This window comes from Balaenoptera borealis, assembly GCF_965194805.1.
Source record: "Balaenoptera borealis genome assembly, chromosome: 2".
NCBI classification, from domain to species: domain Eukaryota; kingdom Metazoa; phylum Chordata; class Mammalia; order Artiodactyla; family Balaenopteridae; genus Balaenoptera; species Balaenoptera borealis.
In genome coordinates, this window is record NC_138867.1 from 131,830,970 (window position 1) to 132,400,758 (window position 569,789).

Here is a 569,789-nt window from a genome sequence, read left to right on the forward strand (position 1 = left end):
AAAACAAACTTACGGTTACCAAAGGGGAAAGGGGAAGGGGGGATAAATTAGGAGTATGGGATTAACAGATACAAACTACTATACATAAAACAGATAAACAACAAGGATTTACTGTATAGCACAGGGAATTATATTCAATATCTTATAATAACCTATAATAGAAAACAATCTGAAAAATATATGTATATAATTGAATTACTTTGTTATACACCTGAAACTAACACAATACTGTGAATCAACTACACTTCAATTTTAAAAAAAGAGTTAATGTAATTGGAGAGATTTATTTCAAGGACAATCACTGCATATAAACACACTACATCCCTCCCACTCAGATGCTGGATTTCCATGTTACCTTTCTTCTCTTCCTCCTCTTCCTCACAGAACTCTGCTAAGGAAAATGCTTCTTTGAGTTGCTCCAATTCAAATTTTAGAGTCTCTAATTCTTCTCCACTTAGAGAATTAAGAATAGATTTCACCTGAATTGATATAAAATAGCAAGTGGGAGTATGAGAGAAAAAGAAAAACATTCTCAAATGGAGAAGAGGCTATGGATCATATTAAAATTAAAACTATGAGTTCACAAGCTCTTCCTTAAGAACCTTAACACAAGAGGCAGGTCATCACAGAAAGGTGTGGAGAATTGTGCTTCCAAAAATAATATAAGCCAGAAATGTCTGGAAATTATTAGTGCTTAACAACAGCTTAGAAATTAGGAGGAAATGAAATAGTCTTGAATCAATTAAATGCTAACAGGTAACTGTATCCAAATTGGCAGCTTAAGCCAAAGAAACTTATAAAAAGAAAAAAAAAGAACAAGATGAAGGAAAAATAATAGATGTGCTATTAAGACCTCTTTGTTAATCTGTCCATTTTTGTTTAAATTTAGAGAAACAACACTTGACTCATTCTATTTCTAGCAATTAGTTCAAATATTAGTTTTTTTGTTTATTTTGGTATAGTATTTTCAGAGAGTCTCAAGCCTCTACCTGACATACATTTCATCTTCCAACTGCACAAAAGGAAAAGAGACTATGCAGTGTGCTTCTGCTTAAAGACTACTCCAGTTGAAATTTTTGGTTTGGAATTACCTTTATTTCACTTTCTCGGGAGAGCATCTCCAGAGCTTCTAGATGTGAAAGGCCTTGAAATTCATCAAAGAGTAGCCCATAATGAGTTTTCTTGTCTGTTTCCATGGTAACCTCATTGGCAGTCCATAGCTCTTCTTTCTCCTTTGCCTCTCGTAAAACCTGAAAGAGATCGAGGCATTACACTGCAACAAGTAACAAGAGCTGAAGGGTGAGTTTTGAAAGTTGAGGGAAGCAAACTGAGATGGGTAACACTGCCCTTTCATTCTTGGAATTGTGATTCAAATCGGATAGGCTCAGGAGCTGCAGGGAAAATATGATCACATAATTTGTTCCTAGACAGGGTAAATAACACCCCAGAAACCAGGTGTTTCTCTGACAGTGGTTTTACCATTAATCTAATAAAAACCCTGAAAGGGCTTGGCATCTTATATTGCACTGACAAGAGGCTCCTGCAGAAAGGAAAGAGGAGGAAAAAAAAAAGAACTGGGCATTTTTCTAAGCATTAGAGCTGTGCATCCCCTTACCAAAAGCAAAACAAAACAAAAAACACTGAAAAGTCCTCAAAAGGAAATAATAACAAGGTCCCAAATTACCAAAGGCAAAAATACAGATCAAAATACAAACAGGAATGCAAACAGTACCTGAGACAGTGTGGAAGTCCGGTTCATCAGACCCTTGGTTCTTTTAAATCCAGGATCCCCTTCTGCTATTACATCCATTGTCTTTTTCCCAATGAATTCTAAGGCATCCAAACCCCCACTGATAACACTCTTTCCCTAGGAAACACATGCAACCTCATTACAATAATACTGAAAAAAGACACCTGCATGTTTTGATTTCATAAAATAGTGGCTAACAATAGCAACCACTGGCAAGAACAGGGAGCAACTAAAACAATCATACAGTGCTTGTGGGAATGTAAAGCAGTATACCCACTTTGGAATATTATTTGTCAGTATCTACTATAGCTGAACATATGACTATCCTATGACCCAGCAACTCCACGCATGGTTAAATACTCAAAAAAATGTGTAGAGGTTCATCAAAAGACATACAAGAACACTCACAGCAGTACTATTATAAAAGCTAAAAGCTGGAAACTACCCCAATACTTACCAACTCTGGAATGAGTAAATGTTACATAGTCACTCGATGGAATACAACAAAGAAAATGGAATACACCACACAAACTATACCGTGGATAAATTATACAAACATAATAATGAGTGAAAGAAACTAGATACACTAGGGTACATTCTGTATGATTCTGTTCATACAGCAGGGAAAATTAATCTATGATGGCAGAACACTGGATTGTGGTTATCTTAGACGGCAAGAGGGGGAGGCACAGAAGACTGGGAGACGGCACAGGGGAGACATCTGATATACCACCCTGCTGTTGCTTAGTCTGAATGTGTTCATGTCGTGAAAATTAAAACTGAACACTTATGATTTCACTTGTCTGTATACAGATTATACTTCAATAAAAAGTTAAAATTAAAAAGTACTAGCTATCTATCCTCATGTAGGAAAGATATTAAGCTTCCTATTTAATCCTTTCAAAAATGTTTCTAATCATCTATAGTTTTATAAGTATTTATCATAAACATCTCATTTTCCCTTTGCCTAAAAGATATAATTATGACAAAAATATTTCTGTAAAGCAGAGATGTTTTTCTAGGGCCACCAAACTAAGAATTCTTAGTCCATAAAATATTATGTACATTGCCTCTCTACTACTCTTCATTTCCTGCTCCCTCTTTTACTTCTTTTAAGTTTTCAAGTTAGCTCTCACTCTACCCTAAGATCAAAGTGAATGATCTTCAGCAATTTGAACTCCCATAAGAGGAATCAGTCCCCATGACTCTTCAAGGAAAAGAAAGAGAAAGAGACAAAAACCCATTATAATCATGGAAGGAAGCAGGCCACCTTGCAATTTTTACTCACTGTGCTCTGAACAGCAGTAGAGATGGTTGAGAATACCCCAAATGGCCCACTCATTGGAGAGGAGTTTTCATTCTCTTTGGCATTTGTCTCTCCTATAGGGGGGAAGGGATGTGTAAATATGAAGAGACAGTCCATAAATAGTTTTGCTTTATTAGCATCTATATGAATTTTTAAAAATTAGACCTTATTTCCAACACACAAGGCCTTAGTACTTTTTGTTTTATTATTTTAAACCATTTGCCTATTTTAAAATAAAAGTTAAGGCAGTTTTTCATTTTCATTTCAAAAACAAAATCCAGTCTTTTGAAAAACCTACTGACATATATAACAGACTATATACTGTGTGATTCCATTCATATGATCTTCTGCACAGGTAAAACCACAGGGTCAGAAAACAGATCAGTGGTTGCCAAGAGATAAGAATAGGTGGAGGGGAGTGATTACAAAGGGGCATGAGGGGATTTTTTTTTTTGGTGCGGGGTAGGAATGAAAATATTCTTGTCTATACAAATATAAGAAATATTCTATATCTGTATAATCACAATGGACTGTGATTACACAGCATAAACAGGACGGTATGTTTGTTAAAATATGTAAAACTATATACAGTTGGCCCTCTGTTCTATGGATGCTGAACCCGTGAATACTCATTTTATATAAAGAACTTGAGCATCTGAGGATTTTGGTATCCACGGGGGGCTCCGGGAACCAATCCTCCCATGGATATCAAGGGATGATTGTATCTAAAAAGAGTGAACTTTACGTAAATTATAACTCAATAAATGTGACTTTTTAAAAATCCGGTCTACTTTAAACTTTATCCTGGAAAATTATGCTTCTTCACAGGATTCAGACATGCATTACAAAGATTTTTTTTAAATCTGTTCTATTTTATTAACACTAAAATCTCTTACAGGAGATCAACAAATAATCTATTGTAGGGAGGACTTCTGCTTCCAACTATGATGGATTATCTGGTGTCAGACTTGCCCTTCTACCATAGCATCTAGAAAACTGGACAAAATATAAGAAACAATTATCTCCAGACATTGGACTACAGACCGTACTATACTATGGTTCAGGAGAGAAGAGAAACAAACGATGAGAACTCTATGATTGGCTTGCTTTCCAGACCACAGCACAGCGAGGGGAAACCCAAGCAGAGCACGGCAGTCTTATTAAGTAGAAGAGACAGAGACTGGAATCTAGGAAAGCTGAAGCACCTGGAATTTGCAGGTCGGAGTACAAGCATACCTCATTCTATTGCACTTTATTGTGCTCTGCAGATACTGCTTTTTTTTTTTTTTTCTACAAACTGAAGGTTTGTGCAACCCTCTGCTGTCAGATAATGGTTAGTATTTTTCAGCAATTAGGTATTTTTTAATTAAGGTATGTACATTATATTTTTGACATAATGCTACTGCACACTTAATAGCCTACAATATAGTATAAATTTTTATATGCACTGGAAAACCCAAAAAAGAATTTGTGAGACTCGTTTTTTGCGATATTCACTTTATTGCAGTGGTCTGAAACTGAATCCACAATATCTCCAAGGTATGCCTGTACTGGAGAGGAGGGAGATACAGAGGTAAAGAGTTCCAACTATCTACAAAGGAGTGCCCTTGAGTCTTTGGCTGAATACTAAGCTGTTCCTGCACTGGAAAACTCCACGATACTGGGCAAAGAACTGCCATGGGGCTATAAACTAAACAATGCCCAAAGCTCATGCTAGGCTGAGAGACATCTGACTTGCAACCAATCAAGTAGAGAGACATAGTTAAACACCTGGAAATTAGGTAGAGACCTCAGAAGGGTCAGAGACTTAGTAGTTGAGCTAAACTAGCATTTAACAATAAAGGCTACTCTAGAATCACCCTCAAGAAGTTTAAAATCGAGACCAAAAGATCAATCTAAGCTACAAATATCTTAACTGCCTTCCAAACAAAACTCACACCCTTTAAAGGACTACAAAATCCACTCAGCAAGGTAACATTTCTAATGTCCAGCATCCAATCAATGAAATGAAAATGTTATCTATATGCAAGACAAAAAATTGGTCAATAGAAACAGATTCAAATGACAGAGATGATAGTCAAGGACACTAAAATATATACATAAGGAGGTGAGAAATGGAAGACAAAAAAAGAAACAAATGGAATTTCTAGAGTTGAAAATATATCTAAAATTTAAAAGTCACTGAATGGACTTAACAGTATTAGACACAGCAGAAGAAAAGATCAGTAAACCTGAAGCCACAACAAAAACTATCCAAACCGAAGCACAGAGAAAAAAGGCTTAAAAAAATGAACCATGGAATAGCACCAAAACTAACACATTAAAACATTTTTTCATGCCACAGTAGATTCAAATTCAGCTAACTCTTACTGGGCTCTTACTCAATTGTGCCAAGCACAAAGCTAGGCAATTTTTACAATCTACATTCATGGCTTTACTTATTTAATGTTTGTAACAGTCCTCTGCAATATAAAATATTATCCCATTTCATAGATAAGGAAAGTAAAGAGACACCTAAGTGGTTAAAGCCAAAGATTCCAAATCCCATTTCTCATCAGCCCCATGATGCCCTGAATATCAGACAGTCAAAAAACATCTACTGAATAAAATGAGCTTAACTATTCCATTTCAGTTTATAATTCTAGGCCTTAATGTTTCCATATACTGACCTGTTGCATATTGGACTTCAGATGAAATTTCACTGGGACTAGGGATTCCAAGGGAAGTCTCTGCCTTCTCAATAACATTTGAAATACCTTGTCCTAATAAGAAAAAATAACATTTTTATATTTGAATTTATTTGCTACTAGTCACCAAAACTGAAGAAACAAACTGAAAATTAAAACCACAGATTTTCAAATTCATTACAACCACAAGACATGTTATTTTGACCATATATAACTAATCTTTGGGAGTGTATCCTTACCAAAGGGAAAAAAAAATTGATTCATTATCACCAAAGAATAGTTTTATATTAATTCCTAAATGTCAACCTTCTAATGAAAAATGTTACCAATTCTAGTGGCAGTATAAATCAGCGCATCATTACTAATGTATCTTCAAACTATAAAGCCTTTGAGTAATCATGGAAGAAGAATGATTAACAAAGTCGTTTTGAACACAGATCCGTAGCAAAATGCACACAAAAATTAATAAAATGACTGATGACCTTACCTACTGTGGCTACTGTAGCTGAGGCTGAGGAGAGCAAAGACTTGCCCCAACTGCCCCAATAGCCCCATCCGGTCTGGGGTACATCTTTGGAAACAGTCTCCTATTTTTCCCAGTAGCCAGAAAAACAAAGGCAAAGAAAAATGGAAAAATTAGAGGAAAATAAGAGTGTATATACAAGGTAGCTAATTATTGGCCAAAAGTATGGGTGAACAAATACATATTATTTGGCTCAAGAAGTGTATTGCTTGACTGACAGATGTATGTTACCTGCAATGTAAGCATCACATAGCAAAGGCAACTACTCATAAAAGCATTTATAGAACTGAGAAAATTGTTTTATGGTTATAAAAGGAAAGAAATGGGTGCAATCCCAATTTGGTATTGATTCCATATTCCTTTTAACCCTAATACTTTTTAATCTCAGTGTTTTAATAGATACTCTACTTTGCCTGCAGCCTGTGATATCTGAACAGGGAGAACGTCTGAAGTCTCAAGGTCACTGGAAGGTTTGGACTCTGGTCTTTTCCGAGTAGAAGCTACAGGTTCTGATTTACTCTCTGACTTGGCACTTTGGTCAACTGACTCAAAATTCTTGCTTGGCTCACAGTTCTCATCTTCAAGGATGGAGGTTGCTTCAGTTATCACCTCAGTCTCAATATCATCTTTATCCGACATGATTAGATCATTGCCTGGTAAAATAAAAGTCCCCCACCCCAAAAAAGTTAATTATATAAGCTTGTTTTTGGTAAAAGTTACTTGAATAAACTTTTTGAGATTATCGAGTCACATGCAGGTGTAAGAAATAATACAGAGAGATCTAATATACCCTTCACCCAGTTTCCCCCAAGGGAACAATTTGTGTAACTATAGCATATCACAACCAGGATACTGATAGATACAATCTCCCAACATTACTCAGATTTCACCAGTTTTACATGTACTCATTTGTGTGCGTGTAATTAGTTCTATGAAATTTTATCACATGCACAGATTCATGTGATACAGAATAGGATTACCACAGTCAGGATTCAGAATAATTCAATTACCAAAGTCAGGATACAGAATAATTCAATTACAAGGATCCCTTGTGTTATCTATTTTTAGCCACGTCCCACCCTCCTCCTAACCCACAGCAACCACTGATATTACCCATCTCTATAATTTTGTCATTTCAAGATGTTATATAAATGCAATCACACAGTACGTAACCTATTGAGATTTACCTTTTTCACTCAGCATAAGTCCCTCAAGATTCATCCAAGCTGTTGTACCACTAGTTTCTCCCTTTTTATTGCTGAGTAGTGTTCCTTGGTATGGATGTATTTCAGTTGTTTCACCATTTACCTGTTGAAGGATGTCTGGGCTGTTTCCAGTTTAGGGCTATTACAAATAAAATGGCTATGAACATTTATATACAGGTTTTTATGGGAATATAAGCTTTCATTTCCCTGGAATAAATGACCAGAGTGCAATCGACAGTACTTGCTTAATTTTGTAAGAAGCTGCCATACTCTTTTCCAAAGTAGCCGTACCATTTTACATTCCCACCAGCAATGTATGAGTAATCAAGTTTCTCTTCATTCTCACCAGCATTTGGCAGTGTTATTTTTTATTTGAACCATTCTGATATAGGTGCACTATGACAGCTTAATATGGCTTTAAGCTTTAAGTTGCATTTCTCTAATGGCTAATAATATTGAACATCTTTTCATGTGTTTATTTGCCATCTGTATATCCTCTTCAGTGAAACAGCTATTTTTATCTTTTGCTCATTTTCTAATTGGATTTTTTTTTACTGTTAAGTTTTGAGAGCTCTTTTTATATTCTAGATTCAAGTCCTTTGTCAGATATGTGGTTTGTAAACATTTTATCTCAGTTTGTAGCTTACCTTTTCATCCTCTTCATAGAGTTTTTCACAGAGCAAGTTTTTAATTTCAATTTATCAACTTTTCCTTTTGTTGACATTTTTAAAAAATCTTATAACTTATTAATCATTCCTACCTCAATTTTTCAGAGAGAAGATTATGAAATTTAGGCTACCAGAATAAGATTTACATCAGACCAGCTTTTGAATAGCAATGTTAACAAATTCAATTCCTTCCAGAAGTACGGCTCTTTGACAATTAAACCCAAGATATTACTGGTGGTTTTACAAGGAGGATATGCTGGTTTCCAGGATAACCAAGTATTATCAGGGGAGAAACAAACGTGTCTCACACATACATACACACACAAACACACACCCAGACCTCGGTATGTATAAGCACACGTTTTTACCAATGTATACTAACCACAGAATTAGACCCAATCCATCAATGCCATCAAAACATTTCTAACATACTAAAAAAGAGAGACATACTAACAACTAAGGCAGCCTGGAAGTAGCACTATAACTGAGGTACACACAAAATGTTAAAAGAACAGAGAGCAAGAAAAAGTATGCTAGGATCAGGAAATAACACTCATGAACTTTAAATACTTGAAAAAAGCATAGAATAGTGATCACAGACTGGGATGTTGAGTCCCAAATCCAGCCTACAGATTTTTTTGTTTGGCCTGCACAGTGCTTAAACTTTTTTCTATACTAATTGGCAACATTTAAAAATCAGAGTTCGTTTACAAATAGAAATTTCCAACTTCCCTTGTAAAACTGAAAGATGTGGCGACACTGGGCCCACATTCGACTTGTTAATAACTAGCTCATGCCAGATATTTGCTGGGGATCTTTTAGACCGGGTAGAGTAGTGTTCTCTAGTTCCCCATAATCTCCACCCAAATGCACTTGACTCGTTTATGTTACCTGATTAGCCCCTGTAGGCATCTGAACTTGTAATACCTGCCTTAAAGGGCACTTAGGATTCTGACAGATGAAGATGCCAATGAGAGAATTCAAGGGTGTGTAAACAACACAGGGGAAATCTCAAAGGTCTGAGGTATGACAGCGTGGAATACAGACAGATACCAGGAGTAGTTAATACGGCAAAGAGAATGATGGGGAGGTGTAAGGCTAGAAAGGCAGATTTATATAACATCCTTGATCCTAGACCATATGGTATATGATATACATATGTTTCCAAAACACATAGAAAAAAACAATCTAGATACAACTATCCATAGACATAAAAACCAACTGTGAAACACTCATTCGTTTACTTGCAAACATTTTTTTTGACTACCTGTTGCATGCCAAGCTCTGGAGGCTGAGAACTAATTTAAGACACAATTTCTGCCCTACTTACTCCAGGGGCCTAATAGGAAAGGCTACACAGTTCTTGCACAAAGTTCCATCAATGTTTCGTGTAGCTGAAACATTGATGGAATATCTTTTTGCTCTCCTTATGCTCTCTCCAAGCTACAACACACGGTAATATGCATGTAACATACACATTATATACTATATATAATATGTAGTTAGGCTGACACTCTTCCAACTCTGTACTTGAGTGACTGTGGGAAGTTAGTTCACCTATCTGAGTCTCCGTTTCTTCATCTGTAAAAGGGGGAGTACTACCTACTTGCCAGGATTCCTAGAAAGACGAAATGACCCGGTGGATGTGAGGGGTTCGGAACAGAGCCTGGCCCGTAACCCGTCACGGGTAAAAGCTGCTGTTAGTACCTGGTGGTTGTCTGGAGGAAGCATTACTATTTTTACTAATATAACGATTTGTCTCGAGATGTACAATATCCGCTCTCCCTTCTTCCTAATTACAATAACAGGTGCCAAACCAGAGTTCTGGTGTAAGCCTGCGCTCCTAAGTTCTCCGACGCTGACAACGACGAGAATTCCTCACCCAAGCGGAGCGCTTCAATGACCAGAGCGCTTCCGCAGCCTCAGCGTCCACCGCGAGGCGCCCGCCGCCCAGCCCCAGGCCGCTTCCTCCCCTTCCGCGGCGACCCCGAGACCCCGCACCCGGCCCGCCTCCTCCCAAGAAGCCCCGTACCCAGCCCGCCGCCACCCTCACCGCCTCCTCAGCCGCAGAGAAGCCGCTCCCTACTGCCCCGGAAGTCCTCCTTCAGGACGGAGAAGGCCTTGCCTACCCGAGAGAACTTCCGGGCCAAGCAGCCGCTCCAGCCGGAAGAAGCTCGGCGAGGGTCTGGTGAGTGAGGGTTAGTTCGCGGTCGTTGTCGAGGGCTGGGGTGGGGCGGGGGTGGGTTACTAGCGGTGCCGAGGCGTGGATTTGAGCCGGTGGGTTGGGGTACGAGGTGAAGGACGGTGGGGTATCCGCTGCCCTTTTGCAAGCCTGGCTTGGGCTGCAGGAGTTCGGTCATCGTATATTTATGGAGCTCCACATACCTGCCAGGCACTCCTCTGGGCGTTTGGGACACACTGGTTTACGAGCGACTGTGGCTTTGCTCACAAGTAGTTGACAGCCTAGCGGAGGAGACCGACTATAAACAACAAACAAACACGATTATCTAAGACTGTAGTGAGTGCTTTAAAGAAAATTAAGCAGAATAAAGTGACGGAACGAAGCGAGGGAGTAAACCTTTTGAAGATCTGGTGAAGAGTATTAGAAGCAGAAGGAATAGCAAGTGCAAACGCCTTATTGTGGGAACAAACCGAGCCAGGTCAAGGAAGAAGAAAAAGGCTACTGTGCGTGGAGCAAAAAGAGGAAGATGAGAGCAGAGACTTAAACTGGCCAACCCTTGTAGGGGCTATGACCCAGGACAAGGATTTTGACTTTTATTTGGAAAGCAATGGAAAAGCACTGAAGGTTTCTGTGCCCAAGAGTGACATGCTGTGATTTATGACTTTAGGTTACTCCTGACCCTTCATCAGAAAGATGCACCTCTTCAGTTGCCCTTGGACAGTGGAATGCATGAAACCCAAACTGACAGCCAGAAAAGCATTAGAGACACCCTCCCTGTAGAGATGTGAAAAACTAAGTCCCAGAGAGGTGACGGCACCTGGCCTTTTAAGAACCCACGTCTTCCAACTCCATTTAATGCTTTCAGAATGACCATTTTAATGTCTCTACATAATAATTGTCACTTCCTAAAACTCTTCAGATGGTTCCTTTTGCTTTGATGGTGCTTCTCTAAATTTAGGGGCATCAGTATCACCTGGGAGCATGTTAAAAATGCCTATTCCCCAAAAAAACTAGAACACTTTAAGTATAAAATAGGTGTTTTCCTCTGATTTTCTGTTGTAATGGAAATGCATAGAATTGGGGGTTTAAGAATAGAACCTTGGTAAGCCACTTAACTGTCTTATCCTTAAAATACTGCTGATAATAATTATAATAAAAAGTGTTCAAACTTTTTGGTCTTACGATCCCTTGACACTTTTAAAACTTATTGAGAACGTCAAAGAGTTTTTGTTTGTGTGCTTGTATCTATCAATATGCCATTTTCCCCCCTCACCCCTTCCCTCACCCAAAGTTCCCTCATACCCACCCTCACCCAGCACTCCCTGACACCCTCCCTCACCCAGAGTTCCTCAATATGCCATTTTATATATCAAAACAGCTTTTCAAAAAGCTGTTAATTTATTTAAAATATGTTCATTACATGTTAACATAAATAGCATTTGTATGAAGAATATTTTACAAAAAAAAATTATTGAAAAGAATGGCATTGTTTTACATTGTTACAAGCTTGTTTTTAATATCTGGCTTAATAGAAGACAACTAGATTCTCATATCTCTTCTGCATTCACTCTCTTGTGATAGCATTCATTATGTAGCCTCTGGAAAACTGCACCATATTGTGTGAGAATGAGAGTGAAAAGAGCAAATAATTTTCTAGTATTAATACGAAAATCATTTTGAAAAAGTCTCAGGGACCCCCAGAGGCCCCTGCACCACACTTTGAGAATCGCTGAATTACAGTAAGGTTATGAAAATCAAAAGATACATGGGCTTGATTTGTAAGTCATTAAAACTACATGCACAGCAAAAATGCAGATGCCCAGGAAATCTGCGTCTTTATATTTTTTTATACATTTATTTTATTAATTTATTTTTGGCTGTGTTGGGTCTTCGTCGCTGCGCGCGGGCTTTCTATAGTTGCAGTGAGCGGGGCTACTCTTCGTTGCGGTGCGCGGACTTATTGCGGTGGCTTCTCTTGTTGTGGAGCACGGGCTCTAGGCGCGCGGGCGCCTAGTAGTTGTGGCTCGCAGGCTCTAGAGCACAGGCTCAGTAGTTGTGGTGCACGGGCTTAGTTGCTCCGAGGCACGTGAGATCCTCCCGGACCAGGGATCGAATCGGTGTCCCCTGCACTGGCAGGCGGATTCTTAACCACTGCACCACCAGGGAAGTTCCGCATCAGGCACTCTAACACCAGAGTCCATGCTGCTGACCACATAGCCATGATGACACTAACTTTGATCTTGCAAAACTGGAAGAATTGTATTGTGTGGCTATCATTCAAACTATGTATATACTGGACAGGTAGACCTGAAGGTGAGAGTGAGGAGTTCTTTTTTAGTTATACTGAGTTTGAGATACTGGGAGGGTGGGGGGCAGGGGGAGGTTCAGACTATAGAGAAAAAAAATGGGCAAGGAGATCATAAGCCTAAGCTTGTCATATCAATGTCTTTGTGTAGCTTCATAAGCAAATGCTTATGGCAAAAATGATCAAAGTCAAGGGCATAACAAATAACCATGGTTTGAAGCACAGCTTCAGCAAATACAGAAGGTGTTCCTCAGTGTGCCAGAAAATACGCTGACGTTTGAGCCAAGTGCCCAAAGGCCAGTGATGAGGTGTGTGATGGCTCTAAGATACTGTCGGGAGCATAAGGGCTATTCAGAAGCTTTTTGGAAAATGGCCCTCAAAATGATGATTTCTGCTTGCGTATTACTAACCTTTTTATGTTATCTGTAGCAGTGGTCAAGTGTAAGCACAACAGCTTTACATTTGTTCTCTGAAAGGATAGAGGAGTGCTAACAGTCTGCTCTTCATTTCCTTTTTCTCCCCTCTGCCAATTCAGAATGCCACTCTGACCATTTGTGTGCCTCATGTAGGGAGCTTCTCCATTTTTCAAGTGTAACAGTGCAGGCTGAGGAGAGTGGATGAGCTGTAAATACAGCCTTGAACGCAGTTAACTATGGAGAATGAACCGTTAACATCCCAGTATACTTGGAGCAAAAACCAGTACCATCTGGGCATCAGTGTTTTTCCTTCCTTTGAATTATCCCAGAACTATTTCTGCAAACAGCTGTTTCCTCAGCCAACTTAATATTGAGCCACAAGAATGGAAGTCAGCCACATTACTTCCTTATTTACTTCTGTTGAGAATTGGAAGAGAATGGAAATATTTCTTCTCTCAGAATTTGGCAGGAACAGCAGCAAGGCAGTCTGTTAGGGATGATAGCTTAGGCACTTTTCTTTTCTTTCTTTTTCTTTTTTAATGATATAGCCAATATCCAGAATGATTCTGGAGGGTAAAATCATCTACATTTCTGATTATTCATGATCCTAGAAAAGCTAACATTTTACTGTACCTAGAAGATGAAAAAGGAGTTAGATTAAACTTAAATATCACACTTTTCAGTTACCCTATTCATGCTGAAGAAAGGTAATAAAACATTCTACCAAGTAACTTCATCCACAAGCATAGCGTAGCCCTTTTTAACTGTTTACAGGAAGGTGGCACTTTGGTTTTCCTTTTTGAACTCTTTCTTCTTGCCCTCCAAATGTCAGCTGCTCCATTGAGAACAGCAGGCATGATATTATGCAAAGCCCCAAACTTTTAAGTGAGTTGCATTTCTAAAATTCATGAAGTCCTCCTTTCTCTTTTGTGTTCACAGCACAATTACACTTCTCTTCAGTACTTCTCTTGTATATAGTTAGCTGTTTCTGCCCCTGCCTTCCAGGTTTTGCTGAACTCAATCTTTTTTCTCCCACCTGACCGTTTCTCCATTTCCTTCATTGTTTGCACAGTCAGTCTTCATTTTTGTGGTTTTAATTTTGAATAAAAGTAGATAAAGATGTTTATTTCTTTTTTAAAAAACATCTTTATTGGAGTATAATTGCTTTACAATAGTGTGTTAGTTTCTGCTGTATAACAAAATGACTCAACTATACATATACATATATCCCCATATCTCCAAGATGTTTATTTCTTTAAAAAAAAAAAAAAAAAGTCATATTGAAGCCAGGAAGTAGAATTCTGTCAGGAGCCGGAGCAGCACGTGTGAGTCCCTCTCTCTCTTCCCCTCTGCAGCTCTTCCCACCACCAGCAGCCCCCATCTCCTGTCTCCTCTCTCTTTCCCTTCTCCACCCCTGTTGTCCTTTCTCTAACCTGATTGCCTCAGCTCCCTATAAGGCTTCTCTTCCTCAGATGGCCCTAACCCACGGTGTCTCAATCCAAATTCCAATAACAAGATTCTTCTTAGCCAGTGGGTTGACTTCCTCCTGGGCCCAAGAAGGCAGGGCTCCAAAAAGGGAAACACGGGCTAGGTAGATCACAACAAAAACTCTCTACCACAAGCTCAGGACACATTAAAAACAATGTAATATAATGGTTGGGCTCCAAGGTCAGTTTACAATTCCTGTTTGATCCATATCATTGTAAAATTTTTTTTTGCAATGAGAAAAAGAGGAGTGTGAAATTTAAAGACTGAAATTACCTAGTGGTGGTTCCCCTCCCCGCTCCATGTTTTTTAAATGGTTGCATGGTATTCCAAGTAAAAGTGTTTTATTTATCTTAAATAATGGCTTTGCTGTAAGGTGTAGATTTTAGCACCTGAAAGGACCATCAACAATAATAATATCTAGAGCTTATTCAGTGATTACTATTACCAGACTCTGTGTTTTTTATATACTGTCTCATTCAGACCTTGCAATAGTCCTATGAAAATAGATGCTATTATTTTCCCTGTTTTAAAGTTGAGGGGACTGAGGCACAGAGAGATTAAATCATTAACAGAAATCGTAAGGCTGGTTAGAGTCAGAGCCAGGATTCAAGCCCAGGAAACCTGGTTCCAGAGTCTGTACTCTGAACTTCTCTGCTACCCTGCCTTTATCAGAGGCCTGCAAGTATGATGTTCCAGGGTAAACAATCCAGAATGTAATCTGAGTAATAGTTCTGTCGTATTGGAAGTGTTCAGACAGTCTGGAGCAGGGCTGTTGTAGAGGAAATGAGGAAGTATATTAGTGCTTGCTAGTCCATGGACCCTCTGCCTCAGAATCACCCGGGGAGCTGGTTAAAAACCATGAATTCCAAGGTCCAAACCCAGAGGTTCTTATTCACAAGGTCAGTAGGTCTGGGGTGGAACCCAGTAATCTATATTTTTAACAAGTTCTCTAGGTGATTGTGATATTCAGCCTGGTTTGGAAACTCTGGACTTGGTAATCTTTTATTCCCACCATTATCTCCTAGGACAAGATGGTAAATGAAGACTTTGAGGGTTAGTGGTTGGTTCAAGGACTGCATTTAGGCATTATGCCTTTAGGATCTTTCGAGATTACAACATTGGCTCTTTTTGTCTCAGAGAATATAACAAGTGCTAGTAAATGCATGTGGGCCTGAATAATTATGATCCCTGTCGTATAACATCCTTCAATTTACAAAGATCCGTAACATACTTGATCATATTCAGACTATTCTCTATCAGTGAGTATTTACTGAACATGTGCTAGTTACGAAACATAGCATTAAAAAAATACAGTCCCTGTGCTTAAAGGGCTCATAGGTGAGATGGTGTAGACTGTCTGGCAGTACAGAGCAGCGTGTACCTGAGCCAGGTGAGTAGTGTAGTGGCGAGGGCTACAGGGGTCAGGGAATAGCCATCCTGCATCCAGGTATACTCTGGATCCACGTGGGAGGAAGAGCCAGGCCTTGAGGGGAGGCTCAGGGAAGCTGCATGAAGAAGGGATTCCATACAGCAGTAACACTGCCAGGACACTGTTGCCCCACAGCCCTGTCACGTGGAGGCTGTTCATTCCCCTGAAGCTCCTGCATCTCAGAGCAGGGAGAGTGAGTCCATTTCTTCTATTTCCAATGTCTTCTACCTTAGCTGCCTTGATCCTGGGGGGACATCAGCACCCCCATACGTGATCTGCCCCACTTTTTGAGCCTCTCAGTTCTTTGACTGCTTCACCTTGGACAGTTATCTCTTTCACGCACTTCAACCTGCCACTCCAGTTTCCAAAGTCTACCTCCAGTTTTGCTGTTGGTCGAAACTGCTCCCCTCCAGAATCAGGAATCAGACCCGTTACTCTCTGGCCACAACTTGTAGCTCTTTTTCCTGAACACCTTCTAACCAGTGACCCCTCTGCTTTTCCCCTGCCCCCTGTCCCTTTACCTAGATGGCTCTCTTGCATTCTCGATTCCCATTTATCCTCAGGTCCTATTGCACACCTTAGTTTCTCAGGGAGGCTTTCTGCGACATGGTTAGCTGTCCATGTTGGGTGCTCCTGTAGCATCCTGTACTTTCCCTTGGGTAGCATTTAGTGTATTTTGTATGTACTTAGTGTCTATGTCCTCTACCCGACTGAGCTCCATGAAGGCAGAGATAGTGTCTGTGGTAGAGTAGGTTGGCACAAAGTAGGTGCTCAGTAGACGCTGTTGAATAGATGAAAATGTATACCTCTGGTCTAAAATAGTAGGTTCTAAACGCTGTAGTAGGAAGCGGTGGGGAGGAAAGGAATGGCAGAATAAGAAATGAGGTGGTATTAGAATAAAGTGGAGTTCTGGGAGGTTTGTTTTGTTTTGTTTTTTTCAGTTTGAAAGCAGTCACTGTTTATTAACTGACCAGATTACAAAAATAATCATGGTAGATACCTTAGTTCATCCTTCAAATAAGCCTGTTGATCTGGTCTTCCCTGTTGCCAGCATCTCCACCTTCTACAAAATGGGTGGTCTTTTTCTTCATTCCACCTCGTGGAGAAGACAATTTGAAGAGCCACAGGAAGTTGTTTGCTTCTTTGAAACGTTTTCCAACAGTATAGATCTCATGAATCAGACCCTCCATGCAGATAATACCATATTCGCCGAGAGATCGAGCAATCAACACGTTATCCGTCAGGGCAATTCGCTTCTTGTTGATTTTGCCATAAACACGCTTGTAGATCAGTTCATTTACTGACTTCAGGTTTGGGTACCCCCATGCAATGTACGGTTCCACAATTCTCAGCATGTTAATTGAAGCCTTGTCGTGCTTTTAATGGCAAAGGTGCCATTGAAAATCTGACGGAGGCGAAGAACCTGCAACACCTTTCGAACCTTTGGGCTCACACCATTGATACCTCTGATCCTGATGACAAATGCCAATTTGGGTTCCGCGGGTACGTGGAAGTTGTCAGCTTTTCTTGCCATCCCAGCCATGCGAATTTCAGTTCTGTACATCTGCCGGAATTCCCTGTGATAGTGCTTAGCGTTTTCATAGATAAGCTTCCTCCTTGCCTTTCGAAGCATCTTTTGGGCAAATTTCTTCCTCAGGCACTTGATCTTAAGCTCTGCGAAATTCTTTCACTTTTTCTTAAGGGTTTCTGGCACAGCAGGAACCTCCTTTTTCTTCTCTTCTGCACTCTCCATGGTTCCAGCCAGGAAAGAGCTGTTTTGTTTTGTTTTTGTTTTCTCCACAGAGAGCAGGCCTCCAGCTCAGAGCCTTCAACAGATGGCAGTATCTCTAGAAGTTAATAATATGACTTTGTTGGCATTGTGCTTATGTGTATAGTTACTTTTATCTACAGATGTGATACAGACTTTCCTTTTAACAAAATGTATGAAAGAAAAATGAGTTTTTTAAAGAAAAGCATAAATAATAATTTGGTTCATGGATATAGCAAAAAAAAAAATCATAACAGTAGAAGAGATGAATGAAATTTGGGAAATGCCAACTTGGATGAAGCCACAGATACTCCTTATGGAAGTCCTGGGGAAAACTTGGAGCACTTTTTCAGCACACTCATTTCCTGTCACTATTGAGAGCCACGAGTCTAGAATAAAGGACAAAAATCACATCTGCCAATTGTAGTGAAAAAGTTGGGAGCTTACATATATCAAGCCCTAGCACAGTGCCTGGCTTACTTCAGTCATTTAATAAATGTTATTTCCATTGTTTCCACCCTCTACTCCCTCCTAATAGAGACCAGGATTCTCCTGCTAACATATAGTATACTCTTAAAGAGCAAGTCACAGTGAAGAGGTTAGATCAGATCACTTCTATAATCCCCTCCTATGCCGAAGTGCTTTGTTTCCTTTAGTGTCATTTTAGTGGGGTTTTGGAAAGAAATGGAAACAAGCACATGTGTTCATCTGTTATGTATAGCAAACTCTGAAGTTCTTTGTTTTACTCTAAATAGTCCATCCTTAAATTTGAAAGAGAAAATTATTGTCATCATCCAACCATCCTTTCAAGGTCTAATGAAGATTAAATGATATTTACAACTTAATGTAATTTAGACTTTGAGTAGTTTAACGGCAACAATGATCAATTGCTTTTTATGTTGTATGATCAAGCAGCTTTCACGTGAGTGAAACAGGGGAGTAAATGTCATTTCCAAAACTAATTATTTTGGGCCCTTATAAGAAATAAAGCTAGGTGTATCATCCCATATTTTATAGAGATAGAATTTGAAATATTTCTTTAAGAGTCACTGATTTTAGGGGCTTCCCTGGTGGCACAGTGGTTAAGAATCCGCCTGCCAATGCAGGGGACACGGGTTCGAGCCCCGGTCCGGGAAGATCCCACATGCTGCAGAGCAACTAAGCCCGTGCGCCACAACTACTGAGCCTGCGCTCTGGAGCCCACGAGACACAACTACTGAGCCCACGTGACACAGCTACTGAAGCCCGTGCACCGCAATGAAGAGTAGCCCCTGCTCGCTGCAACTAGAGAAAGCCCGCGTGCAGCAACGAAGACCCAACGCAGCCAAAAATAAATAAATAAAATAAATTTGTAAAAAAAGAGTCTGATTTTAAAAGAGGAATCAAATTACCAGGAAGTTCATCATAATCACATAGATTCTTAGACTGGGATATCATTTTGCTTTTATTTATGATATTTTACTCTTCTTTTAAATGGGTCTGACAATCTTCCCTGTAGTTTACATCTGTATTTCTACCAACCAGACATTTAAGGTGTCAGTTCCTCCCTTAGCTAATTTTATAGACTTTGAGCTAGAAATCTGGTGTTTTACAAACTTAAATATACCGAATTTTGTTTCTTGATATTGAAGAAATTATTAAAGGAAAATTCTTTTGTCTAACATTCTTGACCAAGAGGGAGGTTCTATAGTCTCAGAAGTCAGTAACTATTTATGTACATGTAGTAGTGCAGTTTTCTTTCTAATGTTAAAACAAAAAAACTACTTCAAGGAGCCCTGTATTATTTATATCTTATATGTCTGTGTACTTGAATTACTCAAATTTTGAGCTCCATAGTTATGATTATAATGTACCAGTTGATTTAAATTATTGATATAACAGCAGATGGTAATGGGGCAGGTTGGAATAAAAGATCATTAAGCTAAATATTTTAACCTTCATTGGCTCCCTGTTGCATGGAGTTTGTCAGAGTGAAATAGAATCACAGCAGTTCAGAACTAGAAGAGCCCTTAGAGATTGTCTCATCCAGTCCCTCATTTGACACATGAGAGAACAAGCCCAGCTATTTGCCAAGGACCTACAGCTAGTTAGTAGCAAAGCTAGTACCAGAATCTAGGTCTTTCGTTTCCCAATTCAGTGCTCTTTCTACCGATTCTGTTGGGATTTTTAGATGGCGTTCTCTCTATTTCACTCCCTAATGTTGATGCCAATTATTCTAATCAGTATCACATCTATTTATTTTTAGGACATAGAGTTTCACCCCATTGTGAGTCTTTCTTGGTTAAACTTTATATCTGGCTTTCTTTTAGGTTGGTCTCCACTCATCTCTTTTAATCTTGAAGACTTCAAAATATACCTGGATCTACCATTTTTTTTGAAATCTCCAATACCAAGCAATCAATGACCCACCGTGCTCTTGTTATAATATAGAAGCTTTTCAATTCTTCAACTCTAATCAAGATTTTCTCCCATTTTCCCATGAAGCCACATTGTTGTCTATTCACTTTAGTGGTGAGTGTTACTGTGCCAGCTGCTTTTGCTTTGGAAGATGTAGGCTTCAACCAAATGACCCCACTGGGAGCAAATCATAGTTCTTCCAATGCATCATTTCTCCCAAGTTTTGAACTCTCAGCAGATTCCCACTCAGGTGATGATGTCATCATAGCCAGAGAGGGAACTAGTGTTTCAATCGAGTGTCTTCTCACAGTCGACCACTATGAAGGCGTCTATTGGTACAACTCAAAAGGACAGCAGCTGGATAACAGAGACAGAGGTAACTATGCCAGGGTATAATTAATCAAGGTTACTCATTTCCTATTACTTCTTTCTTCTTGGTTTTAAGGCATATTCAACAAGAAATCTCTAAGATAAGGTACTACAGTAAATAGTTAAAACTTTGGAAGGCCTGGAGTATTATACCTATCAGAAAAAGCAAAATAATGGTAATTACTTAACCAGAAGAAAATAAATAGAGAATAGTTATAAATTTAAAAGATGTTCACATAATGATGGTGAGCTATTTTCTCTCCTCTTGGTGAGCTGGTTTCCTTCTTCATTCAAGGTAGACTCCATCAGGGTTGCTGCATACAGCTGTGCAGGCTACGCACTGCACAACTCCAGGGGCACCATTCACCTAGACTGTAATGTGAGTAGTACAGTGTGCTGGCCCTGTGTGAATACAGCGAGAAGGATTTGGGTTAGACTTAGAGTCATAAGTAAAAATTTTTTGCTCAGAAACGAGTTACTAAAAATGTTGGAGGAAATCCAGGATGTTTTTTAAAAATAGTTATAAAGATCTGTGCATAAAACTTTGTCCCTCAGAATCAGAAGGGCACCGAGGAGGAACTCTATAAGCCCTTTCTATTCTATACCTTAATTTACTTGAAAACAGGAGAGTTTCCCTTGTATTTTTTTTGTCTGTCAGTCTTAAAAGATCACACAAACATCATAATAATGTGACCAAGGTCTACTTTTTGACAGGTTTTTATTTGATTTTGCTGTTTATGAACCCGTAAACACATCTTAATCAGAACACTATTTCCTTTAATTAGTGTTCTGTTAGAAAGATTTTTTTTTGAAGACTACTTGTGTTAAAACACCTTAGGAAGAAATCTCCATGAACTATCAATGGCATAAAGATTAAATTCTGGGATCCTCACAAGCTACACTTTTTGGAAAAGGCCCGTTTATATTTTTTGCTAGAAAGATAGTCTAATCTCTTGGAATATAAGAATATTTGGCTATTCATATTAGAGTGGAAAACAGAAAAGGAGACAGATGGTGCTTCCTTCTAAAGTATACGCTAAACATTTTAACCTTCTACAAACTGAGTAACTGGCCACCAAGGGATTGAAGAGTTTGGATGTTAGAAAGAACAGAGCTTCTTAAGAATATAGACCTATTAAATCAGAATTTCTAGAGTGGTGCCCAGAACATGTATTTTGAACGTGATTTGGGGTTCCCTGTTTGGATCCACTGAACTAGACTCTTATCTCCTTTGGCTCTAGGGTCCTAACAAACCCATCTAAGATGTGAATTAATCAATGTGATTATTACAGACTGACTGTATAGACAAAGCTTAGGTTAGGATGAGACCAGCCAAGTGGAATGGCAGTTTTATTTTCCTATTTTGCCCTTACTTTGAAAACCACTAACATCTGTCATTGATGCTTTCAGCAGCAGCTCTGGACAATTATATTAAATTTTATGAATCTCAAGTGAGAAGTTTAAAGAGCATCTTAGTCTAGTATAAGGTTCATAAATCTTGAGCTATTATCAGCAAGTGAGCTAGAGAGTTTAGATTGTGGTTATAGTGGTTGATGAATGGAGTCTATGTAGTTCATCATACCGTGGATTCACAGGGTATCCTTTTCATAGCTCCAAGTTTATAGAACAGAAGCATATAAAATAATGACTATATTCATAACTACATGTTTTCCTCTTTTTACTTTAGTAAAAATATAACTATAGAATTTAGATAAATTTTGATGATGTTAAGAATGGGCACAATCCACAGTACTTACTAATTGATGTGCCACCCAAATAATCCCGAACCATAGAATCTCAGGGATGAAAGAGATCTGGAAGATTAGACATTGAAATGGTGCTTAACAAGCAGTCACCCAGCCTCCTCTGGGACACCACCTCTAGGCATTGGGACTCATACCTACACCGCACATTAGCCCATCTATCCCATCTTTGAATGGCTTTCATAGTTAAAGCACAGAGTACACTGAGAACTTACCACAAAGGTGAGAATTGTGCAGGCAGAGCCAAGTTGTTTTTTTTTTCCAGGTTATTAAAGGATGTTGAATCACGGTGGGTGGTCAGTGTGCTTTGTTTTTCATACTCATGTGCTTTTGTATACGCGTTCCCTGAATGAAGATACCTTCATGTATGGAAGAGAGGCAGCATGTTTTAGGTTTAAAACAAGCCTAGACATCTTAAGGGCAACTTTTTTCTCTCTCCCAAGCTGGTCATTTAGCCTCGCTTGTGAAACATATCTTTTGGCTTGTGCTTCATTTACTCTTGCCAGAAAAACAAGATATTATCATCAACCAACCTTTTCTAACAAGACAAATTAACATGTGCAAGGCATGCCAGATTAGCCAGTTAGTAATTGAACAAATGCATTAAATTGGTAGGGTTTTTTAAAAATAGTTTTTGTCTTAAATAAATAAGTTCATTATTGAAAGTAAACAGTTTAAAAGGAAGTAAAAATTACTCATAACCCGTTATATAAATAACCATTGTTTTATATTTCCGAGGCACATCCTTCTAGTTTATGAGAAAGTCTCGGTAGAGACTGTGATACAGACACACACACACACATACGTATTTCTTTTTAAGTTTAGTCATTTAGCATTATGTCGACACACCTGTCTCCCTGAAAGGCTTCTTACATCTAGTGGTGAAAAGGTAGTTATGATAATCATTCGTGTCAGGAAGATCTTGATTCCCTTTTTTAAGTTCCAGACTGTTTAAATTCTGACTCTGAACATAAAAAGTCTGCCCTTTCTTACATCTTTTAAGGAAATAGCAGAACCTAATAGAAGAGTTGACTTAAAGTACTCTCATGAAGAGGTGGAATATTGATAAGGCAGTTGGCATATTTAGTAATAGTATTCTTTATGCTGTAATTTTTTATTTCTGTTGGGTTATCAGGTGGAAAATGGTTGGTTTCTGATAACTTCCTGAATATCACCAACGTAGCCTTTGCTGACCGTGGGCTCTATACATGTTTTATCACCTCTCCGATCCGTGCCTCCTACTCGGTCACCTTGCGTGTTATCTTCACCTCGGGAGACATGAGTGTCTACTACATGGTTGTTTGCCTGATTGCCTTTACAATCACTCTCATCTTGAATGTCACACGGCTGTGCATGATGAGCAGCCATCTTCGTAAAACTGAGAAAGCCATCAATGAATTCTTCCGAACTGAAGGGGCAGAGAAACTTCAGAAGGCCTTTGAGATCGCAAAACGCATCCCCATCATCACCTCAGCCAAGACTCTGGAGCTCGCCAAAGTCACACAGTTTAAAACCATGGAGTTTGCTCGTTATATTGAAGAACTGGCAAGAAGCGTCCCTCTGCCACCCCTTATTCTAAACTGTCGGGCCTTTGTAGAGGAGATGTTTGAGGCTGTGCGAGTGGATGACCCTGATGACGTGGGAGAAAGAATTAAAGAGAGACCTGCCTTGAATGCTCAAGATGGCATCTTTGTCATTAACCCAGAGGTGGGCCGGAGTAATTCACCAGGAGGAGATTCGGATGATGGTTCCCTGAGTGAACAAGGCCAGGAGATAGCAGTTGAGGTTTCTGTCCACCTTCAGTCAGAGACCAAAAGTATTGACACAGATTCTCAAGACAGCAGTCATTTCAGCCAGCCTGATGATACAGGATCTGCTGACTTGAACTCTAACTACAAAGATGGGGCATATGAAAGCTGCCAGCTGTGAGCTACCCCAGTACCCACAAAAACGGCTCTCAGAAAAGGAACCTGTTTCATGCAGGAAATCACATTTTTACCAAAAGATAAGTAGGACTTTCCCCTTGCTAATAGTAAGCACATCAGAACATGAATCATTACCAAAATCTTTCTAAAAATTCAGTGTTTTCCCTAGCTGATCTTTCTCAGTCATTTACCGTGAGCTTGATTAAATGACACATGTTGAGATTTAAAGGGGCCTGAGACATCAGCGTAATGGGGAAAGTACCACACCCAGAATCACATGGCTTCTCTTCTGGTCATGGTTCTTCCATTGTTAGGGCTGACACTTATCTTTAGGCCTCAGTTTTCCCACTAACAAGATGAGGGATTTGCACTGTATGATTCCTAAAGTCATTTCTGGCCCTCTAACTTCTTACCTACCACCTTTAAACCAAAAGAATCTTCATCCCATTTCTGAATAAACCCTTCCCTAGACTTTGAGTCCCTTTTTATGGAAAGGACCAAGCTGAAACTTCTTTCTGTGATTTGGATTCCCACACCAATGCTAGGCATAGAGGTGTGGGTGTTTTTCAGATGTCTTGCTGGTGGAGCATACAGTTGTATATGCTAGGTTGAATGTCTCCAGTGTAGCCCATGTCTGTATTATACAGATATCAGGGAGCTAACTGCTCATTAGTAAGCTACTTTCCATGGGTAAATTGGAACTTGTGGGGGTGTATCATGTCTTTTTAACTTACTGAGGCATCATTTAGCTCGTTGAGCAGGCAGTGATTTCCCAACTGCTCTCCAAAAGTGAACAGTTCGTTCCTAAAGAATAATGTCTTCATTGTTTTTAGAATAAGAAACAATGTCAAATCATCTGTGTCTGGTAAATTAATGGATTTTGACGTTTCTGTTCATAGAATTTCTCAGGCTTTCCCTTTTTAAAAGTACTGGACTCTATGAGATGGTTCTGTGTTTGGGATCCCGTTCCAGGAGAAAACCCACAGCTGAATTCCTCTTTAGACCTCTATCAACACTCTTGCCTTCCGTGGTCTTAAATACGGTGCTAAAGGTTGCATGCCTCCTTATCTTGTTCGTCTTGTTTATATTTTATTGTTGAGGTTTTTATTTTTGTGTACTTCAGGTGTAGAATTTTGAGCTAGGGCTGCTTTTGTGGCCTTTCCAAGAAGCACTAACCTGAAATAAGATTAGATAATGGTGTGTGGTGTGTGTTACTATATTAAATATATAGATACTAATACAGATGGATATATATACACACACATACAGGTGATCTAGACATAAAGAGGGAGAAAAATTATGAGGGATGCCACCTGATTCAACTGTGTATAATAAACACTTAGGACAGTATTTCTTGCCTGGCTGAAATCTGATATAATGGAATTGTACATACTCTTCAGAATAATTTCTTCAGCTACAGTAAGCTTGGCATCATATAATTTTAAGAACTTGGCAGTGGAACTCCATGTGCTTCACGTTTCTTCATTTGGCTTCTGATTACTGAAGCATTACTTGAACAGAGGTTCCTGAGGGAAATGTTCGGGGGAGGTTTTTATCAGGATTTTAATTCAAGGTTTCAAATGGAGGAAGGCAGGAAATTCGAAGTGTGACCAGATAGAACTCCTTTCTCCTTTGTGAAGGCTTATCAGAAGTAATACATCTGCTCTGGATAGCATGAATGAATCGATGTGCAGTTTTATCGGATGGTATTACAGATAATGATAATGCTGCCTTTTCTGTCTCTCAGGCTGTTTCCATGGAAACCTCCAGAGCCAAACAAAAGCTACCCGTCATTTAGCCAAAGCTTGTCTTGGCTCATAGACCTGTATTTCTTTAAAGAACACTGTTTTCATACATTTGGGTATGAGAGCAAGGGCTCTTGAACATGCCCTAGATTATAGAACACTTTTTCCCTTCCCAGAATGTTTCTCTTGAAAATGCAAAAAATTTTAAAATCCCTTGTCTGAGGTCTGTTCCCTGAATGCCCCTCAGATCTTTAGATAGCACCTTGCAACCTGTCCCAATATAGCAGGTTTGGGGTCATTTTTAGAATGTAGCTTGTCACATTAAAGAGAATGGATTTACCCCACATGTTCTCATAACAGACATGGGCGTTTGGGACCTTAATGTAGACATATTTAATGATCAAAGTCCTGAGAAACAGGGCGTTGGAAAAATACAAGAAATATTGGGAAAAAAATAAGTTTGCACAATACTATATAACAATTAAGTATAGGCTACTCCAGTGTATCCTAGATAAATCACTTTAGAAATGTAATGGTGACTTAATTTGGTGGCCAAAGTAACTGGATTACTTTGAGTATTCCAGGTTAAGGTGCCACTGATAAGGAATTAAAGTAGGTCAGAATTTAAGTGGAGCTGATATTACTTTCTAAATCTAGTTGTTCAGAGGAAGAAAACCACACTCACTAACATTTTCTGTAGCTAATCAAATACTCTTCGTATATAATTAATACTCATGTTATCTTTTTGTAAAATCCTTAACCTTTTGAACTTAGACTCCAGTCTAACAGTCTTTTGACAATAGTGGTAGTGTAATTATCCTTCTGTCTTGCTAGATTTTATGGTTAGTGAAAATGCCTTTACTCAACAAACTATATTTGAAATAGTTGTCATCTTATTTACAAATTTTGTCTTGTATTGTGATTTAATGAACCTTACTGTCCTTATGAAATGAAATGGTGGCTTTGTGAAATAAATTTACCAAAAATAGACATGTGAACATTTTTAGAGATTCCTTACCAGCTGAAATCAGACAGACAGGCATCTTTTGAGCTGATAACGCAACTAGTTTATAGGCAGTTTGATAAGCCTGTCCTCAAAGTCACATCTGTTCTGATAGTTTAGTTCTTGAGTCTGGCCCAGTGAGCGTTTATATTTCCTACCAACTACCTTGATATAAATATCTTGGGAGTCGCTGACCTGGAATGGTTGTGAGAAGGCTCCCGGCTCCTTCACCTCACTTACCACGTATTTTAAAGTCGAAATACCCAGCTTCCCTTTTGTCCTCCAGCCACAGTGAACCCCTTGGCACAGTCCTCTCCACGCCCTGCATGTAGTTACACCCTAAATCAGACTTTGTATTCTGTGTCACAGAGCAGCATGGGAGCGTGAATGCTCGTTTTCCAGGGCCCGGCCAGTCATGGGTGCTAGCCTTGCCTCCGCACACCAGCTACGGTAGCACAAGTATATCAGATATCCTGAATCACCATTAAGAGAACACAGTCTTTTGTCACCTAGGCCAGCAATGTTAAAAGTGCTAAGCCTTATGCATAAAATCCTAGGTTCTCAACACATTTCATAAAAGTAAATGAGTTGTTTAATATGGTTCAGATGATGTTTAAATGGTTACCATGTTAATGAATACTTACGTTATAATTTTGTCCTTTTTTTAAAAAAAGTTGTACTTGAATGTAATGTATTAAATATTCAATGGAGTATATTTCATTTGTCTAAAGTCTTCTATAGAGATACATTCATTTTTATGTGTCATGGAATTTGATGTTAATGATTTTAAACAGGAGTAAATTTGAAGTCTATTTGGTTTCTACTATGGCTACCCATTTGATTTTACAAATATTTACTAAGCATCTATATGTTTTTGGTGCTATAAGCCATACTGAGATGGGTGTCCTGCCCACAGTTTACCATGAGAATGTAGTTACCAGACCATCCTCACTAGGCCTAAATACAGCAGTTTCCCACTTCTGAGGTAAAGTATTCCTAGGAAAGGGAGAGCTTGAGCAAAGCCTAGAGATAGGAAGATTTAGCACATGTTTTAGGGAATCTGTGATTAGTTTGTAAAGTTTGTGATGAGGTGTGGCATTGGGAGGAATAGCAGTGGTAGAAGCAAATGTCTGCAGTCCCATGGGTGTGAAAGCAGGCATGGAAAAGCACAGGCTCTCAGGAGACAGGCAAAGAGAACAAGTAGAGGTGCAACTCATTACTTAATTGCCACAGGCTCCTTAGAATGAACACCAACCCCTGTCTCCCTGTGGCAGAAGATCACTGGACTTGGAATCCTGACTCCACCAACTAGCCATGTAACATTGGAACTCAGCCTCTCTGGACTTAAGTAAAGTGGAGTTGATAACACCTACCTCACAAAATGTGAGGATTAAATATAGTGACATGTAAGCAAACACTGTGCAAGCTGTAACGTGCAATAGCATGAGGGGCTGGTAATCACGTAGCCATGGTGTTATCTTTGTTAGCAGCCATGTCCAGCTGATGACTGGTTGCATTTGGACTCAACTAAAACTTCCTCCAGATCTCTCCCAGTTACAACTGCATTTGGCTGCATGCCCTGGAAACCCGATTGTGGTGGCCTACCCAAATAAGAGGTTTATTTTTCTCAAATAACAAGTCCAGAGAAAGTCAGTCTGAGGCTGATGCAGGGGCCCAAGATTGGCATCAGGGGCTCCATTCAAGTCTTTTTCATCAAAGGACTTCTAGATTCCTTTCCACCCTTAGCATGTGGACTTCATCTGCATAGTTGCAAGATGTCTTAGATTCGGTTCCCCCAGGAGTCCCTGAGACAAGAAATCATGTGCAAGCAGTTTATTTGGAAGGTGAACCCAGGTGGGTAGGAGAGTAGGGAAGTGAGATGGAAAAGAAAGCCAATACAGGGTGCATTAAGGAGTGGGTTATTGCTGTGGGCAGCTGGGGTTCAGTCCCTCTGGGGACCTCAGGGCACTCTGTCTGCCCTCAGTGTCTATAGCTCATGCCTCAAAGTTGTCCCACCCGAAGGCCAAGGAGCACAGATGTTTATGCACCAACTTCCATCTGTCATGGAGGGCTGCTTCCAGGGTCACTAACTCTCTGGCACTTCTGACTGCCACATACATACACACAGGTTAAGCATGATCCTGTAGCCAGCAGAAGCCCTCTGCTAGAGTCACAGGAGCTTTCAGTAGGAAGCCTGTGATGAATATAGCAATGGTGAGTGTCAAGGGATTATGGGCAGAGCACTGACGGCACCTGCTACACAGGACAGCTGCTTCCCCTTCAGCATCATGTCTACATTCCAGGCAGGGAGACAGGTAGACAGTCAAAGGGCAAAAGACATAGCAGCTGAGTCTGTACCTTTTTATCAAGAAAGCGATAGCTTTCCAGAAGCCTCACCTGACTTCCACTATACAGCTGCCAGAACTAGGTTACATGACTACCTGCAGTAACTGTAAGAAAGCTTGGGAAGATGAAATTGTATATTTTTTCACTGGACACATTGCACCCAAGTGTTTTATTATTAAGAAAGTGAAGAATGGAAGTTGTAGGCAACTGGTAATGTGCAACAAGGTCAACTTCACTTGAATTACAGGAGCAAAATGTGGTTGTGTGGTGGATATAGTTGCAAACCATGTTCCTTGAAGATACTCACAAGTGTGGACGAAGAATGTTGTGTACCATATCAGTAAACAAAGGATGTTGCAGCCATCAAGCCATCAGCCATTACAGCCACCCTGACTGTTCACCCTGAGGGGATCCAGGATGGAGAAAAACAGGATACCGGCCTAGATAGTTAAGGTGCGCATCAAAGGAATGGTTTCGATGAGCCCAGGCTCTTACATCTTCCCATACATAGAGAAGTATTAAGTTCATTAACTTGAGATGTCTGGTTTTTCTTTCATTAACAGTAATCTTTTGCTGTTCTGACTACCTGTTTTTTGTTGCAAAAATTCATGTATATCCTGGCTACTCCCTTACCTCTTCAGAACAGTCCCTCAGAACTATCTGAAAGGCTGCCTCCCAGGCTTAAGTCCTCAGTATGTCCACCGAATAAAACATAATTCTCAACTTTCAGGTTGTGCATTTTTTTCAGTCCACACATGCATGAACAAAGCAAGAATCAGAAGCATTAAACCTTAGGTTAAATCTTCAAGCCATCACTTATATAGTCTCCAATACACGAGGCTCAAACAGCAGACAGACAAGTTATGGGATTCTGCTGGGGCAGAATTGGCTTATCTTAACCTATTTATTCATTATCAGATATGTACTGGCCACCTGCTATGAGCAAGCAATAACAAAGTTCCTAGGGGACAACAAGGTTGGCCTATTGGAGAAAGAGAAGAAATAAGCCTGTGTGGCTGTGAGGGGAGAATGTCAGAGAAGCAGGCAGGGGCCGGGAATAAGGTTAAAAGATTTCAAAGCTCTTTTTGGCTGCCCCCAGAAGTGTGTTTCTTAGAAGAAATGCTAGCAGTGCCTAATTTGGAAGAGGAGATTTACCAATCTAGGGAGGGAAGTTTGATCATTCAGTAGTACTATTCGTTTTGTCCTGAAATCATCTGCAGCTAAAAAAACAAAACAAAACTCGACTGTCCTAATTTTCTTTAAGGAATCAAACTCCTTCAGAGCCCCTTAAATTCCAGTCATGTCCTTGAGTTTTCATGTTTTCACTGGAACCTATTGATTAGGAAATATATATGTAAATATACATATGTTGCTCCATCTGCCTGGATGATCGTGGCTGCTGCCAGCGTGCTGCTTCTTCCTGACAGTTGGAAACACTCTGCTTTGCCTCCGGCTTAGCTGTGTGAGAAGGAGGACTCAAGTGTCCTAAGTGATGATAAATCAGCCTTCAGGGGGGCCTCCTCACCATAGAAGAGCCACCCCCTGGGAAAGAGTTTGTCCCTAAGCAGAAGGGAAGTTTATCAGGAGGAACTCCCTCTGAGGGGTAGTTTTGCCATGTGAATTTCATTGCTCTTTCAGAAACTACAGGCAGTTGGACCTTGCCTGAGTCTACTCTGCTCAAGTCCCTTGACCCTTTGAACACCTAAGGCTATGCCTATTCAATTTTTCAACAGATGTTTGTTGCACATAAACGAGGGACACTATCCTGAGCAAAATCAGAGGTGGTCCCTGCTCTTTGGGAACTGACAGCCTATGGGAAGACAGATCCTATTCAAAAAGTCACATGTAGGGTAGATAATTAAAAACTGAGAAGTGTGCTAGAAAATGATTCTCTGAGAGCTTGGAACAAAGGAATCCGATCTCATCAGAGGTCAGAGAAGAATCCCCTGAAGAAGTGACACTAGCAACAGCAGGCATTGCTTGAGGGCTTATTATGTTTCTGTCCTGAGCCAGGGACAGAAACATAATTGAATGCTGCTTAGAAGGAATTTATAGACCTGTTGAAAAAGTAAGATGTTCCTACAAATAAACCATCTGAAAGAGACAGTGTGGCATCAAGTGCTAAATGGATTAGCACTAGATAATAAAAGCTTAAGGAGTTAAAGATGAAAAGTGAGTGGTAGCAGAGGGTGGACAATACCTTGTGGATTGGGTGAGATTTGAGCCAGACCAGGAGGATGAATAAGCCTTGGACAGGGAAGGAAAGGTGTTAATCTGGTCATGGAACTCAGAAATCTTCAATGGTGTCCTGCTGTCTTAGCAGTAAAAAAAAAAAAATAAATCCAATTTCTTGACCCTCCATGATCTGCTCCCAGCCTATCTTCCCAAGTTTACCTTTTAAAGACCCCTCCACTCTCTTGGAAATACACTAACATTCTACCTTTTATATTATAGTTACTCCTTCCTTACAAGTTTATGAGCAACTTGAGAGATGGCATCATGTACTAGTCACCTGTATTTCTAGCCCCTTATTCCTTAGGGTAACACCTTTTGTATAGAAGAGACAGTAAATGTTTGTTTAATGGGATGGGAGGGGGGACGAAACTGTTGTGCTGTGGTATATGACCACATTGGTTAATGTGGGACTTGGGGGTGAGGGCTCGGGAGGTGTGGTTGCCCCTTTTCCAACAGCACTCTCTTCCTTGGAGACATCACTGACTTTTAAATTTAAAACTTTTAAAAAGTTTTAAATACCATCTTCACGCTGGTGACTCCAAATTGATATTTCCAGCTCTAAATACTCTCTTCCAGACCTGTGGATCTAACACCTCCCTACTTGCCATCACCACTTGGCCAGGCATCTCTAAAAGGCATCTCAAAATTAATATATCCGAAACAGAATTTTTGATTCCCTGACCTGATAACAAAAGCATACATCAGTTTCTATCTCCACCATCTTCTCTCAGTAAATGGCACCACCAGCTAGTCATTCGCTCAAGACAAAAATCAGTTTCATCCTGGATTCAATTTACCTTACTCTCAATGTCCAATAGATCAGCAAGTTCTCTTGTTTCGCTTCAAAAACCATATATCTAATCCATCCACTACTCTCTTCCTCCATTGATGTCATCCTGTTTCAAGACACCATCATCTCTTGCTTGTACTATTTGATGTTCCCCGCTATTGTCCCCAGGTGATCCATTCTTCGCAGTGCAACCAGAGTGAACTTTCAAAAGCATGTCACCTCCTGCTTATGTTCTATAGTGTCTCCCGTCACTAGAAGAAAATTCTAGAAGAAAATCCATACGCCCCACCATAGCCTATAAGACTCCCTATGAGCTGCTCCTTCCTGTGTCCACGCTCATCACCCACCACCCACCTCACTCTACCTCCCAGCCACCCTGACCTCCATGCTGTTCCTCAAACACACCAAGCTTGCTCCCACCTCAAAACCTTTGGTCTTGTTCTTCCTTCTGCCTAGAATATCTTCCCCCAGATGTTCCCTTCACTGGTTTCTTCTTGGCATTCAGATCTCAGCTAAGCTGTCACCATTTCAGAGAGGCCTCCCTGACCATACAACAGCAGGTGCCCCCAGGGTTGGGGTTAGAGTCAGGGCTAAATAACTCTAATAATAACTGTTAATTTTACCATAGTGCTTGTCACTATTTGTCTTAGTCCACTGGGGCTACTGTAACAGAATACCATCAGCTGGGTGGATTAAAAAACGGAAATTTCTCTCTCACAGTTCAAGAGGCTGGGAAGTCCAAGATCAAGGTGCCAGCAGATTTGGTATATGGTGAGAACCAGCATCCTGGCTTGCAGATGGCTGTCTTTGCTGTGTCCTCACGTGGTGGAAAAGGGTGAGAGAGCTCTCTGGGGTCTCTTTTATAAGGGCACTAATCTCATTCATGAGGGCCCACCCCCATGACCTAATCACCTCCCAAAGACCCCCACCTCCTAATACTGTAACACTGGGAATTAGATTTCAGCATATGAATTTGGGGGAACACAAATTCAGTCTATCACTCTATTAGATATTGGTTATTTATTATTTATTTACTTGTTTATTGTATTATTTCCCCCATCTACAATATCAGCTACATGAAAATAAGGACATTACTTTATTTCCTATTATATTATCAGCAACTAAACAGAGCTTGACACCTCTAAATTGACAATCACTAAATATTTGTTGCATCACTGATATAGATAGATGGGTGAATACTGGTTAACTGTGTAAACTTAAAGAAATCATTTAGCATCTTTGCCTCAATTTACCTCCTTCCCTGATGTAGATGGAAGGTAATATACTACTTATCTTTTCTGGAACACAAAGAATGTGGTTAAGATAAATGAGAAGGCTGAAGGCTTTACCACTTATTATGAGAAAAATATTGGAGTGTATGGGCAAGGAGCCATTTGAAAGTGGCGATGACAGGCTAATGGAGAAGAAATTCATTTGTTTTATTACCCGTGAACCTCCTGGGGATTGAGTAAGATGGAGGAAAATGAAATGTACCCATTTGTAATATAAAAATTCATAAATACAGCTTTTATTAATTCAAAGTAGGGTAATGCTTTGTTTTTCTGGCATCAATAGGTATTTTGCTAAGTGTTTTGTTTTTTCAGATAGTTAATGTTCCCATTGTAAGAAGATTTTTTTCAATTTGACTGTTTTAATGGAAATAGTTTTCAAATGAATTTCAGTGACACTTTCTCTGGCAGCACACTGAGCAGAGCCTTTTGTCAATAACTTGGGAATATCATTACAAGCTTACATTGCATACTTGGGTATAAAATAGTGATAAACTCTGAAATCACAGATGTGTAGACCTTTTATACTTCCTGAGATCTTTTATGTATATTGCATAGTTTGTTTGTTTTTTTCTCTTCTCTCATTTATTTAATCAATAAGTAAGACACATAGTACCTGCAGGCTGGCCACTAAGAACTCTGCCCAGAGTGATAAACAAGAGAAATGTGATTTCTGCCCTCTTGAAGCTCACAATCTGCTGGGAAAGATTACAGTGACCAAGGAAGTACAAGTGTGACAAGAATCTCAAAGGCCTACCCTGGGGCTTGGGAAACACCTCCCCAAGGAAATGGCCTTTAAGCTGATTCCTACAAATTGCTCCGGGGAAGAATGTTCCAGGCAGATGGAAAAGCATGTTCAGAGGGTGTGAATGGTGGGGCAAAGGTGCATTTGAGCAGAAAAATTAAGACCAGCAAGTCTCCTGATGATGCTGTAGTGTCAGGGGACCAGATTGCAGACCCCACCTCCCATAAGCCCAGGCTAGGAATCTGAGACTTCATTCTAAAAACAAATGAAATGCTTCTTTTAAAGAGGGGAGTAACACGATCAGCATTACCCTTCAAAATATGTGTTAGAAGAAAATAACCACTAAACCTATGCTTTCACACGTATTTTTGGTTTAAATGAAGTTAAGTGATGCCACAGTTATCAACCTTCCACAAAGTATGGAATTGACAGGTGATGCTCAGGGCCATAGGAACAGTGCAAAAATCGAGAAGAGGATGTTCAAGTTTGGGAAAGTGTGGGTTTCAGAAAGGAACCTCATTATTGGAGGCCTCTTACAGTACGGTATATGTAAGAGCCTGATTTAATTCGGTTCGACATTATCTGAAATACCCGCCATATACCCAAGAGCTTAAGGAAAAGTTTGTTCAGTGGATGAACATGCATTAGGAGCAGATGCCTGAGTTTCAGGCCTTCCTTGGCCACTACCAGGATGGACCCTGGCCTTCGGCAAGTCTCTTCCCCCATGGACCTTAGGTTCCTCTCCTGCAGAATAAGATGATGCCTGTGCAAGCCACTCCGCCTGGAATGCTGAGATGTGCATAGCTTAGCAGGCAGGAAGCTCAACGGGGGGCTCCATCACCTACTCACCAAGTGACTTTGGACAGGTTACTTAACTTCTTTGAATATCGGTTTACCTATTTGTGAATGCCCTACCTCACAGATGATTGTGAGGGCTAAAACACCTGGCACAGACAATGCAGTCAGGAAATATTAGGATCACTCTGTAATTTTACAGCTTAATATCTGCTGGCTCACATATTAGCCCACTAAAGCAGGAAAAAGAATTTGGAAATGAATGTTTCCTTCAGGAAAAAAGTGGCCCCTTATGAATTAAGAACTCATTCCACATATTTCATTTTTCTGTATCCTTTTGAGACTTAGTAACATTTTGGGAAGCATCTTGCACCACCCATCTGTCCAACATTTGTGCTCTGGAATATCTTTCCTCTAACAGCTTGGCCAAACTCTGTTTTGAATGTGTTCAGTGCCACTGTCCCTAGCCTATCTATTCCGAGCATGTTATTAACCTGAGCTTGCATGTATCAGTATAAATTCTGCTAAGAGCCAACATTTCCTTAATTTCTGAGCATCCATGCAGAAATAAGCTTGCATGGTTTCTTTGTGGTCTCCTTGTAGACCCCAAGGGTATTAATTGCAAGTCATACACCCTCCATTTTTCTTATTATTTTTAAACAACTCGGTTTTAAATGAGTTTAATATATGCACATTGTTTAAAAATATGAACAGTATAGAAAGGTTTTAGGTTAAAAAATCTTTTCTTTGCTTCCCGCCCCCTGATCCCTAGTTATGCTCCCCATATATGAACAGTGTTTTATACATTCTTCCAGAAATGTTTTCCCTCCCTTCCTCTCTTTCTATATATATTCTACATAATTATCTTTATTTTACACAAATAAGACAATAACATCCCACCTTCCTTTCTCTATGTATTTTATATCATTGTAGTTATTTTACACAAATGGGACTGTACTGTTCAGACCTTATGTCTTGGACATTTTTCCATAGGAATACCTATAGATCTGCCTCATTCTTTTGAGTGGCTTTGTGGCATCCTATTAATGGAATGTACCCTTTAACCAACCCCTGTTGTTGGACTTTTTAGATGTTTCTAATCTTTTGCTCTCACAAACAGTTTTCTAAAAAATATCTCTGGACATACTTCTGTGCACACTTGAGAAACTTTATCTGTAAGATAAGTTCTTATAAGTTTTAAAACCCAGAAGAGCATCCTCCTGTGTGTTCACCAAGCCATCAGCCTGTCTCTGCCAACGTCAGACCTCCAAAAAGAGCTCCTTCCAAGGCTGGTGGCTGCCTTATTGGACAGCACAGGTACAATCAATACCTTGAAAGATGTTATCAATCTTTACTGTGAAGACAGGTGATAATGTAGCAGAGTGCCTAACGAATATCCGAATATCTGACACACCACAGTTACCTGTAAATGGTGGCTCTTAGTCATATTGCCTTTATGCTTGTGAACAACCCGTGAGGAATTTATCTCCAAGGCCCGAAGCTAAATATAACTAGTCAATGGGTTGGTATAATATTAGCAAATTTAGGTGGCACTATTTTTATGAAACAGCCATTTATTGAAGATGAATGTCCAATGGAACAGGAAAGTCCTTCTTAGGTAGTAAAGGAAAACCTATGAGGCATTATGCTTCAATTTTAGAAATTTACTCTGGCTGGATCTCCAAGAAGCCTTGACATTTTCAACAATAAAAATCAATTCATAGCTGGTAGGTATTAATCTTAGCATTTTGGGAAAAAGAATTGCCAATTTAAACAAAGTAGTGTTGATTTTGATCTTGAGAACATGGTCAGGCATTTGGGTTCCATTCATTCATTCATTCAACAAATGTTTATTGAGCACCTGCTAGGTACAAGGCAGGGTTCTAGGTTACAGGGGATGCAGTGTAAACCAAACAGATACGGGCCCGGCAATTAAATAGCCATGTGGCGTTGGACAATCCTCTTGCCCTTCTTGGACTTTATCTTCCACATCTTTAAAAGAAGCTGGCTGAACTACATTGTCTCCAAGGATCCTCCCAGATGTATCATTCTGTGCCTCTCCTTAATGCGTTCTTTTTTTTTTTAATTATTAGCATCTTTAATTATTTATTTGTTTATTTATTTATTTTTGGCTGCGTTGGGTTTTCGTTTCTGTGCGAGGGCTTCCTCTAGTTGCGGCAAGCGGGGGCCGCTCTTCATCGCGGTGCACGGCCCTCTCACTATCGTGGCCTCTCGTTGCGGAGCACAGGCTCCAGACACGCAGGCTCAGTAATTGTGGCTCACGGGCCCAGCCGCTCCGCGGCACGTGGGATCTTCCCAGACCAGGGCTCGAACCCGCGTCCCCTGCATTAGCAGGCAGACTCTCAACCACTGCGCCACCTGGGAAGCCCGTTAATGCGTTCTTAATGGTGATCTCAATACAGTGCTGCACTAATTGCATAGCACATGGGGACACCACATAATCCTTCACAGGAGTACTGCCAAGTTTTGACCAATGGGCACTGTATTAGTTTCCTCAAGCTGCCACGACAAATTACCACAAATGTGGTGGCTTAAGACAACAGGAATTTATTCTCTCACAGTTCTGGAAACTCAAGTCTGAAATCAAGGTCATCAGGGCCATGCTCTCTCTGAAGGATCTATGGAAGAATCCTTCCTTGCTTCTTCCCAGCTTCTGGTATTGCCAGCAATCCTTAGTGTTCCTGGGCTTGTAGCTGCATCACTGCAATCTCTGCCTCAGTCATCACATGGCCTTCTCCCTGAGGGTCTGTGTCTCTGTTTTCTCTTCTTATAAGGACAACAGTCAGTGGAGTAGGGCTCGCCCTAATCCAGCATGAACTCAACTAGTTACACCTGCAAAGACTCTATTTCCAAATAAACTCACATTCCTAAGGTTCCAAGTAGACATAAACTTTGAGGGGGACACTATTCAACCCAGTACAGATACTATTTCCTTTTGCTTCTACCAAAGGTATAGACTGTTACAGCAGTGTCCACCAGCGGACACTGAGCTGGGGAGGTCACACAGCCTAGTGCAGAGGGATGCTCTATGAGGTAGAGGTAGGGAGTACATCTGAGCCATCAAGGCTGGCAACAAAGGACGGAAGCTTGTTTAATGGAACCTGTGAGACTGTGCCTTGCAGACAGGTACAACAAGACGAGCAAGGCCAGCTTGTGTGCCCAGGACGTTCCACGCAGTAAACAGCAACATCGTGTTGGGGGTGACAGTGTAAAGGGAACGATAACTGAAAGCTTTCCTCCCAGTTATAACTAGGAGACTTTATAACAGTGCTGTAGGCATGATTACTTCTAATTAATTGTTGGTTTCTTTGGTACCATTTTGAGTCATTTCTTCCCTTCTAGTTGAGCACCCAAAATGCAGGGATTTAAAAGGGTGGCCCACATGCAGGAAAGCCGACAGCTGGGCCTTGCAGAGCAAGGGTGCAAGGGTCAAGAGCTCTAGCTCTGGAGGCAATTCCAGGATGGAACCTCTGCTCTCCCCTCTTACTGGCTGTGTGTCTTTGGGAACATTAGTTCGTTTCTCAGAGCTCAGACTCCTTGGCTGTAAATTGGGGATAATAATAGAAACGTCTCATAGGATTGTGGTGAGGAGAAAATGTTATGTTGTGAGGAGAATAATTCATGTGCAACATTAAACAGTGCCAGGAGCATAAAAATGTGCTTAATGTATGTCTGTTGCTATTAAAATATCTACTAATCTTTCCGTGCGCTGGAAGAGCTTTCCCAACAAAGATAGAAACATGTTGTTACTTCTCTCATATTAAAAAAAAAGACCGGGCTTCCCTGGTGGCGCAGTGGTTGAGAATCTGCCTGCTAATGCGGGGAACGCGGGTTCGAGCCCTGGTCTGGGAAGATCCCACGTGCCACGGAGCAACTAGGCCCGTGAGCCACGGCTGCTGAGCCTGCGCGTCTGGAGCCTGTGCGCTGCAGCGGGAGGGGCCGCGGCGGTGAGGGGCCCGCGCGCCGGGATGAGGGGTGGTCCCCGCTCGCCGCAGCTGGGGAGGGCCCTAGCGCAGAAACGAAGACCCAACATAGCAATCAATCAATCAATCAATCAATCAATAAATCTTAAAAAAAAAAAAAAGACCTTTCTAGACTGTGTCTTCCTCCAACACCTTCCGTTTACAGCAAAATTTCCTAAAAGAATTGTTTGTCCTGTGTCTCCAGTTCCTCTCCTCCCATTCCACAAACAGACCTCTGCCCTTCTCCCAACCCCTCCACTGACACCGTTCTCAGTCAGTGTGGTCCCCCGTGACCTCAGTGCTGCTAATCCCGGAGGTCCATTCTCAGTCCTCACGTTACTTGCCTGGTCAGCCGTTTGTGACAGCTGAGCAGTACCTTTCTCTTGAAACACTTCACCACTTGGGCTCTCGGGACACCACTGGCTCTTGGTTCTCTTCCTACTTCCTTCTGACATTGGAGCGCCCCTAGGGCTCCCCTGAACTTCTCTTTTCCATCTACGCTCCCTCCCTAAGTAATCTCAGCCAGCCTTTGTACCTTAAACACCATCCCCGACAGCTCACACACCTAGATGTCCAGCCTGGGCATCTCCCCTGAACCTAGTCAGCATCTCCATTTGAATCTCAGATAGACATTTCAAAGTCAGCATGTTCAAAATCAGATTCCTGATCCCCCTCCACGGGGAAACCTCTTCCTCACACCGTCTGCCCCACCTTAGCAAATGGAAACCGCGTCCCTCCAGCAAATGGAAACCGCGTCCTTCCGGTTGCTCAGGGTAAAAACCTGAGAGTCATCCTGACTTTTCACTTTCTGTTACACCCTGCATCAAATCTATGAGAAAGTCTTGATAGTTCTACCTTCAGAATAGATCCAGAATCTGGATCTATTACCTCCACTGCTGCTGCTCTGGTCTAAGCCCCCTTTATTCTTCGCCTGTATTACAGCAATAGCCTCCCAACTAAGCCGTATTTTATCAGTAGCCTCCCAGCTGAGCTTCCTGCATCTTCCCTTGACCCCCTGCAGCCTATTCTCGACCCAGAAGCCAGAGGGACCTCACTCTTGGCTGCACATTAGAATCACCTGGAAAAGTCTTAGAAATTTCAATGCCCAGCCCATATCACACTAATCAAATTAGAATCTCTGGGGGTAGGACCAGAGGGCACAAGTGTGGTTTTGTTCTTTTATGTCAGATCATGTCACTCTTCTGCCCCAAAAAACTTCTAATGGCTTCCCATCTCAGAGTAAAAGTCAGAGTCCCTGAGATGGCCCAGGAGGCCTCGCATCAGTGGTTCTCACACTGCGACAGCATCTGACTCAGCCGGAGGGCTTGTTCAAACACAGCCCGCTGGAACCCATTCCCAGAGTTTCGGACTCAGTAGGTCTGGGGCGGGGCCCTATGATTTGCATTTCTCGCAAGTTCCCAGGTGACACTGATGCTGCTGGGCAGGGGGGGCCACACTTGGAGGCCCAGTACCTTGTGGGATCTGGTCCCACACCTCTCAGACAGCATCTCCTGCTGCTCTTCCCCCACTCAGTCTGTTCCAGCCAAACTGGCCACCTTGTTATTCCTAAAACGGCCAGGTGCTTTCTCACTTCAAGGCCTTTAATCCTTGATGTTGCATGTACCTGGATTCCCTCCCTCATCTCTCTCAAGTCCCTCTTAGATGTCACCATATCAGTGAGGCTTTGTACCTTATTGAAAAGGGCTATCCTCCTCCCCCTCCCTAACCCTCCTCCCTGCTTTATTTTTCATATAGTTCTTCTGAACATCCAACATACATTTACACATATATGCACGTATATTTTCTGTCTCCCACCCCCAACTCACACAAGAAAGCTTAAACCTCATGAGGGAGAGGACTTTGTTTTGTTCACTGATATGTCCAGGGTGTCTAGAACCGTGGCTGGCACGCAGTAGGTCTCAATACATCTAAACAGAAAAAAAATGCAGAAAACCCAGAGACCAGACAGGAGTGCCTTAGTTCTGTTGATAGCCACGAGGGGCCGCTGTTGCGCCGCAGAACGGACAGGAAGGCTCGCTGCTGCTCGGCCTCCCACAGCCAAGGGCTTAACGTAGACCCTGGGAGGGAGACACCTGGGTGGCCAAGCGGGCCCAGCTGGGACATGGGGACAAGTTTGTTATTGCCTCCTAAAGCTTCGTGCCCAACACCAAGCCAAGCTGCTCCTGGAGATCCGCTGCAGCCCGTATCCAGTAAGCTTTTGGAAGGCGGACTATCAGGGTGAAAGCATTTGAACAAGCCCCCAGTGGGGTTTGATGGATACCAGGTCCTGGGGAAAGGCTGAGGGGAAGGAGTGAACCTGGCCTGGTCAAGGTAGACACAGCCGAGGGGCAGAATTAGACAGAGTTGGGTAGTCACTCCAAGTTTAAATCCAGAAGCCAAATTCTCAAGAATTCCAGAGGGGAGAGGTGAGCCTAGTTTGAATGTATCCCTCCCTGGTTCTGGGATGTTCCAGGGCTCACTCTTTCCTCCTTCCTCATTAGTATAGCCATATATCTATCCAGATGTACATGCATGCATATATCTGAAGGCTCTAAGAGAATTCGTTTGCATTCTCCGTGACATAGTATATAAAAGCTCTGGGCTTAGGAGTTTAAAAAAAAAAAGCTTTAGTTTCACCTCCAGCTGTGTGACTCAAGTCTTACCTTATCTGTGTTCCCTACCTCATGGATTAGTTGTGCTGAAATATTAGTTGAAATATTGTGAAAGCTTCTTGTGAACCATCTAAACATCAAAATGTTTGTGTTTTTTTTTTGCATGGGGGTGGGGCTGCTTTCACAAATGGCACTTGAATCCAGCAGGGATTTATCAGAAGATCCCACCCAGCATAGAATCCAAGTGAGCCACAGATTTATTTGTGTGTTGGTTTGCATACAATTTAAGGACAATATTAATAATAATAATAGCTGAAAAGTATGTAGCATTTGCCTCAGGCCAGTAAACCCATTACACACTTCATCTCATTTAATCCTTACAACAAATCTAAGAGGTATGAGCTATCCTAATCCTCCAGTATACAGATAAGGAAACTAAGGCTCAGAGAGGTTAAGTAACTTGCCCTAAATGACAGGCTCATAAATGAGATTTGGACTCAGGCAGTCTGCCCCCTCCCCCTCCTACACCAGAGCCTGTTCGGTGACCTGAAGGGACAGTGAAATCATCCTGGTGGACCAGCCTTGGACCTTAGACCTGGTGTGCATCCCAGCTTTGCTACTTCTCAGCTGTATAAACTTGGGCAAATGATTTATCTGCTCTAAGCTGCTGTTTCTTCCTCTGTAAAATGAAGATAATATTTCCCTTGAAGGGTCATTGTGAGGATTAAATGGGATAACACGTAAAGCACCCAGCCAGTCCCTGTGAGACTAGATGTCCATTAAACATTACTCCGCCCCTGACTCCTCATTCAAGATGAAAAAGCAAAGCACTGAGAAGCTAAATGTCTTAGCTGACATTTTCCAGTGTGTTTTCCCAGACTTTGTGGTCAGTCCCTGGGCCATCTCCAGATAAGGTTTTCTCTTTGCTGCAGTTGGTAGTCAAGGATCTTGACTTTTCTCAGTTCCCTCTTAGCCAAGGTGGGACCCTGGCAGATAGGGCCCATCAGAAGCCTTTGCCCAGCCACCCTTCCCTCTTGCTGGCCCTTCTTTTCTGCCCTCTCCCCATAGGTTGAAAAGAAGAATAGGACAAGGAGAAGTTAAAAGCTCCCTTGGTCATCGAGAGAATTAAGGTGAGGAGAAGGGATAACGTGGAGGGGAGAGATTCGTGGTTTGGGTCATGCCTGCACTCCAGTCAAGAGCCTCTTAGCTGTAAGCCACCCACTTAGGCACAGCAAGATCCACTTAGCCACGCCATCTAGAATCGCATTTAGTATTAAAGCTGAAAGACCTCGGAGATTATTTCATTTTCAGCCAAGCTTCGTGCTTGGTAGATGAGGCATCACAGGGTGACTAACTTGCCTGGCATCTCACATTAGCAGTCTCCCCAGCCACCCATGGGCCTAGTTCCCTGGCCTCTTAACCTTTTACCACTTTGACTCCCATGACCTCGCCATTCTCTGTGGGTTCATTGCCCTGGAGCTTTGCGTGGTCAAGGCTGCAGTGATAGACTTTACCCACCTAGTGCCATCTTCTCCCCCAACACTCTTGCTCTGCTGAGCACCACTTAGTCAAAACCTTTTTTGCTGCCTCCTGGCTACCCAGGACCCCACACTAAGGTAAACTCCTTTGGCAAAATTCCATGTCCTGAAGCTTCCCCTATGCCCATTTCTCTGTCACAACTTAGCTTTCTTACATCCCAGCCAACAGTCAAATTCAAAAGGAAATCTGATATGTAATAAGTTCCACCATGTTTACGACTGATAATGAACTCAAATGGTTCTCAGGTTGTTTATTTTTAAAACTGGGCTCCTAGAGGAATGAAATGTTTACCCAAAGAGGTAAGGCCCTTAGGGTAGAATTTCAGGAATTCTGATGCAGAAAATTCTCCCCAGCATGCCTGCAGGTGTCCAGTGGAGACAGCTACAAGCACTGACCCCACGTGATACTAGCCTTGAGTTAGAGGTATGTGTGGTTTCAAGCATTAGCCTGATAATGGTCTGGTCTCTTTTCTGAATCTAAGAAATTCCCTGGTCTTCTTATCATAGCAAATCTAAAGTCATTTATCATCTCCATTTCCTTGGAACATTCTTTTAATCTATCTCTCTTTTTCACCCAGTGCCTGCCTTCAGAGAGTGAAGGGAAACGGGGGTCTGTCAGAGGAGGGTGCCAGCTGGTCTTTGACTACTTCTTGTAGCAGCTCTAGAGGCACCCCTTCCAAAAATCTCAAGCACCAAACCCCAAATGCCTTATTTCCACAGGACTTGACCTCTTTCCCAAAATGCTTCCTAAGATCAATATAAGTGTTAATTGTAACGGTTAAAATGGTGGTGCTGCCAGCTGTAGTAGATTTCCTCTCCATGTCATCATGATTCGTGGTGGTCCTGAGGGATGCGGAGAACCCAGTGGCCAGGAGCTGGGATGACCACACACCCCTGTTTCTGCCTGCTATCCTGGCGTAATTATTAATAGCGCCTTTCCCTCTCAAAAGTGTCCTGGGTTGAACGATAAACTCTATTAAGATCATGGGCTTGGGAGTGAGTTTGACCTGAATTCAAAGCCTACCCTTGCCTCTTAGTAGATGAGTGACCTTGGACAAGTTTCATAAAGTCTACGAACCTCAGTTTCCAAATCTGCAGAAAGAGGATGTTATTAGCCACCCCCCGCCCCCCACCCCACCCCCCGTTCGTAAGGTCGTTTGGCAGGACTGGCTTTGCACAGTGCCAAGCACATGCTAAGAGTGCAACCTGAGTTAGCTCTGATTCGAGAATTATAGAGCATCCATGTACATCCTCCTCATTTGCGGACTCACCGCAGAGAGGATGTAGACTCCACTGAGGAATATTTTGCACTGGAAAAACTTGCAAGCAGACAGACTAGCATTCAAATCCCAGCTGCACTATTTCTAGTTCTGTGACCCTGGGCAATTGAAACAAACTTTTTGAGCCTCACCTTACTCATCTGTGCAATGGGGATAAAAATCTCAGGGTTGTTGAAAGGAGAAAATGAGATAAAGGTATTGGAAAGCACTGTGCCCTGCGTACGAATAAATGCTGCTGCTTATTATTACATTTGGGGGAAGTGAGGCACAAGAGAGGTAGGAAGAACTGCCCACGTACACAACTAGGGTTCCCCAGTGAGAGAGGGCGCATGTCGGGCCCCGTGCACTTTCCACTCTATCTTATGGTCTCTGAGGACTATATTCTCCCTCCTCCCAAGGTTACAATCATGCCCTAAGCCATCAGCATCATTTCCAAAGCTGTATCAATCCTTCACACGCTCTCCCCTCCCTTATCATGGAGATTCGAAACAGGAAAAGGAAGCCTCATGATGACATGCAGCTGGCCCTGGGATTTCTGAATTAGAACCAAATTTCATGTTTGTGGAAGAGATGTCAGTCTGCTGGCTGTGTGACGTTGGGCAAATAACTCCACCACGCTGAGCTACAGTTTCCTCCTGTGTAAAAAAAAGTGACACCCCTTGCAGGGTGAGCAACAAACTAAAGTCATTCTGACTCCCGAACCTCTGCTTTTAACTTTGATCCTAGCTCAAGTTCAGTGGCTGTCCAGTCCCCTGGCCGTTTGGGGGACAGTTAAGATGATGGCAGGTAGTAAGAAAAAACCTACATTTCAGGTGTGTAAGGATGACTTCAAAAATTGGGATTTGGGCTATGGTATGAGATAGAATGCTACCTTGTGTGGGTAGGTATTTTATTCAAAATAGTCCAAAAACAGTTGATTAAACTGTCCGTCCCATGATAAAGTTATTTTTATTTATTTGTTTTTTTTTAAACTTTCGGTTTATTTATTTATTTATTTATGGCTGTGTTGGGTCTTCGTTTCTGTGCGAGGGCTTTCTCTAGTTGCGGCAAGTGGGGGCCACTCTTCATCACGGTGTGCGGGCCTCTCAGTATCGCGGCCTCTCTTGTTGTGGAGCACAGGCTCCAGACGCGCAGGCTCAGTAATTGTGGCTCACGGACCTAGTTGCTCCGCGGCATGTGGGATCTTCCCAGACCAGGGCTCGAACCCGTGTCCCCTGCATTGGCAGGCAGATTCTCAACCACTGCGCCACCAGGGAAACCCCTTTTTTTTTTTTAAAAACATCTTTATTGGAGTATAAGTGCTTTACGATGGTGTGTTAGTTTCTGCTTTATAACAAAGTGAATCAGCTATACATATACATATATCCCCATATGTCCTCCCTCTTGCATCTCCCTCCCACCCTCCCTACTCCAGCCCTCTAGGTGGTTACAAACGACCGAGCTGATCTCCCTGTGCTATACGGCTGCTTCCCACTAGCTATCTAGTACATTTAGTACATATTACATTTAGTACATATTACATTTAGTACATATTACACTACATATTACACTACATACATTTAGTACATATTACACTACATATTACACTACATATTACATTTAGTAGTGTATATGTGTCCTTGCCACTCTCTCACTTCGTCCCAGCTTACCCTTCTCCCTCCCTGTGTCCTCAAGTCCATTCTCTACGTCTGCATCTTTATTCCTGTCCTGCCCCTAGGTTCTTCAGAACCATTTTTTTTTTTAGATTCCATATATATGTGTTAGCATATGGTATTTGTTTTTCTCTTTCTGACTTACTTTACTCTGTATGACAGACTCTAGGTCCATCCACCTCACTACAAATAACTCAATTTTGTTTCTTTTTACGGCTGAGTAATATTCCATTGTATATATGTGCCACATCTTCTTTATCCATTCATCTGTCAATGGATACTTAGGTTGCTTCCATTGTCCTGGCTATTGTAAATCGAGCTGCAGTGAATATTGTGGTACATGACTCTTTTTGAATTATGGTTTTCTCAGGGTATATGCCCAGTAGTGGGATTGCTGGGTCGTATGGTAGTTCTATTTGTAGTTTTTTAAGGAACCTCCATACTGTTCTCCATAGTGGCTGTACCAATGTACATTCCCACCAACAGTGCAAGAGGGTTCCCTTTTCTCCACACCCTCTCCAGCATTTTTTGTTTGTAGATTTTTTGATGATAGCCATTCTGAATGGTGTGAGGTGATACCTCATTATAGTTTTGATTTGCATTTCTCCAATGATTAGTGATGTTGAGCATCCTTTCATGTTTGTTGGCAATCTGTGTATCTTCCTTGGAGAAATGTCTATTTAGGTCTTCTGCCCATTTTTGGAATGGGTTGTTTGTTGTATTTTTTTTTTTTTTAATTATTAGCACCTTTAATTATTATTTATTTATTTATTTATTTTGACTGTGTTGTGTCTTCGTTTCTGTGCGAGGGCTTCCTCTAGTTGCGGCGAGCGGGGACCACTCTTCATCGCGGTGCGTGGGCCTCTCACTATCGCGGCCTCTCTTGTTGTGCAGCACAGGCTCCAGATGCACAGGCTCAGTAGTTGTGGCACACGGGCCCAGTTGCTCCGCGGCATGTGGGATCCTCCCAGACCAGGACTTGAACCCGTGTCCTCTGCACTGGCAGGCAGACTCTCAACCACTGCACCACCAGGGAAGCCCGGTTGTTTGTTTTTTTAATATTGAGCTGCATGAGCTGCTTGTAAATCTTGGAGATTAATCCTGTGTCAGTTACTTCGTTTGCAAATATTTTCTCCCATTCTGAGGGTTGTCTTTTCGTCTTGTTTATGGTTTCCTTTGCTGTGCAAAAGCTTTTAAGTTTCATTAGGTTCCATTTGTTTATTTTTGTTTTTATTTCCACTTCTCTAGGAGCTGGGTCAAAAAGAATCTTGCTGTGATTTATGTCATAGAGCATTCTGCCTATGTTTTCCTCTAAGAGTATTATAGTGTCTGGCCTTACATTTAGGTCTTTAATCCATTTTGAGTTTATTTTTGTGTATGGTGTTAGGGAGTATTCTAAGTTCATTCTTTTACATGTAGCTGTCCAGTTTTCCCAGCACCACTTATTGAAGAGACTGTCTTTTCTCTATTGTATATTCTTGCCTCCTTTATCAAAAATAAGGTGACCATATGTGCATGGGTTTATCTCTGGGCTTTCTATCCTGTTCCATTGATCTATATTTCTGTTTTTGTGCCAGTACCATACTGTCTTGATTACTGTAGCTTTGTAGTATAGTCTGAAGTCAGGGAGCCTGATTCCTCCAGCTCTGTTTTTCTTTCTCAAGGTTGCTTTGGCTATTCGGGGTCTTTTGTGTTTCCATACAAATTGTGAAAGTTTTTGTTCTAGTTCTGTGAAAAATGCCATTGGTAGTTTGATAGGGATTGCATTGAATCTGTAGATTGCTTTGGGTAGTATAGTCATTTTCACAATGTTGATTCTTCCAATCCAAGAACATGGTATATCTCTCCATCCGTTTGTATCATCTTTATTTTCTTTCATCATTGTCTTATAGTTTTCTGCATACAGGTCTTTTTGCCTCCTTGGGTAGGTTTATTCCTAGGTATTTTATTCGTTTTGTTGCAGTGATAAATAGGAGTGTTTCTCTTTCAGATTTTTCATCTTTAGTGTATAGGAATGCAAGAGATTTCTGTGCATTAATTTTGTATCCTGCTACTTTACCAAATTCATTGATTAGCTCTAGTAGTTTTCTGGTAGCATCTTTAGGATTCTCTATGTACAGTATCACGTCATCTGCAAACAGTAGCAGCTTTACTTCTTCTTTTCCGATTTGGATTCCTTTTATTTCTTTTTCTTCTCTGATTGCTGTGGTTAAAACTTCCAAAACTATGTTGAATAATAGTGGTGAGAATGGACAACCTTGTCTTGTTCCTGATCTTAGAGGAAATGGTTTCAGTTTTTCACCATTGAGAATGATGTTGGCTGTGGGTTTGTCATATATGGCCTTTATTATGTTGAGGTAAGTTCCCTCTATGCCTACTTTCTGGAGGGTTTTTTTTGTTTGTTTTTTTTTGTTTATAATACTCAAAATGTTTAATAAATGTTCATGTGTGGGAAAAAGCAAAAAAAAAACACACACAAAAATATTACTAGGAAAAAATATAAAAGAGAACAACAAATTTGTCAACAGAGGAAGAGCACTTATTATAAAATATAATAATGGAGAACAAACATATATGAAAGTTGTGACCTGACTTTTTTTTTTTAAACATCTTTATTGAAGTATAATTGCTTTACAATGGTGTGTTAGTTTCTGCTTTATAACAAAGTGAATCAGTTATACATATACATATGTTCCCATATCCCTTCCCTCTTGCATCTCCCTCCCTCCCACCCTCCCCATCCCACCCCTCTAGGTGGTCACAAAGCACTGAGCTGATCTCCCTGTGCTATGCGGCTGCTTCCCACTAGCTATCTATTTTACATTTGGTAGTGTATATATGTCCATGACACTCTCTCACCCTGTCACATCTCACCCGTCCCCCTCCCCATATCCTCAAGTCCATTCTCTAGTAGGTCTGTGTCTTTATTCCCATCTTGCCACTAGGTTCTTCATGGCCTTTTTTTTTTTTCCTTAGATTCCATATATATGTGTTAGCATACTGTATTTGTTTTTCTCTTTCTGACTTACTTCACTCTGTATGACAGACTCTAACTCCATCCACCTCATTACAAATACCTCCATTTCATTTCTTTTTATGGCTGAGTAATATTCCATTGTATACATGTGCCACATCTTCTTTATCCATTCATCTGATGATGGACACTTAGGTTGCTTCCATGTCCTGGCTATTGTAAATAGAGCTGCAATGAACATTTTGGTACATGATTCTTTTTGAACTATGGTTTTCTCAGGGTATATGCCCAGTAGTGGGATTGCTGGGTCGTATGGTAGTTCTATTTGTAGTTTTTTAAGGAACCTCCATACTGTTCTTCATAGTGGCTGTATCAATTTACATTCCCACCAACAGTGCAAGAGTGTTCCCTTTCCTCCACACCCTCTCCAGCATTTATTGTTTCTAGATTTTTTGATGATGGCCATTCTGACCGGTGTGAGATGATATCTCATTGTAGTTTTGATTTGCATTTCTCTAATGATTAATGATGTTGAGCATTCTTTCATGTGTCTGTAGGCCATCTGTATATCTTCTTTGGAGAAATGTCTATTTAGGTCTTCTGCCCATTTTTGGATTGGGTTGTTTGTTTTTTTGTTATTGAGCTGCATGAGCTGCTTGTAAATCTTGGAGATTAATCCTTTGTCAGTTGCTTCATTTGCAAATATTTTCTCCCATTCTGATGGTTGTCTTTTGGTCTTGTTTATGGTTTCCTTTGCTGTGCAAAAGCTTTTAAGTTTCATTAGGTCCCATTTGTTTATTTGTGTTTTTATTTCCATTTCTCTAGGAGCTGGGTCAAAAAGAATCATGCTGTGATTTATGTCATAGAGTGTTCTGCCTATGTTTTCTTCTAAGAGTTTGATAGTGTCTGGCCTTACACTTAGGTCTTTAATCCATTTTGAGCTTATTTTTGTGCATGGTGTCAGGGAGTGTTCTAATTTCATACATTTACATGTATCTGTCCAATTTTCCCAGCACCACTTATTGAAGAGGCTGTCTTTTCTCCACTGTATGTTCTTGCCTCCTTTATCAAAGATAAGGTGACCGTATGTGCATGGGTTTATCTCTGGGCTTTCTATCCTGTTCCATTGATCTATATTTCTGTTTTTGTGCCAGTACCAAACTGTCTTGATTACTGTAGCTTTGTAATATAGTCTGAAGTCAGGGAGCCTGATTCCCCCAGCTCCATTTTTCGTTCTCAAGATTGCTTTGGCTATTCGGGGTCTTTTGCGTTTCCATACAAATTGTGAAATTTTTTGTTCTATTTCTGTGAAAAATGCCATTGGTAGTTTGATAGGGATTGCACTGAATCTGTAGATTGCTTTGGGTAGTATAGTCATTTTCACAATGTTGATTCTTCCAATCCAAGAACATGGTATATCTCTCCATCTATTTGTATCATCTTTAATTTCTTTCATCAGTGTCTTATAATTTTCTGCATACATGTCTTTTGTCTCCTTAGGTAGGTTTATTCCTAGATATTTTATTCTTTTTGTTGCAATGGTAAACGGGAGTGTTTTCTTAATTTCACTTTCAGATTTTTCGTCATTAGTGTATAGAAATGCAAGAGATTTCTGTGCATTAATTTTGTATCCTGCTACTTTACCAAATTCATTGATTAGCTCTAGTAGTTTTCTGGTAGCATCTTTAGGATTCTCTATGTATAGTATCATGTCATCTGCAAAAAGTGACAGCATTACTTCTTCTTTTCTGGAGGGTTTTTTATCATAAATGGGTATTGAATTTTGTTGAAAGCTATTCTGCATCTATTGAGATGATCATATAGTTTTTCTCCTTCAATTTGTTAATATGGTTTATCACATTGATTGATTGTTGTATATTGAAGAATCCTTGCACTCCTGGGATAAACCCCACTTGATCATGGTGTATGATCCTTTTAATGTGCTGTTGGATTCTGTTTGCTAGTATTTTGTTGAGGATATTTGCATCTATGTTCATCAGTGATATTGGCCTGTGGTTTTCTTTCTTTGTGACATCTTTGTCTGGTTTTGGTATCAGGGTGATGATGGCCTCGTAGAATGAGTTTGGGAGTGATCCTCCCTCTGCTATATTTTGGGAGAGTTTGAGAAAGATGTGTGTTAGCTCTTCTCTAAATGTTTGATAGACTTCACCTGTGAAGCCATCTGATCCTGGGCTTTTGTTTGTTGGAAGATTTTAAATCACAGTCTCAATTTCAGTGCTTGCGATTCATCTGTTTATATTTTCTATTTCTCCTTGGTTCAGTCTTGGAAGGTTGTGCTTTTCTAAGAATTTGTCCACTTCTTCTGGGTTGTCCATTTTATTGGCATATAGTTGCTTGTAGTAATCTCTCATGATCCTTTGTATCTCTACAGTGGTAGTTGTTACTTCTCCTTTTTCATTTCTAATTTTATTGATTTGAGTCTTCTCCCTTTTTTTCTTGATGAGTCTAGCTAATGGTTTATCAATTTTGTTTATCTTCTCAAAGAACCAGCTTTTACTTGTATTGATCTTTGCTATCATTTCTTCTTTTTCATCTATTTCTGATGATCTTTATGATTTCTTTCCTTCTGCTAACTTTGGGTGTTTTTTGTTCTTCTTTCTCTAATTGCTTTAGGTGTAAGATTAGGTTGTTTATTTAAGATGTTTCTTGTTTCTTGAGGTAGGATTGTATTGCTATAAACTTCCCTCTTAGAACTGCTTTGGCTACATCCCATAGGTTTTGGGTTGTCATATTTTCATTGTCATTTGCTTCTAGGTATTTTTTGATTTCCTCTTTGATTTCTTAAGTGATCCCTTAGTTATTTAGTAGTGTATTGTTTAGCCGCCATGTATTTGTATGTTCTACAGATGTTTTCCTGTAATTGATATCTAGTCTTATAGCATTGTGGTTGGAAAAGATACTTGATATGATTTCAATTTTCTTAAATTAACTGAGGCTTGATTTGTGACCCAAGATATGATCTATCCTGGAGAATGTTCCATAAGCACTTGAGGAGAAAGTGTATTCTGTTGTTTTTGGATGGAATGTCCTATAAATATCAATTAAGTCCATCTTGTTTAGTGTATCATTTAAAGCTTGTGTTTCCTTATTTATTTTCATTTTGGATGATCTGTCCATTGGTGAAAGTGGGGTGTTAAAGTCCCCTACTATGATTGTGTTACTGTCAATTTCCCATTTTATGGCTGTTAGCATTTGCCTTATGTATTGAGGTGCTCCTATGTTGGATGCATAATTATTTACAATTGTTATATCTTCTTCTTGGATTGATCCCTTGATCATTATGTAGTGTCCTTCTTTGTCTCTTGTAATAGTCTTTACTTTAAAGTCTGTTTTGTCTGATATGAGATTTGCTAATCCAGCTTTATTTTGATTTCCATTTGCATGGAATAAGTTGACCTGTTTTTGTTTTCCATACCTATGAGCCTCTAGCAGAACCTGTATAGCCTGATGACTACTTTTGCAAATAGAGTTCTATTGGAGCACAGCAATGCCCATTTGTTTATGTACTACCTATGGCTGCTTTTTCTCTGCTGTGCCAGAGATGAGTGGTTGCAACAGAGACCACACAGACTGTAGAGGCAAAGTATTTACTATGTAAACCTTTACAAATAAAGTTTGTAATCCTGCTAGACAGTAAATACCACTTAAGTTTTAATAATGATAATTACAGTAATACCTGCTGCTATCACGTGCTTGCTCTGTGCCAAGTATTGTTCTAAGGCTTTATATGTACTGTCTAATTTAATACTTGCAACAATCCCATGGCACACACATACTTTTATTCCCATTTTATGAGTGAGGAAACTGAGGCAGAAAGAGGTTAAGTAACTTGTTCAAGGTAAATGACAATTGGAATTCTAACCTGGGTAAAGTATTAGACCTCCTTAGAAAGTTTCACACCCATTTTCTTTCCTGATAAACTTAGTCACTCATCATATGAGAGAGAATTTTAAGTGGTCTACAGCACATTAAAAAACATCCTCTCCTGGGAATTCCCTGGCAGTCCAGTGGTTAGGACCCTGCGCTTTCATTGCCGAGGCCCCGGGTTTAATCCCTGGTCGGGGAACTAAGATCCTGCAAGCCACGGTGCGGTGCAACCAAAAAAAAAAAAAAAAAAGAGTCCTCTCCTATTTAAAAGGTATTCCCTTGTAAATTCTCTTTAACATTACGACTCTCCCTTTTAAAAGAAAGAATGAGTGGTCTCTTCACATATAGCGGTAACTTGCTAAAATTTGTATTGCTTTGTTTCATAGAATTTATTTTTATGGTTGCCTTTTATTTGTGGCAAACGATCCTTGCTTTCCCTTTGCAGCAGTTTCCTTTCAAAATTAATTTATTTAGGAATAAAAAATAGAGTCAATTCAATTACTTAAAAAACCATGTTAATAAATGTACAGATGGTGTGTAGATATGAAAAAAATCATGACTACGGCACAGAAATGAATGAGAGTGCCCAGAGCGCTGGCCCCTGTCCCAGCCAGCAGTAATTTGGTTTGTGGCCGTGGGCACACCAGCGCCCCCTCTCCACCCCCTGAGCCTCGGGTTCCTTATCTATTGAGAGAAGGAGTTGAATTAAATTATCTCTAATGTTCTACGGCATGCCAGTTTATTCTTCCTGGCCTGGAATTCACCATACCTTCACTTGAGCCAAGATTAAATTAGACTTGTTAGAGCTCCATCCTTTCAAGCGCTGTAAACACAGAGGACTCGATGGCACTCCTTACGTCTCTCCCTCTTAGAGTGAGCCCATTAATCCCCATCTAGATTCTTGCAGAAAAGGGAGAGACAACAAATGCATATGGTACAGGATTCAATTTGTGCTTCTGGCCTAGAAATTGAACTGGTCCAGGTTCGTCCAGGGCATTTACCAGGAGAAAGAGAAAGCCCTCGACATTACCTCGTTCATAGTTATTCCACCTGGGCCCAGCAGGCCTGGCCTGATGGGCTTGCTCACCCTCTGGAGGGCTCTGTGTCTCCTTACCCAGAGACAACCATGGTCACAAGCTCACAATGGCTGGAAGGAAAAGAGTAGGATTTCTATTAGGAAATACAAGATGCAGCACTTCAAATGGGCTCCAAGTCTATATGAAAAATATCCTGATCAGTAGTGGCAAGAGTGGAAAGACCCATTCTTCTTCCCTTTCAGGAGACTTAGGGGTGGAGGGGCACCCGGGATGGGCCAGGCACAATAACCTATTTACAGCGCACTGCTATACTTAGTACTTTAACACGCCCCTCCTCCCTCCCGCAACATCGGTTCTGAGAGGTAAGAGTGATCACCATTGTCATCATCATCATCATCGTTTATCATTCATTTTATTGCATTATATTGTATAGATGAAGAAATTAAGACTCAGGAAGGCTGCAGTCCCCTCTAACTTCAGTATAGTCCTAATAGGTATAGGTGTTATCACTCCCTATTTTATATTTAAGGAACTTGAGACTCAGGGTAAGTGACAGAGTCAGGTTTTGAACCCGGGTCGACTCTCTTCAAGTCTTTTCCCTGTGCTTCCTCTCATGCAGGCCTCGGGAAACTTTGAATTATGGCCTTCTAGCCCTTAGCAGGAGAGAGGGAGGGAGAGGGAGAAGCACGCAGGCTGGATTCCAGTGGAGATGATAGTAAGAGAGGGCAAGGGGGTTTCCCCCTCCGGTCACGTCTTCATAAGGGCACCGACCCCACCCAACAACACTTTTCATTTTTCATTCCTCATGTATGTCAAAAATTCCTACATGGTCAGTACAGTGCACACTTCCCCCCAGCCACTCATGCAGATTTGAAACCATCTGTCAGTCCTTCCCACTGATAGCTGACGGAGGTATCTGTGGCCAAAAGCCACAACTGTCCTTCCCACAACTGCCAGCAAGGAGCAGGATAAGAGCCATGTTGTCTATCTTGACTAAAGTTCTTTCCCACGGGCTATTACTTAAGCCCCATACACAGTCTGTGAAGCCCAAGTTATCTGAAGTGCCAGGACCTCTGTCTGCAGGGAGTCTCCATCCGTAGTGGGCACTGTCAGTGTTCCACCCAGAGTCCTCAGATCCCCTTCACCATTTCTCTGATCCCTCGGCCAGCTTCTGTGTGCTCTGCTTCTGATGAATGACACCTGCTACTTTCTGCAGAGGCCTGCCTCAGGCTGTCGGATTTGCTCTGCCCTCACTTTCAGAGAGCCAGAAGTGCCTGAGAGCCAATGACCAACTAGGGCAGGAGTCTAAAAACCCAGCTCTCTTGCCGCAAATCAGGGCCAACTCTAAGGTGTCAATTACATTCCAGAGATTCCCCCTGGGATCAGGCTCGGATTGAGCCTGAAATCACACCTTTGCCTGGCCTCTTCCTCATCATGTTTTACTGCCCACACTCCCTCACCAGTTTCTCCTTGGAGCACTCCCTTAATAAATCACATGCAAGCACACTATCATCTCAGGGTCTCCTTCTAAGAAACCTGCCCTAAGACACCATCTCTCATCCCTCATCTACCTTCTTTTCCTCCAGGCCCACAGACTATATTCCCTTGAATAAATATTCCCTCCCCATGATCATCTGCATCAGTCTCCCTTATGGAAATTTGTCTCATGAATATAAACATGGTAAATGGGAATGTCACTGTTCAAAATTATCTACTCTATCAGCATATTTCTAGGCAACAATAAACTCAACTTGGTGGTGTTCATGTCCATCGTATATATAAAGCCTTTTCAATAAGGAAATTTCACTACATATAATGGTGATCTCATCCCATTCCTTTTATAGAAAAAAAAAAAGGGAGAAATTTACTTTCTTTTTTTTTTAAGTTGAATATTCTTTTTTAAAAAAATTTTATTGGAGTATAGTTGATTTACAATGTTGTGTTAGTTTCAGGTGTAAAAGTGAGAAATTTAGAGTTGGGTTTTTTTTTGATCCATCCACTTATTAACTTGTCCATTCATTTATTAACCATTGGTAAGTGGTATGACCTTTATTTTATTTTAAAAAGTAAAAGGTTTTTTCTCCTTATTATTAAGGTAATATACATATATCCTTTATGAAAAAAATTTTAAAATTTAGAAAAGTATTATAATTCAAGCATGCTAACATCAATCAGTGCTTTTTGGTAAATTTCTACCCAATTGTTTTTTCTATGCAGATATTCTTAAATAATTGTGATAGACATTACTCACGCCCATCACCTGGTTCTCTTCTCCTTCTAAATACATGGGACAATTATACTTCCTTCCCCCCTTGATATTAGGCATGGTCATATGACTTGGTTTGGTCCATGAAATGTGAGCAGTGTATTTAAGAGCTTGTGTGCCGTTCTCCATGCCCTCTTCTGTCACTAAGGTGAACCCTGAAGCTTCAAGTTGAGAGGGTGGCTCCTCCAACATTCTGGGTACCTGCAAGATTACAGGCTCTCTGATAGCAGAGTCCCCTGCCAACCCAAAATGGGCATGTAGCATATGCAAGAAATAAACTGTTGTTTCAAGCCATTGGAACTCAGTAGATATATTAGTTTGCTAGTGCTGCTGTAACAAAGTACCACAAACTGGGTGGCTTAACACCAGAATTTACTGTCTCATAGTTCTAGAGGTTAGAGGTTCAAGTTCAAATTGTTGACGTGGCCTGGTCCCTTCTGAGGGCTGTGAAGGAGAATCTGTTTCATGCCTCTCTGCTAGATTCTGGTGGTTTACTACTGATCTTGGGCATTCCTTGGCTTATAGAAGCATCACCCTGATTACTGCCTTCATCTTCACCTGGCATCCTGCAAGTGTACATATCTGTGTCCAAATTTCTTCCTTTTAATAAGGACACCAGTCATACTTGATTAGGACCCACCATAATGACCTCATCTTAACTAATTATATATGTAATGACCCTACTTTCTAATAAGGTTACATTCTGAGTACTAGGGGGTAGGACTTTAACATATGATTTTTAGGGAGACACAATTCAACCCATAACAGTGGATGTTTGTTACAACAGTGTATCTTAGCCTAAACTGACCAATATAGAGCTCATTCTTCTCATGCTCCTTTTTTTTTTTTTGGCTGCATTGGGTCTTCGTTGCAGTGTGCAGGCTTCTCATTGCGGTGGCTTCTCTTGTTGCAGAGCACAGGCTCTAGGCACATGGGCTTCAGTAGTTAACGGTGCACAGGCTTAGTTGCTCCGTGGAATGTGGGATCTTCCCAGACCAGGGATCGAACCAGTGTCCCCTGCATTGGCACGTGGATTCTTAACCTCTGTGCCACCAGGGAAGTCCCTCATGCTGCTTTTTAACTTCCTATTTTCAATTTATGAGATTAAATAATTTTCCCAAAGTCACAAAACCAGTAAGAGGGAAAACTGGAATTCTAATACAGGTTTTTCTGATTCAATAGAGTGTAGTTTCAACTAGTCTCCAGAGGTTGATCCCTGACAGTCCAAGTGCTTTGCAGCTCAACACAGTACCTGTTATATCCCAGACATTGAGGGTCAGTACTGTTTGTCTTTGGGCTTGGCCTGTTGAGTTTCCTACATGAATCAATTTATTTGTTTATGTTACCTGTTTTCTCCCTGTGAGCATTGCTTTTGCAACCTTGCACTATGCTATAGTTCCTCTAAAATAAAGATTAAAAGTGTAACACATGACCTTCCAGGTCACCAAAAACCCTAGAGTCATTAAGACAATCTGAACCACTCTCACCCTAAGCTCCCCTTGTCCCTGACTCTCTCCTCCCATGAGCACAGACCCATGGACTAGGTCCCCATTACCCTTCTTGTACCTGTTTTCTGCCAAGCAAATTTCCCCTCAAAGGAATGAGCCAGGAATAAAAATATTTGATTGATTAAAGCAAACAGGTAGTCAGGTTAATGGCAGCTCCTCCTGTGTACGTCCTTTATAAAAGAATCACCCTATTACAAGGGACTCAATCAAATGGCAACTTTTTCTCATTCCTGATGTTCGCATCTCCCAGTGAAGAGAAAAGAAGAAACCCTACTTTATGAAGCTTATACTCAGGCAGAGAATCACAGAAACTCTTCAATCACTTATTGCTTTTTCCCTCTTGCCATTCCTATTGAGCATGATGTCTTTTTTATCCGACACCGAGAGGCTTTGTGTGTGTGCTACTCCTCATTAATTTGATCACAGAGGGCAGATCTAAGATGTGATTCAAGTAAATGAAAGGTTCTCCAGAAGCTATCCAGGTATAGGCATTCTTTTCTAAGCCCTTATCCGTGCCTTTGAATTCATTAGCTCGGAGAACACAGCACTTCCGAAGAGGCACGTAGACCACATATACACACCCCGGAGAGCCCGACTCTGCAGACTGGCACCAAGTCACCTTCTCCTAGCCCAAGTCGACGAGACACACATCGTGTTTACTCCAATTTTCTCATTAATTTTGCTGGCTGCCTGACAGCCTCTGCCTCCCCGGATCAGATTTCTGGAATTAGGCTGATCTTCGTGCTGCGACAGGCCCAACCGCCTCCTTGCAGGCAAAAAATCCCCATCCCCATTTTGGCAACTGAAGCTCTGCCAGGAAAGACCTGTCTGAAGTGGTAAATGCTGGGGAGGCTTGCCTTCGTGTGCAGGTCAAGTGATTTGCCTAACCAGAAAGAAAACCTCACCAAAACATCTCTCAGATGCCTGCCACTATGCTGCAGTGTACAGCATTGGTCCAAGATTTAGATGAGGTGTTTTAAAATGCAGCACTTACCCGGAAGGATTGCTATAATAAGCCATTAATGCTTTAGTGCAGGTGAGTTTGATCAAATTGACTTTAGCCACCTGGCAGGGTCAGGAGGGACACAGCGAGATAAATTCTAGTGAGAGAAAAGGATTCAAAAAAGGCAGCAAAGGCAGGAGGAGTAATAAGGTGCCCAGGACCCCGGGAACATCAAATGTTCATTGGGTCCATGAAATGTGAGCAGTGTATTTAAGAGCTTGTGTGCCGTTCTCCATGCTCTCTTCCGTCACTAAGGTGAACCCTGAAGCTTCAAGTTGAGATGGTGGCTCCTCCATCATTCTGGGTACCTGCAAGATTACAGGCTCTCTGATAGCAGAGTCCCCTGCCAACCCAAAATGGGCATGTAGCATATGCAAGAAATAAACTGTTGTTGTTCCACCACCAGGTGGGGGAATGAAATGAAGAGGCCAAGAGAACATAGGGAGATGGTGCAGACAATCCTTAATCACCTAACGCTCTTGGTGGGGTGGAGGGGGGGGACTTGAGATGATGTCAAACAAGCTGTGACCTTGAACGAGCCCCTGAAAAGTCTCTGACCCCATTGCAACTATCAGAAGCAGAAAATAGTGGTTTATCTACCCAAAGGCAGAGAGGCGAATGAAAAGATCCCTTTCTCCAGGAAGATTCTGTGAGTCAGAGTGAAGTCCAGTCAGTGAAGAAATCCTCTGGTTTCATCCTTCCAAGCCTTGGCATCATCGTTAGAGCCAGGTAGACTTGGTCTCAATTCTGAGCTCTGCCACTGCGCAATTCACTGGGCAACCGTGGGTGAGTCTAAATCTCTGTGGGCTTCAAGTTTCTCATCTACAAATAAATCATAAAACCTACCTCACTGGGTTGTCAGGAGGTTTCAATAGGACAATGTATGTACAATCACTTAGTAACAATGATGGGCACAAAATAAACCCTCAAGTAATAACAGCTTAGCTTCCATGTGTCATCACCATCATCACCACCACCACCACCATCATGCCACACCCACCAGTGATTGTGTGCCTCCTGGTGGGTGGAGTTCAGCAACATCATGGTGAAGGGAGTGGGTTCTGGAGTCAGATCATCCTAGTCTCAAATCTGGGCTCTAATGGGGACCAGATATCTGATCTTGGGCAAGTTATTTATTCTCAGCTTCAATTCCCTCATCTGTAAATGGGAATTATAAAATTCCCTACCCCAAAGGTGAGGATTAAGTGAGACGATACATGTAACTTGCTGAGGCTGGTGCCTGGCACACAGTCAGAGTTCAATAAATGGGAGATAGGGACCCCAAAACTCCCTTTCTCATCCTCTGCCTTTCTCTGCAGTTCCTTTTTTTTTTTTTTTTTTGGTGACAGATGTGGTTGGGTAGGGATTATGAAATCCAGTTCTATGGATGATCAGAGTAGATGCAAAAAACATTGCTTTCAACCAGAGAGACAAAGAAGACCCCCGTGAGCCAGCTCAAGGAGCCAGCTCAAATCTGGTTTCATCCAGCTCCCATAGTATTCTGGCTTTTAGGCTGCAGTACAGAAAATTAGTTCCCCTGAAGCTGTCCCCTTCAGAGTGGAACTGGGGAAGATAAAGAGTGGTGAAAGAGCTCTGAACAATGGCTAATCTTCTAATTAACACTTCAGAGAGAAGTGATAATAGGAAGCCACTCTCAGCCATAAGCCCCAGGGAACGGCAGGGTCTGATCAATGTTTTCCTGGAATCTGACTCAAAGCCACTGAGCTCCTGCCTTCCCTCCTGGAACCTTACCTTCTGTCCCTCTCTTTTATTATCCTCTCCTTTTTCTTTTTCCCGTTTTCTATCTTCCTGTCCCCTTCTAACTCTCAGAACTAGGCAACCCCCTTCCATCTCTTTCTCTCATAACTACCGTAATATGGGGTGAATGTAATCAGGTGTTTGTTCCTTCATTCTTGAGACATTTACTGAATACTTACTAAGTGCTAAGGATATAGAAAAGAATAAGATGGTCTCTTTGCCCACAAGGAGATAGACTAACAAACAATGGACAGCGCTTCCAAACAACCTCAGTTGCTTCAGCAAGTGCTTTTTCAGAAGTATAAGTGGGGTGGGTGTATATACGAAGTGCCAAATTCTGGCTGAGTGGGGCACAGAAAGCTATTCTAGAGGAGCAGGTCCTGAGCCTGAGACATGAAGACTAAGTCTAGGCTTTTTTTTTTTTAAGATTTTTTGATGTGGACCATTTTTAAGGTCTTTATTGAATTTGTTACAACATTGCTTCTGTTTTATGTTTTGGGTTTTTGGCCCCGAGCCATGTGGAACCTTAGCTCCCCAACCCGGGATTGAACCCACACACCCGGCGAAGTCTTAACCACTGGACTGCCAGGGAAGTCCCTAAGTCTAGGCTCTTAAACAGTATAATCATTCAATCAACTGCAGTTCTTGGTCTTCATTCAAACAGCTGTGACTTAGATGTGCCTTTGTCTGTCACACAGGAACCATATTCCTAAACTAACCAATTGAGTTGTTTCAGACACTTGTATAACCCTCAGTTTTTCCCTCTATATGGCAGTGACCCAGGAGGAAAAGGAACTTTCCCTCCTTCTGGGCTCCTTAATCCCAGTGAGCATAAAAGGTGAGGTGAGTGGGGAACTGACCAGGAAAGTCATTAATAAGGCTCCTCACTCATAATATCTGTAGAATGAGGGTCCTGTACTTTTAAATCTCTAAGGTTTATTCCTTGTGATTAAGGCAAGGTTTTCAAAATAACCCAATGCCTTCTCTCCCCCATCCCTCTCCAAGGCCAGAGATAGCAAGAAAGAGAAGCATGGACTTGAAAGGCAGACCTCTCCCTACCCAACCATTGATTCATCCTCACTCTCCCCAGATCAATGCTTGGAGCAATTTCTGAGTGACAGCTCACAGAGACAGCATGTTACATTTAAGCCATTTGGGTTTTGAAGCCATTTAAGTTTGTCAAAACAATGCCACCCCCTGCTGTGTCTCTGGCATAATAATAGGCTTGAGCAGGCCAAATCTTGACTCAGCTTCCCTGTGACCATTTGAACATATGGGGATAAAAGGAGAGAGAGGGAGAGAGCGGGAGGGAGTTCTTTTTTCTTTTCTTTCTTTCTTTTTTAAATTCTTAACAAATACAGGGAACTTTTTGGTCCAGTTTTCCCTCTGATTCAATGCCATGCACCAGTAAATCTGGATCTAAGAAGAGCCCAGTTTATCTTGGAGTATTAAGAATTTAGGGAAGCAAAGAAAATTCACTCCCAGGGTTTAGAGGAAGTTGAAGAATATCCATTTACCTCTATCAGGGTGGGGACCCTAAATGCCTTATTCACTGATGTATTCCACAGATTTTCCCGGTGCCTGAGGTGTGGTAGATGCTCAAAAAATATTTGTTGACGGAATCAATGTTTTTACCAACACCAGCTCTACCACCCGCCCCCCGCAATGCCATACAGGCTTTCTCCCCATTAGTCCATTCCTGGTGGTGTTGCCATTCATGCCACTGCCTTGTGTTTCTAGGGAGCTGCTCTGAATGATCCATCTTCATCTCATATCTGAGTAGTTTTCTATCTTGCAGTTGAAACCATTTGTTTGTCAACCCTATATTTGTATGGAGGGATTATTTGGGTCAGGCTTCCAATTAGTGACAGGAATGCAAAGATAAGAGACATGGGAGAGGCCCTTGAAGAGATGACAGTTTGGTAGAGGAGACAGGAATATGGACATTTAAAATCAAGGGAATGAGCCTGGGCAGGGATGAGTAAAGATGGAAACAGGAAAAAGAGGACAAATCCTCAAGGCAACCTCATCAAAGGGTTCAGAGAAATGAGAGATGTCTAGTTTGTGGGGTTTGGAAATTAAGAGTGTGGACCTGTGAAAGAACTATAAAAGGAGTGGCTTTGGAGTTGGGTACGTGTGTTGCCTAGAAACAAGCTAATTAGGACCAGGATCACTCCCCATTCACACAACCAAAGGGGCTGCACCCAAACTCAGCTCCCCACAGAACTGATGGTTTCCTTCATCTGGTAAGGAGAACTCTAACTTTCTATGGACCCCAAGTTCAAGTGCAGGGTAGCTAGTATCCCAGACTATTCCTCTAAGTGGTTGGCCCCCCAGGTTTGGACTAATGGCACAAAGTAGTCTGTGTGTTCCTCTACCAAAGCTGTTTTCTCACTTTTGCCCTATAAATGGGAGAAGAACAGGGGCCAATTTTTCCTTGCTGGAAATCACACCTTAGCTGTGGGCCCCTCAATGGCTTCTCTCTGTGGGGTATGGAAGCACTAGCTATGAAAGTTTTCTGTTTCCCCAGTAAAGCCTATTTCTTAACCCACAGCCAGTTGAACCCAAACCCTGATGCACAATAGGCAGAGACCAGGAAGAGGTTCCCTTTCCATGATATGGGCTAGGGGAACATACAGAGGTAGGCAGGAAGGGCATCCCAGAGTGAGCAGGACACAAACCAGAAGAAATGGGGAATATGGTAAAGAAGAGGGGACAGCATGTGCTGGGAGTCTTGGGAAGTAGGCCAGTAGGGTGGCTGGAACCTCTTCATGCAGGGCCTTTGTGCAGACAGCTGCTGTCTCTGCCTGCCTTCGTCCTTTTTTTCTGGTAGCAGTACATCAATATTTCTTTGGGGAAACCTGCTTCCCCATAGCATGCAGACTGGTGGGCCTGTCAGTCCCGACACACACTGGGCAGGAGAGAGCTGACCTACACCATAAGAATCTCTCAGGGATTTAAATCCATGAGCAGAATGACGCAGAGACTGAAAACCATTGCACCAACTCACCAGATGGTGTCCCCAGGGAGTGAGTTCATGTTCATTGCTGCCCTGGATCTCAGAGCTGCCTTTGCTGGCCCTGTCCAAGATCTCAGCCCTTTTTTGTTTTGTTTTGTTTTTTATTCTGTCAGCCGCACAGTCTTCCATTAGGCCCCCTTTGGGCCTGAGTTAGCTGTTAGCCTGAGTCAGTCTGGGCTTGCAAACAAAGAGCCTTAACAAACAGCCTTGAACACCAGGCTGAGGCAAAAGAACTCCAGCCCAGGACCCGAGTAGCATCAGAATCCGTGCCCTCCATCTGTACAGTGCTGGGCAGTTCCCTCACATGGTCCCCCTAAAGTGGCACAGTTGGAGCATTTTACCCACCCTAGAGACACTAAAAGTTGTGATTCAGAGATTCAGGTAGACCTCCCAGCCTACCACTGTGACTGCAGCCTCCTGTTGGGGAAGTTCAATTAGAGAGAGATGTGTTGGTGATCAGACATGGCTCTTTATCTTCCCAACGCCAAGCTGCTGGTGAAGCTTGATAAAGAAATGAAAGTTCTGGGTGAGTGTGTAAATGTATGCTGAAGTGTCCTTGGATAGTATTCCAAGAAGCTGTGCAATTTATTTGTCATTGCCATTTACAAACGTTGATCTTACTGATACAATTCAAACCTGCCACATCCTCTGGTGATCAGCGCCCCTCCCTGGAGCTCTGCCTGGCATCAGGCGTGCCCTGACTCTGCTCTGTGCCTTTCTGGGTACGGTCCTGAGGGTGGGGAGATGTCTGATGTGGTCCTGGGAGGAGGCCCTCCTGAACAAAAGCCTTCAATCCTCAGGTTCACCTGCCTAGAGACAGTGACCTGTACTTGCCTATACCCTCCCCAGATTTTACTACCCTGAGTAGAAAGAAGGAAGGAAGCAACCCAGCATCCCAGATGCCCATCAACAGACAATTGGATTAAGACGATATGGCATATATATATATATATAAAATAGAATGTTACTCAGCCGTAAAAAAGGAAATACTGCCATTTATAGCCACATGGATGGACCTAGAGAATATTATGCTTAGTGAAATAAGTCAGACAGAGAAAGACAAATACTGTATGATATCACTTCCATGTGGAATCTAAAAAATAATACAAATGAATGTATATGCAAAACAGAAACAAACTCACTTATATAGAAAACAAACTTGTGGTTACCAAAGGGGAGAGAGAAGGAGGAACGGACAAATTAAGGGTATGGGATTAACTGGTACAAACTACTATATATAAAATAGATAAGCAACAGAGATATACTATATAGCACAGGGAATTATACCCATTATCTTGTTATAAATTTTAATGGAATATGATTTGAAAAATACTGAATCACTATGCTGTACACCTAAAACTAACACAATAGTGTAAATCAACTATACTTCAATTTAAAAAAAAAGAAAAAAGGAACCACATTTGGAGTTTCAGAAGCTCAGGAAGTGTTAATTCCAAAACTCTTGAGAAAATTGAGCAGATACTGGGGCTTGATTGCTGGGGCTCTTACTCCTTGGTATTGTGCATAGTCAGCAAGAGGGGCCTTTTTCCTGACCACAGTGGTTTTTGCCATCAAGTATAGTTGTCTTGGAGCCTGCTGTCATCATACCAACCATGCATTCTGTGTGAAGCATACTGGGTAAGGAAATTAAATCCAGGTGAGGGAAGGCAACTCAGGTCTCCTGCTATTAAATATATGGTCTGATTAATGAGGAATCTTTTATCATCCTAGAATCTCAGAGCCAGAAGCAATTTTAAAGGTCATCTATTTCAAACCTTCGTCTAATCCCCTCAAATTAAAAAACATACATACATGGGTACATATATAGTGAATGCTTCCAGGCACGGTACTAAGTATTTTATATGGATTCTCTCAATAATAGACTTTGAATCCATTCAACCCTCTGTAGTAGCCACCAGTATTCTCTCCACTGTACAGACTGGGAACCTGAAGCCCCGAAGTTTCCATCTTTCACTCCAGGTCATGCAGTGAGTAGGTAGCAGAACTTCTTCAGAGATGGTGGCCTGGCAGGTCTCAGCCAAACCTTACTTGTATGTGTGTTTTTTTAATTTTCCAATATATTGTCAGTAATATAAAATAGGGAGTTTGACATTAAAAGTATCCAGATTTCCAGCTTTGCCTGAGAAGTCAGAAGAGCTGGCCACACTGAGCTGTGTGGCACATTTCCACAAGGCAAGTGTGGGCTGCAGCTGAGAAACCATCGCCCCTTCGGACACGAATCAGATCACGTTAGCAGCAGGCTTCGACTTTCCAGTGGCTCCTGATCACACTTGGAGTAAAATCCAAAGTCCTCATAATAGCCCGCGGGGCCCAGGGGCCCAGCCCCTGCCATCTGCTACACCCTCATCTTGTCTACTCCCTGTGCTCCCACACGCCGGGGTTCTCTCCAGTGCTTGGGCTTAAAAATCTCTCTCCTCAGGGTCTTTGCCCTCGCTGTTTGCTCCATTCAGAAAGCTGTTCCTTCTACTCTTACCATTTCTGACTTGTGCTGCGTCTTTAGCTTGAATGTTATTTCCCCAGGGAGGCTTTCTTGACCCCGTGCTAGGCAGAATAATGCCTACTCCCCCCACCCCACACAAGATGTCCACATCCCAATCCCTGGAACCTGTCAACACGTTACCTTACACGGCAAAAGGGACTTTGCAGGTGTGATTAAGGATCTTTTTTTTTTTTTTTTTTTTGGCCACGCTGAGTGGCTTGCAGAATCTTAGTTCCCTGACCAGGGATTGAACCTGGGCCCTCGGCAGTGAAAGCACAGGGTCCTAACCAGTGGACCACCAGGGAATTCCATGATTAAGGATCTTGAGATGGGGAGATCATCCTGGATTATTTTGGTGGGCCCACACAGAGGTTGGCCTGATTCCAGGAAAGGAATCAGGAGCCAAGGAATGTGGGTAACCTCTAGAAGCTGGCAAGGCAAGGAAACATTCTCCCCTAGCACCTCCAGAAGGAAAGCAGCCCCCAGACACCTTGACCTTAGCTCTGTGAGACTGATTTTGAACTTCACATCCATAACTGTAAGAGAATACATTTGTGTTGTTTTCAGCCACTAAGTTTGCGTTGATTTGTTATATCAGCAATAGGAAACCTGTACAACCACTTATCCTAAAATACTCCCTTCCCCCTCATTAGTTTCCAACTTAGGCCTTTGTTAGTGTCCTTCCATGAATTTATCACAACTTGAAATTACTTTGATTGTTTGCTTAGTTTTGGTGCCTTTGGCTGCTAGCCCAAAGTCCCAAGAGGACAGTGTCTAGCACATTCTAGGAGCTTGACAGATATTTACTGAAAGACTAAATTGGTTATTGAATAATTGGCCTCATTATCTATCCCAGGTGCCTTCTTCTGAACGCACTGAGGTTGAAAATGTCCCTATTTAATGGTGGAACTTAGGATCGAACTCAGCCAGGTACAAGTGTTTCTCTGAAGCATAAGAAATAATCAGAGTTTTAAGGAAATTAGGCAGCAAGCCCAATGACAAAACAGGCAATGAGCCCAATATAAATTCATTTTCTGTTTCCTACATCCTTGCTACTCTCAGCATCACCTGGGAACTTGCTAGAAATGCAGACTATCAGACCTCGCCTCAGACGTACTGAATTAGAATCTGCATTTTAACAAGATGCCCAGGAAATCCACATGCATACTAAAGATTCAGAAAAGCTGCACTACATAATTGATTGGGGGGGGGCACTTTTGTGAAGGACAGGCTACAGGTCTGTTTGCCACAGGCAGGTACAATAAGCATTAGCTACCCCATCACAGCATGAGCGAGCCCATGAGCCAACAGCCCTTTGCTGCCACATCCCATCACCTGCCCCATGTGCTGAATTCTCTGACTCTGCTGATGAAACTCTCGGTCCCCTCTCTCCACCCCCAGCCACCTGCCGAGTCTGTGGAGACAGGCAAACAGATCCTGAGTTTTTACCCACAAGCCCAATAAGAACCAGGCCTAATCAGAGGAAGAAGCCCTTCCCACCAATGGTGGCGACGGTGGCGTCTGGCTTTGTTGAATCCTGCCCTGCATTATTGTTCCAGGGAGTGAAAGAAGCTAGAAACTACTGAGGGCCTCTGGGCAGCTGGGTCTGCAGTTGGAGACAGTAAAAATATCAGTAATTGCCAAGAGTTGGGGGAGAGGAATAAATGGGTGGAGCGCAGGGGATTCTTAGGGCAGTGAAACTATCCTTTTGATGCTGTAATAGTGGGTACATGTCATTATATGTTTGTCAAAACCCATAGAATGTACAACACCAAGAGTGAACCCTGAGGTAAACTATGGACTATAGATAGTAACCATGTATCAATATTGGCTCACCAAATGTACCACACCAATGCAAGATGCTAGTAATAGGCGAAACTGTTGGGGGAGGGACAAAGATAATGGGGCATATGGGAACTCTCTATACTTTGCACTCCCATTTTTCTATAAGCCTAAAACTACTCGAAAAAATAAAGTCTATTAAAAGTAGTAATAAAAGAGGGGGGAAATGCAGACCACTCCAGTTTAGATCTGGGTTAGGCACTTAAAAACTGGGAGATCTTAGGCAGGTTGTTTAATTCTCAGCCTCAGTTTACTCAGCTGTAATATGAGGCTGTTAATACCCACCTCACAGGGCTGTTGTGAAAGACAAATTAATGCATGAAGTGCCTAGTAGAGTTCCTGGCATCACGTAGTAAGCACACAAAAAGTGTTAGGCTTGGAGATTGGGCAGTAGAGGTGTTGTTTGTTTTCTGTAAACACTCAAGAAGCCTTGGAAATTTTGTAGGCTGGGAAGCTGCTGCTCAGAATTCCCCTTCAATAGTCTTCAAATGGCAGCTCCCTACAGAATGGATTGTCATACAGAGACGTTAGAGGGAGGAAGATAAGTTAGGACATTATTCCAAAAGGACGTGGCAGTGGAGGAGGAAGAGAGGTAATGATAGTGGAGGTGTTGATCAATGGTGGACATGGAAAGGGGCTTTGGGAGGGGAACAGGGTGCCTTGTACGAAGACTGGGAGAGTGAGTGTGGAGGCAGCCCGCACTGGAATCTTCAGCTGGTGGAAGAACTGGCTGGATTCCTGAGATTGTTTACCTCTTCCTCTCTGGCTGAAGGCAGTCCTCATGTCTGACAGCCATCAAAGAATCTTACATAATCTCCTTGCTCTAAAGCAGAAAGAGGATTTTTACGCAGAAATTTACCTGCCAGTTGCACTGCTGCCTTGACATTTTAAGTGGTACCTGCCCTTCTGTATCAGACGTTTCCCGCAAATAAGAAAGTGACAGGCTTCCCTAATGGGCATTCAGCGTTCAACCCAGTGAGAACCCTGCTAGGGATGGGGAAATGTGGTGCCTGCAGAGACAACGGGAGCACCAGCAGCAAACGTATTCTGAGCAATTATCTTGGTGCCCTCCCACCCAGTCTCCCGTGCTCAGCCAAGCAAAGGCTTCAGGAGGACGGCTGAGTGGATGGGCGCCTCCTCCCCGCCTCCTGCTGAGCCACCAGAGCAAAATACAGCAGGCAAATAGAACTGCCTTGCAATCGGCACGACCAAGCTTCAGGGAACACAAATGCTGGCCTCTTAGATTTAAAAATAGATGAAAAAACGTATTGGCATCAGATTCTCATAGGAGAGAGAACCATAAGTGTCAGGGTGACCCATCTCACCGTCCCGTGATTGAATCCCCTCTGTGACTTTGTTGCCATGGACTTCCCTGGCTATGACTCAAGCTTACTTCCAATGATAGGGGGCTGACCACTGAACCAAGGCTACCTGGCCCATTGGAGGATTTAGAGCCGATCCACTAATTTACCTGGAGAATTCAAAACCCAGATGAGAAATTTTGCTTGCCCTAAGTCACCCAGTGAGCTGGAGGCTGACCTTCCTGGGTCTTCTAGAATGCAGTCTTTTTTTCCCCCCGACCAGGGATCGAACCCGTGCCCCCTACAGTGGAAGTGCCGCGTCTTAACCGCTGGACCGCCAGGGAAGTCCCCTAGAATGCAGTCTTGAGCACGTTCACTAGGCCTAACATGGTAGCTGAAAGGTGGGTTATGAGGTCAAAACTCAGCCTCTGCCCTGGGTCAAGCCATTTTTCTTTTCAAGTTCCAGTTTTCTTGACTGAAAAATCAGGGCAATAATAGTACCTAACTTACTGGGTTGTTGTAAGGATTAAATGAGAAAATTGATACTGAGTACTTGGCCCGGCATATAGCAAGTATACAGTACTAATAGCTGCTAAATATAATTAATACTGATTCTTCTTATGTTTACCTACAATCCCAGTTGAACGTTAAGGAAGTCATATTTACCATCCTGACTCTTTACTGCTCATCATTTGGTTCCATTTGGACCCCAGCATCTCAGAGAGTCAAGATGGCTGTGAACTTCCAAGAAAACATGCTGTCAGGAAACAGCCCAGGATGGCCAGGGGCGTCCCCTCTTTACCGATCTTTGCAGCCCTGCACCCCACCCCCCAACCACTCATCTCTTTGAGATTGAGAACTGTGCACAATGCATTCTGTGAGATCTCCTCTGAGATTTCCATAAGAATACCAGTTATCAACACCTCGGATAGTGTACAAGTGATTCCGCATCTCTAGATATCAGGGAGGTGTCAATTCTTTGACACGATGCCAGCGCGGCTAAGATATTTGGGAGCCAAAGGTTTTTTTCCCCCCGGAGACCAAATTCTAAGGGAAATTGTACAGACAAGGGAATAAAACAAACAAACCAAGAATAAAACCTCCCAGATATATAGCTTTCATTCTCCTCTTTGCACAGAAAGCCCACTGCTTATTAAAAGTTTGAGATGGAAAAACAAAGTTGGTAGCCATGTCAAGGAAAGTGATTGGAACAAAGTAGGCACATTTCATGGGACAGGCTGATTTGCCAGCTCCATCTCTGCGGCACTGTTACAATTACAGCTATTCTTGTGGATGCAATTCATATGGACCCATTATTCCCAAGAAGCAGAGAAGAGCAAAAATCAAAGATTTATCATCTGGCTGTGGTACGTAGAACACAGCAGGCTGCCTGCTGGGCACATGCTGGGTGGCAATCAGAAACCAGAGATCAGGGACAAATATACACTCCACTGAGCTCCTGCATCCACCCAGATGAAATGATACCATTTGCAACAAGGAAAGAAGGCTGTTGGCCTTCTGGGCAATTTCCAATCATCTGGCCAACAGAGGAGAAGCTGCTGCCTGCAGAGAGAGGGGATACTACCTTCACTCCCAGAGCTCAGAGGAAGGAGGACCATTACCAGTGTGGAGCTCCCACCCTGTGCCAGCGCTGTGCTAGACATCTTACATGTGTGGGAGAGGTACTGTTAAACCTTATTTAGCAGAGGACAAACCTGAGGCTGAGAGAGGTTCTTTAGGACTCTTTCAGTGACAGAAACCCAACTGTGACTGGCTTAAATAAAAAAGGGAAGATATTGGCTCAAGTAACTAAAAGGTCTAGGGGTAAGTTGGTCTTCAAGTTCAGCTGGATAGAGGGGCTCAAAGATGACACTGTCCATCTCCTGCCTTGGCTTTTCCTTTCCCTCTGTGTTGCCGTCACCCCAGACAGGATTTTCCTCTTGGTTGCAAGATGGAGGCCACAAACTCCTGGCTTCATTCTTCTAGTCTGGCAATGTCAACAGAGAAAGAACTTCTCTTCCTTAACAGTTCTAGTAAAAGTCCCAGAAATGACACCCACTGCACTGGTCTGTCATGGGTCACGTGCCCATCTCTAATGCAAGCCCTGTGGTCACTGTAGGTCAAGTCTCTCCGACTTGAAGTTAGTGTTCTTGACTCTGTGCAAAAATCTTTAGGAACCTCCATTCTTGCCAGGAGATGAAGTAAAGTTTTTTGGAGAAGGTAGCATTTGAGGAGTGCATCTGTCAGAAATTTGGGTCTGTAAATGACAAAGATCCCACTCATACTGGCTTAAACAGAAGTAGAGGATTTTTTTTTTTTTCTGTCTTATGTAACCAAAAAAAAAAAAAAAACCAGGGAGAGATGGAACTGCAGGCACAGGCTGATCCAGGGACCCGTGTCGGCAGGACCCACTCTCCGTCTCTTGGTCCTTCTCTTTTCTGTGGGAGCTGTGTGAGCACTCAAGGCTGACCTTCTCCTGGCTTAGCCACCCTGCTGGAAAAAGAGCATTTTTGTTTCAGGAATTGCAACAAAAATCCCAGATCTGAGTCTTATTAGACCATTTGAGCCATGTGCCCATCCTGGTGGCCAGAGATAACACTGACTGACAGTCCTGCAGTCAGAGGAGCAGGTGGACTAACTTCACCAGAAGCATGCAACGCAGAATGGAGGAAGGTGTTTATCACTATAAAAGCAGGTTGTGGGGCTTCCCTGGTGGCGCAGTGGTTGAGAGTCTGCCTGCCAATGCAGGGGACACGGGTTCGAGCCCTGGTCCGGGAGGATCCCACATGCCGCGGAGCAACTAGGCCCGTGAGCCACAACTACTGAGCCTGCGCGTCTGGAGCCTGTGCTCCGCAACGAGAGGCCTCGACGGTGAGAGGCCTGCGCACCGCGATGAAGAGTGGCCCCCGCTCGCTGCAACTGGAGAAAGCCCTCGCACAGAAACGAAGACCCAACACAGCCAAAAATAAATAAAATATATTAAAAAAAAAAAGCAGGTTGCTAGCACCAACAGAAGGGGCAAGAGATTAGACTGATCAGACCCATCGATGGCTGCATTAGCTATCTATTGTGTTCAAGAAACCACCTGAAAAGTGTTACTTAAAACAACGACTGTTTATTTAGTACAGGATTTTGTGGTTGGCAGTTTGGGCTCACTCATGCATCTGTGAACAGACACACGGTCTGCTTGGGGCTGACTGGTCTAGGGCCCTTGGTTGAGCCATCATTTCTGATTCACAAGGTCTCTCAGCTTCCAGCAGGCTAGCCCCGGCTCATTCACACAGAAGCAGAAGGTTTCCAAGAGAAACAAAAAGAGTACAAGCACTTTTCAGGCCTCTGCTTGCATCACATTTGGTAATATCCCATTGGCCAAAACTAATCACATGGCTGAACCCAGAGTCAGAATGGGAGGGCACGCAGAGTTATAGGTGAGGGGACGTGGATTCAAGGAGGGGAAGAATTTGTGGCCTTTTTTGCAGTCTGCCACTATGGCCATTTCAAACAGCATCAGAATAGTCTCTGCCACGTAATAGACACACCAGGCAAATAAACTCTTGTCTAATAAGTGACGTGATTAGGATGAGGAAAGAGCAAGGAAGGCCTTCAGGCAGAGGAAATAGCATCAGCAAAGGTCCAGAGGTAGTAAATAGGGGTTCATTTGCAGTGAGCATGTATGCTGTGGTTAAACCAGGGAATAGAGAAAGCAGTGGGACTTTTGGGCCATATCAGGGTAAGCCGCCTTGGGTGCTGCGTTTAGGGTTTGGACTCTATTCTGTATGTCTGGGGCAGTTGTTGAAGGTGTTTGAGCAGTGACATGATTCATCTAGCAAGTCCAAAGCAGGGTTTTGAAGGGTAGCTGTAGGTGGGGGACTCCTCTGGCAGACAAAATCCTGGGGAAGGGGGAGGAACAGTGACGTCCTTGAAGGCACAGAGACAGAGCAGCTGCAGCGTCTACTGTGCTCCCGTGGGCACCACGACTGAGTTTTGAGCTCATTTCGCCTTGGCATATCCCAGATAGTGAGCTTCCTCCTGCCTCCCTCAGGCTGTGAGAACTTGGAGGTGCTCTGTATCCTGAGTGCCAGACAAATACTGCTTGCTTCCCATATCACCTTGTATGCAGCAACCCCCAATATCTGGAATCAACTGCCTGTTGATCCTCCCACCCCAGACGTTTCTTAGTGGGGTTTTAGTGCACTAGAGCCTCCTTGGGAGTGAGATTTCAGCTCTAAGTTCCCAGCTACTGCTCCGTTCTGAAATCCAAACTTCCAGTCACAGCTAACTTGTTCCTGTCTTTGCCAGCCCCTCCCATGTGATGCCAGCAAATACCAAAGACCTGAGACCCAATTAAGCATGTAGTTTCTGTGCAGAACCTCCCCAAGCGCAGCCACAAGCGCAGCAGGCTTTGAAACTGGCTGTGATGGATTGTTACTATCTCCTGATTTGCCTAAACATGTGTCTCGCCTCTCAGTGCTTTGCAGTGTGGACTTTTTGTTTGTTTGCGTGTTTTAGCAAAGGAAATAAATGTTGGCCTGTGGCCAACAAAAACAAACCCACAGGCCACGTGGTTGTCTTTTGAGAAATAATAAGCCTCACGTTCCTATACCCAAACGATATCCCACAGCAATCCTCACAGCAGCGCTGCAGATTAACCACGGTATAGGCTGCGTCCACAGACCCCAGCTCACTGAGGCTGGACGTGGCTCCTGCAGCTTTCAGGGGCAGGATTCGGAAACTGCAGGCGTCTGGATTGCTGCCGTGGCTCATTCATAGCCGATTTCCACCTAATGGTGCCCTCTGGGAAGGAAGGCAAGAATCATAGCATATAGTGTAGGGCCTCGTTCTAACCACTGTGTATATTTTAACTCATTCAGTCTTCCCAAGCCCCCTTTGAAGAAGCTGAGGCACAGAGAGGCTTGAGGATCTGCTAAAATTCACACAGCTCTGATGATAACGCTTTCTTCATCATTACATATTCAGACTTAAACAAAACTGAAGCTAAAAATAAATAAGTGAATTTTTTTACTTTTAATAAAATGAGTTTATGCAAATGGAAAATTCGAATAACTTTTACTGGAAAGAGCAGGAGAAAGCTCAAGCATGACCTTTGCATTAGACCTTCAAGACCCCACCCACCTGCCTCCCCTCTCTACCACTGCAGAAGTGTAGATTCCCTACTTTGGGGACCCCCAGAGGTCACCCACACCTTTTCCTATCACATCACTTCTAAGGTAACGCTCACAACTGTTCATGTTTCTTTCTTTCTCAGAAGATGTGAGCTTATCAGCATTTAGTACAGCACCTGGCACATAGCAGATACTCAACACTTGGTTGAAGACCAAGACTTAGAAGAGTCCCTAGGTTCTAGCCAGAACTCGTAATTGCAAATGACTATGAGTAAGTCATTGCCTGGTCTGTGCCTCCATTTTTCCATAAGGAAAATTTTAGACAGCAGGTACTACTGATTAGCTTCGAGTGGTGGTAAACTCAGAGACGTTATATCTATGGAATCCTGAGCTCAGAAGCCAAAGACTGAGAAAGCATGTGTGCTAGGCTGCACGTGGGAACCAGACTGCCTGGCGCCCCCGCCCATCACTGGCTCTGCGTCTGGAAGTGAAGGCCCTCCCTCAGGGCTCATGCTGTGGGTCTGTGGCTGCCACCTGCGGCAGGGAGGTGTGATTGAGTTAGCAATGGCGCTCCCCTGAATCACTGCATCATCCAAAGGCTGCCAGGTGACAGCTGGCATCTTTGGCTGCCACAGTAGACCAGGCAGTGTGTGCTGCTCCAGGCACCCAGCTGTCTCTCTTAGGGAAGGACTGGTGAGGATTGCCTTCCTCCTGCTGGGTGTATTGGCTGGTAGCACTGGGCAGGTGGGTCGGGGGTCATCAATGACACTGCCTTAAAGACGGTCATATCCCCAACATGGGAGCTGGGGGTTAGGGTGGGTGAGGCAATCACCTGGATTCCTGACATCCTCATCTGAGGTCTTCTGCTGCCTGGTGCCTTCTGGGTAACCTCCAAACAACTGATTTTAAGTCCCAGTTCCTTCCTCTGCTACGTGGGGCATGGTATCTGATTTCTCTGAACCATGGGTTCCTCACTGGAAAAAAGGAGAGGAGGGGTGAGAGAAATAAGAATAGGTACCTGGCAAGGTTGTTATAAGATTCCGAGATAAGGGGCTTCCCTGGTGGCACATTGGTTGAGAATCTGCCTGCCAATGCAGGGGACACAGGTTCGAACCCTGGTCTGGGAAGATCCCACATGCCGCGGAGCAACTAGGCCCGTGAGCCACAACTACTGAGCCTGCGCGTCTGGAGCCTGTGCTCCGCAACAAGAGAGGCCGCGATAGTGAGAGGCCCGCACGCCGCGATGAAGAGTGGCCCCCGCTTGCCGCAACTAGAGAAAGCCCTCGCACAGAAACGAAGACCCAACACAGCCATAAATAAATAAATTAAAAAAAAAAAAAAAGATTCCAAAATAAAATATGTCACCTCCATACTCTAGCTAAACACCTGAACTCCTGGGTACCTATTCTCTTTGCAGTCACTGGCCCTGATAACCCATCTAAAAAGTGCCCTCAATCCTTCCCTGTCACTTAATCCTGTTCTGTTTTCTCTGTTGCACTTACCACAGTCTGTTTAATTAAGCCCTTATATAATTACTTGCTTGTAAAATATGTACTTTTAAATATTTGTTTAGAATATTAAGTTAATTAATTGTTAAGTTGTGTGGTCCTTCCTGCCTGGAACACAAGTCTCATGAGAGCACAAGCTTTCCCAGTCTTGGTCACTGCTATTTTCCCAGCACTTTCGGCAATGCCTGGCATATAGTGGGCATTTTAAAAATAAAATTTCAATAAATGAATGCTGAATGAATGAATTGTAACTGATTTCATAAGCTCTAAAATGCTCCTTAGAAGTTATGGATTATTATTACTATTAAGGTCAAACCGAGAGCTGCAAATGAAACAGATATCCCTGAGTTCGGGTGTTTAAGAAACAAACTAGAAGAGTGTACCAAGAAGATTCCTGGGGTACAATGCCAAGGGCACCCCAACTAAAGTGCACAGAGATTGCCCTCTCCAGAGTTATCAACATTTTCATCATGGTCACCATTTATTGAATGCTCGCTGTCTACTTGGCACTGCATTAAGAGGAGGAAAAACTATGATGGTAAGAAAAAATATTGACTTGCTCTTTATATCATCTATACGTTTGTACACACTTACACATGTGTTTGAAGTTGAGTTCCTTGGGAGTAGTGCAGACTGAACAAAGCAGTGGTATACGGAGATGTCAACAGCCAGGGTAACACGTGCATATTCTCAGTTAATCCTCAGTGTTGTAACTTCTCTGTATCAGTCAGCTATGGCCACAACCGTGGTAGTTTGTGCATAACAAACTACCCCTCAAAACCCAACGGCTTATATTAGAGAGCATTTCATGTTCTAGTTTCTGAGTCTACAGGCCAGTTTGGGAGGGGCTCAGCTTCAAGCCATAGGTAGTCTCCAGGCTGATGATGGTCTCTAGTCTGTTCCACCTGTGTCCTCATTTTCCTTAGACCAGACACTATAATGTTCATGTTCTTTCCATGGTAGGTCATAGATGCAAGAACCAAACCAAACCTTGGAAGCACATTTATGGCCTCTGCTCACACCAAGTCCTTATCATTCCATTGGCCCAAGCAAGTTATATGGCGAAGTCCAACATCCATAAGGTAAGAAAGTATATTCCTGTGCACGTGTGTGCCCTGCAAGGTCACATGGAAGACTGAGGGTGTGAAGAATCAAGAACAACAATCCCATCTACTACAGCCCGACTTTACCCCATGACGAAGCCGAGGCTTCAAACAGTTAAGCTATTTGTCTAAAGTCACAAGTGTGTGTGGGATGCATCTGGGTTTTGGATCCAGCTATGTCTGACACCAAAGCTTGTGTGTTTAATACGCTGAACTCTGCTAAATGCAAGGTGAGCTAAGCCCCGCAGGGAAGAGGGTCCTGGAGTTCAGCCTCAGAGGCTTCTCCTCCAGCCAGCACAGTGTAAGAGCCCCCAAGTTAAGCAGAGATCACCTGGCTGCTCAAGGTCATGCCATGGGTCAGTGTCAAGGAGACCCCGGAACCCTTTTTTCCTGCTCTTTGCACCATTCTCCCTGGGTAGAATCATGTGCTCTTGGCTTTAAAATATTACCTAGAGGGGTCCCTTCTCTCTGAGAAATGTTACCAGAGGCTTTCGAAGCAGGCCCAGGAGACTCAGAGGTGACAGATAGTTCCCTTTTCACTTCCTGGACATTTCTCCTAAATGTGTCTACTCGGCCAACGGTACCTGCAAAAGGAAGAGGCGAAGTTTACACCATTCGACCCCCAGCTGTTACCATGGAGCCCATCCAGACACCAGCACAGCCGGGCAACTCTGGCTGCTTTTGCAATGGAATCAAAGAGGGGGGAAATAATCAGCAGGGGAGCAAACTCTTGTTTAAATGCAAATACCTTTGAGGGGAAGCAACTGAGGGAAAAGAGATTATGAAAAACCCCAGTTAAGAACACAGAGTTGGGACGAAGGCTGATAAACCACGCCAGTCCCCCAGCGGGATTGTCCCTGCTCCATCTCCCGTCAAAGTGGGAAACTCGTTTCCAGAAGCGATTTGCCAATGGTACACATCCCAGTCACCCCTAACAAGGCTCTTAGAATGGAGCAGAGAGGACTTCCCGATGGGCAGAGAGCCTGTCAGAGCCGAGGGGTGCTGATGGGAGGGCTGAGCTGGTTTGCACTAGAATTTAAAGTGAAGGAAATGAAGGTTGAGAATTGGGGCCCGAGAGGGAGGTTTCAGAAGGCAATGTAGGTACATCTGTCAGGCTCCCCAGAGAGGAGGATGCATCAGGGCATGTGGATGGTGGGGAGGGCGTCTGAAAGCTCAATCAGAGGCAGCAATGCTTTAGAGCTTTCTAAACAGAATTATAGTAGATTTTCATTTGCTAATCTTGTTTTTATTAAAAATAAAACTATCCATTTTTAGCTTAAAATTTGCTGAAGCTCAAGGATTTAACCACAAATGAGATGATATTTTATAATTATATTGCATCAAGGATTATTTTGTCCTGTAACCTTTGAAAAAGATGCATTCCAACTAAAACTCATTTTGTAGCTGATCTCAGGGAAAGTGGGCAGAGATGGGAGGCGTGGAGTGAGGGGAACAGCTGCGACCACTCGGAATCACCCCTGCCCCGATTTGAGCCACTGTTGGACTGTGGGTGCTACGCAGGCACATGGGTAGAGGTTCTGTGCATCATCTCAAAACACAGTTATCTGTAAGCACTGCAGGAAAAGACATGGGAGAAAAGCAAGGATTGTGGCTCCAGGGCAGCTCACCATCCAGGCTGTGAGTTTCTAGAAGGATTCCTGTGACTTGGCAAAAGGGCACCAAACTAAGTGTCAAAAGACCTGAGTTAGAGTCCCGTCTTTAATATAATCAAGCCGTGCAACACTGGGCAAGTCATTTCACTTTTCTCAGCCTTGGCCTCAGTTTCCATATCTGTAAAATTGGGTGGTTGAGAGTGCTTGAGAGTGCTAAATTAGATGACCAGGGTTTCCCCCATCATTCATTGAGCGCTTAATGGTTACAAACTGAGGTTACCAACTGAAAAACTGTGGGCCACATCCTGGCGGCAGCCATGTCTTATTTGCATGTTTGAAAAAATAAATGTGAGCCAGTATTTTAAGATTAGGCAATCTCACATAAAAATCCAGATTTCTGGTTTCTCTTGAAAAAGAAAAAAATCAGATCTGGCAACACTGAGACCTACAGTGTTACAGTCAGCTGCAGTAGACTGACCCATTTGGCCTCAATCCCCACTACTCCATGTGTCCCTAATCCTAGGACCAAGCGTCATTTGCCCATTTATCAGAGAAACTATGTTTTATCTTACTGTATGATAGAAATTTGGAAAGCACTGTGTATTTAATCCTCACAATGACTCTAAGCAGCAGGCATTATCTTCACTCCCATTTTACAGATAAGGAAACTGAGACTTCTTGCTTTTCTGCCTAAATAGAACTATCCATGCTTCATGTTGATTGGCACTTGCTCAAGGCCACACAGGTAGTGATAGAGACCAGATTTGATTCCAGACTGCCTGCCTGAAAGCCCATGCTTATAACTACTTTGCTACCCTGCTGATCTACAGAAGACACCCTTAAACATGTTAACTTTATTCAGATCACAACAATGAGGTTCAGGGAGGTGGTAGCCCACCTGAGTTGCTTTTTCCACATCTCACTTGTTGCTAGAGATAACTGACCTGCACAAGGATCAAAGCCATGAATGAAAAAGACAGAGAAAATGAGAGCTGAAGGGGCCCAAGGAGATGATTCAGTCGGAGGTCTGCATTTTAAGAAGGGGAAACAGACACTTGGAAAGGTTAAGTGACTTGCTTGTGGTCACATATTGCTTAGAAATATCAATGCTAGGACTAGATTAGGAAAATGAAGTGAGGAAATTATTTAGCTTGCCAGATATATTTTAGGCTCCCAAACTCACTTAGGTTGCAAATGTGTGGATTTTCCAGTACAAATATGTTGAGAGGGAGTGAGAATTACTGGGGAGTTGCCTCCATTTTCCCCTTTGCTCTTGATAGAAATCGTCCCCAGAATCTTACCAAAGCAATAATGTAGCCTTTTGGAGACAAAGAATGTCAGAAGAACAAATGTCATCATTTACAACAATCATTTCATTTTACAGGTGAGAAAATCAAGACCCATAGGTGAGGGGACTTGTCCAAGACTGTTGGCACAGAGCTAGACAGGAACCATTCCCTGCCTCACATTCTGAGCTACATCGCTTGGTGCTGGTTCTGCCGTTAGATTCTCACCTGCTCGGCTTGAGTTTCTTCTTGGGAAGCATTTTAATGATGTTTTTCAGAGGCTCTGCACCTCATTCCTCAGGGGCTCACGATGGTCTAAGAAATGCTCACAGCTGGATTAATAAGAGAAGCAGCACCTCTGAATTCCTTCACCTCGGCAGGAGGGAAGGAAACGCAGCTGTTTCCCTCTCCGCATCCCAGATGCTCCCAGGGAGGTGAAGATGGTCCTCGCTTTCCTTTGCTTTCCCGCCTGACCAGAATTATGTGTTGGGCATCTAGATGCCTTCCCCTCAAGCAGCCTTCCCAGACTCCCCACTGGAGTCAGCCTTCCCTCCTCTGAGTCCTGTCGGCGGAGAAGCTATGGCACACTTGCAGACTAGATATTGCTGATCCCCTCAGGGATGTTAGAAGCTGCTTGAAGGCAAGGACCAAAGCTGGTTCATTTCTGTCCCCAGCTCCCAGCAGCGGTGCACCTTGCCCAGTCATAAAACTAGTTGCTGCCATTTATTCCAGGATTGCAATAGCCCAAGTTCTGGGCTAAGCACTTTACCTTAAAATGGCATATTTTATCTCAGTGAATCCTCAAAGCCACTCTGCAAGGAAGGTATTTCTATACACATTTTATGGATTAGGACACTGAAAGTCAACCAGTTCACAGACTTTATTACAGCATTAATAAATTCAAAGCTCCCCAATTATGTGTTGCTCTCCTTCCCTCTCCCTTCACCCTCTACACTCCTCCAGAGTCCTCACACTTACCCAGCTTCCTTCTGCCTCAGGGCTTCATCTGAGCAGATTCCTTTGTCTCCATTATGCCCCCATTTTCCACCCAGTGCAGCCTCTCCTAACCCTTAAACTAGTTCAAGCCCTCTTGGAATTAGCTCTCATAGCTTCCCTGACTTTTGGTTCATGGCATTTACCACAATTTGTAATTCAATATATTGTGGGATTATGCAGTTCCCCTCTGTCTCCTCCATCAGTATAAGCTCCTTGGGGACAGGCCCCATATCTGTTTTGCTTGTCATTTTGTCCCCAGTGCCTGGTTAAGTGCCTAGCATAAAGTAGGCGCCCAGTAAACATTTATTGAAGGAATGACCATCTGACTTTAAAGCATATGCCCTAATTGCCATGCAAAGTAGAAAAAGTAGATGCTCACTAATGACTGTATCAATGAGAGAAGAGATGGAGGAGATGATCAGCCACAAGGTGCCAGCTGGGAAAGATCAAATACTTGGCTAGTAGAAAATACGAAGACCCAACAGGCGGCTGGTTCACTTTCAACAAAGTAGGCTTCCTGTTTGGCAATCATGAAAATGATCTGGTCTCCCACTTTCTCTTTTCAGTAACTGCTGGGAGCCCACGACTAGAACAGCCATCAACTGCAAATGAAGGGACAGCTCAGCTCATGTCAGAACGGAGTCTTTAAGGGCGGCTCTATCACTTCCTCCAAGCACTTCACACCCAGCCTCCTGGAAGGGCTGCTCCATCAGCCCAGCCCCTGAAATCACGTGGGTGATCTTTTTCTTTTTTTTTTTTTCCAAATTGGGTTCTCAAACTTTCACTTAAAGGAAGATGACGGGTGGGAGTGTATGACCTGAAGTGACAGGAAGATCAATAGCAGGCTTTCAAAGTCATTCTGGATGAAAGGCCCAGGGGTCACATGATAGAAAGGAAGGAGAAGGGAGGGACAGTGGGGGATCCGCTGCAGGCCTCCCAGGTCTTCTCAGAAGGTGTGCTCCCTTTGCCCTGGGGGTGGGAAGAAATCGGCACACACGGATGAAAGGGGTGGCTGGATAGAGCCCCAAGCCTAAAGCTTATGTATTGAGTCCTAGAACGTGGAGGCTGGGAGGCGCCTGTGAAATGGATCACACCCTAGCCCTTCGTTTTATTCAATATATCTGCCAAAAGCCCAGAAAGTTCCCACAGTAAGTCAACCCAGGGGCCAGACCAGGACCCTGGGTTCCTGATTCCCACACCAGGGTCTTACCATTACATCAGGAGAGTCCAGTTAGCACAATAATGGCCCCCCAAATACGTCCATGTCCTAACTCCAGAACCTGTGAATATGCTACCTGACATGGCAAGACTTTGCAGATGTGATTAAGTTAGGATCTTGAGATGGGGAGATTTTCCTGGGTTATCTGGATAGGTCCAATGTAATCACAAGGGTCCTTATGAGAGGGAGGCAGGAGGGTCAGAGTAAGAGGAGATGTGATGACAGAAGCAGAGATGGACCCAGGCAGCCTCCAGAGGTTGGAAAAGGCAAGGCAAGGGATAGTCCCCCTACAGCCTCCAGAAGAACCATAGCTGCCAGCCTATTTTAGACTCCTGACCTCCAGAACTGTAAAGTAATAACTCTGTGTTGCATTAAGACACTAAGTTTGTGGTAATTTGTTATAGCTGCAATCAGAAAGTAATACATCCTGTGATAGCACTCAACCCACATGCTAATCCTGCAAATCCCCCAGAGGCAGGAAGCGTCAGGGAGTGCATCCATACTTGAGTGGCAGTATATCATAGTGATTATGAGCACACTCTGCGGAAACAAGCCCAAAGACCATCCACAGGAGAATGGATAGATACATCGTACATACTCACACACTGCAGAAAAGCATACGACAGTTCAAAAGAACAAACTTCTGAAACACGCAACGACATGGATGAAGCAATGACATTGGAGGGAAAGAAGCCAAGACACAAAAAGATTATGTACTGAATGATTCCAGTTGCATAAAATTCAAGCACAGACTGGGGACTTCCCTGGTGGTCCAGTGGTTAGGATTCTGCTCTTCCATTGCAGGGGGCGCAGGTTCGATCCCTGGTTGGGGAACTAAGATCCCACATGCTGCACGGCGCAGGCAAGAAAAAAAAATTCAAGCACAGACAAAGCAAATCTATGGTGATAAAAATCAAAAATGGTGGTTACCCTGGAGGGAGAGTATCAAAGACAAGAGTGATAAAAAGAGCCAGCTGGGACTGGAAATGTTCCTTATCATGATCTGCTTACATATGGTACACATACCTAAAAATCCACTGAGCAGTGTGCTTAGGATTCGCTCACGTTCCTGTAAGTTATACTGCAGTTTAATCTCAGCTCCATCGTTGCCTGTGTGACTTTGGGCAGGTTACCAAGCTCATCTGTGACTGCATTTCTCACCTGTGTAATGGGAATATTAACAGCTCCTGCCTCATAGAGTTGTTGTGGGTTAGTATATATAAAGTGCTTACCACTGGGCCTGACACATAGTAAGTGCTTCCTAAACCCTGGTCATTGTTCCTTGGGTGTGAATGCAGTGGTGAGCTGGAACCAGTGCCCACCTGCACATGGGAGCCGATCCTGTGCCTCACCTCCCAACTCCACAATCACACGTTATGCTGGAAGCACAGAAAAAATCAGCCATGGTGGGAGTATTTACACCCCCACTACTGGCCAAAGCGACAAGTCAGTGCCTTTTGTGTTGCCTTGTTTGGAGAGCCCACATACCGCTGTGTACATGGCTGACACCAGACCCTCTCTGGACAGTGTTTCACTTTAGGAAAGGGGGAGAGAAGATGGGGGACCTGTGGTGACGAAAGCAGGACCTGCCACCTCCTCTCCACTCCTCACTGGCCCAGGAGGCTGGAAGGCACTCAAAGAGCCAGCCTCTAGAGACTTGAGTATGGGCCTCGTGATGGCATCAGAGTCCCCCACAAATGTCTCTTTTCTCTTCTCTCACCCCTGGGCTTTAGCCACTTAACCCAGACTTTCAGACCCCATCTCCCCTTAATACGTGCCTTGTGAGAGGCCTGGCCCACCTTCCCACCCATCCCCTAGCACCAGGGACCCCTCCAGCCAACCCCTCCCCAGCCCTCAGAAAACTTGCCCAGAGTCACACTCCCTGTTCCTTCTCTGCCTGGAACCAACTGCCCTCAGATCCTCTTTGAATCAGCTCTTTCTCATCCTTAATGTCTTAGCTCAAAGGTCACCTCTTCAGAGAAGCCCTCCTTGGCCTCACTCTCTCACTCTCCATCACGCTACTCATCACTGACTGAAATTCTTGTATGTGTGACTGCCTGCCTATTTAGTGTCTGATTCCCAACTAGAATGTTAATTCCAGGATACACACTATTTTCACCATCCCTATTCTGTATATCAAGAAACTGAGGACTGCAGAAGTTAAATAATTTACCCATATGGTCACAAAGCCAAGAAGTGACAGAGTTGGGATTTGAACCCACACAAGCCGACGTGCTTCGCTGCTCTGTCATGATGGACGGCCAGAAAAGCAGGGCTGTGTAGGCAACTGGTGAGTCCAGAGAGAAGACAGGTGAGCAGGAGCCTAGGTTGGGTGTAGGGGGTGAGTAAGGGGCACAACTGCCAAGCTAAGGAGTTTGACAGTCTGGCTGGAAGTAAGTTTAATTACTTGACGTCCCAAGGCCAGTGAGTAACAAGGTGTAGAGAGCAATAAAAGGCCCAAAGGAGGCGTCGAAGCAGTGCGTGCAGAATGTGCCTTTACTCACTTATTTATAGAGGATGAGAAATTAATCAAGGGCCCGTGCTTTGAACTACCAGCACCTTCTCTTCTCCTACAGCAGCAGGTCAGCTGGTGCGATGAGCTGGCACCGGGGAAGGAAGCCAAATCCTCTGCTTTTCTCTAAGCCTCCCAGACTCCCTGCTGCAGGACCTTCGCCAAGCCAGGAAATCAGTCCTTTGGCCAGAGAAGCATTGGCTCCATGCAGGAAAGTGGGGATCAGGAGTGGGAGTGGGGGAAGCCAGCTGGGGCAGTGGAAAGAGTACCGGACAGGAGGAACTCTCAAGCCCCATAGGACCACGTCGAGCACTTAGCACAGTGCCTGACATGAGCTGAGCACTCAGGGAATGCTTGGTGGCGCTGGTGGTCCCAGGTCTCTGTGACCTTAGGCAAGTCATAGTCTTTCTGTGTTCCCCTTCTCTCATATGCAGAAGACAGCTGAAAAGAACTGCCTGCTGAGTCCTCCTCTCAGAGAAGCTGGGGGGTGCTCAGCACGGTGGTAGCAGCCTCATAAATGCTTATTGAATGACTCTAGTGTGTGTTAACCGTAAAAACCTTTAAAAAATCTAAGTTGTTATTTCAACAGCCATCTGAAAATACGGTAAGATGTCTGGGCAGGTGCTGAGGTCCCCTCACTGGGTTCACTCCGAGAGCAGCTGGGAGGGGAGACGCTGGCATGGAGTGCCGGCTCAGGCTCCCCTCTGGGGACAGTGCTATTTAGAGAATTGGCTGCAGAGCCCAACAGTGAGAGTTCAAATCCCAGCCCAGCTACCTGTTAACTGTGTGGTTTTAAGTTCCTTCCTCTCCCGGATCCTTGGTTCCCTCTTCTCAAAAACTGCAATAATAACAGTAACTGCCTTATATGATTGTTTGGAAAATCCCTTGATACAGCGGACAAGTAACTGACATATTGGGCCATTAACATGAAATGGCTTTTTTTCTTTCTGTTTCTTCCTCTAGTTGTACCCAGTCAGATCCATCATCTTACCCACTTGATGATGATCACTTCAGCAGATGCCAAACATTCTGGTCATTTAAAGCCCATTTCTTCCCTCCTCCTAGTGTGGGTTGGACCGATGGCTCAAGAAACAGGACCAGAAGTGGGCAGGGGCTTGGCCTGCTCATTCATGCCCCCTCCTCCCTGCACCTCCCTCCCTCTCTGAGTCTGGGTCTTTCCTTCCTCCTCTGACATCTAGTGTCCAAGGTGGGTAGCTGATGTGTCACCTATCTGACCTCCTGGGGGTGGGGGGAAGTGTCCCTGGCCTCCCAGAGGGTCAGCGACTTTCCACGAGGTGCTGGTGGTCTCTGCGGATGTGGTGGTCCTTGTTTTGGTGGTGCGTCTTCTTTTCTTAGGGTGGTATTGAACTTCACTTAACGGCAGCTCTGCGGACCCCGCAGAGAGCAGCAGCCTACTCTTCCTCAGCCCTGCCCGGAGTCCGTGATGGCCCCTCTCCTCTCTTGCCAGCTTCAGGCCCTGCCATGTGAAGGAAGCCTCCAGCCTCCTTCACATGGAGCTGCAGGACCCAGGCCTTTGGGTCCTTAGGCATCTACAACACACCAGCTCCCTACTCACTGTAGGGGAGGGAAAAATCTTCCTCAACCCTTTTTTTAAAAAATTTTTATTTTATTTATTTTTGGCTGTATTGGGTCTTCATTTCTGTGCAAGGGCTTTCTCTAGTTGCGGTGAGCGGGGGCCACTCTTCATCGCGGTGCACGGGCCTCTCACCGTCGCGGCCTCTCCCGTTGCAGAACACAGGCTCCAGACGCGCAGGCTCAGTAGTTGTGGCTCACGGGCCCAGTCGCTCCGCAGCATGTGGGATCTTCCCAGACCTGGGCTCGAACCCGTGTCCCCTGCATTGGCAGGCAGATTCTCAACCACTGTGCCACCAGGGAAGCCCCTCCTCAACCCTTTTAAGGTCGCTGACTGGGTCTGAAAATTAAACTGACAGCCAAATTAACAGGAGAAAAGCATACAAATATATTTAAGTAAGTTTTACATGACACGCAATCCTTCAAAAGGAAATGAAGACCTGAGGAAATGATTAAACCCGCATCTTTTCATGCTAGGTTTGATAAAGAGTGGTCATCGTGGAGGAATATGGCAGGTCGAGGAGTACGAAGCCAGTGTAGGAAACTGGAGGAAACTTAGCAAGGCCAGTGCGTTTGGATTCTTCTCCATGATCCTCTGTCTTCCGAGATGAGGGTGCCCCTTTCCTCTGGGTGCAGGCAGGCAGAGGCCAGGTCAGTGGCAAACAGCTAAATTGCCACGAGCACTCAGCACCTGGTCCATTGTAAGCTGTAGCAGCACTTCCGCGAGGGGCTGCAGCCAGCAGATGGGGGACTCGGGGCGCCCTGAGAGGAGAAGGGCTCTCACATGAGTGTCTTATGACCCATCTCAGGGGAGGGAGGATGGGGTCAGAGTGACCTTCCTGCTTCTGCTGTCTTCTCAAACTCCTTCGGCCTAAAATGTTCAGCATGCCAAGGTGCTCTCTATGGGGGTAGGTGTCCTGAACCCCCCTCATCACTCAGTTGGGCCAGGCCGCCCCAGCTGTCCTCCCTGCCTTCCTCAGCACCAGTCTCCACGTTCACGACCGCCCCCAGAATCCGGGGACCCAGGCTGAGTGCACCCACACTGGCTCACCACGTTCACGGTGGCGTAGACTCTGCCGCTCAGCAAATGTCCACCTGTGAAACTCTGTCCACCAGAGTGACCTGTCAGTCTCGCCTTCTTGCAGGACCGCCCCCATACTGCAGGAGGGATTCCCTGGGAGTCCTCCCACCCTCCACCCTTTGACTGGCCTCTGGGGTGTGTGGTACGAGGGAGGGGGAGCCGGGGGAGCTCTCGGGAACACTGCTCCCCACGAGGCCGAGGCCGAGACCGAGGCCGCAATTCTGCCTCTCTCCTTGGTTTTCAATTACAAACCAGAAGGGGAAAGAGGGGCTGGCGGGGGGTGGCTGGACTAATCTGCTGCCTTCCAGTGGGCCCTGGGGCAGGGGGAGTCTGGACACTGCTGCTGGCAGCCCTCATCAGAACAGGTAGAAAGCAGCACTTCTGGATTCTCTGCTCTGAACGCTAGGCGTCAGTTCAAGGGGAAAGGACGAGTTCCCTCATCATCCTGTTACGCGGAGAAGCGTTTACCGCAGCATATAGCAAGTGCTCACCTCAATTCCCCTGTCAGCCGCTTGACCCTCCTCTGACTGCCTTCTCCTGGGCCCCTTGTCCACACGCCCCGGCCTACCAGCTTCCTCCTGCTCCTCAAATCTGCCTCTGGGTCCTCCCACCTTCCGTCCCCTCTCCCTCTTCCCCTAGCTCACTCCTTCTCGTCATTTAGGACTCAGCTGGAGGGTGGCACCCTCAGGGAAGCCCTTCCTGACCATCCCTGCGTGAGGCACTCCCACTAGGTATTCCCATACCCGTCCTGTCCTGTTGGAATGCATTTTTCCAGAGAAAGAGAGCTTATATGAGGAATCTAAAAAGAAATGATACAAACGAGCTTATTTACAAAACAGAAACAGACTACAGACTCACAGACTTGGAGAATGAATTTATGGTTGGGGGGCGGGGCGCAGGGGGAAGGATGGGGAGAAGGGATAGTTAGAGAGTGTGGGATTGACATGTACACACCGCTATATTTAAAATGGATAACCAACAAGGACCTACTGTATAGCACAGGGAACTCTGCTCAGTATTACGTGACAACCTAAATGGGAAAAGAATCTGAAAAAGAATAGATACGTGTATATGTATAACTGAAATACTTTGTGGTACACCTGAAACTATCACAACATCGTTAATCAAGTATACTCCACTATAAGATAAAAAGGTAAAAAAAAAAAATGCATTTTTCTCACAGGCTTATTTTTCAGTTTCTGCTACTAGAATGAGGAACATGTTTATTGAGTTCTCCAAGGCCTTTACTGCTAGCACAGTGGCTGGTACAGAAAAGCTGCTCAATACCTGTTTGTTGAATGGAAAAAAAAATTAATTAGCTGTTCTTTTTTAAGGCAATTTACTGGTAAAGCTCCCATGTCCTGGGGGGTTGGGAGGCCTAAGGCCTGGACAACTTGAAGCCCTCTACTCTTCCGTTTAAAGAGGCAAGGAAACCCCTGAGCAGAGGACACAGGCTCCCCCTCGCCCTGCCTTTCTGCAACTCTCCGCCAGGGTGCTCGCTGTCAGCAGGTTTGATGAGGCCTAGGGGAGCTATGTGGAAAGAGAAAGAAAAAGAAAGAGACTCAAACCTAACTCTATGAAGCTAAAAGGTCACCAGGGCCCATTTCTCCCCTAAGGTTTGAGGCCTCCCTCCCTCCTGTCTGTGTTAATGAGGCAGTTACTAACGTTCCATCTGAGAACAACCCAGTTGGTTAAGGGCTTGGGACCAAGTCTGCGGCCATTAACCAGCTAATAGGTGAGAAAGAACGCGTGGGCCAGCACTTGGATGGCTGTCAGACACCGCTGGGCTGTGCAGCAAAGTAGATCCTCCTTTTAAATCCCTTCCTCGGTCACCCTCTGGTCATGTGACCTTTGCTAAGTCAGGGAGACTCTCAGAACCTGATCAGCCAACAGGGATTCATTCATTCCGCAAATACCTGCTGAGCACCCACTGTGTGCCAGGGCCAGAGATTTCACTCTTTCCATTTTCCAGTGGTTTTATGGAGATGAACTACGGACTCAAATGCTTCCAGGGCCTAGACAGATCATGGAAATGAAGAGGCATGGGGAGAGCTGTGATGTGCCTGCCTGGTCTAAAGGGACAGCAGATACTCAGCTCCAGCTGCTTGTTGCCATGAACTTCCATTACTTTGAGAAAATCTGAACACCTGTATTTTTATGTGAAATCTTATAATTTTTCATTGTTGGCAACTAAAACAAAATTTTTAAAATTTCCATGCAGGTCAAACACATGGGCTAGATTTGGCTTGCCAGATGCTAGCTGGTGACCCCCGGGAAAGGCTGTGAAGTAACTGATGTGATGCACCCAGCTCAGAGTCTCTTGCCTTAGCTTAGCTTTTATCGGTATACCTGTGATTTATAATACATACCCAGTTCCCAGAGAGCTCTTAGCCCGGAAGGGGAAATAGGGTACACATATGTAAACGTAGGAGCTATAGTCGAAAATGTTCATGTGAATCACAAGATATCTGTAGAGAATGGAGAGATCATTTCCCTAGAAAAGAAGACAGGCTTCCTGGAAGAGGTGGCATGGGCTGGGCTCAGGAAGACTTGTGAAACCCAGTGGTCCCCAGCCACATGATCATGCAGAGAATTTCATCAACTCCCTAATCTGAAATGTAATCAGAAATGTCACTCGATACTGTGTTTTTGACTGGGAAGACTCAGTGTCATAAAGATGACAATTCTCCCTAAAGTTAATGTATAAAAACTTGGTAGTCCCAATAAAAATATCTTCAGAATTTTCCTGCAGCTAAACAAGTTGGTTATAAAGTTCATTTGGAAGAACAACAAATAATAGTGAGAAAAATCCTGAAAAAGAAGAACAAAGAGCGGGGGCTTAACCCTACTAAATACTAAAACATGCTATGAAGCCTCTATAATTAAAATGAAACAGAACAGGAAAGTCAGAGAAAGACCCATTCATATGCAAATTTAATATGCGATAAAGACAACAGCTCAAATCAGAGGAAAAATGATAGACTTTTAAATTATATTCAGATCATTGGAGAGCCATATAGAAAAAGATAAAATTGCATCCGTTCCTCTCACACATCAGGATAAATCCCAAATGGATCAGAAATGTAAAGGTAATAAAGCAAACCATACAAGCACTAGGAGAAAACGTTGTTGAATTCTTCTGTAGTCTGGGAATGGGGAAATCATTTCTATGACTTAATAGGGAAAACATAGCTACATTGATTAGAGTCCAAAAAATTTTGGGCGCGGCAAAAGTTGTTATATGCAAAGTGAAAAGATAAACAACAAACTGGGAATGATATTTGCAACTTACATTGCAAAGGGTTTATGTATCTAATATATAAAAGAACTTCTAAAATTAGAGAAGAAAAAACCTATAAGCCTATAGAAAGATAGGCTAGAGAATTCTACCAACGGTCCACAGAGAAAGAAGCGCAAGTGGCTCTTATTTTGAAAGATGCTCAAATTTGCTCATAAGAGAAATGTAAATTAAAACTATACTGAGGTATAATTTCTCACCTGATATTCAACTGGAAAAAATAAAAGTTTGACATTCTCTGTTGGTGCATCTCTGGAGAAACAGGATCTCAAGCTTTGCTGGTGGAAATGCATATTGTACAATCCCTATGGAGGAGAATTTGACAATATCTGGAAAACTTACACATTTACCTTTGAACCAGCAGTCCCATTTCTAAAAATATAACTCAAATATACACTGGCAAAATATGAAAAGATATATACACAAGGCTATTCACTGAGAACTGCTTGTAGCGGTGAAAGATTGGAAACAACCCAAATATCCATCCAAGGAAGACTGATTAAATAAATTACAGTACACTCATACAATGACAGGGCAACCAACCAACCCGGTTTGGGACACATGGAACTTTCAGTGCTAACACCAGGAGAGTCCTAGGCAAACCGGGACACGTTAGTCACTCTTACAATTGAGAACTATGCAACTGTGATGAAGGAATGAGCAGTATCTCTTTATACTAGTATGGAGTGATCATCAGGATACATAGTTACATGAAAAAAAGCAAAATGGAGGAAAGTATCGATATGTAGAGTATACTACTACTACTTATTTAAATAAGGGGTGAATACAACACACACACACTGCTTACGTTAACAAAAGAAAGAATAGAAAATAAACCATGAATATTATTTTTAATTGTTACATAGAAGGGAATGGAGGGAGTAAGGTGGAAGGTATAGGAATACCAGCTAGACTTCTATGAATAAATCTTATTTTGTAGATTCGATTTGGAATCTTGCAAATATTCTATATAATTAGAAAATAAAATTATAAAAAGAAACTCCAAAAAATAAAAATATATGATCTCTGTTTCAGACGACAGAGTAACTGGGACTGGACCAGCCCTTCCATCATGGGAAAGCATGTACAGTAACTACTGTTTTTAGATGTTTCTCAACAGGCAGTAGAGGACTGTAATCCATAAGAGAAATTGCCCTGACTCTCTGCCTGGAGATCCTGCTCCAGACCATGCAGCACAGGGAGGTGCACTGAACGCAGAGCACAGAAGTTTTGCTTGAGATGAGGGGGCAGATATTAGAGTTCAAGGCTACTGAGGCAGTTGGAGCTGCAAGACTGGGTACCAGATAGGAGGGACTTGTGTATAGAAAGAGTTGTGAAATCTGCATAGGGTGCCCTTAAGTCACCTTAAGTCTTTAGCCAAATGTAAAGAGTAGACACACAAGACTAGATTCTGGAAAGCCTGGCAGAGAACAGCTACAGAGGAACTGTGAGCTGAATGCAGATTCCAAAAGTCACAGCTCTGGGATACATATGAGGTCTGATCATCCACGGCAGAGTGACCTGCTGAACACTCTAAACATTCAGCCGTGATACTGGAAAAACCACGCCTTACAGTGTAGGGCTATTATAGCTCCAGAGTAAAGACTACTCTAGACATACCTTAAAGAAGCTTAAAAACAAGACTTCAAATGATCGAGCTGGCCCACTAGTAAATTAAGTGCCTGCCAGAAAAAAAATTCAAAACCCTTTAAAGGAAGGCACCACCAAATCCCAGACTCAACAACGTATCATCCACAATACCTATCATACAATCAAAAATTATGGAACCTGTGAAGAAACAAGAAAAGAAAAGGAGACCATAACCAGGAAAAATAATTAATAGTAATCAAGAGAAACAGATCCAGAGGTGACACAGATATTGTAATTAGTAGACAATATCTTTAAAATGTCTATTATAAATACATTTTAAAGATTTCAAGGAAAATATAAATATAATGGGTGAACCTATAGAGGAATATCAGTAGACAAATGGAAACTATAAAAATAGAAATTCTAGAACTGATAAGTATAATATCTGAAATGAAAATTTCAGTGGGACAAGACAGAAGATTGGGCACTGCAGGAGAAAAGATCAATGCAGTTGACCATATGTGACAAGAGAATCAATTCAAAATGAAGCACAGAGAGGAAAAGGGTGTTAAAAAAAATGAACAGAGCCTCACTGACTGTTGGGATAATATCAAGCAGTCTACCACATGTGTAATTGGGATTCCAGAAGTAGAGGAGATTGAGAATGGAAAAGAAAAAATATTTGAAGATATACTGGCCAATTTGTTTTCCCCGAATTTGTTGAAAAATTCCAGTTTCCTTCAAAGAACTCAATGAACCTCAAGCAGGATAAACACAGGGAACAAATAAGCTACATTATGGTCAAATTGCTTAAACCAAAGATAAAAAGAACATCTTAAAAGTAGCCAAGGCCAAAAGACACAGTATATGGTGGAGAAAAATGGAAAACCACCCACTTTTTATTAAAAATAATGTGAGGCAGGAAAAAATCTAAAGACATATTCGAAGTGCTGAGATAAAGGGGGGAAGACCACCCTGACAATCTAGAATTTTATATCTGGGAAATAACCTTCAAAAATAAAAGCAAAATAAATTTTGCTTTTTGACATTTTCAGAACAAAAGCTGGAAGGATTTGTCATCAGAAGATCTGTACTGCAAGATATAGTAAAGTTCTTCAGGTGAAACATGAATCTAGCTGAAGAAATGGAGAGATGAAAATAGTAAGTATGTAGGGAGATATAAAAGGTTTCTCCCTCCTTGTTTCTTAATTTTTGAAAATATAATGGGTGTTTTAAAGCAAAAGCAATAATGTATTGTGGAGTTTATAACATATGTGGAAGTAAAATGTATCATAGTAACAGAAAGGATGGGTAGGGAGTAAATGGAAGTGTACTGCTGTAAATTTTTCATATTACATGTGAGTTAATACAATATTAACTCTAAGTAGACTATGATAGGTTAAGGATGCATACTGTTTCCATAAATCAACCATTAGATATAAAACAGGGAAGTCTAGCTAAAAAGCCAACAGAGGAGATAAAATAGAATACAAAAAAGAATTCAAAAGAATGCAGGAAAGAAGGCAAAAAGGAAGAAAGAACATATGAACAAATATAAAGCAAATAGCAAGATTGTAGACATAAAGCTCACCATATCAATAATTATATGACTTCACATTAAATTTAAATAGACTGAACACTCCAGTTCAAAGGCAGACATTTTCAGACTGTATAAAAAGGCAAGACCCAAGTAGAGGCTGTCGTCAAGAAATGCTCTTTAAATATAAAAGCACAGATAAGATTGAAAGTAAATAAATGTGAAAGGATATGTCATGCATTAGTCAGCATAAGAAGGCTGGGGTAGGCAAAGATTCCTTGGCTAGGACACAGAAAGTACTAACCATAAAATATTGATCAATTTATCTTCCCCAAAATCAAAAATTTGCTTACCAAAAGACATCAATTAAGAGAATGAAAATGTAAGCCACAACTAGGAAAAACTATTCACAATTACATAAGTCTGACAAAGGATTTTCATCTAGAATATATAAAGAACTCATATAACAATAACCAAGACAATTCCATTTTTTTAATGGCAAAACAATTGGACAGACACTTTCCAAAAGAAGATATACAAATGACAAATAAACAACTGAAAAAGTGCTTTATGTTATTAGTCGTTAGGGAAATGCAAATTAAAACCATAATGAGATACAAGTACAAATCCTTCAAAAAGGTAAAATTGAAAAGATGGACAACTTCAAATGTTGGCATGGATGTGTATTGCTGACAACACTGTAAAATTGGTCAACCACTTGGGAAAATGGTCTGGCAGTTTCTTATAAGGGTAAATATATACCTACCAGCAATTCCACTCTTGGGAATTTACATAAGACTGCTCAGAAAAAGACTATGTACAAGAATTTCCTGGATGCAGCTTTATTCATAATAACCAAAATGGGAAGCAGTTTAACTGTCCATCAATAGGAGCTTGGATAAACAAATGATGAGTATTCGTCAATGGAATACTATTCAGCAATACAACAGAACAAACTACTGATACACACAACATGAATGAATCTCAAAAACATTATGCTGAGTGAAAGGAGTCAAACACAAAAGAGTTCATACTACAAATCCATTTATATACAGTTCCACAGGCAAACTGATCTATGGTGAAAGATATCAGAGGGGTGGCTACTTTGGGGTGGGGTATCAGGTGGGGTAAAGGCTGATAGTGACTAGGAAAAATGCACTGTGTTTTCTTTTATTCTCCCACTCACAGTACTTCTGAAACAAGATGTGTGGGGTTTTCCCCACATGGACCAATTCTCCAACACGAGCGGGATGTCCTACAATTCAATTCATTTCTGATACTATCTACCTAGAGTTAGTATCAGATGATCCCACAAGTTAAGGGCTCAGTCCCGCAAGGCTGCCTCCACTTCAGATGCCAATTTCAAGTCCTATGTTGTCACCTGTACTTCTGACAGAATGGCTATAAATGGAGTTCCCATGACCCCTCCTTGGGCTTAATAATTTGCTAGAATGGCTCACAGAACTCAGGGAAACACTCACTTATGTTTACCAGTTTATTATAAAGGATGTAATAAAAGATGAATAGCCAAATGAAGAGATACAAAGGGTGAGATTCAGAAGCACAGGAGCTTCTGTCTCTGTGGAGTTGGGGTGTGCCACCTCCCTGGCACATGATGTGTTCATCAACCTGGAAGCTTTCTGAATCCCATACTTTTGGAATTTTTATGGAGGCTTCATCACGTAGGTGTAATCAATTATTGACTCAATTTCCAGCCCCTCTCCCCTCTCTGGAGAATGGGACCTGGGGCTGAAATTACCAAGCTTCTAATCATGACTAGTTCTTTCTGGTGACCAGCCTCCATCCAGGATCCCACCAAGAGTCACCTCATTAGAACAAAGAATGGTCCTATTATCCAGAAAATTCCAAGGGATTTAGAATCTCTGTGTCAGGAACTGGGGTCAAAGACCAAATATTAGAACAAAAGATGTTCCTAACATCCCTTTTCAGAAGGGATTTAGGAGTTCTTAATCAGAACTTGGAGGCAGAGACAAATATATATATTTATTATTTCACAAGGAGCTTTCTGGGTTGTGGGCAATCTATATCCTGATTGGGGTGTGAGTTACATGGGTATATGCATTTGTCAAAGGTCATCAAACTGTAAAACCATTTATAATGTAAAAACTTTAAGATCTGAGAATGTCACTGTGAAAATTATACCTCAAAAAACAGAAATAAAACAATTAAATGGACTTAATTATGTATGTATTTGTTGGCATAACCATACATACAGAAGTATTCCAAGTGACTTCAAAACACAATAATTTGACTGTACATCCTAAATAGTATGTACTCTAAGGACAAAAATATTTGCAAGAAAAGATCATAACTCTTTTCAGTAATCACATCACATTGGTGATGGTACTGTTGGTGGTGTTATTTTCAGACTGTATTGTGTGATAAAGAAAATGAATAGTTCAGGGATACTCTAATGCTATCACTGTCATTGTCATTGAGAAGCTGGATTCTCGTCTTAGGAGAAGGGAGATACAGATAGAAGATTTTTAAAAGTTCAGTAAAAAATTCCTAAAGTACTGAATTTAAAGAGAAAGAATTGCTATTGAACACATGACATACTTTACCCTTAAAATAATTATTAAGCCCTGTCTACTAAAAAGGCCTAAAAATAATAACCAACCAGTGTCAGTGAGCTCCCTTAATAACTATATTACTGTCTTGAAATATCATTTCCCACCAATAGGAACTAGGGGTTCTTGGAGAAGTGGCTGATTCAGGTCAGATGTAATAAAAAGAAAATGTACAAGGTGAGACTAGAACATCTTATTCTCGATAACAAAGAGACTATTGACAACTACAAGGACATGTCAAAAGGACTTCATAATCAACTTGAAGAAGATGTTCCCACTGGTCAAATATGGGATAATTTGAGCATCAGTAAGGACAATAACTGCAAAGGATTGAAACATTCAGTATGTTTAAATTCATGAATTCATTATGATATTAAAACAAAATAAGACTAGTTGAATGGCACAGAAAATGCAAGATAATCAACTTTTGAAAATTGAAAATTGGTGAAGAAAGGGAAAGAATCAAACATTTATTCTGCATTCTCTTTTCAAAATATATCACTGGAAACCTAATAATAAATGGGGAGACATTTCTCTCTCTAGAAATGTTCCACCTACTAAATGAGGAAGAATATTACTGCCTTGCAATCCCTAATGAACTAATGAATCTGGCAATGGTCAGCAACAGCTAACATCACAAGCAAGTCAATCAGACATTATGAACCTCCCAGTGGAAGAACACAGCACCACCTAGGAAACAGTTTTGCTGAAAAAAATTGAAACTGAATCTGATCAAGCCTCTAGATCTAACTACAGAGAACAGGAGAGCATGTTAAACAACACCATGAGGATGCAATCTTAAAGTTCACTTATCTGTGAGCTACTCTACAAGACAATTTGGTTTCTTCCTCAAACAAATTGCAAGGCAGAGAGTGAGTGAGTAGCAATAGATTAAAGAGGCCTAAGTGACATTTCAACCAAACCAAATATGTAGAGCTTATTTGGATCCAAATCCAAATAAACAAAAGAAAAAAAATACATTATGAGGCAATTGGAAACAGCAACACTGACTGAAAATTTAATAATATTAAGGAAATATTATTAAATTTTAGACGTGGTAAGATATTGTAGTTTTATTTTACTTTTTATTGAAGTATAGTTGATTTACAATATTGTGTTAGTTTCAGGTGTACAGCATAGTGATTCAGTATTTTTGCAAACTATATTCCATTACAATTTTATAAGATAATGGGTATAATTCCCTGTGCTATATGGTATATCTTTGTTGTTTATCTATTTTATATACAGTACTTTATATCTGTTAATCCCATACCCTAAATTTGTCCCTCCCCTCTTCCCTCTCCCCTCTGGTAACCACAAGTTTGTTTTCTGTATCTGTGAGTCTGTTTCTGTTTCGTGTATACGTTCATTTGTATTATTTTTTAGATTCCACATTTAAGTGATATAGTATTTGTCTTTCTCTGTCTGACATTTCTATTAAGCATAATATTCTCTATGTTCATCCATGTTGCTGCAAATGGCAGTATTTCATTCTTTTTTATGGCTGAGTAATATTCCATTGTTTGTATATGTGTATATAGATATATAGCTCCCATATCACATCTTCTTAATCCAATCACGTATTGATGGGCACTTGTAGTTTTTCAGAGTTCTTATTTTTAGAAATACATACTGAAATTTTTACAGATGAAATAATTGTAGGGAGTTCGAGGGATTGGGGTAATGATCAAGGAAAAACATAGGACCATACGAAGCATTAATGTGCAACAACCTTTACTGCATGATGCTTGGACAGTTGCACGAGAGGGGAAGTCCATCATAACATGAGACCATCCAGAGCTTAGGGCAGGGAGGGGGCAAAGGTACACTCAGGGGAGACGGGGATCAGAGAGGGGGTGTAGGTGTCTAGATGATGTCTGTTTGTCGCTCATCGGTGCGATGGGAGTCTCTGGGTCAGGGAACTTGGAGGGCAGCTTGGGGTCTCGTAACTACAAGGCCCCATCTTATCAATGGTCAGGAGGTGCTGGGTGAGGTTTCCAGGGTGTGCAAAGCAGTCTCTAAGTGCCTAAAAATCTGCTTGCTTGTGATGTTTTGAAAACAATTGGATGTGTAAAAATTTGGGTTTGGCTTTTAAGCTAATGGGTCTGAAGTGTCAGTGAAGAAATAAACCTAGGAATCAATACACAGAGGCCATCTTTGGCTCATTTATAACAATGTATAACAAGGTATGATTTCTGAGATTTCCTTCAAAGTAATCTGGGAGAGGGGAAGTGGCTAAGAGTAATGAAAGAAGACTGGCTATGAGTTGCTAATTGTTGAGGCTGGGTGATGAGCGCATGAGGGTTCATTAATATTCACTATACGTTTGTATAGGTTTGAAATTTTCTCGATAAAAGATTAAATTCCATGGTTTTTTGTGACCCAGGAAAGAAGGAACACATGTCTCTCTCTCAACACAATCTAGGTCTGAAAATCCTTCCCAAGAGGCTTGGTTTTCCTCTGGGGCTTGAAAGAGTTGCTTTTCTGGAGACCTCTCCTAAATTTCAGGGATCTAGAAGAGCATTTTGAGCCCCTAGTCCCTCGGCAGGGATTCAGCAGGCCACCAGGAGAGAATGAAAAGGCTGGCAACAAGCAGAGGACCAAATAGGGTGTGGGATTTAGGTAGCCAGAGGGGTGAAGGAAAGGAAGGAGGCCCAGGAAGGTGAAAGACCCCCCCCCCCAACCAAAACCAACTTTTCTTTCATTGTTCTGTTCAACCACAAACCCAGGCAAGGGCACCATAGGAAACCATTCCTTCCAAGTAATCTGGGAGTGGGGAAGTAGGTCAGAGTAATGAAACACGAATGGCCATGAGTTGCTACTTACTGAGGCTGGGTCTTGGGTACTCCAGGGTTCACTGATACTCTGTCCTTTTGTATAGATTCAATACCAGTCATCCACTTGCTGTGTGACTTTAGGCAGATTCCGTGCCCTCTCTGGGCCACCACCTCCTTATCAGTGTTCTAAGCTCATTTACAGAAGCTGCAGAAATAGCTACTCAGGGTGCAGGGCAAAGGGCTTGCTCGAGTCACACATTTTATCAGGAATGTTTTTCATTGAGCTTTGGGAAAGAGGAGAGAGCTTATGGGAGAGAAAAGGAATAGGGAGGGAAGCAGTGCAGGGGTTCACAAAAACAAACAGAGAAGTTGCCCAGTGTGTTCCCAGCTGGATAAGGAGGGAGAGATGGAGGCATGGGCATAATTTAGAGAAACACTTCAGTGCAACAATGTAATAGAAATCACCCCAGCACCTCCTGGCTCCCGGAGCCTGACTCTTGAATCATCAGTGAGTCATGATGTGGAGCCCTGGAGGCTGACACTCAGATTTGGATTTGAGCAATCAGTCCTCTGATTTGTTTTTGTCAAGACTAACAGTATCTCTGCAGATCCTCCACTTCAAAGACCTGAGGGTTTGGCAGCTGAGGGCCGGCGGCAGCTACTGCACAGAGAGGAGGAAAACAGCTGAAAGGGGTTTTTGCCCCAGGTGCCAAGGTGAACTTTGGCTTCACGGCCAAGGCTTCAGGCTGTGGATTCAAATCCTAGCTTCACTGCTTCCTTGCTGTGTAACCTTTAGCAAATTTCAGCACCTGCTCATCTGTTAAACAAGGTTACTTACAGTTCCCAACTCAGAGTGAAGCTTAAAAGAGCTAACCTACATAAAGCACTTTCTTGACGTTAACTGTTATAAAAAGGTAAACAAGCCATAGTCTCTGCTGGCAAGGAACTCATAATCTAGTAGGAAAGATCAAGCTAGGGATAGAAATGGCAATATTGGACGCATAAAGTGCTAATGTCTCAAGGGTGGGAAAGATAAAGCGTCAACGTGAATACAGAAGAGAGAAACAATCATTCTTGTGGCCAAAGACAGGACACGTTCCCCGGGGGGCAGTGATATTTTAGCTGGACTAAGGGTGGATAAAGTTTGGGCAGCAGAGGCCAGATGGCAAGAGCAAGAGAGAGAGACCAGGAGCCAGAGGAGGCCTGGCAGAGGGAGGTGCGTATGAAGAGGTCAAGAACCCCATTTGGCTGAAGAGTAAGTTTCGTGATGAGACGTGGGGGAGGTAAAGATGAGAAGGGGCTGGAACTCTGGGTTGGGCTCTTCTGGGGGCAAGGAGCAGAGAGACACACTCAAGCTCACTTTGAAAACCAGAGAGATTTTAAGGGAGAGATGCAGGAAAACCCCGGGAACTGGGGCATAGGGATTTTAAGAGTGTTGGTGTTGGGGGCTGGGGTGGGATGAATTAGGAGATTGGGATTGACGTATATACACAATTGACACTATGTATAAAATAATTAATGAAAACCTACTGTATAGCACAGGGAACTCTACTCAGTGCTCTGTGGTGACCTAAATGGGAAGGAAATCCAAAAAAGGGGGAATATATGTATACGTATAGCTGATTCACTTTGCTGTACAGTAGAAACTAACACAACGTTGTAAAGCAACTATACTCCAATACAAATTAATAATAAAAAGAGTGTTGGTGTTTTGCACAGGCTGGGTGGTAGGCTTGTTTATTCAACAAAGGATGACTCAGCATCACTGGGTCCCCAGTCTAGCTCCCTGCCCTTGTGGGCAAATAATAAGCATGGAAACAAATCAGTGAGACAACTTCACATAGTGATAACTTTTGCAAAGAAAATAAAAAGCAGTGTACTGGGACGACTGGCAGGGGCAAAGGGATAAGCATTGATTGGGCGTGGGGGTGGGGATTAGGAAGGAGATCTCTGAGCTGAAACCTGAGTGCTGGAAAAGCTAGTTAGCAAAGATCTAGGAGAACTGTGAGTGCAGAGGTTCTGAAGTGAGAGTGAATGATCTTGGACCTGCAGCAGAGGAAGCCAGAGGTAGGGCCCCATCATGGAAATGCCAGTCTTCTTAGGCTATGGTAAAGGGGTTGGAATTTATCCTAAGAGTGAAGGGAAGAGATTCAAGGGTCATAAGCAGAGGAGTGACATGATCTGTTGGGCATGATTACAAGCCAGCCCCGGCTGCTGTGTGGGGACACATTGTCACGGGAAGGCCTGGAAACAGAAAAATAAAGAGGAGGCTGCCCCAGTGTCCAGGCGTGGGAGCGTGCGTTCTGGGTCCAGAGAAGCTCTGGGGATCTTGATGGGGAACTTGTGTGTCTTCCCAAGAGGGGATCTGATAAGTAATTTATAGAGCATCCATGGTATCTTCTGCAGCCACAGCCATGGTGCAGATCTGAGTACACTGCCAGGAAAAGACATCCCTGGACATGCCGTTTGAGAGAAAAAAGCATATTGCACAACTGCACAGATATTTTATGAGCCCAACTACATAAAATTAAACACTCATTTCTGTACCAGTTTATCTACATATAAAGAGACCTCTGGGAAGATACTCACGGAATTGTTACCAGTGATTTTTCTGAGAAGCAGAGTTTTTTGTTTGTTTTTGCTTTTGCATTTTTATTACATTCTTTGAACTTTTCTGAGTTAAATTTTTTTTCAGTGAGTATGCATCATTTGTACAAAAGCCTAGTAACTTTTGTAAAAAAACAAAACAAAACAGGAGAAGGAAGGAGAGAGGGTGGAACAAAAGAAGGAAGGAAACTAAGAAAATAAAAGAAAGTCCAATCTCTCTGTGCCCCTAACCCTGCCACACATAGACACACACACACACACACACACACACAAACACACACACACACACACACACACACCCCAGGGGATGTGAAAGGCAGCCAGACCAACTCCAGATGTGACTGTCCAAGGACATCACCATAGCCCTGGAGAGTTCCTCTTGGAGAGCATGATTAATCCTGCTACAACAGGGCTCAGTGCCCAGAGCAAAGATCCTTCACTCCTTGAGAAGCCAGCTTTGAATTTCAGAGGCAGGAAGCAGAGATGGCACCTTTGAAGGCTCCCCCTGGACACACACACGCACCACATACACTTGGAAGCCGACAAGCTGCCTTTAACAACCTATAGAGAGTTGCCAGGGCATCCAGGTGTTACCGACCACAGTTCTTGGTTTTCCCCAATCAATAGAAATTGACTAGAGGCCAGACAAGAAATTCAGGCAAGGCTTTATTGGGGCCCGTGCTGCAGCAGCAGCTGGGAGCAAGAACAAACAACAGGTTCCCTTGCTTGCTCGCTCCCTGAGTGCTGCGGGCAAGCTTGTTTCTTATATGGGGTGAGGATAGGGGTGCGTCCAGGGGTCGGGCCAGAGGGTAGCTTAGGTGTTTTGCTCACCCCTTAGGTGGTGTTGTGTGCAGGGGGCGTGCTCCCGAGCTTTTGCTCCTGACACCCTGTTTTTGCTCCAGGCTCTTCAAAAGTGGCAGTTGGGTTTTTTGGTGTCTTTGTATCTTTTGGGTGCAGAATTTGCCCCAACTGCAATGCACACAGTTATTTTCAGTCCTATATAGTTTCTTTGTATTTTGTTGCTTGAGGAGAGGTGTGTGTCCATGTGCAAGCACTGCAGCACTGCAGCAAAGGGTCTCAGGTCCCAGCAAAGGGTCCGAGGTCCCAGGCCAGGCTCACAGGGGCAGGAGGGAAGTGTCTGAGTAGAAATAAACCAGAGCATGGGGTGGGCAGGACCTGCCGTCTGGAGACGCAGGCTTAGCGGGGTGAGCTTGCAAATCTCTCTTGATCCTCTCAGAAGGAAAACTCGGAGCTTACCAGGTGATGGGATGGTCAGGGCAGAAAGGAAAGGGGAGAAGGTAGAGCAGGTGTGCTGGTTCATGGAGCTTAGTGAGCGACTCCTACGTGCTACTTTTTGTCCCTTGGTATCTATGGTTACAAGCTCCTGGCCCTCCAGATGTGTTTTATTTGACCCACAGTGTTTAAAAACTTTGAATTAGTTGCCAAGTTCTAAAAATTGGGATTTTTTACATAAAGAGCTGAATTTCTGTTTTTTTCCTGGAAAATTAGGAAAATCCATCCCCTGGGCTCTCCTTCCCACAGGGGAACAATCAGGTGGAGCCGAGTGGCGGCTTCCCCTTCAGGACTATGCACTGCTCAGTGACCTCTCATCTCAATTACTTTCCTGGGCCACGTAGGCCTGTGCCTTTGCTACCCCTGATATTTATAACAGCTCCTTTACTCCTTACACAAACCTGTGATGGAGGAACTATGTGCATTTTATGGAAGCGGAAACAGGCTCAGAGAGGTTACGTGACTTGCTCAAGATCACACAGCTTTCAGTAGCAGAGCAAGGATTCAAACCTGACCTCAGAACCTATACCCTCGGCAGTGAAGCAAAGTCACAGAACGAGGAACCGAGGAACCAGTGAGTCATCTCCCAAGTTGCTGGCCATAGTCTCTTTAAGGTTCCTCTTTCCAGAAAGAACTGGTCCTCCAGCTTAGGACACAGTGAGCCCCGGGTGGTAGGCAGCAGGTCCCTTTTGAGTACAAAGGGATGTGGGCACAGCAGCAGGGAGCCAGGAGGGTTTTCTACCTGTAAAGTGGGGAAAGTGAGGGAGCCAAAGGGTTTTTAATCTGGGTTGAGACCTCCGTTGCCTGAGGTGTGGCCTGAGTGAGGGGAGTGGGCATAACCTGAGTGGGAGGGGCACTGTGTCCCCATCCCCATTTCCATACTTGAACTAGAGCAGCTTGCCGTTTTCTCTTTTCTATGTCCGGGTTCTATCTAAAACCTCCTTTAGGCAAAGGGGGATTTTGCTGCTCAAAAATAATTCGAAAAAAGTTTGACGTTTTGAGTTTGTGTCCAAAAGCCATAGATACGTATTTCATGTGTGGCTAAGAAACTATCACTGGGAACTGTCAAATGAGCCCCATGGGCCATGGCCAGCCTCTTATCTTCAGCTTTCAGGAGGGGCCTCCTGCTAGATTCACCACCCTGCCACAGCTCCTGAAATGGAACCCTCCCTCCCAGGACTCCAAGCAGGGCCCAGAATTTGTTTGTGTGGATTTGCATAAAAAGCTTCACTGAATGAGATTCACTGAGATTCACTAAAAGCAGGTGAGATTTACAGAGTCCCCCAGGGCGGTGATTTTCTCTTTGAATTTCATTTTCTCTTGAGAAGCACACACTTCACTTCTCTGGCTTTCTCCCTCCACTGGACCTGCACTCCCTTCCTGTTCCCTTATTTCGATATACCACACACTCGTAGACACAGATGCACATGCATGGCATGCACACGTATACAAACACGTGTGTACGCATGCACGCACACACGTAAGTGCTCATGCACAGGCACCCAACAAGCTTTAAGTCACCGAACAAGTGACTGTGTTTTTTCTATCACAGGCGATCCTGGAGTTTGGCCTAATGTCCGGCTGGGGTGCAGAGAAGAAGCTTCCAGCCCATTACCTGAGAAGCACCTGTCATTGGTTTGGGTATGGCAGTGTGGCTTCCAAGGAGACATTAGTGAGACCCCACCCTGTGTCACTGAGTCAGCCCTCGGGGACTAAGGCTCAGGAATCTGTACTGGAACCTCAGGAGAGTCTGAAGGCTGGCCAGCTTGGGAACCCCTGAGGAAACCCTCTCTTTCTGTTCCTAGGTTGCATCTATATTCTTGGCAAAGATCTTCAGACACAATGTCACCCAGACCTTCTCATCTGCCCTGTGCATGGTGAGCTACTCTAATAGTAAGGAGTCAGGCATCACCGCGGGATGGGGTGGAAGCTCTCAGTGGACCCTCCCAACAGCCTGTAAGCCTAACATGGAGATACCTGCCACTCAGAGACCCAGCCCTGCCAAGAAACCCAAATGGCTCTGTCCCTGGGCACTGAGGATGAAATGAATGGACTCCCCCCACCAACCTGCATGCCATTTCCTGGCTAGACCAGGCACCCTGGGGGAGCCACGTGGGGCTCCCTGCTGGTTAAGGCTGCAAGCCCACTTCTGTCTTCTGGACTGGGTCCCTCACACCCTCCTCTCCTTCTGTATCATCCCACCCTCAGTGAGCCCAGTTGGTGCACTTCTTCCTGTCTCGCCCACCTGCTCTGTCTCCCAGGTGTCTGCCCACCCCCACCCTACACAGCTCTTGGCCATGTCCACTCCCCTCCAAACCCTTCCCCCAGTAATAGTAACCAAAATGATAACCAACATTTACCAAACCCCTATTATGTCCCAGGTACTGTTATTCACTCCATTTCATTTTCACACACAAGAAACAATGGAGCACTATTGCTGCCATTTTATAGACGAGGAAACTGAGGATCAACAGGGTGAAGCAACCTACTCAAGGTCAAACAATTTGTGGTGAAAAGCCAGGCTTCATATTCAAGTCTGTCTTGTATATTTCATGCTCCTTATTGCTACCTGGCATTATATTACACACTTGACTGGGCTATTATCAATCTAGAATGTGGGCTTCATGGGGGCAGGGACTGTCTTACTCACCACCTCCTATATCAGTCTCTGCCACCTAACTGGTATTCAGTAAATATTTGTTAAGTGAATTGACGGCAAAGTCCGTGCTCTATTTTTAAAACCATTTATTAATTTTCGAAGCAGCAATGCACGTGGTTTAAAAAATCAAGAAATACAAAAAGTGAAATTTAAATCTTCTCCCTAGACACCCTGTTCCCTTTCTCCAAGCTCGCATGGCTCTTATGTATCCTTCCAGAGATATTAGAATATTCTATGCATGTGTGTGCTTGTACAAGCACGTGTGTAACATACCAGTGTGGTATCATACTATAGAAACCACTCTGCAACTTGATTTTTTTCACTTAATATGTCTTGCAAATGTTCAAATCAGCATATATCTATACACACACAAACCCCTGTGCTATTAACTGTCATGCTAAGCTTCATACCCATCATGTGGGTTCCACAAAAGTCCCCGGAAACTTTTTAAGGCTGGAGTAGTGTGATCTGGCATCATGAATGACCTAGAATTTTGGAGCAGAGGAGGGACCTCTGAGATGGTCTGGTTTAACCCCCTCATGTTACAAATGGGGAAACAGGCCCAGGGGATGGTGGTGGTGGGAACAGACATTCCCAGAGTCACGCAGGAGTTAATTGCAGATCTGGGGCAAGAACAAGGCCTCGGGAATCCTTGGCCAGGCTCCTGCTACCCTAGTCTCCTCTCTGCTTGGCAAGCTCAGAAGAAATCATAGCCAGTTCCCAGCAGAGAGAGGGCCTGATTGGGCTTTGTCAATGGTAGTGCCCTCCCAGGAAGGCTGGGGTGAGAGTGATTATGTAGGTCGCTTGGTAATCAGAAAAGAGAGCTGGAGCCCTTTAAATGCCGGCTGTTTCATTTGGTCCCAGAAGACTGGATTAGCATCCATTGTCTGCACTGAGCTAGTAGATAAAAGGCCCACACCAAAAGGGAACACCAGCCTGCAAGGCTGAGCCAAGGCACCACACTCTCGGCGCAGCCCCGCTCTGGCATCTGGGACTTCCTGAGCCCATCGGCAGCTTCCAGGAGCCTGTGCCTTTCCTCCAGTTGGCAAAAGTGTGTGTGGGGTGGGTGGAGAAATAAATCAAGAAGCACAGCTGGGGGAGCAAAAATTCAAAGAAAGGAGTCTCTGTTGGGATGAATGCCCTTATCTTCATGTGCATTTCCCAATGCCTCCCATCCCCCTCCTTCACCTTACCCTACACACACACACACACACACACACACACACACACACACACACACACACACACACACACACACTCTCTGTAAGCACCATGAGGGCAGGGACATAGCACACCTTCTTTGCTGTGATTCCCAGTGCCTACTGCAGTACCTGACATGTTAGGTGCTCAATAAATATTTGTTAAGGCAGTCAACACATGCACACACACACACACACACACACCGTGCACTCCCTCCCTCTGGATTACTGTTTAAACTGTTTCCACTCCCTCACCTGTCCTTTTCCTGCCTGTGGCTGCAGGTCCAGCCTTCTCCAGGAAACCTTCCCCTCTACTCCAGCTATAAGGGCCTCTACTTTCCCTGAAGTTCATGTAGGTTCAATGAATAAAGCAATAGCATCTTCCTGCCCCCATACCAGTCATAGTCTGATGGGTATGCATGATTTACAGGACCGATGGGGACAGGTGGTTTAAAAGCCAGACCATCACAGAAAAATCTGTGTTGAAAATATAATTGATACCGTACAGGCAATAATTAATTCTGTGTTGCCTTTTGTATAGCGGTAGGGTGGGGTAGTGGAGGGAGCCTTGTGTATATCATCACGGAGACTTGGGTTCAAATCCTGCCTCTGCCACTGGCTAGCTTCCTGATCTTGGACTAGTTGCTTAGCCTAGTGTCCAGTCCTCATCTACAAAATAAGTGTAATAAGACCCTCCTCACAGGGTTGTGAATATGAAAAGAATAAGCACTAATAAGTAACCCTGCAAGAACAGTGATTTTTGTCTGTTTTGTTCACGGATGTATCCCAGCACTTAGAACAGTGCCTGGCATGTAGTCGGCACTTGATAAACAGTTGTTGAATGAATTAGCATGCAGTAGTAATAAAGGTAGCTACAATTCATTAACCACTCACGGTGTGCCAGGCTGCATGCTAAGCAGATAATGTGTATTATCTCATTTAATCCTCACCATAGTCCTGGAGGTAGTCCCATTTTTTTTAGATGAAAAACTGAGGCTAAGCCCCAACTTCATAGCAAGTTGTCAATGAGGATTTATTCCCTTCTCTCCCTCAACACACTGTTGTTTCTCTCTTTCCTCATGTTAGCTTTGCCCCCTCATTCAACCCTCAGCTTTTCAGCAACTGCAGCCTCACTCAGTCTTTTCCCTTGAGGATCCTGGCCTTGGGCCCTCTGCTGAGGCTGCAGGGTACAGACTATGCTTATATCCAGACATAGGCATGGATGCCCATTTACCCCTGTTCCATTTTCCTCACTGGCTACAAAGCAGCTGCCTGTGCTTCAGACCTCATTCTGCACTCTCCTTCTCTGTTCAATCACTCTAGTTATTTGCTGACCTCCAGGACTTGGGCATTTTCTGCCTAGACTGAACCTCTGCCTGGAACACCCTTCCTGTCTTCTTCCCTCACAAATGACCAGATCCCTCAGGTTAAGGGTGGCATTCTCTGGGTACCCTTGTCTGACCCCTCCTGTACCATGACAGGGACACTTTTTCTGTTCCTGCGCATCCCCCCACCTCTTCCCTTTGTATAGTTATTGCCTGTTTGCCTGCCTCCCCCTACTCACCCTTATTGACTCGTAAGTTCTTTTTTTTTTTTTTTTTAAATAAATTCATTTATTTAGCTAGTTATTTGGGCTGCGTTGGGTCTTCGTTGCTGCACGTGGGCTTTCTCTAGTTGTGGTGAGGAGGGGCTACTCTTCGTTGCGGTGCACAGGCTTCTCATTGCTGTGGCTTCTCTTGTTGCAGAGCACAGGCTCTAGGTGCACGAACTTCAGTAGTTGTGGCAGATGGGCTTCAGTAGTTGTGGCTCGCGGGCTCTAGAGCACAGGCTCCGTAGTTGTGGCGCACGGGTCTAGGTGCTCCGCGGCATGTGGGATCTTCCTGGACCAGGGCTCACACCCGTGTCCCCTGCAATGGCAGGCGGATTCTTAACCACTGAACCACCAGGGAAGTCCGACTCGTAAGTTCTTATTCGAGACCAAGAATCTTTCCATCTGGCCTGTGGCTGTATCCCCAACACCTCGCATGTTATCTGGCGCAGAGTAGGGCTGACTGACACTTTGTCAGGGAATGGTCTGCTCTATTAGCTGACTTCACACTCTGCCAGGACCCACAGTTCTGCTTTTTTCTTTCCAGTCCAGTCTGCAACCCTGCCAGCAATCCCTTCTTACTGCTGAGCCAAACTTTTGGATTTGGCCCTTCCTCACCAGGCCAGGCCAGTTTCCACCAACCCCGGGAAAATTCTTCTTTACTAGTTTAGAGTTTTTCCAGGCTGTTGGGAAAAAACAGAAGTGTCTTCCTGGAAGGACTATAAAGATCATGTAGTCCAGCCTGTTGACTGTACAGAATGGAAGTGGACTGAGCAGGGGGCAGAGGGACTGCCCAAGGTCACACAGTCTATTTAGGGCAGGGACAGGAACAAAGCCGGGCCTCCCAGCTCATCATGAAAAATCCTTTCTCTACATTTAGCCTACGGCACATAGGAAGCCAAACCATGAGACTTGTTTAGATGGGATTTTACAATCATAAGAATCAGGAGTACACTTTGAATTGGGGATTTTGTACGTCATCAACATTATGTCTCCTGCTCTGTTCCTTGTTGGGAAGCAGGATAAAAAAAGCATGGGTGGGACTTCGGCGTTCTTGCTCTGGCCTCAGCCCTGCCACTGATGGGCTAGCCGTTTTCCCACTACTCTTCTTACTGAACAGTGAACCTGACTATAGCATTAGAGGAAAATAAGGCTGGAAAGAAAGGATGCAGCCCAATCAGGGAGAGTTGGGAGTGTCCGGGTGAGCAAAACTTTGTTGGGAAAGCAGTGGGGAGCCTCTGAGGGTCTTTTGATGACCTGATTGGCCACAGCTGAGCCCCTAGGGAACTCTTGGCTAATAAATTTGGGTAGAGAAGCAATCTTTTCACATGAGGTTGTAACCGTACCCACCTGCTGGGAGGCTAATGTCTCAGTATCTCTGCCTCTCAGGTAACAGCCATCTCCCCTAACGACTCTCATTTCACAAGCTCCGATTTCCTGAGGGAGAGACTTGAGCAAAGCAGAATGGTTCCCCAGGTAAGTCATTAGCGTAGTGCCTGGAATCTCCATCGAGAGCATTGATGAATAAATCTGTCCAGAGAGGCCAGTCCTGGGTAAAACTTGTCATGAGGCTCTAGGGAACTCACCCAGTTTGTGCTGTGGATCCTGGGCTTCCAGGAGGGGCAGTGAGTAGCACCAGAGAAAGGCCCCAGCAGGACCATTTCTTTACCGAGCCCTGACTGCAGGGAAAAAAATCATGGTTCCTGTAGGAGAGCTCAGTCTAAACTAGAATGTTGCAGCACCATTGATGCTTCTGCTGCCAACCTAGGTTTTTAAGAGCTGACACAGAGGAAAAAATCTTGGCATGCAGAAGACAGGCCTGCCACTAATGGGTTGCACGTCCCTGGGAAAGACTTCATTGCTCTGGGCTTCCGTTTCCCTAACAGTTGAAGGAGGCATTTGGCCCAGTTCAAACGCAAAATAACAACAAAAGGGGCTCCAGCTCCCTTTTCCAACTCAGATCTGTTCTTAGTGATTGCCAGATGTGTTGTGTTAATGACTCTGAGGTTTCATCCAGAAAGAGTACAGCTTTCTGTCAGCTTCTCCAGAAGAGGGAGTTGCCTCATATATTAGTTTCCTAGGGCTGCTGTAACAAATTACCTAAACTTTGTGGCTTAAAACAACACAAATTTATTCCCTTATAGTTGCCGGGGTCAGAAATCTGAAATCAGTTTTGGTGGGCTAACGTCAAGGAATTGGCAGGGCAGGTTCCTTCTGGAGTGTCTGAGGAGAGAACCTCTTTCCTTGCTTTTTTTTTTCGGCCGCATTGTACCGCATGCAGGATCTTAGTTCCCCGACCAGGGATCGAACCTACGCCCCCTGCAGTGGAAGCACAGAGTCTTAACCCCTGGACCACCAGGGAAGTCCCTTTCCTTGCCTTTTTCAGCTTTTAGTGTCCCACTTCTATTTCTTGGCTTGTGGCCCCTCCCTCCATCTTCAAATCACATCGCGCCAACGTGTGCTTCCATCATCACATCATCTTCTCTGCCTCTGCCTCTTATAAAGACCCCCTTGTGATCATACTGAAGGCCCACTACCCAGATAATCCAGGATAATCTCTTCATCTCAAGATCCTTAGCTTAATCACATCTGCAAAGTTCCTTTTGTTGTGTAAGGTTAACACAGTCATAGGCTCTGGGGATTAGGACATGGATATCTTTGAGGAGCCCATTAGTTAACCTGCCACACCTGACACATGGCACTCATTTGCTGTCCCTACAATCAGCCTAGAATTAGAACTGGGATGGAATAATGGAATTATTCCAAGTTAGCATGTGAGGCCTGGCGTATGGGAGCTGTACCAGAGACAGATTGCACATGGCATTTTGTGTTTCAGGAACCACGCCAGCCTCATTGACATTCCACATCCCACTGCCTTCTCCTGACACTGTATCATTTACAATGCTCCTGAAGCTAGTACAGTGACTCATTATTATTAGTTAATGAAACATCTAAGGCCTAAACCCACAGTCGGCGGCTGGGATAGAGTGAGGACAGAGCTGGACTGAAGGGAGTTCTGTAGCTGGGATGTAAACCGGAAGAGACAGAGGCCATGCTGTCCTCGTGTCTTCATTTCACAAACGTTTACTGAGCACTTAGGGTGTTCCAGCAACTATGGGTACAATAAGAATAAGGGCCACAGGGGTGGTCCTGACCCCCAAGAATTCACAGGCAAGTGAGAGAGACAGACAGGTACATGAATACACCAAGACACTAGTGAAAAATGCTCAGAAGGAGGTGGGTGTTGGGGAGCCCTGAGGACAAACTCTGCTTCAAAGAAGGAGGAGAGGCCTTCCAGCGGAGGGGGCAGTTGACCTGGGTCTTGAAGGACGACCAGACATTCTGAGGTTGGAAAAGGGAAGGGAAGGGGACTTGGGCAGAAGAAACAAATGCTAAGGGGGAGTAGTGAAAAGGCGTAGTTTTTCACTGTGCCTTGAATGACATGCAGAGATATTCTGGCAGGAGGAGAAGAGAATCTGGAAAGTTTGCCTTTAGACTGCAGTGGAAGCAAGGCGGTGACAGTTGGCTGGAAAAGGGAACTGGGCAGACCCTGTGGGGAAGTCTGGCTTTGGGGATAAAGAGCCAGACCTCACCACTGTCTGAATAAATTCGGGGGGTTGGGCCGGTGGCTGCAAGGAAAGGCCAAATGCTGACGTGGTGAAGACAGACTGGGGTTCAAACCTCAGCTCTGCCGCTTACCAGCTCTGTGACTCTGGTGAGTTTCTTAACCCCTCTGGGCCTCAGTTTGCTCATCTATAAAATGGGAAAGCTCGTCACCACCTATGAGGATGGTTGTGTGGCAAGGGCCTTGTCTCTCTTGTTTTCTGCCGTATACCTAGCATCTGGCTCATGTTTGTAAACTGAATGAATAATGTCTGGAAATAAACGCTTGGCAGGATGCCTGATGAATAATAAATGTTTAGCGAATGAGCTGATTATTAATTTTAGGGGAGAAAATTCAGTGATGATCTGGGCCAGCCCCCGTGTCTCACTGTGTGCTCTCTAATGCTCCTGATAAATGCTCATTCCCTATGGTCCTGGCAGCCTGGAACCACAGAAAAGATCCCTGAATCTGGATTGGGGGAACAGGTGGGCTTTAGTTCCAGTCGTTTTTGTTTTTTTTTTAAATTTATTTATTTTATTTATTTATTTTTGGCTGAGTTGGGCCTTCATTGCTCCGCGCGGGCTTTCTCTAGTTGTGGTGAGTGGGGGCTACTCTTCATTGTGGTGCACGGGCTTCTCATTGCGGTGGCTTCTTTTGTTGCAGAGCACGGCCTCTAGAGTGCAGGCTCAGTAGTTGTGGCTCGTGGGCTCTAGAACGCAGGCTTAGCAGTTGTCGTGCATGGGCTTAGTTGCTCCGCGGCATGTGGGATCTTCCCGGACCAGGATTCGAACCCGTGTCCCCTGCATTGGCAGGCGGATTCTTAACTACTGTGCCACCAGGGAAGCCCTAGTTCCAGTCTTGACTGTCACTCATGAACTGTGATTCTGGGGACACCCATGTCCTGGTTTATGCCCTGTGGCTTCCTCCAGGGCACACCCTAACTCAGCTCTGCCTCATCTCAGGCAAGGTCACTGAGGGCTGAGGAAGGACACCAGGCCATTTGCTTCTTGATGAGCTCCATGCCCTTTCCCTCCCTTCTCCATCAGCAGCCCAACAGAACCTCCAGATCTTTCCCTGAGTCTCACACCATAGCAAGAGCATGGTCTCTGGAACTATGTCACCACTCACAAGTTGTGTGACTGGGACAAGTCTGACCTCTCTGACCTCTGTGTATTTATCTGGACATAATAGCTACCTGGATTTGAATCCTAGTTCCACAATTCTTTAGCCATGTGAAATAAGTTTAGAAATCACTTTAGAAACCTAACATCTCTGTCCTTCAGTTTCCTCCTGGCTTCTATGTGGATTATAGCTCCCCCTCCCAGGGTTACGGTGGGGATTGGTTCCCAAAGCTGGTGTAACCACACTCCCACCTAAAGATTGGGTCCCACCTCGGGCTTTTGGACGATTCCTGCCTCAGGCAGTCCAGCTGCTGATCCCACCTCTGCTGAGTCTCTTGACTCTGGGTACCAGCATTTGGGACCTGGAGGCTGGGTTTTCCATCCATTCTAATGATGGAACCCTGTCTCCTTCCCCAGGGCTGGGAGGGTCATTCTGGAGGAAACCTGAAGACTGACACTTCCTACTTCCTCATCAAGCTGGGATGGGGATGGTGGTCCTGGCCCAGTGTCACATGCCTCACGCCAGAGACCAGCGGGCCCAGAGGGACAATTAATTTGAAAGAAAGGACTTTGGAGGGAATCCTCTTAATCTCTCTCTGTCTTTGGACTTCACTTTAATACACTATCACTAATTTTTGTGACCCCTCAAATAAGAGAAGGCAGCAGCTTTCCCTTCAAATGTCTCAGGAGACTGCTCCCTTTACAGCACCAACAAGCGCACGTGACCTAAGGAGAGGGCGTCTCCTGGGGCTGCGTGGAGGGAGACTTTTCACCTCTCAGGAATCCACCACCACAATGAGCTTTCTCTTTCTCTCTCTCTCTCTCTCTCTCTCTCTCTCTCTCTCACACACACACACACACACACACACACACACACACACACACACACGCTCATACACACTTACACACATTCATTCTGACCCCTCCACTAGCTGTGCATGACCTCGATTCTAAACCAGAATAATATCTTGGGGAAGTGTTCAGCCTCCAGGTGACCAGCCCAGGGCAGGAATCCCAGCCCTGCCGTTTCCTAACTGGGCAACCTTGGGTAAGGTCCTTAACCTTCTATGAGTTTCAGGGTCCTCATCAGTAACAGGGGAAAACAAGAGTACCTACGTGGTCAGGTTGATGGGAAGGATTCAATGAAATGAGACACGTCAATAAAGCACTGAGCACATGGTGGGTGCTCTTTAAATAGAAGTCACTGCTCTTATTGTTGTTGTGTTATTGTCATTACCTCCATGAAAAGGTAGCTCTTATGATGACAAAGTCATTGTCTGCCTTGTTTACCACTCTATCCCCATCACCTAGGACAGTGTTTGGCATATAATTGGTGCTCGGTAGATATTTGGAGAATCAGGTAATGATCATACTTCTTCTTGCAGTCACGGCTATTCTCTCCCCATGTGATTTCAAGAGCCCTTCTCTGGGCTCCCACGGCACCTGGACACAAGAATTATCACAAGAGCTTCCTGTGTGCCAGGCAACCAAGCTAAGGGCCTTATCCTACACTGATTTTCTTGCCTCTGCTCCCCTCACCTTGTGAATTCCTTGAGGAGAGAGACTAGGAGCTCTAACCCAGAACAGGTACTCAACAAGCAGTCTCTGAAAAAGTGAATAATTGAGTAGCCCATTTTACACGTGAGGAAACTGAACCTCAAAGGGTTAACACACTCACCCAGAGCTGGAGGGGAGTCCTAGTCCCCAGAAGCCCCGACCAGCGCTCTGCCGCCCACCAGCACTGATGACTCAGTGTGGACGGGTCCATCGACACCCACAGATAGTGAGCTAATTTAGCCAGAGGAGGAGAGAGCTGGGGGCCCCTGCCTCAGTTCCACAGAAACACCTGCCTGACCGAGTGGGAGGTTCTCTGTATCACCATGATGTACTTTTCATTAAAGCCAGGCTCCCTCACAGGTAGTCTTTGAAATGTCAATTTTAATTAAAACCCTAATCCTAATAAACACACCGCAGATTAATCCCAGCCAGGGCAGCTTCCTCCTGGGGGAACGTCTCACGCTTCAGTAGACAAGCTTGTCTCCACTAAGAGGGCTTGTTTGGGGACATCCAGTCCATCAGGCAGCTTCACTCAGAGAAGGGTCTTGGCCACGATCCACAACATCACTGACTCCAGGCTTCCAAAAACACAGCCCAGAGTGGAGACAGATGAATGCCAGTCCCACATCCGCGGCTGATACGGAGTTGATGCTCAGTCAAATAGAATCAGAGCACCGTCAGCGTTTGAAGGGGCTCTGGAGATCATCCGGCCCTTCTCATTTCACAGATGGGGAAACTGAGTCCTAGAGAGAGAAGTGGACAGAGTCCTGTTTGTGGCAGGAACCCTACCTCCTAGCTCCACGCCCTCCCCACTCATCACCTGGGCTTTGCCGACTGGTAGCTGTGCCAAACCTTGACCAAATCCATTTCCTTCTGAGCTTCAAGTTCCTTATCTATAAAATTGAAGGGACTAGACTAGCAGCGGTCTCAACCTTGGCTGCACATTAGAATCACCTAGGGAGGTTTTAAAAAGCCCAGTTTCTAGCTCACCTGAGACCAATTCATCAGAGCCTCTGGCACGGGACTTGGACACGAGTGGTTTATAAAACTCTTCAGGTGATTCCAATGTGCGTCCAGGATTGAGAACCAGTAGACTAGATAATCCCTGTCTCTCTTTTGCTCTAAGAGTTTATAAGTTTAGAGTTCCTCAGCCTGCAATCCTCTGTGCCTCACACACTCCCATGCTCCCTCCCCACACCTACCCCACAATCGATTTGAGCGATTCCTTCTCATACCTCAAGTCCCAGCTTAAATATGCCTTCATTAGACTGAGTGAGGGCGGTATCACCTGAGTTCTCCCTCTCTCATAGTCTGAACCGCACTTCACAGTAATTATATTTTATGGCTATCTTCCCCGTAAGCTGAGCCACAGCAGAGACTAAGTGTAGTGTACATACTCTAAGATTGTCCCTAATTATCCTCACCTCCTAAACTCACACCACCCCCTTGAGTCTGGGCAGAACCTGTGACTTGCTTCTAACCCATACAATATGGCAAAGGTGATAGGATATCAATTCTATCACATAAAGTTACATTAAACTGTCATGTCTGTCATGCTTGGAAACTCCCTCTCTTGCTGGCTTTGATGAACCAAGTGGCTATGTTGGGGAGGGCCACATGGCAGGGCACTAAGGGTGACTTCCAGCCAACAACTAGCTAGGAACTATGGCTCTTAGTCTTAGCCTGCAAGGACCTGAGCCCCGCTAACAACTACATGAGCTTGGAAATGGATTCTTTCCCAGTCACACCTTCAGATGAGATCCCAGCCCTGGCTGACATCTTGATTGCAACCTTATAGATGACCCAGGTAAGCTATGCCCGGATTCCTGACCACCAGAAACTCTGAGATCACAAATGTGTTTTATTTTAAGCTGCTAAATTGTTACATGGCAATAGAAAATGTATACACTGAGCCTATCTTGTCCAACTGCTATACCCTTTGCATCTAGCACAGTGCTTGGTACATTGTAGGTACTTACAAATGTTCGGCTAATTAAGTAATTAATCAGAATAATGGCATTAAGTCCTTTGAATCCAACATTTGCCCAACCCTTTTTCCTTTCTTCCTCCTAGTGACAAGCTAATAGCTCAAAATTCAATGTCAGTGCATCAAACAAGGGCTGTACTCTCAAACCTTTCACTCTTAGGCAGGAAAGTGGGAAGCACACACTATTATTATGATGATAACTGTGATCCAGCCTTAATGAAATCAACATGTGGTTAAATAACTGTTTGCTGAGTGTAAATCGTTATTGTTATTGATGGACCATTTCATTTACCTGATAAATGCAGTGCAGCTCTCCAGGCAAGGGAGCAATCATGGCTTTATCGATCCATAATCATTCCAAAGACACACAGGATGCCATTGGCCACTGTGGGTTGGCCTTTGGACAGCACTGGCCCTCAAGTTACAGCCACACGGGGACTCTCCCCACACAGCCCCGGCTTTTAGGCCTGCTCAGGTCAGTCACTCCAAGCAAACTGCCAGAAGGCCCAGTTCTGCCTGGGCATTTACGGCCAGTTTTTGTGGTCTGAACAGCAACAGAAACTTCCAAGAGTGAAAAAGCAAAGAGCACAGCCATTTCCCCTGCTAAGGCTACTGCCAATCTCATGCTGCTCTGGCCAGTCTCCGCAGGGCTTTGACCGGACTCTGCAGGCTCAGGTACGGCTCTGTGGGGTTATCAGACTTCCCAAGGTCACTTGGGGAATCACCGATAGAGAGTGCGACAGCATCACCAGGTGAGGCCTCACTGGCCTCTGCTTGATTTGAGTGGCTTATCAGGAACACTGCTGGCTGGCACTCTGATAAAATTCCAGTAAAGTGCATGTAACTAGGTCTTGAGAATTAGCTCAGGTACTCCATGGAGACGGCTGAAAGCACGTTGCAGGTCCCCAGGGAAAGGGTAGGGGGACTTTCTTAGAGAAGATTTTGGCTGTTGCCGGGGAGACAGTGAGTGGTCGGAGGTCCCGGGCAGAGAGGGCTGTCTGGGCCTCTTTCCTCACCCTCGCTCTGATGCGTAGTCTCTCTCTCTCTTCCTGAGTGTCGATTTCCTCACCTGCTTCTGATTATGTCTCAGGCTGGTCATTGCTCCCACCAACCACCCACCCAAAGCTCACTGCCCAAAGGCCCTGGATCCAAGTGACTTGCTCCTTCCTCCCAACGACTGGGCGTGCTGAAGGAGCCCTCCAACGCAGACAGGGCCCACTCGCAACCACGATAATAGCGTTAACAGGAGTTCTCATTTTATGACCACTTAGCATGTGTGATGTGATCGGCCCTTATGCACGTGATCTCACTTCATACTCACAACAGTCAGTGAGAACGGCTCATTCCTGTTTTACAGACGAGGAAACTGGGCTTTAAAAAGAGGTCTCAAACTTTGCTCTATGTCACACAACACACAAAGGACACTATGTGTCTCTGTATGGCTGACATCTAACTTAAAACTCCCCAATTCTCCTGTGTCCTCACCTCACCTCAATAAGGCTGGTTCCCCAAGATCAGGGTGTAGGTTCTAGAAAAGCAAAAGAATGAAGACTGAGAAGGCAATTGCCTGCTTTTATATTTAAACTGCCTTGCTGTGGTGACGCTGACAGGTACAGAAAGCAAAGAGGAAAAAGCAAGTCCTTTTGCCCTTCTCCAGGCCGGCTATCTCCTTCTCGTGCCCCCCTGTTGGCAGCTTCTAAGAGGAACTGAGCTGGTGGTGAGGAAAGTGGCTTGCAAGGTCCCAGCCTTAACATCACAAAGCAGAGATTAGAATTTTGGTTTAAAGCACGGAGACAATAGTTTAATAGTCAGCACAGATGGGATTACCAAAAGGTCAAGGTAGTGGTTACCTTAAGGAAGGAGGAAGGGAGTGTGCCTGGGAGGAACCATTCAGGGATGCAAGAGAGCCTCTTTCTAGGGTGCAGGAAATAGTTTATTTCTTAATGGGGTTGGCGGTTACATGGGTGTTTTGTTTATAACCGCCCACCATGCTTTTTATACCTATGTTCTTGTACTTTGCTGTGGGTGTGTTATTTTTCACCACTAAAAGCGCTATAGAAATTTTTTATGGATCGTTCACGGAGGAGAAGAGTGTTGCTGTAGGCTGACAGGTCAGAGCACACCTCCCTGAGGAGGGGATATTTGAGCCCAGCTTGAAAAATCAGAGGGACAGGTCATGCCCAGAGCCGTGCACAGCGTTCTAGGCAGAGGGCAATCGGGCACCCTGTATCTTATGAGTGCAAGCCTGGGGGCCGTGTGCAGGGTGGCCTGGAGGAATGTGCAGGGTGGCCTGCAGAGAAAGGGAGGCAGCAAGAAGCAGGCTGATGTGGAAATTGTGGGCAGCAAGCAGAGGTGAGCCTGGTTTTAAGGGTGACCCAGGGGCTCAGCTGCAGATGAGGCAAAGCAACCAGAGACAGAGCAGCCCCCTACCTATTGGGGAACCGAGGAGATGCACCTTGCCGCTCGGAACATACACTTCCTCAGTCCCAGCCTCCCGGAAAATATCTCTAAGTGCTGAGAGGTGATCCTGGAACAAAGAAGCCAGCAGATGGACTGGCTCCAGAGAGAGTCCCTGAGGTTTCTGAACCAATTCCAGTCTGCATCCTTGGAGCTGGCAGAGGCTTCCGGAAAGAACAGCAAGATCTGGTCTCACACTGTCTGGTTTCCCTCCTTCCTTCCTAATTTCCTTCCTCCAGCCTTTCCTTTCTTACTGATTCCTTACTCTTCCGTCCTCCCTCTCTCCCTCCCTCTCACACATTAACTAAACACACAATCAGATATACCACCCATATATATAAATATACACACCCACCTGTCTACCTCCTACACACATTATTCATATCCACTCCCCCCCGCTCTGACACACACAAACTGAAAGACACATAACATATGCAGGTTCATTCATACACATCTCAGACATATTCTTCTTACGCCTGCAGAGCACTTTATTATTATTTTTTAACATCTTTATTGAAGTATAATTGCTTTACATCGTTGTGTTAGTTTCTGCCGTATAACAAAGTAAACCAGCTATACATATACATACATCCCCATATCTGCTCCCTCTTGCGTCTCCCTCCCACCCCTCTAGGTGGTCACAAAGCACCAAGCTGATCTCCCTGTGCTATGTGACTGCTTCCCACTAACTATCTATTTTACGTTTGGTTATGTATATATGTCCATGCCACTCTCTCGCTTCGTCCCAGCTTACACTTCCCCCTCCCCATGTCCTCAAGTCCATTCTCTACGTCTGTGTCTTTATTCCTGTCCTGCCCCTAGGTTCTTCAGAACCATTTTTTTTTTTTAGATTTCATATATATGTGTTGGCATACGGTATTTGTTTTTCTCTTTCTGACTTACTTCACTCTGTATGACAGACTCTAGGTCCATCCACCTCACTACAAATAACTCAATTTCGTTTCTTTTTATGGCTGAGTAACATTCCATTGTATATATGTGCCACATCTTCTTTATCCATTCATCTGTTGATGGACACTTAGATTGCTTCCATGTCCTGGCTATTGTAAATAGTACTGCAATGAACATTGTGGTACATGACTCTTTGTTTTTTTTTTAAGTTGTTTTAAACTAGTTTATTTAGGGGTTCCATTTTCACTCCTCAATAGATTTTATGTATTTCTCATATGCTTCTTCACTCATTAGTTCATCTAGGTCTGAAGGGTTACTGAGTGTCATCTTGATCAGCCAGCCATCTTCATAACAAGATTTGTTGACAAGTCCTGGATTTTCTTCTAGAGCTCCATTAATTTCAGTTACTTGTCCTGATAGAGGAGAATAGAGTTCACTAGCAGCTTTCACACTTTCCAAAGCACCAAATTCCTCTTGTTTGTTCAATTTTGTCCCAACTTCAGGCAGACTACAGTAAACAACATCTCCCAAAGCTTCCTGTGCAAAATTGCTGATTCCCACTGTTCCAACACCGTTTTTTGTTGTTACCCATTCATGTTTGTCTGTGAATTTATGACCCGACAGCAGAGCCAGTCCGGTGTGCTGTGCTCTGATGGCGCCCACCCACAGTCCCCTGATGGTGCGCGCCCGCAGTCCCCAGGGCCGCGACGGGCAGGGCTCATTGGGCGCAGAGATGGCACGCAGGCTGCAGACTGCGTCCCGCACGCGCCGCGCCACTCGCAGAGCCATGATCGCAGGGGTGCAGAGGGTCTCCGCGCAGCATCTCCATTGTGGTACATGACTCTTTTTGAATTATGGTTTTCTCAGGGTATATGCCCAGGAGTGGGATTGCTGGGTTGTATGGTAGTTCTATTTTTAGTTTTTTAAGTAACCTCCATACTGTTCTCCATAGTGGCTGTATCAGTTTACATTCCCACCAACAGTGCAAGAGGGTTCCCTTTTCTCCATGCCCTCTCCAGCATTTATTGTTTGTAGATTTTTTGATGATGGCCATTCTGACCGGTGTAAGGTGATAGCTCATTGTAGTTTTGATTTGCATTTCTCTAATGTTAGTGATATTGGGCATCCTTTCATGTGTTTGTTGGCAATCTGTATATCTTCTTTGGAGACATGTCTATTTAGGTCTTCCGCCCATTTTTGGATTGGGTTGTTTGTTTTTTTAATATTGAGCTGCATGAGCTGCTTGTATGTTTTGGAGATTAATCCTTTGTCAGTTGCTTCGTTTGCAAATATTTTCTCCCATTCTGAGAGTTGTCTTTTCGTCTTGGTTATGGTTTCCTTTGCTATGCAAAAGCTTTTAAGTTTCATTAGGTCCCATATGTTTATTTTTGTTTTTATTTCCATTTCTCTAGGAGGTGGTTCAAAAAGGATCTTGCTGTGATTTATGTCAAAGAGTGTTCTTCCTATGTTTTCCTCTAAGAGTTTTATAGTGTCTGGCCTTACATTTAGGTCTTTAATCCATTTTGAATTTATTTATTTATTTATTTATTTTTAAATTTATTTATTTATTTATTTATATTTGGCTGTGTTGGGTCTTCGTTTCTGTGCGAGGGCTTTCTCTAGTTGCGGCGAGCGGGGGCCACTCTTCATCGCGGCCTCTCTTGTTGCGGAGCACAGGCTCCAGACGCGCAGGCTCAGTAATTGTGGCTCACGGGCCTAGTTGCTCCGCGGCATGTGGGATCCTCCCAGACCAGGGCTCGAACCCGTGTCCCCTGCATTGGCAGGCAGATTCTCAACCACTGCGCCACCAGGGGAGCCCCTGAATTTATTTTTGTGTATGGTGTTAGGGAGTGTTCTAATTTCATTCTTTTACATGTAGCTGTCCAGTTTTCCCAGCACCACTTATTGAAAAGACTGCCTTTTCTCTAAGAACATGGTATATCTCTCCATCTGTTTGTATCATCTTTAATTTCTTTCATCAGTGTCTTGTAGTTTTCTGCATACAGGTCTTTTTGTCTCCTTAGGTAGGTTTATTCCTAGGTATTTTATTCTTTTTGTTGCAGTGTTAAATGGGAGTGTTTCCTTGATTTCTCTTTCAGATTTTTCATCTTTAGCGTATAGGAATGCAAGAGATTTCTGTGCATTAATTTTGTATCCTGCTACTTCACCAAATTCATTGATTAGCTCTAGTAGTTTTCTGGTAGCATCTTTAGGATCCTCTATGTATAGTACCACGTCATCTGCAAACAGGGACAGCTTTACTTCTTCTTTTCCGATTTGGATTCCTTTTATTTCTTTTTTATCTCTGATTGCTGTGGCTAAATCTTCCAAAACTATGTGGAATAATAGTGGTGAGAGTGGGCACCCTTGTCTTGCTCCTGATCTTAGTGGAAATGGTTTCAGTTTTTCACCATTGAGAATGACGTTGGCTGTGGGTTTGTCATATATGGCCTTTATTATGTTGAGGTAAGTTCCCTCTATGCCTACTTTCTGGAGGGTTTTTATCATAAGTGGGTGTTGAATTTTGTCAAAAGCTTTTTCTGCGTCTATTGAGATGATCATATCGTTTTTATCTTTCAGTTTGTTAATATGGTGTATCACATTGATTGATTTGCATATATTGAAGAATCCTTGCATTCCTGGGATAAACCCCACTTGATCATGGTGTATGATCCTTTTAATGTGTCTGCAGAGCACTTTAAAGTTCTGCTTTCAAGTTCATCGACTCTTTGCAAGTCATAGCAGCCCCATTTTACTGGTGAAGAACTTGAGGCTCAGAGAGGTTGAAGAATGTCTTCAAGGTCAGGGAGCTGGGAAATAATAGAGTTTGGACTTGCACTCAAGTCTGCCTGACTCTGACTGTGCTTCGGCTGCACTCTGCTATCCCTGTACATGCAAACAGACACACACACACAGAGATGCACACTGCAAACACGTCCAGATACTCTCTGATTACATTCTTATCCACATGCCCAAACACAGAAAGAAAGTTCACTGACATGTTGCCAGTGGGTCTAAGGAAGGATCTGTATTTTTGGAAAATTTCTGGCTTGCTTGTAGCCAAGACTTGTAAACTGTACATAGCAGCTTCTCAGAGATATCCAGATGACTTGGTTCAATAGATTTGCTCTGACATGTAGAAAGCAAAAGGTAGAGATGAACATTTGGGTTGTGTGTTTGATTTTTGCAGCCCTTCCTGTCTTGTCTCAGATTGTCCTTCATTCTCACAATAACCCTGTAGGTAGTCGCGGAGGAAACTATTATACGTTTTTAACAGGTGGGGAAACTGGGAATCATGGTGTTCGAGAGTAACCCAGATGCCTCCAGCTCCATAATTGTCTGGGGTCCCACTTCTCTTCGATGCCCAATAACCATAGTCCAAGCTCCCTTCTACCTTGCCTTCAGGAAGTCCACTGCACATCTTCCCAAGTGATGTTATGGGTACCCAGGAGGAATGGTTAAATGTTCTAGACATCTCTCCTGGCTGTCCCATGTCACATCCTAACTTGAGCAGTTCTTTGCTCTGCTAGACATCTCTGACTGTCTCATGACCTTTGCTCTGGGTTTCTGATTTTCTCCTTTCTAAGGTAAGGACACCAACCCTCCCTTAATTCTCAAAGCACATCTCTGGGTGCTTTTTTGGCTATAAGTAACAGAACACCCAACTCAAATAGGCTTAAACAATAAAGAACACTTTATTCTGCTTTATAACCAGAAGTTCCAAAATAGGGTAGATCCAGGACAAGTTAATTAAGGACCCAGGTTCTTCCCACTTTTCCCATCTGCCATCCTCATGCATTTTGGTTTTGTTCCAAAGTGAACTATGCTTTCTCTGGGTCACACGTTGGCTGACACTATTCCAGGCATCGTTGGTAGAAACAACACTCAACAAAGAAGAGGTCTTTTCTTCCTGTATGTCTCTTTGTGTCACTGGACAGAACTTTGTCACATGAGGAAACTTTTCAGTATGACTAACACGTTCATGATTTGGATTATAATGATAGTTTCACACGTGTCTACATGTGCCAAAACTTATCAAATTAACTATGAGCAATTTATCATATGACAATTATGCCTCAGTATAGCTCTTTCAAAACTATCTACTTAAGTAATGAATCAATATTGCAAAGAACTGAATGTCTGTGTCCCCCCCCCCCCCGACACACACAATTTATATGCTGGAATCCTAATCCCAATGTGATGGTATTTAGAGGTGAGATCTTTGAGAGGTATTTAGGTCATCATGAGGGTGGAGCCCTCATGAATGGGATTAGTGCCTTTGTGAGAAGAGGCCAGACATGTAGCTAGCTCCTTCTGCCATGTAGGGATACAACAAGAAATGGGCAGATGCAACCAGAAGAGGTTCTCATCAGAACTCAAATATACTGGCACTCTGATCTCACACTCTGAGCCTCCAGAACTGTGAGAATGAATTTTGTTGTTTATAAGCCACCCATTCTATGCTATTTTGTTATGGCAACCTGAATTAAGACTTATGTTCTCCTGGTAAAAATTTAAGACATAATATATAAAGTGAAAACATCCTTTTCCACCATCCCCCAGTCCTTCTAGGTATCAGATTAGTATGTATCTTCCAGATCTTTTTCTATATATTCATAAACATAATGGTACCCATTGAATGTATATAGTATCACCTACTTCCTTGTTGTTACTGTTTTTACACAAAAGTCACATTGTATGATGATGTTGCACCTTGTTTTTTTTGAACACAGTACTTCTTGGGGGTCTTTCTCAATCAGTATTTAGAAATTCATCTCATTCTTGTTAACTTGCAAGATACAGGCCTATCACAGTTTATTCAGACATACCTCTCTGATGAACTTTAGTTTGTTCCCAACTTTTCACTATTTGAAACAATCCTACAGCAAGCATCCTTGGACCCTCCTCTTTGTGCAGAGTCCCATGACTCGGATCACAGGGCAACAGGGTTTGTACAATCTGAATTACCCTCCAAAGTGGCTGCACCCACAAGCAGTGGTTAGAGCACATATTTCCCCATACCCTCACCAACATCTGACATTATCAAAAAATTTTTTTGCCATTGGATGTATTAAAAAGATATGTCCTGGGGCTTCCCTGGTGGCGCAGTGGTTGAGAATCTGCCTGCCAATGCAGGGGACACGGGTGCAAGCCCTGGTCTGGGAGGATCCCACATGCCGTGGAGCAGCTGGGCCCGTGAGCCATGACTGCTGAGCCTGCGCATCTGGAGCCTGTGCTTCGCAGCAGGGGAGGCCCTGATGGTGAGAGGCCCGTGCACCGCAATGAAGAGTGGCCCCCGCTCGCCGCAACTGGAGAAAGCCCTTGCACAGAAACGAAGACCCAACACAGCAAAAAATAAATAAATAAATAAATTTAAAAAAAAAAAAAAGGGAAGGGAGAAAGTAAAAATTAAAAAAAAAAAAAAAAAAGAAAGATATGTCCTTGTTTTAATTTGCATTTTGGGGGGAATTTTCTCAGAAAAATAGATTCCTGAGTCCCATTCTCAAGCATCCTGATCTGAGGCTCAAGAATCTGTGTGATTTACAACCTTCCCAGGTGATGCACAGAGAGGTTTTGGAACTAGTGCCTGAGGACCAGCGATGTCACTTCCAGATCGGTTGTTCTATGATCCTCGAATTCCTGCCTTCTCCTAAGCCCATGACTTGTTTAGGCCCAGTGTCTACACCATCTCTGCCACTTATGATTCTGTTTTCTCCATGAGGGAAGATTTTTTTAAGACAGAGGAAGTCCTGGCAACTATGGCCATTTACTAAGTTGGCTCTTGGAGCCATATTTCAGATGTTACTCTGAGGAAATTCTACCCCTCAGAAAGACGGGACTAACATGTGCTAAGAATCTAATGGTTTCTAGATAAACATACTGGGTTTACTGGACACTTAACTTCCACGTGGTCATTTAAACCTCACAACAACCTTGGGAAGTATTATTGTACCCATCTTACACATGAGGGGACTAAAGTTCAGAGAGACGTAGTAATTTTCCCAAGGTCAGACAGCTACCTAGGGGCCCCTGTTCCAGCTCTGTTGGGCTCCAAATTCTGTGCTCTTTTCATTGTATCACTTGCCTGCAAACTAGTGTGTCCTAGTTCCTAACTTCTGGAGGTCTCTAGAAAAGGTACAAATATTTCATGGAACAAGTATTATTTTATCTTACTTAGCATGGTGTAGCTTATTTGATTCAATCCTAGAGAATTTGTTCCTGAAAATATGGACTGGAGGATAGATGGACTGGGGGTATGAAAGAGAATGATTACATTTTACCTCTGATCATCCCTGCTGCTTCCCTTTTCTGGAATTAATGTGGAAGAAGAAAAATAGAAAAGTGGCTTGTATCACAGAATTACAATCAAGTATTCAATTTCTTGAGCTTTTTTTCTAACTGAGAAATTTAAAAGAACAGCATATACCAAATAACCAAGTATCCACCATCTAAAAATGACAATTCAAAAAGTATTTGTCCAATTTCTTAAAAATAAAATAAGCAACATATTGCTCATCTAAAGATGATTTCATTGCCTCTCCACCTCATCCCCCAGCAACCTCAGTCAGAAATTTGGATTATCTCTGCCAAATCTATTTTACATTTTCAGCTGTAAGTATGTGTTAAACAACATGTATCAGGAACAAATAAAAAAAATTAAAAATTGAGTATATAAATGGTCTTTCACTGTAACTTTTATTCTGCTTCCTGCTTTTCTTCTCTTTATGCTATACCACTGAGAGCTCTTTAAAAGTTAAGAATCGTGTCTTATTTAATCTTTGCATCCCTGATGGCCTAGTACCTTCTGGAGGCTCAGTAAATCAGAAAGGAAAGAAGGAAGGAAGGAAGGAAGGGAGGGAAGAAGGAAAGGTGGAAGGATGGGAGGGAGGGAGGGAGGATGGATCAGTCTTTTGAGTCAGAACATCCTGTGTGGCTCCCGATTAGACGTGAGGGTAATTAAAGAGGCATTCTAAGTCCTCCATACAGTGATTTCCCTGCCCCCGAGAACAGTTCACGTCCCATTAGAGCAGGCAGCTCCTCCATCCTTTAACCTGCTCACCATCTGTTATCCCAGGAAGTCCCAGGCATGGCTTCGAGAAGTTTGGGGCCACACAGCCGCCTCATGTTCTCAGCTCCAGTGTGGTCCAACTCTCGCTGGTGGTAAATCAACCAGCCAAGGCTGAAGCCTGCATTACTCTCTGTCCCTCAAAAACATTCAGGGATTTGGGGAATTAGCTGCCAGTTCAAACACTTGTCTTCCCTCCTTTCCTTCTCCTACTCTGTCTTTGTCTCTGTCAACAATGGAGGGCTTTTCTGGATGACTGTCTCTGCCTCTCTGAGTATCTTTCTCTGTCTCTGATTCAAAATTATGCCTCTGCTTCCCTTCCTCAGCCCCTGCCTCTACCTTCCCACCCTTCCCATTTCTATCCGCTGAGTCTAGCTGCAGCCATAGATCCAGGAGTCCAGCTGGGCCATAGATCTCTCCGATACTGCTGTTCTTTCCCTCTCACTTTTAAGAATGCTTTTTATGGTGGCTTCTAGCACAAACAGCTGTTGGAACTTGTTTGAGAAAACCTCGGGGAGCAGATGCTCTGGCAGTCCATCAGATTCTTCTTTCCTCTGCAATCTGAGATGGACTGGGGAAGAAATGCATTCACTGATTAACCCATTAAACAAATATTTATTGAGCTCCTATTATATGCCAGTCACCGAGGTGGACACTGAGAATATAGCAGTAGGTAAAACAGCCCATATAGAGTTTACAGTCTAATGGGAGAGACAGATATAAATCTAAGAGCCACTTAAACATATAAATAATTTATCATAAATGGTGATCAATACTTTGAAAAACTGTCCACAGTGTTCTAATAATAGTTCATGTCTGTAGAATGTTTATTATGTAACTGCCACTACTGTAAACATTTCACATACATTTATCTTAACAAAAACATAGTCCTATTTTACATATGATGAAACTGAGAACAGTGGGGTTAAACAACTTGCTCACAGGTACACAGCTTGTGGATGGAAGGATCAAGATTTTTTTTTTTTAATTAATTAATTTATTTATTTTTGGCTGTGTTGGGTCTTCGTTTCTGTGCGAGGGCTTTCTCTAGTTGCGGCGAGCGGGGGCCACTCTTCATCGCGGTGCGCGGGCCTCTCACTGTCGCAGCCTCTCTTGTTGGGAGCACAAGCTCCAGACATGCAGGCTCAGTAGTTGTGGCTCATGGGCCTAGTTGCTCCGCGGCATGTGGGATCTTCCCAGACCAGGGCTCGAACCCGTGTCCCCTGCATCGGCAGGCAGATTCTCAACCACTGTGCCACCAGGGAAGCCCGGATCAAGATTTAAACATAACATGGGGATTGGGGAGCAAGAGGAGGAAAGTCTTCCCCAAGGCTCCGTTTCCTTCCATGTAGGAATAGAATTTTCTTTCCCAAGATCACATAGAGAGTAGGAGGCAGAAAAAAGACTGGAATCCAGCCTCCTAAATCCCAAGCTAATCAGTCCTAAGGTCAAACAGGCTGAAATGTGAAGGTTGACTCTGTTACTAAACTATTAAGCCCCATGGGACTTCCCAGAAAAATAGAGTATGGGGTTGGGTGATGGTAGGGAATGGACACTTTCCACTAAGTTGGGCTGGTAGGGGCTTGAGCCTCTAACCCTGGGATGCACTTGGGGATGGTAAGCTCCTTGAAGGAAGGACTATGTTATCTTCTCTATTGCATCTCCAGAGCTTAACACAGTGCCTTAATCATTATTTATTGAAAAAATAAGTTGAATCAAATGTGAAAAAGATAGAACAGATGGAAGCTCCATGTTTCTTCCAAGTTAGGGGTTTATAATTCAAATAACTTCATTTCTTTCCACTCTCACTAATACCAGCCAACAGTGCAGGGATATTCTGCCAGGTATCTGGGTCAGTTTCTACCCTTTCTTTTCAATCTGCATATCCAAAATATATCCTCCTGTTTCATAAAACTCCCTTATTATTTATTTTTTATTTTTTTGCTGATTTAGTTAAGAGCTGAGTTTGATCTAGAAACCTTACCTCTTAAGTCTCTTTTGATAAAACAGCCCCCAGAGCATCCATCTCTCTGAAGCCTCTTTATGAGTTTTCGAGCTGAGTAAAATGCCGACCACTTTCAGGATAATTACGTTGGAGCAGACACATTGTTCCTGGAATCTGTTTCCCAATCTGAGTAAACAGATCTTGGTCCTTTTTATGCTCTTGTAATATGCATTTCCTTCTCCATTTTTCTGTCTATCTGGATTGCTGCCTGTGGGTTATTTAATCTCTGGACCAGGGATGAGGGAAGGATTTGTTTGGGAAAACATCTTCCACAGGACATTTGTCTATGAGGGGGCCTTTGGCTGGGGGGCTGCTCTTGGCTGATGCTCGCACAGTCAACGGCTCTCTCTATCCCACAAAGAGGACAGGGAAGCCAAGAACTGCTCAGCAACCTTATGAAAGAGTGAAGAACTAAATGTACCCAGCAACTCAAGAGCCTTTAGGCTGAATCAATTAAAGCAATGCCCGCTGTCGCATCTTTCTTGTAGGTGATGTGTTGCATAAGGACAAACATGTGGGAACCACAGTAATTAAAGTGGCAGAGTCAGAACTGGAATCCACATCCCAACTCTGCCACTTAAATTAGCTGTGTGACCTGAGACATGTGACTTAAGATCTGGTGGCATCAGTTTTCTCATCTGTGTAATGGAAATAATAATAGTATTTATCTCAAATACTTATTATAAGAATAAATTCAGGGGCTTCCCTGGTGGTGCAGTGGTTAAGAATCTGCCTGCCAATGCAGGGGGCATGGGTTCGAGCCCTGGTCTGGGAAGATCCCACATGCCGCAGAGCAGCTGGGCCCGTGAGCCACAACTACTGAGCCTGCGCGTCTGGAGCCTGTGCTCCGCAACGGGAGAGGCCGCGACAGTGAGAGGCCCGCGCACCGCGATGAAGAGTGGCCCCCGGTCGCCGCAACTGGAGAAAGCCCTTGCACAGAAACGAAGACCCAACACAGCCAAAAAAAAAAAGAATAAATTCCAATAATACCTTTAGTGCCTACAGATGATGATGATGATCTGTGACATGCAAAGTATTTTCACATTTGTGCTTGCACTTGATCACATTTTCCTTGCTTTCCTAGTAGAGGACCTGCGTCAGAACCATGTTCTTCTGACCTTCAGTCTCTATGCTTTTTTATTCTGGGCCATACCAAAGGAGTTTGACTTGTTCTCTGTGACTCCCAGGACAAGGAGACAGAAGCTACAGGAAGACAGCTTGGATTCAAAATAGGGATATTTATTTTTAATGGTCAGAAGTATCAAAAAATGACTGCCTCAAAAAAGGAGTGTGTTTCCTGTCCCTGGTGGCACCCAGGCAGAGGCTGTCCAGCCACCTGAAGAGGATGTTGTAAAGAGAAGGGAAAGGTTAGACTTGGTGGCCTTCCAATTCTGAGAGTCTGAGCTTCTCATCAGAACAGGAAGTCTGTTTCTGCAGCTCTCCACCCCCATACTCCTCATTATTTTTCTGGGAAATCCCATGAGGCTTGAGAGTTTTATCTGCAGATCCAGCCCTCACGCTCTAGCCTATTTGACTTAAGAACCAGATTTCTTTGAGATTCAAGAGGCTGGGTTTTAATACTCTTTCTACCTCCTATTCTCTACATGATCTTGGGAAAGAAAGTTCTGTAGTTTGTACCTGCCCAGCATCAACTCCCATTCTCTGCTAACAGTTCCTCCACCTCCTTTGGGGACCACTCCTCTCTTACTGTCAGTCCATGTGGCTCTAGTGAGATTGTCTCATCTCCATGGTCAGCACGTGACCTAGGTCTAACCACAGGATGTTCTGGCTCCCTGGCTACAGTAATTGGTTCAGGAATGGGCATCTGATTCAAGCTGGAGTAATCCGAACCCATCCCAAGACTTTTGCTACAACTGCTGAGAAAGAGAGGCTCTTTTTCTGGAGGTTGCTAAGCTGGTAACATGCAAGTCTGGATTTTCTGGGGTCTACACAGGGGCAGAGCCTGCCTGAAAATGAAGTCAACACAAAGCAAAGCAAAGCTAAGAGGTACAAATCCTGATGACATCATTCAAATGCCTGAATCCAACAGTACCTGAAGTTAGACCTCCTTGTAGAGTTTTTCAGTTACGTTAGCCAATAAATTCAGGTCGTGTTTGGTTTTTAAATTTTTGGTTACTGAATTTGTTTGTTTATTTCTTGGGTACATTTGACTTGGATTCCTACCACATGTAACGAAGAGTTCCAACGAACACCTATCACAATGCGCTAGAGTGAGGACTTCCTGTAGAACATGAGTCTGGAGCTGCTCTCTTCTCTGTATCAAGGTATACCTAGTAAAATCCTTCGTAAAGACTGCTGATTATTTAATGTGTCACTCTGTGCAGAGAGCCATCAGGATCTTAATCAGAGCCATCGATACCTTAACCAGAGTGAAATTTGGGACCACTTCAACCACTGTCATAGTTATCTCTCAAACTCCATATGCAGAACTCTAGTCTTTACTGGCATTTCCAGGAATTGCCCCCAACCCTGCTTTTTAGTGAATTAAATGACCATTCGTCCACCAAATATTAAAAGCACCTATTATGTGCCAAGCGTTATAACAAATTGTGTTTGGAATACAATGATGTGTAAGATACTAAGAAGCTTACAGTAAAACCAGGAGGCGGCATTTACAGGGAACTTTTATAAAACCAACCCCATGTGTCTGTCGTTTTACTAATTTTTTTTTAATCTCAATTTCATATAGATTTGCTATTATGAATAGAATATTTTTTCTTTTACATTTTCTAATTGGTTATTACTAGCCCTTAACTTTTTTTTTTTTTAATTTATGTATTTATTTTTTGCTGCGTTGGCTCTTTGTTGCTGCGGGCAGGCTTTCTCTAGTTGTGGTGAGCAGAGGCTGCTCTTCTTTGTGTTGCTCTGGCTTCTCATTGTGGTGGCTTCTTTTGTTGCGGAGCACAGGCTCTAGGCGCACAGGCTTCAGTAGTTGTGGCACACGGGCTTAGTTGCTCCACGGCATGTGGGATCTTCCTGGACCAGGGCTTGAACCCATGTCCCCTGCATTGGCAGGTGGATTCTTAACCACTGCGTCACCAGGGAAGCCCCGTTTTACTAAATTTTTAAACTCATAGTAATACGTTATTAATTTCCTATTGCTGCAGTAACGAACTACCACAAACTTAGTGGTTTAAAACACACAACACAGTCCTGGATATCAGAAATCTGAAATGGTTGTCACTGGGCTAGAATCGAGGTGTCAGCAGAGCTGCGCTCCTTCTTGAGGGTCTAGAAGAGAATCTATTTCCTTGCCTTTTCCAGCTTCTAAAGACTGCCTGCATGGCCCCTTCCACCATCTTCAAAGCCAGCAGCACAGCATCTTCAAATCTCTCTCTCCCCCTCTCTGATTCTAACATTCCTGCCTTCCTCCTGGAAGGACCCTTGAAATTATATGGAGCCCACCTAGATAATCCAGGATAGTTCCCCCATGTCCGGGTCCTTAAGTTTATCACATCTGCAAAAATTCCTTTTGTCATGTAAGGTAACATATTCACAGGTTCTAGGGACTAGGATATGGACATCTTTGGGAGGCCATTATTCTGCCCACCACAAATACAAATAAGTAAGCATTATTATTACTATTCCCATTTTACAGAGAGAAAAATTAAGGTTTAGAGAGGTTAAAGTAACCCTCCTGATACCTACTAGGAGCCAGAGCCTTGATTCGTCCACAGCAGGTCTGATTTGGAGTCCACATGCGTATTCACTGTTATTCTCCCTGCCAACCCAAATGATTGTGGATTTTAAAGTCACAGAGACCTGGGCAAGTCACGTAACTATCCTGTGCCTTACTTTTGTCATCTGCAGCATGGAGCTAATAGTTTTATGTTTAGGAACAGTTGAGGTTTTGCATGTGGCACTCTTCGCTGCACTTTGACTGGCACATAGTAGGTGCCCAATATGTGGCCATCATTCCTACAACAGTTTTTTAAAGGTACCAGGGGCCTGAAGAGACAGATTCAGTGCCCTTGAATGGGGAGAGCGGCCCTGTCCCAGGAGGAAATGCTCACCTTTGGCTCAGAGGTATTATGTCTCCAAGGACACCTGCGGAGCTCAGGTTGGGGGAACACTTTCTGCTGGCTTCTAGAACACTGATGAGAAGAGAGCTAGCCAGGTTTAGATATCTGGGGAGCAAGCCTAGGGCCAGACACAGGTGGGGTGTGGGCCTCTCATTGCCAATTGGTGGCCAGATGAGCAGATAAAGGAACCTCCTGCTCTCCCACTCCCCCGACTACTCAGCTCCTTAAGAAATGGCATGTCTACCCATCTGCTCAAACAAATGACTGGCTAGGCCCCTCTTTGAGAGAATGTACTTGGGGGGTGACCACACACCCCAGTCCCCCAGAACTTGACTGCTGGGGGCCCCCTCTGCCCTTGTCCCTGGCTGAGCTGCTTTGCTGCAAGGGGCGCCTGACAACAGAAGGACAGAAGAATTCATCACTCTCCTAACTTGTCCGTTTGTCTTCGGCTCAGAGGGTCCTGACAGGGGAGTTTCCAGGGGCCGCACTGAAGCACACTTCATTTCTTGACAGAGATGCATGGCGGTGATTACACACGGCGTTAGGCACAGTCACTGCAGCTCGGCGGCTCCAAGTCCTCTCCTGAGCACAGTCTCAGACTGCCTGCACAGCCTCCCTGGTGTCCAACTCCTTTTCTAAACCACGTGTGGGGATGGAGAAGGGGGAGAGGCGGGGGGTCAGGGGGTACAAGAGGCCCGAGACAGGGCTCTCCTGCCCAGAAGTCGAGATGAGGGGTCCCTCCGTCGGCACAGTTGAGTGTGGCAGCCTGGAATGAAATTCCCGCCAGCTTCCTGTCCAAGACACAAACGCATTCCTTTCATTCTCAAGCATGAGACTCGAACCCAGATCGCCCTGGGAAAGGGAGCATTGTGACACAGTATGAAGAACTAACAGAGCACTTCCTGACATGAAAAAGAAGTGGAAAAAGAAGATGGAATCTCAGAGGTTTCCATGGCCATCAACTCCAATTCCTGTGCTGAGGTTTGAGTCCTTGCCTAACTCTGTCAGGTATTTATCTGGCATTTTCTTGCACACCTTCCTGGACGGGGGCTCACTTCTTAGGGCAGCTGATTCCATTCTTGTGCAGCGTTGACTCTTATAACAGTGCTTCAGATTGAACAGGAACCTGTCTCCCAGAGGCTGCTCTTGGTTTGGCCTTTCAGTCTACTTTCCCAATCACACTGTTTCTCCAAGAGATGCCTCTTTTCTGAGAATCATATGGGGAGCTCATTAAAATGCAGATTCCTGGACCCAGTCCTGACCTGGTGAATCAGAATCTCTGAGGCAAGAACCTAAGGATCTGCATTGATAAGAATGCCTGATCTGTAAGATGAGCATTGCGGGGCCCCTGAAATGAATTCAGGGCGGTGCCCCCACACAAAGAATGTCCAAAGGGAAAGCCAGGAACCCAGAGGACAAACTTTTTCAACTTGTCAAACTCTGCCAATGGTGGGGTTGACTGAGGAGGAAGCCACATCAAATAGGGATGGACTAACCCAGGAAATCCCAAATAACAGCTAATACTAAGTACCCACCCGCACTAAAGGCTTTGACATAATCCCTCTGTGTGTAGGCACTACAGTTACCTCCATTTAACAAGCAAGAAAACATGTTTAGAGCGGTGACTTGCCCAAGGAAATATATCTGGGAAGTGGCGGCGTTGAGGTTTGTCTGACTCTGCACCCCTGCCCACCATCTGCCAACTTGATGGGAACGCCAGATCTAAACCTCCCAGGTCCAGGCCCCTTCCTTGATCTCAATGAGCAGACAAAGTTGTTGTCATTTAAGTGTGCAACCTGCTTTCACCCTCACCTCCAGGGTGAAATCTCTCCAGGTGCTTTTGAGGGGTACGGGCCAGTCCCAAGGAAGGCAGGGCTACCTGGGGCTTCCAGATGATGATTCTGGCCCTGGGGAACAGCACAGACCCTCAGGGAACAGTTCTGCTTCCACAGGCTGCTCACCTTACCCGGTCACTCCCGCAGTCAGGCCCACCCCAAACATTTGCAGGGCCTGAGCAAGGGTATAAATGGAGGCCCACATAGCACATGTCTGAATCGTTAGACGTTAGAAATTAAGGTAACAAACTGTAAAAACAAACAAACAAACATGTTCTAACTTCCTGTCTTGACAAATATTCTTTCACTGTGGCCTGGAAGGCCAAGTTCAAATTTAGCATTTGAAGGAGCTCCTCCCTGGCACTTGGCAATGTGGGGAGAGCTGGTCCCCAGCCCTGGCTCCTGGCACGGCCTCCTTTTTCTTCCACACCTGACTCTGCCCCACACTCCGAAAGCCTCACACACATGTGAGAGGACCACAGGCTGCACATCCCAGCTCTGTCCACGTGCCCTGCAAGCAGTAGCACCTTGGCCCCCCTGGGGCTGGGTAGAGTCATTCTGGGCAGACTGCTTGGGTCACGACCCCTATCCGGCTGTCTCTGCCCCCTGAATCCATTTGCAGCAGGAGCCGATCATGGGGGCTGAGATGGGAGAGGTACCCTGCATTAGTATGCCAGTCAGCCTCTTGGGGGCTGCAGTTCCCTCTCTCAGCCTGGCACCGGGCCTGGCAGAGGGGGCTGGAAGGCAGCCCCTCCCACGGCAAATGAAGCACGGGACAAGGAAATGAAATCTTGAGCTATCACTCCAGCCTGCAAACGAGAGAGAGGGAGAGGGAAAAAGAGAATCTTATACTTCAGGCAGGGAAGGAGGTCACCTAGATCATGAGATCATGTCTGCTTCACGCCTCACCTGAAATTTGCTTATTCAATCTTCTTGTCTTTGGATTTTAAAAAGAGTGTGATGCATGTCACTTGGGGATGATATCAGCTCCAATCCTATAGGTCAGTGATCACCAACGCAGCCTCTCGACTAGCAGCAGCAGCTTCACCTGTCGTTAGACATGCCAGTTCTTGGGCCCCAGTCCGACCTACTGAATCAGAAGCTCTGGAGGGGCACCCAGCACTCTGTGCTTAACAAGCCCTGCTGATGATTCTGACGCTCACTGAAGGCTAAGAACCACTGATGCAGGCCAAGCAGAGCCATTGATTGTTTCAGAGCTGAGTAGTGATCCGTGAGAGTTGTGTTCATCAAGCCGTATTCATTCAGCAAATATTTACTGAGGGCCAAACACTGTTAGGCACTGGGGATTCAAGATACCGTCTGTGCCCTCCAGTTGCTCACAGTCAAACTCAGGAGCAGGCTAGTAAACAGATCAGTATGCTAGGATATAATAAATGCTAACACCAGACAGGTGGAGAGTGCTGTCCCGTGGAGGAGTGTCAGGTAAGTCTTCCGAGAGGCAGCTCTGCGGAAACTTGGAGAAGCAGGCATTGTCAGACACAGAACAGGGAGCAGTGAAATGTTGCTGGTGACAAAGGCTCTCTCCTTGACCAAACTTTCGTCAGGCTCCTCTTAGTCCTCTTCTCGACCAGGCCGTGACCTTGGCCCCCATCCTGTCTTTGGTCCACCCAGCCCAGTCTTAGCAAAGACTCCTGCCAAGTCACCCTTGAGATCTGATCAAATTCCTCATCCCTCACCCTTGATGTCTAAACCCTTGACCTGACTTTAGTGAGAATCCTGTTAGGCCAGTTTAGCAAGAATCCCCCTACCCTTGACGCCTCCTCTTAATAATTTTCCATCCATTGACCCCTTTGCTCTGCTCATTGTTTATAAGTTCCCAGCTGTCTGTTGTATCGTGAGTTGAGCCCTAGCTCTCTCCCCTATTGCAATACCCCTACTGCAATAGTCCTGAATACAGTCTTCCTTATCAGTTTAACAAGTGTCAGAATAAATTTTTCTTTAACACTGGACAGGGCAGCTGTTGTGCCGAGACTTAGAGGAAGGAAAGAATATGGCCCAGCCTATTTAGGCCCTTAGGCCAACAAGGAGGTAAGCCTGGGGAACAGGGCCTTGGGAGGCTCTCTGAAAGTTTGGAGTTTGTCCTGAAGGCAGTGGGAAACAGGAGGAAGTTTTAAGCAGAAGCATAGCATAATTAGGATTTCATTCTAGAAAGATCTCTCTGGCAGGCTGCTTCATGGTGAATGGATTGAGGACCCCAAGCCTGGAGGCCTGAGAGACCAGTGAGGAGACTACTGTCCCTGTATCAGAAACTCAAGCATCTGAATGTCTAATACCGTTCCCTGGTCAGTCAGCCGCAGCCAGGGCTGAGAATCACTGAAGTAGGAGGTGAAAGTGAAGAGACCAGAAGAGGGCAGGAGCAACGGAGAGGAAGGAATGTGTGTGTATTCGGGGGGTTGGGAGGATGTCCCCCAGGAGTCAGTGGGAGTCATCGGAGAGTCACTGCATTTTCAGAAGGCAAATCATGAGACTGCACAGGGGTGGTTAGTGTCTGAAAGCTTCATCCTCTTTTTTCTAGGAGCAAGAAAGATGCTGGATTTTGAGGAAGCTAAACCTCCCATAAATGAACCATTTGACTTAAGGAGTTTGATTAAGACTCATTCATTCACTCTTTCATTCATTCATTCAAGAAATGCTTACTGAGTACCTACTGTGTGCTGGGTGCTGTGCAAGGTGCTGGGGCTACAGTAGCGAGCAGAGATGGTCCCAGTCTAGTGGGTGAGGACGACTCTATACAAGTAATGACTCTAGTAAATGAAAAATCACAACTGTGCTAAGTGCTTGGAGGGAAAATACTTAAAGGATATATAATAGGGGATGTGACCCAGCTGGGGGGATCTGGAAAGCTTCCTCTAGACCGTGTCCCTTGTCCTGAGGTGCAAAAGATGAGTAAGAATTAGCTAGGCTAACAGGGAGGGTGTGCTACAGGCAGAAGGACAGCATCAAAGGCTCTACGGCAGGTGGCCTTTAGCATCACCTGTTGGGCTCTTCACAGGTATGCGGGCCCAGATTCTCCAGTCTATGGGAGAAGCCTCCCCAGGCTGTAACCCCTGACACCCCTTTCAGAAAGCCCACTGTGGAACTGGTGCTAGCAGAAAACCCCATGTTCCCCACAAGGGGCAGATGGCCAAAGGCCTGTGTGAGTGCCCTGGTGGCCTCCGACAAGCTGGCAGGAGAGGCCCAGGTATGCGAGCCCAGACCACCTCGCAGCGAGGTCATCGCTGTCTCCCACGGGAGAAGTGCTTCCTGACGGCTGCTCTGTAGCGATTCTCCTTCAGTTTCCATTTTATAGCTCCTTGTTCCCTCCTCAGTGGGAGACTGTGTCTCCAAAGAAGTCAGGCTGACATTGCAGGCTGCAATTATCATGCCCTGCCCCTGGCTGAGATCGCCTGGTCATCTCCCACCTTTGGTACTAAGTTTCCCTGCATTTATTCTATTGCGCAGATATTTATCAAGTAACTGCTGGGTGCCACAGTGGATGGGAATGGATCCAAACAAAATTTGGGATGGCCTTTCCATCACCCAACTCACAGGTGACCCCACACAGCCCATCAACAAATGTTTGTAGAGGGATTGAAGGATTGAGGTTAATGAGTATTATTTAAAGCCCCAAAGGTACCCACAAGAGAACTAAATATTGCAACATGTCTATCGAAGATTTGTAGGCAGAAGGCAGAAGGGGTAAGTGAGCTAAATCCTCACTAATCACATTAAGAAGTCAATAGATACTGTCTAGAGTTGGTAAATCAAGGAGCACAGGTAATAAAGCTTTGACAGGAACCACCAGAGAACGACGATTAGGAGCCCTCAGGTGTCTGGAGTCTAATATCCCGAGATGAAATTCCACTTCTGTTGCTTACCAACTGTATGACCTTGGACAGATCACTTAACTTCTCTACACCTTAGTTTTCCCATCTGTAAAATGGGCATAATGATGGTACCTACCTCATGGGGTTATGATGAGCACTTAGGGAAACAATGTACATAAAAGGATTAGCACAGGGCTTGACACACACACGGCACACACTCAATAAATGTTAGCCAAGGCTAAAAGCAGGAACAGTTTAATAAAGGTTGGTCTCTGGGGAATAGGACATGAGTGGGGGGTGGTGTTGGGGGAGAAGGCAGCTGCTGTTTATTATAAGTTCTCTGAACTGTTTAATTTTATGACCATATGCACATACCTCATTGCTGAAAATAAAATTTTTAAACATTCATACAAACTGGGTGATTACTATGGAAAACTGGACGTTGACTGAATTTTCTGGCTTGAGTATCTCTGTTCCCACAACATTCAAACTCCTCCCCACTTCCCTGTCCCATTTTCACCCTCAGTTGCCCTCATCCCCACCCCTTCTTGTTCCCTTAGTTTCTGTTTGTCTAGATTGTCCCTACTCTTAACTGCTCTCTGTAGTACTTGGTGTCTGTATTCATTTGTTGGGGCTGACATAACAAAGTACCACAGAGTGGGTAGTTTAAACACAGAAAGTTATTTTCTTCTGGAGGCTAGAAGTCCAAGATCAAGGTGTTGGTAGGTTTAGTTTCTGCTGAGGCCTCTCTCCTTGGCTTGCAGATGACCGCCTTCTCACTGTGTCCTCACATGGCCATTCCTCTGTGCACCCATCCCTGGTGTCTCTCTGTAGGTCCACTTTTTCTCTTCTTACAAGGACACCAGTCACACTGGATTTGGACCTACCCTAAGGGCCTCATTTTAACTTAATTACCTCTTGAAAGGCCCTGTCTCCAAATATAGATTCTGAAGTACTGGGGGGTCAGGGCTTCAACATATGAATTTGGGGAGCATGCAATTCAGCCTATAGCAATGTCCTTGAGCCATTTGGTGCCCTGGGGCCCAGGAGCCTGTTGCAATGATATTATGAGGCCCAGGGCCAAATATTAGGCACATATCTGGGGTAGACAGTACCACCTGTGCTAGCAGGCTGTGGCATCTGCCACAAGGTGAGTGATCCCAGGGGTTCCTAGAAATGTGCACATCCCTCTCCAAGCCCTTTATGCACACTCAGATGTGTGACCGCTCACCACATAAGGGTCCTGGGACTCAGGGCGCCAGGACTCCTCCTGTACTCTGCCACCATCTCGTTGTGTGACTGTGGACAAGTCACTTCCCTCTTCTGAGCCTTAATTCCCTCCTCAATAAAATGAAGAAGTCATTTGTCCTAAGAGACTTGCATTCTAATTCCTGCCCCTCCTTCCTCAATCTTTGTAGTCTAGAAAGCTTGAGTGCTTGTTTTCCGGTCTCTGAGACAGCAAAGTATATCCAATTCAACTATCTGGAGGCTCCTCCACCCCTCATGAGACAGATGCCCTCCCCATCCTCCACTGCTTCGAGATCTGGGGGTCTTGCCCAGCCTGCATCTGTCTATCCTTCCTCTGGTTTTCCTTTGGGGCAGGGGTGAGTCAATGAGACTCAGTCCTGGGACTTTTAGTGAAGCTATTTGAAAAAAGAAGTCAGCTTCCCCTGGCATTCCTAGCTGTCAAGATAATGTAAACCTGGAGCTACCAGCAGGCATCCTGTCACCTGGAGAGAGTAAGCTGCCTGAGGGCAAAGAACATATAAAGATGAAGCAGACTCGAGAAAATTTCTGGGGCTTGATGACATCCTTTAAACACCCGGATCTTGCTGTGCCTGAAGGCAAACTACCCTTGACTTTTCAGCAAAATAAGGCATAAATTTCTTTCCTTCTTTTTCTTTTTTAAAAAAATTTATTTATTTTTATTGAAGTGTAGTTGATTACAACGTTGTGTCAGTTTCAGGTGTATAGCAAAGTGATTCGGTTTTACATATATATATTCTTCTTCAGATTCTTTTCCATTATAGGTTATTACAAGATACTGAGTATAATTCCCTGTGCTGTGCAGTAGGTCCTTACCGTTTATCTATTTCATATATAGTAGTGTGTATATGTTAATCCTAAACTTTTAATTTATCCCTCCCTCCCTCTCCTTTCCCCTTTTGAAACCATAAGTTTGTTTTCTAAGTCTGTGAGTCTATTTCCATTTTGTAAATACATTCATTTATATTATATTTTTAGATCCCACATATGAGATATGATATTTGTCTTTCTCTAATTTACTTCACTTAGTATGATAATCTCTAGGCCCATCCATGTTGCTGCAAATGACATTATTTCGTTCTCTTTTATAGATGAGTAATATTCCAATAAATATATATATACTACATCTTCTTTATCCATTCATCTGTTGATGGACATTTAGGTTGCTTCCATATCTTGGCTATTGTAACTAGTGCTGCTATGAACATTGGGGTGCATGTATCTCTTCAAACTGGAGATTTTGTCTTTTCCAGATATATGCTCTTTCCTTCTTTTTCTCTTTATTTGTTTATCACCCACATCTTTTTTAAAAACATCTTTATTGGAGTATAATTGCTTTACAATGTTGTGTTAGTTTCTGCTGTACCCACATCTTTTTTGAACTGGTGTTCTGCCACTTTCTGAGGAGGAATCTTGTCCTTGAACATTGTTTATCTTCAAGAAAATCTTTCCAATGTTCCTTCTTTTTCTTAGCAAACTCCTACACAGCCTTCAAGATCCACCCAAACATCACCTCCCGGTGACCTCTCCCATGGACCCCTGAGAAAAATGAGAGGTTCCCTCCTCTGGGCTCTCATGACAGCCTGTACGTTGCTCCAATAAAACACTTAACAATTTATATCAACTTTTTGCATAGTTGTCTGTTCAGATCCCTGTATTTAAATGTTTGTTCATCTTTGAACCCTCAGTGCCTGGATCAAGGGATGGCACACAGTTTGCGTTTGATGAATGAGGGAATGAATAGTATATAACCTGAATCCTTCTGCTGTGACATCAGCCCTCATTTTCATTGCTCAGAAGAAATAGAAACCAATTTGTCACTCTGCTCTGCGTGGATTAGTCACAGTTTAATCAACTACAGAGTGGCATGATATATTTACTAAGCTAAGTAAATGCTAAAAAAAAAATTCCAATTTTAATGCTGAATTGTCAGTGCTTTTATATGCTTACCCTCCCTTGCTACTCACCCCTCTTTTACTTACTTTGGGGGCCACATGGTGTAATAGACTGGGAGGTTGGAGAGCTGGGTTCTAGTCCCCAGTTTTCCCTAGGAATGTGTGGAGCTCATCTTCATCATGATGGGGCTGGACCGAATCAGGAGTTGAAACTTCTAAGACCCACAAGGGCTGTAGTGTCAACTTGGCCTCAGTGACCACTCAGCCCCTGTTTGTTATGACCATGTAGGAAGACAGGTCCAGTGCTGCCAGATCTTGCAGTTTTTAAGAGAAGTTGGGAGTGTAGGTTTTTATATAGAATGAGTACTTTAAAAAAAATATTATGTACACCTAGGCTGTGAAGATTCAGGTGCTCTCATACACTGCTGATGGGAGTGCAAAAAGATTGGACCCCTATGGTGGGGAATTTAGCAATATCCTTCAAAACTACAGATGCATTTACCCTCTGACCCAGCAAATCCTACTTCTAGGGATTTCCTCTGAAGATTCACCTCCACGCTACAGAACAAGGTAGGCACAAGGTTATTCATTATGACATTAATAGCCCCAAATTGAAAACAACTTCAAATCTCCTTTTGAGATTTGGGGGACTGTTGAACCTTGGTTTATTCACACACTGTGGAGTACTTTGCAACTGGAAAAAAAGAATGGGACAATCTCTCTGTATTTTTATGACAAGATCTCCAGGATCATTTACATGATAAAAGCAAAGTGCAGCACAGTGTATAGAAAGTGCTCTTGAAACTCACATCCCCCAGCTGAGGACAGAGAGCCTTTGCAAAGCCTACTGCATTGGTTCTCTCCTAGCTCTCCCTGCAGCTGGGGGTATGGGCTGTGTGTGTGTGTGTGTGTGTGTGTGTGTGTGTGTGTGTATGCCCATGCATTTAGGCCTCCCAGGGTAAGTGGCAGGGACCTGTTTACAGCAGACCTCCTACAGGGACAAGCACTGCCCAGAGAGATATTGGCAAGACAAATATCCCATTAGAATGGCCTAAGACTGTTGGACTGGATTCCAACACTATTAAGTTCTAATATCAGTTCTGCCCCCAACAGCCATTGAGGACCTTTCTCCTTCCTCCCACCAAATACAGTTGTTATTTGTATATTCATTTTTTACAATGCCTTTTCTACCGCTGGACTGTGAGCCCCGGGAGACCATGATTGATCTGTTTGCCCACCACTGAAACTCTAGCACTTGTCATAGTGCCTGGCATGTAGTGGGTTCTCAACAAATAACAATTGAATGAATGACTAAATGACAAAAATGGGTGATGGACATAAAGAACTTAACATAGTACCCAGGCATGGTTCAATTACAGGTGGTAGTAGTTTACTTAATGTTAAGATGGTGGTGATTACAAGTTGTATGACTTTAGGCAGATTGATAAAATCCCAAGCCTTGGCCTTCTCATCTCTATTATGGATACAATAATACCTATTCCCAAGTGTTGTTATGGGTATTAATGAGATAACATAGGCAAATCACTCAGTGTATGGTCTGGCACATAAAAGATAATAAGCAGTGGTTCTTACTAGAGAGAAACAGCGTAAACCAAATAAACTGAAGAATCAGGCAAATCCCTAGATGGATGTTGAAATGCAAAGGGCATTGCACAAACAGGCTCTCTCTGCACTTTCTACCGTCCTCTTACGTAGAACAGCCATCCCTTCTTCAAAAAGTGCTGGTTGAACAGATACCACGTGCTGGGCACCATGCCAGCTGCTAAGAGTAGCAGCCAAAAATGACTAATTAATGAGTCTGAGTTTCTTCTTGGGGTGATGAAAACATTCTAAAACTGATTGTGATGGTGCCTACACACAGCTCTGTGACTGTACTAAAATCCATTGAACTGGACACTTGAAGTGGGTGAATGAAATGAATGGCATGTGAATTATATCTCAATAAAGCTGCTGTTAAAAAGCAAAGAAATGAACAGTGGACTTGAGTCTACCCCTTCCTACTTAGGCAGGTCACTTCACCTCTCTGCTTCAGTGTTCTCTTCTGGAAAATAGGAATAATAATCAAACCTACCTCAGAGGGTTTTGGTGAGGATTAAAAGCGAGGCTGTTTGTAAATTGCTAACTTAGAGTTTGGTATGTAAGAAGAGCTCCATCAAAGTTAGCTAACAGCACCCCCATCATCTTTATCAATATGTAAATGCTAAAATAGAAATTACACAAGTAGTGTGGGGAAAATTAACCTAGTAGTATGGGCTCTTAGCTCCACTGGGTGGCAGGAGGAAGGAGTCAGTAAGGAGGTGAGGGAGGAGCAGATGACATGGAAGCCGGCTGAGAATGCATCCAGACAGAAGGACGTGAAGGGCGGCCCTAGAAGAAGGAACAGCATGAGCAAGGGCATGGGGGTGAGAGACCACAGGATTAAGGTAAGGAACTACTGGCAGTTTTGCATAGAGTTCAAGGCCAGCAACTTGAACTTTATTGTGAAGGCAGTGGGGAGATCACCAGCAGGAAGCAACATGGCAAGTCTGTGTACCAGAATAGTCACTATGGTGGGGAGGATGGACCTTAAGAGATGCAGGACTGAAGTGGTGGAGGAGTTAGGAGACTACTGTAACAATTCAAGTGGCAGATGATAAAGGCTTTAACTTGGACTCTGAGACTAAGGTATCAAGGCCAAGGCTCCTTTGATCGTAAGGGACAGAAGCTCGCTCATAACGTCAAGGAAAAGTTATACAGCAGGAAACCCCACAGAAGCCCTAGGGCAGGGATCCGGATCTGGGCAGGCATCCCAGAAACAAGGACTTGAACTAGAAAACCAGGAGCCAGGGCAGTTATTTTTCATAATTAACTCTCTTAGCATCTCTATTCCTTGCACCTCTGTTCCATTGTCTTTTTTTTAACTAATGCATTTCTTGTGTTATTGATGGTTTCTGCTTCCCCGTAACTTCTCCTTGTGTGTGCCCAAAAAGTAATCTCCACCCTGATGCCCCCTGAACTTCCACATTCAGGGACCACGACCAACTGCCTTCTTCCCTCTGTGCCACTTGATTCCAATTTCTGAGACAGAATCTGAGTGGCTCTGCTCATCCTTTTGATCTGGGTCAGGCAAATCATTGGCCAAGGGCCAGCCCATAGATGAGGGTCCACAAGGTAGAGAATTTGGCCATTTGAGGTAGAGAGTTTTGATCAGGGATTCTTCTTGCAGGCACCTGAAATATATCTCATACAGTAGGCCTAGAGGGGAAGGGATACATGGAAAATGTATTAGGCAATAAAATCAGCATTATTAGGTAATTGTTTGAATGTGAGAGGTGAGCTAGAGTGGAGGCAGGGATGACATCACGGGTTGGCTTGGGTAACTGGGTGATCTCTCAGCTCCACTTTCCTCTGTGTTGGTGCTGTTCTCAGGTTCTCTGGAAGCTTCTCCACTTGATTCAGTCAGGGTCTCAGCAGAAAATGCATAGTTCTCCCACACTGGGAAATGTGAGGCATGTAAGAGGACAATGGGAAGGGTATAGGGTAACAACAAAGAACAGTGCAGTACCCTGGGGCTAGAATAAGTGGTGTGCTGTCCAGTCCTGGCCTGAAGGGGGAGGGGAGGGCAGTTCTCAGAATCCAGAGAGGGAGGCCTGCCTGACAGCAGCTGTGGTCTTTAGTGGTGGACGCAGCCAGCCTGTGACATCATCCCAGTAAGGAAACTGGGAAAAGAAACACCCTGACCTGACTCTGCTCCCTCTTTTTGGTATCCTGCCCTGGCTCCCCAAGGGCTAACCCCAACAGGAAGACAGAAGGCAGGGAAACCCACTGATGTATGCTATATAGCATCCCTGGGGCGGGGAGGAACAAGGGTAAGATATCCAGTCCACTCCTCATGGTGGGTCTGGAAAGGACCACTACATCCTGATAAAAGCCACAGAATTCAAATGCGATTGTTCTATTATATTTTGCCTTGGGTAGGTCAGGTATACATCCCTGGACCAATCACTGTAGCAGGAGCAGAGAGCATACTCTGATTGGCTAAGCCAGAAGCTGAGGGTGGAGTCAGCTCTGATCCAACCTCCCAGCTGAGATGCAGGAAGGTAAATCCCCAAAGACTAATCAGGGTGTTGTTAACTGACCAGATTAAAAGAACAGATGTTGGGACTTCCCTGGTGGCGCAGTGGTTAAGAATCCACCTGCCAATGCATGGGACACAGGTTCGAGCCCTGATCCGGGAAGATCCCACATGCCGCGGAGCAACTAAGCCCCTGCGCCACAACTACGGAGCCCACAAACCACAACTACGGAGCCCCGTGCCACAACTATTGAAGCCCTCGCGTCTAGAGCCCATGCTCCGCACCAAGAGAAGCCACCGCAATGAGAAGCCTGTGCACTGCAACAAAAAGTAGCCTCTGCTCGCTGCAACTAGAGAAAACCTGCACGCAGCAAGGAAGACCCAATGCAGCCAAAAATAAATTAAAAAAAGAAGAACAGATGTTAACGACTGCCCATAACGGGACTCATCGAGGACTTTTGAGCGAGGGTGAGGGGTGCGGGTGGGGAGTGGAGGGCGGTGGTGTTCCTGTTAGACTAATTAGGGGGAAGAGACCCGGGTGCACTGGTGAATGCGTGAGCCCGGTAGTAAGGGATGAAGCTGCGCCCCAGCTTCCTAGCAGGGACGAAATTTAACATTCTGTGGCTCCAGCGCTCACCAGCAAGTTGTTAACAAACAAGTTCAGCCTCTCATCAAGAGTGTAGATGTCTCCAGTAAAGACCACCAAGTCTTGCTTTCCGAATTCATTCCTTGTAGTTTGACTAAGACGAGACCTCTCTGGACCCACTGAAGTTTGCTGGAAGGCGCCACCTAGTGGAACATCCAATGACATGCCACTTAGACCAAAGGAAACCGTGAAAAGGGTTTTCGAGCGGAAAGCCACGGAGCAGTAGTTCGCTCAAGCTTGGAATCACCTAGGAATGGCTGAGTCCTACCTCCAGAGGTTCTGACTTAACTGGTCTGGGGTGCTGGGTGGGCATCCAGAGTTTTGAAAGGTTCCCCAGGTGATTCCATGTGCAGCCAAGGTTAAGACCACTGGATTATAGAGTATCCAACCCTTTATATTACAGAAGTGCCCACAGACAATGACACTTCTCCACGAGCCTCAGACTTCTAGGAAGTCCCTTTCCACTGCACCCTACCACCTCTCTGTTTGTATTTTGTACAACTTTCTTCTTTTATGCAAAAATGAAAAGTAATTAAACAGGAAGCCCTGGTATTTATTTTAGCGGCAGTGCCAGGAGGAGGGTGGCTCCTTCTGCACCTGATATGTGCATCTGACCCTTCTGACGAATACTCTGAGATGTACCCATCCAACGACGTAGTACATTGGCTCTTTGAGACGTATGGCCTTCTCTGTTGGCTCTTTCAAATCGTCATATTCTACCTGAGGCACCTTCCGCCTCCACTGTCTTGATTCAATAGCATTCCTTTATAGTTGGCAGGATAGGTTTAATTGGCATCTCAATGTGGAAATGACAAAGTAGACTCCAAGCGAGAGACAGGCAATTTTCTATCTAGAGGTCATTTCAAATAGGCATCCTGCAAACCCTTTCTTTTTGTTCAAACCAGGAGCTGAAATGCCACTAAATGCACACACTGGACTGAACCACCATGTCTGGCTCCCCTTTTCGCATCCTACCTTGCAAGACTGAATCCCAGAACTTTAGAATTAAAAAAGACCTCAACAAGCAACTGGTTCAAAGGCTTTATTTAAGGCAACCATATTCTATATTTATCTAGACAGCTCTAATTCCCGTTACCACATACATTCCTGGATCCATTAATGATAAAAGTGATGCTCAGAGAATTGGAGTGACAGGTCTGAAGCTGCACAGGAAGGGAAGGGCAAAATCTGGACTGATCCAGGCTTATCAGAGCCATGTGGGGAAACTTCAGCTCCAGGACTTGCGTTCTCTTGCTCTATATTTAGAAGTTTGAACCTTGTTAAATGGCCAGCCTGGTAGAGCAATTTGGGTCACTGACACCAGTGTTAATGAGTTTCCTGAGTGCAGGTTTTAAAGAGGTGTGATTCATTTCCCAAATGTTTGTTGAGAACCTATATTGGGCCAGGTACTGTATTAGGCATTGAGGATACGCTAGGGAGGAAAACAAACAAACAAATGAACAAAAACAAGATGATCTCTGCCAGTGGAGGACACAGTCCAGTGGAGGACACAGATATCAAACAATCACCCTGTAACTGGAAACACTGTGACTGTTAAGGAAAGGCACTGCTAAGGGGAGCTTAGTCTGTTCAGGGAACTCAGGCAGGCTTCTCTAAGCGTGTATGACAAGCTTGACAATCTCCAAGAAGAGGAGGAGCAAGAAGGCTTCAGGCTTGCACACACGCAGAAATCCAACACTCATAGTTTCTTGGGTTTTCCTTAGAGTCAAGCTGACCTCTCTCTCACCAGCTTGGAAATGATTTCATTACAGAGTCACGATTATCCTCGTCTAACGTATGAGGAAACTGAGGCTCAGAGTAGCTAAGGGACTTGGCCAAGGTTAAACAGTGTTAGAGGTAGACTAATTATCAGGCCAACACCTCCTGACTTGCTGATCCGTTCCACTTTCACACCCCCTCAGCTCAGGCCTAGGCCAGACCAGCCAGAGGGCAGAGCCCTTGACAAATGGGGCCAACCACACTGAGAAAGCCAAGGTAAGGACGTCTAGTAGGAAAGGTTTTCGTATCCTCATCAGGAAGGCTGATGGCCTGCACCTGTCTTGTTGCCTCTCCCAATTGACCCTTCTTGCTGAAGGATGTCCTGGGGAGGCTGAAAGTTCTGCCTGTTACTCATGACAAGTGGAAAACTGAAGAGTGAGCAAGACAATAAGCAGATCATAAAAATAATGGAAAAGAAAAGAAAGAAAAGGAAGTAAAGATGGGAAGATGGGGGAAGAGAGGAGATACTTACCATTCCTCAAAAGTGTGCATTAAACACTTTCTATGTGCCAGGCACGTATGTTCCAGGACGTGGGGACAGAGCAAGAATGATCAGTTGAGATCTCAGCCCCATGCAGCTGACCTTCTATTTGGAGGAACTCAATAAGAAACAAGTCAACAAGCAAATACATAAACTATGACCAAGACGGATATGCATTATGAAGAGAACACAGCAAGATGGAAAGTACAGAAGAGAGCACTTTGGGTGGGTGGTCAGGGAGGGTCTCTGTGAGGAGAGGATGTCTAAGCTGAGATCTGAAAGCTGAGAGACAGCAACAGTGGAGGAAGATCTGGGGAAACAGCATTCCTGGCAGAGAGGCCTTGGGGCTGGAATGAGCATAACGCATTCAAGGACCAGGAAGGAGGTGGGTGTGGCTGGCTTGGAGGGAGTGACAAGGAGCGTGATAGATGAGATCGGAGAGGCTCGGGCCAGAGGTGGAGGTTTTTGCCATGCAGCTGAAATCCTGTTCATCCCTCCTCGGTGCTCTTATGGGTGCTGGACTTTTACTTCACCCACAGTTACTAGTTACATCAGGCCAGCATCTGCGGTAAGCCCTTTATGCGAATTATCTCATTTAATGCCCGCAATAGGCCTAGGACGGCTCACTCTGAAAGCAACATTTCTTTTTATTTTTTTATTAAAAATTTTTAAAAATTTTATTTATTTTATTTTTTAAAAATTTTATTGAAGTACAGTTGATTTATAATGTGTTAATTTCTGCTGTACAGCAAAGTGACTCAGTTATACACATATATTCTTTTTCATATTCTTTTCCATTGTGGTTTATCACAGGATATTGAATATAGTTCCCTGTGCTATACAGTAGGACCCAGTTGTTTATCCATCCTATATATACTAGTTTACATTTGCTAATCCCAAACTCCCAATCCATCCCTCCCTCACCCCCTACCCCTGGCAACCACAAGTCTGTTGTCTTTGTCTGTGAGTCTGTTTCTGTCTCGTAGATGTGTTCATTTGTGTCGTATTTTAGATTCCACCTATAAGTGATATATGGTATTTGTGTCTTTCTTACTTCACTTAGTATGATAATCTCTAGGTCCATCCATGTTGCTGCAAATGGCATTATTTCATTCTATTTTTATGGCTGAGTAATATTCCATTGTGTATATGTGCCACATCTTCTTTATCCATTCCTCTGTCTATGGACATTGAGGTTGTTTCCATGTCCTGGCTATCGTGAATAGTGCTGCTATGAACATAGGGGTGCATGTATCCTTTCGAATTACAGTTTTGTCTGGGTATGAAAGCAACATTTCTTGTTCAATTTCAGTTGATGACTAGATCAGTTTTCCCAGGAAAACAGCCTGAGTTCACGTGCTGCTCACATATCTCCAATGGTATTGTCTTGGTGCGTGAGATACAGCACTGAGAGGATCCCTCACACCCACCCCCGGGCCCCACCACCCCATGCCCAGTGCACCCCTGAGATTAAAGCTGGGTTCATGGGCTAGAGTTTCTACTGAGGACTGAACCGGCTGGTGTGCAGTTTTGATCAATAAGTCACTCAGGTAAGACATAAGAAACAGCTCAAATCCAATTTTGTGCAGGATCCTCCTGGGAGCTGGAAGGGGTGGGGAGGAGAGAGACACGGAAGATTTTCCCATACATGACCTCAGCTGCTATACTTCGCTCAACTGGTAATTATTTAGCACCTACTGTGTTCCAGGCCTAGAAGGAGCCACAGCTTAGCTTCATATGGTAGAGCAGGAGTAGGAGCTGAAATACATGTGCGCTGGCACCGCTAGCTCTGCTTTGGCCCAGGGCGAGATGGGCACCCTTTTTTCAAATTCCTCAACCTAGAAGGAGCACCAGTTTTCTGATTCACAAAAAGAGACGTGTGTGCTAGCAGAGGCAGGGCGTAATGCAGAAGACAAAAAATTACAAAGTTCCTCCTTGCTTGGAGCTCACATTCCAGAGAGGGAAACCAAAAATGATACCTGTTCTGAAGAAAAATCAAGCAAAAGGAGATGATGGAGGTGATCTCTGGTACTTTATTGATAGATCAGTTGGTGAGGGAAGCTCTCTCTAAAGAACATTTGATTTGGTTCCTGAGAGATGGCAGGGAGAGAAGCACGCAAAGGTTTAGAGGAAGAGATGCAATGGCACAGCAAATTTGCAAAGGCCCTGAGACCAATACTAACCTGGTGCGTTTGAGGAATATAGCAATAAAATCAGTGTAACTATAAGGGAAGGAGAGAGGGCACAATCTAGAAGTCAGGCCAGATCACTGAGGGCCTCATGGGTTGTGGTAAGGATACTCATAGACTATTCTAACTTGAAGGGAAGTCGTAGGCCAGTTCCCAGGAGCAGAGCGAGCCTCGTGTTTGTAAATGGATCACTCTAGCTACTGTTTCTAGCACTGTGTGTGGTGCTGTGGAGGTGCATAAAAGTGTTGCCACATTGTGTTTCCCTCTAGAAACTTCCACTTTTGTCAAAGAGACCGGATGGAAATTCAATTACAGAAACACTACAGCAACTGCAGGATAAAAACCATAGGGCTATTCAGTGCAGTATTATTCACCATAGCCAAAAAGGTGAAAATAATCCAAATGTCCATCCATGGATGAATGGATAAGCAAAATACGTATATATATGTACAATGGAATATTATTCAATCTTAAAAAAGGGTGAAATTCTGACACATGCTACAACATGGATGAATCTTGAAAACATTATGCTAAGTGAAATAAGCCAGACACAAAAGGTCTAATATTGTATGATACCACTTATATGGAGTACCTACAATAGTCAAATTCATAAAGACAGAAAACAGAATGGTGGGTGGTTACCAGGGGTTGAGGGGAATGGGGGGGGTGGGAATTGGGGAGTTAGTGTTAAACGGGTACAGAGTTTCAGGTTGGGAAGATGAAAAAGTTCTAGAAATGGAGAGAGGTGATGGCTGCACAACAATGTGAATGTACTTAATGCCACTGAATGGTTAAAATGGTATTTTTACCACAATAAAAGAATTTAAAAAGGCATAGGGCTAGGATCTAGGGATGGAAGAGTGGGTATTCTAGGCAGAGGTAATAGCAAGTGCAAAGGCCAAGAGGCAGGAATGTGCCTGGTGTGCTCTGAGGAACAGGAAGAAGGCCAGTGGGCTGGGGCACAATGAAGAGAGTAAAGGGTGAGGGCTGTTCATAAATAGCCTTGTAGGACCTTGTAGTTCCTTCTAGGAATCCAGTGGAAGATGCGAAGCCATTGGAGGGATTTGAGCAGAGGGATGATCTTACCTGATCTTTGTTAAACCAGGAGCATTCTGGCTGCAGCTTTCTTTAATCTGAATCTCACTTGCAAACAAGGATAAGAAAAGCACTTACCTCACAGAGTAACTGTGAGCATTAAAAGAGGTAACGCTTGCCAAGGGTTTAACATGGTGCCTGGCATAGAGTAAGTATTTCAATAAAAGGTAAGCACTACTGTGACAAATCCAAAGACAGCAGCCCCCTGAGGAGGAGTTTTGGAGGACTTCATGGAGGAGGTGGCAGTTCAACTAGACATAGGAAGATGGACCAGGTTTCCACCGACAGAGATGGAGAAGAGGAGGCTTTCTGGGTGGAAGGAGCTGCGTGGTCCACAGCACATGAAGGAAAACAGCCAGCAACTAGCAGGGCAGGGCAGAAAGCAGGAGAGAATGTTTGATCAGCTCTAGCCTAGGTGATGGGAGTTGGGTTTTTTAAAATTAATTAATTAATGTCTGTGTTGGGTCTTCTTTGCACACGGGCTTTCTCTAGTTGCGGAGAGCGGGGGCTACTCTTCACTGTGGTGCGCGGGCTCCTCATCGCGGTGGCTTCTCTTGATGCAGAGCACGGGCTCTAGGTGCGGGGGCTTCAGTAGTTGTGGCACACGGGCTCAGTAGTTGTGGCTCGCGGGCTCTAGGGCGCAGGCTCAGCAGTTGTGCCTCATGGGCTTAGTTGCTCTGCGGCATGTGGGATCTTCCCGGACCAGGGCTCGAACCCGTGTCCCCTGCATTGGCAGGCGGATTCTTAACCACTGCGCCACCAGGGAAGTCCAAAGATGGGAGTTTTGAAGGTTTTGTAGCAGATGTCAAGATCCGAGCTATGATTGCGGAAAACTGGATCTCCACTGCTCACCCTGGAGCTGGAAGAACTGGGAAGCAGGACTCGTCAGGATGCTGGTCCAAGGCTGGGGGGCTAGCAGCTAGCCAGGCACGGGGGTCAGCGGCTGGGCTGGAGACCCAGAGAATCAAGAGAACGCATGTGGGGATGGCAAAAAGGAAGGCAACCAAGAGGGCGCGTCGTCCCTCGGCATCAGAGAGGAAGCAATTAAGTAAAGAGCACTGTAGGAGCCACAGGCATCGCCATCGGAGTCGGGCCCCTTGGCGGTCCGTCCGCAGAGCCCAGACGGTCCGACTTCCTCAGAACCCTCACCACGGTTATAGACACATTCGCTTGTCTAATGCGATTATGTGTTTAATGTTTCTGCTCCCAGATGTCAGGGCTCGAGTCTGTTTTCATTTCATCCCGGTGCCTGGCACAGTTTGCTGAGTAGCTGAAGGGAAGATAGGAACCGACAAAAGGTTTCGAGAAAGGGCTCCGTGAGCTGAGTGCCCAGAGGCACACGTAGGACTGGAGGGCATTTCAACTCCAAGAAGGCTGTATTCGCGTGAGAAAAAGTCCTGCAGAGAAGCTCCGGGCACCTCCCCGCCGGTTGGCAGGGACAACAGACAGGTGGCGGGGTGGGGTGGGGGACAGCACACCCCAGTTTACAGAGAGCATTCACACCTACTGCCAGGAACTCGGAGGGAAGAAAACCAGGGCCCGCCCACAGAACCTCGCGCGTGCAGCGCAGCTGCGGCTCCTTTTCCCGCCTGGTAACGCCGAGGGCCGGGGGGCAAAGGAGGTCCGCAGGTCCTCGGGACCGACCCTCTGGGGGTGGGAAGTCACAGCCCTACTCCCAGGCGCGGAGTGTCCGGCCGGGCTCCAGCACGATTTGCATATCCCTGGGGAGCCCGAAAACTCTCGGCTGGAGTCCGGAGCCGAAGTGGCCGGGCGGGACTTCGGGGTCCCTGGGAGCGCGTCCCAGCCCACACCAGTTAGCGCCCAACTTGCCAACTCCCCGACTTTCGCAAAGCTCCTGCGGGCGGGGGAGCAGCGGAGGAGCGGGCCGCACCATCGCGGCCCGAGAGGGGGGAGCGGTCTGCACTGGGCCCTCGCCGCCTCCGGGCGGAGCACAAAGAGCAGCGAGAAGGCCGCGGCTCGCGGCGTATGGCTCTCGGCAGCCGACCCCGAGGAGGCGGGGTGGGACGCGCAGCTCGGCAGGACTAGGGGGCGGCGGTGTTGGCGGCGACCCCCCCCCGCAGTGGCGGCGTTGTGGTGGAGTCCGGCTCCCCGGCCGGTGAGCGGCGGAAGTGCCGCGGAGTTGGAGCGGGGCCGGCGCCGCGGTCGCTTCTCTTTGCTGAGGTACTGCCGCCGCCGGGCGGACGGGCGGACGCGCGGAGCTGGGGGCGGCGCGGCGGGGCCGGCGGGGCGCGGCGGGGCTGACCGGCCCCGATGAGGCGGAAGGAGAAGCGGCTTCTGCAGGCGGTGGCGCTGGTGCTGGCGGCCCTGGTCCTTCTGCCCAACGTGGGGCTCTGGGCGCTGTACCGCGAGCGGCAGCCCGACGGCACACCCGGGGGATCCGGAGCAGCGGTGGCCCCGGCGGCCGGACAGGTGAGTCCCCCAGTTGCCATGCAGTTGGAAACACGCTCTTCCTGAATTCACTTCTGGCCTTCGGTTCCTTCCTTCATCGGCCCCTGTCTGCCTTCTCAGAGTCAGCTCCAGAGACTCCTCGGTTCTTCCCATTGTTTTAGATGGGAAAATTGAGGCTCAGCGAAGGATAGGATTTGTCCTACGCTATTCCGAAACCGAACCAACTGATGCCCAGTGTGATGGTCTGTTTCTTCCCATAGGTTGCCATCCTCTTTTCTGTCCCTGTCTGGTGTCCCCTCACCTCTTCCAGCATCCCTCTCTTTTGGAGGATCCTGCAGCCCTGTATCCCAGGATGACTCCTTCTTCTGGAGATGCTGGTCCTTCTATTTGGTGTCCAGGTCTTTTCCGCTTTTCCCCCCCACTTGCTGATCGCGATGTTTCCTACTCAGGTCAGCTCCTTTTCTTGTTTACCCATCTGCCCAAAGAGACACCTGGGCCTTCGTCCTCTCCACCCTCCTTCTTTCCCAGCCGTCTTTCTTTCCCAGATCCTCTGGATTCCTCGGAGGATGCAAGGATCACGCTCTCCTTGGAGCTTCAGGCCCTGGGGGATGGTGGTGGGGCTCCTGGTCTTTGAGGGGCCTGCTGCCTTTGACTTTCTGGGAATCCAGAAGTGGAGGCTGTGGTGGGAGAACCCTCAAATTCCCCAGAGGCTACTTGTGCCCAGTGCTCTGAGGATGGAACATCAGATGCTTCCCCTGTCCCTTCTCAGAGTACCCATGACCCCTTCTGAACTTGTCCAGGCTGATTAGGTGTTGTGTTTCTTGCAGCCAAGACTGAAATCTTAATTATTTTTGCCTCCTCTGAACTCACCTATGTACATTTGTGTGTGTGTGTGTGTGTGTGTGTGTGTGTGTGAGAGAGAGAGAGAGAGAGAGAGGAGTACATGTAGACTGATAGCAAAAGCTCTGTCACATCACTTCTACTGTCCTAGCTCCTAGCTCAGTAGGTGCCAGTGAGGCTATATATGCATGAACTGTTTCACACAGTGGGACATTTCAGGTTCTCTTGTGGGATTTGCTTGGTCCCGTGGGAAGTGGATAAGTTGTGCATCAGGGTTGAACTTGACTGATGGTCGGCGGATAAGGGAAGAGGCTGAATTTGGATGGTTTTCCTTTCTCTTCCCAGGATCAGCTGTCTTGAGTACAGAGGGCTCTTTGCGACAGGGCTGACCAGTTTGAGGGCAGCCTGTCATTCTGGTAATTGTTGCAAACCATCCTGGAGGACCTGGTTAATCCTTTTGGTAGATCTACTGTTTGGAAAGTAAGGCTCCAACTCCTTTCCTAAACCCCTGGTTCAAACCCTGACAGCTGACTTCGATGCCTCTCTTAAATTCTGTATCTATATGGGTTTTTCCTTCATGAAATCTGTTCCCACCCTGTACTAGCATCAGGGTCAGGAGTTCAGGGTTCTGTCCTCAGCTTTACTGTTAACTTGCTGTGTGTGTCCTTGACCACCTCCCATCTCCCTCTCTGAGCCTCCCTTTCTCCATCTGTAAAATGTGGTTACTGGTCCAGCTCCAGCTTTCTGTGATACTGTCAGTGAACCAATGTGGAGGACAATGGCCACTTCTTTTTCCTTTCCTGAGGCAGGAGCCCCTTGTAGCATCCCTAGCTGTGAAGACTCCGTACTAGACACAGCCCCAGATCAAGGGGGCATTGTCCTGCCCAAGTGCAGACTCTCCTTTGGAATAGCTGTAGCCAGTTCTGAAAGAGCTCCTGACATTCTGCCTCTGCCTGGAGAAAGCCCTCGTATTTCATTTGCTGTGGATGCCAGAGAAATCCTGATTTTCATTTTCTATAGATCCAGATGTGTAGAGAGAAGGTCAAGGTTAACTGCCAGTTTGGCCTGAGCTTTCAAAGTAAATTAGTCACTTGCACAAGAGGGGATTGATGGAGTAAAGCAGCCTTTTGGGCAGAGAGAGAGGGGAGCAACAGCTGGGCGCCGCTCGGAGCCCTTAACTGAAATGGACAGAGAGGCTCATCTGGGAAGGTCTAGTTCTTGTTCATTTCTTTTTCTCTGGAATATCATGAAGGGGAAGAGGAGAAAGAAGTGGTAAAGGGGTTTGGTGGTGGTGGTAGGGGATGCCAACTGATGATCCTTGCTTTAAAGAAAATATCTTAGCCTCCTGGGAGCAGTAGAATGGAGCTGTTTCCCCAACGATCAGCTCTTCTAGGTGCCATAGGATTCAGCATTCATCTGCTGCCTTTCAGGAACACCCTGCCAAATTTCCACACAGCCCCTTTTTGTTTCACTCTCCTGCAGATGCACAGCACTAGGCTTGGCCTCGAGTCCTTTTGAATGTCAGCTGGCCTCAAGGGAGGAGGCTGACTTCTCAGAGTGCTGGTGTTCCATCCCTCATCCCAGAGCGCTGGAACGTGCACGTACCACATCAGGCTGCTATCTGGGGAATCTGGCATCTCAAGCACACAGAGCTTCTTTCGACAGGGCTGACCAGTTCTGAGCTCAGCTTGTCACTCCTGTAATTGTTGAGAATTACCCCAGAGCACCTCATTGATCTTTTGAGTAGAAATAACTGCAGAGGCTCTGGAGGGAAGTCGGACAACAGGATTTTATCCAAATGAAAACTATATTCCTTGTGGATTTGAGAGAAGTTTCCTTGATGGTAACATACTCACTGTTTTAGTCCTTTAACTCCTTGATTTCTCCACTGGATTAAAGAATACAGGATTTTAAATTCAGAGGGTTTATCATCTGCTAGAACGTAAGTCTGTGTAATTTATGCTAGCTTATGCTTAGTGTACTACTGGAGCTGGGTAGGGCAGCTGATTTGTAAAGGACACATAAAGCTTCAAGGATTTGAGCATTCATCTGGTCGGACAGCTGGCTTCTTGGAAAGTTGCAAAACCAAGCAAGAAAAGCCAGTCTTGAAGCCATCTTCATTTTAATTTGGGGGGTGCCTCTCATTTCTAGTCCCAATGTGCTTAACAGCTTGGTTTAATTCTCTGGTCTGTTTCATATTCCAGGCTTGGGAACTGGCTATTAAGAACCCGTGTTAAGAAATGTGATGCAGTCCCTCCCCATTTCTGAGCCATATTCTCTTGTGAAAATGACTTCATTGGATAATAGCAAGCATGCAATAGAAATTGGTGGGATAATGGAATACCAACGACTTTAATTTTCAAATATCAAGAGTTTTTCTCATTGTGTCAGAGCTGAACTTTGTTCTTAGAACATCCAGAAATCAATACTTCCCTCCCCCTGCCCCGTTTTTTTATTCTTCCTGGTGGCAGAGCCTTACCCATCAGGAAGTTAAGTACCACAGAAATGTAGCCATGGAATGATTTGTTTAATTCTCTACAGAGGGGTTGGGATCCTTTAGATTGCTAATCACTTCTTTGTCTGCTTGCCCAACTGAAATCTGATGCCACTGGGGAAGGGTTGTTGATTTACCTGAGCAAATCTGACTTCCTGCATTCTTTTTTCATCCTAGGCTTGCAGTTTCCTAGGGAGCCCAACTGAGAAAGGTCTGGGAACAGAGGCCTGGGTTTTAGTTTACTCTCTTGCCCTGAACTCACTGTGTGACCTCAGGAAAGTGGTTTAACTCCTCTGGGCCTTAGATTCTCCACCTGTGAAGTGAGGGCTTAGATTCAGAAGGAGAAAGGTAAATGTGTGTCAGAAGAGTGCTTCCACTCCCCTGGCCAGGGCAGACATTGCTAATCAATCACTTTCCCTCGAAGCCCAAACTTGGCCTCCGACTGTTTCTCAACACTGCTACTCAAGTGGAGTTAATGGCATGTTGAATCTTATTTGCACTGTAGGGGATAGATACTTTGTTAGGACTTTCCCAACTCCAGCATCCTGGGGTTCTGTGAGTTTGGAAGCTTGTGTTGGAAAGGTCTGGATAGCAGAAGTGTGTTTAAACAGGCCGCCATATCTACCTTGTGACGAGACCACTACTTAGGGATATGTTTATACTCTAATGCCTTCTCTCAGGCTGTGTTCAGCCTTTAATCTGTTGGCTCCAGTGACATGATAACGAAGAATGGAATCAGGAATGTAAAAGCAAAGGCCCATTTAAAGGATAACCATCTTGCTTGCTAATTGTACCTTGTCCGCAGTCAGCTCTTACACAGAGATGGCATCAGGATCTCATCACTAAAAGACACCCTGAGGCAAACTTGGCAGCCAGAAATGTGTCCCGTGGCAGCTAAATGCTCACAAGGTGTTTGCAGTGGGCTCTGTATCATGCATATATCTGACGGTATGTCATGTATGTGTCAGAGCCAGCAAGGGAAGAGCTGATGCCCCCTTGCCCCCGATGCCCCCAGGAAGACTTAAATAATTTGAGTCCTGCTTCTCAGAGAACCATTGTCCTCATGCCCAGGAAAGGAGGTAGGCTATACATGCCTGAGTTCCTGTGTCTAAGGAGTGCATCGTGGCCTCTCGTCCCGGAAATGTCTTGGCGTAGAAACCACATCCTCCTCTAGCACATAGCTTAAGCCTTCGCACTTGGAAGACAGTCAGAACATGTTTGCTATAGGATCTATGCGTGTCAGAGCAGGAAGGGTGCTACAGAAGTTATCTAGTCCAAGCCCCTCATGTAGTAGATACGAAAACTGAGGCCCAGGAGAGGGGAAATCAGTTCTCAGAGGGAGGGAGGCAGACCAGAGCCCAGTTCTTCTCCAAGTTCTTGCTCTGTCTCACCATGCATGGTTTTTCCCTTCACATCCTAATATTTGATCCTTCTCTACGATTATATCCCTCATGAGCCAAGATTATCACTCCCAGTTTTGGAGGCCAGTACGTATCGAGACCGATTATCTGCTGGAACTTACCGGGCTTTTTTGCAGATCTATTTTTGTAAATTTTCTTTCCAAATTTTTACAGTTTTAAAGCAAGTGAAATGTATTAAATTTTAAGGTGGCAATGGGATCCAGCAGGGCAATAGAGGAATTAAAAGGATGCATAGCGTGTGGCACCATTACTGCTCCCCGTGGCAGACAGAGCCAATCTGAGTCTAAGAGCCGCCTCAGATTCTCAGTTGCAGTTAACAGAAGGAATTAAGCCACGTAGGCTGAACTAACTCCTGTAACTGCAGTGGACTTCAGGTGTGGTATGTTCTAGAGGTTCACATCGGTGACTGAGCCCCCAAGGTAGCAAGAAATGGTTGAGGCTCTTTCTCACCTTGTATCCACACGCAGATCCTACAGGAGAGAGTCTGCTTCTTCTGGTAGCTTCTTTATAAGAGAGTGGAAACTTATTTCCTATAAACTCTAGCGAGACTCCTTAGGTGTTATTGGCCCAATTTGCATCAAACCATTCACACTAGTCAGGAGGATGAGCTATGCTGATTGACCTAACCCACCCTGCAGCTAGGGGTGGGGTCAGGCCACCCAAATCATAGGAAGAGCAGGTTCCAGGAGAAAAATCTGGGTGCTGTCATGGGGAGGAGGGGAAATGAAATCTAGGGATGAAGCCAACAAATGTCCACTCCAGAATCCTGCTGACACAGTGTCCCGGCCAGTCACTGCTGGGCATCAGACCTGGGCCTTGAGATAAAACCTCTTTGCCATCTTGGACTCAGTTTTAGTTACTGAACCTGCAGCCTGGAGGTCCGTATCCTCATCCCAGCTCTGCCACCCCTGGCTGAGATGATTCACTCTGTGGGCCTCAGTGCCCTCCTGGGGAAAGCCCGGGCGCAAATGCTTCCAGCACAGGGTAAGTGGAGGGTTAAGATAAGGAGCAGTTAAAAGCTGCTTTTATTTAATCTTATGAGTTCTGCTGCCGCCTTCCTTTCCCCTCACAGGTGTCCTGAGAGCTGCCCCTCTCCTCCACTCCTCCACCCCCCATTAAAAGGCAGTTGGTTGAAAATTTGTCTCAAGCTGAAAAAGAACTTCTGTCTCTTCAGCTTCGAGTTTTTTTCTGCCTGGCCCTTCTTAGCTGGAGGAGGCGGAGTGTTCATACTTTGGAAGCTAGAGGAAGCTAAACAATTCCGCTTGCTGTGGTGGGTGGGTGTGTATTTATGAGTGTGTAGCTTTCTCTCCATGTGTCTCTCTCCTCTTATCTTTGGATGGTTCCTGTTTGCTGCCCTCTGCTGAGTATAGATAGGAGAGGGAAGGGGAAAAGCAGGCCCATTTCTTCCTTCTCTTTGGTTTTGAGAGAATTCTGAGCTTCAGATGCTGAATGGTCTTCAGATTTCCTAGATGATAAAAGCCACAGTATGAAATGACACTAACAAGAAAGATGATGATGTAGATGATAAGATGGTAATGTCAATAATAATTAATAGCAGCTACCATTTATTTAGCACTTATTCTGCTAGGCATTGGACTCATAAGCCCTTTACCTGTATGTCTTGTTAAATACTCACAATTATAGACAGGTGGGAGCCAGTGAGGGAGTGGAGGCTCACAGAGGTACAGGTATTTGCCCAAGGATGGCCCAAGGATGCACAGCGTGTGGTTGTGGAGCTGGTGTTTGAGCCTGTGAGTCTCTGACCCAGTGCTGAGGCGGGAGAAAGACCCTGCTTTCCACACCGCCCCTCCACCCCTCCTGCGAGGCTGCCATGGGAGCCCAGATGTCTGCACAGAGGGTAGTGACCATTGCTCTAAGACTGAACTTCCTCGGTGAGCCCACAAGGTCATTTGGTGACCTTGAAGAGGAACCTTCACCCCACCCCTGCCGAAGCCCCATTGGCATAGCGACTCCCCAATCTCACTAGACTGAGACACTGTGGAGCAACGTGTAGGGCTTCGGCTTTGGAGCTACACTGCCTGGTTCAGATCTCTGGCCTTGGGCAAGTCGCTTGACCTCTGTGCCTGGAATTCTTGGCCTGTAAAATGGGCATAATGTTAACTCTGGGGGTGGGCCTTCTGAGGGTTGGGTGAGTCACTGTGGGTGAGACCCTGAGCGCCAGGCCTGGTACAGAAAGCGCTCAGTTGAGTGTGGTAGTGCTGCTGCTTGTGGGCAGTGCCTGGCTTAGAGTAGGGGTCCATTCTTCTTGGCCTCCCTGTGGCGGAGGTAGGGAGGGATGCTTATATTGTCTTTGTCTGGAAGGTGGAGGATAGGTGGTTGGCCTCATGGCACAGGCTGCTCTTTGTACCCCACTCCCTGCCTCTTTGGAATCTGAATCCATCACTGGGGGTGCCCACCTACTTCCTCCCCGAGGAGAGAACACAAATCCTCTGCGTCCTTCTAGGCAGTATTCTTCGCTGCTTCCAGGAAGTGTTCTTTGGTCACTCTAGCCCCCAGGGGTCTCTCACCCTGCTTTAGTTCCCCTGAGCCCCCGGCTTTCTCTGCCCATTTAGACCAGAGGCCTTTCCAGGAAGGCATGGTCCTGCCTTTCTTTCTGCTTCTCCCTCCCTGCCCCTGTCTGTGTGTTCTGTGAGCCTCTGGACCTCCACACATGCTGCTCCCTTGCCTCTGACACCCTTCTTCCCTGCCATCTTGCCCCTAAACCTGACTCACCCTTGCTGGGGCAGCCGTCTCTCCTCAGGGGTCCAGAGCCCCTTATGAAAACATGCAGTGTAGTCATCGTTTTTGATCTGTCCAGCCTGTCTGCTCCTGAAGGAACCTCCATCCCAGTCACCCTCTCTTGATTGCCCAGAGTATTTGCTGAGGGACCGAAGGAGCAGGTGAGTGAGTGAATGATGTGTGGGTGCTCGGTGACTGCTGGCCGAGTGCAGGAAGCCTGGCCTCGGGGAATGGTTCTTCTGGAACTGCGGGGCGCTTCGGCGTCCCTGAGGAGCCTGGTAACGGTGGAGGCTCCAGGACCCGTGCCCAAGGAGCCTGCTTGGGCCAGACTGGGGTGGGCCAAGGAGCCATGTATTCAGCAGATCCTGCTGAGAATCCAGCAGGGAAATCTCTCCTCTCCGCCCGTGTCCCCAGCTTGTCAACACCCCCAGGAGGCAGACCTCGCCTTCCTCTCCAGGTGCTTACTCCTTTCCCCCCAGGAGCGCTTCGAACGTCTATTCCTGGGGAGTGTTTAGCTGCAGCTTCCCCAGGTTGCCAGCCAGCTCTCCCCGGGGGACTCTGGTGCCTGTTAATAGTGGCGCCGTGTCAGATGCAGACAGCTCAGAGTCTGGGACTGGCATCTGGGATGGGCCGTGCATTTTGCAGATCCCTCTGCAGTGGGCCACAGGGACTCTCTGGGGCCCTAAAGCTTTGCTTTCCGCTGGTGCCTGTGATCTGTTGCCTTTCGCAGTTGGGTCCTCTGCCTTCCTGCTGTGGGGGCAAAGGTGAGATGCCCACAGAGGGGGTGGGTATTGAACTCAGGGCCTTCCCAGGAAGGGGTCACATTATGGAGACCCTAGGGGCCTCTCCCTTGAGTTGGAGAGAGTGTGTGATTGGGAACTGGACCCCTGATTCCCAGGCCCAGCTCTGCCTTCTCCTAAAATGAGCACAGTCAGCATTCCTTCGTCATGTCATGGTGATTAAATGACATTAAAGGAAGAAAATGAGCAGAGAGGTTCCATGACGTATCCGGGGCCACACAGCTGGGAAGTGATGGAAACAGGGTTCCAGCCCTGGAGTCCCCCCCAAGCAGAGCAGAGCTCACAGCCCGAGGCTCCCTCCTGCTGCCTTGCCATCCTCTGACCTCGGGTGAGTCCACCCTCTTCCCCGGACGGACGTGGGAGGTTATCGCTGAGAGCCCCACGAGCCTGGTTCTTGGATCCATTGTGTTGGCTCTGGAATGCTCTTCTGCGAGCCGAATGCCTCAGTGCAGTATTGCAGCAGGTCCCACGGGCCGCCTGGGAGCCTCACTCCTGGGCAGCTTCCCAGTTAACCGGGGTTGTATGTTTGGGCTGGTCTCGCCCCGTTACAAATGTCAGCCTCCTGGAAGATGGAGAGGCCAGCGCTGCTGAGCAGAGGGGGCTGGCCGGGCTTTGGAGGAAGGGGGTTTCGTAAAGGGAAACAGGTTGGAAACATCTTGGCGGGGGAGTGTGTGAAAATTACTTCCCGCTGCTAAAGCACATTGTATGTGCTCAACTGAAAACTGTTATTTCTGCATGCCTCCTCCTGAGCATTGATCAGTCAGCTGCTGACAGTTAAAACGCGTACCTGTGTGCGCGCGTCTGTGAAATAACCAGTTTCTAAATTCAGCACCTAACTTTACTGAAAAATTAGTGACTGTTTTTGGGGCAGCAGGGACTATAGTTTGAATTCCTGGTTATTTTATTGGTAATAAACCTTAATGGCTGTCTCCTTCAGATAACTTCTTTTATTACTTTATTTGACGTTTGTATTACTTTAAAAAAAAAAAAACAACCTTATATGGTATTTTATTGGAGGTTGCAAACTGGTGGCCTGTGGGCCACATGTAGCCCAGAGACATGTTTTGTGTGGTTCATCCAATGCTGGCCCATAAATGGTTGGATGTCTTTATTTTTAAATGTTAGTAAGTTGTTGTCAGTACCTAAACATTGGAATATTTCACATTTTTAAAAATTATCTTTTCTGGCTTTTGGGGGAAAATGGAAAGGTCTAGCAGCTGGGCCCGGGTTACAGCATCACAAAAAGTGGCTGGATCTGGGTAGCAGCTGCCCCGTCTAGACAGGCTCCGGCTCTTGCGTCGGCCGCGGCCCCTGCCACACCTTGTGATCTCAAACCTGGGTTCCTCACCCTTTCCTGTAACTGTGCTGGCCTCTGGGGACATTGGAGTTTGGGAGCCCTGCTTTATAACCTGTGTCCAGTTTGTCACTTGACAGATGAGCCAGCCGAGGTTCAAAGAGCATAAGTGACCGGACAAGTGACAGAGCCAGTGAGCTGAGGCTGGTCCTCTGACTGTAAGCCTAATGCACTTTCCAGGGGGGAAAAGGTGGTTACTTGGAAATGTAACATATAAGCCTTAGGCTCTTGAACAGACTCAAAGTAAGTTTATATCTGGATGATTCCTGCTCAATGTGAGACTAGGAACCACTTGCCTTGCCTCTCTGTGTCTCTAGGGGTTCTGAATCTGAGGTCCACCCTGTCTAATATAGTTGGTTCCAGCTGTGTCAGGGGCGTGTAGGTTCATTAGCAACGACGTGAGCACAGAGTCCACCTTGTTTTCTGCCTGTGCTTCTTGGCGTGTCGCGGAGCCCCAGTATGTACACTCCTGTTACAGGGGGAGTGTTAGGAGTCTGTGAAATGAGAGGGAAGATGGCTTTCCCAGCAGAAACGGCACATGCCTTTTGGGGGTGGGGGCGGCCCTCAAAGGCATCCGGAGGGCATTTCTGGGAAAGAGCCTGTGTGAAGGCAGTTCAGCTGAATGTAGCCACCCAGGTCTCTGAGGACAGGGCCCTTTGCCAGGGCAGGAGTGGCTGCAGCTCCATCCCCCTCCCTACCGGAACCTTCCCTTAGAGGCTCCAGGTGGCTGATGGTGCGGCAGTGGGGTGTGGGAGGACAGGGCACAGTTGGCGTGGTGGCCAGTCCTGGGCTGAGAGTTGCGTCTCTCTTTCCGCCCTGGCACCACAGAGGTACCAATAACCCGCATTAATCATTGCACTCTTGCTGCCTGCCGTGCCTGGGTCCCATCTCATTTCTCCACTGTTATAAGTGCTCTTACTATGGTCATTTTGCAGATGGGAAAACGGGGGCTCAGGAAGCGTTAAGTAACCTCTCGGGCCTGCAGAACAAACAAGTGGTGAGACTCAGACTCAGATTCAGATTTCTGACTCTCAAACTTTGCTTAACTGCCTCTTAACTACCACGTTTTACTGATGCCCGTGGCAAGTCATTTGACCTCTCTTGGCCTCCATTTCCTCATCTGTAAAGTGGGGATAATACCTTCCTGGCATGTGAGCAGAGTACAAGTAAAAAGGCCTCGTCAGCTTTGAGACCTGAAACTCTTCCTGCGCCCCTCACTTTGGGCAGTTGCCAGATCTTGCCATCTGGTGTGTTCACTTTCCCGCTGGGGAGGGCGGTAGGGTCTCCCTGCAGAGTCATCCCTGTGTGTCTGGGGTGTGCCTCTCCGGGCCTCCCTCCCCAGCCTGGATCCTGGCTGGGCCGCTGCTCTTCCCCTCCCCTGGCAGCGGGAGAGGCAGCCACGAGCCCTGCCAGGGAACAATGGGGCACATTAAGAAGGCTGCCAGGTGCCAAGCCAGAGGTATTAAAGGGACATTTGATTAGTTTTAACTAATTGTCAGGGTTTTGCTCTCTCTTTTTTTCCTCTGTAGCAGTTAAGGGGACAAAAAGCCCTGGTGTGGATTTCCTCCCTCCGTGGTTTGTGTGGGCTCTCTTTGGCTTTGGGTGTGAGTTCGCCTCTTTCACCCCTTCTGATTCTCAGCCCTCTCTTTTCTCTCTGTGTGTGTGTCTCTCTCCCTCCACCCCCACTCCCTCCCTACGTGTCTCCCCTCTGCTGTGTGTGTCTCTCTGAGCAAATATGATGAGATATGAGACTGAAGAAGCCATCCGCCTACCGCTGTGGAATCCACAATTCCGGGGGACTGTCTTTCATCTTGCCCTGTCTCCCCCAACTGCATCCCTGCCAAATGGTCAGCCATCGTTGGCTTGAACACCTCCAGTGATGGGGAACTCACTTCCTGTAGCTGAGCAGAGTCCTAGGTAATAATGCTGTGGCTCAGTGTGGCCTAAAGAATTTCTTGAGAGTCCACTACTCGTCTTTGCAGGCTCCTCTCAAGTCTTTCCCTTCCCAGAAAGTCTTCTTTGACCTTCCTGCGAGAACTAATCTCTGTCTCTCGGAAATGCTTATAGAATTTAATCTGTACAGCTTCAGTGGCACGAATGTTGTAGTGCTATGTTTTGCCATTTCTCTAGGCAGACGGAAGTTATACTGAAGGAGCTTTCCTAGCAGGACAGCTGAGAGGGCTTCCAGCTGGAGAGAAGGGGTCCCAGAGAGCTGCCATTTGGGCCTGGGCTTCCTCCTGTCTCTAGAAATTCCACCCCCAAACGTGGCCAGTGTATTTTATGTATTCTTGTAGCCCAGAGAATATTTTAGGTTTTGCAGGCCATATGATCTCTGCTGCAGCTCCCCAGCCCTGTGATTGTAGTGTGGAAGCAGCGGAGACAATACATAAATGAATGGGCATGCCCTGTGCCAGTAAAACTTTATTTGCAGAATCAGGCAGCAGACTGGTTGGCAGGCCCTGGTTTGCTGACCCCCTGTTCTGGTGTTTTCCTGGTGGAGGAAATGCCTTCAGTTGCTGTGTGACCTTGGGCGGGTCTTTCTCCAAGGACCACATCTCCCATGGATGAATGGACTGCTGTGGGTTGAATCGTGTCCCCCCCGAAAAGATACGTTGAAGTTCTAACGCCAGGCCCTCAGAATGTGACCATACTTGGTCATTGCCGATGTATTTGGTTAAGATGAGGACATGCTAGAGTAGCATGGTCTTGTGTAACTTAATCATGTGTGACTGACTGGTGTTTTTATAAGACGGGGGACACAGTGAAGGAAGACGGCCATGTGAAGTCTGAGGCAGAGATGGGAGCTGTGCTGTGTAAACCAGGAGGCCTGGGGTGACCAGCAGCTGGAAGAGGCAAAGGCACATCCTCCCCCAGAGGCTTTAGAGGGAGGCCTGGCCTTGCCAACACCTCACTTCTGAACTTGTAGCCTCCAGAACTGTGAGACAGTAAATTTCTTTTTTTAAGCCACGTAGTTTGTGGTAATGTTTTCTGGCAGCCCTAAGGAAGTTAATGCATGGACCATTTTCTCGTCAGATTGTTTTATGTGTGTGCATGAGTATGTTTGTGTGTTGTGTTTGGGTGGAGATGGACAAAACACTGCTGGCAAAGGCAGGGATAATTGTCTTAATCTCTTCCAGCTACTTCAGTTCCTTTTTAATTCATGGGAAAAATCCTCACTTCCTGTGGAGGATTAGCTTATTACCCTGCACATATGTATTCTTTAGCTAAAGCCATTCTCCTTGTTAAGAGATCAACCTCTTTCAAAATTTTTTTTAACACTTAGCCATTAGCCTTGAATACCAATGAGTAAACACATGTTACATTCTGCCTTTTACCTAACTGCATTGTCTCTTTTTTTTTGAGTTCCCACTACAGTGGTTTCAACAATTTGTTTTTGTTCTGGGTCCCACCTCAGTTGATTTGGGGCGGGGGTCATTACTATGTGATAGGTACAGAAAACAGCCCCTGCCTTCAGAGAGCTCCTAGTCTACAGGGGACATAGTCAAGTTCACAGTGATGTGGTGCACAAGGCAGAGCAGCCTGAGTACTGAGGTGGGGGTCAGCCAGGCGATGCCAGGAGGAAGAGGTCAGGAAGGACTTCTGAAAGGCAGTGACTTCTAAGGTGGCCCTGAGGAAGGTTAGGAATTTAGCAAAGCACGCATACTAGGATCGGGGTCTCTCAGGTGGCAGAGTCACTGCACCTTTGGATGCCCGTTAGAGAGTCACTGCAGGGAGTGAGGGCTGTGTCACCGGGGCTCTGACTGGGAGGCTGGTAGGCTGGGCCTCAGGACACAGGGAAGCCGAGGATAGAGTTTGCACAGATGATGGCCTGATCCGAGGTGTGCCTCAGAAATGTGGAAGTGGCAACACAGGAGGCACCGGAGGCCGGGGCAGCAGGTTGGAGGCTATGGGAGTGGAGGGAGAATGAATCCATTCGTCCGTACCCTGCACCCTGCTGTGGACCAGACGCCGTGCCAGGTAGTGAGGCCACCAAGCTGCGTGACTCACAGCCCCTGAGCTTCAGACGCTCATGATGGTAACTCCTCTGCAGGCTGCTTTGGCCAGACACGGTCTTAAGCACCTTACATACATTATTGTTCTTAATCTTCATAGCAATCCAATGGCAAACACACTATAAATATCCCCATTTTATAGATGAGGGCACTCAGCACCAAGGAGATGAAATATTGCACCCCAGGTCACACAGCTGGTCACTGATGGAGCTGTGGTTGGCCTGCAGGGTCCTGAGCTTTCACCACCACACTTGGCTCCTCGCGCCAGCGGAGTCACTCGGGATCCAGTGGGATCTCCTTCTGGTAGCCGCAGGTACGGGGTTATATGTGAGCACACAGGAGAGCCAGTTAGCCCAGATGGATGGAGGGGGGGTGGTGGGAGCAGGGAACGCTTCCAGAAGGAGGAACTCCTGACCTAAGTCTTTGAAGGCAGGGGCAGGGCTGGGGAGGGGTGGGGAGCATAGGGATTCCCAGCAGAGGGGAAGCACAGTCAAAAGCCCAGAGTGGGGAAAACCATGTGGCGTGCGCAGGGTCTCCCAGGTTCAGTGTTGCTGGCCCCTAAGGAGTAGAGCCAGGAGTGGGCCTGGGAGAGGCTGGGGTGTTGGTGGGGTCAGGTCCATGGGCTGGACTCCACATGGCAGTTCCCAGAGACGTGAAGCGTGTCGGGCAGAGAAATCATGTCATCAGCCTTGCTCTCTGACGAGTCTGGAGGTCTAGAGTTGAAAAAGACCTAAGACGTCCTTTTGTCAACTGCTGTCAGATGTCTGCACGTGAGGCCAGGTGGGACAGAGGAGCTCCCAGGACAGCACTTGCGGGGCCTGAGCGCTCCAAGCGCGGGATGAGACCCAGAAGGCTCAACCTGTGGTTCAGCTGGCTTTGGGGCCTATAGTTCTATTTCATTCAACATGTCATTGATCCAGCAGATTTTGACTGAATCCTGAATGTGCCTAGGAGGGCTCTCTGCTAAGCACTTGCCATTCCAGGAGAAAAGGACATGGTCTCTGCTCTTGTGCCCTTAAGGACCTGCTGGACCTCTAGGCACACAGTTCCAGGGCAGGGATGTGAGCAGTTGGCGGAGCGGGCACGGGGCCCTGAAGGCACGGTAGAAGATGCACGGCAGCCTTTGAGCTGACCTGTGTGCTGCCCCCTCTCTCCTCGCTCCCTCCCCACCTCACCGCAGGCTTGTAAAGCCACAGGTTTGCCTGGGTTTGAATCCCAGTTCTGCTCTTTACTAGCTGTGAGACTTTGGGAAAGTTACTGGATCTGTTTCCTCTGTTAAAATTTTAATTTAAATCAGGATTAAATTAATTCACATACACAAAGCACTTGGAATAGTGCCTGGCATATAAAAAGTGGTACATAGATGCTGTTATTATGTCAGATCCAGAATCCCTTAGCCTAACCCCTCTGTATGAGGCGTATTTTAGGATTCACAATTATGTTAGTCAGGGTTCTATCAGGAGAGAGAAACCACCCAGTAATCTGGACATGGAACTTTGAGTATAAAGAACTATTAACTGTGACAGGAGATTGGAGTAATGAAGGATTGGCTATTACGAAGTGAAGAGAGCTCTAAGTATGTTCTAAAGAACATGGGAATAGCAGATACAGGAGCAGAGATAGAGATGGCCCTCGGGCAGAGACAGAGCAGCAAGAAGCAAACCCCCGACTCCCGTTGAGATAGAATTCCTAAGGAAGATCTCCCCACCGGGCTGAGAGAGAGCTCTTAAGGAAGAGGGCTGAGATCTTGACTTTGTTGGGGAGGGAAGAGCTGTGCTTACTGAATGGCAGAGGAGTAGCTCTGGTGCCACGCCAGTGAAATGTGCTGGAGAAAGCTGTTTGTGGTGGGGTAAGCCGTTCTTGGTGAGGTGTCTCGTGGGACACATTCAGCTACCAAACCGCCCAAGGGAGTAGGTGTTAGGGGGAAGCTGCCGGCAGCTGGATGCTGCTGGTCACTGAAGCTGGACGATGGAGAAGGTGTGCTTGCTACAGGAGCCTGGACTGGAGAAGTCATCCATGCTGCCTGCCTGGCAAATACACCAAAACCAGGATGAAAAACAAAAAAACAAAAAAACCTTCCTTCTGCAGTGTCTCTCTAGCATCTGCTGATCACTGTTAATATCATGTTATCTGGCAAGGGAAAAATGTTTAAAGGGCCCAGATCCATTTTCGCACAGCTGTCAAAGAAGGTGGATTTGAAGTTGAGAGGCAATAAGTTGTCGAGTGGCATAAGAATCTTTCTGAATTAGGAAAGTTAATACAGTGTACACACTGTATTATGTAATAGCCCCAGCAGGGTCTTTGGTTGCTCCCTATAATCATAACACATTTTTTTCCCTGTGGCAAAAATGTAAGAATATTCACACTAAGTGAATAAATAAAGACTATAAGTAGCCTCATGTCTGTTCAGGTCAGGTTTTGTCATTAAATGAGTTCTAAAAAAACCTTTTGGATTCTGAAATCAAGGCTGAGGGATTGTTGACCCATATTATTTTCACTACCTTTCTCCAAGCAGCAGCCAGAGTGGCCTTTTGGAAATATGAATCATGCCACTGGCTCTCCTGGGGACCCATCAGTAACTTCCTGTTGTTCTGAGATACAGACTAAACTCCACTCCAGACCCCTCCCCACATTGCCTCCCCCCTCCGCCCTTCATTCTACTGACCTTCAACAAGCCATGCATTCTCCTGCACAAAGTCTTTCTCATCGCGTGGGCGTTCTTCCAGTTACCCTACCACACACACACCACATGCATGCGTGCAAATGGCTTGGTTAACGCTGCCCCACCCTTTAGATCTCAGCTCAGGTGTCCCAACCTCAGGGGAGCTTTCTGGTCCAACACCCCCAGCACCACATGCACACCCGCCAACCCTCACCTCAGTTGAGGCTTTTTAACTTTAAAGCACGTGTCTTAGTTTGTGATGACACAAACTTACTGTTAGTGTGATTATTTGATTAATATGTCTCCCTACTAAACTATTCTATAAGCACCATGAGGACAGTGGATGTGTCTGTTTTCCCCCTCATTATTTTATCCCCTGTGCTTTACCCAGTGCCTGGCATATGACATATTTGATCAGTGAGAAAATGAATGAACAATCTTGGATTGGATCCTGAAACAGAAAAAAAATTAGCATGAAGGACATTACATCAGATCAATTGGCAAAATTTGGATATTGACTGTAGATTAGATAATAGTGTTGTATCAGTGTTAAATTTCCTGATTTTGATGTCCTTAGTCACAGGAAATACACACCAAAGAATTTAGGACTCAAGGATTATTATGTCTTCAACTTTCTCTCAAATGTTTCAGAAAAAATTATAGATACAGATAGATGGGGGAGAGGGGGAAAGAAAGATAACAGGAAGGTGGAAAATGGTGACAACAAACATGGTTGAAAGATTCACTGTGCTTTTCTTGCATCTTCTCTGTAAGTTTGAAATTATTTCACAACAAAACATTTTTAAAAATTTGGTGAATACAATGGACAGATCATCCAAAATGAAAATAAATAAGGAAACACAAGCTTTAAATGATACATTAAACAAAATGGACTTAATTGATATTTATAGGACATTACATCCAAAAACAGCAGATTACACTTTCTTCTCAAGTGCTCATGGAACATACTCCAGGATAGATCATATCTTGGGTCACAAATCAAGCCTTGGTAAATTTAAGAAAATTGAAATCATATCAAGTATCTTTTCTGACCACAACGCTGAGACTAGATATCAATTACAGGAAAAAATCTGTAAAAAATACAAACACATGGAGGCTAAACAATACACTACTAAATAACCAAGAGATCACTGAAGAAATCAAAGGGGAAGTCAAAAAATATCTAGAAACAAATGACAATGAAAACATGACAACCCAAAATCTATGGGATGCATCAAAAGCAGTTCTAAGAGGGAAGTTTATAGCAATACAATCCTACCTCAAGGAACAACATCTCAAATAAATAACCTAACCTTACACCTAAAGCAATTAGAGAGAGAAGAACAAAAAAACTTCAAAGTTAGCAGAAGGAAAGAAATCATAAAGATCAGATCAGAAATAGATGAAAAAGAAATGAAATGATAGCAAAGATCAATAAAACTAAAAGCTGGTTTTTTGAGAAGATAAACAAAATTGATAAACCATTAGTCAGACTCATCAAGAAAAAAAGGGAGAAGACTCAAATCAACAGAATTAGAAATGAAAAAGGAGAAGTAACAACTGACACTGCAGAAATACAAAGGATCACGAGAGATTACTACAAGCAACTGTATGCCAATAAAATGGACAAGCTGGAAGAAATGGACAAATTCTTAGAAAAGCACAACCTTCCAAGACTGAGCCAGGAAGAAATAGAAAACATAAACAGACGAATCACAAGCACTGAAATGGAAAAAGTGATTAAAAATCTTCCAACAAACAAAAGCCCAGGACCACATGGCTTCAGAGGTGAAGTCTGTCAAACATTTAGAGAAGAGCTAACACCTATCCTTCTCAGACTCTTCCAAAATACAGCAGAGGGAGGAACAATCCCAAACTCATTCTATGAGGCCACCATCACCCTGATACCAAAACCAAAGATGCCACAAAAAAAGAAAACTATAGACCAATATCACGGATGAACATAGATGGAAAAATCCTCAACAAAATACTAGCAAACAGAATCCAACAGCACATTAAAAGGATCATATATCATGATCAAGTGGGGTTTATCCCAGGAATGCAAGGATTCTTCAATATACACAAATCAATCAATGTGATAAACCATCTTAACAAATTGAAGGAGAAAAACCATATGATCATCTCAATAGATGCAGAGAAAACTTTTGACAAAATTCAATACCCATTCATGATAAAAACCCTCCAGAAAGTAGGCATAGAGGGAACTTACCTCAACGTAATAAAGGCCGTATATGACAAACCCATAGCCAACAGTGTTCTCAGTGGTGAAAAACTGAAACCATTTCCAATAAGATCAGGAATGAGACAAGGTTGCCCACTCTCACCACTATTATTCAACATAGTTTTGGAAGTGTTAGCCACAGCAATCAGAGAAGAAAAAGAAATAAAAGGAATCCAAATCGGAAAAGAAGAAGTAAAGCTGTCACTGTTTGCAGATGACATGATACTATACACAGAGAATCCTAAAGCTGCCACCAGAAAACTACTAGAGCTAATCAATGAATTTGGTAAAGTAGCAGGATACAAAATTAATGCACAGAAATCTCTTGCATTCCTATACACTAATGATGAAAAATCTGAAAGAGAAATCAAGGAAACACTCCCATTTAACACTGCAACAAAAAGAATAAAATACCTAGGAATAAACCTACCTAAGGAGACAAAAGACCTGTATGCAGAAAACTATAAGACACTGATGAAAGAAATTAAAGATGATACAAACAGATGGAGAGGTATACCATGTTCTTGGATTGGAAGAATCAACATTGTGAAAATGACTCTACTACCCAAAGCAATCTACAGATGCAGTGCAATCCCTATCAAACTACCAATGGCATTTTTCACAGAACTAGAACAAAAAACTTCACAATTTGTATGGAAACACAAAAGACCCCGAATAGCCAAAGCAGTCTTGAGAAAGAAAAACGGAGCTGGAGGAATCAGGCTCCCTGACTTCAGACTATACTACAAAGCTACAGTAATCAAGACAGTATGGTACTGGCACAAAAACAAAAATATAGATCAATGGAACAGGATAGAAAGCCCAGAGATCAACCCACGCACATATGGTCACCTTATTTTTGATAAAGGAGGCAAGAATATACAATAGAGAAAAGACAGCCTCTTCAATAAGTGGTGGTGGGAAAACCGGACAGCTACATGTAAAAGAATGAAATTAGAACACTCCCTAACGCCATACATAAAAATAAACTCAAAATGGATTAAAGACCTAAATGTAAGGCCAGACACTATAAAACTCTTAGAGGAAAACATGGGAAGAACACTCTTTGACATAAATCACAGCAAGATCCTTTTTGACCCACCTCCTAGAGAAATGGAAATAAAAATAAAAATAAACAAATGGGACCTAATGAAACTTAAAAGCTTTTGCACAGCAAAGGAAACCATAAACAAGACCAAAAGACAACCCTCAGAATGGGAGAAAATATTTGCAAATGAAGCAACTGACACAGGATTAATCTCCAAAATTTACAAGCAGCTCATGTAGCTCAATATCAAAAAAACAAACAACCCAATCCAAAAATGGGTAGAAGACCTAAATAGACATGTCTCCAAAGAAGATATACAGTTTGCCAACAAACACATGAAAGGATGCTCAACGTCACTAATCATTAGAAAAATGCAAATCAAAACTACGTTGAGGTATCACCTCACACCATTCAGAATGGGCATCATCAGAAAATCTACAAACAAAAAGTGCTGGAGAGGGTGTGGAGAAAAGGGAACCCTCTTGCACTGTTGGTGGGAATTTACATTGGTACAGCCACTATGGAGTACAGTATGGAGGTTCTTTAAAAAACTAAAAATAGAACTACCATACGACCCAGCAATCCCACTACTGGGCATATACCCTGAGAAAACCATAATTCAAAAAGAGTCGTGTACCACAGTGTTCATTGCAGCTCTATTTACAATAGCCAGGACAATGGAAGCAACCTAAGTGTCCATCCACAGATGAATGGATAAAGAAGATTTGGCACATATATACAATGGAATATTACTCAGCCATTAAAAGAAACGAAATTATTTGTGGTGAGGTGGATGGACCTAGAGTCCGTCATACAGAGTGAAGTAAGTCAGAAAGAGAAATACATATATCGTATGCTAACACATATATATGGAATCTAAAAATAATGGTTCTGAAGAACCTAGGGGCAGGACAGGAATAAAGATGCAGACGTAGAGAATGGATCTGAGGACACGGGAGGGGGAAGGGTAAGCTGGGACGAAGTGAGAGAGTGGCATGGACATATATACACTACCAAATGTAAAATAGATAGCTAGTGGGAAGCAGCCGCATGGCCCAGGGAGATGAGCTCGGTGCTTTGTGACCACCTAGAGGGGTGGGATAGGAAGGGTGTGAGGGAGATGCAAGAGGGAGGAGATATGGGGATATATGTATATGTATAGCTGATTCATTTTGTTATACAGCTGAAACTAACACCCCATTGTAAAGCAATTATACTCCAATAAAGATATTTTAAAAAAACTTGGTGAATAGAAATAAATGAATAAAAGGGGAAAGGGATGCTAGGAGGAGGACACGTGTCCTTATTGCAGGGCAGCTTGCTTCCCCCAGAGCAGGTGATCTGAGAGAGAGAGCAAGCAGGAAGCCACAGACTTCTATGACCTAGTCTCTGAACTCGCACGTTGTCACTGACACTTTATTCTGTTAGTTAGAAGCGAGTCACTAAGTTCAGCCTACGTGCAAAGAGAGAAGAATTAGACCCCACCTTTTGAAGGAAACCATCACACAGTTCCTGAAGGCCTTACTGTGTGCTTGGCACTGTAGGTGGTTGAAGGGATCCAAGGCATGGATCAACGTCTGTCCTCTAGAAGTTTATATCTGTTTAGGGAAGTAAGACGTGCTCTGAAACTGGCCATAAGAACCAAACTATCCACGTCAAACCAAGTCAGAATGGATAGCAAAGGAGAGCTCTTTGGAGCAGTGACAACTGGGCTGGGTCTTCACGGGTGAGCAATAACTCCCTTGGTTTTTGACCATGATTGTTGGCACCATTGTACGTGATAATGAATACTGATGGTGGCATTTGGTGCTGTCCCCATGGCAGGCACTGTGCCAAGCAGGACTGCCTTATAGCACATCTCCATTTGTGAACAGCATTCCTTAGAATTGTGAAACGAGGCAGTCCTGATGCCAGGCGCTTCATTTATGTTACCTCGTTTATTGCTTTGAACTGCCTTATGGTGTCACTGTTATAACCCCCATTTTACAGATGGATATGGTTTAGAGAAATTAAGTAACTCATGCAAGATCACACAGCTGGTAAGCGGCAGGGGGTTAAGACCACAGGCCCTGTAGGTTTATTTATTTTTAATTTATTTTATTTACTTATTTTTGGCTGCGTTGGGTCTTCGTTGCTGCACGCAGCCTTTCTCTAGTTGTGGCGAGCCGGGGCTACTCTTCGTTGTGGTGTGCGGGCTTCTCATTGCAGTGGCTTCTCTTGTTGCGGAGCACGGGCTCTAGGCGCGGGCTTCAGTAGTTGTGGCATGTGGGCTCAGTCGTTGTAGCTCGCAGGCTCTAGAGCGCAGGCTCAGTAGTTGTGGCACACGAGCTTAGTTGATCTGCGGCATGTGGGATCTTCCCAGACCAGGGCTCAAACCCGTGTCCCCTGCGTTGGCAGGCGGACTCTTAACCACTGCGCCACCAGGGAAGCCTGGCCCTGTAGGTTTAAATTCCAGCTCCCCTACTTTAAACTTTCAGAGCCTCAAGCAAGCGACTTTAACCTTTCTGTGTCTCAGTTACCTCATCTGTAAAATGCATATACAACTATTTAATGTTATCTGCGCAGGGCCTGGCATGGGGTAAGCATTAGCTACCACTGCTGTCATTATCAGCTCAGAGTCAAACACACAGGTACGCTGTCCTCAACTTCTTCCCATTAGTTTGTTATAAAGGGTTGAGATGAGAGACGCAAGTGGTGACTACAGCCACCCACTCTTCATGTGCAGAGATCACGAATCTGAATGGAAAAACAACTCGTCCAGGCTGAACATGCCACCAGGGCTTAAGTGACTGATTCTGCCATTTCCAGTTTCTGCTTTATTTCCGTGAGAGAGTGAATGCTTCGAGAGGGATACGTGCCCGTTCCCTCCTCTATGTAGGAGGAGGGCCAGGTAGTGGCCAAGCTGGGTTTTAGGAAGCTGAACTTGAGTTGGCAACTTTCTTTGGAAGTGCTTTCCCTGTTGGGAAGCAATGAGCACCGTATTGGATATAGGTCAGCATATAAGTCTGTGCTGTGTGTCCTTGAGCCAATTATTAAACTTTTCTGGGCTCCAAGGGCCTCTTTTACTAGAAGGGCTTGGCAACCCCTCCTCTCCAGCGTTCTCCATCAGGAAGAAGATGGAGAGGGTGTTTTGAAACCCATAAAACTCAGGTGCTAGGCTTTGGGACTCTTCATTCTCTTCCAGCCGTTTGAGGACTTGTGGCTGCTTTAAGTGCTTGGAATCCAGAAAGGCTGTTTGATGGGAGTTACTCCCCATCCCCGCCCCCCAGCCACGAACACCCTCTTTGCTGAAACATTCTAGAGAAAAATCAGTTTCAATCTTAATTCTGAGGATCCAAACAGCCTCCAAACAAAATCAAGAACCAGGTGGTTCTCTTTTTGAAAGTTCAAACCCGATACCCAACCTAGGGGACTTATCTTTTAGAGTTAATCTTTTTTCTTCTTTAATGAATTGGCATTTGTCTTCTGTGCCTGTTCGTTATGGAATTTATCCAAATGCTCCATTCACTGTGACTCAGAAGCAGTGTGCACTCACACCGCCACTCCCCGGCCCCCCGCCCCCGTGAGAACGGCAGAACCTACTTTGAAAAAAAAGTCTTCCTCCTTTCATTTTCTCACTTTAGACTAAAACGCTTCCTTTTTTGTAAACTTAAAAAAAGGGACTAATTTTCTCTTTTTAAAATTCGGATATACATGGACCAATTTTTAGAAAGATTATTGCACATCTCAATATATTCATTACCTGCCGAGGTTCTGAGTGAGTCTCCTCTGAATCATCTGGTGGCACAAAGTGATGGGAGGGGCGTCAGGCAGTTACCTGTACTGGAGGCTCCTTCTCAGTGTCTCTCCTCCATTTTCTCCCTGTTAAACTGTACCAACCATGAGATGAAAAGGGGAGAGGCTGAGGAAAGAGGAGGAGGAGGAGGAGAAATGTCGGCGAGGAGCCTGGGGCTGTCAGCGATTTCTGCTCTCCCGCTGTCTGACCGCAGAGCAATTACTTAAACTCAGAGCCCCGTCCCACCTCTAAAATGGGGATAATGACAGCATTCGCTGTGTCTCAGGACCGTGGCCATGATTACCTGAGAAAATACGTGTGGGAAAAATGCGTGGTAAATGCCATTATACTGTAGTTGGTTGAGTTAGGGTTGTGTACACGTATAACTCATGTGATTAAAAAAAATTTTTTTTAAGGGTTGCTTTTATTTTTAGAAACAGAGTTTGAGTTGGAAGGGAACCTTAGGAATCATTTAGTACGACGTCTCACCCCAGAGAGGAGTCCTCTCTGCAGCAGCCTTCGAAGGTAGCCGTCTAGTCTTGGCTTGAATAGCTCCAGGGATGTGGAGGTCACCACCTCTCCCTTTTCTTCTTTCTCTTCATCATCCCAGCCCTTTCGTTCTTCTAGATACAGCATATACCAGTGATTTTTCTTTTCCCTAAAATAGACAGCAAAAGAATAATGTCATGGTTAAAAATGAATGAGCGTGCCGTGGTGTGCAGTATGCAGATCTGCTGTCTGTACACACGGCTGCTGGAGGTATAGTCACCACTCTCTGGAGTATTTGAATTGCTTGTTTGGTGGGGGGGGATCTGGAATTCTTTTTACCAGAAGCCACTGAGTTATCAGGACTAAGGTTGTGGCCTTGCAGCAGAGGGAGGACCGGGTAGGGCCCTCTCTGCTCTGTGCTCTGAATCCCTTTCTCTTTTTCAGCTGGTGGTTTTTCTGGCTCTAGGTAGATACAGATTTATCTGAGAAGTCCAGTCTGTGGCAGTAATCGTTACCTTCTCTCCTTCCCCTCTTCACTTTCCCCTCTGAAATGGGAAAGCGGGGAGCACTTGGTGTAAAGCCCCTTTGCTTCAGGCCTGCTTCTGCCACTGGGGTTCTCATACTTTTCAGTTTAGGATGTAATGGTGAGGAGGCAAGGGCCAGAGCTGGGAGGATCTCAGAAATCATCCCAGCCAGCACATCACAAACTGTGGAAGTCCAAGTGGGTGCTTCGGATTCTGTAAACATTGTTTCAAATTGTGTTAATTCTTTTTAAAGCTGTAATAATAAGGAAAAAAAAATTAAAACCACTCATCTGTGGTTTTTTTTGTTTGTTTTTTGGCTGCATTGGGTCTTTGTTGCTTTGTGCGGGCTTTCTCTAGTTGTGGCGAGCGGGGGCTACTCTTTGTTGTGGTGCACAGGCTTCTCATTGCGGTGGCTTCTCTTGTTGCGGAGCGTGGGCTCTAGGCACGTGGGCTTCAGCCGTTGTGGCATGTGGGCTCAGTAGTTGTGGCTCGTGGGCTCTAGAGCACAGGCTCAGTAGTTGTGGAGCACGGGCTTAGTTGCTCCACGGCATGTGGGATCTTCCCGGACCAGGGCTCGAACCCGTGTCCCCTGCATTGGCAGGCGGATTCTTAACCACTGTGCCACCAGGGAAGTCTCTCATCTGTGTTTTATACTACATTTTTACATGTTGAAGATTACCAGCTTACTCTTCCACATCTGTTTGATTGAAGAGAATCCTGATGTTATAGGGTAGGTTGCATTAAAAAAAAAATGCATCTGCTGTCCATTACATCAGAAAAGTTTTCTCAACTTTGGGCAACTAAAGCAAAATAGAGAAATGGTACTTTGAGGCAGGTGTAAGCTGCAAGCTGTTGTCTCTAACTCCTGAGGTCAGATTATTTATATTGATCAAAACAACCTCATTTGTCCTCACTGGTTAACTTCACAGTAAGGACATGTTATTAACTTGAAAATTTTAAATTTATGATAATAAAATGTAACTTCCTAGGCTTAGTAATGAAAGACGTTACTCATTGAAAACCTACCACCCTTTCAAAGAACATAGAACTGGCATCCCTCAGTGTAGTTTGGGATGTCCATCATCACTTGCTTATTAAATTATGTCCCAGGTAGGTTGGATAACAACATGATATTTGTATTAGAAGGCCTGCCTATTGGCAGCTACATTCATATTTTCATGTTCATGTCCAGGCAACTGCTTTTTACTTCTGAGTAGACCCTGGCAGATTTTCCCCTTCTAAATTTTTTTAACGTCTGAAAGAGAAAAATTCCCCTCTCCTGTCCTCATGCATGAGAAATTCTTTCCTCTGCCCAGCACCAGGTGGTCATGCTTTAATTATAAGCGCAAAGCCTTTTACCTCTTATCTAGTTTCTTTCCCATGTACTCAGAGGCCTGTTGGGCAGTTTGCCCACAAAAGTCACTCCAGCAGCCATGGAGCACCTAGGATGATAAATAGATCACCCCTAGGCCTCCTGGAGGCTGAGCAAGCACCATTTCCTACCTCTTCCTCCTTTCACTGGGTCGCTTTTCCACCCTTTTGGTCTGTCTGGCTGATCTCCCTGCCCCCACTCCTCTCCTTCCCAACCTTTGTGAACTACAGTGGCCCAGCCTCAAGTCCCGTTCTCCATCCTGGTGATGCTGATGGAGCCCAAGACTTGTATGTTCTGTGACCCCTGTGGAGAATGAGGATATCACCCCACCCTTCCTGCTCACAGGGTGTGTGTCAGGGGCCGGGGGCAGTGGTGGTAGGGGGCACTGAGGGCTGAGGGGATTGGAAGTTCTGCTGCCTCTTCCCCTTGGAGCTGGTATCTGTGCTCTTTAACCCTTCGGCACCCCAGTCCTGTCTGCTGGCATATCTGTTCCCTCCCTTTCTTATCCCAAGAAAACAGGTAGAAGAGAAAGGAGATGGAGGAAGTTCCAGTTTGCCTTCTAAATGAAATAAAATCAGTGAAAGTTCCCCCACACACAGAGTCAGAGCATTCCCCCGCCCCGTCATCAAAACAAACCTGGTTAGGGGACCTCTCCCTCAGATATCACCCCCTCCTCAAGCGGAACACAGGCTCAGCAGTCATAAAAGGCTGGATTTGAATCTTGGCTCTGTCATTTTTTATAGTTGTGTGGAACCGCAAAGAAGATGCTTGACCTTTTTGAGCCTCAATTTTCCCGCCTGTAAAATGGAGATAATAGTTACGAACGTCATAGACTCACGCTAAAGATTCATTGTGAGACTATATAAACAGGGCTGCGCCTGGCACTTTATAAGGGCTCAAAACTAGCTATTAATCTTTTGGCGATAGCATTTGGAGCCTGTTTTCCTTTCTGCAAATAAACTGTACAGTGTTAATTTACCTGTCTTGCTCTGGATAGAAATGTTGGGGTGAGGGTAGAAGAAAGGGAAGCATTCCATGGGATTTGTCCCCTTTACTCCTCCTGCCAACTACCTTTCCCCGGCCCCTCCCGTTTGATCAGGAGCAGGACTGTCCCAGTCCCAAGAGCGGAGAAGGGCCAGGGCTGCACATTTAGTCTTCTTGGAGCCGGCGTTTTGCAGCCAGCGATGCCATTTCTTAACGTGCTGTCGGCATCTTCTCCCTCCCCACCTTGTAGGTCCCTCTCGCATTTCAAAAGCCCTCCCAGGAGGACTTCAAGATAAAACACTTCCACCCTGGGCAAATCGTTTTCATTGAATTCTCCAGTTCGCTGTCTCCAGTGCTGAAGTGAGACATTTTAATTAATTACAGTCCCCGTGGGCTCAAGGATCAATAGCAGTAAAGAGCCGTGGGATGAATTTCTAGCCTCTGCTCTGTTTCCAGCTCTCTCTGTGACCTTGCACTAGTCCCTCAAAGCCCTCCAGGCCTCGGTTTACTCCTCTGTAAAATAGGAGTACCTGTTTTTTCAAGGAGTGCTGGGAGCCTCCAAAAAGGTAGGGTGATCAAAAGTATTATACACTGTAGAGTGCTGGGCACAAGTAAATTATTATTGGGATTATATTTATTCGAATCAGGGATGTTTCTCTTCTGAGCCATTTCTTGAACCTTCTTGCTTTTGCTTCTTTGATAAGACCAGCTGGCAGGTTCCATCTCTCTTTCTGAGCGTGAGAGAAGCAAGCAGCCCAGACGGAATTAAGCAGGTGGGTGTGTAGAGAGGGTCCTGCTCTCCCAGCCCTAAGTTTCTCCAACAAGGAAGAGTGATCATACTAGTGGGACCTGGGATAAGAAGCCAAAACCTGGGATTTTTCCAAAGGGTCCCGGCCCCCAACTGTTCTGACATTCACTTCTCTGGCCACCTCTGGCACTGAACCTTTATAACCATGAACAGAAGCCTTATTTATTCCAGCCTCTTCTTCTTTCTTCCTGCAGTGTATTCTACACACAGCAGCCAGGGTGATCTTTTTGATGTACAAGTCTGGTCATGTTCCGACCCTGCTCAGAGATCTCCCATGGCTTCCCACAGCCTTTAGGACAAAATCTTGAGTTCCAGGTGTGGTGGCCCAGGCTCCACGTGACCTGGCCCTGTCAGCTTCTCCAGTCACCATCTCCTGCTCCCCCTCCAACTCCCTTGGGTCCAGCGTAGCCCACCCACCATCCCCAGACACACATTCTCCACCTGGTCCACAGGCCTCGGACGTGCTGCCCATTGGGAATTCCCCTGGCCTGGTCCTCCACACGCTTCGGGTCTCCGCTGAGACGTCTCCTCCCCCAGCAAACCTTCCCTGACCACCCTGCCTTCCCTCAGTCTGGGTGGGTTCCCTTGGCACCCTGTGCTTGGGAAAGTCATGGCCCCATCCGTATCCCAGGACAGTTCCTTTCCTTGGTAGTTTCCTCTCACCTTGCCTACCCCCTACCAGTGCGTGAGTTCCTTAGAGAGCTGTGCCTGTATGACTTGTGGACTGTCATAACCCGGGGCCCCTAGCATGCCTCCTGCCGCAGAGTGCGTACCAAATAACAGAGTGAAGAGTGGACTTAGAATGTTACCACTGGATGAGAAACCTGGGGGAACACCATCACCTGGGCACTTCTCAGACGCCAGCTTCCTGACCCCGCCCCAGCACGGATGCAGGTTCCTGTGGGTGTGCCAGGAATCTGCATGTTCAACAAAAAGCACACACGCAGGTGGTTCTGATGCAGATTTGAGGTCCTCTCAGCGATCTGGTCCAAGCCTTGCATTTTGCAAGACAGGAAAGTGAGGTCCTGAGATAGATAGTAAGTGACTTCTGCAAGATCTCAGTTCCCACCCCATCCCTCCCTCTCTTTCTCTCTCTCTCTCTCTCTCTCTCTCTCTCTCTTTCACACACACATTTCTGTGAGATAAAGTAAGGGTCCAACACTTTTTTCACTCCCAAAATGTTGATCTTCAAGAAAGCCATGGGAAGCACAGGAGAGAGAATTTTGTCTTTTGTCCCTGTTCTAACCTTAGATCTGAACTAGGAAACCTTGGCATATTTTTATTTCCTTTCCATAAAAAGTACCTACCTCAGAATATGGGCTACTTATTTTTAAAATTCGGAACAATTACTTTCAGTCCGAGATGTATGTAATTTTTTAAAACGTAGGAAATCCCTGATGTTTCATTTTTCCGTTTCAGAGATGATTTGTAGAGAGTATGAACTATCCTGCCTGGTGCCACGAGGTCTGTTTTTATCCATATGGGGATGCTGCGAGTAAACTGAGAGGACATATTTACTGTTGCTTATAGTACGCCGTGAGGCTGCCTCTCTGTAAAGCTCGCTAGAGAGAAGCCATGTAGCAACATGTGTTTGTAATTCATTCCACCAGCTCATTAGGACAAAATGGGGAGGAAGGCTCCACCAGCTCCACATGGGGCAGATAAAGTGGAGCGTGCTCAGAGGAAAGCCCTGGGGACGCCAGGGAGCGAGGAAGGACTAAAGAAACTGGATGTTCAGGTTTTCATAGAAGAACCAGAGGCTGCAAATGCCTGAAGTGCTGGGATGGCAGGGAGAGGGCATGAAAGGCAAGGAGAGCCTGGACCTGAGGGTGGGAAAGGCCTTCCACTGGAGGACAGGCAAGAACTTTCCAGCAGTGGAATCCTGCCAGTGAGTGTCCTCAAAGGTAATGCGTTTTCTCATCAAGAGAAATGTTCCAGGCTGGGGCCGTCTTACGGGCCTGTCACAGGACATCTTGGGTGAGGGCTGGTCCGGACTAGATGAAGTCCAAGTCCCCTTCTTGCTGACTGGAGAGCAGACCCAAAGGCACCCAGGCCACCCAGGGAGCTCAGTGAGGGAAGGGTTCTGTGATGGAGGCTGTGGGCAAGTGAGACGGTTGTTCATTCCTCAGCTCCAGCTGATGGCTTGGGAATGGGGCGCCCGTGAGGCCAGATCTTCGGGTTTTTCAAGAAAAGACAGACTTCTGGATTTTTTTTAGGTGGCCTTTGCGTTTTAAATATTGCGCGAGCCAAATAAAGCCATCTGTGCCTGCTGGGTCTTGGCTGTGGTCTGCCAGTTTGACCCCTCACTTCCAGGATTCTCAGGGTTATGTGTGCTTCAGACTTTGGGGGGTGGATGGGTGTGAACTGAGTGAGGCGGGTGGGATAAGGATTATCTCTGCTTCCAGCAGATGGGGAAACAGGACACCTGGAGGTTCAGGGGCTTCCAGAGAGACCCAGTGCAGGGTAATAACAGTTGAGGGCTAGAACTGGGCGAAGCAGGGTGAATGGGCATGGTCACGAGTGCAGTTTCCTGACTTGCCTATTCTACTGACATTTCACTTTTAAGCTTTTCTCTTAAAATAATGTTTGATGAAGAGAGCACTAGGAAGGCAAATACTTCCTGGGGGTAGGACTGGAGCAGGGAATCCAGCCTCCCCGGGCCACTTTCCTTCCCCGTCCTGCACCCTCCAGGGGCACCACCTGCTTCACAGGTACTATGAATGGCGCCCCCTGGGGTGGTGCTGTGCTCAGTCTGCACGTTCGTGCCTGGAGCCGCGTGAAAACTCTCCCTCTCCTGTCCCCCAAGGATCTGTGTCTTTAGGCCTCCAGCCATGCCTGAAATCTCCATTATAACTCTGCTTTTGGGTGAAGGCGTCAGGGCACTCAGAAATCTCTTTTGAAACGCACGCAGGAAAAGAAGAAAGCCCACAGGAATGCAACCTGACATCTGTCTCAGGCTCGAAGTACTGGACTGCCAGGGACTTGGGCACTGAATAAATTAGCTTTGCCACGAAGCCAGCCTCAAAGAGCCAGTCATATCCAAACCACATTTATGGCGCTCCCCGCTGCAATTCGAGGCCTGTCTGCCTCGCTTCCTGACTCTATTTTATGCTGAGATGGCACTTTCAGGAGCAGCTTTCAGACCAACGTTAGGCTTTGCTCCCTTTGCCCGTGAATGGCTCACTTGCTTTATTTTGCTGTTGTTGTCGTTAAGTTTTTTTTTTAAAGTATCAGTACTTTTTTTTCATACAACTTTGTTGAGGTATATTTGAAGTACAGTAAACTGCACACTTTAAAAGTGTGTAACTTGATCAGTTTTAACATATATATAAACCTGTGAAAAGATCATCACAGTCATAATAAACATTCCTATCATCTCCCAAAAGGTTCTTTGTGCCTCTTTGTAACGTATCTCTCCCTCTGTCTCCACACAATCACTGACCTGCTTTCTGTTTCTCTAGATGAGCTTGCATTTTCTAGAAATTTATATAGAAGGACTTATAGAGTTTGGGTTCCTTTTTGCCTGCTTTTTTTTTTTTTTTTTTTTACTAAGCATGATGATACCGAGATTCATCCCATTCACCTGTTGAGAGACATTCGAGGTGTTTCTAGCTTTTGGCTGTTACAAATCTAACTCTTTTGAACATTTGTGCGCTAGTCTGTGTGGATATATATTTTTGTTTTCTTGAGAAAATACCTACAAAACAATAGAATGGCTGGGTTGTATGATAGGTGTGTGTTTAATTTGTTAAAAAACTACCAAGTTGTTTTCCAAAGTAGTTGTCCCATTTTTCATTCCCACCATCACTGTGTGATAGAGTTCTTGTTGCTCAGCAACCTTGATGGCACTTGGAATGGTCAGTCTTCAATTTTAGCTGTCCTTATGGGTGTGAAGAAATGAAATTTACATTTCTCACATGTAATTTACATGCTCTCATGAAGAGCATCTCTTCATGTGTTTATTGGCCATTTTGTATCTTTTGTGAAATGTCTATTAAAATCTTTTGTCGATTTTTAATTGGGTTGTCCTATTGAGTTTTAAGAGTTTTTTTAATATATATTCTGTAATACAAGTCTCTTGTCTGATATATGTTTTGTGAATATATTCTCCCAGCCCATGACTGTGCCTTTTTGTTTTCCTGAAAAGGTGTCAGTATCATCTAGTAAAATCTGGAGCATATGGGGTTTCCAGGGATAAGAAAGACATTGCATATTTAACAAATGTGACAAACCTTAAGAATTCTGTAGAACCTTAATGTGGTACCAACATGAATGAAAGCATATTTAATATCACATTAATTCTTGATTTGGAAATTATTTTGCATAATTTGAAAAAAAACACCATACTAGGTACTAGAGGAGATAGAAAGAAAGGTAGAAACATCATCAAACATGGATACTCTTCTCAGGAGACTCACATCCATGGCAGAGGGGGTATGACACATGTATTCTGATAATAATTATTGTTATAAGCTATGGCTTTACTGGCATGATCTCATTCAATCTTCAGAATAGTCCTCTGATACAGATTTTCCCCACTTTGCAGATGAAGAAACTGAGGCTTAGAAAAGTTAAGTAACTTCCTTAGTTCATACAGCTAGGATATGGCAGACCTGCATTCAATGCCAAGTCTGTCTGACTCCAAAGTCCATGTACCTAACCTTTAGGCTAAATTGCCTCCCAAATAGAGCATAAGATAGGATGTGTTAAGAATCATAAGAGTGTTGTAAACAGGGTGTTAATAGAGTAAGAAGTGAAAAAATTTATTTTTGGCTCTGTACCAGGAAGCACCATGGAAGAGTTAACATTTGATTTGGGCCTTGAAGAATGTCCCCAGCCTCAGTAACAAAGATGGCAGAAGGGGAATGCTTGAAGGGAACAGTGTAAGCAAGGACTCAGAGGTGAGAATGCTCATGGAATCTATTGACTAAAGCCTAGTATTCTTCAAGGAGAATGGTGAGAGAAAGGGTGATGAAAATCAGTTCTTAAAAGGCCTTGAAAATCAGGCTAAGATGTATGAATTTGATTCTGGAAGGCAGTTGTGATCCATTGAATCATTTGAGCAGGAGGGTGGTGGGTAGTGATTTCATGGTGGCTGTGTATCATGATGGGATGAAGTCTAGATGGACAAGGATGTAGAAGAGGGGCAGAAAGCAGTTGAGGACCTTGTGGTCCCTACTGTAGGTATTGAGGGCCCCAACTAGGGCATTAGCCATAGAAATGGACAGGAAGGGATAATTACATAATTCAAAATTGGAAGCTAGCTCCCATCCATACATGAATTTTTTTTAAATTAATTAATTTATTTATTCTTGGCTGCATTGGGTCTTCGTTGCTGTGCACAGGCTTTCTCTAGTTGCGGCGAGCGGGGTCTCCTCTTCGTTGTGGTGCGTGGGCTTCTCATTGCGGTGGCTTCTCTTGTTGCGGAGCACAGGCTCTAGGCGCACTTGCTTCAGTAGTTGTGGCATGCAGGCTCTAGAGCGCAGGCTTAGTAGTTGTGGCGCATGGGCTTAGTTGCTCTGTGGCATGTGGGATCTTCCCAGACCAGGGCTCGAACCCGTGTCCCCTGCATTGGCAGGCAGATTCTTAACCACTGCACCACCAGGGAAGCCCTGTGATTTTTATTCTATCAACTTTTCTGTAATCTGGGATTAATTTGTCCCAGTCCCTTGCTGCCTCCTCCTTCTTTGTCCATCTGTATCTTGCATACTTCATTGCTCCCAGACAGTGGCCAGGGAAAAGAGAGAAACTCCATTTGTCCTGTCAGTAATTTGTTGGCTAATTCTGATAAATGAAGTGGTGCCTGGGTGCCTGCAGAAGGCTGAAACTTCTGGCCAAAATGAAGCTTTATATTATTCATACATTTCTGTATTCATTCAGTTAACCATATTCATTCATTTACCATTCTGATGTGTTTTGTCCAACTCCACCAAGCAATTCTCCAATTCTTAGTGGCACTGAGTGTCCTACAAATTTAACTCAATTCTGACACTTTTCTACTTTTCTAGAGTTAGTGTCAGATGCCACAGGTTAAGGGCTTAGTCCCACAAGACTACCCCACTTAAGATGCCAGTCACAAGTCCAGGTTGTCACCTGTGCTTCTGACTATCTAGCTATAAATCAGAGGTTCCCACGACCTCTTCCTCGAGTTCAAATAATTTGCTAGAGCAGCTCACAGAACTCAGAGAAACGTTTACTTATGTTTACCAGTTGATTATAAAGGATATTATAAAGCGTACAGATGAACACCCAGATGAAGGGTGAGGTCCAGAGGGTCCTGAGAGGAACCAGGGTGTGCCACGCTCCTCTCATGTTTACCAACCCCCAGAAGCTCATCAAATCTCCTTATTCAAGAGTTTTTATAGACATTAATCTGCAGCAGCCCCCTTCCCCTTCCCAGAGGTCCGTGGGTGGTCTTTTTAGTGATCAATCCCATCCCAGGGCTACCTGGGGGGGTCCCACCCTAAGCAACCTCATTAGCATAAACTCAGGTATACTCAGAAGTACTTCTTATGAATGACAGAGGACACTCCTATGACTCTGGAAATTCCAAGCGTTTTGGGAGCTTTGTGCCAGGAACCTGAGACAAAGACCAAATATGTTTCTTATTATACCGCAACCATCCATTCATCCAAACATTTACTCATTCGGCAAACTCTCAGTCATTTGATATTTATCAAAGTGTCTAATATGAGCCAGACACTATGGTAGGTACTGAAGATACAGTGGATAACATAGCACAGCCTCTGTCCACAAGAAGTTCACATTTTAGTGGAGAATTATTACTGCCATCTTCTTCTGGGCTTTCTTATTGTCTCACCCTTTCATGTTTTTTTCCCCCCCTGCCCTTTCTTGCCTTCTTTTGGATTTTTTTCTCATTTTACTTTTTTCTTCTCTTCAACTAAGAAAGTTCAGTATTCTGTTTCTACACTTTGAGTAGTAAACCAAGAAATTTTAACCTGTATTTTGAGTCTAAAATTAATCAATATACTTACTCTTCTTCCAGCCGATACAAGGATCTTAGTGAACCCCTCAGCTTTGATCACCTCCTCTTCTGACTTACAAGCTATTGTTGTCATGTATCTTAGTTATTATTTTTAATTCCATAAGACTGTACTCTTACGGTTTCATGCAAACCTTCCAAATGGAATCACTTTCCTTCTACCCGAAGCATATTCTTTTAAATTTCTTTGAGTGAGGGTCTCTTGACAGCAAACTCTAGGTTTTGCTTGAGAACTTCTTTATTTTGTGCCTGTCCTTGCTGGGTATACAATTCTAGTTTGACAGTTGTTTACCCTTACATGTTCAATACATTATTCTACTGACTTCTGGGTTCTGTTACAGCTGTTGAGAAGTCAGGGGTCATATTGAAACAGGAGGGAAGGGGGCAGGGCACAACCTTTAAAAGAATGATATAGCCATAGTACACGGTGAAAACCAGTGAGAACCAACTGGGTCCAAGATGGCAGAAGATTCATGGCTATCTTGGACCCAGTTGGTTCTCACTAGTTTTCATCGTGTACTATGGCTATATCATACTGTTAAAGGTTGTGCCCTGCCCCTTTCCCTCCTGTTTCAATGTAATGATTATTCCTTTACATTGAATCTATCTTTTCTCTGGCTACTTTTAAGATTTTGTCTCTTTTTGATGTTCTCCAGTTTCACTATGATGTAGATTTTTAGAAACAGCTTTATTGAGGTATAATTGGCATAGAGTAAATTGCACATGTTTAAAGTGTGTAATTTGGTAAGTTTTGACCTGTGTATATACTCATGAAACCATCACCACATCAAGATAATGAACATATCTATCATCCCCCAAAGTTTCCTATGTCCCTTTATGCTTGTAACCCTTCCATCCTGTCCTTTCCATTCTCCTCTGTTCCCCAGGCAACCACTGATCTACTTTATCACTATAAGCTAATTTGTATTTTATAGAATTTTACACAAATGGAGTCATACAGTGTATACTTTTTTTTTTTAAGCTGACTTCTTTCACTCAGCATAGTTATTTTGAGATTCATCCTTGTTGTAGCATATATAATAGTTTGTTCCTTCTTATTGGTTGGTGATATTCCTTTGTATGGATATGCCACTGTTTATTTATCCATTTACTTGGTGGATATTTGGGTTATTTCCACTTTGGGGCTAGTATAAAATTTTTGTGAACATTGATGTTCAAGTCTTTCTATAGGCATATGCTTTTATTTCTCGTAGGTAAATCTGTAGGAGTGGCATGGCTGGATTATATGTTAGGTGTATACTGTTGGCCCCCCATATCCACGGGCTCCACATCTGTGGATTCAACCAACTGAATTGAAAACAATTTTTTAAAAAATTCCAGCAAGTTCCAAAAAGCAAAACTTGAATTTGACATGGGCCAGCAAATATTTACATAGCATTTATGTTGTATTAGGTATTATAAGTAATCTAGAGATGATTTAAAGTATATGGGAGGGCTCAGGACCTTCAAGATGGCAGAGGAGTAAGACATGGAGATCACCTTCCTCCCCACAAATACATCAAAAATACATCTACATGTGGAACAACTCCTACAGAACACCTACTGAACGCCGGCAGAAGACCTCAGACTTCCCAGAAGGCAAGAAACCCCCCGTGTACGTGGGTAGGGCAAAAGAAAAAAGAAAAAACAGAGACAAAAGAATAGGGACAGGACCTGCACCTCTGGGATCGAGCTATGAAGGAGGAAAGGTTTCCACACACTAGAAGCCCCTTCACTGGAGGAGACGGCGGGTGGGGTGGGGGGGAAGCTTTGGAGCCACAGAGGAGAGCGCAGCAGCAGGGGTGCAGAGGGCAAAGTGGAGAGATTCCTGCACAGGGGATCGGTGCCAACCAGCACTCACCACCCCAAGAAGCTTGTCTGCTCACCCGCCGAGGAGGGTGGGGGCTGGGAGCTGAGGCTCGGGCTTTGGAGGTCGGATCCCAGGGATAGGACTGGGGTTGGCTGCGTGAACACAGCCTGAAGGGGCTAGTGTGCCACAGCTAGCCGGGAGGGGGTCCGGGAAAAAGTCTGGATCGCCTAAGAGGCAAGAGACCGTTGTTTCAGGGTGCACGAGGAGAGGGGATCCAGAGCACCACCTAAACGAGTTCCAGAGACGGGCGCGAGCCGTGGCTATCAGTGCGGACCCGAGACGGGCATGAGATGCTAAGGCTGCTGCTGCAGCCACCAAGAAGGCTGTGTGCAAGCACAGGTCACTATCTACACCTCCCCTCATGGGAGCCTGTGCAGCCCGCCACTGCCAGGGTCCCGTGATCCAGGGACAACTTCCCCGGGAGAACACATGGCGCGCCTCAGGCTGGTGCAACGTCACATCGGCCTCTGCCGCCGCAGGCTTGCCCTGCATTCCATACCCCTCCCTCCCCCCACCCCCGGCCTGAGTGAGCCAGAGCTCCCTAATCAGCTGCTCCTTTAACCCTGTCCTGTCTGAGTGAAGAACAGATGCCCTCAGGTGACCTACACGCAGAGGCGGGTCCAAATCCAAAGCTGAACCCCAGGAGCTGTGCGAACAAAGAAGAGAAAGGGAAATTTCTCCCAGCAGCCTCAGGAGCAGTGGATTAAATCTCCACAGTCAACTTGATGTACCCTGCATCTGTGGAATACCTGAATAGACAACAAATTATCCCAAAACTGAGGTGGTAGACTTTGGGAGCAACTGTAGACTTGGGGTCTGCTGTATGCAACAGACTAGTTACTGATTTTTATGTTTGTATTAGTTTAGTTTTTAGCGCTTGTTATCATTGGTGGATATGTTTATTGGTTTGGTTGCTCTCTTCTTTTTTTTTTTTAATTACTCTTTTCATTTTAATACTTAAAAAAATTTTTATTTTAATAACTTTATTTTACTTTTTGTTTTCTTTCTTTCTTTTTCTTCTCCCTTTTCTTCTGAGCCATGTGGCTGACAGGGTCTTGGTGCTCTGGCCAGCTGTCAGGCCTGAGCCTCTGAGGTGGGAGAACCAAGTTCAGGACATTGGACTACCAGAGACCTCCTCGCCCCACGTAATATTAATTGGCAAGAGATCTCCCAGAGATCTCCATCTCAATGCTAAAACCCAGCTCCACTCAAAGACCAGCAAGCTCCATTGCTGGACACCCTATGCCAAACAACTAGCAAGACAGGAACACAACCCCACCCATTAGCAGAGAGGCTGCCTAAAATCATAATAAGGTCACAGACACCCCAAAACAAACCACAGGACATGGTCCTGCCCACCAGAAAGACAACATCCAGCCTCATCCACCAGAACACAGGCACCAGTCCCCTCCACCAGGAAGCCTACACAACCCACTGAACCAACCTTATCCACTGGGGAAAGACACCAAAAACAACGGGAACTATGAACCTGCAGCCTGTGAAAAGGAGACCCCAAACACAGTAAGTTAAGCAAACTGAGAAGACAGAGAAACACAGCAGATGAAGGAGCAAGGTAAAAACCCACCAGACCAAACAAATGAAGAAGAAATAAGCAGTCTACCTGAAAAAGAATTCTGAGTAATGATAGTAAAGATGATCCAAAATCTTGGAAATAGAATGGAGAAAATACGATAAATGTTTAATGAGGACCTAGAAGAACTAAAGAGCAAACAAACAATTATGAACAGCACAGTAAATGAAATTAAAAATTCTCTAGAAGGAATCAATAGCAGAATAACTGAGGCAGAAGAATGGATAATTGACCTGGAAGATAAATAGTGGAAATAACTACTGCAGAGTAGAATAAAGAAAAAAGAATGAAAAGAATAGAGGGAAGTCTCAGAGACCTCTGGGACAACATTAAACGCACCAACATTCGAATTATAGGGGTCCCAGAAGAAGAAGAGAAAAAGAAAGGGACTGAGAAAATATTTGAAGAGATTATAGTTGAAAACTTCCCTAATATGGGAAAGGAAATAGTCAAACAAGTCCAAGAAGTGCAGAGAGTCCCATACAGGATAAATCCAACGAGAAACACACCAAGACACATATTAATCAAACTATCAAAAATAAAATACAGGGCTTCCCTGGTGACGCAGTGGTTAAGAATCCGCCTGCCAATGCAGGGGACACGGGTTTGATCCCTGGTCCGGGAAGATCCCACATGCTTTGGAGCAACTAAGCCTGTGCACCACAACTACTGAGCCTGCGAGCCACAACTACTGGGCCCATGTGCCACAACTACTGAAGCCCACACACCTAGAGCCCGTGCTCTGCAACCAGAGAAGCCACCACAATGAGAAGCCCACAACGAAGAGTAGCCCTCTCTCACCACAGCTAGAGAGGGCCTGCACGCAACAACGAAGACCCAATGCAGCCAAAAATGAATAAATAAAATAAATAAATTTTTTAAAAAAATAAAATACAATGAAAAAATATTAAAAGCAGCAAGGGAAAAACAACAAATAACATACAAGGGAATCCCCATAGGGTTAACAGCTGATCTTGCAGCAGAAACTCTGCAAGCCAGAAGGGGTGGCAGGACATATTTAAAGTGATGAAAGGGAAAAACCTACAACCAAGATTATTTTACCCAGCAAGGATCTCATTCAGATTCAACGGAGAAATTAAAACCTTTACAGACAAGCAAAAGCTAAGAGAATTCAACGCCACCAAACCAGCTTTACAACAAATGCTAAAGGAACTTCTCTAGGCAGGAAACACAGGAGAAGGAAAAGACCTAAAATAACAAACCCAAAACAATTAAGAAAATGGTAATAGGAACATACATATCGATAACTACCTTAAATGTAAATGGATTAAATGCTCCAAGCAAAAGACATAGACTGGCTGAATGGATACAAACACAAGACCTGTATATATGCTGTCCACAAGAGACCCACTTCATACCTAGGGACACATACAGACTGAAAGTGAGGGGATAGAAAAAGATATTCCATGCAAATGGAAATCAAAACAAAGCTGGAGTAGCAATTCTCATATCAGACAAAATAGACTTTAAAATAAAGCCTATTACAAGAGACAAAGAAGGACACTACATAATGATCAAGGGATCAATCCAAGAAGAAAATATAACAATTGTAAATATTTATGCACCCAACATAGGAGCCCCTCAATACATAAGGCAAATGCTAACAGCCATAAACGGGGAAATTGACAGTAATACAATCATAGTAGGGGACTTTAACACCCCACTTTCACCAATGGACAGATCATCCAAAATGAAAATAAATAAGGAAACACAAGCTTTAAATGATACATTAAACAAGATGGACTTAATTGATATTTACAGGACATTCCATCCAAAAACAACAGAATAGACTTTCTTCTCAAGTGTTCATGAAACATTCTCCAGGATAGATCATATCTTGGGTCACAAATCAAGCCTTTGTAAATTTAATACAATTGAAATTGTATCAAGTATCTTTTCCGACCACAATGCTGTGATACTAGATATCAGTTACAGGAAAAATCTGTAAAAAGCACAAACACATGGAGGCTAAACAATACACTACTGAATAACCAAGAGATCACTGAAGAAATCAAAGAGGAAATCAAAAAATACCTAGAAACAAATGACGGTGAAAACACGATGACCCAAAAGCTATGGGATGCAGCAAAAGCAGTTCTAAGAGGGAAGTTTATAGCAATACAATCCTACCTCAAGAAACAAGAAACATCTCAAATAACAACCTGACCTTACACCTAAAGCAATTAGAGAAAGAAGAACAAAAAACCCCCAAAGTTAGCAGAAAGAAAGAAATCATAAAGATCAGATCAGAAATAAATGAAAAAGGAATGAAGGAAACAATAGCAAAGATCAATAAAACTAAAAGCTGGTTCTTTGAGAAGATAAACAAAATTGATAAACCATTAGCCAGACTCATCAAGAAAAAAAGGGAGAAGACTCAAGTCAACAGAATTAGAAATGAAAAAGAAGAAGTAACAACTGACACTGCAGAAATACAAAGGAGCATGAGAGATTACTGCAAGCAAGTATATGGCAATAAAATGGACAAGCTGGAAGAAATGGACAAATTCTTAGAAAAGCACAACCTTCCAAGATTGAACCAGGAAGAAATAGAAAATATAAGCAGACCAATCACAAGCACTGAAATTGAGACTCCGGTGAAACATCTTCCAACAAACAAAAGCCCAGGACCAGATGGCTTCACAGGCAAATTCTATCAAACATTTAGAGAAGAGCTAACACCTATCCTTCTCAAACTCTTCCAAAATATAGCAGAGGGAGGAACACTCCCAAACTCATTCTATGAGGCCACCATCACCCTGATACCAAAACCAGACAAAGATGTTACAAAAAAAGAAAACTACAGGCCAATATCACTGATGAATAAAGATGCAAAAATCCTTAACAAAATACCAAGAAGCAGAATCCAGCAGCACATTAAAAGGGTCGTACACCATGATCAAGTGGGGTTTACCCAAGGAATGCAAGGATTCTTCAATATACGCAAATCAATCAATGTGATACACCATATTAACAAACTGAAGGATAAAAACCATATGATCATCTCAATAGATGCAGAAAAATGTTTTGACAAAATTCAACACCCATTTATGATAAAAGCTCTCCAGAAGGTAGACATAGAACTTACCTCAACATAATAAATGCCATATATGACAAAATTACAGCCAACATCGTTCTCAATGGTGAAAAACTGAGACCATTTCCACTAAGATCAGGAACAAGACAAGGTTGCCCACTCTCACCACTATTATTCAACATAGTTTTGGAAGCTTTAGCCACAGCAGTCAGAGAAGAAAAAGAAGTAAAAGGAATACAAATTGGAAAAGAAGAAGTGAAACTTGCACTGTTTGCAGATGACATGATACTATACATAGAGAATCCTAAAGATGCTACCAGAAAACTACTAGAGCTAATCAATGAATTTGGTAAAGTTGGTGGGATACAAAATTAATGCACAGAAATCTCTTGCAGGCATTCCTATACACTAATGATAAAAAATCTGAAAGAGAAATTAAGGAAACACTCCCATTTACCATGGCAACAAAAAGAATAAAATACCTAGGAATAAACCTACCTAAGGAGACAAAAGGCCTGTTTGCAGAAAACTATAAGACAATGATGAAAGAAATTAAAGATGATACAAAGAGTTGGAGAGATATACCATGTTCTTGGATTGGAAGAATCAACATTGTGAAAATGACTATACGACCCAAAGCAATCTACAGATTCAGTGCAATCCCTATGAAACTAGCTATGGCATTTTTCACAGAACTAGAACAAAAAATTTCACAACTTGAATGGAAACACAAAAGACCCTGAATAGCCAAAGCAATCCTGACAAAGAATAATGGAGCTGGAGGAATCAGGCGCCTGGACTTCAGACTATACTACAAAGCTACAGTAATCAAGACAGTATGGTACTGACCCCAAAACAGAAATATAGATTAATGGAACTGGATAGAAACCCCAGAGATAAACCCATGTACATATGGTCACCTTATCTTTGATAAAGGAGGCAAGAATATACAATGGAGAAAAGACAGCCTCTTCAATAAGTGGTGCTGGGAAAACTGGACAACTACATGTAAAAGAATGAAATTAGAACCCCCCCTAACACCAAAACTGGACAGCTACGTGTAAAAGAATGAAATTAGAACACTCCGTAACACTATACACAAAATAAACTCAAAATGGATGAAAGACCTAAATGTGAGGCCAGACACTATCAAACTCTTTGAGGAAAACATAGGCAGAACACTCTATGACATAAATCACAGCAAGATCCTTTTTGACCCACCTCCTAGAGAAATGGAAATAAAAACAAAAATAAACAAATGGGACCTAATGAAACTTAAAAGCTTTTGCACAGCAAAGGAAGCCATAAACAAGACGAAAAGACAACGCTCAGAATGGGAGAAATTATTTGCAATCGAAGCAACTGACAAAGGATTAATTTCCAAATATGCCAGCAGCTCAATAACAGAAAAAACAATCCAATCCAAAAATGGGCAGTAGACCTAAATAGACATGTCTCCAGAGAAGATATACAGATTGCCAATAAACACATGAATGGATGCTCAACATCACTAATCATTAGAGAAATGCAAATCAAAACTACAATGAAGTATCACCTCACACTGGTCAGAATGGCCATCATCAAAAAATCTACAAACAATAAATGCTGGAGAGGATGTGGAGAAAAGGGAACCCTCTTGCATTGTTGATGGGAATGTAAATTGATGCAGCCACTATGGAGGACAGTATGGAGGTTCCCCAAAAAACGAAAAATAGAACTACCATGTGACCCAGCAATCCCACTACTAGGCATATACCCTGAGAAAACCATAATTCAAAAAGAGTCATGTACCACAATGTTCATTGCAGCTCTGTTTACAATAGCCAGGACAATGGAAGCAACCTAGGTGTCCATTGACAGATGAATGGATAAAGAAGATGTGGCACATATATACAATGGAATATTACTCAGCCATATAAAGAAACGAAATTATTTGTAGTGAGGTGGATGGACCTAGAGTCTGTCCTACAGAGAGAAGTAAGTCAGAAAGAGAAAAACAAATACCATATGCTAACACATATATAGGGAATCTGAAAAAAAAAAAGTGGCTCTGAAGAACCCAGGGGCAGGACAGGAATAAAGACTCAGATGTAGAGAATGGACTTGAGGACATGGGGAGGGGGACGGGTAAGCTGGGACGAAGTGAGAGAATGGCATGGACATACATACACTACCAAATGTAAAATAGATAGCTAGTGGGAAGCAGCCACATAGCACAGGGAGATCAGCTCAGTGCTTTGTGACCACCTAGAGGGGTGGGATAGGGAGGGTATGAGGGAGATGCAAGAGGGAGGGGATATGGGGATATGTGTATACGTATAGCTGATTCACTTTGTTATACAGCAGCAACGAACACAATGTAAAGCAATTATAATCCAGTAAAGGTGTTTAAAAAAACATTAAAAAAAAAAAGTAAATGGGAGGATACTATACCATTTTACATAAGGAACTTGAGCATCCATGGATTTTGGTATCCTCACGGAATCCTCAAACCAGTTCCCTACAGATACTGAGGATCTGCTCTATTTAACTTTTTAAAAATTGTGGTGGTACCATTTTAAGTTCCCAGCAGCCGTGTTTGAGAATTTTAACAACTCCACATCCCTATCAATACTTAGTATTATCAGTCTTTTCAATTTTATCCATTCTAATAGGTGTGTAGTAGTATCTCATTGTGGTTTTAATTTGTATTTCTCTGATGACCAGTGATGTTGAGCATCTTTTCATGTGCTTATCTGCCCTGTGTATATCTTCTTTGCAATGGGTTTGTTTAAATCTTTTGCCCATTCTTTAAAAATTGGGTTGTTTTGTTTCTCAATATTGAATTTTGAGAGTTCTTTATATTCTGGATACAAGTCTTTTATCAGATACATGGTTTGCAGTATTTACTCCAGTCTGTGGCTTGTGTTTTTATTCTGTTTACAGTGGCAGAAATTTTAAATTTTGATGCAGTTTGATTTATCAGTTTGTTCCTTTATATATCATGTTTTTGGTGTCATATCTAGAAATATTTGCCTAACCCAAAGTCACAAAGTTTTTTTTCTTATGTTTCCTTCTAGAAGCTTTATAATTTTAGGTCTTAAATTTAGAGCTGTGATCCATTTTGAGTTAGTTTTTGTATGTAGCATGAAGTATGGATCAAAGTCCTCCTCATCCTCTTCCTCCTCATCCCCATTCCCCCTCCCTGACCCTCCTATTACATATTGATATCTAGTTGTTCTAGTATTATTAGTTGAGTATACTGTCATTTCTCCACTTAATTGCCTTTGCACCTCTGTCAGAAATCAGTTGTTCATATATTTGTGGGTCTATATCTGTACCCTCTATTCTGTTTCATTGATTTATTTATATTTCTTTTTTTTTCTTTTTTTAAATTTTATTTATTTATTTTATTTATGGCTGTGCTGGGTCCTTGTTTCTGTGCGAGGGCTTTCTCCAGTTGTGGCAAGTGGGGGCCACTCTTCATCGCGGTGCGCGGGTCTCTCACTATCGTGGCCTCTCTTGTTGCGGAGCACAGGCTCCAGACGCGCAGGCTCAGTAATTGTGGCTCATGGGCCCAGTTGCTCCGCGGCATGTGGGATCTTCCCAGACCAGGGCTCGAACCTGTGTCCCATGCATTGGCAGGCAGATTCCCAACCACTGCGCCACCAGGGAAGCCCCTATTTGTTTTTCTTTATGCCAGTACCACACTGTCTGGATTACTGTCACTTTATAGTATGTCTTGAAATCAGGTGTTAGTTATCCAACTTTATCCTTTTCCAAAGTTGTTTTGGCTATTCCAAGTGCTTCGCATTTCCAGGTGAGTTTTCGAGTCAGTTTACCAATTACTGTAAAAGAGCCTGCTGGGATGTTTATTGGGATTACATTGAATCCATTGGTCAGTTTTAGAAAAATGGACATCTTATCAGTAGTTATTTTGTATATTGCATAGCTTTTTTGATTGAGTTTTTTATTTACCTTAACAATGTTTTGTTGTTTGCGGTCTTTACATCTTTTTCAGATTTATCCAGCGGATTTGATAATTTTGGATTTTCTCATGAATGTTATTGCAAAAATTTCAGTTTCTTGTTCATTGCTAATATTTTAAAATACAATTTTTTTGTTTGTTTTTTGGTTTTTCAAATTATTTTTATTTTTATTATTTTTGGCTGCATTGGGTCTTCGTTGCCGCATGCAGGGTTTCTCTAGTTGTGGAGAGTGGGGGCTGCTCTTCATTGCGGTGTGTGGGCTTCTCATTGCGGTGGCTTCTCTTGTTGTGGAGCACAGGCTCTAGGCGCGCAGGCTTCAGTAGCTGTGGCACGTGGGCTCAGTAGTTGTGGCTCACAGGCTCTAGAGTGCAGGCTCAGTAGTTGTGGCACACGGGCTTAGTTGCTCCGCAGCATGTGGGATCTTCCTGGACCAGGGATCGAACCTATGTCCCCTGCATTGACAGGTGGATTCTTAACCACTGCACCACCAGGGAAGTCCCCAATTTGTCTTTTAATATATTGTCTCCTGCAAACTTGCTAAACTCACTTATTATAATAGCCTTTTGTGTACATTACATCAGTTTTTCTACATAGACAATCATGTCTTTTGCAAATCTTTTCAGTCTAGGTGACTTTGTATCTTTTTCTTGCCTTATTGCACTGGCTAGAAGCTCCAGTACAGTGTTGAATAAAAGCTGTGAGAGTGGATATCCTTGTCTTGTTTCTGATCTTTGGGTGAAAGTATTTATTCTTAATGGTGACATTATATGTGATGCTAACTGTAGCTTTTTTATAAATGCCCTTTATCAGATTGAGAAAGTTCCTTTCTATTTCTAGTTTCTTGAAAGAGTTTTTTTTTTTTTAAATCAGGAGTAGATGTTGGATTTTGTCAACAGCTTTTTCTGTATTTACTGAGATGATTATTTGGTACTTCTTTTTTAATCTGTTAATATGTGGATTATATTGACAGATTTTGAATGCTAAACCAACCTTGCTTTCCTGGGATAAACTCCACTGGTCATGATTTATTATTCTTTTAATATATTGTTGGATTTGATTTGCTAAAATTATATTTAGAATTTTAATATTTGTTTTGAAGAGGGAATTTTTGTGTAGTTTTCTTTTAATGTTTTTGTCTGGCTTTGGTATTAGTGTATTTTTTAAATGCTGCTTGGGATTAGTCTTTCAGAATCTTGGATTATTGTCTTTTATCAGTAGGAAATTTCTCAGCCATCATCTCTTCAATATTTCCATTGTCCCATTTTCGGTTTCCTTTCCTACTGTAACTTTAGACATTTTTAAGAACTTTCCACCATATCTTCCATGTCTCTTAGCTTCCTTCAAGTATTCCTTTTTATTTGTTTTTTTATTAATTTTTATTGGAGTATGGTTGCTTTACAATGTTGTGTTAGCCTCCATTGCACAATAAAATGAATCAGCTATACACATGCAGATATCCCCTCCCTTTTGGACTTCCCTCCCATTTAGGTTACCACAGTGCATTAGGTAGAATTCCTGGTGCTATACAGTATGTTCCCATCGATTGTCTATTTTATACATAGCATCAATAACATATATGTATCAATCCCAGTTTCCCAGTTCCTCCCACCCCACCCCTTTCCCCCTTGGTATCCATACATTTGTTCTCTACATCTGTGTCTCTGTTTCTGCTTTGCAAATAAGATCATCTGTACCATTTTTCTAGATTCCACATATATGCGTTATTATACGATATTTGCTTTTTTCTTTCTGACTTACTTCACTCTGTATGACACTCTCTAGGTCCATCCACGTCTACAAATGACCCAATTTCATTCCTTTTTATGGCTGAGTAATATTCCATTGAATATATGTAGCACATCTTCTTTATTCATTCCTCCACTGATGGACATTTAGGTTGCTTCCATGTCCTGGCTATTGTAAATAATGCTGCTATGAGTATTGGGGTGCATGTGTTTTTTTGAATTATGGTTTTCTCTGGGTATATGCCCAGTAGTGGGATTGTTGGGTCATATGATAGTTCTATTTTTAGTTTTTTAAGGAACCTCCATACTGTTTTCCATAGTGGCTGTATCAATTTATCAATTTACATTCCCACCAACAGTGTATTAGGGTTCCCTTCCTTTTTTTTTTTTTTTTTTTTTTCCCTCAGTACTGCATTCTGAATAATTATCTTGGAGTTCTCTTCTAGTTAATCAGCTATTTGAGCTAGTTAGGCTACTGTTTTACCTACCCATTGAGGGTTTGTTTTTTTTTTTTTCCTAGTAGTATAGTTCTAAAAGTTGTATTTAGATATTTTTCAAATCTACTTGTTCTTTTTCATAGTCTCATTATTTTTTCATATTTTAAATCCTTTCTATTTATTAAAGCATGTTAAACACATTCTTTTTCTGATCACTGAAGGGTTTTTTGGCAGGTCTGATTTTGCTGTGTGTTTTTTTTCACTGCTTTTCTGGTACCTCATTTCTTTATACATTTTGTATGTTCGTTTGTTTTACCATGGACTCATATTTCGTGGAACCTTTTCTGTGGGAATTCCCTGAAGGTGTGTTCCTCCAGGAAAGATTGGCATTTGGTTGTGCCACATACGTGGTAGGATCATTTTACATTAAATTCTCAGTTTGAAGTTTTCATACCTCCCAGGTACTCTGATTATGGACCACAAACTTGTACGAGGGTTGGCTTGTGGCAACAAATTCTCAAGAGAGATTCTTTCCCACCCCATTTACTCATTGCCGAAATTTGAGCCAGTCCTCTGGGTGATGTAGGAGTCCTAGCTCTATGTGATTGCTGGTATAGAGAGGACCCCTATACAACTCCCCACCTGGTGTGGACTCTGGCTTTGTCCTCTGTGTCCTGTGTTGTAAGAGGATGTGCAAATCAACACTGGTGTTAACCTGTTTCAGTAAATGCCCTCAGACAAAAGCCAGTTTCACTTCTCCTTGTTTCTGGGTTCCTATTTTTATTTGGTTTTTGGTTTCTGATTATTTCTTACTTTCTTGCAAACTTACCAATACATTTAAAAATATGTGATTTGTTTCCTTTATTACCTTTTTATTCTGCTTTTTTGGTTGTTTTTAGGTAGTGGTTTATCAGAGTATCCAGTCTACCATACTTCTGGAAATGAAAGTTGGGCCTCAAACATTTTATGTTGTGGTTGTTAGAAACTGTTTCTTCTGTGGGATTAATTGCATTTATGTCAGTTTTTGTTTTCATTTCCTTTGGTAAACACTAGAAAGCCAAGGGAAGGAGGGGTTTATTTTTCCTATATGGTAGTCTGTACACTGTGTTATTAAGACCATCTAATGAAGCCCTGGGCTTTACATCTTTCCCTTTTACTAAATCACCTAAGCCAACAGAGTTGAGGTTTTGTTTTAGTTTGATTAAAATACTTGTACTCCACCACATCTAGAGCCAGCCCCTTATTATATACTCTCATACTGTTCTTCCTGAGGGCCTATTGCTAACCAGCTTTGTGAACCTTGGGGTTGCTGTCTCCTTATTTGTAGATGAGGGGGATGGGTTGGATCTGTAATTCTCAGTCACTGGTCCACAGACTTGTTCCAGTTGTTGAAATTTTCACCAGTCCAAGGTAAAATTAAAGAAAAAATGGGGAGAGAGCAGTGAGTTTTATCAAAGAGCTTATTGTGTTACTTATCCCAAGTGGATATCTTTCCAACTTGGTATAATGTCCTTTATTTTCTGAAATGGTAGCAGACGATAGGTTGTTTGTCTCCTTAGTTGGTTTGAATGTATTTATTGAACAGAACACAAAGCTGATAACACTAGGTCTCTTCCCAACATTTTGGTGTCGGGGGGGAATCTTTTCAAGTACATCGAAATCAGAAGTCAAGGAATCGCCAGGTTAGATAACTTTGAAATTGAACAGCCTCAGCTTTTCCATTGTATAGAGTGGGAGAGATGACTTTCCTTTTCCTATTAGCTGTAAAGTTTGGGTTTTGATTAATTTAATTTTGGGTTTTATTTTTCACCATGGGCATATTAGAATGAGAGTGAAGCCCGCTCTCTTGGGAGGAACGAGGCCATGGTGGGGCAGTACCTTGGTCCCTCGTCTCAAAGTCATGCACGTGTTTTCTAGGTCATGGTTTTGGTAGCAGCCTTATTGATAGCGTATCTCTTCTGTGTACACCTTTTAGCTCTCTGGGATACAGATAAGTCCTTTGACACTTGCCTGCTTGCCTTTGCATTCCGGAATCCTAGAAACCCAGGTTTTCGTGCCCATCAGCTTTTCTGCACAGGATTCTGGATACTTTGGGTTGTGGATTAGCTTCACTCCAGAGAGCCTGTTAATTCACATTCCCTTGCAGTATGTCAGCTCAAAGAAATGCTGCAGGCATGGGTGGCTCTCTGCCCTCCTGGGAGGGAGAGCCAGAAGGCTCAGCAAACAGCACAGTGACCTGTGAGAATCTTTAAGGCAGTGGGAAGAAACTGAAGGAAAAATATTTTAAGCAGATTTTTATAAAATGTGACAGTATTAGAAAGCCAGATCACGGGTGGGTTCAAGGTCTAGCTCCATCTTTCATTGCTGTATGGCTTCAGACAAGCTGCTTAATTTCTCTGGGCCTCTTATTTTTATCGTTAATAAAAATAGAAGGCTGTTTTCTGTCCTTCTTCCTGTATTTGATTGTTTGAAGGTTATTTGACTATTGTATGTAATTTGGTTATTATAAATGAGCTACTGTGGGCTATAACAGTGGTCAGATGCCAATAAGATTTATTGATTTATTCAGCGCACAAGGCATAGTTCTATGGGATGGGGGTGCACTGGTGCAAAAACCACTCCCTGCCTTCAGGAAGCTTGCATTCTAGTGGAAGAAACAGATGATAAACAAGTGAAAAACATTAATAACACAATGATGTTGGGTGCTGTGAGGGAATAAACAGGTGGGTGCAGGAGAGTCAGGGAGAGGGTTCAAGGAAGTTACTATGAAGAAGTGATGGTCAAGCTGTGACCTGAAGTCTGGAAAGAAGCCAGGAGAAGAGTTTTAGGCAGAAGAAACAGCAAGGACAGGGCCCTGAGGCCACAGAGAGCTGGCTTGCTTTAACACTAGAAAGGAGTGCACCGTGGCTACAGGGTAGGACTTGTACTGGATACATGGTTAATTTTATACAGTGTGAAGCAGCTTCAACTTCCTTTCACTTTTTTTTCCCTTTTTTTCAAGCTTATTTGTCTTGGGGAACAAAAATTAATTTGTAGATATGTTCTGGATATTAAAAATCATTCCTAAAAATATCTTTAGAATGCAGAAGGGAGAATACTATGCGGTAGAGTGTGGGCTGTGGAGTCAGTTGCCCCTCGGGTTCTCATGGACTCTGCCACTTAGGAGCTGTCTGACCTTGGGCAAGTTACTCAGCCTTCCTGAGCCTCAGTTTCCTCATCTATAAAATGAAGATAGTAAACCCCCTGAGCTCCATCCCTCAGAGGAATGTTATGTATATAAGATATTTTAGAGGAAATGATAAATATGAAAATGTGTGGAGGGTTTAAAGAGCATTATTAATGGGAGAGAGGATGTCTTGTCTCCCGGTTGGCTCTTTGCAAATCCCAGACTTGCTGGGCTGTCGAAAATAGACAACTCAGAGGCCATGTGCCTTGGCTGGGGTGAATCAGTGCTAGCGTGCAGGTAGGTGGGAAGCCCATTCCAGGGCCGTGTCCTTCGCGTGCTGCAGCAGCAGTATTACAAGGAAGTAAATGAATAATAAATGAAGGACTCTGAAGTCAGGCTGCCCCTGTAAGATTTCTGTGCCGAGGAGACTCAGCAGAAAGGACACGGCCTCACTGTGCCATCTCTGCAAGGAGAGGCCGGCTGTCTGCTGGCGGCACTGGTGGAGCCAAGGCTCTGGTCTCTGAACACAGTGTGTGGCCCCAAGGCGTGGAGGCCTGGCTGTTGCCCTGGGTTGCCCAGTGGGTTTTGTGGCAGCGCTGAGGTGGGGCTGTGGCTCTTCAGAGCGCCACCCCAGTGCTCATGACACCGTGGCCCTCTGTGTTTGGCATTCTGAGATGCTTACTCATTCAAAAGCGCATGGGTTGCGCACCTAACCATGTTTCTGATGCTGTGCTAGCCCCGAGGATACCGGGTAGGCAGGGCCCTCCCTCGTGCCACATCCAGCCTCATTGGGAGCCAGGTTGTTAAGTACTGTAATGGCAAGAAGGTGACAGAAGCGCTTTTGTGGGTCAAGTGGAGGGTGCAGTGGGAGCACACAGGTGCCAAACTCGGATTTGTTTATGCTTTGGGGGACTCTGGGAAAGCTTCTTGGGAAAAGTACCATTTAAGCGAATATCAAAGGATGAGGTTAGCCAGGTTGGAGTATGGGATGAGGAGAGGATTCCAGACAGAGCATCCTGCTTGTCTGACTGGGACTTGACCTCGAAGGGTTGAACAGTGAGGTTTGGGACCAGAAAGGGTGGGTGGGGGTCTTGGAAGGAAGATGTGCTCCGTGGTGAGGAGTTTAGATTTTATCCCAATGTCAGTGAGAAGCCGTCGTAGGGTTTACGTGGTCAGGCTTGCATTCTGCATGCGTCGCTGCAGCTGCTCTGTGGAGACTGGCCAGGAGGGGACCAGGGAGCTGCTATGTGGAGCAGCCATCTGGGAGCCGTGAAGCCCAGGCAGGGGACGATGGAGAGGAGTAGACACATTCAAGAGACAGACATTTAAGGGTTGGAATCAACAGGACCTGGGACTGTGCCTCGCTCCTTAGGGAGTTCACTTTTCTACTGAATATCTTATGCAGACATCATGAGCCATGGTACCAGCATCAGGTTTACTGTGAAGCTTCACGGCCCCTCCCCTCCACGGCCCTGGGAGGGGCCTAGCAACATGTTCCATGGTCATATGTTCTCTTAAAATTTGCAGAAGCGAGATGGTTTAACCACACCCGATTAAGACTGCTGCCTCTCTCACCTCTGACTCCCCCTCCTGGCCCGTGGTATTGGGGTGACCACAGGCATTTTTAGGATCCTGCAGTGAGAAAATTGAGTTGGGACTACATCTAGCAACATATAAAAAATACGTCATGTGCCTATCTTCATTTCATATTCTTTCTCTTAAAGAGCCTCTCCTTACCCCTATCCTCACCTCCCAAAACACAAACATCAGGTCCCACAAAACTGGATCTGTCCATGATGGTGGCTGTGATTGTTCCTACCTGTGCCCTTAGTGGCTGGCAGTGGTGGCAAGAGCCAGAAACTCTGCTCCAGGTAAAGGGAAGGCTTACGAGGCTGTAAGTGCCGTGTGCAGATATCAAAAGTGCTAGCTTGGAGAATGCCATATGGACTTCTTTTTCTTTCCGTAGTTGCGTCTTGGGCACAAAAATGATGGCGTTTACTCTGTGCCAGGTTTTGTTCTAAGCACTTCACATCGTGACTCATGTCATCCTCAGAAACAAGTTTATGAAATAGATAGCATTACCTTCATTTTACACGTGAGGCTAGTCCTGGTTAGTAAGTGGGATCCGAACCCTTGGAATCGGCCATTAGAATCAGGCCACATGGGCTGCGACCAGTGCAGTTGTCCAGGGCCCTGTGCTTAGAATGGCCCTGCACTTGGTTCATTGCTCTGCTCTTGCCACCTTGAAATTCTTAGTTTTTGAACAAGGGTCCCTGTGTTTTCATTTCGCCTTGTCATTAGACCTGGGCAGGGTCCGTGCCCTCAACCTCTCACTACATTATTCAGTATATGGAACAAGCTGCCTCATAAGGTAGTGTGTTCCCCATCCTTGGAGGTATTCAAGCAGAGGCTGGATTACCCTTTGGCAGGAATGCTTTAGAGGGGACCTAACTGCCAGATGAAAGGAAGGGGTGGGGGTGGGAGGTTGAGGTAGACAACCTTTAGCATCTAAGATCCTCTGAGCTGAGATTCTACGACTCTGTAACTTTGCTTTCTACAGCTTTACGAAAGTCAGAAACTAGAGGAAACAGGCCCTGAGGGAAATGGTTTAATGCAAAGAATTTTGTGAAAAAGTGGGACAGTTCCCAAAGGAATGAAATTTGTGGAAGGACACAGAACCTGGAGACATGTCCTTAGACAGCTGGTGGTGGCACTGGGCCACAGTCCCCTCACAGCCCAGCACAGGCCTGCTTCTCTCCCCACGCTCATCAGAAATGTCCCTGACCAGCTGCACATAAGCCAAATAAGCGTGAAATGGGGGGACCTCTTGGTCTTAATGATGGGTCTGCAGGTTCCACCCCCGGGTCACGGGCCACAGCAGCAGCTGTACACACTGCTTAGGGCAGCACAGATGGGCTGTTTCTGAGGCCGCAGTGACACCTGTCCTCAGGCCATGCTCTTTGAGGAACTACCTCCTGGAGACAGGAACACTGATTTGAGCTCCAGGTCTGGGGGGACCTTTGGTGGTGACTTCCTCAGGAGGTCTTAAACTGTGTTTTCTGGAGCCCTGGGGTGTGTGTGTGTGTGTGTGTGTGTGTGTGTGTGTGTGTTGGGGACTGAGGGTGGCAGTGAGAATGGTAGGAACAAATAGCCGTCCAGATGCTCTCTTGTGGCTGAGCCTCTGCCTCTCAATTCCAAGACCCTGAGCAAGTTATCTCATCTCTCTGAGCCCCAGTCTCTGCCTCCGTGAAGGGGACATGAGAGGAGGCATGTTCACGCTTGACTTGATCCATTTTATCTCGGTGTTTTCATTAACAACACAGTTTGTACAGTGCCTTGGGGTTTTCAAGAAGCTTTTCACATATGTGATCTCACCAAATTTTCCTAACAGCCAGAAGGTCATATCGCCCTCATTTTATTGATCAAGGCACGGAGGCTACAAAGTCAGGCCTAGAAGTTCACAGTTGCATGAAGATCGGGATCCGTTGTGTTTTCTAAGTGTTTGCCCTTTTGTTTGTTGTGCTGATGACAGGGTCCCACAGTTTGACATTTACGTAGTCCCAGGCCTCTCTGAGTGCACAGTGATGTGTGTTGAGGTTTGGGAGCCCTCAGTGTGCTCCGTCTTACGTCTGCTGTGGCTGGAAGGGGACTGGCAGGGCCCTCTGGATCCCGAGCTCTAAAGCTAGACCCCGCGTGTTCACAGCGCCAGTCTGTTACTCACCAGCTTGCTGCATGACCTGGGACAAGTGGCTTAATCTCTTGGAACCTGAATTATCACGTGTGTAAACTAAGGACAGCCATAGACCTACCACATGAAGCTCTTGTGAGAATTCAATAAAATAATCCACGTAGGATGCTTAGCCCAATGCCTTACCCAATACATCTTAGCTGTCGTCATTACTATTATTGTAATCATTAGCACTTTCACACTAAATGTCTCCATCTTCAAATGAGCCACTTTCCATATTTTGGCCATTATACATAAAGCATTTTTAATAAACTTGTTTTTAGGTTTGAAGTGGTAGGCTCTTCTGGTTTTCTTTTTAGCATCTGTTAGAAGTATTTTTAAAAGCTCTGTCTGAGTTCATGCGGAGCCCCTGTAACTCCACTTAAAAGCAGATCTTATCACTAAAAACCCACAAAACACCTACGTGAGAATGGAGGAGTTGGACCGTAATTTATGGCGTCCGCTTCTCGCTGCCATTTGGCATTTTGCAAACTGCCACTGCCATTAGCCATCACTTCTGGTTTTTATGATCTTGTGGTTGGAGCACTTTGATTCTCATAAGAGAAACAGGGTCACATTTAGAAAATGTACCCTATGCCGAGCTGGAAAATTAGATCCCTGAGGGTGGCTGACGGATGGGGCCACACAGGGAAGTGTGGCCTGCCAGCCAGGCCGAGGAGTGCCCTTTCCGTACACCCCAATTGGATGCTGTCTTTGTGTCTCAAGCCTCAGCCTGCCAGGCCTGGGCTTTCTGCTTGGCAGTGACCTGGGGCTGGGGCAAAAGATGTGTCGCTAAAGTACCAAACCATTTTCCACGTGGTTGCCCTTAACAGCCTTGAGGTTGGCAGAGATAGAGCTAGGATTTGGCCGGAATTCCTCCATGGCCCTAAACTGGTTCTTCACATCCAGGTAGTGCAGAGCATTTGGAATATTGCAGGTGAGAAAGCATGAGTTAAGTGTGGCAGCAACGTACTGCACTAGCAATAGGCGAGACACTGTCTCCTACTTTGGGCCTCAGTTTTTCTTGTGCTCAATGGGAAGATGTGATCTGAAGGAGCTCTGAGGACCATTCTTCCAGCCCATTGAATTTCTTGATTCCCATGGGGTGCTTGCCTACCAAATTTTACAGGACTTTTGGGCAATAGAAGTTGAGGGTTGTCAGAGGAGGGAGGAAGTCTCATCTAAGTTGCAAATTAAAAAAAAAAAATCAAGATATTCACTGTGTATGAAAAGGAATACCAGGTCCATCATTCTTTAATACATCAGCATGCTTCTGAGAGTCTATCCACCTGGAGGGTCTCCAAGACCTTGGACGGGTCTCTCCTCCTAAACCCATTTCTCCCTCTGTAAAATCCCTCTAGGATACGACGTTACATTAAATATCCATTTCTACTTAGGCTCCTCTTGGCTGTGATGGTTTCTCAGACTTTCCTTGTTTCTGATGACCTTCACAGTTTCTAGGAGTCCTGGTGGGGGATTTTCGAAGAATCTACTGGAATTTGTCTGATGTTTTTCTGATGTTTAGACGGGAGTTATGGGTTTTGAAAGGAAGACCACAGAGACCTAAAGTGCTGTTTTCATCACATATATCGAGGGTACATACTATCCATGTGATTTATCACTGCTGATGTTGACCTTGACCACCTGGCTGAGGTATGGTTTGTCAAATTTCTCCACAGTAAAGTTACTTCTTTTTTCCTCCTTTCCATACTGTACTCTCAGGAGGGAATCAGTGTGCGCAGCCCTTCCCCTCCTCTTTTGGGGTCATTCATGTGTTTCGTGACACTATTGACTACCCCATACGTGCCTGGCGCAGCACTAGGGACCAGAAATAGGAAGGGATGGAAGACGGGGCGTCTGCCCTCAGGAAATTCGGGGTCTAGGAGGCAAAACAGAAAGTAGGCTTGCAGTCACAAGCCCTTGTGGTAAGCGAGAAGGTTCTGCAGGAACACAAACGAAGTCCCCTCACACCAGGCTTTCCTGTTTTATGTTTCTGTGCTTTAAGTGAATTTTCCTAATTGCCCTACATTTCCTTCAACCGTAAAATTTTAAATGTTAAAAAAGAAAAAAGAGGCCAGCTTATTTCCTTTCCAGACTTACCCTGTGACTCCTGGATGTTATTTTTTTAAGCATCCACGTCGCACTTTCCCTGTTGAAAGCATTTTTTACTCATTAATTAGTAACCCACATTAATATGCAGATTGAATTAATCTATTTCAGGCAGAAGTTTGTCTTGAGGAAGCAAAATAGCTTAAGTGTTATTCCTCCCCACCTGCACCTTCTCTTTCTCCCCAGCCTCCCACCCTCTACCCCGATCATTATTAGGATCATTGCCGTGATTATTTAATGCCGATGGGGTACCGCAAGTGGCTGCTGTGCTTCCAGGAACTCGGGGGGAGGGTGCGTGCCTGTGCTCTGGACTCAGAGCTGCGCAGAGGCTGCCGTTGGGGGTTCATTAGCTCTCAGAAACTGAAATTGGCCTCATAAATAGTCATCCTCAGGAAACGGTTTCCGCTCTCCTGTTTCTGTTTCAGTTGCACTAAGCTGAATTCCTGTTTGGCTCTGTTATTGTCTGAGGAGACTTTTACCTTCAGAAAAAAAAGTGTGTCCTCCATAATGTACCTTACCATTTATTGAGCTCTTACTATGTACCAGGAGCTCAGCACACCTTACTATGTACCAGGAGCTTAGCACACCTTATATTCAATTCACAACAGCCTCCTGGGCGTGGCTCTGTTGGTTTGCCTCCTTGTAGAGATGAGGCAGCTGAGGCCCAGTGAGGTGAAGGCTCAAGGCTGATAAATGTCAGAGCTGGGACTTGAACCCTAGACTGTACGGCTCCAAAGCCCTCCCTCTTCATGCCTGTCTTTGGTCTACCTTTCAAGGCCTTCCCAGCCTCTCTGCACACTTTCCCCCATGTTACCATGTCCTCCTCTTCTCGTAGTGTCAGGTGGGGAAGGCTTTCCAAGGCTATTTCATTTCTGTCTCATTAGAACTCTGCAGGGTAGGGACTGGCTTCATCCCCACTATAGAGGTGAGTCTGGCTCAGGACCCCTCTCCTTGCCCAGCTCAGAGTCACCATCCTGGGCAGGAAACATCTCTGTCATCACCAGCCACCTGTGGAACACCACTTATTGGCTCCTGCTGGGGTTGTAGATGTAAACATTCCTTCCCTGTCCTCAACGAGCTCATCTTCTACTGGGCGAACAGAACACCTGGAGTTCCAGGTGTCTCATTTAATTGGGCACTTCTGTTTCTGGCCTTGGAGTAATAGATGTCTGCTTTAATAAGCAATTACTACATGCCAGACCTTTTGCTCAGAGATGGATATCCCTGACTCTTGTTCATTCCTCATACCCTCCCCAGGAGGTGAGTTTGTTGGAATCCCCATATAATAGGTGAGGAAATGGAAGCTCAGAGAAGACTGAATTGTTTAAAGGACAGGCACTTAGGACGTGGAAAAGCATTTGTTCAAACCCAGATCTAGCTGAATCCAGAGCTCCTTATTGAGTTACCTTGACTGCTTCCCTTTTAGTATTGCCTCTGTGTGTGTGTGTGTGCACATCCATATGCAAGCTTACACTTACGTGTATGAGGTACAGGACTAGGTCAATGAGGGACACGATTCTAAACAAGATGTGTCCCTATTGTTTTGCGCCTACAGGCTGACGGGATGACAGACCCCAAAAAAACCCTCAAGTGCAACTGAGTATGATAGATGCTACAGGGCAAGTCCTGGTTCTGGGTGACCTTGGGCAAGTCTCTCAACTTAGCCCCAGTTTCCTCACCTATAACATGGTGAGGAACATCTCCCAGGGTTAAGATAAGGTTTAGAAGAGAGGACGTACATAGAGCACTTGGTATGTGGTAGGTCCAGTGAATGGTAGCCCTTCCTGCCGAAGTGTTAGTGAGACCGTAATCACAGGGTCGACTACTCAGTAAGGGTCAGCTGGACACAATTTTGAGGACCTCTCAGTCTGTTGGTCTTGTATCCACAATGAGATGTTAGGATGCTTAAGGACATGGACCATTTCTGGGTTGAATGTGAGCCTCCCTAGCACACAGAATAAATGCTCATGGATTAATTGAAAACAATCCTATTTTGTAGCTGGGGAACAGAATCTGGGAAGTTGTGAAAAGTCACGCAGGGGTAGCTGTCAGTATTTTATTTAGGAATCTCAAGTGTTGACAGGAGTCCAGCTCCATGGATGAGGAAAGGGAAATGCAAGGCCAGGTACACCGAGGTCTACTAAACCATCGAGAAGATGCTGTTTCACTGTGCAGCAGAGTTAGACTTGGGGTTGAGTCCCTTTGGCTACCTCCTAGCTACATGACCGGAGCCAGATACGGCAGAGCCTCAGGTGTCCTCACCCGTGATTTGGGGGAAGAATACCGGCCTTGCAAGGTTGTGAAGATCAAATAAGATAATGATCAGAATACATTTAGCACAGCTTTCCTGGGCAGGGCAGAGCTTTAATGTTCAGTATACGGCTGGAGATGTTACTTTGAGGGGGGCTTCTTGCCAAGAATCTGAGCCCCACAGAGTTCTGCCTGAGGGATGGTCTATTTCAGACACGTGTCATTCTCACTTTTGACTGCGGCTCTTTCTGGAAATGCCCATGAAAAGAATGTGTGTTTGCCAGTTAGATGAGGCTCCTGTGGAGAAGCCCCACCCCAGCCCATTCCTGAGGAGTCTGAGTTTGGAGTTTGGCAATTCCTTCGAATGCTGGGCCAGAGCTGGGGAGCAGAGCTGCAGGCTTAGCCAGCCCAGAGTTCTTGGATTGTGGAGAGAGACATTTGGGGGGAGAGGGAGGATGTTGTAGAATGCTGTAAAATACAGATATGCTCAAACACAAAAAGATAATCCCCAGTGATTATGATCATTCAGAGATAACCACATTTATATTTTAGTATCTATCCATTCACATTTTGTTATTGTTGTTGTTATGTGTCTTAGTTTAGGCTGCTATAACAAAGTACCAAAGACTGGGTGGCTTATATACAACAGAAATTTTTTCTCACAGTTCTGGAGGTTGGGAGTCTGAGATCAGGGTTCCAGCATAGTCTGGTTCTGGTGAGGACCCTCTTCCACATTGCAAACTGCCGACATCTCGTTGTATCCTCACATAGAAAGAGAACCAATGTGATGGTATTTGGAGGTGGGGCCTTTGGGAGGTAATTAGGTCACGAGGTTGGAGCCCTCTTGAATTAGTGCCACTCTTGAAATGCCTTTAGACGGCAATACTCTTTTCCCAAAGGAAGTTAGAGAAAACATAATCATTTTTGTCCAGTGCTCACTCTGAGGCAGACCCTGTTTAAGGAATTAACTGTATTAACTATTTTAATCCTCACGATGACCCCATAAGGTAGAACTATTATTGTCCCTGTTTTACAGATGAGAAAACCGAGACACAGAGTGGTTAAGCAATTTGCTCAAGGTCACACAGCTCCTATCTGACAGAACCAGGAGTTGAGCCCAGGTTGTCTGATTCTGGGTTGTGCATTATTAACCATAAGGAATATTGCCTCCTTTGGTTAAATCTCAAAGCGAGGAAAAGTTGTTTACATGGGAAAGCACGGCCGACTCCAGGAACGCTCGGGTCCTCATGGCACAGGTCCTAAGTTAAAGGGTACCTGGGTGAAAACAGGAGGAGTCAAGTCATTTGTTCAACGAATACAGTATCTCCCATCTGTCCCCTCCGTGAACTGCCAAGTGCTCAGGAGGGAGTGAGGGTGGAAAGCGAGAGTCATCCCCGCTCTCTTCGAATTAGTGGCATTTAAGTTTCTGAAATGCTCGAGTTCTGAGCTCTAAAGTGTACTTAGGGAGCTTCTAGTCCATAGCCCTCATTTTACAGACAAGGATCAGTGACCCAAGGACGGAAGGCGTTTGCCCAGCAAGCGAGTGGCAATGCCGGGAACCAGAAGCCACGTCTCCAGCCCAGTGCAGGACCGTGATAGCAAGCTCTTAGTTTCCATTGCCACATTCCACGCCGGCTAGGGGTGAGAAGGCTCGTTTTCTCCTAAACGGGCTTTGACCATCCTGGGCACTGAATGGCTGCCTGGTGATGGATAGATGACAATAGTTAAATATCATGCATATGGCCTGCTTTACATATTGCATGATCACAGCCACATTTGTATCATGAATCATTCCAACCTGCTTCATCAAGAGATGGATTTCAACCCCTCAGAGGCTTTCTTGGGGACTACCAGAGCAGGTTTGTTCTGTGAGCCCAGAGGGCAGCGCTGGGACTGGTGAGACTGGGGGAGTCCACCACTTACCATTTAATAAATAAGTTTAGAATGCCTTTTCTATGCCAGGGAGAGTGCTCAGGAAAGAGTGACAGTCCAGCAGACAGCAAGGGTGGCAGATGTGGAAACATGTCCAGTAAAATGGAACAGGTACTGTGAGAGAAGCAGGTACAGCAGCCAGAGAGGGCACAAAACAGGGACAGTCACTTCCGCCTGAGAACAAGACTTTAAGGAGGTGTCAGCTCTGGGCTACGTCTGGAAAGATGAGTGTGGATTTGCCAGACAGATGGTTGAGCATTCTTGGCTGAGGGAACAGAGCACAGTGGTGTGAAAAGTCCACAGTTTTTGTGTCCCCAAAGTAGTTAGGTGTGGAGCATGCGGTCAACTTGGGGGGAACCCAGGTGTAAGATAAAGATGGGGTGCTGATCACCAGGGGCCTTGTGGGTTCTGCCCAGGAGCTAGAACTCGACCCTGAAGATGTGGGGACTTGGGAAGCTCACAAGGCAGAATGAGCAGCTCAACTTTGCAATCTAGAAAGCTCACTGGACTGTAAGCCCAGAGGGCAGACTAGAAGGGGGACTGGAGGCCAGGACACCCTTTAGAAGACTTGTGTGGGGGTGCAGGGGCACGAGATGAGGACCAGAGCATAGTGTGGCAGTGGGGATGGACATGCAAAGACAGAGAAGAGGCCAGATGTGGGAACAGTCAAAGAGGTGGAGTCAGCACGACTTGGTTGCTAGGGGGACATGGGGAGGAGGGGCAAGGTGATGCTGAGGAGAGCAGTGACAGCTGACATGCACGGAGCACTTAGCTGTGTGCCAGGCGCAGCGCTTAGCACCCAACACAGGTTGTCTCATCTCAGCCTCACCACAGGCGTTGTCCCTGTAAATACGCTGTCCTCACGTTAACAGCTGGGAAACTGGCTCAGAAAGGTGAGAACTTGCCCACGGTGACAGAGAACGAGTCGCGTAGCTGAGGTTTGCACCCAGGCAGTCTGCTTCCAGCTCCTGCTTTAATTATTCTGGACCACAGTTGTTGGGGTCTCTGGCTTCCATCACTGGGTGAACGTGGGCCCTGTCCGCTGCTGCCGGCCACATAGAGGAGGCAGAAGGGGGTAGGGTGCCCTGGTCTTATTGTCCCAAATTAGAGCTTCAGAGGAGCTGTCGGGAGGTATGCAGAAGCACTGGGAGTGGCTGAGCATGGCTTTGAAATAGCTTGCAGCGGCTTTGTGGTGGCACAGCTTTACTTTCTTTTCTGATGCTGTGGGAAAGGCTCTAGACTGGGAGTCAGACTAGTTTAGCCTCTGCTGCTTTTCAGCCACAGGACCCTAAGTAATAAGTCACTTCAAGTCCCTGGGCCCGCCCTTTACCTCCCTGCATAATGAGGTTGTTGGTCTGGTCTTCCTGTGCATGAAAATCACCTGGAGGGCTTGTTCAAACACAGATTTCTGGAACCCACTCCTAGAGTTGAGATTCAGTTGGGCGGGCGGCTGGTAGGGCCTGGGAATTTGCATTTCTGATCACTTTCTAGGGGATGCTGCTGCCGCTGGAGTGGGGACTGCACTTTAAGCACAACTGTCCTAGGTGCTCCCTCTGTCCCTTGAGCTTATGGCTCCATCCCCGTGGGCAGGGACACACTAGGCAAATGGACACTCTCATATTAATACCATAGAACATTCAGTCCACAACACAGAGCGTCAAACCAGTGAAAGGGGTGGCACTTTGAAATGACAACAGGGTACAATTCACCCTGCCCTTCCATCTTCTTCTACTCTTGTTTAACCTTTCTCCGTCACCGGTCACCCCAAGTCCAGATCCTTCGAATAACTTGTTTCACTGTGTGGTTTGGGGATGGATGAGTCAGTGGAGGAACCCTATATACCAGCTCTTGTCAGGGCTAAGACACCTGTCCTGAACAGTTGATGGATTAAAAACACCCAGGATGGGCATAAACTCCCAGATCCTAGGGGCTCACCAGCTTGAGAGATCAAACTCCTAATAGGGTAGGTAGCCAATAGGCTAACCTTCCACCTTGGTTTCAGTGGCCTGTGGCCTGAGCTTTGCCACTGGGGCAAGGAAAAGAAAATCTTCTCTCTCTTGCTCTCCACCAGAGCACTCATCTTGGCCCCCTTGGCCTTCAAGGGCATATAAGGGAATGTTTTTTTTCCTGATCACACTCCAGGCATGAGCAGCATCACGCCTTCTCTGTGACCCTGTGCCAGAGATCTGATGAAGAAATTCCAGGGAGACAAATGGAGATTACATGGAAATCAATCAGGCGCAGCTGGTGTTCTCTGCAGGCAACTGTTCAATTTTATTTCCTTTTCATTTTTCTCCCCATTCCCTGGGATCAGCTCCTTTAAGAGCTTGACACCAGCTAGACTTGTGTGATTAAGTGGTAAACTTAAGCTGGCTGCTGGAACCTTCTGTGTGTTTCTGCAGAAATGGGAAATTGATTGTTCAGGGCAACCAATGGGTCATGAGTCCTCTGGACCACTAAGAGCATGGGGACTGTTTAAAGGTATTTCTTGGAGTGGGCTTTTTTATGATTTCCCCTTAACACTTACAATTTGGGCTGCTTTCAGCTGCACATAATGATATGGAGATTCATTATCTCACATAACAAGAACCCTAGCAGAAGGACAACTGTGAGATTAATTAATTCAGTGGCTCAGCAACATTATCTGAGATTTGTATTCCTGCCATCTTTCTGCTTTGCCATACTCGGCATGTTCTCCTGAGGTTAAAGTTCCTCATTGTCTCAAGATGGCTGCTGTAGCTCCAGCTATCACTTGTAGACACAGAAACCTGCAGGATGGATAACTGGACAAAAGAAATCAGAGCTCTGTTAGGAAGGAGGAAGGGGTTGGAGTGAGAAATGACCACCAGGCTTGTTCAATCTAGGAGTCAATCCTTGTTCAGAAACATTTATCCTTTCTCCTCTGCCTAAGACTAATTAAGTACAGATGTCTTGTCCCGGCATGATGAGTCTTCCACAGTATGCCCTCAACTTATATTTCTTCGTTTTATTTTGTACCGTTCTCTGTGTAGAGACATTGGGCAGCCAACAGGACCATTTTCTATTGCCAGAATTTGCCACAAACCTCATTTCTACCTCCTTGCCTTTGCTTAGGCTGTGTCCTGTGTCTGGAATACTCCTTGTCTGTGATCCTTGTCTCTCAACACAGACATGTCAAGGAAAAGGTATAGAAATGGAGCCTTGGGAATTCCTTGGTGGTCTAGTGGTTAGGATTCAGCATTTCCACTGCTGTGACCCTGGTTCAGTCCCTGCTTGGGGAACTGAGATCCCACAAGCCATGCAGCATGGCCAAAAAAAATAAGAAAAGAAATGGAGACTTTCTCTTCTTCTTCCCATCCCTATCTTTTAAAAACAGTCTTTTTAATGCAAAATAAAATACAAGATACAGAAAACCACACAAAACAACTTCAAACTTAATGAATTATTACGGTGACTCTCCTTGCAGTGACCACCTGCCAGAAAATAGAACATTGCCAGTCCCTCCAGAAACCCTTCTTGTGCCCAATTCAATCATCATTCCCTTTTGCTCCCTAATAGTAACCTTACTTTTACAGCAGTCACTTCCCTTCATTTAAAAAATAGATTCATCACACCAGCGTGCATCCCTAGCAGTTTAGTATTACCCATTTTTAAATGTGATGTTTTTATAGTCTCTTTTAATCTACAGGTTTCCACTCTAGTCCTTTCTTTTACTTATAATTTATCTATTAAGAACCCCGGCTGGTCAAGTTTCCAACAGTCTAGATTTTGCTGATTGCACATTCGTGGCTCAAGTTATCATGTTTCTCATTTTTCTTTATTTTCTGCAAATCAGCAGCTGGATCCAGAGCCTCAGTCAGACTGATGTTGATCCCTCTGGCAAGAATACAGGCGATATTATGCTTCTTTGTCAGGAAGCACATAAAGTCTCTTGGTATTCTGATTCTATCGTTTCTTCTTCATTTATTCGTTGGAAGTCTCTTCAAGTTGGATCCTGAGTCCTGTGGCATGCCACACTAATCTTTGATAGCTTCCTTTCTCTCTGCTATATAATGATGTTTCAGATTCATCTGGTACATTTTCTCGCTTGGACCTAGAATCAGTCATTTCTCAAAGAAGCCCTTTGGTTTCTTTTAGTGGGGAGTGATATTTTAAGACCATTATATGGAGACTAGAGATGCTCTTTGCCACTGGACTTGCTCCTGACCTTTTCATTGGACAGGGGTGGAAGATTATAAATAAGTTTATATTTATATTTTATTTACATTTAAAGATAAAATACCCAATGACATTGGAAATATATGTTTAATTTAAATTCAAGATTCTAGAGGTTTTTTTTTCTTCTTTTTCTCTATTACATCTGTTATTGCCTTTCTTTACATCAAAAACCCAGGCTTTCAATAACATAAGAGATAGTAGAATTAGACTCTTTTTTCTCATCTCACATTATATACACAGCAATATCAGAATAATAATATTACTAAAATATGATTACTCAAAACACTAAAAAATCTTTTTTGCATATACACTCCCCATTCTCACCCCATTTTTAAAATAGTTGTCCTTTATCTGTATTATACTACCCTTTCCCCCTTCACTCTCACTTTATCTTAGTTCTGCAGGTAGCTATGTATTTAATGTTCACCATCAGCCCGTATGCTGTTACCTCTCTAGTCAGAATGGTTGTCTGAAGCATGTTTTCTATTAGATTCCTCAGAAAGGGCTCATGGGAACATGAACAATATTTCTTGAGTTCTTAAATGTTGATAACATTTGTGCCCTTAGTAGTAGAAAGTCAGTTTTGCTAGGTATAAAATTCTTGGTTCACATTTTCTTTCCTTGAGTGTCTTGAGTATGTTAATTCCAGTTTCTTCTGATACAAAGTGTTACTGTCAGAAAGTCTGGTGATAATCTAATTTCCTTTGCCTTATGAGTACCTTGCCCCTTTTTCTTAGGTACCCAAAAGTATACTCCCTCCCCACCCCTTTCTTCCTTCCGTTCTCTCAGTAAATTTACTGGATTATGCCTTAGTATTGGTTGTCCTGGATTGAAATTCTTAGTTATGCAATTTGCTTTTTCAATATGTACTTTCAAATATTCTTTTTTCTTAAATTTTAGGAAATTTTTCTTGAATTACAGTTTTAGTATTTTTTCTGTTGTCTTGTGGTTTTCTTCTTCAGAGACTCCTCTTAAATATATGCTAGATCTTTTTTGCTTATCTTCATTATTTGTCACTTTCTCCTTATTCTTTTTTAAAAATTTCTTCTTGACTTAAAATTTTTATTCTTTTTACCTATTGAAGGCATTAAGTGTTATGGGTTTTTTTGTTCTTTGTTTCTTCTAGTTTAGTGTTCATTTCTGAAATGATTTCTTCTTTTATTGCTAATTCTTTTCTGGTTTGTTACCTCATTTCTGAGTCTTTCTAATTCTAATTTATGTTATTTCATATCTTGGAGCATTTTGTTAATGTCTTTTAAGCTTGTTTTGAAATACTAGGTTACAGTTTTGATCTATTTTATGAGCATGTCTTTCAAGCATGCTTTCGTTGCTCATAGGAATGCTATCCTGCTTCCTGTTCTTTTTCAGATAATAATTTAGCATAAGATTTGACATCAGTACTTTGCTGTTGTTCATTTGTTGGTGAAATCTATTTTCTTGAACTTTCATAAAAAGGTGGGGTTTAGGAAAGCTTTTCTAACTTCATAGAGCTTCCCATTCTCTCTCCCCCCTCTCCCTCCCTCTCCCTCTCTCTCTCTCTTTCTGTCTCTTTTTTTGGTGTGTAATGTTTAAAAAATATGGTGGCTTGACTTCCCTGGCAGTCCAGTGTTTAAGACTCTGCACTTCCACTTCAGGGGTATGGATTTGATCCCTGGTCAGGGAACTAAGATCCCACATGGTGCATGGTGTGGCCAAAAATAAATAAATAACTAAACAAGCAAATAAATAAATAAAATGGGGATAGTTAATACCACCCACATCTCATAGGTTTATCGTAAGGCCTAAGTAAAATATAAATAAATAAATAGATAAGCAAAAATATGGTGGCTTGCTTTCTTAGATTTCCTGGTTCTGTTTGCTTCTCCCACTTTTATCTGAAACTCCTCTTTCTTCTATCTCCATCGTTCCTGTCCTGTTCAATTTGGACTTCACTCAGCAGTTTCTCCTCAGTGTAGATGTTGATCTGCCCTGGCAGATCAGCTTCAAGAGTTCATAGGGGCTGGGCTGCTCCAGCCCTATCAGACCTGCTTACTGTGGCCCTCCTATACTCGTCTGTTACTAGATTAGGCAAGAACCCTCCAAGTTTTAGCTGCTGTTCTCACACTGGTGTATTGTGCTTTCCCAGTGAATGCCCATTGGCTGTATGGTATCCACTCTAGGACTAGCAGCCACTGCTCCCATTGCTTCTTTTTATCCCCCTGTACAGACACCAATAACATGTAAGACTAGTGCTTATCGGTGGCTTGTTCTCACTCACCTATTTGTATTTTAGGGTTCATGGGGATGCCTTGTGAGCTAATCTGGTTGTAATTGTTGTTCCATGGGTTTTGTTATCTATTTGCTTTGTGCAGTTATGTGAGGATTCAGAGACAGTGGAAGAACCGTGCCACCTCTAGTGCCATCTTTCTTCTTCATCATCTTAATTCCTCCAGTGCCTCTTAGAGACATAGTAGATGCTCATAAATGTTGAGGTTATGCAGAGAATTGTTCCTGTTGGCAGAAGAAATATTTACCTGGAGGTATTTGTTTTATGCAGCCCTTTTGTTAGCAAAATTTCTGTGGAGTGTTTTTTTCTGTCTTCAGACAACTTTTATTAACTAAAAGGGATAACATCCAGTCAGGAATTATTTACTGGCATCAATGCCTCTTTGAAAAATGTACATAACCCTAGGAAGACAAATAAATTTTTATGTCAGATGGTGATTCTCATTGGTTGATAATGACTTTCTGAAGCCTTATGTTTAAGAAGGAGTCTAAGACCACATCACAGCTCTCCGGGTTTATAAGTTAGGGTGCTTTGGGCTGCAAGTAACAGAAGGTCAACTCAAAATAACTGAAACAGTAAGAGGGTTTAATATATTGCAATAACAAGGAGTCCAGCGTTCAGGCTGCTTCAGAGCTAGTTAGTTTAACAGCTCAAAGATGTCATCAGAGACCTGTTTCTTTCCATCTTTCTTTTCTTTCAGCCTCAGCATGTCTGCTTTTTTTTCCCTCAGAGATGCAAGATTCCTACAGGAGCTCCTGCCAGGAGCAGAGAAGACAGTGTTTTCTGCCTGTCATCTTTTAATCAGTGAGGAAATCCTTCCCCAACCTCTTCCTCTAACCCCAACAGACTCCCTCCATTGGTTCTATCCTTGAACCAATCCTTAGTAAGGAAAATGGGACCACCAAGATTGGTCCAGACTCACTAAGATAGATTTCTCCATTATGTGAAGGAAATATGGTAACTGTAACAAAATTAGGGCTCTGCCCTCATGGCACAAGGGGAAAAGGGCTCTTAGATAAGCAGTTGCAGTGCTTGCTACCATGAGATGTTCATGATTGATTAACTAGTCTACCACAGGCATAGGACAGAGATGCCGGTGTCCTGGCCTGTATTTTTTGCACCTGGCGTGACCCTTTACAATTTACAAAAATGCTTTCTCATCTCTTTTCTCTACTGTTGGTCTAAACTACCCTTGATCTAAGCAGATCAAGGATTATCAATCATCCTTATTTGATAGTAGTGACACTGACACCCAGAGAGGCAAATTGCCCCACACAGCCAGGAAATGACAGAGCAGGGCTTCCAGACTACAGATCCAATGTGCCTTCTACCTTCTCATACTTTCCAACTCTTGTTACTGGCTGAAAACCAGGTTCCTTTTCCACAGGCAGGAAAGAGCCACTAAAAGGGAACCTGGGAGGTTACCAAGGCTAGGCCTTGTCAGTGTTACAGTCTAGTCAAGACCTTGCCCTACAGGAAGCCTTTGTTTCTTCTTCTTTTTTTAAATAACAGCTGTATTAGGGTATAATTTAATAAATATACCATACCATACCATAAAGGTTGCCATTTTAAAGTGTGTGTTTTAGTGGGTTTTAGTATAGTCACAGAGTTGTGCATCCACCACCACTAAAGCCTTCATTTCTTAGTAACCTTTGCCTCTGGAGTGGGTGGGTTGTCAGAGGAACAGCCTTATGATGGCTCCCTGAGGTCTCTGAGCTACTTGTTTCTCATGGGTAACAAATGCAGATTCCTGAAGGGGTTCTGAAGCCTCCTCGCATGAATGATGCCGGGCTGTGTGAGGGAGTGGGGCAGGTTGGGGAGAGTGTGGAACACACCCCCTCTAGTGGGACCTCTGCTGGCTACTTAGCTGCTGTCAAGAGTGGCTATGCTGGGTTGCCAGGTCTTCCAGTTACGCAAGAGAAGCTGGACATTTGGATCTTTCAGAGAACTTTCTGGATTTCTGGTGGTTGTCAACATATGGTTTTGTCTTTAAAAAGCACTGTGTGTGGTCCCTTGTATTATAGATTGGAGGTGACCTTAGACCTCTAGTTTGAGACCTCTTTTCTTTGACTGTGTCTCATTTTATTTAATCTATTTTCATTTTTTAACTCATCTCTTCCATCTACTTATTATTTCATATCACCAAGTGAGTGAGGTTTTCCTTGTGGGTTACCAAGTACTAGGTAAGCCCCTAGAAGTTCCATTAGCTGAACGTAATTGTGTTCTTAAATGTTAGGAGTAAACAGTCCCATGAGAGAGGGAGGGTTTGTGATGATCTGGTTCTCATATTTGTCTTCAAACACTGTCACACTGTTTGGATGAGGTGGCTTGGTTTCCACCCTTGTTTCATAGTCAGCCACTGATGTTTCTGATGTTAACACTTCTATGTGGGCTTCAACAGCTGTCTCCCCAAACCCAGCTGCTCACACCACCCCCACCCATCTTATCTTGCACCCTAGCAGAGGAAAGAAATGGTCCTATTTGATTGGGCAGTGCTTTGCTATTTCACCTCTTTGTGGTTTTTACACTAACCCTGTGAAGTTGTCACTCCCATTTTAGATGTGTAGAAACTGAGGCCCAGAGAGGTTCAGCAAATGCCCAAAGCCTCTCCTCTGGCCACTTACAGAGTCAGTTTTGAATCCTGTCTGCTGACTTCAAAACCAGTGTTCTGTTGACTTCTTTGTGCTTTCTTGCCCTTATGATTGTACTTTTATCTGAGTGAAGCTGCCTTAAAGTTGAATTTTAGAGGTTAGCAAACCTCACTTCGTCTCTGCCTTCCTAATATTTTCTATTTTTTAAAGAATGTTGGTATTAGGACTCTTTCAGTTGCAAGTGACAGAAACTCTTCTCAAACTGGCTTAAGCAAAAAAGGGAATTTATTGGATTATGTAACTGAAAAGACGGGGGATGTACTGCCTTCAGGCGTGGCTGAATCCTGGGGCTTCAGTGTCTTCAGTAATCTATGCTTAAAGCTGGTTGCTTCTCCTCAGACTGGCTCACGCTCCCCCTCATGGCGGCAGGAGGCCTTTGGCAGTTCCAGCAGCAAGAGAAAGGCTCTTTCCTGATCCTTGAGTCATAGTCACTGAGCCAACCTCCTGTGTCCACTCTGGTTTATGACTTATCTCTAAACCTTTCTTTGTAGTCAGGAGGAAACCATACTCTGGTATATGAGTCAAGTCGTCGCTCGTGGAACTGAGGGGGAGGCCAGCTCCCTAAACCTCATGCACTGACAGTGGGAGAGGGCTGGTTCCCCAAGGTCAGCGTGTAGGTTCTAGAAAAGCAAAGGAAGGAAGATTGGGAGGGCAGTTGCCTGCTTTTGTATTTAAAACAGCGGATATTTTATTAAGTGTGCTTAGGACCAAAAAACACTATGGATAAGAATCGGGCTTTCCAAGAAAAAAGGGCCGAATACAGAATTTTAATAGCCCTTCAAAAACAGGTAATATGTTATAAGCAATTCACATATACTCTTAAAAAAATAAAAGGACCATTGGGACATTTGCCAAACCCATACCTTTCATAATAGAAAAAGAAAGGGCAAGCTTTATTTTCCCACGCATAACTAATATGTGTACAATATAGATTTCCTAGGGTCTTAACACAGCTTCCTAGCAGAGCAGTGCTTCATTTCTCTGGCATCATTAGGGAGTGAGGTTTTGTGGATGCGTGGATTTTACAGATATGTTTGTGCTTTTAAGATTTAAATCTGTAAAAAATGTATCTCTTAAAACACTTCTTTGTACCAACAGAAGATGCTGATACATGAACATAAATAAACATTTTCTAAGCCATTTTGCTCCACGCTTCCAGAAGTTAGGGTATATGTCAGTAGGTGTGAGAATCCACAGAATAACCGTGACCCTTCTTTTCTGGACATGATTTGGTGGTGGTGGAGATCGGGGGGATGACAGTACTTATATGAAAATAACTGTGAGTACATTATGGAATAGAAGGCTAAATTCTTAGGAGTTTTTCAGAAGAAACCTGAGTTGATTCAATTGCTAGCTGGAGTCTACCTTCCCTCCCTACCTATCCATTTCTCCCATTCATGTCCGTGTGTCTTTAGGGAGAAGTAGACCTCTAATGCATTCAGAGGCTACTTAGGCTCTTTGCCTCTTCACCAGTATCTCTAAGCTGCTTTTTGCTTCTTCAGTGTGTATTGTCTTGAGCTGTTCTTCATCACTGCTTGGTCTCAGGAATAAGTGAGCATTGCCAGGAGAGACCAGACAGTCCAGCTTTTAAAAATGAATAACATTGAAATTCACACATATACCTAAATTCGTAGACTTGGCAAGACAGGAGTTCTGTTATTTTTCTATAAAATAAATCCAAGTGCTATGGGACTTGTGCATTGTGGACCCATACTGGGAAGAGATTGCGGAGGGCTTTGGGACTCTGACCACCAGTGGCCTGGCTGTTCATGGCTATTCAAAACTCATAGTTTTTATCATGAAGCTGAATAATTGTTGGTCCCCAGTGAGGCCTGCCTCTGTCATATTTGATGACAATCCAAAAGTGCAATTGTTATTTCTCTTGGATGGTAGTTTTTTAAACTTTATTTAGTTCAGAAACCTTTTTTGTTTTACTTTTTATTTTGAAATAATTTTAGATTTACCAAAAATAAGTTGCAAAAATAATCCTTTGTACCCTTCACCCAGCTTCCCCGAATGTTAACATCTTTCACAACCATAGTACACTTATCTAGGCCATGAAACAGTATAAACCAATCTATAGACCTTATTTGAACCTTCCCCACTAATGTCCTTTTTTCTGTTTCCAGATCCCACATTACATTTAGCTGTCACATCTCCTTAGTCTCCTCCAATCTGTGGTGTTTCCTCAGTCTTTTTGTTTTTCATGACCTTGACACTTTTGAAAAGAGTAGCCAATTATTTTGTAGAATGTCCCCCAGTTTGGGTTTGTCTGATGTTTTCTCATGATTAGTTTGATACATTTGAGCAAAAGTACCACAGAAGTGACATGTGCTTTTCTTGGGGCATCCTATCAGAGGTACAGGATGTCTTATTACCAGCGATGTTAAGATCATGTAGGCCAGGTTCCTCTAGGGTAAATTACTATTTTCCCCTTTGCAATTAATGAGTCTCTTGTAGGGAAATACTTTGAGACGATGTGAATGTCCAGTTTGGGACATTTTTCTTCAAGGGATGTTTTATGTGAAAGTCTAGCATAGAAAACAGGTAGAAGTGACTTGTTTTTAATGAAATGGACATGGGATGGGGGCAACAGCCCAGCAGCCTCTTCCCCTCTCCCTCCCTAACACTACCCCTGAGCCCACTCTGTTGAACCCCTAAGCATCTCTGGATGCTCTTTGAAAATCATGGCTCTGGTTTTGGCTTTTCGTTTTTACAATATGTACACATTGTATAAGCCCCTGCACTCAAAATATTCTGCAAGATGGTGTTCTTTCAAATTGAAATTAGCCAAGTTATATTGAACTTAACATGATGTATCAGCAAACATTTATTTAGCACCTCTGTGTACCAGTCACTGTTCTAAATCTAGAGAATAGAAAAATCATAGAACACAGTCCCTACCCATTAGTCGTGCGTCTTTTCTTTCAGAACAGAGAGGACTTTATAATCTAGACCCAAGAAAGAACTGTGAAAGGAGGAAGCAAACACACAAAAAAATCAGCTTTTTGGTGAGGGAAAGATACTTGAGGATTTGGGGTTTGTGTTTTGAGTGAGTGCAGAGGACACTGTGACCTAACTAGCCATCAGGCCTTGGTCATAAGCAGTACTTTCCCTCTGAGAAGCATATGTACTTTAGTGGGGGAAAAAAAAAAAGAGAAAGAGAGACAGTTCTAACCACCCCTGCCCAAGAAAGAGCCACTGTTTGGTCTTTTGATTCTTCTTCCCATATTTGAAAGACTCCAAATTCTCGTCCTTCATGGATGAGGTGTTTTAGCTGTCCGTAATTACATTATTATTCCAGACACTGTCGGAACGCTTCTTGCTGAGGAGGGAGGATTAGGCCGAGGAGGCTGGAGCGAGCGTGTAGCCTGTCAGCTGCCCCTCGCCTGGCAAAGGAGATTATGCCTCCGAAACGGAGGTTTCTGGCCGAGGCTTTGTTACTTAATTAGTCTCCTGTCTCTTTTCCCTTCGTGACAGTGGCAGGATCCAGGACTCACCCCCTTTTAGACGAATGCAAATGCCTCTAACGAAGTTTTCTAATCGTTCCTTTTCAACAAATCCGAAAATTGTCAAAACCACTCTAGTCACTGGGAATTCAAGGGTGGAAAATAAGCTTTAAAGGCATATGTTTCTCAAGGGAGGAAAGTAGCAAATACCATCTCTTTAAATTCTCTTTAACATGAAGCCTTTATTGACTGCTGATGATGGTTCTGCACAGTTCAGTGCTCTTTTAAGTGAATATTTAGCTTCTTCACCAAGTCAGTACGGCCTGTGGATCTGTAAATTTAGATGCTGATCACCACCAGAAGTCAATGTATAAAACGGTTACAGTTTAGTTAAGTGGTAATAGATCTTATGCAGTATCAGGTTAAAGGGAATGTATAAATATTGCTTTATGAACCAGCTTCTGCAGAAAATAGACACCGGTTGCACTCTCCCCTCTCTGTCTCATAGGATGAGTTACGGGATGACCCTATTAACTGCACTGGAATGTGAGGTGGGGTGGAGGGGGTGACCCATTATTAAGCAGCTGCATCCAGCCAATCAGCCTTAAAGAATTTGACTTCAGAGGTCAGTAAAGATTGCCGACACTGTTAATTTTATTTTATGAGGCACCGCTGAAACACACCAACTCATGCCTTGTCTTTGGTTTTTGATGGAAAAAAGGAAGAAATGAAGTTTTGAAGGGTCCTAATAGATTTGCCCTAAAGAGCAAGCATTAGTTCAACCTGTGCGTGTCACAAGTTGGGGACCTGGGAAACGAAGGCCCAGAAGGAGAGGAACCTGGTTCTTGGCGCTGTCCGGCAGCGTCACATGCTGCTGGTGAAGTCAGGGACCTCAGGGAGTTTACTCAGAACCTAAAATTCCTGACCTCTGGGCTCTTCAGGAGTTGAGGCCCTTGGGCACCGGAGTTCGCCTATTCCACAGCTCTGTGTTCAGTGCCGAGGGAAAAAGTGTTCTGTTGCCCTTCTCCCACAGGCCAAGTAGGGCCCAGGTGAGACTTTTATTCTTCCGACCTGAGGCATGTGGCTCCCTCCACCTTGGTAGACCAGAAAGCCCTGGACTCAGAGTCATGCCCTCTGTGAACAACACCTGAGGCAAGTCACAAGCCCAGGTTAGGGGCCCTGCGTGGACCCTGCAGTTCCCTCAGCTTAGCAGTGCTCACATTTTGTTGTTGCTTATTTAATTGTTTGTCTCTCCTGCACAACTGAAAGCTCAGGATGGGAGATTACTCCCTACCTGGCTCGCTGTGGTGCCCCCAGAGCCCGACATGGCACCTGGCACGTGGTGGACCCCTCGTGATTATTGTTCAAGAATGAATGAGGTCACCCCAGATCTGTGAGCCTGCATCTGCAAAATGGGGATAACTTGACCCCTTTCTACCCTCTACGGGGACAAGTAAGATAACATACCTGGAAGAGCCACGACATGCTACAGAAATGTGAAGAGATAGTTCACGTGAGTTACTGGTAGTAGTGTTACAGCACAGGCTGTAGCTGGATTGCATTTAGCTCCTAGAGATGAAAGACACCACACATGTGTTCTTCTCCTCCCACCTTATAGATTAGGGAGGGCCCCAGAGAGGTTGCTTTACCTGCCAGCATCGTGCAGGGATTCCGAAGCTAAGCCAAGACCTGGTCCCAGGCTCCCTGATTCCTTCCCCTCAGCTCAGTGCTCCAAGTCTTCATTCCTGCTGGAGAAGCTGTGGAGTATTTAATTGGCTAGTCTGTGATGTGCAGCATGTCAGAGCTCATTACTGTGGTGGGGCCGGTGGGTGTCCCTCTCCAGAGCCAGCCCCTGTTGTAGTTCAGCGGCCCCAATTAACTTCAGAACTCGAGGCAGCCCAGCTGCGCAGGTGTCCCAGATCCCCCAGGGCCCTGAAGACGCGCCGTCCTCCACCTCAGCCTGACCTGCTGCCCTTTCCCTGAGCTCCTTGTTGATGCCGAACAGAAACATTTCCCAGTTAAGAGGCACGAGATCATTCTGCTTGGCCCTGAGCTGGGCTCCCAGCCAGAAGTCTTAGCAGGCTGGGGTGGTTCCCCGAAGGCTGCATGCTTAGCGCCCCAGGCTGTCAGTGCAGCGGGTAAGAGACAGGTGCGGTGGGATCCACCAGAATCAGGGATGAAGGCCGTCTCTGGACTAGGCTCTGTTTTTATTCCTTTATTTTAATGTTAACACCAGGAAAGGCAAAAGGAGGTTGGGGAATTGGCCCAGATTCAAGAAAACGAAAAAGACATGGGAAGTAAATACGATGCAGAACCGTGATTCTATCTTGGTTTGAGGAAAAGATACCTATACAAGCGGTTTGGAGACAGACAATGGCAAGTGTTGGTGAGGATGTAGAGAAATTAGAACTTTTATTCAATGCTGGTGAGACTAAAATGGTACAGCTGCTTTGGAAAGTAGTCTGCAGTTCCTCCAAAAGTTAAACATAGAGTTACCGTATGACCTGGCAATTCCTCTCCCAGGTATATACCTAAAAGAAATGAAACATATGTTCACACAAAAACTTGTACGTGAATGTTCATAGCAACATTATTCATAGTAGACAAAAGGTGGAAACAACTCAGATGTCTGTCAAATTATGAATGGATGTACAAAATTTGGTGCATCCTTACTATGGAATATTATTCGGCTGTAAAAAGGAATGAACTACTGAGCCATACTACACCTTTATGCTAACTGAAAGAAGTCAGACACAAAAGGCCACTTATTATATGCTTCCATGTATATAAAATGTCCAGAATAGGCAAGTCCATAGAGATGGGACATAGATTAGTGGTCTCTAAGGGCCGATAGGGAGGGATAAATAGAGAGGGACCGATAACCGTACAGAGTTTCTTTTTGGGGTGATGAAAATGATCTAGAATTAGATAGTGGTAAAGATGGCACAACTTTGTGAGAATATTAAAACCCCCTGAACTGTACACTTTAAAAGTGTGAATTTTCTGTTATATGAATTATGTGTCAGTGTAAAAAATTTTAAAAAAGTAATTGGGGGACAATGGGGAAATTTGAATATAGAGTGTATGTGAAACCATAGTTTATATCAGTGTGGTGGTGGAATTGTGGTTATGTGAGAATGTTCTTTTGCTTGAGAGATTGCATGCTGAAGTACTTAGTGGTCAAGTGTCATGACATCTGCAGTTTACTTTCACATGATTCAGCAAAAAATGCATAAAAGGTTGGTGAGCAAATGTGGTAAAATATTAATAATTGGTAAACATAAGTGAAGGGTGTACTGGTGTTCTTTTTACTAATTCTTACAACTTTTCTGTTGACATTGTTCAAATGAATAGGTTGGCAAATAATATTTTTAAAAGGCAGGGAGGTGGAAATGTTAGAATTCTAAGGGACAGAGGTAAGTCAGAAGGCCTTTGGGCTGTCCCCCTTGACCCCTTAGTCTTTGTCCAGGATGAGGCTAAACAAACACTTGTCTCAGCCTTCCTTGGGGGAAATGAATTCCATTTCTGAGCAGTACAGACCCCCACTCGGCTGTTCTTAGGGACACTTAGCCAAGTGCTGTGGGCCCACATGTTGACTGTCAAAAGAAGAGGCTTTCTTCTGCCCTCCCGTGGGCCAGAGAGACGGCCAAGGGGGCCTCTGCTCACAGCTCCCTCCCTGACCTCATTCCGAAGTGAAGCAGAGTTTCCTCTCTCTCTCCGTGGGAAATGCTAAATCACCAGCAAGCATAATTTCTCGAGAGAAAGAGTTCTCAGTGAGTTTTCTAAACCTGACATGTTCTTCCCTTGTTGGCAATATTTGAATTTAGGGAACGATATACGAAATCTTGTCAAGTCTTTTGTTTCTTTTCCCAGTCCCCCAAGTATGAAAACAATCAGCAGTGTCTCAGGCAGTCTTTAGACTCATCCCTTCCAGAACAAATGGTAAATAAAACCAGTCATCGGGAACGTCAGACCTGGCAGGGACCTTGGAGCTGCCTCATTTTCCTGATGCCTCCAAGGCCTTCCCCAAGCAAAACCCACCACCCTCACACCTCGTGCCCATCCAGCAAATATAGTCAAGAGCGCTTGCAAAAAAGAACCTTTAAACCAACAACTGCTTTTACAGTGTGCAAGCTAATTTTTCAATGTGCAGATTTGCTATGAATTTATAGAGTGTTTTGATTCAAAATTCACAATGTGCATCTTTAATGGCTCCAAGTTGGGATAATTTCACGCTGTTTATATCCTAGCAGCAATGGTTTATGTATATTTCCCAAGTTATTACCCTCCTAGGAGAAGAGTGAACAACCTCCTTTTACAAAAGACAGTCTCATATGTCCTGGTTTAGTGCATCTCTCTTCAAAGGCCATTTTGCATTGAGATGTGAGGAAAGCATGACAGCTTTTGAGGCACTCACCCCACTTTGCAAGCAGGTGGGTTTGTGGGTTTCCTGGACCCTCATACTCAGCTCCCAGATGGCCCTGCATTTGAGAATCACCAGTAAGGCACTTTGCAGTCTCCTGGAGTTTTTCCTCTTGAGAAATTTTTCAACCTTATTTCTGGAAAAGAAAAAAAAATGTCGCCCTCCTCCCTCCACTCCCATCAGGGAAGAACTTTGTTATTGTGCAACGAGAACCTTAAAAAAATGATCTGGGAATTTTCTTCTTGGGAGTCCAGCCTGAGGAGGTAATCAGAAACGTGAGATGTTTATTGAAACTGAAAATAATTTTTTGTTGTAGTAAAATACATATAACATGAGAAAATTTTAATAGTAGAAAATTGGAAGCAATTAAATGTCCAGCAGCAGGGGATATGATTCATCCATGTATTAGAATATCATGCACCCTTTGAAAACACTTTCAAAGAACTTTTAATAACAGGAAATTTCTCTTGACACAATGATAGGTGAAGAAAGCAGGTTCCAGACCTCCAATTAGGTCTTCAGATTTCAGATTTCAGACACATGCATTGAAACAAGATAAAAAGGGTAAGCACAAAGTTATTAACAGTGGTTCTTATCGGCTGGTGGGATTATGAAGGATTTTTTTAATTAATTTTTTTTAATTTTGAGATAATTGTAGATTTCACAGGCAGCTGTAAAAATATTTCAAAGAGATCTGGTATACTCTTTACTGAGTTTCCTATAGGGGGTTTAAATTTTTGTGTGTGTGTGTGCTTTTCTCTTTTTCAAATAATCTACAGTCAAAAAACAGAAACAAAAAACACACACAAAAAATCTACAAGCAGGGAACATAAATTTAAGGACTATCATTTAAAAAAAACAAACAACGTATTCATCCTTCTGAAGAACCTTGCTCCAAGTTGTAATCAACGTCCCCTTTGCTTGTATCCCCACAGCCCTTTGCCTGGCCTTTCGGTCCACTGTAGATCTCAACACCTACTAATATTGTAGTTAATTGGATCTTTGCCTGTGTATGGGCTTCCATACAGTGAGTTTACGTTGGAGAAACAAGGCATGCCTTCCAGAAGCATCAGGTTTACTCACACTCTTTGGAGAAGAGAGGACAGAAACACAATAATCTTATATTAAAATAAAGTTAAAATAAGACATCCATATTATAGAGTGGAAAGTAAGGTTTGAAACGCAAGATGAATATTTAAGACAAAGTCAAGTCGCTGTTTGGGAAGCACAGCTCGTAGCTGTTGAAGAAATGCTTCTTGAATTGAACTGTGCCGTCTGCTCCTTCAGCTGGCTTCTTGGGGGTATGTCAGGGAACACACAGCACTGTAAGAAATCACTGGGGAAGAGAATGATTGGAGCCACTATCCTTAACTATAAAAAAAACTCTTTAGATTTTCTCTCTGCCCTAGGGCCACGTCTTGCTGGAGCACACACTACCAGGGAGTCAGGGGCCTGGGCTTGGATTTTTGACCCCAGCATTGACCTCGGTGGGAGCCTGGCAGGACATCACGTCTCTGGGCCTCCTTCTCCTCGCCAGCAGAATGAGCTGTTCAGACCATTGCTCAGGGCCCTGTAACTCTAAGATGCTAAGGTCAGTCAGCCTGTAGCATGTGACTTTCCCAGGCTTCCCAGACTCCTTCCACCTAAGTGAAAGTGCACAATGAACCTGCAAGGATTTTAGCATCCTCAGAAGTTAGTCTTCATTGATTCGAGTATTTCTCTACCTCTTTGGTGAACCTTCCTGTCAAAACTTCTCTTTTGTCATTAAAAAAAAAAAGGCTCATGAGAAGGAAGATTGTAGACATTAACTAAGAGAATACCCCTCTTTTTCTCCCCCTTTTCGTTCCCCTAAAGATTATCTTGGGGATGTCCAAAGCAATTTTTATAGGCAGGTTGGTCTTTTACAAGAGATGTGTTTACAAAGCATGAAATTAACATTTTTGCACAGAGCCAAATAATTGCTTATAACATGGTGACTTTTGTAGTAAGTTTGCAGCTTTAGCAGTTATTAGCAGGGTCAAATGGTACATGCAATAATGCAATTAGCAGACCTCATCACCAAAGCGAAGTTAGCCAAGCACCTTGTGAGGGAACAGGTTCCTCCTGAGGAGTTTGCCCACGAGGTCATTTCAGATGTTGGGAACAGTACAGTCCATTCACACTGCAGTCCACCGAACACTATAGTGTTACAGGGCCACCCCACTCCTGGAGCTTCACACTCCTACGAGCCTGCATACAAGCCTACACTCCTAGAGGGGCTGAAAAGGCTCACCAAGCAAGGTCCAAGCACTTTACTGCTCATGAGAGGGTTGGCTTCACCTTAGACTAAACATCACATTGGAATTAGGGAGTACCAGATGATAGCATCTCTGGGCGAGAGATAATAGAGCAGACAAGTTTAGGCCAATAGCTTGCACATTCCAGTAGCAATTCCTTTCAGGAAAATCTACTCAAGGAAGCATGTTGATGTGTCATTTTGGGCATGCATTCTTACTGGTAATGTTAGGTGATATAACAGACCAACCCTGAAACATCAATGTCATAACCCCACAGAGATTTATTTCTCACTCACAAGTTACACTCCGGCCTTGGTCTCAAGAGCATCCAGAAGAGAGAGGGAAGTCGGGGGGAGATGGAATTATTGAGAGGTTCTCAGGGAACTTGGCTACAATTCATTTGGGAAAATATAAAGAATCTGAGGTGCTCTCATCTTTTTGTGGCTCAGATCCAGGCATGTGGAGAGAAGAAAACTCTCTCTTTCTCTGTGTGCACCCCACTGGCAGAGTTTGTACTGTAAAACAAAAGGAGCAAATAACCGTTGGAGATATCCTCTACTGCCTGGCTGGGGATCAACTTGCACAAAGCAAAGAGTACAAGCCTTGGAGACCTACAGACCTGGGTTTACCACTTGCTACATCTTTGGCTTTGGGCAAGTTACTAGACCCTTGCAAAATCCTGGCTACTGTCTGCAACTTGGAGATCATAATTGCACCCACCTCCTAGGGTTGTTTTGAGGATAAAATGAGGTAATGCATTGAGAGGGGATTATTCCAGAGACCAGCACATAGTATGCACCCATCATCCATCCACTCATTCTGTTTACCCCACTAACATTTATTGAGCACCTCTGTATGTCTGCTGCTGTGCTAGGTGTTAGCAAGCCAGGTGTACAGTGAGCTCCTGCCCTTCTGGAGCTTATAGCCCAGGCACAGATATGCATGAATCAAATAATCACCCTAAATGAAGGTTTCCTTACTAACTTAGTGCTCTGAAGGATAGGACCGTGCTGTGTTTGCCAGAAACCTAGGCTGAGAAGTCAGGGAAGACTTCCTAGACAAAATGGCATCTGAGCTGAAATGTGAAGTTTGTTTGGTGGAGCAGGAACAGGGTGTGACAGGTGTCCTTGAGAAAATAGCATGTGCAAAGGTCTCATGGTAGGAAAAAGGGAGGTACCTTTGAGGAACTTAGGAAAGTGACTGGAGCTCTGAGACCCAGGGAAGCATGTGTAGGAGGGACTGGAGAGGTGGGCAGAGGCCAGGCCGTGTAGAACCTAATACGGCTGTTAAGGAGTTTGGTTTCATCTTAAGAGGCATGGGAAGCCACTGAAGGTTTTTAAGCAGGGGCTCAAAAACTATTAAACTCAATAAATGTTAGCTATTATTGTTCCTTTCCGGGAACTTTTATCCTACGTCCCAACAATGTTAGCTCTCTTACAGGATTCCGTGAATACATAATTTTAAAAAGCCAACAAGCCTATCGATCTGTTTGGCGGTCTGAGAGCAGGATCTGTAATATGCCAGAGCCACTTGGTCCATTAGGATGTGCTTCCTCCTCTAGGTGGGATTGGAAGGGCACTAAAAGCAGCCAGCATCCAGGACAGAAATGTGACACTGCGAGAACTGGAGCAAGGCCAAGCTGGGCGTGGCCGGGACCAGCAGACTCTACAGGCTGAACCGGGTAGGCTTCCACAGCCCATGCCAGGCCGCCTCCAGCCCTGTGACAGTGGTGGATACAGGCTGGCGGGAGGACACCGGTGCCAGGGAGGGAGGCTGGCAAGGTGAAAGCAAACACGACATCTGCCTTAGTCTGGGAGGGAGCTCAGGGCTGGATTGGCAGAGGGCAACTGGGCTCTGGGTCAGAAGACCCAAGGGAGACAACCCAGATGAAGGTGGGCCCTTGTCTGAAGGAAGAAGAAGTCTGGGCTCTGAAACTAGTATACGAAGTCCAAGTACCTGACCAACATGAGGATGCTGAGTCCCCAAATCTGGAGCCCAGCAATCCTACTCTTTCTCCTTCCAAGGGCCAGATTGATCCCCAAATCCAGGTGGCTTGGCTGAGACTCCTGGTGGGGATCAAGTGATCCCAACTCTCAGAACATATTTGACACTTTACCTGGGGGGCTCTTGTCGTCTATCTGGTTCAAAACTGGAGCCCCCAGCTCTGCTGCCTAGTAAAACTTGTGTTTCACGTCTTTTGGCCTTTATCCACGCATCTGTCTATTTCCTGTGGTGAATCCTGAAGTTGGAACAGGACAGTATGTATTCCTCATGCCAGACTTTTATCTAGCTCTAGTCTAGTTGTGGGACTGGATAACCAGTCATAGAGTTACCCGAACTCAGCATCATTCTGCTGAAGAACAAGGGCAGGGCCAGACTGGAGGATGACTCAGCAGGCTTTTTACAGATAAAAAGTGGATGGGCAGAGCGATTGCTGCGCTGGTTTCGTGGGTGACCCAGCTCGGAAGATGGTGAGGACTGCTTCCACGCATATGGCCCTTCATAGTCACAAAATGCTTTCGTGTCCGTGGTCTCCTTTGAGCCTCCATATGCTGATGGAGTAGCCTGGGCAGCTGTTACCCTCCCCCCTTTTCAGGTGAAGAAACTGAGGCCTGGTCATTAAGGGTCCCATGTGAAATCACAGCTCCTGCATCAAGAAGTGACCAGTTGGGATTAAGCTGCTGGGAGGAGCTTGTGTTGCTCACTCTGTGTCTTAAAAAAGAAGAGAGAGAGAGAGAAGAGAGAGAAAGTGAACTTGGACTAGAGACTTGATTGGAGAAACAGTAGCCTGGACAAATATTTCAATCCTGTAAATGAGGGCGGGGCTATATGTAACATAGATAGTACTTCGTGTGGGGTTAACAATGGAGTCATAGGTTTCTTTGGATGATTTTGCCACATTCAGGCTTTCCAAGTCCAAGGGCATGTATGGGTGTGTCTGTCTGTCTGTCTTGTGTCTATGTCTGTCTGGCGAGGAAGCTCAAGTTAATCCGTCTATAAACTTTGCATTCTTTGAGCCCTGATATATTTCAGACACTGGCCCCATAAGTGCCACATGTCCAGTCATCTGTGACTCCTTTAGGAAACTAAAACCCACACCAAGAGAGGGAAGGAAGAGTTGAAAGCCAGAGATGCAGGTAGGGTCCATGGCACATTCAGGTCAGCCGACAGAGCGTGTTCTTAGAAAACCAGCCCTCGGTGGGGTGAAGACAGAGAGACTGCCCTGCCCACTCTGCCTCCTTCTTGTGTAATTTTTAAAAGCATGAGAAATGAAATGGGGCCCTTCCCATCTGAGACAGCTATTTTCTCAGGTCTCACGCCTTCCTTTTTTTTCTTTTTTTTTTTTTGAATTTTTGAATTTTATTTAATTTATTTTTTTATACAGCAGGTTCTTATTAGTTATCTATTTTATACACATCAGTGTATACATGTCAATCCTAATCTCCCAATTCATCCCACCACCACCACCCCCGCCACTTTCCCCCCTTGGTGTCCAAACATTTCTTCTCTACATCTGTATCTCTGTTTCTGCCCTCCAAACCGGTTCATCTGTACCATTTTTCTAGGTTCCACATATATGTCACACCTTCCTTTTGAATAGCCCGAATAATACATCTTATAATTATGCCCTGCCTGGCAGCGTGTTTCTGCCTTCTGAGTGATAGCTGAAATTTCTTGGCAAGTGAATGCCGTCCACAACCAGCCTCTCTTTTCCCACCCTGGTTCCCAGTGTCCCCTCTGTGGCCGTCTTCCCATCCACACTGGCCTCCAGGGCTGCCTGCCCCACAGTACTTCAGTCATTTCATCAAGAAGGGTCTCCCAACCTCCTTGTTTATCCCAGGGGCACAGGGAGGGCTGAGCCCCACTCCAGAGGTAGCCATACCAATCTGATAAATGAAGGTAAATAGGGGCATGATCGGAAGTGGCTTAAGCTCCAGACGGGTAAGCTGGGCAACAGCAAGGGTCTGCACCTCCACTGGCAAGTCAAGTGGGATCAGTTTCTTCACGGGTCCATGGACTTCTCTCATGCTCGGAGTCCACTTCAGGAGCCTTGAGAAGGAGCTGGGCTGTTGGATAACGGGAGGGGGGGGGGATTGCTGGTAGTCTGCCAGAGTTGCCATGGGTGTTTTATCCCCTTCAGGAACATGATGTGGGCAGACGTGATGTCAGAGGCCTCAGGGTCAAAGGCAACTCCCAGCATTAGGAACTTGAAGAAGTCCCTCCTGAGCTTTGGGTTAGCCAGCTCCGTGTCCCTATCCCAGCTGCCACTTCCTAATTAGTTTCCTCATCTGTAAAATGGGATGACGATAATAGTGTCACCTTCCAGGCTTGTTATGAAAATAAGACTTGTAAATTGTCTAGCATAGCCTGGCACATAGGAAACCCAATAAACGTTGGCCCTCTGGGTTTTCTCTAGGAGAGAAAGAGGCTCTGTCTTCCAATACACTCTTTACTATCAGGAAGGAAATGGGCTCAGCTTGGAGATTGGTCCAGGATGGGAAGCAGATAGGAAAGGGGGCCACAGATGGGCATTGCCAGGGGAAACACTGAGGCACAGGAAGCAGACAGGAAGCTTGGGAATTGTGGGCGGCAGCCTGTGGGCCAGGAGACCAGTGGAGAAGTTGGCAGTGTACCCAGATAGGCAGTGAGGCTCTTGACAGATCTCTTGAGGCTGAGGATATGGAGATGTTGCCCCTTTTAGGACTTCGATTCAAGCCTGAGTTCCAGTCCAGCAGCCCCAACGGCTTGCTGAACATGCACTTTTATAGGCTTGAACACTGGCCAGTTGAAAACGTGATTCTGGTTATTTCTCCATCATGTGAAACAAAGACCATGGGGAAATAGTCACATGAAAAAGACTTGAAATTTTCCTGTTCAGTGAATGAGGGCAGAAGATGCATAATGTATGGTTTCTGAAGCTGCAGGTGGTTTAGCGAGAGTGTTTGCAATTTGGGGAAACATTTAATACTTTTGCAAGTTACAAAGGAACAGAGAAATGCCAGGAGCTTAATGTCCAGGATAGCCCCAGACGAATACTCTCAGACAAGCCAACCTCAGGGGCTCAGTTTCCTTATTAAAAATTCTGGAAGGGAGAGGGCAGACAGCAGAAGCAAGAAGAACTACAATCCTGCAGCCTGTGGAACAAAACCCACATTCACAGAAAGATAGACAAGATGAAAAGGCAGAGGGCTATGTACCAGATGAAGGAACAAGATAAAACCCCAGAAAAACAACTAAATGAAGTGGAGATAGGCAACCTTCCAGAAAAAGAAGTTCGAATAATGATAGTGAAGATGATCCAGGACCTTGGAAAAAGAATGGAGGCAAAGATCGAGAAGATGCAAGAAATGTTTAACAAAGATCTAGAAGAATTAAAGAACAAACAAACAGAGATGAACAACACAATATCTGAAATGAAAACTACACTAGAAGGAATCAATAGCAGAATAACTGAGGCAGAAGAACGGATAAGTGACCTGGAAGACAGAATGGTGGAATTCACTGCTGCAGAACAGAATAAAGAAAAAAGAATGAAAACAAATGAAGACAGCCTAAGAGACCTCTGGGACAACATTAAACACAACAACATTCACATTATAGGAGTCCCAGAAGGAGAAGAGAGAGAGAAAGGACCCAAAAAAATATTTGAAGAGATTATAGTCAAAAACTTCCCTAACATGGGAAGGGAAATAGCCACCCAAGTCCAGGAAGCGCAGAGAGTCCCATACAGAATAAACCCAAGGAGAAACACGCCGAGACACATAGTAAGAAAATTGGCAAAAATTAAAGACAAAGAAAAATTATTGAAAGCAGCAAGGGAAAAACGACAAATAACATACAAGGGAACTCCCATAAGGTTAACAGCTGATTTCGCAGCAGAAACTCTACAAGCCAGAAGGGAGTGGCATGATATACTTAAAGTGATGAAAGGGAAGAACCTACAACCAAGATTATTCTACCCATCAAGGATCTCATTTAGATTTGATGGAGAAATCAAAAGCTTTACAGACAAGCAAAAGCTAAGAGAATTCAGCACCACCAAACCAGCTCTACAACAAATGCTAAAGGAACTTCTCTAAGTGGGAAACACAAGAGAAGAAAAGGACCTACAAAAACAAACCCAAAACAATTAAGAAAATGGTCATAGGAACATACATATTGATAATTACCTTAAACGTGAATGGATTAAATGCTCCAACCAAAAGACAGAGGCTTGCTGAATGGATACAAAAACAAGACCCATAAATATGCTGTCTACAAAAGACCCATTTCAGACCTAGGGACACATACAGACTGAAAGTGAGGGGATGGAGAAAGATATTCCATGCAAATGGAAATCAGAAGAAAGCTGGAGTAGCTATACTCATATCAGATAAAATAGACTTTAAAATAAAGAATGTTACAAGAGACAAGGAAGGACACTACATAATGATCCAGGGATCAATCCAAGAAGAAGATATAACAATTATAAATATATATGCACCCAACATAGGAGCACCTCAATACATAAGGCAACTGCTAACAGCTATAAAAGAGGAAATCGACAGTAACACAATAATAGTGGGGGACCTTAACACCTCACTTGCACCAGTAAACAGATCATCCAAACAGAAAATTGACAAGGAAACACAAGCTTTAAATGACACAATAGACCAGATAGATTTAATTGATATGTATAGGACATTCCTTCCCAAAACAGCAGATCACACTTTCTTCTCAAGTGCGCACGGAACATTCTCCAGGATAGAGCACATCTTGGGTCACAAATCAAGCCTCAGTAAATTTAAGAAAATTGAAATCATATCAAGCATCTTTTCTGACCACAATGCTATGAGATTAGAAATCAGTTACAGTGAAAAAAACATAAAAAACACAAACACATGGAGGCTGAACAATACGTTACTAAATAACCAAGAGATCACTGAAGAAATCAAAGAGGAAATCAAAAAATACCTAGAGACAAATGACAAAACACGACGATCCAAAACCTATGGGATGCAGCAAAAGCAGTTCTAAGAGGGAAGTTTATAGCTATACAAGCCTACCTGAAGAAACATGAAAAATCTCAAATACACAATCTAACCCTACACCTAAAGGAACTAGAGAAAGAAGAACAAACAAAACCCAAAGTTAGCAGAAGGAAAGAAATCATAAAGATCAGAGCAGAAATAAATGAAATAGAAAGAAAGAAAACAATAGCAAAGATCAATAAAACTAAAAGCTGGTTCTTTGAGAATATAAACAAAATTGATAAACCATTAGCCAGACTCATCAAGAAAAAGAGGGAGAGGACTCATATCAGTAAAATTAGAAATGAAAAAGGAGAAGTTACAACAGACACTGCAGAAATACAAAGCACCCTGAGAGACTACTACAAGCAACTCTATGCCAATAAAATGGACAAGCTGGAAGAAATGGAGAAATTCTTAGAAAAGCACAACCTTCCAAGACTGAACCAGGAAGAAATAGAAAATATGAACAGACAAATCTCAACTAATGAAATTGAAACTGTGATTAAAAATCTTCCAACAAACAAAAATCCAGGACCAGATGGCTTCACAGGTGAATTCTATCAAACATTTAGAGAAGAGCTAACACCCATCCTTCTCAAACTCTTCCAAAAAATTGCAGAGGAAGGAACACTCCCAAACTCATTCTATGAGGCCACCATCACCCTGATACCAAAACCAGACAAAGATACTACAAAAAAAGAAAATTACAGACCAATATCACTGATGAATATAGATGCAAAAATCCTCAACAAAATACTAACAAACAGAATCCAGCAATACATTAAAAGGATCATACAGCATGATCAAGTGGGATTTATCCCAGGGATGCAAGGATTCTTCAATATACGCAAATCAATCAATGTGATACACCATACTAACAAGTTGAAGAATAAAAACCATATGATCATCTCAATAGATGCAGAAAAAGCTTTTGACAGAATTCAACACCCATTTATGATAAAAACTCTCCAAAAAGTGGGCATAGAGGGAACCTACCTCAACATAATAAAGGCCATATACGACAAACCCATAGCAAACATCATTCTCAATGGTGAAAAACTGAAACCATTTCCTCTAAGATCAGGAACAAGACAAGGATGTCCACTCTCGCCACTGTTATTCAACATAGTTTTGGAAGTCCTAGCCACGGCAATCAGAGAAGAAAAAGAAATAAAAGGAATACAAATTGGAAAAGAAGAAGTAAAACTGTCACTGTTTGCAGATGACGTGATACTATACATAGAGAATCCTAAACATGCCACCAGAAAACTACTAGAGCTAATCAATCATTTTGGTAAAGTTGCAGGATACAAAATTAATGCACAGAAATCTCTTGCATTCCTATACACTAATTATGAAAAATCTGAAAGAAAATTAAGGAAACACTCCCATTTACCACTGCAACAAAAAGAATAAAATACCTAGGAATAAACCTACCTAGGGAGACAAAAGACCTGTATGCAGAAAACTATAAGACACTGTTGAAAGAAATTAAAGGTGATACCAACAGATGGAGAGCTATACCATGTTCCTGGATTGGAAGAATCAATATTGTGAAAATGACTGTACTACCCAAAGCAATCTACAGATTCAATGCAATCTCTATCAAATTACCAATGGCATTTTTTACAGAACTAGAACAAAAAATCTTAAAATTTGTATGGAGACACAAAAGACCCCAAATAGCCAAAGCAGTCTAGAGGGAAAAAAACGGAGCTGGAGGAATCAGACTCCCTGACTTCAGACTACACTACAAAGCTACAGTATTCAAGACAATATGGTACTGGCAGAAAAACAGAAATACAGATCAATGGAACAAGATAGAAAGCCCAGAGATAAACCCACACACCTATGGTCAACTAATTTATGACAAAGGAGGCAAGGATATACAATGGAGAAAAGACAGTCTCTTCAATAAGTGGTGCTGGGAAAACTGGACAGCTACATGTAAAAGAATGAAATTAGAACACTCTCTAACACCATACACAAAAATAAACTCAAAATGGATTAGAAACCTAAATGTAAGACTGGACACTATAAAACTCTTAGAGGAAAACATAGGCAGAACACTCTTTGAAATAAATCACAGCAAGATCTTTTCTGTCCACCTCCTAGAGTAATGGAAATAAAAACAAAAATAAACAAATGGACCTAATGCAACTTAAAAGCTTTTGCAAATCAAGGGAAACTACAAACAAGCTGAAAAGACAACCCTCAGAATGGGAAAAAATATTTTGAAACGAATCAACGGACAAAGGATTAATGTCCAAAATATATAAACAGCTTATGGAGCTCAATATTAAAAAAACAAACAACCCAATCAAAAAATGGGCAGAAGACCTAAATAGACCTTTCTCCAAAGAAGACATACAGATGGCCAAGAAGCACATGAATAGCTGCTCAACATCACTAATTATTAGAGAAATGCAAATCAAAACTTCAATGAGGTATCACCTCACACCAGTTAGAATGGGCATCATCAGAAAATCTACAAACAACAAATTCTGGAGAGGGTGTAGAGAAAAGGGAACCCTCTTGCACTGTTGGTGAGAATGTAAATTGATACAGCCACTATGGAGAACAGTATGGAGGTTCCTTAAAAAACTAAAAATAGAATTACCCTATGACCCAGCAATCCCACTACTGGGCATATACCCAGAGAAAACCATATTTGAAGAAGACACACACACACACACACACACACACAAAAAGAAGACACATGCACCCCAATGTTCATTGCTGTGCTATTTACAATAGCCAGACCATGGAAGCAACCTAAATGCCCATCGACAGACGAACAGATAAAGAAGTGGTACATATATACAATGGAATATTACTCAGCCATAAAAAGGAACGAAATTGGGTCATTTGTAGAGATGTGGATGAATCTAGAGACTGTCATACACAGTGAAGTAAGTCAGAAAGAGAAAAACAAATATTGTATATTAACGCATATATGTGGAACCTAGAAAAATGGTACAGATGAACCGGTTTGCAGGGCCGAAATAGAGACACAGATGTAGAGAACAAACGTATGGACACCAAGGGGGGAAACCGGTGGGGGGGTGGGGATGGTCGTGGGATGAATTGGGCGTATGTGATTGACATGTATACACTGATGTGTATAAAATGGATGACTAATAAGAACCTGCTGTATAAAAAAATAAATAAAATAAAATTCAAAAAAAAATTCTGGAAGGAATACTCAGTAAATGATTAATAGTGCTTATCTCTAGGGAGTAGGTCTAGGGGTTGGAAGTGGGAAGAGATTTTTATTTTTCATTGTATACCCTTTTGAGTTTTTGAATCTTTCACCATGTGCCTTTATTATTTTTATAATTGCAAATCGAATTATAGGGTTTGTCTTTTAAACATGCAATGAAGGGTTGGCTTAGATCACTGGTTTTCAAACTTGTATTTTAGCAGTAGAACACGTGTCATATAATCTTACTCGGAAGCCTAATGAATGTAGGACGAAGAAGAAATCTGATCCCTTCTTGCCCAGGGTCCCCCGCCCCCAGCTCCTGGTTGCTGCATCTCTAAGGGATCCATTGAATGCAGTTTGGGAATAACAGATCTAAATGATTTCTCTCAGGCACCTCCCACCTCCCCAATCCTATGCTTCCCTTCTGTTTAGCAAAGAAGCTGGGGTGTCTTAGCCCTGAGGTACAAGCTGCTGCTTCACTGCATAGCTGCAGATGGCCCCTACCCCCCTGGGGAGTCAGCACCTGGGAAGGCTGAGCTGTGCACCGGCTGAGTGTCGCTCAGACTCTGGGGGACAGCAAACAGGTCACCCTTAGATGGGTTGAAATGATAGAGAAATGTTAACAGGTGGATTTTGCAGCTCTTCTAGGTAAATCTGAACCTGGGGCTTTGATAGGCAGGATGCTAAGGGGACGGTGAAATGGTACGAGGTGGGAGAAGACTCATTCACCTTGTAAAAGTGTGGTTAGGAATGTAGACCTACTGCTTGTTTACACTATGATTTTGGCGAACTACTTAGCTTCTCTGAGTCTCTTGTTGAATCTGTAGAAAGGGGGAATACTTGTGCCTACTTTCTAGGACTGTCGAAGGGATTAAATGAGATCGTAGGTCTAAGTGCCTGCCATAGTGCCGTGCACATGGTAGGTGTTCAATAAATGTTGGTAATCGTAATCATCATCATCACCAAGTTCCTAGACAAGTCAGAAAATGGCCTTGCTATCTCTTCCCGTATATTCTTAGTTAAATCTTTGACCTCTCAGGACCTCAGTTTCCTTACTTATAAATTAGAGGTGCTCAGGAATTGCAAATGGGTGGCCCGCTGGACTAAATCTAGTGTGCAAACATATTTGTTTATCCAGGTAGTATGTTAAAAATCAAGAAATAGTCTCCAGAAATCTGAATTTTCCAGACTCTTTTAAAAACTGAGCATCTGTTTTCACTGACCATCACTTGGCAACTTTTCACCAGCCTCCATACTCTGTATTATCTTACACCTGGCCACCCTTCTTCACCTACAGGCAGTTGAGTTGGCAAAGCCTAGACTAGAAGGTTTCAGGAATTCCGTGGCTCTGCCACTTTTTCATCCCATGACCCTGAGTATATCCCTTCATCTCTCTGGACCACCACGTTACCATCTATAAAATGAGTGAGTTGAGCTTCCAGCCTTGGCTTTCTTTGAATGTTCTATTCAGTCCATAAACCTTTACCGAATTCCTGCTATTTCCAGGAATTTTACCAGGCATTTGGGAGGATGCAGAGAAGAATAAGAATGGGTGTGGCCCAGAGATCTTTTACAGCCAGGCCCCCCCACGTGTAGACTGCAGAATGGTACCGGTACACAGTGCAATAAACACAGAAATTGAAGACAAGCATTTAGAAACTTTTATGGCAGTTGGACTTTGCCACGACAGCCAAGTGCGTGCTCAGCGGACGTGCTTTGTTGAATAGATATGGATCACTTCACGTGTTGTCAAAATCGTGGTGAGTTACAGGCGCAAGCTGCGTACTCATTCAAGCTACTATTGCTGCTTTACAAACCGCCCCAACCCTTAGTAGATTAAAACAACAGCTGTCATTTACTTGCTCACAGATCTACAGTGTGAGCAGGGGTGGGCAGCTCAGGTCACCTCTCCTCCACACAGTGCCTACAGGGTGGCTGCACCAGGGCCCATGCGTCCACTTGCAACATGGCTCACTCACAGAGCTGGCAGGCTGGTGCCTTGGTCGCCTTTCCACGAGGATGCTTCTTCTGAGCAGCATGGCTGGGTTCCACTGGCCACTGTCCTAAGAGAGCTGGGCGGAAGTGCATGGCCTTGTTATGATCTAGTCTCAGAAGTCACATTGCTTGAAGGATTCACAAAGTTCTACCCGACTTCAGAGGGAGGGGATCTAGATCCCATCTCGTAATGCGCTTGTGGAAAGGTTCTAGAAGAACATGTGGGACATAAGGTTTTGTTGCAGCCGCCTTTGGAAAATATAATCGGCCACTCTATATGAAGATGTATTTGTTTTCTGTTGCTGTGTAACAATGAACACAAACTTGTTTTATTAAAGCTTACTGTATTAAAGCAATGCACATTCTTTAGCTCAAAGTTTTATAGGTCATGACTCCAAGTTTACTCAACCGGGTTCTCTACTCAGGGTCTCACAAGGCTGAAATCAGGGTGTCGCCAGCCTGGGCTCTTGTCTGGAGGCTCTGGGGAAGAATCCACTGCCAGGCTCATTCGGCTTGTTGGCAGATTCAGTTCCTTGTGGTTGTAGGTTGGGGTCCCCATTTCCTTGCTGGCTGTCAGCCAGGGATTGCTCTCTGCTCCTAGAAGCCACACACATGGCCCCTGGATCTTCAAAGCCAGCAATGTCACATCAAATTCTTCTCACTCGTTGAGTCACTTTGACTTCATGTACTGCCAGATGGAGAAAACTCTTCTTTTTTGTGTGGCTAGATTATGTCGAGCTGGATAATCTCCTTTTGCCACATAACGTAATCAGTAGAGTAAGATCTCATCACGTTCGCAGGTTCTACCCACACTCAAAGGGGAGGGGAGTGTAAGAGGATGAGGGTGATTGGAAGGCATTCTTAGAATCCTGCCTGCCACAGATGGTTTGGTTCGCAATGAATTAAAAATTAAAACGAAGTGGTTCTTCATCACAGATAGTTTGAAAGCTCTGGTTTAGGACCCAGTAGAGAGGAATGACATGTATGCAAATGGCTGTAATTTGAGACCTTAAGGGCTAACTTCCAAAAGGAGAAGGGTAGAGAGGGCACAATGAGAGGTCAGTGGGAGGGAAGATTATTGTGTAAGTGGAAGGGGATAGAATTAGGGTTTCTTGAGGATGTGGTATTTGAACTGAGCGTTGTAAGACAGGTATAATTGGGATCTTTTAAAAATAAGGCAGGGTGGCAGGATTGCAACAGTTACATTTCTGTTTAGTGCCTTGGATGCAAACACAGAACTGAACTGAATCTTCTGAATCCTCTCTAAAGTCATTTTATCGCTCTATGACCACAAACAATACAACATGGCAAACGACCCCAAAGCTCAGGGGCTTCAGACAGCAATCAAGTGTTATTGCTACAGGTCTACAGGTCAGTTGGGTGGTTCCTCTGGTCCCGGCTGGGCTGTCTCATGCATCTCGGACCAGCCATGGTGGGCTGGGCAGCTCTGCTGGCCTTGCTGGGCTCTCATATCTTTGGGGCTTGGCCGGCTGTCAGCTAGTCCGGTATAACCTCGGTTGTTCTTCACACGGTTCCTCTTCCACCTGCCCCTCCCCTCCTTCTAGCATATACTAGCCTGGGCTTGTTCCCTTTGAGGAGACAGATGAACAAACACGAGGGTGGAAGAGTGCAGGTCTTAGAGGCTTGGGCTCAAAACTGGCACGCTGTCACTTCTGCCTCCTTCTTTTGTCCACACCAAGTCACCAAGCCTGCCCAGATTCAGAAGCTGGGGAAACAGACTCCATCTCTCGGTGGGAGGAGCCAGAGGATCCCACTGCAAAGGGTATGGACACAGGGAGGGCTCGGTGGGAGGAGCCAGAGGATCCCACTGCAAAGGGTATGGACACCGGGAGGGCTGGAGGATTGGGGCCACTCTTTCAGTCTGTCTACCACAGGCATCCTGAGAAATCTTACTAAATTCTCTAGACGAAAAGAACAAGAACCCCCTCCCGACTTCAACTCCATTGTTTCTCAAGCTAAGCAAAGGTTTTTGGAGAAACTTATGTGTGAGAAACCATCTGGAAAATGTACAGTGGTCCATTAACCAGAGTTATAAGAAGCCAGGCGTCTAAAACAGTCCGCAGTCTTCTGTGTGAGTAGAAGGCGAAAGAGGAAACTTTCTGGGCAACCTGATCACCTTTGCTTCTGTGGTACCTTCACCAGCCCACATTAGACTCATCCTTCAATGCCCAGCCCCAGTGCTCTCTGCAGAACTGTTCCCAGAACAATTATTTTGGGAGAATAATTCTTTTCCCAGGTTCCAGTAGCAATTTTTAGAATGAAATGGTGTCAAATCTGGCCTTTGATGTAGACAAAAAACATTTCTTTTATGTTACTTCCTGAAGTACCTAACCCAAGGCCAACAAATAGTAGTTGCACAATAAACGATCATTAGATGAATAGATGAATGAATGGTTAGATGAGTAAACGGATGGCAGATGCTTCCACACTTGACTGAAGCTTTCTTTTAGAAGAATCTGATATTATCATAAACTTTATTTCCTTCTCTCCAAATCAATATGTCAACTTGAAATCTTTTGTAGTTGTTCCATGTCTACGTGCTTTAAAGAAAAACCCAGAAAACTGATTGCACAGGGGAGGAACCCTGTTGTGTTCTCACTCATATACCCTGTCATTATTAGCATAGCATTGCAAACTGAGGTCCATGGGTTCCCGAGGATATTAATCATTCTCTAGCTGAAGGGAGTGGCGGGGGGGCGGGGTACTTCTCATCAGATAAATTTGTGAAATGCTGGATTAAACAGCGGGGCAGCTTTCTTTTTTGTGAGACTTCACAGAGCCTTTAATATGCTAATATACATCTAATGTATCTCCAAGAGAGCATTAGAATATGTAAGGGTTGAAAATTGGAAGGATTACTTTTTGTGGGTGAGGCAGGGCAGGGGTGCAGGGAGGAGGGAGGTATAATTTTTTTATTATGATAATACATAACATAATATTTATCATTTTAACCATTCAGAAGGGTACAATTCAGTGGCATTAAATAGATTCACAGCGCTGTGTAACCATTACAACTACTCCCAAAACTTTTTCATCATCCCTGACAATAACTCCGTTTACACAATAACTCCCCCTTCCCGCCCCCCACCATTACCTCTATTCTGCTTTCTGTCTCTGTGAGTTTGCCTATTCTAGGTCCCTCTGTTGACTAAAAAAAAAAAAGCACAACGTGAGAGTTGTGAGTTAAGTTTTATCTGGGGCGGCAAAATGAGGACTATAGCCTGGGAGATAGCATTTCAGGTTGCTCCAAGAAACTGCTCCAAAGAGGTCGGCGGGGTGGAGGGGGAGAAGTCAGTATATATGTGATTTGGGTGAAGCGGGGTACGTGCAATCAAGCACACACGTTTGCAGAAGATAGCGCTGGTCACGAGGAGCAGATGTCTCCATTAATTATTTTAGTGCTATTCTAGATATGAGGAGATGCAAGAATTAGGCTCGTAAAGTCTTCTCCCGAAACTATCTACCTGAAGACCTGTTCTGCCAGTTTTTCCCAGAGCACCAAGTGCCTCATTCCTGATCTCCACCCTGAACCGCTTTCAGGGTGTGTTGAAGGTCAGTGGCTGCATTGGCTAGTGACTTCATATTTGTAGAGGCAGATGGCAAGTGCCAATTTTTAGTTGGCACCTCATATAAGTGGAATCATATGTGTCCTTCCATGTCTGGCTTATTTCACTCAGCATAATATTTTTGATGTCCCTCCTTGTTGTAGCATATTTCAGAATGTTATTCTTTTTCTGGCTGAATAATAACTATTCCATTGTATGTATGTGCCGCATTTTGTTTAATCCTTTATCTGTTGAGGGACACTTGAGTTATTTCTACCTTTTGACTGTTATGAACAATGCTGCTGTGAATGTTGGCATAACAAATATCTGTTTGAGTGCCTGCTTTCAGTTCTTTTGGTTACATACCTAGGAGTGGAATTGCTAGGTCATATGATACTTCTACATTTAAACTTTAGAGAAACCACCAAACTTTTCCACAGAGGCTACACCATTTTACATTTCCACTAGCAATGCATGAGGGCTCCAGTTTCTTTGCCAACACTTGTTATTTTCCGTTTTTTAAATTATGGCTCTCCTGGTAGGTGTAAAGTGGTATCTCCTTGTGGTTTTGGCTTGCATTTCCCTAATAACTAATGATGTTGAGCTGTAAGAGTCCTTTATGCATTCTGAATATAAGTCCTTTATCAAATGCCTGTTTTGCAAATATATTCTCCCAGCCCATGGCTTGCCCTTTGAAGAACAAAGGCTTTTAATGGCAATGAATTCCAACCTACCCATATTTTACACTTTTTGTGTCCTATTTGAGAAACCTTTGCCTAAACTTAGGTCACTAAAATTTGCTCACATATTTTCTTCTACAAATATTATAGTTTGGCTCTTATGTTTAGGGCTGTTAACCATTTTGAGTTAATTTTTGTGTATGCCGTGAGGTGTAAGGGTTGAGGTTTATTTTTTGGCATGTGATACCTAATTTTTTGACACCATTTGTTGATAAGATCATCCTTTCCCCACTGCATTTCCTTAGCACTTTTGCTCATAATCAGCTGATTATATACCTGGACTCTCCACCCCATTCCCATTGATCACATGTCTTCCCTTGCTCTAGTACCACACTCTCTTGGTCACCGTAGCCCTTGAGCAGGCCTTGCAATTAGGACGTATTAAGTTCTCCAACTTTGTTCCTCTTTTTCTAAATTGTTTTGGCATATTCTTCTAGATCCCTTGCATGTTAGTTTTACAAAGATTGCATTGAGTCTCTAGATCAGTTTTGAGAAGATTGACATCTTAACAATATCAGGTCTTCTGATCCATAAGCATGATGTATGTCTCTGTTTATTTAGATCCTTGATTGCTCTCAGCAGTGTTTTGTAGTTTTCAGTGACTAGGTCTTGCATAGTTTCGTTAAATTTATCCCTTCAGTATTTAGTATTTTTGATGCCATTGTAAATGATATTTTTATTTCCATTTCCAACATTTCGTTGCTGATATTTAGGAATACAATTGATTTTCATGTGACAACTTTGTATTCTGTGACATTGCTGAACTCACTAGTTCTACTAGTGCTTTTGTAGATTCCTTAGGATTTTTTAATGTAGATAATCATGTCATGGATAGACATTGTTTGACCTCCATTCTGCAGTCAAAAAATGGAGACCTAGAAAGACAAGGGACCTGTCTGCTGCTGTCTCACTGTTCATAAATGCAGAGACACGAGTTTGAAACCTGGATCTTCTGGATCCTCCTTCAGGGTCCTCCCCACCACACCCAAGTTGCTTCTCAGGATTTCAGGCCTCAAGAAAAGAAGCTTGTATCAGCTGAGATTAGATTTGAATGGCTTAAACACAAAAGAAGTCTATTTTTCTCTCACTTTAAAGTCTGGAGGTTTGCATCCCAGGGCTGGTATGACAGTTCTGCTTCATAAAATCCTTGGGAACCTAGGCTTCTTCCCACAAGTAGCTTCACCATCCCTAGGCCATGGACCTCCATCTCGTGATCCAATATGGTGGCATTTGCATTCTAGACAGCAAGATAGAAGGAGTAAAGAAGGAAAAGGTGCCCACCAGTGATGTCTTCAGGTAGGTTCCGTGGACTGCCACACGACACCTGCACCCACATCTCTTTGGATAGAACCCAGTTGGGCCACACCTAGCTGCAAGGATGTCTGGGAAATATCATCTTTATTCTGAGAAGTCATATTCCCAGCTGAAATTTCTGTTACTGTGGAAGAAAAAGAGAACAGCTGCTGGGGGATAAACAGCAATTTCTGCCACAACCTAAAGGGTAGGAATCCAGAAAGGAAACAACTTGAAAATTGTTGACGAAAAATTAATCAGTCGATCTAAGAAAGAATTGGAAAATTTTTTTCGAGCCAAGTTTGAGGATTATAAACGGGAAGAACATCTCAGAAAGCTCTGAGAACTGTTCTACCAGTTAGAAATCAACGCACAGTTATATAAGTTTTCTGAGACAGGGGGCTGTGTATCAAATGATGTATTATTGACAGTTTACATAATCCAGATCTAAGCGTCATCCTGGGGGGTTGTGTGACCCCCTTACAAAATCAGGAAGGAATGTTATCTTTTAAGGAGCTGTCTTGTTGATGGTAGGAGAATTTTGCTCTTTATGGTTGAGCAGGTATTCCTGCAGATGGGGGAGGTTTGGTCGATGCACAATGAAGATACACAATGCACAATGCAGATACACAATACACAGTGCGGGGAGAGGGGAGGCCAAAGGGCAGAGAAGACTTTTTATGTTTAAATTTTTCTCGTCTTGCTATAAAATATGAATTGTATTTCACAAAATGAAAGGAGGAAAAAGGTGGCAGAGTTCAAAGTCCGTTGCATCTTTTACAGATCGTTTTAGGATCAGGTGAGCCAGCTCTCTTTAGTTTTTATAGCCCGTTAAGTTGACCTGAAGCCATTTAGTCAGAGGATAAAGTTAATCCTCAGAACCCCTTATGGTATTACATCCTTGTGACTATATTAGACATGTCTAATCATGGATGACCTTCTTTCATCTAGAAAAGATAAAACAAAAGATGTCTCCTCATTCATTTGGTCAACAAAAATTGCTATCTCCTACCCTCATGGACCTCACAGTTTGAGGAGAGATAGGCAGTAATGAAATAAGCACCTGAATGAATGTGAAATCACAAAGGAGCCATAAGGATGCTACAGGGGCACACTCAGGGACTGTGATCTAGTCAGGGAGGTCAGGGAAGGTTTGCCTGAGGGTTTGGATTCATTTCTGCCCGCAGAGGCTACTTTCATAGCAGAGTGGTGTATTCTGAGAAAACCATCCTTTGTGCCATTGTGGTTACACCTTATGAATCCTGCCTGGGGCACTGTATGAGTAAGAGATCGTTATTTAAGAACAAGGATGCCAGAGTGAGAGTAGGATGGGGGTAGGGGAGGGGGGAGGTGGAGGAACTGCTCAGGGGCTTTGAGAGAGTCCTTTGTGGCTTACACCCCAGGAGAAATGGAGAAGAGGAAAGGAGTTCAGAGGTTCCAAGATGGCAGGTCGAGGAGGCCAGGATCGTAGTCCAGTCAGAGACTTTCCTTGGGGGCCAGGAAGGAGCCCAAAGAATTTGGGAGCCCAGAAGGAATTTTCTAATAACTGGAGTCACCTGTATGGAGGAAGAGAGCTTCCCATTCTCTAAGTACCCAAGCCAGGCTCAGGGACCATCCATGTGCCGTAACAAAGAAAGGGTTACTGGGTCCAGTGGACCATCAGAGGAGGTAGCATCTGACCTCCCACTCAGCATCTAGATTCTGTGACTGAGACCTGGAACAGGGGAAGGTCCTAGCAGTTGTGTATGAGGGGAGGCCAGTACCAGAGGAGGGGTCAGCCATCCGTCACTTTCTGCTTCTCCACTTCCTCCTGCTTGGGGAACCTTTGCAAGCAGCGAGCAGAAAGAGAGCCTGAAGAAATCAACCAGCAGACTGCAACCTACCAGGTGTACTTGGGAATTCACTCTTCCAGCTTAAGGCAGGTGCGGTAGATGGGTCCCGTCCTTTGGCCAACACTGGTTAACTGGTAAGGGCCGCTTGGAGCACAGTGTTGAGAAGGATTCTCGGAGTCTGGGACCCATAAGGAAAAGTATTACAATAGGTTGGTGATGCCTGCCTTTATCCTAGTGTGATTGTGAGGAAGAAATGGGATGATATATGTAAAAAATGCTTTGTGAATTGCAAAGTGCTATCCAAATAATAACTAATAATGATAGCTATGATTTTTAGTGCTTCCTAAATACCAAACACTGCTAAGAGCTTTACTTCTCACGATAACCTTTATGTTAGATACTGTTAATATCCTGCCTTTTACAATCGAGGGACCACGGCTTGGAAGAACAGTGTAATTTGCCTAAGGTCGCACAGCTAGTGAGTGTAGAACCGTGACACAAGCCTAGGTGTTTCTGACTCCAAAGCAACTGCTTTTATAGACTTTGTTTTGCTGTCTTCGGAATGTAGGGGATTATAACTGTCATTATTACTATTAATAGAGCAACTCTTCTATTACTTGGGGGCTCAGCCCTAATTCCCCAGCTAACGGGGTGTGTTTGCAGCCGTTTTTTGGTCCCTGGAAAGGTTGGAACTTGCCTTCTGTTCAGCTTACCAATTCTGCCCACCTTTCTCCTGACCCGTCCACATCCACTCTGCAGAGCAATGTAATGACCCTCTGTTATGCTCCGTTCGCCAAGCCTCTGAGAAGAACACTTTCTAGCAGGCTGCCTGTGGTTGTTCAAGACTCCTCATGAACAAGGCACAGAAGGATGATTCACTTCCACAAGTCGTGCTTTCCTGAGAGCCGACTGTGCTCCCCAAACCTTTCCAGGCACGGACATGTGGGGAGCAGCGGACCGACATGTGGTAGGAACTCTTAGCTGTGATGATTACACGCATGGGGTGGTTGGCAGTTTGCAGAGCACTTTCATATCGATTTTCTCTCCAGGCCTCAGTTTTGTCATGTACAAAGTGGATGTAAGGACAATAATGATATAGTAAAGTCTCATCTTTCGAAAGGGTTAGGTTATAATAAACTTACCACTTAAGGTGAAAATAACGTAAAATTAGAATCACCCTTGACAATCATCCATGGAATATAAAGACAAACCACCTCTCAAAAGCCCAACTGAGGGCTCCCCTGGTGGCGCAGTGGTTAAGAATCCGCCTGCCAATGCAGGGGACACGGGTTTGAGCCCTGGTCCGGGGGGATCCCACATGCCGCGGAGCAACAAAGCCCGTGCGCTACAACTACTGAGCCTGCGCTCTAGAGCCTGTGAGCCACAACTACTGAGCCTACGTGCCACGGCTACTGAAGCCCACGTGCCTAGAGCCCGTGCTCTGCAACAGGAGAGGCCACCGCGATGAGAAGCCTATGCGCCGCAACGAAGAGTAGCCCGCGCTCGCAGCAGCTAGAGAAAGCCCGCGGGAAGCAACAAAGACCCAATGCAGCCAAAATTAGACAATAAATAAATAAATAAATTTATAAAAAAAAAAAAAGCCCAACTGAGGCAGTTTTTCCTCCAGCATTAAAACTGATGACTATTTCTCTGGTTGAAGTCATCACGGTGCCTTCTGAGGTAATGAAAATACTTATCTTCCAAGAGTAGGCTCACTCGGCACCAAAGTGCTCACAGTACCAGAGGCCAGAGGGAACTAGGCCCCTGGGGACATCATCCAGGATACAGGCTCGCTGAGCGTGGGGACAGGAGGATCACCAGCCTCCCTAGTTAGGATTTCTTTCTCTTTCTTTTGGACCATGTGTCACTGAATTCCTGAAGCTTTAACTATATATATGATACAGTGCTATTAGGTCTGATTTCCTGACTTGCTGTCTATGAACAGGATTAAAGCTTGAAAATAACATGTAATGAAGCAAACACCAGGCTGGGTGAGGGGAGATCTGGGCTCAGGCCCCAGGTCAGCCCCACCTGCACCCATGGCATCTTGGGCCAATGGACCTTCAAGATGAACTTATCACCCAAGTGTCCGAGTCCTGAGGCTGCATTTCTTGACTGCAGACTTGCAGGACCCTTGTGACCCTATTTAAAAAAAAAAAAAAAATGCTTATGTCCATCCCAGCTTCTACCTTCCTGCCTAAACTGGCGTCATCTCTGCCTATACCACTGTGATGATAGCCTCCTCCCTGTGTTCCGCCCTTCCTCTTGGCCTCCTAATCCTTTCTCCAGTGGCTATAAGAGAGCTTTCCAAATGCAATCTGATCTTGCCGCCTCCTTCTATAAAATACTTCATTTCCAAACGCTTCTGGGGAAAGACAAAATTCTCATCCCTGCCCACCTCTCATCCCTACCAGGCTTCCCCTCCTTCTCTGTGCAACACACACCCTGATCTTCTTTTAGTCCCTCCGGTTTCATATTTGCCCAGCCAAATATGGGCCTTTGCACATCTTCACTTCACCCTCTGTCTGAAATGCTCTGTTCTCCTCTCCCTGCTGAGTTTATTCTAATCATACTCCATCCGTTTCCTCAGGGAAGGCTTTCCTGACTTTTCTGACTGGATAAGACCCCCCTGATCTGATCTGATCTGAAAGAAAGGGACTCTCTTTGCACCATGTATCCTTCTTTTCTGCACAGGCCACTGTAACTAATTAAATTTACTTGTGATTCTGGATTAAAGTCTATATTCCCTTCTGCCACACACACTACTATAAGCTCTGTGAGAGCAGGGCCCTTATCTGTCTTGCTCACCAGTGTATTCTTTATACCTAGCACAGAGCCTGGCATGTGCTTGTATTCATTAAGCATGTAAGTGGATGGACCGATGGATGGATGAGACACCCAAATGAACATTGTCAGATGATCAGTGTTGTTGTTTTGTTTGTTTTTCCGGTGATAAACCCTTTGGAAACTTCCTCTGAAGAAAATGGTACAAGTTGGAATCATTCTTTTAGAATGAAAGAGAAAAGTTACTGAAGGCTCCATTTGCCCTTTAGATAGTAGGTATCACAAACATCTTGGCTCTTTTTCTCTCTGCTGTTTAAAAAGTCTTTTAATGAGCTTTCACACTGTATGTAGCAAATGACCTTTTCTAGAGCCATCTGTACAAAACAAAAGGGTGAATTGGACGAGTGGGTTGCTTCTGCCCTTGAAAGCGAAGCATCAGCCTTTTTAAACAAGGGTTCCTATTTGTGAATGACCTTACCCTCTTAGGGAATGGGGCCCCGCCCAGACTTCAGATTCCGACATCCTGGTGTTGAGACCACAGAGTTATCGGAGCGAGGAAAATTGACACGCCTGATTCCTGGGTGGAACTGCAGGACTTGCCTGACGTGGCCACGGCCGATGTCGTCAGTCTTGTGGTTGCTGGGTTATAGTGTCTCTGTCCATTCATAAACAGTGCCCTTTAGGGGCAATTGTTTTCTCATACTGCTTGGTCCTGGTTGTAGTGGAAGGTAGGTTTTCTCAGAACAGCGGCCTACCAGGTGAGGGCTGGGCTTAGGTCAGCTCATTTCAGTCTGACTTCTGGAATGCCGGAGAGCGGTCCTCAGCCTACAATGAGGGTACGTTCCTTCTGAATGAAAACAAAATTGTGTTTCTCTCTGCATCTATCCCAGGAAGAGGGGGACTCTGAGATTAATTACAGGTGGATAGGTAGTAACATTTTGTTCTTAGACCTCTACTCCAGCCTGTTCCTTGCTCAAAGACCTTTTGTGGCTCCCACCTGCCAAACAGCTCAAATGTAAGGCCCTCAGGTTCTGGTCCAGACTTCCTGGCCTCCTTGTTCCTGACTCTCTGTTGCATCCCACTCACCCCAGCCAAATCAGTCTCCTTGCCACTAAGGAAACAGGTCCCTTACTTTCTAACCTCCATCGCTTTGCACATGCTTCCCCTCCAGCTGGGCTCCATCCCCCCAGCCAAAATCCTACCCATCCTTTCAGGCAGCTGTCAAAGACCTTGCTTCTGCAGGAATTTTTCCCTGATGGTCTTAAGTAGAATTTAACCTTTGGCTCTTGTAAATAGCTTTAGAATTCATCTGTACAACTTTCAAGGCACTCACATTACATACAGTGTTGTGTGTTTTTTCCTTTCTTATATCCATGCTGTTTGTTGAGGCCAAGAATTATCTTATTTTTCTTTATTTCCTCCACAGCTCTTTGGACATAGTAGGTCCTTAATTCCTTTGTGGAGTCATCCTCTTTTATGAGGTGAATGAAGAAATAAAACAATTCAGCTTATGTCCTCGTAACTCATGAAGAAAGTACATTTATCAGTTGTTCAAACTCCCTTGCTTAAAGTAACTTTATGCTTTTGGCTAAATTAAGTCCTCCCTGGCCCTCTTTGAAGGATAACCTTGAAGGCAACCTTGAAGAGAATGCTTTGCTGTGTTATCTGTGTGTGTGTGTGTGTGTGTGTGTGTATGAAGGTTATTAGAATAATCTACTTAGCAGATAAACAAATGTTTGGAATTACATGGAGTCATTTAAGCCTCAAAGCAAAATCATTCCAGTGCCTTTGTAGGGTTATTTGAGAGGAGGATTGGGGGCAGGGAAGCTATCCTAAAATTTGCAGCAGAATCTAATCCGTTATAGTCCTCAGACCCTGGATGAAGCAGATGCCCTACTCACTTTTCCTTTCCGCATTGCCGTTTTTGAACATACAGCCCTTTTTCCATTGTTTTGAAGACACTAGCCAGCTCAGCCAGAGACACAAGTGTCCTCTCTGAGCGGTAGCTGCCAAGTCGGCAGCGCTGGGATTAGAGTATGTGCTTTAACAGACCTTTCTCCTTGGGCAGAATACAGCTGGCTCACTTCACCACCTTTCTTCCTTCCCTCCAAAGGATGCCAGGCACGCTAAATAGTGATTAAACAAAAGATTAAAATTCCATTTGTGTGTGTGTGTGTGTGTGTGTGTGTGTGTGTGTGTGTCTGAACACTAATCGATTCTTTCAGTGGAATGTTAAGTAAAAGCATGCAGATACCAGAAGCAGTTATTTAGAGCGGCCAGTCAGAATCCATTTCCAATTTACTGTTTAATGTGATTTCCACAATCATTCTGCCAGCCTCCTCCCCACACTCTCCCTCGCCTCCCTTGCCCTGTGCTCCTTCCCAACCTCTCTGCTTCCTGTAGCAAAAGGACATCTGGGAACAGAGGGCAAGGAAAGTAGCAGAAGATGGTTGCTGAAGGAAAATAATCACGGCTTTTATAGACAAATCTGTGAGTCTGCACAATTAAAGAAACTTAAAATTACCTCTGGATTGAAACCCAGACATGCTTTTTTGCATAACATTAAGTGATTGCCATTGCATAAGAATCGCTGTCTTTTGAGAAGCATTGTTCATGTTTTTCTTGTTGCAAAAGGTCTGTGGCATTTGTTTCTGTTGTAGAATGCCACTATTAACTAAGGACTTTCTTCTTTCCTCAAGAACAGCGAATTTCCACATGGGCACATAACCTGCTGTTAATGAGGAAACTCTCTAAGTCCTGTTATCAGCAATAGCCAGTTGAATTGGCTCAGGTGTTCAATAGGTTCCTTCTGCAGGGCGCCCAGTTTTATTATTAGATTCCCATCTCTGTCCTTTTCCCTCAAATATGACCATCACATACACCAGATCGTAATCCTTCTCCAAAAATAACGTATTAATAGTTGCACTCCTTTACCGAAGGGGCCTAACTTTGTGCCAGACACTGAGCTTGATGCGTTGTATAGATGAGTTCAGTTCATCCCCTCAGGTGCAGGTTAACCTGCAGGTTATTCTGATAGTTTTCCCTATTTATCAGTCAAGGAAACTGGGGTCCACCTGCCCAGGGAGTAAAACCTAAGTTTTTCCGTCTCTGGAATCAGAATGCTCTGAATCATCCAACTAGACTTCCTGCCCCATTAATGAGCAATCATTCATTCAGTCATTCACCTGATATTTACTGAGGGCCTAAGGTATTGACCTAGGAACACACAGTGACAGCTCAAAACAGATGTGCCCCTGCCTTCAAGGAGCTCACAGTCTAACCCAAGGAGAGAACAGCCAGATCTGGTTTGGTCTTTGGGGCTGACAAACTATGGGATTTTGGGCAAGTCTGTTCTACTCTGTTAGCCGCAGATTTCGTATCTGCAAATGAGGCAGCTGGATTTTGACAAGTGGTTTTCCACCTTTATTGTGAATCACATGGGGAATGTGTTTAAAGACACCTTCCTGGCATCCTACGCCCAGATATGTTGATTTAATAGGTTCAGGGTGTGGTCCAGGCATTTGTATCTATAATGAGAGCTCAGGTCTCCCAAGAACCATCCTTTGAGAGAGACTGATCTGACTGTAAAGCCATTAGCATCTACAAGGGATCTGTGTTGTCATGCCTGTATCCCCAGTGCCTACCACAGTGCCTGGCACAGAGTAGATCTCGGTAAATATTTGGCAATAGTTGGAATGATCTATCTGTGGGGTTTCCGTGGGTGGATGTCAGAGACTCCTGATCAAAATTTTCATAAAGGTTTCTGGATAGGATTCTAAGGGCCCTTTGGGCTCTGAATGCTCAGTGGTTTTAGGAGCGAAACCAACTCCTTCTCTGACCAAAAGCTCAGACCTATTATTGGAAATCTTTTAAACTTGTATAGTAACATTTGAGTCCTGTATCAAGGTGATTTGATGAGATGTCAATTTACAGTAGATTCTTAAAATCCTAAAGGAGTTGGTACCCACATTCTACGTGTAAACTCTGAAAGTGCTCCCGATAACACAGTTTGTGATTTTTCTCGGTTGATCTGAAAGTACCTTTTGGGCAGGTAGTGCTGTCTCTATTTTCCAGGTACGAAAATCGAGGTGCCTGTGACTCTTGTAGCTTGTCCAAGGCCACACTACAAGGGCTCTCTCCACTAAAACCCAGCGTGGGAGTCAAAGAACATAGCTCTTATTCTCTGGCCTGCTTATGTGGCCTTGGTTGGGTAGCTTGGCCTCTTTGGACGTCAGTTTCCCCACCTGTAAGATGGAAGACAGGTGGACTTATTGTTTCTGAGCAGCTGCATAGCTTGGTTATTTGAGGACCCCCCTAGTAACGTGTTTAGACATGCAGAAGTCCCTATGGCAGCAAGCTCCAAAGTCCTCTTAGTTTAGGGAGGAAATAAGAACTAATGAGACCACCTAAAACAGGCCACCTCTGCAGATCATTCCAGAGAGACATGCATCATTAAAGCAAAGACAATGAGGTGGTAGAAGCTGTTAAGTGTGAAACTCCCAGAATTTTGGAATCTTAATTCTCTACCCTGTTGGTTCAGCAATTCACTGTTCATTCAAGGGAGTTTACCTCTATGCGGTCACAACTGTGAGATTCAACCCCGTGCCCTGTTCCCAGCAGTGTGAGAAGACTTTCACAAACATATGGCGGAAACAGTGTCCTTTCTGGACTCTTAGACTCTTGAAATGTCCTTGTAAAGTTTGCCTCACCCTTGCTGCTCAAAGTGTTTTTCGGGGATCAGCAGCATCAGCCATCCCCTGGGAGCTTTTTATTTATTTATTTTTTTATAAATTTATTTATTTATTTTTATTTTTGGCTGTGTTGGGTCTTCGTTGCTGCGCGCGGGTTTTCTCTAGTTGCGGTGAGCAGGAGCTACTCTTCGTTGCAGTTTGCGGGCTTCTCATTGTGGTAGCTTCTCTTGTTGCGGAGCGTGGGCTTTAGGCACGCAGGCTTCAGTAGTTGTGGCTTGCAGGCTCTAGAGCTCAGGCTCAGTAGTTGTGGCGCACGGGCTTAGTTGCTCCGCGGCATGTGGAATCTTCCCGGGCCAGGGCTCAAACCTATGTCCCTTACATTGGCAGGCAGATTCTTAACCACTGCGCCACCAGGGAAGCCCCCCTGGGAGCTTTTTAGAAATGCAGAGTCTCAGGCCCAGCCCCAGACCTCCTATATCAGAATCCATGTTTAACAAGATCCCCACGTGATCGTACTGCACAGGAAAGTTCGAGAAGCGCTAGCCCTAACCCCGCACTTGAGTCCCCTCCTTCACATCCTGATGAACAGGAGAGCATCCTATTCCTGGCCTCCTCTATCTTCCTCCAAGTGCCCCTGTTTCATCCTAATACCAGTCCAACTTTTAGAATTTCTTCTCTATCTTAAACTAATCCGTCAGTCATTCAGTAACTTCTGCCCTTGGCACTCACGCTAGCCTCAGGGCCTCAGAGAACAAGACAGATCCTCCTGTGTCCCCCACGGCTTCCCATCTCCTAGTCCTCATACAACAACACAGTTTCTAATCTTCCTCATACATACCTGTATGTGGCAGCCTGTTGCAAACTCACTGGGGCCAGGAAAGTAAGACAAGTGAGAGATGAGAGCCAGGTGAAATGCACTAAAGAATGGCGGGGGACTGTGGCAAAGTGGAGAGCCATGTTCTGGCCCAGCTCGGTCAGAGCATTGACGTGTCTTTTGAGTTTTCAGAAGAAGCCAATGAATCTTGATAAAACAATAAGAAATCCCTCCATTTTTTTCACGCTGGCAGTTAAAAAAAAAAAAAAGATCCTCAGAAGCCACCAGGTTGTGTTTGCCAGTGATCATATCTAAGGTTTTTGTGACCTTTGATGATGAATATCTGCTCAGCTTGGATACAATAGCCCAGGTGTAGCCTGACCAGCACAGGGAGGCAGGATTATGGCCTCCTTCATTCTAGACCAGTAGTTCTCAAACGGGAGTGTGCATCAGAATCTCTTGGAGGACTTATTAAAACCCAGATTGCCAGGCCCCACCCCCAGAGTTGCTGCTGCTACTTCCTGGGCAGGGCTCTGGAATCCGCATTTCTAACAAGTTCCCAACCAGTGTGGATGCTCCTGGTTCACGTTTTGAGAACCACTTTAGATTCGTTCCTCCCATTAAGGCAGCCGTGGTTTGCAGAACCTCTTTAGGTCCACCAGTGACCTAATGTCGTCAGTGGAAGTTCCCAGTCTTTGGGTAGCAGAAGAGGGAGAAGGAATTGGGAGGGAGGGCTGGAGGAAAGATTGCTAACCAGCCCTTGACCGACCAATCCTGACATCTAGAGGTAGAATATTTACTTTGGGCAGATCCCTGACCCATTCCAAGATTCAGTTTCCCTGTCTGTGAAATAGGGCAGTGGCCCCAGCTCAGTTTCCAAGTATATGTGTTCGCTTGTTCGGAGATTTGATTGTCAGTTTGTTTTTAGCAGAGGACCTTTTAAAAATGAAATCCCACATGGAACCCTGGTATAAAAAACAGACAGATGCATTGCGGGTCTGATTGAAGGAGGGGAGTCAAGCTCTTACTCTCAGCCTTCACCTTCCCAAGGTAGCACCGAAGGGTCTCCTGTAGAAATGTAGCTCACCATAGTTGAAACCTGCTGAAGGAACTTCCAGCTCAGCTCCTGTGATTTCTAAGCCCCCGAGAACTGTTTGCAGGCACGTGGCCTTTGTTTTTGCAGTTTTCTTTCCCTCTCTGACCACAACGTCTGGCAGGCCCACTTTCAGAGTTTTCTTCTTGCAACTCAGAGAGGTCTGTAGGAGAGGAAATGCCAAGGATTGTTATTATCTTTAGAGCCATTGTGGAAAATCTGCTAACGCGAGAATCAGCCGGAGCCTTAATAAACAGGAGTGAGGATGATTTTATTCCAGTGGCTTCTTGTGAGTGCTAATATTCCAGCACACCACGCATTCAGGGACTAGCTAATTATATAGGAAATAGGACTAGTGGATTCTGCGTGCCACAGTGGCAAGAACAGGTGTGCGGGGTTTTTAATGGGCAAGGTGAGGTGGAAAGCTGTTCTCATGTAGGTGAACACAGGTACTTAAACAGCCGTGTGGAGCAGTGTTACTTTGGGAAGACTCTTACTGAGCCCTGGGGCCAAGTCTTTAGACTGGACTCTTGGCATGGGAAAGCATCTGGCACCTTCTGATGACCCCAGACACTGGAATGCAGCCTCCTTTAATTAGGGAAACTGCTTCCTAATGGGCCCACCAGCATGGGCTCACCTTCCGGAACACAAAATAAATGCCTTCCTCTCCCAGCCCCTGGGACTACTCTCCTGTGGCTGCTATATATTCCTGTTTTCTTTCAGCCATCTAAGTGCTTGTTCAGACCTTCCACACACATTTGACAGCTGTTTCCCGTCTTTGGGACTGGGCCTTCTTTGGGACTGCAGAGATGACCAAGACCCCACTTCTCTTCCTGTGCTCTGTGCTCCTTGGGCCCAGCCCAGCCCTGCCGTGCTCCACCTGCACCTGGAAGTCTATGCCCAGGCCATGTGCTCTGCCTGCCTCTCATTTCGCTTATCTGAAGCCCAGCCCAGAGGCCCCCATGTCCATGAAACCTTCCCCAGTTCTCCCAGGCAGAAGTGAAGTCCTCTAGCACTTTCTCCAGACCTCTCACCCAAGATTCCCTGCCTCTGCCCTGTCTAGTACGGAGCCACTAGCCACCTATGGCTCTTGAGCACTTGGAATGAGGCTGAACTGAGATGAACACAAGTGTGAAATACACACTGGATTTTGAAGACTTAGTACAAAAAAAAAAAAAAGAATGTAGAATACCTCAACACTTTTTTCCACTGTGTGTTGAAATGATAATACTTTACATGGAGTATATGGAGCTAAATGAAATATATTATCGAAACTCACTTCACCTTTTTTTTTTTAATTTGGTTGTGCTGGGTCTTGGTTGCGGCACGTGGGATCTTTAGTTTCTTCATGCAGGATCTAGTTCCCTGACCAGGGATCAAACCCGGGCCCCCTGCATTGGGAGCACGGAGTCTTAACCACTGGACCACCAGGGAAGTCCCTCACTTCACCTGTTTTTAAAAAATTTCTTAAATGTGAATACTAGAAAATGTAAAGTTACATATGCAGCTCACCTAGGTGGTTCACGTTATATTTCTGTTGGACAGCATCACACCTACCTCTTTCTCTCTTCCATGAAAGGAATGTCTGTCCATCTGTTTTCTCTGCCGTGGGTTTGTAAGTTCCAGGAGGGTGGACACTGTGTGTCATCTTTCTGAACTGCACACCTGGCTGGCACGGAGCAGGACTAACAAAGCTATACTGAGGAAATTAATACATGAACCAATGATGACAGGCATTCAGTCAATACTGAAAGCTCCTTTAGGCAGTGTAATTTCTGGGTCTCTGTTGTTAAACTTATTTCCCCTTTTCTTCTATTTCACAGTTTTTGTCTTTTTTTAGGGCTCACACAATCAGCAAAAGAAGACCTTTTTCTTGGGAGATGGGCAGAAGCTGAAGGACTGGCACGACAAAGAAGCCATCAAGAGGGATGCTCAGCGCGTAGGTACGAGAGCAGGGCATCCACGGACGGTCCCCGGGAGAGTGTTTGCACACGCGTGTGTGTGTGTGTGTGTGTGCGAATGTGTGTGTTTAACGGGGGTATCTGGACCTCCTGTTGACTCCCTATCCGTTTGCCGTCATCCTTCCCCTGGTTCCTGGGATCCCCCGCTTCACCTGTTAGCTGACCCCTTTCTCCACTCACGTCACCAGATCCACTGCCTTCGGGACTTTGCCCTGCTACCTCTATGGTGATAGAAAATGTCTCCCTCCTCGAAGATATTTTACCACTAAAATGAGGAGCAGTAATCATAAGAGCCAACACTTATTGAACACGTATGGTGAACAAGGCCCAAGGTCCACACTTTTGTTGGTGAAACTCCTAACCGACCTTTGTAGCGCATTTGATGAGAAGGGACCTGGAGCTCAGAGAGGTGGGGTAATTTGCCTATAGTCACACAGTGAGAAAGAGGCAGCCTTGGGCCTTGAACTCAGGTCTAGAGGGCTGAGTTGATCCCTACCCAGCACCATAGCCACAAGGTTGAATGAATCTAGTGGGCTTCAGCTGAAGTTTTCTTTGCCTAATTAGCCTTTGGAACTGTTGCTGTTACACTGCAGCGTTGGGAAGTGGTGGGGTGGTGCAGAAATTATGTGGCGAGTCATCTCGAGAGAGAGCCTGGGCTAGGAGCCAGGAGAGCAGCTCAGGTACCACCTACCAGCCACGTGACCATCAGATAAATTCCATACTCCTGGAGCCTCGGTTTCCCCCTCTGTCAGCGGGGCTCATGCTTCCTACTTTGATAACCTCAGGGTGTTGTTGTGAAGGTGACAAGTAAAGTATAATTTACAATACTGGAAAGCACCGCAGAAATATAAGGGATTGTATTTTATTCATTTTTATCTCAGTTAGAGGTACCCACCACTACTGATTTTTTTTTTTTAAAGTTATACTGTGACAAAACCAGATGACAATAAGGCTCTGAATAGAGCTGATGTAACCACTGATGGTCAGGGAAATCGAAGACAGGACATGCATTTTTCTATATGTCAGTGATTTAAAATGAAGGGGGGGGGGGCGGGTGCTGCCTAGATTAAGAAAGGAAACATTTGAAAAGAGCTAATTTTCCAGGCAGTTATACCGGAATTATTAGAACGTCGGGCTAACTAGCCAGAAAAGAGTAAGCAGTGGCGACATCATTGAGAGTAATAATAACCAGCGTGTGTTGAGCGCTCACTGTGTGCCAGGCATCTTGCCCTGCATTCCCTCCTTAATCATCACATTGAAGCTTCTCATCCCAGGGAATACAAAGGGCAAAACTCAAGACGCAGAAAGGCTGAAGGTGCTCCTGAGGTGACACAGCTGGGCCCAGCAGCAGGGCTGGGCTTCAAACTCCACTCTGCCCAGCTCCGGGGCCTGAACTCTGAATCGCTCCCCTACACTGCCTTCCCGAAGCTTCCCTCCCGACCTGAACAGACGCTTCTGCTCTTCTTTTTCTGCCTGTTGCATTTGTGTCCCTTGCGGGATCTGTGCTGGGCACTGGCCAGCAGTGTCTTATCACAGAGCAATGCAAGTTACAGGTGGCGGAGTCCTCTCTCTGTCGTTGGGCTGGATTGGAGTAGACACCACCCCTGGGCTCCCCTCTTTGCTTGCACCTTGTCATCAAGCTGATGTTGTCAACATTTACTTTGCAAAGTAAACAGGGTGTTGCTCCGTCCACGGGCTCCAGAAGGTGAGGTGATGTTGAATCACCTGACTTTTATTACCCTTTCTTCCACACCCTGGCCAATGGCAGATGCTTGGGCTATTATTGCAGGGGTTGGGGGACATCCCCACGTACCATCTGCACCCTGGGAACCCAGAGAGTAATTTCCTGGAGCATCAGGGACTCTTTCCCCAGATGGACTGTAAAGAGAGAGGAAAACTGGTCCTGGATCCACCCAAATCCATTGCTCAAAACAACACTTTTCAGGCAATCCAGGCCTAGGCTAGGCAAATCTTAATTTGTTTGCTGGCTTAAAAAAAAATCAAAACATCGTTTATCATTTGTGGCGATTTTGATTTATGTATAAAGCTTGCCTTGCCTGGAGAGTAATCATAGTATTTCCTCACATGGTTTATAGGGTTTATAGTTTACAGAAAGCTTTCATGTATGCAACCTCTCACTTGACTTTCTCAGCGTGGTGTGGGTACCAGACAGGAACAAGCTACATGTAGTTCAGAGAGGTAGTACTGGCCCAAGGTTGATCAGCTCCTAGGCAAGTGACCTGGCCTCCCATCCAGGTGATCAGACTTAAAGGTCAGGGATGATTGGGGCTCCTAGCAGAGTGGGGGAAGCATGGGCTTTGGAGCCCAGAGACCTGGTTTTATAGCCTTTCTGAGTCCTGGTTTATCTGTCTGTAGAATGAGGGCCCGTATGCCTACCCTGACAGCTTTGCTGGGGAGATTACATGAGAACAGGTCTGAAGTGCATGATACGCCCATGGCTGAGTCTCATTCCCCCCCCTCTTTAGCCCTGCAAAATCTGGAGGAACACTGTATATCAAGTGTAAAGTTCTGTCTTGGTGATTTAACCATATTTTTCATCTTCCCTTCCCCACTCCATTTAATTGGCAACACTGACTTTGCTCTTTGCTCCTAGGAAACGGAGAACAAGGGAGGCCCTTCCCCATGACCGATGCTGAGAGAGTGGATCAGGCATACCGAGAAAATGGATTTAACATTTACGTCAGTGATAAAATCTCCCTGAATCGCTCTCTCCCTGATATTCGGCACCCAAAGTGAGTGTAACATCTCTCATCTTCTGGGATCTAAGGATTTTGCCCTGGGCTCTTGTTGAGAATTAATTAAAGAAAAAGGTACATAAAGCACTGCTGGAGGAGATTTCCTCCTGTTACCTAGGGCCTTCGTGCACAGGTTCGTGTGATCAGATTCTCCTAGAATTTAGAACTGGTGTGGCCGAGGGACAATATTGTCTCTCCAAAAGAGCTGGTCTCCTTCCTCTTTTCAACCAGCGGAAACCATGACCTCTGTATTTCCTTTTTTGACTCTGGCCCACAGGGAAGTCCAGACCTCAATTTGCAAGACAGTTGCAGCAGCCGTTTCAACCCTCCCTTTCTCCACCTTCTGTGTGTGACATTTTTATTTTTTATTTTTTTAATCTTTATTTTAGCTATCCTGTGCACCTATACACCTATATGTTGGTTATAAGCTATCTCAACTCACTTTGAGAGAGGACATATCATAATGATTATAAAGATAACAGTGGCAGCTAACATTCTTTGAACAGGTAGCGTGTGTCAGGCACTTCGTTTGCATTGTCTCAGGTCCCTGTGATGTAGGTCCTGTGATGATGCCCATTTTTACAGATGAGGAAACTGAGGCTTAAAGGGGTATTATAACTCATGTAGGGCCACACTAAGAAGCTGAGCCAGTTCTTGAGCTCCAGTTCAACCAAAAACTATACTCTGGATCTTAAGCCATCCTGCCTCCCCTTTTTAATAGGAGTACTGTAGTGGTCATGGTGATTTTCTAGCAGGGGGGTACCTCTTAAAGTTGCTGTGCATTAGCATCACCTGGAGGGCTGTTAGTTTGAACACAGGACCTTGAGCCTCACGCCCATGATCCCTGATTCAGTAGATCTGGGTCGGGGCCCAAGAACTTCATTACAAGTAAGCTTCCACGTGACGTTTGTGGGGTCCACACTTTGGGAACCACTGCAAGCAGAAGATTTCAAAATTGTTTCTTCACGAAGGTGGTACTGAGTAGAAGTGGAGCATAAACTGTTTTGCTCAGGGACTAAGAAATTAGAAGCCGGGAAAAGATAACAACAGCTAACACTTATTAGGTACTTACTGTGTGCCGAGCATTATTCTAAGCCAGCTGTTCTCAGAGTGTGGTTCGCAGGCCAGCAACAGCAGCATCACCTAAGAGCTTGTTAGACATGCCAATTGCTGGATCTCAGCCCAGGTCTACGGAATCAAAAGCTCTGCACAGGGGCCCAGCCGTCCGTGTTTTAACAAGCCCTCCAGGGGATTCCGATGCAAAGCTGAAGTTTTTATACATACATTCTTTTTTTATATTCTTTTCCATTATGGTTTATCACAGGATATTGAATAGAGTTCCCTGTGCTCTACAGTAGGACCTTGTTGTTTATCCATTCTAAATGTAACAGTTTGCATCTACCAGCCCCAGAACCAAGGGTACTTTAAGTGCATTAATTCAGCCAAACCTTCCAAAAGCCCTATGAGATAGGTACCTTTATTAGCACCATTTTACAGATAAGGAAGTGAGGCCAAAAAAAAAAAAGGTTAAATAGTTACCGTGAGATGATACAGCTGGTAAGAGGTGGCGCTAGAATTTACATGCAGGGAGTCTGACCTAGAATCCATAAGTCATAAGGTCTTTCCACCTCTAAGGCCTCAGTGGGTAGAATGTAATAATAAAGAATCTTGATAGCATGTGTGGCTACTTACAAAATGCTTTCTGCCCGCTTACATCTTTCAGTTCCTGCAATAGTACTTTGAGGTTGGCGTGTTTATTATCATCTCCACTTTGTAGATGAGGAAAGCACACAGCTAGGAATCCCCACCCGGAAGGTGTGCTGCTTGCCCAGGACTGGGCCCAGTTTGCAAGGATTTCTTGCGGCGAGGGGAGGGAGCGAGGGCCTTGAAGGGCTTGCTCGGGGGGTTGCACTTCATTTCATGGTCTTCACTGTCAAGCCCGGGATTTTTTTCACCTAAGTCTGAGAATGTAGTTCAGCTATTACTAATGTTGTTGGATTCAGAACCGTGACCCGACTCTGAGGGTCAGAAACTCAATTTATATGTTTAGCCCCTCGCAGAGTTCAGAATTCTTCACTAATTTCATCTTTCTAAGTCTGGGAAAGAAGTTTCATCTGGGAGCATTATTCTCTCACCTCAGCTACTGCTCTGTGGTTCTGTAAGTTCTCAACTCTGGCTATACCTGGGGTGGTTTTAAAAAAATACAAAAGCTGGGGCCCTACCCCAGCCACTGGAGTCTGAATCTCTGGAGGGATAGCCTGGGTCTGAGGATCTTCTGAAATCTCAGAACGTGATTCTCGCATATAGCCAGGGTTGAGAACTGCTGGTGTGAAATAAGGAATATTTTTACAGTGAGAGAGAGATGCTTTCATCCATTCATTCATCTGTTCATCCAGTAAATGTATATTCATGGTCTTCTGTGTACCAAGCCCTGTGCTGAATACCAGGAACACAATGATAAATGAGTCATTATTGCTGCTTTGGGCAAGAGCAGGGGGTGGATGGCAGGAACAGGTCATTACACCACAGGTGAGAACCAGTGAGGGAGTGGGCACAGGGTGCTTTGGAACCCCAGGGGACACCCCCACCTAACACCAGCCTCTGCGGGAGGACATTGCACGTAGAGGACTAAGCAAGACGGTGCTTTGCCTTAACAACTAAAGGGGCGAGTCTCCCAGCTGTTAGAGGGAGAGCCAGGGGCGGGGAACAAACCCTTTTGTCTCCCAGTGCAGTGCTCTCTCCCAACAGCCCAGAAGAAGAAAGGTCTTCATAATCAAGGTGTCCTAGGACCCACAGATAGGTCTGTGAATAGAATTCAGGAGGGTCTGTAAACTTGGATGAGAACAACATTGCATTTTTCTTTTCATGAACCTCTCACTGAAATCTGATGTTCCCTTCAGTTATGAGTGTAGGCAACGAAGCACCTATGATATTTTCGCCAAAAGAAATCATTTACTTTCCCATCGCTTTACAGATATCTCGAAATGTCACAGATACTCATCACTGCTTTGGAATGAAGGTAGTTTTTAGAACTTCCACTAGATCTTGTCATTTAATGTGTTAATGAAGAAGCACATTTATGACTCTATTTCAAATTCTTTTATTATTTTGATAACAGTATTTCAGTCTAACTGGTTTCCTTTACAAGCGCATCTATTTTATTTTATTCGTTGTACACACTGTTCTGAGAAGTGATGATAGGCTTCACCAACCTGGCAGAGAGGTTCAGGGTTTGGGTTTAAGGGGAGGAGTCCCAGTTCTGGGTGGATGTGAATTGAGCCTAAAGCTCTCCTGTATTACCAGCCCACCCACCCAACCAGTATCCAAGTTATGGCAAAAGATGTCGCTAAATCCAACGCTCCTGACACCCACCCTTTTTTAGAATCCCGTTGTGGAAGCTGACTTTTTTTTTTTTTTTTTTAATGGTAAAGATGGATTTTATAAAATCATTAAGCTGCTTTACTTCACAATTTGAAGGAAGGGGCTACAGTGGAATTTTGCAGAGCTAAGAAAATTGTTTACATTGCTCTGATAAGCAATTTAATATGAACATCTATAAACATCCGTTTCATATTTGCCATAGTTTGTTGTTAATTTTTTCACATGAAAGTTTTGTTTTTTTTGCTTTAAGCCTTGAATATGTATTCATTAAGACTCATTTAAGCACTAGAGCACTGCTAAAATTCCCTGATTTAAAATATCCAAGTTTCTGATTACATAACAAGACCTCAAATATTTGGCACCTATACAACTGGCACCTTTCAACAAATGGAATTCTAGGCAGAAGTTAAGAAGAGCTATTGAGAAAAGCCAAAGGCACTGAGTTCAAAGGAATTTCCTGGTTGGGCAGGTCTCTGTAAAAGCAAAGTGTTCTGGGATGGATTGGAAAGAAAAGCATGCAACTAAGCACACTCCATCCTGTAGGCTCACAGGGCAAATGAGCATTGAAGCTGAGCTGAAGAGGCGTAGGAGAGCAGTGAAGAGCAGCAGGAGAAAGGGCAGCAGGAGGAAGAAGAAATACCAACAGTAAAGGAGGGGAAGGAGGGTTAAGGCATGATTGGTGAACAGGAAAGGAAACATCAAGAAGGGAAGGAAGAAAGCAGAAGGACAATGGTGTGAAAAAGAGGAAATAAAAATATGAAAGATCCAAACCAAGGAGAAATGGAATCTTATCCAGAATATCCTATTATGTTATAATACCTGAAAGTTAAGAATTAACTCTCTTTAATCTTTATTAGTCCACATTGGCAAATAGCAGCACTTATCTTGATAAGATAAAAACTCAAATTGCTTACTCAATTGCAAGAAACTGTCTCACATGGATTATCCCATTGGGAAGCCGACTTTTCATAAATGAGCTGACAGATGTCTTGAAGAGCTTTTCTTTTCTTCCAGGGGAAGTGGGGTGGGAGAATCTTTCCTGCAGTTTGACAGCAGAAATGTGTGAAGAAGTTAGAGCAGTCAAGCCACTCAGTCCCTCCTGTTGCTTTTAGCTTAAACAACTTCTCTGGCAGGAGCTGAGGTTTATGTTTGCCTTCTACTCCTTCAAACTGAATTTTGGCAACAGCCTGTCAAGGACAGGACCAAGGAGCTGTTTGCTTGCGCCAGCTGCATTTGCTTCCTCCAGAAGCTGCACCAGGGAGCGTGCAGCCACGGAGAGTGGAGACTAGGTGGTCCAGCCCCACCTGCTGGGTTTGCATGTGGGAGGTGGCCAGCTGGCTGTGAGCAGGCCTGCCCTCGGCCCCTCCTGCCAAGGGAGCAGGAACAAGGATGGCTGGTGGGCTGGCCCACTTTTCTTCTCCCCGGGGGCCCTGCTGGGCTGTGTGGCAGCCACACATGGAGGCCCCCTCCAGGGCACAGAGCTGGCAGCAGCGGAGTCCCAACTGCTGGAAGTTGCCCGGGTCTAAAAGTTCCTGGGCACACCCCTCCGTTGGATGATCAGCTTCTTCCGTGCAAAGATTATCCATGGTGGGGGTGAAAGCAGCCTACAATCCTGACCTGCTTTCTCCAGTCGATGAATATAGCTTCCAGTAATGAATGAACCTGAACGGCATCTTTGTCACAAGAAAAGGCCCGAGTCTACCGGATTCCTGGTTCCATGCTCCTTCTTGATTTTTCCTTTTTGTTAAATTAACATGGTTACTTTATGGTATGTGCTCAATTTCCTCAAAAGAATTTATAAGCTCATATTATTATAATAGGCCTGGATTCTGTTGAGTGCCTTTACATCCCCAACAGGCTACAAAAGCAGCAAGGGATCTTCATTCTCAAAGAATGAAGATCACTGGAAATAGTAACTATGTGGGTAAATATATACAATTTTTTCTTACTGTTTAAATCTTTCAAAAAGATATCTGACTGGGGCTTCCCTGGTGGCACAGTGGTTGAGAGTCCACCTGCCAATGCAGGGGACACGGGTTTGAGCCCTGGTCTGGGAAGATCCCACATGCTGCAGAGCAACTGGGCCCGTGAGACACAACTACTGAGCCTGCACATCTGGAGCCTGTGCTCCGCAACAAGAGAGGCCGCGACAGTGAGAGGCTCATGCACTGCGATGAAGAGTGGCCCCCGCTCACCGCAACTGGAGAAAACCCTCGCACAGAAACGAAGACCCAACACAGCCAAAAAATAAATAAATTAAAAAAAAAAAAAGATATCTGACTGTGTAACCCAAAATAATAACATATCCTTGCGTTTAAAGCATAGATAAAAGTAAAATGTATCCCACCATAAAGGTTAGAGGGGAGAAATGTAATATAGTAAGGTTCTCCTACTTACAAAGTGGTATAATGTCATTTGAAATTAGACTTTAAAAGTTAAAAGTATATAAAAGTATATACTGTAAACCCTGAAAGGAGCACTCAAATGGCAAAACAAAGAGTTGTAGCTAATAAGCCAACAAAGGAGATAAATTGGATTGATGAAAAATATTCGATTAATCCAAAAGAAGGCAGAAAAGGAGGGAAAAAAGAACAAAGATCAGAAAGGAAAAATTGAAAGCAAGTACCAAGATGATGGACTTTAACCTAACCATATCAATAATCACATTAAATAATCATAGTAATTACTTTAGTGGAAAAGCAGCTTGTCAGATTAGATAAGAAAGCAAGATCCAACTACATACTGCCTGCAAGAAACACACTTTAAAGATAAAGATACAAATAAATTAGAAGTGAAAGGATAGAAAAGATCTTCTGTGCTAACATTAGTCAAAAGAAAACTGGAGTGACTATATATTAATATCAGTCAAATAGATTTCAGGACAAAGACAATTACCAGGGATAAAGAAGGTCATTTCATAATAAAGGGATCATTCGTCAAGAGGACATAGCAATCTTAAATGGTTAAGCAACTAATAAGAGAGTTTTAAAATACATGAAGCAAAAACTCATAGAACTGCAAGGAGAAATAGACATAGCCACAATTATGAAATTTCAACCCTTCTCTCTCAATAATTGATACAACAAGTAGAAAACCAGCAAGAATATAGTAGAGTTGAACAGCACTGTCAACCAGTGTGACCCAGTTGACATTTGTGGAACACTCCACTCAATAACAGCAGAATATACAATCTTTTCGAGTGCATACATAACATTTACCAAGATAAACTATATTCTGGGCCAGAAAACAAGTCTCCATAAATTTAACAGGAATCAGGTGATACAAATTATGTTCTCTGACTACAGTGGAATTAAATTTAGAAACCAATAATAGAATAGTGTCTTAAAATTTCCAGATGTTTGGGAACTATGTAACTCACTTAGGAATAACAGATGGGTCAAAGAAGAAATCAAAAGGAAAATTAGAAAGTATTTTGAACAGAATGATAATGGAAACAGAATATATCAGAATTTGTGGGATGTCACTAAAGCAGCATGTAAGGGGAAATTTTGTAGCATTAAATGCCTATATTGGAAAAGAAGAATGGTCTCAAATTAATGACATCAGCATCTACTTTAAAAACTAGAAAGAGTAAGTTAATCTAAAATAAATGGAAGAAAGGAAGTTTTTTAAAAGATCAAAGCAGAGATCATGAAATAGAGAATAGAAAACCAATAGAGAAAAATCAGTGAACCCAAAAGCTGGTTCTCTGAGGTGGTCAATTAAATTGATGTCTTAGCAGCCTGATAAAGAAAAAAAAGAGAGAAGACACAAATTATCAATATCAAGAATGAGAGGGCTTCCCTGGTGGCACAGTGGTTGAGAATCTGCCTGCCGATGCAGGGGACATGGGTTCGAGCCCTGGTCTGGGAAGATCCCACATGCCGCGAAGCAACTAGGCCCGTGAGCCACAGCTACTGAGCCTGCGTGTCTGGAGCCTGTGCTCCACAACAAGAGAGGCCACGATAGTGAGAGGCCCGCACACCGCGATGAAGAGTGGCCCCTGCTTGCCGCAACTGGAGAAAGCCCTCGCACAGAAATAAAGACCCAACACAGCCAAAAATAAATAAATAAATAAATAATAATTTAAAAAAAGAACGAGAGAGGTGACATAACCACAGATTCTATTACTGTTGAGAATAGTAAAGTAATATTCTGAACAACTTTGTTCCTATAAATTCAACAACTTAGATGAAATGACAAATTCCTTAAAAGATACAAACTACCAAAACTTACTCAAGAAGAAATGATTCATTTAAATGGCCCTATATCTAGTAAAGAAATTGAAATTATATTAAGAACTTTCCCACAAAGAAAACTCCGGGCCCAAATAGATTCCTCGGTGAGTTCTACAAAAAATTTAGGAAATAATACAAATTCTACACAACTCTTCCAAAAAGTTAAAGAGGATGGAGTACATTCCAACTCATTGTGAAGAAGCCAGCATTACCCTGATACCAAAACCAGACAAAGACAACACAAAAAAGAAGATTACAGGCCAATATCGCTGATGAACAGAGATGCAAAAATCCTCAACAAAATATTAGCAAACCAAATTCAGCAATACGTCAAAAAGATCATACAACCGTGATCAAGTGGAATTTATTCCAGGGATTCGAGGATGGTTCAACATCCACAAATCAATCAACGTGATACACACCACGTTAATAAAATGAAGGATAACCATATGTTCATCTCAGTAGATACAGAAAAAGCATTTGATAACATTCAACACCCATTTATGATAAAAGCTCTCAATGAAGTGGGTGTAGAAGGGATGTATCTCAACATAATAAAGGCCATATGTGACAAACACACAACTAATATCATACTCAGTAATAAAAAGTTAAAAGCTATCTCTAAAATCGGGAACAAGACAAGGATACCCCTTCTCACCACTCTTATTCAACATAGTATTGAAATCCTAGATAGAGCAATTAGGCAAGACAAAGAAATAAAAGGCATCCAAAATGGAAAGGAAGAAGTAAAACGGTCACTATTTGCAAATGACATGATTTTATATACAGAAAACCCTAAAGACTCCACCAAAAACCTATTAAAAATAATAGAATCCAATTGGAAATGGATTTGTTATCGTGGTTTGCTAAGCATTGCAGTATCCACAACATCCGGATAGAAGGGTAGGGAATCAGGACGAGGGAGAGCACTGTAGGGAAATCACTCGCTGGACCCAGAAGAGCTAGAGGCTGAGGACCTATTGAGGGACCACCACCTTCCTTCCATGATAATGTGGCCTTGGTGTTGCTGGGGGTTGAGAACCAGGAAAGCCTGATGTTTATAAATATATGCAGAAACAGACAGGGAATCTTCTGGAATGGTGATGAAAGCCCAAGCAGGAAAGGCCTGGGATGTAAAAGAATTGAGTTTTTCTGGCCCAGAAGGCATCACCAGTTGTGCATTCATGGGACCCCAGGGGACCAAAGGAAGCTGTAGGCAGAGCTGCTGTCTGTGTTCTTGGGCTCCTGCTGCATGGAAACCTCATGAATGTATTCAGAGCTAATTAAATCAGGAATTTAAGGCAACCGTGTATGTGTGTTAGGGGCTCCTTTCTCATTCCTCCATCCCCGATCTGTTGCCCACCTAAATGCAGCCTCCTCCTACTCATTTATACTAAAATGATCAAATGTCAGTCCCTGCCTTGAAGCGATCTCAAGCCTATTAGTCAGTTGAAACTTTCTCTGCAAGTCATTCACTCATTAATTGAGCAAATACTTATTGTGTGCCTACCATGGGTGCTTATTACTTACTAGCCTACTAGTGTAGGCTAGTCCCTGGGAAAACAGCAATGAACAAAATGGGCAAAATTTCCTTCCCTCCTAGAGCTTACATTCTACTGGGCTGGGGAGGTCATAAACAAACAAATGAATATATTTATTTTCCAGTGATGTAGGGAAAGAAAGAAGCAAAGTAAGAGGTAGAAAAAGTGATGAGAGAGGCTTCCCTGGCGGTCCAGTGATTAAGACTCCGTACTTCCACTGTAGGGAGGCGCAGGTTCGATCCCTGGTTGGGGAACTAAGATCCCACATGCCGTGGGGCACAGCCAAAAAAAAAAAAAAAAAGTGATGGGAATAAGGTGTATTTTATTTCAGTGGTCAGGGAACGCTTTGCTGAGAAGATGACATGTGAAGAGAGAAATGAAGAAGTGAGGGGCCTAGCAAGGCAGTTAACTGGGGGAAGAGCCCTGCAGGCAGAGGAAACAAGTACAAAGGCCCTGAGACCATCATGCTTGGCTGTGGCACCCAGTGAGCCAGGAGGAGAGTGATGAGAAACAAGGCTGGAGGAGTGTCAGGGTCATGGTGGGGCTTTGGCTTTTACCAAAGTGAGTAAGATGGGAATCCCTGGAGGGTTTTGAGCAGAGAGCGCCATGATCCGATTTTCATTTTCGAAGGATCCCTTTGGTTGCTATGTTAGAATAGACTGAGGTGGCCAAGGGTAGAGACAGGGAGAATATAGTTAGGGGTATATTACAGACTCAGACCACAGTGGGAGTAGAGATTACCAGTGGCCGCATTCTAGATATACTTTGAAGATGGAGACTACAGAATTTACTTACAGACAGTATAGATATGAGAAAAAGAAAGGAGTCAAGGATAACGCCAAGGTTTTTGGCCAGAGCGACTGGGGAGATGGAGTTGCCATTACAGAAACAAAGACTTTGGGAAGAGCAGGCTTGGGGGAAATCAAGATTTGTATTTCAGTCAAGGTTAAGATGTTCTAAAAACATCCAAATGATGATGTCAAGTAGGCAGTTGAATAAATGATGCCATTTGTGTTGTGAAAAATGGAAATGGTGGTGGGATCCTTTTTTGATTATATTATATATTATATTGTGGTTTTAATTAACTCACCTTCCTTGAATAGCAAGAAATGTCTGAGGCATAACGGATAGTAAATCTAGAAATGACCCAGGATCAGCTGTGGTCTGTGGTGTGGTGTGCAGGATGATAGTTTGTGTGCCACATTCAGGTCAAAGTGAGGGCGGTGCACACCTTCTGCCATCTACAATGGGAGTGAATGGCTGGAGTCTGGGCCCACCCGTCTCCCACCCCCCCCCCCACACACACAGTGCCAGGAGGTATGTCAGACCCTCTGTACAACAGTGACAGGCTTGGAAGATGTATTTAGTATGTATTAGCAGTTCTTACCCTTTTTGTCATGATTTGTATGGTGGAGTAAGCTCACTTGACACTTCTGTAGTGGAGTGCTTGAGTGTAAGACTAGCGCCCAGAGATCCTCAGGATGAGAGCGATCCAGACCCCCTAAGTTCGGCAGGTTGTTAGCAAGGCAGTTGTGTAGGGAGGGGCGGGGGGCAGAAGGAGGCTGTAGCCTGAATGAGTTGTGAGCTGGGAAAGGAGAAAGTCCAGGTTTCTCTGTAGCATCACTGATTCTACAGGGAACTTCAATCGGCTCTCCTCTGAAATTAAATTTCTCTCTTCTGAGCAATAGTGTTTTCTTCTAAGACAACAGTTATTGATCCATCAGACCTAATATTGGGATTTAAAGCTGCTCATAAGCCTTAAAATGAAATGGCAGCCAATAAAATTTCTCAAATTGACTCCTTTTCTTGTAATTTTTAAAACAGATTTCAGTGAATTCATCCCTTTTGTTGACATTACGGAGATAAATGGCTTATACACAGAAATGGCTGCCTGTCAACGGAAAATCAAACGGGCACGTATCCCATATGATTTTTGCTGGGTGAAAACCACTCGACATCCACGTGCGCTGTCGTGTGGTTTGTTTTCTTTTATCATTTCTGCAAACAGACGCGTTCTCTAAGCCTTCTTGAAATGGGCGCTGTGTGCTCCGTGAGTACGAAACGCCTGCCGTTTAGCTGGTGCTTGTGTGCCAGGCACCGTGCTGAGCACTCCACCACCTCAGCTCACTTGTTCCCACTTTGAGGTTTGGCGTGACGACGTTTTTCTTTCCTTTATGTTTCAGCATCTTCTTCTCATTTACAAAAACTCTGTCACAACTCTTTTGTGATTCTGGCCTCTCTGAAACCGTTTGTGTCTAATGGGGATGACTAGCTCCATTTTACAGATGCACACACTAAACCTCAGGGAAGCTGAGTTCTTTGCACCAGTTCACACAGCCTGTAGAAGGCAAAGGAGACTCACACCTGGACCCCAGCCTGTGCTCCTTCTGCTGCATCACGCCAAGACCGAGACCCATTCCTCACAGGGAAGGAAGCAGACATTTTTACATTCGAATCCTTTGTGCGTGAAGGTTCTTGGGCCAGGCGTAGCGAGCAAGGTTGGCTAGATAAATGGACACAGCCCGGACACTGCTTGAGTTGCCTTTCACTCCCGCTGCTGAAGGTAACATACGCTTGTCCGGGAGCAGATAAATCGCCCTCAGTAAAACTGGTTACAGAGATGCGTTTGATTTCTAAGTGGTATTGCCCTCGAAAGGACTTAAGGAAAAAGAGAATAATGACTGGAAGATAAAGACAATTATCAATTCTCTCCCTTCATTAAGATGGTATCACGGGCAGCATGATGATAAGAAAAGCGAAGCAGCTCCCCTTGGGAGCAGTGTGACATAGACTAGAGCATAACTCCCTCCTGATTGTAAGCCTCCTTCTCCACACCTTTTTGGGGGACAAAATCAATAGTGCCCCCACCTGGCCAGCCACCTGCAACCCTAAATCTGCCCAGGTAGTGAATGGTATCAGTTTAGCATTCTGTAGACTTTTCCTTTGCTTATGCAACATATGGAGACATAGCAAAAGGTTTGGGGCTTTTTGGTCTGGGGTTTTTTTCCCCCCACAAAAATGTGGTCATACTCTATGTATTTTATCCTACAGGTAGCTTTTTTCGCTTATATTATGGTCACTTTTCTAAGACATTTCTAATAGCTGTATAATATTACACAGGAATCTCATAAATTCAACCATTGCTCTGTTGACAGGCATACAGGTTGTTTCCATTCTGGAAACAATGGCAAAAACATCCTTGAACATGTTTCTTTACATTTTAGTTTCTTCTTTTCTCCTCTGTCGTGAATCATGAAGAATTTTGATATTAAAGCCCGTTTCCTCCTTACCCTGTTGGCCTGGCATCTGGCATCTAATGGGAGGTGTGGTCCTTATGGTTGTTATCTCATGCTGATAATTCCGGGCCTCTTGACCTCACCTACCGAACTGATTAACCAGAGTTCCTCCTTCCTGCTGTCAGCCTATGTTTAAAGTTTGAGCACATGGAACACTTTGCAGGTTACGTGTGCGGAAGGACCAGTTTTATCAAGTGGGACAGCCATGTGAAGAAACTGTTGGGTTTTCCTGTGTGCTTTAAAAATTTTTGCTGTTGTTGTTGTTTTTTTTACACCTGTCTCAAAACTAGATATGATCTGAGTAAAGGACTTTCCAAAATGTGAGTTCGAAGGGAGAGGCAAAGACTGCACAAACCAAGATCCTTTAAATACTGCTTGTACCTGAAGTCTCTGGTACAGGTTAGGGGGCACAAAACTGGTGATGAACTGGTGGTGCAGAGGTGCATAATTAATACTAATTAGCTTTGTTATTCTCTTAACTGCCTGTTGAGAGGAGGGAAGAGCAGGTGGGTGCAGCAAAGCCTCCCCTAAATGGAAAAGGACCTTCAAAAAGGTGTCAGCCTCAGCACCTGTTGTCACACTAATTTTCCGGCTCCTCTGGTTCCAGCCAGACTGTGTTAAAGAGAAACCCACGCCTGTCTCATCCCCCACAGAGCGGGAGAGAAGGGCTGCGGAGCCGAGCCTCAGCTGTAGAGAAAAGGCTTGCTGTCGGGTATGTCAGGAGAGGGCCCAAACCTGCATCTGGAGGGATGATGAGGGTGAAGGGCAAGAGCTTTTCACACTCTGCCCACTAAGATCCAGTTTCTTCCTTTTGTTCCAGAGCCTGGAGCTATTTATAACTTCCACTAAGCTTCTTGGGGGCTCCAGAGCCCAGAAGACATAGTCTTTCTGAGAATGTTGTATTATAAGGAACTGTCCTTTATACAAAATACAGAGGGGAGAATTTCAGAATTTTGAACTTAAACCATTTGCTGGAAAATGACCTACACCGTGGCCTCGGGGAGGTGGAAACTCACATTTCTGAGCCAGATGCTATACCAGGTACATTCACATATGGTATGTCATTTATTCCTTGGGACAGCCTTAATAAGAAAGAGTTTTATCCCCGTTTTACCCACGTGGAACCTGAGGCTTAGGGAGGCTGTGACCTTCCCCAAGTGACACACTTCTAAGTGACAAAGGTGAGATTTGAATCCAGATCTGAGGGTCTCTTCAGCTTATGCCCCTTCCCTTACCACGGTTTCCACCTTGGGAAGTACCCTTACTGAAGCCCCTTGCCCTTTCCTGGCATGGCCATCCCTGATTCCAAGAGAACTGAAATCAGGAACATTCTCTTTGCTGTGAGTTCTCCTCCACATTTACCTGTCTGCAAGGCCGGAGCTAGCTACTTCTCCCTCCTTGTGGCTGTTTTAAGTGTCCATTCTCACCTAGTTCTCCTGTCATCCTTGTGGTGTTACCATCCCCACTTCACAGATGAGGAAACTGAGTCTCAGCAAGGGATGGAAAGCTGCCCCAGGTCTCACAGCTGCAGAGCAGCACAGTCGGGATTTGAAACCAGGCCCAGAGCACTCTTGCTCCCTTAGGCACGTGCAATATTGGGTGTGTTCATGGACTTGCACTTCTTTTTTTTTTTTTAATATTTATTTATTTATTTATTTTGGCTGCGCTGGGTCTTAGTTGCAGCATGTGGGCTTCTTAGTTGCAGCATGCGGGCTCCTTAGTTGCGGCATGCAGACTCTTAGTTGCGGCATGTGGGCTATTTAGTTGCGGCATGCGGGCTATTTAGTTGCAGCATGCAGACCCTTAGTTGCAGCATGCAAACTCTTAGTTGCAGCATGCATGCGGGATCTAGCTCCCCTGACCAGGGATCGAACCCGGGCCCCCTGCATTGGAGCGGGAAGTCTTATCCACTAGACCACAAGGGAAGTCCCTGGACTTGCATTTCAATTTGGTCTGTGGATAGTGTCCCATGTTAGGGAATTAAATTTTTTTTTTTTTTATGTTCCCTTCAAAATGACTAGATTGTTCTTTTTCAAGGTTGACTTGGAGAGGAAATTTTTGAAATGCTTCCCTTTGATTTTGACTTCTTTTCTTTTTTATTCTAGTGCTCCAGCATTAAGCCCTCAGGGTGCACGTTAAGGGCCAGTATATTAGATTCATCTTTATGCCCGAGGGCTCAGAATCCTTTAGGGAATATTCAGCTGGGGGCTGCTCAATCCCCAGTGAGTCCTCCTACTGCCTCCCACCCCCCACCTCAGGCCTCAGCCCAGGCCACTTTCTCCTAGTCGGTGAATGATCAAAGTTCTCTTCCTGCAGCATGAGAGAGGCTGCCCCCTTCAGGTCAGAGGGAGCATCTGGGGAAGTTTCTGCCTCTGTCCTTCAAAAGCCATCCTTAGTTCCAAAACAGATTCATGTGACTGATGGGGCTTAGGGATTATCCAGTTATATCAGCAAGATCCTTAATAGTTACAAGTGACAGAAACCTAACTCAAACTGACTGAAGAAAAGACAATGTATTGACTCACGTAACTGAAAAGGCCAGGAGTAGACGATGGCTTCTGCCAGAGCTGGATCCAGGTCCCTAAATGATGCCAGCAGGAACCTCTCTCTCCAGCTCTTGGCTCTGTTTTCTGTTCTGCTAACTTCATTTTAAGATAGGGAACAGTCTGTATGGTGGCCCCAGGCAGATCAGACTTCTATCCTCCCACGTTCATTTTCAGCAGAAAAGAGCTTCCCTCTCTCCCAGCTGTCTCAGCCAAGATTTACTCTGATTTACAGGTGCCCATCCCTGAACCAACCACGGGGGCTGTGGAGCTGGGATGCCCTGGCTGAGCCAGGCTCTCTTGCCCACCCTCAAGGCAAGGCAAGGACCTCCGCCAAACCCTGTGAAATTGAGGGCTGGGAGATTCCCCAAGGAGAATCAGGATGCTCTTACCAAAAGAAGCAGAAGGAATACAGAGCAGGCACGCCAGACTTGCCCTTTGTCCAGCTCCCTTATCGACATAAGGGGAACCCAGGATCCGGCAAGAAGATGGGACTTGGAATGTTGCGTGGTAGAGCAGAAACCAGAATCCAGGATTTCAGACTCCTACCTAGTTCCCTCAGTTTTTGTTTTTTTATCTATTCATTCTTCTTTTTGCTTGTATAATTAATAGTACATTACCCCTATAAAAATATTTATGTATACAGGACAGATGGGTTTCAATCCAGGCTCCAGCTGTTTATTTGACCTCTCTGCCTTGTTTGCTCCTCATTGTAATGGGAGTAATGATAGTCCCTACCTCATAAGAGCATTGTGACAATTAAATGACTTAATGCATATAAAGTGCTTAGAAAGTGCTTATTATGCCCAACAGAATAGAAATCCTTAACAGATATATTCTGTTACAATCTTTGTCATCTTACAGCTTATTTTTTAACTGCTATCAGTACTCTCTAGTTCGAATTTTTCATCATTTATTTAATCTTTCCCCATTGATGAACATTCACTTTGTTTCTACTCTTTTCACCATTTCAAAGTGTGTCAAGGAGCACCCCTGACCGTGCCTCTTGGTCCTCACACCGTGAACATCTAACTCAACTTTGTCCTGTTGAGGTCGGGACCTCATCAGACTGAGAACCAGATAACAAGGGAAGTGCTTGGGCAAGGGGTGGGATGTTTTGCACTCAGCTCATAGTCGTAAGATTTGAAGTACCACAGTTGCCTCTTCCTTTACGGTGTCTCCTGGGGCCAGAAATACTGAGCCAAGGGGGCACCAAGATTGATGTCATGTGATGGAAATGTCATGGTGTCCCTGCTTTGACCTTCTGTGAGGGCATCGCTCTGCCCGTTCCTGCCCCCGCAGGGCCCCTTCTAAGTGTCTCAGGAGCCCACTCTGTATCTGGGGACCCATGGACACTGGGAGGCCATCAAGTCAGTGTGCCATGTGCCGTGCTGTAGAAACAAATATTTGTTCAGAGAAGAGCTTGGAGGAAGGCATACCCTAAATGTTTCATGGAGGTCAGCCCCCGGTGTCAGGATGTTGAAGTCATTAGCGGTTGTCTTTTAGCCCTGCTGTGTTTTCCAGCCTTTCATAGTGAGCAATTACCACTTTTGTCATCAAGAAAAATATTGTAAGCATTATTTTAAGTAAATACTCTCTAGATTTGAGGCTTGGATCCAAGTCACTTTCCACTAGGGGCTCCATTTCCTCATGTGGAGAACGGGGTTAGCACCCCCAGGTTTGTCTCCCTCCCAGGGGCTGGTGCAGCTTAGAGAAAAGGGAGAGTGCTCTATAAACCGTCAGGCACGTTGACCTGGGGAAGGAGGAGGTTGATTGTCTGGTCATAGCCAAACCCAGCCTCTCTGCATTGGGAGCAGTGCCCCAGTTGCCCCGTTCCGGAGACTACACTCTGAAGGCATCGGGCAAAGGGATGCTTCGTGTTTGTCACACATACAAGGACTGAGCATACTCCACTGTCCAGTGTTGAGATCTTAAGACACAACACACAGACAGGTCTTAAAGGTGACAGCTAAGATGGGGGTGTCACTGGGGTGGGTGGTGGCCTTCTCTCTTCCTCCCTGCCACCCCCAGGCCTCCTCTGTCTGTTGTGATCTGAGGCCTAATAAGAGGAGGAGAAATGGGGCTTTTCACACGGGCTCCCAACAGGGAGGTGGCCTGTGGGAGAGTCTGTGGAACCAAGCTTCCTGCTGGATAACGGAGAGATTCATTTCAGCATGGCACACAATTTTTTATCTAAACCAGTAGACTAAGCTGGGACCAAACTAATGACTAGTGCCTGTGGCAAAAGTCGAAGTGCCATTTTGTGTTTATTTAGTAAATAAATGAGTGGATGGTTAGAGGAGGGAGAAGAAGAGTAGACCCTCCTCGCCTCCCCAGAAGCACATGATCAAGGCTGAGCCTTTTATTTAAGTTCTGAATAATTTTTAAATCCAGGATTGGGTTAAACTGGAAGTGAATTTAGTCTGTTGTGGCATCGTCTGCTTCCCTTAGTACATGATGGTGTTTGTGTACCTACCGGCAGGCTGTGGGCCCCAGCTCTGGGGTTCAAGAGAGCCAGGGCTCTCTGCGCCGTAATAGTGCTGTTGTATTTCACCCCATGGACTCCAGGCAATTTATTACAGCTAGCCCCCCCCTCCAACCCTGCCGCAACGAGTGAGCCTCCTGTGAAATTGGATGGAAGGCAGGAACTCTTGTAGAAAAACTAGATAGCACCTGTCTTTCTTGGCCACAGAGGATGCAGCCAAATTAAGGGAAAGGGATTTTTAAGGAGAGGTGCTTTCGTTCATTTGTGAAGGTCGACATAATGAAGTTGGAAGAGGCTCCCCCAGAAGACTGACTGAAATGATCAAAGGGGTTAGAGAGGTGGGGGAAGAGGCAGAGGAGGGCCCGGAGGTGGGGCCTGGATAAAAGCAGTCCAGCCAGATGCAGGAGCAAGAGGGGACATGAAAGAAGGGGAAAGAGAGAGACTGACCTGTCCATCAAAACTGGACTGCCAGAATTAGGGGCACCCTGTCCATGCAGCTGTAACTGGGCTCACAGCCAGACACCATGGGTTCATTCCTGCCCTGTCCTACCCTGCAGCTTCCCTTGGTGCCTCTAGCAGACGTAGAATTTAAAGCTAAGGAGACCGTGGACCCTGAGCTGTTTTTTCCTCCCAGCATTTCTTTCTGAAAATTGTCAAACATAAAGAAAATTTGAATGAATTGCACGTAGAACACTCATCGAGATTCCCACCATCGAGATTCTGCAATTAACATTCCTCTAATGATTTTATCACATATATATATTTTTAAAGATTTAATTTTATATATTATTTTTGGCTGTATTGGGTGTTCGTTGCTGCGTGCGGGCTTTCTCTAGTTGCAGCGAGCAGGGGCTACTCTTAGTTGCATTGCGCAGGCTTCTCATTGTGGTGGCTTCTCTTGTTGTGGAGCACAGGCTCTAGGTGCACGGGCTTCAGTAGTTGTGGCACACAGGCTCAGTAGTTGTGGCGCACGGGCTTAGTCGCTCTGCGCATGTGGGATCTTCTCAGACCAGGGCTCGAAGCTGTGTCCCTTGCATTGGCAGGCAGATTCTTAACCACTGCGCCACCAGGGAAGTCCCAAGGTGGGCAGTTTTGTTTTTCCCTCTTGGCCTGCCTGGTCCTCAGCTCCCCTTTTCTGGGCCCTGGGAAAATCCCTAATATCTCTGTTGAAATATACCCCAAAGATGAAAAGAAATGAAGAACAAAAGGAATCTTAAATTTTCTGTAATCATATTGTTAGAAATAATATTAGTATTGCTTTTCTGAAACTGTTATATATTATAGGAAAAAAGCAACTGTTAATGTTAAGAACCTAGATTTTTAGCAACAGAGTTAGAATATGTAAAACCAGACAAAAACCTAAGAAGAAGAGAAAACTACAGACCAGTATCCCTTATGAATATAGATGCAAAAATCCTCAGCAAAATACTAGCAAACCAAATTTGGCAACATATAAGGAGGATTATACGCCATGACCAAATAGGATTTATCCCAGGAATGCAAGGTTGGTTCAGTATATGAAAATCAATGTAATGCATTATATTAATAGGATAAAGAACAAAACCCATATGATTATATCAGTAGATGCAGAAAAAGCATTTGACAAGATCCAACACTTCTTCATGATAAAAACATTCAACAAACTGAGAATAGAAGGGAGTTCCCTCAACCTGATAAAGAGCATTGATGAAAAACGCACATTAACATTATATTTAATGGTGAAAGATTGAAAGCTTTCCCTTCTAAGGTCAGGAGCAAAACAAGGATGTCTGCTCTTGCCACTTCTATTCAACATTGTACTGGAGTTTCTAAACAGTTAGACAAGAAGAAGAAATAAACGGCATCTAGTTTCAAAAGAAAGAAGTAAAACTGTCTCTATTTGCAGATGACACTGTCTTGTGTATAGAAAATCCTAAGGAATCCACACCAAAAAAATATTACTAGAACTAATAAATTAGTTCAGCAAGGTTGCAAGACACAGGCTCAATATAAAAAATCTATTATATTTCTGTACACTAGCAAGGAACAATATGAAAATGAAATACATATTTACTAGTCATTTCTCCAAGGAAGATATACAAATAGCCTATAAGCACATGAAAATAAGCTCAACATCATTCATCATTAGGAATATGCAAACCAAACTGTAATGAGATACCACTTCACACCCACTAGAATGGCTATAATCAAAAAGATGGACAATAATAAGAGTTGGTGAGCATGTGGAGAAATTGGAACCCTCATACATAGTTGGTGGGAATGTAAAATGGTGCTGTCACTTTGGAAACAGTTGGCAGTTCCTTAAAGAGTTAAACATGGAGTTACTTTATGGCCCAGCAATTCTACTCCTTGATATATACCCAAGACAATTGAAAACATATGTCTACCCCAAAACTTGTACATGAATGTTCACAGCAGCATTATTCATAATAGCCAAAAGGTAGAAACAACCCAAATGTCCATCAGTTGATGAATGAATAGATAAAATGTGTTGTATTTGTACAGTGGAATATTATTCAGCCATGAAAAAGAATGAGGTACTGATGCATGCTACAACATGAATGAACCTTGAAAATATTATGCTTAAGTGAAAGAACCCAGACACAAAGGCCACATGTTATATGATTCCATTTGTATAAAATGTCTAGGATAGGAAAATCCATGGGAACAGAAAACAAATTAGTGATTTTCAGGGAATGGGGGCAGTGGATAATGGGTAGGGACTGCTAATAGATATGAAGTTTCTTTTGGGGGGGTGATGAAAATGTTCTGGAATTAGATAGTGGTGATGGTTGTACAACTTTGTGGATATATTAAAAATTACTGAGTTATACACTTTAAAAGGGTGAATTTTATGTTGAATTTTATGATATGTGAATTATATCTCAATAAAAAAGAGGTACAATATAAAATTAAAGTTTAGTAAAACTGTAATTTTATATGTTTATGAAATTGTATATATATATGAAATTTTAGCATAAACTCATATCTATTCAAATATATTTGTAGTGCTGACCACCGTAAAGGCGTAGAAGCCATAACCAACATTATAGTAATGAATGCACTTAGTGCCCATATTGCAGCATCTAAATGGTTATATTGATAATATTAAAGAGCCAAGTTTCTCCTTGGCAGAATGGTTGATTCCAGGTTAGAGCAGGAAACATACAGGTTGAGGCTGGAGAATCTTTTGATACCTTTTGTCAGAAAACAAAGAAGCTGTCAGTACCCTGTGACCACGTGCAAAGGACTAGGAGCCAACTTGAGAAGACCGCCTTGGGCTAAAAATAGGCTTATTTGGGAACCAAGAAGAGTAATACTAGCACTGAATTGAAACATATTAATTATGTTAAAATTTATGAGTTCATAATGAAAACAAATAATTGGCCATCTTTGGAGGATGCTACGGAACCAAGTCCTTCTGAAAATCGGTAAATTAAGAATCAAGAACTTAGCCTATCTTTCCTGTACTTCAGTGTAGGCCAAATAGTTGACATGGTAAAGTTTTTCTCCATGGAAGTATTCCAGCTAGTAAAGAAAGAATGATAGAATTAGAAATCACCATTTTGCAAACCCCTGATGAAATAAAGGATTTAGATGCGAATTATCTTTGGCCACCAACATCACAAAAGGAAAGACGACTGGACATTATGTGTTTCCCAAGGAATGCTCACACCAGCACCTATGAAGAGGCTGCCAGAATATCTCATCAAATTAGGTCAAGCCTCTAGATCTAACTACCAGTTTACAGGAGGCAAAGTGGGGCAGACAGAGGAACATGTTGAGAGACACCACATCAACGCAGGAAGCAAAATGCAGACTGTGGGAAATACTATAGAGCAAATGATCCAGTTTCTTAAACAAATAAATGGTAAGGGGAAAAGAGACCTAGGAGATACATCAGCTAAAAGCAGTAATGTGGGCCTTGTCTTGATCCAGATTTAAACAAACCAGCTGTAATAAGACACAAAAACATCAGGGAAGTTTGAACACCAACTAAATATTTGCTGATATTAAGTAACTATGATAATTCTTTGGGGTATTACCATGATATTAAAGGCCCACAGGAAAAGGGCCTTCTGTCCCCAAGCTTACCGTGGGGCTGGTGGAGAGCAAGGGAGAAAATGTGCCCTCTGCCCACAGAGCCCAGGGAGGGAGAGAAGAGGGTCCAAGCCAGTGAAGCCCAGTTTATTCTTCCAGGTTTAAGGACACATGGTTTCTCCTCCGTAGAGAGGAACGTGCAAGGGGTGGGCAGAGAGACAAGAGTGTTACCGAAGGGCTATCTTCTACATAGAATCATGAGGATGGACAACCATGTTCCTATCACAATTGAGGCATAGACAACAAGTTAGTGCATGTAAAGCACCAAACCCCATTGCTGCTCCATCACTGTTGGGGGTTGTTGTTCTGTAACTGCTCGTGTACAAAGCTGGGTGGGGGGGGTCGTGTGTGTGTGTGTGTGTGTGTGTGTGTGTATCCCTGTGCACTCTGTGTGCAGGGATTAGAGGCAGGACTTTGGGATGCCAAGTAGAAGAAAGTTGTGAAGTGACCGTGGTGTCCCCAGCTTTCACTCATTCCCTAAAGCCTGGAGAGGAAGTAGGAATTGCAGTTAGCTGAACCACGTGCGTGAGTTCTCCTGGCAACATGAGAGCTGAACCTGTTCTCTCCCTGTCCCCCATGTCTCCCTCTAGCTGCAACAGCAAACGCTACCTGGAGACGCTCCCCAACACCAGCATCATCATCCCCTTCCACAACGAGGGCTGGTCCTCCCTCCTCCGCACCGTTCACAGCGTGCTGAACCGCTCGCCCCCGGAGCTGATCGCCGAGATTGTCCTGGTGGACGACTTCAGTGACCGAGGTAGGGCCCATTTCACCCAGCTTCCCACCCTCCACGCTCCATTCAGTGACTTGCCAAAGGGGTGGTAGGTTTTCCCATCTTCAGCAGCACCAGCATGTGGGCTACCATGTACTGATGCTTGAGGCCATGAACCTGGCACTGAACACAAGTTTCTTACTTAGTCCTCACAATGACCCATGAAATAGGTTCTGTTTTTATCCCATTTGTATCAATGTAGAAGTGCATTAAGCTGCAAACAATAGAGAACTTTAAATAATAGCTCAAACAAGTAAGGGGTTTATTCATTTATTCATTCATTTGATAATGAGATCCAGGATTGGTACAGCTGCTTGAGTCTATCACTGGAGAACCAGACTTCTCTCTTCCCACTTCCTCATCCTCATGGTTACAAAATGGCTGCTGTACCTCTGGGAATTCTACCTTCCAGGCAGGAAGAAGGAGGAAGGGCAAAGAGAACAAAGCCTCTTCCTTTGAAGACTTTGCCTTCTTATTCAGGAAAGTCTCCCCATATCTGCACCCATTTGGCACCCATATCTGCAAGGGTGGCTGGGAACATGAGTGTTCTGATTTTTGGCCTCTTTAGTAGAAATAGGAAAAGAAGTGGATTAGAGAAGGTATCAGGACAGCTCACCTACAGCATCTGCCACACCACTTTACAGATGCAGAAACTGAGGCTCAGAGAGGTTAAGTGACTTGCCCTTGGTCTCACAGCTCTTAGATGGTGATGTGGTGACTAAGCCACGTCTGTCTGACCCCATGCACATGATCTTAACCACTAGACCACACTGCAGAGCCTCTTCGCTGTGAGCCTCACCCATGGGTTTAAGAGACACAGAGGTGGAGCCACAAATGAAATCCAAGAAGAATTTGCCCTCCTGCCAATGGTCTCGAGCTTATTCTTTGCATCAGAGCTTTCACCACTTGCAGCAAAATCAAGAGAAGCCCTTTCCTCTTCTCACTTTCTTGTAGAGGCACTAATAAGTAGTGAAGAGAGGGAATCTAAGTACACTCCAGAATAATCAAAGCTGAGCTGCTTGCCGCCCCGTTTTAGTACTACACCCCACTTACGTGGCGGGGTGTGTGTGTGTGTACACACATATAGATACACACACATTTTGAACTCAGTTCCTACCATCTCTAATTCTCCCCGTAACTCTTTTTTTTATTATTATTTATTTTATTTATTTATTTTTGGCTGCATTGGGTCTTTGTTGCTGCACGCGGGCTTTCTCTAGTTGCAGTGAGCAGGGCTACTCTTCGTTGCAGTGCGCGGGCTTCTCATTGCAGTGGCTTCTCTTGTTATGGAGCACGGGCTCTGGGTGCCCAGGCTTCAGTAACTGTGGCTCATGGGCTCTAGAGCACAGGCTCAGTAGTTGTGGAGCATGGGCTTAGTTGCTCCGCGGCACATGGGATCTTCCCAGACCAGGGCTCGAACCTGTGTCCCTTGCATTGGCAGACGGATTCTTAACCACTGCGCCACCAGGGAAGCCCTATCCCCTAACTCTTGACATACATTCATTGTCATGGGACCCTTTACTTTTCCTTCTTTGCTCTTGTCACATCAGAATTAAAATATAAATAAGTGTAACATGTGAGCATTGTGTGTGTAAACATTGGCCTGTCATGTGTTTCCTCTACCAGATTCCACATTCTGAGAGCTGGGACCACCCCATCAGTCTTGTTCACTACATATCCTCAGCTCCTTAGGCATATAGTAGGTGCTTAATACATGTTTGACAACTAAATGATCAGAGCTCGTTTCCTCTGTTCCCTTAGCACTTCCGCCATGGTTACAATAGCATCCATTATATGAGATTTATTTGTGTCCCTGAAGCGAGGTCTGTGAAGTCACCTGTGGGTGTGTCTCCTTGTGTCTGTAGCACCATTCTTTAGCAATAGTTACCTCTTTGATCCTGGCCCTGTCACTTATTAACTCTGTTACCTTGACCCAGTCACTTAATCTCTCTGTGCTTCAGTTCCCTCATCTGTAAAAGGGAATCTACCTCTTAGGTAGCTATGACTATTAAGTGGGTTAATACACGTCAAGTGGTTAGGACAGTACATGGCACAAAGTGAACATTAGAAATAAACATTTAAGCTTGGTATTATCATTATTACTGTTAACATTATTTATGCCTAGTTTGTTGGAGTGGGTGTCAGGGATAAATGTACAGACATGGAGGTACGGTCTCTCCCTTTCCATGGGTGAAAGAGCTTTGCAAATTGCAAAGCACTAAAAAAATGTGCTATTGTCCCACCTTCCACCTAAATTGTCTCCCCATCCATTCACCATTTCGGGGACCATTTCTATGTGCCAGGCCCATACATTATCTCATTTATTCTTGACGACAGCCTCTGAGGGAGGCCCTGGGGTCTCTGCGTCTCTGATGAGGAGCTGGGGTCAGGTGACTTGCCCAGACTTACACAGCCAGTGAGCAGAGCACCCAGACCCGTGGACTCAGAGCCCCAGACCCGTGCTCTACCGCTGCCTTTCCTGCCTTTCGTCCTTTACCCCTCCTCCTCTCCCAACCTCATCCTTCCCCCAGTTTGGGCCCGCCACCCCCAGGCCACGGGCTCTCAGCCAGGTGGTGAAAATGAATATAAATGAGCACATTGCTCAAGTCATTAACTGATGTCCATTTACTGTGCTGCGGCAGACACAGCCCCTGCTCCTCGGGGTGAACACCCGAGCCTTCCATCAGGTTCTTGAGAGCCACAGCCGTGAGGGTGGCCCTCTGCGCTTGGCTCCCCTTCTTCGTGTACCAGCCACCGCAGGACCTTCTGTTCTGGAGCACGCCAGGCTCCATCCTGCCTTGGGATCTTCTCGTGTTCTTCCCTCTGCCCGGACATCCTCTTCCCAGCACTTCCCACGGCTGGCTCCTCTCACTCTATCTTCACTTCGGTCCCCCACCCCTGCCGCTGTGCTCTCTTCTCCACGTGGGGTCACAGGGCTGTTTGCTGACCTATTATCAGCCTTCCTCATTAGACCATTTGTGGTTAATAAATGTTTGTGAATTAGTGAATGAATGAATGAGGGGGGGCAGAGAAGAAGGGAAAATATGTGGCAGCTACAGCTGTATCCACACACAGGGAAAACCATCACTCGCAACAGGGTTGTCTTCAGTCAGCGAGATAGATGTGGCTGTGGGAGACACCGTGGTTCCTTTGGTGACTGGCGCTGGCCCACGTCTTTGGGGTTCAGGTTCAGGTCCCTGTCGCCTGTGTTCTGAAGCATGGGACAGACCCATAGCACTTGGCAGGATCCATCTCTGAGCGTCACAAGGCATTAGTCCTCCAGAGGGAGAGTGAACCCGGCATCATCCAGATTAGAAACAGCAGTTCTACTTGTTGGGTGAGAAAAGAGCTTCAAGGTCATCCAAGGCTACTGGCTTTGAACGTGTGCCTCTGAGCAGTAGGGGGCCCAGGAACGCGTCAGGGAGCGCTGTGAGGGCTGTGAAGAACCTCACAGGTGCAGGTGGGGTTCACGTACCTCTCCTGGCATGGTCTATATTTGGTTTCCAGAAAATTGTTCACTAAGAGGAACTCCACTGCTTAAAAATGCGTGAAAATTGCAGATGTAACAGCCTACTCATTGTACAGATGGGAAACCTGAGTCCTGGAGCAGTGGACAAGCTTGACTAAGAGCACATGGCCAGCTGGTTGCAGACGAGAGACAAGAATCCCCACTCTATGCTCCCATTACAGCCTGTCCCCTCGTCTTAGCTGTGAATGTGAAACATCTGCAGAAGCACATTACTGTTTTCTACCCCCCAGGATGCTTCTCAATACATCATTTTCCATTGTACTAAAGAGCAAACTTCTTGCTAAAGAGAGCTCATTATCAAACACGACCAATCCTGGACCATAATGGTTTATGCTCCAATATCCCAGTTTCCTCAGTGTTGTACTCAGTGATGAAAATAACGTGATTCCCCCTCCCCCAATAAAAGAAGACTGTAACAATCTTGAGAAAGAAAAGGTAAATTTTATAAGAATGACATTCACCAAGTAACATCTGTTTCTCCAGAGAGCAAAAACATTAACCCAATGCAGTACCGTTCCCAAACCCTAATAAGATAGAGAAGAGAATGAATACTGTCCCATTTCACAGACAGGAATGAGAACTGAGGCCCCTGACTGTTGCCCTTTTTTCTCAGTGAATCGGGCATGGAACCCAGAGGAGAACACTTACCTCATGCCCCTCAGTCCTGCACATTAGCTGTCAGATTTTGCAACCTGCGTTCTTCAGAAAAGCAATCATTCTTCTTGTTTCAAGAAGAAATTCTCAAGGCAGCTTTGGAAGAAAAACTTACTCGGCAGTGATTGTTTTAAAAATGAGATTTGAGAGAAACAACTTCAGAATTATAGAGAGGCCTGTCTCAAGTACGGCAAATATGGGCCATCGTGAAAGACGGATTTCTCTGGGCCACGTGAGCAGAGGCAGTTCTCAGAGTTGAAATTCATAGATGCTAACTACAGGCTTGATTGGCGCTGCCTGGCAGAAGGCATTTTCCTCTGAAATGAGCCTCTTCCAGGATCCTCAGGGCAACTAATTTTAATTTGGCTGAGGGTCAAGACCTCGAGTAGGAGACAAAATTGGAGCAGATGAATTCTTGAAATAAGATCCAGAGCTTTGGGCAGGCAGCACTGGGGACTAGAGTGAAGGCAAACGTTGGCCCCGGAATAATCCTGGCCCTGCTTGCAAATAGAGCACTGCGGAGTTTTCCAGGGGGCTCCAAAAGCTCTTCAAATGTGGAGGCTTGGCTTGAGGATGAGGAAGACATAGAGGTGTTTTTGCACTAGTGGGAGAAAGGTGAGAGTGTAGGGTGGCAGACCTGCCTCCAGATTACACTGCCCAGATAGGAGATCTTTATTAGGAAAAACAAAAGGGGTCTTTGTTCATTCGTTTCTTTCTATTCTCCTTCCCCTCCCCATTTCCAAACAATATTGGTTTTCCAAAAAAAATAGGATATGTAGCCGTGGATGGGATTATTGTCTTTGGATGAACTGTGGGCCACCTGGAATGATGAGGTGCAGAAACGAAAGGCTATGATATGATCTCGCTGACATCATTTCCCCCAGCTCAGCTCCCCATCAGCAAACAAACAAAAACATACACATTGAAGTGTTCCCTGAAAGGAGGTTCTTAAGCAAGCAAGCGTTTGTGGAGCTATCAACAGATTGTTGGCAGTGATTGGTGCTGGAGGGAGTGTGGACATTGCAGGGCCCGTTAGTACACATGGTAGAGGCTCTCGCCATTGAGACCAAGGTCCCAGCTCTTCCTTCTATGATGGGCTTATTAACTCTGACCTGCGTTGTCACACCATGCCAGTCCTGGAGACACGTCAAGGAGATCCGTTTGCCCTGACCCGATTTGCATTGCAACGTACCACTCTTGACACGAGCCCATCAGTGTCTATTCCTCGTTTCTTGTCATCTCTCTCGAAGCCTTAGTTTGCTTCCAGGACCACCACAACTGTCGGGATGGCCATTCCCCACTTTCACCGTATTGTTTGGGTTCTCTTCACCTTGAGTTTTGTGCTGCTGAATTTGTTTTTCTCTACATTTGTCCTGATTTCATTCATATTCATATATTCAGCAAACTTCATGAAATGACTCTGTGCCGTCGCTGCAGCAGGTGCTGGGGCTACAACGGGAATAAAATAGACTTCTCTTCTAAGGCTCACATCCAGCAGGGCAGACAGACAAGGTAAGGGGCAGTCGTAAGACCATGGAGTATGTGCCCCTTGGTGGAGGTCCAGGTGCTGTCAAGCACAGAGAAGATCAGGGAAGACTTCCCAGAAAAAATTCCAGCTGAACTCGATCCTAAGGATAAGCAGATACTGCTCCTTGGGGTAGGGAAGGGAGAAGAATGTTCCAGGCAGAGGGAACGTCATGAGCACAGGCTAGGAGTCAAGACGGAAATGTGGAAAGCGCAGAAAGAGCCATCCATAACCTCATCTCCTGGAGGCAATTACTGTTAACATTTAGGGTTCTCCCCTTTCCCAGTGTTGTTTTTTTTTTAACAGGCCTTATTTTTTAGAGCAATTTCAGGTTCACAGCAAAATTAAGCTGGAAGCACAGAGAGTTCCCATCCACCCCTCCACCCCCTACACATATCCCCCCATACCCACTCCCTCATCAGTGTCCTGCACCTGCATCAGAGGGGTACATTTGTTACAATGGATGAACCTACAGCAACCCATCATTATCACCCAAAATCCATAGTTTATATTAAGGTGCACTCTTGGTGTTATATATTCTGTGGGTTTGGACAAATGTATAATGATATGTGTCTACTATTATAGCGTCATATGGAGGAGTTTACTGCCCTAAGAATCCTCTGTGCTCTGCCTTTTCATCTCTCCCTCCCTCCTAACCCCTGGCACCCACTGACCTTTTTACTGTCTCAGTAGTTTTGCCTTTTCTAGAATGTCTAATAAAATTGGAATCAGACAGCATGCAGTCTTTTCAGATCAGTTTCTTTCACTTAGTAATACGCATTTAGTGTTCCACCATGTTTTTTTATCGCTTGTAGCTCATTTCTTTTTAGTGCTGAATACTATTCCATTGTCTGAATGTACCACCATTTACTTATCCATTCACCTATTGAAGGGCATCCTGGTAGCTTTCAAGTTTTGGCAATTATGAATAAAGCTGCTCTAAACATCAACATACAAGTTTTTGTGTGGACGTAAGTCTTCAGCTCACTTAGGTAAATACCAAGGAAGGTGGCAGTTGCTGGATCATATGATAAGAGTATGTTTAGTCGTGTAAGAAACTGCCAAACTGTCTTCCAAAGTGACTATGCCATTGTGCATTCCCACCAGCAATGAATGAGAGTTCCTGTTGCGCCACATCCTTGCCAGCATTTGGTGTTGTCAGTGTTTTGGATTTTTGCCATTGAAATAGGTGTGTAGTGGTTCTCATTGTTGTTTGGATTTGCACTTCCCTGTGACATTTGCTATTGAGCATCTAATCTGCCATCTGAACATGTTCTTTGGTTCCCAGTGTCTGTTCATTTCCATTTTCTCTTTCATACCCTCCCAATCCCCCTCTAGTTGCAGGCCAACTGAAGTAACTCATGTCTACAGTCTGGTGTGTATCCTTCTAGACCACTCTGCATCATAACACTAACGTGTAGTAACAAGAGCTAATACTTATTGAGCATTCGTGCTCAGTGCATTTACACATTCATCACCTCAGCACTGTTGTGGCTTCTGTCATTCCCAGTGTGAAAACCACTGGACTCAATGATCTCAGACCTCCTTTTTCTACTTAATAAAGGTAATATTTTATCCCCATTTTACAGATGAGAAAACTGAGATACAGAGAGGTTAAGTAAATGGCCAGTCTACTTAGAACAACAAGGCAGGACTTTGATTCAAAACCATGCATTCTGATTCTAGAACTTCTGCCCCTAATCTTTACATGTTTTTTTCTCCCCTTTTAATGGGATCATACTGTACACATTGCTCTTCTTTTTTTTCCCTGTTAATGTATCACAGACATCCCTCAGGTCAATAGGTATAGTGCTAACTCATCTGTTTTTTTGCTAGCTAGATAATAATCCATAATGTGAATCTACATTTAGCCCCTTTACATTACGCTTTGTGTAGTGGACACCCAGTTATATTTAACTTTGTATCCAGGTTTCTTCCACTAAGTTTTCTACAGTCATTTCCCCCTTGTCATTATAAAATGACTATCACATCTCTCCTCCTCTGGGTCAGTTGTGAGATAGAGACAGGATTCACATGACTCCAGAATATGAGGCGTATTGTTGGAGAGGCTGATCCAGAGAGCACAACACGGATGTGTCCCTACCACTTTGCTCCTGAACTGACTGATGCAGGGACAGGCTGAGCAGCGAGGAGCTGTGGGCCTCCCTGGCAGGGCAGAGCCTGTGCTGGTGAGTGCACCACAGCAGGGAAAGCATAAATTAGCAGGCCGTGTGGACAGCATGAGCATTCGTACTTTGGCCTGCCCTGTGTCCCCTCTCCTGGCCGCCCCAGAAATGAAATATTGTTCCTTCTTTGGAACTGTGAAGGCAGGGGAAACAGTTGCATCTTACAGATGACAAAACTGAGGCTCTGAGAGATCGATAGGAGGTGTCCTAAACTGCTTACCTGCCCTTAGAGGAGTCCCCTCCTGGTTAGTCATCCCATTTGACGGGAGGGATCCATCTTCCCCATGATGGGTTCCATAACCTTAAGAATCACACTTCCTATGTATCAGTCTCTAGGGTGTCTTACCACTAAGAAAATCCACAGTTTTCTTGATTCTCTTCTCTCATATAACATCCTGAATGCTTCTCCCCTCAGACTCCAAAGGAGAGAGCTGCTAAGAAGATTAAAGCTGTTACAGAATATCAATTAGTTTATAATGGGGGAAATCTATAAACCTTTTGGTGGCTATCTGGCAAGGACACAGCATGCAGGAGTCGATATGCTTATGGTATATTTTGTGCATCTTAAAAAAAAACCCCAGGATTTTGTGAATCAAGCACTATATAAATGATTTACTGGGATAGCAAAAAAAAAAAAAAAATCAAATAAATCGCTCAGATTGCATCTGAAGCATCAAAAGCTCTGATGTTTGGGAAAGAATCGTTTCTGTAATGGAAAATAGCTGCATTATATTTTCAGAAAGGTGATGCTTCTATAGCGGTAGGCGAGCCTTCTATATTTTAAAAACTTGGTGCAGCAAAACTGTGCTAAATTGCTGATACTCTCCTGATTTTCTTGTGAGGATTAAAGTCTAACCTTTTCCACTGTTTTAGTGTTCCCTTAAAAATTAAATGGGGGAAGCAAAACCCAATGAAGCAGGTGACTGGAGGTCCTTGGAATAAGGTCCCCAGGGAGAGAGCCACAGAGCTGCCCCCCTTCTGTCATAGTCTTTCTTCAGAAAGCTCCTGGGCCTTTCTGCCATCTTAGGTCTGACGTGAATTGTTATTTACTCAGGGCCTAGAAGGAAATGAGATTTGAGGCTGAAATAAAAGAAGGAGGTCCCTTAGTACCTCACTTGATCGAGTGCAAACCATCCAAGTCCTTTTCCCATCCTTCTTTTAACTCAGTAAGTGGGGAGCTGAAAGAGCTGGTTTTGTCTGCCTTATAGAGGGGAAGAAGCAGTAACAGCAATAATAATAATGCTGTGTAACACCTAGACAGCACTTACCATGTGCCAGACACTGTCGTAAGCAATTTAAACATATTATACTTAGTTTTATTGAGAGCTTCTTAGCCAACATTTGCCTAATGGGAAAATTCACATTTAGTAGAAAATTCAAACCCAAGTACAAGGAATTCACCTCCTCTCCATATCCCACCCCCTAAATAAAACAACTTTTAGGTAAAAACAACAACAAAACTGCTAGGTAAAGATATGAAATGCTCAGTCATGACATCTGATATACATCCATATGTCTAAGGAAGTATGTTCTGCTGTTTTCATTCACAATCAGTGTAACTGGACAGGGCCGGTACCCAGCTCAAGTTCAGCTGCTTGCCGCTCAAAAGGCCAATACTCAGGAGACAAGTGTTGGCGGGAAATGAAAAGTCTCTTTATTCAGGGGCCAGCAACCTGGGAAGATGGTGGACTAATGTCCTAAGACCATCTCCAACTTGCCGGTTAGGAGATAAAGATTTTGAAGGCAGTGTGAAGGAGGGGACTGCAGGGTGCATGCTCAACTCGTACACAATTCTTGGATGGGTTGGCATCAAGATGAAGCTTTAAGCGTCACCCCTGTTCTGGTTTCACCCGGTCTGAGGTCTCTGTGCTTGTGGTCCGCAGTTTTCTGGTGGAGGTCTGCTTCCTGTAAAAACAACTTAGGAATGTGTGTCAGGCCTTTATCTGTATCTTTCAGGGACCTGGGAGTTCAGTGACTCTGGGGCTGATTTATAGTCTCAATTGTTACCAGTTTCCCAGACCAACAAGTATTGTTAGTGTCTACATCTTCACATTTCCTAATCATTAACTCCTGAGCCAGCCTTTTGAGACTCAGGTGGGGGGCCTGGGAGACTAAAGCTTTTCTACAAAGAAGAGGCAGGTGGAGGACATGGGGGGGGGTGTCAGGGGGTCTGTCCTGGGAAGGCCCCATAGGGTCCTGCTTGGTTACATAAATATTAGCCAGCTCCTCTAAATAATATTGGTTCTAGCAGGTTAACGAAGCACATCGGCCAAAAAGTAGGCATCAGCTCTAACCTACTGACCAACACCAGACCCATGGGCAGCTGTGAAATGACTCATTGGCAAAAGATATCAATACTTTAGGAATTCTTCCCAATTTCCTTGCAAAACTTCCAGTCCCCGAAAGGTTCAGTCACGTCTTTATCAGGCAGCCACAGCTCCAGAGCCAATTTTGGTTTGATTTGAATCCAGAGGCACCTTCAGATCTGTAAACACCGGAGGCTTAAAATGTTTCCAGTTTTCATAGCCAAAAACAGGCAATGCTTGACAGTTCTGAAGATCAGGAAGGCCAGATCCAGACATTTATACATCTCTTATTTATTGCAAAAATTAAAAGGAGAAGATTGCAGCACTGTTAATCAATATAGTGTTCGTGGGCATTGAAGTTTTCATTTCTCTTTTCTCTCTTTTTATTCTCCTGTTTTCCTATCTGAAACAGAAAAATCTCATGAAAAATGTAATTCTTGCATCATTGTATAGAACAAAGAAACAGGCATGTGAAGACCACAGTAACACTCTTTCCTCTTGTACTATTTAGGGACGTTGGATCCTGTAAAGTATTAACAGACGCAGACTGCCTTTTTCAACCTTTGGGATCCTTCACATTTAGTAGAAAATTCAAACCCAAGTACAAGGAATTCACCTCCTCTCCATATCCCACCCCTTAAATAAAACAACTTTTAGGTAAAAACAACAACAAAACTGCTAGGTAAAGATATGAAATGCTCAGTCATGACATCTGATATACATCCATATGTAGGCTCTTTAGCTTAAAGAGCTAAAAGTATACACTCAGGTCCTTCTCCTGAAAGACCAAACTACTCATTCTTCCCAGAATGATAAAAATATATATATTTATTTGTTAGCTTCATGAATGCAGACCTCTTCAGAGATGCCCACATTGTTTATGAGCAACCGGGAATCTCAAAATAACCAATAACTCCCACCGTCTACTGGGCCAATTAATGAATGGGATTTATTGGGCATTGCTAATAATATGTAGTGAGGGTGAAAACAGGTGGAATTATAAGGCTGTTTTCTGCCCAGTCTTCTCAGAAACTTTTAATTTTTTTTTTTTCTGTGTGCTATCAGAATATATAGTCTGGAATATTCTGAATAATAACTGCACTCCAGTCTCCATTAATGGAAAGCTCAAACTAACAATTACCTTCCCAGAAACCTCCACAGCAGCCAGCAGATCTGTTTTAACCAGGCGGGAGGAAAGACCAGCCCTGACCTTTCCCAGAAAACATGTTTCTGCTTCCTTATGACAGAAGAAGCAATACTTTTAACTCATGAGTGAATGAAGATGACCTGTAAATAGACCTTCCTTCCTCCCGAGCAGAGTTGACTCTCAGCATTCTTTGTCGTAGACGCAGAACCCTATCGCCCCCATCTCCCACCCTTTCCAGCTGAGGGAAGACAGGGTGGCGTAGTCAGTTTGGTGGACTGCTCCTCACCTACCATTCATTCCTTGTGATCTTGAAGGGACAGCCGGTCGGTGATACCACCCAGCCACGAAGGAGGCTCCAGCCCACCTGGCCAGTGCTGTCCCATCCCCATGGCCACAGTGATTCATCCAAGGCGCCAGCCTGTGATGCTAGCTGAGCCTGACCTAACTCCAGGCCAGTTCCGCCCCTGTCCTTTCCCCTCCCGTGAGCCAATACACCGTCCTCTTGCGTAAATTCATCACGGGTGGGTTTCCGTCACTCCCAACCCACAAGCCGTAACTACCATCCTCCCTTTCACGGGTCAGGTGAAGATTAAGTGAGGTAATGCACTAGAGATAGCGCAGGGCCCAGCCCACGGTGGGCGTTCAGTAATGGTGCTCACCGGTGACGCTGTTGTGGTGATGGGGGTTATCATGACTGTCCACAAGGCGGTGAGCGCTCAGCTACCCCATCTACCTCAGGAGTCTCGTTACAGGGATTAGATGAAACTAGAAATGTGAAAGAGCCTAAAGAGCTAAAAAGTGCCATAAAGACATAGAGGAGGATGCTGATTTCCACAGAAGGCAAGAACCCTGAGGAGAACCCTCCAGTCAGGTGGCCAAGGAGAAAGTGAGCTCAAAGGCAGGTAGTCCACGCCGGGAGTGTGTCCCACACGGTCTCTGGTTCCAGCTAAGTTCACGTAGGGCTTCTTAACTCTTATCCCTATCAGCACCAACAGAGGAGCTAGTTCCATTGCAGCTTACCAGGGCCCACTCACAGAGATTCTGATCGGTGGTTCTGGGGTGGGCCCCAAGAACCTGCATTCTCAGCAGGCATCTCAGATTACTCTGATAGAGTTGAAATGCTGCTCAGACTTGGAAAACACTGGATTATAGGAATAGAAGACCGTATATCACAAATATATGCTTTGTGATACAGTTGGATGGTGATATCTTTGGATGTAGACCCTGGATTACCTTAAGTGCAAAACTGCATGGCCCTTATCGGAGGAGCTAAGTTAAGATGCCTTCAGCCTCAGTCAGACCCCTGTTTTTCAGGATGCCTTGTCATAAATAACTGCCTCACTGTAACAGGCCTGTGCGAATTTATGGTCCCACATTTAATTTCAACCGCTATTCATTAATCCTCATGATCTCACTTAAATTATTAAACAGTCATATTCCAATTTTGAGGGCACCAATTATATCCTTGAGAGGCTGTTATTATCTGGATGATCACATGCACTCAACCAACACTAGACTGTTTTCTCCCCACTCATCAGAATTTTATACTTTTTCAGGATTTTGTTAGTTGCTGAGTGTGTGCGTTTCATATGACAGGATCTCACTGCTGAGGAGTTATGAAATATTAGAGCAGGGGTTCTCAAATTCTGGTGCACATAAGAATCACCTGGAAAGTATGTTTAACATGCAGATTCCCAGGCCCCACCCCAGCATGAGTCCAGGTTCTCTTGTCTGGGTGGAGGCTGGGAATCTGCATTATAACCAGCTCTCTGGGGATTCTGATCCAGGCAGTCCTGGGAGCACTATAGGGAAACTGAAGCCCAGAGAGGGGAAAACTCTCATTCACAGCCCCGCAGGAGAGCCACAACCTACATCTCTGGCCTGTTGTAAGGACCAAATGAGATAATAGATGGGAAGGCACTTTGGAAAGTATTCAGCACTCTATAAATACAAGGAGGCACTATTATTTTCAAGCTGGAACGGCTTTGTGACAGAAATGGCTTGGCGCTTTCTCTCTAAATTACCATAATCACCTGTTTGAGGCCGCAGCCAGCCCCATAACTCTAAATTCACCAGACGTGGAATAAATTCCTCCTGAAATGTCCAATAAAATGTTTTTTGATGTGAGAATGTGCTTGGGTCCCTGCCTGGTCCTCATTCAGAAGCACCCTGCCTTCTGAACTGCTGTCCTATCTATTCTGGGGTAGACCAACATCTCCAATTTGGGGGTACCTGGTTTAAAAGCCCTGCTTTCCAGCACATGGATTTTGATCTTTCCTGGGACATTTAAAACTTACCAGTGAACATTTTTGCCCCCAAAAGCGCTTTCTCCGTATGAGCTCACTTCTAACCACTTTCGTGGCCTTAGAAATAGAAAAACTCAAGTCAAGACAGCCGGGTTTGGGTTCTTTCAGCTCAGGGTACTCACCTGCTTATGTGTGCTGGAGTGACCCGTAAGGCCGGGTCAGTAATTCTGAGAGTTACCTCTGTGCACCTGTTCCACGTCTGTCCTGCTGTGTCATGATTAACTGGACAGCTCTTAGGAAAGCGTTTCCTCATATTGAATTATACTTCTCCTCGCCACACCCATCAGCGGAGTCTACCTCCTCTGTCCTGATCTTCCCATGACTCCCTCCAGGTTTCTGAAGACCCTGTTTGTATCCCTACCCCCAAGTGCCTCCCACTGCAAAATAAATTCCTAAAAAAATGTGGTAGAGTGAGTTCAAGAACAGGCACTCCGGTTCTATTCACATTTCAACCTTTATTTTTCAATATTTCTTCCACACTCCCGCGGATCCTATCTCTCAGCAAGCTCTCCACATGTAAAACCTCGAGTTCAGGCTTTGCAAGTTACCCACACACACAGTCTATTTTTAAATCTGGAAGAAATCAAGGCTTTCCACTGATGGAAGAGAGCTTAGTGTTCCCAGGCAGCATGACTTCAGAGTTCAGGGAATTTCTGCCCTGCTTTCAGGAATCTTCACCCAGCCTCTACATTTTAGAGCGGAGGCAGGGAGGCCCACTGGGTACTTCAGTCAGGTGACTGGTTCATGACCAAGTCCTGCTCCCAATCAAGGAGCGCCTGTGGCTGGCGGGGTGCAGTCCCCACAGCTGTCTGGCGCCTCCAGAGGTCAGGCACACAATCACAGCCCTCGGTCCAGACTGTTCCTGGTCAGCAAGACCATCCATTGTGCTCAAAGGGCAAGGCTGCAGCAGCAGGTGTAGACACCCGGTTTGTCCTTTTGTTTTCCTTCACTGACTTAATATATGAGCCAAAGCTCATCCTTGAATACATTTCAGGCCCAACTAGTGCAGTCAAGTATCCGCCCCATTTTAACATGTTAGCTATTGCTAACACAGCATATACACTGCACTCTTTCAACAGGACTGGACAACAGTTTTAGTCATCTAACAAAGGCATTTTCCCTTATGACAATTTCTTTGGATGCTCGCCAGTGTCTGTATTACCCAAGCCCACCTTGGCAGTACCAGGAACCAAATTTTATGGCCACCAACTCCCCTGTAGATACAGCATAAAATTATGCATGTGCAAATTATTTTTGAAAAAACTAGATGCAAAACTTTAAGTTGTTTGGGCTTTGAATCCTTGGGTTCTAAGCACCCTAGGTTTAGAGTCAGACAGTAGGGTGACATTGAACTAGTAGTTAACCTCTCTGTGCCTCAATGAGTAACACTGGGCTACTTCCTTTAAGAGTTGTGCAGATTCATTGAGATATTGCTCGTGGAGGGCTTAGAACAGTGGCTGGCTCAGAGTAACCGTGGGTTAACCATACCATAAGCATTAACCTGGATGCCATAATATTCCTTGATTATGAAACTCTCTGTGTTCATCTGTTCCTTCTTTTTCCTTCATCCCCCTTTGTATCTGCAGCTTATGGACCCCAAAACTTAAACTTCATTATTAATAATAATAATAATGTATGAGAACAATAGTAAATGCCACTCTTTATTAACACTTAATATGTGCCAGGAAGTGCTAATTCATGATCTCACTGAGTCCTAGGAGATTGGCATTATTGTCCTGATATTACAGATGATAAGACTGAGAATTAGAAAGATTCAGTTCACACAGCAAGCAAATGGCAGAGTCAGGGTCCAAACTCAAGTTTATTTGGATCCAGAATACTACGCCATTATGTATTATTTCGTCTATGACGGTAGGAATAGCATGGAAGGATTTTATGCTTTATATTTTCCTATTTTATTTCTTATAGATTCGTTCTTATAGATTCGTTCTTGACTCCTTGACTTTGAAAATCAGGGGGCAGGTTGACCTGGGATGGAATATCCACCTATCAGGAAAATGAATGAAAAACTAGACATTTTTCTGCCTGAATTCCCACATTTGATTTGCTGAGGAATTTTCCCCCTCTAAAGCAAAGTGTGATTTTCTTTCCCTTCAACCTTCATGCCGCTGGAAAATTTTAAATTATTCAAGACATTGAAGGTTTATTATCTACTGCAAGGCTGTAATGTAATTGCAAGGTATCATTTAAAGAGCTGTCTGTCTGTATGAACCACCTTGTTCTGAATACCTCCTGCTCCTGCATAGAGCGAGATGTGCGTGTATCTATCAGCAGTGGTTTATAACTGCCTTAGATCAACCGTATTATTCTTTCTCCACGGCCCAAGCCCCCAGATAAATGTCTGGTGATGCACGGAGCATTGAAGTCATTTGTGTATCATCAGTGGTTTATTTCTCTTCTGTCATTTGCATCTTGATGGACAGCCATGTGTTTGAGGGATTTCATTTTCGTTACAGACTTCGATCACATTGCCCGTGTGTAATACCAATTTGGATATTAACCACCCCAATTAGGGAATGCTCTTTCAAATATTATATCACCCCCAAGTCGTGCTATTCGTACCATGTTCGTCATGAAGATATAAATGCCAACTCTTGTCTTAGTCTTGCTTTTGACACCTGTTTCCATATAGAGAGGTAGCCTTTCCCAGTGTTAATCATCAGTGACAAGAGAAAATATCTTCGTGTGGGCGTGGGTGGGGAAGATACATCATTTTTTCCTCCGTAAATGTCTCATCAATTCAGTGGCATTATGGAGTAAAAAGTTCATCAAGTGACTTTTCCAGGTATTGATATGGAACAAATAGACCAGCTCTGGTTCCAGCCCTGCCAGTAAATAGCTTTGTGACCTTGAGCAAATTACATCATCTCTTTGGGCTTCAGTGTCTGCATCTATAAAGTACGGATGACTTCTCACATCCTGTCAAGCTTTAAATCCTAGAACTTTAGGATGACTTTCCTCACTTCTTCCTTAGATTTTAAAGTTAGAATTTGATGCCTTATCGTTGTCTTAATGAGTATCAGTTATTAGATACAGCATTTCCCGTAAGAACAGCTGAGGTCTGGAAAAGTATTTGCCCTTGCACAAAATGACCCAATGGCTCTGTTTTCAGAAACCCAGGTTTGGTATTTATATTTTTTCCTAAATCTTCTTCCTTGTTGCGTGACTCTTAGATGACTTTTACTTCTTGTCACTTCCAGTGTGTCTGTCCCTAGGAGTCTTTTCCGCTTCTAATTTGCTATTTCAAATCAGCTTTGGAATCAGAAATCCAGTTATTAAAGTTATTAGAATTTTATCTAAAACAGGGGGTAAATAGGTCCTAAGTGGGTGACTCAAGGCTCTCGCCTAAGCCATGATCGTGGGCGCCATGTTTAGTGGCCTCACAGAGGGCCACTTAAATTCACATTTAATTCTAAATGGGAATAATCAGGGAGGGCTTCCTAGAGGAGGTATCATTGCCTAATGAAGGGGGTTCCTGGTCTAAGGGAACAGCATAAGCAAAAGCACAGGGGCAAGATGGTCTGTCAGCAATAGATTGATAGTAGTGATTATGGGGAGACTGCCCTTTGAGTGAACAACTTCTGTGCTTCTCTGCTGAGCTGGGAGCTCAATATTTCCCAGTCCCTACTGGGACATAATCTGACAAAGGGGTCCACGCAGGAAATAGAATCCAGGAGATTGTAATTTAAATTCTGAAATATCAGAATTTCCAGACGTTTAAGAAACAGTATGTCAGTGTTTCTGGGTCAGTGGGAACAGAATGTTTGAAATCAGAGCTGGTGCAAATAATGCAGGCTCTCAGGTCACCATGATTATCAATTACAGAAGAACCGTAAGTCACAGTCCCTCCTGAATCCCTAGAGCTGTGCTAATACAGTAGCCACTAGACTACTATTTAAATTTAAATTAATTAAAATTCAATAAAAGTAAAAATTCAGTTTTTCAGCCGCACAAGACACATTTCAGGTGTTCAACAGCCTCACATGACTAGCGGCTGCCACATAGGACAGCACAGACACAACATCACAGAAAATTCTATCAGATAGTGCCCCTCTAGATGGCCATGTTGAAAGAACAGTTAATGTTCACCCCCACAGAGCAGGAGGTGGAGGAGGGGAGGGTGGGAGATGGAGCTTCGTACAAAATGTCAGGATTTGCCCCGTTCTTCAGCATGGCCAGGGTTGGTGCAGGATCCTGGGTCCACAGTCCACAACTCAAAAGTCCACTGTAACCCATGCAGGGGAATAAATTTACCCCTACTCTGCTGGTGGGAGTGTAAGCTGACAGTGTGAATCAAAACTCCTTAAAAACATCCTTTGGGCTTCCCTGGTGGTACAGTGGTTAAGAATCCGCCTGCCAATGCAGGGGACACGGGTTCGAGCCCTGGTCCAGGAGGATCCCACATGCTGCGGAGCAACTAAGCCAGTGCACCACAGCTACTGAGCCTGCGCTCTAGAGCCGCGAGCCACAACTACTGAGCCCGCAAGCCACAACTACTGAGCCGACGTGCCACAACTACTGAAGTCTGTGTGCCTAGAGCCTGTGCCCCGCAACAAGAGAAGCCACCGCAATGAGAAGCCCGCGCACCGCAATGAAGAGTAGCCCCCGCTCGCCGCAACTAGAGAAAGCCCGCGTGCAGCAACGAAGACCCAACACAGCCAAGAATAAATAAATAAATTTATTTTTTTTAAAAAATCATTTGATCTAGCAGTTCCATCTCTAGAAGTTTTTCTGAGGAAACAATCAAAGATGTGCAAGTAGATGTATGGACCTGTATGTTCACTGTAGTGTTGTTCATATAGCAAAACCATATGGGACTAGCCAGTAGTGTGCTGGGAAAAGATAACCAGCTGGGGTGGAGGTGGGGAGCCCTAATTTTTGTAGCATTTGCTGATTTCTGTGGTGTGAAAACTCCTCCCGTAGCTGATTTCAAGCTACCAAAATAACATAGAGTTGAGAATATTTACAGTTGCGTCTCATGAGCCTGTACAGCCCACTTCAGCACCCCACTGGCAAATAGCCTAAATGTCTGAAAAGAGGCAACTGATTAAATAAATCATGGTAGAAAATGCTGTGAAGCCACTGAATTCAGTGGTTCTCAAATTGGAGTGATCATCAGAATCACCAGGAGGGCTTGTTGAAACCTCGTTGGCCGGGCCCCCTGTTTAGGGTTTCTGATTCAGTAGGTCAAGGTCTGGCTGAGAATTTGTACTTCTAGCAAGTTCCCAAGGAAGACTGATCCTGATGGCCCTGAGTCCACACTTGGAGAACTACTGTTGCAGGAGAAAATTCGATGACATGGTTGTTACCAAAAAGATCCATTTTGTAAATAAAAATTTTGTGAGTATATATGTATGTATAGTAATAATTATAATAATAATAATAGCTACATTTATCGAGTTCTTAGAATGTGATGAGCACCGTGCTGAGTATTTAACATGCATGATCTTGTTTAATCCTATTATCTTATTTAACTGCTCTACAAAGAAAGTTACATTAATGTTATCCCCATTTTATGTACAAGGAAACAGGCTTAGAGAAGTAAGGAGTCACCCCTTCTCTGGGGTCACACATCTGGTGGGAGGTGGGACTGGAGTTTGAACCTGAAGCTGACCTTCAGGTCTGCCCTTGGACCACTCCAGTACGCTGCCTTGTGTACACTCGCTCGTGGTTCACCTGTGGGTACATGACACTGAAACACGACCCAATACCTGTGGTTATTTCTAGACAATGTCATCACAGGAGATTTCTGTGTTTTCCTCTGCACTTTTATGTTTTCCAAATTGTCTACAGTGCAATATTTTTGTAGTCAGGAAAAATATCCCACTTAGTAAACAGATAAGAAAGGCCATTGTACCCATGGTTTACTGTGTATACACCTTGCCCTTGGCATCCTTTGGGCTGGGCACTTCCATTCTCTTTAGCCCAAGGTCCTTCTTGACTCTGCTCAGCCACCAGCATCTGTTTACCACTTTAGAGTTTACAGAGTTTCCACTTTGGGTAGCTTGCCTGATCCTCACAGCAAGCCTATGGGTTAAGACATCCGACTGCTTCCATTTTACAGATGAGACAGCCGAGCCTTAATAAAGTGAAGTGACTTATCCAAGGTTACACGTCTAAATAGAATAGTTTTCCCTTCAGTTATGACTCGTTTATTTTCTGGTTCCCACTGCTAGTTCACAGTGCAATTTAGTAGTTCCCATTTACTGAACACTTACTTTATGTCAGGCATTTTACTTAATAGGACTGCACTAACTTCACAACAACCCTGGAAAGAAGATATTATTAGCACATTTTTAGGGATGTAATGGAGACTCAGAGAGGCTAAGTGCCGTGCACAAGGATACATAGGCAGTTTTATGACTCCAAAGCCCATTGATTCATTTGGAGAACATTTGTAAAATACCTGCCGTCTAACTTGCTCAGCAGATGCCTGAATTTCTGAGACCAGCCGTTCCTGGCCTGACTCTGCACCCAGCACGCGCACCTGGCAGGGCTCACAGTGGGAAGGCTTGCTCTGCCAGCCCTGGGCTCAGACCACTCTTAAGCACCCTGAACTCAACGCAGCAGCTCTGGTAGGAACAACTCTGGGTGCTGACAGCCCCTCCCCAGGTGGACACAAAGTTCCCTCTATAGGGGTGTTCACCTAAGGAGACTGGCCTTCAACTGAGTGCTTTCTATGTGCCACGCTCAGTGTTAAGTGGTTTGCACTCACTTCTCCATAATTTTTCACAGCAAGCCTATGAGGTGGGGATAGTGTGATCCCCATTTCACAAGTGCAAACCCTGAGGCTGGGAGAGGGGGAGTGACTTGCCCAAGATCACACAGCTGGTACGTGTAGAGCTGGGAGCTTCTCTGGCTGGGCGGGCCCCTGGTCCTTACCACTGCTTTCTGCCATGACGCTGCCTGCCCCCAGAGGCCTTGTCTGTCATTCAGGCAGCAGAATGGAATTGGCCTTGGACCTGTCACTGACACATGCCATTTTTTTTCAATTATGCCAATTACACATCTGTTTGTGCAGACACCTGTTTAGTGGCACTTAATGCTATGAAGCCTTGTTCGTGGCTGGTGTCCATTGGGTAAAGCCCGAGTTGAATGGCAGAGACACCAGCAGGTGTGTGAATGATGGATTGGCCACCAAGTACGGTGATGGGGAGCTCTGAGCCCTGCCAAGTGCCTGAACACGTCACGTCAGCCACCACAGCTGCACTCTCATTATATTCTGGATATGTCAAGGGGCCAAACTTCCATAGCAGCTTAAGAAATTTTGTTCACAATTTTGGGTTGAAGAAGCCTTTGATCACACCAAGGTTTTATATTAGGACATAGTTATAGCGGGGAAGAAATTTCACAGGGCCCCCCAGTGCAGGCAGGCAAAAAAGTAAACTTTTTTAAAAGAACGGAATTTTCTTCTGTCATAAGCTCGGCATCATATGAAAAGTGATGCTTGGATCCAGGGACCCTCACCGGCTCTGACCCGCCCCCTCCTGTCTGGTAACTGCCCAGTCAGTCCCCAGGCCCAGGCCTGGGTTTAGCTCTGGGGAGCGGTGAGGGCTGTGAGGACTCACTCAGCGCATGTTCTTCCAAAGGTATCATCTCTGTGCCAGGACCCTGGCTTTGCCAAGAGTTCTTATTTTTGTTTTCCGATGTTGGTTCTGGCCTCCGTCTCCCGGGGTGGTGTGGGCCATGGTGGTTTTGGTTTTGCTTTGTTTGGGGGAGGGGAGGTGGTGATGGTGAAGAGAGCGAAGCAGCAGTTGAGAGTAAAAAGGGGTAGCAGTGACGCCAGCACCCCCAAAAATAACCTTTTTTAAATATTATATTATCCTAGCACACATGATTTAATCATTAACCAAATCCCGTGCCAAGGTTCTCACGGGAGAAGCATTTTCCAGCCCACCCAGAGGAGTGGAACCAAGTTGCCGAAAGGCCTTTTCTCACTTCCCACCCTCCACCCGCTCCCCGAAGGGAAACTGACTGCAGGGGATCGCGGTGGCCCTAGGCTGCAGTGAGCAGTGTCCCTCGGGCGCGCTGGCTGGAAGGGAGAGCTGGAGATCACTGAGCCAGGCCATCTGTGCCTCTCCATGGCTCCACGGTCTCCGCTGGGTCCCTGCTGCAAGCCAGGTCTCCAGTGGGACTTTAGGGATATCCTGATAAACCACCAGGCGCGGTCCCTACCTTGAGGAGCTGGGGTCTAGAGGCAGATGAAGTCTGTGCTGCCAGCAGAGAATGGGCAGCAGGTAGTGGAAGTTCAGAGGTCAGAGTACCTTCTTCCCGCTCACCTTGTCCTCCTAGCAAACTGTTCACCCTTCAGGACCAAGCTCTGTGAGCCGATCTCTTCCCCCATCTCCCGTCCTCAGACAAGACAGGGAGGGTCCTTACCTCCTGTCTGCCCCTCTCCTGAATCACTCAGCTGGCACACAGCACCTACCCCAGTGTTTATATGTCTCCCTTACTCCCTGAGGACGTGGACCACGTCTTAGTTACCTCTGCATCCCTGGTACCCTGTGCAATGCCAGGCACCTAGCAACATGGTGAAATGTCTGTGGAATTAACAGATAACGAGAGCGCCCTTGAGTGTTTGAATCAAAACCCACCAGTGCTCTCTGTCTCCTCTCATTCTCTTCTCTTGTATTGGGACACCATGGGTTGGGATGTGTGATAAGGTGTGTTGCACACAAGTCATTTTGTTATTGACAACTCTTAAAGCACCGATATTTGTGAGTGACGTACTTTTATTTTACAAAGTAAAGCAAATATATGGTTATTCTTTGCCTTACTTAGCCACTGTCCTCTAGAAAACAGAACCTAAGCTATGAATAAGGCATTGCAAGTAAAGCAAATATATGGTTGTTTTACAAGTAAAGCAAATATATGGTTATTCTTTGCCTTACTTAGCCACTGTCCTCTAGAAAACAGAACCTAAGCTATGAACAAGGCGTTGCAAGCCCAAGGCAGTGAGAGTGAGGATAAAGGGAGGAAATGAGGCAAGAAAGGAGAGGCCATTACAGCAGTGGCTTCCACTGCACAGTGACCTCCAGCATCAGCGGGTGTGCTCTCCCTAGGGGGACCTCTCCCCTGGGTTGCAAACAAGGAGCAACATCTTGGTGTAGTCTATGGATGAGAGAGAAGAGGGGATATTTTTCTACCTGGCTGTCTCTCATCTCCTGTTTCCCATGGGGCCAAATTCAAACTAACTTCCAGCCCCTTGGCAGCTGTTCAGAAAGCCAGATTCCATTCCCTGCTTTGATTTATGAGGTTTCATCTAAGTCTCCATGTGACCTGATGTGGATGGGGCGGGGAACTGGGAGAGAGTGTGAAAGAGAGAAGGGGAGGGGAGGGGAGACAGCTAGGGACCTCTGAGAAAGCACACAGCTTTGCATCCAGTATATCCCTATAATAACGGCATCACACATCTGCCACCCCCATGCTTTCCTGAGTGGGAGAACAAATGGTGGCATCACAGCTCTTGAGAGCTCCGGCCGTGGGCATTGTGCCTGACCCTGGGTGTATCCATGTGGTCCTGTCACTTCATGAACGTCGTCAGTCACGAGTGTTATCATTTCAACTTCAAGTCCATCTGGTAACTTGGGCGTTGTTTTTGCTTGTCTCATTCTCGTCTCCCCAACCAGATTGTCGAGTTGTTGTGCTGTCAGTGGATCGTGCTGAACTAGGACATGTGCGTGATAGACGTAGGGCACTCCTTTGAGATGTACTGAGCACGTGCTCTCTGTCTGGCACTCTGTATGGCTGGGCTGGGACAGAGGCGGGCTGGGGGCTGCAGGTCAGGGTCACGTGTCTGCCCTCACAGGGCAAGATCCGACCTGGCCAGGAGATCGAGGCCCAGAGCCCAACCTACCTGTCCAACCTCACACCCCCCAGGACCCCCCTCTCTCCTCCTCATCACTTCCTTTCTGCCTCCTCCAATTCCTCCTCACCTTCCAAGTCCAAGGTGATCAGGTCCTGCCGCCTCCGAGAAGGCTTCTCTGATGCTCTAGCCCAGGCTGGACTCCCCTCCCCGGGGTCCTGAAGCTTGCATGCCGAGCCTGCAGGGTGGACCCTCAGTGTCTGGTCCCTCCTGTTCCAGACCTGGCATCTGCCCCTCCAGCTGGAGAGTGAGCCCCTGAAGGACAAGGGCACAATGGGGGTGGGTCTGCCAGAAACCTTGTTGGCTATATGAGCACCTGCTTAAAAATGATGTGTTTGAGGCTGCAGCTGCTATTGAATGTCCAAGAGTTGATTTGGGGGTATCCTGACTTTTCTTTTTAAGCGAGAATCTCTGATCCATTCACTCCTCTCCCAGCATGAATAAGTTGGTTTGCTCCCATTTTGCACATGAGGTCACTGAAATGCAGAGGGTAAGCGACAAACACGTCACGTTGACTCCAGACACCATCCCCCATTTCCGCTCTCATTGTAATCCAGCAATGTTGGCTACATGGGAGTAGCCACATTTTAGAGATGAGGAAGTTGACACCCAGAAGGGATAAATGTGTGGTCTGAGGTCACACAGCAAGTTCAAGGCCAGACTCACTCAGGCCCAGAACCGGGTCCACACTAAGGTCCACCCTGCCTCCCAGCCCCTTCCCCTTCCTCCCGTCGCAGACCCAGGGCCGCCTTCAGGCGTTCAGCTGCAGAACTGAGGGAGACCTCGTCTCCTGAAAGCCTCTGTTCTGATGTTTAGAACAGGAATGGACTCTGAATTCATTTCATCTTTTAGCGGAAGCATAAAGGTGCCTCCAGCTAAGAAGATTACGTCTGCATTTATAAGACCCGCTGAGTGTGCCAACCCCTCCCCTCACACGTGCTGGAGACCCCGCAGCTGCGCACATCTCTGGGTTGATGCCAGTGTTCGGTGTGGAGACGCCCCCACATTGCCCAGATTGTCCCTTGAGCTTTGTGCCTTCCCATCTGCACGTGAGAGGAAATACATGGGGAACCCTTGAAACTTGAAGTAGCTGATGCTTCTTTTAAGGAGAGCAGGGAGATCAGACAGGCAGGAATGGTGTGAGGGTTCAGGGACCTCGGGTTCCAAGGGACCCCTTGTTGTGCCTGAGACCAGTGTTTCTGAAGCTGAGGTTCAGTGGATCCAAGAGTTAGGTAGGTTTTATTTAATTTCCTTTTTCCTTTTGATTTTTAATCTTTTAAACTATTATTTTAGCAACTGTAGAGACACTTTGCCGGGAAAATTCACACTTGGAAGTCAGAAACCTTGGTTTCCTTGGTTAGTATTTCTCAGATAAATCCTTGGGTATGTTTATGGAAGAGGTCTCCGTAATATTTTTCTTTTAAGAGGTACTGTTCATCACTTAAATTTGAGACCTTGGCTCAGTTCATGCCAGAAAAACTGCCGAGTGAGCACATTTTGACCGGGAAGAGGGCTTGGTGTAAGAGAGTGGCCCAAGGAGGACAGGATGCAAAGGTGATTGCAATATAAGGGTAAGCACAGGAGAGCAAAGGCTGCATATCGATGTGTACGTCTGGGCCTGTTCCTATGCAATATAAAAACCAAGCAAAACATCTGTAACCATATATTTTTTTCCCCCAGTTCTTGGAAGTATATAGATCCAAGTGGTAATAGTGGCCTGGGTGGTGGAATTACCCGTGGTTTTTATTGTCTCTCTTTTCTGATCCGTTGAACTCCTTTGGTCTTAGAGAACCCCATTTGGTAAATTACTGCTCCTTTGCTCTAGGTCATAAACTTCTAGCTTTGAAGAGTTTATGTTCCTTTCAAGGTGCTGGATACAGCCCCATAGACCTTCTTGTTTGACCTTCAAAATAATTTTTTAAACCTGATTGAATTGAGAATATTTAGAAGTTAGGAGAATTCCACTAAAAATCTGGTGCTCCGGTTCTCCTGGTATCACCTCTGGGCCCATATTCCCATGTGACCCCAGCTGGGTTTGTGGGTTTCCATCTGGTCCATGTCACACACATCCCTCGGCTGCCTGGCCCTGGAAGCATGTGGGCCCCCTCTTGTCTCCATCCTGGGGTCCTTTAAGCATTCCGTAGGGTCTGCTCCCACTGTGAGCTGAGGTGGGGACTTACGTGGGGCCCCGGGTGCTCCAAAATTTAGGATTTAGGGGCAGTGACTGGGTTGGAAGAGAAGGTTTTGAGACCCTTTTGTACAGTGCTTTACATAAGATGAATGGGGGAATAAAACAGTGTTTGGGGGAGCTTCCTCTGATTATATCCTCAGTAAGTACTGAATATTAGACCAAAAGCATCAGTGAGGTGTTGGTACCTCTACCTAGCAGTTCATCTTTCTGAAAGGGCCAAATGGAAAACAGTCTTTACCATTTTTCTCCTGCAATGAAACTCACAGAACCCTGGGAAGGAGTTGGGTTTAGGACAATCAGGTGCACTCTGGCCTTGATAAAATACAAAAATTGGAGTTTGAAGTGTTGTGTGTGTGGAGGGGGTGTCTTTAGAAGATGTAAATTGGGGAAGTGGGGTTTCCTTGCGGTCTCCAAGGTAGAAGCCCTTTTTCCTGGCTTTTGGTGTAGCCACAGTAATAACAACCATGGCTAACAGTGTTACTACTCAGTCTGTCCCAGACCCAGGGCTTGCTGAGCACTCGCATATGTGATCTCGTTTCATCCTAACACCTTAAGAAGGGAGGTTCTATATTATCCCCACTTCTCAGATGAGGAAACGGAGGCTTAGAGAAATTTAAGTGACTTGGCAGCGCTGGTCTGTAGAACAGCAAGACATTCGACCTAAGTCTGCCTGATTTGGAGCCTGGCTCTTAACCACTGTGCTGTATGTACTCCCACTCCCACCTGTGTGTCCCCTCTCATTTTCATGACTGCCAGTAATGATGATGTTCCCATTCTCTGCATCTTTAAGCACCCTCCTATGTAAACAATCCTGCCTGGCCAGCAGGAAAAGGGTTACTATCCCCGTGTAACAAGAAAGTGAGGAAAGCGACCTTTGTGGGGTCACACAGCTAGTCCCGATTCTAATTCCTAAGAGCATTCCCAGGACACGGTCCCCTTTGATGGGGGCCATGCCCTCCCCAGCAGTCCCGGTCCTTCAGAACTTGTTTCCACAAGCCTCTGCCTCATTGGATGTGCAGTCGTCAGAGCTGAGTTCCCCCAGCCCTGTTTTCTGCCTGTGTGTATGAGCCTTGCCACCAAATCCTTATTAATCATTCGGAGTTGAAGGTTACCAAGAAGAATATGCCAGAGCGTGACAGGCCATTAGTATTTGTGTTGTAAGGAAACCAGTAATCATCTTAATTGGTGCACACTTCGGAGCAGAGCCGGGCTCTGTTCTGAAGGCTTGTCTCCTCCTTCATATACCATTAACGTGTCAAAAGCCTCGGAAACACGCCTCCCTTACCACTGCTGTCCCCAGAGGCAGCTTTCGCCCCTGAAGTTCTGGCCCGGCCAGGTTAGACAACCTTCTTCAGTCAGACCAGCTAAGCGGCGGTGTCTGACCCTAGGAAAGATTTATGAAGTTGGTGAGGTAGCCCCGCCTCTGGGGAATTCAGGCCCAGCCCCGTGGTTTGGATGGTGACCAGATTCACCTCCTAAGATGCAGGTCTCCCCAGAGGCCAGGAGCAACTAGAAAAGAGAGAGGGAGAGCTTAGTCCCCCTCCCCTGTTCCGTTCTTCCCAGTGGTTATTCAGTGACCAACCCCCACCCCCCAAATCCTAACAAGGTTCTGGGTTGTTTTGTTTTTCTTTTCTTTTTCTTTCCTTTTTTGAAGATTTACTTCCCTTTAAAAAAATATGCAAGTCCTCTCCTTCCTCACCTCTCTCACCAGAGACTCTTGGAGGAGCAGGGCCTGGCCCACTCTTTGAGAGCATTTCTTTTATGTATCACTCCCAAAAAAGATGTTGTCCAGCCCCACTTTATCTAATCTGTATTATGACAACAGAAGCTATTTTTCTAAATCATTATTTTATTATATCCAATATGCCATTTAAAATATACCCTCTCTCCTCTCTCCTCCCTCCACCCCACCCTCCTTCCCAAGAGTCTCACCATTCTAAACAGGAACTGCTGGGGGGACAAAAATTGGGAATTCCACTTTGGAGGGAAATTCGGAAGTACCCCAAAAGTTTTAATGTGCACATCCTATAATGCAGGAATCCCATTTTTCGGTGTCTGTCCTAGAGAAATAGTCACCATGTCTATACCACGAGGCACATACAAGGATGCTCACTGTAGCACTGTTTGTAAGAGCACCAAATTAGAAACAACCTAAGTGCCCATCAGAGGAAGGAGCATAAACTGTGATATATCACCAATATGGAATATGAGGCAGCTATAAAAAACAAGGCACGGAATCCAAATGACATAAACAGAACTCTAACATGTACTATAAAGTGTAAAAAAAGCAAGCTGCAGAACCATTTATTTATAAATGCACACACAAACAAAAGCAATACTTTATGTTTTCAATGTGTATGCATATGTTTGAGTAAACATATTAGAAAAAGGCATGGAAGGACATACTCCAAACTGCTAACAGCCATAACCTGTGAGGCAGGGAAGTGAACTAGGATCAAGGATCATAGCAAAAGAAACTAAAGAAACTTTACCCTCTTGTATTTGTAGTTTGGGGGTTTTTTATAACAAGGAGAATATGTGTATTATTTCTCATTTAATTAAAAAATAGTACTGTCTTAAAGAAAAGAAAGTGGTTGACCCAGCAATTTATTTCCTGCAGGGTTCAAGAGATTTTAGCATGTTCCCTTTCCAGCGTTCGGGGGAGGGGCGGGGTGGGAGGAAGTTTATGTCTTAAGCCTTTATAAGCTAAATTTTTTTTTCTTAGCAAAGCCTCTATTTGATACTCATACATACTTAAGAAATATCCCTTTCAATTGAAAGAAATCATGCATTACTTCTTCACTGTTTATTAACAAGATTTTTCACTGGTGAGAAGACAGTGGACTCTGTATAGTTATCTGGATATACTCGACTGTTTAAGGCTCTGTTTCCTTTGCATGGTTTCTTTCTACCTAGAATGTCTTTCCCCACCTCACCACCCTAATGATTCCTTTGAAACTCTGCTTGGGAGACCTCCACTCCCCTTGGTCCCCTCCCCAACGTTCATCCAGTCCTCAGGTGCTGCTGCTAATCTTTGCACATGCTTCCACTATTAAAGGAAGGCACGGTGGTTAGGAGCACATGCTCTGGAGTCACACGGACCTGGATTCAAGTCCCTGCTCTGCCACTTACTAGCAGTATATAAGATCCTCCAACTCTCCAAGCCTCAGTTTTCTCATCTGTAAAATGGAGATGACAGTCCCACTTGTAGGATTGCTGTGGGTGTTAAATGAGATAACACTTGTAGGATGCTTGGCACCATATCTTGTACAGAATCACTCTCACTGTGTGTCAGCTGTTGATGTTATTCTTGTAGCAGAAATATCTTCCTTGATAGACCTGGGGCCTGAGCTTGGTTGTCTTGGCTTCTGATCTGCTCACGCCCTCCCTGGCAGATAATGGAGGCTCAGTTAAATGTTATTTTGCGCTGAACTGTGCAATAAGGAATATGGAGGAGTGGTGTTCCAGACCACGGGGATTTTCTACTAAGGGGACAAGCCCCAACAGACGTAAAATATTAAAAGAGGCCATCAAGACAGTGGGTTAATTGGTGATATTTCATTTATTTTCACATATCTGATTTGCAAAATGAGCACGTATTGTACACTTTTTTAAATGCTCTCCCGTGCCTACAGGAAGGCAATGGTAACCCACAGGAACGGGGCCACCGGTCGGGGAGAGGCAGGCCTGTGACAGACCCAGATAGAAAAGGCACTGAGGAGCCAGGGGCTGTTGCTGTCATGCCACAGACCATACCACCTGGCTCCTGGGGGATGCCAGATGTCCATGGCTTTGCAACCCAGACGGCCATCTGGGTCTCTGCATGGGAACAAGATGCCTCACCAGGGCTGAGAGCCTCTCGCCACAGCGATCCTAGGCCAGTGCTTTCTCTTTGGTCTTAAGCTTATGATATCCCAGATATGAGCAGCTCCTTCTGTTCTGCCCAGCAGTAAGCGTTAGAGGTGTGTGTGTGTGTGTGTGTGTGTGTGTGTGTGTGTGTATTTGAGCACAGGTTAACAAATCACATACATGCATCGAGCAACTCATACACAACCAGAGGACTGGAAAAATCTGTCCAGTGCTGCTCTGGGTTCAGAATACACAAAACCCCCAGCCCATGTTGCCTCATACATACCCACCCTGTGGAGTTCCCTTGAAGGCAGCATTCCATGTGTTTTCTAGCCCTTGACACACTAAAAAAAATACAACAGTGATGTTTAGAGAATTCATACAAAAAATTTAATGAATGAAATCATATTGTGTCTAATACTAGGTTCAAGCAACTTTGCCAGTGGTTGATTTTGAGAGTTGGGGTTTAAATGAAATAAGATTGACTATGAGCTCCTCATTGTTGAAACAGGGTAATGGATACAAAGAGAGAGTTCATTAGATTTTTGTGGATATTTTTGTATATGTTTGAAATTTGCCAGAAATAAATTGGTTGATTTTTTTCCCTGAGGTTCAAATTCTCCTTTGAGAACATGTTTTACTTTAATCTGTACTTTTTAAAAGGATTGTTGTTGGTGGGAAATAAATTCTTAATGAGTGTTATTAAAAAAGAAAAAAAAAGTCTCCACTTTAGCAACGGTGTCAGCCTGTCAGTTTCATATTTGTTAAAGGGCAAAAGTATTCCCCTGGGGGAGATTTTCCTGCTCAGTGCGCAGGAAGAGAAAGCTTTCCTTACCACCTTTTCCTTTCCTTACTGATTTGAGGGTAAAATCTAGATTATCTTCTGTAATAGGGACATACAAGTCAATGAATTGATTAAAACTATCTAGTTCAATTTAAAAAACAACAACAACAACATTGAAAGTACAAGTTACTCCACTGGGGCAGGGAGACAATTACAGCGGCAGATAAGATAGGCTAGAGCTTATGGAAAGAAAACCACATTCTCTCCATGCTGATTACTAAATGCATCTCAGAAGGAGCCACTGGGTTAAAGGATTAGGTCCTCAGAGCTGGATCCTCACCAGTCTTAGAGCCTTTTGTATGGACAGGCAGGTTGTATTAACAGGTATGTCATCTTGGAACCGTAGAATCACACAGTCCCAGGGCTGGAGGGGGCCTTCAAGGCCATGCCATCTTTATCCAACGTTTGAGTCTTTTCTACGGTTTGCATTATAAGTTCAGCCTCTGAATTCTTCCAGTTATGGACAGCTCACTGTCTTATGAGCTATCTCATTCCTTTACTGGACAGCTCTTATTATTAGAAATCTCTTTCCTTACTTTGAGCTGAACTCGCTCTCTGCAAACTTTTTCTTCTGGATCTAGTCCTTTCTTCTGAAGGCAGACAGCATAGTGTCAGAGACAGGACATGAGCTACAGAGGCAGAGAGCCTGGTCTTCTAGTCTACCAGTTGTTGACTTTGGGCAAAGTACTCCATCTCTCCCAACCTTAGTCTCCATGTCAGGCAAAATGGCACTGCTCCCCTCACCTGGGTTAATTGGTAGATCAAGAGAGATAGTAGGAAAAAGGTCATGATAGATCTACATGTACTGATATAGAGAGATGACTATGACATATTGTTAAATGGGGGGAAAAAAAGCAGGTTTCAGAAGAAATAGATAAATAAGCACAAAAACACTGGAAAATTGGGTGAGCAGTACACCAAACTATTAAGAATGTCCATCTCTAGTGGATGAGACCAGAGTGGCTTGTCACTCAGATGTTACCTTCCTCCATGATGGTTAAAAAAACTTTTTTTTACAACAAATGCATCATATTTAGGATCACAAAAAATTAGTAAAGACTTCTCCATTTTAGAAAGAAAAAGATAAAACATTCAGAACACTTTACATCCAAAAATGAAGTCTACCTGTATCAGTTGCGGTGTTTCTTTCCCTGCAGTCTGTCTGAATTGTTGAGGCATGCCCTAACACGATTCTGTTCAAGTGTCCACCTACAGGAAATGGCCTTAAACATTAACCATTTTTAATGACTGCTTTAGGTTCTGCCCCCACCTGCCTCAGGGCCTTTGCATTTGCTGCTCCCTCTATAGCACCTTGTAATTAGTTTGTGTTATACTGAAGGATGGTCACATCTGAAACACAGCCATCTCACAAACAGACTTGGATATGATGGGCAAAGATATACCCTTTCATTAAGTGGGGAGTGATATTTGAGTGGGAATTTCATGAGTGGTTAGTTCACTGATAAACATCAGCTGTGAAGTTGACTTTTGCTTCCTGATGCTACCTCCTATGCTTAGAGACTCACAAGTGAATACCTAGATGGCAGTGCCCCCTGAATATGCTTGATGTCTTCCTTTGGGTGACATGTTGAGCCATGTCATGGTGACATGGATTTTGAAAAATAAAAGCAGCAAATGACAAGGAAAATATATCAAGCCAGGATCATTCACCAGACATCTGTTAGCACCTGCCACATGGCAGGTGCTGTGAGGGATGGGAAAATAAATCACACTCAGTCCTGCCCTCAAGAAGCTTGCTGCTGGGCAGAGAGGCACAAGTCCTGAACCCGAACGTGCATGGAAAGCAGAGCACATGCTACACTCAGTGGCATCAGGAGAGCATCGTTCGCACGATTGCTGATTCAGGAGCACTTTGAGCTGATCCTGGAGGGAAGTATAGGATTCCCTGGGACAGAGAAGCAGAGAAGAATCCTCTGAGCTGTGAGATTTGCAAGAGTAAAGGAACAAAGGCAAGAAAATTAGTCAAGTGGTGTCTGCAGAGAGAGGATTGGGTGCAGGGTTGAGATGGGAGATGGATCTGGAAAGGTGAGCTCTGGATATTGCTGGGAGGCCTGAAATGTCACCAGATGACATCAGTAGACCTGTGCTGTAGCAACAGTGTGGATGGGAGGAGAGGTAAGGGATTAGAGGCCAAGATGACCTGTGTGCCCAGGTTAGTTCCTGATGTGGAAGTTTCTGTGAATAGCTGAAGATACCACGGTTCCTCCTCCGGTGCTAACCAATTAGGAAGCAGAGAGGGAAGAGGCCCGGATGAGGTCTCAGGACTCCAAAAAGCAGAGGTTTCCAGAGGTTGGGTTGGGATTTGGGGGGATAGGGAGCAGTAGTTAGAGAGGGTGGTAAGGACAGCTTTCTCTTCCTGCGCACTGAGCAGGAAAATCTCCCCCAGGGGAATACTTTTGCCCTTTAAGAAATATGAAACTGACAGGCTGACACTGTTGCTAAAGTGGAGAATTTTTTTTTTCTTTTTTAATAACACCTTAAACGATAGGCATGGAAGCCGGCATCCTAAATGAAACACATGTTGCTCTCCAGCACCTGACAACCTGACATAATTTAAGAGCAGCTACCAAGAACACACAACTGGAATTGCCCATGAATCTGCTCCCCTGGATGGGCTCCAACTGGGCGAAAAAGTGGGGATGGCCAAGTTCAAGGGACCCAGCCTTGTCTTCTCATTTGTAGCTGATTGGTGGGGAGTGGCTTTCAGAAAACAGGGGACGCTGTAATTAACTTGATAGTGGTAGCTTCTGGTATGTTTTTATTTGTCATCTGATTGTTAAACAGATTTATGGCCCTACCCACCCACTGAAAAGGGACCAATGCATTTAGTTGAAATTAAAAGTGGAGATAAGGCTGCCTGTTTAGATAATAGCATCTCGTTTTTAATAGATTACTCATCTTCTGTGAAAGAGGGGAGAGGAGTTAATTTGTGTGAGAAGTGCTTTCTATTTCTGGGAGCTGGCTGGTGGATGTGATTGCTTGAGGAAGGAGTGTAATTCATTCTTGAAATCACCAAAAGCATGTTCAGGCCAAATACCTGTGCCCTGAGGAGTGGGGTAATTTGTAATGTGAGACCAAGGAACAGAGGGGCTTGTGGTTTCAAAGCAACTGTTTGGGGATGGTGTACAGTTTGTCTTTAGGTTGGAGGTCAAATTCCCATTCATTCTCAGAAAAGTGCCAGAGAAATACAGGCAGATCTCGGAGGTATTACAGGTTCAGAAGTGAGACACATGAATTTTTTTGGTTTCCCAGTGCATGTAAAAGTTATGTTTATACTACACTGCAGTCTAATAGGTGTACAATAGCAGTGTGTCTAAAGAAAACAATGTACGTACCTTAATTTCAAAAGTACATTATTGCTAAAAAATGCTAACCGTCATCTGAGCCTTCAGTGAGTCACAGTAGTAACATCACTGTTCATAGATCACAGTAAAAAATATGAAAAATGAAAAAGTTTGAAATACTGCAAGAATTACCAAAATGTGACACAGAGACACGAAGTGAGCTGTTGGAAAAATGGCGCCAACAGACTTACTTGATGTAGAGTTGCCACAAACCTTCAATTTTGTAAAAAACCCAGTATCTGCAAAGCTCAGTAAAGTGAAATGCAATAAAACGAGGTTTGCCTGTAAACCTAACAAGTTAATCTAAGCCATCAGACCAAGAGGCCACTGATTGTAAGGGATGGTGAAAAGAGACACATTAGGGCTTGAATTCAGAGAAAGCACCACTAGTTGTGTGATCATGGGCGGTGACAGACCCTTCTTGAGCCTCAGTTTCTACATCTGTAAAATAGGGTTACCCCTCATAGGGTGGCAGTGAAAGATGTGTGTGGGATGAGCCAGCCGAGTACCTGGGACAGCTCCTGGTGCCTAGTAGGTGTAAACCCGAGTCTGCTGTCTCCTTGGCTTCTGGCTTCTGCTCAGGGACTCACTCTGTTTCCACTCTGGATGGAGAGCACCCGGCAGAGTCCACGTGCACAAAACTGGAGGGCTTTAGACTTTACTGAACACTTGATGGAAGCGGCAGAGGAGGGGTTTGCATCACGTATGCGCTTTGCTCTGACTCTTCCCGCCACACAACGCCCAGCCTACTGGTTTCCCTCTCCTCCTCCCAAAGGTTCCCCCCAGAAATGCATTTTGTTACTGGAACGTAACAAAATGGGAATCAGAATCTCCGAGGCTGCCCAGGTAAGTGTGTGAAAACCAGTTCCCCTAGGGATTCTTAGGGCTGTGGTTTGAGAAGCCTTGCTGTGAGCCTCTCAGGAGGTGCATTCGTCTGTCAGATCTTTTCTCACTTGAAGGTGAGAGGAGGGTCCTGGTGGGAGGTGAAGGGGAGTCCAGGCCAGGTGGGGACCACTGTGAGTCTGAGGAGGAGGATGAGAGGGCACCCATCCCCTTCACAGTTTTGCTAGGGTCAGGAAATAGTTCTGGATTCCTTGGAGAGCTTTAGTTTTTCTGTTATTCTAGCAGGAAACATGGGGTTCTGTTTCTAATCACTTAGAGATCCTAAAATAGTCATCCCTTGGTATCCATGGGAAGATTGGTTCGAGCACCATCACCACCACACCCTGCCCTCACAGATACCAAAATCCCTGGATGCTCAAGTCCCTTATATAAAATGGCGTAGTACTTGCATATAACCTACGCTCATCCGAACGCTTTAATCGTCTCTGGATTACTTATAATACCTAATACGATGTAATGCTATGTAAATAGTTGCCACAACACAGCAAATTCAAGTTTTGCTTTTTGGAGCATTCTGGATTTTTTTTCTGAAGATTTTCAATCCGTGGTTGGTTGCATGCCCAGATGCAGAACCCGCAGATGCAGGGGGCAGCTGTATGATCACAATCGCCTAGATTTACTTCTCTGAGGTCACCGTCTGCATTACGTTGGACCAGTGTCCCTCAAACGTTTACACGCGTCAGAATCACTTGGAGAGCTCGTTAAATTCCAGATCGACAGCCCCACTCCTCTGATTCAGGCGGTGTGGAGTGAGGCCTAAGAATTAGCATTTCTCATAAGCTCCCAGATGATGCTGTTGCAGCTGGTCTGGGGATCACACTTTGAAAACCACCCTGTTAGATCGACAGAAAGGAATGTGCCGGGCAGAGTTCCTGACACACAGCAGGAGTGCAGGAAATGCTTTCTTGATTAAACTGAACTGAATTCTCCCTGGCAGAAAGACCTTCACTAAGGGACGGTTGGTTCACTACTTTCAGCAGTGCGAGAAATGGCTCCTTGATAGTGAATTGTATGCTTTTTAAATGGGTAAATTGTATGATATGTGAATTACATCTCAATAAAGCTATTATCAAGGAGCGGGGGAGGAGGGGAAGAGGGAAGGGAAAAAAGAAAGAAATGGTTGTTTTTTCAAAAACACACATCAAAAGTGTCTGTTAATGCCTTAGAATGTGTTATAAGAGGACCCGCGTCAAAGGAGAATGGAAAAGGCCTTCCAGCTGAATTCGGAGGCCCCTTTCAGCTCTGCTACTCTCTGAATCTCCTCCTAGGACTCTGGGCCAGAAAAAGGATGTCTCTCCTGAAGAGCTCGTCTGCTTTCCTTTTCCAAACAATAAATGATGCCTAAATGCCTGTACATTTGCCCTGCCAAAAACCCATCCTGGTGCAAACATAGCTTTCCTTCCTGACCTCTCTTTTAAATTTTCCTGCTATTTATATTTACCTGTCTGCAAGTTTTCCAAGCAAGTGAAAGCCCTGGATGCCCCAGGGGGTAGGAGATAGGGTTGAGGTTGTGGGATTGGAAACTGGTACCCACCTGGCTGAATGGAGAGACCAGGGACTTCAAGGGGTGGTGTAATTTCATGGTTAATAATGCCCGCTTTGGCACCAGAAACACCTGGTCTGATTCCTGGCTGTCACCTCCTAGCTGTCTGAACATAGATTGGCATAGAACTTTTCTAGGCCTCAGTTTCCCCTTGTCTAAGATAGTTCACACTGCCTGCCTTAGAGAGTTGTTGTAAGAATGAAACGAGACAATGTGTGTAGGTAACAGTGCTTAACACTGAGCCTAGGCACACGGTAAGCACCCAGCAGAAACCATGACACTGACGGTGACAATAAAGATGAGAGGGTCTACCTCATGTTAACAATTGTCCTTTGGCTAGAAGCACCTGAGTATCAAAATAGGACAAAGGGTTTTGCCTGCTGTTGTGAACCCTGCCCACCTCCAAATGGATTGGCAGTGCCTTAGAATACAGTGGCTAAGACTTACAAGAGAATAAATCAATCCTGGAAACAGATGAGCTATGACACTTTAATAGCCAGAAGCCCAGCGGAGCTGAGACGTGACAAGACCCAGTACACCTAGAAGTCCCAGAAGCCAGCCCAAGCGTGCAGAAGGCAGCCTCTCCCGCTGCGACCTCTGCACTATTGACAACACCCCCGAGGCCAGAGAACCAACAGGGATTGGTCTGGTTTGTGACTTGTTCCTTACTTCCCCCCTCCCCTTCTTCCCCCTCTCTCTCCTTCCCCTCTCCTTCCCCCTTCTCCTCTTCCCTTGCGGTCCCATCCACGGGGCCCTCTCCCATATGCTTGGTGTCCTGCCAGCTCTGGTGACACACAGAGCTCCTTTATTTTTGGTGCCCCTCAGCAGGAGTCTCTGCAAGGCTCGATGGCACCAGAGATTGAAACTCTGGACTCTGCTTGGGAATTAATTTGATTACACACAGCAGTAGAGCAAAGATTCCTGAACAGACTGAACTGGATTTGAGTCCTGTCTGCACCACTTACCTGGCTGGCTGTGTAACCTTGGACCAGAAACGTCTTCTGAACTTGACTTCCCTCATCTTGCAGTGAGGATGATGAGCCGTGACCTGCTTCCTTCACAGGGAAATCACATCAAATCAAATCAAATGAAACGATGGAGGAGGAAGGCGTGTGGATTCAGCAGGGATTTGCAGACGCCTCTGGCCCCCCACTAGGCACGAAGGCTACACTGGCAAGCAGAGCAGTTACAGAGCTCTCCCTCCTACAGCCTAGAGTGGAGGGAAGCAGACTAAGTCAGTCCGTGGGTATGGAACCATGACCCGAGCTGAGCGGCATGAAGGGCAAGGTCCAGGGCTTCTGTGGCCATCTCCCTTAGGGACCTGCTCTGGTCTGGGAGGTCAGGAAAGGCTTTAGTGAGGAGTCAGAGGTGTGAACCAAGATCTGAAGGATGAGCAGGAGTTAACTGGGGGGATATGTGAAGAGGCTTAGACCTCAGCAGCCCAGACAGAAGGACCGGCTCGGATACAGACTCTGAGGCAGAAGGGGTGGGTCGTACTGGGGCCTTTGGACGCCTGAAAGAAGATGACATGGAGGGGGCAGGAAGGAAGGGAAAGGCAAGATGAGGCTGAAGAGGGGGCAGGATCCACCATACACAGCTTGTCATCCTTGGGAAGGATTTTGGACCTTCCGAGAGCCACGGAAGCCGTGGAAAGGTTTTAAGCAAGAGAGCGGAAGGGTGCCACGGTGCAGTCCTCTTCTCTTCCAAGAGGCCCCCTGGACTGCACGTGCAGACTGAAGAGAGACAGAGTGGACGCGGGGACAGCAGTCGTGGCTCTTTTGGTTGGCCACAGACCACAGTGGTCCAGACAAGAGACAGCAGTGGCCAGAACCGGGGCCATGTTCTTGCTGTGTCATTGTTTCGATGCCAGTGTATGAGAACCTCTCTTCTGTCTCAGTGTCCTCAGGCTGCCGCAACAAGGCATCACAAACCAGTGGATTAAAACAGCAGAAGTTTAATCCCTCACAGTCCTGGAGCCTAGAAGTCTGAGATCAGGGTGTCAGCAGGGCCATGCTCTCTCTGCAGGTTCTAGGAAAGGATCCCTCCTCACCTCTCCCTAGCAATGCTTGGTGTTTCTTGGCATGTAGAAGCATCACTCCAATCTCTGCCTCTGTGGTCAGTGGCTTCTCCTTGTGCGTCCAAATTTCTTCTTCTTATAAAGGATACCAGCCATTGGATTGGCGCCCACCCTAAATCAGTATGACCTCATCTCAACTTGATTACATCTGTAAAGATGCTATTTCCAAGCAAGACCACATTCCTAGGTACTAGGACTTCAACATACCTTTTGGGGAGGACACAGTTCAACTCTCAGCAACTGCTCTGAGTGCAACTCCTGGTGCACAGCCCACCAGGGAGAACCATCCTCAGAGTCCTAAGTGCCCTTCAGACCAGACAGGAGGGAGAGGCTCCATTCAACGCAGGAGCCAGGGAGGCTGCAGTTCCCGGGGAAGTATGTGCACTTTCAGGTGGGATATACAAGGAGGACCAAGGAAGCACAGACCTTGGGTTCTGGTCCTCACTCAGACCTCAGTAGCTGAGAGATTTAGGGCAAGGCCTTCCCTTTCCTGAGCCTCAGTTTCCCCTTCAGTAACACCAGAACTGATGATACCTGCCCAGAATTGGTGATTGCGGGGAGTCCGATGAGATAATCACCAAGGATTTCCTGAGAAGATACTGGGTGCCCAACATTGGGATAACTCACTGGGTGTGTTCCTAGGAGAGGGACAGCTAGTCCAGAGGAAGCTGTAATATCCTTCCATGTTAAACTCCCTGGCTTTTCCCCTCTAATGGCACGATGGTTACAGGCACAAACTCCATCAGCGCCAATATCATCCAGTGGGCAGGGGTGGGGATGAAACGAGAGAGGCCAGCAGTGACAGTTCCCAAAGCTGAGTGATGGATCCTTGGGGCTTTGTTATTCTATTCTACTTTTTTTTTTTTTTGGCCGTGTTGGGTCTTTGTTTCTGTGCGAGGGCTTTCTCTAGTTGTGGCAAGCGGGGGCCACTCCTCATTGCGGCGCGCGGGCCTCTCACTATCGCGGCCTCTCTTGTTGCGGAGCACAGGCTCAGTAGCTGTGGCTCACGGGCCCAGTTGCTCCGCGGCATGTGGGATCTTCCCAGACCAGGGCTCGAACCCGTGTCCCCTGCATTAGCAGGCAGATTCTCAACCACTGCGCCACCAGGGAAGCCCCTATTCTACTTTTTAAAAAATATGTTTGAAATGATTCTTAATTTTTTTTTTAAAAGTTTAACAAAGAAGCCTACAGACTCCGGAGCCAGATGGCCTGAGTTTAAATCCAAGACCTGCCACTTACTGTGTAGACCTGGGCAAAGTTATTAAATCTCTCAGTGCCCCAGTTTCCTCATTAGTAAAACAAGGATACCAACCTGCCTCGTGGAGTGTTTGTGAAGATGCGATGCGTAAATGCATGTCGGGTGCTTGGGTTCATGCCTGGCAGGGAGTGTACTAGACACATGGTGACCGTTATTTACAGAAGTCATGGTTCCAAACATCATCGTGTTGCTGATCCAAAGTCGTCACCTTCAAGGGATCACACCCTCAGCCTTGCAGAGCCTCTAACCTATGACTGCCACTTGGACACTGTCTTGGTTTGGGTTTCCTGAAGCAGATCCTGAGACAGGATTTGAGTGCAGGGAGTTAGTTTGAGAGGAGATTTCAGGAAACAGCAGCAAGAGAGTGGGGAAGTGAGAAGAGGAAGGGGAGACAGCCAGGAAGGGTGCCTATGCCGGGCACCACGGCAGGCAGCCACGGTGACCCCACTGGGAGCCAGCACAGAGCACGTGCTCGGGGTTATCCCGCCTGAGGGGCGAGGGAGCCGGGGCGGTTGTGCACACACACGACGGCCCTCAGTGGAGGTCTACCACGTGGATGCCGAGCCCCAGGCAGCGGCAGGTGCTGGCAGGTGGGAGGCAGGCAGGCAGAGAACAAAATGCTGAAGGGGTCTGGGCAGGGCACCCAGAATCCACCTGGGAGCACTCTGGTAAGTGCTCTTTGAACACCTGCGTAGAGCCTTACCCTGATGGGGGCTCACCTTCAGGATCAGCCTCACCGCCCCCCCCCCATTGGATGGCTGTGGCTTCTCGTGAGATTAGGGATAATAAGGGCAAGAGCAATTCTGTATTGCTGTGCCATCAGAGCAACCCCTGCAATGGGAATGATGCGTCTGCGGCATTAGGACAGCTGCCTTCCTGCTGCATCAGGGCAGACATCTCTCAGCCCTGGCATTTGCACGCTGAGCCAGGGTATAGCCTCAGAGTCTTTCTTAACATTGCTTTAGCTATCCATTACACACCTGTGAGCACAGGCACTTCCATGAAGCCTGTTTGCCATCCCTGCCCTAGGGCTTATGAAGGTGGGGGGAAGTCCCGGCGTGGAAAACGCCGTGCCACAGACTCACTGTATGATTCTGGGCAAGACATTTAACTTCCGGTCCTAGCCGTCCCTCTCTGGCTGGAATGGAGGGTCTGACGGAAGTGAGGCAGAGATGAGGTTTGGTGCTCTGTTAACAGTCAGGCAGGGATGGGTTTTAGACCTTGGCTCCATCATTTATAAACTGTGCACCTGGGGGGGGGGCACCACCCGCTCTGAGCCTCATGGTGTCTTTTTGTATAAAAGGGGGCCATAGTACCCCATTTGTAGTGGTGGTGTAGGTGACAGAGATTATGTATACACAGTAGAGAGCTCCGTGTGCGAGCAGGGCCTCAGGAATTGTTCCGTGTAATTGTCATCGTCAGAACCGTCATCATCTTCATCTAAAGCCCCTTCCAGCTCTAAAATTCTATGACTTTACGGACTGTCCTCATCCAAGAAGACAGCATGGTAAAATAAGGCAACAGTCTTGATTTTGTGTAAATGTTCTTTCTAATAAGGACAGGAGGAGCATAAATGCCCCTAAATAATTGCGCCGACTTTGCCACAAGCTGTCAAAAGGCCTTAATTGGTCCATCTGTAATGACTGCGGCCATCTGCGTTTGGGGTGATTTAGCGATGGGGCTGTGCCCAAGCAGGGCCCTCAATGATTAGAGCCGGACAGGGGGATATATCTCCCTCTGTTGGGAGTAGTGGTGTGTGGTATACGAGATTATCTCATCCTCGTGTTAATGACCTACCAGTTGAACCCAGCCAAGAAGAAGCACTGGTCACAAGACAATGACTGTGGATTTTTTTTTTCTTTTCTTTAAAGATAGTGTTCCTGCCCGAACAGCAGCCTATCTGGAGCGTGATCATGCCTCTTGCTATCTTGTCTCACTGCCCAAGAAAGTCTCTTTTGGAAAGATTTAGTCCTTCAATTAGGGCAAATTGATTTCTGCTCTCTACAGAGCCACTGTTCCAAAGAGAAGTGGGAAAGGGCCGGAGAAGCCGTATTAATCTTTGCAAGCAAGCAAGAGGCGATCTGGAGTATTTTTCAGCCTTCCAGCCTCAGGTTGTATATGAAGTTAATCTTTCCTCTGTATATCTTTTAATTGCTCCGACTTGCAAGGTGCCAGAGAACACACCACAAAACACACCTCATCTCCACTCTTTAACTTTCTGGAGACTTAAGTGTCTGGAGCAGTGTTTCCCCAAGTGCGCCAGCACAAAAGTGATTAAGCGGTACCTAAGATGGTCTCAGGTGGCCCGGAGACTTTGCATTAAGTAACATTGACTCATGGGGAGAGAATGCTTCCTCTTTTCAGCTCTCTTTCATTTCCTCTGATTACCCTCAGGTGGAAAGCCTCAGCTGGTTGCCCATATCTCCCTTCTTGACAAAGAGGGAGGCAGGAAGATCTGGCTAAAATCTAGTAACGTCGCTTTATTCTTATTTGTTTGGGTTTTTTAATTTATTAGCTCTTTATCACAAATGGTACCGATTTTCCATTTATAGTTTTTACCGCTTCCTTTTAAAGTAAATTAAATTTTTAATTGAAGAAAAGTGAGCTGGGACTTGCCTGGTGGTCCAGTGGGTAAGACTCCGCACTCCAATGCAGGGGGCCCGGTTCGATCCCAGGTTGGGGAACTAGATCCTACATGCATGCCACAACTAAGAGTCCACATGCCGCAACTAAAGATCCCTCATGCCACAACTAAGACCCAGTGCAGCCAAAATAAATAAATAAATAAATAAATTTTTTTTTAAGTGAGTTGATTTTAAAAAGAAAATCTTAAGTAAATCGTAGTAAGGTAGGCAGAAGTGGCAAAAATCGTGCCAGTAGTATATGATTATGAGAGATAGGGAAAACACAGCTAGAGAGGGGAAAGCCTCATGTTTCTACAGAGAACCCAGCAACTTACTGGCTGTATGACCTTGGGCAAGTTTCTTAGCTTCTTTGAGCATCAGTTTTCTCATCTGTCAAATGGGGAGAACTGTAATGCAGAGTATGATTTTATGAATCAAGGGAGATAAAATATGTGAAGCTCCTTTGCAAGTCATAATCTGCCTTAGCAGTGAAAATGGTTCATTTCTATACAGGTTAGAAAAATAAAAGGTTCAGTGGGTTCTGGATCAAGCAGTCAAGGGGCCCTGCCTCTACTGTTAACTGTTGCACCTTCCCTTCTCTGGACTTCAGCTTTCTGTCTATAAAATGAAGAGACTGAACTACTCCAGTGCTTTCCAGGCCTAGCTGTACATCAGAATTACCTGTGGGTCAAGTAAAACCAAAGATGCTGATGCTGCCTTCAGTTTACCAAATCGCAGTCGCCTGGGAGGATGCCCAAGCAGCTGTATTTGCAGCCAGCTCACCAGGTGATTCAGCCACAGCCCCTAAATTAGGAGGGCCCTTCCAGCTCTAACTCCAGATGGAGTGAACTCAGAGCAGAATTATCTGACTTCTTTAACCCAGCAGGCTCGTTCATATTATTGCAAAAGCTCATTCTTTTTCATTGCTGAATAGTATTTCCACTGTATGGATATACTACATTTTATTTATCCATTCATCTGTTGATGTATATTTGGATGATTTGATTTTCAATTTGGGGATATTATGAAAATTGCTGCTATGAACATTAGTGTACATGTTTTCATGTGGACATATATTTTCATTTCTCTTGGATATACACCTAGGAGTAGAATTGCTGGATTGTATGGTAACTGTGTTCAACTATTTATGGAACTGCCAGACTGTTTTCCAAAGTGGCTGCACCATTTTACATTCCCACCAACAGTGTATGAGAATTCTTATTTCTCCACATCCTTGTCAACACTTATTATCTTACTTTTTCATTATAGCCATCCTAGTGAATGTGAAGTAGTATCTCGTTATGATTTTGATTTATATTTCCCTGGTGACTAATGATGTTGAGCATCTTTTCATATGTTTATTGGCCATTCGTATATCTTCTTTCAAGAAGTGCCTATTCATGTCCTTTACCCGTTTTTTTTAAATTGAGGTAAAATTCACATAACATAAAGTTAACTATGTTAAAATATACGATACTATGTTAAAGTATACGATTCATTGGCATTTAGTACATTCATAACGTTGTGCAACCATCAATCTCTATCTAGTTTCAAAATATTTTTACCACCCCAAAAGGAAACCCCATATTATTAAGTAGTCACTCCCTATTCCCCTCCATCCCAGTTCATGGTAATCACTGATCTGCTTTCTGTCTCTGGATTTACCTATTCTGGAATTTCATACAAATGGAATTATATAATATGTGACCTTTTGTGTCTTGCCTCCTTTACTTAATATGATGATTTCTAGGTTCATCCACATTGTGGCATGTATCAGTACTTCATTTTTTTTTTTGGCTGAGTAATATTCCGTTGTACGGATATATTCCATCTTTGTTTTTCTATTTATGAGGTGATGGAAATTTGTGTTATTTTCACCATTTGGCTATTGTGAATACTGTTGCTATGAGCGTTCATGTATAAGTAGTCAAAACATTTTTTAGGGACTTCCCTGGTGGCGCAGTGGTTAAGAATCTGCCTGCCAATGCAGGGACACGGGTTCAATCCCCAGTCCGGGAAGATCCCACATGCCTCCGAGCAACAAAGCCCATGTGCCACAACTACTGAAGCCTGTGTGCCTAGAGCCTGTGCTCCGCAACAAGAGAAGCCACCGCAGCGAGAAGCCCGCACACCACATGAAGAGTGGCCCCCGCTCGCTGCAACTAGAGAAAGCCCGCGCGCAGCAATGAAGACCCAATTCAGCCATAAATAAATAATTAATTAAGTAAAAAAAAGAACCCAAATATTTCAGAGAGAAGCAAAAACAAAAAAACATTTTTTAGCTGTCCTGGATTCCTTGATCCCTTGCATTTCCATAAAGTTGGGTACCAGCTTGTCAATTGTCAATTTCTGCAAAGAAGCCATCTGTGATTTTTTGGCCACATTGAATCTGTATATCAACATAGGAGGTATTGCCATCTTAACAACATTAAGTCATCTGATCCATGAACGTGGACTATCTTACCGTTTATTTTGGTTGTTCATTTCTTTCAACAGTGTTTTGTAGTTTTCAGTATACATTTTGTACTCACTTTGTTAAATTGTAAATGGTATTTTTACCATTTTAATTGTATTTTTCAAATAGCTTTCTTATTCGCTAGTCTATAGAAATACAGTTGATTTTTAAATGCTGATCTGTATCCTGAAATCTTGCAAAGTTTTCCTGTTCTAGTTTCTTTGTAGATTTCTTAAGATTTTCTGTGTAAACAATCATGTCATCTACAATTAAAAATACTGCTACCTTTTTCTTTCCAATCTTTATGCCTTTTATTTCCTTGTCTTACCAGTTGCACTAGGTAGGAATTCTAGAACAGTACTAAAGTGGAGAGAAAGTGGACAGCCTTTCTCCTGCTCTTAGCAGAAAAGCATTCAATATTTCACCATTAAGTAGGATATAAACTATAGGGGTTTTTTTGTAGCCATACTAGAGTTTTCATAAAGGGCCGTAACCCTGATTAAAATCAAGAGACACTAACGTTAAGGCTGGCACTTTTAGTAGAAAGAGACTGTCTTTGAGATTTATTTATAACAGCTTTTCCAGGCATGGGCCAGAAGCCAGCCTACATTAGAATAAGCAAAAAGAGGAATTGGTTGTTATGTTTAATAAGAACATCTGGGAGTCTCTCTACTTCAGGCACAGGGGGATCTGGAGAATCAAAATGTTATCAGGATAATGTCTCTCTCCATCTTTTCACTCTCTTTTTACATGTTGACTTCAGTCTCAGCAAATCTTCCCACCACCTCTCATCACCTCATTTTGCTAAAGATGTCACAAGCAACTCCAGACTTAGGGCCAACCAACCTAGCAACTCTAGTAAGAAAAAAGGGCCTCATTTTTCAATAGTTCTGAAAAAGAATTCTCAGGATTCATTGTTTGGACCAATTCAGGCCACATGTCCATCCCTGAACCAATCACTGTGGCCAAGGAAATGGAATGCCCTGATTGGTCAGGCCCAAGCCACATGCTCCTCCCCCTTGGAGATTCAGTCAAGCCCACCCAAGTCTGAAGGACTGAGAAGGGGAGGGGCAGTTTCCCAAAGAAAATCAGAGTATTGTTGCTAGAAAATGAGGGAATGAGTCCCAGCCAGACATAAACCACAGCTGCTAACGCCCTCGTACAGAAGGTCTCTCTGTGTTCCAGGTCTGGCACTAACACTGGACCTCTTTAAACTTCAGTTTCCCCCTTTGCAACACACAGGTGGTTATTCCTGCCCTTCTTGACCCTATCTGAAAGGTCCAATGATACAGTGCACTGGAAAGCTCTATCTAAACTGTAAAGTGCAGTGCACATGTAAGGAAGGGGTCACAAGAATGATTACTCACCCATCTATCCATCTGTCCTCTTCTCTCTCCCTCACAGAGCACCTGAAGAAGCCACTTGAAGACTACATGGCCCTTTTCCCCAGCGTGAGGATTCTCCGAACCAAGAAACGGGAAGGGCTGATAAGGACCCGGATGCTGGGGGCCTCAGCAGCAACTGGGGATGTCATCACATTCTTGGACTCCCACTGTGAAGCCAATGTCAACTGGCTCCCCCCCTTGCTCGGTAAGGGAGGCTTGCAAGGTGAGGTAGGCGGCCTGGAGTGAGCCACTGGCCTCTGGTCCTGCTTTTTGCAGGGAGTCATCTATACTACAAGGCTTCCCTTGCCTGCTTGAGATGCACCCAGCACAATGCCAGGCGCCACAAGGGTATCAGGCCCTCAGGAGTGCTCAGAGCAACCTTAAAAGTTCTGTCCCTTCATTTTACAGAGGAGGAAGCTGAGACTCGGAGAGGGGAAGTGACTTGCCCGAAGTCATAAAGCACATTAGTGTCTAGTGACATGATTGCTTCTCCCAGGTTACTTCAGGTGTTATTGGAAAGCAAGCCAAGGCTGCCTACTGCTAAGAGCCAAATTGTAGGGAACACCGTCATACCAACTTAGAATAGTTATTATTCACTGCACTGCTGCTGTGAGCAGGGAAGGCTGTAAGCTTTATCTTCAGCCCTCACAAAACCATGCCAGGTCGAAAGTCTCCCCTTTTTATAATAGAAGAGACTGAAGTTCAGAGATTTTGAGTGACTCACTTGGTCCCTTGGGCAGTAAGTGTCAAAGTCACCATCTCTCTGGCTCCAAAGTGTATCTTCTTTCAGGATTCCACACTGCCTCCCTAAATTCATTTCCTCTTTGGAGACTTTCTGACCGCTCTCAGGTAAGGGCTCCAGACAGAGGGCAGCGTGATCCAGGAGTCGTCCACGTAGCCTTGTGGACAGAAGGGAGACACGAGGCCTGGCTGCTGGGCAGTGAGGTGCCTCATGGATGGTTGAAGAACCAGGTCTGAATCCCTAGGCTCTGAGCTTTGAGGAAGGCATTGAGCGGCTGCTGACAGGTGGACGCTGAAGAGGAAATGTCCTCTGGGGCTGTGAGTCAGGTGAGGGACAGAGGTGGAGGCAGATTGGGGAAGATCTGTCAATCCAGAGAGAAAAGTGAACGCCTCAGAAATGGATGGGTATGCTCTCCGTAACAGAAAGCATAGGGAGCAAAGAGGACTCGAGTTCAGGGCAAACTTGAGTGTGTATCAGAATCACCTAGAAGACTTGTTAACACACAGAGTGCTGAGCCCTGCTCCAGGGTGGTTGGTTCAGGAGGTCTGGGGCGGGGCCTTAGAAGCTGCATTCCTAACAGCCTCCGGGTGGTGCCAGTGCCGCTGGTCCAGGGACTGTACTTCGGGGAGCACTGGTTAGGCCCCCATTCAGAAGTGAGGACAGAAAGCAAAACCCACATGCTTTAATGGGATAACCCAGCAAGTTTGTTTCCTAACACAGATCAGCATGAAACTCTAATATCAGATGATATGCTTCTGACCCCAAGGGTCCAGGATCCCACTGGGTTAGGAAAAGGATATAACCCAGATCTTCTGGTCACCTGTTTACTTAATTAAACCAAGAGATCTGCATCTGCCTCTCATGACTGGAAGAGAACAAAAAAGAAAAAAAGTTTCACTATAAATCACCTAATTGGGACTTCCCTGGTGGTCCAGTGGTTAAGAATCCGCCTTCCAATGCAGGGGACGAGGGTTTGATCCCCGGTCGGGGAACTAGGATCCCTCCTGCCATGGGGCAACTAAGCCCGCATGCTGCAACTACTGAGCCCATGTGCCACAACTAGAGAGCCCACGTGCCACAACTACTGAGCCCACGCGCTGCAACCAGAGAAGCCCGTGCGCCATGACGAAAGGTCCTGCACGCCGCGAGGAAAGATCCTGCGTGCCGCAACTAAGACCCAATGCAGCCAAATAAATAAAATATTTGTTTTTAATTTAAAAAAATAATAAATCATCTAATTTATAGTCCTGAAGGAACATCACGTTTGGGGGGGTCATTCAGTGACTCATAAAGAGACTGAAGTGGTAGAACACGAAGCTGAGCTTGTGGTTAACAAGCCTTAACCCTTGTGTTAACAGCCTTAACTCTGTTTCTATGGAAATATATGACGGTAATTTTCATAATCTGCAGCCATACATGGAAGAAACATTGTTCCTCTTCTTTTTCCCTTTTTCCAATAGAAATGTGAGCCACTGGTGTAGATGTAAAAGTCTATCCCTTCTAATATGAGCAGCTGACCGAGCCCATCACGGCTTTTGTCTCTGAAACCATGAACACGCACAGTTCACTCTGCCTTCTTTGGAGAGTAGGCATTTCTGAGCCTGAAAGGGATTCAGCTCCCCTGAAAGGAAAGCCACTGTTGATCATCATTTTCTTCATCTCTGTCACCACCATCATCACTGTCATCATCATCATCATCGTCGTCGTCATCATCATCATGCCTCTGCTAGTCCCTTATCTTTTTTTGATCACAGCCCACATTTGAATGTGACTGGTAAAGCAGGCAGGACAGGCCTTATTATCCACATATTGCAAATGAGAAAACTGAAGGGCAGAGAGAATGAGGGGGATACTCAGCCTTCCAGCTCCTGCTTCTGAGCTGCTTTCAGCGATCCTGGGCACAAAGGATGTCAGCAGAGGGCTCGTCACGTGCTCGAGGTTGGGCTAAGCATCTTGGCCCCATCGTCCCACTTGGGCTTCACAGAGATCCCAGGAAATTGGTGCTGTCTTCCTCCATTTTGTCGGCCAGGAAACAGAGGTTCAGAGGCATCAGATAACCTTTTCCAAGGTTACACTGTTCGTAGATGACAAAACCAGGGTTTGCACCTGGGCATTGTGTCTTCAAGTGAGTACAGCACCGTGGAATGCTACCTCTGATGCCACCGCCTTGACCTTACACCTCCCCCAATCAGCCAGCATCCGGCAGAGCACTGTGTCGTCAGCACACACCCTCTCTGGAAGGGAAATCCCTCACGTGGCCATGAATTATCAGGAAGGGAGGCCCTTTTCTAGATCTTTCCCTGGGAAGATTCTTCTGCTTCCTTAAGAATCCCTAGGGAGCATGTCCACAAGGCAGATCCAAGCTCCACCCCAAGAGATCCTGATTCAGTGGGCCTGGGGCAGGCCAGCCCTAGGGGGGGTTTTAAACACACCCTGGGTGCTTCTGGCACTGGTGGCCCCAGATCTACACTTGGGGACACAGCGTCAAAAGCACCATTTCTCAGTTTTTTGACCATGCGCCACAGTTAGAAATACATTAGACATGTCAATCCAGTACACAAATGTACACACTGATGCAGTATGACTGAAGTATTTCCCAAAACTACTTTCCCTCATCACCTAGAATGCACCCTGACATTCTTTTTTGCTTCACTACAAACACACACACACAGTTTCATGACCCACCTATGGATCGTGTCTTGCAGTTTAGAAAAAGGCAAAACTTTTCTTTGCTTTCTCTCCTGGAAGAAAAATCTGCTGTAGCTTGATGAAGCCTGGGCCCTAGGCAGCTGCCAGCCTACCCTGGCCCTACCAGGCTCCCCATTCCAAGACTTGGACTTGACTCCTGGCCCAAGCAGCCAGTCACCCAAGCACAGCCCACTTGCCCCTCATGGCAGATCATCTGCCCCAATCACTGGCACCTCCTGGCTGTAGTCAGGGCTTCTTGGCAGGAAGCGCACTAAAGGGCAGAGAGTGAATTTTATAGAATCAGCTTCTCCCTGGCTTGAAAGGGACATAGAGCCATCTAGGTTAAGACCCCCGTTTGCTATCTTGAGTCACCTTACCTGCAGCATTCCTGCAGGGCAGAGGTCCACCAGGCCCTGCTTGCACGCCTCCAGTCCTGAGGAGCTCATGGGATAGTCCGTTCCCTCTGCGGTAGTGCTGACTGTTGGAAAATGTGAGCTGGACTCTCTCGCAAGGACCATTTGTTCTCTGAAGGCAGCTAGGAGGTGTTGGGGAGCTTCAGGGACAGGCAGTCTGCCATGAGGGGCAAGTGCTGGAGTGCCTGCCTGCTGAGCCACAAGTCAAGTTCAGGACTCGGAATGGGGAGGGCCAGAACAGTGACCCTCCCAGAAGGAAGTTAATCTCTTTCCATAGCGATGCTGAGCATGACAGACACCTGTGCTCAACACCGTCAAGCATCACTATATCCAGTACTGCTGCAACCAGACCCTCTTCTCCCCATTTCACAGAGGAGAATGCTGAGGCTGAGATGTCATTTATGTAGCTGGCCCAGGGCCCTCTCAATGGATGGCAGGATGGGCTGGGAGCCCTGGTCCATCCTGCTTAAAACTTGTGTGCTTTCTTCCTCACGGATTCTCAAACTCGAGCGTTCAGAGAAATCACCCAGGAAACATGTTAAAAATGTGAATACGTTGCGGAGCAGGGTCATAGCTGCACGTAGCTCCTCTCCCACCCGGCCTCCCTAATGGGCATCTCTTGGCTTCTTCAGACCGCATTGCTCGGAACCGCAAGACCATCGTGTGCCCAATGATCGACGTGATTGACCACGACGACTTCCGGTATGAGACGCAGGCGGGGGATGCCATGCGGGGCGCCTTTGACTGGGAGATGTACTATAAGCGGATCCCAATCCCTCCAGAACTGCAGAAAGCTGACCCCAGCGACCCATTTGAGTAAGTACAAGTGACCCAGGCCGGTCCCAGTGGCTGACCCCAGGGAGCCCTCCCCAACACGCACAACTCAGGATTGCCACCTCCCCCAAAAGTCCAGTGCAGGGGGGCCAGGGCAGACGTCCCCAACAGAAGCGCAGTCCCTCCCAGCTCGTCACAGAGCCTTGGCTCACGGACCACCAAGCTGATCACCTCTTCCTTGCCCACCCCAAGTGGCGAGCCTAGCACCCAGTTGTAATCATCATCATCATGGTTGTCGTTGTCATTGTCACCACCATTTATTGCACACTTTCTAAGTGCCAGGCGCGGTGCCGAGCACACTACACGCTGATCCTATTTAACCTCCAACAGCGTATGTAGTAAAAATTATGATCCATGTTTTCCAAATGGGGACACCAAGGCTCCAAGAGGTTAAGCAGCCTGTCCAGGTCACGCAGCTGTGAAGCGGCAAAGGCTCAGTGCCTGGCAGGTCTGTCTGCCTCTGGAGCCGACTTTCCCATCCATCGGTTACACCCTCTTGGAAGTATCAGGGAAATAGCTTGTCCCACGGTGGAGGTGTGGGGTGCGGGTGTGTGGACCGGACCCGTAGCATCCTGGAATGGCAGAGCTAGACGGAGCCTACAGGTAACGGACTCCAACCCCTTGTAGATGAGGAGACTCGGGCTCCAGGACAGGAAGGGGCTTCCCTGGGGACACAGTGGGCTAGTGGCTAAGCCAGAAACAGAGCCCAGTGCCCCTCTCGTACCCCAAGCTCCAGAAGGGTCTTTTCTCCCACAGTGGGCTCGCCATCCCTGCAGCTGTCACGTGAGCCACTCCAGCTCTCCTGCCAGAGGTGTGGAAAGACCTCTGGGTACAAAGCCAAAGTCCAGCCTCTCCATCTGTATTGGTTTCCTGATTAGTTTCCTAATTGTCGCTGCAGTAATAAATTACCACAAGCTTACTGGCTTATTAAAACAACACAGGGACTTCCCTGGTGGCCCAGGGGTTGGAGCGGCGCGCTTCCACTGCAGGGGCCGCGGACTCAATCCCTGGTTGGGGAACTAAGACGCCGCGCAGCGCCGACAATAAATAAATAAAATAAAACGACACAACTTTATTCTCTTAAAGTTCTGGAGGTCAGAAGTCTGAAAGGGTCTTACTGATTTAGTGTTGGCAGTGCTGCGTTTCCTCCTGGTGCCCCAGGAAGGGATCCATTTCCTTGCCTTTTCCAGCTTCTAGAGGCTGCTCACATTCTTTGCCTCATGGCTCCCTCCATCTTCAAAGCCAACAACATAACATCTTCCAGTCTTCCCCTCCTCCCTCTCCTTGTCTCCCCCTACACCTCCCTCCCCCTTCCCTCTCCCAGTCTCTTGCTCCCATCATCACGTCTCCTTCTCTGACTCTGACCTCCCTGCCTCTTTCTTCACTTATAAGGACCCTTGTGATTACATTGGACCTATCCAGGTAACCCAGGATAATCTCCCCATCTCAAGATCCTTCACTTAGTCACCCTTGCAAAGGCCCTTTGCTGTGTAAGGCAACGTCGTCACAGGCCCCGGGAATTAGGACATTGGCTTCTTTGGGAGGCCATTATTCTGTCTACCACCCCTGCCTAACCACGGCTTAGCCCCAGTGAAGTCCAGCTGCTCTGCCTCACCCTCCCCATCTGAGAAAGAGGGGCTGTTGGCGGCTCAGCCATCTTCATGGGCGCAGTGCACCCAGGGTTTCTGGGGGGCCCCTAATGCTGTGAGCCCCAGGGAAGGCTCAGAGCTAGGAAGAGGTGGGCTTGCTTGAGGAAATGGAAGGTGACCGGGGCAAGAGAGTAGCATGAGCTGAGAGTGGAGGGCGTGAGTGGATCCCCCGTGCTTCCTCAGCAGGCCAGACGTTTGTGCTCTGGTCCTGACCTCCTGTATCCTAAACATGGTCAAACACTACTATTAGAGCCCTTCTTAGGCCACAGATACGGTTTAGCCAACACCACATCATGCAGCCAGGTCCTACCCCAGTATGCCCCAGAGTCGGCCCCCAGTTGTCCTGAATTCTTGGAGAAGAATGCTAATAACAGGAGTAACTAACATTTGGCCTGACTTGGCAAAGCAGTTCCAGCTGACATGACCATGCTTGATTCTCACAACATGCCCTTGGGTGTTGGTGGAACTCTCTCCACTTGGCTGATGGGGATCCTGTGGTTCAGAGAAGAAACGACACTTGCCCAAGGTGACACGTAGCAGAGGCTGAGATTAGGCAGGCTGCTCCAGGAAATGGAATTTTTAGGGTAACCAGAACCCCCTTTTATGGTTTGAATCTTTGCCATAAGCCGACTCATAGGCCCTAGATTTGAAAGGTACATAATGGTGGGTCTTGGCCCATTCAGTCTCCTCGTTGCAGGATGAGGGAGGGGTGGGTGCAGGTCGTGCAGCTGGTTAGAAGCAGAGGCCCAGCTAGTTTTGTCTGCAGTCTCAGTCTCCTCGTCTGGATATTAAAGGGGTTGGCCCAGCCCTAGAGCAGGGACTCTCAACCCTGGCTGCATGGTGCCATCACCTGGGGAGTTTATTTAAAACAAAGAATAAGAAGAAGTATAACAGATTCACTTTGCTGTACACCTGAAACTAACACAACATTGTAAATCAGCTGTACCCCGATAAAAATTTTTTAAAAAGAAGAAGAACCACCCAGGCTGCCCCTGAGTCCAGTTACACCAGAGTCTCAGGGTGGGGAATTTAGGCATCAGTTCCCAGATGATGCTGACATATGGCCAAGTTTGAGAGCCTCTGGCCCAGATGCTTCCTGAGGGACTCTCCATCCTTTGTACCATCCAGTTCCTTCCAGAAGTCTCTCTTCTGTGTTGCATTCGGACAAAACCCCAGGAACAGGCCACTAAGAAATCCTGGTCATTGTCTGCACACCTCCCCATGGTGCTCGGCAAGTGGGCACGCTGTAGGCACAGAGCCGTGTCATGATATTTGAAAGACACAGGCTTTGGTGGCAGCTCATCCACTTACTAACTACATGCCCTTGAGCAGAGCATATAGCATTTCTGATTTTCAGATTTCTCCGTGTGAGAAGAGGGCTAGTAATAGGGCTTTGTGAGAGCTGGTGATGTTGGTGAGGTGAGTAGCACACACTAGATGCTCAGAATTGTTGTTATTGTTACTGTTGAACACAGCAGAAAACAGACCAGGCTAGAGGAGAGGCCTCCCTCTGGAGGTGAAGCCTTGAGCATCCAAAGTGCCTTACAGCTAATATCCTACGTATCCTACCACGGCCCCTGCCGCTGGCGTCCACCCAGGCTGATGTTTTTGTGCAGAGTCTTAGGTTTGATTTCCCATGAAGCACCGAGCCAGAAGCACTCTCTGCCCTCCAAGCATCACGGCTCCAGCCAGAAAAACCCGAAACCCTACAACCTTCCTAAGACAGAAGAAAGTTAATACTACTAACACCTTACTTCCTATAGTACTGGATACTTTCAAAACTTTACTAGCAATGTGAGCTAGCAAGTGTAGCTCTACGTCGCTGTGTAGATGGGGAAACCAGCTCAAAGGGGTTAAATCAGCACTGTCCTATAGAAGTATAATGCGACTCACATATGTACTTCTGAATGTCCTCGTAGCCACGTTAAAAAAAGGTAAAGGGAAGCAGATAAAATTCATTTTAGTAATGTATTTCATTTAACCCAGTATATCTAGAATATTCTCATTTTAACATGTGACCAATGCTTTGAAATTATGAATGAGATCTTCTCTGTTCTTTTCTTCACATTAAGTCTGGGAAATCCAGTGTGTATCTCACACTGCCAGCACCTCTCAGTTCAGACCAGCCACACTGCAAGTGTCAGTAAGCCGCATGTGGCCAGTGGCTCCCGTACCCAGCAGCACAGGGTTCCGGGGCTAAAATCTTCACCCCAGACCCCACCACAGGTTTGGGGAGAGCTGAGGTTGCAGTGAGGATTTCCCCGTTTCTGATCCGGGCTCATGAGGTCAACGTGAGGAGTAAATTCATTTTGGTAATAAATTAGCTCAGTACAGCGCCTGGCAGATTCAAGGCCTGGGTCAGTGATCAAGGGAGTCCTTTCTAAAGGGGTCCCCTCCTGTGCTATCAGGGCCCATCTACTGCAGGAAGCCTTGCAAGGTGTGTGGGTTAACTCACCTCTTTCCAAGTCAGTCCACTTCCCCTGAGCGTGCAGTTCCCCAAACCAGGAGGGGCCGCGGAGGTTGCTGCTGGAATGGTTTTCCTTGGAGGGTTTGGAGTTTTCCAGTGGAGTCAGACAGGGCCACAGCCACTCAGAGAGCTTTTCACACAGCAAACGCTGGTGGCCCCTCCCAGGTGCTGGCCCCGCGGATGGCGCCATGGGGAACTCGGGCAAGCCACACCCCACGCTTGATCATCTCTGCCCCCGAGCTCGTGCTTTCTCCTCCTGGGTGCCTTCCCCTCCCCCAAGCTCCCACTTTGTTAATAGCCACCTCGAATGCCACCCCTCTGAGCATCCTTCCTTGACTCTTGCCCCAGCGTCCCTCCTCGCCCCGAAAACCTGGAGGCAGACGCTCCCTCCTTTCCCGTAGTGCTGGCTGCACCCCCCAGAGGCCCTTGTTACACCCCACCTGTCTTCTGGGCCCTCCTATCCTGAGGTGGCTGCCCTTCCATGCTGGCATCCCCTGAGGATTCCGTCTGACCCTGATTTACCTCCAAATTCTTCCAGCAGCTGCTTCTCAGCTGGTACTCGATGAAGAAACGAATGAGAGAATGAATGAGCGGAGTTAATCTTATCCCAGTTTAACTGGAAGAACAGTGACTGTGGCTTCTTCTATAAACTCTCAGCAGAAAAAAAAAATATCTATGCTGGGATTACAGAGTGAGAATCATCAAACAATCTTATCCAAAAACACAGACTCCTAAGCTCCATTCCCCCAGAGACTGTTTTGTAGGTCTGGGGTCGGGCCCAGGAAGCTGTATGTGTTTTCATCTCTCTAAGACATTCTACAGCCTAGACAGGCTTGGAAAGACCTGATTCAGACCATTTAATCAATGGGAGGGCTAGAGATTAGATATAGATATGCATATATATATATATATATATATATATATATATATATATATATATATATATATATAGTACAGCTACAAGGCCCACAGGGAAAAATCACTATGATTTCATTTCACAAGTATTCTTAGGTGTTAACCACGTAAAGGAATTTTGGGTCCATTGGTTAAAATGTAGCATTTATGAAGAAGTATAGGCAAGAAGGAAGAAAGCCAGGGGCCTCACTCAGAAGGGCTTTGGATTCGCTGCTGGACAAGTGGGCTGTGTTCACAGAGCAGCGGGGGGCATCACCCGTGGGAGAACAGCAGTGTCCGAGACCAGGATACCCAAGGAGCACACGGCCAGGACGTCCGCGTCTTCACACCAGGTTCTTCTTCCCGCAGGTCTCCCGTGATGGCCGGCGGACTGTTCGCCGTGGATCGGAAATGGTTCTGGGAGCTGGGCGGGTACGACCCAGGCTTGGAGATCTGGGGAGGGGAGCAGTACGAAATCTCGTTCAAGGTGAGCTCTCGGGAAACCCCCTTGTCCTTGGCAGGGTGCCCGTGGCGCCTGTCCTGGCAGGCTGCCTGCTTAGCATCTGTCTGAGCCTGGTGAACAAGTCAGGAGCCGCCAGCCACTGCTTGCTGTGTGTGTGTTGGTAGGGGGGCGGAGCGGAGGTGGCAGCATGGAGACCCTCAGGTTGCCAAAGGCTGGCCTCAGCCACAGCTCTGGCTGGTGTTTGCCTTGCATTGTCCCTTCTCAGATGACAGTGTTGGAATAAGACAGGCCTCACTTCCACTAGAGATGGTGTGTCTCCCATTGAGACGCCCAGCAGACCAGCAGAGGGGAAGAGAGAGCACAACGGCCGAACAAGACACGTGGGCCGGCAGGAAGCTCTGCTCTGAGAATGGTCCCCTGGCCTCACAGAAGCCAACTTGTCTTTAGTGGTTCCTGGCCACCCCTCTCGAGTCTTCCCTTTGTATCTGTCTCTGCTGGAGTTTGATGTACAGAGACCAGGGGCTAAGAGCTTGAGTTGTGGGGTCAGAGAAGCCTGGGTTCCAGTCCCAACTCCATCACTCAGTAGCTGTGTGACTTTGGGCAAGTTAGATTACCTCTCCGAGCTTTCTTCCCTCATCTAAGAGAATAATCATACTACCTACTTTATAGAGCTTTTGTGAAGATTAAATGAGATAATATCTAGAAAGTGGTTAGCACCCAACCTGGGGACACAACCAATTAATAACTGGTAGAAATTATTAAAGAGTCAGTGAAAATATATTTACTATAACCTATTAGACCAGCCCATGTGCTGTAGAAGCTTCTGACAATGGTGGTAAAGGAGGCGATGGTTACTAGTTAACTATGCAAACTTCTGAGGCCCCATTCCTCCCCTTTTTGTGAGATTTTTGTATTGATCTCAAGTGAAGAACAGAGGCTTAGTCCCTCTGAGGGGAAGGTTAGCTTGTCCTGTGCCCCTGTGGTCGGCCAGGGCCTGCTTCTAACACCCCTAGAACCCCTGGTAAGGCATATCCCCAACCCATGAGGGATGGCCAGCAGCATAACTGGGCTGAGCCCTGTGAATACGCAACCCGGATGCCTGCCAAGTCGGGCATCAACTTCTTATGCAAAGGACCATTGTCACACACGGCAATTAAGGTTTCGGCGCTGGGGTTAGATTGCCTAGGTCGGGTCGTAGCTCTGCTACTTCGTACCAGCTGTGTGATCTTGGACAAAGAATCCTTAACCTCACTGAGCCTCAGTTTCTGCTTCCATAAAATGGGTTTAATGATACTTTAGTTCTCACAGGGTTGTTGAGAGGATTAACTAAGTCCATTCTTATTAGGTGCGTCTTAATAAATATCCTAAAAATTATTTTCATTATTGTCATTGTCCTCGTGTACGCCACTGGGTGAGCAGTTCAGAACTGGGGGACATAAATGCTTGATTAGCAAGAAAACAACCTGGAATTCTACTGAGACATTATTTTGGTTTGAAAGGCAGTCTATGTCCATTTTACCTTCAGACTTCTGAAGTTGTCTCCCATAAGGGGGCCAGCCCCCTAAATAAAACTAATATTCAAATCCAGGGGTGATATTAAACATATTTAACAACAATGATGACACAAGCACCAACCAGTCAGAGCGGATGCCAGCTGTCAACAACTGTGCATCCACCCTGGTGTGCAGCAACTCAAGTGTAGCCGTGATCAGAGCTGGCAGGACCCTGTGTGGAGCCCTTCACAAGTGTTGGCTTATTTAATCCTCAGAGCAACCCTAGGAGGGTGGTATCATTATTATAAACATTTCACAGGGGGGCAAGTGGAACTCAGACCCAGGTCCCACACAGTTGAAACTAACAGAACCAGGACCTGAACCCAGGTCTGCCCAACTGCAAAGCCCATGCTCTCACCCGCTGTGTTGTATAGGCCTCTGCAGGGACATTGAGAGCACTTGAGAGGAAAACTAGCCTAAGAGGTTGGCTGTAATCTCTTACTCTTTCTTCTCAGTTTTTGCCTCCTCCTGGGGTTAACTTACTAGGATATCCTGCAGCCTCTCAATGAAGTGAATTAGTAACAGTCTAAGTCAGAAATAGGTTTGCTCTCCCAGCCAACTCTGACCCATCAGTAGGAGCTGCCCCAGTTCTGTGTTAATATGTATTGCGAGGCTGTGTCTGAGCTTATCAGAAAAGGAGTGGTGATTGATTAGTGATGTCTGCCCTGGGTGCAGTTTTGGCGAGTGATGGCACATATGTCATTTATTTAGTATCCCTAGCCCATGCAATCTAATTTTCCAAATGTCACATCCTTACAGTGGAATCACATACAAGGAATCAGAAGAGTTTTAACTTCACAGTTCCTCAATCTGTCAATTAAACAAACTTAATTTATGAAGTTTTCTACTAAGTTTGTTCCCAGAAATGGGCACATCAGTGTTCTGAGTTCTCACCAGAATGTAAACTTCAATAGGGTAACGATCTTTGTCTGTTGTATCCCAAGAACCAAAAGGATTGCCTGACAGGGAGAAGGCACTTAATAAATAATTGTTGGTTGAATACTCAGAGCAGGTGTAATACTGGCCAGAACCAGCCTCCTTGGTCAAGAAGTCCCCCTTCAGAAACTCCCTCCGTGGAGAAGGGTGATTGGAGAAAAATGAGCACAAAGGAGTTTCTAAACCCAAAATGATTTCAATCTGTGCGTTTCAAAGACCCATTTGATGATGCTCATCAGGCAATTATGGCAGAACAATTGGCATTTTCCCACCACAGTTTATTTACAAAAGACACGGTAATGAAGCCGTATTGGAAGGCCCTCATCCGGGAGGGGGAGGGAGGCTGGCTCCTGTTGCCATTTGATCCAATTATCTCCTTCACTCTGGAGAGGAAATGAGACAGTGTAATGAGGAGTCCCCCAGGTCTGGAAGGGAGACATTTCTCCCTGGGCTTTCTCTCTCCGGGCTTTGAGAGTGCGAGTTCCTGGAGCTGGCGGCAGCCCCTCTGCCAGTGCACTGTCTCCCGGGCCCCTGCGGAAGGCCTGCCCACAGGAGAGCCCATTCATCTGCCGGCGACGCGTCCCTGGAATGCCGGGTGTTCTGTTTCAGCCAGAGCAGGGCATTTTATGAAGGGCCAAATTCCCTCTGATTAATCTCTGCTGAGATCCCTTTTCTTCTTGGTGACAGAGAAGAGAGACTGGTCTGAAAGGCATGAGTGTATTTTCAGAAATTAAGATAAATTGATACGTTAAAAAAAAAAAAAAAAGACAAATTGATACGTGCCATCAGGGCTGATGGATTAATAATTTGGTTCCAATTTCAGACCAGGCCATCTATCCTCATGGGAAAACCCCAGAAAAGATGTTCCAAAGGCTCTGAAATTTCTAGGAGAGTCATTGACTCTTTTTTTTTTCCCTCTCTCTCTTAGCCGACAGAGCTTCTGTTTCCAAAAGGCACGGTCACATATGAGAGTTCTCCTGCTTGGCAGTTAGACTCTTCCCAGTTCTAGTGGTCGGATAAATCTTTAACCCTGTAGCCTGGCCTACACCCACCTCCATGAGCTGCTTACCATCCCTTGCTTTCTCTCCACTCTCCTCCGCATTGCATTAATCTGGACTCTTGGTAACAGGTAACCAAAATCCTGGTCAATCTGACCCCAATCTGACTTAAGCAAAAAAATTAGAATTGATTGGCCCACACAACTGAAATTCCAGGGTAGATCCTCCAGGCCCGGCTGGATCCAGGGACTAACCCATCTCATCTAGGCTCCATCTCGCTTAGTCCCTCAGCTCTGCTTTCATCTGGGTTGGCTTTCCTCTCAGGCAAGTTTTCCCTTGTGGAAATACCCATCAGCCCAGTGGGAAAAGAGTTTCTGTTTCCCATCATTCCTGTAGTAAGTCCCCAGGTCGAGCCTCACTGGCCTTCTGGTCCCTTGCCCCTCCCTGAGCAATGTTCTGATCTGTCAGCTGCAGTCTGAGTCTGATTGGTCACATGCCCATCCTGGAGCTAAGAAAGTGAGATGAGCTGGTTCCCTGAAGGAAAGTCCGGGCATTGTGTGCAGAAGGGGGAATGGAGGTGGGGCAGGGCAGACCACAGGTGTCCACCTCACCCAGCCATACGGAACTGCTTACAAGCCCCAGGCTCACATGCCTGGCTATCTTTGGAGGCACACACTGTTCATTTTTCCTGAAATGCCCTTCCTTAGTCTGGCCAACCCACAGTCGTCCTTCTGGGTTCAGCTCATCTATATGGCGTCCTCTCAGCCTTAACCTGAGCTCCCTGTGATGCTTAGAGACCACCCCAATGTCACTCCCAGCATGGCACCCAGTACCTCCTGTTGACATGACCCAAGGGTTGGCCTGTCTCCCCCACTGCACTCTGAGCTCCCTCCAGGCAGGGAGTGGGTTTTGTCCATCTCTATACCCCAGTCTCTGGCCCATTAATAGGTGTTTTAAATAACTGTTAGCGGCATCAATTCCTATCTGATACAACTTCCTTCATCCTGCCCTTCCCAGGCTTACATCTGCATCTTTGGGTAATGGCGATGTGGCGGGAAAGGTACTCAGTGAGAAGGCAGGGCACTGGCTTCTCATCTCTGCTCTCTGTCTACCTGGAGACCCTGGACCAATTGCCTGATCTCTCTGGCCCTCACATCCCAGATGGTGCTGATAGAGTTTTCCTTCCTACCCAAGAGAGGCTCAGATAAGATGCTGTGGAGAAAGCCCTTGGCCTTACATGGATGCGAGGGTGGTTGGATTAGAGGTGGTGGGGGCAGGACCAGCAGAAAAGGGACCTGCACAGTGTCCCCAGGAGGCTGAGGTTAGGACGTCTTCAACTTTGAGGTCCAGGAGAGGAGAAGTGTCCACGGGACAACATGGCTGAGCTGGCGTGAGAAAGATGTGGGCCTTGGGGCAATGTAAGTGGATATATCTTTTGTTAGCAATTTGGCAAAATCCGTTACATTTCAAAGCAAGCATATTCTTTTACCCAAAATTTCACGCCCAGGAGTTTAGCCAAGAGAGACAGAGCAAAGATTGAGGTAGGAGCTATCTGTTGAAGCATTACTTACGAAAGGGGAAGACTGAAAATGACCTAAATGTACATCCTTAGGGCATAAATAAGTTAGAGCACATCCCAACAGTGAAATATTATGTAAAAGAAGTTAGATGCCTCCAAAATTAAGTTTTAAAAGATGTGAAAATTTTGTTTTTATGTATGTATATATAGTCTCGTGTTTAATCTTAAAAATATGACAAATGCAAACAAACAAACAAAAAAACTGAGAAGAATCTCCTTCTACCAGCTAACGTTTACCGAGCACCCACATGCAGTAACGTGGGGCCCCATGCCCCCCCATTTTATAGATGAGGAAACTGAGTCTTAGGTTAAATCCTTCCACAATGTCACGTGGTTGGAACAGGGATTTCAGCCCTGCTGTCTGACTTCAGACTGATCCTTTGCCTTGATGTACTCTGACCCACGGTGCTACGAAAGCTTCCCGTCCCTTGGGGCATCGGGGGTGGGAGGGCTACAGTGTGGCTGTCCCTTTCTGCTTCATTGTTTCTGTAACACTGAATGCATTCATCATCAGTACATATCACTTCTGTAATCAGGAGAAAATATAATATTTTTTTTAACCGAGAAGAAGGGAAGACTGTTGTTTCTTCAGCCTCCCGGCCCTCCCCCGCCCCCCATCCCATACACATCCCAGTGCTTCGTATGGGCCATTTGCAAGTTCAGGGATGAGATTCTCCCCCAAGTGAGGTCTACAGAGAAGGGAGTCACGGTGAGGAGACCCCAAGGGAAGGATGGAGACCCCAAGCGCACCTCTGCAGGGTCTGTTCCAGGAGGCAAGGGCAGCAGCCTGCTGCCCTTGGAGAGAAAGATGGAGACGTACAGAGGGTCCCTTGGGGCAGGCTCGCTTGAGCAAGGGAGTGACAGAAAGCCACACGAGGGAACGAGGGAGAGCCTTGTTCCGAGAGGGAAACCCACCACATCTGAGCAGAGGCAGGAGGCCTCAGTGGTGGGTGGGTCTGCATAGTCCCAACACTGATACAGTTACCAAAGGCCAACCCAGCCCCAGACTGCCGTGGGCAGATTTAAAGAAAGGAAACTCTCAGATTTTCCTTACTTGAAACTCATGTGTCATCAGGAGGGTTGAGTGAAATAGGGTGTATGAAAAGAAAGTAGTATGCACACCAGAAATGGGTGAGGAGTGATGTTGTGACCTGATGCCCCAAGTTCTTAGCGGACAGGGCCAGGGTCCCTCAGCTGGAAGGTGGCAGAGCCAGGGCTAAATCCCAGATGTCCTGACTCTAAGCCCACTGCTCATCTCATTCCACCTGGAGGGAGGGGGCAGCCTGGAGAGAGGCCACTGCTACAGGGAGGCCCCGGAAGTCAGGACCAGCCCTGAGGGGGTTAAGTTGCCGCCCAGGAGGGCCTTCGGGGCCCCCACGCAAGCGCCAGCCTGCCATCGCCTCTCCCCATCCCTTCCACCACCCCCTCCCAGCCCCCTCTGACTCAGACCAGCTGCAGTGTCGCTGCCGGGAACCCGGCGCTAGCTCCTTCCTTCGCTGGGTTATCCGAGGATGCTGGGAACTTGCTCTGCCGCATGCAGCATTTGCCTCCCAGCCACATGTACCCAGACTTTCTAAGAGCTGTCTGCCAAGAACAGGGAAGGCATTCTGCTCCTGACTTTGAGCAGCCATTTGAAATTCCATGAGTGTCTCTGTCTGTGGGCACCTGCCCCTCCCACCATTCCTCCAGGAAGACGGCTCGGAAGCCCAAGGGTCACCTGCAGTACATCGCTCCCTAACCAGCCACGCGCCCATCTCTTCATGCCTCGGTCTTTTATTGCTAAAAATGGAGATAAGAACTTCTTCAGAGGTTTGTTATAAAAACTAAATGGTAGGGCCTTCCCCGGCAGTCCAGTGGTTAAGAATCCCTGCTCTCAGTGCAGGGGCACAGGTTCGATCCCTGGTCAGGGATCCCACATGCCACAAGGTGAGGCCAAAATAAAAAACTAAATGGTATAAAACGTTTGTTTAGCCTGGAGACAGACAAAAAGAAGGCAGTCAGTGAGTGGTAGCTGTTTGGATCAGAACCTTCGTGTTAAAAAAGTAGGCAGAACGGCGCGGCATAGTACATTGGCTTTGGAATCAAACCACCTGGGTTCAGGTGAAAGCTCCATCAGCTAGTGGCTGTGTGACCTTGGGAAAGTGACTTAACCTCTCTGGACTTCTTGTAAAGTGGCAATAGAATGATCCTTATTGCATAGTGTGGGTGTGAGCATGCTATTAATCAAAATGTGTTAAAAGCTTAGCTCAGCGCCTGGCATACTGTAAATAATCGATTATGATAGCTGTTAATGTCGGCATTGTGGTCGATGTGTATGGGCTGCAGTTGCAGGAAAACAGGCGTGGAAGGAGCTTTGAGGCCGGCAAGACAGAGGCCAAAGACCTTGGCTCCGGTCCCAGCTCTGGAATGAACTCTGAGTGAGACCTGGGACAGTTCACCTGCCCTTTCTGCTGAACCTTTACTTCCTCATTGAAAGGACACTAATAACCCCAAACTCACAGGGCTGTCTAGAGACACAGTGTGAACTGGCAGGCACCATCGTCCTGAGAGGGGCTGTCACTAATCCAGGAGGCACTAGTTCTCAGAGTGTGGTCCCCCGCCCAGCAGCACCAGCATCACCTGGGAACTTGTTAGAAACGTAAATTCTCAGATCCCACGCAGACCTGCTGAGTCAGACATCCTAGGGGTGGGACCCAGCGGTCTGTGCTTTAGCAAGCTCTCCGGGTGATTCTGATGCTCACTCAAGACTGAAAATCGTGGCTGTAATCAGTAGGTAAGGTCTTGTACAGAGTGGATGCTCAGGCTGGGATGTGGAAAGATAGAGTAATGGGTAGGTTGGTTGGCAGGTTGGCCCACAGGTACCAACACCTTCACCCCACTTTCAAGGCTCTATATCATTGGGTCCACACTTGGCTGCCAGTTTCTGTTCCATCTCTTCCAACAGGGTTTTAGAGCAAGGCTGACCAATGACCAGGCTATGTGTGAATGAATGAATGAATGAATGTTTGTACTGGGCTGCATTGATCATGGAAAGAAAAGCACATGTGCCCAAGAGAGCAGAAATGTGAGTGCACTGCAGCTGGCTCTCAGCAGCCTCCACACGTGGCGTCCAGGGGGTGTGGAGGGGATCGGAGGTGACCGGAGCAGGGGGCAGAGGCCTTGACCGCAAGCCCAGGGTGACCCCTTTGTCCTGCAGATAATACAAGTGCCAAGAGGGGTCTTTGTGGAAGACCATGATAGGGTCAGGACCAGGCTTTAGAAAGATCAAAGGTGCAGTCTCAGATCTGCCTAGTTCTGGGGGCCCCCACCCCAGATTCCACTCTGGGCTCTGCCACTTATGAGCTGAGGAGCCCTGGGGAAGGCACTGGACCTCGCTAGGCCTCGCTTTCCTCATGTGTAAGAGGCATGCCAATACCTCCCTCACTGGGTAGTTGGGAGATTGCGCTATTTCAAATATGAGCCAAAACCTAACAGATCCTGCAACTTAACTGAATTCATTTATTAAAGAAAAAAAAAGCCCTAATGTAAGGCAACCACCCCCCATTTTTTGGCCAAGTTGACTATAAACACCTCAGGATATTGTTTTTCTTTTTTAAATTAATTAATTAATTTTTTTTTTGGCTGCATTGGGTCTTCGTTGCTGCACACGAGCTTTCTCTAGTTTCAGCGATCAGGGGCTACTCTTCATTGGCGGCGCACAGGCTGCTCATTGCAGTGGCTTCTCTTGTTGCAGAGCACGGCCTCTAGGTGCACGGGCTTCAGTAGTTACAGCACGCAGGCTCAGTAGTTGTGGCTCGTGGGCTCCAGAGCACAGGCTCAGTAGTTGTGGTGCGTGGGCTTAGTTGCTCCGCGGCATGTGGGATCCTCCCGGACCAGGGCTCGAACCCGTATCCCCTGCATTGGCAGGCGGATTCTTAACCACTGCACCACCAGGGAAGCCCCAGGATATTGTTGAAACAGTCAAGTATTCAATTTATTAATTTAGATACACATATGCTTAAAACTATATTATATAAAATCATATATTGACCTAGAAGTAAATTTAAATGGATTTTTAAAAGAAAAATAAAATTGGGTTTTTTCCTGCTCTTTTACCAACTGTACCCTGTAACCAGTATAAGCATCTAAAATGAACATGAGTGGGATCCTTTCATGCTGGTGAGACTTCCTGAAACAGTATCTTGTTGTTCGAAACAAACTAATATGTTCAAAATCATATGCACTTCCAGAAGACATGGATCCAACACCATTCCTTCTTTTCTGAAGGGAAATTGCGTGGCATATGTGTGGCGCCCTCCACCAGTAGCGCCAGCCACCACGTGCCCAGGTAGCACCATTAGGATTGCTCAGAGTCCTCTGTGCTTCAGAATTACCTCATTCCAGCCTCATCACAACCCTAGGAGGGAGGCACAATAATACATCCCATATCGCAGGTGAGGAAACCGAGGCTTTCAGATTCATAAAGCTTGCTTAAGAGCCAGAACCGAGCTCATCCCGGCTACCCTATGTTCTTCCTAAGCTCACAGATAATGCAGGATAATTGGTGACGATTATTCTTTTAATTGCGTATTAATGGTGCAGCTCCCAAGCGCAACTGAACAGGGTTTGGACTTCATCGCGGTCCTCAGCCGAGCTGCCAGCCGCAAAAGCCATGGCTGACTGGTGTCTTCTCCCCTCCCTGGGCAGGTAGGGTGCCCATCCATTACTGATTGTTTTCCAGGCAGCCGTGCCCTTGAGAGAGAGGTTTCGCCCCGCCGCTGCTCACCCGCGGTCCCCTCAGCAGGACGGCCCCTTCGCCACGCACTCACCGGGGCCCACTGTGTCTTCCTGATGCTCATCACCACTCGCTTCTTTCCTCCTCAGTTTAGGAGGTAAGAGCGAGTAATTGTCTTTTATAGACACTGTAATGAAGCCTGTCAGCACACAAAAGAAGTTTGCTAATAAAATAAATCAAAGCAGCAATGAAAATGGATGGGGAGCAAGCTTTTACAATTAGATTTGTACTTGTCTAGTGGCATGGTGCTTCCAGGGAGAAGACTGAGCCACAGGAGAAAACAGCACCAAGGAACGAGATGGCAGGGTGTGTTTGGAAACTCCTTATGGTGGAACAAGGCTCCCGGAGCAGACAGCTGCACGCCCCGCGGGGGTGGAGACTAGGAAGGGCATGGAGGGGAGGGAGGGAAGAAAGCTGTCAGCAGAGAGGGGCTGCAAGATGTCATCTCAGTGGCCTGTCTTTGTCCCCATCCATATATGATGGGGTCCCGGTCAAACACGGTTGCAACTGCTGCCAGCTCTGTGAGGCTCTCCCCTTCTCTCCGCCACCAGCTGGGCTCTTCTCCTGCTGGTGTATCACTTGGGGGAGAGGAGAAGACCCTCGGGCAACCAAGCCCCGTGACTGTACCCCACCCGCCTGGCACTGTCGTTCTCCTGGTCAGTTGCAGGTTCTGCCACCAAGTAGTAGTTTGAAAAACTACATCATGTCTCTGAGCTTCACTTTATCCATTTGGGAAATCAGGCCATAGGATAAAAAATACCGTGGTGTTGGGCAAAAGGGCAAATACTGTATCATTTCAAGGTGGTGGTATTTCTCGTTCTTTCGCAAATAGAAATGACTGACGTTAATCAGGTTCGCTACGGCCAGGCATCAGGCTGAGTTCTCTTCACAGCTTGTCTCAGTCCCTCTCGGCAGCCTTGCAAGGTAGCAGTGACTTGTCATCCCCAGGTCACACGGCTGCACTGGTGGCGTTGGGATCGGAAAACAGTGTCTGCTCATAACGCCCCATGCTGTGGTTTTTGTGGGTCTTGGGTGGCTGCTGCCTCAGCTGTGAAGGGAGGGAGGTGGGGGGCCTGAAGGTACACAGGGAGGTGACATGGGCTATGAGCTGAACCTGGAGTCCAGGACCGGATCTGCCCAGCTCCCCAGCCCACGGCAAGTCATGGTGTAATTGCATGCCTCCAGCTTCTGTCATGTCCCGGGATGCAGAGGCCCCTCCAGTCTTGGGATCCTGCCAGATAACCAGCGAACACCACGGGGGTGGTGCCTGCTATGTATGATGTGTTCTGGGGGGCCAGAGGGAGTTCTGAAGGGTTGAGTGTACCCTGAGCTGGGCCCCTCTCAGACTGCTGAGGTGCTTCCAGAGGATTCAGGGCTTGGCAGCAGCTTTTGCTGAACAGGTGTGCGTCTCTCTAAAGGCAGTTCGAGTTCTGACTCAGCCGTCAGTGAGTCATGTCCAGGGCAGGGAAGCCGTGGAGTAAACCCATCGTCCAAAGCCAGCACTCCTCCTGGGCTGCAGACATCCCAGGAATCTGAGGGCATTTTGGATGCCTCAAACCTCTGAGTAGGTCAAGGTCACCCTGGTCCCTCAGGAACCTTCCGGCTGATGGCCAGCGTGGTCAGGGCCAAAGAAACCCGAGGTCACAGCACAGGGAAGGATTTGGAAATTGATAATCCGTCTGCATAAAGGAAGGTTCCCTGCCAAGCAGGGCCAGAGACACAGCCTCATTAGCTAACGCAAGTTTAATATGGAGTCGAGAGAGCTGGACACCGGCCTAGTCAGCTGCCCAGGAGACGTTCACAAATAGAGCAGGGTAAGGTGTTCTCCACCTGCTCAGTGCTGCTCTGCCTTCCAAAAGGCAAGGGCAGCCCAGCGGCGACCTGGGCAATATCCACCAGGCAAAAACATTGCTTCCACATCAGTCACTTTGTATAAAGGAAGAGTCATTGTTACAGGATGCTGGCGCCTGATCAATGTCTCCTGCTTTGAAAATAAACTTCTTGGCTTGGCCTTGACATTAATCTACCATCAGGAGCCCATTATCTCAAGACCAATGTTCTGTTCTATTGACTTGCTCGATTTTTTTTTCTCCCCCAAGATCAGAATATAATTGCATTTCTCCCGGCAGCATTTCCACTAATTGCAGGCCCACGCATGCCTATCCCTTGTGGGAAGCCCAGGACAGAGTACGTCTGGGGTGGGGAGGAGACAGTTGCTGGCAGGAAGTGATGGGGGACTGAGGCCCCTCAAGTGTGCAAGGAGCCCTTCTAGAGCCCCTGAATTAATCAAGATACGGAGCCGAATCCCCAGTATCCTGTCAAGTAGTTCAAGGTGGAAAAGGCTCTTTTGCACGGAATCGGGGTTGTAGATATCCCCGCTCCTGCTCCTCACTCCACAAATGAGGGAATACAGTAATGAAATTAATAATAAATGTCCCAAATCCAGCTATGTCCCACCATCGCCACAGCCCCACAAACCCTAAGCCATGACTGCTTTGTATCTACAAAAGCCCCCGAGGCCTTCCCTCCCCCAATCCTGTACCCTACAGGCCATCCTGCACTCCACAGAGTCATCTTTGTAAAAGAGAGGTGGATTGTGTTGTCTCCCTCACTGAAGACTTTCAGTGAAGACTCCTAGTTCTGCTGCAAGAGACCCTTATGATTGTCCAACTCACCTCTATGACCTCCCCTCCCCTCACTCCTGCCTTTGCTCCCTCTGCTCCAGGCCTCTGGCTCCCTACCCCAGGGCCTTTGCACTCGCTCTTCTCTCCACCTGCTCCCTCACCCTTCAGATCTTTATTTTATTTTACCTTCTCATCATTTAAGTCTCGCCTCAAATACTCCCTTCTAGGTGAGGCTTCCCCTGACAGGTGGGGGTAGCGCAGCATCCCATACCTCCATCCAGTGAGTCCATCCAGTTACTTGCTCTGGCTTCCATAGATCACACATCACCATCTGAAAGTCCCTGTATTAGTTATCTACTGCCACAGGAAAACATAATCTTAAAGCCGTAATAGACAGTTGTTATCTCAAAGTTTGTGTGGGTCAGGGATTTGTGAGCAAGATAATTCTGCCTGGGTCTTTCATGAGGTTATAGTCAGGGTATCAGCCAGGGCTGTGGTCATCTGAAGGCTTGACTGGGGCTGGAGGAGCCTTTTTTTAAAAAAAAAATATTTATTTATTTATTTATTTACTTGACTCACCGGGTCTTAGTTGCAGCACATGGGATCTTTAGTTGCGGCATGCGAACTCTTAGTTGCAGCATGCATGCGGGATCTAGTTCCCCGACCAGGGATGGAACGCGGGCCCCCTGCATTGGGAGCACAGAGTCTTAGCCACTGGACCACCAGGGAAGTCCCTGGAGGAGCCACTTCTAAGATGACTCATTCACGTGGTGGGCAGGTTAGCACTATTAGCAGGAGGCTTCAGCTCCTCACCACCTGTACCTCTCCATGGGGCTGTTTGAGTGTCCTCACAACATGGCAGCTGGCTGCCCCAAAGCAAGTGATCCCAGGGAGCAAGGTGGGAGCCACAGTGTCCTTCATCATTTCTGTAGTATCCTGTTGGTTCCACAGGTCAGTCCTCATGTGCTTCATTTGGGAGGGTGCAAATACCAGGAGGCAGGGATCATTGGGGGCATCTCGGGAGTCTGGCCACCACACTCCGCCTCCATGAGAGCAGGGGCCTTGGCCAACTTATTCACTGCTGTATGTGCCTAGCAGCATGTGTGGCATGTAGCAGGCACTCCATAAATATCGATCAAATGTATGAATCCATCATTTGTAGTATCTCACACTGCTGTGACTGGGTGCCAGGTCCTGTGCTAAGCACCTTACCTACAATACCGCATCCCCTGAGCCTGCCTCATTTAATCCTTTACAGGTGAGGAAACTGAGCCTCAGAGAAGTTAGGTGCCCTGATCCAAGTCACAAAGCTGTATAGTGGCTGAGTCAGGATTTGAACCCAGGACTGCCAGAGGGGGTCTGTTTAGGCTGGGCCCCTCAGGGGGTTGATTGTACTTGTTAAGAGTTCCCACACTGTTGTCAGACCAGGGTTCCAACTCAGGAGGTCTCTGTGATACCGGTTGTGGAGGGAGACACAAGGAGAAGCATCAGCTCCGGCACCACAGGCAGCCTTGCCCGCCTCTACCCTGCAGGAGAATCAGGGCAGGGAGTCAGGGGACTGCTCAGGGTGACCCAGCAAGGTCTAGAAGGAAACAACAGCATTTAATGCCGGAGTCGGCAAATACACAGCCTGTGTGCCACCTTGTCCCCTGTCATACCTGCAGACAGCACCACGAAGTGATCACCACAGTCTTTCCCACAGAGCCTTGCCTACCCCTCACAATTCTCACACTTGTCCAGAGGTCAGACTCTAGAGTCAGCCCAAGCTGGCTCTGAATTCTGACTCCACCATGTACCAACCCTGTGACCTCAGAGAAGTTTCTTAGCTTCTCTGAGCCTCGGTTTCTTCATCTGTAAAATGGAGCTCCGTTCCTACCTACTTGATGGGTTTTCTGACGAGGCTTCTGTGCAGCTGTGCGTGCGAAGCCCATAGCGTAGTGTTTGGCCATGAGTAAGCACTCGATGCCGTGAGCTGTTTTTACTGCTGTCGTCACTGCTGTGTTTTCCTACGTCCCTAGTTCTGTGAATGGGGGCTTTAGTACACAGTCCATGCTGATGCTTCCAATGAATGCACGAAGGAACGCTGGCCTTTGAGGAGGCCGTGAATTGGAGGCAGAAATATCATCTTCTCTCACTTCTCACCCTGCAGGTGTGGATGTGTGGAGGCCGCATGGAGGACATTCCCTGCTCCAGGGTGGGCCATATCTACAGGAAGTACGTGCCCTACAAGGTCCCCGCCGGAGTCAGCCTGGCCCGGGTAAGGTGGTGGCTTTCCTAGGGGGTAAGAGGTTGGCCTACGACCATTGGCGGAGCAGAGACACCCCGTGCCCTAGGCCTAGTGGTCCCTAGGAGTGAGGATGTGCCCCTCCCCCCACCCTCCAGGTGAAATCCAGTTTAAAAGAACTTACTTATGCGAATTCCCTGGCGGTCCAGTGGTTGGGACTCCGCACTTGCAATGCTGAGGGTATGGGTTCTAAGCCCTGGTCGGGGAACTAAGATCCCACAAGCCTTGCAGTGTGGCAAACATAAATAAAAATAGAAGAACTTACTTAAAGCCCTGCTTAATCACTTATTAGCTCTGTGACCTTGGGAGGGTTGCTGTAAGGCTCTGTTTACTCCTTTGCTTCAAGGAAGCTCATTTTTTCCAACTCTTAGCATGGCCGGGAGAATTAAAGAGATAATGCAGTTCCCCAAAGTGTGACCAATGAGGTGATTTTAGGTGGTCGACATAAGAACATTTTTATTTCCATGTGTTGAAATTAATGTGGATTAGAAATTAATGTGGACACAAGGACTCAGAGGCAAAGAATATACAAATCAATTTTCACTGCAAAGTAAAGGAGCTGTTACAGTGGAGGATTACTGGACTGAATGTCAATATTATGACATAGTATGAGTGTGTTTCATGTTTCGTAATTGCAATCATTGTTGCTTTTGTTGTGGTCATCCATGTACAATGCTTGGTGTCAGTCGATTTATCTCTTGAAAAAATAAAATACAGTGTGTGTGTGTGAAAAAAAAAAAAAAATAAAGGATACTTTTATAAAAAGTCTAAAAAAAAAAAAGAAATTAATGTGGATTAGTGTAGCAAATTCATGATTTCACAGACATTATTACTTAGGATAAAGCTAAAGTAGGTACAAAGTTAGACTAGGGGTGATTTAAAGAAACATGTTGGGTAAAATTTAATACAGGTGGAGTGGTGTGTTTGGGAAAGACTGAGATGGCACTTAAAAGCTCCTGGCACAGCAGTGGTTAATAAATGTTAGCGTCTTTCTCTTCTCCTCACCCCCTCTCCACTTTCATGCCAAAAATTCTGTGTCAAACTGTTTTAGTGCCTTAAAATGGTTTGTATCAATCATTGGTCTAATTAAAGTGGCACTATCTACAAACGGAAATGTAAGCCAGAAGTTTTTGTTTTGTATTATTAATATTTCACTAAACCTTAATAACAAAATTTTAAAATCTTAAGGGTCTTGAAAAAAATCAAGGTGACCCCAAAAGAACAACGAAGAGGTGGGAGGGTCCCCAGAGGGTAAAGAGAGCCGCAGGGAGGTTTGGTGGGATCTGGAAAGGTCACCACACAGATATGCCTGTTGGAGACCCCCCACCTCAACCCGTGAAGACCCCTCCCGACAGCGCTCACCCCCCCCCCCCCCGCGAGCCTGTTTGGCTTCAGTCCACACAGCCTCCTTCTGCCCAGGCCACTGCCTCCCCCTCCCCCATCACCTGACAATCAACGACGTGCAGAATTGTAGCCTCTGGGTCTCGGAAGGGCCCTTGTCCTGCGACTTACAAGAAAGACCAAGAGGCTCAGCGAGGCAGCTGTCTCCCCGGGCTCCATCCAAGGGTGGGATGCTGGGCTCTGGAGGCGGCCGGGGCTGCTATGGGGACCGGCGTTGCTATGGGGACCGGAGTTGAGGAAAAAGAGAACCAGCAATGCCCTCTAGTGGTCGAAGATTCCAACGACAGCCGTACCAGCCATCCGCGCTTGGGACAGCCGTCTCTCACGTGGGGTGCGAGGTCTAGTTCAGCAGGAGAGGCAGGAATCACGTTTCATCTGAAATACCGTTGGCAACCTCAGAGGAAGGAGCCAGGCGGGAAAACCGCGGAGTCGCTCAGTAAGCCCAAGACCGACTCTTCCAACTACTAGGGACTGTGGGACCATTAGGACACCTCTGACCCCTGAGCAGGACCACTCCCCAAAGCATCCTTTCCCTATCCAGTGCTGTCATGTATTGATATAAGACTCGCCCAGTGAAGACACACCACCACCTCCTGTTTATAGATCCACAGATGAACTGTAGTAACACATTAAAAACTTCCTGAGCCAGGCATTGTGCAAAGCATCTTACATACTTGTCTCACTTAGTTCTCACTTTATTTTTTTTTTTTTTTTACTCTGAGTTAACAGAATCATGTTCTTTTTTTGTTGCGGAGCATGGGCTCTAGAGCGCGGGCTCAGTAGTTGTGGCGCACGGGCTCAGTTGCTCCGCGGCATGTGGGACCTTCCCGGACCAGGGATCGAACCTGTGTCCCCTGCATTGGCAGGCAGATTCTTAACCACTGCGCCACCAGGGAAGTCCCCTCACTTTTTTTTAAATCCTCATTTTAGAGATGAGGACAGTGAAATGTAGAGACACAAAGAAACTAGAGCCAGAATTCAAACCCACTTAGGTCTGACCAGTGCCTGGCGCAGAGTGGTTGTCCTTTAAATAGCGACTGCTATTGTTATTAGCAGTATTAGTGTCAGCACCAATATTAGCAAGACTGGAAAGTTGATTTCAATGTCTTATCTGAATTCTGTGTTTTCACATTTTAACTCCTTTTTTCACCTGTCAGTACTGAATCAGTCTCCTGTTGACTTTAAACCAGTTAAGTCTGAGCAGTGCCCATGTAGATTGGTAGGACCACAGGTGCCTGAATCAAGCTCTCCTAACTTTTTATTACAGTATCTAACTACCCTCTCTTAGTTGCAGATCATATTTTACATGTTTGTTCAGTGTTTTAACAACCAGATCCTTCTAGAGTATTGTCTCCTAGAACATCGTATTGATAGATTTGAGGAGAGGTATCCTAAAAGCCCCAAGAGAGCCAGCTAAAGAGGGAAACCAAAGTCTTACTAAAGGTGTACAGATTCCAGAAGGACAAATAGCCAGGGAGCAGTGGAGTAGCAATTCAGGAAGGATGAACTGGCCACCAGTTTGCCTGCCTCAAGAAGAAGTAGCCAGTCTTAATTTATTTACTAAATGTGCTAAGATCCTTCTCGTCTGTGCCTCTGGGCAAGGGGTCTTTGGGAAGGCAGTAACAGAAACCCACTCAAACTTGGCAAAACAAAAGTTGATTTTTGTTTGGAGACTTATTCCAAGATTCTGGACAATTCTCTGTGATCCAAACTCAAGAAAAGCAGGGGGGCCTCAGACAGGACTTGGACCCAGAACTAGGAAGGTGTTAGGAGTAGGGATAAGAGGAGCACACCGCCTGCTAAAATCCGAGAGTCCTTTTCATGACTCTAGCAAGGGGAGAGGTAATAGAAATAAACGTAAAGTCCCTTACTTTGGCCCAGTAACTATACAAAAGTTCAAGATCTGGGAGAAATGACTTACTAAGCCATGTCTGGAAAATGCAATATTCATTAAAATAGTAATTTAAGTATCATTTAAAATTAGAATATTATTTGATTTGACCCTTTAAAAAGAATCCTGGTGAATTTCAACACCTTTCCTTGGTCAGATTGGCCATCCTTGCCTGTGGTTGGAGAAGAAACCACGGTGGTCTCTTATCGTCCCTGTGGCTTGAGCAAATCAGACAGTGAGCCAGAGGACCTGGGTGGCAGGGCAGGAAAAGGAGACTCTTCAAATGTGCCGGCCCACTTAGGCCTTCAGCTTCCTCTGGGCACAGTTTTAAATTAAACCCAGCCTCTGCTGTGCAGGGGCCTGGGGGGGATAACAATGTTCCTGAACTGATTTCTGACCCACTGTTGACCTCTTCAGCACTCAGAAAAAACGAGACAGCGGCAAGGAAATTTTGTAGTTTCCCAGTCCCAAACTCAGAGCCAGCAAAAGTGAGGAGTTGGTGGATTTGGGCTTCGATACCAGGGCCTTCCTCCTGTGAGCTTCCTTCCTCCTTACTCAGGAGTTGGCAAACTATTTTTGTGTGACCTGTAAGCTAAGAATGGTTTTTACATTTTTAAATAGCTGAGGGGGGAAAAAATCAAAAGAATAATAATATTTTGTGACACATGAAAAAATCAAATTTCAGTGTCCATAAATTTTGACACCCACACCCATTCACTTACGTAGTGTCTAGGGCTGCTTTATAGCTACACAGAGTTAAGACCACATGGTCTGCAAAGCCTAAAATATTTACTGTCTCACCCTGTACAGAAAACATTTGCCAACCGCAGCCTTACCTTCTGCTTCTAGGGCAGTCATTTACACTAAGATGTGAGTGATTGATAACAGCCTAAAGTGCTAACTCGCTTTTACCCTTCAGAAGGAAATCTGGATTGCAGTAGGGGAAAAATGATATGATAAAGCCTAGAGAATTAAAGCGGGGGAGGTATCCTGGCAACAGCCTGGGGTTGGAGGAAGATGTTGGGAGCAGGGAATTTCCCCTGAACCCTGATGCTTTGCTCTTCCAACAAAAGTAAGAGGTTCTCAGCAGACGGGATCTACACTGCAGGTGGAGTGAAGGATTTTCATCACAGTTACACAGAAGAATTCACTTTTCCTCTCTCTCCAAGTCTACTCACAAACAGGATGTTTCCTCACCTGCTGCTGCCTCTACTTGCCAGTAATATGGTTGTCATTTTTTATTGATTATCTTTGTGTTTTGTAATCAAAGTAGCAGCAACCTTAACACCTCAAAGGATTGTTAAAAATTCCAGCTGCTGAGGGAATTTTACCTTCTGGTTGCAAATTATAATTCGTTTTTACCAGGCAACTTGGGCAGCACTTTTAGTTGAATGTGACAAAACTCAACTCAAATTGGGTTAAGCAGAAAGGGAATTTACTGACTCATGTAAATGGAAAGCTCTGAGGTAGTTCTGGCTTCAGACATGGCTGGATTCAGGAACCAAAAGAAGCAATGTGTTCCTGGCTCTAACCCTCAGCTCTGCCTCATTCTGGGTTGACTTCAACCTTGGACAGGCTTTCCAAATGGCCCAGCAGCTCTCGGCATCTTCCCCACCAGATCTTACCCAGCAATTCTTCCCCATAGTTAACGGGGGAAAAAAAAAAAAATCCGGGACTGATGCCTCTTGATTCTGATTGGCTTGGCCCAGGTCACATGCCCACTGCTGACCAATCCCTATGTCTGGGCTATCTATATTCCCATTGGCCAGGCTGGGTCACATGCCTTTCCTTCAGCCACAGGAGGTAATAGGCAGGGGTGGGTCCCCAAAGGAAAATCAGTGGGAGGCGATCTATAGAAAAAGAGGGGATGCAAGATTGGCAAGAAAACCGGCAGCAGTGTATTATTCAACCGTAAGTTGTAGTCCTTAAAATATGCATAAATAATAAATAGAAATATAGAAGACTTAAAAACACGGTGGGGCTCTGGTCCTTGATGCAGCATAAAATAAGAAAGGTTGACCTCCACCTCCAGGACCCTTTGCACCCTTTTCTCCTTGGCCCTTCGGAGAGCCTGACCCTTGCACCTGCCTATCCCTTCCAGAACCTGAAGCGAGTGGCAGAGGTGTGGATGGACGAGTACGCGGAGCACATTTACCAGCGCCGGCCCGAGTACCGCCACCTCTCCGCTGGAGATGTAACTGCCCAGAAAAAGCTCCGCGGCTCCCTTAACTGCAAGAGTTTCAAGTGGTTTATGACCAAGATCGCCTGGGACCTGCCCAAATTCTACCCACCTGTGGAGCCCCCGGCCGCAGCGTGGGGTGAGGTGAGTCTGAAGGGCCAGGCAAGCCACATAATTGGGGCCCGGCGCAAAATGCACGTGCGGACCCCAGGTCCAAAGGTCAGAGAAAAAAGTGCTGGTAACACAGCATTGGAAATCAACTATATTTCAGTAAAAAAATTTTTTAAAAAAACAAAAACTTATCGTCATCTAAAAAGTGCCAGTAGAGGTATAAAATATAAAACTTTTTACTTTCTTTCGGTGGTCTCTCTTAGCCTTGTGGTGGTGTTTTTGTTTGTTTGCTATTGAATGTTGTAAGTAGAGAAAAATTAAAACTTTAAATTATTAGTGTGAATTTTACCATTCATCTTTATATTCTGCAGTGCCAGTTTTAAAGGCAATGAGAGCATTTAACTCGTGTGCAGTTGGTGAAATTTCACAGTCTGTATTTCAGACCTTGTCCATGCATTTGTATTTTTTACCAGAGCAGTGGAAACACTGCACAAAACTAACTCAGCTGTTTTTATTTCACTTCTTGATAATGTACACGTCCTATCAACAGTCTCTACCTTGGGCTTACTGATGAATGAGAAAGAACTGAAGGGAAAGGAACTGTGGGTTGCCCCCTCCTTCCCTTTGCTTCTGTGCTGTTATCTGCTGCTGAAGTAGTTGGCTCATCCAGGGAAGCATCACAGAAAGGACATGATAGGGCTCCCCAGTCCCTCCTGTGTCTTTGACCAGCGTTCCTCTTTGTGCAGCTGAAGCCAGTTCTGATTGGCTCCCAGAAGCTTCAGGCTGAGAAACCCCAAGCTTGGCCCAACCCAGCAGAAAGTAAACACCTCTTTCCCAGTAGTAGAGCCAGCAAAGGTCCAGGATTGAAGTCTTATCCTTGGATCCTGCACCAATCACTATGGCCTTTGGAAGAAGGGGGAAGCAAGGGTAGGATGGATGCTCTGGCCACGGGATGGGCCAGGAGCCGTGGCCCCGTGGAAAATCAGGGCATTTTTACCAGAGGAGGAGAGACATGCGCTGGGCCGGCAGAAACATCAGATGTTACTTGTTCACACAGCAACTTAGAGGGACCGTTCCCAACTAAGCCATCTGCCTAGCCCCGCCCGACACCAGCACGAGTTTTCTAGACAAGGTGTCATCTTGATTTCCCTCATGAAGCTCTTCATTTCTTTGCCGCTTTATTGGCTTTCTCCCCGATGTTAGTTCAGGTCCTCCGAGGAGCAGACACCAAGATGGGACTAGACGTGCAAGAGACTTACTGGGGCAACGCCTGAGGAAAGAATTGAGCAGGGAGGCAGGGAGAGCCGTCAGACCGTGATGCTGGGGAAGAAGGGTCCCAGCCTGCAGTGAGGCTCTAAGGAAGTCTGGCCGTGTTAAAAGGCAGTCTTCTGGCCAAATCACCTGCCAGAGGAGCGCGCATCTCCCCGGGGGTGGGCCTGCCTCCATCAAACGCTGGCTGGGGGCGGCGCCGGGGAGCGTGGCCTCCTCTCGGACACAGTGGTGGATGCAGAACACGGCAGCTGGGTGGTCAGACCCCTGCAGCCGGACATTGGAGTTGGCCTTTTCTGAGCCCCGACACCCCCTACCCCTCAGTCGAACGAGGAGCCACGTCTGTGAAGTAGGAGCTGCACGATGTGATGCCAGCACCTGGCACGGTGGCTTGCCTGCTGTCCGTGCTGGCTGGCCACGCTCCCACGGTGTTCCTCCCCACACGCCACCCCCACCTTAGTGAGACCACTGTTCCTCTTGGGAGCCTCCCATTCACCCGCCCTGAAAGGCGGAGCCTCCAAGGCCCGACGACAAAGGCCCTACACCTTTTCTAGAGTGGTTTTCAAGGCATAGTCTCTAGATCACCTGGAATGAGGGGAAAATTTGATCCCTGGACCTGTTGGGTCAAATTCTTGGGGAGAGGAGCCGGGGAGTCCTCCTTTTAACAGCCCCTCCCCTCCAGGCTCCCGCCACCACCCCAGGACTCTGCGTGCTCTAGGACAAAGCAGGGTTTAGCAGAGCGGCTCTCTGTGTTCCTTTATTGAGAGGCTCAAGGCCCACCCACCAACCCAGGGCAAGCTTTATTAGGACAATTCAGCACTCAGCCCATGTGATGCCTCTGCCTTGGTTCCCTCCTCCCACCCCAGTAGGGGCCCAGGCATGTATCTCGAGGTGGCTCACTGGTCCACTCTTTGCTTCTTTCTTGTCCAGATCCGCAATGTGGGCACAGGGCTGTGTGCAGACACGAAGCATGGGGCCCTGGGCTCCCCACTGAGGCTGGAGAGCTGCGTCCGGGGCCGAGGGGAGGCCGCCTGGAACAACATGCAGGTAAGGGCCGCTCCTCAGGACCAGTAGTCGGGCTCTCTGTGCCATCGCGGCCTGCAGTACTCACATGGTCAGGACTGGGAGGGAGAGGCCATGGGTCAACGATGAGTCTCGGGACTTCCCTGGTGGCGCAGTGGTTAAGAATCCACCTGCCAGTGCAGGGGACACGGGTTCGAGCCCTGCTCCAGGAAGATCCCACATGCCGCAGAGCAACTAAGCCCGTGCGCCACAACTACTGAGCCTGTGCTCTAGAGCCCACGTACCACAACTACTGAGCCTGTGTGCCACAACTACTGAAGCCCGCGTGCCACAGCTACTGAAGCCCGTGCACCCTAGAGCCTGTGCTCCGCAACAAGAGAAGCCACCACAGTGAGAAGCCCGCGCACCGCAACGAAGAGTAGTCTCCACTCGCCGCAACTAGAGAAAGCCCACGCGCAGCAAAGAAGACCCAACGCAGCCAAAAATTTTTAAAAAAGACTCCATGCTTCCAATTCAGGGGGCGCAGGTTCGATCCCTGGTCGGGGAGCTAAGATGTCACATAGCACAGCCAAAAAAAAAAAATGATGAGTCACAGGTCAGCCCAGGGTACGCATTATAAGAGCCTCCTGAACACCTTGGAAAGAGGAACCCTGCACATCAGTCTGGACTATTGGTTACAAATGACAGACACCCAGCCCAAGTGGCCATCAACAGAAAGAGGCAGTTACTGGCTTGTGTCACTGAAAAGTCTAGATGATGTCATCAGGATCTCTCTAGGGTCTCAGCTCTACTTCCCTCTCTGTTGGCTCCATCCTTAACCTGGCTGTCTTCCCATGTGGTGGCAGATGTGACCACCAGCAGCATAGGCTGCCAGCCACCCAGTGGAAAGGCATGTCCTTCCCAAGAGTTCTGGAGAAGTCCTGGGGCTCTCACACGTTGGGTTTCCTGAGCCAGTGATGATGGGGGTGTGATACAGCCCTCTTACTGACCTGGGCCAGGAATAATGCCTGTTCTCACCAGCCTGAGTGGAAAACACCCTGGTTCTATCAAAGAAATTGACATTGTAGTTGAAAATATTCCCACAAAGAAAATTACAGGCTCAGATAGAGTTCCTGGTGAAATCTCTCAAATGCTTAAAGAAGATAAGTTACTGATTCTACAGAAAGTCTTCCAGAAAAGGAGGGACTACGTCCCACCTTATTTTATGAGGCCAGCATTACCTTAATAGCAAAACCAGACTAAAACATTATAAGAAAACCACAGAGCAATATCCCTCATGAACATGATGCAAAAGTTCTAAACAAAAGTTTAGAAAATTATATCCAACAATATATGAAAAGGATAATACATCATGGCTAAGTGTAATTTATCCCAGGAATGAATGGTTGGTTTAACATTAGAAAATTAATCAATATGATTCACCGTTAACAAAATGAAAAAACCATATGATCACCTCAGCACACCCAGAAAAACCATTTGACAAAATCTAACATCCATTTCTAATAAAAACTCTCAGCAAACCAGGACTAGAAAGGAACTTCCTCAACCTGATAAAGGGCATCTGTAAAAATTCTACAGCTAACATCATACTTCATGGTAAAAATCTGAATGCTCTCCCACTAAGATCAGGAACAAGACAGGGACTCCAACCTTATCATTTCTATTTGTCACTGTTCTGGAGGTTCTAACCTGTGGCAAGAAAAAAATAATTTCATCCAGGTGGGAAATAAAGAACAAAAACTGACTTTATTTGCAGAGTATGTGATCATCTATGTAGAAAATTCAATAACATCTACAGAGAAGCTACCAGAACTAATAGCTGAGTTTAGCAAAGTTGCATGATACAAAAGTCAGTTGTTTCTCTATATACTAATAATGAAGAATCAGAAGTTAAAATTAAAAACAAGCATTTACAATGACAAAAAATATGAAATACTCAGGTGTGAAACTGACAAAAGATGTGAAAAACCTGTGTACTGAAAACTACAAAACATTGCTGATAGAAACTAAAGAAGTTCTAAATAAATGAAGATACATACCATGTTCATAGGTTAGTAGACCCAATAACTGATATCAATTCTATCCAAAGAAATATATAAATTCAACAGAATCCTAACATTCTAGTAAGCTTTTTTGTAAAAATTGAAAAACTGATTCTAAAATTCATATGGAAAATGGACAGGACCTAGAATAGCCAAAACAAAATTTCAAAAGAAGTACAAAGTTAAAGACTAACACTACCTGATTTCAAGATGTATCATAAAATGTCAGTAATTAAAGGTGTCATATTGACATAAAGAAAGATAAATGGAACAGAATAGAGTCCAAAAATAGACCCACACGTATGTGGACAGCCAACTTTTGCAGATGTTCAAAGGAAATTTAGTGCACAAAATGTAATCTTTTCAACAAGTGGTGCATATCCATATGCAAAAAAATTTTTTCAATAAATACCTTAGACTATATACAAAAATTAACTCAAAATGGAGCATTGACCTAAACATAAAACCTAAAACAAAATATTTTAGAAGAAAACATAGGCACAAGTGTTTGTGACCTTGGTAACCCAAGCCATGATTTCTTAGATACAACACCAAAGGACAATTCATAAAAGAAAAAAATTGATAAATTGGACTTCTTCAAAATGAAAAACTTCTGTTCTTTAAAAGATAGTGTTGAGAAAATAGAAAAGCAAGCCACAGACAGGGAGAAAATGTTTACAAAGCATATATCTGATAAAGAACTTATATTTAGAGTATAAAATTTCTCAAAACTTAATAAGAAAATAAGCAATGCAATTTAAAAATGGGCAAAAGGTATGTACAGACATTTTTAGCAAAGAAGGCATGTCAGTGGCAAATAAACACATCAAACATGCTTAACTTCATAGTTATTAGAGAAATGGAAATTAAAATGATAATCTATTAAAAAGACTGACCATACCAAGGGTTGGCAAGGACGTAGATGAATTGGAACCATGCACACACCGCTGGTGGGAATGCGACTGGTACAACCACTTTGGAAACCAGTTTGGCAGTTTCTTGGAAAGTTACACGTGGATTCAGCCATCCCTTTTCAAGGGATTTATCCACGAGAGAAGAAATTATGTATACGTCCATACAATGGCTGGTACACACGTGTTCGTAGCAGCTCTATTTCAAATAACCAAAAACTGAAAACAACCCAAATGTCCAAGAACAGGTAAACTGAGTACCATGCAGTGAAATAATACTTGACCATAACAAGGAATGAACTACTAATAAATGTTGTTATAACATGGATGACTCTCAACAGAATTGTGTTGAGTGAAATAAATCAGACCAAAAAAATACATACTGTCTGATTCCTTTTATATAAAATTCAAGAAATTGTGAACTAATCTCTAGTGATGGGAAGCAGAGGAGTGATTGCCTAGGGGCATGAGGAGTGGAGAGGGACAGGAGGAAAAGATTACAGAGGCGTGTGAGGGTGCTTTTGGGGTGATGGATACGTCCACTACCTTGACGATGATGATGGTTTCACAGGTGTCAACTATGTCAAAATTTATCAAACTGTACACTTTAAATGTGGGCAATTTATCACATGCCAAATATTGTTCAATAAAGCTGCTGAAAAGAAAGTTTATTGACCAAATACAATATGTGAACCTGGTTTGGATCCTGATTCAAACAGACTGACTGTGAAAAGAAACGTGTAAGGCAGTCTGAGAACACTTGAACTCAAGATATTTGATGACATGGAAGATTCTGTGATAACTTTTCATTGTTAGCGTGGCATTTACTGAAGTCATGACACCTGGTGTGGCAGGATGTCCAGGATTTGCTTCAAAATAACGTGTGGGTGGGATATGGTGAGGGGAAGGCTGTAACAAGATTTGCCGTGAGTTGGTAATCCTCGAAGCTGGGTCACTGGGACAGGTGTGGTCAATAAACTTTTTTCTGGACCCCTGTGTTTAAAATTCCCCATAATTACAAAAAAAGAGAGTCCCCTAACTTTGCTGCCTGCGTCACGATGTGCCTGTGTGTACAGGTGTTCACCTTCACCTGGAGAGAGGACATCCGGCCTGGAGACCCCCAGCACACCAAGAAGTTCTGCTTCGACGCCATCTCCCACACCAGCCCCGTCACCCTCTACGACTGCCACAGCATGAAGGGCAACCAGCTGTGGAAGTACCGCAAAGTAAGACAGGGTGTGGGGGGAACAGGGAAGCCTGCTTGATTTAAAAAAAAAAAAAAATGTGGTGCCTCACTCCTGCTCCCCAGAGCCCCTCCCTCACACATTTGTTCCACAGACCTACCATGCCCGACTCTCCAGTCATCAAGAGAAAGCAGAAATTCAGCTTTTTATTTGAAGTCTCTAGAATCTTAAATGTGGGCAGCTGAGCCCATTTCTTTAAAAAAAACCACCTTGAAAGCCAATGAAATTTGACTGGAGATGGGCAGTGATTAGGGCCCCGGCCCGGAAGTGGCAGGCATCACTTCTGCCCGCATCCCAGCGGGCACAGCTCAGGCACGTGACAAGGCCAGCTGCAAGGGAGGCGGGCAGTGCCCACTGTGTGCTCGAGAGGAGAGCCAGACAGGTCTGCAAGCCTCCCTGCCTCCTTGCTGTTACCGCTGCTGCTGTTTGTTCACCTCCCCAGCGTGGCCCGGCTGATAACCTGCCTGTTTTGCAGGACCAGACCCTGTATCACCCCGTCAGCGGCAGTTGCGTGGACTGCAGTGAACGTGACCACAGGATCTTCATGAACACCTGCAACCCCTCCTCTCCCACTCAGCAGTGGCTGTTTGAACACACCAACTCAACAGTCTTGGAAAAATTCAATAGCAACTGAGCCTTCCCGTTCCCGTGGCAGGCCTGGCAGGGTCCTCTCCGGCATTCACTGCAGCCTCCCTCTCCCAGGAGAGGCAGGGCTTCTGCGGACTCCGTCACATAAAAGCTGCTGGCCAGCCGGGCCAGGGCAGAGGGGGCGCTTGAAGCTGGGCCAGGTGTCCGCCTGGCCCTGCCGGCCCCGAGTGGTGGAGGCGGGATAGAGAGCAGACCCCACAAGAGGCCCCGCTCAAGAGCAGAGCCTGCTGCACCCCTGGCGGCATCATGGAAATCCAGGAGAGCCTTTTCAACTTTGTCACCACGTTCTCTTGAGCATTATGCGGGAGGACTGCCAGGGCAGCCCTAGACCACCCTAAAATGAGTCCTCCGAGGCTGCCTAGCCTTCAGGTGGCTCATACATGACAGTCCTGCAGAGAGAGAGACAAATTCTGTCTGTAGGGGGGCAGCTCTTAGCACCAGTGCCACCCATCTGCAGCAGAAGGGAAAAAGTCTTTCTTGGGGCCACTGGTTTCAGCTTTTGAATTTTTGCCTGCCCAGCGTCTGTTCTCTGTCACAGCCCCAGGAGATGCAGTCGAAAGCCATGCCTCGGGCCCTCCGAGTGTTCAGTACTGACCACTGGCCAGCTGCCAGGCCTGGGGGCAGCAGCGCGACCCGCAGATATTCCTTTGCAGCCGTGGACAGACAGGATGTCTCCCCTTGCTCTCAGGGTACTCGAAATGCCCATTTTAGTGCTCTCCAGGCACAAGGACAGCCCAGCCACCAGCTTTTCAGGACTGTGTTTCAGATGGCCTTGGGCCTGTGGCACGGGCCCAGTAAAAGACCTCCAAACTAGAAATTCTGGCTGAATTTCCCTCATCAGTGCTTCCACCTCTCTCTCTCTCCCTCTCTCTCTCTCTCTCCCTCCCTCTCTCTCTCTCTCTCTCTCTCTCTCTCTCTCTCTCTCTCTCTCTCTCTCTCTCTCTCTCGGCCAATTGCCTGCCTCAGGAGAGAAACAGAGGTGTGAGGTCCGCAGGCCTCCAGGGTGAACCGTGGGCACGATGCCTAGCCTCTGACTCATCGTGGTTCTGGTTCTCATATGGAATTCTAGAACTTTTAAAGAACTCTGTACTGTGATCACAAACTAGAATGCCACATAGGATTCTGGTATTCTAGCATCCAATATGGATTTCTAGGATGCTGTGATTAGCCAGCCAAGTGTAAAACATTCGAGGCAGCCCCCAGCCTAGAGACAATCTGTGAAGTCCAAGGTTGGTGGTGCTGGGGGAGGGGGCAGGGGACCTGTGTCCATCAGCTCTTACTGGAGGCCTTGGTGTGACACGGTCCTCAGCCCAGACCTGAAGCCCTGCCACCTGCCACCATGGTCACAGCTGCAGTGGAGAACAGATCCCAGTGTCCCATGAACAGACGTGCACCTAGCTCCATGCCGGTCCTTTGTGTTTACCTTTTGCTTTGTTAATTATGTGTCAGCCTCCCAGAGGGCTCCCAAACTAATAGGAAGTGTTTCTGTAACCAGCCTGCCACCCACTGATTCAGAAATGGAAATCGCAGTCTACAGCCCACGGCTTCTGCCAGCTAGCCCAGGAAGTCCCTGAATCAGTATTCCAATTAGAGTTGAGCCTCTCGATTGTGTTATTTACCAATGAAATAACTGAGACGTAAATCTGGGAGCAGAGCCACGAATCTGCCTTTGAGATGCTGGCTGATCTCAAGGCTGTCAATTATCTGGGGAGGGAAGTAAACACTCCCAGCCACCACCACCCCGATTAAGCGTGCAGCGGGCAAAGTGTCACTTCCACTTCTGCCTCAGCACAAGCCCTGCTCTGGCCACCTGCCTGCAGGAGAGGCGGCCCCGTGCTTACAAAGCCTGCTTGTCGATCCCTGGTGTCTTTTCCAAGGGAGTCTATATCTTTAGAAGTGGCCTTCTGTAGGAAGGAGTCAAAGATGAGACCCATTCCAGAATCTAGGATAACAAGAGTGTCGCAATTTGGGAGAACTGAGTTAGGATTCATCATCAGAGAGTAATTCAGCATCATTAAAATAAAAACTGTGCCTTTTAAAAAGAAAAAATGCAAATGTACAGCCAATCCCTAAACTTGAATCATTTCCTAGTGCCTTGCTAGACATAAAGGGGCGGGGTTGGGGGGAGGGGAAACATTTTTGGTGGTGTGTGCAGTTCCTGTTGGATGAGTGTGTGTGTCTTAATGTCTAATTTCAAGCAGGAGGCGTTGGGCCTAGAGCAGGATCTGAGACAGCAATGCCTCCCAAGGGCCAGAGGCCAGAAGTTATTCCATTTAATGCAAGTAACACCCCAAATTTAAAGGGTGACTGGATGGCTCGTTTAATCTGTGGCCAAGAAGGGCCTCAGCAGCCCCTGGGAGAGGGCCCTGTTTGGAAGCCACGCCTGCAGCCCCCAATCCCACGCCCAGGTGGAGTGCGGAGCACTGGCTAGGTTTCCAAATGGTCCCACTCCAAGTGGGTGACAGGACGCATGTGGATAGCAGGAGCAGCGGCAAGCAGTCCTCAGTCGTCCTCTTTTCCATCCTTTGGTTCTCCTTTTGAGTCTGGTTTTGCACCCTCAGCAAGGGATGGGCAGGTCCTCTGAGCACTCTGGCATTTGTAATCGCTGAGCCCACATCTGTAGGTGCCGAGACTTGACATAGCCTGTAATCAAGGAAGGAAGGAGAGAAGTCCATTTGTTAACTGGCCAACTGAACGCACATACTAGCCACCCATTGTTCTGTCTTCATTTTGGAAAACCACCTGGCTCGAGGATCCAGGTCCCTGCTCCACCCCGGCTGATGGTCAGTCAAACAGCCAAGAGCCTGTGGAGGTGCTGTCAGCCAGGTAATGGGTGAGAATGTGGACACTTTTTCCTTTAAAGCCTTTCTTCTGAGCATGAGATCACAAAACAGGGTATGGCTAGAAAGTATCATGCCTGTGTGGCCCACCAGCAGCCTTTCCAAAGGGGGACTCCAGAAACATTTTGGAATGCAGAGAGCATCTTCACTGTCAGTACAAGGCCTTGGAGGAGGTGGCTAAGCGTGCAGGCACATGTGTGAAAAGCCATTCCACCTTGTGCTTCCAGTTGGAGCTTTCAACTTTTAAAACAGTCCAGGAGCTATCAGTTCCCTATTTTTGGAAGAAATAGCTCAGAGGCAGAAGGGAGTACATCCACAAAAGAGATCTAATGGGAGATACAACCTTAGGACCTGGGGAGGAAGAGCCGTTCTTGTTGAAGACGTAGTTCTTGTTGAATCTTGTTGGATTCCCAAAGTCCACGTTATATTCGCCACCTGTTGAATTTCTTTTTCTCCTTAAGAAATAGGTGATGTGCTTGAAGATGGCACCATATTTCTTTCTGTGCATCTCTACTTTTCGTCTCTGAAGTTTCAAAAGAGTGGCGAAGCACTTTACAGTAGTAACTGAGAAATCTGGACTCCTTGCTTCAGGGATCCCTTGTTTGCACAGATTGGGTGATCCTTTGTAATTCTTAGAAGGCAATGCATTTTTAATTAAGTTTTCTGAAGATTTCTAAGTGTGGGAGAAGGGCAAGGAGTGAGTTCTGTCCTGGAATTCTTTTCTGCTTTCAACTGATGCATTTTTGTGAAAATCCAAGTAATATATCTGTTCAAATTTGATCTTGAGCCAAGGCCCACTGTCACCTTTGGGGTGGGAGTTGGACCTACATTCCAAGCGACAAGGTCCTCTTAACATCCACTCCCAAAATGGCTTTGATTCAGCCATGCCAGCCAACAAGGTCAGGGTCCTGCTCTGTTACAGGCTTGAAGGTGGATCCCAAAGGGATTCCAAGCAAGGAATATTTGAGAAGTCAGACCTGGGATTCCATAGAGAAAGCTCGAGACCACCAACCTCTCATCCCCTGCCTGGAAAAGTGAGCCTTTGTGAAGACCTGACTTACCATGTACAACTGTGATTGTGACTGTTGTTGAGTAAACCTCCAGACTTTTTCTCTAATGTGGTCTCTGGCTAATTCCTTGTGCTGCGCCATTCTCCAGTCCATCATTCCCCGTGTATTCGTCGAGCACCCGCTCAGTGCCCAGGGCCTCCGCTAGGTCCAGAATAAATTCCCAACAGCCATCGTTCTAGAGAGGAAGGCAGACCTCAGACAACTCACCACCATGATTTCAGGTGTGAATAGGGCTATGAAGGATGTAAACAAGGTATTTTAGAGACTGGGGTAGGGATCAATGTGAGGTAGGATACTCAGGGAATGCCTCCGTGAGAGATGGATGATATGAGGAGGGAGTATGAGCCAAGAGGCAGTTTGGTGGAGGAGCATTCCGGGCAAAGGGAACAGGCAGTGCAAAGGCCCTGAGGCAGGAAGGAGTTCCCGTGTTGGAGGCACAGAAGGAGTTCACAGACTTAGACGGGGTAGCCCACAAAGGGTCTTACACCCAAAGACCACACCCACGAGTGGAGGATTTCAGTGAAAATATGAAACAGGCTTAGCTCGTGTCTTACGTTCACCCATGAGCCACAAGTCCCTGCTTACCAAAGCATTGTGATGCTTCTGAGTATTCGATTATGTAATACCATGGAGTGGAAAGAACACTGGTTGCCCCGGCTCTGCAACAGACTCGGTGAGATCTTGTGCAAATCCTGCCCCCTAGCTAGGTCCCAGTTTTACACAGTGAAGTGAGTTTTTTGATGATGATTCCAGCTCCACCTGTGCTCCTGTGGCTGAGTCTTGGGGTGGGGCTGCAGGAGGCCATGAACAGAAGCTATCCTGGTGCTGTCGTTCAGAGCCCACTAGAGGGCGCTGTGGACCGTGGCTTGGAGAAGGCTGATGAACAGAAAGGGGGATCTGATCGCTGGCCACTGCGGCAGGTTTGTGCCCTGGAACAGGAAGGTAGATATTGTCTTTTGTAACTCGTGTTTTTTTTTGTTGTTGTTGTTCGAAAAATCTTTTATCACCCATGAATTCTAAACATTTTAATGGTTTCTTTAAAAAGATTTTACTAGGAAATAAAGGGAGGGAAGAACATTCCAGGTGTAGGGGCAGCCTGGGCAAAGACCCTGTGGGGCGAGCATGACAGGTATGAAGGTCAGTGAGCTGGAGCAGAGTGGGAGAGACAGAGGAGACGAGAAGGAGGGGCAAACCGAGCCAGGCCCTGCAGGGCCTTGCGGGGGCCGTGTTACCGAGTCTCTGATCTTTATTTTAAAAGCAGCAGGAACCATTAAAGGGTTTGGGCAGAGTGAGGGCGTCAGTTGTGCCTTTGACGGACGTCTAGAGCCAGGAATGAGTTGTTCAAGGTGCTAGGCACGTACTAGGCACCTGGAGCCCGCAGAGTGAGAAACAAATCCAGGGCAACTGGCCCTCAGGTGCCTCTTCAAAGTCACTGACAGCTGAGGGGGGGAGGGGAGAAGATCACGTTTCTCATCCGTTTTAGCCCCTCATCCTCCCAAGTCTGCAAGCAAGAGGAGAATTCAAGGTAAAAAAGCGCTTAGCCAGACACACAGTGGGAGCTCTTTTGTGTTGTTGGCATACTTATTGGGAAACAGATTCAGAGAATTTGCCAGTGTGCTCAAAGGTTTGCATTTTCCTTTTCTCGAGGTGGGGTTGGGACTTCGGGGCTCCTGGCACTTAGGACTCAATAAGTATTTGATGAATGGACAAATGGATGAATAATCTAGTTTCAGATTACACTTCAGGCCTTTTTTTCCTCCAGTCACAGCCCACAGATCCTATAGTGAGTTCTACTATGTTTGTTATATGCTATCTGCCCTTGAGAAAGTCCCTTCCTCTCCCTGGGCCTCAGATTCTCCTTACAACCATGAGAAGAAGGGGAGCAAATTAGATAACGGTCAACCTGGAATATTCTAGTTCCACAAATCTTGCATCCAGTATTTTGCAATGGCCCAGATCGTGTTAAGGATTTATTTTCCAAGTTCAGCTACGGGATGGGATCCCCTCCTGGTTCTATTATTGGTGTCTCCCACCCTCGAGCTTCTGGGCTTCTGGTGAAGTGGGTCCAGGACTCGGCATCCGAAGCTTCCTTCCTGCAGCTGCTCACAGCTCTGCCAATCTCTGGCCTCAGGCAGCTGGCTCTTCTTTTGTTCACCCTCAATGCCTGGGCTGCCCAGCTTGGCAATACCTGGCGTCCCAAATGGTGCTCAGGGCGGCCTGCGGCTCTTGCCTTCAAGTCTGACTTGATTCAGGTTGGCAGGGTGACAGCCCCGGGCACACTTCACACCCACTCTCACACACACAACGCCATAGAAACAAAAGAACACACGGTGAGCCCTCAGAAAAAGCAGGTTTCTTAGCAACTTTACAGCCTTCGTTCATGAGCTACTTGAAATTGAAGCAGGGTCTGATCTCCTGCCAGCTCCTGCCTGGGGATGGGGAGAAGGGGATGGAGGGTCTGCCTTTGCTGGAGCTGAGAGCTCAGCTTCCCCACCGCTGGCCTATCAGTCAGCCTGGGAGGCAGAGGCCGAAATTCCAGATTTGTCCAGGTTCTAGGAGAGTCCTCGCTACGGTTGCTTCACAGCTACAGCTGCAGAATTCAATCAACAAACCATACTGAAACATGTACTGTGGGCTCGTGGTGGTCCATGCTCTGTGCCCAGAGTGGTTTATCCCAGCTCTATCCTCGGCCCTGGAAAAAGACAGGTAAATAAGGGACCACCTGCAACCTCTAGAGCCTAGTGATGAGAACAAACAAGGACACAGGTGAGAAGAGAATAACTTGATTCCTGCTGCACTGCCTACAGGTTGCAGTTTGCACTATTTTACAGCTTGCAGCTTTACTCCAGCCCTTTAGAATAAGACCCAAACTTTTTAGCCAGGCCCAAAAGGTCCTTTGGAGCTGGCCCCTGCCTGCTTCTCCATCACGTCCTAACAGGGCTTAGGTGCCCACACAGGCCAAGGCTTTCCCACCTCCAGACCCCGCTGGTCCCTCTGCTTGGAATGTTCTCCACCTGCTCTGCAGCTTCTTTTCACCCTTTGGGTCTCAGCCCAACTGTCACCTCACCCAAGAGGCTCTGCAGCTTCTTTTCACCCTTTGGGTCTCAGCCCAACTGTCACCTCACCCCAGAGGCTTCTCTGTCAAGAACAGACCCAAACACATCATTCACTCATTCTCAGCACCTCTGTAGCTCCCCTCCTCACACTTATCCTAATAACACAGTCTGTTCTCGTGATTCACAGCAGTTTCGTTCTATAAAGTCACCATGGACACCAAATGAGCGAATACAGACCCATCGCTCCTAGGGGAAGCACAGGATTAGGTTCCTGCCAGCCTCTGGTCACCACATTTTCATCAAGCCATCAATACATAACCTTGTTTTATGTGCATTTCTGTTTAAAGACACTTCATTTCATATAGATCATTAATTCATTCACGTTGAACTCACAGCCAACAACACTATAACTCATGCCTCAATGAAACTTATCTAACATATATCTTTTCTCCGTCAGGCACGTCCCAGCCTTCTGTGCTTAGGAACGCTAGGCAGTACCTCAGCACTGTGCTTACAGGGCATTTTAAACCAAAGCCATCAACTAAAGCACAAAAATGTAAACAGTGCAACACAGAATAAGATGGCAAGAAGGACTTCTGTTTACAGTGTGAGAGCTGAATTGACCTCAGCTGGGAACATGCGTGGTGGGTGACTCCAATTTTTCTCCACTCTACACATGCACACGTCCAGAAGTGACCTCAAAAGTGCAGCAAGTATTGGTTTTGAGGTTACAAGTACATTTTAGTGAGTAGGCGAATTTGCAAACACAAAATTAGCAAATGAGGATTATTTTAATTATCAGTTATTTTATTCCTTCATTTAGGTGTTTGATGTCTTTCTCCTCCACTGGACTTCATGAGGGTAATGCTCTTTCTGTACTGCTCACCATTTTATCCCCAGCTCTTAGCAGAACTGATTCGGACTTTGGAAATTGTTGAGCTATTGTTGAACCAAATACCTATCTATCTCTGGAATTTTCGTTTTGTGAGATTTATTAATACTCATGATTTATGTCACTGTTAGTTGCATATTTAATGAGGGCCAAAATAAAACAGCTTTCTGGGGCTTCTTCCTGACCACACTCACAGAAGATTGATGGATAAATCAAAACTTGATTTTTTCATGGGCATTAGAATTTTCCAGGGAGGCAAATAATTACATGCAGTTTCCTAGTCTCAGCTAAATTATTCCTTAGAAACTTGCTTGGTAACCTAGCATTAAAGAAAGAAGTGGAGAGGGCTAAGGGAATTTTTGCCTTCCCCATGACAGAGTATACACAGGCCCCTACATCCATACATAAATTCATTTCTGAAAATGTGACTAATCTCAAAAGTCAAACAACAAATGCATTCTGTCAACAGAGCACATCTGTTCCTAGGTGATAAAATATGGTATAACTCTTCCAATTACACTTGCATTTTTGGACACAATCTTTGATGATATATATCCAGTCTTGGCTAATATAACTTCAATTTGATTGTTTTCCTTCACAAATCAAAAAGCAGGCTTAAGAACATCCAGTGGAGGCTAAAGATTCATTCCTTTCAATAAATCTAGTTATTTCTCTTTTTTTCCAGTTTTAAGTCAGTAAAATGTTATCTTTTAAAAATTTTTATTGGAGTATAGTTGATTTACAATGTTGTGTTAGCTTCTGCTGTACAGCAAAGTGAATCAGTTATACATATATACAAAAATTACATATATACATATATAATTACACATATATCCACTCTTTTTTAGATTCTTTTTCCCACAGAGGTCATTACAGAGTATTAAGTAGAGTTCTCTGTGCTATACAGTAGGTTCTTATTAGTCATCTATTTTATACATAGTAGTGTGTATATGTCAATCCCAATCTCCCAATTCATCCCTGCCCCCACTTCCCTCCTGGTAACCGTCCAAGTTTGTTTTATACATCTGTGACTCTATTTCTGTTTTGTAAACAATTTCATTTGTACCATTTTTTGATTCCACATGAAATCTAATTATTTCTATCTTTATATCAATTATAAAGAGTTAATGATACACATACTTCCTTTTTTAAACAGCCTTATTGAGCTGTAATTCACCCATTTAAAGTGTATAATACAACGTTCTTAGTATATTCACAAGGTTGTGCAGCCATCACCACTTCCTAATTCCAGAACACTTCTGTCCCGCTAGAAAGAAGCCCTGTACCCATTAGCGGTCACCCCCCCACCCCAGCCCCCCGACCCCAAGCCCCTCAGCCGTTGGCAACTGCTAATCTTACTGTCTCTATGGATTTCCCATTTCTGGACATTTCACATAAATAGAATCATGAAATATATGACCTTTTGTGTTTGGCCTTCACTTAGCATAATGTTTTCAAGGTTTATCCATACTGTAGCATGTATCAGTACTTGATTTCTTTTTATAGATGAATAATATTCCATCTTCTGGATAGAATTTTGTTTATCCATTCATCAGTTGATAGATATTTGGGTTGTTTCCATGTTTTTGGCTATTGTGAATAATGCTATGAACATTCATGTACAGGTTTCTGTGTAGATGTACCCTTTCATTTCTCTTGGGTAGATACCTAAAAGTGGAATTGCTAGGTCATCTGGTAATTCTATGTTTAACATTTTGAGTAGCTGCTAAACTGTTTTTCCAAAGTGGTGTCACCACTTTGCATCCCTCCTAGCAATAGATGCAGGTTTCAATTTCTTCAGATCTTCACCAACACTTGCTGTTGTCTGTCTTATTGACTGTAGCCATCCTAGTTTGTGTAAAGTAATATCTCATTGTGGTTTTCATTTACATTTCCCTAATTATTAGTGATGTTGAGCATCTTTTCATGTGCTTATTGACCATTTGTATACACTCTTTGGAGAAATACCTATTCAAACCCTTTGCCCACTTTTTAATTGGCTTGTCTTTTTATTATTGACTTGTAAGAGTTCTTTATATATCCTGTATAAAAGTCCCTTATCAGATATATGATTTGCAAACATTTTCTCCCATTCTCACTTGCTTGATATGCACATGCGTCACATCACTACTGTTGGTACTTTCACTTTTCCATTGACACAATTTTATGTGATTAAGATGCAATAAAATAATCAAGTACTTTCCCAATCATTGCTGGGCAGATGGATATGGAGACCGCCCATGTGGAAAGTGAACAGTTGGCAGATAAGCAGTGCCACCCTGCCGTCTTGTCCTTTGATGTCTCTTTCCCTCACATGCAGAAACCTGAACTCAAAGGGAAGCTTAGAGGTGTCATCATGTAACGTATGAAATAATAACTACCGCTTATTGAGCACTTACTATGTGCAAGACATTGTGCTAAGTGCTTTACATTTATCACATTTGATTTTCACAAAAGCCCTATAAGAGAAGTACTATTATCTCATTCTATAGATGAAGAAAACTCAGGCTCTTATAGTTTAAGTTGTCAATGGTTCTACAGCAGATAAATTGGCAGAGCTGGGATTCAAACCAAGTGCTTCAGAGTAGGGCGCCCTACTCTGAATGAGGAAAATAAGGCTAAATTTATTCCATTTAGATGACTGTCCTTTATTTTGAGATTCTTCCTACTTTTTTTGGTATTCTGTATCGCCTACTAACAGTACCAAAAGACGGTATTTTTCTTACCGTTATTATAAAAGAAATATAGTCACGTGGTAAAATATTCAAATAGGAAAAAGCGTTATTAACTTCAAATTCTTTCTACCTTTCCTTCCTTGACCTGCAGTCTCCACCATAGAGGCAACCACAATTACTAGTTTGTGTATCCTTCATATATATATGTGCATGAATGTGTGTATAAAATTTTCTTGAAATACAAATGGAACTTATACTCTACATACTGCTTTGTATCTTTTCTTTTTTCACTTAATAAATATCTTGGTATCATTGAATATATTTAATTTCTTGAAAAAACGTTGACTGAGTCCCTACTCTGGTAGCCACCAGAATTGGAGAATTAGTGTTGTATGCACTCGAGCTACAGCAGCAAATAATACAGACGTGGTCCCTGCCTTCATGGAGCTTATATTGTAATGGGAGAGACAGTCACACAACAAAAAGAATAATAATAAAAGAGATTAATTGCATATTGTGATGAATGCAAATAAGAAAAGACACTGAACAGAGAACAGATGGGTGGGGGAAACCACCTGCTCTTAATCTCTCTGGGGAGATGACATTTACATTAAGGCTTGAGGGATGGAGCCAGCCATAAAGGAGCAGGTGGAACAGCATTCCAGTCAGAGGGAACTGCCAGTGCAGAGACCTTGAGGTAGGGAGGAGCTTGGCCTTTTTGAGGAACTTACAGAAGAATAATTAGAGCCGAGGCACAGGGAGCAGGGCAAAGAGATGGCAGGGGGCAGTGTCAGAATGAACTGGGAAGCCGGTGAGGGGCCTTAAGGAGGGTGTGGCATGGTCTGGTTTGTGTAGATGCTCCCTAGAGAACAAGTGACTTAGTGACCAGCTCAGAGGCCAGTGAAACACTTCAGGCAAAAGATGATGGTGGGCTGGGCTAGGCGGCTGGCTGCAGAAAATGAAGGCAAGAGGACAGATTCTAAATATCTATTGGAAGTAGAAGAAAGTGCCTTGATGATGGGTTGGCTTGGAGTGGGGTGAGAGGAAGGGAGAGTCACGGGTGATGCAGGTTGCAACTTATGAGTTTGGGTGTCAGAGAAGGTTAACTTGAACATCGTGGTCTGTGATGCCTCTGGAGCATTCCAAGCAAAGAGCTGAATGTTGTTATCTGGAGTTCAGAGGAGAGGTCTCAGCTAGAATTATAAAGCTGGGGGTTATCAACCTGCAATTTTAAATATCTGGGGGTAGGTTTGGGTATGGAAAAGAATGTTATAGTTACTGACTCAAGTTGCCCATTTAAAAACCTAGCTTTTCTTTTTTTTTTTTTTTTTTTTTTAATGTCTGAAACATTTATATTAACATATTTCCTAGCTTTTCTTAAAGGCTTTAAGTTCAACTTACAAATCTTGTTATTCCATTATAAGTCTAGTAATTTTTCGTATGAAGATAAGGACAATCACTTTCACTTGTTCTGATTACTATTAAATTAATTCTTAAGTTTAGTAGCTTCAGTCCTCAAACATTTAACAGACTTACAGCGTTAATTAATCAAATTTCCTTAGACATTTCAGACTACAATTACAAAATTAATATGCCTGATTTTCTCAAACACTTTAAATGTCCAACAGGGCAGACTTAACAAATCTAAAAAGCCAGATCTTTCTAAGCACTTAACCATACGTTGTAGATTAATTACCTAAAGTTATAAATGTAACAAGTCAGATTCTCTGGGCCATTTCAAGAATCTTAAATCCTACACAAAGCAGAACAAGACCACAGAACCTTCTCTCCTGTATTGATTCCTTCAATATCTGAATATTTATTTATATCTCCTCTCTGGAGTTACAGATTTACTCCCTCAGCAAGGGGATCAGAATTTTTTCCAAATATTACTATTTGGAACTAACCTATATAACAACATGGGAAAAGCTTATGAGAAAGCTTTCCTTGAAGAAAGACTATGAAATTGTATGTAAAGGATGGTTAAAAGCATGTGCCCCGCCCCCAAGAAAAAACATAGAGGCTGGGGGTAATTAGGAGAGAAACCGCACAGTTATTTGAACAGGGAAAGGTTAATATAAAGATTTATTAATTGTAACAGGGGACTGTAGTAATGAGGCATTGCCCAGTAAGAAGTAAAGAGAACTCTAAAGAATACAGGAATAGCAGATGTAAGGAGCAGACAATACTCCTGGGGCTGAGATAGAGCACCCAGGAAAAAGAACCCCCTGCCCCTCCCCCACAAGAAGGGTAGTGCCAGGGGAAGCTGGTGCTGAAGAAACTATGTGTACTGCAGTAGCCTGGCGCTGGATGCAAATGCTATTTTGAAAAAAATATATGTGGGAAATGTAGGAGCTCTTATCCATACCAATCAGGTTTGAAAGCAACATCACACACTGCCTTGTACAGAGATACCCAGCTGTTTTCCGTGTTGATGTCTGAGCTCCCCTGCTAGAAGATATCCTCTTTTAAAGCAAGGATTATATTTCATCTTCCTCGTGTAGCCAACCCTGAAGTGAGTATACATTATATGCTCAATAATTTATTTTTGAATATATGAACTCTGAGGGAAGAATCTTACTCAACTTGCCTTTTTTCCATTAATTTTTTATTCTATGTTTTCCTACTGTAAAGGCAAGAAATATTTATCGGGGAAAATGCAAAGGTAGAATAAAGGGAGAAAAATATCCATCATAATTACTGTTGGTACTTTGGTGTATTTCTTAGGCACAAATAGTTGTTTTTCTTTTTTCTTTTTTTAAAAACATAGATGTACACACATCATATCCCATATGCAATGTTATATCCTGTATTTTAAACTTAACGTAAATAAAGCACTTCTCCAACTCATCAACTCTTTGTTGAAGAGTCAGTGGTGAATTATTTTATTTAGAAAACGTTTACACTAATGTTATGAATGCAAATGACTGCAAAATATCTCATTCTGAAGATGTGAGGTTGTTGATCTAACCATTTCCCTTGTGAAACTTTTGGTTCTTTTAAAATTTTTCCTATTATAAATAATCCCATAATGAACATTGTTGTGTATAAAATATTCTCCGGTAGGCCGATTTCCTAAAATGGCTGACCCACATGTGAAATTACTAGGCTAGTGGGTACAAATACGTTTAAGGCCACTGAGGAAAACTGAAGATCATAGGACATCTGCTTCTAAACATGAAAACTGGTAGCTTCCCGATTTCAACAAGACACAAACCAGAAGCCTCTTCAATGCCACCTAGTACTACCAAAATAGGTACACGTGCTTAGCTAACGCTCCCAGTCCCCTCCACGCCCCTCCCCCTGAGAAAATGCTGCCCAGCCCTAAAAGACTGCATGACTGCCTGACCCTGGGCTAGTCCCTTCGGGCCTTTGGCCCTCATTTGTCCCCAGGCTACCCAGTGGAGAGGTGGCCTGACTAGGCGTGCCGAATTAGAGGATATTCCTACAGTCCTGGGTGTGTGTTTGACGTCCTGGGCGCCGAATCCCAAGCTCCGGGGCTCTACAGGGCGCGGTCACCTCGCGGGTAAACCCGGAGGCTTAAAGCATTAGAAGCTACAGTTTACAGAGCTCCAGGGAGGGCCCAAAGTACGACAAGCCCTTCTCCACGCCGAGATTGGCCCAGCCTTTTCTACATCTCCTGCGCAGCGCCTTCTCTTCCCCGCGGTTCACCTAGACCACCCTCCAGACCTAATCCCGACTTCCGATTCTTCCCAGCGGAAGGGTCACCCAAGCCCCTTGGGTCCCCTTCCCTCTCTCCTTTTCTTTCCGCACCGACCAAGCCAGTCCCAGTCTCCACAGTGGGGGGGGTCTCCGCCACCCTAAGCTTCTGACCACCTTGCAAGACCCGCCATCAGACCCCCATCACCTCTTCTGCACGTCTTTCCACGTTATCTGTCCCGATCGTCCCTCTGTCTTTCCCGCCACGACTGTCTTTCTATCCGATTTCTATCCCGCCGGTCTGCGGGTCCTCTGGCCCTGGTCCTTCCGTTTCACCCTGTCTGAACCTCTCATGACAGTTTCTCTATCCCCTTTAGGTCCCCCCTCACATGCCCCTCCGCGTATCTCTCCCTCTGCGTCCCCGCCCACGTCTGCACTTCTGTCGCCCGAAAGTGATCTTCCGTACCCGGAGTCGGGGCCTGCGTCCAGACGGGACCCTGCTAACCATCCATTCCCGGGCCCGGAGAGTCTGCGGCCCGGTTCCCCTCCCTCACCCGGGGAACTCTTCCCTCTTCCACTTTCTCTACTTTGAACCCATCCCAGCAGAGTCCAGGAAGTAGCCAGGCGCCGGGGACTGGCGGCGATGACGCCCAATGGGACGCGCCAGCGGCGGCGGCGGCCCCGCCCAGAGTGCGAACGCGGCCAATGGACGCGCGGAGGCGGGACTTCCGCTGTCCCGCGGAGGGCGGGGGAGCGAACTGTTGTGGTGCGGAGCGTTGGGCGGGCGGCGGCCGGGCGGCCCAGGGGCTGCCGCGGGACTCGGGGCGCAGCCGAGCGGCTGCAGGGGTGGGGCGGGCCGGACGCGCCGCGGGGCCCGGACGCCACGGGTTCGAGGCCGGGCCCCGCGCGGGGAGGCCGCGCCACCCCGGGGGAGCTGCCCGGCGGCGAGTTTGCCCGGCAGCCGAAATAAGGCGGGAGCCGGCGGGGGCCCTCGGAACCCCCTGGCAACCCGGGCCTGGAGTCCTCGGGGAGCGACTGCTTCCTGGGACGCCCTCCCAGACGTCCCCGCCGAAGGGTAACGGTTAAGGGCCCCCGGCAGAAGGCGCCTCCGGGTGACTCCCGGCGGGGCCCTGCGAGCCGCGGGAGTCGACCCCGGGGCCGCGAGCGGGGAGGAAGGGGCTTGGCGGAGACGCGGGGCCGGAGACCGAAGGAGCGGGAGCCCGGCGGAGCGGAGCCGGGCCTCCCGGGCGCGGGGCAGGGCAGCGCCTCGGCTGGAGACGGACTCTGGGACCCTCGAGTGCGGGGGCCTCGGCAACCTGCCCCGCGGGGAGCGCGGCCGCGGAGTGGCCTACGGGGGACCCTCCCTCAGAGGGGCCGGCCCGGGGCGGGGAGATGAACGGCTTTAGCACTGAGGAGGACAGCCGCGAAGGGCCCCCCGCCGCCCCCGCCGCCGCCCCGGGCTACGGCCAGAGCTGCTGCCTCATTGAGGACGGCGAGCGCTGCGTCCGGCCCGCGGGCAACGCCTCCTTCAGCAAGAGGGTCCAGAAGAGCATCTCGCAGAAGAAACTCAAGCTGGACATCGACAAGAGCGTGAGTCCGCCTCCGCCTCCGCCCCCGCCCCCGGCTGGGCCCCCGCGCCGGGCAGCTCTCTGGCCGCTGCCCCAGGCTGCGGGCGGGACTCGGGGGCCCTCCCCGCCCTGGGCCTCGCCGCCCTTTATCTGCAAACTTGAGGAGTTGGGCTTGCAAAGGCCGCTCGGCGCTGGTGGGCTCTAACTAGGACTCTGCCCAAATCCGGGAGGTTAGCGGCGGGGGCTCCGAGGACCCTTCCTGCCTGGGAAGATTTGACACCAGTTTTTAGTTTGTTTTATTGGTGTAGACATGGGAGCAGGAAGAGGTGGGTTCATTTGGTTGGCCCACGGAGGAGCAGGTATTAGGGAGGAGGTGATGAAGGGACCCAGCTCTTCTCCAACTTCTCCCTCCTTCTCGGATCCGTGTTATTCCTTCAGAAAAAGAAAGGTGGCAGTTACGTCCCTGTCTGGGGCGGCCTCAGCTTCTGCAGAGGGTCACCGAGCTCGCTGCTCAGCAGGCAGCTGTGGGGACATGGGATTGTCAAGGATGTGGCAGAAATAAGACCAAGATCTGGTGTCGGGAGGTGGCTCTGGCAGTCGAAGTGACAGAAAGGAAGAAAATCCATTTTTATAGGGTTAACTTCTTTACAAATGCCCGGGAGGGTGGAGGTGGGTAATTTAAATTTGAATAGAAAACTTTTTCTGTGTGATTTTACCACTTCTAGTTAACTATTCTAAAGATGTGCCTATTGTCAACCAGTTAAGAACTGTTTAGTTTGACATTTGTTGCTGCAAGCCTTAAGTGGCTGCCTGGTGATTAGGAATTGGAAATAAGTTAGAGGGTTATTTAATATTCAGGTAGACCAGCTAGGAGATTAGGTGGTTAACATCCATTCTCTTTTAGGACCAAAATTTCTCCACTTTGGGGGGAAATCAGAGATCGCTTGTTAAACTGAAAGGGCACCCACTTTTCTATTTCTGATTTTACAACTGCAAATGAGGCCTAGAGATAGGAAGTGAGGGTGCCAAAGTCACACAGCACCTAAGAGGCTGGTTAATTTCTTGAATCCGTTGTCTGATTTACTTCCAAGCCCCATGCATAAGCCTTGATTAAGTCTTTAATAAGTAAAAAAAAAAATCTTCCCTGCCCTTCCTTCTACGCTCTTCACTCTCACCCCCTTTTTTTTTAAGTTAACAATTATATTTGCAACTCTTGAATGGAAAGATGCTACTTTTAAGTGGTTGAGGGTGAGTTGATGGCTTTCTTAGTACAAATCTCTATCAATGAATGAATAAATGAATGAAAGGAATTCATCTAAGGAAACAACTGGCTAGACACTATCGTGGCCTGGATTAGGACATGTATGGAAGTGAAATGCTTAATTCTAAGACAGTAATGAATTCATCCTCATGGAAACACTGCCCACCTTCTGTTTAGGTTGTTGGGGGCCTTTACTTGAGCAGCTTATAATAATATTTTACAGTACTACAAAAAAAGAAATTCCCAGTTCTTTTAAACCCACCATCTGAACAGTTGTGCTGCCGCAACTGGGGCCCCATTTTCCCGGTGACCCCACTGGAAAACCTGTGTTGGGCTCTGTTGACTGTTTGACACACGCTGTCTAGAAGAGAGGCAGCCTGAGCCTGGTACTAGAGTTCCCAAAAGGTAATGCTTCTGAAGGAGTAGGATTTCAAGGCAGAATCACTCACAGTTTGTTTGAAGGTGGTGTTGTGGAGTCATTACTTCTGAAAGGGATTCTATTTCATTCTCACAGGCTTGGGCAGGAATTCAGTTCTAAGTAACTGCTGTGTTACAAGAATTTTTAGCTGTTGCAGAAAGTGAAACAGGAAAAAAAACACTAGAGCCTTTTCTACCACCCTCCTTTCTCCACCCCCAACTCCCTAAAGGCCACTGGGCTCTGAAATTTCTGAAAACCAATATGTACTTGAAAACGGTTAAGGAGGAATAATGACTGTTTATCTTGTAAAAGGGTCTAGCAGAGAACCTTTTTAAATAATAGCACCTTAAATCCTACTCAGGCAGTTTAACTTCTTTCATGTAGACATTGGCAGTGTTCTGTGATTTATTAAGATATAACATGCTTTCAAACATCCCTCCAATTGACATATATCTGCTTTTTTCTGGAGAAAAGTAGAAGTGGAGAATAGAGTAAGGAAAACATTGCAGAAGGAAAGGACGTGTGCCAGGGGTTAGAAGGTCTGGATGACCTTGGCCAGGTCATTTCTCCACTCTAGGTGGCTTCAGGTTATCCCTCTAGAAAATGAGATGGGAGCCAGTGGGGTTACACTGGTGATTGCTGAGTTGTCTTCCATCTAGGATTCCATTATTCTAGTGTCCTGACCTGAAATCTCCCAGCCACAGCTTTAGGAATCACGTCTTCTGCCTGTTCTTTTTCCAAGTCTGTCACTATGAATTTGAGGAACAGCTTAGTCTCTCAGACTTTACATGTGAAACTAGCTAACATGAGGGCCAGCTTCCTGTGAGGGACGTAGGGTATGCTGTGAGTGTGCTTTCTTCCCTCATAAAAGCACACCCAGTAGTCTATACATCAGCTAGATGAGAGTCTTTGAGACAGTGACAGGTGCTGTGTCCACAGGTCCTTTGACAGAGTTGAATCTGGCAAAGCTATTCCAATTTGTTGCCATATGTAAATGTGGCTTTTACTGGCCTAAGCTGCTTTTAGATGCAAGGGGATGGCTGTGTCGATGCAGCAGGATTTATTGATTACCTGCTGTCTGCAAGACACCCTCACAGTGTAAACTTAAAACTACTCATGACTCACTAATCCAACCACATGAAAGTGCTAATTCATCTGAATAAAAAACAGTTTTCATTATTTTCTCCGTGAAGAGGCCTGAATTAATTACGCTGGTTTCCTATCAGTTTACTTTTATCTTTAAGCATTTGAGGAATAAACTCAAATTCAGAAGTCTCTCAAGAACATTTGCGCAACATCTGGTTCAGTGTTAACAACCCCAAGTCATTTACACAGTCATCCTCCATTCAACCCTGCTAGTTATATTCTTAATAAGAACACGTTCTTCACATCCTAGCTGCTGTTGCCGCCTTCACTTACTATTATAATAAGCCTCCAGTCTGCATTAGAAAAGCAGCAGTTGTATCCAGCTTCTTTTTTTTTTAAAGTTTCTTATTTATTTATTTATTTATATATTTTGGGCTGCGTTGGGTCTTCGTTGCTGCGCGCGGGCTTTCTCTAGTTGCAGTGAGCAGGGACTACTCTGTTGCCGTGCGCGGACTTCCATTATGGTGGCTTCTCTTGTCGCGGAGCGTGGGCTCTAGGTGCGCGGGCTTCAGTTGTTGCAGCACGCAGGCTCAGTAGTTGCGGCACGGGGGCCCTAGAGCGTGTGGGCTCAGTAGTTGCTTCACATAGGCTCAGTAGTTGTGGCGCACGGGCTTAGTTGCTCCATGGCATGTGGGATCTTCCCGGACCAGGGATCAAACCCGTGTCTCCTGTGTTGGCAGGCGGATTCTTAACCACTGCGCTACCAGGGAAGTCCCCCAGCTTCTTTTATGTGGTTCCACCTTGTGAGAATTTCTGCACCTCTTTCCACTTCTCTTTGTGGATTGGATGTGTGGTGATGCAAGAATTATAAATACATACACAGAAACAGTTTTTCAGAGGGTTGTCATCGTACAGTAGTAAGTGTTGTCAATGTAAAAATAGGATGTCCTGTCTACCATTACCACAGTGCCTTCTTTCCTGCTCCTGGGGACCGTGCATTCCAGTGAGGTATAAGTTCCTAACTCCTACAGGTCTGAAAATGTCACGTCTCTCCCTGCTTCAAAAACCTTGGGGGACCCTGTCTTGTTTGAAGGAAAGTCTAAGCTGTTCTCATGCCCCTGACCCCCGAATTTCTCCTGATGCTCCTACACAGGCAGTCACCTCCATCTAAGTGACATGGTCTCCTCAGGGCCTCTTCACTCACGCCTTCCATCGGCCTCATTTGAAACCTAAGTCGTGGCTTTTTCCATCTGGAATGCTTCCTGACTACCTGCAAATCCTCCCTTCTGGTCAGGGACCTCCACTCTAGCTAGCTCAGCCACAGGGCCTTGCCCTTGCTGTATCCATACCATTTGTTATATTTATCATTCAGGGGAGACTTGGTTTATAACGCACTGCCTGGTGTGATATTAGCGTTCTCTTTGAGGGGTTCTCATTGTGCAATTCAGTAGGAAACTTGTGGAAATGATGGCTTGCATCTTGTTCTTCCTTCGGTCTCTCCAATGCTTCACAAGGGAGAAAAGCCCCATAATTTGACAGATACCTGTTGCTGTTTCCATGGAATTGGCAACTCTGACTTTAATTTGCTTCCCAACAGGTAAGACACCTGTATATTTGCGATTTCCACAAAAATTTCATCCAGAGTGTACGAAATAAAAGGAAGAGGAAGACAAGTGACGATGGTGGAGATTCTCCTGAGCATGACACTGACATTCCTGAGGTAAAGGTCCAAAACTTTACCTTAAGAAAGCTGGGAGAATGGATTCTAACCTGATCCTTACCTCTAGCCTGGTCTAAGAAGTAATTTTGGTCTCCTCTGTGTTGCTGTGGTGTATTTGAAAAGTGAATCATAGAATCATAGTAATATGGAATCTGAGAGCTGAAAGCTTAGAAATCAACTGGTCTGACTGTCCCACAATTTTACAGACAGGCACAGACACTCAGGGTCACACACACAGTTTGGGGGCCCCAGTCCGGTGCCCTCTCCAGTAGGCTGTGCTGACTTTCTTCAAAAAACCCCTGAGAAATACTTAAATACAACCACAGTGTCAAGTTTTTTAAAAACTTTGTTTTTGCCCTTAAAGTTAGAGACTGAGTGTATATGGATTGGGGGAAGTAATTTCCCCTCTGTTTTCTGGTCTGCAAAATGAAGGTGTAAGTTGTCAGGTCACACCAGCTCTGGTTTTCTGTCACTCTCTGATTCCTGGTCCAGGCTTGTTCCCAAAGATCTATTCCAAGGTCAGTTACACTGGCCCAGGGTTTCTCAACCCTGGCACTGTTGACGTTTGGGGCAGATAATTCTTTGTGGTGGGGCTGTCCTGTGCATCGTAGCATGTTCAGCAGCATACCTGGCTTCTACCCACTAGGTGCCAGGCACCCCCCCCCCGACCCAGTGTCTCTAGACACTGCAGGTGTCCTCTGGGGGGCAGGATCATCCCCTGCTGAGAACCGTCGCACTAGATGATGAGCCCTAGGCTTCTCAAACCAGAAGCCTGCCTTTCCTTCAAGGTGCCAATGTCTATTAAGCAAGGCTATGGGGAGGAATATCGAATTTTCTTTCTATCTAAATTGTTTTCACTTAAGACTCAGCAAAAGAAGAACCATTTATAATGTACACTGAATATTTGATGCATGAATATTTCATAAGGCAACCGCCTGTTAGCACTCAGAGTGAAAATGACTGTGTAGGAATAGAAAGAGTAGGCGGGCCTTTGTCTGCAGATGTGGAGGAAACCTTTGAAAATATGGCCCTTTCCCTCTGCCCCTTCCTGTGTCCCCTTTTCTAGCATTGGTTTACAGTATCTTTCTAATGCTTTTAGCATTTTTATTATTATTTTATGAAGAAATGGATGTATTCACTTTCTAAATGCTTTTCACCAAAAAAAAAAAAAAAAAAACGGTTTGAGGAATGTTTGAAAAGAATGAAGGACTTTGGTCCCTCATATTGATCATTCATTTTGTTTTTAAGTGCTCTCCACCTGCCTGAAGCAAGAACATCTCTTTTAGAGGCAGGTAAAGGCAGCCCAAGTTTCTGGGCCTTCAATATTTCATGACTGTGCAGCTTTCCTCTCTGCCTTTGTTAGAAAAAAAGGGAGGGTCCTTTCCCCTCTGTTACCAAGTCATCTGCAGAGACCCTGACCCTAACCTGCTGATTTGTACATTTGCTACAGTAGCTTTGAGCTTTCTCTGGAAGGCTGTTAAGGATCCTAATACCCGAAGGCTGAGCCTAGGGGAGAACTATTTGAGAATACCAGTACTTCCCACTGTCCTCTGTCATGCCCCTCTATCTACTCTGTGCCGAGCTCTGGCCTGTCTTCCTCCAGGATGTCTGTCTGCTTTTACCTTTGCTCTCCATGCCTGCTACCCCCTCTAGCATCAGCACCCCTGCAGAGCTCAACTTCACTATCTCATTTCTGGACCATTGCTGCAGCATCTCCCTCTGCTGTCCCTCCACCCCCCAGTCAGTCTTTCCACAAACCACCACAGATCCATCTTCCTAGAACAGCGCCCTCCCACCTAGGTTCTCTCCTTCTGCTTGTCAAGACACGCTACCACCCAGTCTCACCTTTTAAACCCATCATGAGAGCCTCTGACCCCCAGCCCATATGTCCTCTCATGGCTTTCCGAGCCCATGGCCTTCCCTCTCATTCCCTCCTCTAGTTCTGGTCCTCACTGTCTCTCTAAACCCTGCCTCTCCTTAGCGGAAGCTTCACAACCTCCATCAGCCTTCTGGGACCACCTCTCCCCCGCCAGGACTCTGCGTCCACTGTTGTTTCTGTCCTTCCAGCCAGTTATTAGTCCTTGGCGGACCATTTCTAAGACTTCTTTGTAGTCTCTCCATCCCCACCCCTATCTAGTGTAGTGCTAGGCACACGGTGGGCTCTCGGTGAGTCGTGGCTGGTCAGGTGATGGATAACGTGTTTCTCCTCTTCTCTCTAGGTTGATCTGTTCCAGCTGCAGGTGAACACTCTCCGACGTTATAAACGGCACTACAAATTGCAGACCAGACCAGGCTTCAATAAGGCCCAGTTAGCAGAAGTAGGTAGACAAAATTGCGCTCTAAAGAGGGAGAGCCAGCATTGTGCTTCTGATGGTGACCTTGATTCTCCGTGTGTGTCTATACATAATCCCTTCCATACCTCTGGAAGCAACTTCCTCTTCCCTCTTTTGCACAATTTAGAATCCCCCAGCTTTAGACCTAGAAAGGCCTGATTTCCATAAAAGAAAGCAGGGCACAGAGAAAAGAAAGGACTTGCTTAAAATCATACAGCAAGTTGGTAGCTTGGAATCTCAAGACTCCTGATTCTAAGTCCTGAGTGTTCTTTTGTTTGTTCATTTGCTTGAATCTTGTTTTGCAAGATTCTTTCTAGATATGTTCCATTCTGCACATGAGGTGTGTCTGATTAATCATCCCCAAACCTTTACTCATGTTCTGTAGGAGCTATTTTTCTTTCTTTGGTTTTTTTCCTTGATTTCTTCTACTCTGATGTTGGTAATGGAAGTATTTATTATAATGAATGGAGCCTAAGAACGTTTTCTCCTGCCCTGAGTCCCTAACACAGTTCCGGGCATGGGATGGGGATGCGGGTGCTCCACTGGCCATTATTTTAATATACTGACAGCCTGCCTTGATACTTCTGTCCTGTTGGCATTTGTGTGGGTACCCTCTCATCCTTCTTTTCTAAATGTGTTTTTCTGTCTATTGTAGAAAACTTGGGAAATGATGAAAAATGCAGTACTACTGTTCAGAGACAACCGCTCTGTAGTTTTCGTTCTCTGACTCCCTTTTTATCTGTCCCAGCTCCCTCGGTCCATCCAGAGATTTCCTTATGGGGTCACATCCCTGTTGGTTTTTGGTCTTCCCTTTAGAGCTTTCTTGCCAATCCATCATTTTTCCTTAAACCTCTCCTTCACCAGCGTCCAGATAAACCATAGAAGCACACAAGCCTTTCCTACTTCAAGATAACATTACCCACTTGCTAGTGTCCACCCCTGGTGGGAGGGGTGGGATGATACGGGGCAAGAGGAGACCTGCATTCTCAGGACTTGGAAATAAAGTATCGGGAAAACATAGTAAATGATGAATTTTTCTTCAAATCTCATGTCTTTCAAGAGGCAGTTATGTACTATTTAGATGGTTTTTTGGGTGAGACACTTGTATCTGTTCAATTGGCTACTTATTTGACACAATTTTAAAAGGACACTTTTCTGCCCAGTTCCTGGGCCTGAGAGGTTATGGTAGCAGCTGGTCAGCCATTGCAGTCCCAGTCTCTTGCTCCATGAGGATGACCTTGAGACTACGCCATGATGGACAGTTGGCTGCCACTGAAACAGAACTGCACCTTAGGAGTGTTGTGGAATAAAGTGTTGCTTTTGGGAGCCTGGAAACCAAATCACCTAAACCTGGGAAAAAAGGACATTCTGTATTCTGTAGCACTGCAGGAAGTTCTGCAGTAATCATAACCCTTTCCATAGCTCTGGGAGCAACTTGCTGTTCCCTCTTTTGCACAGCTTAGAATTTGTGGCCCTGATGGTTCACGTGGTTTAATGGGCTCTGTTTTTCCTCCCCATGTAGACTGTCAGCCGACACTTCAGGAACATACCCGTGAATGAAAAGGAGACGCTCGCTTACTTCATCTACATGGTGAAGAGTAACAAGAGTAGACTGGACCAGAAATCAGAGGGCGGCAAGCAGCTTGAGTGATGATGAAGCACGTCTTCAAGAAAGGAAGTATAATGCTTAATGCACAGGTGATATCTGCTACATTTAAGCCCATAAAGACTGTTAAATTTTATTGTAAATAAAAAAGTTTGAATGTTGAATACTGTAAATCTTTTCGGTCAGGAGGATTATATTCTCATGATTCAGCATGTTTATACACAGACTTTCTTTTAAGGCAACTACTGGACTAAAAAAAAACAAGATCGGAAAAAGAATGAAAGAAAAACAATGTATTGCCACATTCAGCAAAGCATTAAGTCAGTTCTACTGGAAATGTGGGATGACAGATATTTTGGTAGTCACCTTGTAATTCCACGCTGCCACATGTGTGGTGTAGCCCTGGACCAGCAGCGAGGTATGGCTCTCCGGGGAGGTACATGAGCAGACCCGTCTGCTGGCGACATAGCCGCCCCTCTTTGTTGCAGGCTTTGTCGCTTATCAGCAAATCTGTTTGACACGGTCCCTCGCCAGCCCTGTGCTTTGCACACAGTAGGCACTCAGTCAGGATTTGCTGGTTAATCCAGCTGTCACTAACAGTGCCAGCCTTGTGCTTCCCACCTCTAGGTATTGAGACCTCTGCCGTTTCTGTCGCTCACCACTTAACTTCCGGGGTGTGAGGAAATCCTGATGCATCAACAGGATATTTCAGGTCAGAGGAGAACTTCAGGGCAATCTCATGTGCCACGCTGTGTCTGTGGAGGTTCCAGAAACACTGAGGCAGAGCCCCTCCCGGGAGCCGCCGCTCTTTGTTCACCCCTCTATGCCTCATGCTTCAGGGTCAAGTTATGTATTGTGACTTCAGCCATTCTCCTGCGCCAGAAATGCTTTGACAAATGAAGATATTTAGTGGTTTGGGGCTCATGTTCTCAGAAGTACTAATCCTTAATTCACAACCACAAGAAAGCTGCCAAGGACCATGTGGTTCCTGCTCCAAAGTCCAGCTCTGGGATAGAAAGTCTGACCAGCTTTGACCTCCTTGGGGGTCAGCAACAAATCATGGGTTTGAACAACACAGGTCAGTGCCATCCGATGTTCATTTTTGTGAGCAATTTGCCTCTCTTTTAGGGGGGACGATTGCTAAAGTTTTTTAAGTATTAACAATTACCTGATCTTTTTTTATGTTCAAAAACTCAGATTCCTCTATCTAATTATATCAGAGCCAAAGTATCCTTTGAAAACAAAGCTTTATATCCAAAAGTATGCTTTTGCAAAATTTTCTAGTCAGTGTGTTGGGGGGCAGAGGATGTGGACAGGGAGTGGGAAGAAAAGAGAAGAAAGGACTTGAATTCTAATTTCTGACCATCTTGACATATATTGTGGTCAAAGGTATCACTTTCTTACTCAGTTTGCATTCTGAGTTCTTTCTTAAGCCTTAAAAAATAAAAGCAGCAGCGGACAGCCTGGCCTGGCGGAGCATTTTAGTGACTCACAGACGGCTTAATCTGAGCATCCACGCAGAGAAGTCGGAACAGCCCCACCCCCCGGCCCCCAAGCAGTGTGGTGGAGTGGCCAAAGGTCTCAGTTCCGTGGAGCATGCATTCCGTGGACGGGGACAGGGCCACCACTCTCACTAAATAAAACGACGTGTGTTCGCTGCAGCCAAGGTTTCACCAGTGTTCACGATGCATGTCTAGCAGATTGCAGCCTTTTAAAATATGTATAAATGAATGTACATAGAGCATACTCTAGACTATGAGGGGATCTTATTTTCATACACCTGACCGTGGATGGCACGTCAGGGTGCGCTCTGCGTGTTTTTAGTTGTGCAGATGCAATAGGTATTTAGAGAGTGTCTCGCTACTCACAGCTGAAGGCTGTTGATGTGTGAGCATCAAGAAGGCTCTAAAGTATGTGGCTTATGTAGGTTTTTTCCTGAGAAGCTGAGTCAGAAAGGCTTTGAAGGCGTCAAACACCAAACCCCCTTTGTCAAGGGGAGTGTTTTTTCATCAGGCTGGAGTTTGGGGACAGGTGGGGTTAAGGCATTGGTAACCTGCTCTCTGGAAATGTCCACATCTTATTGAGAAAAAAAGTGTATCTTTCTGATGTTTGAACCAGAATTGTGGATGTGTAGGTCTTGTCACTGTTTTTTCAATAGCAGATCTGTGTTCCCAGTTGAGAGACAGCAGTACGCTTCTATACAAGAAGCTGTGGTATTAGGCTCCGTCTGTTCAAATGTGTCTGTAAGAGTGCTTTCATTCCCACGTGAAGCCTGGGGAAACTTTTCCCTCTCAGCCAGATGCTGTGTGCGCTCGAGTCCCAAGCCGTCTTTCCTCTAAGGAGAGGTCCTTTGGAAAGTGGAGGTTATGGGTGTCTTTTCAACCGTTGAAAGCATGTCAGGTGAGAGAGAAGACAGAGCTCTCTGAACTTATATTTTCCTTGTGTGCAGAAATCTATTCTTTCATCAGACCACTAAGCCACTTGCCTTAGCCTCTTCTGCAGTCTCCCATGGCTTGATCTGGGGCAGGAGACTTCTGTCTGTCAGAGGTGGCCGACCCTCCAAAGCAACCGGATCTGGCTTCGGGGAGCAGTGGGGCTTGGGGAAAGCAGCCCTCATCGTGGCTGCCTGCTTTTTATACCACCTATCAAGGACTCGTGTGTCTCTCCACCTGTCATGTTGCAACATTGCCTTCTCTCCTCTTGGTGCTTCTGGGCAAAACTGGAATGTGCAATCCAGAACTGGCACTGTCTTAAAGAGCACAGCTCCTGCCTCAGTTTCCAGCCTGCTGTGATTCTTTCATGTGCCCTGAAGGGTGTCACATGGAATTGTCAATATCTTGCCATTTGTGCTGCTTCATTTTAAGGTTTTTAAAAAACAAACGGACAAACTTCTTATTTCAACGAACAAACCCTTAGGTTGGCAACATCATGTGAAAAAAATCATAGCTGAATCCCTTGAAAGATTGCAACCAAAGGATTCAAGACCGCTGGTGTAAAAGGAAGAGGAATTTCATTTATGTGATACAGCCGCCAAGTTGTTAGATGTTCCTGTTATAGCTAAATAGTCACAGCTAGTCTTCCAGAGAGCAGATATTAATAATTGTTTGCAGCTGGAATGTTGCGTCTAACCTTGGCATTTCAGGTGTTTATTTTGTGGGAACTTTTTTGTTTAATATCCTGGAGGGCACCTGACTGGTAGAAAGGAGAAAGTAGGAGAGGGAAGTTACTCAGGGGCCCGACCATGGATCCCAGAGTCGTTGCTGCACAGAAATCATCTGAAGGCTCTCAGTCATTACCGTGACAAGATCCAGAAGTTGGGAAAGGACCTTTAAGTCATCCAGTCCAGTCTCCCCATAGGTGCTGGCATTCTGCCTACAACCGTCCCACCAAGATTTGAGCAGTCTGGGCTTAAACACCTCTGAGGACAGAGAACTCACTACCTCCTGTGGAAGGCTGTTCTATCTTTGTAAACCTCTGGCTTTTCTATGTTCTCTGGAATTTCCATCTTAGTCTCTGCCTAATGGGGGCCAAGTTAGTTGGCCAAGGACCTAATTGCTGCACTGTCCCAGGGCATAGTGTTTGTCTCTGGGGAAGGAGCAGCTAGCATATAGACACTTTGGTGTCCTGGTTGTCCTTCCCCCCCCGAGTATTAGTTCCTTATTGGAGATGTTGAGGAAACCCCAACGTCATCCTGCTGGGATGAGGTATAACATCATTATACTCCCTTGATCTTGCTAAAGCTGATGGAGGAGGTCAGGGTAGGAGGGAGTGCTATCAGGCTGCTAAGAAAAATACCTTAAGACAGAGGAGGCCTTAGTTTTGTGCTTGCCTCACAAACACTGATGCTCATATCACTTAGGAAAAGTTTTAGCTAGAAGATTTTAAAATACGGTCATTGCTCTGTCTGAAGTTGAAAGGTTATAGGGCCCCTGAGGGCTTGTACCTTAAGATTCCTGCAGGTACGTCACACATTGTTTTTATGGAGAAAACAAAGCTTAGAAACTTGGGAGAACCACATGTCTCAGTGTCAGAGAAGTGCCATATTTTCAAGCTGGGAAGTCCTTTGAGGTTGTCATTGCCCAGTCATTGATTTTTAGAGATGAGGAAACTGAGATTTGAAAAGACTTGCCCGAGTGCTGTGGCATCATCTGGACCAGCCTTCTGTCCTCCTGACGCTTCTGGCGCTCGTTCAGTTTCCAACTTGCAGCATAGCTGTAACCCAGTCTGCAGTGAGCTGCCCTCAGAACCTTGAGACCTTGCCACTGAGCAGAGGTTCCCAAGGCCAGCCTGGCTCTCAGGGAACCAACCTGTAGAACTCAAGGTTGTGAGACAGGGCTGGGAAGGCAGTCAGTTGAGTTTTGCAAAATGAATGGGAGGGGAGAACAGAAGGAGCCTATAATTTAAGACCAAGGTTCCAAAGTCCTGGCGGGAAATGTGGTGGTGTCCTAGACTCTAAATTCTCACTAAATACACTTGCCTTTCAGGTGGGTCACTCAGGTGACCCTGACTTGAACAGACACAGCTCTGTGGCCCTGCCGTTTGCAGCCCCCATTCCTGTTAGCGAGAGAGGCAGTTGAACTGAAGGACAGGTGAGCTCAAGATCATGCCCTGGGAAGCATGGTGCTTTAGGGATGCCTTTGTATTCCTTTCACTTTACTACAGACTGTTTTCAAGTTTATGGTTAGGAAGGGTAAAGTTGATCCCATTTTTTAAGGTGGAATCCAGCCGGGGGCAAGGTGGGACCTTTTCTTAGAGTAGGAATGTCTACAATCAGTCATTTCATCTAGCTTGCATCTTCAAACACAAACCCTTCAGTGGCTTTCACTTAATGAACACATCTTTGCCAATGACAGAGGCTTGTACAGGATCCCTGTTTTCACATGTCTATTATCTGTTATTCCCGTCAGAATGTTTTGGGGGTGCGGGTTGGTTTGGGTTTTTTTTCCATTTTGTAACTGCCTTATCGAAAAGCAAGTGCCCTTCCATTCCAGGCTTCCTCATATTGTACATGTTTCCTGCCAAACTGGGGGGATCATTTGTATTTTAATTTTGTAATCTATGGCGCTGTACTGTTGAAAGGCTCTCAATTCTGTGAGGTCTCCTTAGTATGTATGTGACTTTTCATGTTGCAGTATCACACAGATGGGATGGCCCGACTTTCGCTCTTAATAAACGATCTGAATGAGAAACAAGAGACACACTCTGTTGTTCCCTTTGAATGTCCACATGGAGCTCAGATGCTTTCACTTGCACATTCGGCCCCTGGCTGTGTAGGACAGTGGCTGGCGACAGCAATCTTTCCTCCACTCGCCCTTCCACTCCCAGTGCGCACCATGTGAGTTCAGGTCACAGAAGTGTGACCCTGCCCTCCCACTCACTCCTGTGCAAAGAGATTGGCTGTGGTTGGATGGCCCGAGTCGAGCCTGAGTGCTTCGTAGCATAGCAGGTACCCTGGCCCCAGAGCTTCACTCTGGTCTTCAGTTATCCACCTATAAAAGTTCTAAGTAAACTGGATGGATGGTTGCAAATTAAAATGCCTGTTGGGGGCCGGGGGGCGGGGGAGCTGTGAACTGGAAAATCCAGGTGCCTTCTAAGGGCAGCCACTGCTGAGCTCCACCCTGTTGTTGCCACGTGGGAATGCCAGCCCTGCGTGGCCAGTTCTCACGAGTTCTCAAGAGGAACTGGAAATACAGACCTTTATATAAATATCTCAGTGTTTAACTGTCTCAAAAACTTATATTTAGCAATGTATGAACCGGCATTTCTTCACCTACAGTAGAGCCTTGGTATTTAAAGTTGGTCCACCATCTGAACGCTTGTTAGACCTGCAGAATCTCTGCCCTGCCTCGCCCGCCAGCCGGCTACTAAGTCAGAGGCCCCAGCAAGTCGCCTGCTCACGCTGGGCTATCTGACTGAGCTGATTGGTGGAGGCCCCGGAGGCCTCTGGGATGAAGCCCCTTGGCCAGCCAAGCCTCAGACACAGGTCTTTCATTTCAGATTTGTCACTAGTGTCACTTTACCACATCTCTGTCCTCAGCAGCATGAAAGGGGGAAAATGCAGTAAATATTTCTGTTCATATTAGCTGACTAGTAGTACTGCATGCTAGCTCTGAAATTTTAAACAGAAATTTACAAAGTACGGTTCTTCCCCTCAGTACCCTCACCCTCTCCCATTCCGCTCCCATGCAAATAATGTGGAGGTTGACTTTTCAGGAGGCATTTTAGGGGGCGAGGAGAGTGGGGAGTCTTGGCTGTCACTGGGAGCCCACAGGGTCAGTGACGGTTTGTTGCCGCAGGATGTCTGAGTCATCTTCCTCTAGAAAGCAAAGGAAGGTCTAGTCTTCATACCATGTTGCCTCTTGGTCTGAGGTAGAGCGTAAGTAGTTCCTTTCACTCCTCTGTCTGCTGCCCTGCCCTTTCTTTCATATGTAACTGATGAGGGCTGCCTCGAGCCCCTCACACACCGAACCTAGGAGAGGTGCTTCGTTGCCAAGCTTCCCCCAAACTGGCCGGCTCCTGCTGGAGTCGACCTCCTTTGAGGATCCACAGATATTGGTTGTGATGGAAGGAGGAACCCATATCTTACTGTACCATTAGGACAGAAGTTCCACTAGGAACCGGACATCCTTTTTTCAAAATAGACCTTGAGAATATTGAATATCAGACCCGCTGAGGTCCAGCCTCTTTGAAAGATAGCACTTGCCACCTCCCTCCCCCATCAGAATCCCCTATGAACTCTGTTACAATGCCAATTCCTGGGCCCCATCCCAGATTCTCAGTATGCAAAGCTCAGGGGCTGAATTCCAGGAATATGAATTTTTAAAATTTCCCCAAATAAGACTTAAGCTCATTACAGTTGAGAAGTACTAAACTGGTCCAGAGGTTTCCCAATCCAGCGGCTTCAACCTGATCAGGAATACTGGTTAGAAATCCCCAGTAAGACCTACTTAATGAGAATCTCCACAAGAGCGGCCCAGGGTAAATTCTCCTGGGGAATTTGCACATCTAGGTTTAGATGGCACTGAGTCCAACTGCCTTAGGCCCGGGAAGGGAAAGGAGCTACGTTCAACCTCAAGCAGCTCAGAAAGGTCAGAGCCTGAGCAAATACAGTGACATGCTCAGCCACAAAGACACTTTTAAGATGGATCATTGGAATAGATGATCTTCCATCTGGAAAAAAAAAAAGCAGAATGAAAATAATCCACAGTTCCCACCACAGTGCCTGGCACATAGGAGGAAACAACAAATGTGTGGAATTGAATCTTCCATTTACTTAACAGTTTTTTAGTTTGTAGGGATCTTCCACATCCCGATATAGTAACAGCCATCAAGGGCAGTGTGCGTGCCAGACAACCTGTCACTAGTTTTACATACGTTGATCCATCATCATATCAAGCAGGAGCTGTTATTAACTCAGGTTTATGGAGGTGCAAAAGCACGCTCGGAGAGGTTGAGGAACCGCCCAAGTAACAGTGGGAGCTGGAGGCACTCCTGGGAGCGAGTCCAGCGGTCATCCGACCCTAGGGACACTTGTCAACTCCACCATCAAAGAACTCAGGAGCACCGCACTTTGAAGCAGTGCAGCCGCAACAGTTCCCCTTGCCCTGATCAACTGGATTCACTAAACTTCAATGAGGGATTCCTCGAAGTCACTAAGACTCTAGTTAAGAAGTTTAATAACGTTTAATGGAGGTTAACAAGGTACATCCAACTTTCCAGCCAGGTTTTAACTTACCAGAGCTGAACAGAGATTAACAAGCCCAGGAGGTGTAAAGGCACCTGCATGATTTAATGGGGTTAATGAAACTGTCAGAGGTTGGCCGAGAGGGACAGAACTGGAGCATGCCTCTGTTAACGAGTCAATCTGGTTGAGGTCAACAGCCATTTATGAAAGAGCGGAAGCCTGCCCCGGTTCGCCCTGGGCACCACAGGGGTAGCAAGGAAAAGAAGGCCACAACCAACATGCCAACCATGGTCCGTCCTGGTTGGTGGGATTTGGAATGTTACTTTCTTCTTTGTGCTTTCTTGGTGTTGTCTAAATTGTTTATAATGAGCATGAATCATTTTCACCAAAACTGTAAAATAGCAAAGCAGTTTTTTTAAAGTACTCTCAAAGCATTTACTCTCCACTTGCATAGTTTGTTACATATTTCTAAAACCTGTAGAAAACAGTAAGCAAAGTAAAAACAACAACGATAATAGTCTTAAGTTAAGGAAGCACTTAACCGTTATAAAGGGCTATCACCTGTTACTTCCATGGGTTTTTGTCACACACTACAAAATAGGAATGTACAAAGTCACTGGTCAGCGGGGAAAGCAAATCCTCCTCTTCTGCCTCCCAGACTGGTGCAGTTTTGTCACTGAGCACTTACTATGTGACAGGTCCAACAATAAGCACTTTACTAGAAGTGCTATTATTCTCTCTATTTGATAGATAAGGAAACAGAAGTTTAGAAGGGTGAAATGGCTTTTCCAAGGTCACCAGAGAGTGGTGGGTGGGGAGGAGTCAAACACAGGTCTATCTGACCCCAGAGTCCACTGTGTCCTGCTGCCTACTGATTGGATAAGCTAGCATCTCATGGGAACATTGTTTAGACCAGTGAAGAACTGTCAAATATGTCAAATAATAGGTGACTGGTTTTAAAAGTATTATACTTATGTCAAAATTGTAAAATATTTAATGACATAAAAGGATGTTCCTATCAGTTTAGAAATACCAGATATGTATATATACATATGCATATTATATGAATATATGTATGCGTGTGGATATGCATATTTATATATCGTATGTATACCCTTGGCCCTCCATATCCACAAGTTCCAAATCGAGGATACAAAGGGCCAACTGTACCATGCCATTTTATATAAGGGACCTGAGCATCCATGGATTTTGGTATCTGTAGGGATCCTGGAACAATTCCCCTGTGGATACAGAGGGACGACTGTACACGCTGTATGTGTGTGTATATATATATATGTGTGTGTGTGTATATATATGTGTATGTATACATACATGTGTATATACACACACATTCCTGAATCTGTGACTATGGGTGTATCTGTAGGTATATCAAAACATCTATCTACTAACTCCATGTATAGCCATACTATGTCTGTATCCATATTATTCAGAGTAAGGGGGAAATGGTCAGGAAGGAAAGGGCTTTCTGAAAATCAAGGGAGCTTCCTGGAAGAAGAGGCTCCTAAGCAGGCCCTTGAGGGAAATGGAAGGTTTGACAGGAGACAAGGGTGAGGGGAAGTCCAGTCCAGAGCAGAAAGCCCCACATGCCGGAGTGAGGAGTTCATACTTTGGAGTCACCAAATCTGCTATCATTAAAAACCAAACCAAACAACAGAATGTGGTCAAGAAGATGTTTGAGTGTCTGCCGTGAGCCAGGTACCTGGGGGAATCTGGAAATGGACTCTGCCCTCCAGGAGCTGGGAATTTCAGAGGAGTTCATACCCAGACAGGGGTGGAAGGCAGTCCTTCCACTGCTGAAATCCTAGGGTCCATGAGGAAGCCTTGGAGCCCCTGAGTTCTGATGAAGGAGCCAAGCATAATGAGCTCTGCCGTCTTGGAGAAGCCAGTGAGGCTTAGCAAATGTAATGAGCTTAATTAAGCTGGGGCAGCTAATGAGACTTCCTGCATGGCCACCAGCAAGGTTGGACTCTGCTAAGTGAGCAGAGGGAGGACACCTGTGCCCAGCCAGACCCCTCTGAGCAACCTGCTCAGGAGACAGGGGATGTGCAAGAGTGGCCGAGCCCCAAGGAGCAGTGCAGTCCGAGGAGCAGGGGTCAGACCCAGCCATGTCAACAAGCAACCGCCTGGAGTGAAATCATCTGATGAAGCTCAGCGCCGCCCAAAGAATGAGGACTGAGAGACCTCAGCCTTACTGGGGTTTAGCTCAGCTAGGTGAAGTTGAACTTGACTGAGCCAGTTTAAACAGTCCAAGGAGGCCCTGACATTTTCAATGATAAGGATGTTTTCTTTGTGGTTGCTAATGTCATCTTCAAATGCATACTATTCATGTTTCTATCTAGGAATATTTCCAAAGCTGAACATGAAAAGTGGTCAGGATGACATACCTGCAGCAATGGTAGCTTTTATTTGTTAAACACCTACTAGGTGCTGGACACTGGGCTAGAATACTTATGTGCACGGTTGTAATCCTCAGACAAACCTGCAGAGAAGCTGTTATCATCCCTAGTTTTCAGATGGGGTAACTGAGGCTCAGAAAAGTTAAAATAGCTTACCTAGGGCCTTATAATGAGCCAGAATTTGAACCCATGTCAGTCTGACCCCTCCATTGCATCATGCACCCTCTACCACAGAAGGAAGTAGAATATTGGCAGTGTGGGGGAGATGGAAGAGTAGTAAAAGCAGTTAGAAAAACTCAGGATCTCAGCAGTCTCGGGTATTTAGGGGGAAACAGCCCTCTGCATTCCATTAGCCCAAAGCAATAGTGACAGAAGGATTCTGAGTTACCAAGAGAAGATTATGTTTTGTTCAGTAGCTCCTATCCAAAGAAAAAGAAAGGAAAAAAAATACATACATATATGATGCATTTTAGACTTTACATAGTAGGGAAACACAGACCCCTGCCCCAAGGCACATTCAGGGGATCTTGGATTGCAAACCCCTAATGTCCCTCGGGAGTTAGCCTCATGCCCAGGACTCCTGGCTCTGTGAACTTTCTGGGTCCCCTCTCTGCTCCCGTCAACTGCCAACGGAAGCTAGAAAAAGTGTGCCCTGGAACTCTGGGGTCACTGCATAGGGGAGAGAATCTTGGCTGATTCTCTACATTGAACTCAGAGGAGGGAGAATGACCACCAGGTGGCGCCCTCCCCTTAGTCAGTGCCAACCCCAGGCCACCTAGGAAGGAAGGCTCAGGGCTATTTTCTGTCCCCGTCACAAGCTGCTGTGTTTGGTGAATGCCTTGATTCATACCACTGGAAAAATCTGGACAGTCAAAGCAGAAAGGGACTTAGATCTCTGGTCCCAACCCCTCATTTTACAGATGACAACAAGGTCCAGTGGGAGCCAGGAAGTGCCCAAAGTCACAGAGCAGGCTGAACCCCCTTCTCTTGACCGGTGGGCCGAGTGCTTTTTCCACCACACTAACTGTTCTCACACTCCCCCAAACACCTCCCACACCCCACCTGGGACTGCCAGAATACTACGCTGAGCCAGAGCTGGCTCAGCTTCCCTGCCATTCCCCGTTGCTTCCTAACCAGGCCCTGGAGTCCAACCCCAACTGCTACAACAGCAGCAGTGATAATAGCTCATGTTTACCACTTCCTACTCTGGGCCAGCCTATGAGCTTCCCACTTATTATTTAATCATGATTGAATCTTCACAATGTCTCTGCAAGCTATTCTGCTTTCCTTTTTACAGAAAAACGCTCAGAGAGGTTAAGAAACCTGTCCAGTGCCATACAGCCCATCTAACAAGCTCATCTCGCTGTGAGTACAGGCCTGCGGGCCAGTCCCAACCTCCTTGTTGACATTCACCCCGTCTCTTATGCTATATTCTCTGTTTCAAAACACTGTCAAAAGAGATTTTCCCCTTTTTGCCCGACAAGAGTTCAGTGGGGTGAGGAAAGGTATTGTTAGCCCATCTTAGAGGTTAGAAAACTGGGGCCCAAGAGGATAATTGGTCTGAGGTCACCTGACTCATGGGAGACTTGGATCTGGAACCCAAGGTTCCACCACTGGGCGGGACACTCCAGAGGACACTCCACATCTCACTGCCCCACCTACAGCCCTGCTGATGTCCCTGGAAATCATGGGACTCAGCGGCTAAAACTGCAGGTTTGGGAGACAGCCAGGTCTGGGTCTGCCTGCCACGTATTAGTCATGTGACCATGAATAAATTACACACGTACCCTCTGTGGTTGTTGGGATGAGTAGATGTTTCCATATAGGTTGAGCACTGCTGTTGGGTACACAGGAAGTGCTCAGTAAATGGTAGCTACTTATTGATATGATTAACTAAAGCTCCATATTTAATATTCCTGCTACATGATCCGTTAGACCTGCACTGTCCAAATGGCAGCCACCAGCCATATGTGCTGGCTTTTGCATGCTTAAAATATGGTCCAAGCTGAGATGTGCTTTAAGATGTATAAAACACACCCCAATTTCACTCAGTATGAAAAAAAATGTAAAATACCTCAATAATAATTTTTATTTTGACTACATGTTGAGATTATATTTTAGGCATATTGAGTTAAATAAATATATAAAAATTTAATAATAAGTTTAATATTAAATATATATTAAATTTAATATGCGATATATTAAATTTAATAATAAATTCACCTGTTTCCCTTTATTCTTTTAATGTGGCTACTAGAAAAATCATAATTACATACATGGCTCCCATTGGTGGCTTGCATTAAGAGAAATATACTACTATATTCGTATATTAAGAGCACTATGCTACTTAGTGCTGCCTTGGACGGTTTCAGAAACTCAGCTGCCTCAGCCTGCCTGCCCCTGGGTTTGTCTTAATGATGTGGGATATAAGAGCTTTGAACCAGGGATCCACTCACTGGCTATGTGCCTGTGGGCAGGTCACTGCAACCTCTGTGCTGATCTTTCCAAAACAAACAAACAAGCAAACCAAAATAAATCCTCAGTGCCTCACAAGGCTATTGCAAGGATTAAATAAAATAATAAAAATAGCTCTGCCTTGGACACCATGTTAAGTGCTCTGCATGCCTTATCTCATTCGACCCTCACAGGCCCCAGGAAGTTGGGGCAATGATCTCAGCCATTTTGTAAATGAGGAAACTGAGGCTCAGAATTGTTCAGTAACTTGTCCAGGATCTCCTGGCCACTGTCAGGTTCTATGCCCTGCACTGCAAGGAGAGGGGTTAAGTAGACAAGAGGGAAAGAAGAGTACAACTCCCCGTGTGACCTTGGGCAAGTCCCTCCCCTCGGTGGGCTGCAGTTTCCCCTTCTGTAAAATGAGGGAAATGTTTGGATGATAGGTAAGGATTTTTGAGGTCCCAGTGTGATGGGACGCTTTGAACAATTCAGGGAACATAGACTTCTGGAACTCCTCAAAAGTCCAATGCCTTCCGTTGTCCATTCTGTGGGGATAAATGTGCGTTTCTGTTTGTTTTAATAACATTTGTAGGAGCTTTTATATAGTGTCTATGTCTGCTTACATTAGACGCTGTGTATTATTAAGAGTCTTTCACATTTTCCCATATAAACCTTTTTTTTTCAAATATAAATTTATTTATTTATTTATGTCCGCGTTGGGTCTTCATTGCTGTGCACGGGCTTTCTCTAGTTGAGGCGAGCGGGGGCTACTCTTTGTTGCGGTGCGTGGACTTCTCATTGCAGTGGCTTCTCTTGTTGCGGAGCACGGGCTCTAGGTGCGTGGGCTCAGTAGTTGTGGCACGCAGGCTCAGTAGTTGTGGCTCACGGGCTCTAGAGCACAGGCTCAGTAGTTGTGGCGCATGGGCTTAGTTGCCCCGCAGCATGTGGGATCTTCCCAGACCAGGAATTGAACCCATGTCCCTTGCATTGCCAGGAGGATTCCCAACCACTGCGCCACCAGGGAAGTCCCATATAAATCTTGTTTTTTATGGGTTTGGGAGAGCTCAGCTGTAAAAACTCTCTTGGCTGAAAAAAAATTTTTTTTCAAACAAATTAGATTTAAATCAGGAGGCTGGTTTCAGATACTTTAGAGCCTGCATATTTTTTCTTAGCAGTCACTTTTCATTTAAAAATGAGACTGGCTGATTTCTTAGTTTCGTTTCTTTTATGAAGATTTAGTAAGACCACAAGCTTCACTGCTGGTTGCCTGAAGAGAAGGATCCAGAGCCATTTCCAGTAGAGCCCTGGGCCTGGAGTCTGCTGACTGCCAGCTAATGACAACTCAGTCTTTGACTGCTGTGTGACCCTGAGCTGGTCATTTCCCTCTCTGGGTCTTCTCCTTCCATCCATGGGGAGCATAATTCCTGCCCTTCTCCCTTCTAGTTTATAAGGAGAAAAATGTGCTCAAAGAAGTGAAAGTACCAAGGAAAGGTGAATGCACTATACAAACATCACAGGCTGGTGCAAAGAATAAAGTGCTGAATTTTTCACCAGCAGAAAGTATATTCCTAGAATCAGATTTACAGTTAGGAAAGAACCTAGAGGTCAAGGAGCCCACCCCTTCCTCATTTTATAGATGGGATCCACTCCGATCCAGGACAGAGGAAGAGGGTTCCAGGGGAACGCTGGAGTTAGAATCCCAGATCCCTTCACAAACCCCCTTCTGCCTTTCTCTACTTACTTTAGGGACCAAAGAAGATCAGACTAAGAGAGGCTGTATTTGTAAACACACGCACACACACACACACACACACACACACACAACTTGGAGGTGCTCCAAGATGTGGGGAAAAGCCAAGTCTCTGGAGGCAGCCAGAACTGCCCTTTCATCCAAGCCCAGGCTGCCTTTTACCTCCTATGTATGACCTTGAACAAAGTTCTTCACCTCTCTGAGCCTCAGCTGCCTGAGTTTAACCTCGTACAATCCTTGTGAGGCTTGAATGAAATAATACATGCTAAGGGCTTAAATAATTTCCTTAATAAAATATAACTGTTGTTATTATTTCATGTATTATAGGTTTTAAATGTGAGAAAAAGACTACATTTACTGTGTGGAAGGAATAATAAACCCTTCAAGACAAATATTTACTATTGTATGTTAATTGATAGTAATTATTAGGATTATTTCTTATTCATTATTTATACCCACAGTGCCGAGCACAAGGTGGGCACTCAATTAATGCATGTTGAATAAACTGTGTACTGAAACTACACTGGCCACAGGAGAAATTAGAAGGAAATTTCAGCTTAAGTTTTTATTGCAAAAGTAATACTTATTGATTGTAGTATATATATATATATATATATATATATATATATATATATATATATATGGCTAAGTAGGAGGAAAAGTCAAAATTATCCTTATTCCCACAACTCAGAGGTAGAGGTGTAAATGTTTTGATGTATATTCTTCCACTTTTTCTCCATGAATGATATTTACGTATTTATTTTTACATGAAGCAGGTCACTGCCTGCTTTAGTAAGCTGAGAGAGTTTTGTTATCCCTCACTTGTATCAGGAACACTCTCCATATCAATTACCACATTTTTTCTAGGGGCTGAGTAGTAACCCACTGATGGATTTATTTAACCAGTTCTGTAATTATAACACTTTGGGGGTCCTTTTATACTTTTTACTCTTTAGTAGACGAGTCCTTTAGTTAAAGGTTCGTAACATCAGTTAGTATTTCCTTACGACAAATTCCCGGAATTTGCTTTGAAGTTAGTGATCATTCCATTCTCCCACCCCCCAGATTAAAAAAAAATGTTATGTCCTTAATTCAAATGAATAATGATACCATCTACCACAGCCAGGTGGAGGTGGGTTTCGGACAAACCGCGTTGAAACCTGGGAGAGAATAAGAAAGTAAAAGGCAGGCTCTAAAGCTATTCCATGGAGGGAGAGCTAATGATGGATGAAAGGAGTTAGAGCCCGGTGCGGGGAGATCTGGACCCCGAATCTGGAGCCCTTGGCGAAAACTGGTTTGTGAAACCGGGAGCAACTCTGTTCTGCGCTGGGGGCTCGGCTTTTGCAGTCTGGGAGTGAGGGCTGGAAATGTGGCACTGGCGTTCTAGTTGGTGGAGTAAGTCTTTGGGAAACTGGGAAGATATCCCGGTGACCCCCTCAAAGGGCATTGGCCCCCTGTCTCAGCTTCTGGGTGCTAGGTCTGAGATCAGGACCAGACATGGCTGGGACCGAATGTTAGATTCCTCCGCTGTCTTCTCCAAGAGGGTTTGCACCCGGCCGGATGGGGTTTTCGGAGGAGGCCTGCTTATATGCCAAACTTGGCTCTGGCTGCCGCGGGCGGTACCCCTCGGTACCCCTCTCTCCTTTCACTGGCCGGGGCTACAAGAAAGCAAGACCCGGGTGCGCATTCTTCCCGTGCCTGGGATACTTCATGGTGCTAAAAATAGTCGCGGGCAGCGTGCTCTCTGTTTAGCCAGAGAATGGTCTGTAAACTAAACTGGAGTCCTGGGTTCAAATCCAGGAAAGGTCCCCTCCGTGCTGGGGCACCTCAGTCGGCTTGCTCCCTGAGTCTGTTTCTCCGGATTTCTAAGGAGCTTCCCAGCTCTTGGAAAGAAAATGAAAAAAGGAAAACTCGATTTTTCTTTTCTGCTCCTCCGGGAGAGGCCTTGGGGCCTCGGGCCGGGTACTGAGGCCGGGGGAGGGGTGTGCTGGGACTGCTCATTACCGCGAGGTGTTGCCCTAGTTAAATAGCGGGCATGTTTGATCTGGCGGCGAGTGGCGAGAGGGAATAAAGAAAAAAGTAGGGGGTCAGAGTAGAGGGAAGCTCATACCTCCACCGCCGTTTCCTCGCGCCCATAAAACACCTTTTATTAACTCCTTCGCGTCCGGAAAGGCCCGCGTGGCCGCTCAGGACTGCCACGGTGTTTACAGCCCAAACTAATGGGGCCCCATATTCACCCCGATGCCGGGACGAGGCGCCTGGGGCACGCCTGGCCCCGGAGCTGCCCAGGGTCTCCTTTATCGGCCCCAAGCCCGGGCCTCCAGCTCCGGATGTGGAGCGAGAAAGCGCCGAGAGACCCGTGCGCGTCCTAACGCCTCGCTCGCAGCGCGCTCCGGGGGCTGTGCCGGCACCGCAGACCATGAGCTCCCTCGGACGATCGTGCGAGCTGTTAGGAGACATAAAAGCGCTTAGCACAGAGCCTCGCACACGGTTGCGCACAAACCACACTGGTTGTCCGTACGCCGTTATTCAGGGACACAGAAACGCCTGCATTTGCCCGCCCCAGTTCAGCCCAGCACGCACTCGCGCCTTGACAAATGCACCCGCTTTTATTCACCCCTACACCTAGCCATGGGTGCGCACGTGGAGGCTCGGAAACTGCTCTCCGCACATTTCTTAAGTGCCCGAATTAGCCTGCACATACGGCACCCCCCATCCGTTTGCACAAATCCATATACTCTCACAAATACTTGAGTGGTTTGTTGCTAGAGAGAAACCTAAACGTCTCACTTTGACCATGAGCACTCACAAGCTTCTTTCACTCATATATAAAATCATAGCTGCTGCGCCTTGCCGAGTCCTTACCGCGTGCTGGGACTGTGCTCCGCAGCCCCTCGTTCGCCCCCGCTCAGCCACGGGGCTCCGTGTGAGTTCCTGCACCATGACACGTACAACTGCAGGTTCAGAATTTCACATACGCCAAAGTATTCCCGAGGGCATTCCCCTGTTCCGAGCTACCCTGCCCTCGCGTTTTCCTTCGTTTGTGTGACAGACCCCCTTCCCAATAACTCCAAACCGCGGCCTGCAGACAACGATGTGCCTGCTAACCCACAGACAGGCCCAAATGCTGACCCACAAAAGTCCTAGCTCATCCCCTCTGGATATAATTCGTTTCCAGTTTTCTGTTCTGTGGGTTCATTAAAGCTATCCTGTCCCCGCCCCCCCCCCCCATTATCTTCTAAGGAGAACTCTACTCTTTGTTCCAGGAGTAAATCCTTTATCTGCCCCCTTCCCTTGATTTGATTTGCAGTTTGGCTTGGCATTTATCAAAAGAGAAGTAGAACAGGAGGTGCTCCAACTAGCAGAAACGATGGAGTGGGGTGGGGATACCCACCAAGATACCACACAGTCCTCTGCTGATTTCAGAAAATGTTTTATTAGTCAAGAGCATAGATACTGCTTTGCAAAGGGACGGGGTAGTGAGTGGTCATATAGATTTGAGGTAGAAAAAGGGTGAGGACGGGGGATAAACAAACACCTGAGCGCAGCAGGCATGGTAGGTAGTTTAATACATAAAAACTTTTCAACAAAGGGAAAAGTTTTTATTTACAAAGGAAGGAAGAACGAAAAGGAAGAAAAGGAAAGAAAGAGAAAGGAAGAAAAGCAAGAAGAAAAAAGAAAAGAACGCAAGAAGGAAGGAAAGAGGTAAAGAAAGAGCCATTTCCCTTGTAACTAAGTAGGAAGTGCAGCGACAAAAATAAAATAAAATAAAAAACACCACTGTTTGAGGGAGGCCAACAACAAAGGCAGCCCTCCATCTTCCTGGTTTGGTTCTCTTTCCCTGGCAGAAAACTATTGATTCCTCTTATTGCATTTTAATTAGGGAGGAGAGCTCGCGGAGGGTTTTGACGCGAAGCCGACAGGGGGGCGAGAAAGACAGGCAGACAGTGTAGTGAGGAAGGCGTTAGGGGTTCTAAATTCGCCCCAGAAGGGTTGGAAGGGTACGTCTTAGCGCGCTTGGGTCCCGCAGTCCTTCCGTTTCTAATCGTGCAGCCACGAGCCTCCCTCTCGGTTGCAGGGGTGGGGGTTTTATATATATATTTCTCTGTCTCTTCACGTATTAAAAACAATTTCAAATGACATTGCACGTGCGATCCAAATGTGTAGTTGCAGCCAGCGACCTGCCAGCGCCCAGCAGAGGCTAGGCGGAATGCTCCCCATAAGCCCCTGGCACCCAGAGCCTGGCACTCGCCTCCGCCTTCCTCTGCTCCCGGGGCTCCGGGGTCGAGCAGCCGTGGCGGGGTCCTCGGCGCAGGCCTCGGCTCACTGGTTTAACTCCAGCGCCCAAACTTGCTGCGGCCAACCTGTGCGCCCTTTAATCCTCTTCTCGCCTGGGCCCAGGGCAGGAGGAAAGCCTTCGTGCTGCTGCTGCCAGAGGACACACACAAGAAAAGAGGCGAGAGAGACAGGTTTAAATGTTTCTGCTCCGCTCGCCCAGGCGTAGGGTAAAAGTGGGGGTGGGGTAAAAGGTGTTGGGAGCAGTAACTGGGAGCCTTTAAATAAGTGACGAATTTCTGTTTGCGAAATAGGCAAACAGGCTCATAAATTTGCCTTTATGCGCCGAGTTCCGGGGGAGGGGGGCGGGATGGGATGGGCAGCTTCTGGGGGTTTGGTAGTGAGAATTTTCTGCGGCTGGTGAAACTGATGCTCTTAGGTTTGGCTTTATGGCGCCGAAGGGAGACTGCAGGGGTTGGAATGGGAGGGGTGGGAATCAACAGTTTCCTTGCTCGCGGACCTGCTACCCGCACACATCCCACTTTCCAACCTAGTTTATAGCGCCTGGGTATGGATACAGGGTTGGGTCTCTGCAGCCGGCTCTGGGCACTCAGAAGGCTACGCGAATGAGCGGGGGAGTCGGCCTGGCTTAGCATCCCCCTTCCCCGCTACTTGAAGGAGGCGGCAAAGCGCAGGGAGTGGGGAGACGCCCAATAACTACTTCCAACGAGGGCGTCGCCCGGGGCCTGCATGTCCTCCAGCCCAGGGCGGCGGTTTAGAGACTCGATGACCACGGTCTTTCCCAGTCTCCTCAGGTGACTTCCCCAGTTTACTACAGCCCCTGCAGGTCAGATAAAACCCAGAGGGCTCTCTAGTCTCCAACGCGCGGTGTTCCTGAGCGCACCAATCTAGAGAAACTAGTTCAGTTCCCCAGCCTGGAAATCACTGCCTTCAGAGGTCCCAGAGCCCTGCGCCAGCGAAACTGAGCTCCAGAAGTGTCGCCTCGCTGGAGAGGATTGAAAAAAGCCGAGTAGGGATTGCGATCTCCAAAGCCAAAAGAAGTGAGTGACTTGCTTGTCGGCGTTTATACACAAGACCATCAAGGTGGCCCTAGGAACCAGCCATGGAGAGTGGAGCAGTGAAACATCCTCCAGACAGGGAATAAACTGACTTGTTTTACCCAAGTAAACAACTCCTCGGGTAGGTGGCCTTCACATCCTGTCCCATTATGGGCCTCAGTTTCCCTATCTGTACAATGATGAAAGTAGACCAACCTCTCTGGCAAAGGCCCTTTGAAAACAGCAGCGGAGCCCATACGCAAAAATTCACATTCAGGCAAATTAAAGTAACGAACTCCTACAGCATTCTTAACCTGGCTTCCAGGAGATCCCAGGGATGAATCAGGACCCCTTGAAACTGGAAGTGAAATATATGATGTGTGCATTTTCTCAGGGTCTGAAGCTTCCAATGGATTCTTAGAAGGGACCCTATGAGCCTGTCCGAAAAGTGTAAGATTCTGTCTTCACTCACAGCCTTACAAACACTATCCACGTTACAGATGAATTCAAATATGAATCTGCCTCCCTCCATGCACACAATCCCACATTTCAACCATCTCAGAACTCCCCGCAGCCTCTCAAAATCGCACGAACGGCAACGCAGACTCCTTCCCCTGCGTACTCGGCCTACGGATGCTCACCGCGCCCGCGCCCTTGGCTAGAGCGTATGGGACCCAGACTTACCAGCTCTCTTTTCCGCTTGCTCTCACGGCCGCCATCCGCCTTCTTGAGTTCGGCCTTGAAGGCCTCGGGGTCGCCGGCCTGTGCGTCCTTGGCCAGCACGTCCATCAGGTAGGCGATGTAGCTGGTGGCCAGGCGCAGAGTCTTGATCTTGGAGAGCTTGGTGTCAGCCGGCACATTGGGGATGCACTCGCGCAGCTCCGCGAACGCGCTGTTAATGCTCTCTGTGCGTCTCCGCTCCTTCTTGGGTCCTGAGCCTTTCCGCCGGCCCAGGCGGCCGCCGAGCGCCTCCAGCCGCCCGGGGCTCTGGCCGGCCCTGGCGTCTGGACCATAGGAGGCAGCGGCTGCAGCGGCTGCGGGCGGTGGCCCGCCTGCGGGGAAGTCCGGGGCAGCGTCAGCGGGGCTCAGCAGCCAGCTCTGGAAGTAGGGCCGCTCCTGGTGACAGCGCGAGGCAGGGCCGAAGAGGAAGGGCTCGTGGAGCATGGGGTGCGCGGGGTGAGGGTGGTGATGATGGTGATGGTGGTGATGGTGTGCGTAGCTGCCCACGAGGTTCATGTTGGTGCGGCCCCTGGCCTGCGCCGCCAGCCCGATTAGCGCCGCCCCATGCGCCCCCAGAGACTGCCGGAGCCACCCGTGGGCTCTGGGGCGGCGCTCTGGTGGGCACCGGCTTTGAGAGATTCTGGGGCGAGGCTGAAGATGAACACCCGAAGCCCGTCTTCTGGCCGGCTTCTGTTGCAGGCGAGGACGAGGATGCCGAGAGACCTGTTTAACCCTTCTGCGGCCTCCCCTTCAGGGTCTGGCTTATATAAGGCTGGGGCTTTGATGTCAACCTCTCCCTGGAGCCAATGGCAGGGGGGCGGGGAGGAGGGAAGGGGGATGGCCGTCCCTGGTTTTAAGCTCAGCTAGCGCTACTCGACCCAGGCCGCCTGCGGGGACAGGGAGGCGGCCCCGCCTCCGCCCCTCCCCCCCCCCCAGTTCCCGACTTGCGGGGGAGACGGGGGTTAGTACTTGAGACACAGGCCTGTCAACGCCCAGGACGGCGTCTGTCACCCCCTCCCCGTGGGCCCAAGAAAAGGAATCTAGAATCATGGAGCGAAAAGGCCTTCACCTAGATTTTACAGATAAGGAAACTGAGGCGCAAAAAAAGAGAAAGGTTCTTGTTTCTAGACCTTCCAGAATCCAAAATGGAAATTCCAGAGGTTCCCAGTCCTGAGCGGCATCTGCTCTACTTGGTCTCAGAGCCAGAAAAGGAGAGCGCGCTGCTGGAGGCAAGATAGGCCCCTAATGTTGTTCCCTAAGCACCCCCAGTCCCTAGTCACCGGCCCATTCTGCGGGACTGCAGCAGGTCCTGCACCCGGTAGAGCACCCGCCAACTCTGGCCAAGTCTTGTCCTCTACTGCGCAGGCAGGCGGCCACCCACTGGGGAAGAAGCCGGGGACAGGAGGTGGGAGGAGAGGGGTGGCGAGTATGGGGGAGGAGGGCTCCAAGCCCACAGGCATTTACTAGTTTGTTCCGGGCTCCAGAGCTTGAGGTCCACTCTTCTCGCCTCCTGGGCGCCTGATCCAGTCCAAAGGCCGGCCAGGCTGATGCAGGGGCAGCCTCCTTCCCGCGGGACTTGAACGGAGAGCCCGGAGCTTGGCTACGCTGGGCCACCCCATGCAGGTTATCACAGCTTGAGAATGTTCGATTCTCGGCGCCAAAGCTCACACTGCGAGAAATCAGCGTTTGGCGGTAAACACACACCGAGGAGACCACGACCTCCACACTCTCCGAGAGGCTCACGCAGCCGCAGAAACTTAGCGCCTGGCATCTCACACCCACCGGCGTAGAGACGCGGTCCTGGCCGCGCAGACCTCCGCTATTGCCACTCCCGGCTAGGGCTGTTACGCTTGTCAGATTCTGTCCGTGGAGGCCTTTCTCTGGGCTGGCATTGGGACCTGGGAATCCCAGGGTGGCAGCGCTTGCGACTGGAGTTCTCTGTCTTACCTCCCGATGGGTAGCTACCCAGCTGATGTCCTCATACCTGGGTCCCTCCATCCTCACCAACCTTTCCCAGCCAAGCCCCTTCCCTAGGTGGCCTGTCAACGCCCAGGACGGTGTCTGCCACCCCTCCCCGTGGGCCCAAGAAAAGGAATCTAGAATCATGGAGCCAAAAGGCCTTCACCTAGATTTTACATATAGGGAAACTGAGGGAGTGTGCCCTTCTCTCAAAAGCAATGTGGAGGCGAGGGTGAAAGGAGAAGAGAAATACATGACTGCTCTTTTTATTTGTTTACTTTTTAAAATTTATTTTTATTTTTGGCTGTGTTGGGTTTTCGTTGTTGCACGAGGGCTTTCTCTAGTTGCGGCCAGCGGGGGCTACTCTTTGTTGCGGTGCCCGGACTCCTCATTGCGGTGGTTTCTCTTGTTGCGGCACGCGGGCTCAGCTGCTGTGACTCACGGGCTCTAGAGCACAGGCTCAGCAGTTGTGGCGCACGGGCATAGTTGCTCCGCAGCATGTGGGATCTTCCTGGACCAGGGCTCGAACCTGTGTCCCCTGCATTGGCAGGCGGATTCTTAACCACTGCATCACAAGGGAAGCCCCCATGACTGCTCTTTTTAGAGGGCAAATTCATTCCTTTACCCATTTCTTCAACAAGTATTTACTAACCCCCGCTGTGTGCCTGGCACACTTAGCAGCCCAAAGGCAGGGGGAGAAAGGTCAACTCGCTCATTTTACAGATGGGAACAGTGAGGCCCAGAGAAGATGAACAATTTTCCTTGGGGGTCGGGTAGCCAGTGGGTACGCGGTTTTCCTCTCCCGTACAGGGAATAAACAGATGGCAGCGGGCGGAGGGGCGACGACACTGCAAGGGAGAAGCCAACAAATGCTTAGTCCAGAGCCGTTTCCCCCTGTGGGAGCTCGGCTGGGCTGTGGGCCCTAGAGGTGCGTGGGGGAAGGGAGGTCCTTGTTTCCTGCCTGAGGCGGCTGGAAACCCGCTGCTCTCCCGGGCGCCTGGCGCCAGCAGCGCTGGGGTTGGGCCGAGCGCGGAGCCGGAGGCTCGCGGGGAGGGAGCACCCGGCGCCCGGTTGAGCCGCGGCTCCGCGGGGTCCCGCGCCTCCCTGGCCTGGAGGCTCTCGGGAGTGCCGGTGTGCGGGTAGAGACAGTAATTACTCTGTGGAAAAGGACTTCAATCCTCGACACACATCCAGCCGTGGTCCTAGTCCGGCAGGATCTCCACCGGCATACCCTCAGGCCCACCATTACACATGCACATATATATGCACACGGCCTCACAAAAAATCACGGGCATACATGAAAGTCCATGCATTCGTGCAAATGCCACAACGTATGTGTATTCTCCCGGTAACTTATTTACACGCATGCGACACACGGCATTTCGATATTCGTGCATTCCTAGGATTTTACACATTATCTCTCTGTCACCCACAGGGCACACACCTCGCTTCAGATGTGTTACAGCTCTGAGCCACTCCCAACCCTCCATGCAGGCATGCCTACAGATACCATCACAGCAGAAACACATCAATTCTACACAAATATCACAGCTGCAGGGCTTGACACATACTCTTTACTGTCACACTTGTGCACAGGTCCAACCAGTTTGTGTCAGTTTCTTACAGTGCCCCACAGTTGTATTCACAGCACAGACTTCTGAAAACCCCATTCCACATTTCATGTGTTCTCAGTTCCCACAAACACACGCAAGTACACAGCCACAATTACTACAGTATATGCACAGGTGCTCAGAAGTAGAAGTTTTCACATGTTCGCCCATTACACACAGGCACACAAATTCCAAACACTCAGACAAGTTGAAATCCATTCTGTCTTACCTACAGTAGTCACGGTCACAAGCCCTGGAGATGAAGTTGAAACAATAGTATGCACAGTGTCACAGCCCCCACCCCCATGAACGAGGAGCAAGGGATAGACCGGTACGTGCAGTGACCCACATACTCACACACTCACAGCTCCAGCACCCACCCTCGTGTCCCAAGAGTTTTCCAGGGTTACACAGATCACTCAGGGCCCATAGAGACCCTCCAAATATCCAGCCTGCTTAGTGTGGTAGGGAATGCATGATCAGTACTGGACGATGAACCCCAGTCCCGTGAGCAGCCTTGAGGGCCCCCAGATCCCCCGACAGTCCCCCGTGGGTGGTTAAAGAGCAGGGTGCTGGCAGTCCCCCGGGCCCCAGAAAGCACTGCTCTCCACCCCGAATCAAGGAGTTTAAGTAGTCCTCCAAACAGTGCCTGCTGTGGGAGCATGGCCCTCGAGGACCACTGGGGCTCCAGGCTGGGAAGCTTCCAGTGGGATGGACGCCAGGGAGATGGCCTGTGTAGAACGCGAAGCGCCTAGGCTCCAGACCCGGCCTTCTGAAAGACCCCAATGTGCTTTTAAGTCCAGCGTGGCTCAGGTGCATTTGGAACGACAGTGGGAACCCAGTAAAGCTGTTCTCTCTCTCCTTTCCAGGCTATATGGTGTGGGAGGTCTGGGGCCCAGGAGTTTGGCCGAAATGTTTCTAAGCTGAGAGGCAAGAGATGTGCCTTGAGTTCTGGCTCTACCTAGCACCTCACTGTGTTCCTTTCCCTCTCTGAGCCTCAGTTTCCCCATTTTCAGAAAAACGGGGACTGATAGTATGGAGTTCTGTAATTCCCAGCTCTGGGCTGTTGCACGGCTCCCCTCTGGTTCCTCTCTCCCAGCTCTGGGACTTCGTGCTGGGCTCTGGGGCCCGAAGACTCTAGCCTGCCCAGGCCCACAAAAACAGACTAAGGAGCAGGAGTCTGGGACTCTGGGGTGGGGCGGGGCGTCCTACCTACCAGTCTCAAATCCCCCTACCTCCCCTCCGGACCCGCATCCCGCGGTGCTCGTGGGGACTGCGCCTTCACAGGGTCTGGTGCTCCGAGCATTTGTAATGCACGCTTCTTCCTCCAGTTATGCTAGTAAGGTCGGGCCAGCACCCTCACCCCATTTAACAGGCTCTTAAGCACATAGAGGTTAAAACTTTGTATTAAGGGAGTGTTTAAGAGAGCCTCGCGGAAGAATCGCACCCACCCACCGGGACTGAAACTCAGCACTGGCATTCTGCCCTGTGTGAAACTTCGCATCCTCGTTTCCCTCCTCTGTAAATTAGGGTGCAGTAACACCCACCGCAGAGGGCTGGTTTAAGATTAAGCGAAATTATATAGGTGAAGCTCTTAGCACAGTGACAGTAAACCTGGATAAATGGTGGCTCTGTTTTTAGGAATATTAATTCCACGGGGGAAGAAATGGAGTTACATGAGTCATGACTACATAGCCCTGGATAGGGAGGGAATCCAGGCATCCCCTTTGCAGGGCTCTGTTCTGATCTGACCGCTCCTGTTTCGGACCGCATCGAGTCCTCTTCTTTCCCCACCGCCCCTACAAAACCCTACTGTCAGGAGGCTGGAGATGGGGGAGACTGAGCATCGCCAGGTGCGGGGGGATTATGTTGCCAGAGACCTGAATTCCAGTTCCAGATCCCACCCACCCGCATTTCCTTTGCTGTATGGTTTGGGGGTGTAGTTCCTGCCTCCTCCAGGACCCAGTTGTCCCATCTGTACAGTGGACTGGCTGTACTCAAGCCTCGGACGCCTCGGGGTCCCTCTCCGGCCTGCCCCGCTCCTCCCCTCACTCCCGCCCCCAGGACTGGCAGGCCTGGGAGAGCCCGTGCCGTGGCGCCTACCGCAAAACCTTCTCTCGCCGCGTCCCGTGACCTTGACGCCACCAGCAATCCCCGCACCGGACCCCTTATCTAAATAGGGCCGTAAATCAAGGAGCTGTCAGGGCCCGGGTAATTACAGGAACTCCATAAAAAGGACCCGGCCGGCCGCCTGTTTATATTAGCGCGGTGTAAAATATTCTCGCTGTCTTGGGGAATCGCGTCGCGCAGTAACGCGCCATAAATCAGCCCGCGGGCCATTTACCCCGCGGCTTGAGCGCGCAAATCCCTTAAACATCTCTCTGCAGCATCTAGAGTGTCTAGGACTTTCCAATCTGGCCCAACCTGCTCCCCGGGCCGGGAAAGCCTGGGCGGGGCTGGGGGTTTGGGGGACAGTCAGGGCAGGGAAGAGACAGAAAGTGGGTCGATTTCCCCTAGAAGCTCGTGGGGTAAGAGGCCTCCTTGCCTTCGCCAGTATGTGGGAGTAGCAAGTCTGCTGAGATTTCGTGTTAGGACCTACAGAGGAACCGGCCTAGGGAGGAGGGGAAGGGGCTTCCCTAAGGACACAGCCAATGGGTGGCAGAGACGCAGCTAGAGCCCAGACACCTAGTGGAGACCTGGGCTCCACGGCAGCCTCTGTCTTCCCCTATTTCCCCCTTTCCTGGGGTGAGGAGTGGACTGGCTGAGAGGGTCCAAGCCACAAGCTGATATTCCATTCTCTACCGTTTAGCTTCGGGAATCCCTGAGCTTCCTGCAACTGTGCACAGAATTATGTGTGAATGATATTGTGTGGGGGGGGGGAGCTCTGATTCCTAGTCCTGGCCCCCCTTGTTTTAAAGGTGGGAAGCAGGCCTAGAGGATGGGGCACACAGCCAGAAATGGAAGACCCTCCTGCCGAAATAATCCCTTCTGGTTTATCTCCCCCACGTTCTTTCCTGAAGAAAACCTAAGAGAGAGATTGTAGGTGTGTGTGCATGGGGGGGTGGGGGTGGTAAGGGGTGCAACCCTGTCCGTTCTTAGGTTTGTAACAGCCTCAAAATTACAAAATCTGTTTAAGGTAAACCTGATGCTGCCCGTTGTATAATGCATAACACAAATCAAGCTTATGGAAAAATAATATTAAATTTTCCATGTTTTCCCTCGGCTCTGGGACCTGAGGATTCAAGGGAGAATTAAACATTTTCCTCCCCCATTCCCTTTCTCTTCCGAAGTCCGTAAATGACAACGTGTTTACACAAGTTTTTATGTCGTCTGAGCTTCGTCCCGGCTCCGCTTCCTCTTCTGTGTATTTTCTGGGCAGAGAGATGTCTGCTTCAGGACGTGTTCAACCTAAACAGAACTCCGTCTGATTGGAAAATGTATTTATTTGAAAAATCGTAACTCACAGCTTTGGTGAAAACGGTCCCCAAATTTATGGGATGGCTTGGGGCGCGGCGATAGTAAATTAAAAAGCACTGGACAAACCCCCCTCCCCAGTCCCTGTCGAGTCCCCGCAGCAGCACCAGTCAGGTTCTCGGAGCTCCGGGAGAGGAGCCCCCTCCCCGCTCCACCCTGCCGCCCTCTTCAGCCTCCCTGATGCAGTCCCTTGCCCTGGTTTAGTGGCGTGTTAGCAGGCAGGTGGATTTCATTCTGGTTCCTTTCACCCAGTCAGTTTGCTTTCAGGCAATTTCATTCAGGGCAGCCTCACAGCGATTAGTTTCAGGTGGTCGGTTAACAGTGTTCTGTTGTGCACCAGTCTGTTTTAGGCATATCAGGTTTTTTCGTTAAGTGCACGCTGGTAAGTTTCCTGGTGCTGGGTTGCATGTAGCCGCGGGTCTCCAACTGATTGATCAATTGTGTGCCGAACTGTTCCATGCCAAGAGGTTTATCTCTGGTCAGTGTCATGAAGGTCAGTTTCACCGCCTGACCTGTTGCTTCCCAGGTCAAGGAAATTTTTTCCTTTCAGTTCAATCTGAATTCTGCAGGAGGATGGAATCAACCCACTCCACCTATTTCCTCGATCCTTCAGCCAGCCTACCCCAGCTGAGGACTGGGAAAAAGCTGGAGCTGCGAACACGTCCTTGAGGACAGGCGCCGCAGCCCGCATAGGCCGGGGAGTCCCATAGTCCAGGCAGAGCTGGATGCACGGGGCCTTCACCAGCAATCATCGAGTCTGCCTTCTCCTGCGGACACAGGGCTGAGCCATGTCTCTCTGACTTTTTTTTTTTACTAAGGATCAAGCACCACTCTGGCAGCGTACCCACGGGGAGGAGGGCAGGCTCTCTGCTCCCGGCTTGTCCGTCTAAGCGCTGCTATCTCGGGGAGAGGCGTTGGCGATTCACCCAAAACTGTTGCGCTCCTTTCTCCAGCGTAGGCAAAGGAGCGCGTTGGAGCGACGCAGTTCTGTGCACGAACGGCAGCCAGGTGTGTGGGAATGCGGGAATCTGAGGTGGCGTGGTAACTCATTGCATCCTGTCTGTTCTGCCGGGGCCACCTGCCTCATAACCCATCCGCTGGTGGAGCCCTCAGCCACTACCTTCTGGGACTGATCTATACGCAGTAGCGTTGGTTGGAAGAAATGCAATACCTTTCGGTAGAGAAAACCCAGCTGGATCAACCTAGCCCGTTCTGGGAGATTAAGAACTGGTGTGAGGCAGAATGAGTCAGAAGTGGTGAGGGGATAGAGGGCTCCTTTTCTGCTATCCTCCCTTACAACTTGGGGCCGGGGTGGTAGAGGAGGGTAGCCCTCCTTCCTTGGGCCTGCTTTCTCCCAACCTAAAATGGCCTTGCTCTAACGAGCGGTGGGATCCGCACATTCTCCTGCACCCCTGCCAGGACCAGAGCGGAGATGGACTTTCAAAGTTGCTTGGAGGCCGAGGTATTAATCTTGGGAAATCTGTGCTAAGACTTTTGGCACTGGACTGGGTTGGGGCATATAGATCAGCAGCTGACTACACTTACTGGTGAATATTCCCAGCTCCCCACTTCTTCTTTCTGCGTATAGGCATTCAGAAACTGAGCCTGTGGGCAATAAACAGTATCATTATTAGTCTTATTATTTTAAACGGGGCCAGATTACATCCGTCATCTTTCCCATAATGGTCAGTTGTAAACACACTTTACAAGAGAAAAACAAAAAGGGGATTTAATGTTGATGCTAGGAAAATGCTTAGCACTGGCATTGCTGGGGAATTGGCAGGCTCCCCGGTCCTTTGGGAGAGAATTCAAGTGCTTAGTGGTTTTGTTTTGTTTTGTTTTGTTTCCGTTGAATTTCTAAATCTCTCAGGGGTCTCTTCAGTTTAGCGAGAGAAGTCCTCCCTTTAAAAGTCAGGGATGAATCAATGGGCCTCGGCTTGGGAAGCAGGAGTGAGTGGAGTAGGAACCTGCAAACTTGGCAGACTGAGTCTTGATCATTTTCACTGTCACTGTCAATCTTCTTAGCAGCACCATTCTCGGTTTCAGCCTCTTTCTGCCCTACCGTTCCCCTTGCTGCAGCAGAACCTTGCTGTTGAGTGGGGAGATGAGAAGATAACTGAATGATGGAAAAAACAGAAATCAGAAAAGAAAGGCAAGAGGCATGAGTGGTGACTGGAGAAAGGGGAAGTGTACTCTGGTTTAATCTCATTATCAAATATCAGAGCAGGTTTCCTTCCAGAAAGCCTGGATTTGGCCACCTTTCCTGGTGTGAACATCTCTCCCTAGCCATGTGGACAGCCCTGTCACCTCATGCACACACACCCCACAGGACACAAGATTGTCCTCATTATTTTCCCCAAACCATTCAGAGCATGGAGCAAAGAACAAGAAAAAAGTCACAGTGGAACCCAGCTCCCAAACTTAAACCAACTGCTGCCAGTTATTAAATTCATTTTCATCCATGCAAGCCTATTTTTTTAAACAACAACAACAAAAGTAGCAGGAGAAAGAGAGAACAGAAAGGAAAGCCTAGAAACCAGAGCAGAAATTAATTTAATTACCTCTTTTCCCCTGCCATAAATTCCGCAGAGGAAATCAAATCTTTCTGTGCATGTGTGTAAAACCCAATCAGTCTATGGAGCTCGCCAAAATCCATTATGTCTTAAACTGGGTATCCTAATTGGATGAATCTGAATGTACCAGGCGACCAGGCATCAAGTGAACCAGGATTTTCCAATGGCATTCGCCACGGAGCCAGAGAGGATAAACATCGGTTGGAGCCACACACTAATCAGCTTGCCCTCGGAGAAGGGGAACCTGGGCACTGGCAGAGGCATCCTAACGTTTTGCGTCAGATTTAATGGAATATTTCTCGTAAACAGCCAAGTGTCTCTCCCAGCCACTCACCTGACATGTTTCTGGTTGTTTAACTTCAGATCTGACAGAAGATGATAACCTGCAAAAGAGAGAGGTTGTAAATGCTGAGGACCCTGAGGCTGGGCGGTGTAAAGGCTGCCTGCTCAAGAACTAGGACAGGGCTGTGATGTGTAGGACCCCAAAATGTTGTCAGACCCCTCAGGGCAAGCAGGGTGGCTGGGAGAGGAGACTAGCATTCGGGAAGGGAGAAGCGCACAGAAAAGAGAGCTTTGGGCTGCTTGCTCCGAGGAAATGTGCCGCTTGTTTTGTATTCCATTTTGTCACATGGAGCCCCTGCCCCTCCCTCGTACCTCTCCCCCCTCCCCACGGGCACACTGATTTATAGCGACCGTTAAAAACACATAATGGATGCAATTAGCTGTGGCACTAGAGGAAAAAATGGGAGGAGTTGACTTTATTCCAATAAGAGATAAATGTCTTTGTTTTCATGAACTTAATTCATTAATTTAAATTCCTGGGGCCAATTTTTTAGAAAAATCATTCCTGCTTTCTTTGCTACATGAGAATCATCCTAGTAGGCATTCATTCTCAAAGTTTAGTGGGTATCACAGTCCCCTTGTTGAGCAGGTTTCTAACGTAGGGAACCCTGTAGGGGAGGAGTGGGCATGGAATCTGCATTTTTAGTAAAGGTCATTAGCAGATTCTGATGCAGGCACCAGGCTTTGAGAATAGGACTTATACCACTCTGGTAGAGACTCAGGAGTAACCTACTTACTGACATCAATTCTTTGTCTTCTTAGCTGTGTGTAACTAGCAAAGTTAATATATACACCAGTTAAATATAATAATGTCTATTGTGGAAAATTTAGAAGATATAGAAAAGTATAGGAAGAAAAATCAAAATTTCCTTGATCCTAACAAGTTATTTAAGCTCCCTGGGCTGTAGCTTTCTTCACAGAATCCTATAGACCCCCAAAGGGGATAAGGCTCTCGTGTTCCCCTGTCCTACCCTTAGCACCCAGCACACATCTGGCACACAGTAGGACCTCCAAAAAATATTCTCTGAAAGAAATCATTGGTTAAACAAAGCTGTAGGATTAGATGACCTCTAAAGTTACTTCCAACCCTAACATTCTGTTTTTCATTCTCTGCTCTAGGAAAAAAAATGTAATTGCATAAACTCAGATATATTTGTCACTGGGACTCTTGACATTTAAACATGTGTGTGTTTCTTCTCCATGTCTTGTCACTTGGTCTGACAGCTTTCTGCTTGCTCTACCTGATATTAGTTTAGCGTTGTCCTTGCCTGAGGCAGTCCAGCCATCACTGTGGATTGGAACTGAGTGGGGCGGTCCCCACCTTATACCAAACAGAACAGTCAGAGTAGATTCTTGAAGACTCCAGCAAAACTGCACAGACAGCTCCAGAAACAGGATAGTGGGGTGTCTGCAGTTCACAAATGTGCGATTCTTGGGACTTCCCTGGCGGTCCAGTGGTTAAGACTCTGAGCTACCACTGCCTGAGGCACGGGTTCGATCCCTGATCGGGGAACTAAGGTCCTTCGTGCCGTGCAGTGTGGCCAAACAAAACAAAACAAACAACAACAACAGACACAAATGTGCAGTTCTTTCCTGAAACCATGACACAAGCTCCTCTCCTTCTGTCACAGTGTACGAACGGTAATGGCAGTGGTGTTAAGCTTTTATTGTATGCCATGCACTTTACACAGACTCTCATTGAATCCTCCAAGCAACACTCTTAATTCCATTTTATAGATATGGAGTTCATGCCCAAGGCCACTCAGCTAGGACATTGGAGAAGCAGAATTCAGAGCCAGGTCTCCTTGACTCCAAAGTCCTTGCTTGTTTTTAACCACTACAATGATGTGTGTGTTAGGGGGTGGGTAAGGGTGTAGTTAAAATGCTAAAAATACTTTTATTTCTCCAATAGTATTTTTAAATTTTGAATTTTTTATACAATTTTTAAAGGTTACTTTCCATTTACAGTTATTACAAAATATCAGCTATATTCCCCATGTTGTACAGTACATCCTTGAGCCCATCTTAAACCCAGTAATTTGTACCTCGCATTCCCCCACTCTTATACTGCCCTTCCCACCTCAACCACTAGTTTGTTCTCTGTATGTGTCTGCTTCTTTTTTGTTGTATTCACTACTTTGTTGTATTTTTTAGATTCCACGTATAAGTGATATCATACAGTATTTATCTTTTTCTCTCTGACTTATTTCACTTAGTATAATGCCCTCCAAGTCCATCCATGTTGCTGTGAATGGCAAAATTTCATTCTTTTTTATGGCTGAGTAGTATTCCATTGCATATGTGTGTGTGTGTATGTGTATGTGTGTGTGTGTGTATATATATATATATATATATATATATATATATATATATATACCACATTTTCTTTATCCATTCATCTGTTGATGGACACTTAGGTTGCTTTTGTATCTTAGCAATGGTAAATAATGCTGCTATGAACACTGGGGTGCATGTATCTTTCTGAATTAGTGTTTTTGTTTTTTTCGGATATATACCCAGGAGTGGAATTGCTGGGTAATATGGTACTTCCATTTTTAGTATTTTGAGAAACCTCTATCCTGTTTTCCACAGTGGCTCCACCAATTTATATTCCCACCAACAGTGTACGAGGGTTCCCTTTTCTCCACATCCTCTCCAACATTTGTTATTTGTGTTCTTTCTGATAATAGACATTCTGACAGGTGTGAGGTGGTATCTCACTGTGGATTCGATTTGCATTTTCTTGATGATTAGTGATGTTGAGCATCTTTTCATATGCCTGTTGGCCATCTGCATTTCCTCTTTGGAAAAATGTTCTCCAACAGTATTTTAACAATAATGTACTCTCATGAAAGAAGAATATAACCTGCTACCCAAACAGTGAAACTCTGTTTCACTCCCTCACCCACAAACACTATATACTAAGAATCCTTCCTGCTACACAGAGTTCATGTTCATCAGTTTTAATAGTAGCATCAGGTGTTCAACAGGTTGCATCTATAGAGATGATTTGTCATAACGAGGTTATAACCCCATGAGGAGAGGAGCCAAATTGTTCTACTCAGCAATGTATCTCCAGCACTTAGCATAGTACCTACACATAGAAATTACTCAATAAATATTTGTTGAATGAATGAATGGTAACTTGCTTAATACAGACAATTCTGGGGAGATGCCTCTGGCGATATGATCACCCAGAACTTAATCATACAATATAACCCCATCACATGGTGGGTGCTTAGGAAGACATGGTTGAAGGAATAATCTTTTAGGAAGAGAGCTGGCACATGGAATTTTTAAAATAAAGTATCACCGAAATTAGTAAAATAGAACTAAAATAGATTCTCCATCTTAGTTAAGTCCCTTGCTGCCTCCTTCATAAGGAAGGCTATGTTTTCTGATCTCAGCTCTGTGCCCCTTATTATGTGATCCCAGTCCCCAGATCTTCCCCAAGGATCATCCAGGCCTGAAGGGCTGAGTGTTTGTATGGTCCTAAATTGTGTGTCCATCACCAGGTCAAGCATTGGATGGAGTCAGACCTCAGCCAAGTTCATTGGAATGATTTGAGGTTTGCATCCAGTCCTTGATTCCAGAAGTCATACTTTGCACCTACTCCCATTTACACTTTTAGAACCCATTTTTAGGAAAAAGGTGAGTATGATCTAATGGTGAGTAAAAAAAGGAGGGTATAAAATTAAACATACTGGGATTTTTTTTTTTTCAAAATAAGAAAGGCTTTATTTTTAAGACAAAACAAATAGCATGGGGCTTCCCTGGTGGCGCAGTGGTTAAGAATCCACCTGCCAATGCAGGGGACACGGGTTCAAGCCTTGGTCCGGGAAGATCCCACCTGCCGCGGAGCAACTAAGCCCATGTGCCACAACTACTGAGCCTGCGCTCTAGAGCCTGTGAGCCACAACTACGGAAGCCTGCGCACCTAGAGTCCATGCTCTGCAACAAGAGAAGCCATGACAGTGAGAAGCCGGCACACCACAAGGAAGAGTAGCCCCCGCTCACCGCAACTAGAGAAAGCCCGCACACAGCAACGAAGACCCAACACAGCCGTAAGTAAATAAATAAATTTATTTATTTATTAAAAAAAAAGTAGCATGAACCAACACCTAAATGAAAGTGAGTGGAGAAATCCCTGTCAGCCCAGTGGTTAAGACGCCGAGTTTCCACTGCAAGGGGCACGGTTTTGATCCCAGGTCAGGGAACTAAGATCCCGAATGCTGCGTAGTGTGGCCAAAAAAATAAAAGTGAGTGATTTCACTGGGTTTTATAAAAGAGAAAGATGCACTCAGGTGTCAACTAAATACCGGAACCATCAAATAGGCACAAGAAAGAAGACACCCTAAAATAATCTTTGTTGGTGGAATCATTGAAATTATGGATGATATTTTTGCTTTTCCTCAATTTTCCAAATGTATTGCTTGTTGTGTTTTATAATTATAATTCTATAATTAAAAAAGAATTCATACTCCAAACTAAATCTACAACCTACTCATATGACAGGAGATAGTCAATAAGAAAAAGTTCTAATGCAACTTTGGCAACAAAAATTATAACAACAATAACATTTATTTGGCATTCATAACATAGTAGGCAATGAATTAAATACTTTACATGGATTATCTCAATTATCTCAAAAGTACTTTATCAAAAAAGTGCAGTTTTAATTCCCATTTTGCAGATAAAGAAACTGGGGCACAGAGAATTTAAGTAACTTATTCAAGTTCTCCAGCTGGTAAGAGGCAGAGTTGTGATTTTTTTTTTAACCTGTTGATTCTCCAAACACATTTATGAAAGGATGGAGAAAAGAAGGAGGGAGAGAGGAAGAAAAGACATGAGGGAAAAAAATTATCCCTTTGGTAAGAATAGTTGGACCAATGAAGTAGATGTCTGAGGTATCCGTCATCTAACTTCGCATCGGAATCACCTAAGGGGCTAGTCAGAAGTGCAAAATCTCAGCTTCACCTCAGAGCTACTGAATCAGAATCTGCATTTTTAAAAACATTCCAAGGGATTGTTTGGGAATTGTTGGGATTCCAAGTTTGGGAAGCCCAGTAATTGAAGATAGTAAATATAGAATCCATTTGTATTTGTCTGGACTGGTACCACCTTGTCAGAAATGGGGGCATAGTTGCATGAATCAGTGTTTTTCAAGGTCCAAGTCATGTCTGTTTCATGGATTGGGAAAATGCCTCAATGGATTGCAATCAGAAATTTGAAAAAAAAAAAAAAAAAGAATAGAAAATATCAGAGTGCATCTCACAAAGGAAGGGTAAGCGTTATTACATGAAACTTTTATTTCAAGTGTGTGTACTGGGTCTTGCGGTACGATGTGTCTTACGCACTCTCTGTCAAAAAAAGTTTTAGCAGCTGGCCTTCACACCGTGGCCTGAGGCAGCCATGAAATTCCAAGCTGACATTTAGAGGTGCGGTGGGTCTACTTCCTGTTTCTGATAAATGTAAGAATTCAGAACGAAAGGGTTGGGTGGGTGGGAGGAAGGATGGGTGGCTCAGAAATTATCTATCTTCCTGTCCAGATGCAGGAACCTAGGCCCAGAGAGGGGAGAGACTTGCCCAAGGTCACACAGCAAAACGGAGACTTCTTGCTTTGGAAAGGGGAGCCTAACATCAGGTCTTTCATTCTTTTTTTGTCCCCAGCCATGAAAGACCTGGGAGGCTGGGGGGATCATCTGGCCAGGAGGCCAAGCAGCCTGGGGGACATGACTGTGGAATGTGTTGGGGAAACAAGACGCCTTCTCTTCCAGGCCCAACAAGCCAACAGGCCTATGTGAGGCCAGAAAGGGCTCTGGTTATCTGCCGCCCGCCTCTGTTTCGTTTGGTCTGTCAACTCTAGCAGCAAAGTGCCCCAAACGTGTGAGGCTTGATAAAAGTGGGAAGGTAAGAGGATGGAGGTGGCAGAACATCAGGGACCAGAGCTTGAGAGATGTTCCAGAACCTCCACTTCTACATTTCCTCTCAAAAGGCTGGGAAAGTCAGTCAGACCCTCCTCTCTCCCTTCACAGCCTCCCCTCCCTGTGAATTTGTGGCCTAGACCCCAAACTTCTCCAGGGCACTGGGTCTTCTCATCCAAGATGGAACAGGATAAACTCTTGAAACTTGGATGCTGGATCGGGGGATTTAGACTTTTAAAAAGAGGTCTACCCTCTTATTCTTCCTTTTATTTTTTAATTCAAAAAATAATACAGAGAACTTGGGAAAGAGAAGAAAACAATTCTACCACTCCCAAATAACTATGTTACCATTATGACGTGCATGGTTTTCAAAATGGGCCATAGAGTTTATCCTGTTCACTTTTCTCACTTAGCGATGGGTTGTGAGCACTTTTTCTATCTTTTTTTTTTTTTGGTCAATGAATATTATTTACATTACTGGACATTTATTTGATAAGAAAGAATTATTGTTAGTTGTTTATTTTAAATGTTTTTTATTTTTATTATTTTTAAAATTTATTTATTTTTTGGCTGCGTTGGGTCTTTGTTGCTGCACACGGGCTTTCTCTAGTTGCTGCGAGCGGGGGCTACTCTTCATTGTGGTGCGCGGGCTTCTCATTGCGGTGGTTGCTCTTCTTGAGGAGCATGGGCCCTAGGTGCGTGGGCTTCAGTAGTTGTGGCACACAGGCTCAGTAGTTGTGGCACTCGGGCTCAGTAGTTGTGGCCCACGGGCTCTAGAGCGCAGGCTCAGTAGCTGTGGCGCACGGGCTTCGTTGCTCCATGGTACATGGGATCTTCCCGGACCAGGGCTCAAACCCGCGTCCCCTGCATTGGCAGGCGAATTCTTAACCACTGCGCCACCAGGGAAGCCCTAGTTGTTTATTTTAGATATGACAATAACATTGTGCCTATTCTTTTTTAAAAAGTGCTTTTAGAGATACATTCTGAGCAGTTTCTGAGTCAAATGTCTGGGGTTCCCTTCAAAATAGTACAGGAGGGGGAATTGAGTGGGAGTAGACAGAAAATAAGGTTGGTCATAAGTTGGTAATTGTTGATACTCTGCTGTCTACCTTTAAAAATACAAGGTTTTTGCAGTATTCTTCTGTAATACCGGTTTTTCACCTATTTTGGTCACAGATCACTTTGAAAATCTTAAGCAAGCTATGTATCCACTTCCCAGAAAAATCCACATTCCCATACCACATCCACAATTTTAGGAGGTTCATAGTCCCCTGAGACCCATTCATGTACCCAGGTTAAGAACTTCTGACCTACTACATGATTTTTTTTTAAAGACTTCAGAGTATTCAGGCAGTTATATCATAAATCACTTAACCAGTCCCCCTATTCTTGGGAATTTTTATAATAATTATAATTATTATTAATAAGACATTCTATTACATATGTCTTTGCATGCATATTATGACAAATTCCTAAAAGTATCAAAGGATATGCCTGTTTTAAAGGCTTTTCTTACAGCATATCATGTTGTCCCCAGAAAGCATAATTAATGTCTTTGAATATCAGTTCCTGGCACTGCAGTCCTGCCATCTGGATGTAGCCTGGCTTAGGCAGCCAGCAGCATGTCCTTGGGACAACTCATCTTGCCTTTCTGAGTCTCAGTGTCCCCACCTGCAAACACGAGGAGGTCAAACCAGCTGACTCTAGGATCTCCCACTCCATTCTGTGATTCTTCCAACCCGGGAAATCTGGCAAACTCTGTGTGGTCCTCACAGGCCCTGTAATTCTGACTTTGCTCCTAGAGAAGATTGCACATGTTCCCTGCCACAGCCCTCCACCCCCAATCTATCTCTGGCCATCTCTGGTGCTCTTCCTAAAACATTCTTGGGCAGTGGTACCAGCTTTAGCAAGCTCCTGAGTCAGACCTTTGGGGTTGGCATCTTGACTCCAACCAAGGGTAACTGTGGGGAAGTGGCTTAGCCTCTCTGTGCCTCAGTCACCTGTTAGATGGATGTTTGATATCTGTACCTACCTCACGGGGCCAGGGGAGGATCAGGTGAGGTAATACACGTTAAAGTGCTTTGAACAGTGCCCAGCATATAGAAAACACTCAGCAAATACCTGCCATTATTATTACATCTTCTGCTCAGCCACCTCCCCTACCCCCCACCCAGGACTTTCGTTTGCCTGCAGGGTGATGTACAGACCCCGCAGAGTGGAAGGCAGCCTTCAGCAGCACCTGTCCACACCTGCCCTACAGCCTGTCTCCCCCTCACACATCCTGTGGTTAAAGCCAAATGGAACAATTCCTATGTCCACCCCTTCCCAACCTCATGCCCTAACTGCTCCTTCTTGGTACCTTGGCTGGAGTTTCCTCTCCACCCCCAAAGCCTCTCCTCCCAGTGCCCTCCGGAGGATGGTCAAGGGCTCAGATCTATTCATGCCTAGGCCAGACTGAGCCCCTTGAAGTCCCTGGACATACACTGGCTTCAGTTTCCCAGTCTGTAAACTGTCCTGGGGGATTGGATGGTCTCTAAGGCCCTCCAGCTCTGGACAGATCACTGGTTCCAGAACGAGACCTGGAAGGTCCTTCGCTTGGCTTCTGGCTTCATTTATGAATGCCTGGTGTCCATCCCTGGGAAGCCCTGTGTGTCACCCCAGCACCCTGGCCCAGCTGGCACAACCCACAGACCTCGTTTATGAACGCCTGGCTTCGTTTATGAACGCCTGGTGTCCATCCCTGGGAAGCCCTGTGTGTCACCCCAGCACCCTGGCCCAGCTGGCACAACCCACAGACCTCACTGACAGCCTGTGATGTCAGAGCAGCACCGTGGGAGCCAGGATGTCATGGCCAGAATTTGAGAATCCAGGGTCAGGAGCCTACAGAGCCAGCAGGCCTCTTCCACCCTGGCCTGGAGACCTTGGTGACATCATTTGCCTGTTGGGACACTCCCTCCTCTCACCTGAGGAGTGTGACACGTGTCTAAAGGACTAAACCCTTTGGAGATGCATTCTGCAGATTTGGGGCTGCTCAGCCCAGGTTGGAACCTAAGTCTCAGAGTGCGGGACGACCTTGGGCTCAGGCTCACCAAACCCCAAAATGATGGGGCCTGGTTTTCTCAAGAGGCCTTCAGGCCTAACATTCATTCAAGCCCCAATCTGCCAAGGCCACATACCTGAAATGTTGTTTCCAATGCCTTTCCTCGGGTAGCCATTATTGAAACTCACGGAATATGTAGGCTTTAACATGGAAGGAAATTGAATTTTTGCCCCCTCTATCCCTTTCTTGTTTTTTCTGTGGGGCTAGTGATGAGTTTTCTGTTCACTTTAGGTCCTAAAAAGTCCTACAACCATTTCCAGTTACTAAATATAGCCTCAGTTCAGCCCCCCAAATCGTCACATCTTCACACTGAACTCAAAGTGGAGCCTTCTCCCCGCGGCCTGCACCCCCAATCTGGGTTGGTCGCAAGTCAGTAGGAAGCCTGCAGTCAGTGAGGGAGCATATTTGGTCTCTTCTCTCTTTAGCTTCCGTCTTGTGCATCTCCCCCTCCGCTCAGAATTTGACAGGCTTGATTTCCAACCCTCCCGGTTTGGAGCAGCTCAGGACGAGACTTCTTACTTGATGGGTCCTGTCGAGGTAGCTGAGTTTGGGCGCTGTGGACCGGGCAGGCGTCTACAGCAGACTCCCTCATGGGGGCCTTTCCGTGGGTCCTTTGGAGACTCGTTCCGCCCTCCCCATCTCTGAAGCTGCGCACCTTGCAGGTCCTTGGCAAGGTGAATATATCTTTATACCGCCTGGCGGCTCGCCTTCCTCAGGCTGCGGCATCCCGAGACCTCTGTCTGCTTGCCCTCCAGGAATCCCTGTGGGACAGACCCTGAAATAAGCCCCTGCTGGCTCTCTCTCTAGCTGTCCCACGTGAGTCTCCCCCTCCCCCCAGAGAGCAGAGCCATTGCTCCGATGAATTCTGAGAGTGAGCTACCCAGGCCAGCCGCCGCTCCTGTGTTCCGCGGTCAAAGCTGTTGGCCAGTGCAAAGGTTGCCCTTTAAATGGAACAGGCAGGGGTCAAGTAGCAGCCTATTGTGTCCACCGAAACGCAGGAGGTACGTTTTGAGCTTCAAGAGTAGTTACTCATAGTACCCGCCTCCTATCTGGAGATGAAGGGGGAAGTGTCCCCGGTACTCCTTTTGCGGGGAGGGGGACCCACAGCACACCAGCTGCTTTCTTCAGAAATTTTCCCCTCAACCTCAACTACTTCCAGTCCTTTAAAACCCGCCCCCAATGTGGGTGAGGGATTGAGAACAGCCAGTTTTTGTCTACCCTGTAAATTGTGTACCACGGGCTTGCACCTTGCTCTGGGAAGCGGCATCTGTTATATCTTGGCCTCTCGGCTGCCACTTCCACTTTAATATCTTGTTACACTTATAATGATAGCCACCCTTAATTTGATGCTTATTGTACATAGGGCAGGCTCAGAGCTGACCATTTGTAGTGAATTTTTTTTTCATTTTTTTCAGCTTTCTGTATTCATTTCTCCTTCTGCAAACAGCGTCCTGATTTCTTTTCAGGTAATCACCTCTCCCTTGTTGTGTGTGGGCTGTTGGAGTATTCAGTAATGGGATGTACAGCAGATGCTCATGGTGCCCTGTTCAGACTCCCTTTCTGGGCTGGTGCACCCTCTCCCAGGTGCTGTGAAGGTTGGATGCTAATGGCTCACACCTGCCTCCTTGTCCCGAGGCAGGATTGCCTTAGGTGAATTACTTGGAGCTGATGAGAGGTTGCACCTGGGGTGGCCAGTGGTCAATGGCTGACTAATGTAGCGTAAACCCAGCCTCTCTGGGCCTCAAAGGAGGACAAACCCTGTGGTGCAATCCATGCTCCAGCACTGCCCTTGGGATCAGCTGAGGCTAGACTTCTCCTGAAACCACATCTCTGACCAGCTTCTTCCCCTACCTAGTTCTGTTGTGGGCCTCCTCTTCTGACAGCACTATCTCAACAAATACATTGCACAAGAATCCACTTCTCAAGCTCTGCTTCAAAGGAGCCTCGTGTAACACAGGTAGAAATGTGAACCAAGGTGGGCCAATCTCCTAGGACACTAAATAAAGGATGGAGGTGAAAAAGTGTTCCAATGGTGGCTCCCTGACAAGGTTGTCTATTATCCCTGCTGTTTTGATTCCTGGAGCTCCTCTGGTTCTTCAGATTTTCTTTGGATTCTGAGTATTCCACATCCTTCTATCCCTTTTTGTTTGTTTGTTTTTGTTTTTTTAAATCTTTACTTTTTTTTTTTTTAAAGATTTATTTATTTTATTGATTGATTGATTGATTGCTATGTTGGGTCTTCGTTTCTGTGCTAGGGCTTTCTATAGTTGCGGCAAGCGGGGGCCACTCTTCATTGCGGTGCGCGGGCCTCTCAGTATCACGGCCTCTCTTGTTGCGGAGCACAGGCTGCAGACGCGCAGGCTCAGTAGTGTGGCTCACGGGCCCAGTTGCTCCGCAGCATGTGGGATCTTCCCAGACCAGGGCTCGAACCCGTGTCCCCTGCATTGGCAGGCAGATTCTCAACCACTGCGCCACCAGGGAAGCCCCTTCTATCCCTTTTTGCTCACTTTTTAGCCAGACTCCCTTTCTTATGCCCACCAAAGAACAGTACAGATAGAGCATGTAAATGCGCTATCCTAATCCTCCAGTCATCCTAAGTACATTAGGAAGCTGAGGTTCAGAGAGGTTTAGTCACTTGCCTTAGGTTACACAGCTAGTAAATACTATTGCTAGGAGCTGGGCTTTGAGCGCAGGTCTAACAGCAAAGCCCTGCTTTTCACCATTCTGATGCGCTATCTCACGTGGAAGGGTAAGCCAGTGTGAGCCACAGCCCCCCATACCTCCTCTCCCTTAGGTTAACATGCAAATGAGTGAGTCACCGCTGCTCCTCCAGGCAGTGAGGGCAGTGCAGGCTAAGTACCTGGGTTTTGGACTTAGATTGGAATTCAAGCTCAGCCACTTGGTAATGGTGTCAATTGGGCAAGTTACCTAAGCTCTCTGAGCCCCAGTTTCTTCATCAGTTCAGTGGGGGCCATGATGCCTAGATAGGATTGTTGGGGGGATTAAAGGAGGTCCTGAATGTGGTTAGCCTGTGCCCAGTATGTAATGGGCACTCAGGAAATGGTAGCTGTTAATAATTGTTGTTGTGTTGTCACTTGCTGTCACACAGGGGTGACTTGAAACAGTTCAGCCAGTGAAGGGCCAGAGGAGGCCCATGGCAAGGACTTTCTCCTGGGCTCCCAGTGTTCTCTTGGGCTTTCTGTCCTTATCCCAGGTAGACCTGTGAGGGATCCCCCCAAGGGCCTGCAGAGGCCAGGCAGGTGACGCAATTGACTGGAGTGGCTCAGGTGGGGCTGTATGGAGCTGGAGGGCAGTGCCTTGTCTTAAGGGGGCAGCGAAGTTCGGTGTCGGCCGGTTGTAGCCATTTGGGAGTTAAGGCCCAAAGCAGCCAAATCCTGGAGTTTTCAAGAAAAGCAGAGAATCTAGGTTATTATGTGAAATTTCCCAATTTTCAAAGGTTTTAACTTAAAGCACACTTTTAATGCTGATGGGCCAAACTCAACCCATCTGCGGCCGGATGTAGCCTCCATTTGCAACTCTGGCTTAAAGGCTTTGGTCAATATTTGTGTGAAAGCAAAAGCTGCCCTATCCCCAAATCGGCAGAATTCATATCCGGAGCTTGAAGGTGGGGCTGGTCTGGGGGCTACTTCTGCCTTTGACTGTTACTGGTTTTAGACACTCCTTTAGAAGGAAGGTCTGGCTTCATAATGTGAGTCGAGCCCAGGCGATTAAGACCCAGTTCCTGCTCTTGAAGGAGGTAGGGGTTCATGGGGTGAGATTTCACGTTCACCAACAATACATGGAGAGGAAAGAAGGCAGGGGTGTGTGTGTGTGTGTGTGTGTGTGTGTGTGTGTGTGTGTGTGTGTGTGTGTTGCAAGGGGGATGAGGGGGATGCGTATGGAATGGGTGCAGCTCAAAGCTCAAAACCGGAACCCTGAAGTTTCAGAGTAGCTTTTATTTTCATTTATTTCCATTTGTAGAGGCAAGTAAGAAAATTAAATATTTACTGAGCGAATCTAAAAAGAAATGAAATAGAGCTGGTTTTCTCTCCTACGGATGTCCAGGAAATATTATCAAGAGAGAAAAATAAGTTGCAGGCTAGTGTATAGGATGATTTGATTTCCGTAAAAGCAACAATAGCAATACAAATCCCAAAGAGACCCTATGCCAGGAGGTACGTGTCTGTGTGTGAACCAGAGGAACAGTGTGGAATGGTCCCCATCGGCTGTTAACATTGGTTACCTCAGGGATAGGGATAGGGAAGGGCTGGATAACAACTTCTCATGTGCCTATATCTATCTGTCTATCTATGTATATATTTTTTGGCCACACTGCATGGCTTGTGGGATCTTAGTTTCCTGACCAGGGATTGAACCTGTGCCATGCCAGTGAAAGCGCCAAGTCCTAACCACTGCACTGCCAGGGAATTCCCTCATGTGCATACATTTGTGTTCTGTCATTTTGTTTGTTTTAGTAAGCCTGCAGTGCTATTGCAATCGGAAAGTCATACGATTAAGAAAAAAAATATGATTAAAGGAGCACCTACCAAGACTGACTATAATCCAAACCATAGAGCCATGTCATTTGCCCCCATAATTATTTTTTTATCAAAGTACAGTTGATTTACAATATTGTGTTAGTTTTAGGTGTACAGCAAAATAATTCGGTTATACACACATATATATATAGTATATATCTATATTCTTTTTTTCCCAATTTTTTTCCTTTAGAGGTTTTTGCAAGTCATTGAATATAGTTCCCTGTGCTATTCAGCAAATCCTCATTGTTTATCTATTTTATATAAAGTAGTGTGTATCTGTTAATCCCATACTCCTAATTTATCCCTTCCCCACTTCCCCTTTGGTAACCATAAGTTTTCGAAGTTTGTAAATCTGTTTCTGTTTTGTAAATAAGTTCATTTGTATCATTTTCTTTAGATTCCACATATAAGTGATATCACGATATTTGCCTTTCTCTGACTTACTTCACTTAGTATGATAATCTCTAGGTCCATCCATGTTGCTGCAAATGGCATTATTTCATTCTTTTTTATGGCTGAGTAATATTCCATTGTATATATGTACCGCATCTTCTTTACCCATTCCTCTGTTGATGGATATTTAGGTTGCTTCAATGTCTTGGCTATTATAAATAGTGCTGCAATGAATGTTGGAGTACTCATATATTTTTGAATTATGGTTTTCTCTGGATATATGCCTAGGAGTGGGATTGCTGGATCATATGGTAGTTCTATTTTTAGTTTTTAAAGCAACTTCCATACTGTTCCATAACTTCCATAGTGGCTGCACCAATTTACATTCCCACCAACAGTGTAGGAGGGTTCCCTTTTCTCTACACCCTCTCCAGCATTTATTGTTTGTAGACTTTTTGATGATGGCCATTCTGACCAGTGTGAGGTGATACCTCATTGTAGTTTTGATTTGCATTTATCTAATAATTAGTGATGTGGAACATCTTTTCACGTGCCTGTTGGTCATCTGTCTGTCTTCTTTGGAGAAATGTCTGTTTAGGTCTTCTGCCCATTTTTGGATTGGGTTGTTTGGGGTTTTTTTTTATATTTAGCTGTATGAACTGTTTGTATATTTTGGAAATTGAGCTCTTGTCAGTTGCATCGTTTGCAGATATTTTCTCCCATTCCACAGGTTGTCTTTCATTTTGTTTATGGTTTCCTTTGCTGTGCAAAAGCTTATAAGTTTGATTAGGTCCCATTTGTTTATTTTTGCTTTTATTTATATTGCCTTGACAGACTGATCTAAGAAAACATTGCTACGATTTATGTCAGAGAATGTTTTGCCTATGTTCTCTTCTAGGAGTTTTATGGTCTTTAAGCCATTTTGAGCTTATTTTTGTGTATGGTGTGAGGGAGTGTTCTAACTTCATTGATTTACATGCAGCTGTCCAACTTTCCCAACACCACTTGCTGAAGAGACTGTCTTTTTTGCACTGTATATTTTTGCCTCCTTTGTCAAAGATTAATTGACCATAGGTGTGTGGGTTTATTTCTGGGCTCTCTGTTCTGTTCCACTGATCTATATATCTGTTTTTGTGCCAATACCACACTGTTTTGATTACTGTAGCTTTGTATTATTGTCTGAAGTCTGGGAGGGTTGTGCCTCCAGCTTTGTTATTTTTCCTTAGGATTGCTTTGGCAATTCTGGGTCTTTTGTGGTTTCTTATAAATTCTAGGATTATTTGTTCTAGTTCTGTGAAAAATGTCATGGGTAATTTGATAGGGATCACATTAAATCTGTAGATCACTTTGGGTAGTATGGCCATTTTAACAATATTAATTCTTCCAATCCAAGAGCGTGGGATATCTTTCATTTCTTCGAATCATCTTTAATGTCCTTTATCAATGTTTATAGTTCTCAGCATATAATTCTTTTATCTCCTTGGTCCATAATTATTTTTGTCAGCTACATTGCTATACATGTTCAGTATAGAAAAATCAGAAAGTGCTGAAAAGTAAAAAAAGAAAAAAGGAAATAATTGAAATTACTGGAATTACCACCCATTAACATTCTGGTACATATCCCTTTGACTTTCAGCTCGTAAGGACAGCTAACCTTTTCTGTATGCCAGACCCTGTGCTGACATACAGGAACCACAGTGCTAATTCTTGCCCCACGATGCAGTTCTTCCCAAGTTACACTCAGGACCTGGTGGTTCACAGGCCTCTTCCCTGGGAGACTCTGGGTCAGTGTAGGGGGACCAGGCCTGGGAATCTGAATTTAGCAGGCTCCTGGGGAAATCCTGATGCAGGTGCTCTTTGGACCACACTTGGAGTCAGCCAGCTGTGGTCCAGCCTGCTCATTGCCAGTGAGCAAGACTGAGACCCACGGAGAAGCCACTTGCCCAGGGTCACCCAGGCCGGGTGGCAGAGTCCAGACTCCCCCATCCCCACCTCCTTGAGAGCTCTCCCTGCTGGAGCTCCTGCTGCTTTCCTCATGCCGACAGATGTTATTGTTTTCTTATGCCTCCAATTAAACAAAAAATCCTGTCAACGGGCGACAGGCCTAATGCAGGGAGGCATTAACCAGACTCGCAATCCGACCCGGGCCTGCTCCTGTAGGTAAAGTGCATTCCCTCCCCGGGCCTCCCTTGCCAGCTCCCTCCCGATAAAGGGCCCCACTGAGGCACCATCATCCTGCGTGGTGGGTACTGTGACCCCCGCAGAGGCCTCTGGATGCAACTCAGCCTGTCACCATGGCAACCCTGCTGCCGCCCAGAGGCCCACTGAGAGAGGCTTTCCTGGATGCGAGGAAGGTCCAAGCTGGGGAAACTGAGGCCCAGAGAGGTGAAGGGCCTGCCTGAGGTTACCCATCGGATGGGGGCAGAACCTCTCGCCAGCTTCTTTTCAGCTTTGGGCTGTTAAGGGAAGTGGAATAGGATTGGCAACTCTGGGGGAAGGTCCCCCTGGAACAGGGCCTGCAGGAGGTAGAATGCATTGCTAACATCAGGACTGGGGTCCTTCCTGCATCTCTGCTTCTGGTCCCAGGAGCAGAGGCCCTGGGTGAGGGGCAGTTGTGGCCTCCCCAGTCCTCCTTTTGCCCACCTCCCAGAGTCCTGTGTGGGACCAGGCCCCTGAGGGGGAGGTGTGGACTCACATCTCAGGCCAGGGAAACACTTAGGGAACAAGTTCCAGCTCCTTCAGGTTGAGATAGGGAAACTGAGGCCCGGAGAGGATGGAGGTACCCATCCAAGGTCACACAGACTCAAACCCTATCCTCTGAGTCCCTAACAAGTGCTCTTCACACAGGGAAACCAGTCACCTTAGCCTGTTTTAATTCTGCTTAGAATTTAGCACTGTCATTTTTACTTTTCATTGTCCTCTGCTTCTAGTTTTTAGACTGTAAGCTCCTTGAGAGCAGATAACTCGTGCATCTCTCATCCCCAGTGACAAATACAGTGGTGCTTAATAAATACTTATTAACTGAAAGAGTAAATGAAAGAATGACCTAGTGTGTAGTGAGCTCTCTGACAACAGTGGGATGCAAGTGGAGGCTGGATATTTACCTGTGGCCAATGCTGTCCAGGTGGCATATGCCTTAGTCATTAAGAGAAATTAAGAATCTCTGCTTTGTTATTTGCTTGCTGTGTGACCCAGGGGAGGTTACTATACCTCTCTGAATCTCACTTTCTCCATATGTAAAATAAGGGCATTAGTAGTACCTAATGCATAAGGCAGTTTTGATGATTATATGAGATGCTGTGATAGAGAATTCAGCCAGGGCCTGACAGATAGTGAGCGTTCCACAATCGTTGATAAAATTCCTTCGTTGGGAGGCCAGGTGTGATGCATGGCTCGAAGATCTATTCTGATCGTAAGCCCCTCTGACTGTGACACATGGACTCTTGTGTGGCACATGCACTTGCTTGAACATCTTCCGTTGTGTCTCCCAACCACCCTTTGCACTTAGCGCCTTATCTGTGTCCTCCCTAAGCCCTGAGCCTCTGGGGCTGGGGATGGCCAAGTTGCTTCCCTCACATTGCTGGCAGTGTGAAGAGGAAGACAGAGCAGGCCTGGCCCCGATGCTCAGGGTGTGCCACCCCAGTGCCCGTGGGAAGCAGGAGGGAGAGAGTTGCATTTCTGCTAGAGTCATCAGGGGAGGCTTCCCCAGCCCAGAGGAGTTGGGACTCCAACTGCACCTGGCCAAGTGGGCAGGATTGGGAAAGGAGGAAGGGGGGACTATAGGCAGGAAGAATGGCATGAGGGAAGGCCTGGAAGAAAGGGTGCATTCATTACTTCACCTGTTTGTTGATGGGAATGTTTAATGAGCACCTACTATACAGCAGGCCTTGGCAGGGCCCTGTACTGGACAAGACCCCCCAGTCATAAGGAGTGGGACAGACAGATAAACAGACAAAAAGAGAAGTGGGTGCACAGCGCTTCCTGGGTGTTGCTGAATCTACCGGGGCTCGGAAAGTTTCGCGGAGGAAGGCACACTTAAGCTGAGCCCTGAAGGAGAGGGTGGGGCAGGACAAGTGTTCCAGGCAGAGGGAACAGAGTGTGCAGAGACCAGCAGCAAGAGAGAGGGCTTTGAGTTCAAAGGCCTAAAAGGCATTCGTGAGGCCAGAGTTCAGTAGACAAGAGGGAGACTGGTTGAGGTGAGGGTGACAGGAGCCGGGTCACAGAGGGCTGTGAACCTGAGGCGTTGACCCTGAGAGCCGTGGGGAGTCACAGGAGAGATTAGAGAAGGGGCTGTGTGGGTGGATCAGAGTTGCACCTGCTCGCAGGTCACTGTGCTGTGCGGAGGAGGGAGAGGGTTAGGTGGGATGCCGTCCAGGTGAGGGACGCAGAGGTCAGGAAGGAGCAAAGTCTCGCAGCAGGGCCTGCCTTCACAGGGTGGATGGGACTGGGCAGGAGGAACGAGCGGGAGGGAGGCGGATGGGTTACAGAGGGAGAGTCACTCTAACATTTTGGCTCAGAGATGTTTAAAAGGCATCATTTCTCAGGGACCTGGGCGGGGAACCTGATACAGGACTGGGCTGGTTAGTGAGCTCACCAACAATTTACTGAGTACCCACTGCATGTCAAGCATTGTTCTAGGTCCTGCAGATACAGTGCTGAGGGATGGAAATTTTGGTGGAGCAGAGAGATAAGAAAAAAACACAGATAACATGGCAAGTGGTGGAAATGTGTTAGAGAATAATAAAGCAGAATGAAGGTAAGTGTGAGAGGCCAAGAGGGATTGTAGTTTCAAACAGGAAATCCTCCTTCATAGGGACACTCTTTTTTCTATTTTCATTTTTGAAAAATTGCTGTGAGCTCTAGTTTGTGTATCATACAATTCACCCTTTTAAAGTGTACAATTCAGTAGGTTTTAGTATATTTGCAGTTGTGTGATCATCACCACAGTCTAATTCCAGCACACTTTCATCACCCCTAAAGGAAACCCTGTACCTGGCAGCAGTCACTCCCCCTTCCTCCTTCCCCCACATTCCCTGGCAGCTACTGGTCTACTTTCCGTTCCTATGGATCTGCCTCTTCTGGACATTTCATATAAATAGAATTTTATGACATGTGACCTTTTGTGTCTGGCTTCTTTCCCTTAGCGTCATGTTTTCAAGGTTCATAGTAGGGCAACTTTGAGACACAGACCTATAGGATGTGAGCAAGTCAGCTTTGCAGATGTCGGGGGAGGACACTCAGAGCACAGAAGGCACAGTTAGTGAAGCCCAAACTGCCCAGCCATAGACAGTGAAGCGCTTGCTCCTGCCAAGCTGCCGTGGGCCCTCATGGAAGGTGGTTAGACAGCCTCTGACACCCAGAGACTTTGAAAGGCCCCTTGAGGCCTCCGTATCCTCGTCAACAAAACTGGGAGTGGGGAGTCATTTGGCTCCTCCAGTCACGCAGAATTGGAATGACTTCCCAACGGATGTGAGCCTGTGCATCAAAAGCCTAGAAGGGGTGGAGGGGCTGGTGTTACTGTGATGGTTGGGCCCAGTGGGGCTTGGAGGGAATAGAGGGGTGGGGGAGGGACAGCTGGGCTTAGGCTTAAGAACCAGCTCTCCCTTTCCTGGGACTGGGGGTGTCCTGAGTCTGCACCAGGCCCTCCGGGATCTGGACAGGGGATTTTCACGGGATTTTTTTCTCAGCCAGAGGCTGAAGACTGGACGATACCTCCTTGTGCTCATTGGCAATTCTGGGTTTTTCTGTGCCGAGTCAGAGATGGAGTCTGGGAAGGGGAGGAGATGCCTAGAGCTGGCTGGAAAATCGAGGTGTAAGGAGTCCAGGATGGGAGTCTCAGCTCACAGTGACTTTTGGTGAGTCCCTTCACCTCCACAGTCCACAGACTCCCCCAGTGAGGACACAGACAGCATAGTCCAAAGTCCTTCCTCACTTTGACCCTCCAGGACTCCAGACCCCTAGAATCACTGCAGGAGAGAAGACACGTGCCTCAGGGGCACTGAGACTTGAGTAAACTCAAGATGGGACACACGGTTTTTGACATGTGGTCTGACAACAGAGTACAGTTTTTCTCTGAAAAGGAATTCATTTTTTCATCTGAAAATATTTTAGTTTTCAACTCTAAAATGTAGGGTCTTCTGTTAAAGTAAACTACAATACCATTATCACATCTGTATCAGTCAACTAATGCATAGTAATGCTGAGTTAACAAAGCCTCCCAAACTCAGTGGTGTAGAAGACAGGCGCTGGTTCTCTCTCATGTGGGTGGAGCAGCTGGGTTTGGGTGAAGTAGATGGGGCTTGGCCACAGGCTGCTGCTGGGCTCCGATCTTTTCCATGTTACTCATTCTCTTGGGGCCAGTCGGCTACCCCAGGACAAGTCCGCGTGTTGAGGGCAGGAGCTAAAGAGCAAGCCCAGCCATGCAAGTACATTTCACCGCTCTGCTGGGTCATCTTCACCAGCATCCATTGGCTAAGGCAAGTCACTTAGCCCAACTTCAAAGGTAAAGAAAAAGACTGCACCTCCCAATAGGAGGAGCTGCAGAATTCCCCATAGATTCAGGGAAGGGTGAAGAATTGGGTCCATTTTTGCCATTAGCCAAACCCAGCATCCTCTACAGGAGACCAGTGAGGTATTTATTTGTTGGTTGGTTTGTTTATGTTTCTTAATGATTCATTGCAGTTATTTATCCTTATTAATACTCCTTTTTTTCCCCTCCTGTCTTTAGGCAGTGGGAGCCTTTTCAATTTAGCATGACCCCAGTAGTCTCTGAGAGCTTCCTTTGCTCTGTAGTATTAATTTTAAGATGTTCCATGCTCATATTGTGCATTTCCTGCTTCTGGCCTGGAATCAGCCTATTAATTATATTTTAAAAGCTATACAGTTGTAAGGTTTAAGAGTCAAGCCATTCTTTAAAGTATAGAATGTACAGCACACTCCCAACCCCCAACCCCTTCCCTAGAGGCAGCCCGTGAATCTTTCAATGTCCCTTGAATCTTTCTGGAGGTTTTCTGTGCCTAATTAAGTATAGGTGATATCCATCTTGGTTTTTAAACACAAGATATAAGTTCATTTTTTATTTCACATTTTACAGTGTGTAATCATTTCATTTTACAGCATATAATAGTAATGGCTAACACTTGGGTAGCATTTACCATGTGCTGGGCAAGGTGAAATGGAAATCTGCCTAAATCCCGAGTATACACCTTGTACTGCCATCTCCAGGGCACCAGACATACCTGCTGTACAATTATCGCATTTGACCAGATCAGTGTTTCCCCAAGTATGGTAAACTCGATAATTTTATATAATACAAAGTGAGCATCTGTTGTTTTAATAGTTAGGAATGTATTTTCATACATAAGAGAAGAAATAAAACAAGGGTGACAAGGAAGCCTGCAGTGTCCCATGATTGTTTGATGGGAGTTGCTGCTTCCATTACTGAAGCTGAGTTTGTTTGGGGCCAGCCCCTGGCTGTCTCTGAGCAGAAGGTAACTGGGAACTCTTATTTCTCATTCCATTCCCACTGCTGCCTTTCCAGGTAGTTATGGGCAAGTCCCTCTATCACCCTGCATCTCTGCTTCCTCGCCTACTGCAAAGACCCAGCCTCCAGGCGAATTCTGCAACTTTGATTAGAATCAAGACATCCCCGAGCATCACAGACTCTTAGGCGCCATCGATTCCAAGCCTTTCCTTGTACAGACGGGGACACTGAGGCCCCAAGAGGGAAAGGGCTGGCCTAAGGCCACACCGTGAGTCACACAGGCCAGCCATCTTTATTCCACCCCAGACTGTGCCAGAGGTTGTGTGTTCCTGGGGGCAGGGGGGTGGGGACTGGCGACCGCAGTTCTCTGATCTGTTTGGATAAGGGGGAGGATACGTTCCTTCTAAACTCAATCAGAATTAAGGGATGAGAGCAGCTTCCAGGGGGGGAAATGAATAAAAATACATGTTCAAATGGTACAAAAGAATGAACCGTGAAAATTGTCTCCAACAGTAAATCTCCCTCCCACCCGTGCCTGTCAGTCTCCCTCTCCAGAGATAACCACTGCGAGTTTCTTGAGTATATTTCCAGAGAGATTCTGTGCACACAGAGGTAAAGGGGTGCCTGTGTGTGTGTGCACGAGTGTGTGTGTGTGCACGTGTGTGTGTGTCCTGAAAAAATGATATGCTCAGAGTTTCAGTTTGGGATGATAAGAAAATTCTGGAGAAGGATAGTGGTGATGGTTGCACAACACTGTGGATGTCTTTCATGCTACTGAATTGTACACTTAAAAGTGGTTAAAATGGTGAAGTTTATGTGTCTTTTACTACAGTTAAAAAAGTAATCATAATGTGCCTGCCATCCATATTTTCCTCCGTCTTTTTCAGTTAACGGTGTGTCTAGTACATTATTCCACCATCGCCCCATGCGGTGATCTGTTCTTGGTCACCTTGGTCAAGGCGGGAACTTTGTTTCCCCAAACGCCCTTCACTGTACGGTGTCTGGTTAGAGTCGGCCAGAAGAGGAGTTTGTGGAGACCTAGAAGGTGGAAGCAAAGAGGCCATCCCTCTCAAGGTTGTGACAATCACATGCCCCCACGGTGGCAGCTTCTCCTCACTCTCTTCACGACCACCTCCTCTTACCAGCTGACCGGCAGGGGCCAGGACCCACCACCCAGAGGATGAGGGTGGACCAGAGAGATGCAGCCACCCAGGCATATCTTCCCCCAGCCCTCCCAGGGTGGCCCTTTTGCTGGTTCCTCAGATCACGGGGTACCTCTTACCCACCAGGGTCTCTCCTGAATCCCCATTCCCTCTGTTGTTGCCCCATAACAAAGCTCCTTGTTCCAGAAATCACAGTGGTTTTGTTTCCCTGAGGGAACCCTGAGTCTTTCATCCATGTTCTGCCTTGTCCTTTGTACTTTTAATTGTGCTAAACACACATAACATAAAACTTACCATTGTAAGCATTCCTGAATGTACAGTTCAGTTGTGTTAAGTACGGTCACATTGTTGTGCAACCCATCTCCAGAGTTCTGTTCATTTTGCAAAACTGAAACTCTGCACCCATTAAAGAACCAGCCCCACTCCCCCCTCCTACTGGTGACCACCACTCTACTTTCTGTCTCTATGAATTTGATTCCTCTAGGTACCTCCTATGAGAGGAATCACACAGAATCTATCCTTCCGTGACTGACCGATTTCACTGAGCGTGATGTCCCCGGGGGTCATCCGTGTTGTGGCGTGTGTCGGAATTCCTTCCTTATTAAGGCTGAATCCGAGTCCACTGTATGTATGGACCACAGTTTGCTATCCTTTTGTCCATGCACGGACACTCGGGTTGCTTGCACCTCTTGGCTGTTGTCATGAGTGCTGCTGCCACCTCCTTCCCGATGGTTGCGCTGGAGGAGAGCAGCGAGGCTGAGAGCACAGGCTCTGGAGCCAGAGGGACCCAGGCTTGAATCCTGCCTCTGGACCCTGGGGACACAGTGGGCACATAGTAAGTGTTCAGTGAAGGAGAGCTGTCACCCTCACTACGGCCATCTCTAGGAGAGGTTCTCCTCTCAAACCGTAGCCGCAGCTCCCCCCTTGGGTCATCCCACCCTCAGCAGCCCTAGGGCTCCCACTGTCTCCAGGGGCTTCAGGTGGCCGCAGTCTGTCGCAGTCTCCTGTTCACACTGTGGGCACACTGGGCCGTGGAGTAGACTCCGCACCCCCCCCACCCCCGGTCTTTTCACCCTTGGCACAAGCTGCTGTGTGTGTGCACATGTCTGCCCTGCACATGAGGGCCCCATGGGGGCCAGGTCACAGGTGGAGTCACTTGCCTCTGGAATGTTCCAGCCATCAGCTGAAAGCATCAGGCTGGGTGGCAGCTCTGCCCTCAACTTGCCTGTTCTCTCATTTGCTTGTTCACATTCTGGGGTTGAGGGCACTGGCCCAGGAGTCAACACACCAGCCTTTCGTGTCCCGCTGCGGCAGCTCATTCTGTGAATTCAGACAAGCCCCTTCCCTCGGTGGGCCTCCCTTTCCTCTCTGTAAAACGCAGGGATTGACTGGATTCAAAATGCTCCCCCAGAACACCTAGGCTCTGATTTTCATCTGGCTCCTCTGAGCCACATTCATTTATCCTTCTACCCATCCATCCATCCTCCAGTGATTTTATTTTTTTCACCTTTCTTGGTGTTTCTTCTCCTTCCAAGGTGTAGCGCTGGCACATGGCAACGTTTCCAGTGCAGGGCTTAGAAAGTGAGCATCATTCTTAGCGACATGCTCTAGATCTGTGGTTTTCAATGGGCTGGGGCGGGGGCTGCTCCCCAGGGGACGTTTGGGAACGTCGGGAGACATGTTTGGTTGTCACAGCTTTAGGGAGGTGGGCGAGGAGGTATTGCCACTCCTGGCATCTAATGAATAGAGGCCAGGGGTGCTGCCCAGCATCCTGCGGTGCCCAGGACAGCCCTTAGGCAAAGGATCAGCCAGCCTATAATGTCAGTAGAGCCAAGGCGGGAAACGCTGCTCTAGAGATGGACGCCGTAAATATTTGCAGGTTTATTTTCCCTAAAGTGTCTGTGAATATACAAATATAAATATGTGTATTTTTAAAAGTGAAATGGGCTCAAATTGCAATTTACTTTGTTCCTTTAATAAAATTAGCAGTGACATTTTAAGCATTTAGAATCGGATTGCCTAAATTGGAATCCTGACTTCACCACTTACAGACTGCATGACCTAACTCTCCACTCCTCCCTTTCTTCATCTGTCAAGTGGGGATAATAACAGTACCCACTTCACAGCATTAGCACGGTGTTAGCTGCTTGTTGTTACTGGTGTTTTTCTGTATTTGTGAGGAAGGAGGGAGCAGCATCCCTGTGCCCACTGCCCGAATGAGGAAACTAAGACTTGGGAGTCCACCAGCGACTTGATGCAGGCAGGCTGTCCAGGAAGTCAGTGGCGGGGTTAGGCTGGAACTCAAGGCTGTTTCCAGCTAAGCGCAGCACTTCTGATAAAAGTATATGTTTCTGTTTGTTTATATGTTTGCTTTATTCTGTTTTGTTTTGGTGGGAGGCGGGGGCAGGTCCAGAAGAGTGGAGGGCCCTAGCCCTGTGCTCCGGGGTGGGAGAGAGAGTCTGTCCCAGGCCTCAGGGCCAGGGTCCAGCCCCCTCTGCCCCAGCCGCCCTGGGGCTCGGCCTGGCTCTCCCCTAGGCTGTGAGCAGGCCCTGCCTTATCTCCAGACGCCTGTTATCTGCACACCCATCTGTGGACAAATGGCCAGCCGGCTGGCTCCTGGTCACCCCTGCCGGGAGGGGGCCCCTCCTCTCAGGTCTGTGTCTGGCAATTTGGGCTGGAGCCCTAGGTGGGGGGTCTCACAATGGAGGCGGCACAGCCCAGTCCCACCCCTGGGGCTTTCAACCCCAGAATGAACAGCTGCTTGGATGTTCCGTTCATGGGCTAGGAATCCAGGCCAGGAAACTCATCCCGTCCCACCACCCTTCACTCACTTGTTTTATAATGTGGGTGACGGCTGGGATTGTCTTTCCCATTGAGCAGATAGGGAAACCGAGGCTCAGAGAGGGGATGTGACTTGGTGCAGGTCACACAGCAAGGCAGTGGCACTGCTGGGAGTAGAGCGAGGCCCCCGGCTCCTCTCCTGGCCTCTGAGAAGGAGAGCCCACAGACCCCAGGCCCCATTGCCATGGAAGCCAGGTGGCTGGGACACAGAAACTTCCCTCTTTGGGCCTTCACTTCTTAAACAGAGACAGAAGTGAGAGAGAGGAATGGGCCTGCCCTTAGCTCCCAGGAGACCAGGGGATCAGTGGGTGGGGTGAAGCTTGTGGGCTCCGGACTCACTGTGCCTGGGTTCAAGTCCTACCTTCCCTACTGACTCTCAGCATGACTTTGGACAAGCAGCTGGCCACCCTCTCTTTGCCTTGGTTTCTCCATATGAAAAATGGGAAAACAAGACTCCTTACCTCATAGGGTTGTTGTGAGGATGAAATGAGTTAATCTGATAAAGCACTTGGAACAGTGCTTGGCACCTGACTACTCATAAGTAAATGTGAATTGCTGTAATTTGGGGGTTGGGGGGCATCTTTTTTTTTTTTTTTTTAGTTGCTGTTATTTTTATTACTAGTATAGTGTAGTAGGAGAACACAGTAGAGTACTTGTAGTAGCTGGGCTGACTGCATGACCTTGGGCTACTGACTTAACATCTCTGAGCCTCTGTTTTCTCACCTGCAAAATGGGGCAGTGAGGGGCAGTATGTCTTTGTGGCTCTAGAGAGGGGCTTGGCATGGAGTGTGGCCCCAGCAGCCAGGGTGGGGCAGGGCTCTGCCAGGGACCCACAGGGAAGGGTGTCTGCCTGTAAGCTGGAGACAGCCTGTGGGCCTTTGTTTACAGAGCCCATCTGTCCTCTGATGGATGCAGCCGGCAGAAGTCTGTTTGTAAGTTTCTCCTGGAAACATGAATCAAGGTCTGTTTGGAGAACACGTGGACTCCTCTGTCAAACATTCCACCCGTGCTGGGGCCGCAGAGCCCCGGGGAGCCAAGAGCAGAACGTGTCCCAGATCGTCCCCAGGGACAGAGCTGAGGCCCGGAGACCGAGCCTTCCGGCCAGGACTCAGAGAGACAGCCTGGGCTCGGCAGCCTCCGAGACAGATGCCTTCCCTGGCCTCAAGCAGCTCTCTAGAAAGCAAGATAAGACCCGAACCCGACCAGAAAACAGGGAGGGAGAGATAAGGACCCATCTGCTTCCACTCTTGTCCCCTCTGATCTTCCACAGCTGCACCAGAGTGGTCTTTTAAACATGTAAATCTCTGCCGTTCTCTCCTCACAACCCACCAGTGGCTTCCTTGGCAGTTGAGTAAAGATCAGTTTCCTTAAAAATGGCCTTGGTCCCGTGGGATCTTGCCCCTGCCCACTGTTCTCCGGCACGTCCACCCTCAAGCTGCTGCTTTCCCAGCTCCTCCAGCAAGCCGGCCGCATGCCTGTCCCGGTGCGTCCCCCCTGCCTCCTTGGTGCCCGCAGTGGCCTCCTCCCCAGAGGCCCCCGATCATCCTGCCGTCATAGCACCTTTCTTTCCGTGATGGCCCCTGTCAATTTGGGGTTATATGTGTATTTGATTGTTGATGATTTCAGTCTCTGTGTCCACCTGAAAAGGGGGGTGATGATACCTACTTCACAGACAGAGCAGGTGAGAAGTAAATGGGGGGGGGGTGTATGGAAAGCCCTTAGTCAGAGCTCAATAAATGATATCACGATTACAGATTTCCATTTCACCACCATTCCAGTCTGAAGAAAGAGGTATTACTGTCTGCATTTTTTTCTGTAATACATTAATTTGATTTATTTTTAATGCTACATATATTTTATTTTTTTATTTTTATTTTTTTTAATTAATTTATTTACTTTTGGCTGTGTTGGGTCTTCGTTGCCGTGCGCGGGCTTTCTCTAGTTGCGGCGAGCGGGGGCTACTCTTTGTTGCGGTGCGTGGGCTTCCTCATTGCAGTGGCTTCTCTCATTGTGGAGCACGGGGTCTAGGCGCACGGGCTTCAGTAGTTGCGGCACACGGGCTCAGTAGTTGTGGCTCACGGGCTCTAGAGCACAGGCTCAGTAGTTGTGGCAAACGAGCTTAGTTGCTCCGCGGCAGGTGGGATCTTCCCGGACCAGGGATCGAACCTGTGTCCCCTGCGTTGGCAGGCGGATTCTTAACCACTGCGCCACCGGGAAAGCCCGCTACATATATTTTAAATGGAAACAATTTCAAGTGTATAGAAAGGCGGGGGGGGGGGGGGGGAGTAAAGTACATAGATGTTATTTTCCCTGAACCACTTGAGAATAAGTTGGTGATATAATGCCCCACCTCCCCTGAACACTTTCATGTTTATTTCCAACAAACATGGACCATCTCCTGCAAACCGTAATATAGCCATCACTGCTGGAAATCACCATTGACACACTCCTGCCATAGAATCCTCAGACCCCATCCGCGATCGTGCACCACGCTAGAATCAGGTGTGGCATCCGTCGTTGCATCTCCTAGGTCTCCTTCAGCCTGGAGCAATCCCTCAGACTTTCTCTGACTCTCACAACCTTGGCAATTTCAAAGATTACTGGCCAATTATTTTGTAGAATGTCCCTTAATTGTGTTTCATCTGATGATTAAATACAAGTTATGCAGAAGGAACACCACAGATGTGATGCTGTTTCTTCTGTCTGCATTTTTTTTTAAAGGTAAGGAAACCAAGGAGGTGCAAAAGGGGGAAGAGAAAGGTCTTAACAGTGGCCTCTGAGTAGAAAACACCAGGGTGGGAACCTATGTGGCTTATTCTACTTTAAGTCCTTTCTGTTGCAAGAATGTCCTCATTCGCTAGAGGTTTACTGAAGCTGAGCCTGGCCAGAATGATGCCTCCTGGCATCAGGTAAGACACTGGGAAGCAGGTAGGGGCCAATTTAGAAGTGCTTGTCACTCTCCCCAAGAGATGAGGCTGCTGGGCACCCAGCTTCCTCTAGGTGGCGCACAACTCTCTGGGGAAAGGAAGGAACCCTGGTGAAAATCCAAGGGAAGGAGGGATGGTTTTAGAGAGGTAAGCCCTGCCTATCCAAGTGGGGTCCCACAGAGGAGTCAGCATCGCACCCCCATACTCACCCTAGAGGAGGGACCAGTATCCATTCATTCATTCATTCATGTACAACAAGTATTTTTCTGTGCCTCTTTCCTGCTGATAGCTAAGGCTCTTGCCATCTGAAGGTCACAGCTCAAAGCAAGGGAGGGAAAGATTGTTAGACTTAGAGCTCAGGATACCCAGGTTCAGGCCCAGGTTTTGCCCCTGACTTACTACTGTGAGACCCCTTTCTGGGTTCCAGCAGTTTTAAAAAATGAGGGTGTCAGCTTTGCTAGATTAGGGATCTCTTTCATCACCTAACCCCCCCATGCCCAGCCACCTCCATCATGAACCCATCCCTAAATCTGACTGGCCCTCTGCTCCGGACTCCTCTTTCCCATAAGAAAGCAACCAAGGTGTGCGGTTAAAGTGTTCACAAGCAGGTGAGAATGAAGCTTGAAAGGGCCTGGGGTATTTACATGGTGGGGAAAGCGCTGGCTTGGCCAAGAAATCTCCAGCCCCAGAAAGGGGGGTGGTGGTGGAAGGATGCAGCTGGCTTATCTTGCCCCCCTCACCCCCAGAGCAGAGCAGTACCTTGGTCCCCATCCTTCAAGTGCTGCCCTCCGGCCTGCTCACCAGGAGCATCTCACCCACTTGGAAATCGCAGTACGGGGTGTCTGGGACTGATGTCTGCTCCCAGGCTCCCCCTCGCCCACAAACTGTATCCCCTGCGGCAGTGACTTAACCTTACTGTGTGTGCCTCAGTTTCCTCATCTGTTAAACAGGAGCCAAGAACACTTTTCCCACAGGGAGGTGGTAGTCACAACTGCTGATTAAAATGCTTCCATATGCTTTTGCTCCTAAGAGCAGGACGGATGTAAGAGAGGGCTGGGGACACTCAGCACCCTGACTCACAGGAAGATCATGTGGGAGGAAATGGGGCCCCCAGGGTGCTCATCACAGATAAGGGGCCCTTTGGTGCTTTCTGCGTCACCTACGCTAATAATGCTCAGTCATGGACTGTAGCTTGCAATGTCCAAAGCGCTCCCATATCCATGGCCTCATGTGACCCTCACCTTCTACCTTGATGGGGTGTGTGTGTGTGTGTGTGTGTGTGTGTGTGTGTGTGTGTGCGCGCGCGCAAGGGTGGGGCAGCGGGACAGGGCTGAGGCTTGAGAAAAGAGGTGTAACTTGCCTGAGATCACACATCCAGCTAGTGGCAGAGTCAAGCTGTAGAGGAATCCGGCAGGCCTGGGTTTGAGTCCCAAGCTGTGTGACCTGAGGCAAATCACTTCACCTCTCTGAGTCTCAGTTTCTTTATTCATCCCGTGAGGATAGCTCAAAATTGTTTTGAGGGTTAAATAAAATAAGTAGCATGAGATGCAGGGTGCTATCCTGGTTTTGGTAATTTTCAGAGTGAGAACACACTTTTCATGGTTCTAAGGGACCATCTTTGGGGAAGGGGATTTTTCTTTTTCTCATCTCACTGATATGTTTTCCCTGGCTCCCTCCTCCTCCCCCATCATCTCTTATCACAGTCTGTCCCTGATGTCTTCCTGGTCTACTGTAAGCAGCATGAGGTCAGGGATTGGGTGTGTTTCTCTATTCGTTCAGGCTGCTAAAACCAAGTACTAAAGTACTGGGTGACTTATAAGCAACAGTAATTTATTTCTCACAGTTCTGGAGGCCAGAAGTCTGAGATCAGGGTGCCAGCAGGGTCGGGTTCTGGTGAGAAACTTCTTCCCGGTTGCAGGTTGCAGAGTGTCAACTTTTCACTGTAGCCTCACATGATGCAGCTCTCTGGGGTCTCTTTATAAGGGCACTGATCCCTCTCATGAGGGCTCTACCCTTATGACCTAATCACCTCCCAAAGGCCCCACCTTCTAATACCATTGCATTGAGGATTAGGATTTCGCGCAGGGTGACGCAAGCATTCAGCCCATCGCAGCCTTATTCATCGCTGAGCACACAGCACTGCACCTTCCACTGTGTAAAAATAGTGAATGGCTGGCATTCTAAATGCTGACCGTGGCAGTTCCATGCTAAGCCCTTTCTCTGCCTCTTCTCACTCCTCACAGCCCTCCGAGGTAGGAGCTGCTATTCTCATCCCCATCATAAGGACAGAACTGGAGTTCAGACAGGGAAAGTAAGTTGCCAACAGGGCCACCTCTAGGGTGAGGCAAGAGGGGCACCCAAGATGCAAACATTTTGCATTTATAAAGCCCACGGTGCCAGGAACATTGGCCACACTAAATCCATGCTGGCTATTCCATGAGTGTCATTGTTGCCTTCTGATTCTCAGTCCCTCCTTTCAACATCCAGGGTTACGTTGCCCCGACCCATGGCCCACCAACACCAGCCCTTAGGGCTTTCCCCAGCTGGGCGGGGTGACCCTGTGCTAACATTTTCCAAGCTCTGTTACTCAACTCTTATCAGTGACCAACTCCTGTGCATCAGAGAGAAACGGCCGCCACTTGCATGTACTGCAGCCCTGTTTTGTCTATTTATAGGAAGCGCGTGGTCTTAATGCTGTTTCTGTTACTATGGCCGGCATCTCGGCTAACTGCACACAAAAGCAGCAGAAAGCTTCAGTCCCGCCCAAGAGAAAGCCTGAGAAATGTCTTTCTCCAGAGGCCTTTGAGAAAGCAAACTGCTTCAAGGGGAATTTTGAGGGTCAGCTTGCCCCATTCCCTGCCCCCGTCCCCTCATCTGGACAATAACAGCTCCTGTCTCCGAGATCATTCCTGCAGGTTCCAGCCGAGTGGCAGGATTTGACTTCAGGGTGGCAATTAGCCTGATAAGACCATAACCTCATTTTCCTGCCTCTGGCCAGAGCAAAGAGACCAGCTAGCTGGAGCCTGCCTGGCGGACCCCTTGGCCAGGGCCTCCTTCACTGGACTTGGAGTCAAGGACCCTAGTTCAAGGCCTTGGGCAAGGCTCTTTCCCTCTCTGGGCCTCTAATTGCCCATCTGTGAAATGGAGCGTATTCTGACCTTCATGGACTTGTGGGATAATAAGTGAGAAATTGCTTTGGAAATCATCACTGGCAACAGTGCATTGCTGACCACAGACATACATAGAGCTGGGGCCGTTTCTGGAGTATTCCTGAAGGAACAAAGGAAAGGGCACTAGCCAAGGAGTCAGAGGGACCTGGAGTTCTGAGTCCCAGCTCCCGTGTTCACTGGCTATGTGCTCCCAGGCCAGCTGCCTGTTTCCTCCTCTGTAAGATGGGGCATTGTCTGTGCCTTTCCCTCCTTGCACATGGTTACGAGAGGCAGGAGATACTGGTGGTTAAGAGCACAGCCTTCAGATTAGAGGGATCTGGGTTCAAGTACTGCCTCAGCCACTTACTAGCTGTGTGCCCTTGGGCAAGTTACTTAACCACTCAGAGCCTCCACTTCCCCATTCATAAAATGGGGAGAATGGTAGTTCATACTTATATAGTTGTTGTGGAGATTAAATTAAGCAAAGTAGGGAAAGTGTTCAGCACAATGATGGCAAGTGGTGAGGCGACCCAGGGACAGCTGTGTGATCTTGAGCACATATATAACTCTGCCTCCTTGACTTGCTCTCCTCCTCTGAGAAGTGAGGCCAGGCAGCACAGGCAAAGCTTAGGCTTCAAGAACATACCATGGAACGGCAGAAGGGTTCCAGCGATTCTCAACTCAGTGTCAGATGAAGAAAAGTGTCTTTCTATCCACAGGCCTCTACCCCTTCTCTGCTTAATGTAGAAGCAAAGAATGTTGGCCATGAACTCAACTCATCAGCTGTGCAACCCTGGTCAAGTTAATGAACCTCTCTGTGCTTTGCTTTCCTCATCTGGAAAATGGGATAATAATGTCATACTACCTCTTAGAGTTGTTTGAGGACTAAATGTGTTCATGTATGTAAAGTGCTTAGAGCAGTGCCTACCCTCCAGTGAGTGGAGTGCTCAATACATATGAGCTTTTCTTTGAATTATTTTGTAATACTGGTTTTCTCCTCAAGTCACCTTTGCAGCGGACAGGGCGTGGCTGAAACCCTGGGAGTGTGTGGAGAAGCCAGAGAGAGTCAGAGAGAACCCCGAGGCCCGGCCCTGCCACTCGCATGCTCAGTGTTTTTGGCAAGTCTTCTCCCCTGTCAAGGCCTATCTCCACACTGGTAGGATGAGAGGGTGAGACCAGGAACCTTCCAGAATTCTAGGTCCCAGGGTGGCTTGGTCCCTGCGAGAACTCCTGAGGGGCCCGCTTTGCTTACTGGCCTCCGGGCGATCTGGCGGGACCGAGGTGCCCGCCTTGGTGGCCCCCCTTGTCTCACTCACTCCACAGCTCTGGCCCTGAGAGAAAGCAGACCCCGCCCTGGCAGTCACATGAGCTGACCCCAGCCCAGGCCTTGGAAGGACGGGCTGTGGTGGGAGCCCGGGGAGGAGGGCGTGTGGGCCGGTGTGTGTACAGAAACACATGAACGCTGACCTGGACAGACACGCACGGCAGGCACGTGTGCTCTGACACGGGCATCAGCCGGACAGCCCACAGCGGTGCTCCCCATGCCTCCCTCAGACGGCCCCTGGCCGGCCCCCCACCCCACCTTGATGTGGCAGGACCCGGCCTGGTGCTCTTGCCAGAGACACTGAGCATGCAGGTGGCAGGGCTGGGCCTCGGGGTTCTCTCTGACTCTCTCTGGCTTCCCCACACCCTCCCAGGGTTTCAGCCAAGCCCCGTCCGCTGCAAAGGTGACTTGAGGAGAAAACCAGTATTTCAGAATAATTCAAAGGAAAGCTCATGTGTATTGAGCACTCCACTCACTGGAGGGCAGGCACTGCTTTAAGCACTTTAAATACATTAACACATTTAGTCCTCAAACAGCTCTAAGAGTTAGTTTGACATTATTATCCCATTTTCCAGATGAGGAAAGCAAGACATTTGTTGCTTGATTGAACACGCGAAGGCTTCACGGAGGGGTGCCTTTCCTCATCCAGCCCCCAGACCATGGTTTCTCCCACAGCACAGACCCTCCGCTGCCAGAGGGACGAGAGGACTGTCGATAGCTCCCAGATGAGCCAGGCTGACTTGCATACGTACACGTTCGCTGAAATGTGTCTTAGATAAAATGTGACCGGTGGTTACAGTGGAATGACAGATGTAATAAAAGAACTTTTCCTTATTTTTGGAAGTTTCTTTTCCAAAAAATAAATTTAAAAATAAAGGTAATTTAAAGTTTCTTTAAAAGCCCTTTAAATAAAGATTTTAAGTCAATAATAATACAGGTGGAACTCAGGTGTGGCAACACCTTGGGTGCTTGAGGTTTGTGACACCATTGACACCATTCAGTCCAAACCCTTCGTCTCCATTTTACAAACAGGCAAACTGAGGCCCAACTCAGGAAAGGGTCTTTCCTAAGATGAACACTTGACTGGGGACCCAGAGAGCAGGGCTCTTGGCTCTGCCTCTGACTGACTGTGTGACCTTGGGCTAGCCCCCTCATCCCCAGCTTCAGGTTTCTCTACTGCAAGATCAAGGATGGGAATTCTGTGGTGGTCCAGTGGTTAGGACTCTGCGCTTTCACTGCCGAGGGCCTGGATTCCATCCCTGGTCGGGCAACTAAGATCCCACAGACCTCATGGTGCGGCCAAAAGAAATTTAAAAATAAAATAAATAAAATAAAATCAAGGCGAAATCTCTCCCCGCACCGCTCGCCTCCCAGGGTGGCTGTGAGGATTGCAAGCCAGAGGCAAGGAAGGGGAGAGCACCTTGCAAACAGATTTAGGGCATTGTCTCCACGAGAGGCAGAGCTAAGTCCAGAGCCCAAGTCCCCTGACATCCCCTGCCGGGCTTCCTTCAGGGCAGCACACAGCACCGAGGAAGGGGAGAGGGTGGGTTTCAGAGCCAGGAGGGAGGTGCCTGAGTTCAGTCTCTACCTGTTTATTCACGCCTTCTTTTTTTTTTTTTTTTTTTTGGAGTACTATGTGTGGGACGCAGTGTGAAATACTGGGAAGGCACAGGGGAGCTGGAGGAGGCAGAAGTTGGTCCAAAAATTATATAAATAAATGTAATATTACAAGTGCAGCATGGCATAGGTTCACAATGTGGGGAGGGACATTTGTTCTGGTTAGGGAGGTCAGCATAGGCTGACCAGGAATGATGATCAAACTGAGGTTAAAGAAGAAGAGGAGTTGACAAAGGAGATGGAAAAGTATTCCAGGCAGCGGAAACAGCCAGTGCAAAGACCCTGGGGTAGGAGGAAACAGGAGCACTTGAATTACTTTAGCGTGGTTAAGGTACAGAGTCACAGGTGAAGCGTCCTCGGCCAAGTGAAGCTGGAGAGCTAGGCAGTGCCAAGCACACAGCACTCAAGGGCCAGTTAGGATTTGGGCTATAATTGTAAGAGCAGTGGAAATCCATTAAAGGCTTTTAAGCAGGGAGTGATATCCATTGTGATAAGCTCACTGGCTGCAAGTCAAGTGTGAAAGAAAAGAACATGAGGGGAGACTTCCTTTACAGAAACCAGAACATGCAATAAAGTCACTAAAATCAGATCAGTCTGATATTGGGAAAGGCATAGACAAATAGATCCATGGAACATGATAAATAATCCAGAATTAGATCCCAGGATGTAGGTGTTAATATTGGACAAAAGAGGTACCTCATCCCAGCAGAAAAAGGGATAGTTTATTTCACGAATGGTGCAGGCCCAATAATGTAGCCCACTGGAATAAATTAAAATGAATGCTTATCTTACACCATCAAATACTGAATTTCAGGTGGATCAAAAAATTTAATGAAAGAATTAAAAGAATACAATATATTGTTAGAGATTCTAGGAGACTGCATGTGTGAAGTAGAGCAGGGGTCAGCTAGCTGCTGCCCAGGGACCAAATCCATGGCTGCTTTTCACTTTTGTTTTTGTTTTCATAACAGCTTTATTGAGATATAATTCACATACCATAAAATTCACTCACTTAAAGTGTACAGTTCATTGATTTTTAGTATATTCATAGATATGTACGACTATTACCAAAGTCAATTTTAGAACATTTTCATAACCTGAAAAAGAAACTCCACAACCATTAACTATCAACCCCCTATCTCCTATCCTCCCCCAGCCCTCAGCAACCACCAATCTACTTTCTGTCTATAGATTGGCCTGTTCTGGATATGTCACAGAAATGGAATCATACAGTATGTGACCTTTTGTGTCTAACTTCTTTCCTTGAGCCTAATGTTTCCAAGGTTCACCCATGTTGCAGCATGGATCAGGACTTCTATAAAGGAACACTATTCCATTGTATGGCTATTTATCCATTTATCAGTTGATGGACAGTTGGGTTGTTTCCACCTTTTGGCTATTATGATTAGTGCTGCTATGAACATTCATGTACAGGTTTTTGGTGGACCTATGCTCTCATTTCTCTTGGGCAGATACCTAGGAGCAGAATTGCTGCTGCCTGTTTTTATAGATAATGTTTCATTGGAACATGTTTGTTGATATATTGTCTATGGTTGCATTCTTGCTACAATGGCAGTGTCAAGTAGTTGCAACAGAGTCTGTACAACCCACAAAATCTGAAATAGATACTGCTTGGCCTTTTACAGAAAAAATGTTGCCAACTCATGATCTAGAAGCAGGGAAGACCTCACCTTTCAAGGCTGAAAATCAAGAAGCTATAAAAGAAAAGAGATCTTATTTAAAAATTAAATTTGACGTTATATATGGTCAGATATATCATATATATATTTGGTATATATGATATTATATATAAGATATATCATTATATAATATATATAAAATCTGTACAACCTAAATGTTCCTCAGTGATAAATGGATAAATAAAATATGATATAGCCATAAAATAGAATATTATTTTATATATATAATGTAATATTATATATATTAAATCATGTATAAAATATATATATATATATATAAACACAATCTTTAATATGGCAAAAGGTGCTAAAAAAGTCATTAGGCAAAAAAATAGAACTTGAAAAAAAGAAGTGTAACACTGACAACAGAGAACGAATTCCTATGTTGTATCAGTCAGGGTCCTGGTAGGAGGTGGGTGGCACACCAGAATTGAGTTGTTTAAGGAGATGTCATGAAGGGACAATACAAAGGGACTGTTTTGAAAGGTGTGGGCAGGGTTGAGGAAACACACCCATGGAGGTGAACAAGAGCTGGTATCAGAAGGGAATCATTTCTACCTAGGACCTGTGCCCAGTGGGAGGAGGGGGGAGAGCTTGAGGATAAATACCCCAACCTCTCTTTCCTCCTGCCCAGTGACTTCCAGCTGTGCCTCCCATTGGCCAAACCCAACCAGAAGCTGAGGACTGGGAGCTCTTTATAGTCCCTGTGGTGTAAGAGGCACAAAGCAGATGGATAAAGTCAGAGAGCATGGATCTGGAGGGGCAGGTAGAAGATATCCAGCATGTAGATTGAAAGTAGAGAACATCCCAATGGAAAAATGGGCAAAGGGGATGATTAGAGAAATAATGACTGAGCAAATTAAATGGCCAAAAAAGATTATGAAAAATGTACGTATGCAAGTAGTCAGGAAAACCTAAATAAGTCTAGCAATATGATAGAGTTTTGCGTCTGTCAGAGCTGTAACACCAACTGCTGGTGTGCACGTAAGGAAAGTGGTACTCCCACATGTTGCTGGTGGAAATGTGAAGTGTGACGGATGTTTGGAAAGCAGCAATTCAACTCTTGGGAATCTACCCCATAGGAATAAAGACCCCGATAAGGAAGGACTTATGTGTAAGAATATTACAGTAGATGATGTCATACTTACAGTTGCCCATCATCTTTTGAATAGCCTTTCTCTGACATTTGGGGAAATCCCTGTGTTGGAGTTGGAGTTCCACCTCCCCAATTTAGGAATCTTAAAGTTGCTGCTTGGGTATGGCCATTCCAGTGGGTTTCCACCAATCAGATGCACCCAGTGAGACTTCTTTTTAAAATTTTTTTCTGTGCTGCGTGGCTTGTGGGATCGTAGGTCCCCAATCAGGGATCAAACCTGGGACCCTGGCAGTGAGGGCGCCAAGTCCTAACCACTGGACCACCAGGGAATTCCCAAGGCTTCCTTCATTTTCTGTGGGTGCAGGGGCAAACAGGGAGTCCAACTCTGGTGGCTGCAGTAGCAGGGACAGTCTCTGAGGGGCTGCAAGGTGGAGCTCTAGGTGCAGGATGGCATGCAGTGGGGTGAGGGCACAACTTGGTGAGACCGCAGCTGGTGAATTCACCAGGCTATTCTGTGGTGCGGTTTAGGGCTTTGACCTTAGAAACTGAGCCTCCAGCTCAAACAGGATAAGCTGCCATGGCTTCTTAGAACCCTACCTAACACTTACTGCAACATTGTTCCCAGTGGTGAAAAACTGGAAGTAGAGAATGACCATCAACAAGGCAACAACTGAATAAACTGATCCATCCACACAACGGAATATTAGGCAGCCATTAAAAACAATAAATTAGAGTTACACTAGCTGACTTGAAAAGATAGATGTCTACGAAGTAATGGTGGGTGAAGAAGGCAAAGAGCAGAAAACTATAATATGGTCCCATTTTTTATTTTTTTTGTTTTTTTTTGGTCCCATTTTTAAAAAAAAGAAATAGTGACAAATAAACTCTGTATATGTAAATGTGGATACAGGTACATGCTTAGAATTGAATGAGTTCTATTTAGGATTGAATGAGCGGATTAAAACACAGGACGCACACTAGGTTGTTGACATGGAGTGTGGGGCACTGTGGTGAGGGGAAGAGATGGAAAAAGAGGAGCCAAACGAAAAAGGAAAGAAGGAAAACTGTGCTGACTAAATGAAGTATATTTCTGATCATTTTAAGGTATTCACAGAAAATTATACGTGTATGTATTTGTATGTATGTGTGTATGTATTGTGGGCATACACATAAAGAAATCATATTTAAAAGATTTTTAAAACAAAAAGTCGCTGGCTACAGTATTAGGACCGCCTGGTGGCAGGGTGACTGGTTGGGAGGTTGTGCCCTTTATTTATTTATTTATTTATTTATTTATTTATTTATTATTTTTGGCTGCGTAGGGTCTTTGTTGCTGCACACGGGCTTTCTCTAGTTGTGGCGAGCGGGGGCTACTCTTCGTTGTGGTGCGTGGGCTTCTCATTGCGGTGGCTTCTCTTGTTGCGAAGCACAGGCTCTAGGCGCATGGGCTTCAGTCGTTGTGGCACATGGGCTCAGTAGTTGTGGTGTGTGGGCTTAGTTGCTCCGCGGCATGTGGGATCTTCCGGGACCAGGGCTGGAACCCATGTCCCCTGCATTGGCAGGCTGATTCTTAACCACTGAGGCTGTGCCCTTTAGCAGGGAGGGGGGATGGTGACTTGGACCAGGGGCTGACAGTGAGCATAGAGACAAAAGGATGGGCTTGAGAAACGCCCAGCAGATGGCCTGGACAGGGAATGGGTTGGTTTGTGGGGTGGTGATAGAAGATTTCCAGGTTGCTACTAACTGGGTGATCTTGAATTCCTCCATTCCCTCACCTGGAAACTAAGGAATGATACCACCTATTTCACAGAATTGTGGGATGAAACGAAGGAACATATAAAATGCCCAGCAGAATGTGCCCATCACCTTCTTTCACTCCCAAGTAACTCAGCCAGGAAGCAGCCACCTAAAAACCAGAGCCTGCTTGGTAGGGTCTCTCTGTCACCCCCAAAGACCATGTGTTCTGGGGGTTTGCCCAGGGGAGGCTGAGGGCCTGGGATGCTCTGATCATCAAGGCAAGGTGGGACATGGAGAAGGTCCAGGGCAGGGTGGGAGACGAGGCTCAAGTATCTTGTTTGTTGTTGCAGAGCCCAAGCCACTCTGGGAGGAGCCTGGGACTGGGATGTGTGCAGGCAGGGAACTCTACCCCAGGGGCCATCAGTCTGGCTTTTGTCTCAGTGCCCTGATTTGGCCATTAGAACACACATGTCCATTCAGTCCAGTTCGGTTATTGAGTGCCCACTGGGTGCCAGAGAGGCCCTCAGGGAGTTTTCCTTAAAGAGCCCCAGAAATACGTAAATACCAAATAGTAGTGGTGATAAGGGCCAAATGAGCTGGGCAGATAAATGGAATTTCAAAAGAGGAGGGAGGGGACACTTCCATTAAAGAGTGCTCCTGGAAGGCTTTTGGGAGGAGGTGACTTTTGAAGGATGGGTAGAATTTGGACATGTAGCCATGGGCAACTTTTTTTTTAAAAAAGGGAAATTCTTCCCATTCTTAGAGGATCAACTCAAAGGCTGCTTCCTGCTTACTGAATCCCACTGGTTGGAATTATTCATGGTTTCCCAGCACCCCCATTGACAGAGCGTTATTAACAGTGCAAACTGTATGCTGCTTGCCTGATGTCTTCCTGTCTAGTTGGGAGGGTTGAGCTGCTTGGGGACAGGGGTGGTGTGTTCAGGGTTCTTGCCCTAGTGCCAGGCACCTTGCACCTTCACTTAGTATTCAAAAAACTGTATGTTGAATGAAGGAAGTGTAACCAATCTTGCAGCTAATATTTATTTGACCATCCATGTTTTTGGTGAAAAAACCAGTTCTTTATTTCCTTAATCGGACCATGAAAATGTGTTTCCCAGAAACAAGGAACAGTAGCTTGTGTATTAAGCCTTTACCATATGTCAGGCACTTTACAAAGTGCTCTGTAAACTTCATCCATATAAACCTCTAGACAGTTCTTTAAGAAGAGGCTTTTGGGAATTCCCTGGTGGCCCAGTGGTTAGGACTCCATACTCTCACTGCTGAGTGCCCCGGTTCAAAAACTGGTCAGAGAACTAAGATCCCACAAGCTGTGTGGCACAGCCAAAAAAATAAAGTTTAAAAAAAATTTTTTTAAAAGTTTAAAAAATTAAAAAAAAAAGAGGCTTTGAATGTGCCCATTTCACACCCGGGAAAACTGAGATTTAACAAAGCCAGCGCTTTCTAGAGTAATGGCAGAGGTAAGATCAGAACCCCAGATCCCTGAGTGCCATCCCTCACACACACACAGCACTTTGTATGCATGCTCATGCGTGAAGAGTCCCCAAATTTGTAAAATTAGTGATTAGTCCTGATGGCCTTGGATAGCACCTTCGGCCCTGATAAGCCAAGGACTCAATCAGTTCCATGAACATAAAGATGATCATTTAAACTTGAGACCCAGGGTGACTGTTATTTCGCAGTTGAGAAAACAGGCTTGGCAAGAACCTGTGACTGGCACAAAACACTGGCTCCTTGGTGGTGGAGCTGGGTGCCGGGCCCATCTTTTGTGCTCCCCAGCCTGTGCTCTTTTTCTCCATGCCTCAGCGTCTCTCGGTCCAGCACCCTGACCGTGGTCTACGTGGTGGCTGCAGCTGCATGTCCTGCTGCACACCGGCTCTCGGGTCCTGGAGGAGATGGAGGTCACTCCTCATTGTCCCCCGCTCCCCGCCCCGCCATATGATCCTTGCTTTCTTTTTCAAGAATATTTGCCACGTCCCAGGCACTGTGCTCAGCACTTCACACACAGCAGTGCTTTCACCTTCAGTAAAATCCCATGAGGTAGGTGTTAACATTATTCCCATCGAATGCACGGCGCCCCGAGACTCAGAGAGGTAGAGGGGCTTGCCCGGTTTACTTAACTAGGGAGCAGAGGTGCTAGGGTTTGATCTTAGGTCTGCCTGATGCAAAGCCCAACTTTCCCAAGCATGCGCAAGCACCCACAACCACAGCTCTGTGGCGGCCTCTGTGGAGAGGATGAGAGTTGGAGGGCATCCACCCCTGGGGCCTTGGAATCTAAACGTCTGTTCCTTTGCCCAAAGGCTTTGGGGGCGAGACACTCCTCTTTGTGGCAACTCTAGGCTAGGGTGAAGATTTTATGGAACAAGGACACTGAATGGGTGAGCAGAGAAGAGCACAGCAATAGATGTAAAAGTTGCTAGCACTTAATAAATATACCATTCCTTCTTTCCTCTTGCCTCTCCCTCTTTCCCTTGGATGATTAAGAGCCAGCCTTTGAAGTCAGGCAGACCTGAGTTAAAATGTTGGTTGAGCAACTGACTAGCTGTGTGGCCTTGGACAAGACACTTAACCTCTCTGGGCTTCAACTCCCTCATCTGCAAAGTTGGGACAGTGACTGACACTATCTCATTGTTGTTATGTAAATCAGGAATTATGTGTAAAAGGCTCAGCGCAGTGCTGAGTGCATAGCAAATGCTCAGTGACTAGGAAGCTGTTATTATTAGCCTCTTTTGCTCTCAGTTCTTCCCCTAAATAGCCATGACCTTGGACAAGACCCTTATCTATGGGCCTCAGCTTCCCAATTTGTACAGTGGGCGTGTTAGACTAGGTCAGTGTTTCCCCACCTGTGGTACACTGGTGGTAAGCTGGACGATTTTACGTGATACAAAGTGAACATGTGTCATTTTAGGTTATGAATATATTGTAATGTATAAGAGGAAAAAATAAAACTCAGATACCAAATGCATGATTTCATGGGTATTGTTTGGAATGTAGCTAAGCAAAAAGGTAATGATTGAAAGTAAACACCATTAAGTAAATAACAGATCAGGTGGTGCTAGGATGTGGCAGAAATTGAGAAGGTGGTCCTTGAACAGCGGCCTTGGGGAAGACTAGGCCAGATGATCTGGCTTTGATTACATGGCAGCCCAGAGAAACTGAGTGACTTGCCAGAGGGATCCTTTTACACCCCGCTATATTTTTAAGCAGCCAGGAGCCCCATTGCCAGGAGCTGGGCTAATGCCCTTTCAGTACACATTGCAAAAATGATGTAAATAACTCATCCTGGGACTTCAAACACGCCACCTCAGATGTATGGTGGGAGATTACAGGTTTCTAAGACGCAGCCCCTCCATCATCCCCGTGGCTTAGAGGCTTGCTGGAGAGTGGAGATCAATGCTGTGGTTTTATGAGCAGCTGGGCCACGTGACCAGGGCCCAAATCCTTTGCTTTATGGGTTGTTTACACATTCCTGGTGAGAAACGATTTACATTCTGGGCCCTGAGCACACTCCTAAATCAGCTGCCGGGTTCTTGAAGTTGGAGGTGAAAGAGATCTGTGTATCGGTGGGCACAAGGAGGCAAGGAGGAGGACAGAGAAGAAGGCTAGAGGAGGGCTGGGGAGGGGACCCCCTCAGGGCCCCTCGGTTTCCTGAAAGTGGCAGCTGGATCCCATTTCTGCATCAGTAGGGGGTGCTGTGCAGGGCCTGAAGTGGGGAGGACCCCCGAGGGGTTGCAGATGCACACCGGCTCCAGGTGCCCTGGGCTCCACTCCACGCGGGCACACGTTAGCTCACTGGGTTCCCACAGCAGCCCTGGGAGGTTGGCATTATTCTCATTTTCAGATGAGGAACCAGGGGCTCAGAGAAGTGAAGGGGCTTGTTCCCTCTTACACAGCTGGGGAGTGTCCGGGAAGGATTCAAACCCACTCTAACGGAGGCAAAGTCTATGGTCTCACCACTACGCTTTCTTGTCACTGGGGCTCCCTAGAAGCCATCTGGGCTGGAATTTAGGAAGTGTCTCCTGGCTCAGAGACGGAGGATTAGCAGATGACTCTTCCTGTCTGGGTTTTGCCCCTGACTTAGCTCAGTCACCGTCTGAGAATCCCATGTCACAGAGTTGACCTTAAGGATTCAATGCACAAGATGCCCGGAATCATGGGGCAACTCAGGGTACCCAGTGGGCCCCTGTTTGCTCCTTCTCTCCCCATCCCTCCCCGTCCTTATTCCCTGTTTCCTCTTCCCCGTCCCAGCCCCCTCCCTCTTCTATCGCCCTCCACCCTGAGAGCGTCCTCACTGTGCCTTCATTCATCTTGTATCTCTCTCCTTGTGGTTTGCACCCACTGGCCTCAGCTCTGCCCTTTGTAGCTGCCCTGGCTTCTCCTAGGAAGGCACTGTGATGTTGGAGGCTGCGCTCAGCCCCACATCTTCTCCAAGCCACTCAGTGCCTTCAGCAGTTCCCCAAATCACATGGGCTCTAGCCCCCTCCTCATCCTGACTGCTGCCTTCTGAGGTCAGGGCAGAGAGATGACCCGAAGTTGGAGAGTGGAGTTAGCAGCAGCCCGGGTTAAGGAATCTTCTCCCTCTAGATTGAAAGGCAGCTAGGTCTTGGGGAAAGCATGGAGGCTCTGGGATGCATGGATTACAGTCCTGTTCTGACACTGGATCACCTCCCTCAAGGCACTTAACCTCTCTGAGCCTCCCTTTTCTCCTCCGTAAAACAGAAGTAATGAACACAGTGCACAGCTGTGCGTTTTGCTGCCCAGCAGCCTTCCATCTTCCACCTTCCACCTGGTACCTGTAGGGCACCACTTCTCTTCCACCCTCAGCCATATGGTTTGGAGGCAACCACACCCTCCACTCAGGGACTCAGCTACCCACACTTCCCTCACCCCTCCCTCCAGTGACTGGGTCAGGGATGTACACGCGACCCATTCCAGCCAATGAGAGTCCAGCTGCAAGGGACAGCCGCTGTCTCTTTTCAGTATGTGCAAAGCTGTGAGAATGTGCCATATGAAGTCACTTTTGTTGTTTTGCTATCATGAAGGAAATGCATATCTGAGAATGGAACAACCCCCCAGAGCAGAGCCAAGCCCAGAGATGGCGATATTATTTGAGTGCCTACATTAAGCTGTGCCTGAAGCCAAATTCTTTTGACTTTCCAGATACACAAACCATCACATGCTTTGTGGAAGATTAGTTACAAAAATGGCCACGCTTCCTTACCTTTCTCTGTATCCACGTTCTTGTAACATGGCTTTGCAGTAATTGCCACCAAGAGGTGGAGTCTTTTTCCCCATTCCTTGGATCTGGGTTGGTCTTGTGATTTGCTTTGGCCAGCGGAATATGGCAGAAGTGACAGTGGGCCAGTTCCAAGCCTAGGCCTCCAGGGGTCTTGTGCACTTACACTCACTCTCTTGGACCTATGAACCACCTGGGCTAGCCTGCTGGAGGACAAGAGACACGTGGAGGAGAGCCCATTGTCCCAGCCAAGGGCATCCTGGGCCAGCCCACAGCCTGCTGGCTGGGAATACATGAGAGAGCCCAGCCAAGATCAGCAGAGCTGACCACCAAAGCTGAGCCCAGAAGGACCAGAAGACCCACCCAGCTGACCTGTAGACTCATGAGCAATAATAAATGCTCATTATTTTAAGCATTGCACTTGGGGGCAGTTTACTGTGCAGCAATAGCTGATAGGTTTTTTTGATTTGCTTAAATTAGTCCTGATTGGTTTTTCTGTCATTTTTAAGCAGAGAATTCCACATGATACAACTATAATACCTATCTCATAGGACTGCTGCTAAGATTAGAAATGATATCAGCAAAGTACCTGACACACTTGAGATGCTCAGTAAATGACAGCTGTTGTCATTTGTCCCTGTTTATCCTCCCAGGTGCATCCTCATCCACATACTCCAACCAGAGGCAGAAAGTTCTCTGCCAATGTGGAGAATAGACACAGGGAAGAAGACAGAGGGGTGCCACAGGTGGCCATGCTGTGTGGTACCCCAGTTCCTTGGCCATCCTCTTCCCCATCACAGAAACATCTAGACTGACTTCAGGCTCTATCTCCAGGGACACATCAAAGTGATTCATCTCACTGGCAGCAAGCATGGACCTCAGCCCTCAGAACTAGTGCTCTGTTACCTCAAAAGAGAAACCATTACCCACAACACCTGCCATTGTGGATGCATTTTTGAGACACAGGGGTGCTCTGTTTCTTCTGTATATACTTAATACTTAAAAGTGTGCTATATAATTAATAAGGAGTCCCCTGTGTATACACAGGGGGTCCCCTGTTATTTGAATATTCATTATCCAAGGTCCCTAGGGTTACAAGTTTGCAGAAGGAAGCAATAGTGCATTGAAACATGAAACAATTCACTAATGGAACTGATACTTTAAAAAATGAGTCACCTTTCCCCACATGCCGCTTTAATACAGATTTCTGTCTCCACCCATTGCATCAACTGTTTCTCTCTGGTCTTTATAAAGACACAAAATAATAGTACAACTTGGTGATTGAGTGAAATTGCAAATATTGTTAAAATATATAGAGATATATGGATTTCACAGAATCAATGAAAATAATGGTCTTGAACTGCTCAAGTCCTTGCAATGTCATTGACAAACTGGGACACAGCAGAGTTAGGCCCATTAACATTGTAAAAGAGGAAATGACCCCAGGGGTTTCAAAAGAGAACAGTTTGACTCTTAAAGGATGACTAGAAACCCTTTGGGAAATTGATAAAACCCTTGAATATTTTCACACTAATGATTTTCTTCATAAATCACACTGAGACAAAAGTAAAGTGAATGACGTTGTCATATGACTTGATTAGAAAACAATGTGCCACCAGAGCTAAAACAAGCAGCGCTTGATTTCTTTGCGCATGCTAAGAATTAGCACATAGTCGCAATTACCAAAAATTCAATTCAACATATTTCTGCAGTATTTTGTTTCGTTTTCCAAGGTAAAGTCCCAGCCACAGTCTCTCTCCCACAGACATACATACTTCGGTGTGAAATTTTGGCCCCTGTGTCAGAGGGTTCACATTAAACAACTCTCTCCTGTGTCGTTTATTCTACATCCTTCTATCTCAGAGAATGAGGAGGCCAAATTGTCTCTGGGCAAATGGAGCTGTGGGAGAGGTAAGCAAGGTACATACAACTGGTAGACAGGGTTCCTCTGTGGGAAGTGGCCTCAGGAGGAGACCAAGCGACCCAGGTTTGCCCCCCCTCTCTTGGAGGTGATCCCCTACGTGCTGCTAAAGATGAGAATGAGATGCTACTTCAGGGTCGAGCTGAACTGCTGTTTAAAAAGTTTTCAACAGGGAATTCCCTGGTGGTCCAGTGGTTAGGACTCCTTGCTTTCACTGCCAAGGGCGCGGGTTCAATCCCTGGTCGGCGAACTCAGATCTCACAAGCCGTGGGGCGCGGCCGGGAAAAAAAAAGGTCTTCAACAAGATCTTCCTATTTACATGATGTTGTAAATCAACTATACTTCAGTCAACTATACCTATGATTCAGCCACTCCACTTCCTAGCTGTATATCCCTGAGCCAGGCACTTTGCCTCCCTAAACTTCAGTTTCCTTGTTTATAAAATGGGGATTAAAAATAGTAACACTGCAGAGGGTAGGATGAAGATTAAATGGGAGAGCAGATAAAGAGGGGGTGCCCAGGGCCTGGCACGGGGTGAAAGCACAGAAAAGGTCAACAACTGCTGGTAGCACATTGTTCGCTGTAGTTTGTTTTTTGTTTGTTTAGCAGTGACTTTTTGGTGATCACAAAAGCTGTGCGTGTTTACAACAAATCTCTTAAAAAAACCCAAAATGCAAAAAAAAAAAAAAAAAAATCCTATAAAATGTTGGTCCCTTTTCTTTTTTTTTTTTTTATAAATTTATTTATTTTTCATTTTCTTTTCTTTTTGGCTGCGTTGGGTCTTCATTGCTGTGCACGGGGGTTTCTCTAGTTGCAGTGAGCCGGGGCTACTCTTCGTTGCAGTGCGCGGGCTTCTCATTACGGTGGCTTCTCTTGTTGCAGAGCACGGGCTCTAGGCGCTCGGGCTTCAGTAGTTGTAGCACGTGGGCTCAGTAGTGTGGCTCACGGGCTCTAGAGCGCAGGCTCAGTAGTTGTGGCACACGGGCTTAGTTGCTCCACGGCATGTGGGATCTTCCCGGACCAGGGATCGAACCCGTGTCCCCTGCATTGGCAGGCAAATTCTTAACCACTGCGCCACCAGGGAAGCCCTGGCCCCTTTTCTCTATACATATATGCATTAAAAAAATTATGTCCATAGCACGCATACCGTGCCGACTACCTTCCTTCCTCTGGCAGCGGATTGCACAGAGTTCCCAAAGGATTGTGTTTCTTAAATGCCCATTACAGTCCTGCTTTGCTGGGAAGCGGGAAAGGAAAACTGAATTGGGCCACAAAGAGAGCAGCCCTGCTCCCTTTGGGGTAGCAGTCGGCCCCCCTCATTATGGGGCACACAGCTCCTCACACTCATGCCTGGAGATATTGGTGGGAATAGTCTCCCCCGATGCAGTGCCCGGCCTCTTCTCACCTTTTCCCTGCTCAATTCCCCACCACCCACACCCCTGCTCTCCCGCTCTGCCCCTTCCAGGTGTCAAATGGGGGAAATTTCAGTCTGGAGTGAATGTTTACTGCTTACTTGAAACCCTTAAAAATAAAAATTCATCATAAACTGACAGATCCTTAAATTTAACTGTGCCAACAGTGCCACTATAATAAAGCTTCACTTGAATGGATGTTCTGTCAAAACCACGTGGGCTCCACCTGGTTCCCTCCCTGCGATAACGGCTGAATTTGAGGAAATGCTCATGGGATGTTTATTGGGGCGGAAGGCACAGATACGGCTTGCTCCAGGTTAACCTTTTCTTAGGGGCTTTCGTGTTGCTTGGCAGACAGCCCTGGGCCTTAGGCCTCAAGTTCTGAGTGTCCTCCTCCACATGCACACAGAGGAAGCACAGAAAGGCAGAGTGAGCAGTTGGCAGTGTGGGCTTCAGGCTTGCTTGGTTGGAATCTTGGTTCTATAATGATAAGCTGTGTGACCTTCAGAACCTTACCTAACCTCTCTGTGCCTCGGTTTCTCTATCTATCAAATGGGGAGTGGTGACAGTAGTTCTTCCTTATTACGAAGCCTAAATTAGTTTCTGTAACACGCAATAACTGGAATATAGTACGTCCTCAATAAATGTGTGTGTGTGCTTATGTGTGAGACTTCAGGTACAAAGGGTAGAGTTAAAGTGACTCCTTACCATCGAATTGATGGACTCCAGATTGCCTTCAACTCTGCCCCACAAGCAACATCACCTTCAACATAGTAGTACATGTCCTTTATGGACCTGTGTGAAAATTTCATTAGAATCTATAGCTGGGAATGGAATGGTTAGATAATATATATGCACCCCTGATTTAACTAAGAACTATAAACTGCTAACCCATACTCTTGGCCAGTTTTCTATTAAGGGTCGTTTTCTTGTCAATCGTCAAGAGCTCCTTTTTATTCCTGTTAGGTTTTGACAACGCAATTTATCTTCCTTCAATCTGTCATCTCTTTACTACATCTATGTTATTCTCCATTTTTAAATCCTTAATTTTGATATATTTATATTCTTTTTCTGTGTGTTGAGTGCTTTTTAGCTTTACATAATTTTTATTGAGTTATAATGTACACACAAAAAATGCGCAGACTTTAAATGTATAGTTGGATGAGTTTGGACATCCACACTCATGTAACACTACCACAATAAAGATATAAAACACTTCCATCACCCCAGAAATTTCCCTCTGGCCACTGGCCACTCAGTCCCCACAAAAAGCAAATACCGTTCTCATGTTCATTGCTGTAGGTTAGCTTCTCCTACTCCAGAACTTCATATAAATGGAATCACACATTTTATGGCTGGCTTCTTTCACTCAGTGTGTTTTTCAGATTTATTTATGTCATTGCATGTATCAGTAATTTGTTCTTTTTTATTGCTGAATAGTATAACATTGTAAGAAATTGTTTATCCATTCACCTAATTATAGACATCAGAGCTGTTTCTAGCTTTTGGCTATTGTGTATAAAACTGCTATTAGCATTCACATACAAGTCTTTTGTATGTATGTATGTATGTATGTATATATATATATGTATAAATATGTGTGTATATATATTTATATATACATATATTCATTATCTATAAATATAATATTCTAACATATGTATTTATTTCATTCTTAGAAGTGGTATTGCTAGGTCAGAGTGTAGGTGTATTTTACCTTCAAAAGAAACTGCCAGAGAGTTTTAAAGTGGTTTTACCATTTTACACTCCAACCAGAAATGTAAGAGAGTTCCAGTTGCTCCACCAACACTTGATATTGTCCATGTTTTTAATTTTAGCCATTCTAGTATATAGTATCTTATGTTGGCTTTAATTTGCTTTTCCCTTATGTCTAATGATGTTGAATAGCTTTTCATGTGCTTCTTGGCCATTTCTATATCTCTTTGCAGAGTGTCTATTCAAGTCTTTTGCCCTTTTTGTTTTAAATTGGATTGATTGTCTTTTTATTGTTGAGTTGTAGGAGTTCTTTATATATTTTGGTTCTTTATATATTTGTTTTAAATTGGATTGATTGTCTTTTTATTGTTGAGTTGTAGGAGTTCTTTATATATTTTGGTTGCAAGTCTTTTGTCAGATGTATATGTATTGAAAGTATTTTCTCCCATCTGTCTCATCTCTTCATTTATTAATGATGTCTTTTGATGAGCAGAAGTTTATATTTTTGATGAAGTCTAGTTTATCAATTTTTAATAGACTATTTATTAAGAGCAGTTTTAGGCTCACGGCAAAGTGAGCTGAAAGTATCAGTGGAAAGTACAGAGAGCACTGCTCCCACACAGGCACAGCCTCCCCACTATCAACATCTCCTACCAGAATGGTACATTTGTTACAACTGATGAACCTACATGGACACATTAATGATTATCACCCAAAGTCTATAGTTTACATTAGGGTTTACTCTGGATATTGTACATTCTGTTGATTTAGACAAATGCATAAAGACATGTATCACCATAGTTTTGTACAGAATAGTTTCACTGCCCTAAAAATCCTCCGTGTTCTGCCTATTCATCCCTCCCTCCCCCTAACCCCTGACAACCACTGATCTGTAATTTTACTATTTCCATAGTTTTGCCTTCTCCAGAATGTCATGTAGTTGGAATCATACAGTATGTAGCCTTTTCAGATTTGCTTCTTTCACTTAGTAATGTGCATTTAAGCTTCTTCCATGTCTTTTTATGGCTTGATAGCGTGTTTCTTTTCAGCACTAATTGCATTGTCTGGATGTACCACAGTTTATTTATCCATTCATCTGCCGAAGGACATCTTAGTTGCTCCCAAGTTTAGGCAATTATGAATAAAGCCGCTATAAATATCCATGCAGATTTTTGTGAGGACATAGGTTTTTGACTCATTTGAGCACAATTGTTGGATCATATGGTAAGAGCATGTTTAGTTTTATAGGAAACTGCCAAACTGTCTTCCAAAGTGGTTGTACCATTTTGCTTTCTCACCAACAGTGAATCAGAGTTCCTTCTGCTTCACTTCCTTGCCAGCATTTGGTGTTGTCAGTGTTTTGGATTTTGGCCATTGAAATAGGTATGTAGTGGTATCTTACTGTTGCTTTAATTTCCAATTCCCTACTGACATATGATGGTGAGCATTTTTTCATATGCTTATCTGCCATCTGTATAACTTCTTTGGTGAAGTATATGTTCATGTCTTTGGCCCATTTTTTAATCAGGTTGTTCATTTCCTTTTATTTTTTCAATTTTATTTATTTATTTTTGGCTGTGTTGGGTCTTCATTGCTGCACGCAGGCTTTCTCTAGTTGCGGCGAGCGGGGGCTGCTCTTCGTTGTGGTGCGCGGGCTTCTCGTTGCAGGGGCTTCTCTTGTTGAGGAGCACGGGCTCTAGGCGCGCAGGCTCAGTAGCTGTGCCACATGGGCTTAGTTGCTCTGCGGCATGTGGGATCTTCCCGGACCACCAGGGATGGAACCCGTGACCCCTGCATTGGCAGGCGGATTCTTATCCACTGTGCCACCAGGGAAGTCCCCCCGCCCTTTTTTTTTTTTTTGGCCACGCCACACAGGATCTTACTTCCCCACCCAGGGATTGAACCCAGGCCCTCGGCAGTGAAAGCATGGAGCCTTAACCACTGGACCGCCAGGGAAGTCCCAGGTTGTTCATTTTCTTATTGTTGAGTTTCAAGTGTTCTTTGTACATTTTGGATAACAGTTCTTTTTTTTTTTTTTTCAAAAACTCAGAATGATTTATTCTTAAACATTATATATACATTTATAAGTGCATATATGACATGTTTTATGTACAGGAATTGCATAGTTCTTTAAGGACAATGTTATATGTCTCCTGGAAAATTATTTTCTACAAAAGTACAGTGTGAAAAATAATAGATCAATTTAGGAGACTAAAATTATACAGGGATACACAAAATGGAGATAGGTTTTCATAATCAATAACAGTATTCTCACCCTCTCCTACCTCTGACCACCTCCATCCAGGGGATCATTACAGGGCAGAAAACTTTATTAATTAATCAAGGACAGTGCTTCAAGGTACTGGTTCCCAGATCGTGATGGAGAGGAGGGAAAAGCCACAGACAAACAACACTTTAGCCAACACTTAAGTAGTTGGCTAAAACCTTGTGTTCCCACATCTTCCTCCACCTGGGGTGGAGATATTCTGGTCACTGAAACAGTCGTGAGCCTCCCACTGCTGACTTCTCTGCAGTGAACTCAATTCCCTGGCCCCACTAGAACATAAGAAAGATCTCTGTTCCTCCCAGCTTGAGATCCTTTCCACTGGCTAAAAGTAGGGGACAGGCACAGGCCAGAGGTAGAGCGGGGCTCTGAGGCATGAGGGAGGCACACCCCGCTGTGGGTCTTCTGTGAGCTCACTGAGCAGCTGCTCATCCGCCACCTCCATTGGGCCCCTTTCTTTTTCATTTTCACTGTGGTTTACCTGTTTCTGCTTGTTTGAAAACTCTGAGAGAGCGCACTCTCCATGCTCTGCCTCAACTTTATCTCCAGTGAGTGCCCTGCAGTTTGCCACAGATCTGCAGTTAACATATAGCAGAGCAGGTGGGACAGAGGATGTTGAAACCCTCCATGCCCAGGGAAATCAGCTGGTTGGTTTGTTTTTGGCAACTACTGGGCTCTGAGATAGGCCAGCAGTACATAGGACTGTACTTTCTTCTCTCCAGGGAAGAGGTCTGTGTCCTGGGTATCCTTTCCTGTCCTGGAAGGAGTAGGTTGTCTGCTTCAGATAAGTCCAGCTGGAAAAAGCCATCCCTGTATTATTTTCTCTGAGGTATCAAGCAAAGTGGGGCAGAGGTAGAGTGGTAATTAAAAAACCACCTCCAGCATGATCTGATGGACTGGTCATGTGGTTATCAGCTCTGAAGTCTCACGCAGGATTCAAAATCTGGCTCCACTACACATGAGTTGTGTTATCTTTAAGTCTCAATTTCTCTGTGACTCAGTTTCCACATCAATCATTGCGAGATTACGCTCTGAGCCACAAGAAACCTTTTATTATACCCTAGCCATTCTTCTTCGGGCTGGAGAAACAGAGTGGATAATAGTTCTTTGTCAGATATTTCTTTTGCAAATATTTTCTCCTAGTCTGTGGCTTGTCTTCTCATTCTCTTTATAAATCCTGCCTATTGAGATCTCTCCAAGAGATATTTGTCTACCCCAAGGTTGACAATATTCTCCTGTTTTTTCCTAAAGGCTTTATAATTTTAGCTTTTGCAAGTAGCTCTTTGATTCACCTGGAATTGATTTGGCGGTATAGTATGAGGTAGGGATTAAGATTCATTTTTTTTCTCCTCACAGAAATCTAGTTGTTCCAGCACAACATGTTGAAAAGTGTTTTCTTTCCCCATTGAATTACCTTGGAACTTTAGTTGAAAATCAGTTGGCCATATACATGTGTGGATCTATTTCTGAACACTGTTCTGTTTCATTGATCTGTATATCTATTTTTTTTTTTAATTTATTTTTGGCTGTGTTGGGTCTTCGTTGCTGCACACGGGCTTTCTCTAGTTGCGGCGACTGGGGGGCTACTCTTCATTGCGGTGCACAGGCTTCTCATTGCAGTGGCTTCTCTTGTTGTGGAGCATGGGCTCTAGGCGTGCGGGCTTCAGTAGTTGTGGCATGTGGGCTCCAGTAGTTGTGGCTCGCGGGCTCTAGAGCGCAGGCTCAGTAGTTGTGGCGCACGGGCTTAGTTGCTCTGCGACATGTGGGATCTTCCCGGACCAGGGCTAGAACCCGTGTCCCCTGCATTGGCAGGCGGGTTCTTAACCACTGCGCCACCTGGGAAGCCCTGTATATCTATTCTTTTTTTTTTTTTTTTTTTAGTAAAGCAGGTAGGCTTTTAAATATTTATTTATTTATTTATTTATTTATGGCTGTGTTGGGTCTTCGTTTCTGTGCGAAGGCTTTCTCTAGTTGCGGCAAGTGGGGGCCACTCTTCATCACGGTGCGTGGGCCTCTCACTATCACGGCCTCTCTTGTTGCGGAGCACAGGCTCCAGACGCGCAGGCTCAGCAATTGTGGCTCACGGGCCTAGTCACTCCACGGCATGTGGGATCTTCCCAGACCAGGGCTCGAACCCGTGTCCCCTGCATTGGCAGGCAGATTCTCAACCACTGCGCCACCAGGGAAGCCCTGTATATCTATTCTTGATTATTGTGTCTTTATAGTTAAATCTTGAAATTAAGTAGGATAAATCCTTCAACCTTTTTCAAGGTTGATTTGAATATTTGAGGTTGTTTACATTTCCATATAAATTTTAGACTTAATTTGTACTTTAAAAAAATCCTGCTGTAACTTTGATTGAGATTGTGTTGAATCTATACATACATTTGGAGAAAATTAATATCTCAACAATGTTGAGCTCTCTAATCTATAAACATGGTATAACTCTCCCTTTGTTTAGGTCTTTTTGATTTCTTTTATCAGTATTTTGTAGCTTTAAATGTAGAGGTCTTACACATCTTTTGATACACTTATTTCTAAGAATTTTATGGGTTTTAGAGCTATTATAAATAATACTTTTTACTTAATTTTTAAAATTTTCTGTGCTACTGTACAGTGAAAATTAAATTTTTTTAATATTGACCTTGTGTCCTGAGTTTAATAGTTTCTGTTGTAAATTTCTTATGTTTTTCCACACATAATCATATCATCTGTGAAAAAAAACAATTTTACTCCTTTTCCAAGCTGTATACCTTTATTAATTTTTCTTTTCTTGTTGCAATGGATAAAATAACGATTTTAATGTTGAATAGAAATGGTGAAAGTGTTACCAAACCAAAGTTGGGTCTGCTCACCTGCGCACAGTAAAGCCAACTGGGTTGTGATGAAGGAAAGTGCAGTGTTTATTGCAGGACACCAAGCAAGGAATCCAGGGCAGCTAGTGCTCAAGACACCCAAACTCCCTGATGGGTTCCAGGAAAGCATTTTTTTTTTTTTTCAGGAAAGCATTTTTAAAGGCCAGGTGAGGGAGGGGGAGTCCCAGGGTATGTGATCAGCTCATGCACAATTCTCTGGTTGATGGTGAGGTAACAGGGTGGTGTCACAGAGGTTAACATTATCAATCCTTAGGCACCAGTAGGTATGGGGGCTACGTGTTCATGGTCATCAAGTAGTTAATTTCTTCCATTTGGTGGTGGTTTTAGCATCTGTAAAACAACTCAGGAAATGTACATCAGATATTATATTATATAGGCACTTCAGTGAAGAGGATATGGGGGAGGGGGTGTCTGTCTCTGGAAGGCCCCATAGTGTTCTGTTTGGTTACAAAAGGGGATATCTTGGCTTTGTTCTTCATTACTTCCCAGAGACGTTATAGTTTTTGTTACCATTTATGAATGGTACTATATTTTTAAATTGCATTTTCTAGATGGTTATTAATTTTTGTAGGTTGAGCTTGATTTTTCTAAGTCAATAAATATAGTCACTGCAAATAGTGCTAGCTTTATCTCTTTCAATTTTTACATCTCTTAATTCTTTTTCTTCTCTTATAGTTTTGGCCGATTTCTCCAGTATACATCTAAGAGCAGCTCTTATCAAATAGGAAGGACTTGAAACTGTTTTTAACTCCATTTCAAAAATGAGGAAGGGAAAGAAAATTAAAGATGATACAAACAGATGGAGAGATATACCATGTTCTTGGATTGGAAGAATCAACATTGTGAAAATGACTATACTACCCAAAGCAATCTGCAGGTTCAATGCAATCCCTATCAAACTACCAATGGCATTTTTCACAGAACTGGAACAAAAAATTTCACAATTTGTATGCAAACACAAAAGACCCCAAATAGCCAAAGTAATCTTGAGAAAGAAAAACAGAGCTGGAGGAATCAGGCTCCCAGACTTCAGACTATACTACAAAGCTACAGTAATCAAGACAGTATGGTACTGGCACAAAAACAGAAATATAGATCAATGGAACAGAATAGAAAGCCCAGAGATAAACCCGCACACATATGGTCACCTTATTTTTGATAAAGGAGGCAAGAATATACAATGGAGAAAAGACAGCCTCTTCAATAAGTGGTGCTGGGAAAACTGGACAGCTACATGTAAAAGAATGAAATTAGAACACTTCCTAACACCATACACAAAAATAAACTCAAAATGGATTAGAGACCTAAATGTAAGGCCAGACACTATGAAACTCTTTGAGGAAAACATAGGCAGAACACTCTATGACATAAATCACAGCAAGATCCTTTTTGACCCACCTCCTAGAGAAATGGAACTAAAAACAAAAATAAACAAATGGGACCTAATGAAACTTCAAAACTTTTGCACAGCAAAGGAAACCATAAACAAGACGAAAAGACAACCCTCAGAATGGGAGAAAATATTTGCAAATGAAGCAACTGACAAAAGATTAATCTCCAAACTTTACAAACAGCTCATGCAGCTCATATCAAAAAAACAAACAACCCAATCCAGAAATGGGCAGAAGACATAAACAGACATTTCTCCAAAGAAGATATACAGATTGCCAACAAACACATGAAAGGATGCTCCACATCACCAATCATTAGAGAAATGCAAATCAAAACTACAATGAGATATCACCTCACACCAGTCAGAATGGCCATCACCAAAAAATCTGCAAACAATCAATGCTGGAGAGGGTGTGGAGAAAAGGGAACCCTCTTGCACTGTTGATGGGAATGTAAATTGATACAGCCACTATGGAGAACAGTATGGAGGTTCCTTAAAAAACTAAAAATAGAACTACCATATGACCCAGCAATCCCACTACTGGGCATATACCCTGAGAAAACCCTAATTCAAAAAAGTCATGTAACACAATGTTCATTGCAGCACTATTTACAATAGCCAGGACATGGAAGCAACCTAAGTGTCCAGCAGCAAATGAATGGATAAAGAAGATGTGGCACATATATACAATGGAATACTACTCAGCCATAAAAAGAAACGAAATTGAGTTATTTGTAATGAGGTGGATGGACCTAGAGTCTGTCCTACAGAGCGAAGTAAGTCAGAAAGAGAAAAACAAATACCGTATGCTAACACATATATAGGGAATCTGAAAAAAAAAAAAAAGTGGTTCTGAAGAACCCAGGGGCAGGACAGGAATAAAGACGCAGATGTAGAGAATGGACTTGAGGACACGGGAAGGGAGAAGGGTAAGCTGGGATGAAGTGAGAGAGTGGCATGGACATATATACACTACCAAATGTAAAATAGATAGCTAGTGGGAAGCAGCCGCATAGCACAGGGAGATCAGCTCGGTGCTTTTTGACCACCTAGAGGGGTGGGATAGGGAGGGTGGGAGGGAAATGCAAGAGGGAGGAGATATGGGGATATATGTATATGTATAGCTGATTCACTTCATTATACAGCAGAAACTAACACACCATTGTAAAGCAATTATACTCCAATAAAGATGTTAAAAACAAAAATATTGAAAAAAAAAATGAGGAAGGGAATTCCCTGGCAGTCCCATGGTTAGGACACGGAGCTTTCACTGCCAAGGGCCTGGGTTCAATCCCCGGTCAGGGAACTAAGATCTCACAAGCTGCCTGGCACAGCCAAAAACAAATAAACAAAAAACAAACAAAAAAACAAACAAACAAATGAGGAAACTGTTACCCAGAGAAGTCAAGTTATTTGTCCAAGAGCTCATAAATAACTGCTGTTTAAAAAATACAAATTTAGTTTTTAAAATAATTAAGTTCCTTGAAGCAAATTTAGGAAATAGAGGCAAAAGAAATAAAATATCTGTATGGTGCCCATCCAGAGATAAGTGCCATTAATATTTTGGGTTATAGCTTTCTCGACCTTTTAAAATACATATATAGTTGGCCCTTGAACAACACAGGGACTAGGGGTGCTGACCTCCATGCAGTCAAAAATTTGCGTGTAACTTCACAGTTAGCCCTCAGTATTCACTATTCCACATCCGAGGATTCAACCACCCGTGGATTGTGTAGTCCTATAGTACGAATTTAGTGAAAGAAATCTGCGTGTACGTGAACCTGCACAGTTCAAACCCATGTTGTTCAAGAGACAACTGTATATTTTAATAAAAAACAAGATATATAATAATGTAATGCTGTTTTATAATGTGCTTTTCTCACTAAGCAATTATAATAAATATCTTTCAGGTCAATTAATGCACTTAATGTTTGCATAGTATTCCACCTATGGCTGTACCATAGTTAAGCATTTCACAATTGTTAGATGGCTACTTTGGTTCCAATTTTTCATTATTCTTCACTTCACTGTGAAGAATTTCATTATTACTACATTTTTACCAAAAAACGATGACAGTTTCCTTGTACACATTCTTGAAAATGGAATTGCTAGGACAAAGGGTCTACAAAATGTTCAGGCCTTTGATATCTGTTGGTAAGATACAACTTTTAACAGGTATATAGTAATGAATAATTCCATGTTGACTTCTTTTTTCCTTTCCCTCATATAGGACCCATTAATCTTGTCACTGGCTCTACCCATCCTCTACCCTTTTCTAACTGGAAAATTCCAAGCCTAATCTTTCCTCACCCCCATTTCAGTCATTCAACAACATTCAACAAGTATGTGTTGAACACCTACAAAATTCCAAGTTCTGGAGATCCACTGATGAACAAAACAGAGCCTTATGCTTGCAGAACTTGTGTTCTAGTGGGAAGATACAGATAATAAATATAACAGGTAAGTAGGGGACTTCCCTGGTGGTCCAGTGGGTAAGACTTCGCACTTCCAATGCCGGGGGCCCAGGCTCGATCCCTGGTCGGGGAACTAGATCCCACATGCATGCCGCCACTGAGAGTCTGCATGCCACAACTAAGAAGTCCGCATGCCACCACTAAGAGCCTGCATGTTGCAACTAAAGATCACGCATGCCAAAACTAAGCATGCTGCAATGAAGATCCTGCGTGCTACAACTAAGACCCGGTGCAGCCAAAAGAAAAAAAAAAAAAAGAAAAATATCAAATAAGTAAATTATGTGGCATGTTAAAAGATGACAAGTGATATGGGGAAAAGAAAACTAGAATAGGATGATGGGGATCAGGAATAGTGGGCGAGAGATGGGGGAGATAGTTTGCAGTTTTACAAAGGAGGGTCGGAGTAGGTCTCCTTGAGCAGGAGACACTTGAGTAGACTTGATGGAGGTAAAGGATGGAGAGGAAAGAACATTCCAGGCAGAGAGATCAGCAAAGGCCCTAAAGCAGGAACTGTCCTTGTATATCAAAGAAGAGAAAGGTCAGTGTGGCTGGAGCAGAGTGAATACTGGAGAAAAATAGGGAGATGAGGTCAAGGGGTGATGGACGGATGACAGATTGTGCAGGAACTTGTGAGGTTTTGTAAGGACTTTGGCTTTTGCTCTTCCCTTGAAGATTTTGAGCAGAGGAGTGACATGGTTTGACATGTAATTTACAAGAATCACTGACTGTTGGGAACAGGCTGTAGATGCTGGGCGATCACCTAGGAGTCTATTGTAGAAATACAGCCTAGGGGTGATGATGGCTCACGCCAGGGGCTAGCCACGGAGGTGGTATGAAGTATACCACCAGAGTCTGGGTATATCTGAAGGAAAGCCAGTGTTTTCTGTTTTCTTCTGCCTGCCCCTCTGGATTCAGTCTCTGGCTCTCCCCACCCTGCTCTATGCCCTGGGAGACTGAGCTGTATGAACTCCATCCAGAGTCTTCTTTGCCCTGTTTCCCATTGGGTTTGGCCGAAGGAGTTTCCCATTGAGTTTGGCCAAAAGGAATACTGGCAAGGGATCTGACGGAAGGAGAAGTGTGAGGTTGGGGTGTATTTCCTCGACTTCCCTCCTTTTGGTTTGACTGAGCCCCCTACCAAGGGCACAGCTCTCATCAGGCAGCCCACCCAGAAAAGCTGCTCCTCAGGGGTGGATAACGGCTCCTCCCTTTGCCCGTCAGACCTGAGTGGTGACAACTCCCTGCTCTTGCCAGCCCCAGGGTACCACGTTGTAAGTGGTTGTTTTTTCTTAACCCTGCCTGTAAATTTGTGGATAGTCCTTTTATTAAACTCTCCTCAAAACACCCAATTTGAGTGTGCCACCTGTTTCCTGCAGGGAGCTGACTGATAGATTGGATGCCGGTTGTGAATGAAAGTGGAGTTAAGGATGGCTCCTTTGGCTGCAAGATCCAGGGTTCACCAGGTCCTCCCCTTCTATACAACTCTGTGCCACAAACCTGGCCAAGGCGACTTTGGGAGCTTCATTCCCCTTGGCAGTACTGGAACTGCATAGAGCTTCTAAAGAGTAGAAGGTAAGGGTAAACACAGCCATATTTTCCCACCCCCAGGTCTTCCAGACAAAGCCTGATAGAGAAAGAACCCTGGACAAGGAGTCAGGAAGCTCCCTTGTCTGGTCTCTGTGGGGTAACTCCCTGAACAAGCGTTAGCAAATGACTGCTCAGAGCTTCAGTTTCCTTACCTCTAAAACCAGTAATAATGAAACCTAACTCAGAAGCTTGTGGGGGAAGATCAAAGAACAGTGCTGGCCTCAACACCATGCGGTCTGGTGTGTGAGCTTGGGAGCCAGAAGGCCACGACTTGTATTCCAACCTTGTGGTTTACAAGCTGCATGACCTTGAGGGAGTTGCTGAGCCTCAGCTGCCTCATCTGTAAAATGAAAATAGTAATAGCATATGCTACCATGCAGGGGATTGGAACTTAAATGAAATGAGGATGTGCTTGACAAGTGAGTATTTAGTAAGTGTTACGTAGTTAACAAATATTAAATTATTTCCTTCTCCCCTTCTGTGAAATGAGGGAGTTGAACTCAACACATAGGGTAACTTTCTTTGCTGATGTGAAATCTAGGGGTTTATTGAAAATTTTATTATGTAGCTTTTCAAAATTATACAAAAATGTATATATGCTAGAACAAATATCCATGTACCCACTACCAGGTTAAAAAATAAACTTTACCAAGGTAGTTTATATATTTGCATATAATGATTTTCAGTGTTTTTAAATTTTGAATGATTGGTATCATATTATGAATTAGTCTGCAACTTGTTTTGTTTTTTTCCCTCAACAGTATGTTTGTGAGATTGTCCATTTTACTGCTGTGTGGTGTCACATTGTATGAATTTGCCACACTTTATTCATCCATTCTCCCACGGATGGACATATACATTGTTTCCAACTTTTGGGATTACAAACAATGCTGCTCTGAACATGCTAATAACTGGTCCTGTGCCCACACACACAGTTTCCAAGTCTGAGTTTGTGAGTTTCTTTTCAGCCCTGCCAGATGCTGGTATGAACTCTGGTCCAGATGGGGGAAGGGGAGGGAGACTGGACTGGGGGTAGGGGTGAAGAGGAGGAGTCCGGGAGCTGAATCTCACATAACAGGTTCTGACGGCTTTGTAGGTAACAGCACTTAGAACCCAGTGTCTTGAAGATTTAAGTGTAAATGAATCAGAGCCATATGGATTACATTTGCCTTAAATGACACAGGATTTGGAGGGTGGAGGCAGTGCTTTAGGGGAAGGTGCAGGCGGTTTGTGGGTTGTCCCCTTTGCTCGCTGAAGACCTGTACTTCCCTACCAGCCGGTTGTATGCAGAGGAGTGCAAACGCTTAGCTGCCCAGGTGCCCTTCCCACAGCCTGGAGGAATCAAGTAGCCAGTGCAGCCTCAGGCTGCCTGAAGGGGGCACTGAGGAGCCTCAAAGCTTCAGGAGGCTTAGTACTAGTTCCTCCTTTGACACTGCTTTGCTGTGTGGCCTTGGGCAGTGCCCTGCTTCTCTGGGCCTTAGTTTCCTTCTTTGTCAATGAGAGGCCTGGGGGGTGGGATAGCATAGTAATTAGAGCCCGGGTTTGAAACTATCTTCTAACCTCTTTTTGGCTGTTAGACCTTGGACAGATTAATACTCAGCCCCTCTGTGCCTCAGTTTCCTCATCTGTAAAATGAGAATATTAATAGTATCGCTTCATAGGTGGTTGTGAAGAATAAATGAGCTAGTAGTACACCTAGAAGGTGCCTGTCTCTTAGAAAGCACTCAAGTGGTACCACTTTTGTTTTTTCGTTATGGTCCTTATCAACGATAGGTCCAAATCTGATTTTCCCTGGCATTCTCAGGCAAAGATGATGGAAGTGAGCCTGAGAAATGAGAAAGGGTTACCCAGTGGCCAGACGTTTCCTGTTCTTGTAGCAACTATATCTCCACTTCATGTTTATCAATTCCATACCAGGTTAAATGTGAATATGTATACATATGCTTACAAAATGGATCATGCTGAGTTATAATCTGCTTTTTTTCACTTTCACTGTGCCGTATATATATTTCCTTGTTATTAATATTCACCTCCAACATTTGTCTATATCTGAACCGGCGCACAGCAAACAACCATTTACCAAGTGCTCACCGTGCACCAGGCATGGTGTTAAATGTTTTCCGTGTGTGTCCTCATTTAATCCTCCAAACAAGAGAAGGCATGTGGTATTATTATCACCCCCATTTTACAGCTCAGGAAAGTGAGGCTTGGAGAGGCTAAATAAACTGCTTAAATTATCCCTCAAGTCCAGACCTGCCGACTCCTGCCCATAACTGCTGGCCTGCTCCCAGGCAGGCACAGGATTGAAATACATCATGAAGTAACCTCAGGCCCCTATTCTTGGACGCTTGGATTTTTTTTTCTGACTTCTCACTCTTATCAACAGCATGTGATGATCATTCTTTTAGGAAGATGTTTGCCTACATCGAGATAGCTTCTTTGGGATAAATTCCCAGAGTGGATGGGATGGTGTTTGGGGCTTTTGTTTTGGAGATGAGGAGAAACAGAGGACCCCAGCCGGACAGAGGGGATAGGCAGGAAGCCCTCTAGGAGGCGGGTCCGACTGGAAAGCCAGGATGCCTGACTAATCCACAGTACATGCTGCTTCGGTTTATCTGAGGGATGGTGGCCCAAGCTCCCCAGGCTTACCCTGAAGCCTTTAGGAATCTAGCTTTTTTTCCATCCTGGTTTTGCTGACTTGGCTGAAGTCCCTGCTCAGTGGATCAGCTGCAAGACACAGTCACACACCACACACACACACATGCACACACAGCCTTCCAGGAATCAGGCATGAGGGAGACACTTGCTGGGAAGAGGCCAACTTATGGAAAGTGGGGGACCCTACCTTACTCAGAAGGAAGATTTCCTGGGAAAAACTGTTCACCAGATTTACATAAACCATTTCTTCTCTGAACTGGACTGGGTTCATTTACCATTTTCATAACAGCTTTATTGTTTCAGAAAAAAAAATGACATGTTCATTGTTTTTTAAAATCCCTGAGAAATGTATAAATATATATAAATATATTTGAAGATGTAAAAGCATTTAAAACTCTCATTTCAGACTGGGTGATATAAATCAGTGCTTTTCAAGCACTGGGCATCTTGTTAAAATGCAGATTCTTTTTTTTTAAATTAATTAATTTATTTGTTTATTTTTGGCTGCCTTGGGTCTTCATTGCTGCTCATGGGCTTTCTCTAGTTGTGGTGAGCGGGGGCTACTCTTCATTGCGGTGCGTGGGCTTTCATTGCGGTGGCTTCTCTTGTTGTGGAGCACGGGCTCTAGGCGCGCAGGCTTCAGTAGTTGTGGCACGTGGGCTCAGTAGTTGTGGCGCACGGGCTTAGTTGCTCCACGGCATGTGGGATCTTCCCAGACCAGGGCTCAAACCCGTGCCCCCTGCATTGGCAGGCAGATTCTTAACCACTGCGCCACCAGGGAAGTCCTGAAATGCAGATTCCAATTCAGGAGATCTGAGTGGGGCCTGAGCGTCTGCATTTCTACCTGCTCCCAGGTGAGGCCAATGCCGCTTGTCCATGGCCAAGTCTGCAAGTAGGGAGGACCACAAGATACATTTGTTAAAACAGAGATTCTTCTGTTGTGGCATTGTAACTCCAAAATATCCTTAAGTCAGAGCAAAGGGTCTTAAAATCATTTGGTCAGAGCCTCTGCTGACAGGTGGGGAAACTATGGGCCAGCGGAGGGATGGAGCAAGCCCCAGGCCAGGGAGCTCGAGCCAGAGCATGGCTCGGGCCTCCAAGCTCCTTTCATTTCCTCTGAACCTGGAATCTAGTCAGTTTCGACCGTGGGACCAGCAAAGACTCTGAGACTGGCTGAGGGGAGCAGTGGCCCATGTAAGGAACAAGGCCACCAGGCAGAGGGCAGACCCCACGCTCGCCATGCATACACTGGATGCTTTACATGCCTACATTCTCAGAAAATCCTCACTATGGCCCCGCGCAGTACATCATCAACTCCATTTTACACAGAGAAACCAAGGCTCAGAGAGCAAAGCAATTTGTCTGAAGTCACACAGCAAGCAAGTGCGGAGCTGGCATGGGTCCTGTGCATAAGATCCCCCAGCACCGTCTCCCAAAGTCCTCCTTCAGCTCCCACCTTCAGGATCTCTACCTTACTGTGCTCGAACAATGGTTCACTTTCTGTCAGGGGAAAACCAGTATTGCTTGAAAGAGACTGTAGGAAATAAATACAACGAAAACAAAACAGTGTTATTGAAATCTAGCTAGATCTTAGCACCCTGCAGAGCCCAAGGCCTGCTCTCCTTGTTAAAAGGGGAGATGAGCAAACATTAGAACCATATTAGAGACAGACTAGACCACAGTGAGGCTTTCCTCTTGATGAACTTCACAAAGAATCGAAAGAGAGTAGAAGAGAGAATAATTTTGCAGGACATGGTCCCACCTCTACCAGTGCCCTGTATGAATTCCATCTTTCTTCCATCTCTCCAGCCAGCCATCTCACACTGCACTATGCTACCTTTGTGCCCTGAGCCAGGTGGCGTCAGTCAGGATTGGCTTCCTGGAAGAGGCACCTGGACCAGATTTCACATCTTGGGAGACCTAAGCCTGTGGCATCTCTACTTCAAGCTCCTTGCGTCCCAGGGGGTGCAGTCCTCTCTCCTCCCCAGGGGCCTGGGAATCAGTCAGCAGGCTGCCTGGAGCCAGGGCACACTCCCTCCCAAAGAGATGACCCACCAGCCTGTTTGCCTAATGTGACCACTTTGGAAAAATTGTTTGTTCTCATCCTGCTAAAAACAGCTTCAAAGTGACTCCTGTCTAGACTGTGCCAGGATCGATTATCAGATCCCTGACCTGATCGAAACCACAGGGTGACATAGTCATTTGCTTTAATGCAATTAAAGCAAAATATAATAATGTATCCAGGCCAGGGACAAGAACGAGGCTTCCTGGAAGGTGGGAGGAGAAACCAGCTCTGGATAACTTCTTCTCGGCTCCAAAGAAGTGAGTTTAGACTTTTCCTGCCTCTGTCTCCAGGGCAACCTTGGGTTCTGGACTGCCCCTTGCTCTGCTGAGGGCCACCAGGTGAGGGTGGCCTGGAAGATGGGGAATCAGGAGAAAGCAGTCGTGGGATGGGATGTGGGTGGGCGTGGGGTGAGCACAGGCCAGGAGGAGGGGCGCCGAAGAAGAAGGAAAGAGGGAAGAGGGAAGAGATCACAGAGAGAGGAGGAAGTGGATGCGGCTGACTTGGTAATTCCCAGAATCTCTGACAAATCCCCAGTCCCAGGGAGACCAGAGCAAGCCTGGCAGGTCTTCGCAGAGGACAGCAGCAGGTGAGGTTAATCCAGTCGTCACTGGAAGGCACCAGGAAAATGGGTTTTCACTTCTCAGGGAGCGACAAGAACAAGGGAGTTCAATGCAAAGACCATGGCCTTGTGGTCAGACACTGCCGGGCCTGCCTCGCGCCTTCTGACCAACATCCCAGGGTTCTGGAGAAGAGCCGCCCCCCCGGGACAGGCAGGGAAGCCCTCAGAGCATTCCGTGGGGCACTCCACACACCGCCACAGGGCCGCCGGCACAAAGTGCGGCAGACTGGCGGCTTAAACAACAGAAATGTGTTCTCCCAGTTCTGGAGGCTGGGAAGTCCAAAATCAAGGTGTAGGCAGGGTTGGTTCCTTCTGAGGGCTGTGAGGGTTCTGTTCCAGCCCTCTCTCCTGTGTCGTGGATGGCTGTCTTCTCCCTGTCTTCTGTCTCTGCATCACTCTGTGTCCAAATTTCCCCTTCTCATGAGGACACCAGATGTATTGGATGAGGACCCACCCCAATGACCTCATTTTAACTTGATTACCTCTTTAAAGACCCTGTGTCCAAATAAAGGCATATTTTGAGGTGCTGGGGGTTAGGATTTCAACATATGAATTTTAGGGCGGGGACACAATTCAACCCCTAGCACTGTCCATGGGGAGCCCCCCTCCACTGCTGCCTTGGGGGGAGTGAGAGAGGAGACCGAGCTCTGGGGATGCCCAGTGCCCCCTGCTCCCTGACCTTGGGAAATCAAGTCCCCTTCAGGGGCCTCACTTGCTCCTCTGTGAGTGGAAGTGGAAACACTGCCCCCACTGCGTGGAGAAGAACACTAACTCCAAGCGCCTTCCCTTCCATGTTTACCAGACTTTGTGAGCTGGGAAACATCTTTGGGAATCGTGTGTGCTCTCCTTTGCCAAACTCAGGTTTCCTGAGGACGACTTCCTACCCCAGAAAGTACAGCTCTGGTACCCTTTCTTCTCCTTCGTCTTCCTCTTCCTCCACCTCCTCTTTTTATTGACTCCCAGAGGCTATCGTTATTTTATTGTTTGCTGTTCTTCGCTGCCCCTTATCACAGATTTCATTTTGCAGACGTTGTCCCAAGTGCTTTACCATATTTGTCTCATTTTACCCTCCCAGTAACCCTATAGGATAGGAACTATTGCTATTCCCATTTTGTAGATGAATAAACTGAGGCTCAAAGAGCTAAGGTAGGGCCCAGAGGACAGAGCTGGGACACTAATGGGGGAAATTTCCAGAAGACAGATCTCAGCTCCGCAGAAGGAAGGCCTTCCTCATGGGCTGCCTGGAAGGTAGGGAGGTACCCATCCAGGACCCTGCCTGGAAGGAAGATCATGGGCCCTTAGAGTCTTGGGGTGAGAGGGATTTGAGGGGTTAAGTCCAAATGCCTCTTCTGGGCCACATAAACCCCTCTTTAACACCTCGAAGGCTCAGCCAATGAGAGACCTCAGGGGAGAGGGAGGGACTCTTGCAAACCCTCCCAGGCCGACTTGCCAGTTGCCCTGCCAGCAACTGCCGAGCACATGGCAGGCACTCAACACACACGTAATAAATAAATGATGGTGCCGATCATTTGCAGTCACAAAAATAGCCACCTTTGGTACAAGATGACCATCTACCAGGCTCAGGCTAAGATTTTGACCTATAGTTTCTTGTTTCAGTTCCTCCTCTCCCAAACCCTATGGGATAGGTGCGATTATTAACCTGGTTTTACAGCTAAGAAAGCAAAGACCAAGGAGGGTTTAGTAACTTGCCCGTCTGCCTGACTCTGAAGCTCCAGACAACTGCATTAGTGGATCTCAGACCCTGCCCACAGTAGGGGGGCGTATTCATTTAACTGTTCCAACAGTCTTGGATTTCCAGCAACCCCCAGCACACAGTGGGTGCTTAATAAATACTTAATGAATTAATGAACTGATTCATTCATCAAACCTAGTCCACTGAGGTAGACATGTTAACCTAACAAACAACAAAATCTCTTTGGGCCCATAAGATTCCCCCAGCCCAGTGCCTGGCACACAGTAGGTGCTCAATAAATATTTACAGGATGAATGGCCCTCTGGCCCCTAATGTGAACAACTCTGCCCATAAATTTCAGCTCTAGGCACTTTGAAGTTCCCCCAGGGAACAGCTGCTTTTCTTGTTATCGAGGCCCCCCTGCCCCCATCCTTCCCCCCGCCCTCCTGGCCCCCTGGGCCCATCCAGGCCAGGGACCTGGGGCCGCCAGAGCCGCGAGATAAGGATGATGGATGGCCAGTCGCCTGGCTCCACTGAAGCCTGGGGTTTCCTGGGAGCAGGAGACAGTCTAGTGATTCCAAAGCCCCTCGGAATTCGAGTGGAGAGAGCTCAAGGAGGGGGCGGGGACAGGGGCAGCGTACGAAGTGTCCCTATCTCCTCAGAGATGCTGGACCCGACAGGAGGTTTCAGCACCCCCTGGCCACCTTGATCTCCTTCCATGTTGACAAGGCTTCCTTTCAGCATGTGCTGGACACCAGGACTCATCATTGGAGCTTCCAGTGGGAGTCTGGAGGATGGCCTCCCCCTCCATCCCTCCCCACCCCACCCCTCCCCCCTGCATTGGGCCCAGGATCTGGAGGCAGGGCAGGCTGGCTTCCTGCTCTGTAATCTGGGCTCTACTGTTAATTGAGTCCTTGGCAAAATAAGAAATCATTTAACATGTTGTACACCTTAAATTTACATAATGTTATAGGTCAAACATATTCAATAAATTTTAAAAAAGAGAAAAGAGGTTTCCTCACTTGTAAAATAAATCTTGGGGGAGGCTTTCCCATCCAGCAGTGCCAAGATGAGATTTTAAGTAGCTAAGGGAGAATCAGCTGGGGCTGAGCACAGTGGACGCTGCCTCGATGATGAAGCTGGCTGAGCCTTGGATCCAGGCAATATTCGCCATTGGTTTGTTTAATTTAGAATCTCTGATCCCCAAACCAAGACACTTCCTAGGTTTGGGCAGATCATAGAGCCTGAACACGTAAGATTTTGAAGGACTCTGTGAGACTGAAACTTGTACGTTTCTTTTTGTCCTTCCCTCTCTCTGGACTTTATTTTACCCTTAAAAAATCTATATATCTATATAGATATTTAATTGCAAACAATATTTGAATGTCTTCCTTGTTTAAAAAATACAGATAAAATGCCCCACACAAGGTACCCTCAATCCTGGACTACTCCCCTCTCTTTCCAGAAACAAAACCATCGTTTGCAGATGCACCCCCAAAGCCTCCTCAGCACCTTTTCATATATCTGTCCACCTACAGCCAGATATCCAGAAGGGGTGGGGTTTATTTCAAAGGAATCAGCCTACCCAGGTCTTGGTACCACCTCTACCACTCAGCCCTGTGGCCTGGAGACCCATCCATGCTGGGACATAGGGACACATCTCGTTGCACCTTACTGGGGTTCAACTCACGGTTGGGTGGCCCGGCCTTTCGGGTAAGCTCTAAGAGGGCAGAGACTTGGTCTGTCTTGTTCAGCGGTGATTCCCAGTGTCTAAAACAGGGCCTGGCAGTTGTTACTCAATAACTATTCCACGAACGAAAGAAGGGATGAGTACATGCATGACCTGATGCTTGTAAGACATGGCAGTTGCTTCCAACTTTTCACCGACACAGCGGGTGCTGTGATGAGCATCCCAGGACATGCTCCCGTGTTCACTTTTGAGGGACAGTAACTTGTGGAGGCTCCCTGCAGCTCCGAAGAGCACAGTTTGAAATCCTCTGATTAGGCCCAAGCCTTTATTTCATAGATGAGCGCTGGGACCCCAGAGAGGGCTGACCGCTCATCCCAAGGTCACCTAGCACGTCAGGAATTGAGGAGGGCCTTGGGGGTAGTTTGAATTCTTCTGCCGTCGCGGACTCTCTTAGTACCTACACTTTCTCTGACTCCCAGCTCCAGCCTGTGCCCCTCAGGAGGGTGACTCTCGGGACAGAAGGTCTGATTCACTCTGCATAGAGAGGCGTCTGCCGCCAGAATCAGGAGGGTTTCATCCTGGGGTTCTTGTCCCAGTATTGAATTGTTTTTTGGGTTTTTTACTATATTTATTTATTTATTTAGGCTGCTCAGGGTCTTAGTTGTGGCACGCGGGCGTCTTAGTTGCAGTATGTGGGATCCAGTTCCTGACCAAGGATTGAACCCAGGCCCCCTGCATTGGGAGTGCAGAGTCTTACCCACTGGACCACCAGGGAAGTCCCCCAATATTGAACTGTTGAAGGATCTGGGTAAATCACGTTTCCTCCCTGGGCCTCAGTTTCTCTAATCTGTAACTCTGGCCTAATGATTCTTGACTAACTCTTGTAGTGAGGATGACAAGAAAGAGTTTGTGAAATACAGAAGAGGCATAGAAATCTAAGAGAGCGCTAGTTCAGTTTACAATGTAGAATTTTTAAAAACAGTTTTCAGATTAAAAGATACAGCAGGTTTCCACTCTTATAAAAAAATGAAAAATTATATATATACATATATATGTATTTGAGTAAGTTTGTGTAAATACAGAAAACTAACAGCACTTACTCAGCAAATGTTAATTATCAATGGCCTCCTCTGGAGTTCAGAATTGCCAAGGACGTAAAGAGGCTATTAACATTTTCTTACTACACCCAGTTTTGTTGATTTTCTAAAAGCTGGACAAAACAAAAGATATATTTACACATTAAGTATGTAACCTTAAAAAATCAAAAGAGAAAAGATAAATATTGCTAATAGGAAAAAAATTAAAGCAAAGGCCGCAAATAATTTTGTTTACAAAAGTAAAACTACAAATAGCTAAACAAGAAAAAGATCTTTTTCTTGATCAAATAGAGAGAAATTAAAACAGCAATGAAATTTCCTTTTTTGCCTATAAAATTGTAAAAAGTGATATGAAATAAAGACCAAAAGGTTTTCATTCCTGCCTAGGGAGAGGGTAATCATGATTAGGGATTAGCAGGAAGGTGGGGACATCCACGCCCCTCACAGCGATGACATGTCCGTCCTGTCCTGCTCCCCGAGCCATCCCGAGGACAGGGGGAGATGACAGGACAGGGTCGCCGCTTCCTTCAGCTCCCCCCCCTCCTCCAATTGTTGGCGTCTTCTGACCCACTGCCCCCGCCAGGGACACTCCTCCCTCATCAGACCTAAATCCCCCTTCTTCTGATAAAAGAGTACTGGATCCTGTGACAAAACCAGAAATGATTGGGAAGGTGCCTGGTGCACGCCGACTGTCCCCTACTCCCAAAGGAATTGCTAGGTTCAGAATAGAGAACCCCGTTGTGGGATCAATGGTCATCTCTGTGAAGCCTCTCCCTCTAGGCAGAACTGACCCAAAGGCTTTATTTTGGTGCGTTTTTTAATGGGAATACACTGCCATACTAGGAAGAGCCTTTAGCAGTCATCTGGTCCAATAGCCCCATTTTATAAGGGGAAACTGAGACATAGGAGGGCTTATGAGAAACCCAAATCACACAACTGATTGGATGGAGCTGTGTCTAGAACCAAGGTCTCTTGACTCCTGATTCAGTACTCTTTCTGTTCCGATTGATATTTTTATTCATTTACTGATTCTGTTCTTTACTTCCGGCATATCGAAATCTACTATCTCCCTGGTCGTGGCTAAAAATCCCGCTTGTTCGCTTGGGTAAGGAAGTGGTCCTGAGATATTATACGTTCACAATGGAGATCATGTAATATTTAAAAAGAGAAAAGATGGGAATTCCCTGGGTCCAGTGGTTAGAACTCCACGCTTTCACTGCCGAGGGCCCGGGTTCAATCCCTGGTGGGGGAACTAAGATTCTGCAAGCTGTGCAGAGCAGCCAAATAAATAAATAAATACTTTAAAGGAGAAAAGATACAGTTCTGACATTTATAATAAATAGCAGGGGCTTCCCTGGTGGCTCAGTGGTTGAGAATCTGCCTGCTGGTGCAGGGGACACGGGTTTGAGCCCTGGTCTGGGAAGGTCCCACATGCCGCGGAGCGGCGGGGCCAGTGAGCCACAGCTGCTGAGCCTGCGCGTCTGGAGCCTGTGCCCCGCAACGGGAGGGGCCGCGGTGGTGAAAGGCCCGAGCACCGCGATGAAGGGCGGTCCCCGCACCGCGATGAAGAGTGGCCCCCGCTTGCCGTAACTGGAGAGAGCCCTCGCACGAACCGAAGACCCAACACAGCCAAAAATAAATAAATAAATAAAGTAGCTATAAAAAAAAAAAATTAAGAAGTAATACAATTAAATCATTTTAAATAATAAAAATTTTTAATAAAACAATTAAAATCCCCTGATTAAATCACAATATACAGATGCAAAACACAGGACATTTTTAATGTGCTTGACGCATGCCTTTGTCTTTGTTTTACTCAGCCCATCCCCTTGACCAAGAAGATCTGCTTAGCGGGAGATGGAGGAAAGTTGCAAGGAGAGCCAGACGGTAATTCAGTCTCTATTTATAACAGAATTCATGTCAAGTACTTACTGACCTGCCTAAACATGTGTCTTGGTGTTAAGCAGATTCTCCTTTTAAATTCTCAAGAAAAAACTATTATATAAAATGGTGGTTAAGAGTAGGGCTAGGCAAAGTTTTTTGGTTAATAGCCAGATAGTAAATGTTTCAGACTTTGCGAGTCAATGATTCCCCTTGCAATTGTACCGTGAAAGCAGCCACAGGCAACACGTAAACAAGTGAACGTGACTGTGTTCCAATAAAACTTTATTTATAAAAACAGGAAGTAGGGAGGATTTGGCCCCTGGGCCGTAGTTTACCAACTCCCGATTAAGAGTCAGGCTTGGGAGTCAGACTTTAATTGGCACCCCAACTCTGCTGCTTCTTCATTTGTGAGACCTTGAGCAACTGGCAAAATTATTTGAGCTTCATTTGTGGAATGAGGATAATAATTGTACCTGGTCACAGAGCAGCTACTCAGTGGAACACCATTCAGCTCAAGCATTTGTAGGTGCTCAATAAATAGGACCTAAACAGGTAGGACACAGCCCACTGTTCTGGAAGAGACCTGGGTTCCCATTCTAAATCAATTGCCCCTCCCAGCCATTTAACCTTGGCCAAGTATGTCACTTAACAGCTCCAAACTCTGTTCCCTCCCCCAGTAAAATGGGAAGAGAAACTCATTTATTGCCAGGGCCATTTTTTAAAATTTATTAATTAATTTGTTTATTTTTGGCTGTGTTGGGTCTTCGTTGCTGTGCGTGGGCTTTCTCTAGTTGCGGCGAGCGGGGGCTACTCTTTTTTGTGGTGCGCAGGCTTCTCATTGCGGTGGCTTCTCTTGTTGCGGAGCACGGGCTCTAGGTGCGTGGTCTTCAGTAGTTGTGGCACGCAGGCTCAGTAGTTGTGGTGCACAGGCTTGGTTGCTCCGTGGCATGTGGGATCTTCCCGGACCAGGGCTCAAACCCATGTGCCCTGCATTGGCAGGCAGATTCTTTTTTTTTTTTTTTAATATTTATTTATTTATTTTTGGCTGTGTTGGGTCTTCTGTTCGAGTTGGGTTTCTGTGCGAGGGCTTTCTCTAGTTGTGGCAAGTGGGGGCCACTCTTCATCAAGGTGCGCAGGCCTCTCACTGTCGCGGCCTCTCTTGTTGCGGAGCACAAGCTCCAGATGCGCAGGCTCAGTAGCTGTGGCTCACGGGCCTAGTTGCTCCGCGGCACGTGGGATCTTCCCAGACCAGGGCTCGAACCCGTGTCCCCTGCATTGGCAGGCAGACTCTCAACCACTGCGCCACCAGGGAAGCCTGGCAGGCAGATTCTTAACCCCTGCGCCACTTCTCTGGCAGGGAATTCCCTGCCAGGACCTTTATATACATTCTTACTTAACTCCCACAACAGCCCTTGTGTTTGTCTCCATTTTACAGAGAGGAAACTGAGCCACAGAGAGGTGAAGGGTTTCTTAGTGGTAGAAACCAGATATTTAAACAGGGACTGCCTGACTTCAAAGGTTGAGGTATTTCTTTCCACTCAACTAGGTTGCCTTGCTAGAAAATGAGAAGAGGCATACGCTTCATAAAGCCCTCCAATCCATAAGGCCATGGATTCCTGCATCACCCATCTGGCACCTGAATCTCCTCCCAGCATCCCTGCCCAGCCTCTGCTTCCACATCACCGGTACATGGGGGCTCAGTACTGCCCTAGACAACCCACTTCCTCCTTGGTCAGCATTGGCTGTGATAAGATCTTGAACTGAATGGACCTGTACCCCGTCAGTTCCACTAAGAATCCAAATTCTCCCTGAGGACCCCCAATTTTTATCACCCTTCTACAGGATGCTCTCCCAGGGTCTGATGATAGCTTTATACCCCCAGATTCTACAGCCCAGTTCCTACAATTGCGCCTCCTCCCAGGGAACATGGCATGGAGGCCCCTGGCCTTCCTGCCACCCCACCCTGGGACTACTCCGGTGTGTCTCTACCCCTGGAAGACTGTGGCACCCAGAACTGCGTTCCTGCCCAGGGCGCTGAGCTGTCGCAAAGGTGAATCAGCTCGGGCCCATGATAACATCTGCACAGCCAGCCTGGGAGGCAGGTGCTTCTTGCATGGAAGGGGTGGGTTTGGGACACAGAGGAGCCTATTCTGTCCTGGGGCGGGGAGTGGAGGAACATCAAGAAAAGAGGCTCCCCTTTCTGAGGACAAACTTTTGAGAAAGGAGGATCTTGGCCCGACTCTTACAGAAGCTGGGTCTTCAGGAGCCTGCATGGGCAGGTCGGGTAGGAAGGACTTACCAGGAAGGGGCAAGGCTGTTGTGGAAACAAGTTTGTGCTTTTTAAGCCGAGAGGATGAAGAAGGCTGATGATGCTAATGTAATCATTCAGAGGGTACTGATCTCCCTGACCGCTGGGAAGGACCCCTGGGCTGGAGCCAGGATCCCTGGATTCTATTCCCAACTCTGTTGCAGAACTCCTGTGCTGTTAGGCCAACCATATCTCCTCTCTGGGCCTCAGTTGACCCATCTGTGGGATGATGGGGGCGCTCCCTCAGCCTCTTGGAGAGACAGTATGATGTAGGGGTAAGAACTCAGAGCTCTAGGGTCAGATGGACCTGTGTGAATCCAGCTCTGACTCTTCCTGGCTGTTTGACTGCAGGCAAGGTACTTAACCCCTTGAGCCTTGGTTTTCTCATCTATAAAATGGGATAATGATGAAGTGCTCCATGCACCTGGTCCCACTCAGTAAACGGGGGTTGTGGTGGGGGTTATCTAATGGCTCATCCTCCTCAGCATTCTGAGATTCCACAAGTGGGAGTGGGAGCCATGGGGTGCACGTCAGGGTGTGGCTGTTGGCAAGACCCTGAACGACCCCCAGGTCCAGCTTTGAGGGGCACTGGCACTCTGGCCACCTCTGCTGCCTGCATGGTCCTCCTGCTAGGCCTTTGCCCTCTCTGATCTCTCCCCGTTCCAGATGCCTCTTCTGCTTCATCAGTTCAGTCCTGCTTACCCTCCAGGACTCTGTTTAAAAGCCATCTCCCTCTGGAAGTCTTCCCTGACCCCTTCCTCCTCTGACATCTTACGGATTCTCTTTGTGAAACCCATGCTTGGCAGCCTGAGATTTTGCATCATCTGGCGGGTTAAAGCTGAGCTGCAGGCAGGGCCGACTTACCCAGTAGGCACAGTACTGAGAGCTCACGATACACGTCAAGGTCCACAGAAACGTTTTAATATCTTTTTAAATGAGAAGAAAAACATGAAAATAATAATAATGAACATATAAAACAAAGAATTCATCTTTATACCAACACAGTGGTACTTTAGAGTATTTTTTGATGGAGGAAGGGGCTCATGAAGGCGGAAGTGCCCAAGGCCCACGGAAGTCCTAACGCGGCCCTGACTGCAGGGCTGTGTCTGCAACTCGATGTGCATCCAGGTCGAGCGCAGAGCTCTGCCCAGAACGGCTAGACTGAGGGCAGGGACGGGGGTCTATCCTTCCCATCACCGTAACCCCGGTGCCCAGCACACATCGGAGCTTGATAAAACATGTACAGCAAAGGAAGGTCAGTCGGAGGACACGTGTGTGTACGTGTGTATGTGTGTGTGTGCCTCTAACAGTCACACTAGAGTCTTTCCTGCGTACCTTTGTTTCCATCTGTAGAACGTGACTAAGCAAAATCAAGGCCAGGCACTTAGAATCATAGACTCATAGGAAGTGAGAGTTGGAAGGGATCATTTGTTCATTCCATAGACATTTCCCGAGCACCAACCATGTGCAGTCTGTGTTCGGACCCTGGAGACCACCACGGGGGGCCTCTAATGGCCGGTCCTCAGAGGGACTTCCAGGGCCCTAAGAACCCCTGAATGTGTAAGTAAAATTTGGAATCTGCACCTGTAAAATGTCCTTCCTAGAGAGACATTCTGACATCAGACTGACAAAAGGCCAGTGTCTCCAAAATGCTAAGAACCACTAGTTCAAGTCCATCACCCAACAGGCTTTTTTCAGAGTTGGGGAAATTGAGGCCTAGGACAAGGAAAAATGACTTTTTCAAGGTCACACAACTAGTCGAGGGCAGAGGTGGGCCCCTCCAAACATTGACATCTCCACGAGAAGACCCCTTCATTTGTTGGCAGGGGTGGATGGAGAAGGGCCTGCCATCGAGCTGGTTCTGTGGGTCTCTGGATTCCAAGGAGCCTCTCTTCTGAACCCCCTCCCTCCAACACACACACACACACACACACACACACACACACACACACACTCACACTCCCAGGCATCTTTCACAACAACCCCCAGGTCCAACCATCGGAGGCCTGGTTTGGGGCCTGCCTCAAGTCAAAAGCAGATAACCTCTCCCAGGGATGTATAAACATCTAGTGGGCGTCCAGGGCAGAAGAATGTGGAAATGGATTCTTTTCCCTCTGAGCTCCGAACATCTTCTGCCAAGATTGCTTCGAAGTTTCTGGGACCTCTTGGATCTGAGCCTGAGGCCCTTTGTGTCCCCCAGATGTTTTCTCACTGTCAGTGACTTCTGCAACCTCAACAAAGCAGCCTTCTCAAGCAGCCAGGATCCCACACTCCATCTGCACGTGCCTTTGTCGCAACCCCACACGTTCCATGGCTTGCAGCCCACAAGCCAGGGGTTTCCAGCTGTGGGCTAGCCCTTCCTTCAGAAGGGTGTTAATGGAGGAACCTATGGGAGATTTTATGTGGAGACAAGTGGTTTGAATTTAGGCGAAGGGCACAGGGGAGCTAATTAGAAAGCCTAGTTATGGTAAATAGATATTTGTTTTATCTTACGTTTTTAGAGAACTAAATCTTAGAAAAACAGAACTGAGCTTGAAATTAAGCAACACCTTTTCTCCCCCCGAACTACAATTTGTTTCCAAGTTAAAAAAAAAAACCCAACTCTCCACAAATTTGGTCAAAAGAATCAAGGAGAAATGCACTGAAGCTTTGTCCAAACCTGGGGACCAGAAAATGTGGCAGACGAGCCCCACGTAACTCTGGGGACTGTGGGTTTGGTCTCAGCGCTGAGTAGGCAGAAGGGAAGCAAGCACGGGGATGCATGGAGACTAGAACCCTGCCATCCACCCGCAGTGTTAAGAGTTGTTGCCAATGTTTGTAAAGAGCGAAAAATGATTCCCACCGCTGTCTTTATTTAACCTTCTTGTTGCTATTTACCAGTTCTGCTTCACCTGGTAGAAGCACAGGGATGAATTCTGGATGTGTTTGGAGTGACCTGGAGTCCATTTTTGGAAATGGAGACTGTGTCATTGAATTACATGGTGCTCCAAGCATGGCCAGCGCACCTGTGCACATGCCTACACATGCGTGCACACACACACGCACACATGCGCACACACACACCCCACTCTGCTCCAAGGACACCCTCCTCACACAGCCCTCTCCTCAGCCTCCCCAGACTCCCTTTTGGTTTCCTCAGAACTTGCAGAGAACTTGGCAAGTTCTCTTCCAGAACTTGCTAAGCTCAGCCTCCATCAGAAATACTCATGCAAGTGAAAATCTCCTGAGGTCCTCAGGAGAGAATTCAAAGGCCCCCCTCACACTGACCACAAAGGATGACAGAATGAAGTTTCTTAGAATCAGAGCTACTATAGAACCTCTCACAGGGCTGTGGTGAGAATTCAGTGCCTGTTGCTCAGCCCAGAACATAGTGAGCGCTCAGGAACTATTTGTTGAAACCCATGATGGCAGGAAAGGAAATGCTTGAGGTTGTTACTTCTAGCCAACGCTCCTTCCCCAGAACAAGTCTGAGACTGTAACATGTCGGGGACCTTCATATCTGGGGACCCAATGACAGGCCTTTTGGGGGTCAACCAAGCAACTCAGAACCATAGAAAACGGGAGTTGAAGGGATCATTTATTCAGTTACTAATTCAACTAGTATTCAGTGGTTATGTTATTAATTTTGTGGTTGGATCCTAAATCCTAAACCTGTATGGTCATGGCCTCCAGGTTGGAAAATATCTCAGAAATCCATCTTCCCTTCTTACCCTGGCATCTCCCTAATGGAGAGCCAGTTGGCCTCTTTTTTTTTTTTTTTTTTAATTAATTAATTTATTTATTTAATTTTGGCTGCGTTGGGTCTTCGTTGCTCTGTGCGGGCTTTCTCATTGCTGTGCGTGGGCTTTCTCTAGTTGCCGCAAGCAGGGGCCACCCTTCCCTGCAGTGCACAGGCTTTACATTGTGGTGGCTTCTCTTGTTGCAGAGCACGGGCTCCAGGCCCACGGGCTTCAGCAGTTGTGGCACGCAGCCTCAGTAGTTGTGACGCACGGGCTTAGTTGCTCCATGGCATGTGGGATCTTCCCAGACCAGGGCTCAAACCCATGTCCCCTGCATTGACAGGCAGATTCTTAACCACTGCGCCACCAGGAAAGTCCCCAGTTGGCCTCTTGAATGCACTGGCGATGGGCCTCCACCACTGATGAGGAGTGAGAAAGCATATTCTGGTGCTGGGCTGAAATCTGCCCTCCTTCCTGAAACGTCCAGCCACCGCTGACCCACTTCTGTCCTTCAGGGCTTCTCAGGTCTGCTGCTTTTCTCCCCCAGGGGGTCTTTAAGTTCTGTGAAAACAGCTCTGCTGGCTGTCCCCACCCTACTCCCAAACCACGAGTTTTGTCAGGCTCGAGTTAGAAATTTCTGGAAAAGACAAGAAAATCCTCCCATGTCGTTGTGGTTCAAACTAACTCCCAGGATGCGTGTGCATCTTGTGTTTTTATCTGGCAGAAGCAGCCCGAGTTGTCCCCAAGATCCTGAGTCCACGGGCTCCAGTGGCACAGCCCCCATGGCATGTGGGAAGCCAGAGTCACCCGGTTAGGGCCACCTCCCTCGTGTCAAGCTCTCTCAAGGCCATGTCCACATGAGAAAAATTTCCATTTCAAAAAAAGGGAGAAGGAAAGAATCTAAATGGGGTCAAGAGAATCCGGTTCCCCCATGGGCAAACTGTGACCTTAGGACAGCCTCTCTGGGACTGTTTCCCCATTTGTGTAATGGATTGAGAGATCCCTGGGGGAACTTTCTGGAAGTAAGGTTCCGACACAGAAAAGGGATGTGATATCTGAATAGAGGCACCTGATGCTGCCAGGCCCAAAGTTGCCATGGCAACCATTTCCTCCACCTCTGAAGTGCTCCTGCACCAGAGGGGACAAGCGGCTGTGCCTTCTGCCTAGAAGGGTTGTCCCCTGCTTTTCACAAGGCTGGCCCCTCTTGTCCTTCAGGCCTCTTCTTAAATGTCATCTTGTGAAGGCCTTTCCCGGCCACCTCCAAACAAGCTGGTCCCCCTGCACCCTGTTTCCTCCCTCCAGCAGTGATCACCATCAGAGATTATTTTATTTCATGGTTATTTGTCTGTAATGTCTGTCACCTGGTAGATGTCAGCTCCATGAGGCCAGGAACCCTGTCTGTCTTGTTATTGCTGCATCCCTAGTCCCCTGCACAGGATCTGGTACATATAGGGGCTAGATACATGTTGAATGAATGAACAAGTGAATGAATCCATGTATGAGTAAATAAGCCTGGGTGGCAGTGCCCTATGGACTATACACCTCCCGTGAGCCACTGCCTTCTCTTCCCTCCATCTCTACCTCCCTTCTCCCCTTCCCTCCTTCCTCCTGGTCCTGCCCTTTCTTTGCCCTCATCAGTCATTTTAATTTCAGCTGCCAACCTGTCCTTCCTTGTCCTCCTCTCCACCTGTCCACTTCACATGCGCACTCAAGGCCAAGGTGTACCCTACCACCACCACCTCCATGAAGCCCACCAGGATAGGGGTAGCTCACAGAGCTCTCTGCCCTTTCAAACATCTAAAGCCCTTATTGACCTGGTGCCCTGCCATTCACCATGGACTTCCCTGGATGGCTCCTGGCCACAGCCCCTGGAGGAAGTAGAGCAGCCATGCATAAAAACAAAACACAAAGCGCTCTACACCTGGCATACAGTGTTACTAGGCCCATTTTCCTGACAAGAAAACTCTGGATCAAAGTCTCTGCTACTCTGTCTAAGTACACAAGGGAGTAAGTGAGTGGGTGTGGGTCAGCCTCTGACCCCAAGTCCCCTGGCCTCCCTGTGCTCTATGAACTCCAGCCCTGAAGGTTTACTATTTTAACTTTTATTATGAAAATTTCAAAACATAAACCAAGAAGAATAGTACAATGAATATCTATATGCCCACTCTGTGGCCTGGTATTTTAGCCCTTATTATCCATCGTTCTGTCTCCAGGATGAGTTTGCATGTTTGTTTCTTAGACCTCAAATTCAAAGCACCAAGTTAATCACCCTCCTGTGTTCATGACGTATTACCACCATTGGTCCTTTTTGCCCGGATTTTACATATTTGTTTTCTCTATTCCTTTTTTTTTTAATTTAATTTTATTTATTTAATTTATTTTATTTTTTGGCAGCGTTGGGTCTATACTGCTGCCTGCAGGCTTTCTCTAGTTGCGGCGAGGAGGGGCTAATCTTCATTGCAGTGCGCGGGTTTCTCATTGCGGTGGCTTCTCTTGTTGCGAAGCACAGGCTCTAGGCGTGCAGGCTTCAGTAGTTGTGGCACAAGGGCTCAGTAGTTGTGGCTCACAGGCACTAGAGCACAGGCTCAGTAGTTGTGGTGCACGGGCTTAGTTGCTCCGTGGCATGTGGGATCTTCCCGGACCAGGGCTTGAACCCGTGTCCCCTGCATTGACAGGCGGATTCTTAAACCACTGCACCACCAGGGAAGCCCCAGTTTTCTCTATTCCTTTTTATCCTCATTGCCCATTCCTATCCTACACACACACACACACACACACACACACACACACAAAGGCAAATGTTCTATTGGTTTAATTTACCCATTTTTTAAAATGAAATATGCATGGTTATTTTGCATGTGTGCATATTTATGTGATAAAAGAGAAATAACATAAAATTTACGATTTTAACCATTTTTAAGTGTACACTTCAGTGACATAAGTGTACAATTCAGTGACATTAAGTGCATTCATGATGTTGGGTAGCCATCACTACTATCCATCTCCAAAACTTTTCCATCACCCCAAGGAAACTCTGTACTCATGAGCAATACCCCCCCATTTTCCCCTCACCCTGCCCCCAGTAACCACTATCTTACTTTCTGTCTCTATGAATTTCTCTATTTGCCTATTCTAGATAGCTCATACAAGTGGAATCATACAATATTTGTCCTTTTGTGTCTGGTTTATTTCATTTAGCATAATGTTTTCGAGGTTCACCCATATTGTAGCATGTATCAGAATTTCTTTCCTTTTAATGGCTGAATAATATTCCATTGTATGTATAGACCACCTTTTGTTTATTCATTTATCTGTTGACGGATATTTGCCTTCTTTCCACCTTTTGGCTATTGTGAATAATGCTGCTATGAACATTGGTGTACGAGTATCTGTTGCACTTCCTGTTTTCAATTATTTGAGTATGTATTTAGGAGTGGAATGCTGGTCAAATTGGAATTCAATGTTAAAGTTTTTGAGGAACTGCCAACAGTTTTCCACAGTAGCTGGGCCATTTTACATTCCCACCAACAATGCACAAGGGTTCAGATTTCTCCACATCTTTGTTAACACTTGTTATTTTCCTGGTTTTGTTCTGTATTGGTATTGGTTTTTTAAAAATAGCCATCCTAGTGGGTATGGGTGGTATCTCACTGTGGTTTTGATTTGCATTTCTCTGATGACTAATGATGTTGAGCATGTTTTCAAGTGCTTATTAGCCATTTGTATATCATCTTTGGAGAAATGTCTATTCAGGTCCTTTGCCCGTTTTTCAATTGAGTTGTCTTTTTACTGGTGAGTTGTAGGAGTTCTTTATATATTCTGGATATTAATCCCTTATCAGATATATGATTTGCAAATATTTTCTCCACTCTGTGGGCTTTCTTTTCACTCTCTTGATAGTGTACTTTGATGTACAAAAGTTTTTAATTTTGATGAAGTCTGATTTATCTTCTTTTGTAGGTGCATAGCCTGTACTTTTGGTGTCATATTTTAAAAATAATTGCCATGAAGATTTCCCCCTGTATATTCTTCTAAGAGTTTTGTAGTTTTAGCTCTTAAGTGTAGGTCTCTGATCCATTTTGAGTTAATTTTTGTACATGGTGGGAGCTAAGGGTCCAACTTCATTCTGTTGCATGTGGCTATCCAGTTTTTCTAGTACCATTTGTTGAAAAGACTGTCCTTTTCCCGTTGAATGGTCTTGGCATGTTGGAAAATCAGTTAACCATATATGTTAGAGTTTATTTCTGGGATCTCTTTTCTATTCTACTGGCTTCTACGTCTATCTTTATGCCAGTACCACAAATGTTTTTGATTACTGTGGCTTTGTAGTACATTCTGAAATCAAGAAGTATGAGACCTCCAACTTTGTTCTTCTTTTTTTTTTTTTGATATATGAATTTATTTATTTATATATTTTTGGCTGCGTTGGGTCTTCGTTGCTGTGCGTGGGCTTCCTCTAGTTGCGGCGAGCGGGGGCTACTCTTCGTTGCGGAGCGTGGGTTTCTCATTGCGGTGGCTTCTCTTGTTGCAGAGCATGGGCTCTAGGTGCCCGGGCTTCAGTAGTTGTGGCTCGCGGGCTCTAGAGCGCAGGCTCAGTAGTTGTGGCACACGGGCTTAGTTGCTCCACGGCTTGTGGGATCTTCCCAGACTAGGGCTCAAACCAGTGTCCCCTGCATTGGCAGGCGGATTCTTAACCACTGCGCCACCAGGGAAGTCCCTGTTCTTTTTCAAGATTGTTTTTGGCTATTTGGGATCCTTTGAAATTCCATATGAATTTGAGGATGGGCTTTTCTATTTCTGTAAAAAATACTGTTGAGATTTTTATAGGTGTTGTATTGAATCTATATGGGTGCTGTGTCATTGCTGTATCTTTTTTCACTTTACTTTCAAGATCCATCCATGTTGCTATGTGAACATTGGGTCTGCCTCTGTCATATCTAACTTTTGCTGCTCACTCATGGTTACCCATCCTCTGCCCTTTGAGGGACATATGGTTCCTTCCAGTTTCCCACGAACACAACAAAGCTGCAACACACCCCCTTGGGCCAGCCCCTCTGCATGAGGATCTCTGTGATATTCCCAGTGCACTTATCCATGCGATATAATTGTGATTAGCTAATACTTATGGACCCTTTATTAATTGCCAGGTGCTGTGTGAGCACTTGGTCTGCATTCTATTATTATAATAACATTTCTGTGGAAAATATATTACTACTCTTTGCCAATGTACATATGAGGGAACTAAGGCTCGGAGAAGTTGGGAAATATCCCGGCCAGAATCTGAACGCAGGCCAGCCTGGCTCTGGCACCTGTGAGCCGCATCCCTGTGCTCCAAACCACGCCCCCCGACCATGGGACATCAGGGACCGGCTTACAGTGCCTTTAGGCTCCCTATGTGCTGACTGCACATGCGCCAAGTGCCCGATGAACACCTGGGCCTCGGGGACCTGGAGCCTAGAGAGGGAAAGCCCAACATCACCAGCAGCAGCTGAAGGAGCAGCGTGAGGCCCGGAGCCCAGGCAGTGTGACCCCTGCCCGTAGCGTGCTGCAGGCCGGCGGTCAGGAGAAGGGTCACAGTGCGCACATCTCCCTCGGCGAAGGGCCCTTCTGGCAGCCCATAAATCCAGCTGGACCCTGCTTATCCTGTTTATTGGATTAGCGGACTGGGCGTCTCCCTATAAATCATCCAGGGTGATTTACGGGGAGGCCCTGGAAGGTCTGAAGGCCCGGCTGACGTGGATCCCTGGGGAGGGGCAGATAAGTGCCGCCTGAGCCCCCCTCTGCCCACCTCCCCATCCCAGTGAGGGCTGGTGATGGGCACCTCTTGCTACACCACCCCCATCCGGTGAGTCACTCCACGGTCCTGTTCAAATCTGCTGCTCTTCTTGCAGGCTCCTGGCCTAGTTGAAGAGTTCCAAAGGCAAAACGTCTGGTGCTCTTAGGGCCCGTCTCCATCAAATAGTGCAAAGTAAGAATGATAAAATATGACAGGCAAATTGCTAAAGAACAAAGAAACCAAACTGTGAGGGAACTGAGGTTGCGATCTGTATTAGACAAAATGCATGGCTAACTTATACCATGTGCCAGGTACCTGTCGACCTTTTTTTAACATGAATCATCATTTTACACCACAATAGACCTATAAGATTACCCCTATTTTACGTATGAAACCACTGAGACACAGAGAGGTGAATTGACTTGACGAGGGCCAAGGTCACAAAACATGAACCCCAGTAATGAAGGTGCGATTCAAACCAGGCAGTCTGCTGCTAGAGCCAGGAACTTACTTCTTCCTTCTGTTCGCTCAGTGCACAGGCAGGGGTGGGTTGCGGAGAGGAATTGACTAAGGCGGTAAAGTGGCGCATTTAAGATACGGGCTTTGCAGTTGGAAAGGCCAGGATTTAGGTCCTAGCTCAGCCACTTACTAGCTTGTGACATGGATGAATCACTTTAATTTTCGGTGCCTCAGTTATTCCTCATCTGTAAAATGCGCTAATAATAGCAAGTCCTTCCTATGAGGGCAGGTCCCCTTCTGTGTGTTTTGAGTAACAAATAGTGTATTAAAGATATGCTTTGCACAATGCCAAATGTGTAGTTAAGCATTCAGTAAGTGGTAGCCTATCGATTGATTAATTTTTACCCTGATCTTAAGGAGTTCATGAACCAGTAGTGGGGACTCAATTTCACACAAGGAACTCCAAAGAGGATGGAGCATTATTGTTCAGAATGAAGATCCAAACTAAAAGGGGTGGTGAATTTTAATAGGAAGTACCAGAAACCTCATGCAGAAAGAGGCTGGGACTTGAGCTGTGAAGCCCAAGCAAGATTTCCTAAAACTATGAAAGTGGGGAAACGCTGAGAGAGCTTCCTTAGCAAAAGTGCATGGTGAGTGATGGAGGATGCCCTTTCAGCTGCCATCCCGTACACTAATGGTTTGCACCTGTCTCTCCATATCAGTAGAGATGGTATCTAATTCTTCATGAAGTCTCCCCTATGCCTCCCCATGACTGACTGGTAACAGATCCTCAGTACATGTTGTATGGATGGATGGGTGGATGGATGGATAGATGGATGGATGATGGATACATGGATGGACGGATGGGAGAGGTGAATGGATGGATGGATAGATAGATGGATGGAAGGATAGGTAAGTAGAATGAATAGAGAGGTGAATAGGTGGGTGGTTTGGTGGGTGGATGGATGAATGGATAGATAGATGGATGGACAGGTAAACAGAATGGAAGCACAGGTGAATAGGTAGGTGGATGGATGAGTGGATGGGTGGATGGAGGAGAGTGTGGCTGAAGGTCAGGTGCATGAATGGTGTCTGCCTAGTGAGTTCCCACCTCCAGACCTTTGCCTTTGGGGTTCTCTGCCTGGATTACTCTCCAAGATATTCCCTTGGCTTAGCTCTCTCATTTCATTTAAGGCTCTGGTCAAATATCACCTCCTCAGGGAAGCCTTCCCTGACTGCTCAATCTAAAATAGAACCCTCTTTGACTATGTGCCCTCCTATATTTTTAACAGTATTTAGTACTCCCTAGCTTAGTAGATATTTGTTTGCTTGTTCGTTCCCTCCCATCAAATGTAAGTTTCATGGGAGCAGATGCTTTCTCTGCTTTGCTCAGTCCTCTATCGCCAGCACCTAGTACAGGGCCTGGCACACAGTAGGCGCTCAATAAACATTTGTTGAATGAACTGAAAGGTGTAATAAGCAGCTTGGTGAAAGTGTGGGGTCCGATTTTAATCTCTGAAACCTCTTTGCAATGTTGAAAAAGTGCTCTACCAATGTTAATGCTGATATTTTCTCTCATTTGTTTTCTCACAATTTACATGTCAGAAAGGACCTTCTCACCCATTATCCCATATGCATGCCCTTGAAGTAGGCAGGAAATACAGTTGAGTATTTTTTTTTCTCACAACAGAAATATTTTTGCAGATCACAGAGTGTTGCTAATTTTCCAACTGAAGGGTAAGAAATATAAAGTGAAATTCTTCCCATGAGCCTCTCACCTGCCTCTCTACTCTGAGATATTCACTGTTGAGAGTTTGGAGCAGCAAGAGCTGCGACTTGAACTCTGAGCCTATATCCTTCTGACTCTGGAGCCCATGCTCCTACCCTGTTCCTCCCACATCCCTTCCCTGGGTCCCTTCTCCTCAGCCCCAGCACTGTCCTGCCCCCACACTCTGTTCTGGGGCCCTGGGCTTCTACCTGACTGAGGAGAGGCCTTGGCCCAAAGAGGCTGACGCTGCCCCGCACCTCTCTTCAAGACTTCCCTGCTTCTTCATATACTACCATCTTCCTTTCAACTGTGCCCTCCTCAGCTACCCACCTTACCCCTTCTCCCTCCCCCTCTGCAAGCTCTTACCCCAAGGTCCACAAACATTCTCCAGTTTTCCCCATTCTCCAGAGAAAACCCTCCCCAGTTCTTTTTATCCTTCAAGCTACCACTTCCTCTTTCTCCTTTATTTCACCACCAAATTTCTTGGGGCAGAAAGGATTCTGTGTGTCCTTTCCAGCCAGTGCCCCCATGAATGACTTGGTCGTTGGACAGACCTGGATTTCAGCCCTCACTCTACCACTGGGTTATAGTGTGACCTTGAGCAAGTTACAGCACCTCTCTGAGCCTCAGCTTCCTCTTCTGTAAAATGGGACCATTGACATGCTTCCCTCATGGGCTCTTTGTGATCATGAGATGAGATAAAGAATGTAAAGGGCCTGGTACCACATGCAGCATATAGTAGCAGGAATTACTTTGTCATTCACTGCTGTCTCTCCAGCCCTAGCAGAGTGCTGTCACATGCAGGCTTAACATTAAATATCTGGTGGGTGAGAAATTAATGAGTTCACTTCATTCACAAGGGGCCTTGCTTCCCCATCACCCTTTGCTGCTCAGGCCCTCACTGCCTGCGATGGTTAATTTTTTTTTAATTGGGGGAAAATATAGATAACATAAAATTTGCCATTTTAACCATGCCGTGCCACTAAGTACATTCACATTGTTGTGCAACCTTCACCACCATCCATCTCCAGAACTTTTTCATTATTCCAAACTGAAACTCTATACCTATTAAATAAGAACTCCCCATTCCTCCCTGCCCTCAGCTCCTGGTAACCACCATTCTGCTTTCTGTCTCTGTGAATTTGACTACTCTAGGTACTTCAGATAAGTGGAATCATATAATTTTTGTCTTTTCTGATGGTTAATTTTATATGTCAACTTGGCTAGTCTATGGTGTCCAGTTGTTCGGTGAAACACCAGCCTAGATATTGCTGTGAAAGTATTTTTTAGATATGATTGATACTTAAATCAGAGACTTTGAGTAAAGCAGATTACTCTCCATAATGTAGGTGGGTCTCATCCAAGGAGATATATATATATATATATATATATATATCTTGTTGGTTCTGTTTCTCTAGAGAATCCTGACTAATACACTGGCCCTGCTCCTCTGCATAGACCTTATCCCCATCTCTTCTCAGCCCAGACATCACCTACTCCAGGAAGCCATCTGGAGCATTCTCTCGTGGGACACTTGCCATATATGGCCTCATAGAGGGAGTTTAATCCTTGTGAGCAGGGACCATTTTTGCTCCCTGCTTCAAACACTCATTCAACTCTGCTCTTTCTCAGCGGCACTGGGATAGCTGGGCTTTGTGGGTATAACATAGTGTTTGTGGAACTTGATCAATTTGTGCAGTGGCCCCAGGGAGCTTTGTAAGGAAACTCATCCCCATCTTAGGCAGAGCTCTCTCCCTGCACTAGAATTTGACTTGGGGCAGAATCCCAGCCAGGGGGTTAAGCCCCACAGCATTCTCCCACACCTGCTGGGACTATCCTACTGTCAGCCAAGAGCCAGAAAAAGCCTTGAGGACCACCTGCATGAAAGAGGCTCTTCCCCGTCCCAGACTTGGGCAGGCAGCTAGATGGAGGCACAGCACCGGCCCCTCCATTTCTCTACCTTGCCCCCAGGGAGCCTCAAGTTCCCCAGGTGGAAGGTGCCACGATACCCCCAAGGATTCCCATCAGGCCCGGGAGAGGACAGCAGGACCGCTCCCCTGCTTCCTGATGCCTGACAGAGGCCGTGACAAGGATGAGGAGGACGGGCTGCCCCTCAGGACCCAGCCCCCAGCCCCCGGGGGCCGTAATGTGCAATGGTTGGGAGCCAGGTTTGGAGCAGAAGGTCTGCTTTTGAATCCCAGCTCTGCCACTTACCAGTTGTGTCCCCTCAGGAAAGCCACTTAACGTCTCAGACTATTTTCCCACCTCTGAAATGAGAATAATAATGCTTATCTCAGAGAGAACTTGCAGGATTAAATGAGGTAACACACAAAGCACCTGGCACATGGTAATCACTCTATAAATGACAGAAATTATTATCGTTGTTGATGCCATTTTCTTTATGACTCGTGTGACTTTAGGCAAGTGGCTTAGCCTCTCTGTGCCCTGTTTCCTGATCTCTAAAAACAAGGATTAAAATAACAATAAATGCTCCACAGGGTGGCTATGGGCGTTAAATGAGATAAAACATGTAAAGTGCCCTGGAGGTAATAATCCCTCAATACAGAACAGCTATTATTAGTCATTAATATTTATTATTATTGTTATTATTATTTGGGCTGGCCAACCGAGGTAGCCCCTTGATCCCTCCAGCTCTGAGGGATCTGAGGCTCCGGGTGGAGGAAAATCCCTGTTCAGAGCCCCCTCCCCCCCCCACCCCTCAGGCCCCTTTGAAGTCCCCAGGGGCCCCAGGGCCGTGATAAATGTCTCAGCCCTATAGGTTATGACTTGCTGCCAGATTTGACATTAACCATCATGCTCTGGCTGGGTGTTTGAAGAAAGTGGCTAAATGCTGCTGGAGCTGATGGGGGAGATAGCAGCCGAGGCCGGTCTTTGAAAGCCCCCCGGCCGCCCTGGCGAGAGGGAGCGAGGAGGCCGGCTCTGCTCCAGCTGTTTAGTCTACCAATCACGGTGGTGACATGGAGTCTGTGCTGGCATGGGGAGGGCTGCTGCCGGCACTGGGCAGGGAGGGGCCGCCCCACAGCCACTAGGGGGTTTCCTTGGCTTGCTTTCTTTTGAGGGGGGATGCGTGTGCACTTTCACACTTTTCGGGTAAGAGGAGAGAAGTTGTAGAGGAAAAAGAGCAATGGACTAGAAGCCCAGGGCCTGGGCTCAGCCACCGTCTTGCTCTCCCCTCTTTCTCCCCTAGGAAGGGGCAGCACGTGTAGTGAGAGGTTCATATCCCAGGCTTTGGAGTCAGCCGGTCCCCTGGCTCTGCCTCTTCTTAGAGTGAGCCTTTGGGAATGATCCTTGACTTCCCTGAGCCTCAGTTTCCTCATCTGTAAAATGGGGATGAATAACAACACCTCCGTCATGGGGTCCAGTAAGAATTAAATAAGCCAGTGAGTGTAATACATCTTGCACAGAACCAGGCACCCAGGAGGGTCTCAGCAGACAGAAGCTGACCACAAATATTGGCTGAGGACACAGAAATAAAGAGCCAAGTTTCCTTTTTGGCCCCTAATGTGTCCCCAGACACCTTATCCCAGCTGCCAGTTCACTCCACCCTTCTCCATTCATTTGTTCTTTCAAACAATTTTCATCTGAGGCAGAGAAGCATCATAATTAGAAATAATAGCTACCAGAGCACTTACTACATGCCAGGCACTGTGTAGAACACTTTACATGCCACAGCTGGCCTGGGAGAAAAGCATTCAATGAGATAACAGTGAACAGTGCCTGGCACTTAGCAAGTTCTTAATAAACAGTAGCTGCTGTGATTTTTGAGCACCTACTCTGTGCCAGCCTATGCTAGGAACCGGAGACCCAAAGCTTGGTGGAGAGGGGCTCTGCCTTCAAAGCACCATTAGCACAATCCAGGTTAGGCTGCAATAACAAATGTCCCTGTGCTTAGGGCAACAAAGACTTAGTTTGCACCCATGCTACGTGTCCATTACAGGTAGGCAGGAGTTTCTGTTCACCCAGTCACTCAAGGACAGCAGCTGGTAGACCCTGCACAGGGTGATGTGCATTTGCAGGATGACAGAGAGTATACGGCAAATCACACACTTGCTTGTAAAGTTTGTCTCACCAGCATTTTATTGGCTACAGTAAATCACGTGGTTCTGCCCAACCTCAAAAGTAAGTGCCCGGAGGGAGAAGGAAAATGATGCCCACAAGCCCACAGTCCAGGAGTGGAGGCAAATATGCAAACAGCTGTCCCAGTGGAGTTATGTTCTCACCAAGCGTGTGGGAGCACAAGGGAGAAGCAATTCTGTCAAGCGGTCTGGGGAGGCTGCAGGGCGGAGGTGACCTGAGAGCCTAGACTTGGCATTTAGAGCAGTGGACAGTTCTTACGTTGGGGTCCAGGACCCATGGTTGACCTTCAAGGATCCTGGAGCCCCCTGAAACTGCAAAATCTTGTATATACGTGGGTTTGTCTATTTTTCAGCGAAGAAAGTCTTAGCTTGCATCCTCTGAGACTTAGGCCACCAGATTCTATGCCTTTCTCCTGACATTAGTCTTTCTAGTACAGCGTGACAATCTTAAAGTGTGACCTTCAAACCACCTGCCACAGAGAGCCTGGGTGGTTGTCAGAAATACACAGTCCGAGGCCCTGCCCTGACCAACTACATCAGAATCACTGGGGGTTGGGCCTGGCAATCTGCATTTTAACAAGTTCTCCAGGTTACCCTGATGCCCCCTGAACTTTGAGACCGTCTCTGCCAGAGACAGCCCTCCCCCGCCCAGTCAGGCTGTGAATGAGGCATGGTGAGCCATTCCAGAGCCCAGCCATACACCCTAGCTGATTCGACCCTCACAGAGACAGGGTGGAGGTGAAGGGATGACGCTTCCCTTCCACCTGGCACATAGGAGGTGTTCGGTGCATGTCGCTGAGGAGAGAAAGACTGGAGGTGAGAAGTGTGCAAACAGGACAGAATGGCCTAAACATAATATGCTCTGGAATCAGATGGCCTTAGGTTCAAATTCTAGTCTTATTTTTTATTTATTTATTTATTTATTTATTTTTGGCTGCGTTGGGTCTTCGTTGCTGTGTGCGGGCTTTCTCTAGTTGCGGCGAGCGGGGGCTACTCTTGTTGCCGTGCGTGGGCTTCTCATTGCAGTGGCTTCTCTTGTTGCGGAGCACGGGCTCTAGGTGCACGGGCTCAGTAGTTGTGGCACACGCGCTCTAGAGCGCAGGCTCAGTAGTTGTGGCGCACAGGCTTAGTGGCTCCGCGGCATGTGGGATCTTCCCGGAGCAGGGCTCGAACCCGTGTCCCCTACATTGGCAGGCGGATTCTTAACCACTGTGCCACCAGGGAAGCCCCAAATTCTAGTCTCGATGGTTACTAGCTGGGTGATCTCAGACAAGCTCCCTACCCTCTCGGGACCCCAGCCTCCTCATCTGTCCTTGGGAACGACAGTCTCTCTCACCTGCCCCATGGGATGATGTCGGCACACAGCACATGCTCTCTAGAGGGTGGCCAGAAGGATAATGACTGTTTTAATAGTTGTGCTGGGTCTCATGAACCTTCCAGAGGTGAGCAGAGAGAGAACACGACATGGTTCCACTCTGAGCACCAGAGGCAGGATTCAAGCCCAGGCAAAGCCCATTGCTTCCAAGCCCAGCGCCTGGTCCTCCCCGCCCACTGCCATCCTGGCCACAGCGGAGGCTGCCGTGCTGTAAGTGTGCACAATTGGCCTCCTCCCCTAGACACACACACACACACACACACTCTCTCTCTCTCTCTCTCACCACCTCTGTTGTTCGTCGCCCCTGTTGAGGCCCCACCTGACACAGGTAGGACTCGGGGCCAATGGCCAAATCAGTGGTCCCCAGCGCTGGCTGTGCTGAAGAAGAGCCTGGCGAGTGTGTTCAGTAGACAGAGTCCTGGGCCTCTCCCGGCAGGTCTGATTCTGCAGGTCTGGATTCGGCCCAGGAAATGCATTTTAACCTGCTCCTGGGGATTCTAATCCTCAGCGAGGTCCTCGGGCCCCTGAACCCAGGTGGTTCAGATGTGCGGGTTTGGAACGTCTGACAGGCAGATGGGGGTCCTGGCCACACAGGACCCTGTCCCCAACAGTGACACTGCCCCAAGGTGAGCCCTTTCCCTCCCCAGGAAGCCACCTGCCCACTCATCTCCACGATACCCTGGGCTACCCTCCCCCTTGTGGCCTGAGGTGAGGAGAAAGGGCAGCCGTATTTTGGGTGGGTTGGGGGAGTGGGAAGAGAACTGACAGGGGGTCAGGAAACCTGCCACGGAGATGCTTCTGCTCCCTCCATAACTAGCAGGCTTCCCCATCTGCATGTGGGGCCCCCTCCCCTGATGGAAGATCAGAGGGGGACGCTAACCACGCAGCTAGTGAGGCTTATCCAGGGTCCCCCGTCCACCCAGGGCCCCTTCGGAAGCCCTGCACCCAATTTTGCCTTCTCCTCTTTAAGCAGGGCCCCATAAAATGCACACGGGGCCCTGACGGAGACAGGGCTGTGCAAGCGGCAAATGCGTACGTAGGCTCTCGCCCAGGAAACTCACCACCTAAGACAGGGGAGAGGCAAGCCCTCCTAAGATGCTCCTGGAGTGTGCCCCTCCTCTGCCTGCTTTGATTTCTCCACTCTTCTCCTAGCCGGAGGCCTGCCTGGGGCTTTATCAGCCAGGAGTGGCAGGGCTTACTAATCAGAGGCCGCTCCGGGCCCAGAGGATTAACTCTGCAGACCCCGGGCTGGCCCGGGTCAGGCACCCTGACTACCAGCTTTGCCCCAGGGTTCTCAGCTTCAGACTTCTTGTAGTGGGAGAGGTGGGGGGGCGGAGGTAGATTTCAACGGAACTACCAGCAGTCAGAGAGATTAACGCTAAACGGAGCACCTCACTCTCCTGCTGGCGACCCTCCAGGGGGCGTCCTCTACTCTAGAATAAACTCCAAACCGCGCCCCGCCCAAATGGCCCTGCCCACCTCTCTGAACTCAGCCTGCTCCGGCCACGCCTGCCTTCTTTCCCTTCCTGACAGCACCCACCCCCATGCTCTCGCCCTGGGACTGAGGCACTGGCTCTTCCTGTGTCTGGAACCCCCTTCCGAGATCTTCAAAAGGCTCCTCCTCCAGGTCTGTTGTCAAAAGTCACGCCCCAGAGAGGCCCGCCCACCCCACTGTCACCCTACCATATCTCTGTTTTATTTATTTATTTTATTTTTAAAATAAATTTATTTATTTATTTTTGGCTGCGTTGGGTCTTCGTTGCTGCGGGCAGGCTTTCTCTAGTTGTGGCACACGGGCTTCTTATTGTGGTGGCTTCTCTTGTTGTGGAGCATGGGATCTAGGCACACAGGCTTCAGTAGTTGTGGCACACGGGCTCAGTAGTTGTGGCTCGCGGGCTCTAGAGCACAGGCTCAGTAGTTGTGGCGCACGGGCTTTGTTGCTCCGCGGCATGTGGGATCTTCCTGGACCAGGGCTCGAACCTACGTCCCCTGCATGGGCAGGCGGATTCTGAACCACTGCACCACCAGGGAAGTCCCTGTTTTATTTTTTAATCACAGACTGAAATTTGTATCATATGCTTCTTGTCTGCCTCTGTCATGAGGAAGGGAGCTGAGTGTCCCTCTCCAGGGCTTAGGACAGTGCCTGGCCCCTGATGGGGGCTCAAGAGCAATTTGCAGGGCAAAAGGATGAGGTTATGGACCTGTCGAGCCACCGTCCTGGGCTCTGGGCAGGGGTGGGGGAGGGGTGGGGTGGGGGAGGGGTGGGGGGTGGGGAGATTGAGGGCAGCTGAGCCAGGATCCCTGCTCTAAGGAGCCCATGTGCTTCTCACTGAGGTAGAGCAGACTGGGTGGGTGTATTTAGAAAGGCAAGCAGTGAAACTCTAGGGACTGGCGTGGAGGACGTGGTGCCACACCGGCCGTGTGTTAGGACGTGGCGGAGCTTGTTACAAGACGGTGTCTGGACCGCCCCTCCAGAAGCAGGTAGGGGCAGAGGCACTCTTGGGCCTCAGTGGTCAAGGAAGGCTTCCCAGGGGAGCTGTGTTGTGAACAGGGTGCACAGGTACATCTGGGCAGGGAGGTCGGGGGATGGGGTGGGAATCACAGGGAAGGCTGAGCACCGCCCCTTGCCCTCAAGTCCAGGACCCCAAGGTGGGATGTGGTGAGACCCAGGGAGGCCCTGGAAAGGGGAGGCTGGGCCTGGCTTCAGACCCCCTGCTGCTCCTTCCAGCCACCCCTCCTCCCAGGATCCCATCCTCTCCTCACAGAAGCAGTTCTGCCCCTCAGCTCACATCTGCTGGCATCAGAGACCAGCTCATAGCCTGCCTCCAACCCACTCCCAGCAAGACGTGGGGCAACTCTCAACCCCTGCTTCCCCCACCTGTACTTGGTCCTCTGAACTGGGCTTGGGCCATGGTCCTGCCAGTACAAAGCTGAGTGACCATAGGAAAGTTATTCAAAAGGAATCTCTGAGCCTCAGTTTCCTCATCTGTAAAAAGGGATGATGGGGAACAAGATAACAGGAGGGTTAAACAGGCGAATGCGCGAAGGGCCCCAGCACAGCGTCCGGCACACAGCAAGCGGCCTGTGACTGCCCCGTGTTCTGTCTGGTCTTTCCCCCAGTCCAAAGCCCCAAGGCCTGAGGGCCTCCTGCCTTGCCCTGGCCTCCAGCGCCACCTACTGGCCCTAAAGTAGAATGACGCACCCTGCAGTCCCGGAGCGGAGGACACAGGAGCCCGAGTGCAAGCCACAGATCCGCCCTGACTCCCCACGTGATGCAGACAGGCCCCGACCCTCTGTGCGCCTCACAGTCCTCACAGGTTAAATGGGGATGGTGGTGTCCCTCGGCCCCCATATTAGCTTAGTCAGAGGCCTTCAGAGAGTCTTGGGGAGCTACCTCAGCCTGAGCTCAGAAGGCAGATCCCTAAGGCGGACATGGGGGTGCTGCGTAGAACGACGGTCACATCCAGTCCGCCGTGGAGGAGCAGTTGCAAGGCGAGTGGCCGCTGGACGCAGGGCCCAGACCTCTGGGGTTTAAGATGGGTTCAAGGCTCGGCCTCTCCCCTCCCCAAGGCAAGATACACAGCTGTTGGTTCCGACTCCGTGGCGCTGACAGAACCCTGGACAGTGGATGCTCCAGAACCACCGTTTCACCTATCACAGATGCGCGCGCACACATACACACGCGCTCACACACAATCTCCCAGACCCAGACACCCGCACCCAGGAAGTTAATGTTTCTTCCTGCCTTGGTTTGTTTCCCATTTCTCCCCTCAACACTCCCCCTCCCCTCAGTGTCAGCTCCTGCAGGGAGGACAAGGTCCTCAACTGCCTTCTCACCCTGTATCCCGGCCACCCCGCACGGGACTGGCACAGAGCTAGCTCTCCACGACCACTTGTAGAGTTAAAAAATAGAACTACACTCACGACACAGACAGGCACGCCCGGTCCCAATCATATCTTCCACCCGCACGCACACCGTGTCGATGATTTACTCTCCCCACTCCTGCTAACGCCCCATGCGCGGTCACGGAAGTAGGCGAACCCGCGAACGGTCGAGGGTACACACACACACATACACACACACACACACACACACACACACACGCTCTGGCGCACGCGTGCGCACGCCGCTTGCGCGCGGCGAGAGCATCTGGTTTCCATCCCAGCCTTCCCGCTTCCGTCCTCCTGCGGTACCCGGGTCCTTTTGAGGCTGTCGGAGGAAGGAGTTGGGAGGCGCCCCCAACGACTGACAGGCCGGCGCTAGGATTTTACCTACACGCAGGTGTTAAATTTCCCCCAGCGAATCCCACCCCCTCACCCAGCGCTGCCTTCCTTCTCACTGGAGCGTTAAGTGTTTCCGCACCCTCTGCTCACCCCCACGCCTTAGTTCTCGAGCTAATCACCGTAATTCAAATGGGACCAGGCACCTAGCGAGCACACGCGCCACCACCGCAACTTAGACCGCCAGTGTCCGAGTCCTAGCTCAGCGCTGACCGGGTGGGTGTCAAGTAGACTTGACTACTTGCACAGTGACTTGACGTTTCTTGGCCTCAGTGACTTTCTCTGCGAAATGTGACTAATAACAGTACTTACTTCCCCCTGGAATAAGTGTGAATGAAAAGAGATAACGTATTAAGCCCGGTACCACCATGTCTGGCACTTGTAAAATGCTCAAAAAATAAGAGTTACAGTTAGTAAAGAGTCTTTAATATGATTATTCTTAGGACGCTATTGAGACAAAATATCAGGGCTGGACAGGGCTCCTTGGAGCCTCTGACCTCCAAATTAAGAACCCCCAAATCTCTATTCTAGCCTTTAATTCCAGACCCTTTTCTCCTGATGGCTCACAGGTATTTAAAAAAGAAGGAGAAAGGGAGGGCGGGAGGAAGAAAGAAAGGAAGGAAACTACAGCTTTATTGAGATATAATTCACATACCCTTTTAAAGTGTACAATTCAGTGGGCTTTAGTATATTCAGAGAGTTGTGCAACTATCACCACTATCTTTTTCTAGAATATTTTTATCATCTCAGCGGTCTCATACCCATTTCCCCCAATACCTCCCATCCCTTGGCAACCACTAATCTACTTCCCATCTTTATGGATTTACCTGTTTCAGACATTTCATATAAATGGAACTATACCGTTAAATGATCTTTTGTGTCTGGCTTCTTTCGTTTATTGTGTTTTCAAGGTTTATCCATGCTGTAGCGTGGATCAGTACTAAATTTCTTCTTCTTCTTCTTCTTCTTCTTCTTCGTCTTCTTCTTTTTTTTTTTTTGGCGGAACACTCTTCCATTGTATGGCTATACCACATAATCTTTATCCATTCATCCCTTGATGGATATTTGAGTTGCTTCCACCTTTTGGCTATTGTGAGTAGTGCAACTGTGAACATGGATGTACAAATATGTCTGAATCCCTGCTTTCCATTTTTTAGTGTATCTACCCAAAAAATGGAATTGCTGTATCATATGGTAATTCTGTGTTTAATTTTTTGAGGAGCTGCCCACCTGTTTGCCACAGGGGCTGCTCCATCTTACATTCCCACCAGCAGTGTAAGAGGATTGCAGTTTCTCCACATCCTCTCCAATAATTGTTTTTGATTAAAGTAATCCTACTGTGTGTGAGTGTGTCTCTCATGGTGGTTTTGATTTGTATTTCTTAAATGATGTTGAGCATCTTTTCATGTGCTTATTGGTCATTTCCATATCTTTTCTGGAGAAATGTCTCTTGGTGCCAGTACCACCCTGCTTTTACTATAGCTTTGTAGTAGATTTTTAAATCCGCAAGTATGAGTCCTCCAGCTTAATACTTTTCAAGCTTGTTTTGGCTATTCTGGGTCCCTCAAGCTTCCATATGAATTTTAGGATCAGCTTGTCTGAAAGGAAACCAGCTATGGTTTTGTAGGGATTGCACTGAATTTGTGGATCAATTTGGTGGAGTATTATCCATGAACATAGGATGTCTTTCTGCTTGGGTCTTCAGTTTCTTTCAGCAGTGTCTTGCACTATTGTTAAAGTTACTCCTGAGTATTTTATTCTTTATGGTGCTTTTGTAAGTAGAATTGTCTTCTTAATTTCCTTTTCATCTTTCTCATTGCCGACGTATAGAAACACAATTGATTTTTGAATATCGAAAAAGAAAGTGTATCTGAAGCATCTGTCAAAATGCTGATTCCCAGACCTGCCTCCATAGAGTCTGTAGTGAGGCCTGGAAATCTGCATTTTAACCCTCAGCAGCATACTTTAGGAAAGGCTAGCCTGGTCCTGTCTGACATTGTGTCTAATATCCCTTCTGGGCCTTTGCACGTGCTGTTCCCCCTGCTTGGAACACTTTTCATCCAGGCTTCTAACTGGTTAAGACCTACTCATTTTTCAAAACCCAGCACAGTGTCCCTTTCTGCAGGAAGCCTTCCCTGATTACCACCTCCTCCTAACTGGATTGGGTACCCATAGCATTCTGAGTTTCTCCCTCTCTCTTAGTATATATAACATATTATGTCGATTGTCCTTTAAAATTATTTTAATTAATTAATTATTTTTTATTGAAGTATAGTTGATTTATAATGTGTTAGTTTCAGGTATAGAGCAAAGTGATTCAGTTATACAGATATAGATTCTTTTTCAGATTATTTTCCCATTTGGTTATTAGAAAATATTGAGTATAGCTCCCTGTGCTATACAGTAGGTCCTTGTTGTTTATCTGTTTCATATATAGTAGTGTGTATATGTTAATCCCAAATTCCTAATTTATCTCTTCCCCCTACCTTTTCCCCTTTGGTAACCATAAGTTTGTTTTCTATGTCTATGAGTCTGTTTCTGTTTTGTAAATAAGTTCATTTGTATCTTTTTTTAGATTCCACTTATAAGTGATATACGATATTTGTTTTTCTCTGTTTGACTTACTTCACTTAGTATGATAATCTCTAGCTCCATCCATGTTGCTGCAAATGGCATTATTTCGTTCTTTTTTATGGTTGAGTAGTATTCCATTGTATATATGCACCACATCTTCTTTATCCGCTCATCTGTTGATGGACATTTAGTTTGCTTCCATGTCTTGGCTATTGTAAATAGTGCTGCTATGAACATTGGGGTGCATGTATCTTTTCTATTATTTATTTATTTACTTACTTATTTTTATTTTTAATTTTTTTTGACTGTGTTTGGTCTTCGTTGCTGTGTGCGGGCTTTCTCTAGTTGTGGCAAGCAGGGGCTACTCTTCATTGTGGTGAGCTGGCTTCTCATTGTGGTGGCTTCTCTTGTTGCAGAGCATGGGCTCTAGGCACGCGGGCTTCAGTAGTTGTGGCACGAGGGCTCAGTTGTTGTGGCTCACGGGCTCTAGAGCTCAAGCTCGGTAGTTGTGGTGCACAGGCTTAGTTGCTCCGTGGCATGTGGGATCTTCCCGGACCAGGGATCAAACCCGTGTCCCCTGCATTGACAGGCAGATTCTTAACCACTGCGCCACCAGGGAAGTCCCCGTATCTTTTTGAAACATGGTTTTCTCTGAATGTATGCCCAGGAGTGGGATGGCAGGATCATATGGTAGCTCTATTTTTAGTTTTTTAAGGAACCTCCATACTGTTCTCCATAGTGGCTGTACCAATTTACATTCCCACCAACAATGTCGGAGGGTTTCCTTTTCTCCGCACCCTCTCCAGCATTTATTATTTGTAGATTTTTGATGATGGCCATTCTGACCAGTGTGAGGTGATGCCTCATTGTATTTTGATTTGCATTTCTCTAATAATTAGCGATGCTGAGCATCTCTTCATGGGACTTTTGGTCATCTGTATGTCTTCTTTGGAGAAATGTCTATTTAGATCTCCTCCCCATTTTTTATTGGGTTGTTTGTTGTTTTGATACTGAGCTGTATGAGCTGTTTGTATATTTTGGAAATTAATTCTATGTTGGTTGCATCATTTGCAAATATTTTCTCCCATTCTGAAAGTTGTCTTTTGTCCTTTTAAAATTGTGAACGTGGGGGACTTTCCTGGTGGTCCAGTGGTTAAGAATCTACCTTCCAATGCAGGGGACGCGGATTCGATCCCTGGTCGAGGAACTAAGATCCCACATGGCACGGGGCAACTAAGCCCGTGCGCCGCAGCTACTGAGCTCACATTCTCTAGAGCCCACGTGCCACGACTAGAGAGCCTGCATGCCGCAACTACTGAGCCCGCGTGCTCTGGAGCCCTCACACCACAACTGGAGAGAAGCCCGCACGCTGCAATGAAGATCCCACGTGCCGCAACTAAGACCTGACACAGACAAATAAATAAATAAATAAATAAATAAATAAATAAAAAGATGGGCTGAGAATCTGAATAGAAATTTTAAAAAAATAATAAAATAAAGAATGTGGGAATTCCCTGGCTGTCCAGTGGTTAGGACTCCACGTTCTAACTGCCAGGGCCCGGGTTCAATTCCTGGTCAGGGAACTAAGATCCCACAAGCCTCCCGGTGCAGCCAAAAATAAATAAATAAATAAAATAAAATTATGAATGCATTTTTCTTGTAAAAACTGAAAATATTGCAGGTGAGCCTTAAATCCCCTTAACAACCAGCCCCACTGTTTGATGTGTTTTCCCCCAGATTTGTTTCAGTACATTTACAAACATACTCAACTAGCGTATTTCATTTTACGTAAGTGGTATCATACTGTGCATGTTGTTCTGCAGCTTGATTTTTCACTGATCGCGTGCCTAGAAAATCCATCTGTGACAATACCCACCACGTTCTGTTTATCTACTGCACAGCAGAGCAGAGCATGCCCAGACCCCAGCTGGCTTCACCATCCCTCTGTTGATGAAGTTTCCCCTTCACACTTGTTTTTCATGTCTCCATCTTCCTCACTAGATTGTCAGCTCTTTGAAAAGAATACACAGGCTCTGGAGTCAGACCGCCTGGGTTCGAATTGCATTTCTGCCATTTACCAGCCGTGCAACCTTGGGCAAGTTCCCGGCTTCTCTGTCTCATCTGTAAGATGGGGGCCATGATCAGCCCTCATGGGGCTGATCTGAGTTACAACATAGAAGGCACTTAGCACAGGTGCCCGGTATACAGTAGGTGCTCGATTAATGATTGTTAGGTGAATCACCAGATGAGCATGGCAAACTGGTGCTTTGCTTTGCTTCCCCCAGAACGTAATGCCCCTAAAGAACAATGAAAATTGCCATGGTTAGCAGAGGTTAGGAAATGGATGGAGTGAGGATGCCTGTGCTTTCCATACCCTGGGGGGCAAGGGAACTGGATTAGGAGGAAGCTCCTTGGGGTCAACATGTAGTTCTGTTAAGCGAGCCTTGCCATGGGCTTTTGTGGTGCCTCTAGTACAGTCACAGGGACTTACATCAGTCAGGGAGCCAGTATTTGCCTAGTGGCAAGAGGTCCATCCAGCCTGGAAATCAGGCAAATTCAAGGCAGAAATGAGTTCAAGTCTTGGTTCTGCCACTTTCTAGTTGCATCAACCTTGAGAAAGTCACTTAACCTTCCTGAGCCTCAGCTTCTTCAACCGTAGAATAGGAAATCATGATGCTTACTTGGAAGGATGTTATGACTATCATGAAGAGCTTGTGTAAAGAAGCAGGGAAAAGGATAACCCTGGAGCCAACAGTGCTTGGTTTAAAACCCAATTCTGCTGCTTGCTACCTATGTGACTTGGGGGTGAGTTACTTGCCTCTCTGGTGTCTATGACTCGGCAGGGGGGCGGGAGGGGGAGGCAATAATATCTCTCTCAGGGGATTTTGACTCACAAAATATATATGCTAACACAGAGCCTGGCACATAGTAAGGACCAAAGAAAGGATAGCTGGTATTATTGTTAATAATAGCAAAGCATTTAGCACAGTGCCTGTCATAGAGCACTCAGGAACTCAATTAATATTTGTCGAAATGAGTTGAATTTGAGTCAGTGTCATAACAAATGGTGGGAGAGCAATTGTGATATATTTTTTCTTTTTTCAAAAAATATCTCTAGTAACCAGTTGTCACCATACAAAAATATTTTAATGTAATTAACTATATTCCCCATGCTGTACATTACATCCCAGTGACTCATTTATTTTGTAACTGGAAGTTTGTACCTCTTAATCTTTCTCGCATATTTCACTCATCCCCTACCCGCCCTCCCCTCTGGTAACTACCTGTTTGTGCTCTGTGTCTATGAGTCTGTTCTGTTTTGTTCTATTTGTTCATTTGTTTTATTTTTTAGATTCCACATATAAGTGATATCATACAGTGTTTGTCTTTGATTTTTTTTTTTTTTTTTTTTTTTTTTAAAGGTAATTTTAAATTTATTTATTTATTTTTGGCTGTGTTGGGTTCTCGCTTCTGCGCGAGGGCTCCCCCCAGCCGCGGCAAGTGGGGGCCACTCTTCATCATGGTGCGCGGGCCTCTCACCATCGTGGCCTCTCTTGTTGCGGAGCACAGGCTCCAGACGCGCAGGCTCAGTAATTGTGGCTCACGGGCCCAGTTGCTCCACGGCATGTGGGATCTTCCCAGACCAGGGCTCGAACCCGTGTCCCCTGCATTGGCAGGCGGACTCTCAACCACTGCGCCACCAGGGAAGCCCTGTCTTTGATTTATTTCACTTACCATAATGTCCTCCAGGTCCATCCATGTTACTGCAAATGGTGAGATTTCATACTTTTTTATGGCTGAGTAGTATTCATTGTATATATATACCACATCTTCCTTATCCATTCATCTATTGATGGACACAAGTTGCTTCCATTTCTTGGCTATTATAAATAATGCTGCAGTGAACATAAGGGTGCACATATCTTTTTGAATTAGTGTTTTTATTTTTAAATTTTTTTGAAAAATACCCAGAGGTAGAATTGCTGGATCGCATGGTAGTTCTATTTTTAATTTTTTGAGGAACCTCCATACTGTTTTCCGTAGTGGCTGTACCAATTGACATTCTCACCAGCAGTGTACAAAGGGAACCTTTTCTACACATCCTTGCCAACACTCATTATTTGTTGTTTTTGATAATAGCCATTATGACAGGTGTGAGGTGATATTTCATTGTGGTTTTGATTTTCATTTCCCTGATGATTAGTGATGTTGGGCATATTTTCATATGGTTGTTGGCTATCTGTATGTCTTCTTTGGGAAAATGTCTATTCAGTTCCTCTGCCCATTTTTAATCGAGTTGTTTGGGTTTCTTTGATGTTGAGTTGTATGAGTTCTTTGTATGTTTTGGATATTAATCTCTTATCAGATATATCATTTGCAAATATCTTCTCCCATTCAGTAGGCAGCCTTTTCATTTTGCTGATAGTCTCCTTCGCTGTACTGAAGCTTTTTAGTTTGATGTAGCTTTTTAGTTTGTTTATTTTTGCTTTTGTTTCCCTTGCCTGAGGAGACATATACAAAAAAATATTGTTAAGGCCAATGTCACAGAGCATACTGCCTATGTTTTCTTCTAGGAGTTTTATGGTTTCAGGTCTTACATTTAGGTCTTTAATCTAATAAACTTTGAGTTTATTTTTGTATGTGGTGTGAGAAAATAATCCAGTTTGATTCTTTTGCATGTAGCTGTCCAGTTTTCCTAGCACCACTTATTGAAGATACTGTTCCCCATTGTATGTTCTTGCCTCCTTCGTTGTAGATTACTTCACCAAATAAATGTGGGTTTATTTCTGGGCACTCTCTTCTGTTCCATTGATGTATGTGTTTTTTTTTCGTTTGTGCCAGTACCATACTTTCTGATTACTATAGCTTTGTAGTATATTTGTAGTCATATATTTTGAAATCAGGGAGCATGATACCTCCTACCTCCAGCTTTGTTCTTCTTTCTCAAGATTGTTTTGGCTATTCAGGGCCTTTCATGTTTCCATACAAATTTTAGAATTATTTGTTCTACTTCTGTGAAAAATGCCATTGGTATTTCGATAAGGATTGCATTGAATCTGTAAATTGCCTTTGGTAGTATGGTCATTTTAGAAATATAAATTCTTCTCATCCATGAGCACTGTATATCTTTCCATTTGTTTGTGTCGTCTTCAGTTTTTTTATCAATGTCTTATAGTTTTCTGACTATAGGTCTTTCATCTCCATGGTTAGATTTATTCCTAGGTATTTTATTCTTTTTGTTGCAATTGTAGATGGAATTGTTTTCTTAATTTCTCTTTCTGATAGTTCATTGTTAGTGTAGAGAAACACAGAGATTTCTGTATTTAATATTGCATCCTACAACTTTACTGAATTCACTGATGAGTTCTAATAGTTTTTTGGAGGTGTCTTTAGGATTTTCTGTATATAGTATCGTCATCTGCAAACAGTGACAGTTTTACTTCTTCCTTTCCAAATTGGATTTGTTTTATTTCTTTTTCTTGTTTGATTGCTGTGGCTAGGACTTCCAGTACTATATTGAATTAAAGTGGCAAGACTGGGCATTCTTATCTTGTTCCTGATCTTAGAGAAAATGCTTTCAGTTTTTCACCACTGAGTATGATGTTAGCTATGCGTTTGTCACATATGGCCTTTATTATGTTGAGGTATGTTTCCTCTAGATCCACTTTGTTGAGGCTTTATATCATAAATGGATGTTGAATTTTGTCAAAAGCTTTTTCTACATCTCTTGAGATGATCATATGGTTTTTATTCTTCAGTTTGTTAATGTGGTTATTACATTGATTGATTTACAGATATTGAACCATCCTTGCATCCCTGGAATTAAATCCCACTTGATTATGGTGTGTGATCCTTTTAATGTATTGTTGAGGGACTTCCTTGGTGGCACAGTGGTTAAGAATCCACCTGCCAATGCAAGGGACATGGGTTCGAGCCCTGGTCCCGGAAGATCCCACATGCCGCGGAGCAACAAAGCCCGTGTGCCACAACTACTGAGCCTGCGCTCTAGAGCCTGTGAGCCACAACTAGTGAGCCCACGTACCACAACTACTGAAGCCCGGGCACCTAGAGCCCGTGCTCTGCAACAAGAGAAGCCACCGCAATGAGAAGCCCACACACCACAACGAAGAGTAGCCCCCACTTGCTGCAACTAGAGAAAGCCCATGCACAGCAACAAAGAACCAATGCAGCCAAAAATTTAAAAAAATAAAAAATAAAAAATGTATTGTTGAATTCAGTTTGGTAATATTGTGTGGAGGATTTTTGCATCTGTGCTCATGAGGGATATATTTATATTGGCCTGTAATTCTTTTTGTGTGTGTGTGGTGTCTTTGTCTGGTATTGGTATCAGGGATATACACACCTCATGGAATGAGTTCGGAAGCATTTGTTCCTCTTCCATTTATTGGAATAGTCTGAGAAAGATAGGTGTTAACTCTTCTTTAAATGTTTGGTAGAATTCACCTGTCTTCTTCTGGACTTTTGTTTGTTGGGATTTTTTTTTATTACTAATTTAATTTCATTACTAGTAGTAGGTCTGTTCGTATTTTCTCTTTCTTGATTCAGGCTTGGGAGATTGTACATTTCTTGGAATTTGCCCACTTCTTCTAGGTTGTCCATTTTGTTGGCATATAATTGTTCTAGTGATCTCTTATGGTCCTTTGTATTTCTGTGGTGTCAGTTGTGACTTCTCCTTTTTCATTTCTGATTTTACTTATTTGGGCCATCTTTCTTTTTTCTTGATGAGTCTGGCTTAAGGTTTATCAATTTTGTTTATCTTTTCAAAGAACTAACTCTTAGTTTCACTGATCTTTTCTATTGTTTTCTTAGTCTCTATTTCATTTATTTATCCTCTGGTCTTTAATTAATTAATTAATTAATTTATTTATTTATTTATTTTGGCTGTGCAGCATGTGGGATCTTAGTTCCCTGACCAGGGAACCCACACCCACTGCAGTAGAAGCACAGAGTCTTATCCACTGGACCACCAGGGAAGTCCCTCCTATGATCTTTATTATTCAGGCACTCAGTAAATATTTGTTGAAATGGGTTAAATTCAAGTCAGTGTCACAAAAATGGGAGGGGGAAACTGTGATATATTTTTAAAGATTTTTTAAAAGACTTCAGAGAAATAAATAAATATGATGAAAGACATGATACCTGAGATTTGCTTTATTATACTCCAAAAAAGAAAAAAGTAAAGGTAGAAAAGGGTAGATAAAAATAGTGTGGCACCAGAGGGCAGACAGCAGAAGCAAGAAAAACTACAATCCTGCAGCCTGTGGAACAAAAACCACATTCACAGAAAGATAGACAAGATGAAAAGGCAGAGGACTATGTACCAGGTGAAGGAACAAGATAAAACCCCAGAAAAACAACTAAATGAAGTGGAGATAGGCAACCTTCCAGAAAAAGAATTCAGAATAATGATAGTGAAGATGATCCAGGACCTCGGAAAAAGAATGGAGGCAAAGATCAAGAAGATGCAAGAAATGTTTAACAAAGACCTAGAAGAATTAAAGAACAAACAAACCGAGATGAACAATACAATAACTGAAATGAAAACTACAGTAGAAGGAATCAATAGCAGAATAACTGAGGCAGAAGAACGGATAAGTGACCTGGAAGACAGAATGGTGGAATTCACTGCTGTGGAACAGAATAAAGAAAAAAGAATGAAAAGAAACGAAGACAGCCTAAGAGACCTCTGGGACAACATTAAACACAACATTCGCATTATAGGGGTCCCAGAAGGAGAAGAGAGAGAGAAAGGACCAGAGAAAATATTTGAAGAGATTATAGTCGAAAACTTCCCTAACATGGGAAAGGAAATAGTCACCCAAGTCCAGGAAGCGCAGAGAGTCCCATACAGGATAAACCCAAGGAGAAACACGCTGAGACACATAGTAATCAAAGTGGCAAAAATTAAAGACAAAGAAAAATTATTGAAAGCAACAAGGGAAAAACAACAAATAACATACAAGGGAACTCCCATGAGGTTAACAGCTGATTTCTCAGCAGAAACTCTACAAGCCAGAAGGGAGTGGCATGATATACTTAAAGTGATGACAGGAAAGAACCTACAACCAAGATTACTCTACCCGGCAAGGATCTCATTCAGATTCGATGGAGAAATCAAAAGCTTTACAGACAAGCAAAAGCTAAGAGAATTCAGCACCACCAAACCAGCTCTACAACAAATGCTAAAGGAACTTCTCTAAGTGGGAAACACAAGAGAAGAAAAGGACCTACAAAAACAAACCCAAAACAATTAAGAAAATGGTCATAGGAACATACATATCGATAATTACCTTAAACGTGAATGGATTAAATGCTCCAACCAAAAGACACAGGCTTGCTGAATGGATACAAACACAAGACCCATATATATGCTGTCTACAGAAGACCCACTTCAGACCTAGGGACACATGCAGACTGAAAGTGAGGGGATGGAGAAAGATATTCCATGCAAATGGAAATCAGAAGAAAGCTGGAGTAGCTATACTCATATCAGATAAAATAGACTTTAAAATAAAGAATGTTACAAGAGACAAGGAAGGACACTACATAATGATCAAGGGATCAATCCAAGAAGAAGATATAACAATTATAAATATATATGCACCCAACATAGGAGCACCTCAATACATAAGGCAACTGCTAACAGCTATAAAAGAGGAAATCGACAGTAACACAATAATAGTGGGGGACCTTAACACCTCACTTGCACCAGTGGACAGATCATCCAAACAGAAAATTGACAAGGAAACACAAGCTTTAAATGACACAACAGACCAGATAGATTTAATTGGTATTTATAGGACATTCCATCCAAAAACAGCAGATTACACTTTCTTCTCAAGTGCGCATGGAACATTCTCCAGGATAGATCACATCGTGGGTCACAAATCAAGCCTCAGTAAATTTAAGAAAATTGAGATCATATCAAGCATCTTTTCTGACCACAACGCTATGAGATTAGAAATGAATTACAGGGAAAAAACCGTAAAAAACACAAACACATGGAGGCTAAACAATACGTACTAAATAACCAAGAGATCACTGAGGAAATCAAAGAGGAAATCAAAAAATACCTAGAGACAAATGACAATGAAAACACAACGATCCAAAACCTATGGGATACAGCAAAAGCAGTTCTAAGAGGGAAGTTTATAGCTATACAAGCCTACCTCAAGAAACAAGAAAAATCTCAAATAAACAATCTAACCTTACACCTAAAGGAACTAGAGAAAGAAGAACAAACAAAACCCAAAGTTAGCAGAAGGAAAGAAATCATAAAGATCAGAGCAGAAATAAATGAAATAGAAACAAAGAAAACAATAGCAAAGATCAATAAAACTAAAAGCTGGTTCTTTGAGAAGATAAACAAAATTGATAAACCATTAGTCAGACTCATCAAGAAAAAGAGGGAGAGGACTCAAATCAATAGAATTAGAAATGAAAAAGGAGAAGTTACAAAAGACACCACAGAAATACAAAGCATCCTAAGAGACTACTACAAGCAACTCTATGCCAATAAAATGGACAACCTGGAAGAAATGAACAAATTCTTAGAAAGGTATAACCTTCCAAGACTGAACCAGGAAGAAAGAGAAAATATGAACAGACCAATCACAAGTAATGAAATTGAAACTGTGATTAAAATTCTTCCAACAAACAAAAGTCCAGGACAGATGGCTTCACAGGTGAATTCTATCAAACATTTAGAGAAGAGCTAACACCCATCCTTCTCAAACTCTTCCAAAAAATTGCAGAGGAAGGAACACTCCCAAACTCATTCTATGAGGCCACCATCACCCTGATACCAAAACCAGACAAAGATACTACAAAAAATGAAAATTACAGACCAATATTACTGATGAATTTAGATGCAAAAATACTAACAAACAGAATCCAACAACCCATTAAAAGGATCATACAACATGATCAAGTGGGATTTATCCCAGGGATGCAAGGATTCTTCAATATACGCAAATCAATCAATGTGATACACCATATTAACAAATTGAAGAATAAAAACCATATAATCATCTCAATAGATACAGAAAAAGCCTTTTGACAAAATTCAACACCCATTTATGATAAAAACTCTCCAGAAAGTGGGCATAGAGGGAACCTACCTCAACATAATAAAGGCCATATACAACAAACCCACAGCAAACATCATTCTCAATGGTGAAAAACTGAAAGCATTTCCTCTAAGATCAGGAACAAGATAAGGGTGTCCACTCTCACCACTATTATTCAACATAGTTTTGGAAATCCTAGCCATGGCAATCAGAGAAGAAAAAGAAATAAAAGGAATCCAAATTGGAAAAGAAGAAGTAAAATTGTCACTGTTTGCAGATGACATGATACTATACATAGAGAATCCTAAAGATGCCACCAGAAAACTACTAGAGCTAATCAATGAATTTGGTAAAGTTGCAGGATACAAAATTAATGCACAGAAATCTCTTGCATTCCTATACACTAATGATGAAAAATCTGAAAGAGAAATTAAGGAAACACTCCCATTTACCATTGCAACAAAAAGAATAAAATACCTAGGAATAAACCTACCTAGGGAGACAAAAGACCTGTATGCAGAAAACTATAAGACACTGATGAAGGAAATTATAGTTGATACCAACAGATGGAGAGATAATACCGTGTTCTTGGATTGGAAGAATCAATATTGTGAAAATGACTATACTATCCAAAGCAATCTACAGATTCAGTGCAATCCCTATCAAATTACCAATGGCATTTTTTATGGAGCTAGAACAAAAAAATCTTAAAATTTGTATGGAGACACAAAAGACCCCGAATGGCCAAAGCAGTCTTGAGGGAAAAAAACAGCTGGAGGAATCAGACTCCCTGACTTCACAGTATACTACAAACTTACAGTAATCAAGACAATATGGTGCTGGCACAAAAACAGAAACATAGATCAATGGAACAAGATAGAAAGCCCAGAGATAAACCCACACACCTATGGTCAACTAATCTATGACAAAAGAGGCAAGGATATACAATGGAGAAAAGATAGTCTCTTCAATAAGTGGTGCTGGGAAAATTGGACAGCTACATGTAAAAGAATGAAATTAGAACACTCCCTAACACCATACGCAAAAATAAACTCAAAATGGATTCAAGACCTAAATGTAAGACCGGACACTATAAAACTCTTAGAGGAAAACATAGGAAGAACACTCTTTGACATAAATCACAGCAATATCTTTTTTGATCCACCTCCTAGAGTAATGGAAATAAAAACAAGTGGGACCTTGAAAAATAAATAAGTGGGACCTAATGAAACTTAAAAGCTTTTGCACAGCAAAGGAAACCATAAACAAGACGAAAAGACAACCCTCAGAATCGGAGAAAATATTTGCAAACGAATCAACAGACAAAGGATTAATCTCCAAAATATGTAAACAGCTCATGCAGCTCAATATTAAAGAAACCAACAACGCAATCCAAAAATGGGCAGCAGACCTAAATAGACATTTCTCCGAAGAAGACATACAGATGGCCAAGAAGCACATGAAAAGCTGCTCAACATCACTAATTATTAGAGAAATGCAAATCAAAACTGCAATGAGGTATCACCTCACACCAGTTAGAATGGGCATCATCAGAAAATCTACAAACAACAAATGCTGGAGAGGGTGTGGAGAAAAGGGAACCCTCTTGCACTGTTGGTGGGAATGTAAATTGATACAGCCACTATGGAGAACAGTATGGAGGTTCCTTAAAAAACTAAAAATAGAATTACCTTATGATCCAGCAATCCCACTACTGGGCATATACCCAGAGAAAACCATAATTCAAAAGGACACATGCACCCGAATGTTCATTGCAGCACTATTTACAATAGCCAGGTCATGGAAGCAACCTAAATGCCCATCAACAGATGAATGGATAAAGAAGATGTGGTACATATATACAATGGAATATTACTCAGGCATAAAAAGGAACGAAATTGGGCCATTTGTTGAGACGTGGATGGATCTAGAGACTGTCATACAGAGTGAAGTAAGTCAGAAAGAGAAAAACAAATATCGTATATTAAGACATGTATGTGGAACCTAGAAAAATGGTACAGATGAACCGGTTTGCAGGACAGAAGTTGAGACACAGATGTAGAGAACAAACGTATGGACACCAAGGGGGGAAAGCCACAGGGGGGTGGGGATGGTGGTGTGATGAATTGGGCGATTGGGATTGACATGTATACACTGATGTGTATAAAATGGATGACTAATAAGAACCTGCTGTATAAAAAAATAAATGAAATTAAATTTAAAAATTAAAAAAAAATAATAGTGTGGCAAAATATAGATGGTTCTTGAAGCTGGGATGTCAGTTGCATTCTTTGCTTTTGTGTATGTTTGGAAATGTTCACAATAAAAAATTTTTTTTAAAAGCTTTAAAAACAAAGAAATAAGTTGAATCAACTTTGACCTGCCCGAGACAAAGCTGGCCTCTACTCTTTGTCCAGGAACCTGGGTCTCTCTTGGCGTGGGCACTAAGACACAGACTTGGGGTGAGTTAAATGCTGTCTGTAAGCTGACAGCCCAGAGATTCCTGGATCCCAGGGACAAGGGCTACTCAGCCACACATATCCTCGTAGCCAGGGTTCCTGGTGGGGACATTTCCCATCTGGGAGCCACACAGTCTGACACCCCACCCACTCTCAAACACACACAAAACTGGCCCCAGGACTAGTGGGAAACCAGGGCTGCTTTTTCCTTTTTTTTGAATTTCATTTAATTTATTTTTTTATACAGCAGGTTCTTATTAGTTATCCATTTTATACATATTAGTGTATATACATCAATCCCAATCTCCCAATTCATCACGCACACACACACACACCCGCCGCTTCCCCCCTTGGTGTCCATACGTTTGTTCTCTACATCTGTGCCAGGGCTGCTTTTGATGAGACATCTAATTAGGTGAGGGCTGGGGGGTTTTTGTTGTTGTTTTTGTTTTTGTTTTTTTGTTTTTTTGGCTGCACTATGCAGCTTGCGGGATCTTAGTTCCCCAACCAGGGATGGAACCCGTGTCCCTGCAGTGGAAGCACCGAGTCCTAACCACTGCACCACCAGGGAATTCCCAAGATGAGGGCTGGGTTTTTTTTTGTTTGTTTTTGTTTTTTTAAATTTATTTATTTATTTATTCTATGGCTGTGTTGGGTCTTTGTTTCTGCGCGAGGGCTTTCTCTAGTTGTGGCAAGCGGGGGCCACTCCTCATCGTGGTGCACGGGCCCCTGACTATCACGGTCTCTCTTGTTGCGGAGCACAGGCTCCAGACACGCAGGCTCAGTAATTGTGGCTCACGGACCTAGCTGCTCCGTGGCATGTGGGATCTTCCCAGACCAGGGCTCGAACCCGCGTGTCCCCTGCAGTGGCAGGCAGACTCCCAACCACTGCGCCACCAGGGAAGCCCCGAGGGCTGGTTTTGATTAAACTTCCTAAGTAAATTATTACTCAGACTAGAGGCCCGTTGTGAAGAAGTTGTTTATGACAGTGGCTAGAATTTGCAGTCATGTCAGAAGCACCTGGTGTGTGAGAAGTTCTCCACGGACACCCAGAGGCTCCTTGTGGGTCACAGCGGTCCCTAAACTGCCTCTGGCGAGCTCCTGGCTAGATCATAAGAAACAGAGCACTGAGTGAGGAGTCAGGAGCCCGAGCCCATCCTGACTCTGCAGCCCCTTCCGACTGACACTCAGCGTAGGCATAGAGGGGTCCTCTGGCGTCCCACAGACAGGACACAGAGCAGGTGCCAACCACTGGGGAACAAAAGTGATGTCCAGGCTCCTCTGCTCACTAACTGGGTGACCTTCAGCCACTTCCTTTGCCTGTCCGAGCCTCAGTTTCCTTGTCTATCAAATGGGGAGGCAGCTCTTCCTGGGTCTGATCCAGTGCTACTTCCCTGACCTCCCAAAGGGGGTCCCACTTGATTTCTGCTCCTGTCCCAGCACTTGCCCAGTTTGCAATGACACATTGATTTGATCGTTTACTTGCTTATTTCCCCTGTCCCTCCCCAGCCCTTCCCCCAGATCTAAGCTCTAGGTGGTTGTGCTCTGTTTAATCTGCCATTCTGTCCCCAGCACCCAGCCCAGTTCCTGATGTAATGGGCCCCTTGATAAATATATACTGGATGGATACATAATAAGTGTTCAATAAATTATAGCTATTCCTCTTATTATTATTATTACTCCTGTGATTCCTGAGCTTCTGTGTCTTCTCTATTACATGACGATACTCCTATTTACACCCCCAGAAGTATTCTGAGGACTGACAGGATTAGTGTTTGGAAGGACTTTGATTAGCCCATGTTAATGCAAAGAATTGCTAGCAAGTATCATCTGGAATGTAAGGCCAGTGCCAGTGAGCTGCCAGGCCTTAGGGGAGCAAGGCAAAGATGGGAGCAGAGCCACGGGCAACTGCGTGCAGCAGGGTAGACACCTCTGTGACATGGCAGGCGTGATCTTTCTTTGCTTTGCTTTTTTTGTTGTTGTTGCTTTTTTTTTTTAAATTGACATATTGATAAAATTGGTATATAACCTTATGTTAGTTTCAGGAGAACAGTATAATAATTGGATCTTTGTATACACTACAAGGTGATCACCACAATAAACCTAGTTACCATCCATCACCATATAGCCAACCCCCCTCACATGTTTCACCCACCACCCAAACCTCCTTCCCCTCTAATAACCACCAGTCTGTTCTCTGTATCTAGGAGTTTTGTTTTATTATGTTTGTTCATTCATTTTGTCTTTTATATTCGACATGTAAGTGAAATCATACGGTATTTGTCTTTCTCTGTCTGACTTATTTCACTTAACATAATACCCTCTAGGTCCATCCATGTTATATCGCAAATGGTAAGATTTCATTCTTTCTTATGGCTGAGTAATATTCCATTGTATATATACACCACATCTTTATCCATTCATCTATCACTGGACATTTAGGTTGCTTCCATATCTTGGCTATTGTAAATAATGCTGCAGTGAACATAGAGATGCATGTATATTTTCAAATTAGTGATTTGTTTTCTTCAGAAAAATACCCAGAAGTGGAATTGCTGGATCGTATGGTAGTTCTATTTTTAATTCTTTAAGCAACCTCCGTACTGTTTTCCATAGTGGATGCACCAATTGACATTCACACTAACAGTGTACAAGGGTTCCCTTTTCTCCACATCCTTGCCAACACTTGCTATTTGTTGTCTTTTTGATGATAGCCATTCTGACACATGTGAGGTAATATCTTATTGTGGCTTTGATTTGCATTTTCCTGATGATTAGTGATGTTGAGCATTTTTTCATGTGGTTGCTGGCCATCTGTATATCTTCTTTGGAAAATGCCTATTTAGGTCCTCTGCTCATTTTTAAATCAGATTATTTGGGGTTTTCTGTTGTTGTTTGTTGATATTGAGTTGCTTGAGTTCTCTATATATTTTGGCTATTATTGGATATATGATTAGCAAATATTTTCTATAGCTTGTCTTTCGTTTTGTTGATGGTTCCCTTTGCCGTGCAGAAGAAGCTTTTTAGTTTGATGTAGTCCCACTTGTTTATTTTTGCCTATGTTGCTGCTCTTCATTCTTGATGCAAATGTAACAACTTTTACACTGTTGCAGAGCAGATGAAAGTGATTTTTATTTCATGATTTCTAAGTGTCTTTTAACTGTTCCACCAGGGTCTGACAGTTGTGGTTTCCCCCTCTAGAGCACAACATGGAGACACTTGGGGAAGAAGGTGGAAGAGAAGGGGAGGCTTCAGCTATGCCTTTGGGGAAACCTGTCCACTCCCAGGGAGGGTATAGGAGACAAGACATTCCCAAGGCCATAGGAGACGAAGGTCATCGGGAATGGTGGAGCAAACTGTTAGTGTCCTACCTCCATCATCTGTTCTTCTTTTTCCTTAATAACAGAATTCCAATTTTCTGTGTGCCCAGTTTAAAAACTGAATTTCCCAGCCTCCTTTGTAGGTAGAGAGACCACTAAAGTCTAAGCAAAAGTCACTGGGTGGGACTTCCAGGAAGTCTCTTTAAAGACAACTGACTAGGATGAGAATGGTGTCTTTTACCCTTCTTCTTCTTATACAGAACTCTAGAACTCAGATGTGATGGCTGGAGCTTCAACAGCCATCTTGGAACATGGGGGTGACCTCAAGGATAAAAATCACACACTAAAGACTACAGAGTAGAAGGAGTCTAGGTTCTTGATGGTATCATAGAATATAGCCATCCCAGTCATAGACTGCTGGCTCTCGATGTCTCATTATATGAGAAATTTAAAAATTTAGTCAGATTTTTGTAACTAGAAATTCAACACAATTTTTTACAGGCCAAGAAATTATGGAGGAAAGGGCCTACCATGGCATCCAATATGTACTGAGTAAGTGGATGAAATAATCAATTAGTGAGTAAGCTAGGGAGGGAGGGGGAAGGAAGGAAGGAAAGGAAAGGAGGAAATATGGGGAATAAAGGAAGGAAGGAGAAGAAGGGGAAGGAAGAGAGAGAGGTAGGAAGAGAGAAAAAGGGAGGGAAGAAGAAAGAGGGGAAGAAAGGGGCAATCTGTGATGGCCCAAGAGTGTGGCTCTGATCTAGAAGTCCGTTGAGGGTTTGAAATGAGGGACCTTTTTGGCAAATTCAAGTCCAGACCCTCTCCATGCCTCCCCTTTAGATCACCCTCTTGGGAGAAGGTAGGGGTATCATTTTGTCAATGCGACCCCCCAGGTTCTGGTGGCTGACTCCCGCAGACTCGGGTAAACATGGAGCTGGACTCAGACCAGAAAGGCCTGGCCCCCAGGTTCATGTCTGCTGCAAAGAGAACCCCAGAGGTCTCCTTCCCTGTCTGAGCTAGTTTCTCCACCTGGACCCTAAGGCAGACCCACTGAAGGGTCTACACAGCTGTGACTCACCCAGTAAGATGTCTTCAAACTTGCCCCAGAGACTTTCCTGTGATAACTGTAACCTCTATGTTCTGGGTAGGCACGTCTGCTCCTTTATTCCTCAGGATGGCACAGAAAGCTTAATGTTATCAATATTATAACAGACACAGTAATGGAGGCTCATACACAGGCTATACCTTCCCGGGGCCGCACAGCCAAGGAGGGCAGAGCCAGCCTTTGGACCCTCGTGGGTCTGACACCAAAGCTGCACTGTCAACATCTGCATTTCATTCCCCTTCCAGACCTTTCTTTCTCTTCACCCCCTCCCTGAGTTGAGACCCCAACAAGTGGAAGAAGCTGGGTGGAAGCTGCAGGCAATTGAGGGTGCTCTGTTCCCCATCACACCCACGGCCCCTGTCCTCAGCCTCTTCCCATCTCTGGCTCCAGTGCAGAGAGGTGGCCAGCCAGATGCACAGCCCAACCCGGTGCCTCTAGGGGAAGACAAATAAAAACGAAACGGTAATAACTGGGATCCCAGTGAGAGCATGGGCAACAATTTTAGCCAGTTAACATTCCTTTGGGGTTTGGGGCGTCCCCTGCTTCAGCAGCACCTCGTAAATGTCAGGAGGGGCTTGGGAGCCGCCTGGGTTTCTCTGAGGCCTGGCTGAGGCTGGCACCCTGAGCCAGGCCTGCCCAAGTGGCTTCCCCCTGGGAGGAGAGGGGCGAGCACAGCCTTCCAGGGGCTGCAGGGAAGCCAGAGTGAGTGCCCTGCCTGGGAGTGCTCATCAGCCTCACAGGGGCGGGAGGGATTTACGGCAATAACGGGAGAACCTGTCTAATCACGGCCTGGATTGTGTTAAGCCACCTCCCCAACTTCCCTCCCTGGACATAAGCCCACTGGGACAATGGGCCAGTCCTGGCCTAGCTCAGACCGCAACGACAAGTCCAAGGATGGACCACAGTTGCTTCCAGATATGATCATTTAGGTGAGAGGTGACTTAGGAGTGTGAAAGCTTGATGGGATCTCTAAGGGAGGTGGAGACAGAGGTCCAGGTAGGGGCCAGACCAAAGCGAGGTCTCACAGCAAGGAACCGCCAAGCTGGGGTCCAAAGCAACCTGAAGGCTCCCCGTGCAGTGCTTTTTCCACTCCCCCAGGAAACCCCACAGATGACTTGCTACCGCTCTCTGTCCCCATACTGGGGGATGCTGGGCTTAGGGTCAGCCAGGCCTGGGATCAGAGGGCAGAGAAGCCAGCCACCTGCTCCACTTCTCAGAAGGGCAGATATTCTAGCCTGGGGGTCGGGGAGGGAGTGGAGGAGAACACACAGTCAAAATATAAAAGCTGTTGAGGACCAGAAGCCACTAGAGGACAGAGGTGGAGTCCGATCTTACGTTGTACTCCCCACTCCACCCCACCCCGCCTCCGACACACACCCATGGACTCAGCCCGGAGCTGGGCACGTGGGAAATGTGGAAAATAGACGCATGCTGACATGTTCGTTCTTTCTGGCTAAGAGAGACGGCGCCGCACCACGCCTGGGGGGTGGAGTTCGGTATCTCTGCTGTCCCTGCACATCTCCTTTGGGGAATCTTAGGGAGTGGAGGGATTTCTCCGAGCCGGTGTGTTTGAGGCGCCAGGATCGCTGTGACCTCCGTCGTTCTTGGGGCTGACGGCATCCGCTGCACCAGCTCTGCAGCGCGCGCGGGTGTGAGCGGGCCGCGCTAATAAATCCCGCCAGGAGGGGGCGACAAACACCAAGACCCAGTGCCGGGGCCAGGATCCTTGAGATTCGCTCACCTTTGGGCATCTAACCCGCCACGAGCGGACCTTGGATCGCGCATCTGCTGACGGTCCCACGGCTCTTCCGGCTGCGCTCCCCAGGGTCAGTGGGTGTGAGTGTGGATGTGGGCTCCCCAGAGTTTGTGTATGTGGGTGAACAAGGTGAACGCCCCCCGAAGACTCCTAGTCTCGAATCTTGAGAAAGATATGACGCATTTGAAAAGCTGGTATGGTAGGAGGAGGGATGGTAGAGAGTGATGGAATACCCAGGAAGGCTACTGTCTACTTGATGAACCTCCCATCAGTAACCGTGCAATGGGACACTTCTTGTCCGTGTTTCTCTGTCTCCCCCTACTGGAAATCAGGGGAGCTTTACAACCTTTTTAACAAGGAAGATATTCCTTTTTTGTTTTCCTTTTCTGTCCCTCCCTACTTCCCTTCCTTCCTCATCATTGCTTTATTTTTAAGTTTTATGTGTCTGGTTTTTTTCCCCTCCTTTACTTTTAAAGGAAATAGAGTATGAGACAACGAATAAAATACTAAAATTTGTCTGGTTCCTGGCAGAGTTCCAAGTCATACTGTTAACTTATAAAACCGAGCTACAGGATAATATAAACTCGTAACTCCATATGTGTACATGCACATATATATGAATGTAAATGGCCCGAAAAGTTTGGGGTAAGATCTGAAAGGATGCACACCCAACACGATGACTTCTGGGGAGGGAGAGAGGCAAAGAGATTTTAGCTTTACCTACAGTGTTTGCATTGTTAGATGAGAATGCACTATGTGAAATTAAAAATTAATAAAAGTCGCTTTTTTAGTATACTAATTTATGCTGCTTGAAGAAATTACAGTATTCACTATATGGTTAAGTAAAATGCTAGTTATGAAGTAATACATATGGTATAATTCCATTTCTTAAAATAATGTGTGTGCACACACAAAAAAAGGGTGGGAAAATAAAAATTTTACCAATAGTTACTTCTGAGTGATAGGGTTAAGGCAATCTTTATTATTTATTCAATAATCTATGTCAATACTATAGGTCTATATTATCATTTTTAATAGTCTATGGACATGTAATTTATTGAAGCAATTTCTTATTGATGGACATATAAGCAGCTTCCAATATTTTCCTATTACAAATGATGTTGTGATAAACATCTTCCATTACATGAGGATAAATTCTGGAAGGGCAACCTCTGGGTTAGAGCATGGCACGTGACATTTTGATATATATCTCACCAAACTGCTGCCCCCAAAAGTTTGACTCAATCTCAATTCCTACACCACAAGCCCCACACATTTAGCAGTGTAGAAAATGTGTGTTTTCCCACTTAACCTCCAACACTGAAAATTGTCATTCCAAATTTTTCCAGCCTGGTAGGTATAAAAGGCTCTCTTATTTTTATTTATTTATTAAATTTATTTATTTTAAGCTGCATTGGGTCTTTGTTGCTGCGCGTGGGCTTTCTCTAGTTGCAGCGAGAGGGGGCTACTCTTCGTTGTGGTGCATGGGCTTCTCATTGCGGTGGCTTCTCTTTGTTGTGGAGCATGGGCTCTAGGCGCACGGACTTCAGTAGTTGTGGCACACGGGCTCAGTAGTTGTGGCTTGCGGGCTCTAGAGCGCAGGCTCAGTAGTTGTGGCGCACGGGCTTACTTGCCCCGCGGCATGTGGGATCTTCCCAGACCAGGGCTCGAACCCGTGTCCCCTGCATTGGCAGGCGGATTCTTAGCCACTGCGCCACCAGGGAAGCCTAGCTGTCTCATTTTAGATTGTGTTTCTTTCATGACCTAAGTGGTGAAATAGGAAGACACGTTTTCCTCATGCTTTGCCTTCTCTTAATAGGTGTTCCAGGGTTGGTACTCTCTTAATTATATATAGCCTTTACACTAAGTCTTGCTATTTGATAGAAGTGTCCCTTCTAGGTCTTCCAGTTTCATTAATTTGTTGACTATTGTTTACACTTCCATGTAACTCTAGAATAAGTGTATTTGGCTGCCTCTTGTGAAACAATAGGAGTAATAAGTCCTACCCTGCCCACCCTCCCAATGCTATTGTAAGAACCCAATCGAACAATGTATGCAAAAGTGTTTTATAAGCTGTAAGAATAATTAACAGCAACAACAGCTTATTTTCAGCTTTTGCTGGAAGCCAGGCTCAGTGCTAAGCGTACACATGCATTTACCTCACTCAGGTCACACCACAGCCCTACGAGGTCTGTACTGGTGCTAGTCCCATTTTACAGATGAGGAAACTGAGCCTGAAGGAGGCTGAGTGACCTGCCCAGTGTCCCAGACCTGGAATGACCGTCGGGGTCCCACACCAGGCAGACTGATTCTAGAGTTCACTCCCTCTACCCACAGCACAAGGCAAGGGCTGCAAAGACAACAACCACAAAACAAGTGTTGAAAACCAGGACCTCGACTCCTAATAGGTGAAGTAGCCACGTGCGTCTGTGCACAGACAGCTCTACAGGCAGCTGAGTGTTCTGTGACGAGGGCCAGCTGCACGCTCCATCCTGACAAGCTTGGGCAGGTCCCTTGACCTCGCTAAGCTTTAGTTTCTCGAGGACAAAGTGGGGTTAATGGTATTGGCCACCATGTGCTGGAGATTAAGTGAGATAATGCCTATAAAAGTGTTAACACAATGCCTGGCATGCAGGAAGAAGGATTTTCTTTAAAAAATCTGTCACCATCTTAACCATATTTATGTGTTTGTTTTTATTCATTTTTTTAAATTGGGGTAACATTGGTTAAAAATATGAAATGCTTCACACTTTTGCACAGGGGCCGGCCGTGCTGCTCTTCTTGGTATCGTTCCAATTTTAGTGTATGTGCCACCCAAGTGAGCACAGGAGCAAGGATGGTAAAATGTGGCCTTTTCTCCTTCCAGCTGTGACACCACAGACTATCACTGCGTGATTTGGCCATATCGGCCAACCTTTCGGTTGCTGGGTTTCCCTTTTTTGTAAGCGGGGATGACGGCAGCGCCGACCTCGGGATTTTGTGTGTGGGTTTATGGACAGTGGGTCCTCCTGGATGTGGGAAATGCTGGACAATGTGGCCATGCCATACCCAGTGATGTCACTGGTCAGGTGCTCTGCTGGGGGCTGCAGAGGGAAACCCCGAGGGGTTCCTCAGGAAGAGAAGGCGTAAATAAGGGGATATGTACGCTGTTAAAAGGGCCAGCTGGGAAAGCAGCAGCCCTTGCTGTAGAGGGACCACCCCCGGGGTGGGGTTGCTGAGCTGTGGAGGGCTGGCAATGAGCCAGGCAGGTTTGGCCCAGCAGAGGGGAGGGAAGAAGCTCTGAGGCTGACCTGGCTGCTCGCTCTAGGGTCCCCTGCCTCCCCCCGACCCGGGGCCGTCTGGCTCAGGTAGGTACCCTGACTGCCGCCTGCTGCAGTGCCACCTCCACCCCTCTTGGGAGGGATGGGGATGGCTGGTGGCCTCGGCTGAGTAACAAAGAGCACCAGCTTCAGAATCGCACCCCCCTCCCCAGGATTGACTCCTGATCTGGGAGCCTGGCCAAATGACCCCAGGCCAGATGCTGCCGGCTTGGTGACCCCTTGCTGCTTTCCCTTTGAACCTCCCTGGGCGTCCTCTGGGTCCATTTCCCCACAGCCACACTGAGGCCCTCCTTGCATGTTGCTTAACCTCTCTGGATCTGTTTGCTCGGTGCTAAAATGGGAAATGGAACCTCCTTCCTCCTGCTGGGGACTGTGGAGACTATGGGTTTAGCTAATAGATGTGGAAGGGATTAATGTCAAAGAAACCACCCTGTGGATATTAACCTCCTTTCTTGCCATGCAGCCTTAGACCCACCTGTTCCTTAGCCTTACAGAGCCCTGCTTCTTCTCTGAGAGTTTGGGGGCACTTCTGCATGAGGTGTTTCATTGCCATGTTCATTCATTCGGCCAGTGTATTTTGGGGTGCTGGGCGCTTTGGGAGCCCAGCCGTGCTCAGGCAGACCCCATCTCCTCCTCTCTGCTTCTCCTAAGCTGGCAGGCAGTCCCGCTCCAGGCGGGAGGTTCCCAGTGCTAAGCCAGGCACCAGAGCACCGCAGAGTGAGAAAACTCAGGACCATGTGGCACATTTCTCACAGAGCTACATTTATCTAACCACAGGCAAATTGTAAAAAGTTCTTTTTTTTTTAATGGGATGGTAACCAGAGGGGGTAGTTGATTTTCTAAATGTTCTTCGTTGGCGAAATGAAAAGCTGGCAACTCTGATGTGGCAGGAGGGTTCTAGAATGGCTCCCTGGGATCCCCTGTTCCTAGTATGTAAGCCTTTGTATCATCCCCTGCCTTGGAGGATAGGCTGGGCCAGGTGACTCACTTCTAAGACTAGAATACAGCAACAGTTCACTTCCATGATTAGGTGGCACAAGATGGTGACTTCCATCTCGCTGGGTGACTCTGCTCATGTCTTCTTGCCTTGTATGCACACTTTGATGAAGCGAACTGTGACTTCGGAGAGACTGACAGTGTGGCCAGGAACTGCGGGTGGCCTCTGGCCAGCAGCTGGAAGGAAGCCAGTCTAGCAGTTACTGAGGACGAACCCTGCCAGGAGCCACATGGGCGTGGAAGCAGACAGCTCACCCGTGGAGCCTTGAGATTACTACAGCCCGGCTGCAGGGCCCGGACTAGGGTGAGGCAATTGGGGCAAGTAGGGGCAAATGGGTTTTAGGGCGCTTCCTGATGAAGCAATAGATAACCAATACAGCTGAGTATTTTTTTAATGTTCCTGACCTGTGGGGTCCAAACTTCAGGTGCCTCTGGTGGTAAAAACAGGTCCTTACAGCCTCTTCTCAGATAAGCATGTAAGATGGTATCTTAAGGGTGGTGAGGCAGCCCCAGGACAGACCTGGATTCTAACTCAGCCCTTTCTCGCTTAGCTAAACAGCTTTGGGCAAGTTACTTTGACTCCTCTAAGCCTCAAGATCCTCAGCCATGAAATGGGTATAATACTGCTTTCCTGGGACTTCCCTGGTGGTGCAGTGGTTAAGAATCCGCCTACCAAGGCAGGGGACACAGGTTCGAACCCTAGTCTGGGAAGATCACACATGCCACGGAGCAACTAAGCCCGTGCGCCACAGCTACTGAGCCTGTGGTCTAGAGCCCGAGAGCCACAACTACTGAGCCCACGTGCCACAGCTACTGAAGCCCGCGCGCTTAGAGCCCATGCTCCGCAACAAGAGAAGCCACCACAATGAGAAGCCCGAGTACCACAAAGAAGAGTAGCCCCCGCTCGTCGCAACTAGAGAAAGCCCACACGCAGCAACGAAGACCCAACGCAGCCAAAAATAAATAAGTTAATTGTAAAAAATACTGCTTTCCTAAATAAGATAATGGGCGTAAATACCAATAATTACCATTTCTAGAACTTTCTTTGGTGTCAGGGCCAGTGTTAAATACTTTACATGCATTATTGCATTTTATCCGCACAAACATATAAGGTAAGTTGTTATTACCAGCCTTCTTGAGACGAGAAAACTGAGACTCATAGAGGCCTGGGACCATTGACTCCGGCCACACTCCAAGGCACAGGACCTGTGTGTTCCTGCCGCTTTGTAGACCCTGGGTAAATTGTGACTTGAATGAAAGGGAGGAAGAGAGAAGGCAAGCATCCCAATGGATGCTTTCTCACTTGTGACCACTAGGTGGCAGCAAAGACAGGCAGACGATCATCCACCACTTACAGCTTCTCTGAAAATTTGATTCCTGAAAACAAATTTGTTTAGCTGAAAATTGACTCCTACCTTATTTCCCTAACTATGTATGGAATGCTTGTTATGTGCCAAATGATTTACAATAATTAGTTGTATTAATGCTCGTCACAGTCCTATGAGGTCTGTTATTACTAACTTACAAAATAGGAAACTGAGGCTGAGTTAAGTCACTTTCCAAGGTCACACAGCTAGAAAATGGCAAGAATTAAGTTAGTCATTTGGTGTGACTCCTGCCAGAACTTTCCCATGCCAGTATACCTGAGTTGCTATTTACCTTTATCAAGAAGGAGAGAATAGTTTTGTTTATGTGTGTGTTTTCAGAATTTTGTTCATACATATTATTCTTCAACGTCCTTTTTCACCTGTGAAAAACAATGAATCTTGGAAACATTTCCAAGGGAGTCCCGAGCCTTCTGACATCTGTACTGTATTCCATAGTGTTGCTGGATCACAAAACGTCTAGGTAATGAACCCTCTGTGGATAGGCATTTGAAATCTTCCAGTATTGTTATGCTCCTACCAAAAAAGAAAAAAAGCTTCTGCAAACATCTGTGAACAAATGCCTCTGTGGTAGGATTTGTGTCCCGCCGATTCCCAGGAGTGTGACCCTGGGTTGTGAGCTGTGTGCGTGGCTGTGTGTGGATAGAGACGCTAATTACCCACAGGCAGGCTGTGCCGTTTCGTTCCCGCCTGCAGAGAATGTGAATGCCAACCTTGGGGTGATCAGTGTTCATGCTTCTGCCAGTTTAAAATAAGAAACTTTTGCTAATGATTTTGGTAACAGACGCAGCTACCTTCAGCTTCCCCCTTCCTTGCAGGTGAGTGGTCAGAGGTTGGGTGACCAAGAGTGTCCTGGCAGGGAGAGATAAGAGAAGAAAAGGGCTTCAGTCCCCTCCCAGGCAGAGGCTCCAGCTGAGTGGACACCCCATGTGTGTGCACAGGGCACATTGACAAGGTGCCACTTTTTAGGTTTCAATGTACAAGTCCCATCACAACCAGACTAGAAGCCCCTAGGCTTTTGTTGACACCATAGGGCAGCAGGGAGGGGAGGAGGTAGGATTTGAAAACAGCTGGAAAATGCCTCAAGGGAGAAAGGGGACAGGCAGGACTTGTAGGCCCCACCCTGTGAGTTCGAGACTCTCAGAGGGACGATCTCTTCAGCCTCCTTACGGTAGAGGCGGGGGCTTCCAGAACGTGGCGCTATTGCTCAAATGAGACTTCTGTGTCAAGTCCCTGCCCCTCCCCGACAGCATCATGCCTCAGCTTCCTCCGTTCCTCTCCGCACCCTATCAGCTGAGAGCAGTGATTTCCCCCATTTTACAGATGAGGAAACTGAGGCTCGGGGAGGTGGATGCACCCCGTGGCACAGATGGGGTGGTGGGCAGTACAGGGCGGTCCTAGCCTCGGGAACACCGAGCTCCGTGGCCATGAGGGTGCTCCTGGACCAGCAGCGGAGCTGGCAGGGGCTCTCCCAGGGAGGGCGAGCTGAGTGTCATTCTCCCTCCACCCTCTCCTGGGGCTGCCCGCCCCTCCCCGGGGCACACATTATCTGTGTCCTGGGCACACAGCTGCAGACTCTCACCAGCTGAGCCCCTCCCTGGAAGGCAGCATCTGACCTTTGGACATGTAAACAAGCCTTGGCCTGGCCCGGGGTGACAGGGCTTGTCCTTGGGGCCTGCAGATGTGGGCATGACCAGGTAGGCCTTTGCACATGGGCTCAGGGTCACGTGGCCTTTGGGCTTCCACTTATCACTCAAGAGTTGATCCTGGGGGCCCAAGGGCATTGTGTCCATCCTGATGTGGCCCATACATTGGGGGCTTTCTAGGATGTTTTCAGGGCCCAGGTTACTTCCTAAAAGAGGACCAGCTTGGAACCAAAGAATCCCAAGGAAACTCGAGGCTCAGAGAGGGGGTGATATGTATTCAGGGCCACATAGCAGACCAAGTCAGGTCCACAAACATAGACCAGGCTGGTCACACCTTCTCTGGCTCTTAGCAGCCTTGTCTGTCCAGTGGGGAGAGGTCCGTCAACATCCCTGGCTCACACCCCACCTCCCTGCTGCAGACCCAGGCCCCAGTGGTTCTCATCACCCACTCCTCGCAGCTCCTGTTATCTCCAGGGCCCTGGAGGCTGCTGATTCCTGGGTCTGGGCCCACCCTCCCTGGCTGCACCAGATGGGTGGGACTGTAGGGGCTGCTGGGGCCTGATATGGGCTCGCTTGGTGGGCCCTGGCTTTATCAGTGGGGCCTGGGGCTCTGGCAGGCATGTGGCCCGTCTGGAGGAGGGAGCAGTGAGGGGGGATGCCCGGCTCCTGGGCAGATGAGATACAGGACAGGGACTTTTTTTAGTAATTTAAAAAAAAAAATCTATACTGCTTTCTCTGATTAGAAAGGTTCAGGCATGTTACAACAAATTTAGCAGAACAGAAGTAGATGGTATTGAAAGCGAAAGTGCCTATAAATCTGTTTCCTACACATAATCCCCAGGCCCTGTTTGGGGTTGTCTCTCTAGATTTTTTTGTACACACAGACTAACCTTGGCAATTATTTACAGGATTGGAGTCACAGTAGGTTCCAACCATGTGGCTTCTTGGCTTCATACGCGTTACTTCATCTCTGTGAACCTCAGTTTTCTTCTCATCTATAAAACCTTGCATTGGATGTTGTCAATATTACACAAAGTAATGCACGTGAGGCAGACAGCCTGGGCCCAGCCCCCAGAGAACTCTCAGTAACCATCAGTGTCACCTGCATTGCTACATAACTGCCTTTATTTTTCATTTGACAACACAACATGGACATCTTCCCATATTGGTGCCGAAGATGTAGCCCACTCCTTTTGACAAATTCCAAGTCTCCTTGTCTGTGTGAGTCATCGTTTATTTTTTAACCGATTTTATTGTGGTATAATTTACATACAGTAAAATGCACCCATTTTAAGAGTACAATCCAATGAGTTTCAAAAATTATACCATCATCAAGATCTAGAAACTGATTCACTTTGTTATAAAGCAGAAACTAACACACCATTGTAAAGCAATTATACTCCAATAAAGATGTTAAAAAAAAAAAAAAAGATCTGGAACATTTCTTAAAAAAAAGAAAAACAAGGGACTTCCCTGGCTATCCAGTGGTTAAGACTCCGCACTTCCAATGCAGGGGGTGCAGAGAACTAAGACCCCCGCATGCCGCGTGGTACAGCCAAAAAAAAAAAAAAAATTAGAACATTTCTATCACCCCCAGAATTCCCTCATGCTCCTTTGTAACCAACCTCTCATCCCCATATCCAGCCCCAGATAACCACTAAACTAGTTCCTGTCCCTGCAGTTAGATTTCCCTTTTCCAGAATTTCATGTGAATGGATTATACAGCAGGCGCTCTTTGGGGCAAGGCTTCCTCACTGAGATTCACCTGTGTTGTTGTGTTCTGAGTTCATTGCTTTTCATTGCAGCAGAGTGTTCCGCCGCTTGGATGTGCCAGTTTGGGTTTCCCTTCACCCATTGATGGACATTTGGATTATTTCCCTTTGAGGCTATTAATCTCTTATTTTCAAAGCTGCAATGAGGAAGGACATTAAGATTGTTTCCAGGTGTTTACTGTTACCTTATAAATGATACTGTAAGGAGCAGCCATACACGTCTCTATGGTCGTTATTGCCAGGGGAACGTCATGAAGCTAGAGGTATAATACATAGAAAAAAATTTTTTAAATAGACCTCTTTGTTCCAGCTGGAGACCCAGAGGCCCAGACATGGCAGACAACGTGCCTAAAATCAACCTGTGGATCGGTTTCTATGCAGAGGCCAGAACCTACCTCTGCCTTTACCCACCACTCCCCAGGGCTTTGCACAAAGCAGGGTGGGCACTCGATACGGAACAGCCCCAGCGTATCCCCTAATGGTGTTCAGGACCTCAACGATGACAAGGATGATGGTGGTGGCGATGGTGTCACAGTGTTAACGGCCGGTACCGAATGCTAGGCAGTGTGCTAAGGGCTCTGCGTGGATCAGCTCACTTTAATCCACACAACACCCAGTTGAAGGAGGTGAAACTATTATCCCCATTCTGTAGATAAAGACACTGAGGCACAGAGAGGTTAAGCACCTTGCATGAGGCCACATGCCAGAAAGTGGCAAAGTTGAGACTTGCACCAGGCAGGGGAGCTCCAGGGCCACCACAAGGCACATTGGTCTTGAGTCCCTGCTGAGCAAGGAAGGTGGCGTATGTCACCACGGTACAACTTGAGTCAGACACCAGGCGGCCTGGGCCTTCTGTCCCCAACTGGCCGTATGATGTGGGTGGTCCCTTTCCGTCTCTGGGACTCAGGTTCTTCCTCTACAAAAAGGGAAAGGGGGCAGTTGGGCAAGATGGCTCTCAGGATCCTTTGGCAATGTGGTTCTAGATTATTTTCTAGAGTTGGGAGGACAGAAGAGGGAGCTAGAGCTCGCGGCTTCACTCCCTGAAGGAGGTCCGGAGAGGCAGGTGGTTATGGGGGCTTTTCTGGGCTGGAAACTGGAGGCCTGATCCCAGTCCCCCGTGGCCAGGATGGTGAACTGAGCAAGAGACTTGGCCCCTGTCCCCTGGGGCAGGTAAGGGTGGCCCTCCTGTCACAGCATATTTCACTGCTGGCTTGGGCGCCTGAAATCCATGGAATCAGCGTCAGGGGATGCCCAGCACTTGAGAGCACCACATTCCTAGTCTCGAGCCCCTCCTTCGTGCTCCAGGCCCCCCATCTCCTCACTCCCCTGGCCCCTGCCTCCAGGACCCATGCTATAGGTGGGTCCTGAAGGCAGGGACCTTCAGCCCTCTCTCCAGCTTCAGTGAAACCGTGTGCACAGCCCTGTTCTCAAATTTATAGCAACTGAAAGATGTCTACACTATATATAACATCTATTGAGTGCTGTAATAATTTATGTGACTTAATATTTAATCTTCCCAAGGACCCTATGATGTAAATATCTATTATCACATTTTACAGAGGGAGTATCCGATACTCAGAGAAGTTGAGTGCTTTGCCACAGGTCACACAGCATGTACAGGGCAGAGCCAGGACGTGGGTCCAGGCAGACCATTCCTGAGCCCATGCTCTTAACCACCACACTACATCTCCCTCCCCACTTAATGGCATCCCAGAACCTCTGGCTCCTTCCTGATACCATCCCTCCTACAACATCTGTCCATCAGCCAGGGTCTGGAGTACAGTTTTGCTGTTAAAGACACAGTTCCCCAGAACTGATGGTCTTGGGTTCAAACCCTGACACTACTGTTCACTGGCTGTGCGTCTTTGGGCAAGCCTCACAGCCTCACTGAGCCTCACCTTGGGCCTCTATAAAATGGGAATGACAACCAGATCCACCTCACAGAGTTGTTGTGAAGATTAAATCAAGCGTGCCGAGCAGTGGTTCACAAAGTATGGTCCAGGGACCCCTGGAGATCCCCAAGACCCTTTCAGAGGATCCATGAGGTCAAAACTGTTTTCATTGTAAGACTAAGACCTTTTTTTACTCTCTTTCTCTCGTGAGTGTACAGTGGAGTTTTCCAGAGGCTATGTGTCATGTTATTTCATAGCAGATTGAACACAGATGCAGATGTGAGAATCCAGCTGCCCTCTATTAAGCCAGACATTAAGGAGATTTGGAAAAATGTAAAACAGTGCTACTCTTCGCCCTAATTATTTTCTAAAATATGGTTATTATTCATAACATAGATTTATGTTAGAGTGCTTATCATTATTTTTACATCATTTAATATTATATGTCTCAATTTCTATTTCTGATACAGTAAACGTTGATAGACATAACCACCATAAACAAAAATCTTTGGGGTTCAGTAATTTTTAAGAGTATAAAGAGGGTCTCGAGACCAAAAAGTTTGAGAACGGCTATGTGAGTGCAAGGCTCTGGCTGCGTTTGTGGAAGGAGGCGCCCTTGACCTCGGACTCGCTAACATGCATCATTTTCTGTCTCCAGGGCCGAGTGTCCACTCCTCTGCCTGCCCTGCTGGAGATCATTGCTGAACTGCAGGTGTCTGAACACTGGCCAAGAGAGACATGGTTCCACAAAGGTTGGTTGCTCTGTGACCCTGGACTAGACCTTGAGACACTTTCAGCTTCTCCTTTCTTCACCTGAAGGACACGCATGGTCAGCCAAGCAAGTTTCTCAGGTACCTTAAACTGGTGGATCAAGTGTGAACAGTAAGTCCTAAACCTGCCAGCCTCGAGGCTGGAGCTTGAGAACCCCAGTGGGAATGCACAATCCGCCCCCAGCTTGGGGAGGTGTGATTCCCTAGAGCAGGGTCAAGAGACCGGATGTGACTGTAGAGAAAGCTCTGCACTGGGGTCACTTGGTCGCAGTTTCCAACCCCTGAAAACTCTGGTGCAGGACCCGCAGCCTCACGGCGCCTCAGTGATGGCATCTGTGAAGTGGGAAGGTTGAACCCTTGCAGCTGATGTTCCCTTGGGGAGCCCTAGGCATGCAGGCCTCCTTTCCCTTGGTCTCCTCACCTAGAAGGCAGCAGGGTGCAGATGCGAGAACACGAACAGGAGGAAGAGCTGAATTGGGAGCTGCATGGCCTCATCCAGGCTCTGCCAACTTCCCAGGTGACCTCAGGCAAGTCCCTGCCCCTCTCTGAGCCTCGACTCCCAGGAATTTAAAATGGGCACAGCCTGATCGAGCTCAGGGTTGGCTTCTGCTACCCTGTAAATCTGACGGCTGGTTGGAGATTCGGCAGACACTGGACTCTCAGGGCCTCATATCCCAGCTAAAATGCCATCCCCCAATATCCTTGTCCTTCTCCAGAGGGCCAGGCTGTTCCCCAGTCACTCAACAAACCTTTATTCAGCACCCATTGTCACCAAGCCACAGGGCTGACTGGAGCCCAGGTATTTTCACTTCTTTGTATTCCATTCTACTTAATCAGGATCCCAGGAACATTCACTTGGGGCCCAGGGCTGGGCTAGAGATAAGAGAAATGAAAAGTGTGGTCTTTGTCTTATAATGAGCCTGGGACCTCACTAGGAGAGGCATTGTTCATTCATTCATTAATGCATTCATTCATTCAATAAATATTTATGGAGCACCTACTCTGCACCAGGTCCTGTGCTATGAAGAAAGCAGACACAGGCCCTGCCCACATGGAAATTATAGTTTAGCAGAGGAAGCAGACATTAAATAGCTAAACACACAAGTAAGGTATTATCATACATTCTGATGATTTCCATAAAAAAAAATGGAATGAGATGGAATAGTAGGAAAGATATTTCAGGGGGGATTATGAACAGCTGTTATTAACACAGGCCTTGAGGACAGTGGCATCAGCATGTAAGTTTATTTTCTTTTCATAATGAGAAGTCTGGAGGTAGTGGCTGCTGGTGTTGGTTCAGCAGTTCAGGGATGGGGGCCTCGGTTCTACCTCATGTTCCCAAGATGGTTTACTGGAGTGTCAGCCTTCATGTGTGTATTCCAGACAGAAAGCAGGAAGGATGGAAGAGCAAAAGGGCACACCTAGGTTCTCTATCCCCTTTTAAGGAGCCTTCTCAGAAATCCACACAACCTCTGCTTATATCTCATTGGCCAGAACATGGTCACATAGCACACCTGGCTGGAAAGGAGGCTGGTAAATGAAGAATTGAGCTGGGCCTCCTGAATGAATTAAGAATTCTGTAAGAATTAAAGAGAGACAGGATACTGAGTGGGTCTATTAGTTTCCTGTTGTCACTGTAACAGAGGACCACAGGCTTGGTGGCTTAAAACAACTGACATTTATTCTGTCACAGTTCTGGAGGCCAGAAGTCCAAAATTAGTATCACTGGACTGAAATTAAGATATTAGCAGGGCTGCACTCCCCCTGGAGGTTCTAGAGGGGAATCCATTCCTTGCTTCTCCCAGCTTCTGGTGGCTTGTAGCCACATCACTCCAGTCTTCAAGGCCAGCATCTTCAAATCTCTCCCTGCTTCATCTTTGTATTACTTTCTCTTTGTATGTGTGTCAGATCTCCCTCTGCGTCTCTCTCATAAGGATATATAGGATTGCACTTAGGGCCCTCCCCGATAATCCAGAATAATCTCCCCATCTCAAGGTCCTTAATTTAATCAGTCTGCAACTGTTACCCTTTTTCCGAATAAGGTAGTATTCACAAGTTCCAGGGATTAGGCCCTGATTTCTTTGGTGGCCATTTCTCAGCCTACCATATAGTAGGTGACATCAGTTTCTATTCCCAGGGATTTCATTTAAATTGAGGGGTCAGAGAAGTCCTCTCCGAAGAAGAGATATTGCACCTGAGATGGAAAAGGATGCATGGGAGTTAGCCTGGGGAAGTGTGGGGAAGAGTGTCTTAGAGAGAGGGAACAGCATGTGCGAAGGCCTGAGGTGATAAAGGGTTTGCCATATGGCAGTGGGGCTGGAGGGCAGCAGAGAGAGATGACCTGGGGCCCAGGAGCCCGGCGGCCATCGCAGGGATTTTTGTCTTTATTCTACTTTTAAGAGATCACTCAAGCAGCTGTATGGAGACTAAGGCTGTTGCCATAATCCAGGTGAGAAAGGGTGGCAGCTTGGCCAGGGCCATAGCTGGGGGTTGGGTCAGAGAGGGCAAAGGGCTTGGTGAGAGATTGTATAGGATGGTGCTGCAGCCTTGATACTGGACCAGAAGGATCCAAGGTTTTCTCAAAAAAAAAAAAAAAGAATTCCTGAGTTTCCATAGTTGAAAGAGTCCTTAGAAACCATTTTCCAGTTGGGGATACTGCATCCCAGAGAGGGACCTTGACTCGCCCCCGCCATGGGGAAAGAAGAGCAAAGCGGGGACATAAATTCATTCAACCAGGCCAAAGAGGAAGAGGCCAGAGTGGGCCCATGAAGCCCTGAGAGTTTTCCTGCAGGAGGTGGAAGTTTGATCAGATCCGGATAGAAAGAGGGAAGGGACAAGGGGGCCTTGTGATAGAGCTTCATTTCTTCTGGGTTTCAAGTCTTGCCTTTTCCTTCCAGCTTGGGAGCACTTTGGGCAGGGGATGTACTTGAGTCTATTTACCAAACCCAGGAGTTGTATGCAGGGCAGGGTAGTGTGAAGGTCACAGTGGAGAGCCGGTGACCTCGGACAAACCATTCTGTTTCTGAGCCTGTTGCCCCATCCATGAAATGGGGTAACAACAGAGCCTACAAGACAGGATTGTTCTGAGGATTTGGTGAGGTAAAGAATTAAATCTAGGGGTGGATTTACAGAGAAGCTAATGAAGCTTAAACGTCAGGGCCCCTCACTTGCCCTGCCACTTCCCCTGGAAGGGGCCCTGGATATGTGTCCACACGGTAATCAAAGGGTGTGTGGCCAAAAACATAGGACGAAATATAAGAGAGCTGTGTCAAACAGTTAATTCATAGTGTTACTTTATTTCTCTGAATTTTGTGATGTTTATGGAATTGGTAGTTGGTTTTTTTTTTTTCGGACGTGCTTTGCTGCTTGTGGGATCTTACTTCCCCGACCAGGGATTGAACCCCAGCCAATCGGCAGCGAAAGCGCCAAGTCCTAACCACTGGACCAGCAGAGAACTGGTAGTTTTTTACAATTTGCTATTTGCTGTGCTTTCTTTTCACGTGCTAAGTAAACATTCGTGTTATGCTAATTTTGTATTTATAATTTTGGATTTTGTACTCTTTCTCCTAAAGAAGCCTGCTAAGATCAAGTGAGCTTCAGGTTTCACCAAACCCGTGCCTGTTGGCTGGGTGGCACTCACTGTCCTAATCTGCCCACTGGTGGGCTGAGTGGGGCGTGTTGCTAGCAGACCCGCCTGGTTTGGAGCATGTAGGTGAGCACAGAGCAGGTGCCAGGGACCCTTTCTCTCGCCACCTTCAGACTCTCTCCCCAAGAGTGAGCTCCATGAAGGCAGGGATCTCTTCTTACCCCTCTCCAGACCTGCTCCACTCACCACAGCACCTGGCACGTGGCAGGCCTTTGGTCCAAAGGAGGTGAATGAGCGAACACGTGACAGACGAATGAAGGGTGCTGCTACGTGGCTCCTGGGCGGGGCTGACCCTGGACCAAGCCCCCTGGGGCTGATTCAGAGGGATGAGGGGATGAGACAGCTGTGGCCTTGGCCTTGGCTGACGAGAAGAAAAAGTTCTACCCCCATCACCAAGCCACAAAAACGCCTCTCCAAGAAGGGCCACTACCCTCCCGACCACATGCCACTGGGACCTGAGCAAGAGCTCCTTTGCCCCCTGACCTTGGGCTGAACTTCAGACTCTGAGCAGGCCACCCTCTGGTTCTCAGGGCACAGGGTGAGCAGAGAGCAAATTGCTCGGAAGTGATGCGGGAACTGACATAGGTTATTTAAACTTTCTGGACATCAGGTTCTAGCAGATGTGTAACTCTGAGCAAGTTACTTCACCTTTCTGAACCTCAGCTTCCACATCTGTGAAAGGGGGCAGTAAACGTATGTACCTCATAGGGTAGTGGTGAGGATTAAGTGGGATAGCCCTGTAAAGCATTTAGCACAAGGCTTGGTACGTAGTAAGGGCTCAATAAATATCATTTATTATTATTCCTTCTACTTATTATTCCCAAATGCCAGTCTGAGAAGTTTTCTTTGATTCAAGGTGAAATGAGAAAAATAAATTATGGATGGAAAGCTCAGTTTATTAATATCTCCATTTTCTTCTATTTATCTTTTTTCTAAATCCCCATTAATGTATTAATTTTACAATAAGAAAAAAGGAGCAAAAGTCATGTATAAATTAGAAATACCAAACACACGATAAACATATACATATATATGACAGCAATTTTTTCTCTGGGTGGTGAAAATAGGGGTGAGTAGTTTATTCTGTTCATGATAAATTTTCCAAATGTTTTATAATGAGTATGTGTTTCTTTTACTAAATAAGTTATTGGAAAACAAGAACAAAATTTTATTCAGCTCTCTATTCTGAGAGTGTGTCCTTCCCACTAATTTCATGTTAAAAATGTTCCTTCTTTTTATGAAATCATGGTCAGAATAGATAATTCAGTTTTCTTAAAACCCATTGTGGGCAAAATTTAAAATGGACATCCCTATCCCCCATTTTTTTTCCTGAAATTTTACTGGTCTGTGATAACCACCCACCATTCTAGATCAATGACCTTATTTGAGAGATGGGGAAACTGAGACCTAAGAGACCAAGCAAGCTTTCCCCTTTTTCATTCTAAAAATGTAAGAAATACAAACAATAATATCACAGGCATCCAAGTCTTCCTACTCAGAATTGACGGCTATTAAAAGTTTATTATATGTGCTTATCCTGTGTGTTTATTTTAAATTACAGAGTTGAAGCCCCACTTGTCTCCTTCATTCTCTGTCTCAGCCCCTCCCCCCACTCCCCCAACCCCCAAACCCCACGACCACTATTATATGCAGCACATGCATCAAAGACCAATATGTGTAGCAGTGTTCAGTGTATGTGTTTCAAAGTTACGTAAATGGTATCAGACTGCACATATCATTCTGCCACTTGCTTTTTTTCCCCACTCAACATCATGTTTTCAAGGTACATCTGTATAAATATAAACACTCTTTATCATTTCTCTTTAGTATTTATATAAATACTAAAGGTCTGTATACCTGGCTGGTATAACCATTTCACTTTGAAGTACATTTAGGTTGTTTCCAGATGACTTTCCAAGGTCACACAGGAGTCAAATGCCCTTTCCACTGCCGAAGAGCACAGACGCACAGTCACTCCATGGCTGATACAGTTCAGAATACAGAGCTCCACCCGTAGTCACCCCCGGTCCATCTCCCTGGACCCACACTTCTCTGTTCTCCTTATCTCCTGGAGTCCCAGAGGTTCAGGGCCAACTCAGCTTCACAGTGTGAGTAAAGAGGGTTGGAAGTAAGGGTCTTTCTTCCAGGACAGAAGGCAAAGACACACTTGGGCATTTCTGGCCTGGACTCAGTTGTTCCAAAACATGGTTCTGATCGTCAGACTCCTTCTAAATGGTCAGCAGAAGAAAAGGCCTGTGGTGGTCGTCAGTGCTGTTCACCAAATATTCTCGTTCTCCCTGCTCAGGGCACACAGTAGGATGTACATCTCTGCAGAGTTACGCATGCCTATGTGACTTGCTTTGTCAAAAAAAAAAAAAGTGAGAGGAAGTAAGCAGTCATTTCCAAGTGGAAGCTTTAAGAGCCAGTGTGCAAATGACTGCATTCTCTCTTGCCTCCTGGAATGGCTAGTGGCAGTATTCAGGTTGGTGGCTCCTCTATCAGCTTAGGGCCTGGAGTAAGAACAACACAAAACAGAACCCCTAGGCTTCCCTGGTGGTGCAGTGGTTAAGAATCCACCTGCCAACGCAGGGGACACGGGTTCGAGCCCTGGGCCGGGAAGATCCCACATGCCGCGGAGCAACTAAGCCCGAGTGCCACAACTACTGAGCCTGCGCGCCTAGAGCCCGTGCTCTGCAACAAGAAGCCACCGCAATGAGAAGCCAGCGCACTGCAATGAAGAGTAGCCCCCGAGAGCTGCAACTAGAGAAAGCCTGCGTGCAGCATCAAAGATCCAACGCAGCCAAAAATAAATAAAAACAAAATAAATAAATTGAAAAACAAAAACAGAGCCCGTCATAGCCACATAATTGGTGTCTTAAGCCACTATCTTGGGGTTGTTTGCCACTGCAGCATAACCTGGCCAATCCTGTCTGTTACAGGGCCGTGTCTGGGGAAGCCCTGTTGCTGTGAACCTGTCCTTTTGTTAAACGTGTGTTTGCAGACTCCAAGCCCTCTGATTTCCCAGGAACGTGCTGCAGAGGAAACACAGGTACTCCTTGGGGGCCCTATTGCAATAAGGAACTTCAGCAGTGAGAAAGCAAGGGATTCTCAATCCTTATAAAAGGCACTCTGTTAGACAACAGAATGATAGCCTGAAAGTGTCATTTCCTAGCTGATGTCCTTGGGCTGGTGGAGGATTGAACAAGGTACATATGTCAGATACCTGGCACAGCCCCTGGTACGTGGTGAGCTCTGGGCAAATGCCTGGGCAGCAGAGATGCTCAGTGAAGCCTCATTGTTAATAGCAAAAAATTAGAAACTAAGTATCTAACAATAGGGGAAATAGTTTAATTATGCAATGTCCATGTACTACTAAGCAGCCAAAAAGAGGGGAAAGGGGAAGGAGGTAAAACCATGTACTGTCCATAATTACAGACTATCAGGTGAAAAACGCAAGTTATCCAACAGTTTGGTTGGAAACAGACAAACTTGGGTTTGAGTCTCAGCTCTCATAGCTGTGTGTCTTAACTGCTCTAAGCTTCAGAGACTGACAATATTAGGAGCTCCATAAATGTGAGCTATTATCAGTACTTTACTGTTACCACTATGAATAACAAACCTATGGGTGAACATTGGCAGAGTACCTGACTCCTTTTATCATCGCTCTGTCATCCAGTATTTCATCACCCCAATGACCCTGTGAAGTTGATCTTAATCCATTTTATACGTAAAGACACGAAGGCTCAGAGAAGTTAAGCCAACTGCCCAGTCCCCAACTCATTAAGAGGGGAGTCAGGATTTGAATCCACTTCTGCCTGGTTACAAGGTTCATACTCCTTAACCACTGCACCCTGCTGGCACCTGGAGCAGATAACAAACTTTCAGTGTCATGGGATCATAGCTCTTTATTTCTGATGGAGTCAACCTGGGACACTGCTGGAGCCACACCCCCAAGGGGACCCCACAGGCAGGTCCAGATAAAATGAAGCCATTGGATGAGCAGCTCTCAACTTTTTGGTGTTCGCAGCCCAGTTTGAATACTGGATTTGATTTGAAATCCAGAGTCTTCCATACAGTAGGAAACAAATGGGCAATGATGACCACTATGATAGCCTGCCTCCAAGATGGCCCCATGATCTTCACCTCCTGGTATTCACGTCCTTGTGTGGTGCCCTCCCACACTGAGAAGGGCTGACCTGTGTAAGCAACAGGTCATTCAGGAAACAATGTTGTGTGACTTCTGGAGCTAGGTATAAAAGACAACGTGGCTTCCATCTTGCTGTCCCTTGCTCCGGCAAAAGCCTACCTCCATGGTGTGAGGACACTCAAGCAGCCCTATGGAGAGGTCCACATGGTGAAGAACTGAGGCCTCCCGCCAACAGCCATGTGAATGCGCCATCTTGGAAGCAGATCCCCCAGTTCCCGTCAAGCCTTCAGATGACTTCAGACCTGGCTGACATCTAGACTGCAACTTCATGAGAGACTCCAAGCCATAGCCTACACAGCTAAATCATCCCTGCATTCCTGATCCACAGGAACTACAAGATAATATTTGTTTTAAGCCACTCAGCTTTGGGGTAATTTGCTACATAGCAATAAATACACCATCACAGTACAATGAAAAACAATGCCTTGAATATCTTTAAAAGAAAACAAAACAGTTACCAGATGACTCTCTCTGTCCCCTTTGGCACATGTGTCGGAAGAACTAACCCTTCCACAAAGGCCATCCTCTCTTATATATTCACCTGGCCTAGTTCTCACAACTTCTGGTAAACACACCATCTTTCTTTGGCACCAGCTTTAAAATGGGCCTCCCATCTGTCCTGTGACTTGTAGCAAGTTAACACCTTTCTGTACCTTCCTACAATCCAATTCAAACAAAAAGCACTGGAACAATATACACCATGGCTTGTAACAAAAATAAACTTTATGCGCGAGTAAAAGCTTGGCAACTCCTCTTAGAGGTCATGAGACCACAGCCCACTATGTTAGGTGATTTCATCAAAAGTTGAAAAAGGAAACTTCACCCATTTTGAGCCAAACCCCTCCTTCTGTTCAGACCCCTCACTGCCTTCTTCTCTGGGCCTCTCAAATTTCCGGGGGCCCCTCAGCTGGAGAGGAGCCCTTCCTTCCTACGGTAAAATCTGCTTTCAGTGGAGAAGCTCAGGGCCGTGAGGCTTTGCAGTAACAACACTTTGGTTCTGGTTCATTTTAGCTCTGCCACCTTGGATAAGTCACTTATCATTGTACCTGAGCTTCCTCTTCCCTGCTGAGGCTAACAACAGCACCTTCCTGTAGAGCTGCTGAAGGGATCAAATGAGAAAAGAGTCGTGCAGGGCTTAGCACAGTGCCTTGCAATTAGTAACTGCTCATGTGCAGTTCATTGTTAATGAAGAATAACAACAGTAATGGTAGCTGTTATTTATTAAGGGCTTACTACAGGCCTAGCATCTTTTAGCGTACTGCTATCTCATTTCATCCTGCCAGATTGGGCTTCTTAAGATCCCCATTTTCAAAATGAGGAAGCTAAGGCACAGAAAGGTGAAGTGCCTTGCTCAGGATCACACAGGTTCAGGCGATGAGGCATCAGAACCCTCACCCTTGACCACTTGGCTCTGCAGCCTCCCAAGAGGATTGGATATAGGGCCCTGTAAATATCAGGAATACTGCAGGGATTGGAGACTAGGAGAGATGGTGCAGCAAAGGAACACATAGCTAAGAGGCAAAGAGAGTTTCCTGGGTGGCAGAGTCAGGCATGACTCTGTGGAAATGGAAGGCCTCTGCAGGTGTTATCACCTGTGTCTTGTCTGTAACTGGAGTCTGGGCCTGGACATGTGATAGTCCTGCTGATGGCTCTGCCTCGCCCCTCCTGAGCACCTGCTCTGGCCACAGCATAGCATGTGCTCATTAAAATTGGGTTCTGCTGGTGGAAAAAGTCAGCTTGTTTTATTTGCAAAGATGAAATAGCATAAATATGATAGCGTCACCTGGGACCAGCTTTGGCCCAACTCTGTAGCCCTGAGTCCTTCTCACTGAACCAGGAAGGCAAACTTGCAGAACCAGCGTCGTCTACAGCTTGGGGCCCTCTTCCTCCTGGCTCTGACCCCAGGGAATCCCTGTGACTCAGATGATAATAATAAGAGCTGTGGAGGTGCTGAGCCCTGTGCCTTCTGTGGCTGGGGCTCAGAGAGGTTGAGTTGTTGGATAAGGTGGCCCAGCTAGTTAACATTCTGTTTGACTGTGACAGAGGCCAGGGGCTTCCTGCGTGCAAGTGAGGATCACTGTGAAAGAAGAGGGACTGCTGAAGCCACCGGACAGGGTGCAGATGGTGCAGCCCCTCAGAAAACATTTATCCAGGGAGGCAGGATAGTCTAGCACACTGGTTCTCAATCGGGGGGGGGGTGTCATTTTATCCCCAGGGGACATTTGGAAATACCTAGAGACATTTTGGTTGTCACAACTGGAATGGGAGGTGCTACTGGCATCTAGCGTTCAGAGACCAAGGATGACGCTGAACATCCCACAGTGCACAGGGCGGCCCCACGGCACTGAACTATCAACTCTCCGGCCCCAAGTGTCAGTAGTGCCGAGGTTGTGAGACCCTGCCTGGTCCAGCAGTTGAGAGGGCATGCAGCCCCTGGAGTTGGAGGCACCCTTACTAGCTGTGTAACCGGGAACAGGCACTTCACCTCCTCAGTGGCCCCCTCTGTAACACTGGGGATACTAAGCTGAGCCAATGCCTGTTCACAGCTTTTGGGGGACAGGCACACAGTAAGTGTTCCATATGTTGCTTTTTTTTTTTTTTTAATTGGAGTATAGTTGATTTACAATGTTGTGTTAGTTTCAGGTGTACAGCAAAGTGATTCAGTTATATATATTCATATATTCATTCTTTTTCAGATTTTTTCTCATGTAGGTTATCACAGAATATTGAGTTCCCTGTGCTATACAGTAGGTCCTTGTTGGTTATCTATCTTATACATAGTAGTGTGTGTGTGTTAATCCCAAGCTCCTGATTTAGCCCCCTGCCCCACGTTTCCCCTTTGGTAACCATAAGTTTATTTCGATATCTGTAAGTCTGTTTCTGTTTTGTAAATAAGTTCATTTGTATCATTTTTTAAAAATTAGATTCCACATATGAGTGATATCATATATTTGACTTTCTCTGTCTGACTTCCTTCACTTAGGATGATATTCTCTAGGTCCAAACATGTTGCTGCCATTGGCATTATTTCATTCTTTTTTATGGCTGAGTAATATTCTATTGTATATATGTACCATATCTTCTTTACCCATTTCTCTGTCAGTGATATTTACATGGCTTCCATGTCTTGGCTATTGTAAATAGTACTGCAATGAACATTGGGGTGCATATATCTTTTTGAATTATGGTTTTCTACAGATATATGCCCAGGAGTGGGACTGTTGGGTCATATGGTAATTCTATTTTTAGTTTTTAGTTTTTTAAAAAATAAATTTATTTATTTATTTATTTTTGGCTGTGTTGGGTCTTCGTAGCTGCGTGTGGGCTTTTCTCCAGTTGCAGCGAGTGGGGGCTACTCTTTGTTGCGGTCAGCGGGCTTCTCATTGTGGTGGCTTCTCTTGTTGCGAAGCACGGGCTCTAGGCGCACAGGCTTCAGTAGTTGTGGCACGCAGGCTCAGTAGCTGTGGCACGTGGGCTCTAGAGCGCAGGCTCAGTAGTTGTGGTGCACGGGCTTAGTTGCTCTGCAGCATGTGGGATCTTCCCAGACCAGGGCTCGAACCCGTGTCCCCTGCGTTGGCAGGCAGGTTCTTAACCACTGCGCCACCAGGGAAGCCCCTATTTTTAGTTTTTTAAGGAACCTCCATACTGTTCTCCATAGTGGTTGTACCAATTTACATCCCCACCAACAGTGTAGGAGAGCTCCCTTTTCTCCACACCCTCTCCAGCATTTATTGTTTGTAGACTTTTTTTTATTTTATAAATTTATTTATTTTAGTTATTTATTTTTGGCTGTGTTAGGTCTTTGTTGCTGCGCACAGGCTTTCTCTAGTTGCTGTGAGCGGGGGCTACTCTGTTGCGGTGCACGGGCTTCTTACTGCGGTGGCTCCTCTTGTTGCAGAGCAGGGGCTCTAGGCTTACGGGCTTCAGTAGTTGCAGCACGCAGGCTCATTAGTTGTGGCTCTCAGGCTCTAGAGCACAGGCTCAGTAGTTGTAGCGCACGGGGCTTAGTTGCTCTGCAGCGTGTGGGATTATCCTGGACCAGGGATCGAACCCTTGTCCCCTGCATTGGCAGGCAGATTCTCAACCATTGCACCACCAGGGAAGCCCTATTGTTTGTAGACTTTTTGATGATGGCCATTCAGACCAGGGTGAGGCGAAACCTCATTGTAGTTTTGAGTTGCATTTCTCTGATAATTAGTGACATTGAGCACCTTTTCATGTGCTTTTTGGCCATCTGTATGTCTTCTTTAGAGAAATGTCTATTTATATAATGTTGCTATTGTTAATGACCGAGGGCATGCCTCTGCAGAAGAGCACTGACAAGGTAGACAGCGAGGAGGCCACAAGAGAAGCAGACTTGAGAGGGTGGAGGAAGGCAGAGGAGGCCCTGACGAACTGGAGGACGACCTGTTCTGGCATTCAAGGTCACTGTGTCTTGCTTCAGCCTACATTGCTCACCCTGCCTCCCACTGCTCTGGATGGTCACTGGGCCAGGACACCCGGGGCTTTTCCTACTTCCACAGTCCCCACGCTCTGAGGACCTCCTCCTCCAAGAGGCACCTTGACCAGCCCAACCCTTAAGAATCACCTGGCCCTTATCATAGACTGAATCACTAGGCTGGCTATAGAGATAACCAGACTCATTACAGTCATATCCACTCAGACTTGCAAAAACACACCTGTTCTCATCTAAACACACAAGCAACCTCAAGGCACACCCCAGCCCTGGTCACAGACTCACAAATGTATTCCCATACACTCACGAACACACATACACAACCATAACGCAATCTCACCAAGGCACAC

At 45.6% G+C, this 569,789-nt stretch overlaps 5 protein-coding genes, 1 long non-coding RNA gene and 3 pseudogenes across 17 annotated transcripts in view; 4 read left to right on the top strand and 5 right to left on the bottom strand.

Annotated features, from left to right (window-relative positions):
- Window positions 1-10,270, bottom strand: part of FAM114A2 (family with sequence similarity 114 member A2) — a 37,567-nt gene extending 27,297 nt beyond the window's left edge. Inside the window, exons 1-8 of one of the 6 annotated variants that reach the window (XM_082379102.1) lie at window positions 10,193-10,270; window positions 6,675-6,919; window positions 6,231-6,330; window positions 5,726-5,818; window positions 3,039-3,130; window positions 1,733-1,867; window positions 1,092-1,250; window positions 356-479 (exon numbers count right to left, since the gene is read on the bottom strand). In XM_082379102.1, coding sequence (XP_082235228.1) covers window positions 356-479; window positions 1,092-1,250; window positions 1,733-1,867; window positions 3,039-3,130; window positions 5,726-5,818; window positions 6,231-6,330; window positions 6,675-6,905 — 934 coding nt within the window. In that variant the 5' untranslated portion in view covers window positions 6,906-6,919; window positions 10,193-10,270. The other 5 variants (XM_082379103.1, XM_082379106.1, XM_082379105.1 and 2 more) reach the window with 5 other exon arrangements.
- LOC309622902 overlaps window positions 1-50,196 on the bottom strand; it is a 480,082-nt gene extending 429,886 nt beyond the window's left edge. The window contains exon 1 of the long non-coding RNA XR_014241206.1: window positions 48,788-50,196. This is a non-coding gene — a long non-coding RNA (uncharacterized lncRNA). The remainder of the gene's footprint in view (window positions 1-48,787) is intronic.
- The window catches only part of LOC309622864 (N6-Methyl-AMP deaminase pseudogene), a 472,574-nt pseudogene extending 370,705 nt beyond the window's left edge, over window positions 1-101,869 (top strand). The window contains exon 3 of the transcript XR_014249940.1: window positions 88,132-101,869. The product of XR_014249940.1 is annotated as a N6-Methyl-AMP deaminase pseudogene (transcript). The remainder of the gene's footprint in view (window positions 1-88,131) is intronic.
- On the top strand, window positions 10,273-27,644 carry MFAP3 (microfibril associated protein 3). The gene is made up of 3 exons (XM_082379139.1): window positions 10,273-10,327; window positions 20,037-20,500; window positions 23,392-27,644. The coding sequence occupies exons 2-3, from the start codon at window positions 20,206-20,208 to the stop codon at window positions 24,183-24,185; spliced, it is 1,089 nt and encodes a 362-aa protein (XP_082235265.1). The 5' UTR covers window positions 10,273-10,327; window positions 20,037-20,205; the 3' UTR covers window positions 24,186-27,644.
- LOC309622869 (large ribosomal subunit protein uL30 pseudogene) lies at window positions 14,980-19,006 on the bottom strand (annotated as a pseudogene). The gene has a single exon. The product of its transcript is annotated as a large ribosomal subunit protein uL30 pseudogene (transcript).
- Window positions 101,870-116,517: 14,648 nt separating the features above from the next.
- LOC309622878 (glycine cleavage system H protein, mitochondrial pseudogene) lies at window positions 116,518-122,329 on the bottom strand (annotated as a pseudogene). Its single transcript has one exon. The product of its transcript is annotated as a glycine cleavage system H protein, mitochondrial pseudogene (transcript).
- Window positions 122,330-154,420: 32,091 nt separating this feature from the next.
- Window positions 154,421-378,102, top strand: GALNT10 (polypeptide N-acetylgalactosaminyltransferase 10). Of its 3 annotated transcripts, none has more exons than XM_082379088.1 (12): window positions 154,421-154,733; window positions 265,262-265,364; window positions 267,997-268,135; window positions 290,314-290,480; window positions 336,548-336,733; window positions 341,004-341,187; window positions 346,585-346,702; window positions 361,292-361,399; window positions 366,820-367,041; window positions 369,208-369,324; window positions 373,330-373,479; window positions 373,973-378,102. In XM_082379088.1, exons 1-12 carry the CDS (start codon window positions 154,575-154,577, stop codon window positions 374,129-374,131), a joined length of 1,812 nt encoding a protein of 603 aa, XP_082235214.1. In that variant the 5' UTR covers window positions 154,421-154,574; the 3' UTR covers window positions 374,132-378,102. The 3 variants fall into 3 exon arrangements, with proteins under 3 accessions (XP_082235214.1, XP_082235215.1, XP_082235213.1); XM_082379089.1 differs by lacking the exon at window positions 154,421-154,733 and adding an exon at window positions 233,645-236,076; XM_082379087.1 differs by lacking the exon at window positions 154,421-154,733 and adding an exon at window positions 248,156-248,391.
- A 10,977-nt stretch (window positions 378,103-389,079) lies between these two features.
- SAP30L (SAP30 like) lies at window positions 389,080-398,494 on the top strand. Its single transcript, XM_082379173.1, has 4 exons — window positions 389,080-389,928; window positions 394,269-394,391; window positions 396,611-396,709; window positions 398,247-398,494. Exons 1-4 carry the CDS (start codon window positions 389,731-389,733, stop codon window positions 398,373-398,375), a joined length of 549 nt encoding a protein of 182 aa, XP_082235299.1. The 5' UTR covers window positions 389,080-389,730; the 3' UTR covers window positions 398,376-398,494.
- A 17,377-nt stretch (window positions 398,495-415,871) lies between these two features.
- On the bottom strand, window positions 415,872-419,414 carry HAND1 (heart and neural crest derivatives expressed 1). 2 transcript variants are annotated; one of them, XM_082379172.1, is made up of 2 exons: window positions 418,653-419,414; window positions 415,872-417,060 (listed from the first exon to the last, which is right to left on the bottom strand). In XM_082379172.1, the coding sequence occupies exons 1-2, from the start codon at window positions 419,202-419,204 to the stop codon at window positions 416,959-416,961; spliced, it is 654 nt and encodes a 217-aa protein (XP_082235298.1). In that variant the 5' UTR covers window positions 419,205-419,414; the 3' UTR covers window positions 415,872-416,958. The 2 variants fall into 2 exon arrangements, with proteins under 2 accessions (XP_082235298.1, XP_082235297.1); XM_082379171.1 differs by having other exon boundaries at window positions 415,872-417,063.
- Window positions 419,415-569,789: the final 150,375 nt, after the last annotated feature.

What these genes read in the sequence shown, in the direction of transcription:
- HAND1 (XM_082379171.1), bottom strand. Translation starts at nt 419,204, where the DNA reads ATGAACCTCGTGGGCAGCTACGCACACCATCACCACCATCACCATCAT. An exon ending in GCAAGCGGAAAAGAGAGCTG is followed by an intron (nt 417,064 to 418,652) that starts GTAAGTCTGGGT and finishes GTCCTCTGGCAG; the next exon opens with CAGCAGCACGAAGGCTTTCC.
- GALNT10 (XM_082379087.1), top strand. Translation starts at nt 248,212, where the DNA reads ATGAACAAACACGAGGGTGGAAGAGTGCAGGTCTTAGAGGCTTGGGCT. An exon ending in CCGGAGTCAGCCTGGCCCGG is followed by an intron (nt 361,400 to 366,819) that starts GTAAGGTGGTGG and finishes TATCCCTTCCAG; the next exon opens with AACCTGAAGCGAGTGGCAGA. An exon ending in CGGCCGCAGCGTGGGGTGAG is followed by an intron (nt 367,042 to 369,207) that starts GTGAGTCTGAAG and finishes TTTCTTGTCCAG; the next exon opens with ATCCGCAATGTGGGCACAGG.
- SAP30L (XM_082379173.1), top strand. Translation starts at nt 389,731, where the DNA reads ATGAACGGCTTTAGCACTGAGGAGGACAGCCGCGAAGGGCCCCCCGCC. An exon ending in ATGACACTGACATTCCTGAG is followed by an intron (nt 394,392 to 396,610) that starts GTAAAGGTCCAA and finishes TCTTCTCTCTAG; the next exon opens with GTTGATCTGTTCCAGCTGCA. An exon ending in ATAAGGCCCAGTTAGCAGAA is followed by an intron (nt 396,710 to 398,246) that starts GTAGGTAGACAA and finishes CTCCCCATGTAG; the next exon opens with ACTGTCAGCCGACACTTCAG.
- MFAP3 (XM_082379139.1), top strand. Translation starts at nt 20,206, where the DNA reads ATGAAGCCACATTGTTGTCTATTCACTTTAGTGGTGAGTGTTACTGTG. An exon ending in GCTGGATAACAGAGACAGAG is followed by an intron (nt 20,501 to 23,391) that starts GTAACTATGCCA and finishes TTGGGTTATCAG; the next exon opens with GTGGAAAATGGTTGGTTTCT.